Raw genomic sequence first — 576,716 nt, 5'->3', positions numbered from 1 at the left:
GGAGGGAAAAGTCAGAGCAGTAAAAGGCTGCACAAAGCATTTCTGTGCACAGATTCACTGCCCAAAGAAATACCTGTGCAGCCATGACATGAGGATGCCATAGTGCACTCCTTCTGAGGACAGCCCCACTCTCTCCTAGTGGCTTTGGCTTTACTTCAGGGAAGGAGTAACCTCATGTTTTCTCATCCTGGCCTGGCTGCCCGGTACAGAGACACTCATAACTAATTACTGGGACTTCAATTCTTGCCTTGACCAGCTGTGTCAAAGCAAGGATGCCATGGGCTCCCCTGTGCTCTAAGATCTATAATTCAACTTCCATATAAAACAAGTCAATATTGGACAAAAGAATGACATTTTAAAATCATAAAATAAGTAGCTTGGTATTTACCTAAGATGCTCTTTTCTTCACATAGTTTTATATAAGATGTAGTGGTCTGTTTATACTTCTCCTTTTTACATGAGTGGAATAATTCTCCTTCAGTTTCAGAAGATGCCTGTGCAAGTGAAGAAGCACAGACATCAAGAAGAGACAGAAGAGGATGGGTAGCCTCTGGATACACTGAATTTGTTATGCTCTGAAAGAAGTTAGGAACCACATAACTTGTGGTTTTCTCTCTGATTAAAATAGCATTAAAAAAAAAAAAATTCCTTATTCGGGCAGTGTAAAAAACACCCAGAAGTTAACACTCCCTGCTCCACTGCACCAACTCACACTGGCCCTGTGCAGGTCAGCACAGTGGGAATCACTTCCAATCTTGCAGCAATAACTAAATTCAAACGCAGTTGGGGCCGCAGAAGCTGTGTGCTGCTCCTCAGAGGCTCAAGCACCCACGCTGTGTAGCCCCTGCTGGTGGGAGTAGATAGGTCTGCAGGATCAGCCTTTATGACTGCTTGCCAGAAAGTTCTGAAGATACCATTTCCTTTAGTGAGCTTGGTGAGCCAAGAAAAAGCAGGACAACTTTGCCTATGCTATGAGCTGGCCTTACTGCTGGGTGAGTGCCAGCATGACCACTTTTTCCACCTTTAAGTGAGGAAGGGTTAAAGAAAAACAACTGAGTTGATGTATATGGTGTGTGAAAATATCTCTTTACCAAAAAGGAGGTGTTCATTAGTAAACAGACTAATGACATCCACCCAAAGTTACCTAAAATTAATGTCAATGGGGAAGGAATTACCACGTGATGCAGTGCACCAGAGCAAAGGAAAACACATAGGTGTCAACCTGAAGTTAGTGAAGATTAGGGTTGGGGTTTTTTTCCTTCTCCTCCTGTCTTTTGCTGCTGATCTTTTTGTTTCATTTTGTTTATTTGTTGGCTAAGTTCTGCTGGTTTTCCTTTCATTTATTTTCACTATTTTATCTTGAAGTTCAAATAGTTTGTTCTGGCCAACTAATTCTGAAAAGCTGCTACATGTTCGCTTTGATCATTATCTGACTCTCTCTTTTTCCTTCCAATTTTTTCTTTTAGCTGTTGCTATGCCACAACAGAGGATATTGTTTTGGACTGTAAAAGGCATTGTTTTCTACAACTCCCGTTTCAAAGACCACTTGCTAAACAACACTGAGAACTCAAGCAGAGAGGAAAGAGAGATGGTATTTAGATTATTATTTTAAAGATTTGATCTTTCACAGTTACTCAAAACACAAGGCCAGACTATTCAATTAGGCACTAAGCCATTTTTCATGGCTTGCAAATTAATTATTGAAACTGGAACCTGTCACCAACTCCTCATCTCTCCAGACTTTTTTTGAGGATCCAGAACAAAGCTGAGTGATAGCGCCAGGATCACCAGATTGCTCTTGATGAGCCAAAAAAAGGAAGAAGGAGCAGAAACCTTCCATGTTTCTGAACTCACCCAAGCACTGGGGAAAGCATTTGCAGAGAGTAATCTACACTGGCCATGTGCAAGACAAAATGGGTTTAAACTGAAAGAGGGTAGGTTTAGATTAGATATAGGATGAAATTCTTTACTGTGAGGGTGGTGAGGCACTGGAACAGATTTCCCAGAGAAGCTGTGGATGCCCCATCCTTGGGAGTGTTCAAGACCAGACTGGATGAGGCTTTGTTCTCATGGAAAGTTCTCTGTCCATGGCAGGGTGATGGAACTAGATGATCTTTAAGATCCCTTCCAACCCAAGCCATTCCATGGTTACATGAAAAGTTACTGCAAAACTAGGCTAATCACTTGTCCAGCTACAGGACCACTGTAAACAGCAGCCATTTCTGCTGTGGACTATGTATCCTGATGGATAAGAAGGAATTTTCTAGGATATAGGAAACAAAGTTACTTTGTTTTTTAATTTGGTTTGGTTTGGTTTGGTTTGGTTTGGTTTGGTTTGGTTTGGTTTGGTTTGGTTTGTGGGGTTATTGGAGGTTTGGTTGGTTGGTTTTTTTAGGGCTTTTTTATTGCTGCTCTTGTTTGGGTGCTTTGCTTGGTTATTTTTTTAATAGCTATCCTCCTCCTTCTCTGAAAGATGTGAGGAGTTTTCTGCTATATGGGCAAGCTTCCCACTGGCTGATTGGAACCTTTTAAATGGGCATCAGCTAGCACCACATTGCCCAGCTCAACAAATGCTGTGGCACACTGACAACCTTGAAATATTCCAATGGTCAGCATTTGCATTTGTACTGCCAGCATATCTCTGATCTGCATTACCATTCTGACCCCTCTTTCCTGTTCTTATGCACTGTGACTGACCTTCACAAAGATACAAATTCCAGTTTACTTCACTTCAAATGCAAGAGTGTGAGTCAGCCCCCTGAGGGAATAGCAAGGAATTCATTATAGCAACACAAGAGAAAGATGTGGAGGAAGTAATGTGTTTTCTTTACACAAAAGGGAAAAGGAATAGATGTGAGAGCATCAAGCAAAGCCCAAGAAATCTTGAGATGTAATCTGACATAGTGGCACCGAACTCAATTCTTATTGTCTGTAGGTGTATGGCCTTATTAAGGCTTAAAAAGTAAGCCAAGTCTTGTCTGATCCCTGCTGCAGCCTGCCAAGCAAAGCAGCTGCTTCCAGAAGTGAAAATCTTGATGATCAATATAAAACCACAAGAGGTATATCCACACTATTGTGGATGAGATCTTTCAGAAAAATAAAAAGCCAAGATTCCTGAGTCACAGAAAATAGAAAAGGGCAAGACCTATTCTGTTTTCTTCTCTACCCCACTATTGGTGTTGTCTTAGACATATCTGTCATGTGCTACATCAGCATGATTGCTCTTCAAAAGGTCCTAAGGAAAGAGGCTTCCAATGGAGTACAAGACTCTCCTGAAACCAAATATCTGTTAAGGATCCCATTATCTTTTCCCCAAGGACAAGCTGTTGGCCTTGCTTCTCCTTCCAACCGAGTAAATAGCATTCTGATTATTCTAATTCTTTCCAAAGCTAATTTTCCACTTTCCTAGCCTCCTCTTCACTTCCAGTGATATAATGCCAGACAGTGCAACATTGAGCTAAAAATCTGTCCTGATCCACCAAAGGTATGGCTACATTTAGAAAAGTGTCTCACATGTGAGGTCCTTACCAATAAAATATACTATACAAGGGACATATTTTACTGCCATCCACACAAAATACAGTTGAAAAAAGGTAAAGGAACTCTAAAAGTTGACAAGTAACATGAGCATATTTTTGTACTGGATCCAGTGAAGATGGATCCAAATTAATTTCAACAGGAATCCAGAAGCCTGTATTACTGCACAGAGCAACATATCCTCTGATGCTTTTGTTGGTAGAAAAGTAGAAATCATGTGGATTTCTAAAAATGTTTTATTCACTCATGACTGGACAGAAAGACCTAATTATTAGTAATTACTGCCTAGCTAATTTTGCTTACAATTTAAATGAAAATTAAATTTTAAAATATTTTCTGTTCTTAACATACTTGTATTAAAAAACCATATTTTTTTTCTGTATAATTTTTAGCATAGTGGTTTTGTGATCCAGAATGTTTTGAGAAGTAATTGGAAATAGTTGCAGTCTTGCCCATTTTTACTATTTCCTGTATTTTTTTTCCCTCTAAGCTACCATTTACCACTCACTTTTATTTTCTTCTCTAAGAATGCTTGCATGCAACTTGGAAATGCCTTTAAAAAAGAATAACCCACCAGCGTAAAAAGTGCTAAACTGTGGCTAAAATTCTTGCATAGATAGATAGATAGATAGAAGATATGGTGTATATTTTTGTTTCAGAAACATTCAGCAAGATTCACAAAAAAGTGCTAAATCCTCAGTACAGTGCACAGATGGAATTAATGGCAGTTACAAACTCTACTAAAATCTGGAAAAGACCAATATCCATTACCCAACTGGCCCAGAGTTCCTATTTCTCAGAAATTAGGTCGTTTCTTCCAAGCATGGGACTTGGATTAAACATTCTGCTGAAATTGTTTTAAATACTTTTCACTGTTTGTTTTTAAAACAGATGTTCTTTGATACGGCGGCTTCAGGAGGGTGCGGATTTTCACGTGTTCTGCAGATTGCAGCTCTGTTTTCCTGCAAAGCTCTTTCTATCAGTCACACAGTATCTCAACTTATTTACAAGCACTCAAGGAAATGGAAGAACATATTGAGTTATTTGGCAGCCACCAGGACTCCACTCCTCAACAAAACAGAAACAGGTACCACAGAATAGAATTCATAAAATCAAATAAGGTAGAAATGGAAAAGACCTTCCTTACCTCATTGTGACAGCGCTAGCCACTTTCCCAAGCACTCACACTCCTGTGTTCTGCCCTAGTATTACCTGTTCCTGAGGACAAGTGTCCTGCCTGTAATGCTACAGCTGTTCAGCTTCTCAGATTTTGAACTGCTGGGAGCTGAGCAAACCTGCTAATGTTCAGATCTGGGCAAATCAGTCTTGACTAAAGTTTGATAAGGTTTTAATGCATAAAGATATGGTTCCACCAAAGTCTACACACCTGAACCTGCCACCCCTCTTCAGCTTCCCTCTTTATAGGAGACATGATTATTCTTTCCCTCTTTAGCTTGGTGCCTTGAGGTAAGCCCAGGAGTACAGGCCCAGAGATTGAGGTCCCTTCTCACCTGAGGCATGAGGATGGGAAGGAAAGCTGCCCCTTGCAGCTGGGGAGCAAAAAGAAAAAAACCCAGAGCAAAGCCCAGAACAGCAAAGGGCTCGTGTAGCCTAAAAGAGCCATGGCACATGTTTAATAAAAACTTCCATGTTTTATTATCTCCATGGTGTATGGGGGTAATGCTTCTCACTGTGAGTTGCCCCTGTAGCAATATTTTCTGGAAGCCACTCCTGAGGCTAAACAGGCATTACTGATACCTACAGAGCACCTGACCTCCCAGCTGAAGCCATACAATGGGAGGTTATTTGTACTCTGGCACCACTGGTATGGACAGAAGAATGATAGGAAGCAGCCTAGATAATTTCATTTTATATACACCACAGAACAAACAGCACATGCTTGCAGCTTTCAGAAGTCACTAGAGATCTGGGTCAGATTCAAATCAGCAACCTAGAGGTGAAAGTCTCTGTATCCCATTACCAAATCCTGAGACATCCAGTCCCCCATGCACATATTAATAGTTGATCATTATGAATTCCATGTTGGGATAATTAATTACCGCATCTGAACTCTGCCTTAGGAATTATTAGATCATTTGGGGCCTGTAATTTATTTTATTTAGCACTGTATGAAAACTGTTGCTTTTTTTTTCTTTTTTTTTTTTTAATCTCCTATACTTTAGGCTCTGAGAAGTACATAGTGTTTTCTGCAAAACGCAAACCACAAAACAAATATATCTCTTATTGGGCCTGGAGTAGTCCTACAGGATTTGTTAGCAGGCTCTGATGATAGACGTGAGCAGCCATGCATCCAGCTAATGAGCTGGCCCAAGGGATAAAGAACACACCAAGCCACTAGCAATGGATGTGGAAAAAGAGCCAGGGGAATGATAGAGCATGTTGCCAAATGATGAGTCTTAAAGGTGGCTTCCCATATGAAATTAAAGGTTTTTGCAAAAGCAAAATCTGTTTTTCTCACTCAAAAATAAATCAGATAGTCAGACACATTCACTTCTGAAATGAATGTTCTCTCTGACTCCATTATGTTCTTAACAAGATGAGCTCGCTTGTAGAGAGCCAAATCCTTCAGACGTGATTTAACCTGCACTTTTGGGAGGCTTTGGTAGGTGTTGTGTAATGAGTCCTGAATAAAGACACAGTTGAGGACTGCAGAAATTTTGGTCCTTTGTGGATAGGAGTTATAATTCCAAAGAAGCTGTAAGGAGCCTATTCTACACATAGAAAGGTAAGGAAAAATATCTCCTTTTTTTTTTTTACAGACCCTGCTTGCTATTCTGTTCTTTGCTGCAGGGATTTGTCTTAGTTAGGTCAGAAATTCTCTTCAATCTGAGGGCCAGATTCTGCCCTTCAGTACATGTGTGGAATTCATTCCTTGAAATATATATTTTATTTCTAGTAGTGTAGACTAAAATGCTGTCTATTGATTTTTTTTTTTTTTTTTGCACACAGAATACTTTGTGTTGTTTTTACTTGTGTCAACAATTGGTAGGTATCTAACTATAGAATAGAAAGTGTCTCAGGAGATGTAAAAATACAATCCAGGTTTGTTAACATTTGTAAGCATCTATAAGGTTCAACCTGGGCAAGATCTGTCTGCTTTACCCTAAATAATGCAGCTAATTTTATTTCCCAGAAAAGCCTCAGGAAAATAACTGCATGAAACACAAAACAAGTATACTGATAGTTTTGTTTTCTAATGATTTCTTTCTTCCATCTTCATTCAATCACCTGCTGGTAATTGACCCTGTAGTCCTAGAAAATTCCCATGACTCCTACAAGAAATGCACTGGCTTCTCTGAGCTTCATCTTAGACAATATTTAGAAAACCTCTGTTTTGTGTCCTGCAAAGGGTACTGGAAGAGTATCTTAATTTTATCATAATTTTCTGTCTTTCAGTATTCTCAGTACTCACCTCTACCTCAGCTTGCACTGGGTGTCAGCTGTGTGTGGTACATGCTGTGCACGTTTGGCCTGTCAGGAAGGTTTGCAGCTGTGAAAGAGAACCACAAAATCATGAACTTTTCAAGTGCGTTTTTGAGAGGAAGTGGATGTGAGGTTTACACATATGTGGATCCACATGTGTGGGGGATCCCCAGAGTGCTGGAGTGGGGATGTCATTTCTTGTAGGGAGCAGTTTGTGCTCTCTGGGCAGACACGTGGGATTCTGGGTTTATTTTTTCCTGAAAGGCACTGCTGGAGATATTCTTCTCTGCTGTTATTTTTCCAGTGGGGAGTTTAAATTTCAGGGAACCTCTGTTTATTAAGCATCAAAATGACCTTGGTAGATTAGGGCACCAAGACACTAGCAGGAGAAATGCCTGGCAAAATACAGCATGCACACTTCAGTAAGATAATAGCAGTTTGATATACCTGAAACACCTCGGGATCTCTTCTGCAAACAATGAATCCATAGTCACCCAAAGCTGCTCAGCAACTCTGTCTCACACCATACCACTGATGGAAACTGAGGAGAGGGGAAGTTTCTGCTGCACAGGACACCCAGGTTGCTCAGCTGTTGATTGGTGAGGCTTCCTTTGATGTGAGGGAGCTGCCTGATATGTCTGTGTGATGGGGTTTATACAGCCTGGGTACCAGAGTCAGCTACGTGACCACGGTATGAACACCTCTGAGACATCCCAATGGGTTGTGCAAGAGAGGAGTTATCCTCATTGCTACTGCTGAAAGCATGTTTCATGATCCATTCATCCCAGTCACATCCTCCTCACTTACTGATCCCATTTGTATCACATTTTTGATGTGTCTACACTTCCCCTTTTCCCCATATATAGTGTTCTAGACTTTTATACAGCATTAAGACCTCTCAAGAGCCTCTGGGATGACTTCAGGCTCCCTTTTGCAAAGCTTTTCAAAGACTAAGATGGCCTAACCTCAGGTGTGTCAGAAGTTTAGAGTACTTGCAGCCAAACCTCCTCTATATTCTTACAACCTGCAAAAAGCAAGCCTGAAATCCAAAGAAACCAAATCTTAGTGCAGTTGTGTTGCTTTCTTTGAGCAAGCCTCATAGAAAAATTAGCTAACAAGGCCTTTTTGAGTTTTGTAACTCTCATGGCTATTTGTTACAGAACTGCAAAGCTCACAAGAGTTTTAGAACACTATGAAAATTCACATTATATTCTCAGATCTAATTACAGGAATCTGTGACTGACATTTCAAAGAAGGCTTCAGATTCATTCTCACATTATCTCAGAGACATGGTCCCACCCTGAAACCAATATTTTCAATATTCAGCCATCTTTCCCTCCCTTTTACTACCAAGCACAATAACGTGGCTGCTCATCACCATTGTTCCAGCTCAGGTGTATCAACTGTGCAGCACAGAAGCCATGGATGCTAACATAGCTTCCCTTGGGAAAGTAAAAACTTTATGAGCATGTGTGGGTTGGGGTAGGGAACAGGATGCCATGTTTTCTGAGATGGATATCCACTCTGAATCCCATCTCCCATTAATGTAGAGTTACATAAATTGATTTTTCAGACAGGATGACACTCCAGAGCAAGGTGACAGGCCAGAACAGTGGCTGGACAATAAGATACTTAGGGAAGTTAGCACAGGCTTTATAGAGCTCCAGGGGAGAGTGCTGAATAATATTCTTCAAGCCAAAATCATCTCTAGGACATAAGCACTAAATTATGTTTCCACTTCCCATACTGACAGGTCTCTGGAATCTGCAGGAATTCCCTACTCCTCAAAGGATATCAGAGTGCACAGTATGCAGCTTTCAGGGATTGGCAACCTCACATTTGTGATCTCCTGTAATGAATTTTTACCCATCATGCCATAAGAATAAGGAAATAGAGCACTTGGAGACACTAAAACTATCAGCAGTTCCCTGCTCAGTGCCTGCACTGCTCCTTTGCCTTTAACTTTGCTAAACTGAAACAGTTTGTTGATTTATACACCAACTTGTGAGGAGATATTTCCAATTATTTTGGCACTTGTACCTTGGACAAGCTGTTCTCTCAAATCACCCTGGCACTTTACAGCCTGCACCGACTGGTATTTTCTATGACCCTGGCACTATTAGTCCAGCCTGGCTAGTGTTTCAATCCACCATGGCACTAATGATCTGGAAGTTGTTCTTGTTTTCCAGATTAATGAGTACCCTAAAAACCACTTAAAATTGGAAAAGAAAGAATGTTTTCAAAGGGGAAAAACAAGGCAAATTGGAGCTGCTCACTACCTCTTCATCATGTTCTTTCTTCATCTTCCTCCTCTGTAGCTGCTTATAGACACTAATAACAGTGGTGCTTCCATGGAGGAGTGGCATATGTCCAGCAGCTCAAGGTGCCCACCATAGACACCTGACCCCAAAAAAGCCCTGTGGTGACCCACAGGAGGGACAGCTCTCTGCCAGCAGGTTGCTATGAGCAAGGAGAAATGACCAAAAGGGGAAAGGCCTCATTCTGACTCTCGTTGTGCGACATGGTTGAAGCTTCCAGGTCAAAATCCAGCTCAAGATGGGAGCTGCTTAACCAGCACTTCCTTCACCGGAAGATGAGAGCTGCACCCTCATGGTGCTGCCACCTCAGCTCAACCTCCCTCTTCCCTGATAGAACATGGAGGAGGAGCACAAGCCAGAGCAGAGCAAATGCTCAACCCATAATCCCAACGCCTGTAGTTGCTCCCAGCAGCCACAGGTTGGGAAAAGAGGCAGGCTCAGGCCAGTGTCTCTCAACACGTGGCTCACACAGTGAAGTTCCCTGAGCACCATCTCCCTTAGGAAGTGGTGGGGGATCTGCTTTGACTCTGGCCTTCACCACCCCAGGGTGGTCCACACAGGCAGGGATGGGGGAGTGCAGCAGACCAGGAGAGGGGACGATGCTGTGGGATCCTGTTGTTTTATTAGACATTTTCCCTGTGTGAGAGGGGCTGGCTTTGAACTTTATTTCCAAGGGTCCTTAGCAGATCAAAGCTTTCACCTGACGTACATGCAAACACTGCCCAGATGTGATGGACATTCCTAAGTTTACTGCAAATTCCACCCTTTTGTTTCTTTATTGTGATTTGAACGGAGTTTGTTTCTTTATTGTGATTTGAACAGGGCCTTTCTTACTTTATCGAAACAAGCCCTATCCCACCCTTGATTTTAAAGGGAGAAAGAGAGAAGAGGGGGGGAGGGAGAGTGAGAGAGAAAGAGAGAATATCAGGCAGCCCCTGCAGAAAGGTTTTAGAAGATTTTACATCTCAGCATTTTTTAGCTTCACTATGCATTTTCCATTGTACCCTATTATTGGTTCAATATGTATACTATGTTATTTAAATGTAAGGGGGAAAATTGACTAGCAGTTATGGGAGAAGGCAGAGCTGTCACAACATATTCCTGCTAAGCCATGATTTGTTTTGTGTTCAGTCACACATTGTTTGGATTTCAGCTCTTATTTCAGTCCTGGCCTTAGGGTTTTCTGAGCAGCGTTGAAAGTCAGATACACAGAGTGCTGTACTGAATTTAGTATTCTGTATTTCTAACACAGAAGATGGAAGAAGAGGGCTTTGTAGATGTAGGGAGGGACACAGGACAAGTTTGTCCTTCATCATTTACAGATAGGTAATCAAAAATGAGTTTGAGCTGTACAGAATACGTGTGTGCATGTGTGTGTGTGTGTGTGTGTGTGTATAGAAATATATCTGGCATCCAGCAGGCTGACTCCCCTTCTTGGTTGTCTTGGTCCAGCCCCACAGCCAGAGCTGCTCAGGGAAACCCCTGTGCCCACAGTTCAGGCGTGTAAGAGTGGGAGGCCAGGAAGGACCCAGGCAATATTGGTCTTCCCACCGCACAGCAGCTTCATCTGTCCTAGAAACACCTGGTCCTCACATGCTCTAGCCAGGTGTTAGAGACACAACTCAGATGCCAGAATCAGAATCTGAATATATATATATATATATATATGTATATATATATATGTATATATACACACACAAATGTGTATATATATACACACATACATACATTTTCACTATAAAGGTGCTCATCTGGCAAATTGACTGGATGAGCCATCCTAATGTCCAGATTTTTCTGGAGATTTTTATCCTTTTATACAGAAGAATATCTATCATTAACTCTACACAGACATGGATGGGCAGAGGAACATGAGCCAACCATGCAGTTACTGCTATCCTATGATGTTTACGAAATGCACTTCTATTTGGTCATTATGTAAGTCATTCTCTGAATTCACAAACAAAACCATTCTTCAGAGCAGTGATGAGACAAAAATGTCAACCCAGCTGCCGCTTTCCTAAGGGATCTGTCACAATGTGTCGTCCTAATAGATAGACTATTTATTGTGCTATGTCTCTGTTCATAAAGAAAAGTGCTTGAAACATGAAGGAAAGGAAAATATGAAACTAATTTTTGGACAGAAGGGAGAAAATGTGGTGGGACCTCTCAGTACTCCTGTTCAGCTTTCACAATGGGGAATAGAGCATTAACTTTGGGAAGGGCACAGCAAGGTCTTCACCAAAAATGCTGTGATTGTGCCAAAATAAAGCTTTGTCTGATTTTAGAGCTTTCTTTTGTTCTAAGTACAAATTCAGTGTCTGCCACCTTCTTTATATAGTCATCACCCCATCTAGCAGCTAGTAATAATTGCAGAAAGAATATCCTAATATCTTCTGCCTCCTCCCATCCCACCGAGCATACACAAATGCTGAGCAAAAGACACTTTATTTCTGACATTTTTTGAAAAGCCAAAGCAATAATAGATGTAACTTAAATGTTCTTCTCTGGGTCTTTTTAGCTGTTGCCATTTAGACTTACTGCCAGCCTGCAAGGACATTGTCTCTAAGTGATTATTTTTTATTGCCAATGTCAATGAAACAGAATAGAGAGGAAAGAAGATGCTGTAGCAGTTACTAAATCTGCAGAGAATAATTTTTGTTGCTGGTGGCTTTACTTGTCTTTTAATATGACTTTATTCACGTGGCATGTTCCAGGGAACAAAAGTCTTTTGGAAAGAGAATGATCTGGAAATGTAGTCATAATATAACAGCAAGGTGACCTCCAAAGGTCCATATGCCAGGGCATCAGTGTGAGGAAACTTGAGCCTCTGGAATAGCAGCAAAGAGCTTCCCAGCACTGTAGAGCACCATTCATAGCCTCACCTTGTGATTCTGATACTGGTGAAGTCAATTAAGACACAGGATACTTCCCAGAGGACTGAGAAGCTTGCACAGGTGGTCTCACCCTTGACCTTAATGGCCTCTGAATCAAATTTACAGGACTTTATTAATGTTGCAAAATTATTATTTCAGTCACAGAAATGTAAACTGATGTAAGGCTGAGAGAGTTTATCCAAATCTTATTCATCTCAATCTAGACTAAAGGATATTCCCAATAATAACAACTGCATTTTCATAGCATAAAATCACCTCACAAGGAAAATTTCAGTCAGGGAAAACAAAGAGGCTCCCATAAACAAAAGAATAATTTTGATATAGTAACTGATATCCAGTTAGGGTTCTTTATCAATTAGTTAGAAAAGCCTACTGGCAAAAAACCCACATATCTTCCTAACTTACAAGTGGATTTTGGCATAGAAATTTTCCAAACCTCAAAATATTTGTTTGTCTTAGTCACTTGAAGGAAAAATCCTGATCTGTAGAGGACAAGATTACCCTTATCTATCTTATGATTCAGAAATTAGGCAGAAACCCTTATAGTCAAAGACTGACTTCTGGGATTCTGTATCTGCTTGCACCTGATGAGTAGAATCAAAAGTTACCAGTTTTGGTAGCTTCTTAGTCCAAACAAAATGGGGAACTACACTGACACATCACCACCACAACCCCTTACAAACCATGGTGCCTGCTGCTACCCCTGAAATGCAATGCAAAAACACCAAACTGGAAAGCTTACCCATGGGAAAGCTGAGACACTGGGGCAGGATGAGCAGAGCACTTTTCCTCCTGATGGATGTTCAAAAACCTTGATAGTGAAAAGACCCTGTATCACATCTTGTTCCCATGGCAAAGGTTTAATGTCTCAGTTACTGTTCCTTTTATAATTTATAATGTTACACAAAACACTGATGAAGGGGATCTCATTGCATTTCTTCACATGAGAAGGATGCAAAGGCAGAGATCCAAAGACAAGTTAAACTGCAGAGGTGATTTTATGTTTATCAATCTTATCTCATTTTTCTGTAATGCAATTCATCCCACAGTACAATACAAAATTTGCTAAGGCAGCCTCCAAAGCCAAAGTCCCTCATCTGAAATACTTAGATTAGAGATCTGTTTTGGCCATTAATTTAGCTTTCATTGTAGGTCTCTTCAGCCTTTAAAAATGTTCTGTGGACTCTTTTAGGCCATCAAAAAGACACTTAGAACAGGCTTCACAGTGGACTGATAGGAGTCCACTGCAATGCAGTCATCTCTGCAGAGCAGTGAAGAGAAGCAACACATGGCATTTTGCACAGCTGAGTAGCAAAAAGTACTCCTCAAGGGCATCAGGGCAACCTCAGCTTTCAAACTACTGTAGGACCTCAGTGTGCACAGAGGGTGAAAAAAAATGATAGCAAAGCTGCTACTGGTTTAAGACAAAGAAAAATTTATCCAACATCAGCTCCATGCCATCTAAAAATCTTACAGCACAAATCATATATTATCTGTATAACAGGAATAAAGACCTAATCTGATTTTGCTACAAACTGAGCCTATGTTTCCAGCTAATCAAAGTATTTCTAAGCTGGTCCTTAGATGTTAATATAATTCCTGCTGAAAAACACAGTGATTGCTCTGTTTTTGTAATACATTCATCCCAAGGTTCATTTGTCCATCTGTTAAGTACTTGCATATGTTTGTTTTAGGGGATCATATGTATGTGTGTAGGTGATGGGAGAATTTCTACCAGGAGTTTTATTGCTGCTGAAACAGATAAACATATTTTCCTTAAAATCTGGGGCATGGTTTATCAAAAAAGATTGTTTTGTTTACTAATGACTCCTCATAATAACAGGGCTTGATGCTCATATTTTCCTTTTTCCAGACATAGCAAGGTCTAATTCAATTGCTGCAACCATCCAAGATAAAGTTTGTAGTAATGGATAAAAAAATCATAAGGTGATGAGTTAGTACATATTGATGAACCCTCAGTCCTGTGAACCAGTTAATAATATCTCACCAACCTTGATAAAATTGGTTAGAAGAAAAAAAAAATAAACACAGAAGTTACTCTGGTTTGTGAATATTCTTACAAAGAAATCCAGTTCACAGGACAGCAACCACAATCTAAAACACAACAGTGATTCCAGGCTGACCTTAGTATTCCCCAGCTAAGTCCTGTGAAGGCCTCGGGGACACGTGCATGAATAGCTGAGCACAGTACTGAGGAGAGCAAGGGAAGGAGATCTACCTGCTCAAGCATAAGGAAAGGTCCTTGCTGCCCAGGAGGCAGCAGGAAAGCTCTGCTCAGTCTTGAAGCAAATAGCATAGTTGCCACTAGAGAGATTGAGACAACTGTGGGAAGACAGTGGAAGGATGTGTCTGGCACAGATGACCACATTCTGGTTTTGAAGTTATTCTTCTTGCATGGGAAACTTTGTGCAATTTCAAGGGAAAACTCAGACCCTATAATATTGAGAACCACTTAGTAGCTACACACTTGTGCCAGCAGATGAGAAACTCATTCCTCCCTGTGCCTTGGGAAGAACTGCCTGAGCAAGTTGTCCAACTGTGCAGTCTGGCTTGCCACAGACACAGCTCTAGCTCTGCAGGGAGAGGATTCGATAAACTTTCCCTTGAAAAAAAATAGGGAGCTTCACAGGAAACCAAGAAAATGATCGGGAGCTTGGGAGTTGAATGGATGCAGCAGGAGTGGTCCTCTCCCCCTGGCAAGCGCAGGAAAGGAAGGGAGGGCAGGGAAGCTCTGTGATCCTCTCAGCAGCTCAGTGAATCTAAACTAACAAGCAAAGAAAAAATTCAATCAAAACACATGCTAGTGCCTGCATCATTATTGTCCTGAGCTACCTCATGCTTTGCCAAAAACCCTTTGCCCTCATCTCCAGGAGCTTTGTTCACACAGATAGAGTATAAATAAAATTCCTGGATAGACAAATATCCACATTGTCCTCAGGTGACTTTTAAAATACGCATTTTGTACAAAGAATCTAACATTTTTTAAAGCTTTTTGGACCCATTCCTTCTGCAAACATAGGATACCTACGATGCTTTGTAGTACAGTTAGCTTGGTTAATGTTTTTTCATAAGGAATTCTAGCAGGAACCACCATTACAGAAGGAACTTAGTTCTTTGAACTGCTCTAAATAATATAAGTTTCACTTTCATCCCAAGAAGTGTTAAGGATGCACAAAAACACACAGGGAATTTTGTGCTAGCACCACTGATTATATTACTTTCAAAAGAGAAATAAAATCTTACCCTGAAGCTCAGAATTATTAGAGTGAACAGCCAGAATCTATTATACTATAGAAATATCACACAGAGAGAATTCATGAAAGAATTCACCAGTCAACTTGCTATGGTACGAAGCTGTTCATTTTGTACACACTGTCTCGTTACTTACTTTCCTCCTTATTAATGAAGTAGTCATAATATGTGGGTAAATTAAAAGTCTTTCTGCTGTAACAGAGAAAAATATTCCAAAATTCATCTGCTGGGTCTTAGCTGCACTGCAGTTCTGCAACAGATTTGAGCTGATGGAGGTGGAGGTTCCCAGTGTAAAGGTTGGCTCCTTCCTTCATGCCAGCATTAGCCCCACACAGCCATGACATGAGCCAGATGGGGAAACTGTTCTAGACAAAAATCAATTTTCACCCCTGGTCTCCACTTGCTGGATTAACTTGGAGCAGGTCAATTCCATCACCCATCTCCTGTCAGCACACAGGAACAGACAGCCAAGAAGGAGACTTCCATTGGAAGCCCACACATTGACAGTACCTTGACATCAAGGGACCATGAAATTCTACCATGATGGGAAAATCAACAAAAGGGGTTCCTCATACCAGGGCAGCCTGGAGAGCATCCAGTGGGCATCAGCACAGACATCCACTGCTCTTGTTACAATGTGCCAGTATTCTAGAGAGGTTGGACCAGGCCTTTCTACAGGACCAAAGTGCACTCTAGTACCACTCCAAGCACTGCTATGGTGCACTCTTTAGCACCATTAAAACCCCTTCATCCAGCCAGGACTATCGCCTCTTTGCACAGTGCCGTTAATGTTATTTTTTAATAAGTTGCATTAAAAATGTTACAGCTAACATGAAAGGCATTTTACATCACTCCCTCTGGGCAGTCATGCCCCAAGGATTGTGTGTCACTCTTGCTCTGTGTGAGCTCCCCATCACATTTCAAAGGAACATTTTCATTAGTTCCTGGGTGACTCAGGAACCTAATTCATGTTTTAGAAGCAACTTGGGAACTAAAATTTCAGCTAAAATCCCAGGAAATCGACTCTCAGTTACTGACACTTTTGTGTGCATTCCCACATGGTTTTGTTCTTAATTTGTCTAGAATATAATAGAAGCAAATTAGGCACTAAGGAATTGTGCCTTATAGAGATGCTTGTATTCTTATGCAGACTATGTAAAAACAAAACAGGCTTCAAGTTTTGTATTCCTCAAGGAAAAATAAATCTGTGAGACCTCTAAGAAACCCATTGTCTTTTCCCAAGCTCTAAGACCCAAGAGCACTTGCTAGGCAGTAGTTCATGCCTTGGCTCCACATCTGGACAAGATGTACAGAGGCAGTTTCCAATTCTTCCTTTAAACAGTAAGGAAAGCCTGGCACTCCAGCTGAAAGGCAGCCCTGAAACACTCTGGTCTTCCCTTCAGGCAAGGCACATTACATTTGAGATCCCCTCAGAAACACAGATAAAGCTTTGGCAAAAGCAGGACAGAATTTGTTTTACAATTATTAGGCCAATTGCCTCTTCTCTTTCCCCTCTTTACAACTTGCCTTAGTTGAACATAAGAGTAAATCTTCCCATTGTCAGCTGTTTTAAAAATGCCCTTCTATGTTTTTCAGCCTGTTTGAGTTTTTTGTTAATTCTACTATCTTTGTATCTCATTGTTCAAAAATTTAGTATCTAAAGAAAAACACACAAAAACCCCCATCTGAAGCTGAAGCGTTCCTTCTTGCATGGTGGCTAAAAAAAAGTTAATTTTCCTTTTTTTCTTCTTCCTCTTCTTTCTTTTTATTTTTGGTAATGAGCATCAAGTATTCCAAAGGCTACTGAAGCCAGTGGAATTTTTTGCACCAGCTTTGATGGGTTCAGATCAGCCTCAGAGCACTTAAATTCATGTCATATTTTCAATTCTCTCCTGCTCAGGCTGTTTCTCATGTGGAGATGAGCTGAAATAGAAGTAAGCCCATTAACCATTCTTCTTCCAGACCTCCTCAATACAGTCAGAACTTTGTCATGATTTTAAATACCACATTTATGGCCCTGATCTACTTTTTTTATTATTACTTAACCTTTTGGATGTGCCTGAGTTCACACAGTCAGGGACCTGCTCTTCAAAGATAAACAAATTGTTGGAGAACTAAGCAATACAGGAAATTCACGTGCTTCACCACTGAATTAAAGGGTGGTAGGCCGAAAAAAGTCATTAGTTTTAGTGACCACAGTGGGTTTTATATAGAAGAAAGGTTTCGTTCCCTAAATTGGCTCACATGTTATTGCTAATGAATGTCTAACAAAGATTCCTCTCTATAAAATGTGATCATTTTACACAGGAGATTTATCAGTCGAATTCTTGGAGAGATTGAGGCATTGGAGTCTTTTAAAAGTCCATTTTTTAAGTCTCTACTCCACATACTGCTTTTATGACCTAAAAAGCAAAGGGACTCCACATGCTGTAGGGTTCAATTGAAATTATTGTTGGAAGGTAGGAATACAACAGTAGGACTGTATTCATCACAAGAGTTACACTTTCTGTTGCTAGAGCTCAAGAAAAGTCCACAAGGATCAGAGTTGCAAGCCAGCTCTTTCATTTGCTCGTTCTTTGTGCCACACTTTGTCTCTCCCTCTCTGGCGTTAAGAGGGTCACTTGGTGCAGGCAGCGCTCACGCACGTTCACCCTGCTAAAACTTTTCTGGCAATTTGTTCAAAGGTTTCCATGTCTTGTTAAAATGCTAAGGCACGTACAGCCAGCCTGTTTTTCATAAGCAGGAGCTCACAGGGCTGTGAGGTGCACACTGGGGCACCTGTGGGAGGGGGGAATTCATATTACCTGCTTTTGGAATTTAGGGTGGGTGCAGATCCTGTGGTCAGGGCAGTCAGCTCCCTCCATGTTCAGCAGAGAAAGCTGGGCACCTCTGAAGGGCAAGTCTCAGCATCTACATCAAATACTATTCCTTTAGCACAAAGTATAGGAAATCTTTTCCTTGACTGAAGATCTAATAAGCCTTTCAAAATCCCTTTGGCAGGCTGCATGACTACAAACCTTAGCACTATCCAACAATAATAAACACACACACAGAGAAGAGGAACCATGTGGCCACAAGCCATACGGAATGCAGCAGCAGGCCATATCAGCCCTCCTGCTGCATGCTCTGTGCTGAGGCAAGAGAGGTATAAATACCTTGCTCTTCATGCAGTGTACCACAGCACTCTGGCAAAGGAGTCTTGGGTATTAACAAAAGGGCTGTGCTACCATCGATAATGGCAGCAGAGCGAGAAAAGAGGAAAAGGAGTAGACAAAAGAAATCATGCTTCGGTGCCAAATATTTGTAGCTGTGCTCACTCAGGACTAGCAGCTCTGTACCTTCAAAGCTACCCTGGGGAAGGCAGCAGTTTGCAACTGCTGTAGTTATCAGGCAAAAGGCATTGGGCATTGGGTTTCTCTTCTCATGGCACACTGAGATTTAAGTCTAATGCATGTGCAGTTTTTAGCAATGATCCCATCAGCCACCCATCCAACCCACAAGTCTTAACACATATTGTCATCATGCAGTTGTGTGGAAGTGAAGGGGGCACTTCCTAAGCACTGCCAGGAATGGTCAGGCAATCTTTATAGAGATCAAATTAAAATGGGTCCAGCACAGCTCTGGTTAGGCAAGAACACCAGATGATAGCCCTGTAGGTCTCTTCCAGTGCTGCTCTGGTACATATGAGCTGTTGCTGAGGGGCAGCAGCTCCCACCTTACACCTCTTCATCCAGGTGAGCTCCTCCATTCCTCACTTGCTCTACAGCCCAGGTAAGGGGTACTGATCATGTGTAGGATGCCCAGCTGCACTCAAGGAGATTGGGAGAGGACATAGCCCTACCTAAAAACATGAAGCCCCAGGAACTAGCCAGAAAAGCACATGAAAGGTGACATGTGTGAAGCCTTTTAGATGGGCGTAATTTATAACAACTTTAGCTGAACCACCACCAGCAACTGAGAGGTGTTTAGGACGACTGTGTGGCATGGAGGCATTCCAGCATAACCCAGCTGGAATCCTTCCTACCCTCCAGAGCAATACAGCCTTCTGCAGACTGACTCTGAGGAACTGCCTCCATGCTGTGCAGACTCCCAGACTGCACCCAGCTCCTATCTGGGCACCAGACACAGACCAAAATTGTGCCACAACTTCTTGACTCAGCAGGATGGACAGCAGGAGACGGGGAAGAAAGATCTTGCAATGTGCACACATCACCTCCACACTTGAATTTCCTGATTTTTTTTTCCCCCTCAATAATAGTACCTTTAACACTTTTGTTTGTTTTGACAGAAATGAACCATCTGTGTGTTAAACCAGAACACTTGATAAAAAAAAGAAGACAAAATCATTATCAAATCAAACAGTCTTCACCAAAATGACAGTCCTTTTTGCTTCTTGTTTGCCTGTAAGTGTTGTTGGATACCATTAATGAGTCTTTGGATTACAGGAAGAGAGCAGGAGGCTCTCTTAACCTAGAGGGGGAGGCAGTTTAGTTTCAGAGACCTATTCCATCCTATATCCATTAAGGACATAAGACAGGAGAGAAAAGGGGCTGTTGCTCATGAGCACATTCTACACAGTTTTCTTTTTGAAACTTAATTTGTAATCATTATCATGGCTCTCTCCCTCTCATTTAACCTCATCTGCCTGCCTTTAAATTCATGGAACAGATTTGTACTGCCTTGGACTCCGTGCAATTGGCCGCTGCAATATCCTTGGACTCCTTTTTTTTTTTTTCTTTTTAATTTTTATAAAAACATTTGATACCATTAATCATATTGCCATATGTAATAAATTGGCTGCCTGTGGTACGTTGCCTCAAACTGTCACATGGTTCCAATCACAGCCCTGCCAACTGGTTGCTGGAAAGTCTGACTCTTCCTCTCCGGCGTGCCGATGGCGGGGCGCGCGCGGCTCCGTCCCGCGTTAATGACCCGCAGCTGCCTCGCGGGGAGCACCGGGGCCAGGAGTTACAAGCACACACATGTTTGTAAGTGCTGCTGTACATAAGCAATAATCTTCCTGGTATCAAAGCCACATCGTTACGGAGTCAGCTTTCTGACAGCGTTTGCGAGGTTTGAAGGCTAATTCGGCGCATCTCTAATTTGCAGCTTAAGTATCTGCCAGAGTGAAAGGTGGAGGAGTGGGGGGAAGTATTAAATTTAGCTGTGTAAAATAATTCAGGGAACAAGAACACTGCTCCTGTGATTTGGCTTTTGCGACTGTCAGGGCTCTTGTCAAGGCACAGCTGGAATGCTGTGGATTTATAAGAACAATAGAGTTATTGGGGGGAGGAGGTAGGGAGAAAGGAATAAAATGCTATTTGTAGCTCTTCAGCTAACACTTTGACACACGCTCTTTGGATCTTTCTAAGTAGGCATGGACAGACTGGTTTAAATAGACAAAACCCTCAAAACACCATAGCTCCTGATCCTTTACTGAAGATGGTCTTGCTTTTTTGCCCAGAGCAATGATGAAAAGTCCACTGACTGTAGAGAAAGGTTCAGAAAAACATAAGTAGTTTTGAATATTGTGAACTGTCTTTCTACATGTCAGCTGAATGTGGGGAAGGGAAAGGACACTACTGTAATGAAATAATTAATCACAAAATAGTTTGGCTTGGAAACAACCCTAGAGATCATTCAGTTCCAACTCCCGTGGCAATGGGCAGGAACACCTCCTACTAGACCAAGTTGCTCAAAGCTCCATCCAACCTGACCTTGAACCCTTCAGTTGTGAGGCATCCACAACTTCTCTGGGAAACATGTTCCAGCACCTCTGCACTCTCACTTAGCTAAGAATTTGTTCCTAGTGTCTAATCTAAACATGCCATCTTTCAGTTTAAAACCATTCCACCCTCTCCTCACCATTTTTTCTTGTAAAAAGTTGCTCCAGCTCTCCTGCAGGCCTGCTTTAAGGTCTCCCCAGAACTTTCTCTTTTACTGGCTGAATAACCCCAATTCTCTGCTTGTCTTCATAGGAGAGGTGCTCCAGCCCTCTGATCCTCTTCATGGTCTCCTCTGAACTCACTCCAACAGGTCACAATAATTTATATTATTTTAGAGCCCCAGTCATGGATCAGGACCCCACTGAATTAATTATGATGGAACAGCAGGAAAAAGACAGCCTCTGCACTCAAGAGATTTTAGTCCGGTTTCCAAGTTCACTGAGATTGTTCTCCTCTCTCAAACCTCTCAATTTCTGCCAGCTCTTGGTTGAAGAAAATACAGATACCTCTACAGATGTAGGCAAGGTATAAAAGAGCACCACTGGGACACCTGTTTCCACAGATCTGGGTTTAATCAGACCCAGAAAAGGAAGCCAAATGGAGAAAAGAAAAAGAAAATATTTGAAGAGAGCAAACAGTCCTCTGGCATCCAGATACTCAAGTTCTCTTGGCTGGATCAAGGAAGGGTGCCAGGATGCCATCTGTAGTGATGTAAAAGTTAAAATGTAGACAGACCATATACATGGAAGGCTGATGCATTCATATTCTAAGGGCTAGCCAGCTTTGTGCTACTTCATTTTATCTATGAATCTATCTAGGATTAATAATTAGAAAAATAAATCTTGCCATTTTATTACTGTGCCCATGTAATGAGCTGATGAGACTTTATAACCACCATGCTGGAAGAAAATGATGATTTAAAGCTCAGCAACATGGGAAACTCTGGACTCATGGGAGCTGCTACTCAGCACTGGACTTTGGTCCTGAACTCCTTGACTTCAGTCATATATACAAACAGGCAGATAAGTGTGAGCCAAATGCAAAATGAGTACAGGAATTCAAATTCTCAAAGAAAAAACATTTCCCCTCTGATCCATTTTTTTCAAGAGACAGATTTTTTTTTCCAAGCTGTTCCTCAGCTTTGCTTGTTCTATTTTTCTTAGAAGATATCTCAAGCTATTGCCTCACAGGCTTTTCTTTCCTCAAAAGTTACCACAAGAGGATTTTTCCTCAGAGGTCTTGATCTTTCAGACCTTTCTACCTGTGTTTAACTCAACGTGTAATAAAAATCCCAGTTGTAGAATCATTTGTGAAAAACAGACAAGTATGCACAAAAATGCTTACAGGATCTCAGATCCACAAGGCAAAACTAAATAGTTGTCAAATTGAAAATGCACAATACTGAATCATGCTGTCAAAAAGCTGACACCTCTACAATGCTTGGTATCTTACTACCTACTGGTGACATTTATGAGGGGGTTTTGTTTTATTAAAAAAAAATAAAACGTTTCACGAGCCTGAGAACTAAAGCTCTTGAAAGACTACATGAAACATTGCCAGGCTGACTTTCATGAGCATATCACTTTCTGAAATTTATATAATCAAGGGCATAATTTTAGAGGTGTCTGTAGATGCCTTACAGTATTTCAGCTATAAAAACAAGATAATAGTTTCAATTCTGCATCGTACCCTGCAGTACCTTCACAGAGCAGGCTTGTCAGGTGAATTGAGCTATGCATACTTCCAATACTGTTTTGGTATAATATGGACCAAATAAAAGACACTATTAGCTTCATCTGGGGAAAATTTTCCATTTTTTGGTCTAGACACCTTAAAAGACCTGAGTGCAAAAGCTCCAAGTATTTCTGGAAACATCCAAGTAGAAAATAACACACATATCAAGAAGGAATAAGCAACTACTACTATGCTGCATAGCCCCAATGATTTTTTTATCACATGCTTGACCACTGCTGCACAAAGTGGTCCCAAAGATTTGCCAAATGCCTTACTAACAGGTAAAGAAAAAAATCTCACTGTAATTAAGCATAGTCTTAAAAACAAACAAAAACCCAAACCAACAAACCACACATGCAGGAAAAAAAAACCCACAAAACTTAAAATTTTATGCAATTTACTCTACAAGGCTGCTCAGTTATAACTCAAAGGAGTGAGACTTAATTTGGGGCTCAAATGAAGAGGGAAGAAAGAACAAATCACATTCACCTTTCACAAAAACAAATGGGATTGCCATTCAGCTTTCAGTATTCTAACAGATGGCTAGAGAACGGGAAAAAAACCAAACAAACAAAACCCCAAAACAAACAACGCCACACCTCAAATTTACAGACTCTGCAATTTGCTCTGGCTAAAGCAGCAGCCCTTTCCCAGTTTGAACAATTGCGTAAAGCAAAAGTTGCCTGATTCTCTTTAGTGCAGCTTTACACACATGCGATGTTTATCTCACATATATACAGCCTCCAGTGTGAAAGGAGGAGACTGACTCAAGGGTAGGCATACTAAGTAAAATCAAGAATCCTTTAGAGGCCAGGTGTTTCATTTGTCAGTATATTTCATAAGAACACAATTGTCAGCAGAACCTTCATAACATGGACTGTCTTTTCTTCCCTTTGACTGAGGGCAAACCTCACAGCAGTCCACAGCCCTTCTCTCTGGTCACCAGCAACAGGAGCTGAGGGGACGGCATGCAGTTATGTCAGGGGACATTTAGGTTATAGATACAAAAAGGTTTTCTACCCAAAGGGTGCTTGAGCACTGGAACAAGCTCCCCAGGGAGGCGATCACAGCATCAGCCTGACAGAGTTCAGGAAGTGTTTGGACAATATCCTCTGGCACCTAGTATGATTTTTGGAGCCCATCTCTGCCAGGAGCTAGACTTCAATGATCCCCACGGATCAGGTTCCTGAAGTATAGCCATTTTCCAGTAACCGTGCACTAGCATTTTACTGTTAGGCTAAGATATGCTCCTAAAATTTAGCCCTTAACTAAATAAAGGAAAAATGTCTAAGCCAAAATTTCTCAGCTGAGAAATCCAGATCATTATTTTCAGCTACACACCATGTCAAAAAAATAACTGAAAAAATTAATAAGATCCTCAGAATATATTTTTTATTTTTTTTTATTTTTAATTCATGTGACAAGTTAACAGCTAAAGGGTGTGAGACTTTTTAAGCAGGTTGTGCTCTAGCTATCTCACATTATCATACGTAACTGCTTATATATGAATAATCAAATATTCGCAGCAGAATACAATTTTTAGATTTAGATCAAGTTAAAGAAAAAACACACACCAAAAAAATTACCAAAGCCTCTAGGCCTCTATAGGGTAAATTAAAGCATTTAGTGAAAGGAAATACTGGCATAAACAAAGGCTTTGAATTTCAAATATCCTTCAAGAAGCTATTAAATAGAGACTCTACTGCTGAGAAATAAAAAAAAAGGCTGCATTTTGCCTCTATCTCTCAAAATTGTAAAGAAATAGTCATTACATTAGCTTAGACTCAAAGTAATTTTACCATTTTAAATGCCTTATGATTACTAAAGGTTTTTAAGCTCCTGAAGAAGGTAGCAACACATATCAAGGAGACAAAACTGGAATGCAAATAACTTTCTAGCTGTCTATCAATCTAAGAGCAATATACTGAGTTTTACTCTGCTTGAACCTTCATGACTTCTCTGCAGGCTTCAGCCTGTATTACAATAAACTCTGCACATGATGACAGGCATTTGCATCTCCACAGATTTGGCTCCCAAATCCAAAATGGATGTGCCAAAGCTCAGAACCCTCTCAAAAATCTTTCTACCGCATCATGAAAAGTCTGGGCAGAATATTGCTTTTGTCTGCTTAAGGGAACCAGGGAATACTCCTCTGCTAAACTCCTGGGACCATCATCGCTCCTAAAGCCAGCCCGAGAGCTGGCGGCCCCAGTGTCCCCAGTGCTGCCATCATGGTCTTCATCCACTGAAAATAATTCCTCTCTTATCATGGAGGTCAAGCTGTCATCTTCATCTAGCTCACATGGCAGCGCATGGCTCCTGGAAGGATGGCCTTCTTCTTGCTCAGCCTCTGCACAGGCACAAGCACAGCCTCTGACCCAGCACCGAGGAGTTTCTGGCCTCACCCAGTATCCAGCAGCCCTAGCCATCATTCCCATCACGTCTCCATCATCAGGCAGCGCAGGTCTCCGAGAGCTGCCACCGCTGCAGTGCCCGCTCGCAGGTGGGGCATGACTGCTAAATTTGTAGACTGTGGGGGAAAGTAACGAGATTAGATCAAGCAGAACAAAATAAAGATCCAAAGCCAAGAAATAGCTTGTGTCTGATTGGCCTTACATTACCCAACCACTAAATATTTTAAAGGTGTCTCATACCACTTCCCCCAAGCCTCACCCTAAGCCTTTGAGAAAATAAATTGTTTATCACAAGACTCAGCATCATTTTTCCAAGGTCAGAATTAAGAATTAACTGCACTCCACTTTGCTGGCCTCTACTATTGTGAAAACAGCCCTTCCTGTCTTCCCAGTAAGGGCAGAGAAACCTCATGCTCTGTTTAACTAAGGCTGAAACTAAAGCCAGGGAAAATTACCACAATGTTCTTGGATTTCAGTGTTCTCCCAGCACCATACAAACCACTGCAGTAGTCCTGCAATCCATCTAACATGCTAACTTTAACAGAAGACTAGAGGAAAAAAAATTTTGAAGGAAGGTAAAAACCTAGCTACAAACCTTTCTTGAGCTTCAATATTTTATTTTGCCTTTCATTCAAGAGCTTAACTCATTTGATTTACTCCTGACTCCTTTTATCACCTCTGCCTCTCCCACACCCTCCACCCCTCCAATATACCTGTTCTTGGTTTCTCTTTCTTTGTGGTGTTTCTATCATCTCAGAAGTATTAATGAAAGGGAGTTTTGACCTTGAATTATCGCTACACAACCTTCCCTGACAATCTTTATCACGGCCCAGCTGTAGCCTTTGAAGAGGGTTTGTGTTATGCCATCAAACCTGCTCCCAGGCTACAGGAGCTCCCACCACTCTGAACGGCAAGCACAGAAGGGAGTTTGGAGTTCTCCATGAACTGGCCAGGAATTTTGCCCCCTTATGAGAGGAGATCTGTGTGTATAAAAAAAAAAATCTCTGCAATTTAGAAGGAGGCTTCCTGTACATGTAAGCTGGCTGTAAGGCCTGGAAGCTAACTGCCTACCTGTTATAACTAAGGCACCTGGCAGCATCCTTGTCTTGCAGTTCTGCTGCAAAGAAGCCTTTGGGTTCCTCAGGACAAAAACCAGTAGGAAATTACTGTGCTGCTCCTTCTCTAACTCCAAGCCACACTGGGTGGGTACAAACCCAGTAGAGCCTACATGACATTTGCTCTTGGTGAGCTGCAGAGCCAATCTGCACAGTGGGAGGGTAACACTGCTGAGGCTGGCGAGAAACTCCACTCAAACCATAGGGAACCAGCCTGAACTCCAAGTACTGTATAAAGATGCCTTGAGTTAAGTTTCAAAGCCAGACATTTGTCACATAAAAAAAGGAATTCTAGAGTAAGCCCTCTAAGATATTTCTCTGTTTTCTTTGTAAGTAAACAGGTTTTAGCTCTTGGAGGAGAGAGCCAGAGCAAGGACACAAAACAAAATGTTCTGCAGGTCAATAAACAGTAGCTCTGAAAATGCTAACAAGACAGCCATAGTGGTGTCACTTCTTACTTTTGAACCCTTATTTTGAGGGAGCTTCCTATGTGAATACAGACAAGACAAATAAGGAATAGCAATTGAAATTAAGCAGCACTCATCCCCCCTCCTCAGCCAATACTACCATCCCTGTCTCACAGATCACCTTGAAAGTTCCTAGGTTCATCTTCTCCTCGGGATGCAGGAGCTGCCTTTCTATGCCTTCTCCTCCGGGATCTAACTGGCTGAGGTCTGGCAGGCTGCTGGGTTTGGCTGTCTGCTGCAGCATCCTCCTCCCCAGGGGGACCCAGGGCTCTCAGGCTGCACTGTTGAGCCATTTGAATAGGGTCCACCTAAAGCTAAGGGTAAAGGTCAATGAACAGGGGACCTATCATGAAGTTACTGGTTTCACAAGAAAATGGGAAACAGAGTCCAAGAGCTGTAAAAGCTCAAGTTTACCTCACACATTACAAAGTAGTCTCAGGGCTAATTCAACAGCAACAGCCCTTCCCTAGCATAACCAGACCTTACCTTGCAATTTAGCTCTACTTCTTTTTGAAAGGGCTCTCCTTCTTCTTCCTTGGTAGGAACACAGTGGTAACTCCACTGGTAGGGGAGGTGGAGAGGACTAGGGCTATAAGAAGCAAACAAACCACTGGAGGAGGAGCTAACACAGCATCTTCTCATTTGTAATCAGCAAAGCCTTTCCAGGCCTGATGAAATGAGAAGAGAAATGACAAAACCTGTCTATGATGTTTGGGTCTTAAAGGAGCACACCCTCACAAAGTTTCCTTGGTCATCAAAGAGGCAAAAAGGAAGGGTGAGCTTCTCCTTTGGCTGAGGTATGCTCAGCACAGGGACAAAAGTAGAATAAATAATTTTTGCTTCTTTGTAACATATAAGCATATTTTTCATACTATTTTCCAATATTTTCTTTCAGTTTTATTCTATGGAAGTGTCTGCCACAGTTACTGGAATAGGTACTTCTTCCTCTCTTCCAGTGGCACTATTTCCCAGATCTTGTGAAAATACAGTCTTCTTTCTGGACTATGTGACCAGAAAGAAAGAAGGCTTCCCCCCCCCCCGCCACCCCCCTGCCCCCAGAAGGGGACTTGTATGGCCCCCCCCTTAGGTTCAACTAGCTCATAGATTTTCACTAGCTTAAGTGTTTCTTAGGCCTCTTCTAGCACTATATGCGTTCCTCTGAGACCTTGTCACAACTCTTTGAGGACCACAACACTTCACCAAAAAAACCCTCAGGGCTATAGTGAAGAAGAAGCAAATTATTATTTGCACTGCCTTCCATACGCTTGGTGATGTACAAAGAGAAGAGGCAGATCTAAAATAAAGGACTAAACTGAAGAAAGAATCATCTCTGAGTCACTTGTCACTTGGTGTTTGAAAGGGCAAAGTTGCTAATGTCTGTGCATGGCAGCCTGTCTTTCTGCACACCCCCAGGCTAGGAGATTGTCCAGAATGGATGAGGGCGGGTATGCGTCCCAAAAGTACTGAAAGCTTGATGAACTTCCTGTAGACATGGGCTGTTTTGGTATTTATGATTATAATTATCACCTTAAAACCAAACAATGCTGAGCCCTGGGTTAGAAATGCAACTGGACTGGTAAATCCTGTGTTTTCTCTTTGTCATATTTCAGAAGAAGCTAATTAAATGCAGAGTTACTAAGTGAGTAGCTCCAGACCACAGAAAGCTCGTTTCATTTCTGGGCTCTGCTATGTACGTGTTCAGCAATAAAATGCTTTTTGCCCTCCCGACCTGTCAAAGGCAAGGGCATCGTATCATGAGTTAGTGCTGGGGGATGTGGGGGTGGGTAAGGAATGGTGGCCCAGAAGTTGAGGTGGACAAAGGCTTGATGATCCAGCTCATATGACCTAATAGACTGTGTCACTGCCTTTGGGAAACACAAGCCTCCTGACACATGCCCTTGGCTGGAAGGTCAGAATAGAAAAGGCCAAGCTCAAAAAATGAAGCCCTCCAGCTGAGAAAAATAATCCAACCGTAGACTGGAGAAAGCTTTATTTTTTTTCTCCAACTTTTTTTTTTTTTCCAAATTTTCAGACTTGCTGTAGTGCACTTCACATCTGATTAAATTAGTCACATTGCATTATGCCATATCAAATGTGACATGTTGCAATGGAATGTGAACAGCATATAAAGATGTACTGGCACCACAGAGCTGCTACCTGCTTCTGACACATCACTCAGTTAGCAGCAGGTGAGGGAGGCATGCAAGGTCCAAATCCTTCCTTGTTATTTAGTAGTGCTTTTGCAGCAAAAAGCAGTTTCTTGTATGGTTACTTAATTTTGCACCAAATTAGTAAACAGTTACTCCAATAAACTTTTAACTACCCCACACCTGCTTGTGATAACACACAAAGTATCTAATCAAGATTAAGCCCATCCCTTAAAAGCATACAAAGTATGCTAAATAGAAGTAGGGCAGCAAAGTGCAGAGCACATAGACAATTACAACCTACAGAGAACAGGGTAGAGGCATCATGTTATTGCTTGTGTACATACAGTTGATATTATTTTGGGGCTGCAGGAATCCCACCATGGGAAAACTCTAACATGTAGCTCACTGGCTGAGCACGTCATGTTAGGCTGATATCAGTGCAGCTCTTGTGGGGCTCTGCAATGAATTGAAACTATGACACCAATGAAGAGCACAAGGAAAACTTTAATATGATGGTCCACCTTTCTTATGGTAAATGCCCGCCCCTCCTGCATGGCAACATAGATCAAAGGATTAAAGGAAATCCATACTAATTTGATCTCAACCAGACTGCTACAAATGTACAGCCTAATTTGTATTCACCCTGGACTTGATGTTTTATCTGGAGTTCTTGCAGGATAGGTTGGAAGAGGCAGGAACAGTTTCAGGAAGAAGGTCTATTGAACTACTTGCCAAAAAGGTTCTAGCTCATTGCCACTTTTCTTTCATATTCCTACAAGTCAATACCAGTTTCCAGCATATACCAAATGACTGAACCTTCCTATGAAATGACTACCTCAGCAGTCAGCAAAGCCAGTTCATTGGGTAATCCTAAAAGACCAGAAAGGGGAAGTCCTGGTACAGGGCTGGCTATACAGCTTATTTCATATGTATCTAATGAAATATATTTTTTAAATCATGGAGAATTCACTTTGTACTAATCATCTGAGGATGTAAGTTTTTTAGTTACAATTATTAATCGCAACTTTTTTCTCTTTTGCAGTACTGTGATTTTTTTGGACAATCCTGGTAGCCCCTGGCTCAGGGGTTTTAGGGAGCCACAGCACAGCAGAAAGCTCTCCTCGTTTGAACAAAGCTCCTGTGACTAAAAGGGTTCAACTAGGTGCATGCAGTGGGGACTCCCACAACTCAACACCATGAGACACTACGTGAAGCTGCAGAAGGAGGATGGCCTGGCTGGGAGGCTTTGGTAACTCAGTCTCAGCGAGTCTAATTGCAGAGCTCATGCTCATTACCGTGTGTTCCCTGGGGCAGCTGCGTCCTATTCTGTGATTCTTTCACAGCATTCATCCTTCTTGTTCTGGGAAGAGAATAACCAGATTCTGACAACTTCTGTGGTGCTTCTTTGACAGTGGAAATCCTTTTGCCTAAGGTGTCTGGGCACTGCACTGTCAGGTAAGTACACAGTTACAATATATCTGTGAGAGGAATAGTACACAGGCTAGAATCACGAAAGTTGTACTCAGCCTCTTAGCCACATTTTACAGGATGTGGTCTGCTTTTCAGACACCCATAACCAAAAGTGTTCAATCCACACATGAATGCAAATTGATGTTCTGAATTTTCTGATTACTTTGTTCAGTACTCTCTTTCTCACAGTTTCCAGTGTTGCCTGAGGGCAGGTATCCCCAAAAAGTGCATGTCTGTCATGGTGCTTAATGAAAAAGGTTTTTGACTAATTAAAATCAGGACCATGGCTGTATACTTAAGAAGCTACCATACCAGAGTGCCTGAACACACAGACCTTGCTTGGGATAATCTCCATTGTAGGGGTTCACCAAGAAGCCAAGCCCACTGAACTATTCTAGTGTCTCTGCAGCAGACCTCTGAAAGCCTCATAGAAAAAGCTGCAGCTGACAAGGGATGCATTTGTCTTTGCTTTTCCCATTCCCTGCAATTGGCTAGTTTTGAATCTTTTCCAGTGTGTGATCCAGAAAGGGAGGACCAGTCCCATTCACAGATTGTCCTGGCTTCCCTTTTCTGTCTTTCTCTGGGTCCTCTTTCTTCTCATTCAATTTGATACATATTGAGCAGATGAAATGAATGACAAAAGGCAACCGTGTTGTAATTAATGCACATATGTAAAAGCAGTGCCTGCATAGCTGACCTTTCCATTTCTGTATATTTGGCTGGGTATGAAAGAATCTGCCAACACAATTTCCATTGGCAATGATGTGTTTATGACTCTACCAAACTGTAACACTCTCTGTTTTCTGGTAGATGAATATAGTAAGAAGGTTGGTGATTGTGAAACCAGGTCTGGATCTGAGGTAACCCAGCAGAGTGCTTCTTCAGAAGTTTGAATCAGTTCCAGGATAAGTAAGATGTGTTCTCAACATTCCCTGGATTCATCTGCTCAAGTAGTCCCTGTTCCAAATTTGAGAAATTTGAAAGAAATACATCAAGTACATGGTAATATACCTACAGCATGTCTGATGGAGATCAAAGGGCTGATGTTTGAAGGAGACTGATGGGTGCTGACTCCCAAAAGAGAATCCTTGGAGGAGGAAGCTGTGCACACCACAAAAGGTTCCTCAAGCTCAAGAGCGTATCTCAGGTTGGTTCTGAATTAAAAACACTATGGTTTTCCTCTTAGGCTATGGAAGATCTTACTTGCCATATGTTATCATCAAAAATGAGTACCTTCCTACCACCCCTTACTGGCTACATCCATGGGTGGAATAAGTCCTATACAGCAACCTAGGCAGAACCTTTTCTGAAGCTTCAGGGTTAGGATCATACATGGGTGTATGACCTGGTCTTTGGCTGGTAATGACTTCATATAAATGTGGCATTAGAGCAGCTGCAGTCTGGTTTGGGATTGCTATAATTTACACCACGGATGACGCTGGCTCCTATCCAGGCCAGGATCTGGGAGGACCACAGCCTTCGTACTCACTGATTGGCCCAGTAAAGATGGGGAAATTTGATGCTGCCCCAGCAGTAAAACCAGGATTTTAACTGCCTGTTCAGCCATTTGATTTGTCTGGAGACCTGGTATGTGTATCTCAGTGCTGGGGAATGTAGAGAAAGCACAATTTAATACTGAAGCCACTGGAGTGGAAAAGCTGTGATGTTGCCCTCCCTCTTCACCCACTCGGTTTAGTCTGATAAGCAAGGAGCATCCACAGTGCTTCCAGGAACACATGTGCACACACAGATGTGATGATCACAGCATGGCCACTGGTGCAGCCAGAGCCATGTGTGCCCAGCCACCAACAAAACCCCTGTGCTGCAGAGGCACATTCTGGTGGGCACAATGGGAGCAGGAGCTTCTGCCTTTGCAGGAAGAGTGGGAGATTTAAAAACCTATGAATTAGGACTGCTATTGCTCCTATAAAAGGATTGGGAAGCTAGTTTTTGGTCACTCCCAAGCTTCATGGTTGCCATTGGAGGGCTCAGGTGAATGGGGAGAAGAAGGAGTTGTTATTAAGCCTAGTTAACAAGAGGCCTCAAATTTAGGAGTGCAGGGCTCTGTACAGGCAAGAAATAAGAGTCAGAGAGGGGCCTCTTCAGGAGCCATTTCAGGTCTGCTGAGATCTGAATGGCTGCACAAAGCTTTTCTCCCTGCCCTGGCTTCATGGAGACCTCATAGGCACCACCCTGGTGACTTGATCATTGCAGCTTAGGTGAATCCAGCCCTTCAAGCTCAGACACTCTCACAAGTTACTGCAGGGCTACAGGGGACTATTAGGAAATAAACTCAGTGAATTGTGCTGCAAAAAGGCATCCAGACATCTCCCTGTGTACTTCTAGGGCTTGTCTCTTGTGGAGCTGCCTGCTGTCTGCCAGCCCCTGAGAGTCCCTTGAAAGACAGCAAAGGCTAGTGCCTGCTGTTCAGGGGCAAGGAAACAGAGACAAGGGGAGGTAAGGGTGGCACAGGGCCACAGGGTGGGCCAGAGGAAGGTTTAGGATTAATGATTGTGATTGACTATTTGTTTATTCCTCACCCTAACTGGCAAAGGCTGTTCTGACTGTCATTCAGAACAGACAGAAGCAAGGCAGCAGGTTCTTTGTGAGTGGGGAAAAGAAGATGCCTGAGGGTCACCTTCAGCTCCTTAGAGATGCCATTGGTGAAATGAGCATGGTTAAGAAGCCATGTTCCTTGGTAGCCACCTAAGTGTAATCTGAGGAGCACCCAGGAGGGCTAGGGAACTCCCAAAGCCAGGTGCCCACCCCAGATGAGCCCACAAGGTCCCTGATGCTCCAGCTCCTACAGGAAAGGAACCTGGGCATGTGTGAACCAGACTAGAAGGGAGCCAAACTCTGGCACAAGGCCTCAGCATCTTGACATAGCCTCTTTCCTGAGGAAGACAGAGGGAAGGAAATCTGCCTCAGAAGACTTTTCCTCAGTGTTTAGTGGAGCCTCTCTACGCTGCCACTGAAGCCCAGCAGCCCCTCACCTGTTATTTTACACCTCATACCCAGGCAGCAGGTAACAGCTTTGCTGGTAGATATGCAGCCAACTTGTGAGGGTGTTTTCCAGTTATCCACTGCCAGGCATCATAGCAGAGTGCAAGCTAATCTGCTAGCTACTGACTTTGCATATACACAGACTTTGCTTTATACACAGCAAGTGAAAGGCACTTTCTGTGAACTCTGCAACTCTTATACAACATTTTCAATTAATATCTGCTCACTCAAGTTAATAGATTTCTCCTATAATATTTACAAGACTGTATGGACTCTCTCATTTGACTAATTAACACATCTTTAAATTCCTTTGACTAAAGCTTTTTGTTTTCTGGTGAGTAATATTTAATTTATCAGGCTTTAGATCCAGCTGTTTGGGGGGAGGAGTCATAGGCTTATTAAAACAGTCTTCAATATTCTGTCCTCTCATGGTAAGAAAATGTAGCAAGTCTTCTTGTACTGCATCATTTGGTATTGTGAAAGCTTCCATTTTATGTGTGCTTTCATTTTAATGGTGCCATTTCACTTTATATGAGGAAGCCAGGGTAACTGATTTTTCCAGAGTTGATGGTTCAGAGGACTACACCTTCACTCCAAGCCTGATTCTGCTTACAAGAAATACACAGCACCATGAAAACTGGCATTGCCTTTCTCCCAGGAGACTGAGCACTGCTTTGTGATGAAAATGATCTTTGCCTGAAGCCAACAGAAAAAAAAAAACAAGACAGGATAAAATCCTCTACCATCTACCACAGCTTCTGTCACCAGAATTGCTGAAGAACTGGAGGCACAGTCTTCCATACTGGAAAAGTTACTCACAGCCTTTACAAAATGAATATATTAGAAGCTGATGCCTTCAAAACAGAGCTCCACACCCTCCTAGCTAGAAGGAAACTAGATCTGGTTTTCCTCACAATGACACCTCAGTATCAACCACACATTTGATTTTCTCAAAGTGCACTTGTGTGCTCTTCTTGGAGTGCCTGCTTCTCATGTCATCAGGCACGGACATCTGACTCTTTTTAACTCCTCACTTCAGCACCTCTGTGCTACAATTAAAGTTTATCCACAAGAATAGTCAATCAAAGTAGATAGCACAGATCTTTGTAAGGGAGACCTTTGTTTTAAGGAGCAATAAAAACTTTGTTTTAAAAAAAACACACAAGTGGCATCTGATTTAGCAGCCTTTGAACTCAGCAGCCTGAGTGTGGAAGTTCAGGGTGCATGGCTATTTGTTCAGGTGGATACCACTGACACTTGGGGGTCATATTTTTCAGATTTTCTTTCCTATCATAACACTAGGAGATTTCTTTTTAAAACAAGAAAAAAATACAGCTGATGCCATAGAAGGAGTGAAGAGGACAATCTATCACTTCTAATCCTTGCAGGGGCTTTCATGTTTAAATCATTCAACATGGTAGTCTCAGAATCCTCAAGAAGACGTTTGAGTATCGATATTCAGTAGTAAGGGTATCCCTATTAGGCAAATTGAAGCAGATTTCTGCTTTTTCTTTCTGAAAAAAAAATCTGTTTCATAATGCTCCAAGTATTAGTTAAAAAGCAATAAGTACTAAGATGCTTACACATAAAGGTAAAAAAGCAACAACAACACAGACTAGCTTACACTTTTTCATCATTTTATTTCTATAGTGAAATTTACTTTCCCACATGGAAAAATAAAGCAAATAGTAATATAGGTCCCTAAATGTACTTTTCATAATGACCTTATAATAAGCAAAGCTGGTGGCCTCACATGTTATATAGTTCTATTAAAACAAAAGTGCCTGCTTATTAACTTCCCCTACCCAGACATTTTTGCTGAAGTTCTCAATACCAGGTGTCTACCCTCACTGACTGGTTTTAAAAAGCTTTTTTGCCAATTTTTTTTCAGCTGTTTTCCAATCTACTTCAGAAAACCAGCAAGGGTATTGTTCTTCCCAAATTTAAAATTCTGGCAGTCTTAACTTTGAGGCTTTTGAAGGCCTTATGCTTTAAAACAGGGATCTGATATTTGGCACAGTGTGACCTTTCCAATAGGAGGTGATTTACCATGCAAACCCTTCAAAACATGAAGCACCAAAATTCTGAAGTGTGAGATTTTAAGAGCTTCATCTCTCAAGCTCTGGTTCCCATTAGGCATGGTCCTGACAAAGATCAAACAGCATTTTCTCAAAGTTTTCAAATTCCTGGCATGGATAGGTTGGAGCTGGGTAGAGACTCAATGCAAGCTCGTGGGAGCTCTTTCATGCTCACAGTGGAGTCCCAGCAATCACCAGCAGCCTGGCTCAGTGATAGTTGTTCTCATGGGTCCTTTGTTTTGCTGTCTCATTGGAAATATCAGAACAATCAGAGCTGTTGAGAACCCTAATAATGGCAGTCCTTTAAACAAAATTCTGTGCTTTGTATAGTAGACTAATAATACTTATTCTCCTATGCACACACCTTATATAGGACTTGTATGTACTCATAGGCACAGACACACCTGGGTTGTTCTAAAAGTTCAGTTTCTTCATGCCTCAAATTCAGGACTTGAAATTCTTGAATACTTTGGGTCTTTATTTCTGTGGGCCTTAGTTCACCGCTCATAAAGACAACAGTCTTTCTTTATTTTATATCAGTCTTGTGAAATTATTCTTCCTTACTGTTTCAGGCCATCCAGTTCTACAGTGAGGTGTACCATAAACATGTCTGCAAAGAGATGAGGAATTCTGTCTTCTGAGCAGTATTTTAATCTTGTGAAATACATAAAACACATGACCACACACCAAACAGCTGAGTTGTTCGCTCTTTCAAACGTTGAGTCCTGCAAAGATCCAATGGAAGAAATGGAATTTGGTCAAGTAACAAAGACTCTTACTTAAACATCACATTCATTCAAGGACAGTCTGAATTCTGGGTTTGAGATCTCAATACATGCTTGCTTATCCAGCTTCTTTTTTATCTTGTATTCTATAACATTCTTTTAATTTTGTTTGTGTGATACAATCTGAAGCAAGAAAGGATCACTTTGGCAAGCAAACACTACCATCCATCTGTATTGTAGAATTAACTTCATTTGTCTGCTGAAAACAAAGCATGGTGAATATACTTATTTTAAAGTGTGTCAGTGTAAAATGACATTTAACATAGAAGGTATCTTCAATTAAAAAGAAAAAAAAGTAGTGAATAAGGGAAGAAATGAACAAAAGAAACAGTATGCCCAAGAAAGTACTAATTTAGACTAGCAGAGAGCTGAGAAGAGCTATTGAACAATTTCATTATCACATCCTTTTCAAAGAAGGAAGGTTCCTGCTTTCCTATTTCACGATAATTGGATGAAGAAATGTGGGTGGGAGCACAATTCATTGCAGAATTTGATGAATTATTTACTAATTAAGGAGAGAAACAGGATAGTGTGAGCTATATTACTTTGATATGAATGTTCCTTTTACTATATTATTTATACACATGCAATTGTTGCTTTTATTAACTAAGAGGTTAATCACTTGAATGGGATGCTTTGCATTCTTTACAATTACATACACCAGCAAATTGGCTAATTTTATGTGAAAAAAACAACCTAGCAATTTTTCTAGTACTTATCTGTATGGTGCAGTTTAATAACATTTTTGCACAGTGTAAAATGAATAACCCAGCTGGTCCTGTGCCTTGGCAGCAGCGCTGCACATTGCACCGTGGCACACACAGGCTCAGGAGCACTGCAGAGGTGATGACACACAGCTCCCCCAGGCTGGAAGATGAACCTGTGCATCCAGGCATCCTGTTCATGGGGCAGGCTTAGAATGACTTCAAAGGTGACTGCCTGGCTTTTTTCTGCAGCTGGGAGTGCCATTTTGTTCTAGGAGCGTTGTATCTGTAGCAAATGGATCTCTGGCTAGACTGGGTGAAATTAAAACTGCCCTGCTCTATGTGTTTCACCCTGATAGTGCAGGGGATGCAGAGACCCCCTCCTGCACTCAGCCCTCCAGTTTCTGGGGCTGAAGGACTCATCCCTTGCGCTGCTGCAAAGCCTCAATGTCCCTGAATGCAGAGCACTGGTGCCATTAAACTGCCCACAGCCACACTGACACTGACAAGCCCTTGATGGTAACTCCTCTCTGCTGCTGTTCCACAGAAAGCACATCCAGGGCTTTGCAAACTGGTGCTGTTCAGTTAAGATCCAAATAATGGAAAATGTGCCTGGAGGAAAAGGATTTTTCATCTGGACATCTCTTCATATCTAGATCACCTCACCAGAACTCCAGAGCCCACACTGTAGCTGTCCACACCACTTAATTTTTTTTTTTTTACACACATACAGATTGTTTAAAAAAAAACCCCAAACATATGGTCTCCAGATAGAAACACCTACCCCTATTTAAAATATATAAAAATATGAAAGAATCTCTGTTTAGATTCCACATTTACATGTCCCACCCTTTCTTCCCTGATGCATATAAAGACATTGATATGTTAACATCATTTGTTAGTCATTAGAAAAGTAAGTAAAAGTACATGGTTTGGGTTGATGATGTAATGAGTTATTTAATGATTTTTACTGATTCAATGAAAAAGTATATCTTATTGTTCACTAGAGATGGGGGATGGGAAGTTAATATACATTTTGCTTTAGATATGAAGCATTTTGGGAACATTAATGGATTTTTTTTTTTCAATTGTAACCACATGGGGTTTTATTAAATTTTAAAATGAAAAAAAATGCAGATGGGGCAGTTCAGCCATCTAGCTCACTTTTCACATCTTCATAACACACCAGAGTGCAGCCAAACCAAGCATTCATGACTGCAGCCCTGGGAAGGGCTGGGGAAAGCCTGAGCCCTGCTGTGAAGGAGTCCATCCTCCAGTGCCAGGAATAGACTTTTTTTCCATTTATCAAACTCTTCCCTCCTCAAGAGAGCACAGGAACACTCTGACTGTTGTGCCTGTTCTGTGCAAGCACCCTCCTTTTACCATGCATTACTGGGACACAGCTGAACATGACCCAGGAGTCCTCAACAGTTGAATCCAGGAGAAAAAAACATTCTCTTAACTTGTCCAAGATGACTGAACTTCCCCACCAATTGGCAGCTGCATTCTGAAGAAGACATGAGTCAAACATAACTATCCAACATACCCAGAAGGAAATTAAAGGGTGTAGAAATAATAATGACAGTAGGAGAAAAGCACAGTTTGTGTTCTCCAGTTGTCCAAGGAAGAAAGCATCCTTACAGCACAGAAGCATGACAACTTCAGATCACTATCTGGTTTGGCAGACAAAATTCCCTTTCAGAATCAATTTCATTTGAAAATAGTTATTCCACAAAGATAAACAAACCACACACATAAATATAATAAATAAAAACATTCTTGTAAAAAGTAGTGGAAAACCTTCCATTTAATAATGTCAAAATATGCTAAGGAAAAACATAAGTATAATGACTATACCAGCCATCTATTTCATGGAGCTGTGGATGTGCAATTAAAAGAAGTTTTCCTAGTGAATTTTCTTTTACCTTACTGAAATACTTAATTTCAGGAAGATTAAATTAAAAACTCCGTCAGCACTGACATCTTTCTCTTAAACAGCTCATTAACAATATGTTGACTTTTTTAATGGAAAATCCATCAATCAAAACTTTTTTACTTGCCCCTGCCTTTCTGTTGTGGGAAGCAGCCCTTATGTGTGTAGATGCACAAAAGGCTGGGGGGGGGGGGTACTGGAACCCTCAGGAATGGGCACCATCAAGCCTGAGAATCAGGGAGGTCTTGTCCCCTCAGGCACCACTGCTGATGTGAGCACAAAGCTGGGCTGGGGGCAGCAGCAGGCTGACCTTTCCTTCCTGGAGCCTCAGCATGTGGTATCACAGCACAGAGGCTGGAAGTGGGGGGAAGGAATATGCTCATTCCAGGAGTACCCTCTCCTCCTCCCAGATAGGCACAGATTCTCCTAACACACCAATCCAACCATGTAACTCTGGATTTGAGGGCTTATTGGACTCAAGGCATCCAGTCACAGCCTGAACCTGGAGAGAAGCTGAGTGCTGAGCAGGGCTGCTGGCTTGTAGCAAAGGCAGACAAAAATGAGCACAGTGGTAGTGATATCTCAGCTTGAAGGAATATGCTGAACCAGCTTTGCACTTAATTTTGCTTCATCTTGAATAGAGGAGAGGCAAATAACCCAATGGGATGTGGCATTCTAATATCAGGAAAACCAAGAAGTCACAGTTTTCTGCACACACTTAGATGTCATCTCATGTTTTTCCCTGTCTTTCCCAGCTTTAAGAGTTTTGCATTTGCTTGGGTGCTATGTGAAAGCTGCATTGGTCAAGTGAACCCATTGTGATGCTTCAATATGGCTGGACTAGCTGTATCTGCACTTTTAAAATGAAAATTTAATAACAGTCCATATGGTTATAATTAAAGAAAAATCCATTTACATCTTAAAATGCACACGTTTTATTGAAACCAGGCTACATAAACACATCTGGAACACAGCTTTAGATGAAAAGCATATGCAGGGTCTGATTCTGTCATTGCTTATGCTGTAGTAAGTAAAAATTTACACCATCAAAGTGAGTTGACAGGTGTAAGGCCAATGAGAGATCAGAATCTGACCTTGGGCCTTCCATTTCAACAAACAGAACACTGCCAAGTTTCACTTCAATCTTGCAGCTTGGAAGAGAGGGGAACCAAAAGTTTATAGCCCATATGAAGGATTATTGTATTACGAGTAACTGAAGTTTATAGAAAAGTTATTTCCAATGGTTAGACCTACAATTCCACTTTCCACAAAAGCAGACAGAAGAGCAGGCAGTAACTTCTCAGCTTTAGTAGGGTTTTTTTAATTGAGAGGTCTGTACTCTAAGCAATGTCTAGCATGCACTGCTACAATTAGTCCATCTTCCATTCTACCTTCCTGAGTTTAAAAGAAATGTAAGAGCAAATAATTGTATCATATTTAATCAAGTGGACTCTCCATTTTTTCATGGGCTTACCTTCTCTTTCAGGGGTGCTCCACCCACAGAAAAAGGATCTGTAGAGCTAAAATGCATGAAGTCCTGAGTACTTGCAACATGTTCTGAAACAAATAGCTAATACAATCTCTCAGCTCTGCTCATAACAGGACCACAGCAGTGGCACACAACCAGACAGGAGGGTTCACTCACTTGGAATTGCAGGTATCTTGGGGTTAAATGTGTTCCCTTCCTAGCAGAATTCCAAAAAAAGTCAGCCAACCCATTATGGCAGGATGTTAAACGTGCAATGTATTGCATTATGGGGCACAAAGCACACTCAAGATAAATACAGTCCTTTTTATTTTTCTCATGTATCTGTTCCACCACATGCATCCAGCAGGGCAGTAAATTAAAAACACTTCAACGAGGTAATGGTAGATAATTTATTCTGGTTTTAAACACTGTTTTTAGCTTCCAGACATGGGAGGAATGACTCTCCCTTTGCAGCCAACCTTATCTCTTTTCTAGTGGGATTCACTTCTCTATTGATCAGCAAGGGCTCAGGATCTATCTGGTAAGATACCAGATTTTTAATTTTGTAAGTAAAAATTAAAACCTTGTAATTCTGGGCTATGTGCTTCCAAGTGTGTGAGTATGTTATTGTGCTGAGACAGGCTTGCTCTGTGTCATGTTGTGACCAACAGGATGAACACGTGTACCTGCACACTTCATTTAATCCACTGTTACAATACTATAATTCCTAAGATAGAATGTGGCCATCAGCTAGCAGCCTATCACTCTATTATGAACACTTAAGAAAACACAGTACTTTATATTAAACACTGGATGTGACTTTTAGTTTTGAAGGAATTCAGTTACTCAGAATAGAATAGAATTTGGTCCTGAGACAAAAGCTACCATCTTCACCTTTTGAAGCATGCCATGGGATCCTTAATGACCGCAGATGGTCGAGGCCTCAGCTTTATGTCTCATCTTAGAGAGACAGAACAGCCTTTATAGATCTAGATGCAACTAACTGCTGGCAAAAGCTGAAACTTTTACATTTAATGAAGCTGAGGATCTAAGAGCAAATAGCAACTATTGAACCTGTTATGGACAAACCCAGAGTCTGATTAAGTCCATGGAGCATTCACTCAAAAAAAAGCAGCCCGTTGTGGCTTGCATGTCAACTCTCCTTCACTGTTAAAGAAATCACTAAGTTCTCTGTGGTCTGTGGACACAAAAAAGGCATCTACTCTGTGTATTAGGACCACAGACTGTGCTTCCAGTGAAGCCTGCGAGCTTTGCTGGGAACAAACTCTCATAGGACTGAGTATCTCATCTGGATACTCACCTGAGAGAAAACACAGCTCAAAACAAGACATTTGGCTTTTGCAATGCAATTACCTTGATATTCTCATTAACACAGCAGAGCCTGCTCTAGGGGCCTTTCAGGATGGGAGGCGTAGCCTGGAAGCTCCAAGTGACAGATGATTTTTGAGAGCCCCTGTGCCAAAGGAGGAGTGCTTCCCCAGGGATTTGTGAATTACCTTTCAAGTTACCACAATAAGGCGTGTTATTTTAAAGAGCTTTAGAGGGCAGGACTGTATGACAATTCTGACAAAGCACACAAATAATCCAGGGGAAATAATAAAGCTGTATTCTTCCAGCTTATCTTCCCTAAAAAAAAAAAAAAAAAAACCAAAATAACAACAACAAAAAAAAACCATTGGCATCCAACTTTGGGATTTTGGGGGCTATAATTCAGGGCATTAGGTCAGCTTAATTAGCAGGGCTTCTTCTGAAATGGGCCTGTATATATTGAATTCAGAACCCCTGAACTTGTTCAGTTTGCAGGCCATTCTACAGCTCCCTGATGTTTTTGTGCTTTGCAGTCATTTTCTGCTGCTCTGCTGCCTAGCTCCACAATTAAGTGGAATGTACAAACATTTCTCCTGGGTTTGACGGGAGCAGAGACCTGTCTGTGTGCTCAAGGTCATGTGAGAAGTTTCGGCAGGGTGCACTGTCTGAAGCGACAGCCTCTTGACATCCCCCTTGCAACCCAGTGTGCTCATTCTAGAGGTTTTTTGACCATAGTTTGGCTGCTCTCAGTGTTTATTTTGGAGCTGGGAACTATACCCAAAAGGAGAGCGGTGTTTTTACTGCCCAGCGGGAGGCTGAGCCTGCGAATCGGATCTGATCTGACTCACCACTGTAGGAGAGAAAACAAGCACATCCTGAGCCTCCATCCAAGTGCACAGTCCTTACCTAAACCCCCAGCCCCAGGGAATTCCAAGAGCTGGAGTTTGGCAATCCTTGAGTCTCTAAAGCATTATCCAGAGACTTGTTCCCATGCAGTCACATTTTCAGTGAGGAGGCTTCCTATAGCAATAGGGGAAGATAAGGATCACTGTGATTTTCCATAATTCTATGTAGTTTGAAGTAAGGGGGTTTTTTTGTAAACCACTGTGTTCCTCTTCTTGTTCATTGTGTTTAAAATACAGTTCTGGTTTATAATATTTTTTAATTTTCCTAACACATGAAAGCATGTATTGAAGGATGTAAGGTGTATGATGACTGATCTTGCTAGGAATCATCCATATCTAAGTCAGACCTGCAACAGAGCAAAATAGCTCCAGTGGAAGGCATTGATGCTGACTCACAGCAAAGGAACCACTCAGGGTTGTGCCTCATGGCTGTAAGGCCCTGACAGGCTGGGGGTGGGGTTAAATTAGAAAATCTCTGTCTTAACTCCTGTGCTGGCTGTTCTTTGTGCCAAAGCAGTTTCAAATCTAAATATGAAAATCACTATAAAATCTATAGTATATTGATACCGTTGGGCACAGATAATGTTGACTTTGAAAGCAAAGCCTATTCACTTTTCACCGTTGAGAAAAGTGATATTCAGAGAGGACTGAAATAGGGCTTAACTGAAGGTTACATGAAAGCTATGAAGGGGGCTCCAAGGGAAGTGCTACATTTTCCCCTCTGTTATGGACAAAGGGGAATGAAGGGAGCAGCAAGATTAGCAGGAAGTCATATTTAAAGCTGGAGACATAAGATAAAAATATGTCTGAAAACCAAGTCTCTAGTCAGCAGTATTAATAAAATGCCAGGTTCCTTAAAAAATAAGACAGAGTTGCTAATTAAAAGAAAATTAAATTAAATCTTTGTTTTTATTGCAACATTTAGTCTTTTGCTCTTCTAAATATGGAAGCTGAAAAGTTTGCATGTCAGTGGACAATCTCTCCACCTACAGTTAAAAGGGTAGGTTGGTTCCAAGCTGTGATGTGATAGACACATGTAATACTGTATAATATTGCACAGGGGCTATTTTATCTTTCTAAGAACCATACAGTACAATACTGAACCAGTTTTGCTAGTCCCTCTGATGGATACAAAGTGCAAAGTGGTATCCATATGGCCCTATGGAAGTATAACATCACATTTTTCTAGCTTATACAAGTTTAATGGCACTGAATTAGCATGGGCTGCCCTTTGGTGCTAATTCTTTCTGCACTCAGGGGGTTAAAGGAGCTTCATACTATCCAGATGTTCAGTGGCTCCTGCAAATGAAAGATTAGCAATTTTTGCAACTGCTGCTCTTTCTTCTGCTCCCTTTTTAAAGCTGATATTTTCCTTAAGAACTTGCTTAGTGTCTGAGTCAGAGGAATCTCTTCCCTCAGGTAAATCAATCAATAGGCTGCACAAGAAAAGGAACAAAATGTAGGGGAGGTAGGCCTGAGTTGTATTAATTTGTTTACAGGAATTGCCTTCCAGGGACCAATATATTCATCCCAGGGTTTCATTTTCCTCTGTGAAATAGGAATCAAACACAGCATTATTTCAGGGTATCAAAATAAAATAATAAAAAGTAGCTCAAAGTTCTTCAAAACTCCCCATATTTTTAGTGTTAGTCAATAAGTGTGCCTATTAATTTTTCAGCTTAGACTATAGATAAATTATACAGGTACCAGGAATACAGCTCTTTATTCCCACCTTCCACCAACAAGGCATCCTGGAGAGAAATAGGAAAAGTAGCCAAAATTCATTTCAATAAACAAATACCAGCTTCATATCTTCTAAGCCTGTCTTTTGTATACATAGGTTTACTGAGGTTCCTGCTGCTGCAAGAGCTGCTCAAGCATGGAATAAGTAGAGTTCCAATGAGACAAAACCTTCTGCCTCATCTGGCATTTTAAAACTTGTTTTCTTGCTACAGCTCAGCTAGAATTTTTCTAACCTTAACAGAATTGCTAGATTTCACATCATGCTCTAAAATGTTCTTTTCCAGTGCTCCTGTTATGGTAGGGGAAGCAATGAATTACCTGTGGTAGAAAGCAATGTCGGATGTCTGTTACTAGCACCGTGACTGTGCTCTGTAAAACCTCCCTAATGAAGACATGCACCAGGCTGCTCTTGATGCTTTCTCTGCCTTTTGTGAAGTCCAGACATGCACTATGCCTGGGAACAAGCTCCTTCTCGTGTAGCTCCACCAGCTTTCACAAAGAAAACTAGGTTGAGATAGCAGCACCTTGTATAGTTAAGCCAATTTGGGGCCATGCTGGTAACTAGTTATTTCAAGAAAGTACTGGCATAAACTTATGATTACTTGAATTAATTGCTTATTTTATTTAAAAGGCACTGATGTGTTTGTTTGGTGTTGATCCTCAGCACACTGAGGGCACTTCCAACCTTTCCATACTCAGCCTCCCCCAGGGCCACCCCTAGGCATGCCCATTGCTCCAAAACAGTGAGGATCCTGGATATCATAATCCCCCAATCTACAAGGGGCAGAGAACAGTTTGGGAGCACTGAATAGGATAAGAGGAAAGAGGCACTTTGAGGGAAAAGTTCTCCCACAGCAGAGGACTCCACAGTTATGGACTTGCAATGATTCCAGCATAGCCCATCAGAGATGCGCCACGGCAGCCTGAGACACAGACAGGCTGTAAATGGATCAGCACTGGCATGGCCATAAGCAGGCTGGGCCATGGTGCACATGAACCAGGTCCCCACACACTTACCCAGCTTTGCTCCAGGAGTAGAGGTTATTGGCAGGGAGACGACTGTGCACTAGGGACTCAAAGATACAGTGAAGAGTAGCTGCAAAACAAGGAAAGAGAGGGGGAGAAAGAAAAGCAGAGGGAAACAAATATGAAAAAAAGGGACCTTCAATCAATTTCAGCAGTGTAAGGATGGAAGAGCTGATTCTCTAGGACTTCTCCTGAACTCTTGTCCCCTCTGAAACATCTTTGCTATGTTAGAGGCTAGCTATGCTTATATATATATATTGAAGAGATCCACAGAATTTTATTGTAATGTGCTCTGTTTAGCAGTAATATTTGTTGCAGGTCAGATTTAGGATCAGGCATGGTCCAGCTGCAGACACTTGACCTTTGTAAGCAAATGTTGGATTTTAACTCTATATTCCCACTTAACAAATGTAAATTCTCAGCAAGAGGAGAGCTAAACCTTAGCATATTTCTTTCTCCTAACATGATCGATCCTGAAAGCTGCTTTTGTAAACCTCAGGCTTTGGGAAGGTGTAGGGAGCTCCAGTGACTGCTTAAGAGTCTCTTCCCATTCCAGCAGACACAGCAATTTGTAGATGTGGCAGGAAAGAGTTACAGCAAAGGGGGCAGGGAGCAATGGAGAAAGTTAATGATCAGATCGAAGAATCCCACTCAAACTAATAGCATTACCTCTGTGTTTGTAAGACCTACAAACTCAATCAGAGCATAGCAAGTGGGAGAGTTCACTACCTGGCACCACAGCCTAATTTGGGAATTGTGCAGAGCAGTGATGAGAGGCAGGTATTTGGAGGGCACTGAATCAGCAGCGATGACAAACTCACCACAGAGACTTTGCTAATCTATCAGACCAGAGCTGTTGTTGGCCAAGCAGCTAGATCAAATCCAAAGCCCTGTAGGTTGTCCCCAGTAGAGTGAGAAAATCATTATGATCTACTATTTTGGATATAGTTCTTTTTATTTCACAGAAATACATGAAGCCTTGCTTCCCAGAGCATGGGCAGAGAACCAGACAACAGGAGCCTGTTTCACTTTTTATGGCTCCTGGCTTCTTCCAGTCAGCATTCAGTCCCCAAACTCTCTCTCCAGGTAGCTGTTTTGTTTCAGGGCCACATTAGTAGTACTCTTGCATCTGTCTTGTTTTACCTCACTGACTCTTCCCTCAGTTGCTCTGGTCTTTCTGCTGTTTCTTGGAGACACTGAATTACAGACCAGCCTATGAGCCCATGGTTTGCTGTGCCAGCCACCCGGGACATAGATTGGTTTGCAGGTAATGTGGGGTTTGTGCAACTTCTACTTACTTTTTGTGTTCAGAAATGGTTCCTTTCTTGGGATCAGATTCCTGACACAACAAAATTATATTTGTGGTTTTCTACAGCCATCGGAGAAGAAGGTGAAAGACTTGTCTCATCACCTGAAATTCAGCCAATCTTGTGAGAATAGTCCTAAAGTCTGCATGTTCACTAAATCTTTTGCTTTTTCCAGTTGTCCAATGAAACAACTCCCTCACCCTGCAGGAAGAAGTACTTGAACCTCAAGCCAGTGTCAAGGGATGACATCATATCCACCACTACCTTGCAGGCTAAAATTCACTCTTGCAAATCAAGTATTTGCAAGAGTGAATGTTCCCTCTGAAACACCAGATACAACACGAGCTCTGTCCCATAGAACAAACCTGTGCAATTCAGGAAATATCTTGGGACAATCAAGTTCTACAAGGAAGTCATGGTCACTGGAAAGCATCACAGCTTCACCTCCTCCCCACTGCTTCTTTCCTCTGTGAAATGGGGACACAGCTTTCTCTCTCTAACACTCTCTGCCTTTTTATATCTCCCTTCTGCCCCTCAGCTCGGTCATAATCCCACAGCACACCGTGTTCCTCGTGTCTAGTTGGCTTCCTTGAGTCTGGCTGGCCTTGGATCACACTGTCCAAGGCATAAAACAACATTGGTGGACACCTCAGGGCAGGAACAGCATCTCTGTCACATCACAGGAGTTACTGTAATTTAGGCAATAAAAATGAGAATACCTGTAACAAAAGTCACCTTGGCTGTCCAGTTCCTTCTCCCCTTGAACTCCAGTGGCTTCTTGGCTTTTGAAATAATGTAGCACAGAAAGCTGGTCTCCCAGGCACTGAGTTTCTTCTGCTGGGCTCTAGCCAGCTGCTCTCTTTGCCTGCTTTCTCTCTTCATTGACAATTTATTGGCTGCCCTACACCTGGTTTTTTTTTTCCTCTTAAATTTTCTCTTTTCTGGGCAATCCTTGTACTTGACTCAGCTGGCAGTATATTTCCTCAGTACTTGAGTGAGAGCATGTCAGCTGCAAGGGGAAAGAAGAGACATCCCTCACTGAACCTGCCACAGCCGTGCCTGTTAACATCAAAATACAGCGTGCTTGGGAAATGAAACTGCTCTTCCATTTCAGTGCTGCCTCCTGCTTGTACCTTTATACTTGGTTTATTTGGATCATCTCAGAAGGCTCTGGAGGATGGTCTCAAACATCCCTGACTCCCACCTCACCTCTCCTTGCTCTAGGCTCAGAGCTTAGTTTCCCTATTCCCCCTTCCAGTTGCTGTGCCCAGTGCCTCCCATGGGTATTCATTTCTATGCTCAGCTTCTGAAAGCATGTTTAAAATCACTTTACATTTAAATTAGCTAAGGGCCTTAATGTTTGGTTTATGACTAAAGAGCAAGTGGGTTGTAACTCTTTCCTCTCCATTGAAATTTAACATCTAGATTAAGGAAGGCTGAAATTTTTCCCTCTCCAGCTCTGCCTTCATCCTTTCTCCCGGCAGGTCCTCATGTCTAGCAGTAGTAGGAATAAACAGCCTGTCCGTGCTTGGGACTAATCGGGACTGGCCACAGGATGTCACTATTACTCCACAAACATATGGAGAGTGAGGTGTTTGTTTACAGAAGGCCAGGGTCTGAGCTTCAGCTGTCTGCAGCTCAGATTTCACCAGCCTGCTCAGCTCTGGGTTGGAACTTGAGGAGACACAGCCCGCCCGATGCTCCTCAGCAGAGCCACAATCCCGTGCAGAATTTGGCGAGGTGCATTAAGACACAACTTGTTTGTGCATGAGCATGTGCACACATCAGGTTCAGTTTGTCCTAACTTTACACAGCCCTTGGATTTCACCTTGGATATGGGATTCAAATGCCTGAAGTGAGCCAAGGATTGCTTGTTTCAAGCCAAAATCACATTAAGCCTCTGAGTATCAAATGGTTCCCTGTAAAACCTTAAATCAGACCAGGTCCCCTCCAACTCAGACAAGGCTCGTAAAACTTGGGGTAAAATTCAGTTTCAAGTTCATAACAAAACCCAAAGGCAGGTTTCAGGTTTGCATTTGGATTTTGTTCTGAATGTTTGTGTAGCTCTGCTCAATGCAAGGTCACAGGCACTGGGTGGGTAAAAGGTTTTTTGAATGTTTCCATTCTCCAAAACAGAGATAAACACATGGCTGTGAGCTGGTGCAGCCATGGGGTGAAAATTAAAATGCAGCAATAGATAGAAATGTCCATTCAGGAGAAGTAAATCTTCATAAGTTGAGACAGAAACCAAACTAAGCAAAATGGTCAAAAGAAAACATCCCTGTCCTGGGAAGCTGACTATCAATGTGTCAGCATAAGGACTCTTACCTCTTCAACACCTTGTCCTTTCTTTCTTATTCCTTGAGATATATGAGCTGCTGTACCTCAGATCTGATGTCTTGAGGAACCTCCTGCCAAATCCCTTCCAGGCCAGTAAATTTTCTATTCACATCTTGCTCACAAAACACCCTAGTTCACAAAAATATGTCTTCTGATTATGTATTATCCTTGATTGGTTGGGTTCTGAGAACTTATTCCATGTTTACACCTCATTGTATTGAATTCAAGTGGTTTGTGGTTAGTGGTACCATTTTTTTTTTCTGGGGAAGCATTTTACTATTTGCAAAAAACCCCATATATATGTACAAATGCTATTATGTCCTTCATTTGTGCCTTTTATTTGCTATCTTTTTGGTAGCACTGGGCTTAATTTTTACCCTTTGGATAAGGAGGTAGGTAAAACACCAGGGGTAGTCATATCCTATTCCTCTATAAAACAGGATTGTTTTTCTCAGTATTGGTTCAGGAATGCCTGTTTTGCAGGGCTGGTGCCATGATGATGGGTAATAGGCAGCAGGTGACTCAGGTGGAAGAGAGACCTCTACAGAAGATCATTTTAGACCTGTCTTAAAATATCCTACCAGAGCAGACTTCATGAAGGTTAGGCACATTATTCTGGGAACCAAACTTCACTGGTTTGACCATGGTGGGCTAAGATCAGTTGGGCAAAAACTATTAGAAAAATCTGGAAGAGGACTTCTTTAGTTCTTGTGGAGCAGAAATATAAAAATCTATAAAATTGGAGAGTTTCTACCTTATCAGAGGTGGAGAGTTTACACATCTTATTTTGTGTTTGTCTTTTTCTGTAGCTTTAATGCCCCCTCACCAAGTCCCATGGGCTTTTACAATAAACCTCAGGCCTTGGCATTTGCTACATCTCAGTGTTTAACTTGAAAGACTCTTGACTGGGACTGTGCCTGGTTATCTGGTGCTTTTTGTGCTGTCTCCTGCCACCAAAAGATAGAAAGAAACATCATTCAACTAGAAGACTTCCCTTCCAATTCCAGCTTCCAGCAAAAAAACAATGGACCAGAAAGGTGACTGCTGCCTCTAGGGAGGAACTACTACCCCAATCTGGCAGAATTACAACTGTCCACCTGAATTTGAGTGTGAGCAAGCTTCTGGTTTAACCTCCCCTCTCTCTGTTGCTTTCTGTGTCTGCTTAGGCACAGAAGTTGAGCTATCAAAACAACTGCTACAGCAGGTGAGAAACCTCAAGCTAGGCTGGTCCAAAGGTACACAGTTAGTGAGTTAAAGAAAGCAGCTGTTGATGCATTTAACAAGGTAGATAAGAGCTTTGTATTTCTCATGTTATTAAGTCTAGGAAAGAATTTGTAACATAGAACTGGCTGCCTGGGCTAGTTTCATTTGCACAGAAACAGCAGAAGTGGCATACCTTGCCCTTAGAGCTGGGTAAAAAACTAGCTGGCAAATACCTGTGCTGAACTGCCATGGCTGCATTACTAACACCACTGGAAACAGACAGCTTAAAGCCAAATGGAATATGTCTCATGATCTGTCTTTTCATGTCCTCAGCCTACCTTGTCCTTGCTCCACAGAGGATGCAGTGCTACAGGTCCATACAAATGGCAGTTTCAGTACCCCCTGCTCCAGCACCAGTTTAGTGCTGACAGCAGGAGGGTTCCAGCTTCCCCAGCACTCTTTCCAACCCTCCCTTCAGCTCATGGCACATCCCTACAGGGAGGTAGGCACACAGCATGTGCTCATCCCACAGCACACATCCATTATTCTCTGTGCAGATATGGAAGGTCAAGGCAGGCAGCACGAAGCCATTTGGCACACAGGCCAGCTCATATTTCCACTGTTTAAGAAAATGAGTTGCAGACATACCTGTAGTTCAGGTAGTAAGGCAGATCTATGTCATGTCTCATTGTTATCAGACAGTAATAAATTATTCTGAAGCCGCTATCATGGGGTGAGGAGTTACATCACCTGATCAGATCAGAGCACCATCGGTGTAATCCACAAGCCCAGTAGACCAGGCTGCTCTATTTTTGTGTTTATCTCTCATTCTCTGATGCAAGTACTTCCTGCAACAAGAATGTTCATCTAAGACACGTGGTACCCAACTCTTTATCTATGTTTTGCATTTAATGCCATGTCCCTTGTAACAGAGCTGCAGCTCTCAGAGTAACAAAGACATTTGGATGCATCCAACAACTCCATGCCCTTTCTGTCTGTCCAGTTGCACTGATGATTCCACCAACCTGGATCAGACTCAGAAGTCATAATTTGCATTACTTACTTTTGTTATTTCTACCCACATCACACAAAGAGCTCAATGTACATCAGCATATCAAGATGCTTCTGAGGCCTTATTCCTACAGAGGCAAGCATGGCAGTTCAGGTTAGAAATCACTGCACTGAAGCCAGCTGGGTAGAGCAGAGCTATAAAGAAAATTAGACCTGTATTCCTTCTGCAGTAATTGCTGAGCTACACTAGGTATTTTATGTTGTGCCTTTAGACATGTGCAAAGATATTTGAGTTAAATATCTTCTTTCTTCTATTTTGTCTATTTTAGACCTCTCTCTGTGTTTTACACCTTCAAACTTCATATGGATACTAATGTGCATTTGTTTGTTTGCATCCTAGAGGTCAATAAGGAATAAGGACACCTGACCAATATGATACTCTCTGTCCTGTCTTTTTTGTCCTTGGGACAAGCAGAGCTGCTTTGAGGTACCAGAAGAAAGCACAGCAAGGATTTTTAGAATCAGGCTGAATGCAGAAATGGTTAGAGTGCTTCCAGGTGGCATTTCAGCATGTAATGGTTGCATTGATTTTATTTAGTTTAGCCATTCAATCACAAAATGGGTTAAATGCAAATGTAATAATTTTACGATGTATCCACTAGATGGTAGCCTATCCTTATCCTTGCCATTTCCCAATTCCATAAAGACATTTTATGCAATGACCAATGATCCATTCCATCTCAAGAAATCTCATTGTGTATATTCTTTCTCTCAAGAAGATACTTGTCCAGTGGAATGCAACACATGAGCAGGGAAATGCACCTCATTCCTCCTTCTCAGAAATGCATTTGCCCACAGTCCCAGTTCAGATCTGGTGCATGTTTTAGTGACTCTTAGGAAGTATTCAAGCAGCATAAAACTACATGATACTGGCATCTGCAGTTACTATTATTATTTCTATTCTATTATTTCTATCATTTCAAATTCTGAGCAGACATTCCCATTGGTCAAAAATGGCATTCCTGCTTACACTGGCAGCTAAAATTATGATATTTTCTAATCTTAAGAAGGCTTATCTAGGGCATGATTAGCCTTTTACTAAAGGTCGGATTCTGTACAGAAAGTCAAAGGGGTTTTTCTGCATAACATTTTGGAAAGAGGTAATCAATAGTGGGTCAATGTATAAGTCTTCCTCTGAGCCTTCCTGAAAAAGATCAGGATAATCATGAATTTTTGTGCCTCCTAAGCAAGATGCATTTCTTTGATCTATTTTTTGCTTAATACATATAAGAAAGGAGAGGGAGAAAGGGAGAAACATACATTATTAAGAAGTATCTTCCCTCTTCACAATGGTATCTGTGTACTAACAAAGATAAATACAATCACTGAGGACTTTAAAGAAGAATTGAAAACAAAAATTGCAGTGCTTTGTGCTGTGTGTGGCATAAACTGGTTGAAATAAAAGCATGCCACACAGCAGCTTTTCTGCTGTTCATGCCTCTAATCTCTGTCCTTGCAGCGCTGCCAGGTAGGAGGGCACAGAGAGCAGCAGGTGTTTGACAGATATTTTACTTTAATGGCATTATATCAACATGCCACAAAATGTCACACTTGCCTTTAATTAGCTGCACAAGCATTTTATGCTCGTATGTATATACATATATATACTGTATATACTTATAAATATAAATATATTTCCAGCAATTCCACTCCAAGCTGGTTTCAGCAGCCCCTGTAAGGAACTCCAGATGTGTCTGAAGATCATACTCACCAAGGCAGTTGACAGACTCAGACACTGAGGTTGAAGGCATTCAGGTGAAAACCTGGGACAGAAGACATCTCAGAGAGCCAGCATGAGCCCTGACTTCTGTCCAGCACAGGGAGGTGACCATCAACCATTGCAGTGTGGCACAGATTGCAGGCTATTCTTAGCCACAAAAACACACTGACTCGATGCAAGGATATTTCCAGTGCTTTTGTGTCTTGAACTTCTCTACTAAAACTTTTTTAAAAAATAATAAAATTAACACAAGCCTGCTTGGCAGGATTCCTGTGTGCAGATCTGGAAGTACATTTACACCCTAAATTGTTTTTACTCAGCAACTGAAAATGCTTCCCTAGTTTCTGCATCTCATTTATATGATACACGGCAGTTAATAGAACACTTAGGAGAGTTATTAAAAATGCTCATTCCATACCATCTTTGCCATTTTTATATTATACCAAGGGGAGTGAAGCTCACTAATGCAATACTAAAGCCCTTCAGAGTTCTTACTACTGTACTTTTCCTGCTTGGTTCATGTACCATGAGTTCATATAATGTGGTCTGAAGGAAAAGGGAGGAAATATTAAAAGGAAAGTCTCCTCTGACTTACATTTGTGCTGGGTCATTCAGTCAAGACCAGGTAGATAGGAAGCTGACCAGAAGCAGGTGGCATTTTTCAGCTTATTTTCAATCCATTATCACAGAGGAGCCACCAGCATTGCTGAGAGGCTCAGCTTTGGGCAGCCCTGGGTCTATGCTGGAGCTGGCTGGACCTGGGTCTGCCCCTCATGGCAGCAGCTCCTGGTCTCACCTCACAGAAACCAATCCTGCAGCTGCCCTGCTACCAAAACCTTGCTACATAAACCAAATGCATTTATTTCTTCAACATATCAAAAAAACATCCACACACCTCTATATTTGGGATTATTATAGTGGCTCACCCTACCAGACTAAAAAGATGCCTCGTTGTTCTCCTCTGATGCAGGCCTTATTGCTATTGCTGGATAATTCACAGTCTGGAGGACTGTCTCCTTCCCCTCCTACATCCCCTGCTAGACATATCAAAATCCCAGAAGAAAATAAAATAGAGAAATGCAGCCGATTGCAAAATGTTCTCATCAGTTGTTAAATTTTAAGTGCTAATATCTGACACAAGAAAATGGAGGGCTGTGTGGTGTGATCTCAGGCATTTTGTACTGGCACAGGGAGAATGCAAACACGCTGATGTTTAAGGAGAAGTCCCCAAGCAGCACTGTTGATCATTTAATGTAAAGATCTGCTCAGAATTAAATTGCCATTAAATGAAAAATAGGTGAGAACTATCCTGATTTTTAAAGAGAGAAAAAGAAAGTAGAGATTACACAGTCCCACAATAAGCATCAATAATGCTCATGCTGCAGCTACAGCATTTTGTACACCCAGTTTTGGAAAGGATACAACAGAGGCAGGAAACAAGATGAATAGGAGCCTGATATCATTTTGGTATGAAAGGAACCAAAGAGAATGGGGCAGTTTAGCACAGAGAAATGAATGGGAACAGGCAAACTGCTGTACTTAGTGTGTTATAAAGCAGGAAAATGAGATGCTCATAGTTATCACAGACTACATTGAATTATTCTGAAAGCCTGGTAAAAGTTAATACCTTCTACGTACCCTGCAACTAGTTTTGTTTTATCAGATAATGTCAGTCTTAAGCCCTAGTATGATCCAAAAGAAGATGCTTCAGAAAGTCCAGCTCCTGATCTGAATCTGAATTTTACAGCTATAATTTATAGCTATCATTTTACAGAATGAACTTGAATGTATCTCTTAAATATGTATCTGTCAAAACAGAATGTATCTGTTTGCCTTGTCAAAAAGAGAATATATGTTGCAGAAATAAGCATTCACAAATGACATCTGTATTTCATGTTTATCTGCTTCTCTGCACTATACATGAAGGTCACAGTTCTCACTTAACATGGCAACACTTATCAAAGTCTGGAAAGAGAATGCCATTTCAAAGGAAACATTTTCTCTCTTGACAGTTACAGTAGCTATAGAGCAAGCTGTAAATAGTTCAAGACTTATTTGCCTAAGAAAGTCCTTAGGAGTGGAACCTGTTCTTTAAATTAATATCTTATTTAATCCAAAATACTGTAGAAGGGTCATCAAGGCCAACCCTGTTAGGGAGGAGCAGCAGCAGCGGCAGTGCAGGGTGGACAGCTGCATCCCCATGCTCAGTGGATGCCATTGGTCACACCCAGGAGAGCCCACACCAACGAAAATATTCACCTTTTTAAGACAGAAGGCGCTTCCTCGTGTGACCCTCCAGCCCAGTGCTGGTGTGCTAGCAGGACTGCACAGGAACACCCTCCCAGCAGAGTAATTGCCAAAGGTGGAATGCACCCAGTGGCTTGGATTACTGATCCATGCAGTGGGGCAAAAGCAAATCCCCAGGGCAGATGAGCTGAGATCTACGAGGCATTCAGACTGGGTCAGGATGGTTTATTGGTAAGGCAGGTCAGTCAACCTGAAATTCATTTTGATTTGCACTCTCTTAAACACATTACATTCAGACAGGTGTTAGCACCATAAGCAGAAGGTGAGTTTCATTTATTAAAAATAATTTGCAAAGTATATTCCTGCAACATGAAAGCTTGAAAGAAACTAATTTCTACCCTAGTCCTTAGATATAGAAGCTTTCACCAGTTGTTCATATAGTATGAAGGGCAAACATTCCAGCATCACTGGCAAGAGGATTTTTAAGGTAGCTTTTGATCCTTGGGGGGGCTAATGATCATTAAATAATGACATATAAACCCAAACCACATTGTGCTGAATAATCTTTCTGCAACCAGGCAGTTACATTCACATAACATAGTGATGTGACTCATTGATTACATTATAGGCTAAGCCACAGCTATTTAATTAATTTCTGTTGAAGTCTACTGGGTAATTTGCTGAGGAGTGCTCTGCAGGAAGCACTTTGACAGCTACTATATGTTGACTTCAGGGCTGATAACTCTGATAGTGACCAGCAGCAGTTCCCCAGGAGACTGGGATGATGTAAGAAGATACAGGACTTCTTCAGGACATCTCATGCCTTGGGGCAATCTGGGTGAGATTTACTCATGGCCCAAATCAAATTGAAAATCTGCTGTTGGGGTATCTCTGGTTTCAGCACTCACATCTTCTGCCTCCAGTGGCTCCTCACATTCCCTGCTTGTCTGTTTCTCTTCACATGCTTTCCTCACTTCTTGTTCCCACCAAAGTGTGGAAGTGCTACTCCATAGAGCACCTTGTTAGATACATTCCCATGCTACAGGTGAGGAGGTGCTGCCCTACACTGAAGGTCCATAAGCATGGGCAAGCGCCTTGACTCTATTGATTACAGCAAGATTTATTAACCAAAGCTGTCAAAAAATCCATGCAGGGTTTTTGTGCTGCAGCTATTTGTGCCAAAATCCCACATTTGGATCATCCAGTCACAGCCTTCAAACCTTTCAGGAGTTTTCATTAGAATTGTCTACATCTTCAGTTTTAATTTCAATAAGAGCTGGAAGGGCTGTCCTTGAGCACTGTACTCCTGACAGAGCTGAGCAGCTTGGCACCAATTTCGTGCATCCACCTGGCTGTTTCTCATGGAGCAGACATCCATCCCCACCTCACCTTTTTGTGTGACTCAACTTTAAAAGTGGTCTGAGTGCCAGTCAGCGAGGTGAACACTTCATAAAGGCCACTGGAAGAACAGTGTGGTTAGTAAGGGTACCTGTGCTACCCTGTGCTACTTTTCCAAGATGTTATCACAGGGAGACAGAGGAGTAATCTATCCCTTCCTCTGCTGGAGAAACCTTGGAAGCAGCCTGGAAACAACTCTGTGATGGCAGAGGGATGGAGGACAGGAGAACTCTTTTCCTCCAGCAAAAGTTGTCTCGGTGTGGGTAACTATATATGAAAGAGGTCTCAGAGAGAAAGAAAATCATAATTTTAGGTATCATTCAGTGAAAGATTGCTTCAGGATGTTCTTCCAGCAAAAAACCTCACTAGTTGAATGTTTGGATAAGATGCATCCCGTGCAAAAGGCAACATTCACTGCAGCATGGGGAAGGAACAGATATGCACACCACCACCCACAGGGTACTGCACCAGGTGGTAAAAATGAGCATTCAAATCATCTAAGGCAGCCAAGGAAATGGCAGACAGATTGTCCCCAGGGATCTGAGCAGGACAGTGTCTGTGCTGCACAAGAGGGAGGAGGCTCTCACTGGTCTGTAGAGAGGTTCCAGTGCTCCATTGCAGGGGAGAGTTGAGGGTTTGGACCTGTTACGTGTGAATTTTTTTTTTTGTGGCACAAAGTAGTGTTCCTACATCCTGCAGGGGGTTGGACACCTCCCTGGCACCTCTTAAACAGTGAACAGCTCTGCTGGGCCACTGCTAACCCCGTTCTGCCCCTGGGGAAGCGCAGGACACCAAACCCAGGGCTGCACCTAATCCAGACCTAAGGACTGGGGGTGCTAAGGAAAAGCAGGTTACTGGAGTGAGAGCCCTGCTGTTCTTGCCCAGCAGGAGCTCAGCTGCTTTGCACCCTCCCTGGGAGATATTTGGGTGTTAAAATGACCTACCATCACAGGTTCTGAAAATTGGTGTTTGGGCTGAAAGCTGCGTGCTTGAATCCTGAGGAGCTTCCCGTGTCCTGAACATGCAGAAAGTCTGGGGTGGAGCTGGGGATTTATCCTGAATCTCAAGCTGGAATGACTGAACCACTTTTCTTCCTTCTCAACTCACTGGAGACAAGAGTTGCAGACTCTTGTCATTCAAGTGTTTCAGACTCTTGTCATTGTCAAATGAGTTTCAGACTTGTCATTTAGTGCTCAGACAGTCCCTGAGTTGTCATAGATTTAATTCAGGTACACTGATAGTCCACAGAATAAATTGCATCAACAATCTAGGGCTACTAAGGGAAGGTAGCTGCCATTTTTTCATGTTTTTATACATGAAAAAAGATACAAAATTACAAAAAAAAAAAAAAACTTAGGTAAATTTCTTCTCCATTCTTTAGGAGAAAAAAGAAAAAAAGTCAATTTTTATCTGTCAAGTTTTCCTTCTTGACTTTTAATGTGATTTTAAATGGATTATGCAGACTTCATCCCAAGCATGCAATGATTCCTCTGTCAATGATCAACTTACAGCCAGGGCATTTAATCAGGAACTTTTAATATACATTCATTTTTAAATACATAAATAAATAATCTCAGAAGCAGCAGAACTCAGTATTAGTAGCTGAAATACACTTGCATATTTCTGAAGTTCACAGTCCCATTGCCTGAGGAAAGAGCAAGAGAGTGTGAAACATTTTAAAGCAGCTGAGAAATACTGAATTGGTTGGAAAAGCTGCCTCTCCCCCTTTGGTACCAGCTCGTGCTGTGACAGCATCCAGCAGAGCTTGGCTTTGGTACCAGAATGGCATTAAAATGTGATTGCTACAAAGGTGACCAGCTTGACATATGGACTTACATTGTGGGGATTTTTTTTTTAGGACACGAAAGAAAAGAGGAACCCTTAACTGAAGCAAGCTGAAATGAAGAGGCCATGGTCCGTGGTCTAGGCCAGCTTGGAAGAAAGATCATGACTAAAAGCCATGTGGTGTTAGAGGCCCCCTTTTATTTTCACTTTTCACCAGCTACATAATGACTAGTTAAATCCTCATGGGGGAAATGAACACATAGATTTTTTATTTTTTTTTTCTGGCAGCTGAAGTGAAATTTTATTGATTTGACAGCTTTTCAGATAAATCACATACAGATCTAGAATGCAAGATTTCCGTGACAAAAACTACAGTTTGAAAGAAACTCAAACAACTCCATCAATAGCAACTGATAGAGCTGAATATCCAGAGGGAATGTATAAAGTGATAAAAAGCTTTTGCGAGGAGCAGGTGGAGGCTGGGTCAGAAGATTGCAAGATTGCCTTGCATTTATCACATGGAAGGAACATGTGATAAATGTAGATTTCAAAATGCCTCTCAATTTGATTGTGCACAGAAGTCAGCTGAAACAAAGAATTGGAGCATTTCTAAAATTTAAATATTTTATTTCAGCAACAAGTATTTGCTTGTCTGTCCAAAAGGGAGAAGTGGAGTGGCACAAGATTGCCTATAAATATTTGGAAGAGGGTCTAAAAATAAGTTCTGGGGGTGTCAGTATGGAGATTTGTAAGTTTTGTATGATACTGTGGCAAGCCCAGCCAAGGAGGCACAGTGGAAGGGAGAAGATAGGTCCTACATGGAAGAGCTTACACTGACCAGCTGGGTTTGAGACTCCTTTTTCTTCGCTATTTGGCCTCATAATGTCTATAAATGCATGAACAAATTCCTATTCCTATTACTAACAAGTTCCTGTTACTATTATCAGAACAGTTCCATAATTTACTCTTTGATCTACAATTCTCACTGCATGACTGCTCCAAGAAACGATGCTGAGGTGGAGCAGCAGTCAGAGTCCCTCGCAGAGTGCTTCCTCCCTGGAGCAGGAAGTGTGTGACTGGAAGCCAGAGCCAGCTCCCCAGTCTGCTTCCCAGGGCAGACAGTTTAAACAGACCTTGTGTATGAAAACAAACAACAGTTTTAGGAAGCTGAAAGTAGATCACGTCTCTCGGTTCATTAGCTCTAGTCCACAGCTCTCTCAGATACTACTGCCTGAAAAGCCCTTCCAGAAGCTCATCAAGTGCCATCTTCCAGTCTGGTAGGATTTTTTACTTCATTGTTAAAGAGCTGATCCAGGACCTATTTTTACTAAAACCCTTTTTTTTATGTGTATGTGCTTAACTCCCTCCCAGCTTTCATTTTCTGAGCATGAGAAAGTCAAAATCTTCCAGTCTTCTCTATTGCAAAGAGCTCCCACACTCTTCATGCCATCATAGTACCAGTTCACAAGATGTTTTTTGGGCTGAGTTCATCCTTCTTGAATTGGAATGACCCAAAATGTGCCCAAATAGAAGTTTAAAACCTTTTCACTATTTATAAGAATTTGTTAATAAATAGCAGTTTACCCAACTGATGATTTGACAGGGAAGACAAGATATGCTCTCAGCTCCCAAAGGCTCTTGAGTCATTTCTTGCTCTAAAAAACACAACCAAGAATATATGGCAAGACCACTGGTGTGTAAATAATTACAACACCCTCACTGCTGAGCCTTTGAGTTTGCATTTTTTGGCTAGGCTGATTGCTCATTGAAAAGGGAATATATGGGCTTATTTCTGGAGAGGTTATGTATTCAGTGACAGTTCTGAACTCATGGATACATTCCCTTGATCTCTTCTTAGTTTAACCTGTAAACAGATTAGTTTTCTATTATGATCATGTTTGACTATCTGTCAATATATGTATCGGATAGTTTGTTCAACAGTATGCTGACCATGAAAAACTATGAATTATTTCCATATTTTTTAGGATAATATTAATTAGCCTTCATGGTAAATTAAGACCTTCTGTCCAGTAGTGCCACATTGACACTTCCTCAAACATAGTATTAACTTACAAGTGATAAGACAGAAATGCTGTCCCTCTAGTGTGTGGTCTCTAAGCAGGGAACCAGACAACAAATTACTCCAAGCTTGATTGTGTGTGATATAAATGATGCTTTTACCCTTCAATTGCTTCTTCATGTGTATTCTCTTCTTGCTTTCTCTCCTTCCATTTTGAGATGATTGGGGCAAAAGAAATGAGAAATGAGAAGCAAGTAATTTGGCCCAACAGCTGTTTAACTGTGGGGCAAAACTGTCAGTATGGGGACCCAAGAGCCACACTATTCATCTCTCATTTTATGTAGCACATTTTGTTCTGTTTTCATTTTGTTTTAGTCTGATTCAAAGCACCAAAATACTAAGATGTGGCATAAGCCACAATTTCCCCTTTTCAATAAGCAACAAGTCCTTTTTCTCTAAAAATATGCAGTTGGGTATTTTTATAATTTTCTGCCAAACTTTTTGTTATTTTGGATTGTGGTTTTTCATGAGTAAATAATTTGGGGCACATTGGGCTTCTCCTTCTTCCTTCTTGAAATACTGTGAAAGCTTGTTGACATTTTGGAGTAAAGTAGCAAAAAGTGTTAAGCAACAGTAGCTTATTCCACAGATTTTACTTAATTTACTTGAAATCTTCCCCTGGATTTGTTCACCTAATTGGTAACATGTGAATCTATCTTATTACACATTTTCTTTTAGCCATTAGGTATGGAATACTTTTTGACAGTCACTGTCACACAGGGTAGCATTTGTATAGAGTAAATGGAGGCCTAGCAATTGCATATCATCCTCTACCCCAGAGAAACAAAAAAATGATGATTCCTGATGCACACAGATGCTTTTTATCTTCAGGGAAATACCAAGCAACTCTCTTTGCACCAGCCTCTGATGCTGTTAATGTTCATAATTACTATATGTTTTCATAATAGCATATTAAGTTTTTTTCTTCTTTATTAGCATTTTCATTAGCCTTTGTTTACTTCCTAAAATGAACCCAAGTTCATTTTAGTTTGCTTCCTTGCTTTCTTAACTTTTTCTCATACTAGTAATCACCAACAAGTTGCTTTATTTTAGGCTGGAATGTTAACAGCCTCGAGCTAAGTTCTCTTTAGGGCTGGAACCTATTTAAGCAGGTCCTGCACTTGACTCTCAACACATTGCTACAGGCTGGGGGAAGAGTGGCTGGAAAGCTGGCAGCCAAAAGGACCTGGGGGTGCTAGTCAACAGCTGGCTGAACGTGAGCCAGTGAGTGCCCAGGTGGCCAAGAAAGCCAGTGGCATTCCTGTATCAGGAATAGTGTGGCCAGCATGACCAGGGAGTGATTGTCCCCCTGTACTCATCATGGGTGAGGCCACCTTGAATCCTGTGTTCAGTTTTGGGCCCCTAACTACAAGAAAGATCTTGAGATGCTGGAGTGTGTCCAGAGCAGGCAGTGGAGCTGGTGGAGGGTTTGGTGTACAAGTCTGATGAGGAGAGGCTGAGGGAGCTGGGTTTGTTTGGTTTGGAGAAAAGGAGGCTCAGTGAGGACCTTATCACTCTCTACAACCACCTGAAAGGAGATTGTAGCCAGGTGGGAGTGGTCTCTTCTCCCATGTGTCAAGTCACAAGGGAAGAAGGAAAAGGAATGGTCTCAGGTTGTGCCAGGGGAGGTTTGGATTGGATATTAGAAAATATTTCTTCTCAGGAAGGTTTGTTGAGCATTGGAACAGGTTGTCCAGGGAAGTGGTTGAGTCATCACACCTGATGTACTTAAAATACATGTAGCTCTTGGGGACATGCTTCAGAGGTGGACTTGGCAGCGCTTGGTTAACAGTTGGACTTGATGATCTTAGAGGTCTTTTCCCAACCTAAATTATTCTATGATCCAAAGTCTTGGCTGAGTGGTACCACCCCTCTGTGAATCTAGAAGGGCCAGAGGTTCAGGGGTTGTAAAGTATGTGTGTCATTTGCCAGGGTCAGGCACACAGCAACAGGTAAAAGTTCCTGCACTTGTTCCTGCATGTTCAAAGTTTATATCTGCACAAAAGGCTGTTTGGTCTCAGAACATGTACCTGATCGTGTCTAGACTTTGTTGTTTATAAAAAGAAAACTAAAGAGTGAAAATAACCTCTTCCTTCTGAGGCATCTAAATGTAGGATGAATTTAGGTCATTTTCTTTACATCATCAAGACATATCCAGTGGTATATCAGATGTGCCACGCACACACCTTGTGAAAGTCTCAAGAGTTAATGCAAACCCAGGAGCTTACACATGAAAGCAGTGGGAACATTCAGAAAGACAATGTTTCAGCCTATCAGTCTTGATAAAGGCCACGATGGGTAAAAATGTCAGCTTTATGTGTGTTCCAGCCACTCTCAATCAATCTACTTTTGTATGTAGGTTACTGAGTGTGTCTTTCCCAAAGCCTTGAAGGCTTTAAATCTTGTGCCCAGAGTGATGCCATTATTTTCATGATAAAATTGATCCGGGCAGACATCAACTTTCATTTTCATGGTACCAGACTGGTGGGATTGTACTTTTCAGCTCAATGATTCTAGAAATTCACATTGCAGTGGTGATGTATTAAATTGATTCTCCTTTGCTTTATATATCACTAACACTGCACAGGGGAAGTGATTTTTTTTTTCCTTTCTGCCCACATTTGGCATGATGTAACTGAATTGCTCAAAACCAGGGAAATTTAATAATCTTTCCACAAGGCCTTACAGTGAATGCAATTAGGGTATTCTAGTTCAACCATTGTATTATTAAATGTGCTGAAATGGATTCAGTGATGAAATGAAATGATAAAAATTGCATTTTAAGGCCTGGTGTGTAGTATGCCTTCCCTGTTTCCTTGTTTATCCCCACATTTGGTTCTGTCCCTTTTTTACTCTTGGAAGTTCCACCACCTCTTCTGTAGCCTCTACTGCTGTCATGAGCTATATTTGTCTCTCATCTTAGGAATGCTTCTTTTTCTCCTCATCTTTTCTCACTCCCTCTTAACACTTGCACCTCTTGGTCATCTCAAGCAGACTTCATCTGCAAGTTGTCCCGTCTTTGGCCTCTTCACCAGCAGTAACTTGCCAAATCCTCAAACAGTAGCACAGCCCTGGGCGTCACAAAAGTGAACTGCAGGACAAAATCACTAAATGTCTTCAGTGCACAAGAGAAAATGGAAGGAATCCTGCAAGCAGTTAAGAATATCTGTTCAAGGGAGCAGACACCAGGTTCAAGCACAGTGTTATCCAGTGTGGTGGTTACTTTTCACACCAAGCAGCATGCCAGAGTGGACAAGGCAAAGAGCAGCTCTCAACACTATCACAGGTCTCAAAACTCCCCGGGCATCTTCAGGCCATCAAACATTTCGGATTTATATCCATCTGCTTGTTAGACATTGAAATAACCTTTCCTGTGTCATACTCTGACCTTGAAGAATTTACCCACAGATTTAAACCTTCACAGATCCATAGGGTGTCATCAATGAGTGCTGTCACGTGCAATTCCATTCTCTGTTACAGATTCCTCCTCAAAAAAGGTATTTCATTTAAAATAATTTTGTAATTTAGCAATTAATTCTGTTTTAAGAGTTTAATTTTTCAACTTTCCTGTAGTATTTTATAGATGTAAACACCCACCTCCATATTTATATGATAGTGTCATAGCATCTTCATGCATCCATGATACCTAAAATTATTATTTTTGGTGCAAGGAGAATAGCATTCACCTTAAATCCTTGAGGCATTGAGAACATTTCCAGGGGATGCCTTTCAGTTTCTGCAGAACCCTGCTGCTTCCATCTCTATCAAAGTCTGTGACAGTTCTCCTGAGGATTTGCTTCTGCAGAAACACAGGTGTTAATTCTCAGCAACTCTGCCTGTACAACCTGCTGTGAAAATTACAGAAACTCAGAGCTGTTCTAATTTTTTCTGTGCTTCTCACTGCCTCTGAGGGAGCAGCTCTCCAACATCGTCCCACTTCTTCTCCCTGTTTCCTTCCCTGATGTCTCTTGGACTTTACAAGGGAAATAGAAGTCATAAGGATGAGTATCTACCAAAAGCAGGGAGTCTCTGAGTGCAACAGCCACATCGTACTGTGAAGATCCACTGCCAATAAAGCCCCTCAACCTAAGCAAGTTAATACAAAGATTCCCTAGAGTAACAGAGTCTCAAGTCCATTTTCTTCACAGAAATAATTGTTTAATCAGCTCAGGAAAGTGTGAGTAAATGTTGATCTTCAATTCTGAAAGGGTAAGACGGAAAATTCCTTTCCTTATTGAACAATGTTTTAGCTATCCGTGCAGATCTCTTATGCTTGTCTGAAACACAGAGGAAGATTAGAATGTTATAAACATTTCTCATATTAAACATTTCCACTAGCTGTGTACTGGGGTGTCATAGCTAAACTTCTCCAGGCTAAGTCCATAATTTAAATAACTGGAATATCAAAACAAAACAAGCTTTCCTTCCCAGGACCACAGGATGCCTGAAAGTCTAGATCCAAACTCATAGTTCCAAGAAGCTTAAGTGTGGCCACATTATTGGTTAAAAGTGGAGTTTTTCTCATGTCACTCCCTAAGTCTTGTGGCTGCTTAGGTGCTATCTAATAGACAGAATAATTTGAGTGGGAAACCATTGCATCAGGGGTGCAGAGAGCATTATCTGTCATACTTGAAACAAGTCTATTGACAGGCTTTTCAGGCTATTCCAAATTAATACTGTTCAAATTAAGGACTTTCTGCTAATTTATTGGTAGGAATATTCTGATCATTCATATACCAGACTCCATGCTGATGCTTTCAACACACACACCCTTCCCATTCTCTGGGATCTCCACCTCTATTTCACTTCTAAAGTATCAGTTTTCCTTCTGCTAGTGCTTTCCTTTATCCTGTTTTCCTTCAAAATTCTTTTTCCTTCCCTTGTTCTTTTCTTTCTTAACCTATTGAAACAGATATTTAACTAACATGACATTTACCTCTGCCATGGCATGTATCTTCATGGTGGTCCGCATCCCTTCCCAATACTATCTGGATTGTTTTTGTAGATTTATGGCATAGACTTTATTCTACTGTCTGAACAGTGTTACAATAAGGCCTGATTTTAAAGTTGCTCCTTTTGATTATAGATAATTATTACTCATAGTTAAGCATATTGAAATTTCCAGAACATTCATTCTTACTAATCCAAAGACCACTGAAGCTAGAGGAAGGACTTCTGCTGATGTGAATGGTCCTTACTTTAGACCTGGGCACACTGCTTGATATAGTTCAAAATGAAAACTCAACACTTGGGAAGTTAATGTGTACTAAATCAAATCTTTTGAGGATGAGTCATGGCTATACTCAGTTCTGCTCAGTGACATTTAATAATAGTGTTACAGATTTCCCAAAGTAGCCTTTTATATCTGCATAAAAATGTAAAGGAGCAAATACTGAACCAGCTTGTTGCATAATGAAGAGGGCAGAAATTGTACAGCTTTTACCACTGTGATTCTTTTATCTCCTTTCAATTTAACATTCAGAGTTGGTACTTCTGAAATAGAAAGAAGTTTTCTTAAGGGATAACAACACCGCAGGGCTTGGAATTACACAACTGCATGAGAATATTGAGAAGGCTGCATACGTCTCCCAGACAAACACTTCCAAGTAACCACCACTGGTAACCCAACATAGTCCCCCAGCCCATCTCAATGTGAATATGGTTTCCAGAAAGTACTGGCTCATGCAGCACTGTTGCAATAAAAATATTTATTTATAGACTTCTAATAGTTTCTCTGCCACAGTTGCAAATTCTGACTTCATTCTTGTGCCTCACTAGGGTATTATTTGCTTGTGGAGGAAGTACAGAAATACAAGGAAAAACAACCCATTAAATACAAAAAAAAAGTCTATTGGATTTCATCACTTGGTGTGTACTACTTTGTGGCTTTCCAAAGGATGATGTAAAGCATCAAACCACAGTTGTCTTACATATCCTGCAAATTCTGGGATTTCAGATGGTCTTGTAGGTGCTAACTTCTCCCAAAACCATGACCTGCTCTTGAAAGATAAGTTTTGCTGAGTCCCCTGAAGTAAGCTCCACTGGGAGATGGAGCTCATTTGGCATTTTGTGGGTTTTGTGTTGGCCGCTGCGCACAGAAGTCTGTCTGCCCAACCAAGCTCTGAGAAAAAAGACTTGAGAAAGGCTCCCAAACATTTGCTATATGAAAGAGCTCAAAAGTGAGATTTTTTTTTTCTTTTTTTTCAGCACAGGGGAAAAGCAGGAGATGGATGGGCACAATGTGGGGAGAGATGTTTTATAGTGCTAGAGCGTTGGAGTCAGAGCAACTCCACAATTTAAGAAAGCAGTAAGACAAAAATTCACAATGAAGCACGATCTAACAAGTTCACGTGAGACTGACTAGATCACTACAGACATAATGATCACCAGACCACTGGTGAATATATGGTGACTGTACACAAACATCAGGAGCCTTACAGTGAAGATGGATGAGCTGAAATGCCAGGTTTAAAATGGAAGTATCCCTAGAGTCACACCTATTATTTAGGAGAACAAAGATGATCAGTGACCCATTGTAATGCTATGATACAAAGGAAACACATCAAGTCAACAAGTTCATTCAGTTATATTCCCTCGTATATATATAGGGAATAGGAATTAGGGAATATAGGGAATATAGGATTAAATAATCACCTTAGAAATAATTTGTGATGTGGCTTGGAATTCCACACACATTAAGCAGTGCAGATCTTTAGTCTTCCACATCCCACTGAGGAAGGGAGATAAACAAACCTGGGAAAGCACACAATGATCAGATGCTCCTACGTGCTGCATCTCTGTGTCAGCTGTAACACAAGGGCTGTTTTTTAGACACGGGAAACAACTCCTCGGATCAGCTAGTCTGACCATTTTCAAGAAGAGGTGTAAACTGTAGTTTTACTTGGTTTTAAGTAGGACTTTAAAAGAAGGTTCAAGACACAGCTGTGACCTATAATAGTGACTGTAATGCATTGAGATTCAGCATCTTTTCAGAGGGAAAAATTTCTAAAGATCACACTAAGTAACACTTGATTTTTAAAAGTAGAGCTAGAGAAACATCAGCAAATATTTTAAAGCAAAATAAAGAGGGCTTCTATAATATAAAGTGTGCTTTTGCTGTTGTGGAAGGTGTCTAAGGACTACACATCAGAACCTCAGGTTAAAGATATATTATTCCAAAAGATTCAAACATGCCAGTACAGATAAATGTTAGAGTAAAGGAGGTTATTCAAAGTAAAAAGGCATTTTTCAAAAAAAAAGGGGAATTCATGCATAGGTGAAGAAACTGATAAGAATATGAACATTTAAATTTATAATATTCATCTAAATTTTATATATATGCATGCTAAGATATACTAACGAAAGCAAGAAAGACTGAGAAGCATCTGCCTCTATAAAGAGGCAAAAAGAAAGAAAAGGGAAAAAAGCAAAAAGACCTACAAGAAAGTTGGTGGGATCAAAATTCATCAAAGGGAAACACATTGCAAATTCTACCCAGCTTATTTGTATTAGCATGCACATCAGAAGCTAGGAAGTTTTCACACCTCACACATGGGGAATGAGCTTGAAAAATGTATTACAAGAAAAGTATCGGTGATGATGTTTCAGGGAAAATTAGTAATTCAAATCATAACAAATCAGGAGGTAGGATTATTTTTAACCCAAAAGCTCTGAAAGGACTCAAATATGATCACCACCAAATTTAGCTTGAATCTTAGTTTATCTGCCAGTCCTGTTTTGTAACACAGGACTGAAAAATGGCAGCCATGACACAGTCTTTAGGAAAGCTTTGCAAGGGTGATTTTCAAAAACTACAGAGCAGTAAGACTTACTCTGGAACCAGGAAAATACCTACAGCCATAGTAAAGAGGGGAATTGACAGACATGAGGCTAAGCCAATTTTGGAAAAGGTCAGCACCTGTTTAGTCTTCCTGAATCTATTTTGGAGAAGGCAGTAAACTCACCAGTAAGTGGTGGTCAGTTCACTTAGTAGGGTTTATTCATGACTACAAAGCACTCTCAGACTTCCAGCTCACAAACCCACTAGGCTTTGATGGAAGATGGATATCTTTTCTGCTTTCATAAGATATCACATGAGGATTTCCCAAGGCTCTCAGTGATATCCCTGTCTCCACCAAAGCAAATAGGACTCTTGTTAGAAGCAGGATGAGGCTGGGAGTTTTTAAGCATTTTCTGTTCTGTTTATGCATCTGCAGTGGCACATCTTTCCTCCTTCATTTATTATCTTTCTTGAGTTCCTTTTAATGAGTTATTTTTATTTGAATTCTATTTTTCTGTTGTTTATCACCCCAAGTGCCTCTGCAGGAGAGTGGGGCATACTGTTTCCTTTGTAAATTAAGTATTAATTACATGATTAATTATTATTATGTGCAGTTCCCTGGAAGGTCTTATACAAAGACAGTTAAAATGCATAAATTCTCCAAGGTATGTCTGCAGAGTAATTATGGACTTCACGCTTATACAAAGCTATTGATTTTTCTCATGTACTCTAGTCTATAATGCCATATTCTGTTCCAAGTTAGACACTATTTTACTATGTCCTTCCTCTTTATGATCAAGTTTTGTATAAAATTTTATGAAAATGGTAAAAAAAGGAAGCGGCACGATTTCTCACATATAGACAGAAATTTGTTTCCTGAAAAAAAAAACTGTTCCCTTGGAAAGCTGGGAAATTGTATTTAATCTTTGTTTTCATTACTTGCCCTATATTTCCATTTTGCTTTCACACTGCTATGACATTAATGAACCTTGCAGGCAGAGAAAGGACTTGCACTCATTGGTGAACTCATAAGAAACATTGCAAGTATTTTTAAGCAAGCTCTGCTTTGGCAGTGGTTATACCACAACAGCAGCTTGGGTCCATGGGGGGCTTACGTTCTAATTTACTTCAGAGGCACTTGTGACCCTTTTGGATTTTTGTGCCTCCCACTTTTCCTTCAGAAGCTGAAGAGCAGCAGCTCCATGTTGGAGGGTCAGTACAGCCCTCCCTGGGCTCAGGGATACCCTGCACTCACCCCACTCACCCCATTTCTGGGGGTTCACAGCACTCAAGAGGAACATCCCTCAGAACGTTTTCTTCCATTCAGTAAAGATATGAAGGTAGAGGCTTCTTAAAACCCCAGAAAGACAGAGATTAAGTGATTGTCATGAAAACTCACAGTGAAAGAGGGGTACAGACAACATGAATGGAGACCCTTCTCCATGGGGCTTCTCCCATATGGTGGGCCACATTCCTGAAGACCACAGACACAGAAAATGGGGCTTCCTGTGCCAGGGAGGGTTTGCCTGCATCTTCCTTCTGTCTGACTCAGGAACAGTTCTCTTCCTTCTCCTCCTGATCCTCACGTGATGGGGGTGAAGGGGGGTACATTTTAGTTAAAAGGTTCAATTTGAGAGAGAAATTCATATTCTCAGCAGAACTGGAAATTTATCTAATCCTATCAAACCTCGCTGCTACTGTCATAACAGATGTTCACCAGCAATAATCTAAACAATACAAAAACACACAACATCCCCTCCCTAGGGAGAGGGGTGTTCTGATTTGTAGATTAGATTTTTTTTAAGACAAATTGTCATCAATTTCTCTAAAAATGATCTGGTTTGACAGCATGAAAGTAGAGAATAGTCTCTTCCTCATGCAAGAGTATGGGTGCCATTTGCCCCATCCATAACAATTAGGCCCCCATCCTAGAAGAAGTCCATCTGCTTCTATGTCTGTCCTTTAAATAATCTGACATTGAACATTTTTCTAAATGACCTCAGTCCCATTTGTCAATTGGAGCCTTTGTGTGATTCTTGTAGGCACATCAGGAGCCATATTAAAACCTTCTTCTGCCCCTCCTGTGGTCCAGGCTACGGACAAGTGACAACACAGTGATGGACAAGCACATGCTTGTAAATGTTGTTGGTACTGTTATTTTATTTTGTGTACAGTTTCTTTTATTAAAAAGCTTTTGTACAATCCTTGGTTGTGCAGAAACAACCTTTGATTAAGTTGATAATTTATTGCAAATCATGTTTCTAATCTTCTCCACAGTTATTTGTGTATGGTTACAAGCAAAATAATGAATTACCAATATTAATACTGTGGTGAGAACAGGACTGTCTGAGTTACCCTAGTGGTCCAGGGATCAGTATCCACCTCTGATCAGGTTCAGATGTAGATTTTGTACAGGCATTAATACCTGTGTCATATAAGCCTCAAGACTGTTTCTGTCTCGAATATGAGGCTGAGGAAAGTGAATGTCTGTGCCTATACCTGCACTCCCACTGAGACAAGGTAGAAGGAGAGAGACAAGGTAGAAGGAGAGAGCCAAGGGTGCACTTTCCTCCTGACAGATAGGATAACCACTGCCAGGTATCAGCCAGTGCTGAAATGTGGTACAACAGGCAAGAGCAACCCTCTCTAGAATGATGAAATAGCACAATACAGCTGCCACCACAAAGTTTGCAAGACCCATTAGAGAGATGGAAAAACACGGGCAGAGAGGAACCAAGTAAGCCATACTTTGGGTACTCGGCACACCAACATCACTTGGAGGAATTGTCTCCAGTTGATATACTTGTGCAACTAGAGTTCTGAACAGGAAATCATGCAGGGAGCCAGAGCAAAAGCAAAACTTCTTCCTTCCAAGCAGCTTTGACACATAAATGTGAGTGCTGCTGGAGTTGGACACCTTCAGTATACAGCTCACTCTGTCCACCAGAGACAGTGCAGGGAAGGAGGGTGGCAAGAGAGGTGAGCACCAGGGCTCAAGTGTCAAGCCACCTTCCCTCACTTGCCTTCATCCCTAGATTTGAGGCACTCTCCCATTACACATCCTTCAGTAGCACATGAAGCCAAAACACCATCCCAAAACATGCAGGTGTGCTGAAAAGAGTTGCCAGAGGCAGAAAGTGGCAGGAGAGGGAAGGTACTGCAGGCATTGCAACGAGGGAGCAGGGTGTGCGCTGAGTGACAGCAGCAATACCTCCACTGCCCTTCCATGGGGCTGAAGAGATCATCCTCAGCTCCCAAAGCTGGCAGTGAGACAGCCCAGCCCCCTGCCCCACCTCTGCCCCTCGTGTCAGATGACCCCCCCACACTGCAATGCCACCCAATAGCTTGGCCATGTCCTGGCTCCCACCACCGCCTCAGCTGCACATCCAGGAACAGCCGCAGCCAGCGGTAAATAGCGGCTGTAAAGCAGGGATGTTCACGGACTCAAACTTTAAGTTCTGTCCCTAAAATGAATTGGGAGCATCTGGCTGTTTTGCTGTTGGTGGGTAATGATGCAGCCCCGTCGCAAGCCCAGATGTGATTCTACATTCCTGCAGCTGTTCTGGTGGGAGTTTCAACACCCGAAACATCTGCTATTGGGAATCAGAGGCACGATACTTACATGATCTTTTAGGGCTGTTATTTTTGTATGTTTGCAGTTTTGCTTTTTCCCTTCCTTTGGAAAATACATTCTATTTATGTAACATCGCTTCCTGTTCGCCCAGTAGTGACCACTCCCCCCGAGAGGGTATCCCCACTTTCTACACATCTGCAGCGTTGTGCATGAAAAGCAGCAGATTCACGTGTCACATATGAGGTTTATGGGGGCTGAAGCTGCAGAACACTATGGTCTGTCATGTAAATATGTATGTAGGGAGCTGCTAAAATGAAATCATTACTGTCTGCTGTATAAATATGTATCTAGACCATCTTAATAATACAGAAATGTCCATCTATCAGGTAATTGCATACTTAGCCTGTGGGAGAAAATGCTGTTTTGACATCCAGTAGTTACTTAAATCCATTAAAAAAAAAAAATCAAGGCAAAAGAGATGAGAAGCCCATACCATGACTTTACAAAGACAGTTAAGGGAAGATTAAAGCTTTCAGGAGAAAGCAAATTCTGAGGTGTGGGGAGGTGGTAAAGCCTTATAATGCCCAGATTTATCTACTAAATTTTGTAGGGAAAAAAAACCCACCATCTGACTGGGACCTCTAAATACCAGGATTAATCCTGAATAAAAGCTCATTATTATATTACTCAAAGCCATTAGAAACAGACTTTCTAATGGAAATGCTGACTTTGCACTGTAACACGAGCAGTCATTATTATAATTTCTTATTTCCTGTTACCATGGACAGTTAATACACTGGAAAGAAACAGAGGTCCTGGAAAATTTATACAAGAAATCATGTCATGCCACTTCTTACAGTGCTGTTAATTACAGTTTGGTTCCCGCTGCGCGACTTGGCGCAGGTTTGCCAATCCCCTGCATCTGGAAGTCATCCCTTGCCTTCCTGCTTCAGGAAGTTGTTCCTACACCTTTTAGATGCTGCAGAGGACGTGCTACCAAGTCTTCTGTGTCCTGATCAATCCCCACAAAAGGAGTAATCATTGTGCCTCTGGTCCTCATGTTATTGTAGAGAAGAGAGGGGCAGGGAAGCCATGGTGAGGGTTGGAGGGCTGGCGGGAGAGCCTATCTCACCAACCCAGGGTAGAGAGGAAAAAGCCAAAACAGGTGGTAAGAGAAGCTGAGGACACCAAGGACAAGGAGGCAGGGGCAGCAAAATCTTGGGGGCAAGTGTCAAGGAATAGAAAATGGAAAGGTTGGTCAGAAAAGGAAGGCAGGAAGGCAGTCTGGAAAACTGCTGCCCTCTGAAACATTGCCTTATTCAGCCACTGCACAATGGGGATGTCTGGAGAAGAGCCACCTCTGGACAGGGTAAGGGCTCCTGGGACAAACTGGGAAGCCTTGAATTATCCACCCCAGCATAGGGAAGCAATGAGGTAATGGAGCTGAAGAGGAAGACAGGGGAGTGGAGGCAAAGGCACATTAAAGACACCAAGCAGAAATATTATCTTCTTTTGCAGTATGGGACAACGCCCCCATTTCACTTTTTCAGGTTTTCTTTGGATTGTTTTCAAGCAAGGCACCCTGGGTTGCTTGCTACCTCTCGAGCAAGGAAACTCCAGCAAAGCAAGCCCAGCTCCTCACTTTGGCATCTCAGTCAGCAGTAATTTATATTGCTGTTCCTCCTTAATAAAATCCATTGTGCACTCCAAAAGAGTAACTAGGACACTTAGTTTTTATTCCACATGCATCTCATTTGTCTTCAGCAGGTTCTTCCATAATCTCATCATTATTGCAATCACCCTCTGAGGACAGCTGACTTGCATTAATCAGCTAGGCCTCTCATCCCTCACTAGATTCTTTACAGTTTTACTGTGCCCTTGGGCATCCTAACTTTACTTGAAAAATTAATAAACCTCCCCTCTCTTATCTTACCTTATTAATGTCTGTCTTTGTAACCCATTATCCCTGCATCTCTTCAGTGACCATTTGAGGATGTGGTTACCACCAAAGGATTGTGCCCTGGTGAGGCAGCACACGAGAGTGCCCTACATAATTGAAAAAAAAAAAAGAAAGAAAAAGAAAAAAAAGGAGGAGTGGAGGTGACGAGAGAAAGAAGGAAAAGGACCATGAAAACTGTAAACCAACAATATTGTTTACAAGGGAGTATAAAAATATGGGAGATGCCAACACAATATAGATTATTCAGATTCTTCAAAGAGTTCTTTTTCCTTATTCCTCATGTCATATAAGCAGCCTCTTCTCCTGCAGTCCCTCCATGCATACCTCAGCTCCCACCCATCCCTTCCTGCTCCCCTTCCCTCTCAGGCACCCTATTAAATCTGACTCACTCATTCTGGATGTTTTGAAATCCTGGTACATTAATCACTTGTGTTTGCACACACTTTATGTGGGTTGTTGGTCATGGTCTGTAGTTATACTGGCTGTCTCCCTTGCTTACTTAAAAGTACAATCCAATTGAAAATAAAGATTTTGCAGGTTTGCTCGTTTCACACAGCGATAGCAGCTGGTAAGTGTCTTTTGCAATTCATCAGAGGCCTCCCAGACCACCTGCTCTTGGCATCCTGCAAACAGCTGGCTCTGTGTAAGTACCATAAGCTATTATCTTATTTAATAAATAATGAAATAAAGGAAGAAAGCAGGACAAAACCACGTCTTTGTAAATAACATACATTCATGACTAGCCATTTCTCCTGTTTCGGGGATGAAGAAAATCAAGTTGGGGTCTTTTGCTGGCTTTAGCAGTACCTTAGCATAGAAGATTGAGATAAATCAACACCAATACATAGGGCTCTGTATTTTCTTTCTTTCTTTCTTTTTGAAACCTGCTCTATTTCTGAAAAGGCCATAGGGAGCTTTTATGAAACTTCAGCTAATGTCACCAGATGTCCCACTATTGAGAGGTGACTCTTGGTCTTTGAAAGACTGCCCCACTTAGATTTTTTTTTTTTTTTAATGAACTTTTGTCCTCTCTTTCTGGTCCCAAGAGTAGATACGAGGTCACTTTCTCCTCCCCAATGCTCTTCAGCCCATGAGGCTGCTGCCAGGTGTCCTCCAGGCTGGGGGAAGAGCTGCCAGCTTGTCCATCAGGAGACAGGCTGGAGCTAAGTTCAGAAAGGCCATGAGCTGCTGGAGCTGGAGCATGAAACACATCCCTGTGGCTGGGAAGCAGCTTCAGAGGTGAGAAGGAGGAAGTAGATGATGGGGGAATACAGTGCCAAAGTATTCCCTCTGAAGACAAATAAAGGTTTTAATAGGAAAATGCTGCATTTTGGGCACAGAGCCTGTATCTCATAAGGATTTTTATTTTTTAATCTATGAATTCTGCGAGGCGCATCTAACAGATTTCTTGCTCTGCAAACAAAGGCAATAAATAAATGCAATCTGTTGAATGAATGATTTATATCAACACAATTTAAATTTAGGGTCTGATTTATCTTATTTTTTTTAAATGGCCTCCTGTTTTATGTTTGCCATAAACCAAGGATGCGAGAGGTGGCAGTCGGAGACTTGACTGCCTGAGCAGAGGAGAAAACTGGGAAGTTCAGACAGTTTGCAGACACAGAGCCACTCTTTCTCCTGCAGAGGAAATCCTTGCTCTGCAGGCTGCCTCATTCCTTTTAATGGCAGTCCTCCTGTAGGATGGTATTAATCACTGCAAGAAAAGACGTCTGACCCCAGCTCCTGCTATTGCAAGTGAGGATTGGGAGAGGAGTATTTAAAAGCCTGCTTTTAACTTCCTGTTAAAAAAAAAAACAAAACAACAAATTGTGATGGTTTTCAGGACAATTATTTCCTCCCCCTTGTCTTGCAACCACCCTGTGATATTTGCTACTGAAACTATAGCCCAAGGTACCATTCCCTTTCCTGAAATCAGATGGAGCAGCTGGCTCCAAAAGTGGGGTGGAAGAGAAGGATCCCTACTTTGATCCCATCTCTCCCAGGCAGTATGGGTGCACCAACAATGGGATATTTCAGTTTGCTGCCCTCATAGATCAGTGGTGAGTTAATACCTTCCTGACATGGCACACAGCCAGGAGGGGGTGAGGCAGGTATTCTGCTTCAGAGAGATGTCTGTGATGGGTCCCTTAAAATCCTGTGGCTGACAGGGCCAAGCCATATACTTCTAGTGAAACATTTAAATATCCCAGGAAGCATGACAAATGTTCATGACATCCATGCAAGTTTTTCTGTTTCACGGCAACCTTCCTGCCCTTTCTGGTCTCTCCCTTCTCTTGCTTTCAAGAGAAGTCAGCTCCAGAGACTAAGCCACAGGTAAACAAAAAAACCAGCCAAGCATGACCTCTCCTTTTAGGTGATGCTGGGGACAAACAGCCACAAAGAGAAGCCTTGAAAAAAACTCTGGTGTGAGCAGCACCAGTGGCTGGTTTCTGCTGATGCTTTTCTGGACTGCAACATGGCAGATCATCTCTTTGGACCATTGCTATTCCAGCAGCAGGGCAGCTCATTCAGGGAGCATGGTTTTATGAAGGGAACTACTCAGCCCAGCCTCTGCAGGTAGTGTTTTCCTGTTAAAATGGAAGTAAAGGAGCAGTGGGATTTGACAAGTGATGAGCAGTTAGGCTTCTTTGATGAATCTGGTGAGGTCTCAGGAGAAAAATAGCACGGTGGGTGGCAGCACTTCTGTGGGTGTCAATGGGGTCTGCAGGGGGTGGAGTGAAAGATCTAAGTCAGTCTCAGACACTGAATGTTTTGTGGCTCCTCTCTTGTGGCATTTATGTACTTTTAACACTATGAAGATGAATCCTACTGAACAGCATGTGGTATCTTGTGCTTGCACTGAGCTGGAGCCTGAAGCAAAAGCCTAGACCTAAATGTTCCTCCATTCTGTGTATGAGATTTTCTTTATGTCCTATATCTTCCAGCTTTTTCTCTTTTTGCCACTAAGCATTTTCTGAAACTTGTGGCTAGAAGCTATAGTTTTTATGATATTTTTAGTACACTGCAATGGTTGTTTAAAGTGCACCTTATAAAACTGCAGTCCTCAGCCAGCTCCCTATAAACTGGTTCTGTTTTACATCAGCCAGCTTCAAACTTTCCTTGCCATTTTTCACCCTCCCCTTTTAATAACAAGGCAATCTATAGCAACCATTTCTCTTGCATGTGGTGATGCAGCCTACTCAGAATTCAAGACAGGAGGCTTTTACTTTCCTTTATTATTTCACCAAGACTGAAATCCTCCAGATACTATTTTCATTTTTAAGAGCAGCCTGGGTAAACACTGAAGATGGAATTAAGAATTTTGCTCGTGACAGAAAGGAGCTTGAGTAAAATGAGCATGGGATGTAGCATAACCTAGCCAGGAACTGAAAAAAAACTAGTGATTCATTATGAGCACAGGCTCGGTCTATCATAACTTCATAACTCGGGCTCCAAACATCCTGAAACACATGGGCAGTTCAAATCTCATTTCTGGTCTGGCCAAATCTGTGGTTGAACTGGTCTTTCAATATTAATTTTGAGGAGTTTGGCTTTGCAGCCAGCAGATTTTGTTTTTCTGTAGAGAACAATGATGGGCATTGCTGAGAGGATATGAGCTTTGGTTTACATCTGCTCTTCAACAGCAAAAATATTTCTTTGAGGGATAAGTGAGCTACCATAAGACCTGCAGTACCATATTCTTCCTGATGATGTTGACTACTTTTTTTTCCATCAGGACAGAACTACAGCAAGTGTCATCTCCTGTATGATACTGATGCCTCTAATTAAGATGTTACAATATTCTATTGGAGACTGCCTGGAGTACTCAGCCAAGAGCAGAGCACCACTGCAGCAGGCACATGGCATATATATGTAATAAGAAACTTAATGCTGTGAAAAAATATCCATCAGTGAATCCCATTCATCACTTGTGCGCCAACCTCAGTGGGACTTGTTTTCTGCTTGGATGGGGAACACATGCTTTCAAAACCTCATTAGGGACTAGACCGGGGATGCCAGAAAGAAAGTATTTTTACTCCTTCTATCATGGCTATTATTGTTATTTTCTTTCAGTGTTATTTTTGCTGAGGGAATGGAGTACCAAATTCTCACTTGTGGAAGTTCCTGCCAGTCTCTTCTTATTACCAGATTCCACTCCAGCCCTTCAGTGCTTGCTTGTCTTTCTCCAAGTATCATCATGCACAAGACAACATGTTTTTCAAGCTGCCTGCATCTGCCATTGAAATTCCCATACTTTAGTTAAAAACTAAAAGTAAATGGAGGATGTGGAGTATCAATGGGAGGTAGCACTCAAGCTGATGGTGCAGCAGTGTTAATTACACAATACTTTTATTGAGCAACTCACTGGTAATTCTTACTGCTATTCCTCCTTAATAAGATCCATTGTGCACCATAAAATAGTAACTAGGACACAGTTTGTATTCCACATGCATCTCATATCTCTTTAGCAGGTTCTTCCATATCCATAATCTCATCATTATTACTATTACCCTCAGAAGACAGTTGACTTGCATTAATCAGACAGGCTGCCATTCCCTTGCCAGATTTTCTGCAGTTTTATTGTGCTTTTGGACATTTTAATTAACTTGAAAAATTAATTAAAAATCTTACCTTATTAATATCTCCTACCTTCCCCCTACTCAGTAATCCATTATCACTGTTTATCATCACTGACCATTCAATTCCAGAATGGTCTTGTAATGGGAGAGCACAGCAGAATGCCCAGATAATGCTGAAATGATGGGGTGACTCTGAGACATCTTAAAGTGCTCGATTCTGTCTTTTACTTAAAGTACACAAAGTACTTAAAGGCTGTCGGAGAAGTGAAACCAAATGGCTACAGCTCATTAAAGACAATTCCAATTCCTTCCCACTCACAATCCATCATTAATGCTCAGATCTTTCTTCCATGCTAGTACAGCTGGTTGGAGGTTGCCAAAGAATGGATTGAAGGAAATGAAACAAAAGCCAACTCTTTCAGAGATGCCATGACACATCCCTGAAACGTGGTCACCAACCATACTAGTTTCAGTTTTACAATGTTCTTTATGAAAAAAAGAAAATTAAACAGAGAGCTATAGAAATTAATAAGGACTCCATGGAAATTACTCTTAAAACATATGCAGTTTAATAGAGAAAAAAACCTTTCTACTGGTATTTTTTAAATAAGCTGCAGAACTCTGTAAAGAACAGTTGCCTCAACATGAAATTCTTTAGGGTAGTTTAAAGTTCACAAGAGGTTGCAATTTTTTGCACAGAAAATAAAGTGCTTGTCAGAAAGGGTATTTTTTGTACACTTTTGTCTTTTGTACCACGCTTCCATCAATTGCCCAGCACTATTAATATGATTAAATCATGATTACAGTGGCATGAGCAGTTCCAGTGGGCCAGCCAGACTAACAGCAAAGAGCACACCATGCCACGAGGGTGCACAGGCTTGTCCTCAACATTTCTGTTGGAGGTGCCAGCTGGGATCTCACCTCAGCTCTTCAGCTCATACACAGGGTGATGCCCAGACTGAAAGATCTGGAAATAAACCAGCAGATTTTTGATTCAGTGCATCATTATTTTTAATTGCCTCTTTTCAGTGACCTTCCAACCATATGTCAGTGGAGTCACTACAAATTACCTCAACTTTAAAGCTTACTCAATGTTGTATCTTGATCTTCTGTTAAGAAGGGCCAAGATGCACCTGAGCCAGTTCCTCCGGTTTTAGGGGGAGTCCTCCAGCTGCTGAAGTGATAGATGATCACTTACCTTGGAATAGCTCATCTCCCTTTTCCCTGGGAAGGAGAAAGACAGCACCTGTTACTTTAGTCATCTACATAGGCTCATCTATAGGGAAAATTAAGAAATAAGACAAGGTTCCTACAAACATCACTTTTGATGCTGAACATCCTTCACAAAGAAATGGGGCCAGTTGGAAACCCAGTGAGATTCAAGCTTTACTTTCCTAACAGTAAGGGAATCTTGTCCCATGGTAAAAGAGTTTGGCTCATGGCTTAGGAGATGTGGGTTAAATTCCACTCATGGGTATCCTGTGCATGCAAATAATTTTGATATTGCCTGTCATGTTGCTCACCTGTAGTCAGAGCCATGTAAGCAGCTCTAACTAACACTACTGCTCGAGGGAGAGAACTGACAGCAGGGGGAAAGTGAACTGATTATTGAAAATGTAAACCAAAAAGAAGATAATTGTTCCAAACAGATAAAATATAAATACTCTGAGCAAGCACAGCACACCTGCAAGTCCTTCCAAACAGGACAATTCCAAGAGCTCTCTGTAAATGACAATGATCCAAGAAAGAGATACCCCAACTGCCAGTGGTCTTACTCATTCTGAAAACAAGGAATTTGGGGTTTAATTCCTGTCACAGTTTCACACACAAAGACATTCACCCACTTTTCATCCAAGTAAATACTCACTACCAGAAGACAAAGGAGTGACCAGTATGGCTCAATTCCTAAAAAAAAGCACTTTGAGGTATTTTAAAGCCACACATCCTACCACAGCCAGGAGAGCTGCTTCTGAATTATTTAGTAACCGTAGGCCTTCCAAAAGAAGAAGAAACCCATTGCCTGGTTTCATGGGACTTAGATGAAGTTGTGTAGGTAGGAGTATTAGATATTTATTCACCATGGACTTTGATAAATAATTTACAGTTCAACTGCAACTAATAAGTTAGCTGAATGGTGAAATCTCTTCAGTAAGCAAATAGAAATAGAGACTCTGTCAACTGCCCAGGTGAGGACACAAACTCTTCCAAGGAAACTGCATTTTGTAAAAATCAGCCAGGTAGCCAGAAAACTTCATGGCAGGGGACAAAAGTTTTCTGCTTCATAGTTATCATTATGGACCCAGTCTTACCTGGTGTATGGTAAAATACAAGAATTACTAACATAAATCTGGACCACTGGATCAGATGGGCCCTCTGCTCAGTACCACAATTCTCCCTACACAGAGGTGTCAGAGAGACAAAGAAAGTGTCTTGTTCTTACACTGAGGGAGTGAAAAATGTGTGAATCCTGCTCCAAACTCAGTCAGAGCACTTCCAGCCATGAGTGCAGAAGGGAAGGGAGTTCTCCACTAATGCTGCTCAATGGACAGAGACAGTTTATGCACAATCCTAAATAGTGCATTTAGGATTTCTCATTCTTTTTAAATAGATAGTCCAGAGGCCTTCCTTAAACCCCCTGTCCTGCTCTCCCTTTGAACTAACCCCATTTATACTCTCAGTTGCCTGTGCACATTGTCAAGCAATAGTGACATCAAGTGGCCTGATCGCCAGCATTTTTGTTTCCCTGCTCATCCCGAGGGCAGATATTGATTGCCATCAATCCTTTGTGTAAACAGATCTGAAATAAATCCAGTATCAGACATTTATCCTGTGGAGGGTATTGCTCATCAACTTGATTTAAGTTATGTTTATATGTGAGTAAAGTGTGATTTACAAGACACCTTCCAACTTTTCACTGTATGGTAGTTTAAAAGTTCTCTATCAGAAATATACCTGTATAATCCTGACAGTAAGAAGATTAAGAGCCACCCTCTCTCATCTGATATATAGCACAAGTAGAGCAATGCAGCAGGAATGAGGATTATTTATTGTTTGAATTCCATGAGTGCCTAGTATCCACCAGCAGAGATCAGGGGTATGTTGTGCTAGACACTGCAAACACATGAGGAAAAACGTTCCAGCACCAAAAGAGCTTGGAGTCTCCCCGATGAGAAATGAGAAGGGTAGAAGCAGTCAGAAGGTGGGAAAGCACAAATCTATGAAGAGGCAAAAGCAACATAGTACTGTAGTCCTTCCCCAACAGGTTCTGAAGAACAAGGAGGCACAAAACCCTCTTGTATGGTGATGCAAACCCTGAAGATATGATGGCAGTTGTGATGGCAAAGCCATCACTGTTGGATGGACCATCTTCCTTCACGCTCTTTCATCAGTAACTGTGATGGTTTATGTGAAATATATTTAACCACACTTTCAGGGGTTTCAGAAACCTTTGGGTTTGGGCAGCAGTGGACAAGGTGAAAAGCAAGTTGGGCAAAGTGATAAATATCATGAACATACCAGCTTTAACCTAGTAATGGCAAGCATGAGATTATGGAAGACACAGGGGAACTTGAGTAAAAAAATTAATAAGGGTGGTAAGAAGGAAAATGGTTCATGGTCAGGGATGCTTTTGCCTCTCACATTAAAGGTGGTGGACACAGACATATGATAGCACAGCCTCTCTCATCTGACTGCAGCTGTCCAACCTCCAAACTGGTCACCAGGCACATACCTGGATCCCTGGTTGCCAGAGGGGCTTGAGGCCTCTGCAATGCACCTTCAAAGATACTGATAGGCATGCTGGTTAACTGGCACCTGACACTGGTTCCTCATCTGGTGTTAAAATCACACCTTGCTGTGGAGGTATATCCATGGGAGCACTTGGTTCCTTTGCACCAGGAGCACAATACGAGAGAGCTGGATTTCCTGCTAGGGGAAAGTTTAGGGAGCCAGGTTGACTATGGACTTGTCCCGTGTTTCCTTCTGTTTCCTGACATCTGAATAGCCAGATTCCCATTTCCTTACCCCATATTGAGAAGTTACCAGGTTTGCATAGCAGTGTCTACTGGTAGAGCCCATGTATGGGAACTCAAGGCCCCAGGTCCAGATAAGAAGTGTCTCATGGAACACAGCAACAAGCTGCACATCCAGAGTGACATGTATGGCACATGCACAACACAGTGCCACAGTGGGAGAAGGAGGCCCTTGGAGCTGGGAGGCCCAGATTACAGGCCCCACCCCCCCAAGCTGTCAGACAGCCCTGGTTAGAGCTAAGTACAGGTGCAAGTGAGAGAGCATGTTCCTCGTTATTAGTTATTCACCATGTGTGCTCCAACACTCATTAGTCTCCTGTTTAACTAGAGTTATTCAAGTAAGGAGTAGTGACAATGCCATATGACTTGTGTGAACACACACACTGTGAATAATGAATAGTGGATATCCAAAGTGAACCTCTCACTGGACTGAAAATGCTTCATACAAGCTGTTTAACAAATACTTATAACAAATACTTATTACAAATACTTATTAACAAATATTTCCATTGACAGAAATTGGACCTTCTAAAGGAATAACTGATGCATGCACAGAAGAAAAAAACACACATCACTGGCCCTGCAACTTACTCAATTTACTCACTGTCAATAATCTCAGTAGGCTCTACTTTCCTGCAACTATGGGAATCCTCCCTTGGATCCACAAGAGGAGGAAATACAGCTTTACATTTTTACACACTATTCTTTTTTGTTGGTGTTATGGCTTTTTGTAGTATTCTAGACAGTGGTAGTACTGAAATAATTTCCTCTGACAGCAGACTGTTATATGGAGGCACAGCAGAAAAGTAGGACAACATTGCAGCCACACAGGGGCTCTTTCACCTTTTCAGGTTTCAAAGGGAGGGATGTTCCTCCCAGTAGCAAGCTGCTCAAGTAGGATGCAGGGACTATGCAAAATGAATGGGACTCCTGCGCACAGACTTGTTCCATCATTCAAGTCTATTAGGGGATGACATTTACTCTGGCTTTCTCATGTTAGGTTGTCATATCACGTTGAATTCAGTACTTGACCCCAAAATGAGTAGTGGCAGAATCAGAATGGTGAGACAGCTAACAACAAAGATTACATGAGCTGGAAATTATCTCTTATGAAGAAAAAAAATTTAAAAAAATAAAACAAGCTATATCTCTTGATTTTTATCACAGGTGGGCTGAGCAGATACAGAATATGTATGAATGCATAGCAGCTTGAAAACTGCCCCAAACAGCTTAGGAGCTGCTTAGGAGAAACTATTGTGTAAGACTTCCAAAGCAATCAAAACCATAGCATGGTCTGAAATGGTTGCACCTTTTACATTGTGTTCTGCCACAAAGTGCTACAAGCCTTGAATTAAATCACAGAGACACAAGCTGAAAGTGAGCACCTGTAGCCACAGCTTGATCCTAATGTAAAGTTTACCTCACCTCACCAGAATGATCCAGGATAGTGCTATAAACCAAATTTTCACATCCTCTGCCGTCTGGCATAGCACAGAGCATGATCCTTGGAAAATATATAACCTAGCAGAAATAGAAATATATAGACCCAGAGTGCCAAAAGAATTTTCCCTTTGCAATCAGGATCAACTTTCGTTCTTAACACACCTCTTTGGTCCATTTAATTTCATATTGCTCTGTTTTGTTTTCTGCACAGGAGCCATGGGTAGTGCTGCAGATAGAGGGGGAAAATCCCAGGGCTGCGTTAAAAAAATTCCAGATGTAAAGCAAAATGGATTAATACACTTTTCTACAAAGTGGTAAAATGAAAACACATCTGATGGACTTCCACACAGTTTGCCTCAGGCAAAGAGCATTCCATTAAAATAAAAATACATTTGGTTAGAGCAAATTAAATGTTCCCAAGAAGGAATAGTTTGAGGTCAAAGGTGAAGCCACTTTACTTGCACACATGTTTTCAATCTATTTGACCTCTGTGATTAGCAAAGCTCAGATGTGCAAAGGGGAAGAAGCTTAAAAGAGATCGGGAAGAATAAAAAAGTAAAATACAAAGAAATGTATAAAAGATATGCATAGTATAGTTGTAAACTCTCCATACTAAAAGAGGAAAAGTTGTAAGGAGTTTTTCTGTGATCCTGCTCTGGGTGATATAGGACCTGGAAGATCTTGACCATATTGCAGAACAATGTTTCTTCTCATCAACTGAGACAGAAAGAATGACTCTTAAGCTGTTGTGGCAGGGGTTTGTGTGCCTGTTGGTGAATGGTCATGAAAAGACTCTAGGGAAGTGGATCAAAAAGAAGAAAAAGAGGGGGTGAAAGACTTTCTGTTGAACCAGTGCTCCATTTCATGCACACTTCCCAATGAATGTGTTCCGGCTTCTCTTTTGCATGAAAATTTTTGAGGCAGGATTTTGTCCAATAAACCAGGGGACTGGGGCAATCAGGCAGAGGACAGAACACTGAGGCTTTGCTGGGTAGCAGCTTTTAACACAATTTTTGCTGTGGCTTAAATCCACAAGGGATGAGCAATACATGTCCTGCCTCCTTTATGAGACCAACATAATAAAGGCTTTACTCCAGCACTCTGGAGTTTCTCCTTGACAGACAGAGGGGACAGGTTGAGCAGGAGCAGGGAGAATGGGATTGTGTGTTTTGCCTCAGCTCCCTCTCTTCTCTCCTCTAACCTCTAACAGGCACCATGAGACAGAATCTTCATCAGCACAAGGTGAATGCTCAATTATGTCCAAAGCGAAGCAAAAAAGCCAAACCAACCTCAGCTAAGGTTTTCCTGGAGTTTGCTCCCTTCAGCTTTTATAGCCCATAATGCTACTAACTACAGACCCTTTTATTGCCAGCCAAGGATTTACATATCCTGCTAACATTGCCTGTTCCCTGCCCTGCTGGCCAGCATTTAACTGGTCATCCCAACTAGCTGTCCCCTGCAGCTCATGCTTGAGAGAGGAGCCTCTCACTGAAGGCTATGCTTTGCAGCTGAGCCTTAGTCATGTCAACAAGAATGGATTTTGCTCCACATTCCCAATAGAAGGCTGTCACATGAGCATGGACTGGAAGACCACAGATCTTTTGGACAAACTAGACTCACCCAAAAGCCATTGGTTAATTAGATTGCTGTTTCAAAGCCAGTCAATTCAGCTACTTCATCTTTCACAACTTATCTCTTTGCTGTGGGTTAGCAAATCCTTTAGCCCCTCTCCATCTGTGGCAGCTGTGTTACTGCCTGTATTGCTGCAAAAAGAAAGGTAGAAAGGTGCAACCAGGTCTTTCCCTAGTTGTTACTGCGGATTGATCCGTGCAGAGTGCTGCAGCTGCAGCTTGCAGCCCTGGGGGCTCACTACCCACCCGCACTCTCAGCACCAGCGTAGCTGCTGCATCTGCTCTGCAGGGGCCCAGGCTCAGCTGGGGGGCTTGGGGCTCATCTGGGCTGGGAAGGCTTGAGAGGCATTTCCACAGGGACTTTCAGCATCCTTTCTTCTCCTCGGCTGCTGTAAAGCAGCAGATAACCACAAATGCATTTTTCAAAAGGAGAGCGTGTGTGCACCTCCACTAACTCCTGATCAAGAACAAGAGCTCTGTGTTTGCCACAAATTTGTGCTCTCACTGCTCCTGAAATCCCAAAGCCAGTGTGAATGATAGGACCTGAGTAAAAGTCAACTATACTGGTTATATATTGGTTAAAATCAGATGAAAATCTGGAAGGCAGTGTTCAGAATATGCACAATATTCTAATGTGTGCTTCAGCTGCAAATCAATCCCAAATTTCTGACCAAAATGAATCTTGCTTTGAGTCAGTCCCAAAGCTCACACCCCAGAGCTTTGGGGCAGTAGGGATCTTGAAATCAGGCTTGAATCATCAGCAAGATCAATGCTATTTACACCTTACTCGATGGCAGCAACACATCCAAAAGGGATTTGCTACAGCTCTCGGAGTAGCCAGGATCTGGGAGGTCAGCCTTTTTATTAACAGGCAAATCTGCGCCATGTGAGGAACAGCAGAATTTACACTTGCCATCTGCAAAATGAATTGCATGTTCCAGGCATCTGCAGCTTCATAAATTATAACACAGTGTCAACAGTGCACCTGTGAGGAGATTTTAGACAACAGGAGCAAAGAAACTGCCAGTGCTCCAAGGGGATGCACAGGCAGGAACGCTGGGAAGGCATTTGGCTGCTGCCTCCTTCAGCTTGCCCGAGCTTTTCCCTCCTGCATGCCCAGCCGCCAGCAGATTTGCACCACCAAGAGTCACAGAGAGTGCACACTTTTATCAGCCTTTTAAACGCCGGGCTCCTTTCTGTAATTAGGTGTGGGGATGAGGCTCTACTTGGCCTTCCTCTGTGGTCCCCCCTGAGCAGGAGTGGTGAGGGGCCCTTGGGGGAGAGGGGGCAGGCAGGGGGCCGGGGGCTGGGGTTTTGCATATGAGATTAAGGAATGAAGATCCCGTTCATTTCGCTTTTATCTGTCTGTATGCCGTAGCGCTGAAGTCTCTGCTTTCCATGTGTTATATTCAGCGAGCAGAGTGACTCATCTGCAAGCGCAAATTACCTTGCTAAAGTATTCTTAGGAGAAATAATTAGCCACAAGCACCTCCTCTCCAGCCTCCTGTATGTGCCTCCGGGGACTGGGGCGCTTGACATAAATCATTTAGTCCCGAGCCCTAGCACACACCTTTCCCAAAGGAGTCCATAATTGGCAAAGTAGTTGCCAACCGGGTTTAAAGTGATTTGAAATTGTTTTCCATACAGCCTTGCTGATAGCAAAAGGTTTCCCCCTTTCCTCAAGCATGAGTTACAGTAACATGATTGGATGTAACCCGTTATTCAGTTCAAGCTGTGATTCTGATACAGTATAGACAATATAAATTCCCCAGAGCTCTGTGAGGCCACCTCAATGGTCCATTTAAGTCCAATTCAATTAGGCTCACTATAGTTCTTAGGATTTCTTAGGTATGTTTGCAGCAGCCTTGGGGTTTGAATGTGAGAACAGTATTCATCTAGGAGTTTTAAATTAGGTCTCAGGTGTCATCATTCTAAATGAATTATTACAGTGGTGTGTTCATGCCATTACAGGTAAGGTTATGTTAGTATCTCCACTCAGCCATATTAATGCACCAAGGGCTGGAGCTTGGTATGTAAGGTCCTTGCCTTACAGTGTCTGTTTTAACCTCTTCCTCAAAATAATCAGACTGCTGGGCACTGAGCTGTGTTTAAAATACATGTAAATAGGTTGTTTACTTTCATTTTCTGACTGGTTCTCAGCAATGCGAGTTAGGAGGTGCTGCTAAACCCGCAGCACTGCCAAGTGCACTTCCCTCCACAGAGAGCTGGGGGAAAAGGGCCCTGCCCAGCCTCACTCATCCTCACTGGCTATGGCAAATAGGTGTGCAGAGAGGAATGGAGTGCCAGGATGGGCAAAGTAACAGGGAAAGGACTGCAAACCTTGCTCCTGCCTTTCTTTCAGCTGTTGAGTTTGCCTTATTTCCCTAGCCACAGCCTGTGGGGAGGGAAACATGAAGATGTGCTTCATTTTGCTTTCCCCTGCTTTTCTCCATTTGTGTCCACATCTGATCTCCCTCTGGTATTTAATGCTTCTCTCAGTGCTTTCAGGAATGAGTGTGGTGAGGGAAGGGAAGCACTTCAGCAGCCCAAATGGCCCCTCCATATTTCATGTCTACAGATGTACACCATTTGGCTCCTATAACAAGGCAATGCAAATACCAGCTAAGTATATGAAGCATACTTCAAAGAAGGAAAAAAGAGGAAGCAGAGAAGATGATTAATTTTTAGCAGGGAACTCCAAATGCCTAAACTGGCATTTGGATTGAATCCTGAGACTAGATTTAAAGGTCAAAGATAACATGTCTTTATTGGCCTGTATGTCGACATTATGTTCGTTGTTTTACTCTGGTCCCATCTAGTGGCTCCAACAGAAAGTGAGAGACCTTCACTCTGTTGCTGTATTAACTGGAAGAGCCACAGTCCCACTAAGGCAAAGCAGAGAAGGGGCAGGGGATATTTCACAGGTGGAGACCTGAGAAACAAAGCAATCTGTTGGCCTTTACATAGTTTCACACTGGCTGTCAGGTCTCCTGGATCCAAGCCTCCTGAGACCCATGCAGTACTTTCTAGAAGAGTATCCTACTTCTCAGAGCCATAACCTTTTATGATTGTTTTTATCCTAGAAATTTCACTTAGTTTATCTCCACTCTGATTTGCTACATCTTGCCCCTATGCTCCTGGGAGAAACATGTCAATATTTTGCCTGTGTTATGTAGAGGAATAGTCAGAAGAAAAGACTCCAAATCTTTCCTCTGCTCTCTGTCATATCTTTGCTAGGGCAGACTGTAGCCCTAAGGTCCTTCCAAGATCAAATAAATGCCTCCAGGAAGAAAAGATCAAAGGAGAAAAAAGCTTAAGAAGTCACTAGTCTGGGTATTTCCTTCTATTAGAGTGGCCCATCATGATTCAAGCAGTCTCCTGGGTTACAAAAATTATGGGGCAAAACACATTTCTCTGGGGACAGAGGCCCCCAGGTGAGAGAGAGCATCTGCAGGGCAAATCCACACAGGCAGGACTCACTTTTCTCACAGCCATCTAGAAGGAAGTCAGACCTCACCCAGAGGCCCAGTAGCAGATGAGTACCAATTATTTCCCAGATTGTCAGCAGGGCCTGTGGGCAGTGCAGCATTGCCACAAGCTTCTGGGCATCTCACAGCCAGGATTTGGCTGAGCACAGAGACATGGGATCCATGGAGGTCACTGTTCCTCCAAAGGCATTTGGGGCTTATGCTGAGGGATGGTTTTGCTGTTCCTGGACCTGAACTGGGATATCCTGACTGCCTCATTATGCCATAGGAGCTTCTCTGGGGAATTAACACTAACTGGGGGATGCCTGCATTGTGCATAGATGACCACTTAAGCAAATATATTAGGTCAACTGCTAGGTGCTGGATGTTTTCATTCATTTTCTTGTTGCCAGATTCAATTTTTAATAGTAAGTTTTGTCTCTTCATTTTTCCTTGGCATCACCCTCACTTCTTTCAATACTGCTACTATTAAAATGCAATCAAGGTCACTTCAGAGTGTCACTCCTGGGACTGTCCTTTGTTTGCAGACACCCAAGGGAATTAGATCCAAATGACTTAGTCACATATGCAAATATCTTATTGAGTCAAGGCTTCAGTGAAAGGGAATGTGATAAAAATAAATATCTCCTAAGGATCAAGGTTGATTCGCAACTTCTTACCTTGTTTACCAGAACATTTTTTTTCTGGGAAAGCCTATTACTTTCTGAAGTTTTATTTAAGTAATTAATTATACAGATGTATTTTCTTTCCATTTAACTAAATTCTCTTGCTAGAAACACTTTTGGAAGTTTAATCAATGAAGACTTAGTGGGAAAACAACAGTTGCCCTCTTATCTTAAGAAAGGTAGGACAATTCACAGAAGAAAAATCTTGACATCCCTGCAGAGCTAACCTAAAGCCAGACTGGCAACTGGAAGACAAATCCTTCCATAAAATACAAATGCTCAAGAGCTCTCTTTTGGACTCTCAGATCTAGGAACTAGTCTTCATTCATAAGGAGCTTCTGTTTAACACAAGTATTGGAGAGGAGGAAAAGAAGAGTAAAATTCCTTTGCCTTTGTCTCTCTGCTTGCCCAGCCTTACAGTCTGCTCTGGCCTAAATGCTCTAAACAAAGAAGTATTCACAGGTTTCCCTAACATTGTACTGTCTGCAATCATCCTCTCTGGACAGACTCACTGCTCTGGGCTCACTGGTGTTTGTCAAATGTTGTTTGCATTGGGAGCACCTGAGGACACTTCCCAGCTCCCTGGCTGGGCAGCCCAGTTGCACCCAGCTGCTCATCTGGGCAAGAGCAGTCACACGCTGCTTTCCACACGCCCTGCCTGCCCCAGGAAGTGAGTGCAGGCTGGGGACGATGTGCTTTTCCTGGCTCCCTTCCTGGCATCCTGCAGCTCGGCCCTGATGCTCTGCAGGTCCACAAGATGCAGCCTTCTCGTCCTGGCTGGACTCCCACTGCCCTCAGACCTTTGTATGCAGAGAAGAGATTAACTCTTCACTGCCAGGGGAGTGAGGCAGTGAAAGAGATTGCCCAGAGAACTTGTGGATGCTCCATCCTTGGAAGTGTTCAAGACCAGGTTGAATGGGGCTTTGAGCAACCTGGGCTGGTGGAAGGTGTCCCTGCCCATGGCAGGGGGTTGGAACTGGATGATATTAAAGATCCTTCCAACACCATTCCATGATTCTATGAGTCCATGAAGTGAGCAGCCATAGGAAATGTCAAAGACACTCTAAAGCTACTGCTGGGGGATCCTAATTTCATCACTGTTTCCTTCCATCATCAATAAGTAGCTACCACAAACAATGAACAGCACCGACACCCAGAGCATCCATACCTCACCCTCCTAGAATCCATATGGACGTTTTGCCCGAGACGGGGCTGCTGGGAGCCACTCAAAGCAGCAGACCCCGCAGTGGGTGTGAAAATCCGTGTTCTGTCACCCCATAGCTACCATCGCTCCTCCGCCCGTGGCTTTCGGAGGGTTTCCGCGGAACAACAGTGACATCCAGTGGCTGCATCCACCCGACCGAACCATGGGATTCCTGCTGAGGAACGACTCGGGAGCATTACAGATGCCCTGCCCTCATTATGGGAAAAAACCGGCGTGCAGAGAGAGACCTGCCGGGCTGGGGAGAGCGCAGCCCTAAGGGACGCACAGCGCTCGCTTTCCAGCCGCAAACCTGTGCGCTCCTGAAGGCAGCTGGAGAGCCGCAGGTCAGTCAGGGCAAATCAGAAAGTGCCCGAAGAATGAGGGCAGAAACACTTTTGTGAGGGGGAGACAGTATTTCTGAAGGGGAAGTGGCCACTAGCCCCCCAAAACCACAAAAGAGATGGGGACTAGCCTCACATGAGTGAAATTGTCCTGGTGGTGTTTTTCCATCTCCTTGTTTCAAACCTCACAATTGTGCCTGTAAATTGTCCAGCTACAGTCAAGGGACTAAAAAAAAAAAAGGCAAATGCTGTGATTCTTCTGATATCTGCCCATCACCAGAACCTTGGCTCCAAAATAGTGAGTACAGGGAAACAGGCAAAATCAAAGGGTCAGTGATGCTGCAACCTCTCCGACTTTTTTCCCCCAACAGTCCAGCTTTAGTGTAAATGATGACAAGAGCTACCCTTAAAAATCCAACCTGAGGCTAAGTCTGCACTGGAAACCTCTATCTCTGGAACCACATTGGTTTAAGCAGTGACATTTTTATTCCTGTTTTTCATTCCTGGTAAATCCCTAGAGCAGGATTAGCTGTACTAGCAAAAGTTCCTGTGAAGGAGTGATGGCAGGCGAGTTAACAGGCAGCCGTCTCGGCTCAGGAGCAGTGCCTGGGGCAGCCCCAGCTCAGCCTCGGTGGCCTTTCCTCCTGACCCTCCTCCCTCCGAAGCTCAGCCCGTGAGCTGTGGCTGTGCTGCTGGGCTGCACCAGCTCTGCTCTCCTGCTGCAAAGGGACCCTTCATCATCACCCTTGCCTGTAAGATCCCTCATACAGCAGCAGCCCAGTATTTCCAAGATTATGCATTTACTGGTAATAGAACTGATTACAAGTGCTGCAAGGTAATTTGCCATGACTCCTACACCAATCTTTCCTCTCACAAGATCTACAATAGTAAAAAATACTCAGTAGGTGGAAAAAATGCCATCATAAAGGAGGGAGAAGGGCTCTGTGCACCTGAGTCATTCCTTGTGCATTAAAGATGAAGGACTGGAGTAACTACATGAGAAGCCACTTCCCAATTTCATTATCCCTGGCTGCACTGTAGATATCATAGCTCTAACACTTAAATATGTTACATGGATGCTCAGGGAGGAATCCATGACACATGAATGTTGAGAAGTGGTTTCTTGGTCCCTGACAGGAAAAAAATCCCAAATAATTAAGGTAAATAGTAGCTTTATTTCTAGCTTTCCCAGTTGCTCCAGGGACATTCAGGACTGTCAGTGAATTGGAAAACAAATCAATAACTAATTGAGAAGTAAACATTGGCTGTTACAGGTCAAGCCCTGTAACCTCAAGCCACAGAGGGGGAACCCTCTTCTTTAAATTTTCAGTGTCTCAGGCTGTTTTAAGGCATTGACAGGACTTTGGTAGACCACCTCGATCTTACACATGGTAGATTTCAGAGAGGACAGAAACTTGGCAGATCTCCTACTAGCGCCCCTCACAACAGTGCCTGGGACACCCTCCTTGCTCCAGCCCTGCTCCTGTCTCCTAAGAATCACTTTCTTTCTAGAAATACTGGAAGAGGTTTCCTCAGTGGCAGCAAACATTTTGGGGATGCCATGGGCACATGGGCAGAGCTGAACCCAGAGAACTTGTGGATGCTCCATCCTTGGAAGTGTTCAAGACCAGGTTGAATGGGGCTTTGAGCAACCTGGGCTGGTGGAAGGTGTCCTGTATGAGACAGCACCAGGACAGGTGCCTCTTCCAGAGGCAACCCTCCTTGCAGGGAATACATGCCACTGACCTCATGACGATAAAATGACTTCTTACCACTGCCACTGTCATAGGGCGGGCAGGCAGAGGGATGTGCCCCTGACCTCATCATGGAGCTACTGCCCTTGCAGAGCACCCACAACTGTTCTGTGTATGGAGGCTGGAGAGAAGGAGAACAGACTCTGCTTTTCCCCCCTCACACAGCAGCTGCAGTAAAAGCTGGACCGACCCGGTCTGTAAGAAAAAACTTTCTCACACAATTTGCTCGTGTAACAGTGTTGGCTACTGCTGCTGTAGGAGGCTTCCCCCAAGCCTAACAGGGAGAAGCCCATGGGAGAGCAGCTGCTGTGAGATGTGCAGCAGCTCCAGTGAGGGGCCCGGCCAGCCACAGTGGTGGTAACGCGCCAGGACTCCTGGAGCCGGGGTACAGCTGTCAGCAAAGATCTGGGTGCCAAAATCACACCAGCACCTCATTAACCTGCAGAGGCAGCTCTGTGCAGCACAGGAGGCAGGCATGGCTGAGGAGGAGGAGGCCAGGCTGCTGCTCGGGTGTCAAAGCACAGGCAGTAATTGACAGCTACATGCTGGCAGGCAGCAGTGAAGGAGAAATCTGTGTACTTGTCCTCCCAACATGAGGGAAGAGCCGCATGGTTCTCTAACAACCCCATTTCGGCATCCTCTTCCTTTTCGTGTGTGTAATAGCTACCAGCAGCATCTCCTGTCAACTGCTGACAAAGGATCCCACCTGGCACTGTGCAGATGCTGCCTCATGAACAACAGGCCACCAGGAGAGAAGTGTTGAGCATTGGAAGATTTATAGGAATCAAATTCTTCTTTGTTAAAGAGAAAAAATGTGGGTGGCAAGAACAAAAAGGATGAGAATAGCAAGAGAGAAAAAAAAAAGACAGGGAGGAAAACCTGCTATGAGGAAATACAAGAGAAATAAACTTAGAGGAAAGAAGTCAGACTGGTGTGGTGAGTTTGGTCCCCTCTTTTGCTTTTAACTTGTGTCAGGATTTTCAGTCATGGATACTGCCTTCAGATGGAGATCTGAATTTGCACAGATAGTTCCTTCAATTCCTACAATTCTTTCTAACTCTTAAGGTTTCCAAGTAGTTGCCATTTCCCTGCCTCCAGGAAGGGCCAGTAGGTAAGAGAAAAGACCCATGCAGTGATATTTTACCCAGGTACTTCTCAATCCTTCCTTTGTATCAGTGTAAGTTCCTAAGGTGCTTTTCCTTGCCTCTAAATATCAGTCAGTGGGGATGTCAGGTAGCACCATATCTATGACCACAGGCACTACTCTACAATTTGTCTACATTTTTCACCTTTTTTGTTTTGTGGAGGCACAGCTTCTCTTGCTCAGCTGGCAAACTGAGTCATCTGACATTACATTTGCACTTTCCCAGAGGCCAGCAGGCTTCAGCTACCAAACCATCATCATCCAGCCTCCCCCTATGGACTTAATATGCTAATTTATACCTACAATCAAGCATCTGTGATACCATTTGTGCTGCAGATACTGTGGGGGGAATTGATGGTTATTCAGATCTTGTGTTAACTGAGGAAAAACTGATTTATTTCCCCACTGAGTGGAGCAGTTACTAAAACCAGTGTGGATGAACTCTGCTTTTTCAGTGTGCCTTGGCTGCATGCTAATAGTTTGGAGTCTAGGTGACTCATTCATTGGAGAAACTTTGCTCCCTGAATTATTCACTTATTCAGCCTACTAAGCCAGATAATAGGAGATGGCAGAACCTTTCCTCATCTCTCAGAGGGTATATTAATATCCTTTAAACATTCATACTCTGCCCAAATATATACATTTCAAGAGTTTTTGCCTTATTTTTGCCTGTGTTCTTGATATTCTTTTATTCTAACTTCACCGGTACCATACACATATGGCTGGGAATAGAGCCATACTTCTACACAAAGAAATAAGACAGGTTCCCTTTTTCATACAGGCATTTTACATGTGAAAATGTTCAACATTTATCACTTGTGAGGGGAAACACCACTGCCCTCTTTCCAGCCCTATAGTCATTGTCTATATCTAAAGTCACTTCAAGTCTAAAGAAAATTTTAAACCAGAAACAACTCTATATGTGTGAATTAATCATCATTTACATACGTTACAGTAGTTTTTCTCTGAGATAAAATCCAAGATACACATTATTTCTTGTGCATATTCAAAACAGATTTCATTACATCTTTCCAGCTGTCTACCTTTTCACTTACCCTGATCTCCATTTCAAATTCACCTTCTCCCCTAAAGTTCTTTGCAGTACCAGGTCCAGGCTCCCCAGCTGCAGACCCCTTCTGCCTGCTCTCATTTTCCTGAGGGCCCTGCTTCTCTGTCTGCTTTACTTCCCACACAAGCTACAAGAAGCAGATGAACCTACTACTCCCTCCTCTTTCCTTTTCACAACTTCTTCTGTGCTGATCCCTCCTCCTGGAGCACAACCTCCCCACCACAACACTGGTCACTCACCGTGTCCCCAGGCTGTTCCCAGCTCCTTCAGCAAGGATGAATCACCAAAATCAAGGCATCATGGAGATCCAAGCCCCAGAGGTGAGCAAAGTACTGGAAGGCCCTGCATGCTGGCAGGGATTTTAGCATTGCTATTGCCCTTGTCTATAATTCACCACATAATTATTTAACGTGGTAAATTCTGTTAATGAGGAACGATACTGAGCCCAACAACAGGCAGACAAGATAGGTGTGATCCACCATCCTAGGTCCACCATCCTAGATCCCTCTTCAAGACTCATTTCTTCCAGAATCTCTGAAGGCTGGTAAGCAGTCGCAGATGGCTGAGATGCTTTTAATGTACTACTTTTATTTCATTCTGTTGCCTATCAAGGCTGGTAACTCCTTTTCAGGCAAGGACCAGATCCTTCTGTGGTTATAAAGCACCTAGCACAGCTAAATCTCAGTCCAGCTTGTGTGTCAGCCTCCAGTTCTGCAAATCATGATAATATCTGATTGCATGCCTCTCCATTTGTCCCTCTCTTGGGGCTTCCAATACGAGAAAGTCAATCAGGCACCAGGTCATCCTGTGCATTGTCTATTGCAACAGACTCCTCTCCCAATTCCTCTACAAAATTAATATAACTTGATAATATGTAGAAAGCCTTCACTCAGACTTCCTTTTTTTACCATTTATTCTTACAATAGAAACTTAGCAAGGTCACATGTAATGGTAATAATAATGGGATTAAGGGTAATTTTGAACATATATAAGGACAGCTTCTGATCACAATAAGGTGAAACACCTCTTTTCTCCTGCTGAGGCTATTTGCTCTGAGTCATTATTTATCTCTGGCTCTTCACAACCCTGCTGTGCTAATACTGTTTCAACAGAGATTTTTAACATTAATGAAGGCACTATGTTAGATTTTAACCAACTGATTGTTGTGTTCTGCATAGCTGAACCTTATTTTTCCCCTTTACTTTTTTTCAGGCAAAGCATTACATTTCATTTCAACTAAGTTGGTTTCTGAATAGACCAGATTTAAATATCTGCAAACTTGCTAGCATTTTCTTCACCTAGGGATAATAAAGCAGCACATGAAAGCCATGTTTCTGAAGTTCAGTGCTGAACAACACACTGGAAAAAAAATAATGCGGTCAGTAATGGGTGAAAGAAATTACATGGTGAGTGCTATTTTAAGAAGAATTAGCACTTTTGAGGATAATAGGAAACCCACAGGGGCTGAGTGTGGCCTGTGGATATGAGCATGGGAGAGAACCAAAGCAATTCCTTCTTGCACAGCCAATAAGAAATGCCCTAGGCATAGAAATACCCTTGGTGTGTGGTTGCACCTTGTAGGGTCAAGAAGCAGCAAAAATCCAATGCATACAGACACTGGCAGAATCTAAAAGAAGAAAAAAAAAGTCTTCCTTGGAGATATCCAGAGTTCTATGGGTCCATTGTACTGTACTATCTATGCCATCCCTTTGCAGCAGATGAATAAAGAAAGAAGAGAGTTAAATTTCCTGGCATCTATTTTAACACATCTTCCATTCTGGGACCTTAATTATATCCAGGTGGTGTCCAGGTGCAGTTGTCTGGACTATCTCCACTGGGCACATTTGCTTGTAGAATAGTCTGGTTAGAGGCTTTTTTGTTTTAGAAAAATGTGTTCTCCTGGCCATTCATTATGGGCTCACACTCTTCCCAAATTTTCCCTATCTCCCCAAACTGAAAAATAGCTAATCAAAGCCATAAATAAAAGAAACCCACTTTGACAACCGAGAACACTTCTAACTAAGTTTATACAATACATTGAGCCTCACTCATTTTTCCAAAATCCACAGCAGGGGCATATTTTAAAGAGTGCAGTATTATTTCTGAGATGAATACAGTCTGTTTTTTTTTCTTTTTGTTCTTGAGAACACCGAATTTCACCATGAAATCTAAAAAATACCCTGGACTTTATGAAGCAGTATTATGAGAAGAAAGAAAGTCATAACAATAAAAAAATAAAAAATTGATGGCACCAACATACAAGTAGAGCTTGAGGACAAAAAAAAAAAAAAGAAAAGAAACAATATTTTTGGGAGGCAGAAGCTTTTTCCAATGATCAGATACTAAATTTCACCACCAGATTTGGTTCTACCCTACAATCTCAGAGCTAAGTGCTGTCAGAAATGTCATTATGGCAAACTGTGACAACCCAGATGTGGGTTAGCAAACAAATGCTTTTAATGGTAATATGGTCTGACAATAGCATTAACTGAGATGATCAACAAGTATCCTCATCCTCAGCAACCCTCATTCAGAAGATCACAGTTTGGACTTGATTTGGTTCATATCTGAGGCACTGTAAAAGACAGATGATTAAAGAAAATATCTTTTAAGGCATTATTACAAACTGTCTCAGCTTAAATTAAATGGGAAACACAGGAAAAGAAGTTTTATAGGTAAAGTCATTAATTAACTTGAAAGAACAAAAGTGCAGGTAAGGCAGCCAAACTAAATATTAAATATAAAGAAAATGTTCTGCTTCCCTAAGACAAAGGTGACCAGCATGCTAGAATAGGAGAGATGAGATAATATCCTGCCTTAAATTAGAAAAGCTTTGCCACAAGATTTTTCAAGTCTGTTAGCAAGTCTCTGGTAAAGTAATAAGGTTGTGGACAGTGCCATTGGACTGGGGAACAAGGGTATGACCTCAAATAAAGAAGGTGAAAAAATTGACCCATATTTACAGGTCTATTAGAACCACTTGAATAGCTAGCTAGGCTTTAAAATAGTGTTCTGTGGGGAGTCTAATTAATGATGCAGAGGTAAAAGCAATATGGGATAAAATGCAACATGGGTTTACTAAAGGTAGACCTTGCCAGACTCACTTAATTTCGTTTTTTGAAAAGAGAACTATGAGGGCAGCAGGGGAGGTATTTCCAGGAAAAATAGGGAAGCATTCATGTCTTTGTATGAGGCCCAGGTGATACCATATGGAAAACTGCTACAATCCTGGTCACCCATGTTTCAGGGAGATACCTTCCAGCTGGAAGAGGCACGGAGAGGTCAGTGGGAAGGTTAGGAAAATAGATGTGAGCTGTCTGGCTGTTCAGCCTAACAAAGGGTGGCTGACTGGGGATGTGTCTGCAAACAGAGACCTAGCTAAAATAAAGAGCACTGGGACAGAATGTATACTACAAAGTGGTCAGAAGTAAATTCAGGCTGGAAGGAAAACAACCTGCAAAATTTTGCCACTCAAGCAAAGGTTTCCAACAAGAGTTGAGACACAGAAAGCTAACTACAACTCAGGCTGAGCTGCAGGTATGTGAGAAAGGATGGCCCAACAAAGTGACCAGTGTCACTTTGAAGACTCTCAATGAAGATTTCCTCATTTCCCACTCAATGATTTCAGGCAATTGCTATGGTTTTACATAAAACACATGCTCTGAACTAACTTTCAAACCAACTTACTCAAATTAGTTCATGTTAACAAACTAGCAAAAAACTAGCATTGCTATTAATTTAGCTAGTGGCAGGAGCTGCTGCTGGCTGTTGACAGGATCCTCCTGGCCATTGAAAAGTCCTTGTCTCGTTTTGATGGGGCAGGGTGTGATGAGGAGGTGAGTGGCACACTATCGTTGATCCCATTTTGCTGCCTCAGAAACATTCCCCTCCAGTTGAAATCTGTCCTGCTTTAGAAGCCTTCCACACAGGAAAACAATTGTGGTTTGTAGCACTCTACTTCCTCTGCTTTTACTTCCTTGGAGAATCAGAACTGACACACAGAAAGAAACTACTAAAAAAAAAAAAGTGAAACTTGTTAACTTGTTTACACATTTAAAGTGTTCTCTCTTGAGCTAAATGACCTTCACAGGTCACCTCCAACCAAAATTATTCTGCAGTTCTGTGAAGTGGTGCTACAGGCTTTGTCAGCCTCTTTTCCCAGCTGACCCCTCCCATGGAAGCTGGAAATAGTTTGGAGCAGAAAGGCTCCATTCAATGCCAGATACAGTCTACCTACAAGGATGGCACTGCAAGACCAAGCCATGAGAAAACTGCTCACAGCCTCCCCAAACTCATGAATGTTTGAGGAACAAAACACTAAACTTTTGGTAACAGTAATTTCAGTGACATTGAAAACTTTGAGAGGGACATAATAATGTGTAACTGAGTCAGATTTGAAACCTGCTGGATTTGACACAAACTCTGCTGCATGAGGAAGGCTTAATATTTTTTTTAATGTCTGAAGGATGGCCTGCAAATCTGCAGCTAAGCTGCGTTAAGGGTTTAAAGACCATTTATTATTTTCTACTGATCTAAAATCCTTAAATCACCTTAAACTCTTAGCTCACCTAAGATCTTAAAATAGAAGAACTTAAGCTCCCTGTGTCACTGTATCAAGCATTAATCTGATCAATATTTATTAAACTTATGGAGATAAAAGTCTAGGCTTTACATTATTAAAAAGTTGTGAGGTTTTAGAACAGTCATGACTAAATGTGGCTCTCAGCCAACTTTGCTAAGGCAATGTGCATTCATGTGAACATTCACACTTCAGAGACAGTTTATTCTCTGTATTGCAGACACCCCTTCAGTTTGGGGACTCCTCTTTATTATTTATGAGGTAGGGGGCCACTATAATAAAGAATAATCAAACAATACCACACCAGTTTTGTCTGTATGACTGAGGAATGCATCCCACAATATTTAAAGTTTGTATGGATAACTGCACTCCATCATTTTGTTGTCCTTCAGTGGAGTTTTAGTGGCACATTGCACAATGACTACACATATTGTGAAACATAAATAGGCTTGCAGCTACTATTTTGATGTATTTTTCAGATCTTAGAGAATCAGTAAGGTTGGAACAGACCTCCAAGATCATTAAGTCCAACCCTTGACCAAAAAATATCATGTCCACTAAAGCATACCCCAAAGTGCCACATCTTCCCTCTTTTTTTTCTACACTTCTAGGGATGGTGACTGCACCACTTCCCTGGTGAGCCTCTTATCATGCTTAATCTCTCTTTCAGTGAAGAATTTTTTCCTAATATCCAACCTGAACCTCCCCTGCTGCAAATCGAGGACATCTTCCCTCATTCCATCCTTTGTTGCCTGGAAAAAGAGGCCAACACCCACATTGCCACTGTCTCCTTCCAGGCAGCAACACGGTCTCCCCTCAGCCTCCTTTTCTCTTCCCTCATTTCCAGAGAAACTTAACTTTCCCTACTCAGTGTTATGTAGTCCTTCACTTCCTTCTATCACATCTTTTGTTGTAAATTAAGGGTAGTTTTGCTTTTTCTTTCTGTTCCCTTAAAGAAACCGCACAGATGGAAAGGTAACTTTGCTTTCCCCAGCACCAAGGACACATCCAGAGCAGTTAAAGATGAGAGTAATAAATAAAAAGGAAAGAAAAGAGGCTTTAAATGACTAGCAGCTCATGTTACTGGAGCTGTGAACATTACAGTGGAGAGGGAATTAATGGCTCAGAAGAGAAAATGGGCTGCAGCATCTTCATATACCCCCAAAACTGTAGGGGTGATGGGGCAGCCTAAGGAGCCAGCCAAAATGTGTGCTCAGACAAAGGTCTTCCATGCTGGCCCTCATCTCTGCTTCACCCTTCCAGCAAGCAATTCAACCACATTCACCCTTGATCAGTAAATAAACAAATTATGGTCTGGAAACCACCTGTGACAAGATCCATAGCTTGATTTGAGGTATTAAAGATGAGTAAATACCTTTTGGCTATAAATTGCAGCAGGAATAAAGCAAAAGTTTTCAGGTGATTTTTTTTTTTCAAATCCTGACATTTAGAGACTAAAAAAAAAGAATCAGAAGACATTGCCCAGCTTGGAACACACAAGCCCGAGGAAGATCATAAGTTAGATAAACCTGCCCTCGATGTTTGTCATTATTTGCAAAGATAATTTAGAATTGGAGACCCTGCAGGCTGGGTCATCCAGGTGCCTGTGCTCAGGGTAGCCAGCTCTGGAAAGCTGCTTCCTTTGGTTCTCTGTTGCCCACCTCACACCTCTGCCCTCCTCTCTCCAGGGCAGGGCATGGCTTTCAAATTCACCTCACAGCTGTGGAGCTGTGGAGCTTTTTGCCTCTAAGAAAAGCTAAATTGGAGGCTAAGTGCCCTGACTGTCAGCAAAGCACAGCTGATAGCAAGAGCCACCAGGCAGCCACTTCTCTTTGCAGGCTGCTGCCCCACCTCAGGCTCAGCTGGAAGCCCTTCAGGTGCCACAGAGGCAGCTTCCCTTTCAATTAATAAATCTGAACTGGGAAGAGCCATGGAGAGGCAGGAATTATGCAGGGCAGTCAAAGGGGACAAGGCAAAGGCTAATGGCCTGAAGCAAGAAAGAAAGACAGTCCAAGATGAAAAGATCTTAGCAGCAAGGTCTGCCAGGAAGCACCCACAAGAACTCTAAGAATGGTTATTTTTGCTTTGGGAGGATCAGGGGAAGGTAGGAGAGGATGCAAAGGCTTCAAGTCCAAGAAATAAACAAACACACTCTAGGAATACTAATCACTACAGAGAGACTTCATGTTGCTCCACTGTGAGTGAGATAGTACCCTCTCCACAACCTGGCCAGAAACCTGTAACATTTTCAGCAGCACAAAAGTTCAGCTCACAGTTTTCCCTCTCTGCAAAGCCAACATGTCAAAAATGAGGGGAAAAAAAGCCCATTTTTTGAATGGGCAATCTAGTAAACTACACCCATGTTACTAGCATCCTTTTTTTAAGGATCTAGCAAATTTGGAGGGAAAAGAAAAAAAAAAGACTCTGCTTAAACTCTCAGAGCTTTTCCAGCCCAGAAATGGATAAAACATAGCACTGAATTACACCTGTCCCTCTGCTGGTTCCCTTTCTCATTAGAAAGACATCCAAAGAAATCTGCTACAGCTCTCTGTGGTAATTGATTCACTCAAACCCTTTATAACATCTGAAAAACTATGTGAAATGAGACATCCAAATATGGCTCAAGGTCTTTACCAAAACCAGAGTTGTATTTTGTCTGTTTGCTGTCTTAGTAGGCAACTACTGCTCCTCACATCCCCATTTGGTGCAAATTTCCTACTTGTGCAGATATGGCATCCCACCAGTGAGCAACAAAAACTCTGACTTCACAAGAAATAACTTGCACAAAATCCAGGGCCTAAGCTCTGGGCATAGGAAGAATCTTGGAAAGATATGAAATCACCACTTTGCTTCAATTTTGGCATAAGCTGTTCTTTCTTCAGTCTCTTACATGCCCAGATTCAAGCAGCAAGGAAGACATAAATCTGAATGCTAGATGGGAAAAATATTTTAAAAAATAATACTGCCATTTCTTATCATGAAAAAACTTACAAGCATTTACATACAGGTTCTTAAAGCAGTCTAATTCCAGTACCTCCAGCATGGTAAAGAGGAGGAATACAACACCAGGTGCAAGGCTGTAAGAGGGGCTGAGTCAGAGGCCAGTGCAATTTGCTCTCATTATACCTGATGTATATTAATGAAAAAATTATATTGTGACATTAAATAGTGTGAACAACCCAGCAACAGAGCACAGAGAGAAACAGTGCATCAGTATGATACCACAAAAGTCAGGTGGTGAGTTAACCTGAGATGGCATTAGTAGAACAAGCTGAAAACTGATCGATGTATATACACCAGAAATAATTACAGAAATAGAATACAAATAATATAAATTTCAGAGGCTATATCCATTAACTTCCTTGGCTTTATTCCAGAAACTAATTTGGCTTATGTCCTGTAAAGAAGGCATTTGCACTGACATACTGTCTTTGTTTATACTTGAGGATTGACTCTGCTTACAGTCATTTTTCAAAAGCAGCAGAACCAGCTGAATGTAAATTTCCCAGCAGGCAACTCCACAAATTTCAACAGTTACAAACAGTTTCCTGTGTACAAAAGGTTCAAGACAGAGTTCAAGTTGCTCAGATCTGTAGAATGTCAGGGAAAGCATTAGAACCAAGGTCTGACTTACTGGGGAAGTTTTCCATCCTCAAAAACTCTGCTGAGCTGATCCCCTTGAAGTTGTCCACTGTACAGATCCAGCAAAAGCCTTCCCCTTGTTCTTGTTTGTCACAACTTGGCTTTCTTGGTAAGTCCCCAATGGCTTTAGCAAAGCTAAAACTATGATCCATAGGAAATGGCTGAGAAACATAACCAAGTACTCATATCCAAAGCTGCAGCTTCATTGGTAGTTGAAGATAACCCAAAAGTAAGCTGCTGACAAAGGGCAGCAAAAAGGGTATGAGAGATGGACTTTAGCAGCAGCCCACGAGTAGAATAGCTTAAATAGCTTAACAAGAAAAAAAACCTTCATATGTCAGAAGAGAGGGGACTTTTTTCTGACAAGCCAATGCTGAGGACCTGCTCTCAGCTCACTGTGACTCTCCCTCCTTTTCCATGGGTGACACAAGGCTGTGATTCAAATTCTGAGCACAGGATGATTTCTATGCAGAGCAACTTAGAAAGAAGTTCTGTGCTGACTTATGATTATCTGTGTGACTAAAGTCTTCCTTTCTTTGCCAAGGTGATAAGCCCTTCCCCTAATCTTTCCTGCAGCAGAGTAAATATTAGATGTAATACAGCAGATCTGGTGGCAGTTTTAGCAGAAAGGTGCTAGCAGAAAGGTGTCATATCATGTAGGATTGTGCACATAAATGGCACCTTTTGAAAAACCCACGGATTTACAAGGTTTAAAGAAACCGTGTAGCACCAGTGACACCTGCAGGAACATGCTGGTTGGAACAGCAACAGGAAAAAAATGCCGAAATGAGGCTTCTCTGAGAAGCTATTGTAAGGATGTACCCACAGTGCCTGCCTTCCAGGCATACTAAAGCCTACTTGGGAATAGTTAAGATAAAAATTTTGGGCAGAGTTGTTTAGCAAGGAGAGAAAGTAAATGAACAAGTATACACACAAGCGAAGATCAGAGCACTGTGCCAACATTTAAAGGCAAGAAATTTTGATCCAGCTTGAAGTATAGTAGCTAGATCACCAAAAAAAGGGACTAGAAGGGGAAAGTCTTCAGACAACAATACCTATTGATTACCAGTGACATACAAAAATCTGCTTTTTCCACTTCCCCGTTTGCACAGTAAAAAATTGAATTTCACCTCATTACATGATGCTGTTCCACTTTTGCCACACAAAAATCCAGCCACTCCACTTTATGCCAGTTTACCCTATTTACACTAGGAAAGCTGCTTCTAATGCACTTCATTAACACTGCTGCTAAAATATTGTGTTTAAAATAGATGCCTGCAAGTTGAAAACAAAATCAAAGGAAAAAAGGAAAGGAAAAAATCCTGTTCTGGATTAATTTTTTGCATTTCTTGGCTTAAAATCTCTTTTATGTTTTGTGAAAAATCTGCGTCAATATGACTGGGGAACTGTTGAGCAAGGCACAGAGAAATATGTGTCAGCAGATCTATCGATAATACACAGCATGGAGGAACATGAACTACCTGTTGCAAAATGGGAAATCTGGTAATACAGGAAATACAAAAAATGTGGTGAGTCTGCAAGGAAAAGGAATGCAGCACTGAATGATACAAGTGAAGGGAAGATTGCTATAATGATAAAATATTAGGATAGCACTGGTAAAAATAAAAAAAAAAAGGTAAAGAGTTGGATCTGGAATTTTTTGGAGGGAAGAAGGCAAGAGATCCTTTACAGGCAGAACTGAGAACTCCTAAGGAGTCCTTGATCAGATTAGATATGACCCACTGGTGTGGTTTCTTTCTGAGAGATGAGTGATAAGACACACTACGCTGCTGTGGATGGCTTCAGTTCCCCAGGTATGGCCGGGGCAGAACATGGCAAAACACAAGGTGACAAGCTGGGTCCAAGGCCAATCTCAGCAGGTTAGTTAAGACTTCAAAAAATGCAGAAGACAGTGCTCAGAACAGCCTAAAAGCATTCCTGTATCTCAGGAGAGGACCAGCCCAGTTTAATGATGCTCTTAGGCCCAAGGCTGATGTAAGGAGTGGAGGTCCAGGGGAGGTCAAGCCATGGCAGTTAGGTCCTATTGGGTGCCCACAAGGCCCTCACACAGAGTAAGACTTAATTGCTCTTGACTTAGCTTTCTCAGCAACAGGTGCTGCACGACTTCTTTTTGTCAGAGCCCAAATAAGATTTTTTTCATGAAGGACTAAGGTGATGTTCATGAATGAAACTAAAAAGGCACCTCTCCAAAGTCCAGACAAATTCCTCCTAAAAAGCATGGCACTGTATTTTACCCAACTTTTGATTTTGGTCTTAGGTGCACATCTCAATTATGGGTTGTTTTATGGCTTTATGAGTCCAAGGGAGGAGTGAAATCTGCATCTGATGATGGTATCAGATTTTCCCTCTAACCATCAGCCTTACTGATGCCTTTCATCCACATGGGTCCCAGCCATGGCTTGCAGGACCTGCACTGACCATGGGCTCAGAGCAGGCATAGGAAGAACCTCATGCCATCAGCATGAAAGCATCCCTTAGGTCAGTAATGCAGATTACTTGTGCAACTCCCACTAGGACTCACTGTCCACAAGAGTCTTCTTTGTCTAAACCCTTCCCCTGGCAATTCCAAGTGTTTACACAGCCTGGATGAAAGGGGTACAAGGTACAGAGATCTTGTGAGACCCCACCTGGAGTTCAGTATCCAGCTCTGGGGTCCCCAACATAAGAAGGATATTGACCTGTTGAAGCAGGTCCAGAGGAGGGATACAAAGATGATCAGAGGACTGGAAAACATTTCCTATGAAAACAGGCTGAGTGTGTTGGGGTTGTTCAGCCTGGAGAAGGTAGTTCAGCTCCAGAGAGACCATGAAACAGACTTCCAGTACCTAAAGGGGGCTACAAGAGAGCTGGAGACAGACTTTTTATAAGGGCATGTGGTGATAGGACAAGAAAAAATGGCTTTAAACTGAAAGAGGGCAGGTTTAGGTTAGATATTTGGAATAAATTGAGGGGTGGTGAGGCACTGACATGGGTTGTCCGGAGAAGTTGTGGATGCCCCATCCCATCCCTGGGAGTGTTCAAGGCCAGGTTGGATGGGGCTTTGAGCAACCCGGTCTAGTGGAAGGTGTCCCTACCCACGTACAGATGATCCTAAAGGTCCCTTCCAACCCAAACCATAGCATCAATGCTATGATTCTGGGCCTTTCTCTGCTGGAAATAATATCTCCATCAGAAGAATAAAGAGACTAATCTAGCCCCTCACCTAAACAAAGTCCATTTTGCTCTCCCACCAGCTCCTTTCTGACTACTCCATCCTACTAACAGTAGCTCAGGAAAAGTGAGGGAGACAAGACCAACTAGATTCACAACTTATTTCCCAGTACAGTTGCAAAAGCTGACAAAAGTAAGCCAGAGGTACTACTGATATGTCTGCCCACGCCTCTAAAACCAAGTTTCCACCTAGAAACACAGTCCTGTTGGAGTGTTTATTCTGACAACTTCTAACATGTCAACTCAGCCCAGATGGAGGCAGAATCAGGTGTTTCACTGCCCCTCAGAGCACCTAAGCCTGTCCTCCATATCTTGTATCAACTAACCTTAATTTGCCTTTCCTTGGCTTTGCAGAGGGCCCTGCTGCAGCATTCATAAGGCTTTGGTCAGTTTATGAATAAATCTCTGTTGATGCCAGCACTCAGCTCTTGTAGCCTGTACCAAAGAGCTGTGGCAGAGACCAGGCTGGTGCGAGAAGAAAGCAAAAGATGTGAGCAAGGAAGAGGAAGAACAGAAAAAAACGTAACACATCATAGATATAAGATTATGTGTTCTTATCTACATATGGAAATAGCTAAATTTCAAAAATATCTTTTTGATAAGCTAACCAGAATGAAATCTTTAACTCTGTATTGCTGACACAGTCAAAAAGTATGTCTTGTAAACTTAAAGGAGGATTTGCTCTAAAAGCTGACACAGAAGGATCTGTTTGCACGTGCTCAATGCTACTGACTTTACAAGTTGTATTTTAAAAGAATGACAAAATCTTTGCAGGTGCAAGACTGGTACAAGCTGCACTTAAAGAAAACAGGTGGGTGTAGTGGCGCTTGTGTTTTGTGTTCTGACATGCTTTGGAGATGCACAAATGCTGACTTCTAGCAGTAATTACAAGCCCAACTCACTGGCCAAAATCTTAAAACAAATGCAAAAAGCTGCTCTTCAAAGCAGTTTGTATTGAATATTACAGTTCTCACCTCATATTTGAGAGACATTATTTTTTACATTGCTGAATACATGTTTAATTTGTATAAGTAGAAGAGTATAAATTTTCATATAGCATAACAAAACATATAATGGTGATTAAATAGTAGTTCAGCCTAGAAGAACATTCAGAAAGCTGTTAAGCAAAATATACTAATATACTATATGAATATACACCAAAAAAAACCCAGAAGATAAAATGGACACCAAATACCTCTCACATTTCTTTAGTTTTCATTCTTCCATTTATTTCCTAGACTTATACTTACTGACCATGTGATGAAAATAAATTATTTACATTTTAAAGTTACACCTGTTTATTTATTAAGGAAGTTAATACCTGGTAATTCCAGAGCCATGCAAGTAAATAGTCCTTAACAGTATGGAAAGTGTGTATTGAAAGAAGATCACCTCCAAACTGTCTCAGCTCTCACCACACATACTACAGGCAGCATCCAGGCCAGCCATTTTCCTGGCTCATGCAGAAAAACAAACACAGCCTTACACAGTGTGTAAGAAATATACCATTTATCACAGCCTCCAGCTGAGGGCTTGTAACAGAAACAGAATTGGATTTTTCCCCCCAAGGAGTAAGAGCAAACACTTCTCTTTCTATGATCTCTCAAAACTACATCTGAAGAAGGCTAGTTTCTTGCAGAATAGTTGGACATCCACATAAATGCTTTACACACCTGAATTCTCTACTGCTTGCATCTGAGCAAAGATAGTGAGCAATGCCCTTCTGCAGAGAACACATACATCCAGGTTTTTGAAAGTAGCTCCTATTTGCTTCTGATGGCCAAAAACCTTTAGTGAAAGGAATTAATCCTGCTATGTGCCTGGCAACAAAAATCATAACTTCATTGGGTGTTTCATATAGACAAAAATCAGGTTCTGAATGCAAATTGTTCAAAATAAATAGAACAGAGAAGATAGCAACTTTAGAACACTATTGACCCTAAGGGTAATATACAACTTTATTGTGTTTTTTACTTTATTATCACCTGTGAACACAAATATAAGAGGTACTGCAATTGAAGATAACATTTTCAGCAATCAAAATTAAGATAATGTGGATAGACTACTTGGGAAAGTCAGACAGAGGCAATAGCCTTTAACTGACCAATTCAAATAGCTGGGAAAAGTACCCAAACTTTGGCCATGCACATTTGTCTGCAGGAGGACATTTCACAGAAGGCTTATTTAAATTCTCCAACTAGTTTAATCTCCTGGAAAAGACAAAATCTAATTTCAAACAGTGGCTATCTACATCCCTCATCCAGCTCCTCTTGGACCTCTAAAAAGAACCTGATCTCAATGTTGCAAACTTTTTGGGACATAGTATTTTCAGAAAAGCCATTCGAAATTTAACATGACAGAGAGGATAAAGAAATGGGTTCAATGAAGAATTGATCCACAGAAGCCAAAAGGTTGCTTCATACAGGAAGTTATGGACACAAGTTCCCTGGCAGGGCCCACGGATAATCATTAATAAAGAGTATGGGGCCCAGCAAATGGCAAACACACAGACAATTATGGCAAGAGACTTCGCTATTTTCTTGTCCCATTGCAGTTTTGATCTGGTCTTTGCACAGAAAGAAGCAGAAAAGTCATTTCCTGGGGTTACAGAACTGTCTGTGGATGGAGATGAGCAGTCAGTTCCCAAAGACTCTTTCTTTGGTCTCATGGAAGAAGAAACACTGTCCTCTGCTTCCGATGAAGGAGATGATGCCCCTGGCCTTGGCAAGCCACAGAACATCCAGGACAGGCTGCTGCTCCTGGGAGGCTCACCGTCCTGCACGCTGCCGCGCCGCTGCCGCCGCTGGATGTTGTGGAAGATGTGCACGTTGAAGTAGGTCACCAGGAGCAGGGGCACAAAGAACTCCAGGGTGGATGCACACAGGAGGAAGTACCAGTTGTAGAAGAACTCGGCGTAGCACTGATCCACCGGTACCACGCTGTGTCCAGCCACGTGCTCCCAAAACAGGATGGCTGGGCAGTACAGGAGGAAGGCAAGTAGCCAGATGGCCACCATCTTGATGGCAGGGTTGGATGTTATTCCCTGCTGGGCTCTGTAAGATATCTGCGAGGGGAAAAAAACCATTAAAAGTTCAGACTTGTTGAGACCCCATTTTGGGACTAAGAGAAGCAGCCAGAGACGAACTTAAGAGGTGCTTGGTAATACAGAGATGTGGCTGTGCTGATCAGCTGAAGCTCACCCAAGCACGTTCATTTCATTGATGCTGACAGAGCTTAGGGTTGTCTCTCTACAAGTTAATGTCACTGTAATATTAGGGTCCTGACACTGTTAATGTCAGGGTACAGGTCCAGGGGATGAAACATGGTCATCCATCAGTGCCTAGTAATTTGGTATGCCTTGTTTGACACACTTATGGCCTGAAGTTCCAGAGGAATTAGCACTTTATAGCTGTTGGGGAGCATGAATCCCACTACTGGAAACTGCACTGCTTTTTACAGCATTTTACAAACAAATAACAGTATGTATCACAGTTCTCAACAGAAAAGGTGGCACATAGATCTAACCTATAAGAAAATTACTTGCTAGACAATTCATAAGGATGAAGGAATAGATACCACACCTGCCCCACAGCCCTTAGCTGATGAAACTAAAAAAAATCACCCATTTTCTTCCTTCTACATCCACTCCAGGGCCAATACCTATTTTCCACTATATGTTGTAGAACATATAGATACAATGTGGCTCACATCCTGCTTCATCCCTTTCACAGGAGGAATGTGTAATTCTGCAACCTTAGACATCCAATTGATAACAAAAGTTTGAGTTAATGTCACTAGAACTATCATAGAAATGTCCATAGGTCATAATTGCATTTGTAGAGGTGCCGTGAATTTTGCAATTTGTAAATGCTGTGTCTTTGGCTTTCCAGCGTAAAGTTTCTTACACACCAAAAACTTTGGTGTTTGATTTCCAAGATTTTTTCCTTAAATAAATAAAATAAATAATGAAATGAAATGAAATGAAATAAAATAAAATAAAATAAAATAAAATAAAATAAAATAAAATAAAATAAGAAGGCAGTTACATGAAGTTAAATTAATCACCACAAATAAGACTGAAATTCTATTGCATGAAGTTTTGTTGACAGTCTCATACACAGAAAAGAGCTGGAACCTTTAGTTCTCTGTGATATCCCCTGCCACCTGAGCTAACAGTGGCTGGTGAGAAATGCTGGCCTCCACCCCTAGCATGGCCCAAGACATAAAGCTCACACCAGGTATGCAGGATTCTCTGCAGAAAGCAGAGACAGAATGTGTCTGAAGTTTGGGATTCTTCTCCAGACACAAAGAGGAGTTTATTGCTGCATATCTAGAGGTAGTGATTGCAGTCTGCCCTTTGTTCCACTTTCTGCCTGTTTGCTCTTGCTCCTGGTCTTATCCAGAATCAGTTTTGACCACATCTCAGGTCTAGACACCCTCCCCAGTGTCCTTTATTTTACTGCCCTAGCTCCACTGTATTTAACTTTCATGCCTGATTTTAGGTCCAAACCCAAATCCAGTTTACTCTGAATTTCCTCTTTCCCTGCCCTGTTTTTACCAGTCGGCTTCCTTACCCTTTTTACTCCCTAGACTACTTTTCCTCAGGCAGTAACATGACAGCAGCTTGCAGCACAAATTGTGAGAAAACTCCTGGTTGACTGGCTCTGCAGTGAAGCATGCCCAATGTAGAACATTCACCCCATCTGGCTACAAAATATCTAATAATCACCACATGCCAGTATATTTTTGAGGGGTATTATCTTCATTAAATTTGGGCTTACACTCATCAGCATGGCAAAAGTTGGTGAACATAACCGTCCAAGGAAAAGAATCAGAGAAGCTCTAAACAGGTTACTTACAGCTTTAGTAACTGACAGGAAACGGTCATAGCTGATAAGAACAATGTTAAACACTGAAGCTGTGCAGAGGAGATAGTCCATGACCAGCCAGAGCTTGCAGATGCCTCTTCCCAAGTGCCATTTCCCTGTCAGGCTGTAAGGGATGTAGAGGGGCATGCAGAACACACCTGCAGACAGCAACCACAAGAACACCATGAGGTTCATAGGGACTGCAAACTCTTGGAAGCAGAGACACACTGTTTTGGTATCTGGGTTAAAAAAATCAACAAATCTATAAAGGTGAGTATGTAATTTATATACATAAGTTCTTAAATTCTCATTGAATCTAATGGTGACTTTCTATGACTTAGATCTTAGTATGATTTATGTGTGCTGATTGCGGAGAATAAACTGAAAGCAATTCAGCAAAGAAGGATTTACTGAGAAAGAAAATCCAAGTTTAACCAACTTAGACTCTAAAGGTATAAAATTAGTGCTGCAGCATATATGCACTGTGGTTGCATTCTGATAGGTAACCTCATCATTTTGTTTCCTCTATTCTTTCATCTGTATTAGAATTTTCCCTCAAACACATCTGCAGGTGTTGCCAATGGCAGTTATTCCTGCAAAATTGGTTAGCATTTGTAAACTGAAGACAACATATTGGGCAGTCTGTGTGGTGTTCTACCAGAGATAGAGCAGACACAGCAGAAGTATGAAACTCTCATTTTTAAGGAGTGTTTTAATCTCATGCTTCTTCTCTACTTGAGAATAACTCCAGAACTATTTTGGTTTGTTAAATTTGTGTTTTGTCCAAAAGACCTTCCAGTGAAGTACTTCATTAAGAAAATCATGTTTGTGTTTTATTTTTAAGCAAGCAACTTCTTCATTTAACACTAACATTTTTTCAAAAGTGTGGTACAATAGCTGATTCTATGTTCCTGAAAATGCTGATCTACCAGAGACAAATAGAAAATTATATATTGCATCAAGATCCATTTAAAACTCTCCAGAATGCTCCTTTCTTGACAAGTCCATCAAGATCTTAGAAGTTACTAAACATATCCAGGGTGATGTGGTCTACTGACAATAAAACTCTGGGCAATGAGCTGCCAGACTGTTATCAACAGGGAAATGCTCACAGCACTTTCAATACTGATGGCTTATTTTAACATATTCCTTAAATACAAGCAGCATCACTGTGGTACTAAATGGTCATTTTTCATGGTTGCTGATAACAGCTAATGTTCTCATGAACTTCAATGGGATCGATGTTTGGCACCATGTCAAAAAGTAATGACTGCTTCTAGCTATACATATAAATATAGAGGCAAACCCCAGGTTTTAAGCATTGATATTTGAAGCTCTTCCTACTTTTACTAATTGGTGGATGTAAAAGACATGAGTCACATCTCCATAAATATTCCAGACTTTTAATAAATTTAAAAAAAAACAACCAACCCCACCGCAATTTCAGAAAATAAAGCACTTCCTGCCAATATCAGAGACAAAATCTTAGATTTACAATCTGTATAGGCCAATCTCATACTGATGGCAATCATTTCCTCTTGGCTGATTTAAGAATGCATGAGGCACCAGCCCCAAAGAACAGATGCTGAAGGTAGATATTTAACTCTTTTTACTGAACTATGAGATATGAGGAGAAACAGACTTTTGCAGAAGACCTGAGCAATGAAATAGCAGCTCCAGCAAATTGTCTGCCTTAGCAGGAAAGCAAAGGCTTCATCATATGCATCATTTTCTGCTCCATGGGGCAAGTCCCAGAATAAGGCAACACATGTTAAAAATGGTATAAATGAAGGAAAACCTTAAAGGCTAAACTAATACACTTCCCCTACACAGCACTGACAAAGGAACAGCATTTTGTGGGGATGGTATTGTCAGAAGTGCAGTACGTCTGTGGCCACAATTTCCTTTCTCACAGTTCAGTGCATACTGGTTTCTGTGACTATCCTGAAGAAAAAGCCTTTGTGTGCAGAAGTACCTCCTCACCAGCCTCAAGTCAAGACATTTGCTGGCACATCTGCCACAGAACTATGGTTTTTTCAGGATTTCTCTGCCACATGGGCTGTTTCACTGGCTTCAGCCATGGAGGAGTGCCTGCAAAAGGCATTCACTCCACTGTCACCTCACTTGGCATCACCAGCCAGGACTGGATCCATGGCAGCTCCAGCAACAAACTCCCTGGAGTTCTGCAGTGACGCTATGCGGAGAGGGGACCAATTAGGAATACAGATGAGGGATGCCAGCAGGGTGTCAAACTGGTATCAAACAACCCATCAGATCAATAGCCTGTGTTAGGCTGAAGCCAGTAAAAAGTCCTGGTGATAAAGTGTCTTGCTGTAGTGTAATAACATTCATAAACCATTTGTACTATGCAGAGAAGCAATTAATTTACCTGGACGTATCACACATAGCTGTCAAATATGTGTCAGCTGTTCTGAAGTGTGTGATGAACACCTTATATTTGGAAAGACAATGGTAAATCATAAACTGCAGCAAACAACCTCTTCAAGAAGTATTCACATATAATAGTCACTCCTTTTTTTTTGAAGCAACATTAAAAGTATTTGTATGAAAAATAATGTATTTCTCATTATAACATATTTTGAGATATATTGGGCTATTAAAACACTTCATGCAGCTTCCACCATTCCCCATCGTTTCCCCAGACACAGATGGGAAACAGTTCTCTCAGAAGAAAACACACAGAAAACAAACACCAGTGCTTCTCCTAAGAGTCCTACAGCACAATTGGCACATGGCTCCACAGCTCTCACTTACCCACTGCAAAGTCAGAAACAGCAAGATTCAGAAAGAAATAGTTACTCCGATGCCTGAGGTTCCTGTCCATAATGAAAGCAAGGATCACCAGCATGTTGCCAAGGATGGTCAGCAGACACAGCAACACCATGAGGAAAGCCAGCAGCACCAACACACCCAGGGAGAACTCGGAGCTCGGCGACTGGCTGGCCCAAGTCTCGTTACGTGTCTCAGCCGCGTGCGGAATTTCGGCGGTGCTGTTGTGCATGGTGGGTGTCCAGGTCAGGTCAGTCTGGGAAGGAAGTTGTGTCTGCCAAAGTTATCCAAAAGGTTGAGACAAGTCTATTAACAGACTGGGCTTAATACTGAAACATAAAAAGAAAATATTCACAATATCAAAAAAATGGAACACAAGAACTCAAGACCTGGACTCTCTGACATTTCTTGATTTGAATGCACCTACTGGCCTTAGAAAAGACACCTCACAATTAATTTCTTTCCTGGACATGGAACAACTCTTCTCACAGTCAAGCAGTTTGCATATGTGCAATGTGTGAGTGGTTTTGCGCATCAAATTGTGCTGAAGCCATATCTCATTTTCACCTCCACAGTGGTGAACAGGATTAAAATTATTACAATTGTATTTCCCTTACAGTGAAATGTAGACACTTTTGCACTTGCTGCTATACCACTTTTTAAATTTTACAGTTAATAAAAGAGATATATTTCTTAGTGTTGCTGCTTAAAGAGCATTTATAATACAGGTCCATGCAGCAGAAGCATCACCAATACCTCTTCAGCTCACCCTAACCAGAAGTTCTGGGCAGAACAAACCAAATACTTGGACTTTGGAGGTCTTTATGGTGTGGCACACCTAATCCTGTGCCTTCCAAGTAATCCTAGATATGCTCTAACTCCATGAAGTACCAAGCCTTTAGCTCTTTTCAGGTGTGAGAAAAGACACCCCCTCCTCATCACAACTCCATTTATTTTAGCACACTGAGCGACCAGCACTTCAAACTGCAGCCATAATGCCAGGTACTTGGGAAGATACAGGGCAAGAAACAAGGAAAGAGAGGGTGGGCAAAATGTGGGGAGGAAAGATGCTGTGCTCTGCTACTATATAGAGGAACAAAGGGAATTTTGTTGTAAAGAGTCATTAAAGCAAAAGGTGCAGCATAACAGAAAAAATGAAACCTCAGGAATGGCAAAATGTGGCAACGAGACACAGCTGCCTCAGGTGTGTGTGCATAGCTGCAGCCTGGGAAGCAAAGGGGAAGTACTAGATCTTCCTGTGCAGTCACCAAGCCACACTTGACATGGGTGACATTATTATGGTGAGAGCACATTGCAGAGCTCAGGGTGAGGGAGGTGATGAAGCCTTCTTTAAGCAATTCAAGGAAGCTTCTGATCACAAAACCTGCTTCTTATTTAGGACTTTAGCATTTATGGCATCTGCTGGAAGTGCAACACATCAGGTGCTAGCAGTGAACAAGGTTCCTGGAGGCTGTCAGGGGGAACTTTCAGACACAAGTCCTGCATGAGCTAATGGGGGTGATGCACAGCTGAAACACCTGCTCAGTGGTAAAGAGGAGCTGTGTGGGGATGTGCTGTCAGTGCCAGACTCAGACGAAGTGATGATGAGGTAGTGGAACCCAAGATCCTAAAGGGGATGAGGAAGGAGAGCAGCAGTGCTGACCATGGGCTCCAGGTGAGCAGATTTAGGAAAGTGGTAGTGGGAATCCCATGGGAGCAGATCCAAAAGACAAGGAGCTCAAGGAAGCTGCAGGCCTCTAAGGACAGCAACCTCCATGCATAAGAATAGTCTATCCCTGGTCTCAAGAAAACAAGCAGATGTATTATGACAGTGGCTAACCCTGGAGACTACAATGTGAAAAGGCAACACGAAAGAGTTTGAAGGAGGGACAGAACACAAAGGAGATATTTAGAAATGTTGTCTGGCCACATGAGAATGATGTTAGGAAAACAAAATCTTGCCTATAGTTGATGTTTGTAAAGGACATCAAGGACAACATGAAGAACTTCAGCCACCCCATTAACAGCAAAATGGTGAACAATAAAAATATTGGTAGCTTGCTGGGTGGGACCAGTAATCCAGTGACAGCAGGTGCAGATAAGGCTGAGGTACCCAGTGCTTCCTTAGCTTCATTCCTCACTAACTAGGTCTCCCTTTCCTCCAAGCTTAGTGAAAGAGTTCAAGGAAGAGAACTGTCATGAGCAGGTAAGAATAAAGCAGGATTACTTGAGGGGACTTGACCCATAAAAGTCCATGGAACTATCCACTGTGCTATCAAGAGAACCAGCTACCACCTTTGCAAGGCCACTTTCTGTCCTCTCAGAATGGTCTTGGAGATAAAGGGAGATTCCCAACAACTGAAGAAAGGCAAATGTTGCAATGATTTTCAAATGCTGCCACAAGGACAAAAGGTCAGATTGTCTTTAGTCCTTGGGAAAATAATGGAGTGAGTCCCTTTGAAAGGTATTTCTGAGGACCTGGGGGAGGAGATGGTGACTGGGAACAGTCAGCATGGACTTACCAAGGGTAAATCATGCCTGAGCAACTTGGTTGTCTTCTTTGATAAAATTACTGGATTAGTGGACAAGGGGAATGTAATAATTTGCTTTTATAACTAGGAAATAAATCAAATGTTGAAGTTTTAATCATAGCTCTGTGTGACACTCAGGGGGAAATCTATGCGGTATTTCCTTTGGAAAATAAAGGACATGGACATTAGGAGAACCATTAGGGTTCAATGTTTGTTTCAGAAATAAACAAAAAAAAGATAACACAATTTCTTTCAACATGTACTTTTATTTATTGAGTGGTTTTTTTCTTTTAAATCTGAGAGTGTCAGATTAGAAAAAAACTGGTGTGGTTTGAGTTGAAGCTCACAAAGTTGAAGCTCATATAGCTACTGCCACCATGTATTTAGAAGGCCTACTGAACATCTGCAAAGACAGAAGAAAATTCAAGGACATGACATAGTGAAATGGATGAGTGACTGGTTAGAGAGATTTCGGTTAGAAAACCCTTTGTCAAGAAACATCCACTTGAATGGGGGCATAAGAACAAATGCTGAATAAGTATCTTACGATAACCCTGAAAAATATCTGATTTGTGATTTACAAAGGAGAATATTTATGATGCCACCCTGACCAAGACAGGGTGGGCACAGCAACCCAGTGCTTGACTTACCCTGGAAGCACTAAGCAAAATTTTCAACAACAAATTCATATAATACAAAGGAATGTTGTGAGAAAACAGTTTGAACACTGTGTGTGTAAAACAGACTCTAAAAAACACTGATCTCTAGTAGCTTCACCATGCTATGTTGTTTCAAGTTCGCTGCAGATTGTGCTGCCTGGCAAATTCCCCAACTAACTAGTTTTCCAGCACTGCAAAACGTGGATTATCTAGTTTATCTAGTCAATAATTTGGTAGGTTATTTTTCCAAAATGAACCATACATTCTTTAAGCACAAAATGCAAACTGAATTTTTATACTAAAAGCATAGGGATAGAAAGCAGACAACCCAAATACATTTCTATCTTGGGCCCATCTTCAATTTCTCTATTTAACAGATGTTTAGTACACCAGCTCTTCTATAAATGTTTTAACTCTGTGTGTGTGTGTTTAGATTTTTTTAAGCATCACAGAAAAACAAACCCCACAAAATCTATGCCAGCACCACAGCTCATGACAGTAAAAACAGCTGTGCTGAATCAATGACCTCCTCCTGAAGCTGCACCTCTCTTAGCCATCAGGCTCACAATCCATAACATGATCCACGTGAGGCAAGGAAGCATAGCGAGAATGAATGGTGAAAGATAATCTTCCAGCAGTGTGAAAACTGGCAAGAGAAGTCTTCAGTTCCAGACCTCTGAACAGAAAGACATTCTAGCTCTTCAAAGCCATCAACTTTTGTGCTATAATTAGGCTGCTTCCATGCATTTGAATTGTGTTTGCAAAGGAGCACTTTGTTATGGCAACACTCCTACAGCCAATTTCAAATTAGATCAAAAACTGTTTAAATTCACTACTGCTCTTCATTGTTCTGTGCATCAGATTTCTCTTTCCATATTTCATACATTATTATATTTATAAACAAAGAGGAATAAAATTACACAAAAGGAGAGAAAAAAATGTAGCCAGTGACTCTCACTTACCCATCCATGAAAGCCTTCTGGGTGAGTTGCAACACTCAACACATGGTAAGAAAGTTTGGCACATGGAATGGGGTGTAATCAAGCTCCATTGCTTCCTCCAAGACATCTACTCACTCCTTTCAGCACTGGACATTTGTTTGTTAAGAACTGCTTAAGATATCTCTGTATCAGCTTCCAGACTTCTGTAAACTTCATTCTCAAGCAGTGAATATGGCCCTTGCTCCCCAATTGAAAAAATCAAGTTTGATATTTGTTCTGTGGCAGAGAAAATCCATATAATGTCACAGTAACAGGACACAAAGCACTGATCTAGTATAAAAATCACTCTGTCAGATCAAATTTGTCCCAGACATTTTGATGGAATATCTTTGCACTTGCAAAGCTTTATACTCTAGAGGCTATTGTCTATTTTTGCACAGACAGCCAAAATCATAAATCCAGTATGAACTTAGCATTGCTTACTCCGCTAATTCAACAGGAATGTGATCACATGCCCAAGCCTGGCCTATCTTTCAGGTAATCACATAGTGCACAGATCTGGCACTAAATGTCATTTAAGATGACTAAAGGGGCAGCCACGGTCAGGTGAAAAAACAGTATGGGTGACAAGACATGGGTGACAAGACTAACAGCCATTTGTGTCTGACACTTTTGATAACCAGTCTCAAAATTCTCATAGCATGGAAAATTTCATTCTCTGAAAATCATTCAGAATTACTAACTTACATGTACTTTGTCCTGCAATGCCAGGTATGAGCTACATTAAAACTTGAAAAGGACAGATATGGCAGGTTAGGCAATCCATTCACTTGTGTATTGTTCACTGTAGGGATTATAACAAGGAGAGGGCACTCTCTTGTCTTCATAATAGTTTATGAAATGAAAATGTACTGCTTCTGTGAGTATTTTTACAATCTTTTAAAAATGTAGTAGTATTGCTTCTTCACTGGTAGCTTTAGATTCATAAATAGAACATAAATTTTAATGCAACACATACATTGTCAGGTATCTCCCTCTAGTGACTCTCTATGGAGACAGGAAGAGCAGAGCTCTTTCACAGTGCCAGCTCTATGTATTAAACAAAGCAAAGAAAAAAGAAAAGAGAAAGAAAAAAATATACCTCACACTCACAAACCAAGAGGACATCCAGCAAAGCTTATTATTCTTTTCAATGCACTAGAGGATAAATAATCTAGGACCATACCAGTAAAACCAAAAATGAGATCCTGAAAATTAGCAATATCAGGGCAACTACATAACTCTGCTGCACTCTTAAACAATGCCAAAGAAAACATTTAGTAAACAAATGTTTTCTTTCTCTATTAATGCCAACGATACATATGAAAGGGTATCACTCAATAACAGAGGAGCCTTATCTGTAAGACATTCCTTTTACCCCTCTAAATAGAAGGCGTGTTACCAGATCTCAATGCTGCAAATTTTTTGGGACATAATATCTTCAGAAAAGCCATTCGAAACCTCATATGACAGAGAGGATAAAGAAATGGGTTCAAAGAGGAATTGATCCACAAAAGCCAAAAGGTTGCTTCATAGAGGGACTTATGGATGCACTTTCCTTGGCAGGCCCCATGGATAATCATTAATAAAGAGTATGGGGCCCAGCAAATGGCAAACACACAGACAATTATGGCTAGAGACTTTGCTATTTTCTTGTCCTGTTGCAGTTTTGATCCAGATCTTGAACAGAAAGAAGCAGAAAAGTTCCTTTTGAGAGCCGTAGAACTGGCTTCTGTTCGAGATGGACCATTAGCCACCGCTACTGGTCTCCATGACCTCGTTAGTGATGAAACACTGTCCTCTGCTTCTGATGAAGGAGATGATGCCCCTGGCCTTGGCAAGCCACAGAACATCCAGGACAGGCTGCTGCTCCTGGGAGGCTCACCGTCCTGCACGCTGCCGCGCCGCTGCCGCCGCTGGATGTTGTGGAAGATGTGCACGTTGAAGTAGGTCACCAGGAGCAGGGGCACAAAGAACTCCAGGGTGGATGCACACAGGAGGAAGTACCAGTTGTAGAAGAACTCGGCGTAGCACTGATCCACCGGTACCACGCTGTGTCCGGCCACGTGCTCCCAAAACAGGACGGCTGGGCAGTACAGGAGGAAGGCAAGTAGCCAGATGGCCACCATCTTGATGGCAGGGTTGGATGTTATTCCCTGCTGGGCTCTGTAAGATACCTGCGAGGGGAAAAGGACATGTCACATATTCAGACAACATTTTGGGAGAAATTATGTCAAAAAACCATGCGTAATCAAGCCAAAAATAGTATTTGTTCTGTATTTCCCCAGACACCTCAAATGTCCTCACTATGTAAGGTTCTGAAAAACTGCTAGTCTTGTTCTCCTTACGTTGCAGCCCTGTGATTTATTTTAATACTGGACATAGGAGAGGAGCAGAAATTATGATGGCTAAATTTTCATTTGGCTTCCAGGTATGAAAGGACATAGCTTGTTTCCACCAAGAGTAAAGCAGCAATAAGGAATTGGTAAGAAATTGGTTTATGATTCATCAGCCCAGTCTCAGCAGAGAGTGAAAGCAGCTGTGGGAGTTCCTACATGCCCAGCAAAAGAAGAAGCCTTCTATATTAGACAGGTTGCCATGTGAGACTGCAAACACCAGACAATATAATTTTTCATACTGTTTCCTCTTGCCATAGCAGAAAAATCCCAGATATATACTATAACACCCCCAGACTTATTGCATCACTCTATTTTAATGTTAGCCTTACCTTGTAAACAGTTCATTCCCCTACTGAATATCTTGATGCTTTTATGTCTACCCAGACAGCACATTAAGAATTAAAATAAAATCATCCAGGGTTAGGAAATACAAGAGCTAAGCCCACCCTGTAATAGCTCATCCAAATACTCTTGGTCCCCTCCATCTTTCATAGCATAAGAAGATAAGTTAATGAAGAGCTGGATAATTTTATTTCCTCTATACTGTTCAACATTTGGCATCTCAGGCTTTCCTCAGAACTGCCGCCTTTCTCATCAGCTTCCTATACTGCTCATTAGAAAAGCATCTGCATGATACACAAGTAATAATGAATGGCACCTTCACAGCCACACAGCACACAAAGGGCATTGTCCCTATTTCACCAGCAAGTATCAGAGCAGTAGCTCAGGGTTATGCACATTGGTTTGGATTCTCTGTTTTAAATATGTGTAGCCTGAAGATTCAGACTCCTCTACATCTTAAAGCATCATATTAACTCCGTGCACAGCTCCAGGTCTGCAGTAATGAATTTGCCACTCTGTGCAAGACAAGCAGCTCAATTTAGAGGCAGAAAACAGGAAGCTGGGCACAGCTTCACAAATTATTAAGTCTGGAGTGACTGGAACCTGGCCACAGGCTAGCTTTGCAGCAGAGGCAGAGGTAGCTCCCAAGTCTATGAGGAAGCATGGTGTCTTTTCTTTGCATGACAGCCCTGTTACACGTTCCTAGAGTCACTCCATCCTAATGCACTAAAGAAGAAAACCAGAATGTGATCATGTAAATGAAGACCATCAGCAATGGCACAAGAACGTGGATCTCAACTAGGTTACAGAGGCCCTTTTAATTTACATTATTCTTATTCTGAGCTCTGCAGCTTCGTTAATGTCTTAAATACAGGGATTCTTATACTTTTCAGCTTAAAAAACCCAAAAAGCCAAAAACCAAAACCAACAAACTAGCAAAAACCAACTGTAAAAAACCACACCACTAAGGAAGAAGAGAAAGTGATTAGGTATTGCATCAGCATCTCCCAAATGAGAACCTCCCAGTCTAATATGAAACATGTCATTGAAGCAAGCAGGCTCATCAGCCAGGAGAAGAGAAGGCTTTGGGGTGACCTGACTACAGCCTTCCAGGATCTGAAGGGCAAGCAGAGATAGGACAAGGGGCAATGGCTTTAAACCAAAAGAGAGTAGGTACAAGATATTAGAAAGAAATTCTTTACTGTGAGGATGGTGAGGCACTGGAACAGGCTGACCAGAGACATTGTGGATGCCCCATCCCTGAAAGAGTTCAAGGCCAGGTTTCTGGATGGAGCTCTGAGAAACCGAGAAACCGAGAAACCTGGTCTAGTGGAAGGTGTCCTTGCCCATGGCAGGGAGTTGGAACCAGATAATCTTTAAGGTCTCTTCCAAACCATTCTCAGATTCTATGACCAAGCACCAAGCAGAGCTTAGAAATGGTGAATGATAATATTTCTTACTTGATTCCTGAGATATCTTCTGAAACAAAAGAATGACAACGTTCAAGAAACATCTCTTACCTCTCCACATATTTTGATTCATTCTTCTTTTTGCTTCAAGGGATCAGTTTCCACTGCTCATTGTCAGCATATGTCAATCACCCCCTGCAGTAATTCAGATCCCCTCTGATCTTCACTCAGTCCATCTCATTGTCTCTCCAAATGCTCTTCTTACAAAATCTATCCAAGCCTAAGCACATCCTTGACTCAACCTAGTTTTCATCACCACCAACTCTTCTAATGGCCAAAGCCCAAGTTCTCCACATGCCTGCTGTCTCTTTCCCACCTGAACCTTCCCATCTCCTGCCTAGCGTAATTAAATAACTTCTAGTGCAGGTGGCACAAAGGTAACATTGAAATCATAGCAAGGCAATCTCCTAAGTCCTAATGCAACATTGAAGCACCATCATTTTTCTATTAAAAAATGGTACCAATAACAAAGCACCATTTAGCACAAAGTTCCAACTGTGAAACGCTCTGAGTTTTATAGAAATCCCAACATATATAAAGCAATAAATAGAAATGCTAGCCTTACAGCTTTTGTAACTGACAGGAAACGGTCGTAGCTGATAAGGACGATGTTAAACACTGATGCTGTGCAGAGGAGATAGTCCATGACCAGCCAGAGCTTGCACAGGCTCCTTCCCAAGTGCCATGTCCCTGTCAGGGCGTAAGGGATGTACAACGGCATACAGAACACACCTGTGAAAAGACACCAAATGCACTGCATGAGAGCAGAGAAGTATCTGATAAAAGATTGATCAATACTGGCTGGAATTGCCACATAGATGGCTTTGTATTACCCTGCAACCAAAGAACCTTTACTACAAACTAGGTACTAGTCACATTCTTATAATTAATACCCCTCTGAAAGGTGTATCATGTTTATTATGTATCATTTTTACCTCTCCAATTAACACCACCTGCTAAAAGAAGGAGCAGCTGACTACTCTCCCTGCTGAAGTAAACATTCTTCTGTGCTATCTGCTGAAATTCAAACAAACAAAAACATCTTTCCCCCAATGAAATCCACTGTTTTCTATAACAAATTGCCATGTTTCTATCCTCTTAGAAGCATAGGTGTCGAAAAATGTTTCAGAAGTTAACTTCTTACAGAAATACGAGTTTTGGACTAATTTTAAAAACTATATGATCAAAAGGCTGACAAGAACAGCATAGTTAATTAAATGCACCCAGCCTAACCTTTCGCCTCATCTTAAATCTTGATAATAACCACTTTTCAGGGGTAAGCTGATAGGATATTATCTATGGGAACTCAACAGACTGTGGGAACACATGAGTGACCCACCCACACCCACTGCTACCTAAATTTAGGCTGCTAAATCCAAATGTTGTGAAAGTGCCAATATGACCTCATTTTTAATGGATTTTGAGGTGATCATCCTACACAGAATCACAACACAGCCTTGGGAGGCTGAAGAAGAACTAACAGTGCAGTCAACTGGGAAGCAGAAATGCAGTGAACAGCATCAAGGCTGCAACAAAATGGAATCACTGCATTTACAGTGCAATTAGCATCACATCTTTTGAGTAAAACATTATAGATTTTAACATTCACATCAGGAAAAAAATTTGGTTTGAACTTTAGATTTACTACTTAATAGTGTGTACTCCTGTAACAGAGTATCTTGAGAGTTTCCATTTCCATAAAAATCTTCCTGTTGTTCTCCTTGTACTAAGAATCAAGAGATCTCTATTCAAACCCAGCTAGAGGACTGAAGCACAGAGACAAAGAAAAAATTGCTGAATGTCAAAAGCAGCTAGATTAGATATGTCAAAAGAATAAGCAAATGATTCTGCAAGCTTTTAGCAATTTAGATCAAGAAGTAAGTAAGGATAATTTAGGCATACCCCAAATCTAAATTATATAGCTACAAAAATACAAATCAGTTTGACTCTAAAGTCAAACTAAGACAAAGGCATACCTTTTAACAAAATTTATAATTAAAAACTAGACATTCAGGTAAACATAATATCACAAAACGAAAAATTATGGGAAGTAGGTAATGCCAAGTAAGTTGTATTTCCTTCTTTGGCAGAGAAGTTATTTACTTTGTAGTTCTCAGCTGGAGCTGGTGTTTGTTCAGTATGATGCCAGATGGTGAATCAGACGACAGAACGCCAGTTTGTCCACTGGTTTTGTGCTCACTGCTCTGTTTTTTCCAGTGCACTGTAACTGGAGAGCAGGCAGCAAGAGCTCTGTAGCACGGCAAGGGAGAAATAAGCTGGAAGAAGACATCAAGCATATGCAGGGAGGTATCAAAACATTATGCAAGGAGATATGGACATCACAAGGATAGGACTATAAGAAGCTGTGCCCCTGACAGAACTTCTGGCACTGGCAAAAAAGTTTTTAAAAAAAGTTTCTTCTGCTCTTTCACCATACTTCTTAAAAGTGTACTTAAAAATTTTTTTTGTGATATGACAAGTCAGAATACAGATTTCATTAAATAGCCAAAACTATTTAAAACCATCATTCTACACACACAATAATTTAACCAAGGCTTTTTGCAAAGACACTTAACAATTCACAGAATATTGCAATAGTTCAGTCTCCAACTGAACATCACACTACTGTTTTAATTGTACTTTTTCTCAGTACAAGTTTCAAAACTAAATGTGTCCCTATGTATAAATACACATGTAGCATCAAACTTCTTAGAAATTGCTTTATTTGTAATTTTTTATTTGCTCATACAAACACATATTCCTAAGTTATTACTCTACATAGAGCATGTACAGCAAAATGCTTAAAAATAGCATTCATCGCTATTTAGTCACAAACGTTAGGCGACGATCTGTATTGTGTGATAGCAGACTGAAAGAGAAGATATTGATCATGTATGCAAGAGCTGCCAGACAATATAGGCTGTATTTGATTAGACTATCTAAATTTCAGCCAAAACTCTTCACAAACAGCTCCCATTCTTTGTTAGTCCATAAAATTCCCATAGTAGTATTTTATCCTGAAACATTAAACAAAGCATCCTTTATTTTCTAAAAAATAATAGCCTGCTAAAACACTTCATGCAGCTTCCACCATTCCCCATCCTTCCCCCAGACACAGCTGGGAAATAGTTCTCTCAGAAGAAAACACACAGAAAACAAACACCAGTGCTTCTCCTAAGAGTCCTACAGCACAACTGGCACATGGCTCCACAGCTCTCACTTACCCACTGCAAAGTCAGAAACAGCAAGATTCAGAAAGAAATAGTTACTCCGATGCCTGAGGTTCCTGTCCATAATGAAAGCAAGGATCACCAGCATGTTGCCAAGGATGGTCAGCAGACACAGCAACACCATGAGGAAAGCCAGCAGCACCAACACACCCAGGGAGAACTGGGAGCTCGGCGACTGGCTGGGCCAAGTCTCGTTACGCGTCTCAGCCGCGTGCGGAATTTCGGCGGTGCTGTTGTGCATGGTGGGTGTCCAGGTCAGGTCAGTCTGGGAAGGAAGTTGTGTCTGCCAAAGTTATCCAAAAGGTTGAGATTCATAAGGAGTTAAAATAGGATGGGTCAAAAATCCAATAAGCACCTAAAAAAATTTTTTCTCAGGAGGGGAAAAAATAAAAAGCTTTTGATACTGGATAAATATAGTTTTCCTAAGGTCCTCTTAAAGCAGAACTCCAGCAGAGTTCTTGTTAAGAAATATACTGCTTTTTCAAGCTCGTATTTTAAAATGCAAGTTCTTCTTTAAGCAACATGATCCTTATCTATGGAGGTCAGGAGGGCTGATTTGAGGTTCCCCTCTTGCTTCCCTCCCTCCCTTCCTGATGTGTTTTGCTTGCTAGCATTATATACGACTTTTTCTAATTTTTTTTCTCCAACCTGTGTACATATCATAATGAGAATTTAAACTACTTTTAAATTTCATCCTTGTTTATCTGACATTGTTGCAATTCAGCAAGCCGTTGGTCCCTCCCTATTTATACATTGATACTTTTTGCTGAGGAAAGGCATGGTCGACTTCGTTGTTGCTGTTCTCCTTTTTGTGCACTCTGTGGCTGAAAACTGATACGATGTAAATAAGTATACATACAGTGACTTACCAGAGCAGTTACCTGTAATGATCCAATCCTCAGAGAAAAGTTCAAAACTCTCACTGAAATCCGTTTCAAAACTCTTAGCAGCAGCTTCAGCAACACATCACCAGTGGCTGCTGTTTCCCCAGAACCCAGGAACTAAATACAGACTCCCTGAATGAGAATGAGAGTTTGGCAATTAACTTTAACAGGATGAGGCTTTTCTTTCCACACTGCTGGGAAAAACCATGTGTCTTCCACAAATTCTTATATTTTGTATGAGTAATGAAGCCACTTGCAGAGAGCTGTACATATTCTACAGTTGTAAAAATCTGATCATTTTTATCATGGGTTCTAAAAACACTGTGCTGTCTAATTTTAAATGCTTAAATTTGAAAAATGTTGGCTGTCATGTCTTTGCTTCGGTTGTGGGAACAAATTCATTAGCATTTGCCAAGGGCTTTTACTGAATGTTTGAATGTCAGTAGTACAAAAATGCAAAACTTTATTATCCATGCAAATATCTTCATAGCATGTGCATCCATCACTGGTTTAGCTTTATTTCATGTCCAGGTACTGCAGAAAACACACTGTGGCACTATTACTAAGTAATACCAGTGGCTTTTCTTCTGCTAGCCATACTGAAGCCCCAAAACAAAATTCAGCAGTTTCACTGTTGTTCATGAGAGCCAGCTAACCTTGCCACATGGCTTAAATCTCAGAGTGCTTTCCTGGAGTATATAGCTGCCTAATTGTATTCCCCCTCCCTCCCTCAAAATTTCCTACTGGATCTTAGATCTAACTTGATTTCTTGAAGTCTTAAATACCCAATTCCTCCACACAATGCTTGGAAAGCCTGTGTGTTGCAAGACATCTAGACATACGAAGTGAAGTTCAATAGGAGATCAACTTCATGAGCTTTTAGCAGAATTTTCCTGTGCGTGTGGCTATGAGCTATGACAAGGATTCCATCAGTCTAGATAGAACATGTCTAGCTAGAAAAATTGAAGTAGCTACTAAACTACTTCCATGTTTTACTGAAATAGACATGCTAGGAAATAAATGTATAGCAAAGATGAACACTCCAAAAGGATTCACAAGTAAATGTCTCATCTTTATCATCCTTCTTTCCCCCACAATTAAACACATACAGAACAGTAGAACTACCACCCTGAATTACCTACAATATGAAGAAATTACTAACACTCCAGAATTGGTATTCTGCTGTAAGAAAAACAATTATTTTCTCTTTTAAAAGATTTTAAGAATGTGACTTTTCATATTTAAGCATGGAAGATTTCCAGACGCATGCAGAACATTTAGAGGAAATGACTGACACTGAAACCACCAAGCAGTTCTTCAGAAGATACTCAGCTAATGAAATACCCCAATCGGAGAGCAGATATCTTAGTCTACTCATTTATGTTTGAGACACAAAGAAAAAAAAAATCATTCTGATACTACCTTGTGGGAAACTCGAATGCTGTAACGACTAGCCTGTGTTCAGCTGTACTCTTGATTCATTTTCAGAATAATAAAACCAAACCAGGAAAGTAAAAAGATATTAAAACAGAGTGGCCAAAAAGATAAAAGCCACTATCCACCCTTTCCTGGTAATATTTTGAGTTTTGTTGACATATTTTTATGACAGGCAATTGTACTTTGGCTATAAATTAATTCTATCATCCTTCTTTTCTTTTTTTCTTTTGCCAGGTAATGAAATTTGTAACTCTTCCACAAGTGAGCAGTATGTCTTAAAAACCTTACAGTACTTGATAACAAAAATGGTTAAAACTGCTGCTTCAGTCTTCAGTTTAGCATTAAAAATAATGTCCCAGAAGAATTTTTAAAGTTAAGAGTTGTTGTCAGACAAGACATTTTTGTAATCTCTTTGTCTTGTATCTACTTCTTAGAATAAAGAACTTAGGAAATGCTTGCAAACAAAACCAGGAAGGGACTGTAACTTCTCTAAACAAAAGTGTCCACAAGACAGTTAGAAAGTACTTCATGCTCTCTCTGAAAGAAATTGTGTGAAAAAAAAAATGCATTTCCACTCTGATGATCCATTTTCAGACTTTTTAAAGGACAGGGGGTTCATCTTTCTCACTGACTGTATGGTCTATTTCACTGGTTCCTTTAATTATGCAACATGAAATTCTCATATTTTCAACAGGCTCCTGGTGTGCCAACCATCACAGAACAATCCTCAAAGAAATTCTGTAGCAGTTTCATCTCATTTCTTAGCTAATTGCCCATGTTCAGTCTTCCATATGCCACCAAGCAACCCCTGCCTAGCATCTGATCAGGAACTGCACAGGCAGGACCAGGCACCCCAAACACCACACTTGAGCCCATGCCTTCCTTTCACAAAAGAGTATCTAAAACTCTCTAAGTGACCTGGTATATGAATTGCTCTAGTCCTACTCTCAGTACAACAAACTACAGAATTCAATTATTAATACAAGACATATATTTGACTCCAGGAATGGAGAAGATGAGAAATCCACGTTTTCAATTAGTCAGGTGTTTGGTGGAAGGGGTGGGATGGAGGAATGGTTACAGATGCTGCACTGTCCTCACAACAAGGAGCTTACATGTGTAAGAAACAGAAAATTTTTGTCTAAGCTCTACTTCAGAACAGCAGAAAAAATCACAAAACAAGGTGAAAATATATCTATGGCTTTACTGAATTCTCTTCTGAATACAACATGTACATTCTATAAGATAAAGCAATAAGGTCCAGGGTTTTTTTGTATAAATATGTGCAAAAATTTTAAAGTTTTTTAAAAATAAATTAGTGTTCTGTTTTCTTTTTGTTGTCCTTCCTTATCTTTTTGCTCTTTCCAGCTTGTCTAGATGATTCTTCCTGAAAAGAAAAACATGCATTGCAAAATTTTAAAAATATTCTTGTAAACCACAAGTATTCTCCCAATGTTACCCATGAGAATTATTTTTAATATGAACAGTATTCACAGTTCACAGAGATTTATGAAAATTTGGACATGTTTATCCAATCACACAGGTTGTATTACTTTTCTTCTGGCTTCATCTAACAGTGTTAAGTCCCACAAGTTCTCATGCAAATGCCTCCATTCTGGAGGGACGAGACATACCGTGGATGGTACATAGTCGTACTCTACAAGTACATTTCTTGCACAATTGTTTATATGCTTGAAACGATCTGGTCCCAAGAGAATACCTCCATACCAGCGGGACACCACAACTAACACATTGTGGACGTTCAAAATCTGTGAATAATAGAAAGCAATACAAGTTGTTATCTTTTAATTGATCCTAGTTTACTGCTGACACCAATTTGAAACACAGAAAAGGTCTACTATCTTTTATTTTTAAAAATTACTGAGTTACATTTTTTATCCTTTGGTATGATCAATTGTTACTCTGTCACTAAGCTGATTGTCTATTCACATTTTTGAAGTGGTGGTGGATGAGGCTAATAACAGCCAGGCCAAAGGCATTATACATATGGATATACAAAATGCCTCAAGCTAGTGTTGTTAGTATCTACACGTTAACAACCATTAATCAACTCTGTTAAGGAGAAAAAAACAGATATCTGACTAATCTGAACAATACTTTCAGAGAGTCAGTCATTGTTTATGAAAACAGGAATATTCTTAGAATTTTAAAATGAAAAGGACTAGGGCCATGTTCTGTGACAGGAATTTTCTACTCTACATTTATGTATTTGCCATAAAGTATATGCATAACAACTCCTAGCAGTAAGCAGGATGGTACTAATCCAAAATACAGTTTCTTGTAATCAGAAAGTGCTATTTTGAAATGCTGGTCTGATCTGAAACAAGATTCATTTCTATTAAAAAAAAAACCTCCCAAAACAACAACAAAAACAACAACAAAAAACCCTATAAGTTCAGCAACAATAAATGTTTTAAATTACCTAATTTTCATACACATATGTCATAAGAGCTCAAAACAAAAAAATCTACAAGATCTATGAACATCCAGAAATCAGCCCATAAACTACTTTAATCTTTTCCTATGGCTGAAAATTGAACTTTTCTTATCCTTAGCTTACTATTCTTCCAGAATGGAAATATTCCCAGTAACTAGGATTACAGATAGAGAATGATGATCCTCATAATTTACATACATTCACATTTGAAAGTGACATTCAGGTCATGTTCTAAATGGGATTTTTATGGAATATTAAGTGCCTAGACAACTTTCAAAAGTGTGCACTAACATGCTGAAAAAAAGCTGATCATCTTAGAACAAATTGAGGCACAGTAACTGCCAAATTGTAGCTTTACATTATTTTCATAACAATAATGTCTTCACACTTAGCATATACACTTGCATATATTACATAACCTGTTTGTTTATTTATTTAACCTTCCCAAGTCTGTTTTGAGTTATTTTAGAAGTCTGAAAAAGTTCAAAATTAAAAATGTCAAAATGTTTCCATCAACTGTATTTTTTTTTTTCAGAAAAAAAAAAAAAAAGGAAACATGGGTGGGGGAAGAAAAGTTTCCAGGAATAAGAGTGCAACATATTAAGCAGAAGAATATTCAAGCAAAAAAAGGACAGGAAAATAAAACTCCTGTTGTGAAGGGAACATCAATCTAAAACAAAAATAAATATTTTGTCTGTTCACACAGCTAAATGACTTGAGGCATAGCATTAAGATGCACACAGCTGTCTCATGTAGTTGTGCTGCTTTAATTATGGTTTTACTAGGGCTTGCATTATGAACCAAATTTACCAATCTCAACTCACTCACATTTAGTAGCACCTTTGCCAAATCTTATTTCAACACTTGAAGACTAAAATATATGTAAATATGAGGGCTATGGACCCAGAACAGAAAACAGCACAACAAAACAGACTAAATTATCAAACAATTTAGCTCCTTCATTCCTTTTGTATCTGAAGTTCTACTCTGCAAGTTCATATATTGGTGTCTCTCTATTATGCCTCCTCAAGGGAACCACATGAAAGGTTGTGCACAGGTCAGCTGTTATATGGTGACAGTCAGCTTTTCCCAGTACTCATTCTCTGTGTACCTTACACCACACAGGAAGCACAGCATTTAAAACTTAGTTATCTTTTAACCCATTTAAACTATTACTGCCACCTATGAAACATCATTTTTTGCTATGATCTGAGACTTGAAAGTGCTACAGTCTGTGTATCTCCTTTCACCTTGAGAAAGCAATCATCTGGCTGACTGCTAGGAGAGCAAAAATCAAAATAGTCTTCTACAAGCTTATTTACATTATAGTGATTTTTAAAATCAATATAAATTCAAGATTTCCAAAAGCCAGAGATTAATTTCTACAACCTGCATGAGATGGAGAAGACGTCCACCTGCTGCTGTCTCTCCATCATCTTCACAATCCTGTAGGAATGTCTGCTTATCTTCACAGTATATTCTATAAAAGAAAAAAAAACCCCATAAAATAGATTTTAAAATGTCAATCAATGAGTATTTCTACATGATTAATGAAGTCTTATATCTTTCATACACGTGTGCATCAATTCTAATTCTCTATTATACATATTTACATGAAAACAGGATGAGGCACAGGGTAAACCACAAGTGTTTATCTGTACAGTAGAAGAAGTTTTGAGAAGCTTTTACACAGACTTTAGCTAGTTCTGGTAAACTCCAGTCACTATCAGTTTAAAGTCCCTAAACAGAAAAATACCCAGGTTTTTAGCCTAATAATTGCACCTAGCTGAAACCAACTCTACCAGATATAGATTCAAATAATGGTATACCCCTAGAAGTAAAACTTGGACAAAAATATTATTAATAATTAATTATGTCTGTATTTCAGCAGCAACATGAAACTATGACTGAAATTTGCCCTTGGATTCTCCATGTCATCTCCCTCCTCAGGGGGCACTGCAGTGAACTTTTGGGTGTATTGTTTCATGAAGAAGACAGCTGCCCAGGCCTAATTTTCCATAAGTCATGCTCAGAGGTCTACTGACAAATAAGTTGGTTTATTACCAACTTACTTCCTAACTTCTGAACTTATTTACAGGTGACACAATGAGAAAGAGGCTTCTAGTACTAGATGACAAAGAGGAAGCAGTAAGTATGTGCCTGTTCCTTTTTTTTCTTTGTTTTTTTTTTAAGTGGATTTGGGTAATATGAGTGAAGGAAGCCAGATCATCATCTCTGAGAACAGAAACACCCTCTTTACAGAAACTTTTTACTTAGGTAGAAGCTTTTACTTTTTGGTAAAATAAGCTTTCACTTGCTCTCATTTCATGTTTCCTTAGGATCACAGCAAGATGGGCATGAATGGATAAATACTTGTGCATGGTTTTTTAGATGACTGATTCCTACAGTTCCTCCCTTTTATTGTCACTTACATTCCTCAGAAAACCTACACTGGTTCACTGGACTGAGACCAATTCATGTCACATAAACTATGTTCACAAAAGTTGCCAGAGGCAGGTGACTGCCAAACTCATTTTTACCTGTTTCTCATAATCCCTGAAGTTTCTTGTATTTCAGCTGAAACTTCATATGCCAGATGTCTGCATCAGGCTTTCTGATTCGACTCTTATTTCAACTGAACATTTTCAGCTATTTCTAAATATAAGGTTGGGGGGAAAAAGAAGTTACTTCACCCAAATAAAAACACATTTAATTCAGGATGATGTAGCACTTCCATGCTCAGACATACTACAAAAGTATACTAACACATGTTCAGATCCACTTTTTTTTCTATTCCTAATGCTGCTTCACTGTCTTATTTCCTACTCTATGTTCTACTTTCTTGACCTCAAATTCAAAATAACACCTGCAACACCAACCATACAAATAAGAAACCTACTCCCTAAAGCAAGAAATTTCTTTTAATAGCAAGAAATTTAATAGGAAGGAATTTCTTTCTCATGTCCTGCACTCATTTGTGAAAGAACACTAAAAAGAAAAATGAAAAATCACTATTTGTATCTCACCTGTATGCATATATGTTGTGGGTAGCACTTGCAATTTTCTTGTTCTCATATAATTTTTCAAGAACTCTTTTAACCTATAAAAAACCAACAGAAAAAAAACCTTCCTTTTATAACAGAGCTTTCAAACATCCCTCTCAAGATCACTGCTAAACAAACATCTCTCTAATACTACAATGAAACAATTTTATGCTTTGACATAAAATGTTTGTTAACTCAAGAAGCAGCTTCTCAGTATTCTCATGCTTGTTTTAAACAATTTTCCTGGGATACTGAAAACAGCTTGTCTCTTGAATTTCTACATTGTGTATATTTATATTATTGCTCAAGATGTAGAAGTGTCAAATTGCCATAAGATCCAGAAAATATTTTTAGTCAGTATTCAGTATCAACTGCACCTGCTTACTTTTTTTAACAATAAAGTTAAGCTGGAAAAGAACATAACATACATATTCCCACTACACACTGCTTTTACTTATTTCACAAAAATATGATGTTTAGAAAGCCCTACTACATTTCAAGTTTTTCCTTTTCCCTCAAACATGATTTTTTTCAGTTTCCACTTCACAGAAATAAAGTAAAAACAAAAACCATCCTATTAGGAGTCTGAAAGTGTCAGTATTTCCCAGAAAACAGATATTCCCATCATATCTATGATCTCTTTGCTCTTAAGAAGTACCAAATTCAAAACATTTACCAATATCAGCTCATCATATGTTTCTAAGTAAACAAACTGGCAATTGTTCAACCCTCCAATGGTCTAGCAAAAAGAAGAGCTTTTGATTAAGACATCATTTTAGTGCATAATACAAAACATTACTGAAGTTGAGAAAGCTTGGGAAAACATGCCTGGCAAGTAAACTGCCTTCCATACAAAAACAAATGTCTCAGAGGAGTAATCAACAGACATATTTAATATCTAGCCCTAGCTATACTGTGCTATTTCCAAGTCTTCTTGAAGAAATCCAACTGACAAAAATCACCTCAAATAAAAGATATCTCAATTAAAAAAACCCTATTATTAATGGAGAATATTGCTTCAGACATTTATCTTCTTTGAACACTTCTACTTTGAACACTGAAGGAGACAACTCATTTTACTTAATACACTTTCATAAACATGGACAGTATGTTAAAACAGTAAGTTTCAATCCAGGCACTTAAAGGACAATTCATATGAAATGATCATCACCTTTGACATTACTTATTTCCCAGCTAGCAATTCCTGGAAACTTTAAAGATTAATTTTTGTGCTACAGCTGCCTCTTCTTTAAGTGAGTCTTTAACATAGATAGATAGATAGATAGATAGATAGATAGATAGATAGATAGATAGATAGATAGATAGATAGATAGATGGATTATATATATATAATAAATGAACTCTGTCACTTTAGAAAGGGAAGAAATGGAAATCATTGGCTTAATGTATCTTTTTCATTTTAAAATACTCTCACCCTTTTGTCATGATTTGTGAGTAAGATTGTTCCTAAACACACAAAACTCCATGAATGTACAATATATGTGAACTTGAAAGGTCAAAGTGCTCCTGAAAGTATGCTGGGATTTAGAGACCAATTCTTATGTCCATGTTAGGCAAATTATTGAGGGGGAAGAAAAAACAAAACAAAACAAAACACAGATGGCTTCAAACATTACAGCTTTTGTACAGAGAAATCAGCCTAAAAACACTATCAACCTGTCAGTGTTTTTTAAGAGCCACTGAGAATGTAGTTGACCTAGCTTACATGGAACTTCAAGAAGCACTTGATTAGATCTCTCACCAAAAATTCTTTTAAAAAACCCTAAAATTGCATAAAAAGAAAGAGAAAAATCCTCTCAAGGTTTATCTCTGAGTTAATAAAAGAAAAGAACAGTAGTTTCCCCACTAAAAGGGGATGATCAAAGGAGGCTGATGGTAACAGATGAAAAGTAATGTATCAAAGAAGCTCCAAACCCCTCTCAATTAGGTCATGATAAAGATTTACTTATGCACAATCCAAGTGTGCTTTTCAACAGAATTCCTTTCTGAAGGAGGGAAGATGTATATAAATCCATTTTATGTGTTAGCTTTTCCAGCTAACACAGGATAGACTTGGTAACTTCCAAACATCTTATATATGTTATATAAGATATATCTGTTATATATGTTATATATATAAGATGTTAAACATCTTATATATATCATATATATATGATAAACTTGACAACATACAGAAGTCAAATTACAGTGTTCTTATTCTCCTCCATCTAATGCACAGAGTGGTGAAGAATAGCAGGAACAGAAGTAAAAGCAAAAGTGAGAAACCAATGACTACTCAGACAGTGTTAGCACAGAAAGATGCACAGACAGACCAACATATCTGGCAAATCCCAAATATTCCAGTAATACTTTGTCAAGTTCAAAGTACAGGCAAAAAGAGAAGAACTGATCTCTACTAACTTGTCTGGTTGTCACCACTGGAGCCAAATGTGCCTGGAAAGTGCTCCTTCGATCTGTGATTGGGTTTCCATGATGTATGGGGGGCAGTTCTTCATCTATGGGTCACAAACAAGGGAGTGTTTCTTTTCTTTTAAGAGGACAGAAACAATGCTTGGGGCTACAAAAGTAAAGAATGTCTCAACTTTAAGAAAAGGGACTTATTAAAGTGAAGCGTAGAAAATAATGTACAAACCCACCAATAATATATTGCATTTTTTAATGACTGTTATTAAATGTTATTGTAATTCTATTGTCACTAATTTTATCCTAAAGCTGAGTAGAAGATCAGAATCTTCAGGTCTCATTTAAATTATTTCGACAGAATTAACAGAGCGTATTTTTTACCTTCCTGACTTTCAGATGTCATAAAATTTAACATTTTAGTTTGATCCTCCTGAGTGGGCTGATAGTCTAGGAGAAAATCATCTCCATCATCTTCATCAACTTCTTCAGTGGTTTTCTTAATATCTGGTTCTATTAAGATACAAGTAGTAGAATTTATTACACATTTTTTGAAAGACAAGCAAAACAAAATTTCAAACTCTTCTTCTCAAAAGTCTCTGTCTTCTCAGTTCAAAACAGTTTGACATGAAAAATTATTAAATGCAGAATAGCAACATTAATTACAAGAAAACCCAAAGTACTAAGCCCAGTATTAAGTTAAAAATTTCTGAGAATGAAAAATTAAATAAAATTAAATATGGGATCTTTCCATAAGACCTTCTGTTTCAATAGTAAGTAACAGTATTTCTAATTAAAAAAAGAACAATAGTGTTTACTATTTCCATTAAACATTCAAAATGCTATCTTTAATCTGAATTTAGGGATCAAATTAAGCTGATCGTTCACAGAAAATCCAGCCATTTACTGATTATTTGGGGCAAAATGTAGAGCTGTTGCTCAGTGCTACTTCATGAGAATATAAAATTATTAGATAAAAAATTATTAGATTTGAAACATCTCTCTCAACACACTTCAAGTATTCTGGGATTCCAAAAATCCTGTTTTCCTTCATTCATAGAATGTCCAAAAAATAATAGTCAATAACAAAGGAGGAAATATACAGGGTTTTGACATCTGTATTTAGAGCCAAATTAATATATCACAGTTTCATTCCTATTTAGAGGGCTATGATGTGCTTATGATGCAGGTTTTATAATATATGTATTTTCCATGAAAAAACAGAGGGGTAATAAAGCACATTCAAAGATGGAAGCCATAAGGTTGTGGCCAAAATACCCAAACTTCCAATGTTGTCAGTAAAATTTTCACTTCTCAGCGTCCACTTTTAGTCACATCAGTGAAGAATGACTTCTCCAATGTCTGTGATGTAGCAACAAAATGCATCAAAAGACTAACACTAGACTTTACCATGAAACCACACTGAAATGAATTTTTTTTTCTTCACTTTTATTTCTCACAGGACAAAGGTAACACCCCTGACAGAGAAAAGTAGTTCTGTTTCCTTTTACCACAGTGCACGCACACATCACTCACACATTTCATAGCAGTTTAGCATTTTAATGCACAAAACCTCCCACCATTTTTTGAAACAACAACTGTGAATTTACACAAACTCTGTAAGAATAAGAGCAGAAGAATCACTGCAGCTCTACTGATTATGTACTTCTTATCCCAATACATTAAAATGAATGGAAGGACAGAAAAGTAAAACAATGGAATACTTGGTCATTTGTCTGCATAGTATACTGAAGTTATCTTCTCTTGAACCCAAATACTCCAACAGTGCACTCAACACCAGAAATTAATTACTGGTATGAATAATCCTTTGCAGAATGGAGGGCAAAACATAATGTACCTGTGGGCAGCACTGTCCTTTCAAGCAAATAATTTCATTCCTGAGAGAACTGCGGACCTTGTTCCAGTTCAGGGGCCACCCCCACCTTCTTTTCCCTAGTGCTTTTTAAAAAGGGACACTGCCACTGTAAAACAGTAAGCCCTGACACAGGAGACTGTTCTCTGATATTTAGATCCAATTCAAAAGTGGGCCTAAAGTAACTTGTACTGAAATCTTACTTTGCAGTGAAAGAAGAAGGAAAATAAAAGCCCCATGTATTTTCTGAAGTACCTGGATCTGAAGACTGTGCCTTTTCTACCAGAACTTCTCGTATCTTCTCCACCCACAAATACAGTATACTTTCACCAAGGTTCTGTCTGGAAGTAAAAGGTCATGGTAAATGAAGAAATCACTTTTGCAAATTTCACTTGGAAAGTACATAAAATAATATACAAATTTTGGACACACAGAAATGGAACATAAGCTAGTGAGATAAAGAGGCTTGTGTGAAGTTCTGTCTCAGTAGCTCACTGGGTGAAAAACTTATCAGTGGACTGTGATAGTAGGTCAGTGGAGCATTGGAATGAAACACTACAGTTTGGGTAATAGGCAGTGCTATAGGACAGGAGATAAAGATTTAGGCCTAGGAGGTTTCACTCAGGGGGCACAGGTGTGTATTGAGGTTCTGAAGGAGAATGGGATGAACACATTTTATATACGCACGTTAGGAGTTAATAAATACTTCCTTTATGTGCAGCAGGACCCAAACAACTCAAAACATATTTCAAATGGTTAAAATGGTTATGAATTGTGCATGTCTGTCTAAGAAACAAAACCAAAGATTTAGGGCCATAGATATCTTATGGTTTCTCATTAATTTTATTCTTACTGCCACCTTCTGGGCACTAGGTAAGTAACAAAAGTACATATTTAAACTCTGCTTAATGTATACAGCACTACTGCTGGAAACAATCAAATTCAAATAAGCATACATATTTTAAGAAAAAATATTCAAGCAAAAATAAGGATTTTATGAATTTGTAGCTCTCACTTCAAAATCCAGACGGACTCCAGAACAATTCAACATCCTGATTTCACACAACTTATTGTACAAAAGCACTGCTTTAACATCAGAAGACTTTTTTTTAGTGATGGAGAGAGACTAGAAGAAGAATAAAATTTCCCTGTTTTAAAAAGTAAACAGCAATTTGTCCAACTATTGCCCAATGACAGTTTCTGAATAGTTGTAAATTACTTTGTGTCTCCTAAAACAGACTTGTGATCTATAAATATCCATTTTTTCCATAGCAACTGACAGTATAGTTCATGTTGGTTTAGATTGCAGAACTATACAACTTAGATCCCTAGAGACTAGAAACCTGGTCAAACATAAATGATGCAGAGCATTTCTGTTCATCTGACAATCATTTAGGCATTGAATTGATAAAAGGTTTTCACAAATACTGTGCACATCAGTGATTACTCCAGGTTTTCAAAATATTTAAAATTATCTAAAGTATACATATGGCCTAAAATACAAACACTTTCACTTCCTGCTGAACAAACAGAAGCGAGAGCAGACCAGAGAGAACTCTGACCAGCAGCTGATAGAGAGAGAAGGGAGCTGAATCAGCACAATTTGACAGCCTACAGGATTGCACAGGGGGAACAAAAAAGGAACCAGCAGCTCTACCTGTGGTACAGACTCCATCAAATCCTTTGAATCTGGACAGCATTAAGGACAACCTCTGTCCTTTTTGCTCCACTGAACAACTGTGGTGAATATGATCACACAGAACTTTTCACTTAAAATCCTTGTGCATTTTTAACACTTCAAATTAAATTTTACTTGCTTAAATGATCTGTTGCTTAATTAACTAAGAAACCAGTTAATAAAAGTAAAAAACCCTTATGGAAGCTAAGTGGTCTCTTCCTTATGGCATTAAAAAACCATTTCTTATGCAAGATGCTCAGATTTCACTATCTGGGGCATGATTGTGCTTTCTTATGTTTTCATTTCATTTATTTTATATAATCTCTGAGATCTAAAAGAAATAAATAAACCATATAAAATTACTTCATTTTCCACCCCCCTTTCACAGCAATTCAAAATCGTGCAATTTGAGTATTTCTAAATGCTGTTTATTCTCATGCATCCATTATGCCCTGTATTATGTGTTAGCTGCACACTGTGATAATAAACAGTCCACAATGCTCCAGATTCCAGTTAAGAGATTCTGCATGTGTTTATTTTAAAACCTAGGTATCCCTTAACTTTTAAGAAAAACTGGTATTCCACTTATGCTCTAAGACAACCAAATGTTTTCACATTCTGTGTTTTAACATTCAAGTGCAGAACAGATAGAAATTGAAAATACATTGTCTCTCTTTACTATACTCTACAGTCTCAAACTTACAAATATATTTCTTCCAAGCTATTTGCTAGTTCCGTATAGTCTTGTCCTCGAAGCCAAGGAGCACTAGAATGAAAAGAAATGCAATGAAAATTGTGCTATATGCTGCTTCCAACATTCCCAAATAAATGTGATGAACACCTTGAAAATATAACTTTGCCAACCATCAAGATTCCAGCTGCAAACATCTTGGAAAAAGCAGGATAAAGAATAGAATATCCTTGCTGGAAACATCCCCCATTGCTGGTATACTTTAATTCAAGGAGTATTTTAACTAAACTTCCACTTACAGGTAAACAATTAACAGTGGCAACTCATCAAACACAAATGTTTGCAAGAAAACATCACCTACTTTAGTTGATAAATAGGTGGCTCTGCAGTTGGATATCCTGGTGGCAAAATCACCTGAAATAAAATCAGGATATGTATTCACTGCACTACCTTCAGCTAGATGAGCTTTACTGAAGGACTCCGATGTCATGCACTACATTAGCATTACAAATGAAGAAAGCAGTTGGGTATGTTGTTACAGAATTACAAGAAACACTGAATATCTGCATTTAAAACTCCAATAGTGGTAATGCATACAATTACATTTTATGGGGCAATTTATAAGGATGCAAAATAAAGTACAGAAAAAAACTGAAAGAAGCTGCACACATGGTTACTGTGACTTAAAAAAGTGGTACCACATTTCCCTAAGTAGACACTTCCATGTTTCTTACACTAAGTAAACTTATTGCTTTCAGTTCTGAAACATAAAGTAAGGAGATGGATCAATTAAGTTGATCCAAATTTCCTTTTGTCTCAACACTTTCCAGAAAGCAAATCTAGATGCAACTGCAGTAGATTCACTGAGGCACAAAGTCCCCAGTGTAAAAGCATTTAAGAAATTAGTCTTTGGTGAAATACACTGAAATGCTTTGGTTAGGTGTGGAATTAGGATATGCAATTACTGAATATGTCACAAGCGCACCAATGTGTTACATGAAGAATCACTGAAAATCTTATCACAGACTTCAATCCAAAAGCTTCTGAATCATCTGAGTAGATAATAAACCATATTTAAAGGGTTTCATCTGCATCAGTCTAACTGAAAAATTTGTGCTAAACTTCTTACCACCACTATACCTGCAAACAGAGGGTCCATTTTGGTTGATCCAGGCAGTCACTAATCTTAATGCAATAGATTTTTTCATCTTCATCTACAACACACCAATCATCACCATAGATCGATGAAAGGGCTTCAATTTCATCTATCTAAAACAACGAAAAAAAGCAAAATTAAATATCCCCCCCCCATAAAACCAACACAACTCTGTGTGGCAATCATATTTTCATCTTTTTAAAGACTTTCTCTTCTACAACTCATTGACAGATGTGACAAGATTCACTTCACAGGAAGGCCCTAAGAATTGGGGATCCAGTCCTGATTCACAAGACTTCAGGTGCACCAGGGGAGGTTTAAATTGGACCTTAGGAAGAATTTCTTCACAGAAGGGGTGATTAGACATTAGAATGGGCTGCCCAGGGAGGTGGTGGAGTCACTGTGCCCGGAGGTATTGCAGGAAAGACTGGATGTGGCACTCAGTGCCCTGGTCTGGTTGACACGGTGGTGTTCAGCCACAGGTTGGACTCGATGATCTCAGAGTATTTTCCAACCTAACTGATCCTGTGATTTTCTAAGTAACCTTTGCTCAGTTCTCACACAGACACAACAGCTTTTGAATTTCTCTGGATAATCCCGTCACCTTAGCAGTGACAAGGCGAGCAAAGTGACAGGGAGCAGGTGCCAACACGCTCCCTGCAGCTCCCAGTCGGGCGCTGCTCCTGGCTGGATGGGTCGGACCCCGGCAGGGCAAAGACCCCGAGGGTTCAGCACTAAGCTCGTCCTCAGGAGGAGCGGATACTCAGCAAATTCCCATAAAGAAAAACCAGGGAAGTGCCTTTTACCTAGAAAAGAAACACCTGAAGTGTGGCGGTGCAGGCGCCACAGCGGGCACGGAGCCGCTCGGGGGCCGGGGCTCACCAGGAGCCCCCTGAAGTCACCGCTCTCCCCGCGGCCCCCTCCGCCGCTCACCTGCTGCTGGGCCCTCTCCGTGTCACTCGCCGCCATCGGAGCCGACGGAGAGAGGAGGAGGAAAAGGGAAGGAGCAGGAGGAAGGGAAGGAGAAGCAGGGAAAAGCCCCGGGCAGCCGCGCCGTGTGCGCAGCCGTGGCGGTGACGCCGCGGCTCCTTCCTTCCGCCGCAGGGCCAGCGGGAGCGGACGGATCGTGCGCTCCTGCCTCGCGTTACCGTGCATCCTTTGTATCCGTCTTGGAACTTTTCCCGTATTCCCTACATCCTGTTGTTAAATAAAAGTGTGCAAGCCGTTCTGTTTCACTGAGGATTTTACTGATGCAGCCGTTGTCACCTTGCGTTTATGGCATTCGGGATGCAACGATTGACATAACAACATTTCCTTTAAAAATTATTTAAAAGAGTAACAGGTGTTTCAAGCAGTTTTCATTACCGTTCTAGAAATCCATTTCTTCTGTTTAAGCTCGGGAAGTTTAAGGCATCTCTTTTAGAGACCGCACTGATCAGTAAAGATCTCTTTGTGTGCAAAGCATGGATTTCGCCGTTTTTGCAGTTTTTGTAATTTATGGGTTTTTCCAATGTGATTTTATACTGACACAGTTGGGAAGAATTCAAGGTAAACTTCACTTTGCCTTTCTGGAAAACTTAGAGAATTTGCACTTAGAGAATTCGGAGAACAGGATTAGAGTTCAGAACGATTGTGACAATCAGGCAAAACAGACAAAACAAAACTAAAACAAAATAACAACCTACAGAAAAAAACCCAAACAAACAACCCCGGATGCTACTGAATATGGACAATACTAGCACTGTATTATCAACTACATACATTGTGGATGGAGAGCTACTGATTGCACAGCAGTTCTGCAGAAATTATTTCAGAGTTAGAGTGAATCCAAGACCATCTTTGTCTTCAGTGTCACAAACAGAGTTGGTTTAATTATTTTTGAAAAGATAATAAAAATAATACATACCTAGTCTCAGAACATGACAAAAATGCGTATTTTATCAGACAAAGTCACATATTCCAGTTAATTTTAAAAGAGAGAGAGAAAGAAATGTAGACAGACAGTGAGCCTCTTGTTTAATCAATTAACTTCTGACCGAAGCATAACTGAAAGCTTTAATCCATAAGGACCTAGAAAAGATACTGCTCCATCTGTTCATCCCAATAGTAAATTGCCTTATAAATCTAAATAGGGAACTATGACAAGACTTAAACTTTCACACAACAATCTCTGTATGATGCTTGTGCTTTATAAGTTGCTAGTTTTGACTTAGCTGAACAAGTGACTTTACATTACTATACACATTTTTTATTATTAAATAACTCTAAGATGTTATTGCTATTTTTATGAGTGTTTCTCTAAATCATATAAAAGCATTGATATGAAAGACTTCAGCAATCTGCTATTGGGCCAGGAAGAAAATGTACCAGATAAGGAGGCACAGAGAATAAAGCACAAAAACTGTATGGACTGTAGACATCTCTGACAGATTTCAGAGGACTCACTAATTTCCTTTCATTGTCATTTATATTTGTGACAAGTCTTAGTAAATAGAAATGGAGATAAATGTGGCTAATGAATCTCCAGCATGTTTAGAGGTACTAAATTGATAACAGAGTATCTGAACTGATATGGTGCACAGGACTATTTACCAGATAATTTCTCTCTTTGTCTGTCTGAAACATTCTACTAAAGCAGATATGAAATACATATACACAGCTTTCAAACAAAGGATAACAGCACAGTGGAGTTTTCCAAACTATTTGGGGAATTCTAAAAGAATATAACTGAACCTCACTGTTCTTTATGGTGAGGCATCTCCCAAAATTATATTCTTCATAGTAATGCATTAATTTTAATTTTGATATTTAAAATGGTTACAAAGTCTAACCTTGGTCCATCGGTTCACAAAGACTGCTTTGTGAACCACAGATAGCAAAGAAAACCATTTAAAGCTCAAATCAAATCAATTAAGCCAAAGAAAACCCAGGATACCTCAAGAAACCACCTGAGCTTGCTTCAGTGCTGCTTTGAGGTCAGGGAGCAGCCCAAATTGCTACCTTGAATTCAAATTCTTTTTTCTGTCTTGTCAGGGCACTGGGTAATTACTCGTTTCATTGTGCAACTGGAATCTAATACTAGAGCATGAAAAGCTTAAATGAGATACAAATAACAGTCATTCAATCAGGAGTGAATCACAAATAAGTGAAAAACACAGAACTAAGAAATACAGAAGAATTAAAGTTTGAGTAAAATATCCATAACCCCACTTTATTTTGCATACAACAGTTGAAACAACATTACGTATTTTCAACTCCTCTTTTACAATAAAAAAAAGGAAGATTGAGAAGAAATAAGGGCAATGTCATGTCATGTCATGTACTAATGATTAATCCCCTCAGTTCTGGACCCTGATTTTGGGCAGTATTTTCTTCCACTGAAACTATTCCATTAGTGTCTTAAGAATAGCTCAAGGAGAGCATTTTGCTACAGTTACTTACCAACAAAACACAAAATTTTCTCTAATGCTCCAATTCCACTCTACATTCAATAGAAATCTCATTCTGTAATAGAAATCTTAATTGGGCCATCCAATAATGAGCATTTATCCATTTGAGGATAAAGTAGTTCAGCTGATTTCAGTTCCACAGTGATGCATTTTGGTAGTTTGTGGTCTAAACTGACATAAATTAGCTGTATGGTTCATAGATATAAACTCCACATGCAGCTGATTTCTCATTTTGGAACTAAAACCAAACCAAACTGGTTCAGTCACAAGAAAAACAAAATGCATTAAACAAGACTTGTTCTTGTCCTAAAACTACATCTGGTAAGATTAAGGAGAAGCATATGTACAGGTGATTTAACACCTTGGTTAGAAATGTTTCTTCTCATTTAGCCACAACCCAGTTTTTGTGCTGGCTACAGCAGGGTACAATTGCCTTCTGCGGAGCTACAGAAATCCAGAAGCTTTTCTATGAAGTAACTACTAGCAGGTTTTAGGAGCCTCTGAGAGAAGAAGACCAGCAGTGAATTCTCACTTTTTCTCCTGCCATACCTGCATTCAGATAAAAACAGGCCTGTCAAAAATAAAGTTTTCTCTGTTATAGGAATATTTTCCCTGCTACAGGATACCTCAAGAAACCACCTGAGCTTGCTTCAGTGCTGCTTTGAGCAGCAAAAAGCATTTCTCAGCTCAGGAGGCAATCCAACTCACACCATCCACAAATTACATGGTTATTGCCTTCAAAGTATGAAAGAAACTTCAACAACAAACTAGTAACTGCAAGAATTCCTATTGCAGGCAGTTCAGAACAACATGAACATTTGCTTTGATCACTCACTGGCAGTTGCTCATGGTAATCCAGAGAGATCCGCAAGAATCCCATCTGAGAGCATCAGCACATTAATTAATTCTCCTGTGTCTGTGTTTTGCCAGCCTAGTAAATAAAATCTGTATGGAAATGCAGCAAGGACCTGTGCTTGCTGCACTGCTTTTCAGAGTTGGGGAGCAGTTTCCTCAAGAAGTGAACCAGGGGTGCAAGAAAGCTGCTAAGGAACAAATTTTTAGGACTGCTGGTGAGCCAACAGAGTCATTTAACATGTTACTGTGTGAAAACAAACATACAACCCATCATGTATAGTTTACTATTTCCACTTCTCATTTCTCTGTGTGCACTCTGTTCCCCAGTCATACATCTCAAATTTGACCAGTATGCTCTAGTCTGAAGGGGAAGAACACAAAGTGTCAGTGCAATAAAGGTTTTCCCATCACAGAGAGGATATAAAAAATACTATGCTGTGAAAATCACAAACAAAACACTTCAGTGAGTTCTGTGCAAGGCTGTTTGCCAGTGTGTTCAGCCCTAAGATGGGACATGTTTCATGCTTTCTGAATCATTAATTTCAGCAGGTTATCTGAAAAGGAATGACATGAAAACCAAACCAAAACAAAAGAGAACAAAACCTCGATATCAGCAACACTCTCTTTCTCATTTCCACACTTCAAAGTCCAAAATGCACTGCAGCATTATTAATCTGGGATGTGCAAGGAGGCAAAACATGGGTGAAAAATAGACAGTCTTTGGAGATGATGGAAGCAGGGAAAGTGTAGTGATCTGTTGGGTTCGGCTGTCTGTCTCTGCCCAGACACAGGTAGGGTGGTTCTTGGGTGGCACGCGTTTCAAAGGACGAGTCTGGACTCTTCAGCTTTTCGATCTTCAGATTGTTTATTGTTTCTTATCTACAAAATTTTCTGTCTGCCCAACAGAGGTCTGGTCTTCAAGGCAGCCAAGGGCACTCTGACCACTCACGGGGCGGTCATGTCTTTTTATACTAAAATCTACGTACATGATATTTACTTTTATTTTCCAATACTTTTCACCCATGTTGGCAAGTGCACCTTCACCATAAACCAATCCCCAAGTGTCAACATGACCACAGGAGATGGAAGACAAGAAGAAGAAAGAAGAAGGACGAGACACGCCCTGATCCCTCCATCTTGTCTCCATAACCCCCCTGTACCAAAAACCTTGAAGTTTGTATTTCACCCTATAAATGTGTCCCTTTTACACCCTTCACTCTAAAGTGATTCTCATGTTCTCAAACTGCTGTCACTTCTGTGGATGGATCAAAATCAAGCCACCAAACACTCTTGGCAACATTCCAGGATTTCCGAGACCCCCAAGGGTTCTCCTGGTAACTCTGGACATCCGGAGCGATGTGCTGAGTTCCCACAGTGATCCTGGCCAAGAGAGCCCTGTACATCCAGAAGTCAGTGATTCACGGTATAGTTAAGTGGAGCAGGCCCAGGTCTGTGCTGTGCTGCCTCTGGGCCTGGGTTGTGGTGCACAAAACCTTTGGAAGTGGGACCAGCTTCACTAGATCCTTGGCACAGAGTGCAGGTGATTAGAGCAACTGCATGGCCTTGCCCTTATCTAGAAGCATACAAGGAGTAAAGCCCTCTTGTGAACATCCTTCATGGTATAGCTGCTTTCTTGTAGGAAAACTAAAATACTGCAACCAAAGAGGAGCCTTTCTCCAGAGATGGAATGGCAGCCTGCCAAAGGAGAAGTCCATCCAGGATTAATCATGGACATCATGGCTTCTGATTTACTTGCTATCTCTGTTGGCCTTTGCTTTTCTTTTTAAATAATTAAATTTATTAAATTATTTGTTTTCTTACTCAGATTCAGAGAAAAACCCTGCACTAACTGGCTGAAGAGTGAAACTGAACTGTAAACTCTGTGTTGCATTGCAGTGGGTTATAGAGTAGGTGGGTGACAATACACCTCTATTTCTTTATAAAACTTGTAAGAAATATGTGGTGATAATATAGATATTTTAATTTTGTATTAATGTATGCAAAATAAATACAAAATAGGAAAACATTTTATTGTGAGGTTGCTTAAAGCATTTATGGCATTGTGAAAGATGGCCCAAAGTGAGAAGCAGAAGGAAGAAATAAAGGAAAAGCTATATAAGGATGACACAGCTACTGCTTTGAAAGTAAGGGCAACAACTTGAAGCTCTGCTCCTAAGAAAAGAAAGCCAATGTGATCCTTCCCTGAAGCCTCTCAGATGTTCTGTATTTATTACTAAAGCATCCCTGGAAGCAGATCTCTTTAGTAAGACAAACTAATTAAAAGTAACAAAAGGCAGTAGAAGTTCAAACATGATACATTTGTGTTATCTACAGGCATGAAACTGTTCCTTTTCTTCTTTTTTCTATGTCTTTCTTCAAAGATTAAAAATACAGGTAGCTACAGACAATACAGAAAAATGAAACTTCATGAAGCCTCATTATTTATGCATGAAGAGTTTCAGAAAAATTGTTCAGGTCTAAACTTGCCCCCTTTTGGAACAGAAGTTTCATCCTAATCTTCTGTGATAGTTTGTCACGGCACCTGTGGCTCCAGCCCTGCCTCTTCAGTGCTCCTTCTGCGTATGACACAGACTTGGTCATCTCACAACACTGCAAAGCTTCTCTGCTCCCTTAATAAATTTTTGCAGGATTTCAGAGGCACTGTGGGAGTTTTCAATATGCAAAACCCCTCTCATGTGCTAAGGGCAGAAAAACAAGGTATCAGCTCTTCAGCTGAAAGGTGTAGTGGAGAATAAATAAGGGTAAGACAAACAGAGGGGAAGGAGACGTGGACGAAAGGGCCTCGAAAAAAAGCGAGTACTTCACTTTCTGTCGCTAGTAGCACCCAATTTCTCTTTTAGTTTGCTTTTGGCTGTGCTGCTCTTAGAAGCAGTGTGTGCTGACAATCTTCTTTCACCTGCACCACGGTTGTACACGCTACCAAAGCGACTTCCAAAGAGACCCTGTTTTCCCCTCTGTCGATGCACCATTCTCGTAGTGTTACAGTCCTCTTTGAGGCCGGTTTGCCCCCCGTGTCTCTGAGCGCCTCTCGGTGTCCGTCCCCGCCGCGTCCCGCCCCAGGCGGGGGCGCTCCCCGGGCGGAGCGGAGCCCAGCCCGCGCACCGAGCGGCGGCGAAGGCACTCGCAGGATAGTGGCACTCGCAGGATAGTTGGGGTTGGTAGGGACCTCTGGAGATCATATGGTCCAAACCCCTGCCAAGACTGAGTCACCCAGGGCAGGTGACACAGGAACGCGTCCAGGTGAGTTTGTGATGTCTCCAGAGAGGGAGAATCCTCGGGCATCTGTTCCAGTGCTCAGACGCTCTCAACGTAAAGTTCTTCCTAATGTTGAGGTGGAACTTTGCGTGTTTTTGTTTATGGCCATTGCTCCTCGTCCTGTCTCTGGGCACTGCTGAAACGCGTGTGACACCAAACCGCAGCGGGCACAGGTACCGCGGGGTCGCAGGGGTGTCACTGTCCCTGCCTGGGAAGAGAGGCCGCCGCCGGCTGCGCCCGGTGCAGGCCCCTTTCTCTCAGAGGGCCGGAGGGGCGGGCGCAGCGCCCTGGACGGGACCCTACTTTCGGCTTTTCGGGCGGGCTGCGGCGAGATATCGGCCCCCGGGGCCGGCCCCCGCGCTGGCGCCGGTCTCGGTCACGGGGGCGGTGCGGCGGCCAGGCGGGCGGAGCCGTGTCCCGTCCCGCCCCGCCGGGAGCCCGCGCCGCCCGCCCTGCGCGGCGGGGGGAGCTGCCGGGGCGCCGCTGCCGGTCACATGTAACCGCGCCCGGTGCGCGTAGCGCGGCGCGGGGCGGCGGCGGCAGCTGCTCGCGGGGCGAGGCGAGGCCGGCAGTGGGCCAGCCCGCCCGCCCGGGGCGGGTTTGCTTCCGCGGCGGGGACGCGGGGCCGGCGGGGGATGCGCCGCTCTCCCGCGGCGGCGTTGGCTTTGTTGCTGTCGTGGCCGCCTCTCCCCCGCAGCGGGCGGGAGCGTGTTCGGGGGTGTCGCTGTTGCCCCCTCAGGAGTCCGTTGTGCGGGCTGAGGGGGCGGCCCCAAGCCAGGCTCGGCTCGAGGCACGAAGCGGAGGCGGCCTTGGAGGCGGGGGCCGGGGTGGTCTCTCGCCCTTGGGAAGCAGTGTCCTCGCTTGCTGCTGTATGTGGGTGTTCCTTCCTCCTCCTCTTCCCGCTGTTCCCTTCCCTGGAACGGGCGCGGCGCTGGCCGGTGCCCGCAGGTCTGAGCGCACCTTTCCCCGCAGGCAAGGAGCGCAGCTGCTGCGACGCGCCTGGCTCGCCTTAAAAAGTGTTTAATTCCCGGGACCGGAACGAGCCGCTCGATTCCAAGCGGGCGTAGGGAACTCCGGCGGTCCTGCTGAAGTTCTCACTGCTTGGGACTGTGCCTGCCTGCTGATCCGGGTGAGATCTCGCACAAACTGTGGGTAAGCTTATTCGGAGCGCCTGGGCTGAAAGAAAGTCTTTGATCTAACAGAAATGAAATATGTGCGGAAAACATCTAGGAGATGCCCAAGAACGAGGATTAGTTTAAGTAGTGGTGCTACTTGGGAGTGGTGCTGAATAGGTGTGTTGTTGCAGATGTGTTAATTGCTATTAAACAAACAGTATCTTGATTTTAGAGAGGTGCTGCTTTCACAGGGAGTCTGTGTCATAGAAGCATGACCAGCGTCTAACTTCTACAACCCTTTACCCAAAGACTGAAACAAGCACTTTTAGATAACATCACTCATGCTTCTAGTACAGCCACTCTTCTTGGAGCAGCTCCTGTGAGTACAGTGTGTTGTGTGGGTTTGTGGACAGGTTCTGTCTGTTTGTGCAGATTAGTGCATTTTGCCCGCCTTCTTTGCAAGCATCACATCATAACTTGTGCGTGCTGGGACACGTAAGAAATCTTCCTGAGCACATATTAGCTTCTCTTACAGGAATCTAATTTTTATTGCTACAGGAAGATCGATTGAAATACTAGATGATGTGCTTTTTGCTAGCCTTACTGTTTGTCATGAGGAGAAAACTTCCTATGCAGCCCATGGCCACTGCCTTGGAGCCTTTAGTTTGGCCAGTACTAGTGCTGTTTCTCCTGCTTTTCCGGCTGTATGTGAGTGAAACACACTCATATTCTCCTTAGTATATATTGTCATTGTTCTGGGCTGTTTACATAGCTAGAGGATTCAGCAGGAGAAGAAACCAAAGTAAAAGCAAGTGGGTCTTACAAGTAGTGCTGCCTCATAGTCATAAGTGGCACTTCAGATCCTTGTAGGTCACTTTGAGAAAAGCAGCTTTTTTTTTTTTTTTGCTTGGACTTTATCCTAGCAGTTGGGTAAAGTTGGTAGTTTGTATATAGTTGGTTGGTCTTTTGTGTTGAAGTATTCTGCAAAGCTCCCTTAAGCAGGCATGCAGGCAGAATGGTAACCTGTGTTCTCTATGTTGGAAGCAGCCCCTGTGTGAAGATAGACTCTCTAGTAGCGTGACAGAATCACTCTGGCACAGGTCTCATCAAAGAAGATAAAAGCAGAGCATCTCAATGCTATTTTTTATACCTTCTTAAAGGATAAGATTGAATTAGCAGTCAAGTACTGCAGTGGTAGTCCTAATGAGTTCAACAGAAGTGCCTTGCAGTCACATCTCAGCTGCAGAGGGGATGCTGAATAATGTTCTGTGGTGGTGTTCTGTCATGATGTGCCAGTGATTGTGGGGTCTGCCATGTAAGCCTTTCAAGGGCACAAGGCTTAAATAGGGGCCATAAAAAGCAGTTTACCTATATCAGCTGATTGATGGAATGAGGTAATGATGGCAGCACAGCTGAATGAAAGATGTGTTCTCTTTTTAGTGGCTAGGAGATTTGCATAGAGGCAGCACAATCCATATAGATGTAAGGCTAATAATTCCAAACTAAACTATTAAGTTTCTCCCTCAGTGCTGATGGCCTGGATTGGTGCCTCAAAACTGGTGGGTGGGGACTTTAGAGCTCTTCGTGATGGGTCATGGGACCAAATAAACTCCTGTCTGTGCAGGAGTATAGTTGTACAAAGTACAGCTGCAAGTGCACACCACCTGAGTGCCTGTGCATTGATTTGTTTCCGTACTCTAAGCTTGTCACTCAAACTTCTGTTGGTGGTTTCTCATCTCCATTACAGAGCAAATTCTATTGCTTAAAACAGTTTACAACAGTATAAAAGGTTCTGTTAAGAGTCTCTTTGCTGCCAGCTTTATCTAGGCATGTCATTTAGCTTATTAGCTGAAGCTGTATGTTCTTTATCATTTGTCTGATGGGTAACTGCATGCAGATGCACTTTCCAGCCACAATTGTAGAAACACTTTCACGTGAGTGATCCTTCTGTGATTAGTAGCCAGACTGTAATTATTCTGTGTCATTGCATGCTGCAGGCTTACAAAGTGTATTTGAAATTGGAGGCTTGGCCTGAACAGCAAGGTCTTTGAGGACTAAGCCAGTGAAGCAGGCAGACCATGTTACTATGCATGTTACTCTATTGCTAATGTTTGCTTTAAGAGTACAAACAAATCAGTGATTTTAACCTTACAACTGGTGGTAGAAAAACTATGCAAGTTATTTTATATAGTGGTTGAACTTTCTGTGTATTTTGATCTGTTTAAGATTCTGCTCATGCGCATAACAGGCCTTGCTGTGCATGCAAGAGTTGTTTGCTTGAATCAGTGTCTTGGTTTCTTTCCCAAACAGTCTTTTCTTCCTTCTCATCAATATCAAATGGAAACAGCAGGTTGTTAGTGCGTTGAAAGTGCATTGCTATTCGCACCTGCTAAGTATGTGGGATGTTGACAAACGATACAGGGTAATGATAGGAGAGTGTTTCTCATCTGAGACATGGCTAAAGCAATACCGTGTGGGAGGGGGTGAAAATGAACGATGGGCTTTGCTTTTTTTCTTCTCCCCTTCCCCCCCCCTCCCCCAATGATGGCTAGCAGAAGCCAGCAAAATGAGTCTAACTGTCCTCTTATCTTTGGTTTGTGTGATTCTCAGTGCTGCATTCTGTGTCCCGCTGAAACTGTAGAGATACTTCAGAGATAGTATTACAGGCTGATAGTACATTAACATACATGATTTTGATCATTCTCTAGACACTGCTAGAACTGATTCACAGAGGAAAATTATACCTGCCCCAGTAACAATAAACTGTGCTGTGTTGCCTCCATAACTGGATTGATTGCTGTTTAAAGGAGAAAGTAGCTTCAGGGCTTGAAGGACTGTTAGAAGAACTAGTACTGTTTTGTTTTGTTCTCTGGTAGAACTGAAAAGCATGCATGAGCAAGAGTGCTGACTAACTGCTCCTGGAGAAGGCATTTGTATCCTATGTCTGTGATAGATTGCAGGTGACTGATCCAGTCTGTTCTTCTGAAATATGCTAGAAAGGGCTTGCTTAGTCTGTCAAATTCTTTGAAGACAGAGTCTCTCTGCTTTTGCTGATTGAGGAAAAGGTAGGGAAACCTTTTTGCTGTGTTGTTAGCTCTTTGGCAGTCTGTCCTGTTCTAATTTCTGCCTCAGTCTTGAATATTGCAGGATCTGCCACTGTTACAGGCTTTTTGTTCCTTACCCAGTGTTCTCACTGTCTCTTTTCTTGCTGAGTGGCTTCTTATCTTACCATAGTCAAAGAGCTCCCTGCATCTATTTAAGCTGTGAGTGTGTGTGGTGCAATCAAGCTGCCTGTCCAGAACAGCAGAGTGTAAACAGTTTGTGGGACCATTCAAAACCTCTGCTAGTATAGGAAAGCTACCTATGTGAGGCCAGTAATCATTAACTGACTGCAGGATCTGGTAAACCTAGTGTGTTGGGTGAATATACTAAACTGGAAACACTAATTTGGACAGGGTCTCTTGTTTTCCTATTGTATCAACAGCAATAAATTGTCTATAGCAGCAGTCTTTTGAAGCTGTTTTTAACATAGTTCCTTGATGCCACTTAAAAGCAGTGTATTTAAATAGGGAAATGCTGTATCTAGGTCTAGTTGAATGATAGAATAAGCTGAGTTTGAAGGGACCCATCAGGATCACTGAGTCCAGGTCCTGGTGCTTTGCAGGATGCCCCATGAGTCGCACCATGTGCCTGAGAGCATTGTCTTCTTGACTTCTTGAACTGTCAGGTTTAGAGCTGTGCCTGCTTTTCTGGGGAACCAGTTCCAGTGCTCAGCCACCCTCTGGGTGAAAAACTTTTACTTGATACCCAACCTAAATCTCCCCTGACTCAGCTTCACGCTTTTTCCCCAAGTCCTGTCACTGGACACAAGAGGGAAAAGATTGGTACCTGCCCCTCCACTTTCCCCCATCAGATTATGGAAGACTGCAGCGAGATCTCCCTTCAGTCTCCTCTTCTTCAGGCTGAGCAAACCAAATGACCTCAGCCTCCCTTCATATAGCTTCCCCTCCAGATATTTCAGCATCTTCATTGCTCTCCTTTGGATACTCTCTAATAGCTTAACTCCTTTTTTATATTGTGGTGCCCAAAACTGCACCCAGCACTTGAAGTGAGACTGTCCCAGTGCAGAGCAGGACAATCCTCTCCCTTGCCTGGCTGGTGGTGCTGTGCCTGATGCCCCCCCAGCACACAGTTGGCCCTCCTGGCTGCTCGGGCATTGCTGACTTTTGTTCAACTTGGCATTGACCAGGACCCACCCCCAGGTCCCCTTTCTGCACTGGTACTCTCCAACATCTCACTCCCCAGTCCACATCCAGGGTTGCCCTGTCCCAGATGCAGAGTCCAGCACTTGTGCTTGTTAAGCTTCATACATAAAGCTTACATGATAGCTGTTATAATAGCATTAAAAAAAAAAAAGTCAAACCAACTTCAGATTGTGATTTCAGAGTGGAAAAAGATTGGTTAAGACATCACTTAGTAACTGTATTCTTTAACAGACCTGGTAAGTAGCAGTATTGCTTACCCAAAGATCTAAGGCTCCCCATCTAGTAGAGAGCTGTAAAATAGTCATGTTAAAAGGTTTTGTTTTCTCTCTTCTTTGGAAGACATAAATACCTCTTTTTTTTCCTTTGCAGTTCAAGTGCAATGGTAGGATTAGAATTAATTAGTGATCTTTTAGAGTTATGTTTTAACTTCCTTATATTGTGCTATTGTGTTTCTTAAGGATAAAGTCAAATCTACAAAGTTGTCTGAGTCCCCCATTCTCCTTCAAGTGAAGGTTGCAGGGCCTCAGATACCCAGGCTCAAGAGATGATAGTACTAATCACTGATGGGTATCTGACATCTCCATGCAAAGACATTCTGTTCCCCAGGGCTGGCTGCCAAAATAATTGTCAATTAATTCTCAGGTAATACTTGGGTTAATGGATGTACATAGTTACTTTCTTTTTTTTCCACTCCTGTTGCCTTTGGGAACCTGAAGGGATAAGGGTAAAAGCCTTGTAAGGAAAAAGCAAATGTTTACTGGTTATGCTTGTAGCAAAGCTTGCCTTGTTTGTGGCATAGAGTTTCAACTCTCAAGCCTACCTTAGAACCTAGAAAATGGGAGAAGCAACAAAACATGGGTATTTGGTTATTTAACTGCTTTGTATGTGGAATTTTAATGCTTCTTAGTAGCCTGAGTGCTGGGCTGTTGCAACAGCTTGGGCATTAAGTGCGTGCCACAGAGAGAATAGTTATCTTTCTCATACCAGGGTTAGTATTAAATAACAGCTAAAAGTGACGTAATTTTAAGCCATAACTTACAGCAGTAGAACCAATTGCAAAATCTTTTCTTTTGTGTATTTTATCAGAGATGACAACAGAAGCAGAACAGCAGCTTCTCCATGATGCTAGAAATGGAAATGCTGAAGAAGTTAAACAGCTGTTGGATACCTTGGACAAAGGAGAAATAAGCTTTGATATCAACTGTAAAGGTTAGTAGCCTTCCTCAAATGTTTGTAATCTTGCTGTTGAAGTCACATGTAGTGAAACTGATAGTGGTAGTATAATCTTGCTTTCTTTGGAGTGCCCAATAGAGTAATAAAAACCTACTTAAACAACTTTTACACTGTGACTTAAGGGCATATTTGATAGGGGAGAGATAATAATAAAAGAGTATGGATAGTTGCAGTGTACAGAAAAACTCAGCATAATTCATAGACACTGGAAGTGTCAACAAGACAAAGAATCAGTACCTCTTTTTGCCTATGTTCATGCTTATGCCAACTTTGAAGCTTTAGAATACTAAACAAAACAGATTGTGGTGCCTGGGGATTGTTTAGGGAGGTAAGTAGCTTTCATCAGAGCTGCAGAGAATATTAGATCAGGTCAGCCATTTATGCTCTGCTAAGTGTAGGGGTTTATTATTTTGGGGTTTTTTAGGCCCATATTTTGTTATCGCACAGTAGAACTGTTATATTTCTTGCCACTTGCAAAAATGTTTGGGACAAATGTTTACATCTTAATTCTGGTAGAATACTAGGTTACTTGGGAAAAGAAACTAAAACTGCTCTTCTGCTCTTTGTCTGGGTCTTTGGCCATCACTGATGAAGTTTTGCTCATGTGCAGCTAACAGAGGTGTGGCTCAGCAGCTTGCTTGCTGTGCATTAAAACTTCAAACTGGGACTAGATTTGCAAGCTTGCTAGTAATTGCAGACTACCTTACTTCTTTGTTCTTTTAGTAGTCTTTGTAATTTTAGTATTTATATTTCTTTTTATTTACATGAGTATGTTTCTGGCTGCTTCCAAGATGTGGGTGTAAATCTCACTCTTTCTACCCAGGCTGGTATTCCGTTGTTTGTCATTTAACTGTTTAGCAGCACTGAGAGGAAAGTGCTGCGGAGGGAGAGGGAAGAGATCCACTGTGCTTCCTCTCAACCATAACAGAAAGGAACACCTTGCCCTAAAGGGCAGGGATTCCTATTACCTGAACAAGCTCTATCTCTTTCCCAAGTCTCATTCTCAATCATTAGCTTACTTAGCATTTTGTTTGACTACTCAGCCATGTTTGTGTTTTCTCAATGGTTAATGTGCTCACCTCAGAAAAGAAGTTGAGAAACCCAAGCTCTTTCTACTTCATCTTTGGGGAGCTAGTTCATAATTTAAAGGGGAACCAAACATACTTTGATGAAGTTGAAGTCTTCCACCCTCAGAAGTATATCCTTGGTAAATATTCAGTATGTGTAGTGCCTAAACAATTGGAATAAAAGTACCTTAAGATTCATGCAACGGTGCCCATAAATAAGTTCCTGAAGTCTCCTGTGCTTAGAAGAGGTTTCAGAGTGTCTCTGATGTGTTCCTACACATAATCTGAAGTCAAGAATGCTTAATGAAATGGCATACTCTGCTGTTTATTATATCAAGCAAATGGGTCTCTGGTCAGAAAGTCTGCAGCAAAGGAGAGAGTCAGGTAATGAAGTGAAAGATGGTGCTTATCTGTTTTTTTAGTTTAGAAGTACATGCCAGCTGGTTAATACTTGCTTGCTAACAGGAGGTCTGGGAAGCTAGAGGAAATGTGCTTGTGATATTATATTTAACCTAAACTAGTTCCATATATGGATTTTGTTCACTGTGCTATCTCTGCTTTTGAAGTTTCAATTCTTCTAAATGTCTGAGGACTCAGAAGTGTAATTAGTGTTATCTGGGGGAACTGCTCTAGTTGTATGAAACTTCAGAGTTAAATCTCTGTTCTTCTGTAGTCATTTTTCAGAGACCATCTTGTTTCACTTTGCTCTCATAGAGTGTTCCATTGGAAACAGTCTAAGACAAATTCAGGCCAAACAGCCTCTGCTGTATAACTGGCCCTGGCATTCTGCCTCCTCACTAGCTAAACCACTGTGTTTTGCTACAAGTTCTGATCTGTTGAGTATCACCAGATAGTTAATCATCAGGTTGTTATGCAATTACTAAAGTACACACTGTAGACTGTAACTATCTTCCTTCTCTTCCTGACAGCTTCTTGTGCTTCTGTCATTATGTTGGATAATAGATGTCCCTAGAAAGTCAGGGTATAGGGAATGTCTTCAGTGCTGTAGTAGCAGTTCCTTCAGGATTTCTGATACAGCAGTGCCACTTGGCTTGGAATAAAGTGCTTCTGGAGCAGGTGGGAGGCTACACTGCAGGTGCAAACTTCCTGCAGGATGTGCCTTGGTAGCCCTAAGTTTGACAGGTTGATGTGTCTGGGTGTCAAAGCCTGTCTTTGACATCTTCTCCTTGTCTTTTTCAGAGGGGAGCTACATCTGAGGCTGTGTGTGCTGTATCTTCCTAAGTGTCAAGTCTGATAACAGTGACCCTAAACATCACAATTTCTACCAAAGTGAAGGAAGAGAAAATAAATTTAGGCTTCCTGTACTTGCTCAGCTGTGACTGTATTCTACCCAGTCTGTGCTTGCAGATAAGCAGGATTTGCTTGAGGGAAATCCAGCCAAATTATCTGAACTTCTCTTTTTGGGTTCCTCAGTTCACTGGTTTAGAAAGAAGGAATCTACTTTAAAACAGTACCAAAGCCAGGTTTCATCCAAAATAATTGTGTTTTCTAAGGCCATCTCTTGTTGGCTCATTCTTCTTAAATACAAGAAAACAGGGTATCTAGGAATTTTCAATGTAAAAACTCCATAAGGTAAGGGTAATGGTCAGTAGTGTGTTATGGTAAAATTAACATTTGAATCACTGCACAGTGGCCTAGCAGCCCACAGCTGGAAAATAGCTGCCTACGTTGTCTCCATTCTCTAAGCAAATGCTAACACTTGGGCCTTAGAGTTAAGTGGCATTAAACCAAAGAGCTGTGTGTAAGAGGGAAAGGAATTATGTTTTTTGTTGGAATTACACTATTTCTCCTTTCCTATCCTTGCATTCTCCCTCGTGTAATGCTGTCATGGTTTAAAATAATAATAAAGTATAAACACTTGTGGTCACTTTGAAGAGAAGTAACACCTCAAAAGCTTAAGAAATAAATGGTCAGCTAACATCAGAAATGCAGACATTCAAAGTGGATGCAGAACAAGGGCCTGTTCTTACTTTATTCAGTAAGAGCTGTAAATCTGGACAGATTCCTGGTTATTTTTTTAATGACTGAATTCTTTGGCAGCATCGCTGCCTTGTCAGTGCTGTTAACTAATAAATGTTTTGACCTAATTGTATGATTTCAGTGCAACTCAGATCTCTTTTGTATTCTTTGAATGAACATTACTCCCTGCTGGACTGAGGGATGAGTGATGTCCCTTTAGTATGTTATCCAACATAACCAGCCCCCCCAGAGTTAGTGGTTCACACAGGATTTATCTTCTGTGATACTTTGGCCCATCAGTAACGTAGGGTAGGAGCTCTGTTGTAGGCCAGACTGTAATGAGGGAAAGATCTAAATCTGGGATTGGAAACAAGAGTTGAGAAGAAAGAGAATCAAATTACAAAAGAAATTGTCAATAAAGGGCAGGAATGTTTGCTGGAAACAGTTATAAGAAATGGGAAAATATTTCAGCTCTGAACTACGTTCTAATGTTAATTTTTATTATGAGAGCAAGAGAGATGATGAACTTTCAAGATGAACAGTTTATTTTCCTTGTGCTTGTGGCTTGTTTTCTCAGGGCAAACTTATGTTGTGCATGTTCCATGCCTCAGTACTTGAGCTTATGTGACAGGGGAAAACTTAATGGTGGCAGTGATTTTAAAACAATTTCTACTGCCTTATTTTCATTTTTCTTCCAAGTACAAAATGATAGCTTTTAGGTGACACTGTAATGCTGTGGGTGTATTGCTTAGTTAAAAGCAAGGTACAGGTTTCTTTTGCTTGATATAGTTGAGCGTTGCAGTTGGAAAGTAAAGTGAGTTGTTAACTTTAGTAATCTTTAATGCTTTAATATCTTGCTTTTAAAGAAATTATTGTAGGAAAATTGTTGAACTTCATACAGCCAGTCTTCCAGGTCATGTTTTAAATGCTCTTTAAAGTATAAATCATATTTTCCTTTACATGTTCATTTCTGTGCCAGCTTCCTATCTGTGCTTTATAATTCTGCAACTTAGAGCTGTAGATGATACATGAGTTCTACGGTGCATAAAGATTTCAAAGCATATTACTTAGTGAGGCTGTCTTTATTAAAACTGAGTAAAGGACAAGGCAACAAAAAAAACTGACAACAAAAAGCCTCAACATTAGGCCATTCCACCTATTTCATTTTGAATCCTTTGTTTGAAAGGATTGTTGAAAGGGTTGTCTTACCTCTCATTCGTGTGAAGAAAATAAAATTGTGCAAACCAAAGAGTGTTTTGATAAACAAGAGAAAAATGTGCTTGCATGTGCCATTTTCATAGTGACTGAGGAATGAAAGTAACTGAAGCTACTTGCTAGTATTGAAAGGTGTTACATGTAAAGAACAGTTTTATTCTCAGTAAGGTGACAAGACTTTTCTCTTTCAGAAGGTTGTGGGGTTTTTTTGTTTGGGTTTTTGGGGTTGATTTTGTTGGGTTTGTTAGGGTTTCTTTTGAGTTTTGTTTTGATTTTTTTTTTTTTTTAAGATTTGAATCCAGCTTTTTCAAACTGCCTCCTGATTTAGTAATTTAAATAATGAGTAGTATGGATGCTTCCAGCCTCTTTGTTCCTCTGCTGCTGTGAAGAATGGTCATCCATGACAACCTCCAAGCTCATGACTGTATCTCTTTTGTACTATGTGATTAAAACTTAATTTACCTGTTTTGTCTTTTAGGCAGAAGTAAGTCTAATATGGGTTGGACACCTCTTCACCTTGCTTGCTACTTTGGACATGCTGTTGTGGTAGAGGATTTGCTGAAGGTATGTGTCTGTTATCCTCTCTGTGTAAGGCTAGAAGCAGTTAGTGTTTGTTCAGGTTTTTGTGATAGAAGAGAGGAAGCTTTGCAGAGAGGCAGAGGCACCCCTACAGTTTATCTACATGTAACATAGACATAACTGATTGTTGTGACATTAAGATAGGCCTGGTTTAGAAGGACCCAAAATAGTGACAGTGGAAGTCTATACAGTAGCATACAGCCCTTACTCTGAGCAGTTTTTACAATTATTGGTACTTAACTGGTTTTCTCTTGGAGTGTAACTATCTGCATGTAGGAACTAAAGATGTGCAATGTATAGGTATTCACTTGTGAAAGCTCAGTTTTTTTGAAGCTTAGTGTGTATCTGTGTATAATAAGCCAGCATGTGATACTAGTAATGCAATGACTTCAACAGCTTGATTAGTTTACTGTTGTACCTAAAGTGCTTAAGTTTAGGCAATTTCAGTTACCAAGCTGTAGAAAAATCTAAAGTGTCTCAAATACACAAAATGCTGTGTTATCTAATTCTATATTTTCCATAGAAATATGCACAGAATTTTGTGCAAAGTAGCCTGTATATGTTTCTTTCAGGCACAGGCTAATACAGTTGTACTCATTATTTCTTTCTAACGTCTTTGAAATAATGAATTGTGTGATGAATTCTGGAACTATGGACTTGTGTTACCAAAACTGATGTGTTTGTATTGGCATAACAACAGCAAATGCAGTGACTATGTGGTTTCTGACTGAATTTTTTTTGGTTTTGCTCTCAGGATAGCTTCAACCAACCTTAACTATATTAGACCCTCTTTCATATTTGAAACATTTTGCTGGACAGCAGGAGTATGATAAACAGGCTCAAGTGCAAAACTAATCTAAACTTGGTTTTTATTAAGAATAAAAGCTGCCAGCATAATCCAGACTTTAAAGGAGGAAACAAACTTGAGATTTCTTTGAGAAATTCTTCTCTAGCCTATACACTTGCTTAGTAAATAAAGCCATTTTCAATTCAAGCGGGCTATTTAAAGCAGAAGGTAAAGTTTTATCACTTAATGCATTTATCAAGCATCCAGCTTCAAGAGTTGGAAAAGTATAGAGTATAGAAGTACAAATACTTTTAGTTCTTTTGATAGGGCTCTTGAAATGGTATTAGTTAAAGAACAAAGTGAGAAATAAATGAGGCTGTGCACTTCTGAAAGCTAGGCATATAAGTGTGTATGTACTTGTGCAAAGAGCAAGTGAAGGAGGCGTTATCAGAAATAGAGCTCTGGAATTATAGACAGGTTCATCAGTTAACTTGAGCCAGGCAGCAATGACCTGGCTAAATCATGTGATCTAAACGTATGTGATGAAGTTAAGTATGCCCTGCCCTCTCTTTGACCCTTTGAGAGGTTAGGTAGAGTGGTGTAGAAGAAATACTTAATGAAAAAAGGATAGGATTTCTTGGTTTCTTGGAAGAGTGCCTGTGCAATGTGGCAAACACTCCTCCTTTCAGATAAAAGGCATGGGATGGAGAAAGTGTGTGACAAAAGGAAGGGAGATTTAACAGGAAGACCTACAAAACCCCAAACAAAAACCAAGACAATAACAGCCCCCACCCCTTGTTTTAAACTTACTTTCCATATACTCTCTTCTTAAAAGTCTTGGATATGCCTGGAAAAATGCAGGGGGCTTTTCCTTTTTGAAGCAATTGAGAGAATGTTGGCTATGAATCTTAGATACGTACTTAATCCTTGTTTCCAGGATAACTGTATTACAGTTCCGATCTGATTTACCATGAGGTCTACATTAGTGTCCTGTCTCCCCTTCCCCCCTGGCAGAGGAAATAGCCATGTAGCTCTTGTTGGAAGGATATTCAGATGTCTGTTGGTCTTGCTGTTTAGGCAGGTGCAGATGTAAATGTGCTGAATGACATGGGGGACACTCCACTCCATCGTGCAGCTTTCACAGGCCGTAAGGTAAAGTATGGTGCCTTTTTAAAGCCTCACTTGTAGAATTATTAAGAAAGTGCTAGCAATAAGATCACTTCTAAAAGATGTTTTTACAGAGTCTAAAAATGACTTATTGTCTGTTTTGGTACAGTGTGTTCAGAAGGATTAGGCACATTGCCTAGCTTGCATAACTGTCCAAAAAAAAAACCACAGAGAGAAACCACATTGTTTTAATCTTAGTAGCTTCTGGAGGGGAAAGAAATCTCTTAAATTAGGACGCACAGGCCCATTTGGTGTCTGGAAGTGCTGTTTCTTCATAGTTAATTAGAACTAAAGAGCTTTTTGTAGGCCTGTATAATGTGACACTAGTTTGATTCCCCACCCACCCCTCACCATTGCCACCATCATTCCAAAACTACTACTACCTCTATGGATAACATCTTGGCCCTTCAGAAGGAGAGACTGTTTTGTCAAAAGAGCCAGTTGTACAATTTTTATATGTCCAAATCAGCATTCACACCAGGTACACCAGCTTTTCAGAGTCAGTCTGTTCAGCTTTACCTCCTGTTGATTCCTTCAGCTGACTGATGGGAGAGAAAATGTTGCAGTCAGTCTCACTCTTCAATCTCTCTAAAACATCCCTTCCTGTTTTCATAAGAAACCAGCAGTGGTGAGAAGCTGTTGGTTGCAAAGCTCATTTTACAGGATGTCAATAGCTGGAAAGCCTGATTGTGGCCTTGCAGTTACACAGACAGATAAGCAGTGGTTTTCAAATTGTTTTTCAGGAGGTGGTGATGTTACTCTTGCAGCATAATGCTGATCCTTCTATTGTTAATGGCAGTGGAGAGACAGCAAAAGAAGTTACCTATGACAAAGACATAAGGAATATGTTGGAAGGTAACTTTAATAGGTCAAAATTTGTTTTTGGGTTTTTTTAAATATGTGTGCATTCTAAAAGCTGCTATTTTTCCTGCAAGTTACAGAAGCTCATTTGCATTTTCTTTTAAAATTTGGTTATTAGAAAGAAAACAGTCATGGTTTTTGGTTCTTGTCTGCAGTACTGACAAGTGGGGTTTTTTTTGGGACTTGAGAGTCAAGTATTATGAATACAAATAGCGTTGTTCAGGTTACTATTTCAGTCCTGCTGGAGCAGTCCTTGCTACAGATTTGAATGGTACATGGGCAGTCAAAGCCTTGGCTCACTGGAAGAGACAAAACTCAAGTCAAGAACAGTAAGTGACTTTGTGTCAAACAAAGCATTAGAGAGCAAAATTCCCAACAGTTTGCAAAGGTGACCCAGTTGTGGATCAGATTTAGGACTTGCTATTGCAGTCTTAGACATTGTGTCAAAAGGCATAAAAAATAAAAACACTTCCCCTTGTTTCCTCCATGGCCTCACAGGTGTCAGAGATGAGGCAGATGGTGTCCAAATACTAATCTAGCTCACTGATAATAGTTTTGGAGAGTTCAAAAACTTTTGCTTCCTGGTATTACTATGTAATACTCTTAAATACTGATGGAGCTCTGTGTCCACTACCACAGACTGCATATAAGAAGTGATATCTCTTCTGATTCTACATGCAAATGCACAAATAACTCCTTTCCACTGCTCATCTGCTGAATCATTAGAGAAGAATAAGATTTTGGTTAGGTGATAAGAAGAGTAGAAGAGAAGCTGAAAAAAACATAGGGAAGATATGAGATGAGGGTGTTGCATAGTTCCCATTTTCCCTTCTGCAGGGAGTGGGCTTGGTTCTAAGTGTTGAAATAATAATAATATATATGTATATGTGTATACAAACTTGCACATCTTACCAGATTTTATGTGCTTTGAACATATTTTTGCTCTGTCACAGACTTTTCTGAGTAAATATTGTATTCATACCTGTCCCAATTAAATAATACTGGAAACATTTGCTTCTCTAGGCTTGTTTTGCTATACTTGTTTGAATGCTGTACTTTATATGTACTTTACTGAGAATGAGTTGTTTTTTTTTTTTTTAAAGCGGTGGAAAGGACACAAGAAAGGAAACTGGAAGAACTCCTCTTAGGAGCAGCAAGAGAGGGGGAAACAGGGAAACTGACTGCCTTGGTAAGAATTCAAGTCAAGTCATTCAATCCATTATGCTAATGTAACAAAATATAACTTTGTGCTTTGCATTTCAAAGGCTGTGACTTTGGAATATTAGTGCTGTGCCCTGTGTTATATTGGTAAGGTGTTGAACCCTCTTTGTTGGAGGTTGCAAAACCAACAGTTTTCAACTTCTTTCATGTTTTTAAATCCTTTAGATAGAGTTAGCTAGTTAGTTGTAAACAGCAGTGTAATGGTTCATGGTCTGCTGAGATAAGCTTATTATGTTATTGTAGATACTTTAATGTCATGGATGTCTAGATTTTCACCACAGTGTGGCCTGTCTTTAATCTTGAAAGTAAGCTCTTTCTCATTAGCATCCATTGTAGTTTTTAATGGACAGTTGTCTGCACAGCACAGTTTCATGCTGAGCAGAAATTGAAAAACTGTGTATTTTTGTGTGTGCACACTCATAGTAATCCCAGATGAACGGTGTGATGGCCTGGTAAGGCTGTGGCAGAAGTAGATCACAGAAAGACTGGAGGGTGCCTCTGGATGTGATCCAGTCCAGCTCCTGTTTGCAGAGCAGAATGAACTAGACCAGGTTGCTCAGGAACAAATCCAGCTGGGTTTTGAAGCAGAGTCCCAGTGCTTGAACTCACACTTTTGAAAGTCCTGAAGAGTGTCCTTGGAAGTAAGACATGGAGTATGGAATGGTTTTTACCTACTTAGTACCTTTAGTAATGCCTTTTCAGGCATCAAAATTCACAAATGTGAGATTTGTATATTGAGATACTTGATGTTCTTTATTTTTCTGCCTGGAAGCCAGAAGTGACCATCTCTTCTCAATTTACTTCCCCCACTCTAAATTTTTTTTCTTATTGCCCAAAGCACTTTGTCTTTCTAACTCCTTTCATGGAAACTCCTGTTAAATCTTTGGTCATCCTTGTAATTCTTATTTGGAGATTTTGTACTGTCCTCTTTGAAACTGAGAGAGAACCAGAGCTGTACACAGGACCTAAGATGTAGAAAAATATGCATTAAAAAAAAGCATTAATACACTGCACAGTTGTACTAATTGTAATTAATACACTGACATAAGTGATCTGTTCTTGATTCTGATAATTTTAATACTTGTTACATGTCTGCTGACTAATCCTTAAGCTGATGTGAAAATAAAATCAGGAAGAAAGTGACTCCTTCTAGAAATCTGTCATTAAAAATTTTGCTTTCTTTCATGTGGCATGTTACTATACATGAGCATGTAATTCTCCCTGTGAACATTGTAATTTCTAAGTGATTTTCTTTCTTTTTTAAAAATATTTTTATATTTTTAATATTTCTTTTATTTATTTTTAATAATTTTGATATTTCTTTTATTTCTTTTTAATATTTATTTTATTTTTTATAGTTGCTATCTTTGAGCTCTGTATATGTGAAGACAGCTATATATTGACTTCTAAAAATTTTCATAGTATTGTCATGTTTTTGACCTGGAGTCAGTTTTAAGTCAGTCCTTAACAGGTGTTCCTTGGAATACACTTACAGCTCTATGGTGTAAACCCCTTTGACGTTCCTACCCTTAGGTTAATACCTGTGTGAAGAATTTGTGTAGCTCTTCAGAACTGCCCTTTAGCTCCAAAATTCACCATATTTTACCTACTGATTGTTCAGGCATTTTTGCTCCTACTTAAATTTTTTTATTAGCAGACTATGATGCTCTTGGAACTTTAGCTGCTTATATCTACTTTTACTGTGACACCTAACACCACAACATGTTATTTACTAGAAGTTAGATCTTCAGCAGCTGAATCTTAACCCAGGCTCCTTAAGTCTACTTGAGGCAAAGCCAGTGTGCTCTTCCTGTGAGTTCCCAAAAATGTACTGTACATTTCCTGAAGTGACTGGAGAGATTTTTATCTGAATGAGTTGATGCATGAAGCTTTCTTCCAAATATTCCCTTGTAACATGGCATAAGGTGCTGAAAGCACAGGCATGTGGCTTAAAATCTATGTAGGCAAGAAGTCAGAAGAGGAAGTAAATGTAAAACAGCTGGTTGGAAAGAGCTAAAGTTTAGGAATCCTCAGGAATGCAAGTATTTGACTAGAGTGTTAATGAGGATATGCTTCCACAAACTCCCTCTTTTTGACTTTTGTTCTCTTACCAGTTGATCTGTAAACAGCAGCTTATATAAGGGATAAGTAGTTTATCCCTTCTAGGACTACTTCTGAGATACATACAAAGTAGTTGCTGTTGATGTTGAATTGTGGCCATGGGAATTCTGTTATTATTTTGTAATTTTGTCTAAGATAGCATATGCCTAATGTGAGTACTTAAACTGAGTTTCTCAAAAGTTGTCTTGCACTGGTGACTTTGGTCTCCTAAGGCTGCTTATCAGTAACTTAGCCTTTCTAGTAAGGCACTCCCATCTGGCTTGTGTGCTTAAGTGGCTGGTAGTGCATGAAATGGTTTGGGCTAGAAGGGACCTCTACAGATCATTCAGTCCAACTCTCATGTGTGCATCCAGTAGCCACATATTTGAGTAGAAGTGTAGAGATGTTTTCTGGTAGTTAGCAGTCTCATGCTTCATGACTCTTCTCTTTGAAGGGGCTAGTTTTCAAAATGTTTACATTGTGTGCAAGTAAAACTCAGTTTGGGTTGGGTTTTTTTCCCCCTTGCTTACATAGCTACTTTTATTTTAATAGACTTAAGAATGCAGCGAAACTGTTTGTATAACAGATTGCCTATCCTAGGAGCTCTAAATGGCCTAGGATATCTGGCATTGAGACTGGCAGATCTGCCACCCTTCAGTACAGAGTTCTTTCTCTCTGAAACAGGGCGGCTGCACAATTTTTTTCTGGATCAGCACTGGCCTGTGCTAACTTCTGCCTGGGAGTCTTCTATGAAGAACAGCAGATGAACAGCAGATTTTTGACAGTAGAGCTGGGCAGGGCCATTCTAGCATATAAATGACTGAACTGCAGTACTGTGCAACTTTCCCTGGCACTGTGCAGTTGAGCAGAAAAATGTGTCCATATTGTACAGCAGAGGGGGAAGGAGTATAGGAAGCAAAACACTGAAGTTCCTTACTCTAGCTGAATGTCTTGTTTGATTGTTGCACTCCTTGCCCTTGTCATAACACTTGCTAAATGCCCTCTTTTTTGCCAGATCTACACTAAAGCAACCTAGTTAGGAACAGCTAATTTTCAAAAGAGAAATTATGGCATCTGGGAAGGGGGGAAAACTGATAAGTAAGCAGAACTTTGTTTTTTTCCAGTTAAACAAGCGCAAGCCACCTGATATCAACTGTACAGATCAGATGGGGAACACGCCCTTGCACTGTGCAGCATACCGTGCTCATAAGCACTGTGCATTGAAACTTCTAAAAAATGGAGCAGATCCTAAAATAAAAAACAAAAATGGTGAGTACCAAATGGAAAGTATGTTAAATGTTAAAAGGAGACACAAATTCAACATCTTCTGCAAGCTGTGTTACTTACTATGCAGTGTTCAGGGAAAATCTTACAGTGCTTTACAAGCTTTGTGCCCCTAATAAAGGAAGGCCAACAGTGAATAAATTGCAAGAGGCTGGAGAACTGTAGCAAAATACTTATTGTATGTGCTTTTATTTTCCAAGCTTACCCCTATCTGGAAATTTTACTGACTGTCTTAACAGTAAAATGTGCCTGGCTTTTGTTTTCTTGATGCTAAACACTGAACACAGGTAACAAAAAAAACCAACAAGATTGAAAATGTGCCTAAGACAAAGTGACTCCTCAGAAGAAGGCCTCTAATGAAACCACAAAGAGGAAAACTTGATGCAGATGTTATGCAAACTGTGTTCTTGTCCTCTGTTTAAAGGTGCCTCTGTCTTGGTGTTTGTGAGTGTCCTAAACTGGTTTTTATAGCTGGAAGCTAAAACCAAATTTAAATCAGTAAGGGCAAAGGGCTCCCTGTGGTTAGTAGAACTCTGACAAGCAGTGCAGTGCCTTAAAGTTCAATACCTCTTTAGTCTTCTGCCCTAGAGGAGTTGATGTTCCCAATTATAAGTAAGTGTAGATGCTTGAAGGCCAAACTGATGGGTAATGAGTGTCAAATTATTTTAAAGTACATCTAAGTTTATTTGCATCAAATTCTCATGCCTTGTCTTGTTACTAAACAGATCAGACACCCCTTGATCTAGCCCAAGGTGCAGAAATGAAACTGATACTGGCAGGTAAAACTGGAAAGGTAGGAACTTTTGTATCAATTTAAAATACCAAGGCTGTCTAGTTGAAGCTGTTCCTATATGAGCTTTAATTTCTGTGCAGGTTATCAACAAACCCCTGAGGCGATATGAAGGTCTCCTGTGGAAGGTATGGCTTATTTCCCTTTCTAAAATAGCTTGTAAGATTTCAAAATATGTCCTTTTGCTATATTTCAGTGATAACTGATGAATGAAAGGATTTTGGAATAGTAATTTTGTCTAATATTTATAGATGGTCTGGCTGAGTGGAGCAGCTACCAGATTCATGGTACTGTGATCTTAACCTCAGTCACCAAAATCTTTATTTCTTGGTAATCTTTGTGGCAAAGCTGCACTGTGATAAGGCTTTGTTCCTTTTGTGTGGGCAAAATGCTTTTTCTTTCCTCAATAGATGACTTTGATAATCTCTGACTGATACATTGTCTTTAAGAAACTGTGACTAATATTTTGCCATCATCTTCTGAAAATTTTAAAACTTAGTGGGAAGATGGCATTCAAAGAGTTTAAAGCTCATTTTGCTGTGTTGCTCAAGTGAATCTAAGGTCTACACAAGTGTTTAATTCTTTGCTTAATGATATCTTTAAAGTTTTCTTCAGTGTAAATTTTCCTATAATACAATTGTAATATAAGGAACTGTTCTTAAAAAAGAACTGTGTGCTAAAGCTTGAGAATGTTAAAATGTTCAAGTAGTTGGAGATGTCAGTATGTTTTGTTTCTCATTTGATTTTATAAAATAGAATTGTGTGGTGACCAACAATAGCTTTAATATTAAAAAATACAACACTTTATTATTTCAGTCCTTACTGAATAGCAGGTTTAACTTTTATCTTTAGGTGGTTCCAAAAACAAGAGTAGTGGTGCAATTGCAAAATACTTGCAGGTTGCTGTGATCATCAGGATATGCAGAACCTAAAAGGTTTTTGTAATGTTTACTAGTTTTAAGTGTTAAGGAAGCTTCTCTGCCTGACCATACAGGAGTCACTCTGTCCATCACACTTCTTCCATCAGAGACTTTTAATTGCTGGGACTGAAGCCCCTCTGCAGTTGGTGGCTCCAGGGAGTTTACAGATGCCCAGCTTAGTTCCCTAAACTCACTACACTCAGTCAGACAAGGTTTCCTTACCAGCTTGACCCTTGGTTTCCTATAGCTGAGTGTCAGATACCTGGATCCTTACTTTAATCATTGTGCAATAACAAGATAGTAGCTTGAGCTGGTGCCTCTGAGGAGGTACCCAAACGAAGGAGCCCCTGGGTTTTTCAGCCCTTGCAGTCTAAGTGTGTGAAAGTCTGGAGTCTTCCTGCTGAGTCCTCAGCTCCTGACACCACAAAGTCCTTGTGGCTTTGGCTAAGCCAAGGGTCATTGCCACTTCATGGTCTCTTGCCTCAGGCTCCTACCACCCAGAGCTCAGTTCTGCAGCTCACACTGCAGCTGCATACTGAGCTCTCTGTACTAAAAGTATTCTGTTGAGCTTACCTAGCCTTTTTTTTTTCCTCTTTTAGAGCTCACGATTTTTTGGTTGGAAACTCTACTGGATAGTTCTAGAACATGGAGTGCTTTCCTGGTATCGGAGACAGTAAGTTCTGTGATTAAATTTCTGAACATCAGTTTAAATAATTCCTGTCTTCTTCACTAAATCTCTTCTTCTTTCAAAGAGCTGATGCAGTGAATAATGATCATCGTCAGGGGTGCAAGCATCTAACACAAGCTGTCTGCACGGTAGGAATGTGTTGTAACTACTGAGTTGTTTTTTTATGTTCCATTGTATTCCATTCCTGGTTAATGGAAACTTCTGCTGGATTGGTAACCTGATCTTTGTTATAAAACAGGGAGAAAGCTTGTGCTGTTGAAAGAAATGCTTGTTCCTGTCCAGCAAAGTGTTCATTTATGTAAAGTAGCCATAAAGCTCCCTCACTGCTTTCTAAAGCATTGAAGATTTAGACACACAAGGTATCCTGAAAGCAGACTGGGTCAGTTTGAAACATGTGATCTGGAATAGCCAAAGCTCCAGTTCCTCTTTAGCTGTCCCTGGCTGCTTGTGACCAATTGCATAACTTAAGCTGATCTCAGTTGAAAGACTAAAAAATCTTGAAGGTGATGTTTGGAAAACTTCCCTGATTTCTGTTATGCTTGTGGGAATCCATCTTGGAAGGGGTGAACAGAGAAAACAAGGGCCAGGTGTCATTTATAATGCCCAGCAAGATGAAGTGTTTAAGAAAAATGCATTTAAGATAATTTCTATAACTGCCTTATCCTAGTTTTGCACCACAAGTTCAGTTAAACTGCCCTTATATATGCACTCCTATTGTATGGACAAGTGACTTGCTTTTCAGTGTCTACAAATTCCTTAATATTGGTGATATTGAACCGTTGCTGAGGTTTTGTCTGAATCAAAATGATTCAGACAAATAATATGCAAATAAATGCAAATATAATATTTAACCATAAGAACCTCTATGTTGCTATTAATAACATAATTACACACTTTGGAAAACTGTTCTGACCAAGGTTTTTATAAATTACAATTACTTGGATCAAAGCTGAGGCAAAAACTACTGAGTTAAGCATAATTTTATACTTTGCATACACTTCTTTTTTTTTCTGGCTGATTCATTATACTAATTTTGTTTTTTCTCCACTTTGCTCTAGGTAAAATCAACAGACAGTTGCTTCTTTTCTGTCAGATGTTTTGATGACACTGTTCATCGTTTCAAGATTCCAAAAAATAACCTTCCTTCTCAAACAAGAGAGGTAATAATGACTCTTTATCAAAGGCATTAAAATATAGTAACTTCCATAATTAATAATTTGCATACTACTTGGATGCATTAGTAGCAGCGTATTTCATATTTTGATCGTCAGGACTTGGTAGCATTGCTGCGGATATTAAATCTTTTAGCGTGGTTACAGATTAAACAGCAAAAAATAGGCCCATTGTAATTACTTCTTCTTTTAAATAAGTGCTACCTTGTTTTCCAGCTCTGTGCCCGCATTATGTGCCCGTTATCTAACTTCCTGTTCTTCATTCACTTCTCTCTGTGGTAAATTTCTGTTGGAACCTCCTTCTGTTGGGTTTTCATAGTTCATTATCCCAAACAAAAGAATGCTTAATGGTACAGTCTACTCTTAACCATACTCCCAGATGATCTAATAAACTGTATTTTCTCAAAAGGTGGCTCTGAAACAGTTTTAGGGCTATTTGTAGTACATTCACTGTTGTGCTTCTGCAGGTGTACTAACTAGAAATGGAGTTTGGGTGGAGGCAACTGAAGTTCTGTGTCCAGTTTTGGGCTTCTCACAGCACGAGAGATACAAACATACTAAAGAGAACCTAACAAAGGGCCATGGAGGTGATTGAAGGGATCAGAGCATCACTTTTACTAGGAAAAGCTGAGAGAGCTAGGACTGCTCAGTCTGGAGAAGGGGAGGCTCAGGGAAACTTGCCTATGTTTGTAAATGCCTGAGGAGAGGTGCTAAGGGGGACAGAGCCAGGCCCTTTTCAATGGTGCCAGGTGACAGGACCAGAGGCAATGGGCACAAACTGAAGCAGAGGGATTTCTCTCTGAACATAAGAAAAAAGTGTGAGGGTGGCCATGCCCTGGCACAGGGGGCCCACAGGAGTTGTGGAATATCCATCCTTGAAGATTTTCAAAAGCCAGTTGGATGTCCTGGCCAACCAGCTCTAGGTGGGCCTTCTTGAGCAGAGGGGTTGAACTAGATGGCCTTCAGAGGTCCCTGCCAGCCTCAGGCACTCTGTGATCCAATGAACAGCAGAAGAATCTACCTCTTAATTATAAGAGTGCGTGAGGTTTTGTGCGCAAAGTTTGTCACGCATAAGAAAGCAGACTTTGTCACAGGGACCTTGCTCTCTGAACAGAAACCCAAAGATGCAAAATATATTCCCTATGGTCTTTTAATTAATAAGATTTTTTAATGTGACCTTGAATAGACTGAGGCATGGGTTACATTTATGCTTAAGGGTTAATAATAAGTTAAGTCTGTGGTACTCTGCCCACAGAGTATTTCATCTGCAATACATGTTACATCTTCTAGCAAACCATATTTTGCCTATTGAGACGTCTCATTTTACTAATGACTATCTTATTTATATAAAGAGAAAATTTTGTTGTTCTGCTTACATGATCCTTTGTTTTGGGGATGAGCTTTGAAAAGTTTATTAGCTCTGTTTTTTCCTTTCCAGAGTTGGCTAGAAGCAATAGAGGACCACTCTGCATATAGCACTCACTACTGCACACAGGAACAGCTAAGTAGTGATGATGAAGATGATGCAGTATCTGTTACAGACCTACAGGACACTCTAAAAGTACGTACTGAATACTTAACCTGGCTCATGCATTTGGGCAGTTGCAGATTAGCCTTGTTTTGTGTTAAAATACTTCAATATACCTTTGACTAAAAGTGATGATTCTTCCCATGGATGCACTTGTGTTTGCACTGCTTGCTGTCATGTATTCCTGCTCAGACTATGTGGCTAAGATGACATGTTTATCATAGCTACAGGGCTGTGATTTCACTTTTGCCAGCACTACTGTAAGATAGAAAACTGCTTGAGAGTTTCAGCCAGGAGAGGGAGCCTTGTGTACTCGACTTGTTATCCTCCAGTCCCGGTGTCACCAAAGCTAACCCACATCGAGTTCTGCCTCTAAAGAACAGTGTTTTAGAAACGATCTTTTATCTCCTCAGATCACATCAGATGCATTGTATAGTGACTGCTCATATCTGCAATGGAATTGAATAGTCTTTGGTAATTCTAGCATTGGTAATTGAGCCTGTGATTCTTGCTTTTTGCTATACATGTACTGCTAAAGCCTTATATTTTAATGGAAGGTTGATGCTGCAGTGCAAAAATCTTCATGTGGCTAAACTCCAAGCAGCTTGTACCATTCCTTTTAGTACAAGAACATGAAGTAGCTCATGGCACAGCAGAGGTGGGAGGATAACTGGCACTGGCAGTCCCTAGCAGCCTACAGAATATGGTATTATTTAATAGATAACAGTGCACTTGAAGCCCAGAAGACAAGCTGCATCCCGGGTCACATCAAAAGCAGAGTTGCCAGTAGGGCAAGGGAGGCAATTCTGCCCCCCTCTTCTGCCTTCATGAGATCCTCACCTGGAGTGCTGCATCCAGCTCTGGGTCCTCAGCACAAGAAAGATGTGAACATATTAGAGCAGGTCCAGAGGAGGGACACAAAGGTGACCACCAGGAAGGAATAAACACCTCTCCTTTGGAGAAGCAAAGGCTTTAGGGAGACCTCACTGTGGCCTTAAGGGTGGCTTATGAAAAGAGGGGGAGTGACTTTTTACACAGGCCAACTGTGTAGTAGTGATTACACACTAGATGTAGTTGTGATAGGATAAGTGGGAAGAGGAGAGATTTCGTTTAGATATTGGGGAGAAATTCTTTACTGTGACAATGGTGAGGTGCTGGAACAGGTTGCCCAGAGAAGCTGTGGATGCCCCATCCCTGGAAGTGGTCAAGGTCAGGTGGGATGGGGCTCTGAGCAGCCTGGGCTAGTGGAAGGTGTGGATGGCCAGCGGCTGGAACTAGATGATCTTTAAGGTCCTTTCCAACCCAAGCCATTCTATGGTTTTATGATAACTGTCTCCAGGTTTGAATAAAGGCTTGAAATAGGATCTTGGGGCTGGTTTCTGCATGTCACTATACTTGCCATTTATCAGTTAACCTATGAATGTGCTTATTTTGTCCTTAAGTTTCTCAAAGAACAAGCACTTGCTCTTCCCAGATTTTTAAACTGCTCAATAAAGAATGAGGTGAATAGCAAAAGTGGCACATACAACAAATTTGACTGGGGTTGATTTGCTACATTAAATTAAAGAAAATTTAGTCAGTGATAAGATGTTCATAAATACTCTGTTTGCTTTTGTGTCTTTGAAAGTAGTTTAAGTAATTTGCTTCCGTTTTAATATATCAGTCTCTGGGCTGTCCAAATTTTAAAATTTCTCTATAATAAAGAAAGTAAACATACACTTTCCTTAGAACAAGGTACTTCTGAATTAGCTATCCTTGTTTTTTTCAGAAAGCACAAGCGTGCCAACAAAGACTCAGTAAAGAGGTTTCAGACTTCCTTGCAATGGTTAAATCTTTGGATGCTACAAAAGGTAAAGCGGATTAATTTAAAATGTAGTTTGTTACCAAGAAACTAATTTTTTCTTTTTAACAGGATGCTTTTATTTCCCCAAAATCAAATTTTCAGGAGCTTGAAAATGGAGGACAATTTTCCCCATTAAAAAAGATTCAAATAAAGTAGCATTACAGTAATTGCTAACAATTAAGATTTCAGATTTGGAGAAACAACTAAGAAGTATGCTGATTGAAAGAAATTTTATTAGCAGCTGTAAATGCAGTGAAACTGCTTCTAGCTATAGTCCTTATTGAATAGTATCATAAAAATATAACACAGGGGTCTGCTTTCAAGGTTTTTTTTTTTTTAAGAATCTGTGGTTGGTAGCTTGTTGTAGTGCATAAGTGTCTCTTCACTGGTACAAAGAGCAGTGAAATAACAAAACTATACAGAGAACTGGAGGCATGATATGATGAGACATATTCCACAGATTTTGCTATGACTTTTATGCCAGATTTGAACTTCTCAGGTTTCATTTCAAGTTATAATTCTTAACATGTACTTAGATTTTTGCAGCATAACTGCTAAAATATATCACGGGCATCAAGATGCTAGAGATTTGTACTTGTTTTATTAAATGTCTTAAACATGTAGAGAAGTTGTTCATGTATTAAACACACAAAGGAATTTTGTAAGAGCATCTAACTGTTGGTCCTTTGGACCTGAGTCCTAGTTATATATTGTGGCTAAAATTTTGTAGCTCAGATTAGAGAACAGTTGTTTGTCTATACAGATCCCTAGTCTGTAGTAGAATACTAGTTTTGAGAATTAAAAATGTATTTCATTTTTAATGGCTAAAAATACAGCTTTTTCTCCACATGCTAATGAGGTAAGTTACTCTGTGATGTTACACTGTCTTTTTCATAAACTGAATTTTTACCAGATTTTTATTTCACAAGGCAAAGGGACATTTCATAATGTATATGTCTTATTGTGAAGCTTTTGTAATTACTGTTACAGTAAAACAGGTTTTTTCACAAAAACCCCCAGTTTGAAAATTAGTAAAAGGTGGATAGATTCCGTTTGGTAGCTATAGAGGCAGTTTCCCTGATTCTGTAGAAAAAGTGAGGTTCTTTTTTAAAGAAGAAAAACATTTTTTTAAAGGAAATACACAACTTAAACAACCAATACCCATAGTAAAGCAAAAGCAGATTCCATTCCTAGAAACTACTAGTCTTGGCCAATAGCAGTAATAAGTTCCTGTTTTCCTTCCAAGGGATGTTTGTAACTTGCTAGGTCAGTGAACTGTTTCTGGAATCATGTGCAACTTCTGTAGGTTGCAGCAGAGAGAACTGCTCTAGTTCTCCCATTGTTGTGGTATTTCTAAAGTATTTGAATCCTCTGGCTCCAGAAGAATGCAAATTTCTGAGTTAGAAACCCTTCTGTGTGGAGTTTTCCCTAAATTGGTTTGAGCAATATAAAAACGGCTATGTTGGCACCTGGTGTTTGAAATTCTCTCCCTGTTTCAACATGCTATTCTGAGTCCAGAGACTTGGCATGCCATTCTGAATCTTTGAGACTTATGCATCTTGTATATTACAAATAAAGATGTCTCCTGCACTCAGTGTGCTGCCCCTCCTTCTAGAGGCACTAGCTGTTCTTAACAGCTGCTGGAAGAGTCAGTTTGAGTCAGTGGTGAGCTCTGGTTTCAGAGACCACAGTTAGTGTGTGGAAATGTACTGTATCTTGTCCAGCATAAGCAGTATAAGTTGAAAAATAAACTCAGGTACTGTCACTGATGGACCTCTTAATCTTCAATGGTGTGACATCAGCTTGAAACACCTGTGTTACTAAATGATGTCAACTGATCCTGGAGTCTGCAGGCATTAAATGTTGCAATTATTTTAATTGCAACAACTATGCTTCCTGAGAAAATTACTTACTTGATTTCCAAGGAATTGCTACACATCAGAAAACTTCACAGATTGACTCCAATCATTTCTACCAGCTGATTGAGTTATGATTTCCTGCTGGTTCTAGACATGCAGTTCCTTCTGTAAATGGTCATAGAAGTCAGGATGTGACATGACAAGCTGTACTACTTACACGAGTCCATGAAAATAAGGTCTTCCCCTTTAATTGTTCAGTGTGCTTGTAGTTACAATTCAATCTATTTTTCTCAAACCTAAATTTTCAGCTGCACTGAGCACTGCGGTAAGCTCTTTCTCTTCTATGTAATACATGGCAGAAGGCAAAAAAATCTACATTTTGCACTTCTATTTATAGTAAACCAGTGCAGAATCCTTTTTATTTAAATTCTGTCACCTGAAGCTTTAAAATGTAGAAAGTGGTTAAAAGGAGTTTGTTGCTAGTTCCTTTCCCACTGTCCTGCTGCCATGGCTTACTGCCTCTGCTTTCTAAACCATGCTGAAAGAGAAACTCAATCTATTCATGTGCCTCTTATACCAGTAGGGAAAGGATGCAAAAAAAACCCTCCCACAGATCTTGCAATGCACCAGCCTTCCTGTAACATGTGAATGTTATGTCTGTATTACTTAGAGGAAAAAATAATTACAAGAATCCTGACATTTACAATGTCCTTCTAACATTACTAATATTTTTGTGCTTTCAGGAATATCTTCTCCCCTCCTGCAGAAAGTTGATGTGGTCTCTGAAGTATCCCAGGAAACGTGTGAGGCTCTGGCTGAGTGCCTTAACCTGTTCACAAAGCAAGAAGGGGTATGTATTGTGCTGCTTGGGGCTATAAAGGGTTTAACAGCTTAGCATATTTGTCTAGTTCCCTGTTTACCTGTTACAAAAATAAATACACAAACCCATACCACTTCATGTTGCTGATAAGCTGTCCTTTTGCATACTGAATGAGACAAAAATTTATTCTTCTAGAGAAAGACTAGGTATATGCCTTTGCAAAAGAATGTTTTAGTATTTGGGTGTTCAGAAAAGACATTTTGGTTACAAGCTATTGCTTGCAATGTTCAAACTGAATGCTTGAATTCAATAAAGCTGTTGCTTTGCTGATTTGAAGGTCAAAATTTTGAGAAAATTAGGTTTTGGATTTTTTTTTTAGTTTCTGCTAGCTAACTGAAGTGTTGAACAATATTGCTTCTGAATTTGTTTTTCAGACCATGTGCTTGGTGGGTGTGAAAATGCTATTTGTTGAACTTCTGGCTTTCCCAGTAACAAATATCATGTATAGTGTTAAACATAATGCAAACACTTCAATTTCGGAATATATGTCAAATTCACTAGTTCCTAGAGTAGGAGAGCTGCTGTTTTTCTTCCTTCTTGACAATACCCTAGTACCATGGAATAAGCTTGTCTTCCTGTACTGTGGTAACTATAATCCCTGGGTTAGGCTCTTACTCTACTGAGTTCAGTAAGCTGTGTTCCAGAATGAGGTTTGTGTTGGTGCTGCTTGTCTTCCAGTTATTTAACAGTGAGCTACAAACACTGGCTCCATTGTCTAGGTTTGGTTTTTTTTTCATTCCTTTCCAAGTCCTTTGTTTCCAGTCACGAGTCTTTTAGACTTACTTAAGTTCTAGCAGAGTGGAACAACCATTGCTTTTTTTTTTCACATTGAGTTTTTTCCTTAAGAAAGTCTGATATTAAAGTTGCCAGCTTCACTTGCGGATGAGGGGGAAATTGTTACAACAGTGGGTGTATAGTGTTAGTTAGTATTCCTTAATTGTGTTGGCATCTTGCTTCAAGCCAGACTAAAATAGCTTTCCAGAGTGGTGTATGGCAAAACATATGGTGAAATTGTAATGTCACCTTACTTGAACTTGAATAGTCTCTGTAGGTGTAATAGAGGCCTTATTTTAATCTGGAAGCACATAGATTTGGGCACAGAGGGATAGGCTGAGGTGTGAACTTGTTTTTCCACCATAGCTAGTGAAATCAGTTGGTCATGACAGGGAGAAGATGTGATCCTGGAGAATTTTTTTTTCTTGGTATTTTTAAACTTCAAACTACTAAGTTCAGAAATATAGTGCAGGCTTTTTAAAATGCCATAATCTCTTCCTAAGACTTGCAGCTTTCCAAGAAGCTGCACTCATTGATCATTACTGTTCTTAAACCCACAGCATTTGGCTTTGTTGTCCTTTATAAGTCAGGGCCCTGGTTTTTTGCTGCTCAGGGTTGATTTCAAGACTGTAGCTTTGTTGGCATTTGAAAAGCAATATATTTATAACCTTGCAGTCGTATTGTGCATGTCCCATGAAATCCAGTTATCTCTAAAATTAATGTTTTCTCAAGCCTGGTGCCTTTCTATCTTTCCTCTTTAAGGAGAATTTTTTTCCCTCTAATTTAAATTGTCAGCATACCAGAAGCTACTGCTTGACTTATGAGGAGAGGCTCCTCACTTCAGTAAGGATAACCACAGTGAACGCACTTTTATGCTCTCTAGAGGAAACTTTATTTAGTGTTACTTATCACTGTGCTTTGGCAATTGTAGCATAATCGCGCAGTCCGCAGATGAAACTGCTAACGCAGCAGTAAACCAGCCAGCTTCAGCCGTCTTCCACTTGCGCTAGAAATGGTGCATGAATCTCCGATCGCTCCGTCTGCCCGCCGCTTCTCCTTCCCCGCGGTGCCGCCGTGCGGGGCTCGGCGTGCGCGGCGGGGCGGGGGCGCTCCGGGCGGCCGCGGGGAGCGCGGCGCGGTGCGGGCTCCGAGCGCCCGCGGGGGCCCCGCGCCGGGAAAGGCGTGACCTCCCCGCTCCGCACGGCGGGAGCGGCTGTGACGCCGCAGAGCCGGGAGCGGGGGGCGGGGGGAGCTTCCAAAAATAACCCACTGCGGCGGGACTCCGTGCGGGGCGGCCCCGCACGGCTCGGGAGCCCGCACAGCCCGCGGGCCGCCCCGGGAGCCGCGGCCGTGAGCGCCGGGCAGCGCCCGAGCCCGGCGGCGGGGCGGGGGCGCGGCAGGGGCGGGCGCGCTCCCTCTGTCAGGCCATTTTTAGCCGGGCTGGGAGCCGGCGTGGCCGCCCCGCCGTTCGGGGCTGGTTTCCTGCTCCATCTCCTCCTGCGCCGCCGCCCCGCGCCCGGAGGAGCCCGGCGGGAGCGGCGTTGAGCGGAGCCGCGCCCCGGCTGCGCGGGGCGGCCGCGACTTCCCCGCCCCGCCCTGCGCCGCGCCGGGGCGGCCGCGGAGCCCGCGGCGTGTGGTGCAAGGTGAAGGGGCCGCCCGCGGCGTGTGCCCGCCCGGCAGGTGCTGCCGCCGCTGCTGCTACGGCCGGGGCGGCTTCCCTCGGAACGGCGCTGCTCAGAATCGTCCCGCGGTATGTATCGTTCGTGATGGGCTGGGGGCTGCTCTCTGTGGCTCTGTTTCCTTCTTGACATTGGGATGAACCCGTCAGTGTCAAACAGATGCGAGCACAGATACTTTTTGCCAAATAGTTAAAACATGCGAAGGGAAAAGGGAATGTAACTTGGTTGCTTTAATCTGAGTACATACTGGGGCGTTGGTGTCGGAGCCAGCCTGCACAACTTGAAACGTTTTCTGCAGTGACTTTGGCACAAGGTTAGTAAGTAGTGTTTCAAAGCAGGATTTGCCTTGGACTATTTCTAGCAAATATCAGAACCTACAAACCACATGCAGTTTGATTCTAGTAGTTTTTGCATCCTGAGTTATTTTATGTAGTTGTAGGAGGAGTTGAACTTAAGGTTCTTTTCACAGTAATCTCTCTGCTAGATTTTCTGAATGAGTTTAATTTTAATCTCTAGTACTTGAACTACCTGTACTGAAGCAGTGTGAAATTGATAGAAAAAAATTATTTATTTAAAGAAATTGGCTTTTCCTTTTTTTGCCTTGCTTCTTCACTAAGCAGTGCTTAGGTAAAGTGTGTAGATGTGTATCTTGACTCTTAAGTTTCGCTTTTACCATCAAGGGTTATATGTAACAGTAAATTAAGAGCTGCATGAATGTAGAACGTGTAGTAGTTGTAAGCTGGTTTCATTTGTAGTCTGTTTGTGGCTTTGATCTTCAGCCTTTGCAGTTGTCATTCTTTCCAGTTTGTTTTTGTCTTAAAAAGGGGACTTGTTTACAAGCTGGTGAAAAGCCTTAGCTGATGAGATAAGGAATACAGGAAAGGTTTCTTCACTTTTTGCATTAAATGAGTTGTATATTTCAGCTATAAAGAATTTGCCATAACAAATTAAGCTTGTCACTTCCACAAAAACTTTTTAATGTCAATATACTGTGGGTCATAGTCCTTGAACTTAGTTATCTTTACCATGGCGTAATGTGCTATCTCTTGTATGTACATCCTGTAAATAAAAAATGTGCACACAGTTCAACTGGTAAATACCAGTCTCTGGAAGTTCAGTGCACTGCCTTAGTTTATTTCAGATTTCTTGGAAACATAATTGAATGTTAGATGTGTCTGTGTGTGTTCTTGTGAGTGAATGCTTGCATGCTCTTTCGCATATAAATAGTTGTCTTTAATATATTTCTGATTTGTCTTCTGGGAGACAGGTATGAGTATGGCTGTTATCACTTAAATCTCCTTCCTACCTTACTGTATTGTGAATGAAGAAGGTGCCTGTAGGCTATGTCCAGATGACTCCTTAATGAGAAATTTTATTATCTGTTTCTTTGTGGGGGTGCAGATGAGAAGAGCAGTGATGAGAACCTGCAGTCAAGGGAGAAATGCTGATAAAGGCACCCTGTGCAAATCTGCTAGAGAAGTCCTGGCATCCATCAGCAGTCCTTTTCTTCCATCTGGCAATATCATCAGCTACATTAACCTCTATAAGGTCTTGGGAGCCTCTGGTGTGTGTGGGAGGGAGAGATGAAGAGGGGTGAGGGACTGAAATAAAATCAGAGAAGCTAAAAAAAAGGTTAATGATAAGATTTCTGAGTTAGGTCTAGTAAGGGGATCATGTATTGGTTGGCTTCTGAACTAGACCTAGAACTATAGAATCCATACTCCCTCAGCTGATAAAACCATTGCCTTTGTTTTTCTGGTCTTTTCTCTTTGTGTTTTGAAACAAGTAGCTAGCCCTATTTTTTAATTTTTATTCCTTTCAATCACTGGAGCACAGAGGAACTAATGTTGTCCATTCTGTTCAGCTCTTGCTGAAAGTAGCAGAGATCGAGGGAAAACCTCAGTGTGTCAAGGCCTGTAGGCAATGCCCTGAACAACTGGAATGCTGTTCAGGTTGTGTGCTTGTGGAAAGGAGAACAGTTTTCAGACAGCTGATGATTGGACTGAACACAGCAAGAGCTGTTTGGTGTTGAGAGAATCGAGGTGTACCTACATCAAGAAAACCTTTATTTGCTCTTGGTCAGTAACTGATTTGATCCTGTTTCTTCCCTTCTCCTCCAAATGAGTGGAAGTGTACTAGGAGCACCTAGTGCAGCTTGAATCTTGTTTGAAGGTTACAAGTTCATTGGAAGCTTCTCTATGCTCAGATGGGGTCCCTAGTAAAGAATGGTATTTTTCTCTTATGCAAGGAGCATAGGATATAAAATGTTGGGGAATGCTGTATAGGCAGGGTGTATAAGAGAACAAAGCTACTGACAGGAAAGTCATTTGGTTTTTTTCTCCTGCTAGAATGTTGACAGTTCTTTGATTTGTGCTATACTAATTTTTGGGTTCTCTATATGCACATTTTTCATCTGGGCTAAAGCTCTATTGTGAAGATATTAAAGTTGGAGTAACCTGATAGTGAGATATTTGTGGATGGCATAGTGTTCTTCCTCTGAAAGCATTATTTTCTACCAGTGTACTGCAGCCTTGCAGGTATAAAGCCAACTACAGATCTGTGAAGACAATGTCCTTACCAGTAGAGGCAGGAGTTTAGCAAGTCCAAAGTATCTCAGAGGTGGGGGAGTTAAAGACCATAACTTCTTTTTTCTGAGATTTCCCTAGAGCAGCCAAGATTCAATAGGTCACCAGAGTGGGAAGGGAAGCTAAGCAGCAGCCTTAGACAGAAGCTTTTTAAAATAAGAAATACTGAGTCTCCATTCAGGGGAAAGATAAGTAAATATTACTGCTGTTCTTTTATGAAAGGGTATTATGTGTGTTGACAGAGTGCTTTTTTTGAAGCATTTGATAGGTTTTGAAGCAGTTGGTAACATCCTTGGGCAAGTGCTATATTGGAAAGGCTTCTGGGTGAAAGGTGGTTCTGGCTCACAAAAGGATGCTCAGATGTTACTATACGGTAAAAGGCAAGTGCTTCTGGTCTTTCTAATACTGCAGGGTCCCAACTCTAGAGACTTTTTTGGTGGGTTTGGGGTTTTTTTTTTTGTTTTCTTATTTGTTTGTTTTCTTCAAGATTGCTGATACAACATATCACCACCTGCAAGAAGGAGGTTGATTTTGAAGTGTACAAAGTGACATACTGACTTGTAGTGACACAGAGATTCTTACTGACCTGTAGCTCAAAGAGTCTGCATGGAAGCTGGTCAGACAGCTTGTCTGAAGGCATTCCCTGCTACTCACTTTGTAGCCCAGCTGGAAGCCCACTGCTAAGCTGTTCTTGCACTTCCCACAGTGGTTAATGCTTGGCCCATAGATGTGTTTTTTGTTGGCGTTTGTTGTTAAGCAGCCTTGTGTAAACTAACTTGGAATCCATTCATGGGCCTCTGGGGAAACACAGTGTAAAAACATACTGGTTTGAAATGAGACTCCTCCTTAATGTGCTTCTGCAGCTCCTGCTCTGAGGTTTACTTCTAAGGTCTTGTGTACCACTTGTTTGAGTACTTAATTTTTAATGCTGAGAAAACAGTCTTAGCTGAGGCTGCAGGGGGAAAAACTGAGCAGCAATCAAGTTTAATGGAATAGTTCTTGATAGAGTAAGCTTCTCAAATATGAATTAGGAATTCTGTTTTCTGTGAATGTATTTGTGAAATGCCCTTGCCTCGCAGCTAATGGAGACAAACAGAAAAAGAAATGTATAAGATGGATATTTTCTCAAAGTGTTTTCACTACTTAATGCTATGAGAATATTGTTTGTTTTTTTCTCCTGCTTAGAAAACAAACTGGAGTGAGAAGGGTACACACTTCTATTCTTCTGATGTCATTGTGATGTATCATGGCATGTAAAACTGATCAGCTTGTTTTCCATGATCTGGTTTAATTTGTCCCTGATGTGTTTTGGAAGAATGGTTGAAGAGCAGAGTTCTAAAACTTGTTTGCCAACCAGTGTATTATCAGTTAAGGACTGGTAACAGTTCAGGAAAAAAATTAGGCCCCAAAAAAACCCAGGAGGCTGAACCTCTATCCATATCAGCATATCCGTTAACTTTGTTTGCTGGGATTTTGCTTGGCAAGTGTGTTAGTTAATTGACTGCAGTCACAATCTGGCTGAGTGGTCTGGTTTTGTGTCTCAGCTGCATAAAACATCAGAACACCAAACTGGATAACTGTGGTCAAACGCATTTACTAATTCTCTGAAGATGTATCTTGCTTCTTGACCTCTCTTTCTTGAAACTTGATTTATGAAAAATTAGTATATAAGAAAATAAGGCCTCTTGTTCTATGTAAGTCTGATAAAAGCTATTTTATGAGAGTAATAATTAAAAATAATAATTTCTACACATATGAAAAACAACTTTCATGTAGTCTATCCAGTACTGGATATTAACATATGCTTTTGGAGGAGACAGAACATTTAACTTTATTATGCATGTGTTGTGTGTGAAGCTGTTTTAAAAGCTTCAGTGCTTTTCTACGATTTAAAAGCAGTGTTTCTGGGCAGCGTAAGTAACTTAAGGCTTTGTGTCACTTAACAGTTGTTCCATCATCTTAAATTTGTCATGTAGTGAGATTTTTGTATATTTTAGTTTTATTGGTTTCCTTAAACATCAGTGATGCCAGATCTGTTGCCTTATAGGCTAATAAGCTGTCCATGTGTAGCCTTTCCTTGAATAAAGGAGATTGACTGAATCTAAACTTACTTTTCTGATGTTCTTTCTCATTTTTGTAGTTGGCTTATTTTAGTCACTTTGGTTCCATGAAATACAGGGGTCTTCTAGCTATGAAGTAAAAATAAAAAAAGGGATGATTTCCATTTAGACAGTATTAGTGTTTATGGGGAGGGTGTGTTGTCCATTGTGTTTTGTTTATAACCTAAACTTCACCAGGTCATAGTCATGGTATTTCAACCAGAACTGCTTTTTGCACTTTTTTTTTTATTCTGACTTATTAGAGCTGATACCATTTTTATAATTAGGGTAAGCAATTGTGGAGTTTGACCTCTTGTCTGGTTTTTTTTATCTTGTGTCCAAATGTGTACTTGTTGGCCTCCCTCTCCCCACCCCCCTAGAAAGCCAGTGACTTTAAAAGCTTTATTTGTTTTAATATTAGTATTCAGAAGTGTGTTATCTCTGCTTGCTCTGCTGTCCACTGATGAAATGCCTCAGTATAATGCTAACTGCTGAGTCACTGACAATATCACTAGAATTGGTAAATGGACTGTGTTTAGAAAGCATTTACACCCTGAAAATAAATCACTGGTGTTGAAGTTTTCCTTGAAGGTACATGCCAAGCCTGTTCATAAAGGAATGTTAGTAAACTCCTTCTCTACATTGCTTGTATTGTTCTTAACGTCACTCTCCTTGAAATGCAGCAATAATACACTTTAATAATAAATGCTTTCAGTGTTATGTATAAATGGGAAATACAGGCCTATGCTCTCCAGGTTGGTTGATTAGCACACACAAAACAAATTATGCTCCATTTATAGGGAACTGAATGTTACTGCAAATAAATGGTAAGGTAGAGCTCCTCTTACAAACAGAGTGTATCCATTTGTTGTGAACATCCTGATGAGTCCTGTATAAAGATGATGCCTGGCTTTCTAAGCACAGCCCTCATCTGAACATCTTGTCTTTGGGAGTGACACCTGTGATGTGCTTACCTGGCTTGCATATCTTCATGTTAAGCCATTTGTAAGATAAATGGACTCAGTGTTTTTTAACAGGAATGTTTTCCCTCCTCTCATGCTTGTCAGGGCTACATTATCAATGTTAAAATGTGGACATCAATGCAATAACTCTTGGATCCAGGTGTGTTTTCTCTTTTGAATATGATGATCTCAGTAAGATGTGGTACTCTGATGCTGTAGAGTCAGCTGGCTGGACTTTGGAGATGAAGACTGATGCTGTCTTGTGATACAGTCTCCTAGGTGTGCTAGGAGACTTTGAGAATGGCTTTAGAGCATGCCTATTTGAAGGGGTCTACAGTGTACCTTCATAATGTAGGGGTACTTTTTAACATAGAAGTAGATTGCGAACTTTTTCATCGACTTCAAGGAGTTTTATGTTGCCAAAGCTACACAGCTTCCACAACAAAATCTTGTTCAAATATGTTTGACCTTTAAATAGGAATACGGCTTCTTGTTAGTCTTGAAATATAATAGTGGTGCTATTGCACATCCCTTTTTTTTTGAGTCAAAACCTATGGTGAGAGAACAAAACTAATCTTCTCTGGAAATATTCCGTGTAAGTGGTCAGAGTATCAGCCTCCAGGTCTTGTGCAGGGCTGTAGCAGCAGAAAAGCATCTGCAGGAACTTGGTGGTTTTCCCCTGATAGACATAAACTTATAGGACACCCATAAACAAGGCTTTGATCATTGTGGTGAGGACAAATCTTGAGTTGTCAAGATAGTAGTACACCTCCTCTAGGTAACACGGTAATCCATGTTTGTCAGTAGTTTATACCTTTCTGGAAATGCCAATATTATTAATTGTGGATGTGTCCTGTGCTATGCATCCAAATTGGATTGTGTGTTTTTCCAGTGAAACACCTTGCTGCAAGGTCAGACAAATCAAATTGAGGTTAAAATGAGCTGGCTGTTTCAGACAGCTGGAAACCTTAGACAGCAGGCATCTGTGCCTATGGATAGCAGAAATCTAGTTTTGTCTGACCTGAATCTCCTCCACCTCTGAAGCGACATTTTCGACTAAGGCCTAAACCCTAATTTCACAGAGGAGCAAAATGGAAATGGTTGAGGTTGGAAGGGACCTCTGGAGGTCCTCTGGTCCACCCCCCCTGCTCAATCAAGGCAACCTGGAGCTGGTTGCTCAGGACCATGTCCAGATGGCTTTGGAGTATCTCCAAGAATAAAGGCTCTATAACCTCTGTGGGAAGCCTGTGTCAGTGCTCTGTCACCATCACAGTGAAAAGAAGACATTTCGACAATCATAGAGGATTTCCTGCCTTTCAACTTGTGCTCATTTTTTTTCTCTCCTGCCACTGGGCAGTACTGAGAGGAGCCAGACTTCAGCTGTTTTCTCATCCTCCCTTCAGGTATGTATATAGATGAGATTTGCCCTGAGCCCCCTCTTCTCTAGTTTGAACAATCCTTTGACATACAAATACTTAAGGGGCAGTCCAGTACAGTAGTGTTAGAAAATTTCAAGGAGCCATGTGTCTAAGATCAGCTGATAATATGTGGTCAGTGCTTTTCTACGATTTTCTTTGTTTACACATGCAATTTAATGAATCTAAAAATGATATGTCATTCTAGACTGTCAGATTCTGTTTCAGCTTGTAGTGGGGAAAATTTAGAAGTTTAATCTGTGATCACTTCTTCCTCTGAACTATAGATGCTGCTGGATTCTATATAGGAGAGTAGTAAATAGACAGTAGTAAATTAACAGTAAATAACTTTGCAATGTTCTTGAAAAAAATTTTTAAAAACTCAAACACAACAACAGTATGAAGTCTCTATCACATAAGGGCAAAAGTGTTTGAGATCATTCATAAGTAGAAAGGATCTGTTCCACTAATGAGAACATTTGGATTATCTGGTTCTGCACTGAATTTCCGTATTCCAGAGCATATTTATGTCTGCTCTAACTGCTGGACAAATGTCTGCATGACTTACTCTAATTTCAGGAAATGTCTTATTAACCTACCCAGGGCCTGGCTGAAGTCTGCTGGCTGTTGCCTGCTTAGGAGTAAGGACAAAAACAGTGTCTCAGAGGAAAATCATTCCTTAGAAGGGGCAATCTTCTTAATGCTCCAAGTCTTCTAAAATCTGAAGAAGAAGTGGGATTTTTGCATCTGTATTGGTCTTTGAAGTCTGATTATTTAATATTGGAAATGTGGGAAGAACGTGTTCTGGACTATAGAAGAAACAGCAAAGAATGCTTTCCAAGGTGGATTTTATTTTGAGATAAGAACTCCAGCAATGCATTGTAAAACTCACTGTTGATTTCTGGCCTATGTAACATTTTTTCACATCAATTTGGTTAGTATCCAAAATAAAATAAAAACTGGCAAGTGAGACATCTGAGTTTTTCAGAAATGCAGAACAACTGTACAGGCATGCATGTTTGTTTTGGAATTTCTTCTTAAAAAACCTGTCAGTTAGACTTAATGAATGATGACTATTTAAGAAGATTCCAAATGCAGAGCTTGTACAACAGACAGCCAGCTTCAAAAGTGTTAATTTTTTTTTAATAGGAAGCTGTTTTCACTCTGAGTCAACAACTGAGTCCAGCAGCACTAGTAAGCCAGTAAGAGCCAACAAAAACATGGCAAAAACGTGACATTTGCTTCAAAAGAGAAAACATTGCATGCATTTGCCATAGTCCAGTTGGGAAGAAGTGTGGGGGAGAGATTACAAAGGGGTTGATCAAAGTAATCACTGGTGTATATGGAAGAATACTTAAGGGAAGTAGATCAAAACTGCCTTAAGATCTATTTTCAAAACAGTCCTTAAGAATAAAAAGAAAATGTTTCCTGTATGCATTCTTAAGAGCACTTACATCTTAAAATCTGGTCTCTCTGTGAGACTAGCAAACTTCAAAGATGCCCAGTCCTTCAAAAGAAGACAAAAAATTGTCTCTACTGGATCTGAAAGCACGCAGCAGTATGGTGTTCTGGTTCTGTTGGCATCAGTATGATAGATCAGCTTCAATGAGGCCTTTAGTTTGAGGAAAGTTACTTGTGGCATATGCCTCTGAGAACATAAACTCACTTAAACTCACTGGGGCAGCAAAATATCCTTGGGGTGTGGTTTTTCTTGGTAATCTTGTAAGTCTGCAGCTCAAAGCGTGCTTCCCAAATGCGTGCATCGCTCAGATGTCATTGACTCCCAGCTTGTTTTGGCATTTGTACTGGCAAGAGTGAATGGCAGCAATATTTAATTTCAGCATTACTCAGAATAGAAACAATACTTCACAGAAAATGACAAAATCAGAAGGCTTTTTCTTTGAAGTCCTGATATTTGACTAATCAGTGTTATAGTACTGGAACTCAAGTAGGAACAGAATGGGCTCTGGAGACTGGCAGCTTCTGCAGCTCTCAAACCTAAGTAGACCTCATGACATTTATCAGATTACAGTTAAATTGTTAAAGTAAAATGGGAAAAACAAATACATTTGAGAGGAAGACTTGGAATTGCCATTGAGTCTCACTTTAGAAACAAGCCAGAAAGAGCTTTTTTAGGTCTTGACTGTGCAGAAACACTTTGAAGAAAGCAGTTTCTCTGATAGAAAAGTTTAAATCCAAGATTTTAAGCCAAAAACAGCCTTCTAATCTGCAATCAGCTATTAGTCTCTGCAGTTTGCTCATGTGCTCTTAGACAGGTTCCTGGCTGGGAACTGTGACATTCTCCACTGGTTAAAATTGCAGTGCTTCAGCAGCCTCTGAATAAACAGACTTTGACATAGCCAAATGTGGAAACAGGAGAGGGGAAGGAAGGCAGCAAGGTCCGTGTTGAGGAGGAAGTGTTAGCGTCTTAGGAGGGAAAGGTGGGAGGCAAACAGTCCTTGTCCCTAGCATGTGGCTAGTTCAGAAACTGTTATTCCCAGCAGTTTTGAATTATGAATTTTTATATTAGACATGTACGCTGGGAGAAGGCTGCTGCGTGCTCTCAGCATCTCTGGCTTTGCTCTTGAATATCAGTTCTCTTACAGCCTAAATGTCTGCCTGAGTTCACATGATCCTGCCAAAGTAAGAGTTCCTTCTGTGCGGATAGCATGGCTTTTGCTTCTACTGGTGCTTCTGCTGTATTTTTCTAAGTTTTATGATCATACCTGATCCTTTCCTTCATTAGCAGAATTTAATTATATTAATAAATCAAATATAGGGAGATACTACAACTCTGTGCTCAGAAGAATGAAATGACCATTCCAAATCAGCCCTGCTAAACTCGTCCTCTTGAACTTTGATGTGAATGTTCGTGGTTGACTAACAATGAACTCTTGTGTTCATCTGGGGAATGACTGAGGCAGTCGTATGACTTGTTCTACAAAGTCTTTGCTTTCCTCTATAGACTTCGAGTTGGGATGTAAGAGACCGGATTACCAGGACTTTAAATTGGTATGTATGGGGTTTGGTTGTGTGTATGTGGGTCTTTCAGCCTTTGTACAAAAAGAAACTGTATTGGTGATGTTTTCTGTATATGGGTCTGAAAGCAAGCCAGCTGTTACGTTTGCCTCCAGGTGTGTTTTCTCTTTTGAATATGATGATCTCAGTAAGATGTGGTACTCTGATGCTGTAGAGTCAGCTGGCTGGACTTTGGAGATGAAGACTGATGCTGTCTTGTGATACAGTAAATAACCATTTGCCTATCACCAGTGAGCTCAGCTTACCTCCTTGATTAAGTGATCACATCTTGTTTTGCTTTCCAGTAGTTGCAGTAGCAGTAGTTTAAGTCACTTTCACTTTCTATCTATGCTGGGTTTAGGTGTGATAGATCTCTGAAGCTGGGTAACTAACAGGCTTATGGCACAGAGAGGGGGAAAGCCTGAGCAAGAAGTAATGGCTGAAGTAAATCATGACATATTTTGGATCAGTCCTCTGTTCCCTGGGAAAAGCCCAGTCTGTGATGAAGTTTATAGGAGCTGGTTTACTCCAGCAAATGAAGAGTTAGGATGCAAGACTTTAACATATGTTTACATAGCAGACATTTGTCACAAGTCCCTTGTGCTTGATGGTGCTGGGGAGTAGTGAGTCAGCAAGAGGTTCTTTGTAGAAGGGCTTGTGTATAAACAGATCAGAACTCTGAAAGGTTTGTGTAAAATATTTACATGCTTTAGGAATCTGGGGATGTCTTCATGAAATTGATTGCATCTGTTTGGGAACACTCTGTTGTTGCTTTAATGTGTGCTGTCACACTTGCAGTTTTTTGATGTGCCATAGGAGTATTCGTAAGTCACTCATTCCTTTATCTAGTGGCTCAAACACCTGAGGCATACTTGCAAAGCAGCATTCTGAAACTAGAACTGTTCCTGCTTTTTGGGGTGGAAGATGAAGAGAAAAGCATGATTATACATATTCATATCATATACTGATGTGTGCTTAGTGGGAGTTAAGTCCCATGAGAAGAGGTAAAAATCAATCCTTTTCTAAAATTTGTTTTCTTTCTGGGAAGCATCTGGGAAGTATTGAAGTTCAATTATGGTTAAAACTATGAGAACTTTTGGAGTGAGTTCTCCTTGAGAACAACTGGTTTCAGTTTTCACTTCAGTAGCAGCTTAAGCAGCAATTTGGTACTATTCCAGGTAGCAGAAAGTCTTAACAGCACTTTTCTTAGAAGTCTGTCCTGTAGAACTAGTGCTGCAGTAGCATGCTTTGAAGTTAGCTAGCAAAGTATATAGAACTGTTCCATTTCTAAACAGATACACCTCGAGGAAAAGAATCAGTCTTCATATTTCTACCTTTGTTCTAGACACAGAGGCAGGCCTGGCTCTTTATAAAACTTTTTAGTTCTCATTCTACATCAATAGATTTACTCAGCACTAGTTCAAACTGGACATCACAAAGGACTGGCTAATGCAAGAAGGCACTAGCAATAGGGACTGTATTGTACTAACAGCAAAATTACAATTGTGCTTGTTAGAATAGACAAACTGTGTACATATCAAACTCTGCATCAAGGTTGTGATTTCCACTCTTTGCTTCACATTTTTGGTAGGGGTTTTCGTTTGATATGAAAATCACAGAAGGGACAGAGTTCTTGCTTTGGACTCCCAGTGATTTCTGTGACGAGTTTTCTGTAGTGCAATGTGTTACAATGCAGTGCTCTGTAAGTTCTGTCTTTCAGTATAGTATGTCCTGTTGGAATAGCTGACCCTGGAAACTATCAGCTTCAGATGAATAGATGTAGTGTGAAACAAATGGCAGGTTTGAATTGTTTTACTTTATTACAGAAAGCATCAGGAGATGTTCACATAAAAATGCCAGTTCTACTATAGCAGTGTTTTTCTAATTCCTTGGTTATGTCTTAATTTCCAGCCAGGTGTTAGTCTAGCCCCTACCCTCCAGCTGAAACTTGCACCTCATTTCTGTGCTTTGTGGCAAATATCCTATCAGAAATGACATTTTGGGGGGAAAGGAATTTCTGTGGCAGTTGGACAAGGCCATTCATTTTGAAAAGCAAGCCCTCCCTTCTGAGGCATCAGAGCCGTTGGTGAGGCGGTGTCACGGGCAGCTCTCCCGTGCTCAGCTTACTGCAGAGCAGGGTTGGTACACAGTGTTCTGACATTCCAGCAGAGTCTGTCTTCAGATCCCCTCATGGTTTCTCTGTGAAAGAGGAGGTACTTCCTTTCAGCACAACTCTGAAGTCTGTGTGTTTTGGGCAGTTGCTCCTAGCACTGAAGTTGAGTGCCTGAAAATAAAATTCAGCTAAATCACACTGCGGTGTTGTGAAATCTGTCTTTTTTCTCAGTCCAGGAGAAGTAGGATCTAAGGTATGCTGTCTTTTAATTTACTGCTCGAATGTTGAAAGCATGTAGCACTGCATATTATTGAGGTGTCTGTATTTGTTTTGTGCCTTGCTCGCTGTATGTTTGGTTTAGTGCTTATTTGCAGCTGCAGTAGCATGTTGCTGAGATGATCAGTTATTAGCTGAGCATAGAGTGGTGTGATCCTTTCCAACCCCACAGAAGTGCCACTGTTGTTGAGCATTAATTTAAATTAAAGGCATCCAGCACCAAACAAAGCAAGTATTTTGTGTATTGTACTAAGATGTCTTCAGGATGGACAGAGAGGCCTTGGTTACAGGCTGTGCTGATATAGTTCAAGACTTTACCCTTTAAAAAGAAAAAAGGGAATAAAAAAGAGTGGTTTGGTGCTTGTTACCAGTCTCCCACCTACCTAAGTAAGACTGAGGGTACAGAACGGAGTGGGACTGGTGTATGTTACACACAGATAAGCTTTTTGATATTTTGGAATAAGCATATGAAGTTTCTGCCAGTAGTACACAATGAAGAAATTAACTTCTAAACTTTGCTCTTGTGCTTAGCAGGATTTCAGATAACATGGAACGGCAATAGGAGTATCTGCAAATAGTTTGTTACTTTCCTTTAACAAAAGAAAGAGCAGTTTGATTGCTAAAATAACTCACTTCTACCATTTAAACTCGCAATGTGGTGTTCACAGCAGCAAATTTTACTGTAGTGTTTACAGGAATGTTATATAGGAAGCTGTTTGAAGCAGATTTCTATTCAATTAAACCAAAAGTGAAACTGGTTACCAGACCGTGGATATCAAACATCTTCAGCTGGAGAAGTATGTTTTTAAAAGTGGATTGTTGCACTGACCTAGATACACTGACAGAGAACCACCAAGACTTCAGTCTGAGGTTATAGCTGTGTCTATAGCTGTAAGGATAATGATGGAGTGATTGTTTGCTTCTGTGAGACAAGGATAGATAGCTTCCATCAGAAATAGGAAATCTGAAGTTTGACTGTAATACCATTCTCTTTGGAGATGGAAGCAGGACTGATCTAAAGTGTCCTTGTCTAACGGTGTGAGTACAAGCCCAGCTTTATTGATAACTATTTGCTGTTGTTCAGAACAGCTCCTGACAGGGATAAGGTACAAGGCCTGGCCAGCTGGGCATTGGGAACTCAGCTGGCCTCATGCTGGGTTCACTTGAGCACTCAGTGCCACTTTCTGCATAAAGCTCAGAGGAAAGCTGATAATGCTGCTGGTGGCATGGGAATTGTGGGCACCAGTGACAGGAGTCTAATAGGTGGCAGCCAGTCCATGGTTGGAAGATGAAGAGCTGAACCCAGTAGGATTTGCCATCTGTCTCTCAGCTCAGGCACCACCATGAAAGGTACAGAAACCATGGCTGTATTACAAGCTGTACCTTAATCAGGCTGTCAATGAAATGATTCTTCCAATACTTCCTCTTGCTCAGGCTGGATTTCCAGAACTGTGTGTATACAGGTATCTGCATCATTTTGGTGTGATATTCACTGCATTACATGAATATTTCTGTCAGTTCATAAAATGATTTAGTATTCAGCTGATGCAACTTCACAAAATCAGGTGATACTTCACTGAAGAACACTGGTCTCTCTGCATCCAGTTTAATAGACTGAAATGCTTCTCAACATTGTTTTATGCTCTTCTTCCTGCTTATTACATGAATCCTGCACTTTTTGTGTTAAAAACAAATTTTAAAACTAGTCTGGAAGTTCCTTCTGTAATCTTGCAGATGTTTTTGTCTTGGGCCACTGAAGAAAGACACAATGGGAAAGAAACAGCTTCTGCAAGAGGGATAAAGCTGAAATGCCATCTCCAAAAGTGGTTGGTGGAGTAGCAAGGTGGAGGGACTAATTCACCTCAGAATCCTGTTCATTGACCATGTCCTGTGAATGAGAAATAGAGCATGGCAAAATTGCAATCTGCTGCTTACATTTTGGGAAAACCTATCACTCAGTTGGTCAATTACATTGTTCAATAAACTTATGCTCTGAAAGCAGCACCAATCTGTTTGCAGTGTTTCATGTTAAACTGGGAAGAGAGTGTGTGCGATTCTGAGAAAACAAAACAGCATCGTCCCTTTACATTCAATTTATGCAAGTAGGTTTTAGGAGGTGAACTTTGTCACTTTGACTTTTATTATTGGCAAAATGGAAGTGTCTCCTAAAGCTGCTTGGTGTTTAAAAAAAAATCTGCTTATTTCAAGCAAGGTTCTTTCTCCTGTGTTGTTGAGTACGTCAGGGTTGTGCTAGCTTTATCTCTCCCAGCATTGCTTCTCTACAGGCACAATCAATAACATAAGGGTAGTAGAACCATTTTTAAAATCTTTTTTCGTTCTCATGTTGATGCTGTGAAACTGTTTTGGTGCTTAAGGATGTGGTGTTGTTGCAGTGTTTCCTGACAACAGCCCTCAAGGAATGACTAATGTAGAGGTGCCAGGCTGCACAGATTGGTAGGGCAATCTCTGGACTCTGTCTGAATGTGTGTGTCCATCCCTGAATGTGTGTGTCCATAACCTCCATACTGTTGAAAAAAATGCTATATTATAACTTTCCATCTCAAGCCCCTAGATATTGATTAGGGTTGCTTTAAATCCAGTTTATTCAGTTATGAATGAACATCCCAACAATTGCAAGCAATAAAATTAAGTGGGTTTTCTTTATTCCTCTGCTTCTGGCTAGCACCCTATTGTTTATGGAACAGATGAAAAGTTTGGGTTTTTGTTGTACTAGTGAGTTTCTGGCAACAAGGAGGTCTGGGAGCACACAGAAAAGTGAACCTTACTGTAAAGCTGGAAATTGATTTTACAAAAAGAGAATTTATTTGTAGTATGCCTTCTGCAATTCTGAATAGCTCTACATTATGATAGGACAGAGGAACCTTAAGGTCAAGAAAATACTTTTTTGGAGCAGGTGTGATCTCAGGCCTGTGTGTGTTGTTGCTTCTTTAGTCACACAACTGTGACTAAAGGATGGTGAAAGGGTCCAGGTTTTTAGATTGTTTCAATTTTCCTTCTATTTGCTGTAAGTTTTAGATAAAGATTTAAATCACTCAAATCCCTTACCAAAGCATTATAGCATAATGGCATCTAATTCAATCCTACAAATACAGTATTATTGCAAATAGCGCTTTCATAACTGATTTTACTTTGCTGTTTAATAAGAATGAAAAGTACCATTTTATTTTCAGTCCTCTATCCTCCCTGTATCAGGAGACCAAAATACTGATGCTGTTTCTCTAAGCTGGTGGTTCCATTACTGTTTGACAGCATACCAAATGTATTTAGCAGAAACTGCCTAATAACAGATCTTTTGCAATGGCATGTCTGATTTGTATGAAACATTGCAGTAATTGGCTTCATTGGTACTGTCAGAGTGAACTTTAAATGAAAGTGACAGTAACTAGTCCAGACTTTTTTCATTTTGTTCAGAGTAAAACTATTAGACAGTAAGTGACTTACTGGTTTTTCTGCTTTCAATTAGCAACCCAATTTTATACTCTTTTAATTATCATTTAATTGGATTCCCCCCTTATACTCAGAGCCTGGCAGCCAAAACAGCTGATTTAGTATTTGGCACAACTGAGAGGGTGAAAATTTCTTCTATAAATCTTTCTCTAGAGGATATGTTTCCACCAGCATAGAAGCTCTTTTCTGGAAGTGGCAAATCTCTTTTAATATCTCCTTACTAGCTCCTTTTGTGCTCAGCTCTGAATCCGCTGTTTGAGAAGTGGTTATAACTGAGGGGGCTGAAGCCTCCAAAGTAAAGCTTTAATGTAAACTGTAACCAGAGAGGACATATGAACAGTTCTTAAATTAGCTTCAAAAAGGTAATGTTGGTATATGTGTAAGTTGTCCCTGTAACTGTTCCAAGAGATTAATTGTCATGTCCTTGCATGTTCTTAGTGGAGAGGGAATTAGTGTTGTAAACTGACCTTTGAGAGTAAACTAGAGGACAAGACCGGGGTTGGGGATGCTTTTGAAAAGGGACTGGAAGGGAGAAAGGGAAAGACTCAATGGTTTAGGGACTGAAGGAGAGGTAGCACACTGAAGCCTAGTTGGGCTGGGAGAGGTGGCCATTTCTGAGCCTTCAGTCACAGCCCTTTCCCCTCTGCTGGCAGGCACAGAAGGCAGGGAGGCACCAGCAAAAAAAAAAAAAAAAAAAGAGGAAATAGGAAGGACATGTTGCTTTCCCATTAGTAGTACTGAACTCAAAACATGGATAACATCATCTGCCCTGGAGCCCATTGCATGTGTGGGTTTTAAAAAAGGTCCACTGTCTGGTGGCTGGGCTTCTCTTTTTGTTAACTTCTGGCTCCTTGGTAAACTGTTTGGGGAGTTCAGAGGGAGGGCTGTTTATATCAACATTAAGTCAGTTACCAGAGGAATCTCTTTCTTAACCTCCTTCTGTAATCTTCAGGGTTAACTGTTTTCAGCTCATAGTTCAGTTGTAGTTATTTGTAGCTGGCATTCACATTTGCTCTGTAATTCAATTTAGATGATGCTGCTTGGCCTAAATTGGAGCAGACTAGTAGAAGGAGCTTGGTGCGTGTAGAAACTGATCACTGACTCCGTAGTTAAGGTCATCCAAGTAGAGCTGTAAATATTTCCCCTCAGTTTTAGGGTATAGTTATCTGGCTTGAATTCACCTACAGAATTGTGATTGATACTTATGTCAGATCTTACGTGTCAGATTTTTCAGCTACTAAAAATGCTGACTAACAATCTTATTGTCATCACACAAGTACTGTAATATTCTCATTAATCCATGTGGTTTCAGTTCCAGCTGTTTGCTAGTTATTTATTCATTAGAGTCTATTTTCTGAATAGCTTCCAGCTACACATTCTTCAGAGAGATGAGATTTTATTCATACATGTATCTACTTATAGGTGAGGAATTTGAAACTGGAGCATGAGCAGGAGAAAAACAAGATCTTGTCAGAAGCATTAGAGACACTCGCTACCGAGCACCATGAACTAGAGCAGTCTCTGGTTAAGGGATCTCCGCCTCTCAGCATCCTCAGTGAAGAGCAGTTCTATGATGCTGTTTCAGGTAAGTGGTGATGTCCAGGATGTGAGTGTGTAGACAGCATGTGTGTAGTGAATGCCTTGGGAGCAGGTAGGGTGGGGGAAGAAGGTGGAAGCAGTTTAACTGTAAGTGAAATCTCTGCCTTTATAACACGGACCTGATTTTAGGAGTAAGCTTGGTGTGTTTTATGAGTAGGGCTGTAAAAATTTGCCAGAGCTCACCTGTAGAATTGTATTGCTTCACCTTAGTGTGACCAAAGGTTAGAAAACCACAGGACAGAAATGAAAGGTCTGATTGCTTGGGAGTCTACACCCCTTTTTTTAAATAGCAAAACATAAGCCTCCTATTTTGGGAGAGATAACTGTATCTTATAGCCTTCTGACTTGCTTTGTCCGTGGTGGTGTGTGCTTTTTCATTTGTTATATTGTTAAGACTAAGAGTATAAAAATCCCTAATTTTTAGGGATAATGGTATTAAGAAAGGCTTGTTCTATTTCAGTTTTGTATACCTGAAGTGTTAAACGTGAAAGAAAAGGATGAATCAAAATCCTGCATGCATTTCTTAAATGTCTTTTCTTTCCATATTTGTTCTTCAGTTTAGTATCTTTCATAATTTCATATGCAGGACATGCCAATAGTAGTTTTGGAAGATTCTGAACTGCCTGAAATGATTGCAACATGCAGTTGTATAGAGAAGCTGTACATAGTGCATGCAGCTCAGCAGTAGCTCTAACTGGGTGATCGGGCAGCACACACCTGTCTACAACTACAAAGGATCTGGAAAAGCTTGAGGGTGAACATAATCTAACTGTAGCAGACAATTGGGTTGTGATGGCAAACTTCACTAGCAAGGATGGGGTTACTTTTTCTGTGAACTGAACTGTCTGATGCTTCTGACAGATGAGAAAAGCAGTGTTCCCAGACTCCTTGTAGGTGTTCTGCAGTGAGAAACTTAAGCCGTGAAAAAACAGGCAAAGGAAGTCTATGCACAGGAACACAGTGAATCACCTTTGTGAAGGAGACTTTGCTGTTTGGCCCAACAGCAGATTTATCAAGCCTTCAAGTACAAGAGACTGAGGAGCACTAAAACAGGTTCTTCCTCTGGAACCAAAGGAACAATTCTGCTGAAAGACCTCAGGCTCTTTTGATTGTCAACAAAGCAGAGAACAGTTCTTTATCTGATACAGTTGGAATGTAGTCTCTCCAGCTGGGCTTGCCTTGTGCATATGAGAGAATATTAAGCTTTAAAGAGCTGCTAGTTGACACATCTCATAACTGACCTGATCTCTAAATACTGTTGAATGAAAGGGTTCAAAGCCACCTCTCCTGTTTTCAGAGGTGGTAGTTTAGTCCTTGCAAGCTACAAACAAATTGTGTTAAGTGGATTTGTAAAATTGTGAAACTTGCTGAGTGCATATGTATACAAACATACCTAAAGAAACCCAAACATGATTTCTTTCTCCTTTGGGAGAAGTTACGTGACATAATTCATTTTAATTGCATTTTAAATAATTTTCTGAGACAGACTTACTTTCTTGGCTGTCTGTCAATTTAATCAGACTGGTGTTAGAGTCTCTTCTCTAGGTTGTTCACATTTAGTGCTTTGCAGAGATTAAGGTCCTTTCTGTTTCTGAAGGGGGCGGGGATGGGGAGGCGGCTAGAAAAAGGGAAATGTGATGTATTTTCCTGACTGCTGAATACATGTTACCACTTTCACTTTAGGCATGAATGGAATTAGTTTTTTGTTGATATGGTTTGAGGAGAGGTTTTTTGTGTTTCTGGAAATCTCAATTGCTACATCTGTCTGCAAAGCTTTTGCTTAACCTGATTTGGAAACTGATAGTGTCAAATTATATTGATTTTGGACAAATAGCCATATTTATGAATTAGCTTTCTAAGTTGTGTAGGAGATTGAGCAAACACCAATGTATTTTAACAGGGTGATATAACAAGTTATAATGTCTGTCAGTGGGAAAATGCCACTACTTAGAGTATTTTTTCTGTCAGGATGCCATCTTTTTTCTGCTTGCAGTTCTATGAATTTTTAAATCCCTGCTGTAGGAGTAAGTTTAGAAGTGAGAGTGTTGCATAAGTAGGCTTGCACTTTGAGCTGAAGAATTGTTAGTTTTGACTTGACAGGTTGAAAGAAGATGCCACTGCTGCTTTATTTATTTCTTTCTTTAATTTTTTAAAAATAATTTTTTGTTTATTCTCAACAGAAGTATCACTAATGGGGCAATTCAGAGCAATTTTCAAGCAGGTTTTTGAGGAAGAGGTGAATCAAAAAGTATATAGTCAGTGCAGCAACTACTCATCCCCATTTGCCATGCTCTGGTTCACATTGTAGAAAATTCCAATTGCTCTTGAATGAAACTGAATCAGAAGATACAGTCCAGCTCCTATTGGAGCTCAGTCCATGGCAGCAGAGTAAGAGCAGATCTGAAGGGAACAGCACTAGAAACATATCTGGTTTGATTGTCAAGTCCTCAGCACCATCTGTTCCTCTTGCAAATCTGCTCCAGCCTGAGCCATGCTACCTGCTAGTGTTGGCATAGACTGAATTGTTCACTGTTAAAGTCTGTGGTGTGTGGTTCTGTTTGTAGAAATTGTGGCCAGAGTTACAGAAATATCCTCTTCCTTTTCCAAAACTGGAGTGAGGAAAATGTTTGCAATGTGGTAAGATTGCTTACTGGAGTTGAAGTTTATCTTCTGAAGTCTCCTTTCTTTGTATCTTTAAGTGATATGCTGTTGTCAGTACCTTTTGACTGTTGCAGTAATTCCTAAATCCCTCCAAAGAGAGAGAAATTAAAGGAAGAACCTAGAGAAAATGCCAGTTATTTGTCTTACCAAAGCACAGTATCCAGTGTTAAGAAGAGCAAAGTTAAGGGTGTTATTAATCTGAACTCCGACAGCCGTAGGTCAGTTAACAGCGCTTCCCAGTGCGCTGATCCACTCATCATGGGCGTGGTGGAAATGTGTAATTAAACTCGATACCACACAGAGTGCTGCCGCTCTCACTTTCAGGATTGAATGCTTAACATGTGTCAAACTCTTCTATGTTTAAAGCAGGGTGGGGTGGAACAGGAGGGCTCTGGGGAAGGGAAGGAGCACTGAACAAGTAGCAAAATTCAAGAAGACCAATGCCGTCTCCTAGAGAGGTGGAGAAGTTATTAGCTTTGATTAATACAGACCAGGAGCATATGAAAATGGAATAGGAGTGCTGAGATCATCCACAAGGCTGAAAAATGGCTAAGCACGTCAAGAATTAAAGGGTAAAGGTACTTGATTTTTGCCTTTCAGATAAGATACCCTTCTCATTTGCAAATTGTACACCCAGTTTGGGAAGAATTTAGATCTTCCTTTGTTTTTATCTTTTAAACAGGTTTTATCTGAGAAGTGGGGTTTTTTCTGCAAACAGGATTTTTGTGTGTGTTGAGAGGGTTGTTGATGGCTTTGCATAGATGCAATCTTGCAATAAAAGTAGTTATTTAGCTACAGGAATATTTAAGTACACTGAAGCTAACCTGTCATAGTATAGCTTCTGCTGGTATCTAGCACTACTGGGTGCTGTATTTATAAATAACTGTCCTAAATGGTACAATGAGTAGCAGACTACATCCCTTTGTTTGTCTACAGTAATCAGATCACTTAAAAGTAAAAATGATACAAAAAGCAAACAAACCTCTTGCCCTTCCTTCCATGTTTAGAGTAGTTTGTCAAGTGGCTTTTTTTGAATGTGTACCAAAAATACTTCACAGCCTCTGTGAGAACACTGCTGCCTGTCACTTCTTGCCTTGAATAGAATTAAAAGAATGAACTCGGGCATCTCAGAGGGATGGAAAACACCTGGTCAGAACTGAAACCCAACAGTGCCAATGGTTAAACACAATATTTCTCAGGTTTATTTATTAATCAAAAACATTGGCCAGACTTTCCTATCTGCATATGAAAACTTACCAGTTGTAGCAATAGGAAATGAAGTCCCTTGAGTTAAATTTCTGTCATTGCTTCTGCTGTTTCCCTGTGCTCTCCCACTTTCGCAAAATGTAGCTGGTGTTTGTACTGTTACTCTTTCAGGTTTTGTGAGCTGGAGAGCTTCCTAGTCAGCCTGGTCTTGTCTCAGAGATCACTTTAAAATTTTGGCTTTTGTACAGGGACTCTTATTCCTTCTCCCCCCTCCTCAGCCCACAACCCCTTAAGTTCAATTAAAAAAAAAAAAAACCTTCATTTTCTCCTAGTCATCTGTTTGACAGCTGCTCTGTAGAAACTTGTGAATATAAATCTTTTTTTGCAGTGACGGGGGAGTATGCAAATCTTAATTCAGAAAAGAGTTCGCTGCAAGTGCACAGGGAAAAGCTCAGTTTGAGTTGCCTGTGCTCACAGTACAGTACTAGGCTTGTTCACTCTGACACCCTAACAATCTCTCAAGGCTTGCTAAATTTGTTGGGTTAAAGGAGGTGGCTGAGGTTAAGGGATTGGAGACTGAGATCTTGGATGGCAGGAGCTGTTGTAGATGTACTTTCTCTGTTTCTCAGGAAAATGGGTGAGGTTTCTCTAGGGAGCAGTTTCTTATAACAGCTGTGTTTCATTCTTCTACTGTTTCTTCTTGTATAGCATGGTATTCTTGCATTAAGTAAGGCTCATGCCCTGGGGAAGGCTGTCTGGTCAGTGTCTACAGCTCTGGAGAGGTTTGCAGGTGCAGAGCTCAGTCCAATTCTCTCTTGGCACTATAAGGCCAGCATGAGGAGAACTGAATGTGTATGGTATTTAAAAAGCTTTGTTATACTGAGAATCATATCCAAGAGTGACAGGCAGTTCTGGTGAAGCTTATCTGCTCTTGCCTTTCTGCTCTGGAGTCCTGGGTCTGTTGCAGAGACTCAGATTGAAGGAATTTGCACACTGTGACTCTAGTCTGAAAGCAAGACAGTCCTGGATGGTACAAGAGAAGAAAGGACCCACAGGAGCCGGACTTTCCTTTATGTTACTGTGTTGGCTTCATGCTTTTCTTGTCATGATAACTGTTGAGCAGCTCTTTCAAAAGAGAGGTGGAGTACATACTTCAAGGAGCTTTATAGCTTGTTGTGTGGTCAGAAAGCTGAGGCCCCAGCTGGGTTACACTCCTAGAGTCTCTTCCTCTGCAGTATTTGGATGTGGAGGAAAACTCAATCTTCCTGGTTACCTGGGTTTAGGATCTCTGGACAAATCTGTATTTTATGTAACAAACTTGTCTCAAGTAAAAATGCTTTTCCTTACCCTACTTGTTAAATATAGTACCCACCAAACTAATGCTTTGATATGTTATGTCATAACTTGGCACAGAACTAGACTGACAAATTTGGGGAAAATTGTGAGAAGATTCTCTGGAGTGCCAGTCCACTTCTTTAACATATCCTGAGCACCAGCTGGCAGTTCTTTTCATTCCCTAGCAACTCGCTTAATTTCAGAACTGTCTTGATGAAGATAGGCATGGATGTTTTAAGTGAAAAATCTCATTTATGCTTCTAGATGTCTCTCTCTAGAAGAGATGGAGACATTGTGACACAGCCCATCCTTTTATCAGGATTCTGTCCTGTTCCTGACCCTTATGTGATCTGGATGTGGTAGAAAGTCCTCCCTAACTATATGTATGTATGTATATACACACACTCTTCAGCAAAGCAATATACAATTTACATGTTCTGGAGAAGCTACTGGCATAGCTTTTTAAAGACAAAACAAGAAAGCACCTGGCAGTAGACAGCTGTGAGCAAGATATTCTTTTGGACTCTGTGCTACTTCAGCAGATTTTGATTACTGGTTTTGAATTAGAACGAGTGTGTGAGAGAATGGCTAATTTTGCAATTATTTCTCTGGGGTTTTGCAGCCAAGAGCAACAGCATATGCTGGAAGCAGTACATAGCAGGAATAGCATCTACTGTAGATTGGGTGTACATTTTTTAGGAACAGTGAGGCTTGCGTTAAGCTGTTTGCCATTCAGTGCAGTACCTGATTTCTGCTAAAGAATTTTTCAAATGAGATAGAAGTTGATGTCTTGAGTTTTTCCCTCAATTCCTGGAACTTGCAATTGGATAAGCCTTAGGTAATCTTGTCAGGTTTGAAAGAAAACCTATTCCAAAAAATACAGCCTTTGCCAGGAAATTTGTACCTTCTGATTTGGGGCAAGACTGTCCATTCTCCAGAGCTGGACAAACACTACCTGACCAAAACACTGGTTGGAAAGAAGGTTTTGTTGTTGATACTTGGTTTAGTTTGAGATGTGATGTGGATTGTACTATTAACCTGCCTTCCACAGAACGAAGTTTATCTTGTTGATTGGTGAGCTTATCACTTAGACTTTGCTGGGACCTACGTAGTTGGTGTTATCTATATGATATATCCTTCTGTTCTTTGATACTTGTTCAGTGAGTTGGGAAGTGAAGGTTGGTGAACAGCACTGAGAGTCTTAAGAACTTACACCTAACTGAAGAAGGAGTCACTACTCAAGGTACCTGTTTGTTCAGTACTGGCATCTGTACGGCACTAGCACTTGTCCTAGGCAAGGTCTAGTAGCTTCAGTTTAATAAATATGCCAGATTTTGGCTCAGTTTGGTAGAGGATTTTTAATGTACTGTGGTCTTGCTTATTGTGCAATTTCTTTATGTCTAGATGCTGGGCTGCAGCAGTCTCTGGCAGTACTAGTTACTTACCAAATGGATGCTGTCATCAGGACACAGTAGGCTACTTAGGTTTCAGTTTTGTACAAGGCGGGGAGATCTGTTAGTGACTGAAGCCTAGCACAGGCGGTAGATTCATTAACATGCACCTGCTCTTTTGCAGATTCAGAATCTGAAAAATCATTAAGTGGGTTTGAAACAGCAGCAGCCTACTCCTTAGAGGACAGCATGGATTCAAAAGATACAATAACTTCAAGCATGTCCGAAGAAAAGGTGTGTGGCAGTGGGGAGTCGCTGTCAAATGGAATCAAAAAACACAGGTAGGATGTTGTCCATTCTTGAAGTTCTATAATGTGCATTAATGGTGAGAGACCACAGGAATCTCCAAAAAAGTAATTTTAAAACTTTGTAGGGATGACTGACAAGTAATTGGTTGTGCTATGATTTTATAAAGACTGTTTTTCCAAGGTGTGCTCCTTTGCATCTTAATGATCCAATCTAAATAAGTAAAAAGAAAATATAATGTGCTGTTTAAAAATGGACACACTTGTTTTTTATTAGATCTTATTGAAATCTATGTGGATTTTAATTCCTTCATTTATCTTTAATGACCTGTACCTTCTATTGCCTCTTTAATTTCGAGTTATTTGATCCTTCTGTTGGTATCAGGAATGAATGAAAAATATTGCTAGCCTGGCATCAGAAACTCAAATGTGAACAAAGGGAGTCTTATTCTAAAAGTCTCATCCATGTTTTATGTGCTTATTTTGCGTTGTCAAATGATCCATTTTTGTTTGTTTCCTTGCCGATAAAGGAGGACAATAGGTCTGGAGTTAATGAGATGTAACAGACACCACTATTCTCCAGTTTCAGTGAAAGGGCAATATAACATTTGTGCTACAAATAAAGCCAGACTTCAGCATGTTTCAAAGAGACTATTCTGGAAGTGTTTTGGATGTACAGGATGATGATGACGACACCACATTTCTGTAAAACCAGGAAAATAATATTTAATTTTACAGAAGGCAGCTAGATTGGCTTTAGTTACTTGGTGTCTTGGTAGTTAAGACTTCACTTCAACTTGCTGTTGAAGTGAGTTGGTAGCATCAGACCTAATATTTCAAGGGTTGACCTGTGCATGTCTCATACTAGACAAAGACTGAAGTAAATGAGGGCTTGGGTGGAGTAATGAGTGTTTTGGAGAGATAACATAAACCAGCTGACTAAGCATGCTGTTTTGCTCTTGTGCTGTTAGCAATATGGTATTTATGGCCTTGGCTAAGTGCCTTCCCTAATCAGAGCAGGAAGTTTGGGAGTGGGGGAGGAAGCAGTAGGTGAAGGTGGACATCTGAATTGCCTTCACTGCCTTGGAAACAGTGAGGAGAGAGGATGCAGTACATAATGAACATGAAAATGATGGTGCATGTTGTATTGCATTGAATTGAGGAGTTCAAACAGGAATTACTTTTCCATTTACTATAAAAAATTACTTTGCTACTTCTTGTGATGCTGCACAGTGCTGTCAGAACTGCAGGGAGCAGGTGACTGGAGGAGCATTTCAGAGCTCCTGATTTTATGAAGAGTAATGAGAGGTAATAAACAAATACATGTGCCTCAGTTGTCTCTCTGAGCTGCCTGTCTTCTAGTAGTAAAGAGAGCCTAGGATGTTGGAGTAAAATGGGTGCATAAATTTGCTAATAATTTACTGCTAAAGAAAAGTGGAAACTTCTTTGAATCTATTTTGCATTTAGATAAGAACGTATGGCCTTATTTTATGTGACTAAATGGCTATAGACTATATGGCTGTATTTTATGGGATTAAATGACTATAACAATATTATAGATTAAGCTGTAACGTTAGGCTTTTTTACCTGGCACTTTGGTGTCACACTGGGAGTTGTCCCCAAATATATTGATGCAAACTCTTTCTCCCCAGAAGCTCAGACAATTTAAACTTCACCTCCAAGAGAACCTTCTCAGGGGCTGTGAGATGTGTGGTATTTTTAGCCTCTTTTCTGAGGCTGTTGGTAGTAGCCACGTTTGGCCTGGTACAGCATCTGTTTCATGTGACCTCAGAACAGTGTTACCTGCCTGGAGCTGCTGGCTCCAATTTGTGCCTGTTTTGTCAGGGGGCTGGTTCTAACTGTGTGCATGTGGTCAAATAGGCACTGCCTGCTTTGCCACCTGGGGCCTTTTCAGAGCAAAAGCTGTAACCTCTTGATGCTAGGAAAAGGGAGGGATTCAGAATGTTTTAACATCACTTAATTCCATCCTTACACCCTTGAATTTGCTTATAACTTTTACTTTTTTTAACTTCTATTTGTGTTAACCACATGGAAACAAGTCCCTTAGAAAATAGACCATATTAATTTCTTTTGCTTAAAATCTTGATACCCTCAGATGAGTAGAGGATCTGTGCCTTTAGGTTGCACATGAGATTACCTGACACTGTTCAGCCCACAGTTTAAATAAGATTTTCTGTCTTCATCTAGACAACCTGAGCTTTAAACTGCACCTAAATATTATTTGAGGAGTTGAGAGTTTTCTGCAGAGAAGTGGAGGTTGGTTTTTGCTTGGCAGGGGGAGCATGCATGCTTTGGGTTTGGAAATGTAGGAATAAATCTGTTGGTTCCAAGGAATTAAAAGTGTTGGGAAGTACATCTAGAAATAGGTGAAGCCAGTACCACATATAATCTGCATGTTTATTCTAGGGAGTTATTTTTGTTGTTGTTGTTTTGGGATTTTTTTGTTTTGATGGGGGTTTTTATTTGTTTGTTGGTTTGGTTTGAATTTTTTATCATCCTGCTGATTTTTCACAGAGTTGAGAGTAGACCTAATTTTTGTTACACTTCTTGGGAGAGGATTTGAGAGACAGAGTAGTACAGTAAATAATCAGGAAGCAAATAACTTCTTTTTAAGAGGGGAATTTTTTCATCTGAGCCAAACTTAAAAAAAAAAAAAGGCAAAAAACCCTCCACCCCTCAGAAAAGTCCAAGCAAACCCCCAAAAACTCCAGTGCATAAAAATGTTCTGTATAAAGTGCCAACATTTTATATCCACTTGTCACTGCTGTTTTCCTCTTGTTGCTGAATTTTGTTGTCAGCTTTCCCTTTGGTCCCTGCACTGGGGGCCTTTCAGAATGCAAACATGTTGGTGTTCAGTTTCATGGGAGCCAGGAGACTGTTTGTTCAGGTTGGCATGAAAAGCAAGCTAAACATGCCTTTTTCACTCCATATGTTTCCTTCCCCACAAGATTCCTGCAGCAGTTGATGTGTAATAGCTAATGCTTTGGGCAAGTGTTTTTTGTTTAAGTAAAGGATCCTAAATAAATCTCATCTGTCTACTGCACAGAAATTCCAGCAGATGTTTTTGTCACTTAAAGCTAAAATTAACTTCCCGAGTTGTTTTTGAAACTGACATCTGGAGAGGAATTTTTGTATTCAAAAATAATTTAATCACAGGGAGTATGTCAAGGTTAGTAGGCCTCAAGTCTTGGCTGCCTGTCATTTGTCCACATGTCCTTACTTGTCCCTGGGATCTTCCTTGGTGGCTTAAAACTGCTTTGTTCTTTCAGTGTGTGTGTGTGTTCCAGAGGGAGGAGAGAACTGACTCCCACAGCAGATTTGACTGATATAGGCAACAAATATGGATAAATGGCTGAAACTGAATGCCAACCTTCAAATTGAACAAAAAGGCAGGTTAACTTTAATGAAAATGCAAGTTTTAGTATGTAAGGAAAGCAATTTCTTTTTATACTTCAGCAAACTAAGGGTTAATGTGTTTAACATGCAGAAGGAATTACTAAAACACAAGTACCCACTTTGCTGACTGCCTGCATTAAAGGATACACAGGAAAAACAAGTTAACATTACAGGTGAAGATAAGACTGAGTAGTTGGTGGACACTGTCCTCTCCTGGACATATGTATCAAAACAGCAACAGAAGTATTTTATACTTAATATTATTCAGGATGATCTTTTTCACAAAGCATTTGTGTCTCAGTGAAAAGTCAGAATGGAGAGTGAGTGGTGGTATGTTGGTCAAATAAAATAAATCCTCCTACCTACTCACCCTCTGCAGGGGAGCTGAGTAAAACAAGTAAGTGTTGGGCTTGTAGCTACTTGCTAACACTGTAGTGTGCTACCATGAGGAGATCAGACATACAACTGGGTTTTTGATGGGATAGGGCTTGTTTGATTTTAAGGAACATTTCTTGGTTTTGTTCTTTCTGAAAACTGAAGCATCAGCCCTGGTAAAGGTGTTCCAGTGGCAGATAAGTAGGGGAGGTAGCACAGCAAGTGGGGCTACTGAAACAAACAATATAGCCTGAGTATTTTTTTTTTCTAAAGACAGTGTTTCTATTTATCAGAAAGGTGGGGTGGAGAAGGAAGGTACAGCCTCTTCACACTCTCTGAAAAAGATTGCTTTAGCTACCTTGAGCAGAGACAAGACAGCTTTGGTTAGGATAGCAACACAATAATTTGGAGTTAACTAAACTTTGAAACTTCAATAGTTCATGCAGTTTGAGTAAGCTGTAGGTAATTTTTATTTATTGATAAGAACAGAAAAATTGTGAATTTTGCTTGTTGGCAATAGCATCATGATCCAAAAATGGATTTGTGTTGTCAAAGGACAAAGGACTTATGACCAATACTTATGCCTTTCTAGAAGTAAATTGGATTAACAGTTGAGCTGGTCAGTAGCAGTGAGAAAACTGAACAAACTGCGTGCTTGATTTCCCATGAGGTTGAGAAATGCACGCTGTGTTTTCAGCCTAAATGCTGGTCCTTGAAAGTGTGCTTATGACTTGTTTTGGGATATGTCAGCCCCCTGTAAAAGAGGCTGCTCCATTTGCCCTACTTTAATGATGCTGCTTTTTTCTCTTGTTCCTGAGGGCTGGTTTTAATATAGCCCATAAGTGTTGTGGTCCTTCATTGTCAGTGTAAAGGTGACTAGCAGAAAAACTCCAAAACAAACACACTGTTTTAACCCTCATATCTGTTCAGACATAGTGAATGTACTTTTGTACCTTCCAGTTAACTTCCACTTTCTCACAAAGACACAACTAAATATCTTAGTAGTGCCATTGTGAAAACTGTTTTGATGACATTCTCTTCTGTTGGTGTTATGCAAAATTCAGGGTTCTGGTTTTGGAGAAATTCATGTTTCTTTGCAGGTAAAACAGTTTAAGTGCTTCAAAGTAGCACTGTCATTGCCCCGGGGATTTTAATTTAAAAATTGGGAACTGTTACTTTCATAAATTAGCATTTGCATTTCTTAGTCATGGTCAGTATTGGAAAACTTTTCTTACTTCTGTTTTTTTCCACTCTTCTTTTCCACAGAACAAGCTTACCATCTCCAATGTTTTCCAGAAATGACTTCAGTATCTGGAGTATCTTAAGAAAATGCATTGGCATGGTAGGTAATCAGAAAGCTATGATAAAAAATGGGGAGTGATTGTTTTATTTGAGGTCCAAATGAAAACTTTTTTGGGAGAAGAGGTCTTTTGTATGTGTTTTTCGTTTGTTTATGGGGTTGGTTTGTTTGTTTTGGGTTGTTTTTTTTTAATCGCTTATTGCTTATGCTTTATTAATTTGCTGCTTTATTTATGCTTAATTTGCTTTATGCTTTACCTTCTTAACTTAAGAAGGTAGGAACTAGTCAGAGCAATATTCTTTCAGTAAAAGTGTCTTGACTTGAGCCTTTTAAGTACTTTGCGGGGTTTTTTTAAAATTTATTTTGACTGTGGAAAAAACAAAACAACCCCAGAAAAACAACCACTTTCATTTTGCTTTTGTCCCTTCCTCTTAGTATCTGAGTCTTCCCCCTTCCATGGTGTTACTGATCAGACGGTGGCCAGATCAGAGTTAGCTCGTTGGCACCTAATCTGCTTCCAGCTAGGTGTGAATTGAGAGGAGCTCTTCTCTCCATTAGATCCTACAATAGGCTGGAAATACTTGCTGCTGATAAACCTCTGTCAGTCTCTAACAGTAGTCTACAGAAGGGAAAGTTTGTGGGTTTAGTTGCTGTTGTTTTCTCCTCCTCCCCTTGGTTGTAGTTAGGAGCAGCATCAAGCAATGAGGTGTGGAAATGCTGGGGAATGCCTGCATCAGCAGCTCCAAGTCTCCCGAGTTGATGTGAAGTGTCTGAGGCTTCTCCCAGTGTCTTTAGTGGAAAAGTGTTACAAAATACAAAGAACAGATTGAAAGCCTGCCTTGCATAAGGTATGTGCAGGAAAAAAGGGTCTAAATTCTGCAGAGAAGTTGTAGTTGTGGGGGGCAGCAGAACTTGTAGTGGCTTGTAGCAAAGCATCCTCCAGGGCTCCTGGTGCCAGGTGCTGCTGTTATGGCTCAGGATGGTGCTGTTTGCCTCACCCTTGACCAGCAGTCACACTTACAGCCTTTTAAAAATTTGCTGCTGCAGGCAGTTTAAACCATTGCTGTGTTATGCATTCAGAGGACAAGCTTTTTAAAAATGGAGAGAGAGAACAGACAGCATCCAAATTGTAGGGCTTCCTTTAAATTCTTATTCCTGTTGCAAACTCTCTTTTTTCTTCAGAATACAAAATCCCTCTTTTTACTCTTGTACCATCATGTTTCCCTCTTCTTTCTTATTCTCCTCCCCCCAGTTGCCCACCTGCCTCCAAAAAAAGATAATATGTTTAAGTAATTAGATGACCTATGGTCTGTATCTATTTATGGAATAATAAATAACTTAGTCTTTAAAAGGGTCCTTAGTACTTCTTTCCATTGTTTCATCTCACCTTCTTAATGCTTTCATTGATAGGAAGTTTGATGCTTGGTTTTCTTTTTGTTTTAAAAGTAGCCTTAACGCCAGCACAGCTCTGCTTATCGAGCTCATAAGGGTTTTGTCCTTTCAGTATTAGCAGAGCCAGGTCAAGCACATTGCATTAGCACTAAGAGCATCATTTATTTTTGTAATAAGCCAATTACCCTTGGGTTACTGCTGGTCAGGGTATCTAATCATTCAGTTTGTAACAGGAATTTCATTTGTGCATCAGGAGTTGTCCAAGATCACAATGCCGGTTATATTCAACGAGCCCCTGAGCTTCCTGCAGCGCCTCACGGAGTACATGGAGCACACGTACCTCATCCACAAAGCCAGCTCGCTTTCCAGCACCACCGAGAGGATGCAGGTGAGTTGGCTTTGCTAGCTCATGTGAGCTCTTGCTCAGTGTTGTGGGATTTTTCTTCCTTGGCCTCATTGTAGGAGGAACTCCTGTAACTTGCTGCATGGTGACTTCTCTTATCCATTTACTAGTTTTGTTTGTTGTCCTGGTTTTCACAGGGATAGAGTTCAGTTTCTTCCTAGAAGCTGGTAAGATGCTTTATTTTGGATTTAGAATAAGAATAATATGGTAACGCACTGATGTTTTAGTTGTGCCTAAGCTGTGTTTACAGTAATTTAAAGACTTTCTGCTCCTTGTGTGCTGCCCCACCAGTAAGGACACAAGAAGCAGGGATGGGGGCAGAGCTGGGACAGCTGGCCCCAACTGTCCAGAGGGATATTCCATACCATATGGTGTCAAGCTCAGGACATAAACTAAGGGAAAGCTGTCTGGGGGCTGCAGCTCAGGATCTGATGGGCCATCAGTCCTTGGGTGGTGAGCCATTGTGCTCTGCATTACTTGTGATGGTTGTGATTATTTTATCATTATTGTTTTCCCTTGCTTTTCTGCCCTATTAAGCTGCCTTTATCTTAACCCACTGATTTCACCTTTTTTATCCCCCATCCCATTTGTGCCACGGAGAAGCTGAGTGAGCAAATGTGTGGTTTATCCTGTTGGGTTAAACTGCAACAATGGCACCCCACAAGGAGCAGAGCTTGAAGGGTTGAGATAACAATGGATCTGACCAGAGCATAATAAAGCAAATTTGTTATAAGCATTTATGATATTAGTTTGGTAGTCCCCGGTTGCAATGTTGATTTATTTGCTGCTGTGAATGTTCTCGGAGCTGGGTTATGCAACATCTAACTTGCTGTATATGTTCCCTGCTGCGCTGTTTTTATCACCTCTGGGGGCTGGGTTAAGGTTAACATTTTCTTGTACTTTGTAACACTGTCTTATGATTCCTGGTGGTGAGTCTGAGCTGGCACTAGTACTCAGCATTGCCAGCATTTCCACACCTTGGGAGCCATCTATAGGAAACCATTCATAGTTACACCTTTTGCCTTTTCTTGCCAGAGAGCCAATCCATGTAGGAGATAGCTTCTTCCATCATCCCCTTCTCCTCCAGGCTGATTAACTCTTGAGAATTTTCAATATCATCAGGATATCAAATCCACTTGTTCCTTTGCTGTATCTCATGAATGTGTTTCCAGTCTGGTTTACAGTAAAACAACTATTTGGGGTTATGACCCAGAGATCTGCCCCAGGGCTGGAAAGCTGTGAGTGGCAGGGTGTGTGGGATAGTCTGGGCAAGCACTAGGATAGTGGTATTCCAACATCTTGAAATTTCACTCCTAAGCAAGTGCAGAATCCTGAGAAATTAAAAAAGTCTTTGGAAAAAGTATGCTGTCACCCTGGCAATTCTATAGTGACAGAAATCACTGCAAGGTGCTGGGCCCTGGCCCTGGCCTAATGAGCTCTGTTCAGTACATTCAGTTTCCCTCAAGGGGAAGAGAAGGCCTCCAGATCTGACAATAAAACAAGAGGCACTGGAGCTACTCCGACTCCTGTGTCTGGCACCACTGCTGAACCTAAGAACCAACCTGTGCTGGTGTCAGTCACCCCTATACACAAGAGGAAGTGTCAGAAGCAAAAATCAGCTCATTTAGTAAGGGACAAAGGGGCTTCTTCCAAGAGGGAGCAGGAGAAAGATGTAGAGAAAACAGGCTACTCTGAAACAGGGCTGTAATGAGAGAACAGGAGAAAGAGGAGAGATAGCTGCTGACTGGAGAGGAGGAAGATGAAGGATTCATACATGAGGCAGTACCCACACAATCCCTATCTCTGAGTGAGCTGTGAGATACACAAAAAGGTTTCGGCTGTCGTCCAGGTGAACACATTGTCTGTCACCAGCCTGCTCCAGTGTTGGGGTAATACAGAGCCAGTAGTCTGGAACTGGAGGATAAGGAAGCCAATCAGGTAGGATCCCTTTTTAGGAACTGAGACAGTGACAGAGGGATTGGAAAAGTGACACAAGTCACTGTGGAGGTGACTCATGTCAGGTGTGAAGGGAAGATATTCCTTCAAGGGCGATGTTATACGTCACCCAGGCAAGTGATGCACCTTGGAGAAAGGTATCAGTACCTGAGGGAAGTAGCCCTGCTGGAGGTGATTTATGATGCCCTGGACAAGAAGCAGTATCCAGAGGTGCACAGTAAGTCAGGTGCATGTGACCCATGTGGTGGAAGTTTGTACAGAACCAGAACTGTTGCAGTTTAAGCCAGCAGGCAGCTTCAATACCAGACAGCCACTCACCCTGATTCCCCCCACATCTTCCATGGGATGGGGGATAGAACTGGTAAGGGGGGGAAGGAGAAGAAATAATAATTTGAATAATAAAAACAAGTGATGTACAGTGCAGTCATGCACTGCCCACTGACCAGTGCCCAGGCAGTTTTCAAGCAGCAGGAGCCCCTGGCCAGGTTTCTTTCCCCTCTAGGTTATTTATATACTGAGCATGATGTCATATGGCATGGAATATCCCCTTGGTCAATGTGTCAGCTCTCCCAGCTGTGTCCCCTCACGATTTCTTGTTCCCCTCAGCCTGGTGGGGTGGTATAATAAGTTGAAAAGTCCTTGGCTTTGTTGCTAGTCATTGCTTAGCAACAATTAAAACATCAGTGAATTATCAGCATTATTCTCATTCTAAATCCAAAACAGCACTGTACCAGCTACTAGGGAGAAAATCATCTCTATCCCAGCAGAAACCAGGACACCTGTCTAGGAAAGTATTTTGATATTCTGTAAGACCATGGCTCTTGTTGGTTAACTGTGTGACCTTACTCCTCTGAGCAGTGTGTGGCTGCATTTGCTGTGTCTGCTGTAGCCTCGCAGTGGGAACGTACTGGGAAGCCATTCAACCCATTGCTTGGAGAGACCTATGAACTGATCAGGTAATGAACAGAGCTGCACTGGAGGGGGGTATTCCATGGCAGAGATGCTTCATTAGATCTGTTAGTTGGCTTGCAGACTGCACTTCAGCTCATAAGCTTCCAACAGCTGCTGTAGGTGCATGCACTGTGTGTTGATGTTCACCAATTGACCTTTCAGTGAAGAGAAACTACTTAACTTTTCAATTCAGAGCAGGCAAATGAAATTTGCCAGGTTTAAAAGCAAGTTTTAGCTACAAAAATTAATTTTTCCCCAAAACCTTATGAATGAAAAATGTGCATGGTACATAAGAGAGTGTACAGGGGTGTTCAGAGTACCTAATAAGCAGCATGAGTCTATTACTGTGTAGCTTTACCTAAGGCAGATTTTTCTTTCAATTGATGTTTTGGCCTGTGTTTAGGTGAAGATTTAAGAAAGAGATCAATATCAAAAGTAGCTATATTGACTCATCAGATCTGGTAGTTCTTGTTTCTTTTTTATATTAAGTCCTTAGTTATTTAGGATGAGGATGTTCTATGTTTTAGTTGATCTTTTCAGTTTAACCTAGGCTTTTAATTATGTCTTGCACTGAGTACAGCAACTATGCATGGATCCAACTATCCCTTTCACCTCAGGAAAACCAACCACAACTTGATATGCAGGTACATGGTTTGGTTATCTTTATTTTGCAGAGATGATCTTGGATTTAGACTTCTCTCAGAGCAAGTCAGCCATCATCCACCAATAAGTGCTTTCTATGCTGAAGGCTTAAATAATGATTTTGTGTTTCATGGATCAATTTATCCTAAACTCAAATTCTGGGGCAAGAGTGTGGAAGCAGAACCAAAAGGCACGATGACTTTGGAGCTTCTTGAGTAAGTGGATCAGTAATAATTGAAGGGGTACAGTGCCTCATCCTTGATGATTAGAATGAATTAGTCTCAGGCTTAGGAATGGAGGTGTCCAGTACCCACATCCTAAAGCCTGGGGGCAGATCACTTTGTGGGGAGGAGGGGAGGGGAAGATGAAAAGAACTACCATTGTTTCCCCATGCATGCTACTAATAGCACCAGTGGGGACCTGGGCCTGGATGTTCTCCAAGTGCCTGGACATCAGTTCTGCTAAAGCCAGCATGCCTGAGTCCTGTTGGCTTTCCTCATATCTTTCCATGTTAACAGTGATTGCACCAAAGTGACTGTTTTAAGGAGCTGGTAAAATCAGTAGCAACAGGTTAATAAACTTCTTGCGTTTACTGACTTATTGCCATGCCCATTTCAAGACTTGGAATGATGATGGCTTATTGAAGGACAGACATCCTGTACATGGATACAGAATTTTAATTTTTATTCCCTTCCTTTAGGCACAATGAAGCCTACACATGGACAAACCCTACTTGCTGTGTGCATAACATCATTGTGGGCAAACTTTGGATTGAGCAGTATGGAAATGTGGAAATAACTAACCATAAGTAAGTCAGGAGTGTGAGCGCTTTCACTTCCTGCAAGTTTGAAAAGGAAAAGCATTTGGAAGTAATTAGTGCTCTCTTGTTCTGCCTTTAGAACTGGTGAAAAATGTGTACTAAGCTTCAAGCCCTGTGGCCTCTTTGGGAAGGAACTGCACAAAGTTGAAGGCTACATTCAGGACAAAAGGTAACAGCTTAATTCCAAATGGGAAACAAATGACTGCCCTTGGTTCTGAGGGGAGCTGTGGAATTGAATGCCTTTAACAGAGTCTGTCAAGGGCAAGAACCTGAAACAGCAGGGTTATGAATTCTGCAGTTCCAGTAATGGAGTTTTAAAGTTCCCCTCGAAAGTTCTTCTTTTACATATTTTTGTCTGAAATGAGGAAATAAATCTCTTTAAGCTCCTTTTCAAACTTAGTCTCCTTTTTTTGACAGCAAAAAGAAACTCTGTGCATTGTATGGGAAGTGGACTGAGTGTTTGTACAGTGTTGACCCAGCTACATTTGAAGCTTACAAGAAAAATGACAAGAAAAATACAGAAGAGAAGAAAAGCAGTAAACAGGTATTAATCATGTTAAGAGTTGAAATCTCAAAAGCATGATAAGACAGCTAAATGTTTTAGTAGCATTTAAGAGCATTACAATTTCCTTCACTTATCTTCTCTTTCCTGGCAGGATACAAAATAGATTGGATAAGTACCAGTATTAAGGGATGAAATGCTTTTTTTCTCTTGAATTTATATTCAAACTTCCCAAAACTTGGTATGATTGAAATACTGTCTAGTTCATTACCTGCTTCTTCCTCCAAAGTTACATGGAGGAAATAACATATGCATTACTTGGGCCATTTCTGGGCCATATTCTAGTGGGAGGATTTTGATTCTTAGAAGCAAGACAGATTAGTTTCTTAACTTGATGGAAGATCATATTTTCCAGCTTTTATAAGGATTTTTTTATTGCTTTCTATTAAATTTTCACAGCTGTAAAAGTGCTGGCAATTTTAATTTTTTTCACAATTGATTTTTTTCTCTTGTGAAAAAAACCTCATTCATAATTCTTCCAAACTTCTGATTAGCAGTAAGCTTTTTGTTTAGGATGAATGGTGATGGTGACAACACACAACTTGGTGAAGAGCAGTCACATGGATAGTAGTTTAAACAGGGATTGTTCCCCTTTGGTGACTGCAGCCTTTTTTTTTTTGTTTGTTTGGGTGTTGATAATTTTTGAAGAAACTTATGAAGAAAAGAGATGGAGAACTCTGACAGCACTTGTGCCTGTGCAGGTTCAGATTGTTGCTGTATCTGAGCTTGCTCCAGTGCTTGTCATCAGGAGAGTGGTAAAGCACTGGGGGTTGCTGCTTCTCTGGGAGTCTGACCTGGAGAACTCCAGGGAGAAGGAATAAAGAAAAACACACCCTGTGTGTTTGTTCAGCTGCCTGTTTGCATTTTCCAACAATGTTCAAGATTATTATTGCTTTTCACTTTGAAATGCAGCATCCTGTTGCATAAAGCTCAAGCTGCAGTGTTGCTCTGACTCTAGGAAAATGCTTTTCCTACTTAATTACCAGAACTCTTTCTATGTAGAATAGGGTTTGTATGAGCTAGGCTAGGTATGAACCAGGTAGTCTGTGCTGAATATGTACTCCCACTGTCCCTTGTGCCTGAGGAGCTGGTATATTCTATGGTTTTGGGGCATTTAGGTGAGCCAAGTCTCATGTGTAATGTCTGGATGTGATTTGTCCCTTCATGGTAGGGAAGGATTCATTCAGGCATGAAGGCACATGGCTTTTTAAACTTCTCAGTAGAATTTCCAGATTTATGTAGTTGTTTTCCAGATATTACTTCTGCTACTTAGTGCTACATTGCTACCAATCAAGAAGTGCTTCTGCCTTCCTTGAGGGAACCTGCTCAGATGAGAGTCCTTTGGCAACTTACCCCAGATTTTCCCCTGAATCCCTTTCATTTTTACAGGAATAAAACTTAGGGGAAAATAATTTTTCAGGGATCTAGACAAAGCCTTCATGTATGCAAAGGTGATATTTTACTAACATCAGAAGAGTTATAGTAGACCCACAGTTAGGCCAGGATGGTTCTGCTCTGAATGAACTGCAGTCTTTTTTTAATTGAGATGAAGCATTTTATACAGAATTTTCAATGCAAATACATGGAAGAGAATAATGTAGGCAACAGCAATTGCCCTCATACATGCCTCATTTAAAGACACCTCATTTTAGAGGTTTTGCTTTGGCAGGTCTGTTAACTATCCTCACAGCAATATGCTGAATACTTGAGTAGCATTGAGCATAAAATATGGACCATTGTGGCAAGAGCACATGAAAATCTACATTTTACCTATTTCTCTGTAGTTCTTAAGCTATTTTAAAGTCTTGTATTCAACAAGGCAGAAATTGCATTGTGTATTGTAGCCTTTCTATAAAAGGCTTGGAGTTTGGCAGTGTGATATTGAATTGTCTTTGTTTTGATACAAGGATAATTTTCTGATGTGTTCTGCTTCAAATTCTCAATTTCTGAAGGATTGATCAGGATAATTTAAAGAACAGAATGACGGGTTGCCAGCACAGTTCAGATACAGTCAACTGAAAGCCCTGTTTGTCTTCCTAAGAGCTCAGGGGCTGAGCCTGGTCTGCACATTGTTCTGCTGACTTTCATTATTAAAAGCTCAGTGAAGCAGAATCTTTACTACTACTTCTGATTTTCTTGGAAGTACAACACGTGAATCATCTCAGAGGACAGCTGAGTGCATGTTGGGTACTGGATGTTTTCAGTATTATCTGATGCAACCATGGCCTAGCAAAGCCTATTAGCAGCAGGATTAAAGCTGCTGGCCTGTAGCCAAACATTTAAAGCCTTAGTTGCCTTTAAGTTTGGTGTTAATCTCCGGTGATCTCTGAAACATGCTGCTGTTTTTAGCTGTGATTGTGACACCAGGTTTTCTTGGGAGAGCCTTAGTCACTGTCCAGCATGGCTTTAGTTTGATCTTCCAGCATCCACTTCTGTGGTGGAATTAATGTCAGCAGCATCAGAGCCCAGCTGCTTTAAAGCTGTGTGTAAAATGGGAAATGGTTTAGATCTAGTTCAGGTCATACCTACACTGGGATCACCAATTACTCTCCTGCCCCAGTAACCCTCTGTGGAGTTTTTTACTTTCTGGGAAAAGTCCTGTGCCTACAGCTGCCTCAAGGTTGTATGTGTCACCCTTCTTACCCTTTCCAGAAGCTGTAGCTAATTTAGGATATTAATTTCACATTGCAGTTTGCCATTTCAGTGCTGCAGTGGTTAATGCAAAGGAAGTTTCTGCTGGGCACAGAGCAGTAGAAAGGGCTTTTTGTTGTGCACAAACTGGGCACCATCTGCACTATGTGCTGGCGTTTCTTTGTTGTGGAAGGACGAGAAATGTGGCTTTCATTCTTCACCTTTAATGAAGCACAAGTGAAGTTAAGTATCAGGCATGAAAATGCTTGTACTTGAGGAAAGAGGACATCTCTGAGGCGGAGAAATTGACATTTCTTAGTGCTTGAACATCCAGCTTGCATCTACAAAGATGTTGATGCAAGAAACTGTTGGTAGCGTTCAACTACCAACAGTTTTGGGAGGGAATTGGGAGTATGTGTGCTATGTGAATGCCTCAATCCTTGACAAGAAAAGTTTCTTTGCTGAAATTACTCACCTTTAGTCAAGGAAATAATTTTCTGTAAGTTCCAGTATTGGAATGATTGGGTGTAAATGGTTCATGTCTTCAAAGCACCGTTCTTTTCTTTGTGTGCTGCCTTTAGGTGGGCAATACTGAGGAATCAGATGAGATGCCATTGCCTGACTCTGAGAGTGTATATGTTATTCCTGGAAGTGTTTTGCTATGGAAGATAACTCCAAGACCTCCAAATTCAGCACAGGTCAGCTATGCTTCTCCTTATTGAAAGTGTGTGCTATCCTGTTACTCTGTATGGTTTACACAAAGCACATCCATTTGCTGTCTTTGTTTGGATTTGCCTGTTTATTGCAACAAGCCTCCCCACCACAACTGTAACTTTCTAATGTGGGGTTGGAAGGATAATTGCCACAGAGATCAATCTAGGATCAGTGGAATTTCTCTGGAAAATGGGATGCTTCATGTAGATAGTGGCATGGGGCCTTTCCCCACCTCTTCTCTCCACTCTGCTTCCCCCACTGAGGCACCAGCCTTGTGAGAAATCACACTGAAGGGTTTTATTAGAGGCCAGACATTTCCAAGGACAGACCTGCATGGCACAAGTTGGTGTGAGAAGGGCTGTGAAGCTGGAGAACCACTAGGCAGAATACAAGGGTATTATGTGCAGATGAGAAGAGAAATAATTGGTACAGAAAAGATGCCCCCACTGCATTAATCTAGGGGGACATCTCTCTATGGAGATAAAGAAAATACTAGTAGGACTGGAAAAAGAAGATAAGAGAGAAATAGTGCACTGAGTAATTGGATGCTGGCCTCCTTAAGCAGAAACAGCAAGGATCACCTACACTGCCTGTAGGTGATCCAAAACAGTGCAGTTTTGCTGGTATCTTGAGCAATCCTATATTGACTGATTAAGTAATACAAAAGCACTTGGATGCTTGTTTTTAGACAGCAGTTTCCTTTTGTATTAACACAGTAGCTAGAGGTGTCATAAAGTCACCTTTCATCTTTGTCTCTGAATTTCAGATGTATAATTTTACAAGCTTTGCCATGGCTTTGAATGAGTTGGACAAAGAAATGGAGAGTGTCATTCCCAAAACTGACTGCCGGCTACGACCAGATATCAGAGCTATGGAAAATGGAGAAATAGGTAACTTCAGTTATGGGCAAAGGAAGTTTTGTTTTTTCTTAAAACTGAGGGACTGAGAAAAAAGTTGTTAGATGAACAGCCAGAGGAAGTATCTCCCCATGCATTCCTCCATGCTGCCAGGCAGTAACTCTTTACCACAACCTTCTGCAGGCTGTGTTGAGCTTCGGGTGTCACCCACCTGTACAGGGGATGGTTGGGATGGAGGTGATCTTCTTCATAGTCACCCATATCTCCTGCTGTGGTTTAGACTGGTGACCAAAGCAGTGTTGATAAACAATATCTGCATAGTGTTAAGGAAATACTTGTGAACTTTTCAGTTTGTCTGTTTCCCTCAGCCTGATGCAGAGGAAGTGTTTTGCTGTGCCAGTTCTGAGAAATGCAGTCAAAACTATTAAAGTGAAACTGCAATGCCAAAAAATACACTTGATAATACACAAAATTATACTTCACTGGGAGTTGAACACTCTGCTGTCCTAGAAGAGTGAGTTAGAAATACAAGATGAGACTTTCAGTGAATAGGAGCAGTGTGCTTTTAGACTACCATTAAAGCAGGCTGGTAAGCTTTGTAGACTAACAGTATGGGGGCTGGTGTTTTCTCTGGCTTGCTAACTGATTGGGTAAGTCATGAAACCCTGATTTGGTTTCAGCTGTATAACAAGGCAAAAACTATGACATTTCTTGTAAGTAGTCTGAGATCTAGCAATAAAAACCAGTGTCATGGTGTAACACAGTGCAGTTGTGCAGTTTTATTTCTTTTTACTCAGAAGCTGATAACCATTTCTTTGAGGCTTTTACGATAGATCAGTGAATTCCCACAACCACTCTCTCCTGCCTGCACAACTGTTTTGTGGCCAGGATGATGGATATATTTGGTTCAGAACATCCCCAGTAATTTATCTGTGTAAATTTAAAGAGCAAATAACTATGCTGTTAGCAACAGACCATATTCCTTCACTATACACTAGCAGCATGAAGTTTGAATTGCAGCTAGTAATACACAGTGGGTTAGTAGCTGACAGGGAATGGCTGGTAGAAATAGTTAAGAAAATCATTCTTGGAAAACATGTGTATGAAATGCTTTTAGAGGATTCAGGAAAGTGAGATTGACTTTCATCTAATCTGCTTCTGAGTCTGACTTACTCCTCAGACCTTCTGATCATCCCTTCTTGGCAAAGAGAAGCAACTGCTCTGCTTGTTTGGGATGCTGCATTAGTACATTACAAAAAAAAAATGAAGGGATGCTGCAGAGACAATTCTTTTTAATATGGAAACGAGTATTCCATACCTCTGGTGATGAGGAACTAGACACTAGTAGCAACTTAACTCAAAACTCAACAAGAAGCAGGTGGCCAGATTTCTGAAATAAATTGATCATATATTAAGTTTCCCTACTGAAATAAATTCTACCCTATGCCACCTCCCTTAGCTCACACTTGCCTATCATGTAGACATATTTCCATAGTCCTCAGGCCATGGATAAATATATATTTAGCAGTCTTAAAGACCAGGATGCCACTGGCTGATCCTTTGCAAACGCTGGCTTGGCTTTGCTCTTAGACAAAACCAGTAAAGTAACCTTCATGTTCTATGGATGGCTTTTTAAATGGACATTTTCTACTACTGCCCTTATTTATTTTTGTCCCTGTCTTATATATTATGCTTTAATATCTTCTGTATTTTTGTGTATTTTTATTCCTTCAAGATCTGGCTAGTGAAGAAAAGAAGAGGCTAGAGGAAAAACAGAGGACTGCCCGCAAAAATCGTTCCAAGTCAGAGGAAGACTGGAAGACGAGGTTGGTGCCCTTGCCTCTGTGTGTGTGTGTGTAGTTACATAAAGGCTTTGAACATTCAAGCTAGGTGACAGTCTCCACTGGTGACATGCAGTGAGTGTTGTGCCAGCATGAAGAGCAGACAGACAGCAGCAGGTCTGCAGTGCTGCCGTTGTGTTTGCAGACTCGCTCCCAGCGGGATGTAGCGCTTCCAGAGGGAAGCGCCAGGCTTGCTCTGGTTCCTTCTCTCACTGCTTGCACACCCATATGCAAACACAAACTGTTGTCTTCTCTGAGCACTTCTTGCTTCTGGCATGACAAAGATGTTACCTCTGACGGCTGCTGGTAAGGACTGTTGTTGCTGGTTAGTTTTAATTGCCTCAAATTTGCATGCCTGGCCAAAGAGAAGAGGAGATGCTCCCTCCTTGTGAGCTTGCCCATGACTTCTCAGCCCCGTGGCTCTGTGCTGACAATGCTGTGTTCTCACAGTTTATCACCCAGTTATCCAAGACCCTGCCTTCTTATGGAGGGGGCCCCTAACTACAAAAGAGGAGCTAAGGGAGAAGTTAGCATACAAGGGACCTGCCAGGATGTTTTGGGGATTTTTTGGGGGTTTTCTTTAAACTATGAGGAGTCAGCTGGGAGCTCTTACACACAAGCTAAGAAGTAACTGTGAAAATGTGACCAGATAAATCAAGTTTGACCAGGCAAAGTCTATTTAAAAGCATAGTAGTGAGTTGGCATTACCTCTCAGAAAAAACAACAGTAGTGCTAAACTTTAAATAAGCAAGGTTCTGCTCTTCTGTATTATTAATACAGTCAGACACTCTGGATTAAATATCTTTAAAGTATTTGTAACAATAAATCACGTTTTTCTTTTTTTTTTTTTCTTTTTTTTTTGAAATGAAGTCACCCATCATCCCAAAATCCCAGGTTTGGACATGTCTGCCTTTGTCTTTTTCCTATGCCTGCTCTCCTGAAGTGTTTGGGTTTGTTTGCATAGAGACTGATGGAGAATAACATCTTTGTAAAGCTTCTAAGTGCTGGACAGCCTTGCACCTTTCACTTCCTTTCCTGAATTCAGAGTGCTTCTAGCTCTCACCAGGTATTTTCAAACCTGGGATAGTTACATAGTATTCTTCCAGGTGCCTGAAGTAGCTTAAATATAGCTTAAAGCACCTGAAGCTGGAAATTGGGGAATTCCCATGGAGCTGTGGTTTTTGTGTTATATAATTAGCACAGATGCCATTCACAAGGTTCTGCAACTGCTGTTGTGCAGATTGTGTAAACCTGTTCAGCACAAATCTGGGATATCCTTTAAGAACTCTTTGCTTTCCAGGATGTTTCTTAAGCTTTAGCAGAAAATTCCCGGTGTCTGATCTCTTTAGTAGGAATGCCAGGTGTGGCTGCCTATAAACGATGAATGTTAAGTTTAAGGAGAGTTGTGCTATGGGGGTAAAAGTGCATGCTGTGAAGAAGAAGTGTCCTACCTGTTCCCAGGTCATCTGTAGGTCTTATTCTGCAGTGCATTATGAGCTCAGATCTAAATTGCTGCCATTTCCTTGCCACAGAAAAACAGGCTTCTTGCTTTGTCTGGTAGAATTCCTCCTTCCTAAGACAATTCTCCAAAGTGCACAGTGATTGGTTTTTTTTTTTTAATATATAATTTTATTATACTGAATCCAGTTTACAAGTGAGGTCTTGGTGTTTCTCAAGAGGTGATTAACGTTGAACACTTACTATTTTAGATGCTGACCAGTAATCTTAAGTCTTGAGTAAAAATATTTAATTCAGTTCTGAAATACAGCAGTGGTCTGTTAATTTTGGTGAAGCCTGTCCCATCTTCCCCACATCACTGACTGATTTAGGTCTTACAGGTCTCTCAGGCTTAGTTCTTCCCATTGCCTTTCTCCTTCCTATTGAAGTAGGTGGATACTGGAGGAGGGGCACTCTGTCCTGACCTGTGCAAGTGTTGAGGACACACTAATGAGCTGTGGGCTGGTAGAATTTCTTAATCTAGGTGAGGTCACTGTGCTTATAGCCCTGTCTCACGGCAAGTGTTTGGCTTTAGCTCTGGAATGAGCTGCTGTCTCCAATGAAATGGACAGTTAAGCCTATCCAGACACCTCTTATTTGGGAATAGCTGACTCCTCTTGTGGGAGGAGAAGCAGGAGTGAGCTGTGTACAGTACTAGGGGTGAATGGCTTCTGTTGACTTTTTTGTTGCATTTCTTCCCACACAGCTCTCTCAAGTCCTTTGAGCCAAGCAAGACTTGCCTGTTAGCTGCCCTGCTTTGTAACACAACCCTGCAGTACTGGTGGCCTTTGGGTTTTTACCTTTGAAAGAGATCAAGTCAGATGTGTTTCAAATGTGCTTTTTCTCTTCTGAAACATTACTGGAGAAGGGAAGAGCAGAGTTAAACAGGCTGCCTTGCAGACAGATCATTTACTTAAGTGAGTGTGGTCACTATAGTGAGTCACAGAAACAACTGGTTTCTGTGGTCAGTGAGAGGTGAAAGGAAGCTGTGGAGCACATTACCACAGAAACAGCTTCTACCAAGCTGGCTCATGCCATAAATGTGGCTTGGCAAAATACAGAAGGAAGTCAAAATGCTTGAGGTCTGGTACTGTGCGCTGTTGAGGCACAAGATTGAGTAACTGGGCCAAACAGAAAGCGGCATTCACTGTGTGCTATATGGTGCCTCCAGATTAAGCAGGAGGAGAGAAGAAAGGAAAGAAAGCAGGTGCTCAACATCAGTGTTTCTATTAATAACAAGCTTAGTAAAAGCTTGCAAGTTGCTCCGTGCAGATGGAATCAGCTTTCTGGGCATTGAGATTGAGTCTCCTGCTGCCAACAGTGTTAACACAACAGTTAACTTGTAATAATCCAGAACTGCTCCTGCAGCCTGTGGGTGATGTTTCATCCTCATTGAGGGTAGCTGGCACACTTGTTCTGAGTTACCTGCTGGTCAAACCAAAGGGAAGGAAGCTAATGCACAGGCAGTGGGAACAAGGACGAGTCACCTGTGAAGAACAGAGAAATGAGTTATATAGGGATGGGGTAAGGAAGGCCAAGGCAAAGCTGGAACTTGGCAAAGCATTGAAAAAAAAAATAACACAAAGGGCCTCTACATATAGGTTATTCAGAAAAGAAAGGTCAAAGATGGTGATGGTTTTTAAGGTGTTTTCCAGCCCAGGTCACTCTACAATTCTATGATGAAGTGCATTGCAAAACAAGGCTTTAAAAAAACAGGGGTAATTTAGATCCAGGGATATAATATTTGTTTTCAGGACTGCAGTGCTTGTGGTGTTTACATGTCTTGCAAAAACTTACTCCTTGTGCATGCCAGAATGGTTTTTCAAAACTGCTTTGAAATAAAGCTGTATCTGTCCTTTTTTATGCAGTAATCTTGGCAGCTTCAAATGGCAAAACACTGGTGTCAGTAATTCCATCTCAGAGACATTTAAGTAGTGTTGCAAATGAGGAAATGTAATCACTGAAGATGACTTTAAACTCAAATTTAAAACCAAGAAGACTCCTGCAACAATTATTTTGTGCTGTGTATTTTATACCATCTGCTGAAGATGCAGCAAAGTAGTTCTAAACTTGTACAAGTGAGTCTTAATAGCTTCACTAACATGCTGTGTGTTTCCTTGCAGATGGTTCCACCAAGGCCCCAATCCCCACACTGGTACACAGGACTGGCTTTACTCTGGCAACTACTGGGACAGAAACTACTTTAATTTACCTGATATTTATTAAAATGCAGTAAGGAGCCTCTGACTGATACAAATAAGTCTTAATCTGTTTTAATGTTTTCCCTTGTTCTACTTATCTCCTGAAAATACTGACATGTTATCAAACAGAATATTAAGCATCTCTGCAATAAATCTGGTGGTACATGATCTGCAGTCCTAAAGGTAGGGGAATAACTTTTCTGGCTGATGGTGGATCCTGCCTGGACAAAGTTGCTGTGGTTTCAAGCTGCCCTGAGTACACCTATATTAGGTTGTGGTGTATGAGGAATAGAACACCTTCAGCTGTTCTGTGAATACTTTATTTTGTAGATAACATTGGCACAAGTAAAACTGGTTTTATTTATTGTGACATGGGAATGTTTAAAAAGCACACAAAGTAATTGCAATATTCTATTCTTAAATGAAGAAAAGGGTGTCACTTCTGTAAAGATGTAATTTTTCATAAAGTGACTTTTCTTTTACTAAACTAATTCCCTTGAAGCCTGAGCTCTGCTCAGGAGATTCCAGAAGTGTTCCCATCTCTGGAGCAGTAATGCAGTTGTTTAAACATTACTCAGAGGTTATTTATTCAATGTTTTGTGCAGTGTGTTTTGAATTTTGCTCTCCTGTTTTGCTACCAACCTTATGATTTAAGGAATTAAGAGCCATTTAAATATCTACAGATTTGATTTGAACTGCACACTAGTAACAGGTTTTAAAAGAATCTGTTTCATGCACTAGAAGTTCCGGTGCCCAGCACCACTGCAAGAACCTAATCAGTCCAGGAATGACCTGGTGGAATATGGCAGGGGGACAGGACTGTGTCTGTACTGTGCAAACTCCCTGCAAGGAAGTCTTGTGCATTTCAAAGGTAGTACAGCACCTCAGTGAGGCCTCCTGTGCACAGCTGCTTTACCCCTTTTCAGTGGGGTGCATTCAATCTTAGTCTGTTTATACTGAACTGTGTACAGAGCTTCTAGAGGGCAAGCTGCTCTTTGTACAGTATTTTAACTGCTGTCTGGAGGTTAGTGTTAATTGAATAATTTAATTGCTACTAAATAAAGGCTTCAAAACTTCTTGCATCTAGTCTAAAGTGAGTGGTGTTCAACAGTACTGACCCCTTCTGAGCAAGCTTCATCCAAAACCTGCTGTAGTGAGGACAGGTACTGTTTCTCTGTGCTCCATGGACCTCTCTTCTCCATAAGCAAGGAAGAGTCTCTTTCTAGGGGGTGGGGAGGGCTGGGGAACTGAGAGCTTCCTGCAGCTTGAGCTTTAAGTGGACTACTGAAACTGTTAATAAGGCAATGAGATGCTTTCTATTTTTATTCTAGGCACTTCTCACATTACCCAGGTCCTGATGCTGAGACATATTTGCATAGATAAGGGAAAGCTTTTTCCTTGGCACCTTTTCCTGTGAGGGGCCAACTCTCACAGTGACCAGTAGATGCAGGATTTTAGTACCTGTTCTATCTGCAGGAAGCCTCTACTTGGGCCAGAGCTTCTGTCTGGACTGCTGTGCAGCTTCCAGGTGTGAGTCTGAGATCTGCAGAAGTAGCCTGGCTGTTGGGCCAGTGCAGGTCACACAGCACTGAACACTGAGTGCCAAGGAAAGCAAAACATTTAATTCCTGCCTGCTCCCCATGTCAGCACAGTGAGAGGCTGGGTGGCTCCTCACTGGAACAGCTCCAGCAGATGTGGCAATGGGCACAGTTCACACAAGGCTAACACTGGGGATGTTCAACATGGGAATGCAGTTCTAATTGCTGGTGGGTTTTTTTCAACATTTGCTTAACATTATTTGATTTATTGCAATGTAAACTCCATCCATCCTGACCATTTCCTGAAGTGCAAACAGCCTCCCTTCTCTACCTGTTTAAAAATTAACATGAACTCAGTAGGTAAGTGTGGAAGAACTATAGATGCTACCTAAATGCACTCCAAGGGGAGGGCATTTTGCCCCACTCTGAATATTACACAAACACTAAAAGTTGAGGCTACAGGCAAAAGGATACGTATAAATATGAGGCTAAAATTGTGGTTCTTTGAGACTAAAATCAGAGCAGGGCTTGCAAACAATAACAAGCAGAGGAAAGCAGTGTGGGTGTGTTATACAGGACAACTAGTTTAAGCAATCATCTCTATTTTATTTTGAAAAGGGATAAATTAAGTTTCTAGTAGCAAAATCCAAACAGCAGCATGTTCCTATGTGGGAAACAAGCATTGTTTTTGAGTACCCTGCTCTGGGTATGGGGTCTGATCTAATGGTAGCCTGTCCTTGCAGTACTGTAACTTTCTGGAGGAGCACTTAAGTGTGTGCTACTGCCAGCTGCTCTTTGCAGACATCACATCAGCCAGAGGGCTGGCCACTGGGAAAACACTGGCTGTGCATGGCTTAGCTGCACTTCCAGCTGCAGAATTAGAACCAGGGCTTGCTGATCTCTCATCAGGCAATGTAGTAGATTTCCTCCCTCCTTGCACCAGCATCTGGCTGTCCAAATATGGCACAGGTAGAAACAGGTTTCCAGTCCTGTGTGTTTGGAACATCAGAGCCCACTAGAACAAAAAGTGGAGAATTTCCCAACTTAATTTTTCTAGCATCACATAATTTGGAGCAGGTATTTGTGACAGCTGACCATGTTGTTAATTTTCTCCCCTGGAAAAGCTGAGCAGTGCCCAGGAATAAGGACCCCCACCTCCAGCAGGACAAAGGCTTCATGGTAATTTTCCCCTTGTCTCAACTAAGTTACACAACAGAAGGTCCATACCTTAGAGTGTGTACATGTTCCAGGCACCTGAGGCTAAAAAGACACAAACAGCTGTGGGAATCAGGAGCAGTTAGTGCCAGTCATACTGTAAATCTTTATGTCTTAAACAAACACACCTAGACCTAGGGAAAGCAAGCATGATACAGAAGGGAGCTGGGACAGCAAACACCATTTGTTATGTGAGTGACAAACACCTGCAACCTAAAAAAATAAAAATGAAAAAATAAAATGTTGTCAGAGCAGAGGCTATTTTGTCCAGTATTTCTGAAACTGAAGTTTGACAAACTTTCCTAAAAGTTTAGTTTCTTTTACAAAAAGCCACTGTTAATCTAGAAATCTACCTAAGCTCAACTCTCCTTTATAAAAGGCTCTGCTGTTTCAGGGAGAGGGGAGGCAGGACAGCCCCAGGCTGGAGGATTTCTCCAGCTGGGCAAGGGCTGAGCTGGGCACATGCCACCACAGGGAAGGCCTCACCTAGAAAGATGGGCACCAGCTCTCCTGCTCTTTGTGGAAGGATGGCTGCAGAAACTCACCAAGTCCAGCCACCACAGGCATCACCACCATTTTTTTCCTAAGTGAAAAAACTTAGGTCACTGCTGGAATAAACAATCTTTCAGTCAAGGAGAATCAAACTAGGGCTCCAACTGGCCACTAGCTCCTCTCCTTAGCCACAGGGCACAGGGATTACATCTAAGGTCCCCAACACCTGTTTCAGAAAATACAGGTTTTCAGCAAGATTATTTTGCATCAATGGGCACTTTGCCATCACTCTTACCTGCCTCTTTGCCCTCAGGAGTACAGTCCTGGCCAGAGCCCCATTTCTTGGACCAAATGGCAGTGAAATGTAACACAAGCATTTTGGCCAGAGAGACAGTGTTGGTTCAGTAGTTTCTTAGAAGTCACCTCTAACCCTGCATTGCACCTGACAAGAGGTGACCTTCCATTTACTTACCACTAAGCTGTAGAGCTGGAAGCTGGAAATGGGAAGGTGACATAAATGCCCAAACTTTCTTACCTGACAAAACAAACTTGCTCAGTTTGATTCCAGTTGTGCTGTAGATTCTGCTCTCTCAGGATGCCAAATAAATCATCATCAGATGGACCTAAGGTTGTAGTACTTGAGGCCTGGCCTGCATTTAATGGCTGCTTCATCTTTAACAGAAAATTTGTTTGGTCCACAAACAGAATTACTCTGAAAACTGCTCTATAAAAGATGGAATCTCTGCATCCATCATCAATTCATCATCCCAACACAATGCTACAACCTCACAGGTTGAGGTAACCTTGGTTTCACTGCAGAAAGCTATAACCTGTAATGGATCATTAGGAGCAGGTGATGGTGGAGGTGAAAGGTGATTCATTCTCTGTAAAACCAGCACAGTAGCAGAGGAGAAGGCAAGTCTTTCAATTCATCATCACAGCTCAGCACTGAGCTGCTTTCTGAATGACATCAGAAATTATGAGAGACATTATTCAAAGCATTAGAGCTAAATCCTCTCTGAAAAAACATTATTCTCCCTGCCAGCCCAAGCCAAGTCAGGCCCATTTATAACCTGTCACTATTGGGCAATGCCACAGAAAGGAATGGCTGCCTTGCAGCTGTGCAATCCAGTTAGCTCCCTACTGGAGCATGAGTCCCAAAACCTATACTGGCACTGTGGGTGGGAGACTCCAGAGCAAATCTTGCTGCCAGCCCAGGTGCTGTGAGTGTCACTGCCTGGGTGCCTCCTGAATGGCTGGACAGGGATGTTTCCTTAACACAGGCATTCAGGTGACAATTCTCAATTATGCAGCCACTCTCTCCTCATATTTGAAAAGTCACAGCAGTCAGGCAAAGCCCCCAGTGACTGGAGAAAATGGAGTATATCACATCTGTTTTTTAAAAAAGGTGGTGAGGACTGTAGGAGCTACCAGCCCATCAGCCTTACCTCTGTGCCTGGTAAGGCCGTGGTACAGATCATCCCAGAAGATACATCAAAACATATGGAAGATGGAGAGGTGGTTAAGGACAGCCAACATGAGCTGCAGCTTCTCCAAGGGCAAATAGTACCAGACTGATCTAGTGGCCTTGGATGATGGAGTGACTGCATTAGTGGACAAGGGATGAGCTACAGATGTCATCTACCTGGACTTCTGCAAGGTCTTTAACAGTCCCTCCCAACATTCTGGCTTCTAAATTGGAGATACATGGGTTTGATGGATAAGGAAGTGGCTAGAAGGGTGGAAACAAACCAGCAGTAAGTGGATCCTCAAAGGTCTATACTGGGACCAAAACTATTGGTAACAAGTCTGTAGCAGACTTGTTACTGTCTCTTCAATGACAGCAGGATCAAGTGTGCCCTCAGCACTTTTGCACATGCATCCAAGCTGAGTGTGGTGCAGTTGATTTACCAAAGGGAAGAGATGCCACCCAAAGGGACCTGGACAGGCTTGAGGACTGGGCCCAAACAACCTTCATGAAGTTCAGCCAAGGCCAAGTGCAAGATCTTGCACCTGCCCACAGCATTCACACATTCCCATGAGCTGCTGCCTTTTCCCCCTCCCCACAGTACCATGAAACCTGCTCCTGCTTTCTGCCACTGACCTGCCTAATGCCCAGCACAGACAGAACCCTTCTAAGCAAGTGCCTTTGCCAAAACCTGTTTTCCTCACTAGACATTTCTTCCCGGGCAATTCTTCCCCTCAGCCTCAGGCTATGATGCCATCACACAATCTAATACTGCAACTTGCAGAAAGCAGAAAGGCTGCAGCCACATCCCACCCCTGTGGTGCACAGACCACCCCCTGCTTCCTGCCTGGCCTTTTAACACAGGTGACATACAAAACCCAAGGGATTTGAACAAACTGCAAAATATGGCACCTGCGAAGCAATTGTTCCTTGGTGGCCTCTGGCAGGGGCTCAGAGGACACAGCTGGAGACTGTAACTTCTTCAGCCACACCCCAAGAGAAAACAGGTTATTCCTTCATAAAGGCTTTGTTTGTACTGCAGAATCTTATGATTGCAAGGGCAAACCCTGAAACAAACCTCACCTGCCCAGGTGATCAGGGTGGGTGACATTTGCTTCCCAGCACACATTATTAGTAGGTACACAAAAGATCATTTTCTGTTCCAATACAACAAGCACAAGAAAGGTCACTGTGTAGTGCTGTATTTTCAAGGTTACCACTGTATTTTGGAGGACTGTAAAGACAGAAAGATCACAGGGGCAAGGCATGATCAGGAGTCTGCTGAAGGATAAAAACTTTAACCACAAACATTGCTGCAGATCAGCCTTCATTATAGATGGAAAACCATCATCTACCTACCTGCTCTTGCATTCTTGGATTTCTGCATCTCTACACAAACCTGAGGGGAACTCCAGCAGTACTGAAGATTTCAAACTCACTGGTGCTAAAGCATTTAGAAAATCTGGAACAGCTTCTTTTAAAAAGTAACATACTTGCAGCAGAACTCTGCTAATTTTGAATGACTTTCCAGTTCATTCACAGGAAAGTATGCTAATGTATACTCACCACAAAATGCTTCTTGAATCCTTCATAATTTCTCAAGAAAACTTCTCACATTATCTTTTCAGTCCTGGAGAGTGACAACACAGATGATAATATTTAAAATGCTAAATATTCGTATTTTATGACTTGTGAAACTAGGAAGAAGAGCTTCCTATAGAAAGAATCTTTCAAGAATATATATATGGGAAGTAGAAAATGCATTATTTTTGGAGTAGGAAGAGCAATCCAAAGTCTAGATTTCTGTACTGAGAACACATGGAAGCACACGCCTTGATAAAGGTATTACACATACCTGAGTGCAAAGGTAGCCATGATTACTTTGTAATCATCCTCAGTGAATACAGAGCAGAGGAGAACTTGCACATTTGCTTCTCTGGAAAACTTTCAGAACTCTAGGTTTGCAAAGCTCTGCACAGCAAAAGCTTCAAAGATGCTTAAGTACAGATGTCATAAACCACAGAAAAATGTATTACCAGAGGTGACAGAACTGAAGCATAAACCTCCATAAATATTTGAAAGGCTGTAGGACCTAAGATAAAATTGTGTGTCTGAAAATAAAGAGCAGCTATAGGAAAAAATATGTCTGGAAACTAATTCACTGTGCTGGGACTTAAATGCTGGTTTTGGAATCCATCAAGAGCAACCTACCAGGTATTTTACCAACACACATCACCCTTTGGCCCCATAGGGAAGGGCCTGTCAGCCCATGAGCAGCCTGCCCAGCTGAGGTCATTGCCTTGTCCTACCACCTTTTACCCCTTTGCAAAAGTAACAGCTTCCAGACAATGTTGAAATCTAAGAGCCTGAGCAGAAGTTCAGCAAATCAAGGTCCCAGATAAGCTTTATTTTTCTACCAGAAAAGGGATCAGGTCATTCATTAACTGGGAAGAAGCCTATGTCCCAGCAGTACAACTATCTTTTCTCAATATAATAAACATACTGCTTTTAGTGAAAGACTGGGAGGTCGTTATTACAAAAATTATTCTGCTTAGCAAATTCTGACAATCTCTTTCTCCCTTCCTTCTCAAATCCTCAAGTCAAACAAGTAATTTTTTTCCTTTTAATCTCTTCCCTTCTCCCACCTGGGCATGTCCTCTAGGTAAGCACAGCTTGCCAGAAATGCCTGAAGAACACTGACCAACAGCCAGTCTTGCTGAGTTTAACAGATTACTTGACTGGAACACCATCATGGAATAGGTGACATCAAAAGACAAGCAGCATTTTGGAAAAAACAGAAATGGAAAAATTAGGGCTAACAGTAAGACAGCTGCACATGAAGTCCCCATGGCTGACTCTCACTGGTGGTTAAAACACAGGGAGTTCAGTAGATTGTGGAGATCTTGGGCTATTGTGTAAAGGGGTTCCTAGCAGAGGCAGGGAAGAATTACAGTAGGTGCAACTAACATGCACCTACCCTGATAACCTGTGGTGAGTCCAGCTGTGGGGTCCAAACACACATCAAAAAAGTAATCAGATATAGAAATAATTCAGCATTTAATTCTGGAAAGGTTGCCTCAAGTTCAATTTCTGTGTGCTAGAAAATGGGTGGGGAAGAGGCCAGGTGAGCAGGAACACTTTTCACCATCTCCTAACAATGGCACACTTTTGTGACTTGAACAAGTCTATTATGTCTAAATTTCATTTTCCTTTGTGCTCTAGGCCACCTTCAAAGTTTCTAACAGATGCCACTGGCTTCCCAACTTAAAATAAAAAGATAAGCATAAATTTACTCAAGATTAGCTTTAACAATATTTGTTTGGGGTTGCATAACTTCTAATGAAAGTGTTTTCTACCACTGTTGGTGTTTCATAATGATTGCTGGAAAGAGAAGTTGAGTGCTGTACTCTGCTTCCACCCCACTGCAAGGTTTGATCAGGCCTACATCAACCTAACACCTGCTCAGACTTCAGCAGGTACAGAGCAGTTCTTAAACACAAGTACAATCAATTGTTAGAAAGGCAATCACATTGTTGCAAACTGAAAAGCAATTCAGTACAGCATCTGGGGAATTTTATTTAGGAATAAAGCATAACTAGAATATGAAACAAGCATTCAAAGTCAGAGAAGAAATTAAAGTGCTTGCTTTAGAGTAAATTAGAAACACTTTTCAAAGGTGTAGGAATGCAACAAATACAACTGTGTGTGGTACTTTTTCTTCAGTAATGAACAAGTGAATTTGATATCTTAAAAATGTACCTTAAACTTCATTCACTCTATGGTTGAGCTCAACATGAAGTAACTCACTTGCTAATCCAGGAGACTGTAATTATACTGGAAGAAAAAAGGCTGGAGGTAATTGCTGACTAGAAAACTTTGTTACAGAGTCACTTAACATCCCAAAAGTTTTCCCAGTACTTAGTATCATCTTGTTCAGGAGGCCACTAATTAGAAATCAAACTCAAGAAGCAAAGGAACAAAATTCATGTCCACATTTCTTTTAATTTTACTCAGAAATATAAAAGTGCAAGTTCTGTAAATTAACAACATTTACAGTACATCACAATAAATATGCCACCTGGTGACATCTAAAAATTCTAGTTATTTATCTGAAATGAGTTGTACTGAGATAAAAACTGCATCAACATCAACAAAAAATACCTGTCCCAGTAAAGATGGCCTTAATATATTACTTAGCAAGATGCATATTCCATTATTGCTATTAGACCATGCCTCCGAGTTCCACAGTATAAAAACTTACTAGTTTACACAAAAGACCATTGATTTTTTTTTTCTCATCACAGGCACAATCTAACATAAAAAATAATTTTGCCATATACAGTGTAGGAGGGTCTCCTACAAGGAGGGGGGAGGGAAAAAGTAACTAATACAGAAACATACAGTTGTGATGATTTGCTAAGCCCACAGGAAAGCTGCACTTTGCACAGAGTTATTGAACTGTTACATGAACATATAATGTCTTTCTATACCCACTCCTGGCCTGGTGAGAACAGACCTTTTAATAAATTTACTACAATTTTCTAGCTACCTCCAAGTATGCAGACTCTAAATATCCCAACACAAATTGCATGCAGGTGCTTTGTGTCCTGAACAGCCAAGTCTCACATCATATTTAAGGAGTGTATTTAAAAAGAATTTTGCCAGTAGCTGCACCATTCCCAGCTATTTACCCAGAACAGACTGTCTGATTGAAAAACATTAAAAGTCAGATAGGACAAAATAAGATTTCAAGTACATTAAAGCCCATTTTTAAAATAATTATTTGAACTCTAAGCAGTCACTATATACATATACAATATATCATTTTCTAGTCAATATTTATTTGGATTGACCAAATAAGGTTGAACACCCATTTATGACTCAGTATTACTGTCAAAGTGGAATAAAAAAATCCCAGTGTACTACCTGTAACACACCTAGATTATACAAAAATAAAACTGCTTTATAAAGAGTTCCTCCTCTCCTTCAGGAACTGCAACAGAAGTGTTAAACTGCTCTAGGAATGCCTTTCATAGCAGAACTATGTCTTTCTAGAGAGAAATAAAAGTGTCTCAACCATTTCATTTGGCCTACCAAACAGGACATTACTTCTCTCCTCCATATCAGTCTTGCTTTAGATGTAACCTCAAAAGCAAATCAATGAAGGTTAGGTGTGGGCAAAGTCTAGAACTTTGGCAACATGCTCTACAAAAAGGTAAGAAGAAACAAAAGAAGCTTAAGCTAAGGAACTGTTTAAGGCAACCTGACCAAAGTAAAGATAAGGCTTTTGGATAACTATTTCCAAGGATATCCAGTTTTCTTAGCTTTGCAAAGTAACACAATTCAACTAACTTTATGGTCAGATTTCCATTCATAACCTTCTGCTTCTTTAAAAAAATATTTACCTTCCTAGAATATAATATTAGCTGAATATAAAACATAAGGAAATACTACACATTAAGGACAAAAGTAAAAAAAAGCTACAGATAAGCACACTGATGGCCAAGTATTAGAAATTATATGGTCATGACAAAAGTTTTAGGCTCTCTGAGGTATTTCAATAACTTGACATCACAGGCTTGAAATACTACACAGAGACTGAAGGTATTGTAATATTGGTGTAACTGCCAAAGCAGTTTTGTGGGTTGGCATTTTTTTTGATTGTAGATTTTTTAAATACCTTTAAAGGTCACTGCTGTAAGGATCCAGCAGCTTGAATGAAAAACATGTAAAATCTTAATATGATATTCAGAATGTAAGAGCCGAAATAAGAACTGCCCAAGCAGTAGCTGCATGTCAAAGGATTTGTCTGGAATGTACCAGAAGCAAAGAACTTAAATATTGACATCATTGATATCACAAATATGAGCTGGGTTGGGAGGAAAGGGATAAAGAACAAAAGGGGGTGAGAAGTTTAAAATTCACCATTAGCCATCGTGAGGTAACTGGCAAAAGCCACTAAAAAGTAAGACTTGCTTTTTGTGGCTGAACAGTTTTCCTCCTCTTCCTATGTGCTGGCTAATACCTGGAGAAAAAGGAATATTCTGACCACTTCCAACCTCAACATTTAAACCAACTACTTATGTTGCATTATTCTAATCAAACCAAAAGTGTTCCTCCTGGCAAATTTTACATGAAGACCTGTTTTAAAAGGTAAAAATCAACCTTGCCAATGTTGTTGAAGTAAATAATGTGCTTATTTAGGCTCACCCACAGAATTACAAGTAATTGTGTTCAGCTTGGTTTGAACAAAATAAAAAATGAAGAGTTAAAAACACAAGGTCACTTAACCTTCTTCCTGGTTGATTTACCTTTAGTTAAAATTGTAATGTTTTTACTCAGCCATACTAGGAAAGTGTCTCTGGCACAAGTGGTTTTCAGAAGAAAAGCTGGACTTCCCAACAGCTCTTTCTTCTGCTTCATCCTAAAGTGCAGGAACTGTGGGAAAGGATAGCAAGCCTTCCTGATGGTCACTGTGGAACCACTTCCCTTAGAGAGGCTAAGGCTGCGTGTATGCGGACGTGCAATCTGTTCTCAAAGTCATAGCCAGTAAATTCCTCCTGGGGGGAAAAAACAAGGAAAAAACCCCAAACATACACCTATTAGCCTCCTTCACTTCAGGATATGCAGATAATTTTGCTATTAAAATCATGTTACAAAAGTGTCCAAAGAAAAGAGGTGAGCTGGCAACTGCATGTAGCAATATCCCCATATTACCCACAGCAAGGGAATTATTACAGAAATTCCAAGTTGGTAAAGAGGGCAGATTGAAACTCATATAGTTGAAGAGCACCTGAAGGGTTCTACTAATCCAAAAGCTCCAGAAAATCCCAACAGGCCCAAGGCAGGAACCAGATGGAACACACAAGGAATGGAGAATTGTAATTTTCAAAATTTCTGTAGCCAATTGTTGCTTGAAAAACTTATCAAGGTTCTAACACTTGCAGGAGCTGTCAGTGATGTGGGCTCTGTGTGATGGCTGACCTAGCAGCACAAACCTATGGAGTACACATAAACGTGTACCATGCACATTAATGCACATCCACGTGACAGGAGTTGTAGATTACAGATGAGGGACACCACCACTTAACATCCACTCCCCCTTCCCCAAACCCCTGGAAACACAACCTCCCAAATGCCCTTTCATTTTAGACAATTAAACTAGAAAATGCCTTAGTTTTTACCTTGGCTTGGAGCAGTAAGGTTTTGCCTCTTGGCACAGTCTACAAAAAGACAAACATTGCATTGGAAACACATCACAAATGTTACAGAATATACTTTAACTAAATGAGCTGGTGAGATGGAGTAGCATCTCTACCTTTGAAAAAGGTACTGAGCAGACAAAACCCTCTCAAATTAGGAAACTGGAAATACTAATGAGGCACCCAGGAAAAGCACTTTTATGTATTTCTAGTCCTCTACAGAAAAGGTGAAATTAAAGAAACTACAAAATCCTATTCCCTTCTCTTTCTTAACCATTATGGAGCTCTAGCAAAACACCCCAGCTACTAAATGAAATTTTGTATAAACAGGAGTCAGTCACCTCTAGCTCCAGCTCTTGCTTTCCCCCACCCCATCCCACTTTGTTGAAGTCAAGCATCATTTCCCTCCTCATTTTCTGAGTGCCACGAGAGGGAGTCTCCTCCACATCCTTCATACACTAAACGCTACCACAGCTCCTCCAGCTGAGGCTGGTTCAGCCCTCAAACACCCTACATGGGGCACATTCAGCTTCTGTGTGCACACACTGCATGTAAAGCAGGAGGAAGGAAGGACTGCTCTCATGTTCTTCAAGTCTTAACATGCCTTCACTACCCACATTTTTGAGGTTTCTTTTAGAGACGCTTGAGGTGATCAAATTTAAACATGAACGCGGAAAGAAAGAAAGGCAGCAGGAACTGTTATGGAACTCAGACCTTCCTTCCAGGCTCCAAAGCCCAGCTCTTAGTCTTAGGGCAGCAGGGTTTTCAAAAAGAAAATTAGTTTTAAAAGCATTTTCTAGTTCTGTCCTTTGTCATAATAATTTTCTTTATTGAAAGACTTTCCTCTCCTTCTCCCTTTAGGGAGAAGGCTCAACCCTAACTAAATGTGACAACAGCAAAACCAACTGGAAACAGAATCTTAAGAATATGAAATACTTTCAGCTCACTACTTCATAGACCACATACAGTGAAGGGGAGGTTCAAGTGACTACCCTGTGACCACTTCCCCTCTAACCTGCCATCTGATTAACAACAGAAGGTGGCATAAACTCCATGGACTGGGGTTACACATTTGAGGAGAGAAATGGCACCAAGAGTGCTGCACAAGCTGCTCTGGTTTAAGATTCTCTGAGGTAGGGTATGTGCAAAGACCTGAACAATTAAATGTACTGTCAGCCAAGCCATTTGGGTAATCTGAAAGGGAGGTGGATTATTTTCTTCCACATCCTGAAGAACAAAACCCTCACTACTCAGGGTGGAAGTCAAAATGCCCACATAAACAGCTTTAATGGAATTTAAATGACTAAAAAGCCACTTGCTATTTCAGGAAGGCATCAAATTCTGTTTGGAGAGGATAAGTACAGGTGAACTTTGAATGGCATCCAACAGGATATTAAATAGGTAAGAAAAGGACCCTAGGCATCTACCACACTAAATACCACCTGCAGACAAGAAATCCCTGCCTACCCAAGGCATTCTGGTGAGGCCTTTGTTGCCACCAGCATCAGGAACACTCTCAATAGTAAAAAACTAAGACACTGTGACATAAAACTCATTGCATTTCTTGGATTGAATCCCCATCCCCCACAAAGTTGTAGGTTTCTTTATGGTAGGTATAAAAAATATTTTTAAAACTTCATATGCACAGTCACCTACAAACTTTGTTTCATTCTTTGCATACTGGTATGTTGACTCCTTCCACTACTTTTGTAAGTGTAAAAATAGGTCATGCTATTACCTCTGGATTGTCCAACAGGATACAGCCAAGTTCATAGCAAGCATATGGCTGGACATACAAGTTGCTTTGACGGCAGAGTTCATCTTTAGCAGCTCGCTGAAAGTACTGTAAAAAGGAAAAGAAAAAAAGAAAACAAAGGTGGCAGAGGTACATTAAAATTGACTGGTCATTACTTCCAAACAATGCAGTAGCACCATTCAACTTCAATCTGTAGAAATTAGCCAAAACTAAAATGAGAATATATTAAAAATTTACAATGGTGTAAATTCCTAGATGTTTTTACCAACACTACTGTATCAAGACAAAACTATTAGTTTGGATTTTTACCAAGTATTATAGTGACTGATTCAAGAGGTTTTCCAACTTAACATTTAAAAAAATATTAGCTCTAACAAGAAACCGTGACATCAAAGATGAAGTACCCAGATTATTTAAGGTATGTGAGAGAGAAATGGGGCAGGGGGAAGGAGGGTTTAAAGCCAGCATCTTGCTACTTATATGAATAACATTCTATTTTGGGGAGGAAAAAGGAGAGTTGTAACTACAGTTCAAAACCTGGAGTGGTGGCAAAATTATTCTTTGGTATGTGATAATAATCAAACTCCTCTCTCTAACATGTCCAGAGAAGAAGCAGCAAATCTGTGCCTTCAAAAGGTCAATCTCTAAGTCACTTTAAAAAAAATTAATTTTCTTTGATGGACAAAGTACATCTAGCAGAGAAAAAACTTTTATTCTTCCCAGCTTCCCCTTAACTCTTGTTACTACAAACCACTTTACTGCCATGTTCATTCAACAAAGCCAATTACTTTCACAGCACAGAATATAATGAAGACATGTTAAATCAGAAAATTTTAAAAGAAATTCTGTTCGAATTCACAAACCAGAATGATCAGTGGCACTGAAAAACTAATGACTTGCTGAACACTCTTACTGAAAAGTATTCACTATTTTTAAAAGAATTGTTTATAAAATAGGAATAATGGAGGAAAAATTATCATTTAACTACTTACCTGAACAGCATCTTCAGAATTTCCTAAACATTTGTGTATGGCACCAAGAAGCAAATTCCTCAAACCAGCAGCTGATGAATCATCCACATCATGACAAGCTTAATGAAAAGATTCCAGTAAACAAGGTGGATTGAAATATTTTCTTAGACAAGAACTGTGATTTACATTGCCTTTTAGTCTGATATTTAAATTTTTTCAGAAAAAGCAGATGCTAGTAACATTATTAGAAAGACAAGTAAGTTGTTTTCTTTTAAATACAACCCATTCTGTATGAACCTCATCAAGAAATTTGTCACTCATGAGAGCATTTCTAACAGGAATGAATGGGTTGAAGTCAAAGGCAGTTGGTGTGTTCTTCTCAAGAAGAGGATTGATCTCTACTGGTCTTTGAAATGTCCACTAAAAGGTATACTTAAAAAAAAAACATCTCATTCTGGTGTTACAGGACACTGGTTAGTCCCACATATTGAAAGAAAAATACACAGTCCAAGTTAGAAGGAACATAGGGCAAGCAATTCAAACAAACCCGAGTTTTTCTAAACTGAAGCCAAGTGACAGATGCACAAAAATTTGTACTGGACTCAAGAACCCAGTCTAGAGTGTTTTGGCAATTCTCACAATTCTCAGTGATGATGGGAGGATAAGGTAATTTGCCAGACCTTAGCTGGTCCACAATCTGGGGACAGACTGTGTCTCAGCTGAGTAGTGTGCTCTGTTTCCAGGAAAAACTGAATCACAACGCATGGAACCCTTTCTAAATGAATCAGACTCCATTTTGATCAAGCTTATCAGTGCCAGCTCTGCTAAATCAAGGTGAGCTCCACAAGGAGCCATTTGCCCTTCTCCACACCAGCACCTCCAGGAAGGAGAGTACAGGGCTTTTCATCTCATAACTGCTGTGTCTGGAGCAGTGCAGCTCCTTAAAACATTTTGCCTCAAAGTATAAACCCTGCCAGATCTTAACCATCTCTCCATTCACAACACAAATAATCCACAATCCTAAAAGCCACCTATGGATAGAGAACTATAAGGTGGCTTCATGAAGTCTTTGCATTGTCAGTTCTTGTGTGGATTACAAGTCTCAAGTTATTTGGCATTTTACTTACAGAGATACAAGTGGATACAAATTAATTCCTTTGAATTCTAGCCTTGAGGAAAAGCCTGGAAATTCACTCCAACTAATTACAATCCAATTGTTCATGACAAGAGGAAACAAATGTGGGGAAAAACCTGTTATTCACGTTTTTGAAATACACATAAGGTGCAGAAATAACATTCACTGTACAGAAAACTTTCAACCAGGGATGGCTGATGCAGATATATTTGTCAGTGTCAAACTCACAAGCAATGTATCTCTGAATTTGAAGCCATACTGCTATTTCACATTAAAATGTGAACCACTGACTGGAAGCTTACACAAGGGAGACCTACACTGCCACTGAGTGTGCAGGAGAGAATACATACTCCTTACACCCTCTAAAGCTGACCATTCTGAAGGCAAATGACAGCAAAAAAAAAAAAAAACCCTCAAATTTATTTTGATGTAAGTAAATCTGATTTTAAAGCCTACCATTACCTTTGTGACTAGACAACTAGGAATCTGACTATAATCCACTGCAATCATGCAATTTAAAAGGACAAGTTATCTCAAATTAAAACTGGAACAAACACCCCAACTAGTCCTGACTCTTGACTTAGAGACTGGAGTCTTCTAGCACAACATGAAAATTGTTTATAATCCCCAAAATTCCACGATTACAAAAAAAAAAAAAAAAAAAAAAAAAAAAAAAAAAAAAAAAAAAAAAAAAGGCAAGCCGTGGCAGACAATTTTAGTTTTATTTTCTAAATGAGCAAGTAATAATCAGAGGATTTTAGAATGGTTTGGGTTGGAAGGTACCTTAAAAACCATCTAGTTCCAGCCCCCTGCCATAGGCAGGGATACCTTTCACTGCACCAGGTTACACAGAGCCTTGTCCAGCCTGGAACACTCCCAGAGATGGGACATCCACAGCTTCCCTGGGCAATCTGCTCCAGTGCCTCACCACCCTCACAGTAATTTCTTCTTAATATCTAATCTAAATCTGCCTTCCTTCTGTTTAAATCTATTCCCTTGTGTCCTGTCACTCCTGCCCTTACAAAAAGTCCCTCCCCAGCTCTCTTGCAGGTCCCCTTTAAGAACTGAAAGGTTCTCTAAGGACTGCCTGAAGGCTGCTCTTCTCCAGCTTGAACATCCTAAACCCTCTCAGCCTGACCTCAGAGGAGAGGTACTCCAGCCCTCTGATAATCTGTGTGTCCCTCCTCTGGACCCACTCCAACAAGTCCATGGTGGAGCGGGTCCAGAGGAGGAACACACAGATTATCAGAGGGCTGGAGCACCCCAGATCTGGACACAGCACTCCAGGTGGGATCTCACCAGAGCAGAGCAGAGGGGCAGAACAACCTTCCTGGACCTGCTGGCCACAGTCCTTCTGATGCAGCCAATGGGCTGCCAATGCAAGTTAGGTTGAGCTTCTCTTCAACCAGCTTGAAACTGTTTGCAGAATGCCAACAAGAGTGATTGCTGGATGGAGTAAGAAGCACTGAACACTTCATAATACACACTGCTACAAGAAGCTTCACATGACAGACACCCAAAGTCAGCTGGAGACTAAGGAAGAGGCAACCACTCACCACTAAGAGGGTCCCAGGACAAAGAGAACACCTATCATGTCATAGATAACCTCACGAGCTAACTATTTCCTCTTAGAAGAAAACTGACGTGCAGGAATGAATACATTGTTTTAATTTTTTTCCTATTTTGTTGCTAGGTTTAAATGAGTTACATTTTGCTTAGTGACTTGGAACAGTAACTATCATGCTACTGTTTCATTTTAAACAATGATTAACAAACAGCTATATGCAGCGGGCAGTTACAACTTCTCCCAAAAACCTGTAAAAATGAAGCATTAGGCAGAATCATAATGGGTCACTATTCTTTTGTTACTCACCTGTATTTTGCTATGACACATGCACACAAGTTAAAATGTCCATGCTACTGCAATTAGCTAATCCACACAACAGCACAAAATCATACATCTCATTTTAAAATGTAAATAAATAAATCAAGGAGCCATATATACCTTGACTCATATGCTGTAAGTTCGAGAGGGAACAGTTTGGAAGGGCTTTCCATAAGTATAACACTTCAATGGATGCCAGGACACAGAGCTCTTTGGTTGGTATTTGTTTCCTAAATCTATCTGCCTGCAAAGTGCAAGAAAGAAGGAAGGGAGATCTGTAATTTTTTTCTTCAGAGGGAACATGATATTTACAAACAATATATCACAAACACTAATTTTAACTGTTTTAAACAGTCACACAACAATTTTATGAAAATAAAGTCAGTGGTAACTTTACCTAAAGATTTTATGACTAAAAATTAAAATCTTGCAACTAATTTAAGAGCTTACATATTCATCAAAATTAAAACCTCCTTGTATGCAGCCTGACTGGATTTTACTGTATTTCACAGTCCCAACACAAACTGCCTGGATGCTGAGACAGTACCATCTGCAAGATAACCAGTTGAGAGCTATTTCCTAGACAACTCCTAGCTCTCAAAAACAACTAAGGCTATCACAAACAAGACAAGATAAAAAGGAGTAAGAAAGGCAAAGCCAGAAGGAAAATTACCAAAGCAACTACAGTATCATGTATTTTTATCTGTAATAGTTACTTTGCTTGTAGAGTGAATAGCTAATTCACACTTCCTTTGTTAGGTCCTTCAAATGATACTATTATTTTTCCACACTGTTCCTTCCCACAAATTCTACAGAAGCAGGACAGCAGAAAAGAGATGCATGCTGCTAAAGAAAATACTGAACTAAAAACTGAACTGTCATCAGTGTACTAAAACAAGTCAGCCTAAGCAAAAACTAACCTTTTTCACTGAAAATTGTTCAATCTGATTGTTTTTTCTCTTGAAAAGCTTCTGAACTTCCTTGAACACATTCTGAGCACCATTGACATCACCAGTGGCTCCTTGACACACTGCAAGGAGTGTCAGAAACAAAAATACATTAACAGAAACAAAAATACATTAACTGTACTGGGATATGAAACAGGAAAAATTAGGATGAGCTATCATATGGTCAGAGAGAAAAACCTCCACACACTCACTTCCAGAAAGTTATCTACACTGAAGATTTGACCAGCATGGTAATCTCAACTCCCCCAGGTACCCTCTGTGTTCATTAAAAAGTCAGTACTATTTTTTACATCCATTAAAGGAAGTAATGCCACCAAGCTTGTGAAGTGGTAATAATTCTATCAGCACGGAGAGGGGTGTACAGACAGGCAGGTACATGTATGAGCATGCAAGTGTTCATTATGGAAACAAACACAATTGTCCAAGTCAAGCCTGGCACAAAGCTGCATGTGCAGCAGGCAGTGTGGAAGGCACTACATGCACCAGCAAGTTTCCCAAGAGAAAACACTGCCAAAACCTTACCACATCACTGACTTACCATTTCCCCAACAGCCTGGATTTACTCACCTGCTGTTAAATAAGCATAGTAGCACTGGGACCACCTGGATTCATTTTTAAGCCTTTCGAAGGATTCAAAGGCGTCTTTGAAGTTCATCTCTATCATGCTGCACCAACCTAAAAGCAACACTGATTTAACTTCAGGGGAAGTACAGTAATTCAAACTTGGTGTCAACATGATTGAAACACACAGTTCTGTTGTGTTTGTTTTGTTACGAGAGCTGGAGCACGTTTAACAACTATAAAAGTAACTGGAAAATTAAAAACAAAAACAAATGACATACATTTAAAATCTGATTTAAATTTACTGGGACATTTTGAATTAGAAGATTCCATAGGAAATAATTAATCCACGTTTCAGAGCAGGAACAAAAACATATACCAAAAACTCTCAGTTTTAAAATTTAAATACTACATTTTGTAGAATGATGAAACTTAGACAGCTACTACTTTTTCCATTAGTATTTTCTACTATGACAAGATCCCATTTAAAGCTTGAAGCAACCTATCTTCTCCACTATAAAGACTTGTATGCAAATTAATACCATATATCATATCCTGCTATTGACAGAAGGAAATAAACAAGAAATACAGACACTGTGAACTCTGAAGCCTCCAAACTGATTAGTTTTTGGCACAGAAATGATGAATCCATAGACAAGTCAGATGAATTTATTTCTAATTTTAAATCATACTCAGTAGGCTAACAGTTTGCCCTTAATTCCACAGTCTACTCTCTGATTTTGCATCACCTTGTACTTGCAGATAATTTTATTATGAAAAAGTGCTGAATTCTACTTGTCTAAACAAGTAGAATTCAGTAAACCATAATTTACCCAAGACAAAGGCCAGTAATCTAAAACCTTTTTTAAAAATCCTAGTAAGAAGTCTCCAGTTTGTTTACTGAAGCTGCCAATGAAAACTTGAATATGAGCTATTTATGGTGTAAACACATCCAACATACCTATTTCATATAAGCAGACGTGTTGAATCTCCCTTTGGTCTGTTGCAAGTTCCAAAGCAGTATGAAATGAGGTCAAGGCACTATTAATTTGACACTAACAAAGGTGAAAGAAAAAGAAAAAAATTCAGACACCTGAAATTTAAAATGAGTTGGATAATTTAATATTGATAAAGAAAAATTCGTATTTCTTCTAATAGGAAGTTAATAAAAACTAGAGTAGAGGAGTTTAATAGTGTAATAGCAGCCAGGTCAGATCATGTCTCCACCTTCAACCTTTAAAATCAGTGACTATATTCCTCCTATGTGCTATTAAGTCCAAAATTCATTGGGTTTGTGCAGTAAGCTTTTAAGTAATCTCACTTCTACTTTTACTAGTCATTCCACCTTTAAAAATCATATTTTTAACATCTGCTAATGAAGTTTGGCTTTCTGCACAAGAGGATACCTTTAGTGTTTGATTTCATTTATTTTGAACTTTTCACCTCTTCCCATACACCTCAGAAACCCCTTCAAGCAACAATTAATAGAGAATTCATAAATGCTGTATGACACATAAGAAGATAAAAAAGCATATGAGAGAAAAAGCATTTTGATAAAATCATTGGCTAACAACAGCTTAGCAAAAAGAGCTGACATTTTCCTAGGAACTAGAATGACAGCTCTTTTGACTACCTGGTTTTCCCAGTCTGGGATGGGACTTCTCCCTATCAATCATTATGGGGGGGAACAAAAATCACTATTTAATTAAACATACTATATATTCCAATATAGCCTATACCAGCCTTAATACTGTTCCTGTATTTATCACATACATTTATTATACTTTATACAACAGAAGAATTTTTAAGCCCCACTCTGCTGACTAAGCATGTGAGCAAAAGAAACCCTTGAAAATGCAAACTCACCATCTATGCCAACATAACTGAATTTAAAAATTCCTACAAAAATCTACAGCATTGTAGCTTAAGACCAGGCACACACAGAGCTCTGAAATGATTGTATTGTATTATCTCTAACTCTCTGAATCTCTCACATGTTTTGACATCTGCCTAAGTTCTCCTTCAGCATCAAGCTTATTTAAGTATGTTTCAGAGACATTCATTAATAATTGAAGTTTCAATCATCTCCAGGGATTGCAGCAACATCCTGGAATATGAATTACTACTCTTGGTGTTAATTCTTAAATTAATTATTACTTTCTGTTTACTGCTTAAAAGAGCAAACAAAAATAATTACAACATCCTAAGAGTCGGCAAGTGTAACATCCTGGCTGCACCTGAAATTGATGCTCTTGAAATTTATAAATACATATACACACACTTGTAATTCTTTCAGTAGGTATCACTGACATCTCTTTTGGACATAATACAAAGACAAAAAAAGACCAACCCATAAAATATGTAGTATACAGAACTACAAGACCATAAAGAGGATTAATAAATCTAATGTGAGAAGAAGCCTACATTTCTGGACTTCAGATTAAAACTAAAAGCACCCCAACCCAACAACTAAGCATCTATGGAGCTTACCAAGACAATTTGGCTTCGCAAGACAGCATGCATTTATTTCCCAGAGCTGTTCTGAAATCTCAGGACCCTTTCCTTCTCTATTCTCAATCACCACTCTGAATTCATAAAGCTTTTAAGAAGTCATGCTCAGAAATAGGGAAAAATTAAAAATCAACTTCTAAAAGCTAACAATTTACACCAGAGGACATTATATGGATGTTCCAAAGCCTGTATTTTCTATTCCTTAACACACTAAAACCTATTTCTCCTTAGACAAGTCAGAAAATCAAACTAAAATAAAATTAGGACATTTGTATTTTATAGGAACAAGTGACTAGAAAAGTCAGCACAATTCCTGAAAATAAACCTTGATATTATGCATGCTCTGCAATTTTTTTTTTACTTTAGACACTACCATGATTTTCTTCCAGAAAGTTTATTTAAGACTTCTCAATGCTTGTTATTACTCTTGTCCTTAGTCTGCTTTTCTGTACCATACTCTCTCACCCCTAAATAAGAATGATAGTGCTGATACCATAACACCTACAAAAGGTAACTAACAAGCAAGAGGTGCTTGTAGGCATTATTACATTTAAGCACATGTTACCACTGTACATTTTCTGCAGCCTGCTCATCAACCAAACTTCAGCACACCTGAAAGTACCACTGGTGCTCTGCCTGTCACCTGGAGTATTTGGTACTTTTTCCTTCAGACTATTTACCTGCACCTACCCCAATGGAAAATGTGAATCAAGCCTCAGAACCTGAGGGGTTTCTTTGCAGTTTTGCAGCCAGAGATTTCCTGTTGTTTATATATTACATATATTTTGAGGCTGGAATATGTGCCACATAATCACAAATCAAGCACAGAAATGTCCATAAAAGCAGCCTTAGTAAATTATGCAAAACTCAGTAAAAATACTATTTTTAATACACAGTCTCTTAACCTACTCTTTGGAAAAAAAAAAAGACATTTGATCAACCTAGGAATGCAACCTTTAAGTTTCTGGTGCACTTTCATTCCAGTCTTTCCAGGATCTTCCTTTCCTTTCCCTTAACTTGCCCAATTCAAAAGTCTCCAAATGCTTTCAGACTTTTCTCTTGAAAATGTGAATCTGGGAAAAAAAAGCTGATAGATAATCTGCTCCACATTTATCACACCTGTAAGGCTACTTCTTCAAAAACTGAAGTCCGCTAAGGGTTTTACTGACTAATATCCATGCCTGCTTTTTGGGGCACAAAGCATTATTCAGTCCCATGCTGTTCATTTGTCTTTTATAGACAGGAAGGTTTCACAGAGACAGTGCTTTCTCCTTGACTGCCTTCCTTGGCAATTTTCTCCTTTGTCAGATTTGTGTCTCACTGTCCAGTCCTGAATTACTGCTCCTGCCTTTTGAACAGTTTCCCTGTCTCCAAGGGTCCATGGGCTGAACTGTGCTCCTTACTGCTTTTTTTCCATAGAAAAGAAAAGACACACACATACAGTATGAAGGCTTCCTAATGGAAGCTGAATATACCATCACCTGAAGGCTACAAAAAATGTATGCAGGATCACAAGAAAAACATTCGATGGACTGAGTACTAGCAGGCCCTAAATATAAACCCTACAACCACAAATGAAACACACAAGGTCTTCTGAGTAACATCAGAAGGGGCCTTTTATTCATCTGTACTATAATACTGTGTCACAGAACTGTTAAAAGATGTAAAAGAAGGACTCTATATATAAGCTTCAGCTAAAGGTATACTTTTAAGTGCATATAGGTTAAAATACAATTCTGGTAAGCCACTTGGAATAATATCCCATGCCCACTGGAAAGAATTTAAACCTAACTGCACTAACAGTTTCAAGGAAGGCCAAACAATTTCCTAGGCTTTGCAGGAGCTCTCCTCACCCACCTTAGAAAGGAGGAGGAAATTACAACTCAGCATATTAGCCTGTAATGTCAGTTTCTGTGCACTTCTGGTTCAGAATCACAGAATTGTTTAGGTTTAAAGAGACCTCCAAGATCAGCCCAACCTTTGACCAATTGCCACCTTGTCAACTAAACCACAGCACTAAGAACCACATCCAGTCATTTCTTGAATACCTTCGGACAGTGATCCCACCACCTCTCTGCACAGTTTGTTCCAATGCTAAACAACCCCTTCTGTGAATAAATTACTCCTGATCTCCCACTTGAACCTCTCCTAGCTCACTTGAGGCCATGTCCCTTCATCCTATTGCTCACTGCCTGGGAAAAGGGATCAATCCCCAGCTGGCTACACCCTCCTTTCAGGCAGCGGTAGAGAGTGATAAGGTCACCCCTGAGCCTCCCCTACTCCAGACTAAACAATCCCAGCTCCCTCAGCTGCTCCCCCCAAAGACTTGCTCCAGACCCTTCACTACTTGTGCTGCCCTTCTTTGTACACACCAACAACCTCAATATCTGCCTTGAATTGAGGGGCCCAGGACTGGACAGTACTTGAGGTGAGGCCTCACCAGTGCCCCCAGACAGAGGACACAGTTACTGACCCTGCTGAACACACTAATATGCTGTGGATGCTTGTAAGACCAGATTCAGGACACATATAAGCACAAATGTGTTGTGCAGAACCCAGTGCAGCTCCCCATACCATTGCCACCAGTCACATTCCTTCCTTCGCTATTATGCCAACAGCACTTAAGCAAATTAAGCTGGAAAAGTTCTACTAAAATCCAGAAGAGCCCAAGACACTTAAACTGGAACATTTGGACACAGCAAAACCTCTGTGACTGAGCACCACTTGGACCAAAGAAATGATGGGGGAAGGGGGAAGAGGCTGCTGAATGGAAAAGCACTCATGAAAACACACACATGAATAGCAAAGGGACATTTTAATTCCTGTCAGCAACGAAAAAGCTTTCTGCTGACTAAGGGCATGGCTACATAGCATAATGCACAGCATTCTGCCTGCCTGAATTAACTAACTTATTTAACATGGCCACACTGTCTCCATTCACTTGGGGATAAACTTCACCATCCCCATACAGTATCTAGAGTGTATTATACAGTGCATTAATGCAGTGCAGTATCATAGACTGCATTAAATAATGCAGTAAGATTACATTTTAACAACTCTCATTTGAAATATTACAGTTCTCCAGAAAGGGACTGACCACACAAAATTGACACTTGTCCCAAATACATACTCTTTCTTTACACATACACTCAATTTATTAACAACTTATGTTTAGACTTTTGCTGTAATGTGCCCTGAAAGTCAGAAGAATAATCTGAATTTTGTTCGTCATTACATTAAAATGCGAAGTTATAACCTGCATTCATTGTGTAGTTATCCCCAAAAAATTTGATTTTTACCATAAGAATGGAATAGGCATATAAATGAATAAAACCCACTAAGGTCTCTCAGGCAACAGCAATACTTTCCCAAGAGCGACAACTTGCCTGTGAGAATATAGTTCCCAAAATGCACCACTGCTTTCAAAAAGACAGCAAAAAAAAAAAAAAAAAAGAAAAGAAAAAAGAAAAACAACATTCAAATCCCATGTAGGAATATGCCTGCAAATCTGAAAGGGCACTGAAGCCTGTTCCTCTGCTCTGTTACTACCTCTCTGGAAATACTGAGTACATCTGAAAGACTTAGCTGCAAATCTAGCAAAGAATGAACACCAATATCAACATCTCAATTAGCTCTTGTAATTATAATGTTGACATGAAGGGTTTGAACATTCTGGGCTTCTGCTTTTGTGTTAGGTTTTCTGGTTCATGTAATTGGTCAGAAAATATTCTGGTCTGATAAAAGCAGCAGCTAGGAGTTGAGTAGTACCTCAAACAGATTCTTAGAGAATCATTCAGCCAAAATCCACAAGGCTGCTGCAGTGTTTGAATAATGCTTTGCCATAGCATTCACAAACACATTTTCAGTGAATACATTTCTGCTCAGGTCAAAGTTCACCCTTAGTAACAGAAAACATCCTGGTGTGACCTCTGAAAAGCAAAGCAGTTATTTAAGGGAAACTACTGCAGAGAATTAGCTGTATATGAACAATGCATAAAACAGAGAGGAAGATAAATACTATGTACTCAGCAGATAATACTCAATTTTAGCTTGACAAGCAAAACTGAAATAGCTCAAGAAATCTGAGTGGCCAAATGCACTTCCTTTAGCACAGAGTTGCAGAAGTATCAAGTAGCTGAAAAATAATTTCAAAATGTCCTTAATTCAGATAGATGCAGTGGGAGAGCAAGGTCTGCATGTGAACTTGAAACTAGGAAGAACTTAATCCAATCTTTCTTATCTTCCCATGTACCTGCATCTTTAGTCACAATCTGCTGAAGCTTGCACAGTTCATTCACATCAGAAAAACGTAAGGAACAATCAGGAGGAAAAATCAGTCTAAAGGATGAAAATGTGCAATACCTCTAATCGCTGTATCCTTCCCTTGAAGAACATGAACAGAGAAGAATTTGGATATGCAGATTCTTTTTTGGCAAGAATTTCTTTTGCCTCCTTCAATCCTGCCTTGTTATCGCTGCCATCAAGGGCAAAAAAGGGACGAACAACTGTGTGGTACCACAACAGAGCTAATCTAAAAGAAATGTAAGAGTAAAAAGGATTACAGCTTGTAAACAGAAATTTAAGGATAACATTCTACACAGACAAACTTTTAAATTATTCTGGAAGACAAAGATAGATATGAATCTTGTATTATAAAATCTGGCTTTATACTTTAAACACAATACTACTGCCATACATCAATGTACTCCTAAACTGCACCTGAACATACAATTCAGAGCACATTACACAAAGGCAAAGAAACAATTGAGCTCATAGCATGAAAGCAGTTGAGCCTTTAGATCTCAGTAGATTTTAGAAAAGAAAAACCCACATTAATACTTTGAAAACTAACTCTTTACTAGAGAGGGAAACAAAAAAGCCAAACAAAAAAATCCCAAAGCAAACAACCCCAAAACCAAACAACCAAAAAAGCCCTGACAAAAATCAACAAAAAACCCTGAACACACATCAGCAGATACTCCTGAAATCAATGTGAAAAAGAAATACATCCTGTATTCAGAAGGGTAGATATTTACATGACCTACATCACTCCTGGAAACAAAGGCAGAGCACAAAGATTTCTGACTATCTGAAGGAGGAAACATTCCCCAAATATATCATTTTTCTCCTCCAGAAAGGAGAAAGATCAACAGGAATATTTAATCCTAAGATTTCTGAAACAAACAGAATCCCAATTTTTCTCCTGAAGCAGAAGAGACTTCAGCTCTACTGTCATGTTTCAAAATTGACACCTGATGGTACCTGCAGTAGGTCCAGTAATAAAAGCATTAATTTTTAGATAATGGAATAACAAAGCCATTTATGAGGGCAGTTTAAATTAGGTCTGGCCAATCCTTCAGCTCTTGAAAAGACGTGAGCATAGTATGAAGTCTTGGGAAAAAGAATACACAAAAAACACTCCCTTAAAAATACTATAATGAACATCTCATTTTACTGAAACAAAAAAAATTAAAACAACTGAAAATGTTTTGTGTTAGTAGTAAGAAAAAATGGCTAAATGAGACCAGTGACTCATACTAAGTAGTATGCTCTCCACAGCAGAGAATGTAACTGAGGTAAATTCACAGAGCCTTCAGGAGGAGCTTTTGTTTACTCTGCTGGCATTTAAATTACAGGACATTAGAACTGCAGGTACTGAAGAATACGGCAAAATACTGACCCAAACCCCAAATACATGTAAATAATTAACAGCAGAGATCTCATACATTAGTGAGTGATGAATTTACTAAACCATGGTATGTTAAACAACAAACTACCAGTTTATTTTACCTGCTGTTGTTTCCTTTAAAGCAACATGACTTTTTGGTTTTGACTTTTTCCCAGTTACTTACTTTTAGTACTAAGTTATCTACCAAAGCATTTCAATATAGCTACTCACGTAGCTAAAGGGGCCTTCATGTCCTTACTTTCACTTGCATACATCAGTGAGGAAAGCCCCTGTAGGCGGTCTCCAGGAAAACCCAGCAGGTTGATGATTTTGAGCAGGTTTGGGGGCACCATGGATATGCAAAGATGAAAAAGTCCATATCCAAAGCTAACAGCACCTTTCAGTCTGTTTAGCGAATCCTCCGTTACACCTTCTGCAGCAATATGATTATCATTTGCAGCATCAGAAGTCAAGGATTCCTGAGTTGTTTTCTTCTGATATATTTCCTGAAGTGTATTAATGTCCGTATAGCACTTATTGTAAATTTTCCAGGCTTTTCGGAGTATCCACCCACCTTTTATGTATGCTAAAAAAAAAAAAACAAAAACCAAGGAAGAAAGAAAGAAAGAAATACTTTAAGGACATATTTCAGAAACAGAACATCCTAAGAAATAAATTCTATTTTCCAAGCCCCAGACGCTCTCTCTATTTGCAACAACTTAGTGTATAAAGGATTTTGTAATAGCTACTGCTCCCTCAGAGAGGTCTTGCACAGTGGGCACTATGAAGTTCAGTGTGTACAACCACAGACTTTACAGCAGCACACAACACAGAGGCAGCAGCTCCGGTCAGCGACGCAGCAATACAGCTGTCAGAGAGAAAGAAAGCAATCAAAGAACTTCATGCTGGATTTTGCTCCACTACAGGGTGCAGATGAAACAGCTGCCTAGCAAACAGAGAGAAGCACAACTCAGAAGAGATTACACCACCTCTCTTAAGCCCAAATTGTGTTAAAACACAGTTGATGGGAAAATACAAAGAAAAGCCTTTTCCTTTGGGTTAGACAGTAAGATTTTCAATATCGTCCCTTCCGTGCCCTTTGCATGAACACAGTGCCCTACAATTAACGAAAAGAAAACCCACACAAAAATTACATGGTTTTAAAGTATAGTTCAGTTGCCTAACTTCCTCAATTTCAAAAGCAATGTGGAGATCTGAATTTCCCTAGAAATCTGGTCTTGAGCATTCTTGTTTGAGAATGACAGCATTCTCAGCCTGTGATCTTTACAGCAGGGCCTGACAACAAAAGAGGAAGATTGCTTTACACAGCAATCATCTTTGTTATAAGCACACCCTCTAATAATGCTAAGTGTTAAACATGAAACGAATGGGAAATATCCTTGCACACATCAGCTGTAAAAACAGACACCAGCATTTTGGCTGTGACAGGGCCCTGAGAGTGAGGAAGTGCAGTGACAAAGACTAACTAAAAATATAACAAAAACATGTTTTAAGCAGCAGTGTTCTAAACAAATATAGCCAGATTTGCAAAGATCAGTGTTATAACTAATGCCAGAATTAGACCATAACAGGTGGGGTGTGTCAAAGTAAAGCAAGATGCTATTAATACCAAACAACCCTATAAAAGCCTTTGATGCCTTTGACAAAACCCCTCCCAAATCACTAAAAAAGCCCAACATTTCTAGAGAAAGTAACATCACAGACTAGACTGCCTCTTTTTGGATTCTTGCTATACAAAGAGGGCATGAAGTTAGTTTGATAGTCTTAAAAAACTGTACTGAAAAAGACTGTAAAATTTGAATTCTCAGTTATGACAGAAGGGTTCTGTCAACATGAACTTGGAAGTATTTAAAAAAACAATGAATCCTCTCTCTTGAGATGAGTATTAAAGCATTAGAATAAAAAATGAACCCCCCAATCTTGATTCAGTTGCATTACAAGACAAACATGACTCCAATTTTAAGCAATTAGGTCACTTTTTGGCTGCACAGAGTACCTTAAAAGTTATGTGGTTCACCACAAGATGAATGCTCACACAACTATGCACAGCAGAGTAGCACACAGGTAATAAGAAAAACCCCATATTTTACCTATCCTACATATAATGATTCTGCCCAGAGCTAACCACTGTATTCCAATGCAAGCATAAAATGGAAAAGATGTGGTATGGTGGAAAAAAAAGTACAGTTTTACACTTTGCTTCCATTAGTGTGCTGTCATTAACAGTTCCCTAACACAGCATAACCATAATTTATGATATTGATATACCAATATAAAATAATCTAACAAATTAAAACAAGGAATTTCTGACTTTTTAGATATAAAAGTTAAACCCAGCCAAATCACTGAGTTGATTTCCCAACCAGAAAGTAGTCAGACCCATGACAGCCATGGTAAATACTAAGAGAAGGTAGTTCAGTATTGCCAGGAGAAGCTAATGTCATTTGGTCTGCCAACAACTTTATGATGAAACTATTTCTAATACATCCACGAGGGTGGAAAAGAAAATATAAAATGTGTGAAGCATGTGAGAAACCAACTTGCGTGGCATCATATGCTACTTGTCAAACTGTTCCAGGAAGAAAAACACAAGGAATTTTTCTCTCATCCACTGATCAGAAATATTTATCTCCTGGGGTTTTTCCATGAAATTACATTCATTTCAATAATCTGGTTGCTATTTCTGTGCAGAAATATGATAAAAACAAAAAATGTATATACATTAACAGAAAGATAATATACTTTAAAACACAACATAATGGATACAATAGCTCAGCAATATCAGTAATCAGCAGTCACTGAGGTAGCATTTAGCTGCTTGGAATTTTAACTAAAGACTACAGGTGTATTTTTTGCTCAGTAGAATAACCCAAATATACAGCATGTTCTGTAATTCTCTACTACCCACTTCAGTTCTCTGAGCTGCAGACAAGAGAGAAAGGGAACAGACACCACCTTCAGTTACAGCATCCAACCCAGTTATGCAGCTGCAGAATACATACTGAAACAAGGGAAAAAAGCTTCAAGAGCTAGGGAAAAAATAACCACCACAAACAAAAACCCAGAACTGCATCAAAAATAGCAAGAAAACTCTTCTGCAGCACAACACAAAGTAGACAGAAATATCTCCTGAATTTCTGCTGACAAGAACCAAACATATTCTTGATGCCATAGCTTGGAATAAAACAAGTCTGCACATCACAGAATGCATTATATCCTTGACTGAAAATTTAAAGTGTTATTTTAAATAATCTGAATGTTATTTCGCCATTTCCTTGCAGCTGATCAGCAGAGTTTGGTCTGTCTGCCATCTCTTGGTCTTCATTGATTTGGTAGAAACCTGAGATATGTTTCCACTTACTATATGATCTTGACCAAAGTTCCTATAAACTTACAGATAGAAGCATGTTTTAAGATTGTGCAAGAGATGCAGGAATGTAAGAAAACATCAGAAACAGTTCTGCAGTTGAAAGGAAGGGTTTGTATCCAACACGACAGGACTACCCTCTTTGGCATGCAAGGATGCACTCTGGTGACCAGAGAGTAAGAACTGATTCAGCAGTTCCATGTTCAGCACATTCATTTAAAATTGCTTTCATTGGCACTTTGTCACCTCCCTGAATTGTCATGAACAGAATACATATGGAACATCAGGATTTTCCCAGTGGCCTGGATTTAATAGCCTCTTTTATCTTGCAGGCCACAAAGCACACAGATGTACCCATCTCCATCCCAACTTCTCCAACACCTCTACGATAACAAGTAAACTTGTCTAAGGAGAACCAATTGAATATATTTATTGGTATGAAAAAAGAAAAAAAGCCCTAATTTGCAGCAATCCATCTCATTTTTCACCACTACCTACACAAAGGTGGAATACCTCTGTAAGTGTACCAGTCTTGGAATGTTTCAAATGGAACTGTGCTTACAAAACAATTATTTTTACTGAAAGCCATATGGTTATTTTATGATCAAGTTTTATAAAAAAGACATGCTAAAATATATCTAAATATGAAAGCCACAGCACACCTGATAACTCTTGTTTTACAAACGAGAGCACAGCCAAGTAGACTTGACAATCTGCTACAATTATTTGTCTTTGTAGACGATCTATCATGGATAGAGTAGATTTTCGTCCATCAACCTGTTTGGAATATACAAACACAAAGCACAGTAAAATATTAATGAAGATAATACAGAATACTTGTTTAAATCTGAGAAATTAAAAAAATCCAAAATTAACTGCAAGTGGTAGTATTGCTACTAAAATAACTCAGCATTTTGAAGTTCAAAACTACACTAAAATTTCTCAGACAGATTATCAAGCAAAATCCTACTCAACAGAGAAATTTTACACATACACTACCACTTATTTTCCCCAAGGTTCTACAAATTGGCATAACAGATTTAAATTTTATTTAATTATTACTAAATGCATAAGACATGCAATTAAGAGATATTAGACAGGAAGAGCACAGAAAAGGGTGTATGACAAGTGGCAGGCAGACAAGAGGAGAGAGTTAAGTATGACAGGTTAACCACTTTTCACCTAGCAAACTAAACACTGAAGAGAAATGGCTTCTTTTTCTGCTGTGTCACACTTGGCAGCCTGCTCACTGGATGCTTCTATACAACTACTTTAACTTCTTCTGAATCTCCATGCTTTATTCTTCCTTTATTATTTAGAATGAAAAATCTAAAAAAGGAAGGAAAATTCCCTAGGAATATGCCTGGCTCACAGCAATCTGCAGCCTCAGCATCACAACTTTTGAACATTATGAGAGCATGGATGAATTAAAGTTAGCCTGAATTAGACAGACTACCAGCTTCCTGAAATAATTTTAGTAGGTTACAAATTTGCATGTGCAGGAAACAATTACTAGCATCAGCAAAACCTGACACTTTAGAAGACACTTCACTCACCTGAGACTAAGTATTTTAGAACAAATAGGAAATACAAGTAAAATATTTGACTGAATTTCCAGATTTATTAATAATCTCAATGGCTCTTCACATAACAAAAATCATCTTTTCAATATACAAATAAGACAGAAAGGAAGTTTCCAGAAAAAATTATTTAATACACAAATTATGTTCTTACATTCTTTTTAATTTTATTCTTGATTGTTTCTATAACTCCCGCTTCTTCACTTTCACAAAGTTTCTCTGTAGCCTTTAAGTCATCACATGCCAGTTGCATTTTCTCCTCTTCAAATGTCATCATGGCATTCTATTAAAAAACAAGCACATTTGAATGATAAAAACCACAAATACTTTTATTTCTACAAAAGCTGTAGGATAGTAAAAATTTTCATAAAAACCGGACAATAAAACTTTTTAACCTGCAGTAGTAATACACATACATCAGTGCAAACACTTCTTAGCACATAAACATCACACTAGAAAGTTCAGATCTTTACCAAGATTTCAAGACAATGAACTCAGAACAAACTAAGGGAAAACCTTCTTCTTAGACCTTTATATACAGTCAAACTGAATGCACCATCAGATTACTTTAAGCAGAAGAAAAACTCCTATACATTCATTTTTAATTTTTGTTATGTAAGGCATGGTTTGCATCTCTGCAAGTATCTGTTTTTATTCATTCACATAAAAAACAGGCCTTCAAAGTCAGTAACAACAAGCAGCTATTAAATTCTTCAAAATAATAGCCACAGTCCCTCCACAGGCAAGAAGAAAAAGAAACCACATCTGACTGCAACTACTGCTGAACCAACTGAAAAAAATTTCAGGACAAGTAACGTCTTTTCTTGGAGCTTATTAAACAAAAGCTCTGAATGACACAGGCACACCAAGTGCTATTGCTATATTTAGAACAGCAGCTAAGCAAGATACTTTCAAGATCCTCTGATGCTGCACTGGTTCAGCACATCAATTCAGATAAGCAAGCCTGAGAGATTCTCTCTTTCCCCTCTCCTCCACACCAACTTAAAAGGAAGCATATGCCCCAGGAGGTTTCCTAACCAGTGTATTTTTCCATATTGCATACTAGAGAGAATTCATATTTATTTCATTCACACATCATGTATTTCTGGCATATTATAGTAAATTCTGTAAATTTTTCAAAATAGTATTACCATAGATAATTTCTGGTGAGATCTAAGATGAAGCAGCAAAGTCAGAATAAAGACAGTCTAAAAAACAAGATCCAAACACTTTCTAATACACCTGCTCAGTTTTTATACATGGAATTATAATTCCTTGTAAGTTATATAAAAAAAAGCATTTAACAAACCTAATTTGTTCACTATGACTTTTTAGTAAATCTATCTTCTCAGTTCTCATCTATCCAAAATGGAAGCAACGTGAATGGATTGAATTACAATTTTCACCCAGAAGTACAGATGGAGAAATCTTCAATAGCAAAAGTTACCAGAAAAACAGGCATTCATGAGTTTTATTTTAATCAAATAAATAAATAACTCCACTGCTCACTTAAGAGAACTTTTTATTATGGCTCTGTTAATGGAACACATAAATATTTAATACATTTAAGCTGAATAGCAGAACCTTTACTTTCTATTTAAACCACATGGGTAAACAAGCTTTACATAGCATAATGCCTCATTCTCCAGCTATGTTTAACCTATAAATTTGGAAAAAAATAGTCTCAGAAAAAGAAAAAAATTAGAGTATTATGAACACATGTATGCACATACAGCCATGAGATGTATATTCTCTGCTCTCATCTACTCACCAAAAAACTGACAAAACTGGCTCCAAAACTCATTAATGGGCTATGGTTTCTGTAAACAAAACAAAAAATAGTTACTATATTTGTACATATTTCCTGTAATAAAGACCCATATTGAATTCCTTAGGTTTAGCTTGCACGTTTGTAAGTAAGTCTTGATGGGTATTTTGTATCAAGTTACAAAGATATCTGCAAAACATAATGGAAACAGAAAACCAAAAGCTTCATATATCTTACTATACTGAATATATCTTACAAAAATAACTTTTCGGTATTACAATGCAGCATATTTAAATTACATATTTTAAGAGAAACCACTGCCATCAAAATACATTCAGTTCAGGTCAAAAGAAAAAGCTACAAAACATTAAAAATCTGCCAATTCTACTCTCTTCTTGTAATTCACCACTACGATTTTGTCCTAGAAAACCAATGGTAACTGGTTCTATTAAGAGAGCCCCATTTCCAACTGTTTCTATGAATTTAAGTCAACCTATCCACTAAAAAAATGTGTCTACTACATAATGAAGTTGTTGTAATACAAGGTTCTTAAAAGGCTTATAGTTTTGTAGCTGTTTTGTTTCAAGCTCAGAATCCATATCTTCCTACCCTGTGTGGATCAGCTTTAAGATGTTTCAACCTATACTGTTCACATGGCTTTTCCCAAGGGTGAAATCACAGCTAGATCAAAAAATTCAGGCAACCAAAACCATGGTGATACATCAGACACATTTCATGAGGCTACAGTAATGCCACACAGAAGGCACTTAAAAAAAAAAATTAAAACATCAGGACCTCAGTGGTACACCAGTGATTCACATTGTTCAGTGGTGGGCTGCCAGGTTACATAAAAACAGACTTCCAGGATCTAAGAAGTATAATTTGGGCTAAAGAAACATATACTGCTACAGTAAAGCACCCAATTTTTGTTCAACTTTATTCTACAAGCATTATATTAAAGCAGAGTTTTAAAATAGCAGAGATATTTGAAAAACACAGAGAAATAATTGCATTGCTAAAACACAAATTTCCAGTAGCGAACCTGTATTATACAATACAAGAGTAGTTTGGCTGTTTGGTGTTTTGTTTTTTTAAAAGAAGCAATGTTTCCCCCACACACACCTTTTCTCACTTTTGATTTAGCATAAATATCTAAAAGCAAGACCATGAACAAGAATAATGAGAAAGAAAAACAGGGAAGACAAGCAAAGCATGTTGTAACAGGAAAAACCTTCCCTTTTTATACACACTGCTCAATTCTATATATACACCTAAATGTAAGACCAATACAACTTGTCACATTTTCCCATTCTTTTTTCCAAAGGAAAAATAGGTTGAGTACTTCCCCCTTTGATAGCAGGCAACAAAGAACAGCTGCCAGCAAATGTCTCTGCTTCTCAGTACCTGGACTGTGCTCTCCCAGCAGCTGTGTTCCACAGGGCAGCAGCAATCAGCCACACAAACTGCACTTGCTGCAGCTGGCACTTCCAGCATGAACCCCTGCTCCAGAGGGCACATGGCTCCCTCATAATCCCTTTCTCAACCCATGAGGTATGTGGGACCATCCAGCAGCCAGTCCTACCACCATACTCCCAGCACAACCTTCACCACACATTCCAAGGTCACACCTGCATTATCAACACCCAACTGATCTAAAACTGCAGAACAGATCAGCACAACACCACACAGATTGTTTTTATGTCTGTAAGTACAAAGCTGCTTTTACATCACATTTCAAAGAAGCTCAGAAATAAAGCAAATGTTTCATTTTTGTGTTTCCTCAGACCCACTTACACAGAACACAAGCAGTTCTGGGGGGTTAAAAAACATTAATGTCAAAAACTGAGACAGTTAACTATAGTTGAGAGCCAGCTGTTCTTTAAAGAGTGCAAAATATACTGAAGCAATGAAAATTTGCCCAAGTATTCCAATGTATATTTGTCTGAGTACAGCTGAGTTTCTTCCCCAAGTACATACTTACCTTTTTCATCTGACCTTTCAAAACTGCTTCCACACTTGCACTCTTGACACTCACTGCTACTTCTGTTCCCAATTCATCCCCCATGATCAAAGATGAAACAACAAAAAAATCAAGAGCCACTTTATTATTCCATTCTGAAATTATCAGTAGCTATAATACATGAGGTAAATGTCACACATCAGTTCTTTTTAACTTTCACTTACACAATCTATAAAAAGCATTGCCATTACAGCACATATGGGCTGCAGCACAAAAGGACCCTGAAGCAAGGAAACATGATGCATAATATTATCCTGTGTCTGGAGATGGTTCTGTTGAGACCATTAAGTTTGGCAATCAAAATATCAAAACTTTACTGTAGGAGTCCCCCACACAGAGTTTGTGTCATCACTAAGGAAAATCAGGAACACTACTAGCACATTCCTACATAGTCACTGGGTAGAAACTGTAACTGCAGCTTTATGGAAGATCATTTAGTAAGGTAATTTCAGTGCTTGAAATACAATTTTAAATAATAGCCATGTTATGTGCTCAGTCTTTGTAAGTATTATGTTGACTGATAAACTCTTCAACAGGTTAAGGTCATCTTTTCGTTGACAGCTAGGAAAAGTTTCAAATGGCACAGTACTGTCCCAGTAAAAACTGAGGTGTGACTAATGATGACAGTAGGTTTCTGGGAAAAACACAATCCCACAGAAAGCTCAAGCTCCTTGTAAGTGACCTTCAGCTTCAGACATGAAGCTTCATCCTATTTGACAGACAACTCCAAAGTTGTTAAGAAACAAAAAAATGAGGCAGCACTTGAGAAGATATTAACAGCAAACCAAGGGCTGCATCAATGCTCACAGGAGCTATGGAACCGAATACAAATTAACACTGGGACACTGCATTACCCAAGTTGTCCTCATGACTTTGAAAGCAAAAGCCTCCTTTAAGTAAAGAAAAATCTCAAGACTTTTAATTAGCTCAAAGATGAAAGGAAAAAAAAAATCAGTCTCCAGACATATTTTGTAAAACACAGTTTGCACTTCACCTGGGAAACTAGGACTCAGAAGATAACTTTTTTATAAGAAAATATGGTATTAACACCATTACTGCAAGATACCACAGTAAAAGGTCCAATAAAGTTGGCATGTGTAACTAAACTTAAATCAAAAACTTAAGAGCACTGAAGTAGAACTTTCTTCCAGACATATAAACTAGCATTACACAAGACATGGCTTCTCCCAAAAAAACGTGACTGATTTGCCTCATTTCATAGCATATATTTAAGGTATTAACTCACTTTCAGAAGAAAGGTGTCCACTATGCCCCATTTGCACACATGATGATAACATTCAGGGGTTTTAAGCTTTGGTTTAATAATGCTGACATAATACAGCCCAGTTTCATGATTAAAAAATACATCTGAACTGAAGCACATAAAAACAAACCAAAAAAAAATCAATTACTTCTCAATATTTTCTTTTTTTTTTTTTCCTACAGCTATTTCCAAGACAGTATTTCACTTCTTCACATCAGCTTCTAAAGCTACTACAGTCTAGCTCAGGTTTAAATTTAGAGCAATGTAATTAATTTGCCAACACTTCCTCACTGTTTTTCTAGTCATAGCTACTTTAACCACAGTCCATCAAGAATTCCAGCCATCATGCTGAGAGTGATGCTCAGGTTGAAACAAAACTAATTAATTCTGTCCACAAAGTAAAAGAATAAAGCAAAATGGCATAATTCATCTAAGTTCACAGATAAATATAGAAGCAGGAACTGAATATTTTAAAACAAGGCATAAAATATGTAAATAGAAAGGTAAGGAATTTACTGCAACAACATACAAATCCTTTGGTCATTATTCCATCACAGATTATTTTAAAATGTGTTCTAGAAATTGTTTGTGAGACTACAAAGATGACAGAGACATGTATGTACACCTCTCATCCAATACTGGTAAATGAAATACCCATGGTAATAAAAGTGTTATGGAAGCATTACAGTATTTTATCACATTGAGAACTGCAAATATCAGATCTAGGTTTAGTTTACATTTCATAATCATCCCAAATTTGTTTTGTTAAATGAACCCTCAGCATACATTTCTATTTTTACTAGGAATATACAACCAGAAGAGAAATTCAGGAATATAAAAATAATTCTGTGGCCCTGCTCTATCCAGTTTTTATCCGATTTGTTTTGTCCTCCTGCAAATTAACAGGAGATTGTTTTGCTCTAACTTCAGGCTATGAACTTTAGACACACAACATCAAAACACTGGAGATTAGGAGAAGAATTTTCAATTGCATGTTTAATTTGAAAACTAGTTACAAAGGTGAGAGACAAGCTAGTTATATCAGCAGATTTGTACTAATTCTCCACTTGCACTCTCTAAATCTGTCAGAATTGGGGACTTAAGCAAAACCTTTTTTTTCCAACCTGACCAAAATCACTTTCCATGACCAACTGCAGCAGCTTAACTGACATCATGTAACTTCTTTAATACCTTGAAAATCCTGAAGTAGATTAAAACAAAAACGTATCTATCCTATCACAACAGCCTGAAATACTTTCCCAGAAGCAGCAGATCAATGAGTGGGTGCACTAACATGAGTAAAAAGTCTTTAAAGCATTTGCATTTTTCACAGAATTAATTTAGGAAGATCTGCTTACTATCACACCTCTTCTGCCATCTCCAAACCTGACTTCTAACCTCTGAGTTATAAACCCAGATTTTAGTTTAGCTTTCTGTCATCTTCCCTTGGACTTCTAGCCACCAGATACTGCTCCATATTCTACCATTTTCTCTGGCAACACCACCTGTCTCTGTCAAGAAGTCCACAAAAGTGATCATCTCTGCATACCCAGCTCCTTGAAGATTTAAACTGCAGAATACTTAAAATATTACTAATCTATCCAAATAGCCAGAAAACTGATGCTGGTTTGATGTGCATCGTTATTACTATTACTCTGCCTGGCACTGAGCAATGAAATCTTGTCTCACTGGGGTACACATTTAGAATACTGCTATTAAAAATCACTTCCCTTACAAATAACTCCCTTTTCTATACATCCATCTAGCAGCTGCTCCTCTGCCCATGGCTGCAACAAACAAAAGCACACAGGGTTGCTAGCAGGGCACTCACGATTTATTCTCACGCTGCCAATCCAGATGCTATCATCCTTTGCCCAACCAAGTGACGTCAGCTCCTGCTCTGCTGCCCTTATCTTTAGAGAAGCTGCTGCAGCATCTACTAAATCACTTCAGTTTTGCTCTTAGGGTTCCTTTGCTGAGGTCTATAAGCAAGAATTTCAGCAGTGGTTAGACAGCCCATACATGGGTCATAATCCACCTACTGATCAATGTTGGTTTAATGTCACCTTGCCTCAACTTGCATTTGGGTCAAAAGTATTTTGGGCCACAGAACATTTTAAGTTGGTAATATGAGGTTCAAATGCCTATTCATAATGGACTTCTGGTTCATGACTAAGTTTGTGTGTCTGTAAATATACATGATGTAGCACGTTACCTTTAAATTAATTTCAGGTTTTTTAAGCAGCCATAGTAAGCTTTTCCCCATTTGCACCAGCTTCCAGTTCTCCACATTCTGCTTTACCCTGGCAGGCTGAACATGATGTCTTTCTATACTAGCCCCATTCTTTAAACCTTTACACATTTTGTCTTATAATCACATTTCTCTATATAATCTTCAATTTCTACTGTGGATATGACCTTACTGTATACATTTTACTTGTCATTTTGTGCCATTTATCTTTCCATTAGGAAATTTTTCCAGCCTTCTCAGATGTTAAAATCATTCACGCACAGTCAAATTTCTCTTGGGTAGGAGACAGAAGATTGTTGGATTTCTCGTGAGATAATAGCCCTGATCTTATGATTTATGCCCTGGCAGCCAGGAGGGCCAACCATGTGTCCTGGGGTGTATCAGGCACAGAGTTGTCATGCAGTCAAAGAAAGTAATTGTCTGCTCTGCCCTGGGGCAGCCTCAGCTCAGGTTCTGTGCAGTTTTAGGTGCCACAGTGTAAGTAAGGCACAAGGCCATCAGAGAGCATGCAAAGGGGGGCCACAAAGGTGGCAGTGAAGGGCATTCAGGAGAAGTCCTATAAGAGTGGCTGAGGTCACTTGGCTTCTGCAGACTGGAGTAGACAGAGAGAAGACCTCACTGCAGCCTACAACTTGAGGGGAAGAGGAGGGGCAGACACTGATCTCTTCTCCCTCAAGACCAGCGACAGGCCTCAAGGGAATGGCACAAAGCTGCACCAGGGGAGGTTTAGGTTAGGTATAGGAAAAGGTTTTTCACCCAGAGGGTGCTCGAGCACTGAAACAGGCTCCTCAGGGAAAGGGTCACAGCACCAAGCCTGACAGAGTTCAAAAAGTCTTTTTGGACAATGATCACAGGCACATAGGGTAATTCTTGGAGTTGTCCTCTGCAGGGCCTGGAGTTCAACTCATTGATCCTGATGAGTGCCTTCTAACTCAGGATACTCTATGATTTGACAATTTACATTGTGAGCCAACATTCAGAGAAAAAACTCCTGGCTTTATTTAACACAGTCTTCTCTTAGCTGGAGGAAGTTTTTTAATCATTTTTGAATTGCAAATGCTCTTAAGAAGTGAAGAATCAGCAAAAAAATAAGTTCTTTTGACAGTTTCTTTCCTTCTTATATGTCTAGAAATCCACAAAGCTACAAGGGGAAAAAGAATATTCCAGCTCAGCATTCCTTCTAGTGTCAGGGTGGTTCAGCAAACCAGTACTATCCTGATGCTTGAGGGCTCCATCTTCATTGTCTATGTCCTTGGTTAACCTCCATACCTCTTACAGTTTCCATAGACACTCAAAAGTTTAAACTGATGAGAACTAGGACAGAGTCAGCACTGTTCAAGCTGAATACAAAGATTGATATCTGACAGTTCCAAATATGAGTTAGCACTGAAGGAACCTAGTATGGCTACAAGCACTAAGGACAGTGGTGCTGTCTGGTAAAGATCTACAAAAATACCACATCCACTGGTATTTAATTCATGATCAGAACATCATCACCACCAGCAGGTAAAGGATCTGGACTTAGAAAAAAAAAAATAAACTCGTGAAAAAGCATATGCAGATATACATGCTACATGTAGATGATTTTTCAAACCCTACTATCTTCCCTCAAGTATAATTTAAAACAACAATACTCCCAAACAACACCTGACAAATCATTAAGTGCTTTAGTGTGATAGTCAATGCAGCTCCAACTACATGTTGTATCTGGCACACAACTGAATATTCGTCTTCTTCAGATCCTCTATAGATGTGTACATGAGCTGTAACCACTGGAAGACAAAACACCACTCTCCCAAGTCCAACACAGAAATCATGATTCTGCAGCACATAATTTCAAAGTACAACCACTTTCAATAGGCAAGACTTTACTGGTGTGGATATGCATATGAAACACAGCTGCAATTCCAAGCCCGCTTTACTCAAGGACTGCATTATGATCAGCTTTCAAATGTAACTGACTTTAGGCTCAGCAGTCAGCTTTCTTTTGACAGTTTTTTTCTTATATGCTTAGAAATCCTCAAAGCTACAAGAGGAAAAAGGACACTCCGGTTCAACACTCAATAGTTTCTGGAAGATGCAAAAATGCAGAAGAGCAAAGAAAAATACATACTGCCTGTTTTAGAGACAAGGTTGCCTATTGTCCCATAAGGATAAAGGCATTAATTTGAATTCTTCACAAGATCTTTCAGGTGGCAAATTAATTTAAAATTTAAGTAAAAAAAAGCGGAATCAAAACCAGCAGTTTCTAAGAAACTGTTTTAGGTAGCTTAAGTGATGTGGCTACTGAAATGGAAGTTTTGCTGAGTACCTCCATTCTTCACTTCTACAATTCATTAATAACTGTTAAGCTTCTGAAAGGAGCTAAACTACCTGCATAGGCAGTAGTTTAGAATTAACACTTTCTACAAGAAAGGTCACCTGAAATACAGACAACACACACCCATATCTAGTTTAAAAAGCTGCATGCCATCAGACATCTTTGACATCTAGTACCACTAATTACAAACACTGATATTACATTATGGAGAGCTTCCAAACGCTCCTCGTTTGGCTTACCAGCCCCATCAGAATGGGTTCTATTGCATCATTCCAAGCAGACACCTAATTCCAAAAACATATTCATTAAGAATGCATGCAAGCAAACATATATAGCACTGATTAAGTCCTTGCAAAAAGAACACATTCAAGACAAGCACAGAACCAAAAACTCTTGGGAAAAACAAGTGGTCCTCACTGCAAATGTCTCCAGAATTCAGGTTTATAGGAAGTTGAGCTTAACTTGCTGCATCTTCTCCCCTGTATGAAATCCAAATTTTCATACAGTTAATCTGCAATTCAGTAAGGGTTTATTAGTTCACAGCAAGAGGAAAGCTGCTACAAATTTTGGGATGAAGGACAAAGTTTTTAAATTACTCTGAAAATCTTCAGCCCAAGAGAGCAATTATCAATTTATGAACCATGAACTATTAATCTTACGAAGGGATTCGTATCTACTCCTTGCAGGGGGTGTTTAAAAGCCACAATCAGAAAGTACACTGAACTCAAAAGGCATTTCTTGATAAAATCAAACAAAGAAAAGCCTGCAGCTGGCAAAAAAGATTGGCAGGTTTCTCCATTTAAGATATCTTTAGTAATAAAACCTTCTAGATAACCAAGAGAAGTTTGCAGAAGAAATCATTATTCACCCTGTCAACGGAGGATTAAACTGCATTTTGAGAACAGGAATCTTAAAAATTTTACTCCCTACAACTCCTTTAAAGTTTAAGAAGCATCACATACCTAGAATCCCCAGACTACTTCCAGATTCAGACTACTGAGAGAAAGCAATGGCAGAGCAGAAGCGAAAGTAGGAGAGGAAACCACACTGAGTGTTCCTTAACTGGCACCTTAAAAAAATTACACAACACAAAAGCACGCAACCAAAACCAACAGGTTCCTTAGATACACAGAACAACTGAGGGCTTCAAAAGAAAAATACTCAAGAAGTAACTCATAGGGTGCAACTTCACATGACATAGACATGGCAATTACAGACAGGGTTTAGTGGTGTTCTTGGCAGTGCTGGCTCAAGAGGTGGACTTCATGCTTATGCATGTGAGGAATGCAGAATTGGACCTTGCTTGTCACCTGCAATATTCCAGTTAGTCCTTCACAACAGCATTTTGTGTAACATAGTAGTATATACTGGAGACAAAAATGACACATTTAATATTAACCTGTTGCAGGTACACAAAGTGTTATTCCGTTGTTGCTGTTTTTAAGCAAAATGTTCTTAATGTGTCTCAATCCCTGCACTCCACTTCCAACCATCCTTTCTGTAAACAAGATTTAAATACATAAGTACATCATCACTATGAAGTTCTATTTTAAGTCAACCAAAGTCTTTTTTAATCATACAGACAACAGCATAGTGCATATTAATTATTTAGAACGTATGCACAATTACAGCAGCTCAAGCTCGAGTGGAAGACATTAGTCCTAAGAAAAGGAGCAAGGACAGGTAGGGGCAACCTTTTCTTTAAGCCTGACTTACACAGCTGCACTAATGCTGCTCCTACTTAATGCCAGATGCCTACTTAACGCAGAAACGTAGACATGATGTATGTGGGGATTATGAACATAATCTTACAGCCAAAGAGAATCACAGCAGCACTCACAGACCTTTTGCTGCTATCTATTTTGTGCGCTGAAGACCACACACGAGCATCGGAGCGAAAACCCCCCAGGACACATCTCCAGCCACACCTGAGTGTTTACACATTCACGACAGCCAAATGCACACAGCGCTACCGAGGGACCCCTGCTCAGCCCTTCTCCACCCCTCCAACGAGGCACCATACACCCCCCACATCATCCCCAAGCCCCTTTGGCCAAGAAGGCCAACAGAACCCTGGGATGCATTAGGGAGAGCAGTGCCAGAGATTGAGGGATGTCAAAGCACACCTGAAGTGTGTAAAGTCAAGGTAAAGTCAAGGCACACCTGAAGTGCCCTGTTCCAGCTCTCTGAGTACAAAGGAGCTATGGAGCTCCTAAAGCGGGTCCAGCAGAGGGCAACGAGGATGACTGGGGGACTGGAACACCTCCCTGAGGAGGAAAGGCTGAGGGAGTTGTGCCTCTTCAGCCTTGAGAAGAGATGACTGAGAGAGGACCTCGTCAATGTGTATAAAATTGACCCATCCAAAGGGAAGGTGTTAAGAGGATGAAGCCAGGCTCTCCTCGGTGGTTCTAAGCAGTAGGACATGAAGCAATGGGCAGAAACTGATGCACAGGAAGTTCCACCTGAACATGAAGCGGAGCTTTTTTACTGTGTGGGTGGGTGACCCTGCAGGGGAACAGACTGCTCTGAAAGCTTGTCGAGTCTCTCTCATTGGAGATATTCAAGAACGATCTGAGGACAATCTTGTGCCATGTGCTCTAAGATGACACTGTTTGAGCTGGGTGGCTGGACCCACTGCGGCCCCTTCCAACCTGACCGACTCTGTGATTCTGTGAAACATGCGTGTCCCTTCCCCATGAGAGCGCTGACCGAGGCAGTGACCAGCAGCACCGACCCTTCCCGCTCTGAGGGGCCGGGCAGGGCGAGGCTGCCCGCCCCCGGGCCCCCTGCGCGCCCCCCGCCCGCTCACCGCCCGCCCGCGGGGGCGGAGGGGCCGCGCCGCGGCAGGGGCCCGGCGAGCGGGCGGCGGAGGGGCGGCCGGGACTGACCTGTATTTCTTGAAGAGCTGGTCGGACTCGCGGAAGCCGTTGTTCAGCAGCATGTTAATGCCGGCCAGCGCCAGCTCCGAATCCTCGATGGGCAACGGCGCTTCCCCGTCCTCCCGCTGCTCCGAGCCGGCCATGACGATGAGGAGGCAGCGGGACCCAGCCGACTCTCCCCTACCTTACTACCTACGTACCTACCTACGTACCCAAGTGCCTACCCGCCCACCCCTTTCCGAGCAGCCCGGTGCCGCCAAGGCGTGCCTGCGGGACGAGCCGGGAGCGCCCGGTGCTCGCGGAGGCGCGAACTCCGGGTGCCGCTGCCGCAGCCGCTCCGCATCCGCAACCGCGCCGAAAGCGGCGGCGTCTGCCCCGCGCCCCAGCGCGCAGGCGCCGCCACGAGGCCGCGCAGGCGCGGGACCGGCGCCGCGTGAGGGGCTGGGGGCGCAGCGGCCGCCGTGGGGCTCCTCCTGTGGCGGCGCTGCGCTGACGGCCCTGCCCGCGGCGAGTTCAGCCGCATTTTGCGGAATCACAGCCTGTCTTGGTTTGGGGGGGATCTACGGGAGTCTTCGAGTTCATCTCCCATCCCTGCATAGCCATCCCAGAAATCTCACTATGCGCTTGAGGGCATTGTCCAAAGGCTTCTTGAACTCTGGCAGGCTTGGTGCTGTGACCACTTCCTTGGAGAGCCTGTTCCAGTACTCAAACACACATTCTGGGTGAAGAACCTTTTCACAAAATCACAGAATGAACTAGGTTGGAAAAGACCTTTGAGATCATCAAGTCCAACCTATGATCCAACACCTCCTCATAAACTAAACTATAGCACTGTGTCCAGTCTTTTTTTAAACAAATCCAAGGACGGTGGTGACTCTCCCACCTCCCTGGGCAGAGGGTTCCAGTGCCCAATCACTCTTTCAGTGAAGAATTTTTCATTATAATATCCAACCTAAACCTCCCCTGATACAGGTTCATTCCCTCGAGTCCTATCACTGGTCACCACAAAGAAGAAAGAGATCATTATCTGCCCCTCTGCTTCCCTTCACGAGGATGTACAAGACTGCAATGAGGCCACCCCTGAGTCTCCTCCAGGCTGAACAAACGAAGTGATTTCAGCTGCTCTTCATATGGTTTCTCCTTCAGACCCTTCACCATCTTCATTGCCCTCCTTCCAACACTCTCTAATAGCTTAATGTCTTTCTTACATTGTGGCACCCAAAACGGCCCCCAGCACTCAAGGTGAGGCTGCCCTAGTGCAGAGCAGAGCAGGACAATCCCCTCCCTTGCCTGGCTGGCAATGCTGTGCCCGATGCCCCCAGGACGTGGCTGGCCCTCCCGGCTGCCAGCGCACTGCTGCCCCTGCCTCCCTGTGCCACCCTTCCCTCCCCATCCTCACACCTCACCTTGCTTTGCTATCAGGTGCCACACAGACCAAGATGGCTGCTACCCATCCTCCTGCCCTCCACAATCCTGTGGCTTCTTGCAAAATCCACTGTGGTTTTTAATGGATGGGTTGTAGCAGCTGGGGCAGCAGCCAGCCCTAGAGTGTGAAGAAGAGAAGTCCAAAGTCCTCCTCTGACAAATAACGTGGCTTTCCATTTCCAGAGAATTGATTTTTCTTTTTTATTTTATTAGTGGTTTTATTCAGTGACTGCAGTCACTAGAACAGAGAGTAAACGTTTCTCTTTCATACAATGGTGACTTTGTGACCTCTCCAGTGCAAGTCTGGGAAACAAAGGTTTCTAGGAATTTGCTCCCTGTCTCTTGACACATACCTTCATGATTAGCAATGTGAACTTACGTGTCATGCTGACAGCAAAAATCAGCATTTGTGAGTTTGGTTCAGATATAAGCTAGTCTGGCAGGAATTTCCAAGCACAGGATGGGTGAGAAAGTACACTTGTGTAAATATATCCATTCCAACCCAGAATGGCCAAGTACCTGGACACTGAAAATACACCCATGTTGTTTCCATCCTTCTTTTCAAGAAGAGGCTTTCTTTGCTGTGCTTAAATTTAGGTGCATAGAAGGCTAAACCTGGTCTTGCTTCCTGACAGCTAGAAGAGTGCTGCTCTTGAGAAAAATTTAGGACTCAGCCTTCGCCCACCTCCCCTTGGTAGCATACAAAAGAATGGTACCAAACACTACTTTTAGTAGCAACCCCTTTTCCCTGTCAAGAAAAACGTCTGTCTTCCTGTGAAGCAAGTTGCCATATTTCCGTACATGCCTTGTGGGAATTGCTACCACCCCCTCGGGAAATACTTTGTACCAATAACTTCTTGAAATAACAGTTCTTGGAAGGTGTGGATTGCCTAATGCCAGGAGGCTTCTGCAATCTGTCAGGTGTGAATTGCATCCTTTGGCTGATTGTCAGCCTCTCTGTTAAACACTCCTCTCTGTCCAGCAGGGCTGGACATTCAGGGGGTGTTTAAAGAGGACACATCTTTAGTTACACATCTCCAAAACAGCATGAGCTGCACAGCCTAGAAATCCTAAAGGGCTAAAAAGTCAGCACAGCTTGACTAGGGAACAGCGTGCTCTCCAGTGTGTTTGCAGGTTATTTGTGAAATTTGGACTCCAGAAATGCAAGCAGCCTCAATAAAAGGAAATTTCAGGTTGCAGTTGCATTGCCCTTATTCCTTACTCTCATAGGTTGCAGTGTTTCAAGACACTGCATTCCAAATGAAAACAATTACTCCTGCAATATTATCTGCCAAGCAGGATTCATGGGCAGGGGTTCATGGTGGAGCAGTTTATTATATCCTTCCCCTTTGTCAGATGTAATCAATCAAGAGGCAATGAATCTTCTTGTGGATTCCCTGAAAACTTGTCATAGGCTAACTTCTACCTCCAAGTACTATTTCTGAGGAGCAGCAAAGAGCCAAGTCCTTTGTGCAACACCTACTCCATTTCTCCAATGCTACACTCTTATTTCCTTGCCCCTCTGTTTGAGTAATAGCGTGGCAGGGCTGTGTGCTTCCTGCAGGTTTGGGTCCCATGCACAAGAAGCTAGAATTCTTCTGAGATCTTCTTTCTAGTACCCAGTGGCTCCAGACCTTGCTGAGGGCTGGCACTAATAATTTCTCTTCCGTCACAAATGCTTTTATAACCACCCGGTGACTAGCTATTAATTTTCAAACTCAAGATGTGAATAGCTGAATCAACAGAAACACAGTTATAAGTGTACAGAAAAAAAACCTGGCAGAATGAAACTGCCCTTTAGCTGTTCAAGTAGACAAGTAACATGTGGAACACACTTTCCTTAATGAAGAAGTTGACACGTGCAGTTTGACTTCATCAGCTGAGCAGCAGCAGTTTTATAGTGCCCATGTTGTTGTGATCTGCACTGTAACTTTGTTTTCCTGCCGAATTGGATTGGAAGTCAGCAGAGCTGTAGGTCTCCCTGCTGTGTAACAGCAGATGAGGTCTTGTGATGGGTTACAATTAGTTTGATTCACATGGAGGATGTGATATGACTGATTCATCCTGCTAAAAATGGCCAAGAAAACCACAGTGAACAGACTACATGGATGATTTGTATGTGCCAATCAAAGCTTACATTGACTTTGCAGTCTAACAACACTCTAAGCATCTTTCTTGAGGTTTTTTGTGTTTGTTTGTTTTTTAAATTCCTGGTAGCATGCTATCATCAGCAAAATAGGGCAGTCATCAGCCAACAATTTCAGCAGAGGGGCCAGTCGGTGGCTAGCTTTCCCCTCACCTCACAGCTCCCTGCAGGGCAGTGTTGAATAACCTGTGCTGCTGTGGCCTGTTACCTCTCATGAAAAAAGGTTGAGGCAGCTGATTTGTAATTATTCAAGGACAGTGAAGTTACTGGTGAGCAAGAATTGTACTTTCAATAAATTAACTGGCCTGAAATTTCCAAGACCTTTACTCTAGCTTCCCAGAAGCTGCTAGATAATGGAAGTGGCTACAATATTCACAACCCCTACATAAATGTGGTGGTGTTACAACCCCTTTGCACAACACTGCTGTTGTAGTTCAAGATAGCCTGTACCTTTGAATACTCAACTGCTCTTCCCTTTGACAAGCTTTCCAAGTTACTGCCCTGTCTTTGAGCTTCTGACAGGGAGAAGTCTGGTTAGTCATCACACACTGGTCCCTGAGTAAAAAATATTGATGTTTTTCCTCCACAGTCTAACTGGAATTTAGCCCTACTCATAAGCAACAGAAAACAGCAGAAGTTGAAGTAGTGGGAAAAAAATTATTACAGAAAAGCATATTGATTTATCCAAAGCATCAGAGAGAAAAGAGTTAAAACCAAGGGCAGGCCTGTATTTCTATTTTCTTTAATATCATTTTCATAGTCTGTAATTTAGGTCCCACTTGTCTCAGGGCTGTTTTCCACTATATCTGGATGCAGCAACTTAACCCCTTGTTTCTGTCTCAGAGTGCCCTAAATCTGATTTTGCTGGGTTTCCCTTTACCTATATTGTTTCAAAACTCTACCTTTGTCCTGGAATACCTCAATAAGCCTGTACAATTTGTAGTTTTTAAGATGGCGATGAAATTTCAGCAGTTGATTTAGAATACTTGACAATCAGCATTTAAGTTTGAATCACTGCTCATTTCAGTAGAGAAAAGAAAAATCCTTCAGTATGGAATTAACTTTTTTTTTTTTTTTCAGAAAATGTGACTGTGTATGAATGTAACATGCTGGAAATAATTACTAAAGTCATAAAGACATCTCCCACACTTTTTGAATCTCAGACACAAACCTGGAGGATCTGCTTCTGTAATTTTGAGCTCCTTTTTGAGGATTTGCTGTTCTAGTGCAATATCAGATGCAGTCCCATTGTTGGCTATGAAGGGGTGTTGCAATCCAGAGTACAGCCATCTTCTCCAAACCATCAGAGGGGGCTTATCTGTGTCAGTGACTGCCAGTAATGGCTAGTGAATATATAAATGGGAGGATCTTCCCTTTTTGAATATAGGAAGAAAAAAATAAGTTCACAAGTACATTTCTAAGGAAATGTACTTTTAAAGTGGCTAAAGTCACTTACTCTTGTGCTTTGTGCCTCACACTGTACCTCTGATCTTGAACAATAAAGATGCCTGTCTATTGTGTCTGGTCACTTAAATATTTATGAGTGGTGAGCTCTGCATCGGTTATCATCATGCATTTTCCATACAGCACAGCAACTAAGCAATACTACAAAGCCAAGCTAATCTTCAGAGCTGGCTCTTGACATTTCCTGATTAACATGCACTGTCCTTCTGAGGGCTAAACCCTGCCTGAGGACACACACATGAAACGATTTGTCTGTTCTGTCAATAGACAAGAAATATGCATACGTACCCTGCTGAAACAGAACAGGCTCAATGAGTCTCTTCATCCAAAGTACTCCAGGAGTACTGAAAATTAGTCCTTTGACCCTTTTTTTTTAATTAAAGAGAGTTACTGTAATAACTGTAACTCTGCAATAACTAATTACTGTAATAATAAGAATAACCAATATTTTTTTGCAGTGGACCTTACTTCAGAATCAACTACTCCTTCCTCTCACAAGCTTTCTGTTGTCTCTGCCTTTTTTTTTTTTTTTCAAGAAGCCTTTTGTGTAGGGTGAGCTATCAGATAGAAGGTGACTGATCCTTTAGTCCTGGTCTCTTGAGCAATGATTTGTGACTGCTCTCATTTAGTCTGTAACACAGACTGTGCTGTGTCACTTCTGCACGGAGCAATGACAGAGATGGCTGGGTCAGAGCAGGTAAAGTTCTTGGAAGTTCAAAAAGGAGAATGAAAGATGAGACAGAGCAAGTAAGGGCAATTTTTTTTCATATTTGTTGTATTGGATAATGTTTATTTTTATCCACACATTGGTGCTCTGGACCCAATGTATAATCAGTCATATGTTGGGATAAACTGATGTTCAGTCACACAGAGTTATTTTTACTGAAGCATATAAAGGTGTATAATTTTTGCTATATAAAGAATGCTAAATAACAGAGCTTTTCAGTGTTGGAATTTTTTATCCCAGAATGTGCTAATGGCCAAACATATGCACACAGTTCCGGAGAAAACAAAGGAATACACAAGTATTAAATACTAACAGCTGCTCTGTTCAGGCAGCAGACACATGCTGTCCTGTTTTATAAAAATTAATTGGAAAGACTTCCACTCAAAATAATCATGCCACTTGAATTTTTAAGAGCCAATTCAAAATGTTTTACTTTCAGAGGAATTACTTCCTACAGAGTTCAGATCTACATTTGGTTATAAAAATACCTGCTCTGTATTGCCACACAGCAGGAAATTCAAAGGCCAAAGGGATCACCAGAAATCCACCAGTTCTAGCCCAGTCCTTTCTGGAGAGTCAGAACAAATTCATCTAAATGGCAAAGAAAAATCTTTTTCTGAATGTCGTTGAAATACTTTGAGTACAGAGAGCCTATAGATTATTTCCCTCATGTTCTTGCTCCAGTGTACAAAGAAAACAATTATATGAACCTTTCTTATAGAAGCAAGGGGTTAATGGCAAATTAAAACAGGTGAGCTTAATGGTTTTGTGTATGGAAGGTGAGATAGGATGTCTTGCCCAAATTGGTGCATATAAACATTATTTGTCCCTTGTTTCTACATTATGGGCTCTTGATTGAGGCCCAGTTAGTCTTTCAATTTTTACAACAAATAGCAGCTTTGACCTTTCACAAGCAGGTCATACATTTAAAACCTCTAATCATTTTTGCTGATCTACTTTGGAGGGGCCCTCCAGTTTTCCTGCATTGTTTATTCCTGCATGAAGCCACTTTACAGACCAATTGCATTTGTGAAGGATTTTTTTCTATTTGTTCCTCTATATACATGCACATATATCTAGCTATATTGTCAACAAATCATTTATCCAGATAGTGAGGAAGTTCCTTTGTACTTTCAAGCTTGTGGTGAGAAGCAAGTAATCAGCAAGGCCATAGATAACCTGTGGAAAAGATATCAGCCTCAATAAACACCCTTTGTGTTACTGCTCTCCCCAGTCCTTGTCACTTACAGTAATCAAAACCTCTTGTAAAACATATTTTGAATTGTTTGGAACATAATAAAGATAACATGTTTCTAAGGCATATTTTTCTTTCACAATTTTAGCAGTAAATATTTTCTCACAGGTGTCAAGCAGCTTGATGCCTAATGTGATTTGAAGTGAGACTATTTAAAGAACACTTGTCAGCAACATTTTGTACTTTTCTACTTCCATTTGGGACATTTGGCTTTATATGTGTTCTATAGTTAACATTTCAACAATTTTCACTTTCTTCTTTCTGTAGTCCTTTGCCACAGAAATGGAAAGGCCATTCTGCAGAATTGAGCTGCAGAGGCTTTATTTTTGATGTTAGGCATCACTTTTGTGTTTCAGTTTTGAAATCTACATTTCTTGCCCCTCTTTTTGTTCCTAGACTTAGAGTGGGGAATCTCTTGTTTAAAATTCTAGTGACAAAAATGTCAGCAGACCCCTCTGGTGACAGGTTTCTTCCTGACATGAAACACAAGTTTATGTAGCCAGATTGTCCAGGTAATCATTTAGAGGAGACTAAGACCTAGCTTTACTCTCCTTGCTTTGAAATATCATCACAACTGCAATGCCCAGTAGTTGAGGTAAACAGAAAGGAGGGCATGAGAAACAAAGGCCTGGTGGGTTGTACCCTGATGGTTGGGTACAACCCATGAAGGCAGACGAGAACTCAGCAGGAGGTTATGAAGCAGCCGTGGCAGAGTTGTGAATCTCCCACTCCTGGCATTAGTAAAAACTGCAAACAACGAATTCTTGTGCAGATGTCCCTTTTGGCCTGTTTTCACATTTTCTGTACATTTTTAGATGGGACTACTACTTCATGGTCTAAGAAACCACTGTCTCCTGACAGGCATATGTCAGTCACATATGAAGGAATTTGCTTCACCAGTGCCTTCCAGCAAGCTGCTTAAATTGTCCATGCATTGGTTCTCATATCTGTTGATGGGATTGTAATACCCAATAATTTCATGCATCGACATTAGTGGCTATGCTACATCAAGATGTTTGGTGACCTACAATGGCCTCACACCAAAGCATTTTGACTTTCTGTCACTGGAATAGACTAAGCAGGACATGTTCATTGGAGCAGCTCTGTCAGCAGTGTACATACACACCATACCTATAAAGATGGTGAGCCCCTTCCCTTGCATTTACACCTACTTAGCTACTGATGCCTTTGTCCCAAATTATTTCACTTCCTTATGTTTTGGGAGTTTAATCATGTCTTCTGGAGCACACTGCTCTGTTCTTTACAAAACTCTTCTCTGAGGCTTGCACACATAGAGGTGGCAATTGGCTTTTAAAAGAAACAGTATGATCTGCAGCATATATCAAAAGTCAGAAAAAAACCTAGAAACCATATTGAGAGACAGATGCTACCTCAGATATCAAAGTTTTTATTTCTGGATACTAGCTTTTCATCTGTGAAATGTGTTTTGGTCTGACAACTTTTGCTGCTCACTCAAGAAAATAACTAGCTGTACCATTTAATTTAGAGAATTTAATTTGCAAGAAAAGCCATAGTGTCTATTTGTATAAACCTGAAGTGAAGGACTCATCTTCTTTTAAGGGTGTACTCAGGCAGTATGTTTATTTAGATACATTCAGGTTACAGCATTATCTGGACACAACAGCTAAATAAAGCCACATGCTTAAATAATCTTCATTCTAGTCTTTGCCTTAATTGTGGGTTGTTCTATAATCATGAACATTAATTTAAGTGAATGGGATGCCAGTTTATATGAATGGAGGATTCTTCACATTTTGATGTGTAAAACTGTAAAGCAGACATAAAAAAGTCTGCTTTACAGTTTTACACTGTAAAGTCTCTTGTCATTTGGTGAGATTATTTTCTGTAGCCAGCATTTAAAGAGAATTTAAGAGACTGTGAGCTGTTGCTTGACCAACTAGACTTTGTGCTGACAGTTCTGTAATGAAATGAGCAACCCAGGAATGCATGTGTTACCTCCTGGTACTTAATGAAATAAGCAGCTGAGTTCCTATTCACTACAATAAGTGATTTCTCTTTTTGCTTACCATTAGGTTTTCCATTCTTCCACTTACTTCTGGAAACTCGGCCCATTGATTTGGTATACGTATTCTTCACAAATTAATTTATAATATGTTCCTATTTGGGCACTTGTTAATCAAGGTATGTGAGTTGGGAAACACTCTTGACAATTATAGATTCCTCGAAGTAGTGACTACCAGAATCCGTTCCCACTACAGGAAGTGGCAGCTCTGCAAGCAAAACACTGCATTGCAGATAAAGGGAGACATCAAAGTCAAGATTCTGAGTGTGTGTAATGGTAACCACAGGAGTAATTTACAAATCTTAACTCGCAACAAGATTTTTATTAAAGTAACATTTTAATATCAAATTTAATAACCCTCCTCTTTTTAGAAGTGTATTTGGATTCTGAAAGCACTCCTGCCTTTCTGAAAGCACAGTGCCTTTTAAAACCATACATTGGGTGACTTATCCCATACTGACTCACAGTTAATTGTTCTACAAACACGTTTCATGAGGCTGAGAGCTACGTACAAGGCAAGTACCTTAAACGGAGTTGCAGAATTTTAGCCATTATGAGTAATGCATGGCAATAACCAGGATAATACAGTGTGAAAAGCTGTGCTTTTACTGCAGGCCATTTCTTCAGAGCTCATTTACCAGGCACAGCAAAAGGAGAAACAATCTTCTATTTTTTCAGTACACTTCCCCATTTTTCAGTTCATTAGCATTTTTTCTCAAATGCTATTTTCTACTGCAATTCATCCAGCAAGCATTCCTCTGGTTTCCTTTCCATTCCTTTCATTTTGCACTCACTCCTTTCATTTTGCACTCTTGCACTCACCTATTTTTAGAGGGGTTGTATGTATACAAGCACATATAAATACGCCTTCTATCTCACATCTCTTTACTTTATGTGCCTTTCATTTGGGTTCAACCTACGTTTTCTTCTTAGATTCTCAAGCTTCAAATCATACAAAGCACAGAAAAAAGTAGTTCATCATATGGAGATGCCAGAAGATAACCATGCTATGTCTGGGTGACTCAGTATTGAAAAGGATGAGTGACAAAAGCATTTATAATGTCAAATTTTCCCTGTAATTGGAAGCAGGAGATAATTTCCTGTGGCTTCTTCTTTTCTTCTCTGTGGCCTGCTGACAATACCACACAATTATGTTTTTATAGTTGGGTCATAAGGTGGGCTGAGTATTCCTAAGGACTAAAGTATAATAAAGTGCTGCATCCATCCTCAGGGGTTTCTTGCTTGGAGCCCAGAGCTAGGTTGGCTGCTGCCATGTGCATTTACAGCATATGTTTGAGATGGTATCCTCAAATTTTGTTTGAGGATGACTAACCCTCCTCCACTGATTACAGAAAGATAGCCTAGAGTATACAACCAATTTTTGTCCACCTGAAGCTGTGAGATGAGTAACCACACTGCTCCACAAATGCTATGGGTCTTACTCAAGTCAAGTGGATACTACCAGTGCTACTGGCTAATTTTCTATGCGCCCAAGTCTGTCTAGCCATTCCATTTGCTTAAAATCAAATAGGTCCATGTATTTTGTAACTTTCTCTGGGTTCCCAAATGAAAAATACTGAGTTCACCTATCCTTATTGTAAAAGCCTTAACATTTTTGTCTGGATTTGGTGGTGGAATGTGCTCCTGTAAGCACAGCTATGCATGAAATGCAGATGCATATGACAGTGTTAGAGTGCTTTATGGTGCTAACCAAGGTTGTTTTGTTCATTGCTGTTACAAGGGCATTCACAAAAAACCTCATTGGTGTTGCCCACTGAAACACAGGAGATTCATGTTCTCCATATAGAAGCAAAATTTTGTTTTCCAACAGATCTCTATGCCTTAATAAGTTTCTGAAACTGCAGTTTTGTTTTCAAATTACTACTTGATGCAAACACTTTCTGCAATTTTTGCGAATTTGTTATAGCTGGGATTGCCTACATTTTATTTACACAGAAGTAAATCCAATGGAAACATGGCATATTATACCCAAGAATTCAAACATGCACAGGAATTCCCCAGCAGAGAGAATGGCATAGGCTCTTACCTCAACAAAAGCCTTGATCAGGCAGCTGGGTCATACAATGAGCAAATGCAAAGAGCCACATGGAATAATCACTGTTGTCCAGATTGTGAAGCCATTCCATTGAATCTAATCCCTGCTTGAGGCACAGGGGTCTCTTTGATCACACTCCAGCCCTTTCTTCAACTTCAGCCTGTCCCAGCTGCAGCCCACACTATTACTACACTCCATTTTAGCATATAGATAAATTAAAAGATACGATATCAGAGCCTGAAATGTAGGAATTTGCAATGCAGCCTTTGGTTTTCAAAAAATTAGAAAATTGCTCTGTAAATTACTCTAAAGTGTGTCTCCTAGTTGCAGCACCCAGCAGCTTCTATTTTACCTGTCTAGAAAATTTGACTCTATCACAGGAGAAATGAGGACACCTGTTTGAGGCAACAAAATGCTATCTATGGTTTCATTGCCAGGGGACTCTATAACCAAAAAGACAGGCATAGGATAAATGTATTTACTTGGTAGGATAAGATGTTATAAAATGCCCTTCATGGCCCTGGGGGGGAGGCCTATAGGGCAAATGTAAACTTCTTCCTAGCTGCAGCAAGCAGGGAAGCAGTATTTGCCTTGGGCAACTGCAGAGAGGCAAGAGTCAGCCACACAAAACATCAGCAGTCAGAAGTGACTCTCTAGAGCTCAGTTTCCTCAGATCTAAGAGGAGAAACTAGGAATGAAATCTGCTTATAGTCTCAGCAACGCTGGGATGTAAGCACGGATGTTTTGATTTGGGTCACCGCATCATGTCTTATGCAGAAAGCCGTTTCTACTGGAAATTGATAGATCAGAGGAAGTTCATCCTATTCAAAGTTACATTGAAGGGTTTAAGCTCAGCTGCACGACTGTCTTCACAAATAAAAAGGAGGCCAGCACTCAGTGCCTCTCAGAGATGCACACGTGAGAGGGCCCTCTGAGGGAACAGAAGAATAGGCAGGAAGGGGTGTGCAAAGCTATCTTAAGACTAATTGCTGTTTGCAGCTGCAGATAGACACGTGCTTAATTATCTGCTATATGCATGCAAATTTGGTTGCTGTTACTATCCTCCAGATGTTCCCTTCCATTATACTGAGTACAACAAACAAAAGAAAAAGGGTCAGAGAGCAAAATAAAAAGGGCCAGGAGTGGCAGCTTCGTGATGTTTTCCCTCCTGGCATATACTTGGCCTGGCTGACCATTTTCCTGAGCTCCCCATTGCAGACAGAGATTTGTAAGCTCACAGACTGAGCATCTGGTCAGGAAAGAGGGGAAGCCTGAGAAAAACCTCTCCCCTCAGCCCTAGGGAAGGGGTGCAGGCAGCCACTCAGCCCCACAGCCCTCCCCTGGGCTGAGAAGAGGTTGGGACACCCTGGATGCCACACAGGAGCAGCCCAGAAGGGCAGTAAGTATGGAGTCTGGGGTTCAAGGGGTCAGGGCCTGTGTTCCTTGTTGTAACCACATAAATTGTCCACACTAAACCACAATAAAATTGTCCAGTCAAATTAACAACAGTTTCTAACAGCTTCTCTGCTGTAGACACTTCCCTTGGCAGGGGTTAGTACTCTCTGAGCAAGGCTTGCTTTTTCCTGCATTACTTTTCTTCATCAACTATAAGATCTTTCTATCCATCCTCTAGGCTTGTATCTTGTTTTTAAGCATTTTTTTTGCACTGATAAAAAAACCCTATTTTTTTCAGAGAAAGAGAGCTGTAACATTCTTGGTTTTAACTCTTTGCAGCAAAGTCCTTTTTATAAGGTCTCTGAGTTGTGTCCCCAACATTTAGAACACACAAAGCTACACAAACACAACTAGACCCTCTTCTTCTATCTGCCTAAATCCAGGAACAATAATGTTGATTTATTCTGCTCAGGCACCTGGCCTTTATTCTGTTTGATGGCATGCAGTGTCTCTTTGAAAAATTTAACCTTTTAATTCCATTTTAATTAAATAACGGTAATGACCAGTAGTGGTTTCGTGGTGTCTGTTTCAAATTAAATTTGTGCTGAGCATATATGTCATGTTGATTCGTTTCATCTTTTATGATAAATGCAATATACATAGATTCAGGGATCAAATGTCCTCTTAAGTGGCTCTGCTTTGGGAACATTACCTTCCTTTACCATGCCAATATCAAGTTACAAGAGCCTGACTAAATACAACGATCAGTCTGAAATTTGGTACTATTCTTATGCATGCAGGAATAATGAAATTGCTGGAGGAGTTTTCTTTCCTTTTGGCCTGGTAAAGGCATAGTAGGATGACTGCAGCTACTTTTGATTTTGAGCAGCATAGGAAACAGCTGAGCCACAGTGGGGTCTTTGGCATCCAGGTTGAATGGCTCACAGCAGGCATTCTGAGACCTCCCAGCATTGCCTTCACCACTGACACTCCTCAGGGGGCATGGTTTATCTGCCTGGTGTCCTTGCTGCCACTCTTCTTGCTGATGCAAATACCCTTTGCGTTTGTGTAAAGTTTCCATTTATGTATATTTGCATTAGATGGATTATCTTAGGTTTTATGGAGACCGTGTCCTGCCCTTTATTACATAACAAACAGATTTAATCTGCAGTAACAATTCTCTATAAACCTTGGCAATATTTTAGAATACATATTTTTATGACCAGTAGGTAAGATTTACTGCATGTTTTAATAAGGTGTATGAACCAAAGTCCTGTGAACTGGTTCAATCTTTCCACTAAGCCCCTGAACTTTGGATTATGCCTATGTGTTTCCCTGGAGAATGGCTCAGAGTGTTTTTAGCTTCTTTACTGCTTAGGTTAATGGCCCTGGGGACATGTCATTACCTTTGATTTAAATGTGTGCAGAAAAGGGAAAGTTAGGACTTTATTACTGATCTGACACCTTGTTCTCAGGTAAATTTTATTAGCTGAAGCCCTTGACCTCACTGCAGGAGTCAGTGCCTGGGCATATTACTGGTTCTCTAGGTTTGTAGTATTAGGACAGCAATTCTGATCAGAAAGAAATCAGGATCTAGAATTAAGATTTATGGTAGGTGCTGTTGCCCAACTATACAACTCCTCTATTAAGTAACAGCTCATGCTGATAGATTTTGGCTTATTATACTAATAATTAACCTTCTTAATTAAAACTGTGTCAGCAAGAGCTGGCTGGCCACAAAATCATTTATTTCTCTATCCTTTAAAATGTTTTTTTTTGTTATGTCTTCAGGCATCAAAAAATGATCTGAACAATTCTTTCTGGATTGAAACTCTAATAGTTCTTTTCCATATTGCCTCAGTTTTGGCTAGGACAAAGTTAATTTTTAGCAGTAGCTGAGGGAGCATGGCTCAAGGGGCATGGCAGGAAGTTATTCCATACCACCTCAGGTCATTGCCAGGAGCAGGGGTAAGGGACTCTGGCTTCTGTGGGAGAGGACAGGGCTTCTGGTTAAAAAAACCATGGCAGCATTGTCTGCCATGGTTCATTGTCTTAGGGGTCTCTGGTGAGTATCTTTGTACATGGATTACCCTCTCTTTGAATTATTTGAATAATACTGTCATTATTCATATTGTTGCTATTACTGTTCATTTACTTATCTCGTTGTTTCCAGTATATTGTTCTTTTCTCAACCTGTGATCTTCACCTTTTGTGCCCTAATTCTCAATTTCCTCTGCCGGACCAGGAAGGGGCAGGGGAAAGGAGGAGTGGGCAAGTGTCAGTGTGGTTTGGGAGAGTCTCAGTAGGTGCACTGAACTGTGAAGCACCATTCCTAAACCATGATACATTTTATTTTATAAATTACTGACACAACTATAAATGTAATTATTCATTCTTACCAGTGCATAGTCATCCTGTGACAGAGCTCTTAGACACAGGCTCCCACACAATGAAGAAATCTCTTGTCCCAATTTAAATACAACTGAACAGAGACAAAAGGTCATGATGCCAACTAGCTTTCTTTTTATTGTGTGTCACAATGCAGCAGTGTTTCATCTTTCTCAACGAGTGAATGATACCTTAACAAAGAAACTGTTTCTCATGGAACATTTCACATGTGCTTCACATTTGGAACAACCTGTAGGAAACATAATAACTGGCTGAAGTGTAAAGTAATGGTAGGAGTGTGTTTAAAAAAGATCTTATGCTGTCAGCTGCAAAGCAGGATACACAGTACAATATGACCAACAGGTCACAGTTTGGTTTTATTGCTACAGAGGATCCCCTAAACTGACAGAACATAAAAACTCATTGGTTATTTTGCTTGCAATTCTTTATACTCAGAGGGTGCTTCACTGCAGCTCAGGCAATGATCAGCCTCTTGCAATTTTAAGATGTCTGGGCCAGCTGCACAAAGGATGTTTATGTTTCTGCCTTGCAGCCATAATGTCTCCAGTGAAGCTATCATATTGTATTATAGCACCATCCCCTTTAACATCCCTTTTGCCAGGGATGTCCATTTAATGTATTTTTAGAAAATGCAGACAGATTTACAGAAGGTTGTGTCCTAAGCTTCCTTACATCATTAGAGAAAGATGCAGGAGGTTTTTGGTTTTTTTAAATGAGGAAACCACAAAGAGAATGGTAATAGGCAAAAAGCATGGGAAGAGTCCATTACAAAACCATAACACATTTATAAGTGTTTTCACTACGACTGCATTTTCAAGGCTATTTTATGAAGGGCAGAAAGGAAGGAGAAGGGAGAAAATACCCCAAATAATAATAATAAAAAAAATATATGAAAAATATCCATGGAGAACTTATAAAGAGGCAAAGAGGATGGAAAGCTAAAATGAATTGGCTCACAGGTGACTCAAAGAAGTGGTTACAAAACCACAGAAATTTCGCTTGCACAATTCATCTTGCTGGTGACAGTGTGAAAAGTCAATGGCTCTGTGTTTTAAATGAAAGCTCCACAGAAACAAAAGCACAAAACCTTAGCTCAGGTACAGAAAGAATGCTAAAAGTTTTAGTTGGAAGCTTTTGTTATTAGAAGCTTAAGTCACAGTAATTTATAAGCAGTGAAAAGGCAGTATGTTTTCCTTTTTTATATATATACCAGCTTTTTTTTCTACAATGAATGTGTATTTCCTTCTACAGTGCCCTGTGATCTATTTTGTTTTATTTGCTCTCAGTTCTCAGTGTTAGGCTTTCTGTCTTTCAGCTGCCAATAATCTAGCTGTAGTTACAATAAATGGAAACTCACAGACCTTGGTGTCATCCACCTCAGATAACATGATCCTATTAAATCTAATCCAAATTAACTGGATGAGAATCCTTTGCCCTTGATACTTATATGGACAAGAGAGAGATTTGATGCTAACAATACCAATGTGGTTTAGTGTAGAGTGGAAATCTGCTCTCCTTCTCTAATTGATTTGGGATTCAGAAGAACTCTAACACACTGTTAAAGAGTGCGTGCTTTTTAGCCATGTGGTCTCAGTGTACTGAGCATGGTATTTGATTAGCAAAATGACTATAGAATAAAATACAGGGAAAGCCTCTGCTGTATATTTTATTCTAACATGGGAATTGCTAGTTTTGGGGGCACATCTGAAATGCTACAGCCAAAACAGGCAAATAATTCATGCAAGTTATTGTGAAATGGCAACACTGATGATGATGCAAGTCTTGGAACTACTACTCCTAACAATTAAAAAACCCCATAACACCAATTTCTTTAATAATAAAAATTCTTCATCAATTGAAACATAACAACTTCTTTTCTCATGTTAAAATCATCAACTGGACTTGATGATCCTTGAGGGTTCCTTCCAACTCAAAATATTCTGTGAAAAAGCTTTTTACTAAATGTTCCTCAGCCTGATATAGATTTACCTCTGAAAGTACAGAACCTGAAATTCTAGTTGGCTTTTATTCATTGTCCCAACAATGTATGACAGCCTGACTCTGTGGAAGCAATATAACTGAAAAAATTGTGGGGAAAAAAACCAACCAAACAACCACAAAGAACCTTAAAACCAAAGAGACTTTTCTATTTTTTTTTTTTTCTGTGCAAAAGTAGTATTGTATTTGAATTAATACTTCCTGATCAATATATCTTATATATACTCAAGTCTTTATACATTTTTCATTTCTTTTTGTCAGCATAAGAACTACTTCTGATAAAATCAAATCAAATGGAGGCGAATTGAAATCCAGGACTGGCTCCAGGTTGTGAAGCAAAAATCTCTGCCATGCCTTTTGTCTTTGTTTTACTGAGGGCAGCAAGAGAAGAATGAAAAGGCTTTTTTTTTTATGGTTTGGGAAAATCTGCCTCATAGAGCTGTCTGATGAGTATGAGATAGGGAAGGTCACTAGAGAATTGCATGATAAAATTTAATTGTTCCTCCTTTCTCCTTCTGGAAACTTTTAGTGTCAATTAAGCCAGTAAATGAATTGAGTATTTTCACAGTTTTGGTCAACCGAGTATTTCAGCAGTATTTGAGCTTTTATAAATAGAAAGGATTCAGCTGTTGCTAGCACAAGAGATTACTTCTGAACCCATCACCTCCAGCCTGATGGGTGCTGCAGTCTCACGTGGCAGGTTGATGTACAGGAGAATATGTATAATATGAGGAGAGGGCTCTGCCATTACATGTCAATCCCTCTGAGCCCTCAGCCCCAGCATGCATCCCATTCCCACCCAAACTGGCTTTACACTTCAGAAACCTCTGCATGGACACAGATTTCCCAGTGAAAGAGTTGACATAAAAGAGAAAGCAACACAAGATTTGGTGTGAACAGCTTTTTGACACTTTTGCTACCCTGCAAAGCTGCAAAGGGATTAATGACCAAAGCCATAAGGACTATTGATCTGGCATCTGCTTCTATTAGTCCAGCTTGCACCTCATTTCAAACATACTGAAGACATGCTGCTGTACATTGAGAAGAAGGCAGTGGAAAACAGGAGCATTAGGAGCGAAGGAGAATTTGTCTGCATGCATTCCTACATCGAGGACCAGTCTTAGAAAATGCTTTCATTTTTTAAATTTTTTCATTTTGCAAAAGAGGGTTGGCACCAGGGATTGGGGATAAAAAAACCATTATCAAAATGCCGGTTCTGAATGACAGTGGAAAAAGAAGCCATGTCAAGTCTATGCAGTCCAGCCCTCTTCTCAGAAGAATAAAGCAAAGTGGGTTCCCTGCCTTCCACTGTGGGTCACAATCAAGTACAAAACAAAGATTTGAATGTTGAAGAAAACAGTTTTGCTGGGTTAGTCCTATAATTTGTGCTACATAATTGTAGCAAATGCAGCTGCTATTCTCAATAGAACTTTTCTTCATTTCATTAGGAAAAAAATTGCCTATGGAAGAGACTCTCTGTCTCTGAAGACTGCAAAGAAATGACCCTCTTTTTGAGATTTTTAGATAATCAAATTGTGATGAGCAGAGATGGAGAGATGATGGATGGATACCTGCTTATTCAGGCAAATCAGTATCTTAAACCTACAGAAATATTTGCACAAAGGAAGCAGGATTAAGCAGCTTCTAAAAAGTATATTAAAAACCCATCAGGTTAAAACAACCAAACAAGAAAAAAGGGTTTTAGGAACATACTGCATTTATTTGGTCCCACAATTCCTAACCTTGTAACAAACCCCCAGAGTTTCACTCCTTAAAGTGCTTCAAACTCCATTTATATTATTATTATTACTTTGAACATCAATGTACATTTCTGTATAAGCAACAATCCAAAGAGATTTATATTTTTATAAAATTCTTTATATTAATGGATCAAATTTGCTCTCAAGATGGCCAACATTAAGGAAAATTTCCAAAATATGGACACTGGAGTTGCTCAAGTCTCTGCCGTTGTGGATGAGAGCAGAATTTGGCCCAGCAGGGTATATGCAATTACATTTTCTGCATATATCTCCAAAGGCACAACGGATTACCTCAGAAATCAATAACATTTAAAAGGGAGTTTGTCAAAGCAAATACATTTTGTTTGCTTTGGCACAGTCCACATCCAGAGGATGCATTTGCTCACCGGCTGTTCAGAAGGAGCAGCCTGATGCTGGTCACCAAAGGGGAATCCATGCAGCTCTTCAGCAGACACAGCCCAATGTGTCCACAATGACTGTAACAGCAGAGTTACTTCTCTGGGCACCCGTGCAAATTCACTGTACCATGAACCTCTGAAATCCTCCTGGTGGAAACATGTTTGTCATTGATGGTAATATTTCGAAGACAGCCAAAAAATGGGTCTTCGACTGGAAGCCATGGGGTGTCCAAATTTGCTACAAAACCAAGGTGGAGAGACCAAGTTAGTAAGTATTATTTTAAGGAACATTAATTATGGCAGGGTTTTCAAAAGAGGGGAAATTATATAGGAGAACATGAATGGATGGGACCTTTGTTTTGGAAAGGAAAAAACATGAAAAAAAATAAGAAGCAATAAAATTACCTGGAATTCTGCCAAAGTAGAGTGGCTGATACACACGTCTAGGAGGAGAGGGTTGAAGTACAGTGGTATAGTTACTCTGTGTTCCCACCTCTAGCTGCACTGTGCTCTCCTTCTGAGAGACTGCAAAGAAGCAGAAAAATGAGAACTCTTTCTTCAACCCTATTAAAGAATCAGCTAGATATGGCACTATTTTTAAATTGCATCTTTCTTGAAATTCAAGGCACAGAAAAAACAATTTTTTTTTATTCAGGGTCAGACTGAAACCTAGGTCATCTGGGGCTTAACAGAGCCTACCAAAAAAATCTTATGTAAAGTCTTTAATTAACACAAGACACAATACAAGAGTATTCTCAGACTAAACAGAAGTGAAATGATTAATGAAAAATTTGGAGCTGCAGTGCTCTGTGCCCACCATCCCTTCAAAGCTTCAGAAGAAATGGTATGTATAATGTACCTGCAATGGTATGCCACTGTCCATCAGACAGAGGTTTCTTAGGTGTGACTGATGCCTGGAATTCTCCAGCATCACTATTTCCAGCAGCAATCACCTGTAGAGAAATTACCTGTAAAGTTACTGTGACAAAGAACAGGAGCAACACGGGGAGGTCAGAATTCCCCCTGCTGAATGAGGGCAATACAGCTGGAATGGACACAGTCTGTACCCACCTTCCCTCCCTTCATGTAAACAGTCAAGTAGTTGTCTTGCTTGCTTCCAGCATGGAGGAGTACACCTGTGGAACTCCTTGGTCGAATAGTAAATACAATCCTGAAATCCAAATCCATCAGCAAATTACCTGTGGAGAATTAAACAGTGGGGAGAGGTATGATCATAGATGGAGATAATTGGAAAACCACGTAAAAACAAGTAACCCGTACACCTCTGTGCTTCACACAATTCCATATACCATAATCCCCACATAGCTTACCAATGGTGATATATCCTCCTTCATTAAAGAAGTAAATCCCTGTGTCCATGAAAACATCCAGACATGGAAGTACGCCATGTTTTTGTTGAGGTGCATTCATGGCTTTTCCATTAATCTTAAAATTCCTCAGGCAACCCTTGAAACTCTTCATAGGCATATTCTGAAAGCATATTTGAAAACATGAATACTGAAGTATTATGGCTTTTTTTTAGCAATAATACTAAACATAGGTTGTTTTGGACTGTTGGACTATTAGAAAGCCAACTGGCACTAAAGGCACCTAGCACCCATCTTTGATGCAGTGAAAAGGCATTCCAAAGTTCTAAAAAAGTGCTTGAAACCCAGTAAGAGTTGATTTTCAATTAACATGACTCCTGCTTGTAAAACAGATACTTCCCAATGATGTGTCAAAAAGACAATGCAAGAGGAATTGTGAAATCCCTGAAGCAGCCCTTCCCTTCCTAAGACTGTTTATTTAATTCTGATTTTATAAAATACCCTGGCTCATTGACTGTCCTCTTTTTTAAACAGAAACCACATGTATTTCAGATTCAAATCCAGTTCTACATCCATAATTCGTTAATGAGAATAATTCTTTTGTTTTTCTACTGATTATTGCTTAGTCCACTGAGGTAAATGTTCTGCAGAAAGATGGTATTCCTGGAATTAAAAATGTGACTTTGGTCTTCTCTACTTTTAAGGAATAAAAATGAAAAGAGTACATGTTTGTCATCAGTGTCTCAGCAACATATTGAAAATACAGGTCCAGGTGAAGGCTGTGTGAACAGGTGAGGAAAAAGATCTGCAATGAGCCACTGCAAATACCAGCCACAGATGGTGCTCATGTGGTCCTTGGAAACCCTCCCCAAAGCTTTTCAGCATGGAAATCCTGCGTATTAAAGACTTTCCCATATAATTTATGCAGCATGGGGTGTGTGTGTGGGTGGATTTGTCAATTATTTACCTGTCTCTTCAGTGGTGGCAGCCCTCCCACGTAGACTGGTGGCTTAATGCTGATGGCAGCATTTGTTGCCAGTTTTCTGTGCTGGGCCCTTAGACCATCAACGACAAGGCGGGCGTTCTTCCCATCTGTGCTGAAGACCACCTTTCCAGGAGGCAAGGATAACAGAATAAAAAACCCAAAAGCCAACAAAAGCCACTGCAGATTTTCTTTGTCTTTAAATTAAATACCATGCTGTTGAAATATTTAAACTGAAAGTAACATCCTGGGACCATCAGTCTCAATAAGGTCTCTCAGAGACCTGTCAACCACACGAACTTTCAGGCATAGGAATTAATTTCCAATGACCAAAACTGAGTTTCTATTCTCTTAAAAATGCATTAGGCTGTGCTTGCTGAATGCTAGTTATGCTAACACTGTGGTTCCATGCTACTTACAGTGTGCCATTGCCCATCATTGTATTTAATACTGCTTCTGACTTTGATTTGTTTTTCTCCAGAGCCAAGTGAGAAGACAAAACGTCCTTTTGAAATGTGGAGAGCCATATAAGTGTCCTCAGAGCTTCCCTCCATGAAAACTATTAATCCTCTTGATGATCGAGTCCGTACATCTACAGAGAAATGTAACCTGTAGTGGAAAGTAAACATATTCCAGTATAGGTCTGTTTTGTTGGTTGTTTTATCTTTTCTGTTCTCCAGTGAAACTCCATTTGTGAAATGCAGAATAGAATTTGGGTGGAATCATGGCATTATACACTGCATTTCTGCATGTGAATGAAACTTGACAAATTCAGGCTTACATCCCATTCAATCTGCTCAGTTTAGATAAATGTTTGCACAGGAAAAAAAAAGCCTGAGCTTTTTCAACCACCTTTCATTATGGCCCAAGATATAAACAAGCAGAAAATCCTTATAACCAGCACCCTAAGAGTCAAGCAGCTTCAACAATTCAAGTACTAGGAGGAGAACGGAGAATGTTTTTATTACCTGTCTGTGGATAACAATGGAGAAAACATGTAGGATATAAAACTGTTTGGGATGCTTCCAAGGAGATAAACTTCACTGCTGTCATGTAATGGAGCTGGTATAGGGTGGTTTTGCACATTAGCAGCTTTCAAATAATCAAGGTATTTTTCATTCTGTGCACATAAGATAGAATTGAAGCATTTATTATACGTGCAATAAATAGAAACATTTTAATCAACACATTTAAGAGCTCCCAGCCAAGGCAGTCAACAGCCTTCCCTAAAAGACAGAAAAGCTGTTGTCATTCTAGACAGGTGCAGGTTTAGCACGAAACTGCAACACGGTTAGAACTTCCTTCACATGTGAGATGGAAGGAAAGAAAGAACATCTGAACCTCAGTTCCAGAAATGATGGAAAGCCTGGGCATCAAATGGAGCAAAGATGACAGTAACAATAAGCATACCTTGAGCATCTTAAGCCTGAGAGGATTTTTAAATTCCTGCAGCAGCATTGGTTCAAGGTTTTCATATTCCTGGCAAGCTCCAAGGGATACACCAGTCTTCCCAGTATTTTTGACAAGATTTTGAACCTCAGGGAGCTGACCTACCCTGTGATGATGAAAGCAGTAAGTGCTGTGACTCAGCATTCCTTTTCTTTAGTGTAATCAACAATGAACACATTGTAAAAATGTGTTCTGCACGAAATATATTTCCCAGTGACATGATAGTAAAGTACCAATTTTTAGTTTTCAACGAAAAATGTAAATTCAATGTTGTAGATTATATTTTCCCTGGCTCTGCTCATTTCTTTTTGGCTATAGAAAAACTCTGATTTCTGTTCTCATCTTTTCGAAACAAAGTAATTTTTGCTAGAAACCATTTAAAAAACACAAACATATGTGGTCCTTGAAAACAGAGAAAAAAATGACAGCAGCCTTGATTAAGATTTCTGAATCTATAAAGACTATAAAACTTTGATTGTTAATTATACATAAACAGTTTCAAATCAAGAAAATGTAACATCAGGTTCTGCTTCACTCTCTCCTTAAATAAGATGTTCTGATGAGTTTTGTCAAGGGACAAAGCCTGTCACAACTTCACATGTACCTCTAGTATTATAACGAAATTATCAGGAAGACTGTCAAAGCAAATTTACCCTGTGTATAAAGAATAATATTAAGCAATACTATAATTTTCTAAGTCGTACAAAACATCTCTAATCAGTAAATTACAAAAAACTTTACAGCTACAAAAAAGCTACAAAGCTCCTTGCTTGTGGTTTTCTATGAGAAGAGTGGTAGATCTGTGAATGGAACCTGAACTTCTTGAATGTTGGTCATTCTCCATTCACTCCATCAGACCAGCTACAATATTTATTCTTCATCTATTTTGGCACAAAAACTTTCCCAATTTGTTTTCTGTTGGGATGTTTAATATATAGGTTACTTCTGATGCCTTTTCCTGGTCTTAAAAAATTGAGAGCCAGACAAGGTTAAAGGATAAGGGGTTTTTACCTTGGTATTTTAATAAGGATCCTTATGGTGCACCACTTCACCAAGGTGGAACCGCAATGCACACACATGATAAAATCACATATACAATTCACAGACCTTACAAATTGGGATATCTAACAAGGATGCCCCAATGGAAGGCTAGGATGAATAGTGTGATATTCCCTCATCCAAGGAATTCGCCCTGGATGGGCAGAATCTTAGTTTAGAGGATATGTTCTAGAGGGGGCCTTGGTTTCTCAAGGCAGCATAGGGCTTTCCAGCCTCCTACTATGAGTCATTTAGTATGTCTGGTTTTCTGGCTTAACAGACTTCTAGGGCTATGCTGAGTTACTAGAATTAAGGAATTACAAGTATGCATGCAAGGAGTACTGAGGATACATAAAAGGTATATAAAAGAAAAGGCAAAAAACCATCTTGGCATCACATGAATGCCTTGTAGTGCTTTAAATTAAGACATCATTTGAGCAGCCTGGTTTAGTGGAAGGTATCCCTGCCCATTGCAGGGGGCTAAAACTAGAGGATCTCTAAAGCTGCCTTCCAGCCCTTCCCATTCTGTGGTGGTATGACAATTGAATCAAAATACACTACTTTTGAAAACTCTACACATGTATAAACACTCATCAAAACTTAACTAACACAAAGTCCCACTGGGACATGACTTATGGCTCATGTAATGCTTGTCTTCTAGAAACATTTTTATGCATATTTTTACTCCTAAATTTTGCCTGTAAGGTATCTCTAATAATCAGACAAATACGTGAAAAAACGAGACAGCCTAAATAAGGCAGATGATTTCTACACATATGGTGTCACTTGTTTGTGTAACTGGTTTGATTCTGTCAGTAGCTTTGCTCCTTTCACCACCTGGTTCCCTAGGGAGCTATAACAAGACAATTTAGCAAATCTTTTTGGGTGACTTGTTGGGACATATCCAATTCACTCTGCAGAGTCCATTCTTTGCCTAACAGACTGCTAAACAGGTATGATTGAGACTAAAATTCCTTTACATCTTTGATTATAAGTGGATCCCATGTATAATATACCTGAATTAAAGTATTTGAGGGCAGCAAAGTTATGCATTCATGAAGGCTTCACACACATAGAATAAAAGCATTTTAGCAAAATGTAATTTTAATATGATTTAAGGAGGAGAACAGGCCAAAATGCATGAAACAATTCTTTCTAGGCCAAATACCTTTCAATAAAGATGTTTGAGATGCAACCTTCAAAACTATCTCCACCAAATTTTATAGGTCTGTTTGATTCCTGTGAGTTTGATGACCTGGGAGAGTCAACTTCTTTTGACTCATCATCAACCATCAGATGTACTCTGAAAAAAGTGAATGAAAATAAGCATGATATATAAAGAAATAATTAGGAAACTAAATTAAAAATATATATATAAAAGAACAATTTGACAGATATATTTCCTTGTTACATTGTGATTATGCTAGAGCTTCATTAGCTTAGTTCTGGGACTTTTTCAGTATGTGCTTATTGACTGCTGTGAAATTGCTCTGTTTTTCAATATTAGTTAAGGAGCTAGAGTTGAAGTTCATACTTCAGACCTACAGTGAAATCCTGGTCAATTGAAATTCATGAAAAAGCTCTCACTGTCAACTATGGGACAGGATTTAAGTCTGTGTCAAAATGAAATGGACAGTATTAAGTTATAATAACACAAAGTTATAGCCAACCATTCAAAACTTTCCACTTCAACTAACACTTATATAATTTCATGCATTACACAGCAATCCAGTATGATTTAGGAACTTTTCAGTAAATTGTCTCTTTTAATATCTAATATCTGCATAACAGATCATTTTTGAAAAAACAGACAGCATTTGCTTCTTCCCTACCGGGGTAGGGGACACATAGGAAAGTTATGGGAAGGGGAAGAGCTCCAAAGACTCCAAAGCTCCAGCTAGACAAGCAGTCAAAACTCACACAACCTATAAAAGAAATGCACAGTAGAGTACAGCTAAAGCATCACAGGTACCAGCGTCCATATTCATAGAACAAAAATCTCCTTTCCTTTCATTATTTAGGTATCCTCTGCTAGAAGAGACCATTTTAAGCTGTTTATCCAAAGAATTAGTCTCCCAAAATTTGAATTTCTTTTCTCCAACCACTACATATAAGATTTAGATGAAGAACTGGACTCACCTGTTGCCTGTTTTCATTACAGTCACATAATGCATTGACCCATCTTCATATTTCTTTTCCAGTTTAATTTCCTTATCTCGTATCTTTGCAGTTACAGAGCCAGGACTCAGAAAGATGGAAAGAACATCAGGCTACAAAAGAACCCCACAAAATAATCAGCCAAATAAATGCAAAAGCCTTTAGTTCTTGCTACTGCCATTAATACAGCTCTCACTGGGTGCCAGTAGGCAACACATTTTCTTACACTAGACCTACATTCCTCAGTCATCTAGTACCAGATGTGTACCAAGTTCTGCATGATGAGCATAGCTTCCATTTCAAAATACCTCTGCACTCTGAATAGCAAACATTTATTTAAAATACTTGTTTATTTTTACAAAAAGCAGAGGAGCCAGCTCTCCACTTCTCAAATACCTGGGGTATCTTACCTACTCCAGCATGCCAGAATGGGGTTCTACTTAAACTTCCCTGCTTTCTGAGGGATCACAGCCAGAACCAATCCCTTTGCTCTGCCTATTCGGACATGGTAACATTTCTATGTGGGCAGAGTGCCGTTTTCCTTGAGAAAATTTCTAGCCAATTAAGCAACAGTTTTCTTGCTGGGATGTTGGTGTCAAGTGTGTGAGCTACTCTGCAGAAGGCTCTAGTTCAAAGCTCTGTTACTCATCAAACTACTTGTTGGCCATGTGAAGAAATTGCCAGAATGCATTTCTCATGCAAGATGCCACACTCAAAAAAGGCATTTCTTACCTTAAAACGCAGGAATTTACATGAGACTTATGACCCAAACTGAAATGACTGATTCAGAGATAAAACTCATCACATATGCTAAGTTGAATGTGTTTCATACCCGTAGATTGTAATTTAAGAGTGTTCCAATAGAAGCTGTTGTCTGAAAGCCAAAGCCAACTTGGAAATCCTTCGGAAATGGGAAATTTTCTGCACTCAGGCTCAGTGTTCCATCCTTAGAGAAAGCTGCAGATCTGACAAGCTGAAAGACAGAAAATAATGATTTCAGTGATTTTCCTTTTAATCAGAAGAAACACCAATATGAGACAACAGCTGCCCCACTCAACATAATTGTGATCAGCTCCAGTCAAAACCAAGCACAAGGCAAACCTCAAAAACCATTATTTCAGTACAGAACAGACTGTCAGAGTTGGCTTCACCAGCATTAACTATGGCCTGAGAAACTCTAAAAAGAGAGAGGAGGCTTGCTGAGAATAATGAGCTGCTCATCTCTAGCTATTGAGGCTTTGAAAGTTTGCATGTTTGAGGACACAAAACCGAGTATCTGGAGGAATAGTTCACAACTATGAAGCTGTGCAGATGAGCTACATAATTGAAACTGTGTGAGTCACTGGACACTTTCTAATACATGAGAAGTTCTGCAGATACAGAGAATGAAGATTAGATCCTCTGCAAAGATAGTCTGTGAAGAAATCGCTCTGTGAAAGGTTTAGATGCCACAAGTAAAAGAAAATAAGCACAAACTTTCAGTGCAATACTGTAGCAAAAAGGGCAAATGAGATCATGCATCATGTAAGCATCAGTAAGTAGAAGCAGAAGGATAGTTTTAATCTCTCCATGCAGCACCAGTTAAGCCAGCACTGAAATGTCATGTTGTCCTATTTTAAAAAGAACATGGCAAAACTCAAGGCTGCACAGAAAATAATTAAAAAACAATCAGATAAGTGGAGCCTTAGAATGTGAGAATTTGATGGAAGTAGTCTGTTAAGATCTTTTAAGAAAAAAAGGCTGAGAGGTCATTTAATTAGGAAGCTTAAACACCGTGGCAGGAGGAAAGATACAGAGTAGTATTAAGTATTCCAGCCTAATCAATAACAGCAACTGGAAGCCAACAAACTTACATGGTGAATATGAATATTAAGTTTACTTAACTGTAAACAGTATTAAATAAGAGGGTGGACTATGTGCTGTAACAAGCTATCACAATAGGGCTGCTGTCTCTTATTTCTGCATCTTCACACCCAATCCAGGTTCTTTTACTGCCATCACATGTTAACCAAATGTACTTTTTGACCTTTGCAAAACATAATGGTCCAGCGCTTATAGACAAACCAGAGTCTGTGAACTCCAGCAGAAGTTTTTGAGGAAATGTATTAGTTACCTTCCAGTCATCTGAACATTTCTTGCTGACACCAAAAGTCTTATCAAAAACAACAGATGCAGTGCTTGGGTTTTTCAAATTCTTCATGCAGCCCCGGAATGGAGGTGTGGATATATTAAAGCTGGTTTCAGGGAGGGGAAGGAAAAAGAGTTCAGTAGCCTGGCATTTTCAAAGCACACACCACTAGAGTAACTTATAAATGCTGACAATATAAGAAACAGAAAAAGAGAACAAGAGCAATCTTTCTTGTGTACACATGCTCATGCCGATCAAACCCAGTCTTTAGGATGGGCTACAACGAAGATCTCACCATTAGCCAAAAATCACAGATTATGATCATGTATTATACACTTGTTTTTTTTATGTCACATTAGATAGTCGATACAGAGCGTGAAAGAAATTGTGTAAGGAAAGAGTTTAGATGGAGTTTCCCTACAAAGCCTGTATATTACAGTCCTTTTATAGTTACTCACCGTTCCCGTAGAAAAGATGGAACTCCACCTAAGTAGTACTCAGTGAAATTGAAGACTTGTATGTTGACTCTAATACCAGGACTGACATACACAACCCCGTTTCTTCGGTCAAGCACCAAACTAATCTGAAATACATGAATAATGAGAATCACTTCACTTGGCAGAAACAAAAATCATTTACCTGATTAAAAGTACCTCGACAGAGCAGGACACAGTGATGTTTTTTGCCCTCCTCTTGTTTACTAGTGACTTAAATCAAGGATAACTGCAGTAGTTCAAAGGTACTTTGCAAGCTTTGGGCATTTAGTCAAAGCAAGGAAAACATTCAGCTCTCCAAATACAAGGTGAGGTTTTATTTTCATCTGAAAGATTGCCCTAAAACCACACCTCCCCTAAGATTCAGATACTGTCTTGTCTTTGTAGCTGAAGGTTCAGAAGCTGCTGCCTGATACAAAAGCTAAGTCAGTCAGCTGGCTGAAGGTAACTTAACCCAGTAAAGCATAAAGATTCCTTGCAGCAGACTCTGCAGTTTGCACTGTTTAGTTTGAAATATATTAAGGGGAAAGGGAGAACTAATCAACAAGGATATCAAAGTTTTTAACAATGTCTTTATGATTTCACTCTGGTAGTGCTACAAAAGAGCTGGACTGAAGCTAAGGAGACAAGCAACAACAAAGACTGCAAAAGAGTAATCTCTAAAACGATCAGCCCACCCTGAAGAAATAAACCCTTAGGTGGTGAAAACACTAATCTAACACTAATCTAATCTAAGTATGAAACTAATGCAAATAAAAGCATTGTACACAACTATCTTTATGTAAAACATTGCTCTGAAAAAATTTTCCTTTGGTGGTTTCACTGTTAAAACTTAACTATTCACATCAAAGCAGGACAAGAGAAAGATTCATTTTCACATCTCCAAACTAGTCTCCAGTGACTTGATTTCCTCACACAAAAGGAAAACTCCACAACTAAACTTTATAACAGGACAGTTTTAGTTAATGTGTATTTTTACAAATAGTGATTCCTTGATTCTTTAAAATTACATACTTGTTGATATGTTCCGTCATTTACAATTTTTTTGGCTTCTACTTCTTCTGGAGTTTTAGAGTCAAGTTTGTATCTCAAAGCTGTATGACCATTTCTAATGAGCACACTGATGAACTGATCCTGCAATAAAAAAAACAAGCACACCAACACCATTAAACTGCTATAATTTCACATATATATTTCATTGTCATATGAATACTTTTAACAAAGCTATCTAATTGCTTCTAGAAAGCTTTTTGGGGAAAGGATAACACAAAGCCTAAAACTTATACTAATCAATCATAATTATTTTAAACTGTTATAAACAGATCTGCTATCAGCTTCAAATCTCTGAAGGACTTTGTGTCATTTCAAATGTCTACTGACTTTTTACAGCATGGAAAAATTATCCAGAATATGTCCCAGTGATTGCAATACGCCTACAAGATTATTAGATAAGTAGCAGCACTGTGGTTTTGAACATCTTTACAGGTATAATTCATCATGTCACTTCCTTTATTCCTTCTTACTCTGTTTCCATATATATCTAGAGTTGGGAAGAGTGCACTACCAATTTTGAAGGATTTCAATATTCCAACGTTGGTTTGATCCCAATTACATTCCTCCCTTCGTGCCCCCAGTTCTGAATTCTCTGCATGGCCTAAATGGAGGAGCTTCTTGGAATCATTTTTTACTCAACCTTGACGAAGTGAGTACTCGGCAACCATGGCAGAATCATTGAATATCTCAAGCTGGAAGGGACCCATAAGTCCAACTCCCAGCTTCTTGCACAGCTACCTAAGACTAAACCATATGACATTAAACATACGGCAATATTTACTAATTTTCCACACAGATGAAAATAACACTTTTAAGACATTTCCTTACAGTTATTACTATATCTAAGATGTTCTTTAATAAGCAAGATTTTTAAGATGTTCTTGCACTACAGAACAGACAAAAGCATTCCACACATTACCCCATTTGCTGCAAAGAACACAATGCCTTCATCTGCAGTCGTCTCAATTGTCTGCTCGTACCGAACTCGTTCGGCACTTCTTTCTCTTGCTGTGACACTGGCATAACCAGTGCCCTCAAAGTAGCTTTGGTCAGTCTCCTCTTTATATCTGTAATAATTCAATGTCACAGGTGTGAATATATGACAGCAAAAACTTCTACCACTTGGACTTACTGCCATTATAATTTTAAAAAAGCTTAAGTTAAAGAATTTGGTATAGGGCCAAATTCTGATCTAACCCAAGTAGAGGGAAAACCTTCTATTGGCTTCTATCAGATTCACAAATGGTCTTTAGAGAGGAAATCATTAATGACTGCATTTTTTAACTTAATGTAATATTTACTTTAAAAAGTAAATGAACACCTTAGTCTACAAATTGTGCCTGTATTTTATAACACTTAAATTTGAACAGATTGAGATTGCCATAGATGTGAACCACATCACTACTGAGGATTTTTTCTGAGAAATGTAATAATGACCAAGAGTTAGAAAAAAAATCACCAATTTAGCTACAGTGGTTATTCTTCCACATGTGAAAGACAAAAATTCATAATGATAAAATCACAGAACTTGGAAACATTTCTGTGTTCATATCATACCGTCTGCAGGGTTGGACTTCAGTGGTGTTGAGATTAAAAGTCCTCTTGAAGTTGTAAAGGCTGATAACACGCTCATTTAGGCTGTTTAATTCAATGCAGCCTTCATAATGAGGATAGTTGAGATTATCTGGAGGCTGCAAAATAGTGTCATTTAGACCATTTCATCTACATCAGTTAACAAAATTTTACATTGCTATCTAACTGCTAAGACTTATTGCAAATGTTTTTAAGACACAGAATATGACATTCTAAATAGGTACATGCTTGCATAAAATATCCAAATTATCTGATATGACCCTAGGTGTACTGCAGCACAATTTAAAATAGAGTCACATGGATTGGGAACAGTATTTAGCAGGGCTGGACAGGTTTCATGCTTTCCTTGGCAATGAAATATCATCGTGCTCCCTTCTTTGAGCTCTAGCATAGTACAAGCCAGGCAGATTCTGTAGGAAGCAGCATCTCCTTGCATCTCATCTATTCCTACTGACATAGGTAAACTTTTACACATGCTTTTGAATGACTGCTAGGTCCCATCTTTACTTGTAAGAACAATCGGATGATTAACACAAAATCTCTTTAAAACACTAATAAACTCTTTACCCTAAAATCTGGTGGGTATCCTCCAACATAAAAGACAACACTGCTGGGATCAAGATTGAGGAGCATGTCACTGTCTCCACTGCTTGCACTCCTAGGGCTTTCATAATCTGGAGAAATTGATGTTGCTGCTTTGATGTACTTCAGCTTTGCATACTGGTAAATCCTAAGACCAAAACAGGCAGAACATCACATCACACTGATAAAAGATGTTATTAGCAGGTTTTCAAGAAGATTGTTGTACACTGTGGGTCTTATACCTTTCAAATGTAACTTGATCCATAACAGCTTCCTCAGCCTTGCTTTGAGTCACCAATGACTGCACTCTCACTTCTCCATCACCACCTCCCAGGTTATAGACACAAGTAAGGTAACCACCTTTCACAGCCATACCAATGTAGTCCTTGGAAGCCTAAAAATAGCAAGTAAATAATAATTAATAAATGATTAATTATAATTAAGGTAAAATACAGCAGCACTTCCTCAGAGACATCATCATACTGTGCATGAGTCATAAGAAATCCACCCACCTAATGGTGAGAATTAAGTTTATCAGTTCTGGGAAGAAAAAATAATGCTATATGTTGCACTAATTCAATGAATATGGTTAAAAATTAACTGAAAAGTCATGTGTGACTTTTTACTTTTGTAACAACAGTATCTAAAATATTTTTCTCACTTGTAACATCTCCCAGCTAAAGCTATGAAAACATGACACCTTTACTAAGAATTAGACTCAACACCTGTGACATAAAAAGATGTTCAGAACAACACTCAGGGAAGGACAATGGTTCCTACTGAGGTGACTAGGAGCATTTTCCCCATAAGTCACATTTTATTTGTTCAAGAGACTGTATTTCAGAAGTAACCATTAAAATGCTTTCAACAGATGTCTTGGCTAGTTATTCAGTGGATAAAAAGATGAAATCCAGTGTAGAACAAATACCACTGAACAGTTTTCTGTGTAAGCACAAGGCTTACTACAGATACAGCTCCTGTCAAATAACAAGAATAGAAACCACATGCAGGAAATTTTTTCAATGTTTGATGGTGATTGAGCAAGCCTAAATGCACAAGCAGGTCTGCATTATTCTGCATACTTAGAAGACAAAAAAATTAAGAGCTGAGGGGCTGAATTTTAAAACTGGAATAATCACTTTTTTAACCAAAAGAGAAACTCAGAGTGACTTATATTGTGAAAAGAGTCAAAGCTCTGAGGCAGGAGTTGGGCTGAGTTTGGGCTGACTGCTGCAGAAACTGACAGGTGTGATAAGAATGTGTGATGGTATCCATGATGGAGAAGTAACTTCCAAAGGAGCAAAAGAGCAAAGCAAAGGACAAGGCTCAGCCGCTTGTTAGTTACTTTGCCAGGGAAGGAATGAACATAACACTTCTACCATGACTTAAATACAATTTTAAAGAAACAGGCCAATAGTAGCTACAAATTTCAGTCAGAAAAGCTCACTTCCCATCCTTTTCTCAAAACATGATATCTGGTCCTAAAATCAGATTGAATATCAAAATATACCTACATTTTTATTACCCAGGTACAGGACAAACCTATTTGCCCTCTGCTGGCTGTCTGTACTTTGCTGAGGTCTTTGGATGAACAAGGAAAGTGAAGTATAGCCCTTCAGGTCTTCAAGGTTGCTTGGAGGTCGAATCTCTACCCCAGAGCTGCCATTGAACCTCATGGGAATAGCAACCTATTAAGAATACAAAAGTTGAGTATGTTACAATTAACTATTGCTACCACTGGTGTGTTTAATTGCAAAGTAACCCATTACACACCCTAGTCATGTTACATCCATTAATTACCACAGATTTAGACTCTGATCCTACCAAACAAAATAACTAGGAAACAGAGTGGATAATGCAGTATCTGTATTATCAATACTTAGCACTTTTTAATTCCAGACATCAATTAATCAACCCTTACTGTGCCTCTGTACCTTCAATACATGGACAGGGAAGGATGTGCCCTGCAGCTCTGAAGAGCAAGGCTATGAATTATTCAGATGTCTACAAACACAACCTGGTCCTTCACTTAGCTGGACTTGACTGTCTGTTGGGAATTACAATGCACCTCTGATATCATAAAGACACATCCTATTCCAGCTAAATACACCATGATCACTGATTCCTCTTATTCACTGTAACTCTAGGCTATTTGTGATGATCTCAGGGATGGTTCTTAGTACCTGAGACCACACTATCACTTCAGCAACTACAGCAGTTCCTTAAATGAGAAAGGGCAGTCTAATAAGGTGCCAGTAGCCAATTTCTAACATTTTGGAGCAACAGGAGTAACAGGGCTGCACAACTTCTTTGGCAGCATCAGAGCTTTCAATTGACCACATATGGGTGGAGAGTCCTGTCTCTAAGCAGCAGAGCCAACTCTGTCCCTGCTGCCAAAGCCACCACAATGTACCTTGGAAGGCAAGAGGATGCTGTACAAATAAATATTACAGAGATGCCCTGGGGAAAAAAAACTAATGGGAAAAATATGTAGCAGGATGCTACTGCATCCAGTAATTTTTATGTATGAGTTATTATGCTTCCCATCACCACAGTTACTTCAGTTGCTGGGTAGTGCTGTTGAATAAAACTTATGTCTGGTCTTTCACACACATTGAAATAAAATTATTTAGAAAGAGGAATGAAAGTAGTGTTGTGTATCCAAACCACTGAGGTCAAGCACAATTGCAATGCTCAGGACAGACCTTATTTGCAGCATCTCTTGCTTGCTGAATCAGCTCTCTTATGCGATTTATGTTCTCAGAGATGTTGCTGATTGGCATCAGCTGTTGGTTGATACTCTTGATCTTGCTGAACAGATCTGGAAGTTGGTTTGTCAAATTTTTTACTGCAATGAAAGAAAGGAAATAGTTGATATTAAAAAGGAGAAGGAAAACAAGATGCAAAAATATGGCATCACTACACAATTATCAGAAAAAGCAGTGGACAGGGTAATGACAAAACAGTTTTGACTGGTCCTACAATATTAGGAAGTTCTCACTAAAAGTAGCAGTTTATACAGAGGTTATTGAAATCCTGAAATTTTTGGGTAAAGGTATTTGCAGAAGCGGCCAGAATCAGCACTTCCAAAAATGTTTTAGGTAAAGGTCCAGAAAAAAGTATTAAATAGAACAGCAATGAGGTCTCTGGCATCATTACCCAGTGGCTCTGGATGCTAGAGGAGAATGAGAATAAAGGAGAGCAGATAGGACTCAGACTCATAGCATCTTCTACTGTCAGGGAGTGAATAATGGGGTAAGCAGATTGCTAGCCTGACTGAGTAGGGCATGAATTATATTCTTGTGTCAAGGTTGCTAATTAGCACAGTTTCATAGTGTCTTATGGTATCTGGCCAGGTTATTTAAGAAAAAAGAAAATATGACAAGAATTTTAACTTTTTTCATAATAGGAAACAATTTCTCATCTCCAACCCAATGATGCAGAAGGCAAATAAAATGAAATGTAGACCTTTTGTTTTTTCTAAATATGACTTCTAAACCAGTTTTGTAACTGCAGGGATGACTTACAATGTTGCAATACCATGCAGGACTAGCTCTTGTATTTACATGATTTAAAATGTTTTTATCTTACTTGACTTTAACAGATAAAGCTGCTGAAAAGATGTAAAATGAAGTTGCTTGGGAATGTGACTGTCCCTTATTTTGTATTCAGCACTACCTCTGTGCAATCCTTTTCATTTAATTTCAGTTAACAGACATGTAGCCTAAGCTAATAGTCTAGGGCCCTTCTCTAGCCAATGCAGTAGAAAATCACATAATAACAGAGCAGCTGGAAGAGCTCTGGAGGTCACAGTGTCCAACCCCCGTGTTCAAGCAGGGCCAGCCAGGTCCAGTAGCCCAGAATTGTGTCTAGGCAGGCTTCTGAATATTCCTGAGGATAAGACTCAGAGACAACCTCTCTGGACAACCTGTGCCAGTACTCAGTCCCCTCACAGTAAAAGAACTGTTTTGTCATGTTCAGAGGGAATCTCCTGTGTTTAAACCTTTTACCCCAGGGGCACATTGCAGGCTCATCTTCAACTTCATGCCCACCAAGACCCTGAGGCCCTTTCCTACAAAGCTTTTTTCCAGCTTGGCCACTTGCTCAGCCTATACTGGTACATAGGTTTATTTCTCCTCAGGTCCAGGACTTCTCCTTGGATTTCAAGAGGTTCCTGGCAGTTTATTTCCACAGCCTGTTGAGGTTTGTCTGGATGGCAGCACAACCCTCTGGTGTATCAGCCACTCCTTCCAGTTTAGTGTTAGGAGCAAACGTGCTGAGGCACACTCTGCCTCATCCAGATCGTTAATAAAGATGTTGAACAGGATCAGACCCAGTATTGACCCCTGAGGTCCCCCATTAGCAACTGGCCTCCAAATCTTTAAAGACCAGTCATGGCACTAGCTTTTAACACATAGCACAGAATGGCCTGAGTCACTTTCTGCTGTGCCTGTCCCTTTCTACTGGCCATAAAAGAAGTTCAGACTACTACCTTAGGGTACGTGCCTAACTCTTGAGTGATTAAAGCTCCTGCTGCAAACTGGCCATGGTCACCCTTACAGTGATTTGGTAGGTCCCTCACAGCACCTGCAATACCTGAATTGTTTGCCTCCATCAGTGCTTTATTGAAGGTGGCACTCTGTGTGCTTCCATAGTTACTCTTAATTCTTTCCACTTCTGCTTCAATTGGGACCAGTTCACCCAACACACTATTGGTGACAGAGTTGGCATCTTCTGCCATGTTCCTTGCACTGGTGATGATGCTGTCAATGTCATCTGAAACAGACAGAAATGAACATGCAAATTCTTACAATAACAGATAAAAGGGGCAGGCCAGAAGTGATCCATAAGTAACAAACCTCTGTTTATCCCGTTGAGATTGTTTTGAGCAGTGACAAGATCAATTTTCAGTGCATTTGTCTTTCCATCAGCAACATCAAGTCTTTGCTTTAGGTCTTCCAGGTTAGGACCAATAGCTGCAAAACAGTGAAAGCCCCATGAGAATTTCAAAGAAAAATATCAATTTCCTGTTGGACAGATGGTGTTGCAGCACTTGTCTGTACTCTTACACAGCTCATGCTGCCACTGAGCATTGAGTCCACTGCAAAACAAGCACAAGGCAAAGAATTTGCTGGACAGGAGGACTGCAAAGGCGTATAAGCATAGCAGGAGTCAGAAATCTACTTTCTTGCCTTTTTGCCATGGGAAATAACTATGACAAAAAGTCCCACTGTAATGGAACTTGCATTTTTTTGTTGAACAAGTGCTGAAGATGTGAAAATTTATGGTTCAAGGAACGTTTCTCACACTGTGCCAACATTTCTAGTACCACTTTCTTTCTTAGTACCTTGCAATGTCCTTTTAGTCTCCTGTGCTTGATCCATGAGTGCACTGCTCTCAGTTTTTAACCTTGCAGCTTTTCCTGATAGGTCTTCTCTCTTCACAGTCTGACAATAGAAGCATGGTACTGTAAGATCACTCGGTAATTACATTAAAATTTAAAGAGTAAAAGAGAGAGCCCAATCCAATTTAAAGAAACCCCTAACTCTACTGAGATGTAATCTGAAGAATGTAACCTTTAGCAACAACTACCCAGGTTAATTCAAGCATACTACAATCTTGGTCTTTAGCAATCTTCAGACAGATTTTAAGGCATTAGGAGGAAATTACCAGCATACAGCTGTTGGATGCTATATCTCTGCTGAAGAGCTTGTGGGTATTAGTAATGCAGAGTAAAAGAGAATACCTGAAATCACCTGCAGTGACTACCAGGCTTGCCTTGTAAGAGCTCTTTATTTTTCACTGAAAGCAACAGTCAGTACTCACATGCCTTTCCCATCAGAAAGGCAGTAATTGGCCTGGTTAGTGCTGAGCCAAGACTAATTATTCAACATGCAGAACAGCAACTCATACAAAAAGTCACAGAAAAATAAAGCATGCCAAGACACATGGGTGTTTGATTTTGGGGCCTCTGAGATAGTTAAAGAAAATAGACCCCTGGTTGTAACAAGTTTACAGTGATGTGGACACTCACTGATACTTACCGATAAAGCTGAGTCAGCTGCTTTCCCAGCTTGGTTGGCTGCCTCCTCTGCTGCCTTGATGGCACCAATAATATTGTCATAGGCAGTAGAAGCTTCCACAGCACAGCCTACCAACTCATCCTTCCTGGCACTGTTCTTTATCCTGTGGGAAACAGGGTGAAAAATGCAGCCTTCTTCCAAGGCTGTGAGATGGATTCCAAACAGATCTGAACTCGGTATTTTCTAAGTAACACCAACACAGAAAATGATTTTCAATTAGATCTGTGACTTCATTCTACAAAAAATATCAAATTTGGAGATAGACCAACATGGAAAGACTCTTCAGAAAACAGGATAAGTTCAAGCATATGGAAAAGCACAGCTGTGAGACTCCAAAGCAGCCTTCAAATGATTAAGATGGAGAGAATTCACCAAAGCATATGTCAATAATAAGGTGCCTCAATCCCAGCCCTCCAAATACAATTAAGAGGAATTCAGAGAATTGTAGATGTCAGATCATGGAGTAACTACAACACCTTTTGTGTTTTCCCCAAGAACCAGCACAGCAGCTCTGGAATCAGAAACAACAGACAAAATCTCTTCTATCCACTCCCTGTGAGCTATACAGCTATCTAGTACTAGCTGCCTTGTATTTGTGAGAACAGTGCCTTCTTAGTTTTCAGTGTGATTTTTTTCAATTAACAAAAAAAGTAATGAAAATGTGGGTTTTTTACCCAAGAATTTTCCAGCCGTTAGGTATTCTGGAATTTAACTTTCTGAAACTTTGTAGTTGGTGCTATGACAAAATGCAAACAATTTGACCAGGGAAAAGTAAATCAGGATCTCACTTTTTTTTTTCGTTTTGTTCTGATGGATCACAGAAGGCCTCCAAAACCCCACTCATAATTCCAGTCCAAAGTACAAATAATGGAGAGAGAAATGCTTAATTCCTATCAAGTTTATAATATTTTTGCCTTTTGAGAAGATTCCTAGAAGGATGAGAAAACCAATGGAGGTCTTTTCCTCCATAGTGCTGAGCAGGCATGTCTGAAGACTTCCAAGACAGCCATTTATTCAAATTATTTGCCTCAATTCTTTCATACCATATAAGCATCCCTGAGTACGAGTACCTGAAATAACTCTACAAAAATATTCTAAATATCTTCCCACTCTGTACATGAGGATTTTCTCTTACTAGTAAGATGTTAATGAAGTGTTAGTACAGTAGTATAAAACAGTATTACATGAGTTCACACTTCTGGGGGGGAAACAACCAGGAAAAACACAGGAAGATGTGGGTTTTGGAAAAAAAGAAAACTTCTGTAAATCATGAAGAAGCAGAAAGAGACCAACCGAATTTCTCTCTAGTTTTGCAAACAGTTACAAAAGCAAGTGAAATTACAGATCATTACAACCACTCTTTTTGTTCTGTACAAAAATTACTCATTTACAGGAATGGCAACATACTCTTCCAGTTGTTTTGCCAAATCTTGCAAAGATTTGGCATGCTCCTCGGCCCTCACCACCAGTGGTTCTTTGCTTGCTGATGAGAGATTTGCCACTTTTTCATTCATGTCCTTCCTTGCTCCATCCAGCTGAGCAGCCAGGATTTCATATTCCTATGGTTTTAAAAAGATATAATTTTATTTGCATTTGTACATGTTTAATTTTGTCCATGTATACTTCAGTGTTACACATACCTTGCACCTGAGGAGACCAAAGGGAAAAACATTCCCTCCCAGCTCATTCTGCAGGTTACTGGAGTCATTACATTATGCTTCCAGACCCATTACATAAAAGCTGAGTCAGAGCAAAGACCCTTCTAGCCTAGTATCTTGCCCCTCTGACAGTGGCTAAAAGCAATTAACCAGAAAGAAAGACAAGAATACCACAATTGCTTATGGTACTTCTCACAGATGTTCTCCCAGATTCTGATATCTGCAGTTCAGTGTCTTCCTCAGACACATCACAGTCCCCAACAAGCTTCTCTTACAGAAACCTGTGCAGGCAGGCAGACTCCTCATACATCCAGGATGGGCTGTGGGATCCTTTCTTTCTTGACTGGCTCAGATAAGCTTCATCTCTGAGAAGATATTGAGGTTTTTTACCTTCTCTTAAACTTTACCTCTTTGCTCTCTTGCAATAATCCAAGTACACTCTTAGCTTGTGTCAGGGAAGACCGGGCTGAGTTCAGAATATCCAGGACACCATAATGTTGCGCATTTGTCTCTTCAATCCGTTTCTGAGGAAAAATGAGAAGTTGGACAACATGTGATTGAGTTAAGAAAAGGGGCAGGAAAAGCTGTATCTTGAAACCAAAATTAAAAACAAAACAAAACAAACCCAAACCTAAATCTAGCTGGCAGTAGGATTTACCAAGGGTACAGTCACTTTTTTTTATTAAATGAGTGTGCTAAACCAGTGATACATTTCAACAAGACCACAATTAAGAGAAGGTGTCCTGCAGCACATTTATTCCTTGTACTATTTTACCAGCTCTAAAATTCAAATACTGCTAAGTAATAACAGCTGTTCCTTGTCATGATGAGACCTCAGAAGCTGTTATGTGGAACACTAATCCCAAATAATTTAACAGTACTGCACCCATTTTTGCTCCCATCTTTCATGGCTGTTAAAGCTAAATACTTTGAAGAACTTACTATGAAAAGTACATCAGCATCAGGAATTTGGTCTTGAAAAGGAAACAAAAGCACTAGTGGCAGCTGGAAAGAAGTGCTGGGAAGAGACTGTCCTTCCCTGCTCTCATCAGAATTATGTCTAGGTCACACTGTTCTGGTCACACAAAGAGACCATAAGCAGCAGAACACACATTTACACCTGTCCACACACCCATCAGAAGACAGAAAGGGACCCTGAAGCAAGTCTATAAAGCATTAGTGCTGCTTAGCTTTGTGAGGTCAAAAGCAGCAACCAAAACCACTTCTTCTCTTCTGAGGTTTAATTTTTTTTTCTCCTGATTCCCAACATTACCTTAATGTCTTCTAACAGAACTGTGTTGTCTCTGTTTAAGCCTTCAGCCTGCTTGACTTGAGCTGTCGCATTGTTCAGAGCTTCACGAAGGTCAGTGATTTTGGATTCATATTCATTCAGTGCATCCCTCACAACTTTAATAAGCCCACGATTCTCTTGGTGGTACTTCTGTAGTTCATTCTTAATACGTGCCAGTACTGCAGTATCAGGATCAGGACCAGAAAGGAAAGTTTTGTTCAGAGAAGAAAGGGACCAGAACAAACTTTATTAAAAATGCCTTGACATTTCGGATTATAAAGCTGTACTTTTGCGAACTGAGCATCTTCTGCAATGCTAATTTCAGTGCTACTATAGCAAAGATACTATTCAGCATCTCGCTGGATCAAATCTGCTCACTAGTTTGCTGCTGCAGACACAGAACACAGATAAATGTTCTCTTAATTAAGTAAGGATGATGCCGATCTGAAAATACTAATTTTCTTTTTTATATGAAAATAACAATTTCATCAACAATTCCATCTACAATGTAGACATCTACAACTGCACTAGTTATCAAAGCCTCCTCTGTAATCAATGGAGAGATACAAGCACATTTAATTTCAAAGAATATAGGAACACAAAAGATGTCAAATTAATCACACTCTTCAGCATGCCCATTTCACTGCTGACAAAATAGAATACAGAAGAGTCATTCAGAGGTAGGTATCAATGCTCAAGGTTGATGGAAATTAACTGTCACTCATATGGGTGACATTCACATTCCACATTCCTCCACCATGCCCCTGGTTTGGAGATTAAGCCTGCAACTCTTCTTGATGTCTGGAATCAAGTTTCTGAACGTCCCAGTCAAACACTTGCAAAGAACATGACAAGGAGTACAACTAGTGCAACTAGAACTCCTGAACTTCCTCGTCCTTGTATGACCTGGCCCTTGGACTACTCTAGCAACTTCTGAAAATCTGTTGTTAAATTAAACATGCAGTTCCTCTAAAATAACTCTGTGTACCACTGCCTATCTCTTACAATACACAGAAGTATTGCATAGGTGTGTTAAGATGGGCTACATCTTTATTTTACTGAGATTGATCTAGTTACAAAAGAAGGATCTACTGGGTTTCTTCTCAGCTCAACCCATTTTCTTCCATAACACACTAAAAATGCCCTTAAATCCCCTCCAGAATGACCGCTTTCCTGTTGACTAACAACAGCTTCAAATCTCAGGGATACACTGCAAAAGGCCCCTCCCTCTACTCCAACCCTATCAATAATTCTTCAGACTTAAGACTGATCTTTCCAGAAAGTCAGAAGCTGAGAGAAGCAGCACTTACAGCGCTGAGCTTCCGTCCTCTCCTTCTCTGCCTCGGCCTGAAGCTGGCCGAAGTTGCGGCTCCGCATCTCGGCCATCATGCGCTGCGCTTCGGCCAGCTCCTCAGAGGCATCTCCCAGGGGCAGGTTGTTCCCTTCTGCGTTTGTGCCGGCTACCTGTTCCAAGAACACTGAAAAAAAAGCACTGTCAAAGTTAAAAACAGGATGTGCTTAAGCCTATTCAAGATTCCCAAATGACAGAGCCAACATCTTCTCTGAGATGGATCTGCTTCGTTAATGAATTCAGGAATAGGCATGTCTTTATTTTTTCCTTAATGAAACTGATCCATTTTCCATTAATTTTATTAAGATGAAAAGTATCCTATGACACACAACCAGAGAGAGCAAGATGGCATTGGCCTTGAAATTTGTCCCAAATGACCAAGTTCACAGCAATAATTTTAAGCTTCTAACTTTAAAGAGCCCATGATAACAACCCAAAACAAAGTTAGACTTGAAATACTCTTCAAGTCTAGGATAGTCAAATTTGTTGCTTGAAATGTCTCTGTAGTGAATCTTCTCTGTCCCTTTTCACTTCATAGGGAAGGTAGGGTCCTAAACTAACCTTATATATTAGATTTCTAATAGGAAGAGTGAATACTAGAGCCGTGACTAAATTCTGATTTACAAAGTTGTTTTCTAAGAAAATCTCTTATGTGTAATTAAGAATATTGTAAATAAGCTGAAAAGATGCTATAAAACAAAACATGAGTTAGAAATTATTTTTTACCTCGTATATTGTTGACCACTACTTGTATTTGTGAAACCAAATCCTTTCCTTTCTGATGAGTTTCGCCAAAATCGTCAAATAATCTCTCAGCTTCTTTGTAGTTCATTTCAGCCTAGCAAGGAAAAAACCGATTAGATTTAAAGTATCTGGATACAGCATGCTAACACGTAGTCAGGAGACATGTACTTTTAATTGATTTGGTAAGTCACCTTTTCCTGGAGAGCATTTACATCACGATTTAGTTTAACGAATTCTGTCTCCAACTCATCTACCTTAGAACCTTGATTATGAACAACAGAACGGTAATTGTTCAATAAGACCTGAAAAGAAAGGAAAAAATTAATCCAATAAGTCACCCACTGCACAGCAGACAAAAAGCAAAAATGTCACTGGATTAAATCTTTACCCAAGGTAAATAAAAGCGGAATTACTGATATGAAAACAATTCCTTCCCAAAACCTGAGGGTTTTACCTGGAACTATAGCAACTGCTATTCCAACCAAAGAACATTTTTTTAGAATGAATTTTGGTAATGGCAAGGGGAATGTTGAGGGTTTTCGGTAATGCAGAGACATGAAGTGCTTGAAATAGACATAGCTAGAGGGACACCTCAGAGGTTAACTTCCGAAGGGAGCAGGACTCAGAAAATGCAGAGACACTGTTTCAGAGCATGACATGGATCCCTACACAGCTACCTTCTAACAGGTGAAGTCCAGTGCTGCCAACATCTGGTATTTGGAATCCAGGGTTGATGCATGTGACAAAACCATGGCAAAGGTTCCTGGGTTCATTGCCTATCCACTTAAACTGAAACTCGCTTTTCTGTGTTTCTGTGTGCCTACCTTTAAGTCCTTGATGCGTGTTTCCAGGTCTCTCATCTGCTCCAGAGTGTGGGTACTTGCATGGACATTTTGCAGCTGAGACTTGGTGAGCTGAAGCTCATCACCTATTGTGCTCAAATCCTTCAGCAGTGTAATCACACAGCTGTCACAGGCTGGAGGGAGCAGTGGAAATCAATACATATCCTTGATATTTTACACAGAGAACATTCAACTAAACACATTAGTAATGGTGGAAAAGCTTTGAAGCTTGTCACCTGGTGTAGTCAGAAGAACAAAGGCAACAACAAAGCCTGCAGCATTAAGGAAAGTGACTTAAGTCAGAAGTAAGGAGGAGGTTCCATTTACATCTGACTAGATGAGAACCTCTTTAATCATTTTTCCAAGTATCTGGTTGAATGTTTGCTTTTAAAACATTCATTGCAGGATATCTCAGTCCTTTTTAAACTATGTCACCCTTAAAAGAGTCAGCAGTACGTATTCAGAGCCAGCTGAAAGTGATCCAACTGCAGTTCTATTTTAGCACTTACCATCACAATCTTCATTGGGATCAACATCTTTCGGTTCATTATTGAAACATTCTGAAATCACAAGATTAGTCATTAGTAACCAAAGTCTTCTTATGGAAATACTACTGCATTTTCCCCCTCACTTTTCATGTTTAAAGCATGATGCTGCCATTAAAACATGATGCTGCCCTTTCATAAATCCATACCCACTGTGAATGAGCTGAAATGCTCAGAAGGCTTGAGCATGCCAGAACATTCAACTCCCACTAATGCCTTGATGAATGCAACACCTTTTCCATCCCTCAAAGGAAACCTACTGTAATCCCACAATATATGCTAATTGGATAGGAGCAGGAGACCCTCTCAAATGTATTGCTAGAATTTGCCTAGAATTACACCACCAGGATTGGAGACAAGATTATATTGCTAAAGCACTTTCACCCAGGACATATGTTCAAACCCCTTTATCTACTTCAGTATCCAGGTTCAAACCACAGGTTCTGATTCCCCAAAGAACGTCTTACCCACAAGGAACTGAGAAATATTTATGGCCTTCCTTCATGCCTGCCACAGTTTGCAAGATTAAGGTATTAATCAAGCTTGAGAGAAATCCACAGTGTGTGTGCATGGATGGAGACGCCATACGTAAGACAAGGCAAGGAGCTTGGACCACAGATGCAGGTCACATATAACAAACATTGCCCTCAGACTTTCCAACAAGCCAGCACAGATGATTTCCTGTCCAATGCACTCTTTTGTTTGGTTTTTACAAACCCTTTATAAGAAGCTTAACAGTCTCCAGGTGCATGTGGAGTAACATCCTAGGATACTAACTTCTAGGATACAGGAGAGGAACTGGCTCCTAAAAATGTCATCATATAGGACAGGAATCTCCCCATCTTGATGCCCAAGTTCCTTTTACAGGCTTGGTCCCACTGCCAAGCTGTCATCTCCTCTTGAAAATGAAAAGGGCCATGCGTCTTGGTCAAAGATTGAACCCGATGATCTTGGAAGTCTTTTTCCAACCTTAATGATTCTATGTCATTTACTCTAAGGGAAAAGGATGCACTCAGTATAGGCTGCCACTGTCAAGAGTCATCAACAGCTTGCAGCTTGTGAGGATACAGTGATAAAATTGGACCTGAACTTTACCAGCAGCATGAAACAGCCTGGAACAAACTGCCTAGCTGTGCCATTTCCTTTGGCACTTGCACATTAAGTCGTCGGGAAGTTAAACAGGGTTGGTAGTGATTACTGCTGCCAGAAGGAGACATATCATAAAGAATTTTTAAGAGAATGAAGGAAATTCCTCTGAAATTCAGACATCCCTGCAGTTCTGCTGTTGTGTAGTTCAGCTAACAGCAGGCACATTTCAGCTGTGACCGTGAAGTACCAATTAAATAAAACTATTATTACAGCTTATGCACCAACAACATCAGCCAAGAAATGGTGAAGTGCTGGCCAAGCACCGAACACCATGCAAAAGGAACCTGCTAGAACATGCTGTGCCAATGATCACAGAGGGGCTTATTCCTAATGCAGAGAAAGGAACTAATGCTGATCAGGAGGTGTAGCTGGAGGAAAACAAACGGGCTTGTTGAATATTGCCCTATGGATTAGTTTGTCCTGGCAAACTGTTGCTTCAAAAAAGAAAGGAATAATAAAACATCAAACACTGCTTGGATTTGTTCCATACAAGGTATAATAGAGATGTTTTACTTCAATGATTAAATATGAAATGAGAGCAAGCTATTGAAAAATTGCACCCGCTGCCAACAGCAGTTCACATCACCTGCTGTTTCTGATTTCTGTGCCCAAGGACAGACAATGGGTTCCTTGCAGTTACTAGACTGCAGGATGAACAGCAGTGCAGAGAAATTAGGAGTACAGAAATATTTGGAGTTATTAGTTGGAAACTTTGCTAACATATGAGGAAGAAAATCTGTCTACAGGGAAGGAAAAGTGAAATGTTATTGGTGAATGAAAATATGGGAGAATCAAGGACATTTCAGGAGCAGTGGCCTCTGTATTTCTGAATATAAAGGAGTATCCTAAGGGACTGAGGTGAATCAAGGTAAAGACATTCTGAGGAATGTAAGATCAGGCTCTTTATTTCAGAATTCTAATAGATAAAGCAAACCTATGTCCATGGCATTATGTAAGAGCTTACTAGTAGTGAAGTACGTGTGACTGATTCTGGGAAATCATTAATGTTTTAGCTAGAAGAGCAGTGTAGCAGGATTTATAAAAGAGCCTCCCTGAGTCAGGTTCTAACTTCCATTGCAAATGCAGAAAGCTTGGATACCTAAGATGGCAGTGCCTGAAGCAGAATCTGAAGATTTCACTAAACTGTGCCAAATACATTTTAAAAAGACATTTTGAGGATGCTCAGTTTCCTAAATCCGTAAGACAGACTGGCAGGATATGATTTAACCCTGTCAACAAAGGAACCATGACATATTTAAAAACACTGCCATGAAACAAAACCAAAAAGTTGGCAGTATTTATGGAGGTAAATACAAGACAAAACCATTTAGAAGGGTAAACCTGATGACTCATGGACAGCCCTTCTATTACTGTGGTGCTGTGTTTTAGGAAATCTTACATTTTGTAAAAAAATTATCTACATGTCTTGTAAGCCTAGATCTTTCTTTCAGTTCAGTTTATCCAATACCTTCCTTCTTTTCCTTCTTTGCTTCCCAAAGAGAAAACAATGCTCCCCCTTCCATTCAGATCAATGCTCCATTCACAGGCTCTCACATACCTCCAGTCAGGTGGTCACAGCTAGCCAGCTGTCCATTATTATTACAGTTACATTTCTGACAGAAGCCTTCATATTTTTGTGGATTTCCAAAATATCCAGGAGCACAGCTAGATAAGGAGATACAAGTAATATTTATTAAATAGTTGAAGCTAATTTTGTGGAATATACTTTCCCTTGAGATAAAAACCCAGTTATTTGCCTGAAGAAACTTTCAAGAACTTTTGATTTCATGTCTTGACTTAGACAGAAATAATATATTTTTGGTTTACAGTATCCTCTGCACTATGCTAAAAATATCTTTGTGAATGCTGCAGATTTTTTTTTCTAAAAATAAAAGAACTCCCACAGTGCTCTTGCAGGAATAATTCACTTAATCTGACAAGAATTTGAAAAGGCTTAGCCAAGAAAACCACACAGTTCTGGTCTGTAATCCCACCAGAAAACACGTACTGAGGGGGATCACACTGCAAGCATAGCTGAGATTTCAAACAGCAACAGCACTAAATGACATCATCACCCTTCTGCTGTGTGATACCCCCTCTTGCCTCCTGCCAGCAAAGCAGTCTGTGTGACTGAGCTCGAAATATTTTAAAGGTAAAATACATTGTTCACACTGGATAGCTACCATTCCCAGAAGTTACTCTGCGGTAAGATCTGTAAGGGTGATAATGCAGGATCAAAGGGCCAGCTGAGGTACAGCTACACCTGGAACAGAAAATACCTATAACCTGCAGATTTGACAGGGTCAAAGGCACCAGTTTTGAAGGACAAGACCAGGTCCTACTGCAGGTCCTGTCTTCAGATGTGCCATCATGACTTACTCAGCCTCAAATTTCCAAACCAGACAACACCACTCCATTACACTTCAGTTCTCTCTGGATTTGAAACTCAGTGAAATCGGTTCCTCTGCCTGCCTGAAACTGCCATGCTGTTCCTCTCTTGCTTTGCCAGACTGCTGCAATATTCCAGCAAAAGAGATGGCTTCAGCCTGGTGTGTGTAATTGCCAACTGAGGAGCACACCAGAATGATTTGGGATGAAGGGTATGGTGCTACATGGTTGCTGTTGAGGCACCATCGTACACACTGGAGGAAAAGGGGAAATGTTTTTAACTTGAAAAGGGGTGAAATAAGAGGGAGTCATTATTACCAGAGTGCAGGATGAGGCAAGGCATAGGGCACTTCAGCAAAGAGGCAGACACCTCTTGTCAGTAAAAATGGTACAGTCAGTCTGTGGAGAATTGCTTACATTTCCCCAGGGAGTATTGGGTTTGTGACTGGAAATCACACCACAGCACCACTCTTCAGCAGCTGTTCATGTAAATAGTTGCTTCTTATGGACATACATACTGTGCACAGGTGCATGTCCATATGTCCACGTGTCTATCCCAATAGAGACATCCCTCCTTTTATCATCTCTCCAAACTCTTGGTTTTGAGAAACAGGTTACTCACCGCTCACAGCGAGCTCCGGTGTAGCCTTCTTTGCAGAGACACTGGATTTCTTCACCATTTGCCACACAGCCAACTGCAAATCTTTGAGAAGAAGCAAAAACATTATTGTAGCACATGATCAAATAGGTTTGACACTCTAGAGGTTCAGCTTAATGACTTTCAGATTAAAAAGTTTTTACACCACCAAATTACTTCTCAGCTAATTTAATTGCCTCTAGATAGTTCATTGTGACTAATTCTTTGAAGTTTCATATTTTTTGTGCAAATCATTTCCTTAGACTCAAAAAATTATAACTGCCTGGCCCTGTGGACTGAGTATAATAGTTCACTACCCAAAGGAATTCCTAAAATAAATCCTAATAGTGATGTCATAAAACAAGTCTGGGTAGCTATTTTATCTTAGTAGGCAAGAACCAATACCCTGTGCTAGACAGACCTTTCCTCATGTTTATACATCTTTTTTCTTTTATTTTATTTTCAATGGGTGGATCCATTAAAGGATATTTTTATGTAGCTAGTGTTTTTAAGGCATTTTTTAACCAAGGCAAAGTAGAGTTGTGCACAGTTTTTGGAATCCCAAGGATGTGGTTAACACAATGAACTTTTTTCTCTGCTCTTTCAAGCAGATTTGTCTAGATTCGAAGTTCAATGTTTGTGAAGGAGAAGGCAGGAGGTGAAACAGGGTCATGTTTCATTTTCTGAAAATGAAATGAAATATCAGGGCTATTTTCATTTTTTAAAGTATTGGATAAAGCAAGTCTGTGTATCAAAGAGAGAGGTCTGCACTAAGAATTACTGGAATTTGAGTGGATGGAAAATTGTCAACTCCAGTAATGCCAGGTGGGGTGCATTTCCTATGTCAAGAATGATATTCACCACCCTAATCTGCAGTTATGAAACTGCACAGGTTTATGGTCTCCCTAGATATTTCAGAGCTCTGAAGGCAAACAATGACTAAAAACATGTTCAGTCAGCCTCAGGCAAGCACCTGCAGAAGAGGCTGTCAAAACCAGATCTGTCTGAGAGTCCTCTGATAAATTATAAACCTGTCTTTTGTCTGGTGGTGTAAATCTCCTACTTAAGGTTATGTGGTGTGTGCTAATGCACCTGGCAAATACCATGTGGTGCCTTTAGCAATTTATAGCTTAGGGTTTGTTTAGTTTTTTTTTTAAATTTGATTTTATTTACCATGTTTAGAAGTGACCAACGATGACAATCTGGCTAAACATACCATGCATTTAAAATGCAATCAACTGCTCAGTTTTGAAAGCCTGACAACCTTATTAGATACAAACAAGTTTCATTTTTTTCACTTTTCATCTCAGTATGTTTGCACTTCAAACAGAACTTTGACAGGAAAAGCAATCATACTTTTCTAGAGGTCTAGATATATGCTTAAGACCTTAAATGTTTTTATATTATTTTTGCATCTTAATAATTTTTCTGAATTCCTATAAAAGGCTTGTTTCACTGTTTTCTCTTATCTCCTAGCCAGAGTAATGGTGCTAAACATCTTGCATTCCAGTAAAAAATAAGGATTCTGGATATGCCCAGTAAGGGAAAAGTCCTCATTGCATATTTCTCACTATAAGGAGAAGGAAGTACTGGTGGCTTTGAAAAAAAGCCCACTTCTACTGTCTGGGTCTCCCCAAGGCTATGAGCAGTGTGCCTCTGAAGTTCAGGATCTGAATGAGAATTGGAATATTCATCTTATTGAAAAAGGCAATGCTGTGAGACAGACCACCAAGCTCTCAGCATAAGAACAGAGAAAAAGATCATTATATTCCTATGGTAGCAGAGTTTGGGCTTTGGGATCTTTTTCTCTCTCTCCCTCATTTTTTTCCCCTCCCCTGCTTTACTCTTCTTACAAGCTTTTACTATACCTGTTTGTGTATGGGCAAGGGCATTCCCGGCAGGAACCTTGAGTAGCATCTCCAAAATAACCATCTTTACAGTGCTCACATTTCTCCCCAGCAGTATTGTACTGACAGTCCTTGGAAAGGAAATGAGCAAGACATTTAGCAGTGCTTTAACACTCAATATGGCTTTACTATTATTTAAAAAAATACAGCCTATTTACTTGGAGAATATGTTCTTTTTCTTCCATATAAGTAAGCACTTATTGCCAAACTGCCTTCACAGCCAGAATAGAGCAATTTCAGTCCATTTTCTAATTGTAAAAAGCACAATTTCCTCCCTCTTGTGGAAAAGCAACAGATAAATAAGTTGAATTAAATATATTTTTAAAGAAACTCAGCCAGATTCATAGTTAGTAAAAGAGCATTGCATTAATGCTCTGTCTTCATATTACAAATAAAAGTCACTACATTTATATAAAACTAAATTTTGCATCTTAATACTACTTAGAAGGCAAATACCATCTAAAAGCAAGCAATCAATTGAGCCCAAGTACATTCCTTTAAAAATCTCATTAAATTAATACAAAAATTGTTTCGTGTAGCAGATTCAGACCAGAATTCAATTTCATGTAGTTTCTCCAGTGTATGTGTTACCTGTATTTTTTTGTAGTAACTGGAATAAATAATAGAAAGTAAAAGCTAAGAATACCATTGAAACTGATGCAGCTGACCCCTTCTCCCATGATAAAGTTGTTGGGAATTGTATCTTTGTTTAGAAACATTCTTAATTCTACTGCTGTCTAATTGTCACACATCTATATTTTATGGGTACAGATAAGGAAGCTGCCTTTGCATTACCTAAAGTGTTGCTAATTTAAAATAGAAGTTGTTCAAATACATAAGCAGCATAAAAATACATAAGCAGTCATAAGAAAAATATCAAATGACTAACAGTTGAGAGGCATTCACACTCCCAAGTTCTACAACTGTTTGTCTTATGTGCAACAGACTGATCAAATGTCCCACAGAGCTGAAGGCTTACTAACAGAGCAAAAGATGGAAAAAAGAAAGCAGGAAATCGGCTGGAAGCAGTCACTGAGCAAACTGTGCTTCCATTTCAGAGACCTCAGTAGCTCAGGGCTATGTTTGAAGACCCTACTACCATGACTGGCAGAAGAGGGGCATTTTTCCCTACAAATGAGAAATAGCTCTGTCTCTCCCATCTCCTCTTAAACTCCATTGTCCTTGACATTTCTTCACACCAGATTCTCTCAACCACAAGGTCTTCCCTCAGGTAGTAACCCATAATTTATTTTCATTTTGGTTAAAGAACTCTATCTGTGGCTCATTGATAAAAGGTTCTGGTTAAGAACAGGAGAAGCTCCAGTTCCCATATGAGCCATTTGACATGAAGTTAAACATCAAATATCACAAAGGCACTATGTTTGCAAAAGAAACCATTTTAAAATGCAGTCTCTATAAAGGCTGGTGCATACGTTCCTGCAATAGCCTAATGGAAAATTCAGAACCTGCTTCTGAAAAATTACTGTCAATTTTTGTAATCTTGAATAATAAACTCAACTGCAGAAAGAGTAGAAGATATGTATTTAAAATATGTGTGCTGGTTTCATCTTAGAGCAACCTCCTCCCAACAAGGTTACCCCCTGTCTTTTTGTTTTGCTCACTCTGTCTATAGAAACTGAAGCAATTCTGTAACTGCAAAGCAAATTTCAGCTATTTCACATATAAGCCACCCTAAATGTGCCATGCTGCTCCTCTAGCTACATGGCATTTAGAGGTTGGAACTCCCTAGGCACAGTGCAATGAAGCCAGAGCAGCAACTCCCTCATGGGTCTTCCTTCAAGTTTTACAGGGACAGAGATATCCCTGGGAACCACAGCATGTCCAAACCATCAAGTACTCCAAACCTTGAAGGAGAACTTCCAGCTGACTCTATATGCCCCCATATGGTACCAGACAGTCAGAGCAGAGTGTCAGGGCCACAGCAGAGCCACTGAGGTTACGTCAAACACGTGGGGCTCCTTGACATGAAGCAACATGCCATGGAATCAGCAAGTCTCGGCACCATGCTGCTGCTGAGGGAATGTGCCTTCCAGGAGGAAGGGCAGGGACCACGAGGACACAAAGCCTGATTAATGGCAGAGAAATGCTTTTACCCTTCACATGAGAACCAAAGTCTTCATTCTTCTCCATCTCCCCCTGCCCTCCATTGCTCCCCTCTTCCAGCAGCATGGCAGTGCACTCCTCTCCTTCCAGCAGCATGCAGCAGTGGGAGAGCGACTGCCTGAGCAAGGGAGGGCTGTGCTGCTGCACAGGGGAAGGAGCCAGCCTGGGCTTATCCTCCCTCACAAAGCCTCCTCTGGAGGCTGTCACTGGAGGGACACTCACAAATGTAGGTACTCGGGTCTGCGGCTCCAGGTGAGGAGCAGGAAGCCAAGTGAACAAGCTTTGCACTTTGGATGTGGAATTTGATGGCTCCACAGTGGGAAATCTCCTTGTCTTCTCTGCACCATGTCAGGGTTTTGTCCTCTACTGAGAGACAAACTTGCTCTTGGTTGGGCAGAAGTTCATGATGGAAATAAAGGCCCTCAGGGCTTTCATTTTTCACCACATTATTCTAGATGACTTTGCCTGCCCAGGACTAAGGGCTGATTTAGCTCTACCTATCTGGAAGTTAATCCAGCTGTGAGAAGGATGGGATAAAGAAAAACTTAGATCACATACTTCATGAGGTGAAAGTAAAATTTGCCTTCATAATTCTAATCTGAAGTGAAACTTCTTGATCTTTCTTGCTGTGCCGCAGCACTTTCCTGTCACAGCCTGCCCTACCCCTCCAAAGCAGCAGCCTGTAAGTCATCTCCCAGAAGTGCTGAATTGGTTTATAGTTTCCATTAAAGCAACAGGGTTGGTTGAAACAAAGTCAGGGAGAATGACATAATACAAAGGAATGCACCGCAGGCAGAATGGATGCTCTGCGAATGAGGAAGAAATAACAGAAAAGACAGACCATGAAAGATGTTGGCAAGGTTCTTGTTTGCACAGTAAATGAAAAATTAGTAAAAACTTTTTAAGGGGGAATTTTTCAGGATAAGCTATTCAAAGAAGCATCATTGATATACACTGGAGAAGCACAGTCAGCCAAGTGTCACACTTCCATTGTTGAGGGCTGATCCATTCCCATGGGGCTGCTTTGGGTTTTGCCAGGGAGCAAAATCTACCCCACCACACCTTCTGTAACAGCTGGAATCTTCTAATTAATCTAACTTCTATTACTTTCATTTAATCTTATTTAATTCAATATTTTTAACTCATCCAGCTGTAGACCATGATTAGTGGAGTTCCACTGAAGCTGATTAAACAAAGTTCTGCAAAGCCCTATGCTATACATGAATGTGCTGTTTGTCATCATTATACAAACATATCCTAGTACACCTGTATAAAGCTCAGGACTGCATATGCCAGGATAAGACCCAGGTTTATTATAAATAACTACAAATGTTTCCTTATGTATGAGTTTGACTTTTTTGTAACCAGGAGCTAACAAAAATTACAGGTGAAAGAAAGAAATGAAGACAAGGACACAAAACATTCCAACCAATCACAGTTACATTAAATGTACATTTAAGCGTACACATCTTTTGCTCATTAACAGTATAAAATTAAGAGAATGAGAGATACAAGGATTGTTCTTAGTTGCCTGGAATTTAACAGTACTGTATGGTCCATACTGCAGTAAGAGAAATGCTGTTTTCTCCTTTTCTTCCAATTAATTTAGTGAACGTTACTTATTACTTACAATACATTTTCCAGTACCATCTTGACATCTATTTGAATTTCCATTGCAGTTGCAGGGCACACAGCGTCCAGCAAATATTCCTTTATTCTCACGATAAAATCCAATGCCACACTCCTGGACATCATGAAGAAAGAAAAAAAAATTAGTGAGCATTGGTAGAAAGTTTTGTATGTGACAGGAAGTGTATTTTGAAAATGTTTTCCATTCCAAGGAGTAGTGAAGGCAAGCATTTCCTTTCAAGCTCACCTAAGCTCATAATATTGCTTAAATTTTTTTAATACAGTAAATAGCAATTAATGGAGATAAAGTTTCATCTGAACCCTGTGCTTTAGACACTTTGGCAGTGATGATTTAGTAATTTTGACTCTAACCTCTGAGAAAAACACATTTCCTGTGGCTACATACAAAGGTGTAGAATATGATGTCTAAACCACAGAAAAATATTTGAGTATGAGAACACTGTAGTGTAAATCTAAAGAAGAGCATCTGGAAATCTCACATACTAATTAGTGGTTATATCTTAATAATTTCACTACAGTGTATTCCTTGGAAACAATTCTGGATACCTTTTACATACATTCATCATGACTTCCATAGTTAAGTCTACCAAGAGCTAAAGCCACACCTAGACATAGCTAGGTGATGTAACAAAACATACAGTGGTCTAGTTTCTAAGTACAGGCTTGCCCTGGAGAGCAGGGAAGCATGACAAGAATGTTCCAACTATTGAAGGCACAGGAGCAGGAGCACAGCCTGTCAGATCACAGTTGGATTTAAACAGGGAGGCTAAACCAGAGGGACATTCTGAATGAAGGAAGAAATATCAAGTTTGTTTATCTACAGCAGGGAGGTAGTAACTAATATGTTAAAACCAGGCTCTTGCTTGGCACGAGCAGGAAAATTGAAAATCACAAGGAATTCCTCATGGGCATGAAGTCCTTCTGCATACACATCAAATTCACGCCCATCTTCTCCTGGAATACTCTGGGTACACCAATCACACTAGAAATGACTGGACATCAGTCTGTTCTTCCTATTCTGTAGCTCTTTTCCCCAGGAACTAAGCTGACGTGGTGCAAGGAGGATCAAAAGCTTATGGAGAAAGCCGTGCTCCCCACGAAGCCAGCACCTCCCAGGTTCCTGCCTCCAGCAATGTTCTTGTGAGCTGCACCTCTGCCTTGCCTCTGCCTCTCAGGCAGGGGCTGGCCCCAGCAACATGCAGAGAACAAGTGACAGATGAACTCTAAAGCCATAAATCTTTCCTCATAGTAAGAGCACCACCAAGACTGATGGAACCAATCTGAAGAGCAAAGGGTCTGTGGGATTGTGTCACAAATCATATTCCAGTGGCTGGAGGCATAAGTATTTATGCAGAGGCAGGATTAACCAGAGAATTTTCAATGATAGAACTCCCACAGGGGAAAAAATATTCATTTCTCACAAAGCAGAACCCAAAAGGAATATTGAATTGCTGCTGTTGAAACAGCAATCACTACTTTGCCTTTTCTACATGTAGGACAATTGTGGGGAAAAAAAAAACTATGCAGAATACTAATACCATCAACAGCTTTGAATACTGACTTCAGTGTGAGCAAGGACTAAATTTAGAATAGACAGTTGAAGTTTTTCAGACACATTTATTAAAGAGTGAATATTTTCCCTGAACAACAGGGAGCCAATACACACAGCTTCAGAAGAAACCAGGGCCTGAAATACATTAGACAGCATGACTAAGTAAAATAGATGCTCTAATACATATAAATTTTATTTACTTAAAGTCTCTTTCTGGAGAGAAAAATAAATCAAACATTTTAAAAATACCTCTAATTGCATTTGGAAAAAAATCTGTACAGCCTTTTGTTTTTCTATTTATGCTGTCTTTAAAATGACACATTTGGAGTACGTGGGCACATTGTTTTTGAAGCAGCATTTGTGATTCCACACAAATGATAAACTGATCCCACATGAAGATAAAGCTCCAGGCACTTTCAAGTGCTTTTTAGGATCATTGTTTTCAAGTAAACAGCAATTTAAAACAAACCTCTTGTACACAGTTTTGTTAGTACTTTGAGACAAAAGGTTAATCTTCTCATTACTTCTATACTAAGTAATATATAAGTTGTTACCAAATCAGTTCATTTAAAAACAAAGTGAAAGAAGGAAGGAAGTGAGGAAGAAAAAAATGAGCAAATTACCTCTCTTGGATAAAAATCCATTTGAACTTGTTGCCACTGACTCCTCTCCTGAAGGTGGGGATAGGAGAGCCTCTGCTGTATATCTTGTGCTAGGCAATGCCCAAGGGACACTAAAGTGACAACCAGCCATCCTGCATTTCTTGGCCTCTGTGCTTGGGCCATCATTTTACTTTTGCTCCCCTGTGACCATTCGCTGCTCTCTCTTCAGTGCTCACTGTTCTTTCTCTTATTACTCCCCCTTCTTCTCCAGCTTCTGACTCAGATTAATGAGGTTCTGGGCCGGGAAGGGCCCCACCTTTAAACTTTATCCGTGAGTCAAGGTGCTCGGCACACAGCACCGTTCCTGAGGTTAACAAGTAACTCCGCAGTTCCTGTAGCTCAATATATATCTAAGTCAGGGTGTGGCAGGCATCACCTCCTCCCCACCTAAGGCAGCCAGACACAGCCTGGTGATTACAGCAGTAAATCACTGCCTGAGTAATGCTGCATAAATATACAGGGCTTACGAACTTCCCAGTGAATGTCTTGATCACTTCCTTTGGCTTTGTACTTTCACAGGTTACATTAAAAAAAAACCCAACAGTTTAATTTAACCAAGGCAGTATGTTGAAAACAATGGGATGGCAGTAGAATTTTCAGTGAAGGCTCATGAATTTGTGTGTGACACAGAGCAACAGAAGTGTAAAAAAAACCAAAGATATTTCCGAAATGGTTACTCTCTAGATGATGAATTAGCTGTCCTGAGCAGTGGATGCATACACAAAATATAAGCCAGCCATACATGGTTTTGCTCAGTCTCTCTGCAGCTGCTCCGGCCTAGATATTATTCATTTATTTTCAACTCAAAAAGCTTTTGCAAGGTTAGTACGGCAATTGCCACTTTATAGTAATACTCAACAATTTTCTGAGAGTAATTCCTCATATTTTGTGCACTGCTTATCTCTCTGGTGCTTTATTCTGCTGCATTGGGTGCTTACACATGGCAACAGCCGAGCTCTAAGCTAAGCAAAGTGACAAGCAAAAGAATTACAGCTACAGGAACTGCATCAAGGACAGGATATACAGCTGTAGTGCCAGTCTTCAACTAATAGCATTATTTTGCAAAGCCTGCACTATCTTTCATAAACACATCCCCAATTATTTTTTGCGAATATGTTAATTTCAGTTTTCACGTTTTTCTACACAAATAGTAACCTGAATTGTCTGGATTTGGCTACTTCCCTTGGACCCTGCTAAAATAAGAAACACCAGGAACCTTCTCTACTGTGTATGGTCTCACAGACTTTGATAAGTCAATTCTGACCTCCTCTCGAGTAAAGTAAGAGATTATTCAGCCTCTCAGAGGGCATCATAGAAGAGCCCCTCATCACAGCGCCTTACAAATGCAAAATTATGTTTGCAGCTCCACAAAAGCAATCACAAGTAGAATAACCCCACAGTGCCTAGACGGTGAAAGCACTGGAGCCATTGAAAGTGCACAGGCTTACAGGAAGCACACTTAATTACTTTAACCACCATCCTGCTCCTCTAACTACCCAGTATGTGTAGCTGTAGGCACAGACAGAAGGTAATGGCACAGTGTGGAGGCAGATGTTTCCTACCTGGCATGAGTCACCGGCGTACCCGGGCGGGCAGGCACACATCTCCACGCTGTGCGCGACGCTGCCGCTGCCCTCGCTGCTGGCTGCCTCCAGCCCGACCTCCCCGAGCGCCAGCCGCTGCGTCTCCGTGAAGTACAGGGCCCGGATGTGCAGGCCATCCAGCCTGGACAGCAGGGTCAGCAGCTCTTCTCGGGACACCAGCTGCCCGCTGCCGGCGTGCCTGAAGCTGCCCTGCACATCAAGGGATACAAAATGAGCACAGCACTGCCCTGCACATCAACGGGCACAAAACGAGCACAGAGCTGCAGCTGCTTGAAAGAGGAGCTTCAGAGAAGACCAGAGGACAGAGAAAGGGAGAAAACATGCTGGAGTAGACTTGTCTAGTGCCAGCTGGTGTGGGGCAATAGAGTCCAGGAGAATAGACACAGAATGGATGCAAAAAAAAATAATGAGTATGAAGAAAGGGCTGTAGCTTTGACTGTGCAAGGTAAGTATGGCTTTGAGGTATTAAAAAGTGAAGAAGCCTATAGCAGCATCTTCGGTCATCCAATTTTCTTTGAGATATCATCCATCAAACCATAAAAACGTGAAGAAAAATGCTTTTATTTTTAAGAGTAAATGAAATCCTAGAAACCCAATCTTTCAGGGTTTTCTTGCTGTTAATCAATTTTCAGCATTGCTGAAAATGGAATTTGGCTTGAAGAAACAAACATCCTCTTTGCCTGCATATGAAATAAATTACCCAGTTCAACCTTCTGAGCACAGGTTTAAGGTAGGAATAATCCTCGCTGAATTCACCTACCTGAATGTTGGACACCCCATTCTAAACTAGTACCTAGACACCAAGAAAACAGATAACAATTCATTCCATCCCTATTAAGTAAAGTCTGTGGCTGCAATGAATCACCTTCTATTGAGGACTGATTCAGCATTACTCCATTGGCCCCGGAGGGAATGTTAACAGCTACATTGGACAAGATGCCCAGCCCAGAGGTGCTAAAATTAGGTGTCATGAACCAGAAACCCAGGTTCATGTGGCAGTAAAGAGAGATAAAAAGTGTTCTTTATAGTTAAGGTCTACAGTGTTTAAGTTTATATTCCTCACTGTTACCAAGTATTTGGTATTTCTGCACCTATTCTGCATGTGTGCATTTTTCTGTGACTCTGGAAAGAAAAGAAGGCCATTCCTTTTTCAGTTCTTACCTCAACCAGCTGCACTCGGCCGTAATATTGACGATCAGGCAGTGGGTTGTTGGGATCCATAAAAACAACTTCCATTTGTTGGCCCTATGTGAGAATGAGGATGTAACATTGCTGTTTCACTACTTGTTATGGGAAAGTGTTCAGATACAAAAACATTTGGTGAAGCACATTAATCCTGTTGTTTGGGGTATCAAAACTGAGTAATACTAGGAAAACTGTACGTCTTTTTCTCAGGAAAGTGGTATAATGAGCACTGTGTTGTGGTGCCAGCAAGGTTTTCACTGCTCTTCCCTATTAACAACCTTGTTTGCGAGTAAAGCATCAAGAGAATCATATTAATGCTGATCACCTTTCAAAGGAACTAGTTATTACCTTAGAATAAGAATGGTTTTACATTCTGAAACACTCGTCTTTGCATCCCGGTGCACCAGCAACTATGGGTATTATGGTAGCAGTTTATGAGGTACATTTCCCAATAAGAATCCTAGAGCATTCAATTGGTATTTCTGATGGTGTGAGGAAACAAAACACCCCCTTGAGAATCTCAACAAACAGTTAAAGATTTCAATTTTGGCTCTAAAGTGGTTAAATTAAAAAAATGTCAACCTAAATTGCATTTTTGTTTCAGTTCCTTGAAGTCTTATAATTATGCTTAGTTTTATGCTGAAAAAAATCTCACAGAAAATGAGATTAATCACACATGAAATCCAGGGCATCTTTTGCAGAGATGAGGCCATACTTGTTGACAAGTGTGCAATGCATTGATTTTCTTTTTCCACAGGCACATTCTACAGGGAAAATCCTGGTTTATCTTTTTACTTGCTCTGCAAATCAGTTATGCTTAATAATATGTTACTTTGGCAACAGAGACAGATGTGTTGATGGTTTTGAGCAAAATGAAGTAAAATCACTTTTATAGAAATAGTTAATGGTTTTAATAGGTAATGTTTTAATAGTTAAGTCCACTATAAGAGCAAAATTTGCCATAGTTGTTTAGTAAGATGAAAATCATGTACTGCTTATAGGAAAAAAAATAGTATTTTAAAGCTTACTGTTAGTCGTATATCAGGTTTCTTATCCAGAAGAACCATGCCCTCACTAGGTAAGCCAAAAGATTTCACTTGGTAACTTAGGAAGCCACCATATGAAGAAAGCTGTAACAAAATGCACAAGACCAGATATGCTTTACTGCACTATTGGTTGATATTAATGTAAATTTTTATTCCAGTTTATCTCATCTTCCAGCACTATAAATAACACATTTACTCTTCATTCTTTAGAAAAAATATGAAAATATTGCTGTTTGGAAGAAGTTACTATCTATTTTGTTTACTGTGTGTATCTGACATGAGCAGATACCGTTTTCTGAAAGGTTACCTGCATCATGTTTTTTGGGATTTTTTTATACTTGGGTTCACACCACCTGTGGCATGGAGAAATCCCATGGTTACATGAATATTGTTCTTCACCTGACTGTACAAAGCAGATTTGGTGCATCAAGAACAGGCATCAGACTGACAGTGAAAGTGGTGGTGAACCTCATAAACAGCCATGGATAAAAAGAAGGCAGAATAAGCAGGTTTAAAGCCAGCATTTTCTAAACTTATTGCAAACATGAATGCAATCAAGATTCCTTTGTTCTACCTTCAGGACAGAATTTCTACTGGTATCAACTCTGTGGTAAGCAGACTGTGCCTGTAGGCTGAGCTGAAACCAGCTACAGGTGACCACAGATGGCCTCAGACCCAACTGAACATGGGGCTGCTGCCCAGAACAGACACAACTGCGGTTGAATCACCCAACAAACACAGCACAGCCCTGGGTGCTGCGTGAGGGACTCAGTACAAAACACCCTGGGAGCACAGGAAGCTCCAGGCACAGCCTAGATAGCTTCTGTTCCAAGAAGAGCTTCAAAGGAAGGTTTGTGGGTACCAAGTGAAATCAGGCATTATGCCATGGATGTCCTATTTTGGTTTGCACCTTTCTCATTTGCCCTTATATCTTATCCTTGGTTTTGTCATGGAAGAATTGCTTTGTCAGGTTCTGCTCTTCTACAGGGAAGATCTACTCCTCTGCATATCTCTGATGAATTTCAAATAAAATACTGACATCTCAACACTAAATTTGTTCCGTGTATCATAGGTCTGTAATTAATGCTATTCTCCTCACACAACTGCATTTTCAAAAGCATCATTTGGAACATTGTCTATAGTTTGCCAACACAATCAAATCACCCTGTATAAATGAATTCTTTTAAAAAAAAAAAGAAAATTCAAATTAGAGTTGATTTCCTATTTAACATGTTTCAGAACTGCACCATTTGAGAGGCTGTTAAATTACTTTATAAATTTTTTTTATAGGATGATATTGATGTTACAAACTAACCCCTGTATTCTGTAGTATTTATTTTCTAATGTCAAAAATGGTCTGTTATATAGAATGATAAAACACAAAAGAAAATGGGGACAACATGATCTGAATTTCTCAATTACTCTTAGTTTCCGTACTGCTACACATTTTATATTTGATTCCCTTTTAACTTCGTAAACAAAAGACAGAGGGAGGAAAGAAAATATACTCTGCTAAATATAAATGTTCTAGTGAAACCAGTTTAAAGGTTTCAGATAATGGAAAACAGTATTTATACCCTCATCATAAAGAAAAATAGCTGAAGAGATCTTGTTCATATTTTCTAAAAGAGATGCTATCACTGGAAGCAGACCAAACCCTGACATTTCCAAACACAATAACATTAATAATTGGTAAATTTATGAACTTGTAAACTCACAGCTAGATAGCATTTTGGTGGGACTTTCATTACTGCAGTATTGCCTGTGCTAAAATATACACTCATACACTGCATACAGCAAAAGCAAAACCCAAATTAGAACTATTTTATTTGCAGTGCTGTCATTGTAAATAACAGCAAGTAATGGCAGGCCTAGGACCTAGGCAGGTACTGGGACATGCAACATAAGTCAGCACTGATCTTAAAACACATCAGCTGTGTTTAAAAAGGGTTATTGCCTGCTTTATACCTTGTTACTGAACAACAAAAGTACTTTTGGTTTAACACTGCAGGTGATAATGTGTGCTTTAATATGAAATTCCTTTCAAAAATAATTTGTGGGCACTGAAATAAGAATCTTTAGAATGTCAAGAAAAAGCACTCAAACTAAATGTGCCACTCACCTGAGATTATAGATATACAGCTCTGAGCATAGGAGAGCAGGAAGAAAAATACTGCTCTAGTCTCTAAAATAAGGACTAGGAAAAACTTCAAAAATGGAACCATCTTTCATGTCTTGGTGTCTACACCATTTCTTTTCTCTTGTGTGTCAGTAGGATCACATCTGAAAAGCCTGTGTGTCCTGCAACGGGCTGGTAAGTATTGGCACTGTCAGAGCTCCAAAGAGGGGGGCTCTGGGCCTGCAAGTCACCATTAGCAAAGTCCTCTGGTCAGTGTGATCCTCAAGCTGAGACGCTGATGGCACTAACCATGAGCAGAAGGCTGCTCCCATGCACGGACCGACAGAGCAGCCACCAGCCCAAGAAACACAAAGGGTAGAAAACCAGTTGATTTTCTTCCCAAGGAGCATATCCAAAGCAAAATGCTGGGGGCTTTTGTGTGCCACTGAGCACATAATTAGCTTTTACTCTTTTGGAAATCTGCCCAGGATATACTCTAGAGAATCTAAAGAATTGACAAGCCCTACATGTTCTGGGTTTCAGAGCAGCCACATTGGCAAGTTCTACATGTTCTGGGCATCAGAAAAACAGCTGAAGGTACCACCTGCTTGAGACATTGGAGCCATTGAGTTCTTGATCATGCTGTTCACATTAAGACCTGTCTGGCACCAAGCAATATGATTAATTCTCTGTTATTGGTTAATTTCAAAACCATACTCAGAAGTAAAATGGTGTGATTCCTTACATGACATGTAAGAGAGACGAGTGAAGAGAGACAAACTTATCTAAGAAAAACAATGAGACTATCAATGACACTGGTAAAGAAATGATTACATGTTACTAAACCAGAAGAGTTAAATGGCATTTACCTTCTCTCCCAGGTAGGATGGTGGTGCTTTCCAGTACAAATTTCGCACAGAAGCTGGCAATTCTTGAACATCAGCCACCACACTGTTACTGACTGGATTGAAAGTGACTGGAATGTCCATATGTTCATCTACTGCCTCCAAGCGCCAGTTCCTCATATCCACAAACTAATGAAAAACATAAAGGAAACCAAAAGTTTGCCTCGTCCTTTGTTAAAACTTGACCAGCACCAAGTAACAAGAAAAAATTGTTTAGCAGCTTTAATTCCCTTAGATGAGATCCAACTCCTTCAGAGTCAGCCTGAAGTCTTTGAACAATGGATATTCCATGGACCTCAAAAGAGAGTGAAAATATGAAGAAGACATGCCAAAGCTACTTGGGATGCAGGCATTTGGTTTGTCACCTGGAAACTAAATTCTGTCTTCAGCCACAGGAAGACATAGCCTTCTGGGAGTAATAGGAATTGTGCACACAAACCCGAGAATATAATTTGGAGATGCTTTCTAAAGTCCATTCCAGAATCAAATCTTTGTCTCTCAAAGACAGAGTTTGGAACAGGTTAACTGTGAGGGAGGGGGCATTGCATGACATTTTAGAGAGGCAGGCAATATAGCCTAATATTCCGCCTCTTTAAAGCACATTTTATGTTTATGGCTGTTGTTTCATGAAAGACTATGCCTCTTTTTTTTAATCATTATGCTGGAGGAAAGAGAGCATAATGTGTATGATGTACCAGAACAGTTCTGGGTTCTGGTGAATTGCCCTTGACTGGCCATAGCAAAAACCAAAAAAAATAGACACGTTTTCATTAACAGTTTTTGGTGAGGACAAGTAATGACTAGAGGAAGTTTTTTACTGATTTCACTTAGGCCACATTTTCACCTTTTGCTTGTAAACAGTAAAGGGCACAATCTGGATTGTATCTAGTCTATGTCTAAACCTAAACTAAACTCCTCATACACCACTCCAGCTCTCCTCTTTTCTTCCTTTCTCTTGCCTTTTTTCAAGCAGCTGTTGCCTTTTTTTCAGTCTTTTTTTCCCCAGTCACATGATTTTTCAGCCTACAGCCATTTATGCTACTAAAATCTTTGTTTCTCACACTTGATGTCATGTCTCTTTTACAAGGAGGTAAGAAAGACAATTTTCACAATCTCCATAGAATCTGTCACACAATTCTTAATGCATCTATATAATACAGATATGTAAAATGATATGTGTTCATCAAATCATCTTGAAGGAGATCATTGACTTCAATGATGACATAAGAGTTTGAAGATAAAGCAAGCAAGATAAAGGCTGGCTCAACTTCAGTCCAACTAGTGACTTGTAAACAAACAGGTTAAAAGAGCCATTTCTGCTGAACAGCACTTTCAGACTACTCCTAATCTTGAGGAAGCTGTACTTGGAGAATTGCTTGGAGAATATTTCTCATCCTTAGAAGCTAATAAAATATACTTTCAACTTTAGAAGAAATCTGAAATTTCCTCAATGGAACAAGTGTAAGTTCATGATAGAAAAGAAAAAAGATCTTTGGTACACCTTGGTTCTACGACGATCCGTGCTGCGACAGCTGCTGGTTGCCCCAAAACAAAAGCAAGGTGTGCATCCCCTGGGATTAGAAGGGTTCAGATAAAAGGATCCTGGTCTGCAAGTGTCACACGCTGGACCTTCAACATTCTCCTGTTAGGGCATAGTTCAAAGAAATTTCAGTGCTTTTCTTTTTGCATTGCTGAGGTCCCCGAAATTTCCTGCATATGAAACAAATCTTCTGAAAGAACGTATATTTAAGTGTACAGAAACCAATGAATGAAAATACGTGGTTGTCTGGATAGGCTATATTACAAATGCAAATAAAACTGTCTTGGAGGCTATCTCGTAAGCTTTCTTTGCAGTTTATAATCTGAAATGTGAACCACTGAGTAATAAATATTAGTCAGAGACAGCTGGTAACTTGCTTGCCAAAACCCTCCTGCTGGCTTTTGCAAACCCACAATATAAAAGGTCACTTGTGAAAGTTCACATTTATCGCATTTAATTATGCAGATCAGAACAAAAGAAGATTTCCTAGCTATAATGATGTGGTAAAATGTCAACTGACATAATATGGCTAAAAAAAGCATGGGACTTGGTTAACATCCAAAAGGCAAGATGCAGATGGATAAAGTGGATCTGTGCAGGGTACATACAGACTGCTTCAGTGACTCAATGGGCACCCACTCTGCAGCTCTCTAACATCCTGCAAAAACTAAGACCACCTGTATAACTGACAGATATTGAAGCCATTAAAAAATTGTATTTAATGTGACCATGATAATCTGTGCACATACAGCAAAGTGTGATGGCTTCGTACAGCTGCATTTAATTTTTGCTGAAAATTTACTGATAAACTCATTTTATTCACCCCATTATATAAGAAATAGTCACTGGCATGCAAATGATGCTTGTGAATGCAGAAGTAATTTGATTTATCTGACCTTGCAAAGACAAATTCCTGTCTGGGGATCACAAACATCTGGCTCTGTTCCATCTCTGTTACAGCTACATGGCACACAGTTAGGGAAACCATAAGTTCCAGGAGCACACTGATCACACCGACGGCCTTTTATTCCTGGTTTGCATCTTTATCAAACACAAAGGAGAGAAAATCAATAAGGGAGGTAGGAATGGAGCAGGGAAGGGAAAATAAAACAGGTAGGTGGATATTCGAAGGGATTGCATGGCTGTGACACAACTTTATGACTTCCACAGAGAAAAGGTTAGTATTGTTCTCAGATTTTGAATAGTGTGACGTTATAAATGGCCACAGAACTGAGTAGGAATGGATTTGACTTTGAAGGATAAAAATGCTCACAATAGAATTAGACTTCTGCAGCTATTCAGCGCTCGCAGTGCAGAACTACTCTCTCTGTATGCCAAGGTGTAAAACATTGAATATAGGTAAGCAGAGCTGGAAGAATATTTATAGCTGGAAAATGTGCCTGGGCATTAATCAAGGCATGCACCTGGTAACAGAAAAATGGGAAATTGCAAGTATATGAATAATTACAGAGACCTCAATCACCCACAAAGCTTGGGTTAGTTTACAACAGTTCACAGTGGGTAAAATCCATTTTGCTCACACTGAAGAGTGAATAACTTAAATTTCCCATTACCTCTCCAAACACCTGAAAAGAGCATTGAAGCAAACCATCCATGCCTTGTTGTTAACACACATAACCCAAACTTACTTGCATTGCCCACTGGTTTTATCACATTCTGGGTTTGCCACATCAACAATTCCTTTTTCTGAGCAGTTGCAGCTCTTGCAGCCAGCAAGGGGATGATAGCTGAAGTAGTATTTCTCACACACTTCACATTTTGGCTTCACAGTTCGTGGAGGGCAAATGCATTTACCAGTCAAGTCATCACAAAGACGCTGCCCACAGTTGCATACTAGATCAAAGAAATTGTTCCACAAATCAGTCACATCTCATCTTACAACAATCAACTCTTACTGAATATGTAACAAATACACACAACCTTTATGTATAGAAAACATGACTCTTTTCTCTCACTAGTTTAAAGCTCAGGGTCATAGAAACCAACTATGTGACTGCAACAATAGTTTCAAAGAGCAGGTTTAATGCTTGGCTCTTTTCCATGGATGGGCTGCTTAACTTCACCACAGACATTGTTTATCACTTGCCAAAACTGCCAAGGATTAGTTTTGGTGTCAAGGGCACCACTTTTATAAAGCAATGTTTATAAACATCAAGTATAGTATCTATGAAAGCAGCTGAGCTGTTGGTGTAATGCATAGATCTGTTGTTGTTATTAACATCAGAATTTGAGGAATTAGGAATGCTGTGTCTCTGGTTATCTATGGAAAAGATTGAAGGTGTAAAATGGGATTAACCATTAACAACTTGGAAATGATTTAGCAATCAGCGCAGAAAAAAATCCATTTCACGGGAATAGTGGCAATATGGATTTTAACCAGTTCAGCTGTAAGCCTACTACACCTGATCAGACAACACATGCAAAGGGTCACTTCACTACGAGCTAGGTGTGCTTTAGGGGAATGGGATTTCTTCTGCCTTAAACTGGAAGCTAATGCTATTGTAAAGCTAAAACAGCCTGACCAGCCTCTCACAGGATCAGGCTCTACAAAGAAAAGTCAGGCAGCAGTACACCTGCAGCAAATTCAGAGGATTCAGCAGGTGGCCAGGCCAGGAGCTGAAGGAGTGCAAGCACATACTTACACTTGCAAAACGGGAATCCATAGTAGCCAGTTTGGCATCGGCTGCACTGGCGACCGACGACGTTGGGTCTGCAAGCACACTGCCCTCCCAGGGGGCTGCACGTAGGGCTGGTGGCACCTGCACTGTGGCAATCACATGGCAGGGCTCCGTTGTTGTAGAAAGCCACCAGCGACCTCACAGAGTCCTTACAGAAGGCTGATGATCGTTCTGGGCTGTTTAAATTGGAATATAAATCATTTAAGTGCTGGCACTCAGGATTGCTATGAGAGTGCTTTGCAGTGGTTCAGTCTTTCAAGCAGTTTGACATAAGGATGGCATCAGCACACATGCAAGGATATACTTTAATTAAATCAGGGTGAATAGCTTTGAACATGCAGGTAAGAGGTTTTATCATAGCAAGTGTGGATTAGTTGTATCAGTTCAGACATGCCAAGCAAAATACCAAATACCAAAGATGGAAATACCAAAGACAGGAAGATGACATATTCCTCTTTTGTACTGTGAGCAATAAAGCTCTACCTTTACAATGCATTTGCAACAGAAAGTCATGGAAAAATGACTCATGGAAATTCAATGGGCTAGCATAAGCTGTGAAAAGCATTTTAATGTAGCACAATTATAGGGATTTAAGGCAGCTCTTTAACGCAGAGTAAAAGTAATATTATTCCCAGTTTGTTGTCAATGTTCAGTGTTTTAGAAAGTGATGCTTACTCAATATAAAAACTGTTTCCTCCACACTGGCTGATAAAATCAAATGACTTGTCCACTGTCTTTTTGTCAAGAATTGTGTAACTGTAGGTGTCTGCTGGAACAACTAAGATATTTTCCTTAAAACAATAAGAAAGCTAAATTGTACATTTCAGAGAAAAACAAAAAGACACAAGCTAAGGCATTTACATATTTAAATGTTGCTTCATTATGCATTCTGGAATTTTTCAAAACCTTTAAGATTTTAACCAAAAATAAGAAAATAAACTTTGCATACTGCCCTCAAAGTTGTGATGCTACAAGCAGTGTACAACAAAAACAGTGCAGAATATCTTAAAAATTTAAAATAAAAGCAGTGCAAAAGATCCTAAAAATCTGAAACACAACATTAACAAATTTATTCTTTTTGGATTTTATCTTTGCATCTATCAGTAAATGAATGGTGAAACTGAGAATAACATTTTCAAGTACATTTACGTAATACACGTACCAGAACCAGCATTCTTCCATCCGGTATTATCACTGTAACAGAGACCATGGCTTCAGAAATGTCAAGCTCAATTTGGTTTGCTGCAACCACCTGAACCCGACAGCCAGAAGTATGAGGGCAGAATGAAGCATTAAAAGTACCTAGAAGAAAAAACGTATTGGGTTTATGTGAGAAGGTTTTGATTGCAGAAGGTTACTGGGGTGGGTTCTATGAAAATCTCTAAGAACATTCTTCCATGTCCCACAGAGCCAATCCCAGTCAGCTCCAAGACAGATCCAACAATGGCCAAGGCTGCATCTGACCATGGTAGAGCCTCTGGAATAACACATTTAACAAAGGGGGAAAACCCCAGCTCAACAGCAGGTACAGCCACAGAGAAGAGTGAGAGCATGCAAGAGAACCAAATCTGCAGTCACCAGGCCAGTGAAGGAGAGCTCCAGGTGCTGGACCAGAGATCCACCAGCAGCCTGTGGAGGAGACCCCCTCAAGAGCAGGTGGATGCCCAAATAGGGTCTGTGAACCTCTGGGAATTCCACACTGGAGCAGTCTCCTAGCAGGCCTTGTGACCCCATGAAAAGCACCTACACTGGAGAAATTAGTGAGGAATTGCAGACCAGGAGAATAACTCATGTTGGAGAAGCTGGTGGAGGACTGTCTCCCATGCGAGGGATCCCACACTAAAGCATGGGAATAGTGTGAGCAGTCCCTCACTGAGGGAGGAACAGAGGCAACCTGTGATGAGCGGAGTACAGCCCACATTCTCTGTACCCATGTGCCACTCAGTGGGAGGAGTTGGACAAATTTGGGAGCAAAGCTGAGCTCAGGAAAAAGGGAAAGGTGGAAGCAAAGTGTTTGAAACTTTGGGCACCTTGTGTCCATACAGGGTCAAGCCAACACAGCTCCATAACCCAAAATGCTAAGAAAAGAAAGGGGTTAGGTCAAATTCAGATGCCTACCTGACCACACATGTCCTGCATTCACATGGACTTGCACAGAGAACATTGGATGTGCCGGCTGATAAAAATGTACCACAAATACGTATCGGCCCAAGTGGGGCACTCTGCCACTCAAGGTGATCTGGTTCTGGAGAAACAAGAACAGCTCTGGTATTAAATCACAGAATAGATTTGTTTTGTGAAACATTCTTGGGCTTACCAGCTGTGCTCAGTGCCCCCTACCAGCAGTGAAAAAGAGGGGGCTTAGCATCTCTCAGCAAGTTCAATTTCTTCAAGGAAAATGGCATTACAACTGCATGTTCTGTTTGCCTGCCAAGCACATTTAACATTCTTCTGCAGTCTGTACAACTGTTGTGTAGTCCAGAAAAAAACTGGTATTTGGGGTTCCCCCCCCACCACCATTCTTTTTATTGTCTCTGTGGCTTACTTAGTTTGCAACGTTTTCATCATACCACATCATCCACCTTTTATTATCTTACAGAATTTCATCTATTTAACTTTACTAAGAACATACCTTGTGACTTGCAAAACAAAGTTTTCAAAATACGAGGTACCTGCAATGGTGTCAAGGTGACTCCATGAACTGAACCAGCAGGTAAAATGGCACTCAATGGATCATGGAGTATATTCTCCTGCACTTCAGAAATCTTCCCATCTTTGAATGCATTCAAAACCAAAGCTCCTGGTGGAGTCTCAAACACTGAGGGAATGCATGCTGCACTAAACACAGAACCACAGCAATTATCCTTGGGGCCAGGAGAAAGTCTTAATCATAACAGAAAAGGCTGCTGACTTAAAGTCAATGTCTTAGGCTATATTATAATTGATAATGCAATAATAACTCCTGTACCTATTTGGATTCTTTATGAATGATCAGAAAGTAAATGAAAACAAGAAGTATGGATTTAACTTCCATAAGAACGGGAAAGTGTGTACACTTTTAATGTATTAACTGATTTTATTCACACAAAATTCACATAACTTTAGGTTTCAGTGGAAAGAATTTGCTGAGGAAGAGGAAACTTAAGGGAATCAAGAGCACTAAAAATTAAATACATTTTAGTTAATCCAGCTAGTTACATTCACTAGAATCTGCACTAATATTGAATTCTCAGTTCTACAAATATTTACATAGGAGGATCCTTTAAACATGCAAGTTTTCCCACTGAAGTCAATGGGACTACTGAAGTATTTAGAAGTTAAGTATATACTCAAATATTTGTAGAACTGGAGCCAAAATAAATAACAGTATTCCTTCAAAGCATTCTTATTCATTCACTGCTGTGTTTAACTATTTCTTCCTTGGCATAATTAATTCTGGGATTTAGAGAAGAATTTTCCAAGACTGCAGGATAAAATATTTTGGGGGGTTTCCTGGCTGTATTTATTCACTTCTAGTAAGTACTCAACAGACAATGATTAATCTTGAATCAAGACTGATCCAGAACTGGAATTGCAAGTATGTTTCAGAACTGAGATGTATTTGCCAGGCCTGTGTGGGAAATCACATGCAGCATCCACTTACAATACTGTTAAACTGAACCAAGCCTCTGCATCTTCCAATTTGATGAACTTAAAACACTTTCAGGAAAGCAAAAATGCTGGCAGATAACAAAAACAAAACAAAAACCTACACTAAAAAACGCTAATTTATCAAGAGTTTAAAAAAATACCTAACACAAAACCAAAGTCAAATATGTAAGTTTCTACATTTATTTTATTTCGAATCATGTTTTTCACTCATCTTTCCCTGTTTTACTTAAAATATAAATGCCTGTATTTGCAAAATAAATCTGGTGGAAGGACAAGTATTTTCAGTCTTAGAAAGCTGCTCTCAGTGGTAACAATGAGCAGGAGAATTAAAGCTGTGATTCAATGCTATGCATGTTTGGAAACCAAGCACAGTCACATGTTTTTATCCAATTTACTACCCAGATTTTTCTGCTTTCTGTTTCAATTCAACCATTATATTACAAGCTACCATTTGGAAAACTATTAGACCAAATCACCAACTCTTTTTGACTCTTAAGTCCTGCAAATGACATTCACTTTTATTTTGAGATCCTTCCCACTGCTAGATCAGTAGGAAGAAAAGCTTTAGGAGTAGGAATCACGAGGCACATCCTAGGGAGTGCAGCAGGCACTGAAATGTTGAGGTCCCTAATTTGGAAGCTGCAGTGACAGTTCCACTCTGTCCCAAAGAACAAAAGACAGGGAGGGGAAGAGCTTCAACAGGACAGAGGAGATGCTCTGCAGATCCCAAACTTGACCACTGGGGAAGGCAAGGTTCAGGTTCAGATCTTCACAGCAAGAGAAGAGCTGTCAGCCTGGATTAACCAAGCAGTACATGAGTCCCCTAATTACTGGTCCTATAAAGTATGATGGAGAGGAAGGATCAGCTGGTGTTACTGTGTGAGGTGAATGATGAGGGCACACCTACCCTAGGGGCCCCACTATGACAGGGAAAAGGGAATGGCTTGTTTGGGAAGCAGGAGTTTTCATGTTGAGTAATTTGAGGCTGCCAAGTTGTGCCTGAAAGGGCAGTCACATCCCACACCTAGTGACAAATTAAAGCTGTTTTGGGACAGCTGAAGCAGTAACATGCAGAAGAAAACTTCAGATGGAACAGTAAGTATTTCAGGCCACTAAACTAGGAATGATTTTCCAGCTTGGACACCTGTCCTACTGGATGGCATGTGAAAGATATATGTTTTCTCACACATCAGCACTGGGAAGTTCAGATGGGCTAGGAATAGGCTCTTATCAACAAAATTCTGTGCAAAGACTGTATAGATTGACACTAACATTTCAGCTTCTTTACAAAGACTACTTTACAGAAGTGGCCTACAAATCACCTGTGAGTCACTGAGTAAAGCTCCACTCAAAAAAATTAAAACACTATTTATTCTACCTTTCAAGGTTTGTCCTCAGATAATAGGAAGGATAAAACCAAGCAAGTTACCTTCCATCACTGTTACTCCTGTAAGCAGCTATGCACTGTACTTTAGGATCCACGTATTCTGGAGAAAATTCTTCAGCTGATATAATGCAAACCTTGTGCTGAAAAACAAGCACAAGGCACAATTAACAATTAATATCATAAATAACAGGGCCAGGCCTGAACAGGAAGGATGAAGCCTAATTTTAGCATAGGGAGATATGAGCCCAAAGCCATATTCTGTCATAGACCTCCCACAAGATTTTGGATCCTTTTACCTCCCTGCAACTCAATGCCTCAGGGTTAAATAGCATTTTTCTGTCCTTGTCAAGGGAATATTGGCTGTTCAGGAGAGACATAACTAAAAGCTAAGCATACATATGTGGAAAAGGGAAAGACAGAAGACCAGCTCAAAGGCTGAGAAGCAAGGCAAGGAATGTAGAGGAGTAGGAGGGAAAAGCTCTTTGAGACTTTTGGACCCTGAGGGAACTCCCAGACTCTCTCAAATAAAGGCACAAACACTTGCTAGTGCAAAGTCCATAGGAGTGAATTTAAGTGACACCAGGATTTCTCACCCAGGATTCAGAACTCATTTCAAAAGAAGCAAGACCTCATATGGGAATTTTTATTTTAACTAAAAGTGGACATGAACAAATGAATCTGTGGTAGTCCTGCTGTACCCATGGTGGTAAAGACATAAAGGAAAGCATTGGAGGTGGCTCCCATTTGCCTCTCTGCTCTGCATGAAGGGAACACATGAGTGTCTTTAATCCCAAAACTGCTGCCATTGACTTCATAATCAGTGTCTACACACCAGAAGCACTTCTTTTCCCCTTTCCATCTTTTGCTAAGTGCAGACTTTACAATTTAAGATTGTGAAGGTTGGATCTTGTTAGCACAGCAGTTGCTGCAGGAAGCTAACAGAAAATGTAAATGGTATTAGTTTACACTGACTCATGAAGTGAAGAAAGCATGTATCAACTGTTAGTTCTACTAGTTGTTACTAGCTGGGCTGGAGCTCAAGATTTTAACAAACCTTGTGTTTCTAAAATAGAAAGCAGAAACCACACATAAGAAAATTTAGTCTCCAGAAAAGTTTATTCCTGGTGTGGCCAAAAGAGGTCAGTGAAGGCTTTTTATTTAAAATACCTAAAAGCTATATGATTAATGAATGCATTTATTACCTGAAATAAATGCATTTATTACCTGAATTTTGTAAGAGACATGGGAAACTCCCACATGGGCTTTGAGGATTTAGAAAAAAAGAAAAACAAAAAAGACAATAAAAGATTATGTATAAAAGCTACCAGAATATGTTTCCTCTAAAGTTTACTTGTAGAAGTGAGAGGAGAACTGAAACAAAGCACAAGAAAGCTGGAAAAAACCTTGCCAATAAAGGCAAAGTTCTCTTTGTCTTTGGAGCTGACAAGTGTGCCTCAGCATTCTGGGGTGTATATAAAACATGTCTAGTCAAGCATCTAACATACATAATTTCACATGTTCCCTTACAGAATGTGAACACAGGGAGACAAATATCTTTGTTTACCCCACAAGGAACAAGTATGACCAAAAAGAAAAGGAAATGCGAACTTACCAGAAGAAAATTACTCGATGACGCCCTCAGACGTATCCTTGTGTCCGCTAGAAGGTCATAGGCTGCGACACGGTTCCTGTCATCAACTACAACGCTGCGACAAAGGAAACTGAGACAAGAGGCAGGATTAAAGATGAGCCTGCTGGCATTGCCATGTTGTTTAGGCTGTCACCTAGCTTCACTGCCTGGCTGCAGGCCAGCCACAGCACCTGGCCCTGCTGCTGGACCATGACTAACCTGCCTGTGGCCACTGCAGAACATGCACTGTCCTCACCAGTGAGACACAGGATCCACCACGTACAAAGCACTGCTTATCCTGGGAGGGTTAGAGCTGAAGCCTCCAGATCTCAGCTCAGACACCCATTTGAGCTACTGGCTTAAGTAGGATGTAGACAGACAGCCACACATAGGTGCTACCTGCAGACATTTTCACACTGTGTAACATGTGTGTAACTAGTATTCTCCTGCCTGGACCATGCTCCTTGGGGTGTAAGCTCCTTTCCACCACTGCCATGTGCCTCTGAGGATGTGAATCAGCAGCTCTTGCACACACAGTGGCAGCTGGGCAAGGCCTGATCTTAGGAAGCTATTCTGTGTGCTGAGATACTCCTCAATGCAAGTGAAAAAACAGGTTTGCCTCCTCTAGAAACCAGAGATTATGGAATTTTCACTCTTGTTTAAAGCATATATCAGAAAAAAGGTCAGCTCAGGGCTAGGGACACATACAACTAGAGAAATGTAGGTCCCTTACTCATGATTTGCTCAAAGCCTGTGATGTTTTATTCTCTTACCATGTTTTATTTGGAATATTCAAGCTCACTGAGCTGTAAGAAAGTCTGGCACAATATATGACAAATTCTACAAGTTACTGTTATCTACATGTACCTCACTATGTCATTGCTTGATTTATTTTTTATCAGAAGAGACTTCCTGTTTGGGAAAGATGACACAGCAGCTCACTCACCATGTGACCACTCAGTTCAGGCAGAATGCCTGCAGAAGGGATTTGCTGCATTGCTACATTAAAGCAGCAAGGGCTTTCTTTGTATTTCCATGAACACATTTCCAATGTATCATATAAACAAACAAGTACGTTCAAAATCAGCCCATAAAATGTGGGAAAAAATGTGTTTTGGAGAAAAAAACCACCAAAACCCCAATAAAACAGAAGATTTATAGCAAGAAGTTTGGGGCTCAAAGTGTTATTTAACAGGCTAAAATAAGAGCTTTCCCCAGCAATAACCTGACAAGGTCACTGCTCCACATGGCTGTGCTCTGTATCACAAACATGCTGATGAAAATGACTTTTCTTACTGAGCAATTTCATCCTGAATATCCCTAAGCCTCCATTCTGCCAAGCAGTTGGCTCATGGGAGTAAAGGCTGCATGTCTGTAGTCCCCTGGCCCTGGGCAGGCTCTCCCAAGGGCTCAAAATAAGCTGAGGTGCTCAAGTGTTAAAGACAATCTCACTCAGGCAAAATCTCTTGTGCAGAAACATCTGCAGTAACCTCATTAAAGGATAAAGAAGCATTTGGCTGAAGACCTTGCCTACAGCCTAAGAGCCAGAGGATAGCTACAGGCAGAATTTCAGAGACCTTTACACTTCTGCTTCAGCAAATCTTGTTAGAAACGGTGGGAATACTCTTGTAACACTAGCTGCTACATTTTTTATAGCCAAAGCCCTTGGACACAATTTTAACTGAAGAAAATCAGTGCAGGCATCTGCAGCCAACAGTGATGCTCTTCCACTGGACTTGGGGATTAGTAGTTTATAAGATTTAAAAACATAAATATAAAAGTAACCCTTTGAATAGGAAAACAATTCATTGAAGCAGTAGCAATATTTAATGAGCTGACTGCACAAAGAGAATTAAAAACCTCTACAAAATCCACAGAATCCTGCACTTGCTTTTAAATCACCCTAGAATTTGAAAAATCTACATCATAAAATGAACTCAAATATATAAAAAAGTATAATTACTATCCAAATGCTTATTTAACCATTTAGTGATTACTTCAGAAATTCTTACCTGTATTTACAACTGTATATTCTTAGTCTGCCTTCAGTGACAGGTCCAGGGCTATGCACTGTTACCTCTGCAGTGTTTATCTGATCCTCTTCATTGGCATACTCAAAAACCAGAACATAGCGACCCACTTGAGGAACATTTATGGTCATCTCTAAATTGACCTGGGTCAAAAGAATTGAAAAAAAAAAAAGGAGTTAAATCTTTCACTCCCTTTTCTTGCAGGAAGCTCCCATTTCCTGCTCTTCGGACTGGTCAGCATTAGTCCAGAGCCAGTCCTGCAGTGCTTCAACAGAAGACACCTAGCAGAATGCAAACAATGCTTATAAATATCACTTTGTCCTCTAATAAGAGTCAAACAAGTTCAAGAAATAGCTGCCATTATAACTGTTCTAGGAAAGCTGTAAAATAACCCTGGGAAATTGCTATACTAATATTTCTCTTTTCCCAGCAGAAAGGAAAGAAATGTTATGATGCTAAAAAATTGTCACCATCATCTCTAAGCTATCCTTAACAACATACAAAAACTGAGTTTACTTCTCCACTGAAAAAAATATTTCCAGGAACACAAAATTCCTACTATAGCAATGCTGTATTTTGATTCCCTACTCCCTGAAGAGGGAAAGCATCTTCTCCAGCAAACAACAGCACTTTGAAGCATCAAGTTTTTCTTTTCGGTTTCTTGCACAAAGTGGTTAACACAATATTTGATGCAAAATATTTCTAAGTAGTAAAGTGCTGTGGTTACAAAGGTTTTGCTTCAGTTGACTACATAATTATTTTCAAATTTTTCTCAGTATTTCCTTAGGCTACAAACACTTAAACATGTAAATAATTCTGTCAACAGCCCTCTTGACTTCACTGCAATTATTCATACCAGTAAATTTTGCACATGCATCAGTGATGAAGCACCAGACCCTGTGGCATGTGAGTATTCTTGCTGTACTTGATATTTTTAAAAGAACTATCCAAGCACAGTAATAGAGGCCATAATCATTTTACATCACTATCACATACTTGGTAAAATACCTTACTTTTTGCCAAACACAATTCTAGTAGACCTTTTCATTTCCTAAAACATGCTTTGCTTTCAAAGGACCTACAGCAGTAGCATAATGGCTTCTGCTTGTTTTTCAGTAAAAGCAAACATTTTACCTAAGTGTAGCTATTTAAGAAAAAAAAGATTAATTTAGAGTGATGTATGTATGCCATTTCTGCTGACAAATCATTATGTCATTTCTTCTGAACAGGACAGTATGCCTAAAGGAGAAGTATTTTTATTTAATGAAATGCTTTTGCCAGAATGGAATGTCCACTCCAGTCACAGTTAGAAATCTGCCTACACTGATACTTTTACATAGTTTTGTGTAAAATGCAGAGCTTGGTGCCGAGTCAGTTTTAGGGATGTGTTAAGATCTGAAAATCCTGAGCTGTAAATCTGCAAGCATTTTAGTCCAGTAGGTTTATAGTCAACAGCACAGATGGGACTGCAATTAGCAGGCAGGAATCTGACCTCTCTTCCAGTGATGTGGGCCATCACTGGCAGATTGGGAGCTGGCTGTTGCACAGGTATTCTTCTGGATTCTCCCCCATATCTGAAATGCACTGCCTCTGAGCCAAGGACACAGGAAAATCTGTCCAGGGGCAGATGCTGATACAGCAAGCAGCTTACACCAAAAAAACAAAAACAAAACACAGGATTATTATTGTTTTCAAGTGCAGCAGGATGATAACAAAATAAACCAAAGGCAGTGGTTTAGGCTGTAGCACATCTACTGACTGTTCTGCTGAATCAGGCCCAGGATGTGTGCAAGGCTCCGTAACTCGGATCTGCAACAGGGACGCCTTGTAGTAATCACTAGGTAACAGCACCAGATAATCCTAAGAACAAAGAATACAATAAATGCTAAAGCACTCAAATAATGACAAAAAGAACATCTCCAGGCTTTCACAAAGTAACAATGAATGAAACCAATCACATAAACAATTTGTGCAGAAGGTATCTGCAAAATGTGGGTGGGGCTTTTTCTGTTACTACTTGGGCCAATAACATCAGAATGTGTTTCCCTGACTCTGTAATTTCAGAAAGACGGCACGAAGGCAGCTGCCCTGTGGTCAGGGAAACTCTGAAGCCACTCTCCCATCATGTGTTGTACAAGACAATGCACTGAAGGGAGCTCCCCTGCAGCCCAGTAACACACAGCCAGATGCCTGCAGTTTTCATCCCTGAGTGCAAAACACAAGCACACATCTCAACTCTGGGTCACAAGCACACATCTCAACTCTGCGTGAGTTTTTGTTCTGCCTTGCTTACTTAAATTAATATATTAGAGCTTAAATATAACAACTGTTAATGTGAGAACATGATGGGCTAAGATTATCAATATATACCTTTTCAAAGGTATTAGTGAAAAAACCCAGGAGAATAATACTGTCACTTTCAGCAACAAATATGTGTGCAAGCTCTTTATTAGCACTTCATGTAGTATTCCATAAATTTAACATAGCCCCAGGCTTAATGACTGGAGACACTGCTTTTTATCCCTGTAAGAAATATGTAAGAGTTTCAGTATGCTGTCTTTGTGATCATATTTAAGGTTTTTCATAAATGATCATCTCAAACAATTTCTCTTTCTCTAGCAATTTCTTAGAACTGCTGCTAGAAAATTTTTCAGTTTTTCAGTGAATGAAAGCAGAGAAAAGACAGGAGGATAAAAGCAGTCCGAAATTGACCTGCTCATAACGCAGCCCATTTTACAATACTCTTATGAAGATTTTTTTGTCAAGAAACTAAGGCCTTGGCTGAGCTAAGCTCTAGACACAAGATTGGATACATAAAAATTACTAATTTTTGTGAGCACTTATGCTTTGTGCTGTATGTTAGTAATACCTTATCATTTGAAGGTACAGATTCCAGATAAGACTTAAAGTCTGTAAGGAGAAGAAAAATTAGAGCAGGAGAAAGTCAGAAGAAATAAGAGGGAGAAATGTAAATTTTCATAATTGTATTCTGTTCCTTTCACTAGTGCTGAATTTCACTTGCTTGCAAGGTTCTTCCCAGCAAATAACTCCAGAGCAGTAACTTCATGACAACCTTCAAGCAGTTGTTTTCCTCAATTGTTTTCTTACCAAGAGGACTTCCTCTGCCATTATACTGACAGTCCACATGCCTGGAGCCAGTGAGAAAGGCTCTGTGGAGCTTTTTCCTGGGATTGTGATAAAAGCTGGCTCCTTGCTGGGTGGGAAGACAAACTCTTTGCTCTGAGCAGCCCCTGCCAGAAAAAAAAAAATCGAGTAAAAAACATAAGTGACTGTGTAAATGTCTCTACTTGCTTAGTGGGCTGGACTGATAATTTGGTCCATTAAACTTTGTTTGACAGGAGTTGATCAATGATTTTCAGTCAACATGCATTAGCAATGCACTCAACCAGACACAGAGCTATGCAGTGGTTGTTGCTTGTATTCTTATTACTCTTGAGCAAATTGGTACAGAAAAGCAGAGTTCTGCCCCTGCAATGGCCAATTTTGAAATATCTGAAATGGTCACTTTTTCAGTTTCCCCTTCCATAATTTTCCATTCAACCTCTCTCTGCACTGACGCTCAATATATTCAACTGACACATTCTCGTGTGACTTTAAGTCAAATACTTCAGGTGTTGGAGGTTCTCAGCACCATCTAAAATGCTTACTTACAGACAGATAACTTCTAGACAGAGACGACAGGCCAGTTGTGGATGCCCCATCCCTGGCAGTGTTCAAGGCCAAGTTGGATGGGCTCTGAGCAGCCTGGTCTAGTGGAAGGTGTCCCTGCCCATGGTAGGGGGCTGGAACTGGATAATTTTTAAGCTCCCTTCTACCCAGATAATTCTGTGACTCTATGTACTACAGAAATAAAGCTGTGGTATGTTTTGTCAAATAGAAGTCATGAGGATCAACTGTTATGAATATTAAAGGTTTCCTTGTTGAAGACCCTGGACACAGACCAAATCTGGTTCCCTGTGTCCCAGACATTGGAAGCCAGTGATGGCCACAAATTTCTGCCACTCTGCTGAATGGTGTCTGTGAAGTCTTCGGTTTTGTCTTACTTGAATCTCTAAAAGGATCTATAACTTTACTCCTCTCAATAAGGCAGGAATAGTAAGACACATAGGCCTGGTATGCCCCTACCATTCAAAGGATATGGAGTACTTATCTTTTATCAAGGTCTGAAAGGCATAATATGTTTTTGAGGTCTGTAATCAGAACTTGGTAGACTGGGCTCATCATTTTAAACAAACCCTACTCATTGAATGAAGGCAAAAGCCACATTTAAAACCTGAATATTAAAGGCAAGTAAAACAAAGTGTTGCTACCCCTTCTTTAAAAACTTCATAAAACCTACAGTTCAGAGTTTTCAAGTACAGAACTGAAAGTACTAAGTGTGGCAAACATTTGAAGAAACAAATGCTGATTACTACTGCAAGCAAGAGTTTCATGCAAACACAGCCACATCAATTACACAGCAAAATATACAAGGAGAAGCGCAAAAGCACTGACACTGTTAAAAGCGATGCCTTTTAAGCAAAATTAAAGACTTGACTTAGGTGCACCTTGGAAAGTCTTCTCTGATCTAACATTCACCTGAGCTGTTGCACTGCTGAGTTACACCTACCTGCTCCAGGCTGAGTTTGACAAGCAGATATACGACCAGATAATGTTTCCCCTCCAGGGTTAATATACCTCAGGATAATGTGAAATAAGTAGAGGTTTGATTTTTCCACATTCAAAGTTATCCTCACTTCATTCTGCAAAATGGAAGTTAATAAACAAAAACAGCCATAAAGTGCTGAATTGGAAAACAGTCAGAAGCCATGCAAGCACCAGACTAAAGTCCTACAAGAAAAAGGCACATGCAGAAAAGTATATACTGGAATGGCAGTGCTGGTCTATGACAGAGGAAGACAGGGAAGCCTAGTGAGAAAATTAATTCACTTACAAGTATAATTAGTGCCAATATGTTTTCCCTCAGCAACTGAGATCTTCCCTTTAGAGCTTTTTGAGCCCAGGCTGACATAGTGGAGGACTAGGTGGAAGAGCTTAGGGGAAGCCACAGTGATAGGCATAACCACCTCTGGCTGGGAAAAATAAAAAAGGGAAAAAGGAGGAATGGAAAGTACATTACTTGTTACTATCACCCAGAGAAAGAAAAACCACTTAGCAAAGACAAAAAGGCATGGGCAGCTTACAAAAGAGCATGGAACAAAATCCCCTGTGAAATAAAACTCTTGTTGAATACCAGCTGATCCAGAAGGACACAGAAGGCTCAACTAACATGTAAGTGTGATTCAGCAACAGTATTTTACTATTATTGTCCCCACTGATGCCATAAAGGAGGCATATGGCTGTTGATATTCCTGCCTTTCCAAGGAATAGGCCACAATCATTGATCCTAGTCTGAGATCCCACAGCATGCAGACACCTCAGACTGTCCCTGAAGCTGCTGATCCTCTACCAGCTCCTAAAGTTGCTCAGAGTTGCAATACCAGGAATGCTGTCCTTGTCCTGGAGCTGAACTGACACCTCCAGACCCACAAAATTCTCTGCGTTCACACAGCCCCATTATTTAGTTTTCAGAAAAACTAAAAGACATGTTAAGGATCAGTGGTGGATTAGGAAAGAACAGAATTGGTGCAATCTCATGAGTTTGGTTTCTTTATTTCTATCCAAAATCCTAAAGCTCCCCTTGCTATCTAGTTCCCACCAGTTCACCCATCACAATCCACCCACTGTCCCTCTCCAAGCTATTTGTGGCACAGTGACCTCCCCACTGTGGTCCACTCTGCTTCCCCAAATGCAAATGTTTTCTCTGTTACCCACATCTGAGAACAGAACAAAAAGCCTGTACAAAATGCCCATGGAAAAGAAACGCAAAAAGCAGCTGAATTAGAAAGCAAGCATTAAGAAATCAGATACCGAAGAGCTGCCTTCATTTACGAGTGTGCAATAATACTGAAAATTCAAAAATTATCTGGGATTAAAAAAAAAAAACAGACCAAAACAACAAAAGACGAAAGACTGAAGGAAGAAGAACATAGAGGAAATCATTGCACAATGGTTATGTGCTTTTGTTCCATGCTATAGTAATTCATTAGTCCCTGGACAAACAGAGGCCAGACACGACTATACCAAAGCCCTGCTTTCAAGGGGAGTGAACGAATCCCATTTATTGCTCAAACCTACTGTTTTAAAATTCTGCTTCATTTGATCAGCAGTTCAATCCAAAGTCTGAAGGGCCCTTCTCAGAGAAATTATGGCAACTTTCGACCCGTGATTTACTTATTCCCTCAGCTATTGTTTAGTTTATTCATAGTCTGTCATGAAACTAAAATAATTGTTGCCAATATGCCCCTGCTCACAGCTTCTTTTACTGAACCACACATTTTCCTGTTTGCTGTAATGTGAAGGTATCTTTCATAATAAAAGCTAGCACTTCTCTCTTCTCTACCCAATGTAAGTTCAAGTGTAAGATGACTTCGGTGACAGTAGTTGGAATTTACCTGAAAATTTTGTGGATACAGACTGTCATGGACCTGTGCAATTCAAACTATTTAGCCAAGTATTAACCTTCTGCTGTTCCCACTGTTCTTGGCTTGACAAGAATTTCTGCACTTAGTATTATAGACTTTAAAGCTGTAAGTTCCCTCTTTACAGCTGTCTCACAAAAAAACCAACCTCAAAGAACATTTCTGAAGGAGGCATATTTGCACAAGCAACATGCAAATGACCTGACAAAAATACCCACAACTCACTAATCCCAACAGCAACACAGTGCCCAAGAGTTTAGATTAGTCAGATCCTGTCCTTTTCTCTTTTTTCCATGACCTTCCACACACATAGCAGTATTATAAAGACATATGTGCCATGTACTTTTGTTTTCATTTTCACCCCGAAGTCTTGAGTGAAATACCAGCTTACTTGTATAGAGGACATCTGTGCATATCCTCTCCAACTGAAGCCAGGAAATTCCTGAGGATCATAGCCAAACCGAATTTTCTCTCCTTGGACAGTAGTACCATCTTCAATCTCAAACTTCATGTGGTGCAGATCAGGAAAAAAATAGTTTTTTTCAGGCCTTTCAAGAAGGAAAAAAGCCCACAATAAATCAGCAAAGAATTACCAGTCATTTATGATCTACATCTAAGGGCAAAAAGCAGTGGAAGAGAGATGATCTACGGGTGACTGAGGAATTCTGACACCAGCTCATAGATTCAAGACAGCTGGTTACAGGGATGCAATAAGAACTTTCTTTCCAGAAGCTTTCACAGCTTTGATACATTTTCCTATACAACTCTTGATAGATACATAGATACATATTGCATAACTGGTATTGGTTATTTAATGAAACAAGTCAGAAAATCTTACTAAAATATAGGAAGGAAACTCCCCAGGAAAATTAATATCAATAACCAGTGCAATTTACCAAGTTAATCATCAACAAACCCAGAATGTCAGATGGAAGCATAACAAGGGACTGTGCTGAGGCTGTGCCAGGAGCCCAGCTGGACTCACTCGCGACACGTGGTGCCCACGACGTGCACTCTGCACCGGCAGCTGCCCCAGGGCTGGGAGCAGGCTGGGCTGAGGGATCCTCCAACATCACACCTGCAGCCTGGCACACCAACAGCAGAAGCCAACCAGAAAAGGAGAGGTGGAAGTTATCAGCAAACACACCATGGCTTCACCTGATTAAACACCATTAATGACTCGCTTCCTCCTCCCAGAGCCCTTTAGACTCTCTCAAGCACAACTTAATACACGTGCATAAGCTGCAATTATTTTGAGCTTCCTGTGTTTGTGCCTGTTTCCTTTATAATTTCTCCTTAGAATGTGACAAAAGTCACTTTAAAAAAAACCCTCAAATAATACACCCTGCTACATTGCTAAATGCAGGGCTGCAGTTTTGCAGAACTGCTATGCAAATGTGTTCCCAGCAAGTCAGAATTCCTGCAGCAATATCATAAAGAATAATTATATTAAAAAAACCCACTAACAACAAAATCTAAAACCTAAATTACAAAAATTGCAAGATGTTAATGTTTCTAAGCCTGGTACCCCAATATTTAATCTGACAAAACTGCAACATATGGGTTCATATAATACACATATTTTCAACTGACACTGGACAACAACATTGAATGACTTTCTACAGGAGACAGCACTTGTGGCACAAACTAAAGGACACCTCTAATGAGGTCTGTAATGAGGTATAATATGCTGTACTAAGGAACAAGTATGTCAAGGCTAAAACTTTCAAGCTGGATTGAAAGGCTGAGTCTTCCTAAATAGATTTATGTCCTAGTCTAAAAGCACCCTGTTTTCTAAGACATGCACAAAATGACTGGGAAGCACAGTGGTAACATCTGCCTTGTTCATTCTCCTGCTGAAAGGCAAAACAGGAGTCACAAGCAAGGTTACAGCACCAGTGCAAAATGCTGTGCACATGAGTAATTCAAACATCCCCATTCTAAAAGTACTGCCTAAGGAATTCTAAAGACTTCTGTGCTAAGTGCAAATGTTCCACCATAGATGTTCTTTATTCATTTTACCTTGGCAGCCAAAATAATTCTTTTTTTCAAGAGCATAATAACCAGCTTCACAAGTGTCACAGGAATCTCCACAAACATTAGGTTTGCAGTAGCATTGCCCATTTTCCTGTGAAGAAAATAAATTTCATCAAAAAATGTTTCAATATCTTTGCAGAACTTCAATCTCGCAGTACTTTGAGTTCCCTCTAATTAAATTCCCTCTAATTCCTCTAAAGAGGAAAAAATTTCTAATCACAAAAAAGAAAATAAAAAAAAACCCTAACCAAACAAAAAAAAACCATTTTCTGGACATGATCTCTGTCATTTATCATCTTCAGAAACAGACTAGAAAATATATAAACTCAAGAAGAAAAAAAATTTAAAACTTTATCTATCCCTAGGATGCATAAAATTGATCCTTTGATGAATAAAACTAGGTATTTTATGTTCAAAAGCAATAAAGAGTGCTAAGATTTCTAACTTAGCAAATGTTACAATAATTTATCTTAACAATTTAATATCTTTCTTTTAATTTCTCTTTACCTGCTGACATTCTGCAATTCCACTTAGTGTTCCACTGACATCACACTGACATTCTGCACAGATGAAAAAAAAAAGACACCTGCATTTCATCTTTTCATGATACTTTACAGGGAAAAACCCCACCACCCAGAAACTGCAATTTTGAGTCAATGTGCCACAAGGTTGATTTTTATTCTGGAATTAAAGGTTCAGAACAGCAGACTGGTATGAGGTGAGAAGAAAGAGAGAAGGAGAAAGAATGAGGACTTCTAAGTATGTGTGGTTTACTGGTATGTTTTAAAGTGATTTAACTTGTATTTGACAAAAAACAGTATTGAGTTTGAATTTACAATTGTTTTCTTTCTTAGAAACATTCATACAATTGATACAAAACAGTGTCTTCCAGTCTGACTGGCAACCTTCTATTCTGCAATGCTACTCTGGGACCAAATCAACTCTCCATATGAAACAGAAATGGAGAAAATAGTGCAAGGAGGAATTATGCTGAGCCAGAAGTTTGGACAAACCCAGTATCGACTCTGTGACTGAAAATAGAGAATTACATGGAAAGTGCAGTTCACAATATTTGAGGAGTTGTTACGTATTTAGAGATCTAAAGTAAAAAATGTAATGATACTATTATCAGTCTAAAGCTACTCATCCTAAGTGGCTGTTGTGGTGGAATCTGTTCCAAAGGAAACAGTTGGAGAGTACTTTAAAGATTTTTTTTATCTTTACCCTTTTTAATCTTCATTAATTATTATTATCTGCCTTAAAAACACACTCTCCCTGTTGGAAAACATGGACAATCACAGGTTATTATACAGATACAAACCATAACAGATCTGTCACACCCTGAGGCCACTAGAAGGCTTTACACTCCAAGCTAGGAAATAAAGTGAAAAAGCACTTTTTTTCCCCACAAAACAATGAGCCAAATTCTGGTTTCAGGATTACAGGTAAAAATCCTGTCTTGGCCCAGTAGATCTGCCATAGGGCCCTATGAAGTGAACATCATTGGAACTTCAGAGCACACCCTGGTTCAGCACTAGGCAAACAGCCATGAAATTATGGCCTGGTTTCTGAAAGTAACTGCTGGTATCATGGGTTTACAATTAAGCTGTATGAGAAACATGCTGTTAACAAGAGTTGTGAAAGTCACAAAGAGCACCACAGACAGTGTCAGAGAATAAAGATGACTACATTTCATAAGCCAAAGAGATACATCATGAAGCCATACCTGTACATCCCTCAGGGTTTTCTTTGGCCAGGTTCCAGTACAAGGGTTTACATTTACTGCAGGTAGGACCTTCAACATGCTGGAGACATTGACAATATCCCTAACAACAGAAAGGAGCTAATAAGGGTTTACCTGCTCCATAAAAAAACTTACTGATCTTTACTACTAAGAGAAACCTAACATTGTTAAGAGCTCATGCAGCTTACTGACTTTTACAGATCCATGGATCTCAGGCTGATTCAGACATCTTAGATTTTTCTGTCTTATACTATCAGCAAAGGATTGTTCCACCCTGCATATTTTTTATGTATCTAATTTATTCTAAGGGTCCCAAAGGATGTACTTTCCAATTCTGTTATAGCCTTATTAGAAGTGCTCTGAAGTATTAACTGGTTTGTATGAAGAATAAACCCCAGTATTTCCTTAAAAACATTAATTCATTTTCATATTTAATCTTTTCTTTATTGGTGGAAGACACCATCTCAAGACACTATTAAGACACCAATAATTACCACCATCACATTAATAACAATAATAGTGGAATGGCAACAAAGATGCAATGATTTTTCAAGAATAATTTGATGCTGAAAGGCCTGTTGCAACCCAGACCCAGAAAGTCTTTGAGACATGCACAGGCTTATATCTTCATGCATACGTTAGTGTTAAGAGTATACCAAAAAGACATAAACAGATTGCATATCTTTTATATAAAAGACAAAAAACCCCCATCCTTGACAATGTTTCGCACTGGTATGATGGTATGATCAAAAAGCAAAACACAAAGTTTATTTCTACTCCTACTTTCAAACAAGCTCCTGCAATTCTTTTAGAGCCTAAGAGCAGGCTTCAGGGCTTGAGTAATGAGCTGGATGTGTTCAGCAAAGACACATGAATGATTAACATGCACTCTCAGCTGCAGTGGCAGAATACTTACAAAATGAGAACCAATGCTACCTGCAGGGTCACACTCGCTGTTGACACCTTTATAAAACAAACACATTGAAAGATCTTTTGAAAACAGAGGCTGTGGAATGTAGCAGTGCAGAAGCACAATGTAGCCGGTGTGAGCTTGAAAGGGCTTTTTAATACGGTTACCTTGGAGAGACTCAAATACTTTAAATGCCAAGACAGCAGAAGCCTTTAATAATGATTTTTTAATGTGCATTTAGCCTGATTTATAGTATTTGGGCTTGTATGCAAAGCAGTCACTTGGAAAATAGAGCACTAGCCTATGGAACTGACAGATATTTTCTTAAAGTTCCTATGCCATCAAAATGGAAATCTTTTAACTGGAAATATATTTGAGATGATTTATTTTCTTCCATGTTGCAGAAATAGGAAGGAAAATCCCAGTAAAAGTAGGGAAAGGTTTTACTCACGCAAGCAGTTGGGATAGCTGTGATATCCTGGAGCACATTGGTCACATCTCAGCCCAGCATAGTTACTGTGGCACAGACACTGCCCTCCAGGACCACAGGTATTCCCCAATGAGCCAACACCATCACAACTGCATGCTGCACAGAGGAATAAAAAAAGAACAGATACATGTCTAAATCTAGAATTTGCCAAAAAACTTACCTTTGAATATAAATCAATAATTTATCTTCAGAAAACCAAACAAACCATAATTTTACCAGCAAAAATAAATATGCCAAAACAGACAGTTATTCTGCAATTATGTCCTCAACCACTGATAATCTTGGTTCTTGCAGTTCTGTTAACTCACAGCTGAGAGATTTGGTTTGATGCCTTGTAAAACACATGTAAGGGACATAAATCCATCTTACATTTGGGAGGAATGTCACATGACAGAAATACTTGAAAAAATCTTTCAAAAATATATTCAAAGCATGTTATCAACTGTAACAGCGAACTTCTTATGGAGTTACCACTATTTTGGGCTAACAGCTAAAGACAAGGCCTGCTATTTTCTTGAGATGATGCTGGAATGCTCCACAGGGTCACACTTCACAGGTACAGGAATGGGACCCCATCTGGACATCCCAGCTGTCCCAGGTACAAGATGAAGTGCTGCAGTTAACCACTTGGATGTTATGACTGCCAGAAATGTCTGACTGACAGAAATACAAAGCAAACACTGTCTTCTGCTACACGTTCATGTTTCTGGTTCCCCCTTTTGGTTCCTCTTTCTGTTGCAGTCAAAGACATCTGACTTTGCTGTGTTTACTTTAAGGATGCTTGGAAAGACACAGGGCTTGCTAGGAAGTTAGTGTAAGAGAAATACAAACACTGAAGCTTCCAAGAACAATACCTACACTAGAGTCCTCCGTCATTTGACTACCATATAGCATTCTCTCCTAATTTTAAGTATTAGTGTTTTGTTTAAAGGCTTTGTTTTGATATTGCTTTATTTGTATAAAGCTTCTATTGAGTTCAACAAGTCACGACCAGAGAGTCGTGTAGTCGAGTAGTTCTAGTCACAGCAGCCCAAAAAATATAGATCTGTCTCTCTTTTGAAGATGATTCCTCACAGGAATAGCAGGCTGGGCTGCTCACTTTCCCCCACAGCTTGCAGCATGCTGTGTTAATTTATGTTTAAACCCATGGCAGCTCATTTTAACTGAGCAAACTGTGAACTGCAGCAGTTCTGAGTAATCCCACTTACTGTGGTTTCAACTATTTTTATCTGTCTTTTACAATTTGTTTTTGCATGCTCTTTTAAGCTTTTATGTCTCTTTTCAGCTTTTGGTGTTCAAAGATCAAACATATTCAATACGGGTTTGATTTGCTTTACGACTGCTACTTGATTTTGCGCTAGGAAAATAAAAAAGGTTATTTTAAAACCACTGAACACTGTGTACCAATGCAGAATCCTGATTTTATGTTTTTCATTAAAAATGTTCATCTATTCCAGACCATAAAACCCACAATCACATGGTGTTTTTATATTCCACCCATTGATTTGGTAACACAACGTGGCCCATCTTCGCAAGGTGCCACAGTTTAACTCCAGCTGGCAAATAGGTACACAGAGCCACTCACACCCCCCCCACGGGATGGGAGAAGATAGGAAAAAAGGTAAAACACAGTAGAATTAACAGGAGTAAAATTAATTCTACCCCAGCTGAAACCAGGGCATGAGGGCATAAAGAATTCTGCTGTCCCTTTATAGGAGATAAACAGCTATATAAGCCCAAAGGAAGAAGACTGACATAGTCAACAGCCAAAAATAACAAGAGAGAAGAAAGTAAATCATAATTTTATGCATAAAACTTGTTAATCAGCACAGGAAAGCACATACCAGAACTCTGCAATATTCTATATTCCTTCTCAATGAAAAAATCGATAAGGATTAAGGGCCCTCTCTCTCATTCACTTTAAAGGCAGACAAAACTTAGGGCCAAGTAGGATGTGATGGGAGTCTTTGTACACACACAAGACCATTACAATACTCAAAAGTTATACTCCATTAATTTCCTTGTCTTGTAAAAAAGCAAGTTAGTCCTTGGTGGGAAACTCCAGAGAAATCTTTCATGTTTTATGCCTACATGGACAGGGGCTGGGTTAGCTGCTGGTAGATGATCTTAAAATAAGTGAGAAGCCACCATGAAGGGCAAAATAAGAGCTTCAGATTTTCAGATTTACAGAACAAACTGGTACCAAACAAGGCCCCAAAGACTCTCTGCAGAAGCAGACCAGTGCTTCACAGTTCTGCCATGCTGGTTCCTCAGCAGTCAAGTGTGCCCTGTTGCTGTGGGCCTCCATGGGAGAACAGCTCTCAAATGCTTTGGTTATTAGTATGACAGCTGTGCTGTCTGAGGGTACCTCAAACAGTCTGACTACAAGGGGAAAAAAAAGGCCTGAAATTGGAGAATTAAAATATATGAGGATTTCACTGAAAAGCACAAGAGGGAATTGCCCCTTTTCTGCTATGAACACTGCTCTGGCTGCTGTTCTGGAAAGCACTGCTGTCTGCCTTTTCAGGGCCGTGTTTGATGCTGTACATGCAATCAGCAGCCTTACCTTGACAGGCAGGGAACGAGTGGTGGCCAGGCTGGCAGCTGTCACACTGAAGTCCTGCCACCCCTGAGCGGCAAAGACACCTCCCAAGAAAATCGCAGACTTCAGGCTGGGTACCCATCAAGTTACATTCACACTCTGCCAATGAGAAAAGATATTTCAGAGGCAGCCTGTGTACAGGCTCTCTTATCTTTATTGAAATAAAAATACATTTGAAAAAAATAGCAGTAAAAGCAACTCCCTGCTCCCTGATGCTCAACAGTATGACAATTTTCTTATCAGATTTATATGGATTCATAACAGCTTTTATTGATTGCTCACATCTGTAACAATTCAGGAACAAGGAAAACATTAATGAAAGAGCAAGGAAGCTGGATCAAAGTTCAGTTATCAGTGTCAAAGCACTACACTTGGCCTGGCCCCACTGAAAGTCTGATTTATCAATTCCAAGTGGTTTGCCAACTATTGAGAGTAGTTCCATCACTTCTGGGACCGAAGCAAAACAATTCATGGTTTAGATTTACAATCTTGGGTGGGAGTGGTCAATAAATAGCCTAAAAAGACAGCACAGAGACCTCTATTAAAGTTCAAAACCAGTCAGTTTTATAGCATTGATTAGATAGGGTAGCTTTGTGCATCAAAGTGAGGTTGCAAACTCACATTAAGTATATTTTTAAAAAAAAAACCTCCAAGGATAAGTAACAGAAATATTTCCAAATTTATTCTAAGTTTAATCAATGTTACTAAATCCAAACACAAACTAGAGTCTGGCAGCTGCATCAAACAGCAGACAGCAACCAAGGAAACCGGGGAATTTTTAGATCAAAATCTCCCCTCATCACATTATTCTTCTCTGACTTTTGTGAGTTGTGGGAGAGCCTGTTATGAATACATCTCCATGGCAAAATAACTCTATCCTTCAGTTTAAAACTTGGTGTTTTGGATATGCTTGCCAAAAGGGAATGTTTGGCTTACCCTGGCAGAAGGGGTACTGAAAATAGCCAGCTGCACAGGTATCACAGGAAAAACCCCCAAATCCAGTTCGACATCTGCACTGCCCAGTACTCCCATCGCAGTCACTGCCCAGCACTCCTGCACCATGGCACTGGCATGCTGAAGAGCACATTTGTAAAGAAAACATTTGCAGTATTATGATCTTGAAGCTCTTATTTCCCTTGGAAGCCACAGGTTGGCATTTATCCTGGAGCACAGGCTCCAAGTGTCAAAAGAAACTATGCCACTTACGCAGACACCGGGGGCCAAAATACCCTGGTTTGCAGCCTCCTTCTAGTTAAAACAGGAAAGGAAAAGAAAAAAAAAAAAACAAAGTGAGTGCATATAATCCCAGAATTCCTTGTAATTTTGTAGAAAAAAATAGATCAGTACTTAGACAAATAGGGTATTTTTGTTCATGAGTAGTATTTACTGTCTTACATGCAAAATCTCATTCAAAAAACCACAATCTGGAATTGTGCTCAGTCTGACAGCAAAAATTTACAACTTCTACTAAAACTTCCACTTAGAAGCAGCTGATTTCTTGTGTCTTCAAATTCAGATGCTGCTCATTGAAATAGTAAAGAGCTCAAGATCTGTTTTCTCCAGTTACATTTATTCACTTTCCTTTGGATTTTTTTTCTTCTTCCATTAAAAAATTTGTGAGAAAAGGGAACATGCAACAGAATACCCAGAGGCTGACCAGGGAAATTATTTTGGATGCTGTACCAAGGTGAAGTGCATTTTAAGTATGCAAGTGATTAAGTGCTAACTGTGATGATGCCTCTGTTTCGCAGAACGATAACATAGGCTAAAAAAACATAAGCCCACCAAGGGAATCATTGTATGGATTTCAGGCAGCTTTACAGTGGGCTAAACAAGAAATATGAAGCTTTCTTAGAAATCAAAGTCCTTCACTGCTAAGGGCAACATACAATTTGCCAGGTGACAGAGGACAGTCCAGAGACAGAGCCAGCTAGCCTCAAGAAAGAGATTGACACCACAAAGCAGTGGCTGCCATGTCAGAAAGTTGTACATGTCAGAAACTCTTGATGGATGTGTTCTTAAGCACACCAAACAAGATGTTCAGCTCCTCCTGCAGATGTTTGCCAGAGGCTCGCCAAAGTTGTTTGGATCCATAACTCCTTCTGGAGCTAGCCCACCTAACTATTTGGTATAAATGTGACAGTATGATGAACTTCTGGCAAGAACAAAGGTTCTCTTGAAAAATAAACACCAACAGAGGCAAAATTGCTACCTAAAAATCAAGCTAATGATTCTAGTATTCTACAAAAGATAGGCACCATTGAAACAGTGAAAAATAGCAACATGGGGAAAAACAGTGAAATAGGGAAAAACCACCAAGAACTTGCCTATTATGTCACCAGCCACAGCATCACTTGGAACTGAAGAAGTAGAAGGATATACAGGATTATCTTTAAAACAAAAGAAACAGCAAGGATCACTGGAAACACGTTAAATTTATTAAAATCATGACAAAAATAAAGTTACCTACCATCAATAAAGAGCATGATATTCCTATGACTCTAGTAACCAACTCCAGTTTAGTTTACTTTAGTTTTCTTAGGAAAGAGGTAAGAGACTTTTGATTCTGAAATCAGATACAAGATTCCTTACTCGAAAAAGCAGTCTGAAAGGCCAGACACCATTTGGAAATGACACCAGGTTGCTTTCCTGCTCCTTATCCTTTTGTGCAGGAAGCTTTCTTACACAAAATAGCATTGTGAAAATTACCTAAGGATTTCCATATTTATTTCACATTTCCTGCTTCCAGCTAAAGGTCCATCTACTTCTATGTGGCATTACTACCTGCTACATGAACTGCCATAATTTATTACATGTAAATCTTAGGAGCTTTTATTTGAGAGTCCTCCAGATTGTCTTTCCCATTCTTAAATTTTCTTGCATTCAGATGGGATCCAAATCAATGAGCTACACACACCTGAGGGACTCAGATCAATGTCTACCTGAGCTGAACTAATTTAAAAATGTCAGATTTCAATCAAGAAGATATATGAGATGTGATAATATAGAATACAGTGTACAGACAGTATTCTATCACAGCCATTGAATTCAAACAACATTCAATTTTCACTGGGTTTTTTTTCCTTTGTTTTGTATTGTTTTCACTCTTCTTGTGTTTCTATAGTGGTACCTCTCTTCTAGTCAGACCTCAGATCTTGTCCCAGATCAACACTTGTCTTTTATCAGCTGGAAGAAATACATCTTTGCTGAAGGCACAAAACATCCCACTGATGCATCTCTGCAATCCTTTCATGGAGTCAGAAGCCTTTATGCAGAAATCCTGATGCTACATTTTCTGCTCAGTTATTTCATATGTAATTTTTTTATGGGAAAAGCACTTTTTATCAGAGGTGCAAGATCCAAATTCTAAGAGGTGTCAAGGAGAACACACACCCATTTTCTCTCCCTCAGTCATTATAGTCATGTTCTACTTCTCTGTGCAGGTGGTCTTTATCCCTGAAAATCCTGACACATGTTTAAACAATTTGTCCAGGGCTTTAGGACTGGAGTTCACAACTCACTGAGTTCACAGGTCACTCATCAGGCTGTAAACCTGATGTCTCAAATGATTTCAGAATTGGGACAATGCAGCACAATCTCTGTTTTTCAAGTCACTACCATTTTGTTAAATAACCCAACTCTCTTCAGTATTGTAACAACTGATTTATCAGAATACAAATATGTGAAGCTGAAATACCAGATGCTTTTTAACCAAGTCAAGAGCAATGAAAACCATTAATTCTTTAATGCACATTTAAAATACAGAAAAAGAGGCAATTTTACTTGTGTACTTACAGACACAAAATGGATAACCATAGAATCCATCAGCACAGCGTTCACAGTGGTCTCCCTGGAAATTTTGCTTACAGAAGCAGCGGCCAGACCCTTCCTCACAGCCGTCTGCATGCTCCAAGTTACAACTGCAAGCTAAGTAAAAGTATCAGCAATTAAGCACTCTTTGGAAAATAATCAATTTGCCTTTTACAGCAGTGCACAAGGGCATTGTAACAACAAACCTGAAGATTGAATGACTCGTTATTTAAAGAGTTAACATTTCCCAAGTACTTACATATCACCAATACATCCTTTAAAAGCAAAACCCATGTTATTTTCTTAGAGTGTTTAGGAGTTTTTAATTCCAAAAGATGCATGTTGTTCCTCCACAGCAATTTTTCTGTGGCAACCACTCATCTCTCTCCATGGTCCAGGCTAAGCACCACTCTATTCACTTTGATTTACACACTACATGCAACACTATGACCACAGCTCTGCTGACTTCCCACTCCTTTCAATCCCCAAACACAACATAACTGTAGTTTCCTCCTGCTTGTCACATCTCCTTCAGTCTCTTTGTAATCCAACACTTTCCTCCTACCTGTACTCAGTTTTTTTTCAAATGTTCTATTAGTAATTACCCTATTGCATCACTTATTAGTCGATGGGCTCAGCACTGCACGAGATCACAGTAGTGATCCTTGTAACCTTTTAAGCTATAGAATAAATTTTTCAAGTGACCAAGGGCCAAAGGATAGCTCATGTGTACATCAGAGAGCTAAGAGAAACAAGATCATGAGAACAGGAGATGAGAATGGCTTCCCAGGGGTCCTGAGATCCTCCTCGCTGTGGGGTGTGTAACGGCATCCCAGGTTTCCATGATCCTATTTCCTCTGTACCCTTTTATGGCCTATTTTCTATCTTTCTGCTGTTCTCAATATGCTCATATGACACATAAGTTGAGAAGAATATAATTTAAAAGGCTTAAAGCAATATAGAAATTCATTTGTAGCTCTTCTCCCAACATTTTTTGCCCACCCTTTCATTTTTTCCTCCACAAAGACATGTCCTATGCCTTGGTTACAGCCCAAACCCCTCAAGCCACCAGGAGATGATACTCCATAGAGAAGGACTCACGTATGCAACCATCAGGAGCCCACACTGGAACGCCGTAAGGACGATAGTAACCTTTTGCACACTTCTCACAGTTAATCCCAGCTGTGTTATGCTGTGCAAAACAAAATAAAAGGATAGTACGAGATAAAGAGAGGAACCTGGAAGAATTAGGAAACAATAACATCCTTTACACTGTTTCTATACACAACTAAGAGCTGAATAAGACTCCAATAAAGAGTCAGTCATGGTGTTCTTTAACCACCTGTTCTCTACAGGGCTCTGAATCATTGTATTCTCACATAAAGTAGCTGAACTTTTTCTTTAAAGCACTATAAACCCCTCCTCTCATTAAAAATAATCTTTGAAAAAATAACTCTTTATATCATAAAATACCTCCTTTTAGGCTACTCTCTTATCACCATGTATATATTGTTCAAGAAACTGCAACATTAATTTTTTCTTATACTACATATTAATTTTCTGAATATCTTCTAAGATCAGCAATACCAGAAGAAATCAAAAACTGAACAGTCCAGCCAGCACAAAATAGATTTTCCACTAGAAAAATGTCTGTCTCTATAAATTTGTGGTTTAGGCACACCAGAAAAAGAAAAAAACCCTAAGTAATTTAAACTAGAGCAGTGATGGCAAGTACAAGTTGAGTAAATCATGGTCATGAGGCACCCTGATGAGCTCACAGACATGAGAGCCAGGGAACCAGAGCAGGAAGCTCTGCCCTGGAGCAACCAAAATACTTCCCCCAGCTCCCATTCCCTGTTTAGTTCCTCCTTAGGGAGTGTTGCAATTCAGGGCTGAGCAGGGACACGGCATTTCATGGCTGGACTGGTGAGCAGTTCATGAGCAGGGCACTCAGGACTCTGCATGTTCTCCAGCTCTGCTCACTCCAGTAGCACATCAGTGGCCCCAGCCCAGACAGAGCTTCAGGAAGATGCCAGAAGGACAAGGCAGCAAGGTGCAGGTAATCCAGAAGGTGTTTTGAATACATGAAAGAAAGACAAGCAAACAAGAAAATAGCAGAATTACAGTTCTGGGCTTCTGAAAAGTAGATTTGTCCTTGCTCAGAGAGCTGCTTGACAAGATCCTGTGTGAAAGTGTCCTGGATGGAAAGGGAACCAAGAGAGTTGACTCTCATGGACAGCCTCCTTAGAACTAGAACAGTTCTTTCCAACATGAAAGCATGGCAGAAGGTCAGCACAGATAAACACAGAGTTTCTGATTGATCTCAAACACAAAAAGAAAGTGCATGGAAGGTGGAAGCAGGGCAGGCTACTTGGTGGCAATACAAAGACATTGCCCATATATGCAATAGTGGAGTTCAGAAAGCCAAAGCTTAGCAGAGTTAAAACTAGCAAGGAAGGTAAAGCACAAAAAGAAAAATTCCAAGAGAAGAGGAGCAGCAAAAAAAAAAGCTAATGAGGGTAGTGAGCCATTGCTCAGTGGCAAAGGAGATCCAATGCACAAATTCAGAACACACGAAGGACAAGAAGGTGATGGGACATATCCAGCATAGTTTACCCAGTGCAAAATATTCCCAAATCCACCTCATGGACCTCTGTGATACAGCAACAGGTGCTGTGGGCAGACCCATGCAGATGGTGAGGGACTGAAGCACATGACATCCAAGAAGATGGTTGGGTTTCTTCAGCATCAAGAAGAGAAGGGTGAATTTATTGCTACCTACTACTACTGGATCAGAGAATACAGAGGGGATGGACCCAGACTCCTGTCAGAGGTGCACCAAAAAAGGATGAGAGGCAACAGGCACAGATTGGAACATGAAAAATTTCAATTAGATGTTAGGGACAAAATAGGCTATGCAGGCAGTCAAACACCAAAACGGGTCGTCATGAGTAGCTGTGGCATTCCAATCTTTGGAAGAGTTCAAAGCTTGGAAGAATGAGTTCCTGAGCAACCTGGTCTAATTAGACCTACTCTGAGTAGGATTGTGTGGTTTCCAGAGCTCCTCTGTCATCATACTCTAAAGAAACTGATTCTATCTTTTTGTGCAACACTTCATTTATATCACTTCTTCATTCAGGCATCCATCCCTAAAACTTTGCTTTCCCCTGACACAAACAGAAAAAGTAAAGTAAAATTCATGCCTTTTGTCAATGAAAATAAAAGGAAAAAAAAGAAAGCTATAATTGGATTTAAACTCATTTAATCCAACTTAACTTCCACAAAATTAATTACTAACAATTCATATCAGTCATATAACCAGGATTTGTAGAATTAGACTAATTTTGCTATTTTCTATATTTGAAGTAGTATTTAAAGAAATGTTCTTTCATGAACAAAGAGCTGATAGAAAGGACCAACATGGTAAATCTTACTAGACTGTATGAACAAAGTTCTGCACAGAAATGTCAATGGGAAGACAAAGAACACTTCTTCTACTCATGTTAGTAAAAATAACACTACTCTCTTCTGACTGCCTTTTGGACAATATCTGATTATATTGTGGGAAGAATATGGAAAATATAATCTATACTGGATATTTGCCTTTTTTGTTGCTTGAATACAGCTATATTTTAAATTGCACAACATGGTAATACAGGAATCATGATGCATAGATTTCACAGGAAACATAGAACCGATGATAATTTTCCGGCAATGCAAAATTCTGGTCAGCTGCTTGTCATACATCAGATGACTTGACAGCAAAAGACAGACAGACTTCCAAGTAAGTCTGGATTTATTTAACCCCAAGATCACTGAACCAATGAATGACTCAGGTTGTAAGGGACCTCAAGAGGTCGAGTAGTTCAGTCCCACAGAGATAAGGCCAAGATTAAATCTTTATCAGAGTCTTATTTGATCTTTCCTCATAGTCATTGCCAGAGTAGAACAAAGTCAGAATGAAAGAAATTCTTGTTCTTTCCAAAAATGCGTTATCTATTTATGACAGACACAGTGTAAAGTCTCTGATTCCAAATTTACAATTTTTGGTTCAATCCAATGGAGCCTCTAAGATAGTTACGGAGCTCATCCCCTCAGTTTTCAGAGGAAACTGATGGAATGAATTTGGTTGGTGTGGAGGGAGGTGCCTGATGGCTATTTTCCTCTACCTAAGGCATCTTTCCTCTACACAAAAGACAGAACCAACTCTTCTCATATAAGCACAGCACAAGCCCAAAAGGCAACTATCACAAGCTGCAATTGGGGAAATTCCTGCTAAACAGGAGTGTGATTGAATGCTGTTAAAGATTCAGTGTGTAAAGTGCATCCTCAGAAATTTGCAGAATTCAACTGCATGTTTCTCAGTGCAACTTGATATAATTTTGCATTCCAGCCTTGGTTTGAGTGGAGCACTAGTCCAAAAGGACTCCAGAGGGCTCTTCCATACTTCTCTGCTTTCCCAATATCTATAACTTTCCATCTTGGTATAGTCTAGATCCTCCTTTATTTCTGCTGATGAGAGAGATTCCTCTGTGTTTTGCTGAAGTAAGTAAACAGCTGGCTTGAGCTGGCATTTTATTTGCTTAATTTTCCTTCCTTCTGTTAAGGAGGGAAATGGCAGACTTTGTAACAAAAGGAAAGGAAATTTTTATAGCTGATCAAATTGTTTGCTTTGATTGTGTGGTTTTATTTTGATCCCACAGGACAGAGCATAAATACAATTTTTACGTGTCTTTCACACATTACCAAGCAATGTTGAACAAGGTAGATTATTTTCATGTGCCTTTTTCCACACTTTGAGTACAAGCAGTAACACCATCAGACAAATGGGCCTATCCAGACTGGTCAGACTCAAAACTACTGGTGTCAACATTTTTTTAAACTGATCAAAATGACCTTTTTACCTGGCAGTTAATGCAGACTCCTCCACCTTCATAATGCCCATGGATGTTTAAGCTTGCTCGACGCCGATCAACGTCAGCATCATAGTAGCAATCAATGGCATGTCCATGGCAATTGCAGGCTGAAAAAGTAATGTTCCAAGTCAGCTTTCTTCATAAAGCTGGAATTTAGCAGTCTCCAGCATTTACCTCCAGCAGAGGTCTAAAAGTAGATTAGATTTTTTTTTTTGTGTACATACACTCAGGCTGGAGTATACTCAAATGTACATACTTACCTATAAACAACTGGACTTTCATACCAAAAACATAGTACAATAATGTGGGCATGAAGAAAATGTGCAGCTAGTCTTACCAGAGAAGGCAACGGTTGTACCATCTCAAAACTATATGGTTAAGCATAAATGCACAACTCGGAAGATCCAGAAAAATGGCTGCTGTAGTTTTTTTAAAATTATCAAAAACATACTCAAATGTTTCTTTTGCCATGTCTCAAAAATACATCTGGACTGATGCTATGCGCACTAAACCTTTATTTAAAATTAACAATTTTAGATAAGATACATTCAAATAAAAAGATCTACACCTAAGAACTCTCATATTCAGCTGTAGCTACAGATATACCAGCAAACTTGGCTATAATTCTGTGTAGAAACCAACCATAACAACAAACATAGAATAAACCAAAGGGCCATAAATTCATTTAATGTCCTCTTTTTTTTCTGATTTGATCTTCCTTCTTGGCTGGAGAGGCAAATGGGAATATTTTTTGAAAGAATGCAGGTAGCAAAAAACAGGCTTCCCCAAGCATCTGGGTGCTAGCTGATCTTTTAATTACAGGAAGTTACTTTCCCAGGAAATTCCTGAAGTTATGACTTGATAAAGCTATTACTTCATGTTTAGGGAAACCCTCCCTCCATCAGGACCAGGGGGGACAATAATCTGGAAGACAATGGGCTACAGAAACTAAGGGCTCTGCCCGTACTTCAGGATGAGGGAAGCATATGGGAGGCAATCCTTCCAAACTCTATTTCAAGTTCCTGGCACAACTGGGAGCATAACTCAGGGACAACGGATTTTCCGTGTCTTGCTACATAATCATACAGACAAGAGAAGAGAAACTGGATCATTCTCTGCATTCTCCCTATGCCTTTTTATCTGAAGAGTTGTGGATAAGGAAGACTTTTCCTAGAAATTACCAACCACACAGCTGAGGAGGTGCCATCAGGCTCCCTTATGGTCTGCTGACAAGAACTGGACAGGGTTCAAGAGTGGGTTCCCTAACCAGGATGTAATACCCTAAGAAGATCTTTGGGTTTTCTTACTCAGAAAATTCTTCAAGAAAATAAAACATGACACAAATGAGATGCTGGCTCAAGATATTAAGTCAGAAAAGGAAAAAAGTAGAATATTATATATATGTATAATTACAATGTAAATAAAACCACCCTCGCCTCTAGGGTCAAACCACCTGTGAGCTACAGCTCAGCTATGTCTTCCAACAGCAATGGGAAATTTGCTCTGACTACAGTAGCAGCACTTTCACTTACAGGGAATAGAAACCCCTTCTACCTCATTAAACACCTTTTCACCACTTGGGGCCATTTGCTGATCCATACATACCGGGAAGCTAACAGCAAAATGTTGGGCTGATCCCTACAAGCTTCACTGACCTCTTTCAGAGAGTTTCTCTCAAGGAATCTCAGGCTTCAGGAAAGTTGAATAAGGTTGTTTTAATTCCTTCACTACTGGCTGCCAGCTAAAGAGGCCTGCACCTGGCAAATGCTCTCAACAAATCACCTCAAACTGCTAGGAGCAATCCATACTAAAAAGGATTTTTTTTTTTCAGAGCTAGTTAGAAACAAAGTGGTTTTGGCTCAGAATCTTGTAGGTGATCTTCTATATACTCATTATTCAAAAACCATGACGTTATTTATGCTCTTTGTCTGTCTCTTTTCTGGCAAGAAATTTTTCCTTTTAAAGAGAGGGACTTGAATGAGGTTTCAAATATTGTTCAAAAACTGTGTCCCAACATGCCTACCTCATATCAAACATTTTAATCACACAAAACCTCCTTCCCCCCTCCCAAGTCTTAGTACTGCAGTTTAATTAATAACTGCAATTAAACAAGTCATCTCTTTATTCCTCAGAGTAATTATATAGGTACATCTCTGGCATTCAAAAAAGGTTCTCCTGTTAAAGAGTTTGTACCCACTGGCTATGCTACTCTCAAGAAAGACAAATCAGGCCAGGCACAAAGGAAATGGTTGTGCACAGAGATTGCAATGCTCTGCACCACCCCATCTGGCTTCTACCCAGGGATGCAAAACACTCGCATGGGACAGAATAAACCCATCACCAAAAGAGGATCCGTGCTGTCACTTTATTTAAGAATGAAACACAGGGAGAGTGGGAGAAAGGCAAATGAATGGGCTTCTCCAGCTTGACTGCTCGGTCTGTAGGGCTAATGTCCTCCAAATGCCCAAACACAAGGATGGGAAGAGGTACCAACATGGAATCACCAGGATTCCCCACCACAAACCTTTGAGCCACTGTCACACAGCCAGTGAGGGGCAGCTCTCAGCCTGGGAAGGGAGGGCAGCTCAAGCACCCATAAGCAGTGGCAGCCTCAAGCAATCTCTCTGCAATCCAAACACCAAGAGGCCAGGTGATGGAAAGGAACATTTTGGAGCTGTAGAAGGTGCCTACAGTCTCTGCTCTGCTTGGAGACCCACAGTCTGTCAGCAGACAGTTACAGCTGGGGAGAAATGTTGACTCAATGTTCTACAAAAAGTCTTTTACTTTTCTCATGTCATATTCTCACACAAATTATTACTTCCACTGTTTAATAAGAAAGAAGAACATAAATAATATTCACTGCAGTTTTGATTCTTTCTTCCTATATGGAAAGCATTTTCCCTATACAGAAAAAAAAGGGGTTATGTTCCATTAACATGTGTGCTACAGCTAATTCCCACCCTCTTGTCACTACCTCTTTTAACCCACCATCTTTTTGGCTACTCACGTTCACATATGTTTGTACTCCCAGCTGTTGCAGGTTGCCACTGTTTCTGATTATATCCAGGGCAGCAGTGATCACAAGTTTCCCCACAAGTGTTATGCTGACATTCACACTGAAACCTACAGAAATAAAAGCCTCTTAACGAAGCCAGGCTTAAAATTTATCTCTTAAGTTTTTAAATAAAAAATAATTGTTTTTTTCTTCATTTTGCTGCAGTCCAAGACTTACATACAGTATGAGAAAGATAGGACATAAACCTCACATGTAGAGAAGTCAATCAGTAGACTAGAACACTGTGGAACTTTCCTAAAATTCTTCAAGATTGATTACTTTAATCATGTGATTATGAGTTTATTAGAACACATTACTTACACAAAATGTTTATAATTGGTTTCCATAGACTAGATAATGAAACTATTGTAGATTATTCAGTCAAGCTGATACATTCTAAACTATGTGTATCTTGTTTTAACTTCATTCCAAGGCTCAAGCTTGTTGGCCTAGAGTAATCAAAATATTTATCACCTTTAAATGCATGCCTTCATAATTTTTCCATTATGCTTTGTTTACAATAATATTATTGGTGTTTTTCATAAACCAAGATCATAACTTGATCCTGTTATTTTTAAGACAGTTTTAGGACAGTGCACACTATTCACCAACAAAATGTAAGAAGGTTTTTGATTTATTTAGCTGAATAGTCTACTTAATGGGCAGGATCTAATTATGAGCAAGGTCTTACCATCCTGCACAGCAACTAAATACCATGAGGAACAAAGGCCTTGGGACTCAGGAAGCCTTTTAAAACAGTCTTCTCTTATGCATGAAGTCTAGTAACACAAGGGCAATAGAACTTTCCAGTATAATCATCCTATTTGCATAGATTTCTCACCTTCTTTACTTATTTTTCTGTAGCACAGACACATGGAACGGAGGCACGCATCTCCCCCCCCCCTTACTTTTCATTAAAACATAACTGAAAATATTGCATCACCCTAATAAAAGATTGTTTTAATGCCATTATGGATAAAAGCAAGAGCTGGTTTAAAGCAGGTTTTTAAAATATGTTTGAGACAGGCTGATTATCCATAGTTACTTCCCTGCAGCAGGCAAGCCAAGAAGCCTGACCTAACTCCTTATGAAATCAACATAGAGGTCACAAACTTGACAGGGAAAGGGAATACTCCATTCATTTTGTTTTTATGTTTTTACAGCAATGATCTAAAGCCATTGGATCTTGCATAAGCTCAGCTATACTGCTCAATAGCTCCCCAAAGTCGACTAATTTTGTGTTATTTTATCATAAAACTCTTATATCTTCCTGGTGATTTCTCATGGGCATCACCTCACAGCACAGCCAACAAACTCCAGCTCCCTCCTCAACCAGCTAATCCCCTCTTTTATAGCCTCATCCTCACTGGACACAGCTGTGGCCTATTAAGGCAGACCTGTTCCTACTCTTTGGTAATTAGCACAGCTGTAACTCGTCAGGGGTGAGATTGCCTTTTGCACCATCTCTATTCTCTTACATTCTATCCTCTCATAATTTTATTCCTGAGTTGGACTTCTAATTCCTGATGTAAGAAGGTGCTATCAACTCAAGTCTGACGATATCATCATCAGAAGGTGATGTTTAACTCAAAGAACTATGGGTTTCTAAGAAATTATTCAATCTGCTGAACTGGTATTTCAATTAAAATGAAAAACCTAACCTAAAAAAACCCTAAAGATTTTCTATTATTATCTTTCATGTACAATCACCCTTGACATGTTTTCTTGCCAATCATTAGCAGGCTTTTTTTTTTTAATATATAAAGAAAAAAATCCCTGTAAAACTACGTAATTCTATAATAAGAAAAGGTCATTTGAAAGCACTCATGTATTGTTTTTCTCAGATAAATGTCAGGCTCCATTTACTTACTGGTATTGGTTTTCAGTACTCTTTGGATTACAGACTTCAGCATGGCCATGGCAAACACATCGACCACCAATACTGATGTCCTTTATGCTGTAGTAATACTGTGGAACAAGCACAACAAGTATGTACAGATCTGTCCTTGCTTGTATTGTGTCAGAAATATCAACAATAGTTTTGCTAGATTTGGAAGGTCTCTACAACAAAAATTTTTACTCTCCTTTAGGAATTTAATAAAACACTTGATATTTCATTCATCTATCCTACAACCCATGACCAGGATAACACCAGAAGTTCCTCACACTAAAGCTGTGCTGCTTGCCAAGTAAGCTGCATTCTGCATTTACCTCTGCCTGTGAGCAATGTCTTAAAATTTACTTAAGGCAGCAAGGACACTTGATGGGAGTGCTGTCAAACAACTGGAATAGCTTTATGTTTTTCAGTGCAAACATTTGTGTGGTGCCTCACCCCAGGGTTTCCTCCAATTGTTACCAAATCTTCATTTTAAATGAAAAGGTTAAAAATAGCAATACAATATGAAGTCTGAAATCTCTGTGAGTATGTGAAATTTCTGTGTGGCGTTCCCTGTATTTCCTTATATTTATCCACTGAATGGGAGTGGAACTCTGGCCTTCAAGCTCTTGGATAGCCCAAAATGCACTGAAAACACCTAGGCATCTCAAAAGATTTGTGGAAAGAGAGCATCTTTCAAGTACAGCTTTTGATTTCTCCTCCTTCATGAACTCATGAACTGTTTTCTGAAAACCTTTTCTGAATAAATATCAGAAAATAGTGCCAAATGAAGTTGAAGAGATTTAGTTCCTCAGTTCTGAATAAGATACTTTAGTATAATTTTGTTTTGGCTCTTTATAGCTCCCATGATGCACTCAGCTTCCTTCCATATTGGAAAGCAGGGAATGAAAATGGTCTGTTACAAAATCATTAATCATTACTGCCCCTCCATAAATCCATGCTGGCCCAGTTACTTTCTTGTCTTAAACAAACTGGAGAAAAATACGGGAATTTCAAGGTGGGTCAATGCAAATCTCATTGTCAGGATGCTGCAAACTTGAAGCACTCAGACCATTTTTTGGTCCCTAGCATGCTGGGGGAATGATTGTTGGGTATTTACACCTCAGTGACAACAGCACTTACTCTGCGAGTTACAGTGGGGTCCCGCTGAGCTTTGGATATCAGGTGTCCAAGCAGAGTATTAGTTCTGAGAAAGCGGAGGCGGATGTTTGTTGCCTTTGTGAATTCTTGAAGACCAGGGGAATAAGTGAAGTTTTTTGCTCCTGGGCGGCCATTTACCAAAGATACTACAATCTAACAAAGAAATAAGCACACTCTTGTTAAATACATCAGCTCCAAGTGCCAAGAGCAGCATAAAGCAGAATCAACAAAAGAATCCAAAAACTTATTATTGTTTCTGAACATATTTGCAGGAACAATTAGGCATTTCATACTGAAGTCAGGATATTGGGAAAAATAGTGTTGTTAGCATTGGAGCCTCCTGTATTCTTATCCATATAACAAATCAGAAAAAAAAAAGTGCCTCTATCTGTTCTGAAAACATCAGGTATAGCATGCAAAAAGTACATTTTTAATAGGAAAAAACAATAGGAATAGTTGCAAGTAGTTGTTTGAACAATTGACAGTGTCAATGGAAGTTTAGCCTGATTAAAAACATCAGATTTTGGCTCTTTCCCAAAGCACATTTATTTTTGGGTCAAGGCATAAACATTCCTGGAAAATATTATTGTTAGCAGGTCCAGTGCCTGCGAGCATATTAATGGTCTGCTGGAAGAAAGTACACAGTGTTGCTTTAGAAAATCCCCTCACATGAAAGCAGGTTTCTCTGACATCCAAAACAAGGGATCCAATACTTTTTTATTTTTTAAAGAAACAGCTGCCAGTAACTCAGCAATCATGAATCTCTACTGAATGAAAAGCCTAGTTTGGATGTACAGGGCTCAGTAAAAGATTCGAATTTATTTATAACCATCCAAATAACAGATTTCTATTTTCAAATGGCTCCTGCATTCTGAAGCACATAACAAGGGTATGATGATTGTTCCAATTGCAGCACAATTCCTTCAAGAAAAATCATAGAGCATGTAATAGGGATTGGCACCAGCAATGTTCTTCTGTGGAAATTAATCTTTACAATATCTGATTAGGAAAATCTTACAGATACTTTAAGAAATAAATTCTATTTTAATATGAAACCCTAGATCCATCTGCTCAAAACTCTGAAGAACTCTTGAGGAGTTCAAATCTGGATTTTAACAACATCAGGCCTAAGAGGAGAATGCCAGGAGGAGCCATCAGCACATCCAGGAGTTTAACATTCATTCAAATAATACAAGAATACAAGTCACAGCTCTGCCTAGCAAAGAACAATGGCTAAAATCAAAGCAATGTTTTCCAAATACTTTTATTATATTATAAGCATGTAGCTTTGTATTATAAAAATGTATTAAAAAATGCAGCTTTTTTTTTTTTTACAAGCTACTATTTCTTGAATGGTAAGTATCTGTTTCTACAGTCTTTACTCATGTGAGCAATTCTGGTGTGCCAAGTTTTGCCATGCACATTGGAAGTATTCAGAAAATGCAGTCAAGACCTTCAAATGCACATGGCTATAGTGAGGTACATAAATGATGATAAATATCAAATATCAGGTTTCCCTGAGCAGCTCCTACCCCCATAGGGAATGGTGAAAATTAAGAAGAGTCAGGACACGCCCCCAAAATTTCACTGAGGTTTAGGTTATGGACTTACTGATAGAGATTCAACCAGTCATAACTAAAAAATTACTTCAAACAAACTTCTGAAAGCAGTGATGTTTACTTCCAGCATCACACATGCCTTCCTGAAAGCACCTACCTCTCCATTTTCAAGAGGCAGAATGCGAGAGTACTCGGTGGTGCACAGGACATCGCTGTCCCTCCTCACAGGAAGATTTGCTTCCTTTCCAAAGCGCTCCAAGCAATCTAATCTCGAGTCTAGTCAAGGAAGAACAAAATTAATTTTCTATAAAATAGTCCCTATTGTTCTAATTTAAATTAGCAGACAAGTATCCCCTGTGCTTTCAGGTAAATTCTCCAAATAATAGAGTAATAACAGTGATTGGGTCACTCAGCAGAGTAACAGGCATTCCTCAAAACAATAATCTCTCTTCCTAAGCAATTCAGTGATGCCTGACAAGACAGGGCACAGTATTTCTCATATCATCACCAGAAAAAAAATCTATATAGCTACTACAAGATTTTGCATTTGTATTTCACTTTGATTTTTGCAAGAAACTCCAGGGTCCCAAGGGATGAAGGATACCAAAGTTCTGACATTCCCAAAAAACAAGAGAAATAAAACAAATCAGAAATTTCTAAAAAAGTGAAAAATATTCATGTGCTGAGTTACACTTTCAAAATACCATACTCATACACTCCTATCACTAATTGACTGTGGCTAAATAAGAAAAGAATAATAAATAAACATATTTAACATTCACTGTCTTCTCTGCAGGTAAAATCTTCAGCAAGCCCCATGGTTTAATTTTGCTGCTACTGAGGAAATTATTAAAGAAACCTTTCCCCAAAAGACCAGTGACACAAGGATTAATACTTACAAGCAAAATATTGCCAGGGAGTGTAAGTTTTTCCAAAGTCCACCGATCTTTCCAAGACCCAGAGGTCTGGACGAGGAGAATTTGCAAACTTGATAAGGATATAGGCAACATGGAAGAGCTGGTAATAGAATATACATAGATCTTGTCAGGAGCTTTTTTTTAATATAAAAAAGCACAGCAATAATAAAACTAATGCAAATAAACACTTTTTCTTTAGTGCACAGGGAGAAGAACTCTGAGCAGTTCTCTGCAGTTTCATTCCCACTAAAATCAGAGGCCAGATTCTCAGCTAGCTTCTTCACTTGGCAATGTGTTCAAGACCATTAAGACACCTGCAAAGGACTGTGTTAAATGCCATCTCCCACATTTCAGAACCGGTCTGTTGTGCAGCTGACTGATTGCTTGGGTGTGTTAAGGGTATAGTACTCAACCTGGAAAAGTTGTATCGCTCAACTAAGCTGCTTTTGCAGCACCCTGGGATATTTGTGACGCATTCCAAGCACGTAATTGTGCTTGCAGCTAAGGCATATCAAAATCATGGAAGAGAAAATGCAAATACCCTTTACATTGGTACTCCTTTGGTTGATAATAATCCCAGCCACCCACTCCCTCATGTTAAGATTATTTCCAGATGAATTTGCTACTTGACAGACCTTCCAAGTAAGGGAAGCAAGCCACCCCAGAGTTTGTGGGGGTCAAATAGCACAGGAGAGATTTTTGTAACTGGTAGCTCATTCAGCTACAGCAGTCTGAAACAGCTCAAAGAGCTCCATCAGCTCAAGGTTCCCAAGGCCAAGAGTTTCATCTGGCTTCTTTAGGTGCTCATTGTGTATCACACAGAGGGCTTCCAAACACTAGAGAAGAAATGGGTCTTAGAAGACAGGAAGTCTCATTGTGTCTTGGGATAGTCCACAGTCTATCTAAAAACCAGGACATCAATAAAAATTACCTTTACATAAAAAGCTAAACACAGATTGATTCTAAGGGCCATTTAAAAATTAAACCATGACATGGATGGAGCTGTCAATAAAAGTGAACCAATACTGAGGTACACTCAATATTAAAGTGAAGCTGCACTGGAATTTCCCCCTCAACAACCTCAACTGAGAATCATCTGCTGGCAGGAGATTCTCACTTTGATGGGAGAGACTGCAGTCAGCAGTTTGTCAAGTAACTGCTCCCAGAGCCCCCACATCAAATACACCCAAGCAGTTTATCTTTGCTCATACCTCATGAATGTCATAACCCTGAAGCTAATACTTTGCAAAGTTTATTAGACTCCAAACCACAAGTGCATACAAGCTCTCAACCATGAACTGGGAACAGCATCTTTTGGCATCCCTGGCCCATTCAGCTGTCAGCCAGGAACAATTCAATAGCTGTCACACCAAATGGGACCACCAAGAGACAGAAGCAAATGGCAAATAATGCAGTGAAACAGATACCTGGAAATACTTGTCCCTAACCAGCTCTGCACATGACAATCCCATGGTTACATGCAGCCTCCATGCTCACACATCTGTTTCAGACATCAGCTTCTGAACACCTGTATACTCTATTCACAGTAGAAAGTAAAACCTCAAGAAGAAATGGAAGGAATTCAGGCACTTCATGGAGCATGTTCTCATGATAATAACTCACATCACAGAAGAAAAAAAGTGAAAATTTTTTGTTGTGCATTCATTTATGTAGTATGTACAACTACTTTCCAGGGCAAGCCTCTGTTAGACACTCACACCAAGGCATCACTGCAGCAGGTATTGCACCTTGAAACCTATTTCAGAAACTTTTGCTTTGTTGAATGATGCTGACTTAGATCAGTGCAGAGAGAACCAGGAGGAAAATAACCCAACTTTTCTGTTAGTGCTGAAATTTAACCTGCTATTAAACACAGCCTGAAAAGCACCAGCTTTACTTCCGGAGATATTAAATTAGCAAACAGACATTATCTCCACAGGAAAAATTACTTACTAGACAACAACACTGAGCAGAGTAAGCAGCAGCCTTTCTGTTGACAGAGCCATATCAAAACCTATGCTCTATGACTGCACAAGTGGAGTAATGCCCTCAAAATGCTGATGGAAAGTTTGATTTTAGCCACTGTCAGAAATAGGTGAGTACTTTGGGGACAGTGGCAAGATTGCTCTTACTGAGTTTCTGATACTCTTTGCCTGAGTAACTTTTGCTACTTCACTGTCAAGTTTCAGAGTAGAGATATTGGCCATACAGACATTACATGTCATCTGGTATGGCCACTCAGTGCAAAGATTAGTATTATTCTAGGAAAGCATAATAGTTCTGAAACTCCTAAAAAAAAATGTGCTTCATGTTCTCACTTTTGGTCAGCTGAATCTCTCAAGGGTCATTTGCCTGTTAAAACCAGATTTGCACTGGCAGGCAACATTAATACATTGTCTTTCTTCCCCTATGTCTTAAGATCTTTGGGAGTCCCATTTGACATGCACGTTAGCAAGTGCTGATAACACTCTGTGTGTTGACTGATACAGATTTAACCAAGTCAAGTGGTTTGGAAAGCTCAAGAGGAAATAAAGGAAGCATATAGACAATGTCCTGCCTTTTCCAGGGCTCCACTGCTTGTAGTGACATTGTGGATCATTTACAAGTGACCTTACACCTACTCTTCAAAATGTGTATTGTATCAGGAACTCTGCAAGTCAGCCAATGCTTAAAGAACTGCCACCCAGCACCACTCCTTGCATATTTCCATGCAAATAGCAAATGGAAGGAAAAAAAAGAAGTATGGCAACTCCACAGTTCTGTGGTACATGAAAACCTCTTATTTGCGTGACACTCTCCTTCCATCTCTCAGTTTGAGACATTGCTCAGGTCTGTACGGGCACAGTCAGAAAGGGAAAAGGGACAGGTCTGATAAAAATTAAGTTAGTGTTAGTTAATGACAACATATCACCAAAACATAGTCACCATGCCTATCATCTGTCCTGCTTCTGACTTCACATGAGTGCCTATGATCTGGTTTTGGCCTGGATCAAGGATGTAGAATGGCACTTGAACATCTAAATTTCCACTAAGATTAAATGCTGACCAAGTTGACGAATGGTCTCTCTCCAGATCTGATGAGACAACAACAGAAGAAAAATAATCCTTGGCTTAGCAAATAAATCCCATGTGAAGATAAAAGAGTAACCTTGCTGACATAAGATCTAGAAAAGCAACCATTAAAGCCAATTTTAATCACATATTCTAAGCTGGCATTTCAATACTTAAAATCTTGATCCTGACTTAGGACCTACCCTGAGAAAAAGGCAAAACTCAAAGCAACGTTTTCCTTCAGCCATTTAGTTCTGAGGAAAAAAAAGAGTCTTAATTGTTGAAAAAATGTTTATTTGGTTGCTTTTAAGCCAAATTTGTTTCATAAAAAACAACAATCTCTCAAAAAGAATGTTAAAACTGTAAGTCAGCATTTTGGTATATTTATATAATAGTAAAATTTTCCAAAAAATCACAGAAATATGACTTAATCAAAATTCTGACCATTTTCTTATATGAATAAAGAACTGAATTGAAAAGTGGAAACAGCATTTTATTTCCAGTAATGGAAACAATGCACTCTGGAAATGCATGTTTAAAAGAGGATGTATTACTGTAAGACTCAAACATCATATCCTGCTGTAATCCAGCACCATAGGTCAAACCTGAAGGATTATCAACAGCTGGAATTTAATCAATTCCACATTGATGTGACCTTTTTTTTGTTCACTCAGGTTTGTTCAGATTTAAAATGTTCTAGCAGCCAATGGCCTTACAGAATCACAAAAACCCAGAAAAAGGTTTTAAAAGTCATCAAGTAGAATGAACAAAATGCCCTCCTCCTCTGAGAATGAGAATTAAAATTCAGTATTATGCACTAACAATATTACATTATAAAAAGAGAGATTCCTATAAAAACTCTTTCAGGTGACCTTAAAATGATATTAAAAGAGGTCATTTAAATTGATTGAGAGCTACACTGTAGTATTATTGTTAATGATACAATATTCTTGATCTCTAACAGCATGCACACTACTTATTTTAAACCAACAGAAATAAAACTTCCTGTTACCCGCTGCATTTTCAAGAGAATGCTAAAATTCTCAATAATATTAGTTTAAAATGTTTTCTCTATTTTCTCCTTAAAAGTTTAAACAATTCTTTACATAGAGAAATTTCCAAGATTTTTTTAAATCCTAGAAATCATTAAAAATGGATAAAAGTTAGATATTAATATATAAAGTTATAGCACATTTTCCTCCATTCCTGACACCATGAACTCAGACCAGAATACTAAAACACTGAAATGACTTGTTAGATGAGTGCTGGACATAAACTAGCGCAAAAGAAAAAAAACACACTATGTTCCAAACAATCATGATGTTGTGTGTATTGCTTCTGTAGGAAAAGATTGTTCTTCCTTTTTGGCTCATGAAGAATAAAAAGTCCTGGAATGTGGCAGTAGCAAGAATCCAACTAAATCCAGGTAGACCATCCCTCTGAGGCATTCTGTAGATCTTTAGATGCATTCAAAAAGTTATCACAGCAATCTTTCTTCATTTAATTTGAATCTGTTTCCAGCAGGGTGAAATTTCCTCAGACTGTTATTGGCAGATACAGCTGCACCACCAAAACTTCCCTCAGCATGGTTTGGTTGTCGTTGCAGGTTTCTTTCATTATCTTGAATAATGGGGTTGGTGTTGCAGATTGCTCAGAAGAGACAAAAATCCAATATGACTCAGTACAAAAATTAAACTTTTCAAAGGGAGGCTGATGCAGGAGAGGGATTCAAGGACTGTGACTGTGCTCAGCACCTGCTCCAGAACACACCCCAGTGCCCCTGACTGCGTAGGGTTGGCGTGTGCATGGCCACTGGTCTCCTGGTGTAATGAAGCCAAAAGGTCTTGAGCATTGTTTCCTCTCAGAGACCAAGCCACAAAAGCATCAATCTGTTCAAATGAAATAAATATCCTGCAAACTCCAGCTAAAACTAAAGGCTTTGATTTCTTGATGCTGCAAAGAGGGAAGCAGTCCTTTCATTGAAACATCTCAGTAGGACTTGAGGCACCCTGGCAGATCCAGGTACTGTATAAAGCACTCCTGACAGTCAGTATTGGTCAATTCCCAACCATGTATTTTGTAACGTAGATGGCAATACAAAAAAATGCCAACTAGAGAGAGGTGAGTCAGCACTTCTGGAGTTGCCAGCTACTCAGCTACTGTCTGGGTATGTGGAAAAATTGTTGTAGCAGAGGTGCAGAGAAAATCATGTGTGGGTAGTACCTGAGAGGCATCAGACCTCCTGAGTGTGTTCCATCCAGCTTAACTGAGTGCACATGTACACAGCAATGACTGCACTGCACAGTGACAGTGCCTGCAGAGGCTCCCACTGCACAGCATGCTGAAGTCATTCCTTGTGGTCCAGCTTCCTAGTCTGGGGTGAAGAAGCCAGGAATAAGCACAGAATTTCCAATGTTGTTCAGTTATCCCTGGCCATGCTGCATTCACATCATGCTTTCCTTTAATCAGCCACTGATGCTGAAAAATGTCTTTAGTTAAGTGAGTCAGTGCCTCTGAAAAGACCTCATAGACACATCTGGACATCTTTGTTCTGACCCAGTTGATGGCAGGATCAGAAGGAAGAAGCTCTCCCTATATGGCATGGGCTCTAGAAGGAAGAACTGCACCAGAGACAAAATGATAGTCCTTTCTCCACATTCAACCAGTCTTTGGTCTTTTTGCCAAGGCTGCAGGCTGCTACATCAATGAGTCTCGATTGTTTCCCTGAAATTTTTCATGCAGCCACTTTTCCATTAGGATCTGGACAACGACCAACTCAATGCTCATAATTATTTCTTACATATGGCCTATTTCTTCACAGAACACTGAAGCTATTGATATGGGAAAGGATTTGTTTGTACGATTCAGCCCTCAGTTGTCCAGAAGAAAAATGTCTCCTTATGAGAGCTGCAGTCCAAAGTAGAAGGAACACAGTAGGACTGTCAACACTGGGAAGAAATCTAGGAAAGTGCAAAGGATTAGAGGCAACAAGAAGAGGTTCTGCTTTTACTACACTGGGTTAAAACTGAGGTATTTAGAACAACATATCACAAAAATTAAAGTTACATGTAGGAATGAGCATGGAAAGGAAGATGGGGGAAGCAGAAGTACAGACACGAAGGGAGCAAAGTGAGATCTATGAGTGGGAACCAAGGCCTTCCTAAAGGGATGCTGAAGAAGAGCCAAAGGAAGACAGAGTCAGAAAAGTAAAGCAGAACAAGACTTGTGAGGTTTTCTCCTATATATTTTCAGAATAATATTAAATTAGTATCAGAAAAGCATTTTAAAACCTATGACATGTAACTAATGCAACCACAAGAAAAAAATGCTGAGCCATTGAAAAGGTCTTTGATTAAAGCTTAAAAAAACCACAACACCTTGACTACAACTTATAGGAAATCATATGAGCAAGAAAGAACGTATTTTAAGGTATTTCCCTTATTAAGGCTGGTAGCTCAACTCTGAATGAGTTGCTTGTAGTATGACCTAGGAATAAATGAAACATGTATTACGTGATCCAACTTTTAGAAGATTCTATCAGACAGATGTTACTTCATTGGATGAAGTTGTGTTACTCTAGAGTTCACAACTACATGCACCTTCCTGTGGTATGAGCCAAAAATCACAACTAATTTCAAAGCATACTGTTCTGCAGCACAATCCCAAATCAGCTTCCTGCACAAACTGAAATAGTCAGAACCAGAGTTCTCTAATACAAAGGAACACTTCTTTGCTGTTAGCATCCCCATTTTTGTGTACTTCCCCAAGCTTAAAAGCCCCTTTTCTCCCCAGCGTGAACCAGAACAGCAGAGGAGGGCTTGGTGCTGCTGTGGATTCAGAGCTGTGGAGGGTTCCAGAGGAAGGGCTTTGTGTCACTGAGGCATAGCTCTGTAGCACTGCAGAAGCCTTGTGCAGTAGTTTCATGCCCTAATCTGTAGGACTTCCCAGTCTTATTATAGAGGTTATGCAACTTCAGGCTAAAGCTGGGTCTGATTTCAGGGTCAGTGATAATACAAAGTTTTCAAAAGCCAAGCACAATGAGTGCAATGACTATTTTTGGGAGCCCAGTTCAGTGCAGTCTGTGATAAATCTCCCACCACCTTGAGAATTTCTCCCACAGAATAAGTGAGCACAGGACACCTATTTTACAGAATGACACTTAAATTAACTGTAACTTCAGAAACATTTTAAATTACCATGTCAGTCTTTTGTAAGTTAAGAACAATTGGTTTTAGTTCTCAACAATTTAGCCAAAGCTGAATAATATTCCAAGCAACAAATATTGTTTGTAAATCAAAGAATTGCTACCAAATATAAAAGTTAGACTTCTACCATATAAAAGCAACTCAGAAGATTTGCCAAACTGTGAGGCTATTTACAAAATGTTTATATGCTTTGACTGGTAGAAAACATAAAAGCAGAAAGTCCTCCCTCCACAGGCCACACCACTTAGCTTTAATTTATGGTTGAGTTGCCGTCTATCCCTAATAAAAGTACTAATTTGGACATTGCATTCCACTGTGTACTTTTAATTTACAACAGTGACTAATAGTATCACTACATAAAAACTATTCAACACATTAGTGCTCAAAATTCCACTGAGTCTGAGTCTTTCAGCACTATATTGTTGCCAAAATGCACAGCAAAAATAAAAAAATTATACATAACAAAAAGCAACAATAAAATATATGGGCTATACTTCTTTGAACTACTTTTTGTAGTTGGACATTTCTTTTTCATCATACGCTATCACGCTATCCTGAACTTTAATTTCTTCTGAAGAGAGAGTTCAGAAAAATACCTGGGGCAGTGTTACTGTAATATCTGCAGAGCATCAAGCAAGCCAAAGATGAGAACACACCTGTTGAAATTAGGCAATCCAAAGAGTCAGGGGAAGGGCAATGAAATTCAGTCAGACATACTGGATTCAGAAGTTTAAAAGCAGTTAAAAACTACATTGGGAAAACCATACCCAATTAGAGGAATAACTGAGATTTCATTTGATCCAAATATTTCAAACAAGTCGGGAATAGCCACAGTGTAAGCAGGTATGTTAACAGAAAGGAGAGAGTGCCTCAGGGATCAACATTATAATTGTTATTTGGAAGGACTGTGATTGATTGGAAATGTAACTATAGTACAGAAAGTCAGAAAGGGAAGTAAAGCAGGGGTTTTGCTTTCAGGTTTTTGCTTTTTCTCATATTACGAAGTACAGCAAAATGAGCATTCTTCTTGCAAACAGATTTAACAGCCTGAAGGCATTGTGACTTTCAAAATCACCCAAGCCCTTGTGAAAGAGAAGCAGCACCAGGTGGGTGTTCTGTTCCAACTTCACTGTAGTGAGCACTAAAACTTCCGTCATGGTGCAGCTCTTCAATTAAATATTGTCGTGTGACCATGGCAGGAGGCTCCATTGGGACTCTGCTCTCAATCATAAAGATATAATGGCAGGAATGCAGAAAATAAAAGCTTTTCACTTCGCACCATGTCCTGCTTCCTCTAATTGTGGATGCTTGATGACCAGCTTACACTCAGTCATTGCTTCCCAGCACGCATTTGTACATGTTTGTCATGTTCTGGGCAACAAAAAACTTCTCCATTTTTTGTTTGCAGAAAAAAGTAACTTGTATTAAAAAGAAACAAAACAAAACAAAACAAAACAAAACCCAAACAAACAAAAAGGACAAATAATTAGTGAAGAAAATTACATCCCTGTTATCTTTTCTGTTCTGTATTTAGATACACATCTAACTTTAAGATTTGTTTTTCCTTAAAACCCAAAACCTTCATTTCAGCTCAGTTGAAGGGGAATTGCACTCTGAAAAATTGTCTCTGCCAATTACTAAGGAAGTCTGCATCATTAAGACACACCAAACTCTTAATATTTAGGACCAGGAAATAAGGTAAGATGAATTGGGATTTCAGTGCTTACCTGTTCACTTTTGCAGACTTACTCTGTGACAGTACTTAATGTTCTTCATTATTATTAGTATTGTGTGCTACTGGATAAATTTGGGAGTGAAAATACTAAGCAAAATGTCAAAAGTGAATCTCAAGTTTAAACAAACCCTGAGATTAAGGTTTAACTGGATGAAAGCAGTTAAATGATGAAAGTCTGTGAAGTGGGGAAAAAAAAATCACATAAATCTTACCAAACCCTCATGTATCCATCAGCTAAAATGATTCATTCCTGATCACGAGACATGGAGTGATTTTCACCTTTGCCTTTGATTACCTTCCTTTCCAAGAAAGGGAATTCAGAGTCATCTTTCCAGGTAGTACCAGAGTAATGAGAAACACAGAACGTCATTCTAAGAAAACCTTTAACAACTACAGAAATCTTAGCACACAGCTGCTGGTGTCCAAGGAGTCCCATGAAAAGAGGACACTTAGCTCATATCCCCCCTCTCAAGGAAAGAAGTTTCTCAGAACTTTAATCAGCACATAAAAAGTAAGGTGTCTGTCAGTAGGTCCTCCAAGGAAGGTAAAAAGTGCACAGCAGGAAAATAAGCTTAGTATGGCCTTTCTGCACTGCAGCTCTACTGGATACAGAAACATTGACTGAGGATAACCTCAAAATGAGAACCATTCCACCATGGGAGGAACAAGAGTATTAGAACACCATGTAAGACAAGATGTAAAATAAGTTGCACCTGAATCCCCAGCAAAAAGGCAGTTAAGTCTCACAGAGAAATACATTCTCAGTTATCCCCCACTTCACTGTCAACTAAACTGAAAGTCTACTCAAAAAATCCTGTCCTGTAGAATCAGTCAATAAGCAATTACTGCAGTCCAAAAACCAGATGCATGTGGATACATATATTTTGCAGGCCTACATATGTATTTATAAACATGCGTTTTCACACTGTGTGAACTTGCACAGTGTAACTAACTTCACTGGATCAGCACTCAATCATGGCAGCTGAGAATCCATCCCTGTGGCTTAAAAAACAGATACAGAGGCTTCACTCTTAGCTACTTGCCTATTGCTTGCAGGGGAAATATGGGTGTTCTTGTTACTGTCTCATTACTAATTCATATTACACTGGTTTTGCTGTCCCTTCCCTTTTAGACCACCTTATCAGTATTCTTCTGTCTATCTTGAAGATCTTGCTGGATGACAGAGAAACCAGACAGACCCCTGAGGCAAAAGCAGATTCCAAACATTATTCTCAAAATGCGCGCATCCACAGAGATCATGAAGCCTCTCTCTCTAAGCTCGCGGAAAAGGGGAATATTAACCAGAAGGTAGAGTTCAAGTTTCAACTGAGAGGTCCCCCCATGCCGCTTCAAATTAATGAGTTACAGTGTCTGTGAAAGAAAGTACACCACCACTACATCTGTATGATCCCAGTGGCAAGAACTTCCATCATCAAAATTCCTAAAAGAAAACAATCACTTTATACAGTCACCTTGGTAAAATAATACAGAACATAAACCGGACAAAAAAGCTGGAAGTGATGTCAGGAAGTAAAAATCACCAGCTCAAACATCTCTCCCAACTGCAAAGCATATGCACAAGTGCAAGAAATGATCACACTTCACCCCATAGCTCAGGCACTCACCTGCCCCAGGTCTAAGGTGACATTGACTTCATTGTACTTCAAGCCCATGGAAAGAGGGGGACTTTGCCACCAGCTCTCAGTGCCATCAATTGCATTGGTTATTGGGTGAGCTTTGCTGGGATCAGCAGCATTGCAGTAATCACAAAACTGGCCCTGAAACACAATCAATCAAAAACATGGTCTCAGACAACATTTTACACATTGATAGCACGTGGTTGTTTGGTTAATGGTGATTCTGAACTAGGGTGTTGACTAAAAACATGGGTAAATTTTGTTCCTTTATATACCATAATTTTTAATGTATAAATTATTCCCCTGGTAATTAAATTACACACTGAAACATATTAACTTTTATGTTACAAACTAAAGCTTCAGAAATCTTAATAAGGGAACTACAGTAAATCTTAATCTTATTAACTTATTGACATTTTGATGAAATTACCTATATTATTTCTACAGTGGTGTCTGCAGGAAATCTGAAGAAAATTAGTGAAATAAAGATTCTTAGAACTGGATTAGGAACAACAAACAAATTATCCTCAATTCTTCTAAAACACTATGAACACATGCACATTGCCTGGTATAGACAAAACCATAACAAAAAAAGCTCTGTTACTTGGCTATAAGTTTGGTATTAGAATTTTATAACACTATTTTCATTTTTTCATGCCATTAAAATACATTCTGAATCCGAGTTTTCTAAACAATATGTATGGGTGTAAAATGCAACGGACTGTTCCCTTTAAAGAATGCCATTGTACCTTCATTTCAAGAAGTTACTGCCCAATTTCCAGTCCACAACTAAAGCCACAATCCAGAGATGCCCTTTGAGAGTCTCTTAAGCTCTTTGTACAATAATGATGAATCAACTTCAGGAAACTTAATTGTCTTTTGATTTCATGTCTTGGCTTGCCATACCAACTATTTTTATCTCCAAGAAAACACATTTTACAGTCTACTAAGATTAGTGCTGAACTGCTGAAATTAGTTATTAAGGGACCTTTTCAGTGTCCCATTCACTTCTTATTCCAACACTAGGTGGAGATAATCAGTGAAAATGCTAAACTGTGCCAGCTACAGATCTTTGTAGAAAAATAACATTTTCATTGAATGGCAGTACACCCCCCATGGCTACTTCAGTAGGACAGTTGCTTAATCCATCAGTCTGTGAGTTGCTGACACTGTGTTTGACTCCTGTTCAAAATAAAGGGAATGGGGCAAATGTTACCTTGTCAACTAAGCACATGCTACCATCAAAAGCATGTGACAGATCTTTTGTTGTTTCCACAATCTGCACTGCCAGGCACGAAGCGCATTCCTACCCTTTAAGAATTAACAGACTCCTATATAAGTGCCATTGTTTTGTTTGTCACAGCTGTCAGACTAACCAGTGTAAAGTAACGGGAGCAATCCTACTTGTCCACTTTTTACAGAGAAGTAACAGAAGAGCTCTCACACTCTTGCTGGGTGCAGTCTTGCAAGCTTGGTGAGTTTAAGATGTTTAGCAGAATTCATTTAACATCTACTATAGTTAGATTGGAAAATACTTCATCAATCTCATGTGATATGAATATACCATCCTGTACCTTTCAAACTGAATAGAAAATTGATGTTTGAAACTGAAATAGATGTTCACTGAATTGACTATTTCTGCATCAGTAGCAGTGATTTCAGCATCTGCATTTAGCAGTAGTTCCATCCTCATCCTGCTCTTCCAGAAAGCCCAGAATATAATGCAGTTTCCAGAAGACATGGCTACCATTAGCTGTTCTGATTTAGCACAGCCAATGCCAATGTGGCTGGGGGTTAACTCTTGACAATTCAGAGGACTAAATACTCACACACATGAGCTGGTTAACTACAGCTGGGGTCATGTTATAACACGATTCTCCTCCAGCTCTGTTAGAGAAGATGGTTTGGATGGTTTGGCTGACTTTAATACAAACTACAATAGGGCAGGACTCTGTCTGATTCAGGTGGTTTGCTGCAGCAGATACACATCAGCCCGTGTTAGCTACAGGCAACGCTGCCAGTTTCTGCAGCGATGACAAAGAACATCATGTCACTATCTGCAAAAATCCATACCCTGAGAAATCAATCTATGCACTGGCAACTGCAGTTACTACCACATCAGAGCATCCTCCCTGACAAATGCATACCTGAGTTCTGACATATATGTTACAACAGGGCAAATTTCCCTAAATAGCTTTATAATAAGCTTGAAACCTAGTCTTTAGATCTAAATTACATTCACAAAGATCAGACTGGAAGTACACAGGAAACAGTTGCTGTTAAGCAGTTTCAGCTCTGATCTGGAAACAACCTCAAAGAAAGGTTGAATGAGAAGAAAACAATGGTGAGTATTAAACACAAGAGTTTAATTTACATGCATTTATGTGATTTCCAGTGATATGTATATCAGATCACTTGATCTGAACTCAAGATACCATCTTTCTCTTTTTCGGCACATAATTCAAAGAATTTCATTGCAACAGCTGGAGTTTCAGTTATTTAAATTACATTCCAGCAACCCTGCCAACTAGGCAGCAAAACAAAAATGAAAGAAAAAATTATTGGATAGAGCAGCCTTCCTTCCTTCTCACTGGCAGTATCTCAGGCACATCGTGCTCTGCCTGGTTGTTACAGGACACGTCTCCATTCTAGTAGACTGAGCCTTGAAACTTGGTTTGATTTTGGCTGCAGTTCATAAGACAAGCAGGTGTGCATTTGCTGGTGACCTTGCTACCCTCCTTTCCCCTGCTTTTCCTGAGCAAAGGAGAGACCTGGAACTGCATGAAAGAGTTTGCTGAAATATGCTCGTGTGGACCAGGGACACACGGGGATGAAAATGTCTTGCCTGTAAGTTATAGAAAGTGACAACAATGAAGGATTTGTTCCCTTTTTCATACCCAGCAGCTCTGTGCCACTGGCAGGGCAGGACAGGTATGCAGTTAGACTTTAACTCACGCCCGCACATCACTGTGGACAGACTGGCAGGCAAAACCAGGCATGCCACTTATCTATCAGCTGCTGAAATATTTTATACTGTTGTGCATTTCTTCACTCAACACTGTTCTCATTAAGTCATTTCCTACATGCCAGTGTGCTACATAAGGGAAACCCACCTCTTTCCACAGTGAATGTCAACTACTGCCTTAAGAGCCTTGGTTGAGCTGCCCACTAAGGGACTGGCCACTCCACTGACCACCTTTAAACAACATCCAAATGCTCTTTCTGGATTTGCTGGATATTACAGGCTTCATTAAAAGACACATCACTAAATGACAAGCTGAATGAGAACAACCAATGGCAGAGCAATGGAAATGATGCTAGGGCTGCTCTTCCTCTTTGCCTTATTTTCAGATAGCAATGGCAGCAGAGCTGTCTGCTCCCTTTGCCAGAATGAGGATCACATTCTGCACCTCCTTTCCAATTTCCCTACTCATAGAGCAACTCCTGCAATCCAGCATTGTAGAGAGTCCAAAAGAGAGTGACTCAAGTGTGTGGTATCACTTGAACTTGAACCAGCACAGCACAGTGGCTATTACACCTATCACTTTGTAAAAGCCACATGACCTTCCCTCACGACTCTCAAGAAACCCACTTGATTTTAAATTGCTGATTTTAAATCCTTCTATGTAAGCTCATGTTCTGTAAAAGTTTAATGCAATTCTCTCCAATTTTCCATGAAAGAAGAAATTCTCTTATTTACAGTGTCTTTGAACTTGAGAGGTGAAGTTGCTTGAGAATACACACATTGTGCATTTTCCATGTCTGGATTTGTCTGGACTTCCCTGGCCTTTTGAAAGATTTTCCAGCACTTCTTGAACCACAACAACTACTGGTAAACCACAGAAGCTTCATGTTATGTATCTCAATGGGGCTTTGTTAAAAGTGGAAAGGGATTCTGCAAGTATCTGTCCTTACACAAACGCTCTGAGAGGCACAGCATGCTTCCTCCTGCCAGGGCTGAGCTATCAGTAGTCCTTCTGGTAACTTTAATTGAGCATGAACCATAACAGCCCTCTAACCTAGGACCTGCAAGTCAAGTATCTAAGAAGAACTCCCCCCTTTCTAGCCTCCTTCTTCCTTTACACAGCAAATCCTCATTTCCAGTTGAGCATTAGTATATAAAGGAAACAACTACAAAAACCATCAGAGGCAGCACACAGGCTTCGTTCCGCTTGCTTGACAAGTTTATCTGATGTTTGCTTTGGCTGATTTTTATTGCCCTGTGATTTCTGATATTTCAAGGCATGTCGGTTTGAGATTTCTTTGCAGCAGTGGGCTGTAGCGAGTTGCTGAGGGATTGCTGGGTTTACAATTTACCTGGCGGCACATTTGTTTCGGGCAACTTTAAACATGGGTGCTGCATTCAGTATGGAAGGATGGGAGCCTAAACTTTAGAGGTTAGAAACAGCAAACCAAGCAGTCTCCTGATCATCACAACCTTTTTTTGTAACCTCAGTTTAAGCATGTAATACCTGTGTCCCAGTTTTCCCTCTACTAGAACTGTATACTACTCAGCCATCTCCAAAGTACTTTGAGCTTTTTTTATGACTGAAAGCACTACAGAGATATAAGGTAACATAAAAAGAGAGAGAGAGCTATAAGACGATTTCATTGTGAGGCAGGGAGTTATGGCAGAGGGAAGTCCAGAGCAAAGCACAGTGCTGTCTGTGGCCGCCCAATGACCTGAAGGACAGGTTTCATGATGGTGCATGCTCCCTTCTGGCACATGGCAATACACATGCTGCACCTTCTTTGTCCTTTCCCCCTCTCTTGAGTGCCTATTCTCATTAAAAAATGAGAAGAACAACTCTGTTACCCATTGCAACCCTTTCTGAAACCATATCTTAAGGGTTATTTCACTATAAAACATGCATAGGACTTTGAAACACTACCTCTTCCTCCAAGATGCTAAAAATTTACTTGTACACTTTCTGTATTGCCTGAAGTCAGACAGTGGAACTTTAAGCTTTCAAAATCCCTTTCAAATTGCAGTTTCTTTCTGGTTCTCCTCCCACCAAGAGAAAATACTTTTAAAATAGCTTTGGAAGGTTTGAGGCTTCAGGAAAGTCCCTTCCTTTAACAAAGCTCTGATCAAACAGATACCAAGCATCTATCACAGTACAACAGTTTGGTGCATTTGTTACTCCTTCCTTATCCTCTAGCAAATGTGGAAATACATGTTTCTCCCAAAGGAAAGATATATTTTCATTAATCCTTTTTCAGAAGTTTTGCAGTTTATTGTTATCTTTCTTGTGACTGGCACAAAACGTGTGCAGTAATCTTGAGCTATGCTAGGAAAGAACAGCATGCTCCTTGCTGCCCTCTGCGCTTATACTCCCTGTCAGAGTCCCAAGTCTCTGGCTTCCTCCCACAAGCAATGCAAGGCACAGACGATAAGCTTCACATTTAGTGCTTCCAAAACACCACAAAATACTTGACTAAAGCCAGGACTCTTTTCCCACCGCCTGCAGAGAGATGCCCGCTGTCCAGTCAGCAGCTGCCAGCGAAGCCCCGTCCCATGCGCTCCCCCAGGCTCGCTGATTTACCCCCGGTGATCTCGCTGCTCACCGCAGACCACGGCCACAAAACACCGCCCCGGGGCACTCCAGGTGCCCGAGCAGCTCACACACGCCCGGCAGCAGCCGCACCCGTGCGGGTGTGTGGCTCCAGGAGGTGCCGGGACACCTGAGGGCAGGTGCGCTGTCCGCTTCCCTCCATCCTCCCCGGCGCTTCCCTGCCTGGCCTCCCGCCGGTCCACGCTCCCCTTCCCATGCCCGCGGCACACGCTCAGCCAGGAGGAAACGAGACCGCGCACAGCAGGGTCACATGAGACCATCCCAAAAAGCCACACACCGCCACACGCACCCCGGGGATGCCCGGTTACCTGGATGGCGCGTCCCAGCGGGGCGGCGGCCGGGCCCCCCACCAGCTTGCAGAAGAGCTGCGGCCGCCCGCCGCCGCCCGCCGCCTCGCCGCAGGTGGCCGTGGCCCAGATGCGGGCGGCCGCCGCCAGGTTGAAGTAGGGCGGGTGGAGGCTGAGCCCCGGCTGCGCCCCGCCGGGGCCCGGCTGCGCGGCGCCGAGGGCGAGCAGCGGCGGCAGCAGCGCCCAGAGCAGCGCGGGGCCCGGCGGCGCGGCCATCCTGAGGCGGGCCCGGCCCTCGCCGCCCCGGGGGGCACTGCCGCGGCCGTGCGCGGGCGGGAGCGGGGCAGGAGAAGGAACGGCCACTGAGCAGGAGCAGGAGCAGGAGCAGGAGCAGGCTGGGGGCTGCCTGCACCTCTCTCCCGTCCTGCCTGCGCTGCGCTGCGCGGTGCGGGCTGGGGCGGGACGAGGCGCAGCCCCGTCCCCCGGGGCGTGCGGTGCGCTGAACGGGGCGGGACGGGACGGGACGGGGGAAGGGTCTCCGGGATGGCGGGGTTGCTCCAGGTATGTGCCCGGGCGCCCAGCTCCGCGGGCATGCCCAGAGGTGCCGCCTCCGGCTGAGCTGGAGCTCTCCTCTTACCCGGTGAGTGCGCGGGTCAGTATTCGTGACAGAACGTGAAGAAGTCTCAGAGCATGCCACACTCTTAATCTGCCCACAACACGTTACATTGGTGATGCCCCATTCCTGGGAGTGTTCTTCAAGGCCAGGCTGGATGGGGCCCTGAGCGTCCTCCTAGTGAGAGGTCACCCTGCCCAGGGCGGGGGGCTTGGAAAACTAGATGATCATTAAGGTTCCTTCGCTGATAACCCCTGACCCGCCATGTCACATACTGGGAGTAAAGTGACTAGTAAGGTGTCCAAGCTTCCTCCACGAGCAGGAACATCCCCACACAAGGAGATGTATCTCCACACAAGGTACCTCTCTGCAGGGTATACCTTGTGTGTATACAGGTCCTCAATGAGACCCTGTGTGACTGTGGCAGAAATCGCAGCTCCTCTCGCTGTTTTCAGTGCTCTGAGGCTGCTGGAAACCCTGCAGTGTGGGACACCCTCCTGCAATGCACAGTCGGGGCTCGCAGCTCCTTGTGAAATGGGTGTTCCTGCTCATCCAGGGCAGACAATGGGTCTCCTGTCTTTTTGGAGCTGTTTGGCACAGACTTTGGATAACACAGGAGCCTGGGGGGGTGAGGGGGAAGGTTGGGGAGGGAGAAGGAGGCCTAAGAACCATGTCATCTGCATCAGGATTTGCACTGATTAATGGCATTTCTATCCTACTTTTGACACCTATTCACATTTCCAATCCTACACATGCTAACACATCCAGTGTTCATTCCTCTTAAAACAATTTGAGGGATTCAGACAAAAGATATGGGTAGATACAAGTGCTTACAATAGTTTAAGAGTGATTCATGTGAGTTGCAAAGCATTTCATAACTTTCTGAAAGCTTTGCTACATGCCACTGAGCAGTGGCAAGAGAGATCCCTGGTGTACTGTTTCAGGAAACACCAGCCCCAAGCTATTGATTTTGCCTACAAGAAAATCTCACCACCCTTGTTTGTTTGGCCATGCCTTTAGCACACCATAGAGACATATCTCTGGGAGACAATTTTTGTGTCCTCCATAATAAAAGTTGACTTTCATAAATGTAGCACGCTGTCAATTCACATGTCGGATTTCAAAAGTTCTTTTCTCTTCTAGAGCACCTTAAAATATTCCCCTTTTCTAACTGTTACATCTTATTGCATAAATACATCATTTCACTCCACCAAATAGATTGCACTTCATAAGAAATACGAGAGGTTTGAATACAAACAAATGTTCCATTAACCAAAATGCCATGCTATCAGATAGGACAGCCACTAGTCATTTCAAACTATTTGTTGAAAAATAGTTAAATTCCAAATGTATCCTGGAGTATATCACTTTTTACAAATGGAGATCTGGAAATATCTGATGGAAGTCCAGAGCAAGCAGGCTTAGAAAGGCCTGCCCACTTTTTTGGGTGGTTCAGGTAAGGAACCAAGCTCCAGGAGATCTTTTGCAACCTCACTTTGAAGAGGAGATTCTTGTGAGCTGTTTGGTGGGTTTCTCACAAGAGATGTCCATTCTCAAACAGAGAATTTTAATTTATTGGTAAGCATCACATGAGAAAACACAACTTACACAAGCAAAACCTAATAGTTTAGTAAAATAATTACATATTCTTGGATCTAGTTTCCTAAAAACTAAAACCAGGAAACTTTGTAAACATTCACAAAATTCATCTATCAGATAGAAAAAGAGAGGGAAAAATTTTTCTGGTTTTTCCCTGATAAAATTGTGTGCATTTTCCTTAATGTATACCTAGATTTAGAAACATTTTGTTGGTCTTCTAGGTGGTTTTTCTGTCCTTTTGTAAATCACTTACGCCAAACATGGGTTTGGTTTTTTTTTAATTCAGTGTTTTTTTTAATTCAGTGGGGTTTTTTTCAGGTTTTTTTTAATTCAGTTTTCTAGAAATAGAGATCAATAGAGATATTGATCTCTATTTCTAGAGATTTTAGATTTAGAGAGATTTCTAGAGATTTTAGATTTTCTTGAAAAATCTCTAGGGATCTCTCTAAATTTGTGGGCAGGCATTATGAAACATGCAATGACAATTTTTGCCTTTGACTCAAAGTGGTTGGAAAAAATGTTTATAGGGGCGTTCCCAGCACAGGTATTCGATAACTTGATTCCTATAAAAAGTTCATGGAGAATTATCCAAAAATTTTATGCAGAGAGCCTGGAGCTATGCAAAGCCAGAGATAATAATTTGCATGAGGAAGCAGACAGAGCACTAGTGTGGGTGTGTGTATGGAGGTGATGATAACAGCATGGCCTGTCATTCGCATTTGGAAAACTGAAGTTTTTCTGTGACTTCACTGAGTTTTGGCTCACCTTATCTAATGTAGAACTTCATCCTCTAAAAAGATCACTATCAATAATTAATTACATAATACTTCATCTTCCCCTCATGTCATCTTTTTTTTTTTGTAATTACAAGTTCCAGAAACACAGGTAAGAATTTATTATCTGGCAGCTCTCTTCAATCAGTGTTTATGAGAAGTGCCCCTCTGCAGAAAACCTTCTTCTCCAGCTATCTGCCCTTTTTTCTTCCCAGTAAAGCATTTCCTCCATTTTTGTTCAGCCTTTTTAAGGTTTGCTTTCCTTATTTCTTCCTGTCTTCAAGGAGTAAATTTTGTTAGTTGAGCACTTTATTGAATAAATGTAGGCAACTGAAAATGTTACTGGGTCTGTATTGTTATAACATAAGCAGATTACATTACATTATTAGGCATTTATGCTACTATGAATATAGATCATTCTTTCTATTTTAAATAATGTTCATTTAAAATTTCAAGTCAAGAATGTTTGTTGAAAATTAGCCTTGCTGATGTAACTTCTGTTTCACTCTCTTATTGATATGTGCAGTACAGCATATCTCATCTTGTACTGCTGTTTCATGTATGTTACATTATAAACCTCCAGTGAAAATGAAACTATCAATAGATAGTCCCAGTGAGTAACATTTTTTATTGCTCACTGAGCAATTAGTGGTAATATTTAGCTCCTACTTTACCATCCCACATTGCCACACGTGGTGTTATGGGAATTTGCTCTTTGTTTTTGTGATAATAATGAATCAATATCAAACCAGGTAGCCAGAAAGTCTCTCAGATTAGATAGTCCTGAGTCTCTGCTCAGTGATCATTATAGATTAAATTGTGCATCTTGTTACCCCATTAATGTTTCCTATCCAGCATTTATGTTTAAACCAGTCTTAATAATCTTGAGGAGAGACTCAATACTTTGCAGGAAGACTCTCCCACAGACTAAATCTTCACCAGGTAAGCATGTATCTAGCCTAGAGTGTAAATACCCAACCAGAAGCTTTCAAGCTCAGATAATGATCCCTACTTTTATCACGGAAATAAGGCATTTATCACATCCTGTCATAAATGCTTATGCATGACTAATACTCAGTTCGTGTCTATATGTAAACTTTCATTAGTTTTAATAACAGCTTTTCACAGTAAAGCTAGAGTAAAATAAGGTTACTTGCAGGCACTCTGGTTTAATAGGAAAACAGTGCAATGTGCTGGCAAGACCAGTGTCCTCACTGAATACCATTGAATAAGATGCATTCTGTTTAAGATCATTTTGGCCTCTGATTTTCTGACAAAAGTAGCTTTTTCATCTCTCAGAAATTCCTTTAGTATTTGAGGACCCTACCATGTCACTTTGAAAAAGATAAATTATCTTCCTTGTAACTGGAATAGAGGCATACAGAGGCTAGGACTGAGGTCTAAAATGCAGCTCTATCAGCAGAAAGTTTTGCTTGCTACATTACTGAGTGTAATCCCAAACTCAGTTATTCAGAACTGCACTTTTGTTCTGTCCTTTGGTTTGAGTTCATTTTCTCTTGTTTCTTTCAGCTGTTTCTTTCTGGATTTACACACTAGGATTACGACATCCCCCTTAATAGGCCATCTTTTTTCTGAATGTCCTTGTACTGTGTCTGCTAGATCTTCTTATCCATCCAATTGGAGCCTCTCTTACTGTCTGTCCTATCATCTCAAACGATTCAGGTATTTCAGCTGATGCTTTCTGAACTTTTTCGTAATTAGATGGCTGCATAATGGTGCTGTACCGTGCAAATGTGCTTGTTGCATGGTAGTTTAGTTGCTACCATTTACTTAGCATCGTTCTACAGCCTAATACAAGGTCTGTCTTTCCTTCTGCCAGACAGCAATCTCATGTACTAAGATTTTACTGTACATTCTGCTTCCTAAGTTAACTTGACATAGTCTTATAATAGAAAACCACTGTAAATACTCTCAGTTTCTAAGGGCACTCAAGTTAAATTGAAAGATCTGAAGAGCATTCTCATCATAACTCTTATATTTTTTCTTTTGTCTTTCTTTCCTATTTCTTGCATTTCTCGAAATGTCCTGGCTGTAAACAACTTACTAGTAAGCATTCATGGCTTGATGGGATTGTGGGCCAAGAAACTTTAAAATAGCTTTGTGGCAGATTGGTATTTCATGCTCTTTCACTGCAGAGAAGTGCTAAGCTTCCCTCCTCCTTAAAGAGGAGGGAAGGTGAATGTTTGCTACTTTACAGCACTTTCCCCATTAATGGGAAGGAAAATTGTAATTTTCCTGAGAAGGGAAATTACATTTTCAAGGCAAAAACATGACCTCTCATCCCTAGCCAGTGCATAGAACTCATGACAGTCCCTCCCAGTTTTAATTTTCTTATGTTTACTCAGTGAATATCCTGGGGCTAGGACAACCCTGGAAGTGAGACTCAACTTCTTTGCCATCCACTTCCAATGAATAAGTCCAGAGGAACATCTGGGCTATGTAGCTAAAGGTATAGCTGAGACTCACTAAGCAAACTACACTTAACCATATCTCATGTTAACTACAGAGGCTGATGTATCTTTTTTTTTAACTTGAATAAACTTTCTATGGACAACATTAAAATCCATCCACTTTATTGTTTTGTTTCTTAATGGATTTCCTTCTTATTCTTGGCTTCCTGTACTTTTTTATAGAGTTCCTCATGGACATAAAAGTTCAAAAAGAAGAAAACAAGTCTGGTTCATAAAATGGCTGATTTTTTGTGAAGCACATGATCCCTTTGGTCAGTACTCAATGACTTGTCAGTCAAACATCTGGGGAAAACTAAAATGTCAGCTCTTGTATTTTTCACATCCTGTTTTTCTATTTGCTGACATTGGTGCTATTATTGCTACTTTGGCCATCATAATAAGGGAAAACAGCACTCCACTCTCTGCCACAGTACTCCAAGCAGCTACTCATGGAAACCACTTCTTTGTAGACTGCTTTTCCTAAGAGGCTTTTTTAGCCATTGGTTAAATTAGATTGGCATTTGAATTTTATGTTTTTCTCTGCCAGAATTGGCTTTGATCTGATCTCTAATAATAAGACAGTGGTTTTTTTCTGGGATCTGTATCCAGAAAGGTTTTAGTTAGTGTTGCTTTTACACACTGCCTCAGGTTTACTTCAATCTCAGCTCTAGCCTGACCATAGTCTCATCAAGTTCTTAATTTTTAAATAGAACCTTATGTTTAAATGTGATAGGAAGCCAGACTTTCAGCAGTATAAACTGAGGAGACTCCAGTGCTATATCAGTTTATTCCAGCTGAGGAACAGGCAAAAAAAATGTAACTGAAAATTCAAACAGATGTTGTTTAGGAATATTTTTTTTTTTTAATTTTGTAATTCGGAAAATATAGTAAATTTAAAACTTGTGAAAGTGCCAAAAATTAAGTGGACAATACTTTTGCTATGTTTTTTGAGCACAATTACAGATTTCTGTAACACAAAAATAAGAATTTTCATGGAGGAGAATTTAAAATTAAAAGAGTTACAGCTCTTATGAATCACTTGTTTGTTTGGTTTGGTTTGTTGGTGGTTTTTTTGGTTAGTAATAATTAGTTTCAGTCATGTTAATTATCAGGAGCTTCATTAGGAGATGTGATAGTGCTTGGTAGCCCTACTGTGGTATTATTTTGTCATTTGGGTATTTTATCATACAGTTATTTTATCATACAGTATGGATATGTTCTTTAGCCAAATCCTTTCTTTTCAATTAGTGGACTGATTTTCTGACCAGCAGAGCATAAGACAGAGAAATCAAACCGACTGAGCTGCAACCAATAACTCATTTTTTTTACCTGGCAAGGCAAGTAGTTTCTCTCTCACATGTACAGAGTTGACTCCTATTGAACTTGCTTGTGCCATGCCATCCATACCCTCAGCCCAGGGTCTCATTCCCTTCCTTTGAGGACCTCCACTCTCTCCGAGTGAGGATGAAATGAACCTACCAGATCAGTTTTACTGGATGGGGTGAGCTCTAAGGTCCCAGAGTGGCATCTCAGACTCTGGACTCTGAAAGTTATGCTCCACAACAACTTCTGTTGTCCTCAAACAAAGCTTTTGGGGCAGAAAAGAAATAGCCAAACACTGTTCAGCTGGTCAGAATGGCTCATGTGAATGAGACAGTGAGAATCTTACACTTCCATGCCAAATAGAGAGAAGTAATGTGGCTCCTGTGCAGTGCTGGTGATGTGTGGCCCCTTTAACAAATCTATTTACTTAGGCTTAGGAGGATAACTAGAATTTGTCCTGATTTCTTACACTGGGGTTTTTCTATCTTAGTAAATGCACACAAATCTTCCACTTACAGGAAGTTCTGTGGAACAAAAAAGTACAGCAAGCCCTGGATAATCTGCTATTTTTCCTACCTGCACTAGCATATGGGATACATCATGCATTGTTCTCACACTCATGTGCCACGTATGTTTTCAGATCCACAGCACTTTTCACAGTAAAGTTACGTACAACAATATACAAACAATGGCTGGGAAAATGGATATGGTATTTTTTGATTTGAATATGCCTTTTTGTTTAGAGAACCTCACTAGCCATCAAGTTTAGATTGTTTGTGGACTCAGCCAGTTTCATTTATCTGCGCCACTATCCATTAGCATTTAAGGGCCAGGTGTAGGGTTAAAAAGATTGTACACTTGAACACAGGCTCACAGGCTTCTCTCTGGCTAAGCAGGTGGAAAATAGGTAAACAATTTGCTTCAGACTCAGTCATAAAATCAGCATATACAGAGGGTGAGCAGGGAAAGCAAAAGGAAATGACAGTTGAAGATAACATATAGTCACAACCTGTAAATGCTGTCTTAAAGCAATATAACTTGAAGAGAGCTAAATTCCAAGACTGGGAGGGGAAAGATTAAAAAAAAAATTGAGTATGACATACAGATACTAACACAGAGAAGCTTAAGTTAAACTGTCTGAAGGTTGGAAGGCACTTAAGTGAAGATGGCATGCTGGTGCTTATACTGGACAGAAGTTGGTCTTATGTGGTAGTTGTTGTCCTTTCATTGATTTCCTTGACCTGTCCCTTGCTATCTGTGACAGAAGTCATCAATTTGCTGTGAACAAATGGAAAAGAGGAAGAAAAAGAGCAAACTCATTGAAAAACTCAAGTGGCAATTTGTGGAATTTGTTCTCTACTACTTATTGAAGTGCAATGATAGCTTCTCTCTGATTCCCTGGTCATTAGCCCAGGCATCAGTTCAAAGGTTCATGTGAAGGAAGTTAATGACACTCTTGTGGTCCCCAGCAGCTACATGTCCTTACACCACTTTATACCAGCAAATTTGATTGGAAGTTGGATGTCACAGGAGGCCTCAGCAAAATGGCTGTGTAGTAAAAAGAAATATTCAAGGTAAGAATTCCCAAGAAAGATGAATAAATACAGTTGCCAACATGTTGGGTAAACTATTTCTATTAATAGATAAACTTTTCCATCTTCAGGTCCAGTTTTGTAAATTCCCCATTCTATATTTGAAAGGTTTATGGGACACATAAATACTTAGTATAGTTTTCCTGATAAGTCTGCAAGATTTATTTTCAAAGTAACTTTTGCTGTTTCTAATATTATACCTATTCATTTCCAGGAATACATTTGAAAAAAAGGAGTAACTCAAAGTACTTTCTTCATAAACTAGTTTTTGTAAAATAGACCTGTATTTTTTAATATTATGGAAGTAAGGAACAGGCCATGTACTATTAATTCTACAGTTTAGCAAGGGAAAGATTAATGGAAATGGTAAACCAGGTGGGAAATTTTTTTTGTTTATAGACTGTTTCATCAAAGTTATTGCTGATTATTTAAATGCATTTGCTACAACATGAAGGATGTAAATATAAAAAATAATGAAAAGTGCAATATACAAGTTGAAGACTGTAATGTTCCTGATAATTACAAAATTGAAGTCAATCTATTAGCTTAGTTTTCCTTAAATTTTGCAATATTCCATCTCCAAATTAAAGTAGGTCCTACAACACAGAAATCAACAAAACTGGGTTGTATTCCTTAAAGAATCACACAAAAGTTCTTCCCAAATCATGAAATCAGGCTCATAACACAGGCTGAAAATGTACTGGAAAGGCATGACAGCATGAATTAACCTAATGCAGTCCTATGAATTAATCCTTGGAGTTGTCACTGTGTGGTAGGATTTACTGATTTTAGTGTCTCAAGTAGCAGATCACTCCAAAGCTATGTTGTTGAAATCTTTGTCTATGGAGTGCCAGAAAGAGTAAGATTTTTGGCTTGAAATGAGCAGCATCTTTTTTGTTCATAAAGATAAAAATTTAGGGGATGCTACCACCTCAGCAGCAAGGCTGTGTGTATTTCTATGCACTTTCAAAGTGACACGTTCATGGATCTGTTCTGGTGCTTTCCTGATTTAAAACTCCTTGTGCACACAAGGCAAGGCTGGAAGTAAAATCCCAGTTTGCTGAATTAATTTAGAAATGCCTTTCAGATCTGTCACTATTCCTCCTTTTAATCAAAAGACAGTTTGAATAGCAATAATACATTGGGCTCAAATTCATATCCACCTCATAATGTCCTAGCATTTTGCGTGCAAACTTTGGCTGAGCACATAAGCAGTAATCAATCTGAGACATGCCAGGAGGTTTTCTCCATGCCTGTTCAAGTGTTTCAACATGAGGTGAGCAGTGCCACTCTCATTAAAAGATACAAGCTCAGTTACTCAATCCTGAGTGCTGTGAAGGAGCCAAAGGGCATCAAACCAAGAAGCAGACAAGGGATTCCTTCAGGAAATAATATTCCTAGGTGGTATAGACTGCTGGATTAGGAATGATTAATACTCTCAGGCAGGGAATGGGCAAGCCCAGGCACTCCAGGGTGTATCACTCTTGTTGGACATGTACAAGCTGATGACACAAGTAGATACAGCATGCTTAGAAAGTATCACATTTATTGTGTATGTTGTGTACCATGAATTTGCACTGTGCACCCTGAAAAAGGTCAGGTTCACCATGTCCTTGAAATAGGTTGAGGAAGCAAACATCCATGAATCCCACAGTGGACTGCAGTGGACAGGCCTTGGATTTCCTGATGGTTTGTGGCCCTTTTGTAGGTGCTGCAGAACATCTGCAAGTCCTGGGGATAGTGAGACTTCCCAGATTCTCACTGGATGAGACAACACACACACAGAGCAAAGGGAAGGAGCCATGGCACAAGACTTTGGATACTTTTCAGGCAGGAGACTGGGGCCAACGTGGCTGTGCCAGACATCTTATTATAAGGTATTTTTTGTATATCAAAGATTGCACTGCACTTTAGAGATGTCTAAGCTAGCTGTGGTAGCAGTAGCACAACACAGGCTGTCTACATTTGCAAGTACTGCAGCCTGACAGGAATCAATCTGTAGTACAAACGGTGCTGAGGACCTAAAGTCTACAATGTACCCATTTTATGGTGAGTTAGTTCAAATTCAGATTAGCTCTCCTTCAATCCCACTTGGCTGCTACAGTTCATTGAGTCTGTCCTGGAGGAGTTCTTTGAGCTTAGTTCAAACTGGATCCAGTTTGCACGGTACAGGATCCCTTCACAATAAGAAAAGTGCACCATAAGGGGAGACAATCAGGAGATTCACTTCAGCTATGTACTCCTCATCCTGACTGGAGCACTAAATAGCTGTCCCAGAGAGGTCAGCATGAGCTGATTTAGCCAGCCAAGCAGTTGGATTTGCTGGTCTATGCAGATGTCCATGCTGGCACAGCAGAACTGCTGGTGGTGTCTGAGCTTGCCAGCTCAGTTCACAGCACAGTGCAGGATTTAGTCAAGATCAAAAATTATTTCAGCAACATAAAGAGTCCAAAGATTGAGAAAGAGACAAAAGTTTTAGAGCTGCTCTCTTACGGTGTGCTGGTATTGAATGTTGCTGACAAACACTGATGTGCAAAAACATTAGGCTGATGGCTTCAAAAGTAGTATTTGTCTTGGTGTCATCATTTTGAGTTACAAGGCAAAAGAACGTAAGAAAGACAAACTGAGGAGTTATTTTTAAATATTTTGGCACAAAAGGCTTGCCCAGGCCCACACAGGAGGTCATAGGCAGAAACATACACAGTCATCTAAGAGGCAACGATCCAGGATTTTGAAATCATGCAGAGAGAACTAGAGTAGTAAAGAGCATTTATACCTTTAGCAAAATAGAAAAAGAATTTGCTATTCACAGTAGCCAGGCTTATAGCAGTTGTTATCTGGGTAAACTCAGGCTTCAAAATTTGTAACTGAAACTGCTGAAGATTGCTCCACTTTACATTCTAAATTGCCTTTTTTTCATAGTTTGGATAAAGTAATTTATTTCTAGAAAAACACAGAAACCTATTTGCATTTTAAAAATATTTAAATAACTAAATGTTAATGGAAGCAAATGTCCAAGGAAAGAAGACAATGCAGATACAGCTGAAATCAAAAACATTATATCAAGATCTAAACCATTTGCAAAGCTTCAGAAAAAAAAAAGTAAGTTACAATCAGAGAATAAATGTCATGGACCTTCATCAATGATTTTTATACAGGTGATATTGAAAGCAAAAGCATTGACATTATTGACATATGGCCATATGGGAAATGACAAAAGGTATTGCAGAAACATATTTGTCAATGCAATATCTTCTGAGTTACACAGATGCAGTTGTGTGGCACACCCTGCAGTAAAGAGCTCTGGAGTCTGGAAGATGGCAGGCAAATTTAACAAAAGGTTTTTGAGATGGGGGCAGAATCCCGTGTCACAGTGCACTGAAGTTTCAAAACACACATTGACCATCTTGTCTGCTGAAATGTATTTTTCCATTTCTATACACAGCAGACAAATTTATATTGCTATCTATTAACATTTCTAAATGGGAATTTGTTTATTTACTGCTGTTTTTTAAAGCTGATAGAAATTAAAGTCATCTTTGCATAAAAAATTGTAGAAGTTTAGATTATAATCTCTGAAGGATTTTTTTTAACCCAAAATTTGTGCTATTTCTCTTCATCATCCGTATATAGATGTGCTTGAATTGTTCTGGCTCTGGTAAGGTTTTTGTGTGACTTACACAGCTGGTTGGATCAGCTTTTAAATGCAATAATTTAATTTGTTCCTGCAATTCATCTTAGGTAGCCTTCAGATTTGAACAAAACAACATGACTCAGGACATTTGAAATAATCACTGTGATGAAATACTAGGTGAGAGGAATGCAGCCTGCTGCCCTGCAGATGAATTCTGTCAAGCAGGTAACAAATCCCAACCAGTCTGAGTATCTTGCAATCTTAAATATTGTGCCAAGACAAAAGAATAGAGGAGATGTGTAGCCCTAAAACACAGTATTCCCATGATAGTAACAGGCATGGAGTTTGCAGGGCCTCGGGAACTGAGGCTTGCCAGGTTTGCTCTTTTTAAACTTTTCTTGACCTCCCTCAATTTTGTTTTACATGGCCTTTCTAATTGAAATGAAAATTAGTTCAGTTGTAATATGGAGCTGCAGATCAGTAAAAAAAGAGTCAGAGGTAAAAGCATGGTAGCAAATGTATAAAACAGAATTAGGCTGATCCTAGGGGGGAGAAGAAGAAGAAGCCATTAACATTAACATCGTAGTCCCTGAAATGACCAATTCCAGATGCTACAGCTCACCATAACATCACAAACCACCACCACCAGAATGAAATCACCAACTCTGGCACCTAGCAGAGCAGGGGAAAGGTGAGGATAATATCCAGAAAAGGAGTAAAACTAGGAAGTATATATAAGTTTTATCTGTAATGTTATTAATACTGAATTTTTTCTCTGTTTAGACATCTTTCTTTTTCTGCTACAATTACATCTGCTCTAGTAATGATTCTTATATTAAACTCTTAAGATTAAGTTATAATAATTACATATTCTTGGGTTTGTATATATATATATATATATATATATATATATATATATATATATATATATATATATATATATGAGGTGCGTGTCCCATAAACAAGTGTAACAATAGGCAGATGTCTGCATCAAAAACCATTGTTTCTCTGTGCTTTCTGGGATAAACTTTCAAAGGACCACTAAAAAGGAGCATAATTTATGTATGTATTTTTGTATTCAACTGTTCTGACAAATTATTGTACCTAAATATGAAAACAGAAAAGTCACAGGAGACCACGTGCAACTGAAAATAGGTGCAATTTCAGATTTTGTGGAGATATTAAGAAAAGCACTTTACATTTTTTCCCCCAGCACCCAAGATAAATACAGACCCAAAAAAACTATATTGCTTTCATCTCCTTTTTTGTTGTTCATCGAAAGAATTCTTTGGGGTTTTTTTGGTCATGAAATTTAATATTTGGGCTGATGAAAGTGAAAAGTTTGGTATGTTATTCACAATAGATTGAATAAACACAGGGATTTTCCAAGGGTGAGGTAGGAAATGTGTACAAATCAGTAGCATTTTCCTCTTTCAGTGGACAATCATCACTGTGCAACTGGATCAGAGCAAGGATGACTCTCAACTCTGCAATCTGCTGAATTTATTCGGTGTTTTTAGGTTTAAGAGGAAATCTGAGTATTTTTAAGTTCAAGAGGAAATCATCCAGGATCGTATGATCTCAGTAATTAAGGTTCACACCAGGCCATGCATTCTGAGATGAGCTGGTGCTATTAGCAGCTTTCATCTGCATGCCTCCCGTTTGTTTTACTGTATGCACAGATGCACAGATGAACATTGCCTCAGGAAAAAGATCTGCAGAAACCCCTTCACTTGCAGATTTGTAGAATAAGCTGTTTGGATCTCAGCACAAGTATTTTCTCTCAATGCACACACATAATTTTCTCATGAATGGGATTTATGTGTGCACATCAAAAGAGGAAAATCCCTAAGGGCTCAGTTTAAACCAACAATAGCAAAGAAATTCAGGAATCTCTCACCAGAGCATGCCCTGCTTTGCCTACTTTATATCACGAAGACTTTGAATGAAATCTGTGGCAGCCAGGCAAAACAGGACATGAATTGGCTTTATGACTCTTCATTTTTAAAGGCATACAATTAAGCCTTTAAGAATTTACTGTCTTCCTAATGAGAGCACATCAGCTGTGGGAGACAGCGTTGGTGATAGCTGGATGCAGGCAAGGTGAAGGAACCCTCACCCCCGCCACAGGGTTGGGTGGCAGCGCTGTGGCTGTACTCACAACAGTACCTCTTAACAGGTTTTGCTTAGGTATGAAGGGAAGAGGCTGTGAAATACAAAAGTGCTGCTATGCAGGTGGCATTAGCAGCATGATGAGGATAGGGCTGGGGTGAGGGTGCTTGGGGTTTGGACCATTCCAGTGCTATTCCTGAGCTACAGAGGCCTGATCCATAGGTCTAAACTAGAGGCTGAGTGCTGTGGGTTCCCCACCCTGGGTGCTGGCTTCTCAGGATGCTGCTGGAGCAGGGGCCCACTTTAAATAATACTGATACCACTACTATAACTAATAACAACAACAACAACGATAAAACAATAATAATTATGCAACAAAAATAGCAACAACACATAATTTTCTGTAATTATATAAAATTGTATGCTGGTATAATTAATATGTGTTCGAATATAATTGATTCTATTATAATCTAATATAATCTATTCTGCTAAGTAATAATAATAATAAGAAGAAGAACAATGATGATGATGATAATAATGATAATAATGAAAATAATAATAAAAAATAATGAAAATAAAATATAATAAAAATAAAAGAAAATATAATAATAATAATAATAATAATAATAATAATAATAATAATAATAATAATAATAATAATAATAATAATACCAAATACTCCCTTCCCGCCCCAAAAAGAACCTTTGAAGAGCAGTAGTAGCCAGCACCCCCTGAGCACCAGGTGCTGCTGCGGAGGGAGGCGCCGGCCCCGCGCCGCGCCCCGCCCCGGCCCCGCGCAGCCCCGGGCGCGGAGCGGTGCGGGCCGAGCTGCGCGGGCGGGCGGGCGCGGAGCGGAGCGGGGCGGAGGCGGAGCGCTGCGATGTGCAGGATGTCCTTCAAGGTGAGCCGGGCGCCACAAGGGGAGAGGGGCGGGGGGATGCGCGTTTGGGTTCCCGCTTTGCGCTTGTCATGCCGGCAGCCCGTGGAGCGCTCTGTCGTGTCCCTGGATTCGGGGGTTTTATTTTTTTAGGGAAAATGGTGTAGGGCGGAAGGAAAGAAAGCAGTAATGTCCTTTTCCCGAGCTTTGGGGTGCCCCGGGAGTACTGCGGTGGCTGCTGATGGAGCGGGCGCTTTTCACAGCTGACAGCCCCTAAAGGGTGCGTGCCTGGTGTTACATAAACTGCGAGCTCCGCGGAGCTTTACGCTAGCTCTGGGGTGGCCGGGCTCCGTGCTGTGGGTTTTGGTGCAGTCAGGAGCCTCCTCCTCACTTTTGCGACCATCTCTGCTGGTTGTGTAATAGTTAGGAGGCAGTCTTTATCCGTGCTCTTCCTTTCAGGCTGTGGTGGCCACTGAAGCCAGACTGGTTCGTTCCCTTTTCCAGATGTGATTCCTGCCACTTTTTGTACTTCTTCCGTCCAAACCCACACAAGAGCAGTCATTTCGAAAGATTGCCTTAAATAAGTTTTTTAATTTAAGGACAGGATTAATAAGATTGTTTGGCAAAGAGGGAAGCAAGCAGCAATTTACTAATGATGTTAGCAGATAATATTTATGATGGATCATCTTCTCTGTTATGCACTTTCTGGATGCTGTGCTTGCCTTTCTCTTATTGATCAGCAGCTCAGTGCCAGTCCTTTGCCATATTGCTTGTGTGGCATTTTTTGATTTGATGGATTATTCCCTGTACTTGCCTCTCTCCTGTCAGGGTGTCTCCCGCCTGGAATGCTGGCGCTTCGATGTCACCGTGTCAGTTCAGTGGTGGCACAGCAGGTGGTTCCCACCTGCAGTTGAAGCTCTCCTGTGGAGGCAGCAGAGAACCTTTGCTCCAGGGGCAGCTCAGTCTTACGCTTAGTGGTGAAATCATAGAATGCCTTGAGTTGGAAGGGACCTTAAAGACCATCATGTTCCAGCCCTCTGCCATAAGCAGGGACACCTTCCACTAGACCATATTGCTCAAAGTCCCACCCAGCCTAGCCATGGACACTTCTAGAGATAGGCACAGCTTCTCTGTGGAATGTGTTCCAGTGCTCACCACCTTCACAGTAAAGAATCTCTTTCAAATATCCACTCTAAACCTACCCCCTTTCAGTTTAAAAAAAATTGTCCTTATCCTCTCCCCACATGCCCTTGTACAAAGTCCCTCTGCATCTCTCTTGCGGGTGTCGTTTAGCCACTGGAAGGCCACTCTAAGGTTTCCTCAGAGCCTTCTCGTCTCCAGGCTGAACAACCTCAATTCCCTCAGCCTGTCTTCATAAGAGAGGCATTCTCTCATGATCATCTTCATGGCCCTCTTCTGGATTTGCTCCAGCAGGTCCACATCCTTATGTTGAGGGCCCCAGAGGTGAACATAGTACTCTAGGTATGGTCTTAGCAGAGCAGAATTGAGGGAGAGAATCACTTTGCTCAACCTGCTGGTCTGGATTCTTTTGATGTAGCCCAGGATACACTTGGTTTTCTGGGCTGCAGTCTCTGTGGTCATCCCCTTTTTGGTCCTGCATTGGTCTCACACCTAATTTCTTTTTTTTCTTCGTTTTTCTGTCCCTTCATTCTGTCTATGTGAGTTTTTTCCCACCTTCATTATTCACATGCATCCACCCTAACAGCCCCATGTTCCTGGTGATGCCAGCTTCTTTTTCTTTCTTATTCTTTTTCTTATCCTTTCTTATCCTTGTTTATTTAACTTGTTCTTCAGGTCTTAGTTTCTGTTCTATCCCTATCAGCTCCTTTTCTGTGCCCTATTTCTCACATTGTATTCCCTCAAGTTTTCCTGTTCTAATAGCTCACTGCTTTCCCTTCCCTCTGAAGAACTGCAGACCAGACCTCCCTCTCTCTATTTTCTCTCCCTTTCCTGTGACATTTTGTTTGGCATTTTCTCTTTCTCTCAGATCATGAACTTAACTTGGATTCTTACTCTTTGCCACTGGCTGTTTACATTTTCCATCTTATTATTCTACTTACCCATGGCATAGCATTTATCTTTCTTTCTCACACAAATATCCTCTCTTCTGCCACATTTTGCCTGACTAAAACATTTATATATAAAATCACCTTTTGTTTTTATCAGGATCCTTTATGTAGGATATATTGCTATCTAATAAAGAACTCTGCTCCTAAGTTGCACTAGCCTTTTCCATCATGCTTGATCCTGATTTCCAGCTCTTCTTTAAACTTTTTATTCAATACCTCCTTCCCATTAGGACTGGTTTGGAAACTAAGAAAGAAAAGGGAAATTTCTTGCATTTTCCCAGCACAAGGAACAAGCCAGTGGGCAGACTAGCATTCTCTTTTTCCTTTCTTTTCTTTCTCTTTGTCTATTGCCCCTTTTCTTTCCTCTGCCAGATCCCTGTTTAAGAACTGCACTCTTCTTCCTCAGTGCTCACCCCACTGTCCCCTGCCCTTTCTCTGCAAACAGCAAATCAAAGGTGTAGGGCAGGGAGCAGGAGCTGGTGGTCACAGCATTTAAATTATACTTTCCCCCTCAATATTCCTGAAATGACACAGATAGCTTAGCACAATTAATTTTTTTTTTTGTATGCCTGCAGAGAAATGGTTCTGTCAGATTTATAATATATATTTGCCTCTAGGCCATTTTTGAAAAAGTGTTTTTTCTAATGTCAATACAGCATGAATATAATGCCAGCTTTCCATCTTTAGGCTCTCATAAAAGCATACAAACAATCAAAATTATTAGCACAGCCAGATTTTAAAATAATACTTTAGAGGACTTGATGAAGTGAAGGAACTTTTAAAGCTGCTGATGCTGGTACAAGTGACATAATGAAACAAGCAATTTTCATGAAAGCTATTAGCTAATAATTTTCAAGTGTTTATTACATTCTGCTCCCAAGTTGTCAGTGCTAAGGATCAGTTGTTTACTTTGAGGATGCTTTGGGAGCGGACTAGCTTTATGATAAGAATTATGTAAAAGTTTTGTCCAATTAATCTTTTGAAATTCAACATTACATCTCCCTAGGAAGTGTCTGATGAGACATGACTGAGTTCATAACTGAACAACAGCAGTCACATCCTGCAGCTATAAACCCATTTATTGCTAAAAAATAATTCAATTCATTGGGTTATTAACCCCAAAGTGCTGTCATACATTTTGCCTACTAGTGATGTCAGTATTGCTGATGAAAATGAAGATCACAGAGATGTAGATCCAGAGACATAAACTGCCACACAGTACACGATGAGGCTGTACTTGTAAGGTGCCCAGATCATCTGAATCATTTTGCACTTTCATTCATCTTAGCATGTACAATAGCTCAGATTTGCATCTGATTTTTTAATCAAATCACTGGATGGTTGATGGTCTGAGTGTGCTATATACTCTGCTTTTATACAAGGGATCCCAAGCAACACAGGGGCACAAGGTGAAGTAAAAGTGCTTAATAGGAGTCGGTTCAAATGAGAAAAAACTTAGTTTGGTGTCCTTGGTGCACTGAAGAATTCTTCCATTGCTTGGGTCTGATCCAAAGTATAAGGACAACTCTGCTGGAGGGCTACTGTAGGACATACAGGAGAGAAAAAAGAGGTAGGAATTTATGACTCATAAGGCCAAAGACTTTGAACTTCTCTACTTCCCGAGCAGGGTCACACTGGACATTTAGTTCTCTTCTCACGTGACTGGTGAAAAGCAGGTAAGGAGTTCCTGAATATGGATTCCAGTTCCTGCCTGCCTGACCACTGAAAGTGGTGGTGTATGATGAGCCATAATAAAATTCAGTCTGCTACTGTGCCCTTGTAGTTAAAACTGGGGTGCATTAAATAAATCTTTCCCTTTATGGATGTATTGGCATATGTCTAAAGTTTCTAAAACTTTAGGGATAGTTTGGAACAATAAAAAATAAGGAATTTGATTGTCCCGTCAAGGTCAAGGTCTAAACATAATTCTTTTGCAATAGCTTTCCAGTGAATATCATAATAACAAAGCCAATAAGACAATATTCCTAACTGCCACCTGTGTAAATAAATATATATCTAATAAATCAGAGCAGAAAAGGGCAACGTGAGCCTCTGTGTGTTTAGGCCAATTGTTTGCTTTTACATAAAACTTTAGTTGTTCTAAGGGTAAAGATGGGAAGAGACTACAGTGTTGCCAGCAAGGAGGGTATAAAATGCCGTGTCTACTTTAATCAACATTATCTACAGATACTCCAGGGAAATGCAACAGCTGTGAAAAGAAGATCAGAATTTAGCTTACTGTGCTTGCTAAAATTTTCAGAATCCTGCCCCTGCGTGTGCTGGTACAAGAAATACCACTATCAATTTATAGGAAGTGATTATAATTTATTGAATGGTTGGAATGTCTCTCATCTGAAACAGCTGCCAATTTTCCAACCTATTAATATTAAAAATGCAACCCATGGAAAGTGCTCAGTGTGACAGACCTGAGATAGATTCAGATTCATGATTCTTGTGTCTGCTGGTTTCTGCAAAGTTTATTGTCTTCATGTCACTGAAGGCAGCAATTTAAACTGTGCTGTATATGTGCATTTTAATTATAAAGCATAAAACTATTGAATCCTGATTCCCTGCCATATTACATGTGCACATTGACATTTAGACAAGAAGTGCCTATGTAATTTCTGAAGCTGAATGATTTTTGACTTTAATATCCACTCTGCACTCTCTTTGGGTTACCCTGGAGGCAAGATATCCTCACTGCAAGCAATATCCCTGGGTATTTTTAATTCTGCTTTGGTGTGACTATTGGTGAAGTGGTGTTTTATACCTCTGTAGATGGTTTGAGCCCGTATTAAAAAATCAACAGCACAAGCCTGCTCTAGGATATGTGTCATTGTCATCAGTGTTTCCCTCCACACTTCACCCTTGACAGTGCTTACCTGTCAAGGCAGAATATTGGCAGCTGTCTGCATCGATTGGGCAAGGTCCATGTCTTTCCTTTCTGTCCTTTTCCTGTGCTGGAGCAGTCATCATTCACTCCTATCCAGGAGATACTGCACATGCCCACAGTCCCAGGGTGTTAATTCCAGGCAGGAGGTAGAACAAGCAGTCTGGGAGATGCATGAGCAATACATTTCCTGTACTGGAACTTTGTGTGCAGAAAAGAAGGAGATGACAGAGACCTAATCTGAAACCCAAGAGGATGTCCTGCAGCAAGACATGTCAGCAGGATGCTTCAGCCCAACTGTGGCCAGCCCCTCCACAGAAGCAGACAATTCAGGCATCACTGAGGATGTTGTTTTCTGTGATGTTTCCCTGTGGATCTGGCCTAGCATCATCCTTTCTCATTACAGGGCAATCTAAGAGACATAGGCTGCCATGGACACAGGGAAGACTTGAAATAACATGAGGAAGCACAGGAAGACTGGTCTCTTTAATTGCAAATAGAAATTAAATTAGCTTTTTTTTCCATGCTCTGGGTTTGAAAGTACAGCACATTAAGCTGAAACTTTCCTGGCTTGAATGCAGAATGTATGGGATGTGTATGCTTGCCCAGTGTATTTTCCAAAGTGATTTATTTCTGCTTTTTTTTTTTCTTTTTCCTTTTCCTTTTTTCCACCAGAAAGAAACACCACTTGCCAATGCTGCATTTTGGGCTGCAAGAAAAGGAAACCTGGCTCTGCTCCAGCTGCTGCTGAACAGTGGGCGAGTAGATGTGGACTGCAAAGACAGCGTATGCACCTACAGCCACAGCACTCATTTTGCATCACTTTCCATAGCCCACCATGCAGAGGGTGTAGTAGGGATCTAACATGAAACATGAATGTCTTATGGTACTTCAGGATGATTTAAAACCTTCTCCTGTCAGTAATCAAGCTTGAAACAGAAGATAAAATAGTGTGATGATTTACATCAGTGGCAAAGGGTTAAGAATTTGCCAGCACTCAAAAATGTCTCTTACACAGTTATTTGTGGTGCTGACATTACAAACACACATCCTAGCACCTCGGGCTTCTCTTTGCAAAGAAATGTCATTGTAGTAATAGATCACAGTGAAGAGTTGGCTGAATTGAGCCCAGGTAGCAATGATTCTGTCAGCTAACAGACCTTCTCATAATTAGAACAACTGCTGGCCTCCTAAATTCTTCCTCCTCCACCCAATCTCTGGACTGGGCACTAACATGAAGGCACAAGATTGCCAAGCAAGAGGAGCCCAGACACATGGCAGATTTCATGGGAATTTCCTTACTGTAATTGACATGGGTTGAAATTAATTTTGAGATTAGAAATTGGTTGATAACACAGAAAATGAACAGGTCTTTCTCTTCTGCCTACAACACATGGAGAGATACTTGATTGTGCTAAGCTGAGTCAAAGAGCAAGGGGAAAAGGAGGGTGAGAAGTTCCAGGTTTCTTTTGTTTGGCATTGGGACTGACTGACACAGAGTCATGCTGGTGTTGGTAAGAATTGATGCCATTTCCAGCCCAAAACATGAATTTGCCACAGCTTCTCTCACTTTGAGTACCTTCAAAGTGTAAGAGATTTTCTAAGCCCATTGACTTTAATGTATCTTTTCATTTTCATTTCATTTTTGCCCTGTAGGCAAGTATTTGTCCTACAGCACTTCTGGAGCTGCTGCTATGACTGTCCTTCTGACAAGGGAGGGAAGGTTGTTCAAATACAGGCTTGTAGTAAACAGGACAGAGATCAGTATGAAAAAATAAAGTGACTACTGTTCATTTTTTCTCAAAAAAGGCTAACTTTGGACAAGAACTTTCACACTGCACTGCAATAATAATTGTATCAGACATACACATTTTCTAGACTAAATTATTTTTTTTACAATTAAGACCACAGGTTACTTTTTCGTAATGTCACCCATTTCTTCTTTAAATTGAGCTGTTGTGTGTGAATGGTTTTGAAGGATGTGTTTCATCCTTATGCATGTGGTTTCTGCATCTTGTCCATACACTGCATACATATAAATCTTACTTCATTCACTGGAAGTGACCTTATAGTGTACTGAGGAAGTTGAACAAAGATTTCTGTACAGAAAGTTCTTTCTTAAAATGTGAAGAGTCACTGAGTGAGTTTGCTCTCATTATTTGGATAGGGAATTGCTGTTCAAATCACCCAGCCCCTTCTCCTGACTATGACTCAGAATTCTGAGTGACTCAGCTGAGTCACTCAGCTCCTGTGTCTGAGGTTATTCTTCTGGAAATGATGCAAAGAACTTTGGGATTCTCTGCTTAAAAAGAGGAAAAAAAGCTGTTTAGAAACTAAGCCCTTTTTTTTAATACTTGTTGCACTTATTTTGGGACAATAAGGTATCATAAGCTCCCTCCAGCTTTTTGGCAGAGATGCTGTCTCATCCAGACAGCCTGATTCATTGCTGTAGGTGTCTGTTGAAGGTACTGACTTGTTTTTCCTTACTCCCAGCTTGGCACAACAGCTCTGATGGTAGCATCTTACTATGGCCACATAGATTGTGTACGGGAATTGGTGTTGCAAGGAGCAGATATCAATCTGCAGAGAGAGGTAGGATTCAAACAGGGCTTGATTAAGCGACTGTTGGTTTGTTACAAATAATAAGAGTGTTGTCTGCTGCTTGTTGCCAATTGTTTCTTTGTCACTTGCTGTATAGTGTGTTTATAACATGTATAACAGGTTCTGTTCTGAGGACATCAGGCAATCAGAGATCTGGAGTTTACAGTAGAAAATCAGATGCCAGAGGTACATTTATAATAACTCATGAAACATTTTCAGCACATCTGGTTGGTGAGGGTCAGTTACACCTGGGATGTAACCCCCCAGGGTTATGCCATTTATGTATTTGCAGTTTTACTTTTTGGCACAACAGTTTACAGATCTCCAGATGGGATAAATAATAATAAGACTTTCACCTTTTGATTTGCAGCCTGGTCATTAAAACAGAGTGGATGCCATTGCTAGCACAGGGATTAGTTTTGACTCTGTATGTTTTGGAGTTTCTGCCTTTTAGTCTGAGCCAACTCATCTCCAGCAGTCACACAGCTGTATCATTTGTACCCTTCCCTGCATCTCTGCTTGGCATTCAAGGCATGTCTTGCACCATGACATCAGCATGGAAGGGACATCAGCAACTGATTTTTTTGGGAAATTGCCTTTCACTCATACTCCATGCAGACAGTTGTAAGGATTGCAATTGCTCTGCATGTTGACTGCTCAAAGAGCAGAATTGCTCTGGGACAACCACTGGTTTTAAGAGAAGAGGAGTATAAGCAGGGCATGAAATTACATGGGATGGTGGCAGGTCGTGCAGGATAGCAGTGTGCTCATTGCTCAAACAGTACAAGCCAAGGTTTCTAACTTTCCTTGGTTACCTGGAACCAGAGCATTAATCTCATGCTGACATCTGCACGTTACTGAGTCAGTGAATGCCCTGTTTGATGATGTAGGTGTCTTTGCACTTACTGGCCTAAACTTGCTCTAACCATGACTGTCAGTGTCTTTCAGTGGGGTCCTGTTCTAACAAAACATGGACTTAAATACGTCCCTTCCCTCAGGTAAACATTGCTTGGAAAGAAGCAACAAAAGAAAAAGTTAGAACAGTTTTATGGAGCTGCTCTTGATTATCACTCAGGAAATACTGATTCAACAAGCCAACAAAAAAGAAAAAACACTGAAAGCCTCCAAAATCACTTTGTTGCAGAAAGGGAGCAAAACAGATGAAGTTTAAGTGCTAAGGACCAATGGCACTGTTCTGTAACTAAGTGCAGTTACTCCAACCAATGCTCCTGTTCTCTGAAGTTGTTGTGAAGCTCAGGGAAGTGAGAGTCCAATAAATGTGCCCAGGAGGGTGGGCTCTGAAATTATCTAAATGGGCCAATGTACTATTGTAAAGGCTTTGGGCACTGGAGTGAATTTCACATCTAGCTCCCATTTCCTGTACTTTTGACATGGGGTGAGAGAGCCCAAAGTCAGGAAAGCCTGCATCTATCTTCCTTCCTTCCCTTCCTTCCCTTCTTTCTCTTCCTTCCCTCCCTCCCTCCCTCCCTCCCAAATGTATGGTGCTGGACAGATTTTTCATTGCAATGGGAAGAAGACTGAGTTAAAAATACCTGGTGTCCTCTGGAGTCTTCAAATTCATCATGTCTTTTCAGCTGATATTCAACTGATTGAGCCTGATACTTTTTAATTTGAAATGTCTCTACGTCAGTCAATTGTGTTATGTGTTTGTTACTATTTTAATCCTTTTTAATTTTTCCTTTACAGTCAGGTGCAACTTCTCTGTTCTTTGCTGCACAGCAAGGCCACAACGATGTAGTGAAGTTTCTCTTTTCATTTGGAGCCTCCACTGAATTTAGGAATAAAGTAAGATGATGTGTTTATTTTTGCATGCTGATACATCCTGACAGTCAAGGCTGGGTTTTTTCTTCACATGAAACATGACACGGAAGTGTTAAGATGATGAAATTTCCTCACGTGAACATTTTTGAGTAATGCAACACATTGTGAAGTATTAACTTTGGACTAGCTTTTCCTACCTAGACTGAATGGCATAAGTTCATCAAGGTCCCTTGATAGTGATATGAGTCTTTCTTCATAAGCCATCCTCCAACACAAGATCAAAGGGCCTTCTTGTACGTACCAGCTAGGATCCTGATTTAGGTGTTTATGTCCTCTGGTTGCATAGAACTTACATTTCATCAGTGTTAGGATGTCTCTGCATGCCACCATAGGATACATGAGAATATAATGCCTTCAGCCCTCCCTAAATTCCCACTTCCCCATCTGGGACAAGAAGATTAAATGCTCCTCAGAGCTTTTACTTTGTTCAGGCAAGTTCCTTTCCAAAATCTTCTTAGAATATCCAAAAGCACAGGTGGCAGGGCCTGGGTTCCTCACTCCTCATGGGGTCAACAGCAGCAAGATCAGCAGTTCATCACTGACAGCAGTACATCAACCTTTTTTTTTTTGCCCAAGCCAGTATTAGCACCTCTGCTGTCAGCAAACAGGGGGAAAAGCAACATATTTTCATTAAGTATACTTGTCCTTGATGTGCTGGTTACATTTTGAAGCATTCCCATTATCTGGGAAGGAGGATACTTGCCAGTAACTTATCCGGGGATCCCTAGTGATGTCTTTGAAGAAGCAGTAGTTCTTTACCCCACAGTAATCAATTTCTCAAGATATTTTAGTCTGTGATTTGAATGATTCTCTCAATCCAAACCTGCTTTCTGAAGTCCCTAGAAATACAGGCTCTAAATATAAGGGAATTGATGGAACATCAAAAACTCAGCTCATTATGCTCTAGAGGCTAAAAATCCTGTTGATTTGTGGCCAGAGTTCACACATGCCCATAGAGTAGGATTCTGATACCCCAGGGAGCTCTGCTTGTGGTGAGCAACTCTCTGACTGCAGCAGCAATCACTAATAAAAGCATGAATGAAATTGTGACTGTTTAACACAACACAGAGTGCAGCTGTGAAAGTTGGCAATGCAGGAGGTTGCAGTGTTAAATACAACAGCTCTATCTGACAGTGCTGGAAAATCTCATGTGGGACAAATTTCTTGGGTAAGGTTGCACATTCAAATAAATGTTGCTTCTCTGATTTTTATTTCAGAGTATGGCTGGAGGTTAGCAAGATTCAGAGGGGTCATCTTCCCTTGCATTCAGCTGGCAAATCAGAGGCTCAGTACCTTATTCTGTCTAGAAAGACAGTTACATCTTCACTCAATATTTCCTCACCATGTGAGCTAGGAGTTTGTGAAAAGGCCAAGATTTGATCCAAGAGGTGAACAGCAGACTTGAAATTGTCTGATCCTTCATGACAATATACAATCTTTTATGAAGCATGCAAAATATATTGATGTGAAACACTAGGGCAGATAAAAGAGAGCAAAGATCTAAATTATAAAAGAATATTCCTGTGTTCAGCTGCTCCAAATGGCTTCCATCTTTGGACAAGTGCAAGTTTGGGGTCTACTGTTGCTCACCTTTAAAACTTAATTCCAGACCCTCTCTTCCTGCCTGACCCTGCTTCTGAACCCAGACCTGACTTGGTCCATATGCCAGTCCCAAGTATCTTTTGAGCTGCTGGTTGCTCTTCCTCTCCAGGCCACAGCTTTCTGTTACATCCAGACAAGCTGGTTGAAAGATAACACCAGCTCCCAGTGTGTGTAACATGGGAAAGTGGCTGGGATGTGCATGTGAGATGATTATCCAGCAGCATCACCCAGCATGTGCCTGAGCAGGAGGCACCAGCCAGGTGTAGTGCATGGACAGTCCACATCTTCCACTGTATCAGTTCAATCTTCTGATTTAATAATGTGGTTTTCATAGCTTGGAACACTTCCATTGTTCTTTTAACAGGTGATCAAGGTGACAGGCTCCTCTATCCCTCCCAAACCCCAGAAACAATATCGTTGATAAAATACACCTTTTCAGGTTAGGGACAAGTCATTTTCTCACTAAGACACTCATCTGGGAGCAGCACTGGAAAAGATATGGCTGATCCTGTTTTTAAAGGGCAGTAAAAAATTAATCCATTTGCAAAGAATATATATATTTCTATTATAAACTACAACATGGATTTGGAATAAGCGCACAAATTTAATGTATCTTAGAAAACAGAGACTTAAGGAAATGCAAAGCTCAACATCTTTTTCATGTACTTATCTGTAAATTGTGATTACTACATTTGTTACTCATATGTGAGAATTCTGGGGAACTATCTTAATACAGGCATGCAATTCTTGTTAAGCCTTGTATCATTAGAATTTATATTTGCTATGGCAGGCAAAGTAAAACTACTCTAAAATAGTATAATAAAGTAATTAGCAATAAATGCTGATGTCCTAAAGAGAATGAATTGCATTCATTGAATGCAATTCAATGAACTATTGAAGATTAATTATTATATAATTATTACATATAATATTAGTCATTAATATTATTCTGCATTGTCCCAGTCTGACATCCATAGAAATATTTAACATAGGTAGAAGCTTTTTTCTTTTATTCTGATAGATGTGATAAGCACGTGAGTTCTTAAAAAGCATGGTGGCATGTTTTCTGAGCAGCACTGCAGGTTGAACAGTATGTCAGAGGCTGTTTGTCAGCAAGCACTGATTGAGTTCTCCTCCTCTGTTCCATTTTTAAGAGATGGTAAAACGAGGTATAATTCTAAGCTATTTCAGGTGATGAAATAGGAAAGGGGTCAGCAAGTAGGCAAGGAAGTCTACACCACTTAGCGTGGTCATACCCAGTGCTTCTGTTCCAAGTATTTTCACTGCAGATCGTCAGCTGCTGTCATGTATTGGCAGTGAGGAGGGCAGACCCTGGGCAGGGCAGAAAAATGGTTTCAGGGGAAGAATTGCAGAGGTAGCTGAGAAAAGTCCAGCTCCTATCTGAGCTGGAAGTATTTGCAGGTTTAATAGAAGCTTCATTGTGTCAGGAAAACAGGATATGAGCAAGAAGTGAGCCCAAGGCAATGTGCCATCCCTAAGAGGTTGCACAGTGGCCTCCTGCCCACTGCAGAAGGGGTGATAGCCCCAGGAGCCCCTCAGTGCTTGCTCACATGTCCAGCTCCCACTTGTTGCCCAGCTCAGAGTTTCCAAGAGGCTCGCCAGTACCAAAGACGCTGCTTCAGCTTTTTAGTTAATCTCAGCTGAAGCCAAAAAGGAAAGAGGTAATCACATGTCTGAAAGGGATGTTAAAACTCCATCATTTACTTTTTTTTTTTTAATTCTCCACAATTTATCTGCTTTCCCTATGGTCCATAAAGCATTGGGGTCTTCAGCTAGAGTTTGCTGGAGTTAAGTGTAAGGGAAAACCAGATGGAAGCTCAATAGAGGCAAGAGGAGGACTCAGTAATAAACCATTGCACTGTTTGACAATTCCTTGATTTAACTAAGTGTTGTCTTATCACATGGTCAGTGGAAAAGTTTCCTGCCTCCAGCTTCCCTTTCTTACAGAAGGATGTATATCTGATTTTTCACAGTGGTACCCCCAGCTCAGAGCATGCAGTGAAGTCCCAATCCCTTCTGTTGAATGTGTTCAGCTTCATATACCAGACAGACAGTAGAGCAGGGCTCAGTTGTCCTCCTGAGCAGGTACCAGATCTTTGAGCCCAGGAATTGTTACCCACTTCTCTCTGCCACAGTAAATATTTGATTCAGAATGAACAGATGAAACTGGGAACCATCCAATGATCCTCTTCTAACCCCTGGACTCTGATCAGACTGATCCAGGAAAACTTGATCACTTTAGTCTGAAAGATCCAAATGGTGTATTTAGGAATTGTGTTACTCTTTCCAAAAAAAAAAAAAAAATTATCTGTCTAAAACTGTTCACTGGGTTGAACCAAACACTTGGTCGGGAACCCCTTTTTGAATTAATTAACATGTCTTGAGAGAGTTTTGCCATTCCTAACCCCAAGCTGTCACATGTCCCGAGGTGGGATCACACATTGGGATTCCAGGTGTTGGGCTTCAGCTCTGCTGGGCCAACTGGGGTTAGCTTTGTAGGTCTGCCTTTTACTTGGGACCTGTCACTTGGTTCCCTACAGAAATTATAATAACCAAACAATCTTCTAAAAATAACAGAAGTTTGTGGAGAACACAAGAATTTTAGAAAACAAAAGCCAAACCATAAAGCAGTAAACAAACTTTTCCCATATGCAACCAACTGAACATGTCTATTTACCCTCCATACATGGAACTTTAATATTTTTAAGCTTCCTAAAACTTTTCCTTCTCTGCCTCTCCACAGAGAACCTTAAGTTTGGATAGCACAGTTTCTGTTCTTAATTCACTAACCTTTCTCTCTCAATATCGTTGAGGGGAAAAGTCTTTAAAAATTTCTCTGTTTTTTTTTTTTTGTTTTGTTTTGTTTATAGCCCTTTGATCCAGTAAATCACCCCTTGAACAAAGTGGCTTTCACTTGGCTGGGGAGAGGAAATAGGTTACATGAAGCTATTAGCTTTTCCATTGTCTTTTAAATGTGTATAAGGTGTTTTTTAATCAAAGGACAATTGTGATTGCTTTTGTGTTTTGTTCCAGCAGTTCCCATTAAGTTACAGTAGTTTAATTTGGCAGGAAAGTCTAATTTCTCATAAGAGAAACTTAACTCCACTGACCTGATTACACACTGTACTTAGTCAAATAATCCAGAATTAATAGGCAATTCATAGACTGTCACACAACAGCCTCACATCTCTGGCTCTGCTGACACCCAAGCCTCTTTTCTTTTCAATATTGTGGCAGGAAGGGTGAATATGGGGTTTTGGGGGTAGTTATAAATAGTGCCTGTGGGTTAGTTCAGTCATGTCAGAGCTTGAATTTTCACCAGGCTATTACAGCCATGAAATTGCACCATTGATTAATAAATTTGATTGGTGCTTCTCGTTATAAAAGACACATTTGGTCACTCAAGCTGCAACTTCTTTTGTGGATATCTGTCTGTGTGGAAAATTTCAGACAACTTTGGAGATGTTTCAGAGAGCAAGTCTGGGCCAAAGCACAGTCTTGTGTCCACATTAATAGCAGCTCTAGAAACCATTTAGATGAAATACTTTAGATAGTTTATTTTGTGGAGGAGAGGCTTGAGACTGGGAGAAGGCAGAGGAGGAGAGAAGACCTGTGGTGGGGGCATTTTGGGGTGCGCATCATCTTTGCATGAAGGCATGGTGCCATACCAGGCAGATGACAAAGCTCTGCATAGCTCTGTCTGAAATACTGGTAATTTCTGAGTGGGGCACAGCACATTTAAGATGGCAAGACCCACGTTTCTGTCTCAGTTGTTTGAGCTGGTTTGGAGTCAATCACCAGTGACACTGAGGTGTTTCCCTTCTCAGTTGGCTCCGAAGCGAACGTTTCTACAAGGAGGGATTGATGCATGTGCCTAGGTCTCCCTTTAGTGGTGATGTGCAGTAACTCTAACTGCCTGGGACTGATCCCACCTGCAGGGATCGCTTCTCAAGCAGCAGTAACAGTGCTTTCAGTGGTGGTCGTGCCTTTGGACAGACTCACATTTCCACAGACAGCTAGCACACTTTAAAATGCTTTCTCTCTGCTCAGCTTCAGGCCAACAAGCCACCGATGAGAGACAGGACAAAACAGGGCATAAGGTTCTGTGGTTCACAAGGTTCACAAAGAAGGGCAGATGGTCAACAGGCTCTGGAGCAGTGGAAAGGTGTGCTGTCCTTCCATCAGTGGAAGAGTTTGGCAGGCATGAGGAATTTGGCTGTAAAAGGAAGAGACGTGGAGGAGCTTGAAGCTGTGAAAGGAACAAAGCTTCTAATGGCAAGGCAGAAGATGAGGAATGAAAACCTGAATTTTCTTCATTCCTTTCCCTCCCTAAAAAATTCAGGAGAAAAATTTATATAGTGACTGAGCCAAGTTGAAAGATTTACATGTCAACACTTGGCATTAAAGTTATGAAAGAGTCAGTAGCTACTCCTTACAGAACTGCTGTGAGCCAAATTCTGAACAGTCTTAAAGTTTGTCTTTTTTGTTTTTTTATGGTGAAGTTCAGCCCAGCACCTGACCTCTCACCTGGCTGTACCCATTCTTTTTTGTTTTCACAGGATGGAGGCACAGCTCTACTGGCTGCCTGTCAGTACGGGCATGCAAAAGTGGTGGAAACTCTGCTGAAGCACGGCGCCAACATTCACGATCAGCTCTATGTGAGTTATTTGACACACACAATATTGACAATGGTGGTGGTGGAACAAATGTGCTGTTGCTTGGACAACAGCAGACACCCTGGCTCCAGCACAGACAGGCATTTGCCAAACACTGCAGTTTTATAGTACTCTATTCCTCTAAGATGTGGATTTTGTTAACTGTCTGCTTTTCATGATGCTGAGAGAAGTAGCACAAAATCAGAAAAGATTCTTTGGCTGCCTTTCGGTTCATGATCTGTATGGAGGATATGTACCAAATGTGGAACAGACTTGTGCTACTCATTAGCCTTGGATGAAAGAGTGTGTCATGTTCTACCATGATTTGCAGGAGAGCGAATAGCTCTAGAGCCTCTGAAGTACATTAGTTTTCTGCCAGAAAGAATAGCAAAAATGAAAATCTTTAAATTACTTAAAAGCAGATTTTTTTTAATATCAATTAAAATTATGTTATTTGATATTTGTGAATCCCCAGTTTGGCAGTGTTTTGGGCAAAGTAAGGTTAAAATGGCTGAATTCATGTTGTTTAGTTGACTTTTCTGAAAGTTGGATTGAACCAATGAAGCTCTGGATTTAATTTTCTCTAACAGAGACACAGATAAGTTGAGCTTTTTGACATTCAACAGAAACAAGTAGCAGATTTTGCCTCTGCTTCCCACCCCACTCTTTCCTACCCCAAGGCACTCAAGACTGACAAAGAGGAAGTTGTTTCTCTGAGATATATGAGTTTTTTCAGCTGTTTCCATTGGCTTTGGATCTGCAGGATGCTGTTGCAATCCCTACTGGCTTGCAGGGGAGCTGAGAGCTGGTGACTGCAGAAGTGGTCACAGGGGGATCCCACCTCAGTGTTGCCTCACCCCTCATTTATAAATAAGGTTGTTCCACCCTTGGTGTTGTGCAAATTGTCTTTCTGATCTGAGGGCAGTGATTCATCCCTCTGCAGGGTAATCCCTGGGGCTGCCACTCAGTTTAAAAATAGCTATGCTGCCACACCTGCAGACTCTTACCCAGAGGTCAAGGCAGTAAAATTACTTCCTTGTTGTCTCTTCTGGAAATGAGCAATATTTGCAATTGGATTTTAAAATGTACTTTTATTGCTCACAGACATTGGGCAAAGCCAGTCAGAAAGAGTTGTGTAATAAAATAAGAATATGATCTCTTGAAAAAAATGTTGTCTAGCTCTTTTTATGGGCCAAGCTGCATTTGTCAAGTGGTGCCTGGATGGCAGTTTCACTGGCAGCCAAATGGGAGGGATTTTGAGCACCCATTTGGATACTGCTCCCAAAACCATCAAGATCAAAGTTTTAATCCTAAATTGACTCATGTGAGGCATCAGGAGAGCAAGAGACAAAAGAATACTCTAACTAAATAATATTTCTTGCAAAAATGTGTTACAGCCTCAAAAAAGCATTCTTATTAGAGCATCCATTCAAATCAAATAGATATCAGTGAATGCAAGGTTCTCCATCTTGATTGATCCTACAATAAAGAGTTTTTTTTAATACTACACAACTTTGTTTACTTTCTAAGTTGAAGTGTTCTCTGTCTCTGGAGGAGAGTGTTCTCTGTCTCTGATACTGCCAGGTTTTTTCATCTATTCACACAGCAAACAGAGAAAACAGCCCATCAGAGGGCCCAGGGACAGGCATTAACAGTTCCAGCAGACACCTCTTTTGTTTACCAGGACATTTGTCTTGAAATCAATCTCAAACATCCTGAATTCAGTCCCTGGGGCACTATATTCAACTCATGCTTCACCAAGTCTGTGCTGAGTTTTTCAGCTAGAAGAGTAACTGTGCACACTCTCTCTGCAGACAACAGCATTTAGTCCCAACATAGTGATATGCCAACAAGGCCAACAGCAGGCTTTCACTAAAATGCTCTGTATTTTGTGATAAGCACCTGCCTGAGTTGGTATGAGAGGTGTACTTGCACATCTGAGATGCAGGAAAGGGGTTAATTCCTGTCTCTATTTAAACGAAAAGATTCTCGCCTCCTGGGAAAACTTGTCCTAGCACATCCTGTGCATAGTGCTGGGGATGTAGGATGGGTAAACACCTGTCCCACCCTCAATACAGATTTCTACTTATAGTTGGTTAGATGGATTATAATGCTGTTTGAAAATGTTCCATCAAAAACACTTAATGAAATATGACTTATAATTTTTTTTTCCTATGGAAGGGGTTCCTCTTAAGCAAAATTCTGAGAACATCTGCACATGAAGGACACGTCAAAGAAAAATAAAACCCTGGATTTGTTCACAATTTATTCTTTCACAAGATTTTTGCAGGAAAATTCTGGTTTCTGATATGGCTACAAAATATTTTTAGATTACTAAATTCTTGTAGAAGAACCTTCACCTAGATTACAGGTGAAGGTTCTCCTACAAGATATGCCAGAGCAGAAGCGTGGTGGTTTCTGGGGTGGCACAGTAGTATGGCACTGGCCTTACCCCTTCAGCCTCAAGGGCAGCCTTCAGTGCTGGGCTCTGCAGTCTTGCAAAGTACCTGACATGTCTCCACCATGTATCCATGTAGCAGAACACTTCTGCATGAACATATAAAAGCTAAATGAACCTGTATTGCTGTACAGGAGCTAATTTCTAATGATGTAGCTCAATGCCTCAAAGAACTAGACTCTTAGTATTCCAGACACAGGATTTAATGCTGGATTTGAAATATGATGGGAGCCAGTATTTGTGCATACTGAATGAAAATGTTGTCATGGTTTATTATGAACTAGACTGTGCATTTGCGTAGTTATTTCTTGAGCATGGCTGTATATCTGCTGTTACAAAGCATAATGACTAAAGACTGAGAATTTAATTCAATTTGATTTGGTTTTGTGTGGAAAAAGGGCATCACTTCAATGCAGTGTAAGACTGATGTGTTTGTTCTTAGGATGGAGCTTCTGCAATTTTCCTGGCGGCACAAGGAGGATATCTGGATGTCATCCGATTGCTGCTTTCTTCAGGAGCAAAGGTCAACCAGCCACGACAGGTATGATCAACACCTCAGGGCAGAATTTTATAGTTCTAATTTTATAGTTATGAAAATTAACACTGGAATTTCCTCCAGGCATTGGGTTCCTGTGGAGGTGTTTCATTGGAAGGTGGTTTGTGGCTGTGTCAACATTCTGTGTTTTAGTTCAGATTGGTAACATGATTTTGAAGTCAATACTTCAGTGATTTCTGAAATAATTGAAACTGAAAGCTCTGCTCTACATCTACACGCTACACCCCATGAGCCACCATCCCTGGAGGTTTTTAAAAGACAGCATAGATGTGGCACTTGGACACATGGTTTGGTGGTAGACTTGGCAGTGCTGGGTTAATGGTTGGACTCAGAGGTCTTTTCCAGCCTAAATTATGCTATGATTCTAGAGCAGATCAAGACACTGACTGGAACATTTTCAAACAGCATTATAATCCATCTAACCAACTATAAGTAGAAATCTGTATTGAGGGTGGGACAGGTGTTTACCCATCCTACATCCACTGACTGCTCCTTTAAACGGGTTAGAACCACACGCATGTTTGGGTCAGGCACCAAACTAAATCAAAATAAAACCCTCCATCAACCCTCCAGTATGGAATGTTGATGTAAGGGCCTTGCACTACCTCTTGCAACTACCAATCTGTGTTGTACATTACCTTTGAAGGTCTACACAGCCTACAACATCCCTGAGTTCTTTTGAAAACTGTTTGAAAAGCTTTTGAAAATCTGGGCACTCTGGGAGGAGGCAGCAGTAAATTTGAAATCTCCAGACCTTTCAGACGTGGCTTTGGTGTCAAAGTTTATCTTTGACAAATGTTTTTATTTTTAGTTTAACTTTTGTTTATTTGTTTGTTTTACTTTGTGTCATTCCTGTGCACTCTGAAATTCAAGCATGAGTGTTGCCTTCATCTCTGGAAGTTCTTGATACATAAGAAAAGTTTTTCTCCCTATTTCCAGCTAGTGACTCTAGTGGGCCTGATGTTGCTAACACATACAACCAGAGGCAGCTGTAAGCATGAAATTAGCTCCTCTGCAAGCAGTAGGGCTGCTGTTTGATTATTGAATGGGAAGTGTGAGCTAGATTTGTGGCTGGTTCAGAGATCCCTGCTAGGGGGTCAGGGGCTGGATCCACTGTGCATCACTGGATGCTGGAGTTAGGTAAGGGTGCAAGGGGCATTCTAGGTTTTAAACTAACTGTGGGATAGGTAAGCATAGGTGATATACAGAGACATGCTTTCCAAATAGAAGGGTTTCTTAATTGTTTAGCTGTTTTTGACTCTAAAATCAGTGCCTATACAGCCAGAGGTGGAGTTGCACAGCTAGCTTAACACCCAGCCCATAGAAATGTCTGGTTAGAGATGGAGCTTCTCAGGAATCTCTACCTGCTTTAAGAGACCCTTGCCTGTGTTCTGCTGAAACCCTGCAGGCAAGGTAGCTGTCCTGAGTCTTCAATGCACATTTGAAATTGATGGGATAAGGTCTTGTCCTTGTAATTAGTCATGCATGTCAGCCAGGTGGCTGTGATCACTGACTGCAGCAAGTGAAAAAGCAACAGGCAAGAGCAAATGAGTGTGAAAACTCTAATAATAGTGGACAACGTGGCGTGAGACAAGCTCTGCCAGGTATTTTCAGTATTTCCTTTCATCTGCACCAAAAGCCTGACAAATCATAGCCTGGCAACAGACACTGATCTATATGCTTCTGCTTCATGTGTAGGTCTGTGTACACTCCTAGCTGTGGAAAGAGGATGTGTATTTTTAGCTGAAACAGTTTTCCTGCTGCCCCTAGCCCCACCTCTGAGCACCAGAGCTGTGCTGGCAGCTACCCCCTGCACTGATGCTGCTCCAAGGTTGCCTCCACACTGTCTCCCTAGAAAAAGCTTAAGAAATGTTAAAAGCTGTTAATTAAGTTTAAAGTTTCAATGTAGAAGGAGAGACCAAGGTGTGCATTTATGCCTTTTGAGTAAGTCAAAATAAGGTTGGGGAGCTTTAGATCTGGCTGAACCCTGTTGCCATTAAAACTGCTTTCTGCTATCTGTAATTATAATGCAGCTAATTCTTTCTGACATTATTTTTTTAGCTCTCTAATCCAATTTCTACAACACAATGTTTCACGAGGCAATTTAAAATCTTATTTGAGGCAAAGTCTTGTCTCTGTGTGAATGTTCCTCCTGGCTCCTATGTTTCATCTCCAGCAGGACAGACCTTCTTTGCTTGAGGGTACCTCCGATCCCTGCTAAGATTATGCCTGGATAAGTGCATGGCATTTGTGTTTGGGCCCACTGTAATCTGAAACATTTCCTCAACAAATGGAACATTTTTACTGTTTAATTAGTCAAGTAATGGTTGGATGGACTTCAGTCTGTTTCTTACTAACAAATGGATTTGTACTTAGTTAGAAGGGGGTGTGCTGGTCATGAGGAATGTAGCTCAAGAAGGGGCAGTTTTGATGCCAGACAATTCTCCTTTACAAGCTACATTGCTCTCACTGTGGTAAAAAAACTTTTCCAGGCAACATTACCTCAAATACAGGGCTGCAGAGTGCCAGGTGTGAGTTCATCTTCTCCTTCCTCGTGGTTTCCAAGTTTTCCTCTCTACCTAGGGAATTTGGTGGCTTAAGCCATGGACCTGCACACATGTGTCTGCCTTCTGTGTCTCCTCCTGCTGCTGTGGTGGGTACCAGTTCCCCCTCAGTCTGGTGTCCCACCTCCTGTCCCATGTCTGACACCACAGAGCATTTTGGATAGTCCTGGCTGTCCATATGCAAGCCCTTCAGCTCTCACAAGACCAAATAGTGAAGCTTCCTGGAAAGTTTCTTCCCTGGCAGTGTCCTTTCTCTTAGGTTGTAATTGCCTTCTGCTCTTGCCAAAATTGAGGAGCTGGGCAGGAATTCTTTTGTCATCTTTTTGTCTAGACAGAGCTGGGGGCAATGTCTGAAGCCTGCTACAGGAGATGTTTCTATGCTTCTTCAACTTACAAAACAAAGCTGTAAGATTCTTTGCCAATGCTGTTTTGGCAGTCTGTGTCCCAACAGGCTTTATTCTGGCTGGCTAAGCAGATTCAAAATAACCTGAAAATTAATGACTTTTTTCTTAGCACTTGATATGCAATTACAAATACATGTAAGCCAGTAAATCTATATAGGGTGCACTTCAGCAAGCAAGAAATTTGCTATTGGCAAATTAGTTGTAGTAGTGCAAGTGGACTAATAGGCAGAGCAGTGGAGGATATGACACTGAGTAGCCTGAGAGTAGGGGTTGCCTGCCCCTGGAAATGCCTCCTGGAAATTTGAGGAGTCTTTCACCTCCCACTCCCATCTGGCCTTTTCTAAAATGTCAAGCCATAAGCAAAAATTGAGATTCAAAGCTGCAAGATGAAGTCATTAGTTAAGGGCTAAGAGAAAGAACATTAATAATTTCAGTCAGAGTATATTTGGAATTTCTGGCTGCTGGATATAAATCAAGTGTTGTCCATATATACTAGCTTGTAACCAAATGTGGGAAAAAGAACACCTTACAAACATGTGGGACATTTAAAATTATTCTAGGAATATAGTGATCTGCAGTCTGCTGGCTGGGCAGAGGGAAAAGAAAAGGAGAGTAGATTTTTAACTGCATCTTTCCCTATTCTCACTTTCTTCCTGACTCATCTCCAAGCCCTAATATCTGTTTACACATGAATTCTCATGTGACCTCTTAGTAAAATATAGTATCTGCTTTGTATCATTCACCAACATGAAAATGGACAGAAAGCTCATCTACTCAGTATAAATATCATAGATATTTGCATAAGCCTGAGTGCTAGATGCTGACCATAGTCAATGTGAGCTCATCATTATCTTCACTGTCTTTCTTCTCTTCAGGCTAACTCCTTCAATACAGCCACTCTTCCTCATAATGTACTTTTGTCTCTATCCTATAGCTGAGGTGCTGAGGATAACATCTGACAGCAATACTATTAATGACAATTAACAGTAGCAGTGATATTACTCAACATTTGCACCTCCTTTTGCTCCTTTTCATACTTGAAAATAGGGGTTGTTCCTACAAATTTCACTGTGAGTAAACAAAAGCTGCTTTATTTGCTATGCTGAGCTTGTGATTTCATTGCTTGTGTAAATACAAGTGTGGATTTGCCCAGCATCGGTTCTTCAGGCAGATTAAATTGTGCAGGCTGCTCTCAGATATTTTGCAAGTTTTACAGGCTTTTTCCAATGCATCTATTGCTATTTTCTAGAGCCCTCTGGTGGGGGGAGATTAGAAACATATGAAGTGTCAGCTTACTGGTAGGGAAAACACTAAAATAAATAAATTGGAGAGGGACAGGTTTTGCCATCAAACTAACATCACATACTCTGTATACAAGACAGCCTTTGTTATTTTTGAATCACAAAGAACACTTGTATTAGCAGGATATATACCAGAGTGAGTTCAGTCACTAATTTCAGTGAGTTAATTTAATACAAGGGTGAGCAAAGATCATCTTTCTCACCATTTGAGAATACTGAAGATCTCAGGATGTGAATTTGTTCCTTCTCAGAATCAGAAAATGGGAAGCCTAGATTATTATATCAAAGGAAGAAATAACTTTTCTGTTTCTTTCAAAGGATTAATTCATAGTCCATGGAAAGCAGAGAACTGATTCAACAATGGTTTCCTGGGTTGCATGAGCAAGTCATAGGAATCTTCAGGTGGCACTGGGAAGAGAGACTATTTCTTTGATCAAGGTGGCAATATCTTATTTAATGTAAAAAGTTGATTTCTCCTGAAACTTCTCATTAAAGGCTGTTTTTGAAGTCTCAGTTTAGTTTGTCTTCCTCTTTCAAGCCAAGCCTACAGGCTGCAGAGGGTGGTGAGGGGAGCTGGCAAGCCCAAAAGGCAGAAGCAGGCACCCGGCTTTGTGGGGCCTCACTTCTGCGGTAAAGTCCATACAGGCAAAGCCTTTTTTAAAGGCCCATGAAAATTAGTGTGGCAGTACATAACTGCTGCAGTCTGGAGAATCAGGCCATTTAGAATCAAAAAGAGGAAAAGACACAAAACTAAATTCTACTTGCAGTGAGAAGTATTTCTAGTGCTTTAACTCCCTTTTGCCTTTGGGAAGAAAATCCATCACAAAGTTTAACTTACTCTGAATGTGCATTTTCTGAGGCTTTGTGCTCAAATAATGGTTGCATAGGACTTTTCCACAGCAGATTGTTTCATGCTGGATTCCTTGATAATTGCCTTGTTTTGTGGTGGAGTTTTGAAGATAAAATTTCTAAAATACTTACCTTCACTGTAAGGCAGGATATTTTTACCCAATTCCCTGAGGGTGGATAATGTAATTCAATACTGAAAGTTGGTGATCACCTTGCATTGCTCCCTGGCTTCTGTAAACAACTTTCACTTCCTATGTGCAGGCACCCAGCTGCAGAATCTGCCTGTGCATGCTGAGGTTTGTCTGTATCCTCTGTCCCATCTAATCACCTAGAATTCAAAGTACACAGGATACCTTTAGCCCTTATGTTTCAAATTTCCCTGTGTATTTTAGGCATGGCTGGTGCCTTACTGGACTTCAATTTCACAGAGCAATGCACATTTCTATGTGCAAACTATGCAAGAGAAGGCAATAAAGGGGGCTCTACTCCACAAACTGAAGCAGTCCTAACTTAATACACCAACCTACCAACGGGTTTGGACACAGCTTTGCATTTGTCTCCCTGTAGGATTTGATTGAGTAATCGATGCACATCAATTCCAGTAGGCTTGGGCAGCAAAACATCAGAGGGCACTGCAGTGAAGCCCTCAGCAGTCCTGTTTTGTTTGCAGGATGGGACAGCTCCCCTGTGGATTGCCTCGCAGATGGGTCACAGCGAGGTGGTGCGAGTGATGCTGCTCCGGGGAGCTGAGCGAGACGCCGCGCGCGATGTGAGTAGCGCTTCCTCCTGCACTCTCTGCAGCTGAATGCCTCACTTGGGGGCTGTAAGTCTGCCTGGATGGAGGCTTGGTGCCACCAGAGTCCGTCCTGTTTGTCAGGTTGCAAAGTCCCACCACAGCTTTCCTTTTCTCCATTGTGTCTGGGACAGCTTTCTGGAGGGACCTTCTGGAATAAGGGAATGGAGATGTCCCCATAGTTGAGAGACAAAGATGGTATTATGCTGTCACTGGTTGATTTTATCCTGAAGTTTTCACCCACCAAAGAAACAATCCTCCAGGTACCCTAAAACCAGCAGCACATGCTTTGGAGGTTCCCCCTCAAAGGTGATGAGCAGAGGTGAATCTCCTCTCTGCTGTGTGGGGTTTCCCTCCAGCTTTTCCTTTCCCTCCAGCTTCCCCTACAAGGAGAATGCAGACAAGTAATTTTTGACATTCCTCTTTTTTTAAAGGATGGTACCACTGCTTTACTGAAGGCTGCCATTAAAGGCTACAACAATGTGATAGAAGAGTTGCTGAAATTCTCTCCCACACTTGGCCTGCTGAAGGTTAGTAGTAAAACACAGAGATTTTTTTCAGCAGAACACAAGAAAACAAAGGGTCTGATGAAAAATCTGTCATTTATGACTTCCCTAGTGGAAGATGATAGGAGTTTGAGCCAAAAAAAATTCAAGAAAAAAAAAAGAAATCATCTTTTTTAGCCTTAATGCCACTCACAAATCTTTTTAAACAAAACTGTGAATTTAATTCTTGGAATGAGGAAGCACATTGTGTCACAGAAGAAATCCTACTTTTTGTCACTTGATTTTATTTCTACTGTAAGTAGATTACTCTTGAGTGTACAATTTTAACATTATACCCAGCCTTCTATTGCATTTAGTCAGCAAAATATAAAAGACCCATTGTGAGCAGATTCTCTACTTGATTTTGTTTTCCTCTGAACTCATAAAGTGACTTGAAAAATAACAGCTATTTGGAAGCTGCTTTTTAATGGGTGACCTAATCTTATGTGTCCATTAATCACACACTTTGATAGCCTCTGTGCATGCAAATGATTGGCAAACTTAATGTACTTGAAAATGTAGGTGGCATCAACTTCGTTATTAATTTTGAGTATGAAATAGCTTCTGCACATATTTGAACTGTCAGTTTGCAACCACAAACAAACAAAAGGCCAGCCATAAAAACCCCCACCTATCAGCTGCCTGACACTGAGGCCATTAATCATCAGAGAGAGAAGATAAAATGCACAGATGGCTTCCATTACTGCTTGTGCTTCTGTTTCACTTGTTAATAACTGATTTTGCCAGGCAGAAATAAGTCACCTGCGTTCATGTCACCTCTGATCTATTGCCAAGGCTGATTATTAAAAGGAAATACTGCTGTGGTAATGTGATCTTGACTCTCATTTTTATTAAAGCATTTAAAATCACATCCTTCACATCCCACTAGGGGCTGCCAGCACCCTAAATCAGACCCTATGCCTTTGATGACCTAATCTCTCCCATGTTACTTCTTTCTCGCTTGTAGGTCTGTTCTTTGCAAGCATTTGTGTTTCACTGCCTTTTGCTTTTCTTCCCATGCACGGGACAAACACCTCCACTGGGATTTCCTAGAATGGGACCTCTGCTCTGCATGCAGCTGTCCTGAGTGGCAATGTGAGGACAGTGGCACTGCTCCTTGAGGCAGGAGCGGATCCGTGCCTGAGGAACAAGGTGGGTCCTGGCTCTCCATCCTCCCAGGCACAGGGGAGTACTCAGCAGTAGAGCCCTGTGTGCCATCAAGGTGGGGGCAGCCCATGCTTCTATGTAGAATTCAGGGCATTGCCAATACAAAAAAAAAAGATTAAAAAATCCCAAATTACATGCACCTTTCCCATATCTTATGTAGATCTGTTAGGTTTTTTTATTTCGCATTCTTTTGATAACAGCAATTTCTATAGGAAACTTACCACAGTTTTATCCCATGAAGTGTTTTAACATTACATGCTTCATAATTTCTGAGAATATGTCTTCTTCTGGCATGTTTCTGAACTATTTGCTGCTAGGGTTTGATATGGGTTTGTTAAGCTGTAAATGAATGATCTGGCATTGACTTCTGGGTGAGTGAAAGTTTGTAAAACAAGTAATCCAGCATATATGTTGTAAATATTTTGGTCATTTAATATAAAATCTGTGGCTGTTAATTTCTGCATCATTCCACTTGATGGCAGCACAATTAATGCCACTCAGACAGTAGTCTCTGTTAATAGACATTTTGGGTTTATAATAGAACCTGAAAATGCACAAGGTCTTTCTGCTGCTGGTAATGATCTACAGCAGCAGGGGTGTGCAGTAGAAGAAAGTGGTTGAAACCTCTCCTACTGATTGTTTTGTTTTGTTTTGTTTTTTGGGTTTTTTTTGTTGTTGTTTTTGTAAACACATGCCATTTGGTAAGACAGAGCATATTTGTAGGACAGAATTACTGATTTTCAGAAATAGCTTCATCATAAATACTTTGTGTTACCAAAATTGTATTCAATAAATAAACAAAAACAATAACAAACTCATGTTCTATTGCCAACCTTACAGCATAACAGTATTTTAAGTCAGGCCTTGGAGTTTTATGGACATTAGTACATAAGGACGTGCCTCATCTCCCCTGAACAATCAGCAGCTATGCTCTCCTTTACTTCTGTGGCAGAAGCATAGGGAACCCAAGGGCATTTAGGCTGGACAGTCAGCACAAAATAAGCTGTCACTCAAATTCCATTCTGGGATTGTTTTGAAGACTTAAATGAGACTTGAACAGTGAAAGATGGTTTCCTAAGATATTTTCAACAGTGCTGGAGACAACGCTAGAAAAAGCCCATGTCATTATAATGACCAGTACAATCTTCTCTAGGGTGTAATGCTTTCAACCATGATTGGGAAATACTCTTTCATTTCTGCTAACCTCAAGGGGTTTTTCGTTCCAGGCAAATGAATTGCCAGCAGAACTAACAAAAAATGAACGCATCCTCCGACTCCTCCGTGCAAAGGAAAAGCAAAGGAAAAGCTAATGCAGCTCTACAGCAGATGCAGTTTGACAGAGATGTGCCCTGACCACAAGCAGCATGACAGTAATCCTAGGTTGGAACAGTTTGAGAACTGATTAGCCTGTCTAGTACACGCTCCCTGAATGCACCAGGCCCTTGCCGAGGGTCACCATGGGCTGGGGCCTTCGCCCGGCGTCACTGAACGCGGGACCATGATGAGAGCAGGAGGTGGCCCAGGAGCTGCCTCTGCACCACAGCCCTGCCTGTCCTCTGGGATCCCACTGCTCCCAGCACCCACGTTTGCTCCCCATGCATCCCAGCACAGGCAAGCACCCCTGCTGCTTCAGACACGCATCCCCATGCTGTCATGGCACACACCCGTGACAGTGTGGGTAGGGAGCACTCGGCCCTGTGCCAGAAGGATACCCTGACCTTGCAGCTGTTTGGATTCAGCTGGTCATGGAGCAGCCCCATGGCGCCCCTGCCCTCCATTTGCTGACAGTGACCATTCCTCTCTACCTCCAAGTGCCACGTGAGACTAGAGGTGAGATGCTGCCCGAGCCATCACAACAGCAAAAGTTCTCCTGTCAGCCAGGGCTGAGGTAACATTTTTGCTACTACATGATGCTCCATAAAAATGATCAAGAATATTACAAATGATGTCAAAAGCTACCAACCAAACGAAAACCAAGGGGAAGTCCTCTCAATTGCAGCATCTTGATCTGCCAATCTGTCCAGCAACAGAAACTCAGCAGAGCAGTTGATTTTGAGATGCCTACGCAACTTATGGGTATTCTTCCCCAACTTTGTGCGCCTTTTTTTGGGCAGAGGAGGACTGGTTGCTGAGCAAACCAATAATGCCCAAAAGGGCATTTTTCCACAGGTGCAAATACATCAGAAACTCAACTGTCAGGCACAACAAACCACACAGATGCTACACAAGTGGTATGTGTATGTTCTGCACCCAGATATGTGACACTATGGTTTGGTACCCACAGCTACTATGCAAAGCACTCATTCTCCAGGTCTGTGGCAGGAGCTAAGGGAGAAGTGCACAGTGCACAGGTGATTCAGCAGTTGGTGAGAGGGTTACATGTGGCCATACCTGAATAGACCCACTAATTATTGCAGAAAATGGAAAATTAAGTCTGAACAGCAGTTTTGGCCTTTATTGTGGTCAAGACACTTACACATGCTACTAGTGCCTGTGTGGGGAAGGCAGTGCAAATTGCAGGTGGCTTGTGAGGACCTATGTTTTAACCATTTTGCTCTAAGACACCCCATTAAAACCCAGTCATTTCTGCAGTATAAACAGTATACACCATGTCCTGTTAGCCACAAAAACATTAGAGATTAATTTACAGTGAATTGAGGTAAGAGGTTAGTTCAGTACATAAATCCAGTCACTTTACCCACTTTCAAACCTTGGCAAATTATTGAATTGCTTTAAAAGCTGAAGACAAGGAAGATTGTAAGGACAAAAAATAATTCTTGCTTAAGAAATGTCTGCCTGTGTTTCAGCTGAACTGCTGCATTTTTGCTTTGGTGAGTTAAAAGGAAATCTATAAGTGAGCTAACACAAATGAATGTAGTCTATGTATTGCAAATTAGCCATATGAATTATCAAATTATAAAGTTATTCCTTTTGTGAGTAAGTTAGGTAAGAAGTCAGTGTTCTGGTGAAGAGAACAGAACCAGGTGTACCTTTTCCTGCATGCTGGAATTCCTATTCAAGTTCTATTCTGCATTAAATAGGAAAGCTTTAAGTTTTCCAACAATGTAATAGGAAAAATTTATTTGTTTAGGTAATTTATGCTGCTGTATTTTTAAATGAAAATAATGTTGTGCCTAACAGAAACTTGCAGATGAACTGGTGCAGAACCAAAGAATTATGCAAGATGCTTAAAGAGTGATTGTATCCAGGGTTAAGTTCTGCAAGAGACTAAAAAATACTGAGCATGCAGAAATCTCAAGAGCCTTATTGGGATCTTAAATTGCACAGCATTACAAGGGACTGCACTCTAATTTCTTTAACAAACAACACTGGAGAGGACAGGTTTATTTGGAGCCTCCAGTGGGCTGAAGATGAACATACTTCACATACTATTTTGGAGAACAGTAGAGGGACTCTGGGCAGCCTGGCCTCAATACTAATCTTTCACCCTAAATTTTCTACAGATCAACAACTGGCAACAACTACGCTCTCAAGGTGAAAAGCCCTTTCATATTTGTAAAGGAGGTGAATAATTAGAAGGTCTTCAGTAGCTATGCAATAAATACTCTTAATATCAGACAGGCTGTAGTAATCACACAGTCCTCCTAAAAAATGTGGAAGCATCCATTTTTGGTGAAGGTCTCCTATTTTTTCTTGATAGCAGAGCATAGGAGAGAGGACAAGGCAAGCCAACAGTGGTCCTGCAACAGCTGAAGTAAGGAAGCTGAGACATCAAATGCAGGTATCCAGTATCTACAGGTGGTCCTTCCTTTCTGCCAGGTATATTTTCTTGGGAGAGTTGTCTCATCCCAAAGGGAGCAGTTACTCAGCAAAGAGCTTCTTCAATATGCCTGTCCATGAGAAGATGCATGTCTGCTCCTCACCACTTAGAGTAGGAATTTCCAAGTCCTGTGTCCAGCTGCCTCTATGAATGGTCAGTGCAGCTGGGGATCTCTTGAAACATGTGAAGAGCACCTGGGTCCCTGTGTCCCATACAGAGCATCTGCTGACCTTCTGAGAGGATACAGCTACCAGGTTTGGGTGGTTTTTTTTTTTGTTTGGGTTTTTTGTTTGGTTTGTTGTTGTTGTTGTTGTTTTTGTTTTTGTGAGTGGGGTTTTTTTCTGTTGTTTTTTTTTTTCTTTTTTTTTTCTTTTTTTTGGTTGGGTTTGTTTTGTTTGTTTTTTGGTCTTTGGTTTTGGTTTTTTTTTTGGAGTGATCTTGTGCTATAATGGGCTTTTCTTATTTTTGAACAACATTTGAAATGTGGGGCTAGCACAGGTTAAAGGGAGAGATTTGCTGGTCTCTTCTTGCTCTTGTTAGTGCTGGCTGATACAACACACAGGATCTGTCATGGAGAACTGGCACTGAAGTCTTTCTCTGCCTGATTCAGGCTGAAGTTGAATCTAGCTTCAGCAAAGACACTATTCAACCAAAATGAGACTTCTGGCAAGGAAACCTTCTTTTTGGGAGCATTTGTTTCATCTTGGAGCCTTTGGAGAGAGGGATGGTTTCAGTTTTGGGCTCCCTGTAACCCAAAGGTGCTTAATCTGCCTGTATATGGGCTCTAAAGTTGCAATACTGTTTATCACCATGCAATTAATGTTTTCACAAAGAAACCTTTATAATTATTAGTATTTATGTAGCTGATGTTATCTTTAAAGTGTTCAGTAAATACTGCTGTGGTTTGTTTGTTGTATTAAAAAGGAAACCTGTTTTCCCTTGGTGGCTGAAATGATTCACTAATACTGGCAGCTGTTCTTTGCATAGTTGTGGTGCCTTTTGTGTAAAGTTTTCCAAGTGCTCTACAGATTTTATTTATCTTTGTAAGTTCCAAAATGTATTGCTGAGGTAAGCAAGGAAGTAAATTATTTCATTCACAGACCAGTGAAACAAACTAGCTCTTCATCAGTTCATGATAACAGAAAATAGTAAATTTAGACATTTAGATTTAGAAATTATGGGACACTAAACTAATTTCATAGATGACAGGATGAAGATAAATATAAAGATGTGAAATAGAACTGGGACAGAATAACACAACAAATTTTTTCTGAGTTGGGTTTTGGGGTTTCTTTTCCCTTTAAAGTGTAATATATATCTCCATCTTACACCCAAAACCAATAAGCTCCACTAGCACACTGATTTCAGGTTTGCTTCTCTGCACATTCAAAGCCGAGGCTCAGCCTGCTATCCCCTCTACATTTATGCAGGTGCTGTTAGCCTGGTGACCTCCCATCAGCTGCAAGTGAGTACAATGGATGTGCAACCAAGCAAAAGACCACACCACGAGTCAATGAAAAATATTGGGCATTTTTCCTCTATTTCACTCGTATCAGGCTGTCACCGTTGATCTCATTTCAGAGGAAGGAGACACACTCTTTCAAGGAGAGAAAGAAGCTAAAACTTTATTTTTTACATCACTTTATACAGAGTTTCATAAACTCTCTCGTGTCTATCTCCTATTGGTTGGTAACAAGGTGTTACCCCACAGTAATTGGTCAGTCTTGGACAAGGTGCAAGAAAGGGTTGTTTGTGAGATATTGTTTTTGTTCTTTTACTGAGACAGTCAGGATTGTTGAATTAGGTGCAAGAAAATAGTCCTGATCTGTAGAATTATTTTTGCTGTTGCTTCTGTTTTCATGAAGAGCTGTTAGCTTTCCCATGGCTATGTTGCACCAAGACTCAGTATGCAAGGCCTTACACAGGCCTTCTGTTGGCTACCACATCAAGCAGTTGTGTGATAGGGATGAGCACAAGGAAAAATCTGCAGGGTCTAGAGAGGTGACATCCCAGCATAGACATAGTAGTGGTGGAGCCTCAGAGGTACCAAAATACATGGAGCTTGTAATATGGATTATCACTGCAGTGCAGTATGCAGAGACATCTATTCAGTAGTGATACAAAAGGCAATATTGTTCCACTTGACTTGCACATGCCTTTCTTCTCCTGGATTGAAACCATCTCACTATTGATTCACCATTTTGTTTAGCTTAGAAGAGCTGAGAGGATTAGAGCATGAGATCAAATAGCTGCAGGTTATATTTAATGCTCTTTACAATGATGATTATCTGCCTCAGAGTTAATTGCAAGAATAATTCACACTTCCTTTTCCAGCCAGTCCTAGTGACTATTGGAAAATCCACAAGTTAACCAAATCTGGTGTCTCAGAAATTTCAGAACTGTAGTACAGAAAATGAGGTAGCACAACCTCCAGCCTATTTGTACTCCATTTGATATGAATACTGAACAGACATAAAATACAGCCCTTGTCTGGAGTCATTGGTGTTAGAATGGTAATGTTTGCTATGAGCCTAACCAAAGGTAATACACAAGGCTCTTTTTCCCAGCAACAGGATATTGTACTGCACACCTGGGACTAAATGGAGTTGTGCCTCCTCACAGCAGCTCTGCTTTTGGCCCCTGGGAATGTCAGGAGAGTTTCATACTGTCCTGAATTCTGCCCTTTTTTTGACCTGATCTTCTATGCATTTGATAAAGTATATATAAACTTATGTAGCTCCATGTGAGACTAATATTCTACAACTGGAATGTTGCTTTACTAAAATATCCATATTTTAAATATTTTCCATATTTTCCATATCATTTCAACAAAAATATACTACTCAGATAATCTTGTTTCTGCATACTTCAAGATTTCTTTGCTTTCTTCTCTATTCTACTCTTTTTACAATACTAGAATTAATTTCTTATTTACACAAAGACCACTTTGTTCTATTCCACTCAATTGATTAGACTGTTATTGTTTTCCAGGTCTTCACAGATGAGATAGCATTCACAAAAAAGAAAAGAAAAAAGAAAAAAAGAAAAAACAAATGGTGTGTCTTGGGAACAGGAAAACTTAATTTATTAATTTAGCATAACATAACAAGGTTTATTTCAAACATCCAGACATCACTGACAAAGTTCCCTTTACATTAACATCCATTAGGTCAGATCTCTCTGAAGGGAAGATTATAAAAAGTAACATTAGGAACCAAAGGAATAAGACAGTACTATTAATTAGTCAAACATGTCTTGGTGGTTCTGTTTTATTCCTAGATGTAAAACTAGCCCTTACACTGATCTGAAATATTTCAGCTAAAAAAAGTCAACACCCTGTTGATATGTTTATTATGGTGTGCAGTGGATTATGTGCATTATAAAAAGGAAAAGGTCTACACTGAAGCCCATATTTTGACATATTTTCACTGTGTTTGATATCCCAGGCTTTTTGCCGTATTCATACAATTTTCTATTGTGATGAGCTACATTTTGAGTAGCTCATCATCAAAAATTCCTATGGCCATTACTCAATAAATCATCTCACTCTATTCAGAGAATATAAAGGGAAAGTATTGTGACTTGTTCGTGGCCTAAATCACTACAAAGGATGATTTCTGGGAGTGAAAAGCTTCTTAATTTTGCACATGAAAGCATATCAAAATATGATCAAGAGTCTGAAACTAGACAAATTCAAACATCAAGCTGTAGATTTTCAAGACTGAGGATAATTATTTCAGAAACAAATTGTTGAGATGGTTCCTTCTTCATTTGAGTTAAAAAAACCCCGACAACTATTTTTCATTCTGAAAGATGTGTAGCAGCTGAAACATTTTGTGTTTGATGCAGGAATTACTGGATGAAATTATATGACATACAGGAACTAACATTATGTGATCATAATAGTCCCTTTGATCTTGAAATATATGAATCAATACACTTTTTGCTTCACCTCCTCTGTGACTTAGAGAGATGCTAACTCTCATGGGATCAATAACAGGACCATATGCCTAGCAACTGTGGCAAAATGAAATCTGAGACACATACCTAAGCTGTCTCTAGATAATCCATTTTGCTCTCACAATGTTGAGAAGGCACTTTAACTGGACAAATGCTCTAATGTCCTGCTTTTAATGTCAAGGCAGTTGGTTCAGAACTGGCACCAGAGCTGCATAGTGCTGTACCTTGCCAGGGAACAAGGATCAGCAGAGTGATCTGGGATGTGCTATTGGGGAACATGGCTAAGTGAAGAAGGAACATGGGACACAACTTTTTGAGATGGCAAATGGCTTGGATGAACAGATGGTGCATGACAACAACCTGCAGTGCAGAGCTGAAACACTCTGCAGTTTTATACAGCTTGCACAGATATGTTCTTGTGTGGTATATACATGCACATGTATGCACGCATCCAGCATATGGATATAGGCTCTCATAATACCTTGGAAAAGTGTCATCATGACCTCATGATGTGCTTGCATGGAATATATTGCATAAGAGGCAGAAGAATTATTCTGCTTTCTGAAGACTCCAAGAACAGTTTCTGCAGGTGGTGCCTTGGCCATGCTACTGCATCAGGCCCTACTCACTGGGACAAACTGATATAAAACTGACAAAAAGTCTTTGAATCAAAATCAGTCTGTTCCTCAGGTGAATTGTAGTTTAGAAACCCATCTCCTGTTCTTCCTGACAAATCAGATTTTGGTAGTGCCCTCAGGCACTCCTCTACGACAGTTCTGCCCATATTCTCCACTTGGACAGCAAATTGTCACCACGTGGCAGCATGGTGCTATAAGGGATCAGTAAACTGATGGTCATGCAAACCATACACAGCTGTTAGTTGGTCAAACTTTGAATTTGTCAGCATTTCAGTGCTTATGCACAGTGTCTTGCATGAAGATACACTGCACATATTTGCTCACAGCAGTAAGTGCACAGTGTCTGCTGACTCCACTGCAATAATAAGCTGCACTTCTACAGTGTTTTTCTTCAACAGCTCAGTGGTTCATACCTGGTTTTGGAGCTCTTGGATCACATATTGTCATGCAATTGGCACCTCTTTATAGAAGAGGAAATCGCACTGGCTAGATTGGGACCTGCCCACTTCATCCAGCAAGTTTGTAGCAAAGCTGGAACAGACATTGAGTTTATTCAATTCAAGTCCCAAGCTTTTGCTAGAATGCAATAAATAACTTTACCTATATGTAATAAAAATTAACAAGTTTCAATTACTTCAATGATAAATGCAGAAAGGATGTGATTTCAGAACTGTTGAAGGTTAAATAAGGACACACTGGCACAAGTTAGTGGAGCAAAATACACTAGCGCAGATAAAAAGATGAAAAGATGATAAAGAGACTTGATTAAGCATCACCTGACACACTACTTGCATATTTAAGTGAGTACTGGCAGCATCAGACATTGCTCTCAGCCCCCTCACTCTGAATTTATGCCACATGGTTAATCTGAAGCCAAGAGCATCTGACCAAAATGACAGGTACATTGAGTTGTGTATAATTAAAAGCCGAGCAGGCCTCCACAGCTGGGGGAGGCAGACAAATGAGAGCTGATCAAAAGAATACAAATAGTTTATAACACCAAATAGGAAACATCAGGTTTGTTTGGTACTAGCATTATTCTGGTTTAGCTGGAGAAACAGTTTTGGAACAGGCTACAGTGGTTTTGTCTGAGTCTATGAAAACCAGACATATGAGAAACTGGGTGAAACTTCTCACTCACCTGTTGCAGCTTGTCTGCACACAGATTGCAAGACATCCCCAAGGAAAACATCCCACTTTCCCATGTGCTTGTGCAGGGTGTTGCTTACCATAGCTCCCAGTCCTTGCAAGTGCCTCTGAGTGGTATTGCAATAGAAACAATAAAGGCTCATTATAAATCATGGAGAATAAACAGCAATAGACATTTTAATTGATTTTGCTGCAAAACAGTCATGTACTGTGTTTCCATTGGTAGGCACAAGTAACTCAACAGATTGCCATATAGAAATTGCAAGGTCATTACCACTAGGTGTTCAGTTTCTACTGGAAGTGGTAACACAGGTTACATTTCTGCATTGAATAAAGGGATGGGTACACAGTAAAGCCCATACCTCTGCAGACAACAGTCCTGGCTTTCCATCAAAGACACAGAACACAATGAAGTGATTTCATGTGAGCTTTCCAGGCAACTTTACACCATCCAGGGTATCCAGTGAGGGAAAGGGCTGATTTGACCCTAATGGACAATTAAAGGACTTGTTCAATGAATTAGTAGCAGGTTCTTCTTGCAGGCAGGAAAATTTTGTTTTGTATACACTGCTGAGAACCAGAATAAGTGTTTCCCATAAACCTTCCAAGTCCATAACAGTTATGTATAATTCTGGGTTTAAAAGAGAACCTTATAAAACATAACTTGATAAATGTCCTTCTGAAGGAGCAGAAAGGAATGAGATTGTTCTCTTTTGGGCCGTGTGTATCACAGACAAGGCAATGAGCTGTTGTCAGCATGTTGGTTAACTGGGTTAACTATTCCAGGCTACTTTTTCCCTGCCCACAAAGAACGAGATAACCTTTAGGTGACACAGTCATGGTGCCAGCTTTGTCATTGCTAACACTCATGCAATTGTGCTTAAATGCCCATGAGCTGCCAGGTATAGCTCTGCATCCCCATCCCCCAAATCTGGCACAGAGCTGTGACCAAGACCAATGGCTGCAGAAGGACTGAAGGCATACCCTGCTCTGTTCACCTGGCTGTCAGGGTATCAAGGCCACATAAAAACAGATACTTGTCTGAGTTCCAGCATCTGCCATTGCACAAGATTTCAATGTTTATTAATTGGTCTTCATGCCTACATCACTTCAAAAAGGCAGCACTCTGAGAGATTGCACTGGAGTAACAGTATGAATTTAGTCAGCCATCTAGAGATACTTGTGAGAGAATTCAATAAATATTAAAATATTACCCCTTCTCTCTCTTTGTGCTGCAGCTGGTAGACAAGGGTGATGTTAATTATTTTATGGTGAAAGTTGTCCTTGCAGTAGCTTTTCTCTTGCTTGTTCCACAACACTCTATACTGGTTCTCTCTTAGCTCTCATTCTTAAATCACTTATTCACTGTGTAATTTATACAGAAAGAAAATACCATTTCTGTTCAGTCAGTTTTGCTATCCTTCACATTTTTTTCACAAGCACTGAAACAAGGTTCTTGCATTTTTTTACCTGACAGCTATACAAGCTATGCCCACTGAATTCTGTGCTTAAGTGGAACTAGTTCTCCTGCTTCTAGAATCATACTGCATAGTCCTGAATAAATTTATTATTTATGACATGAAAATTAAAACACAATATAACTTTAAGTACTCTAGCTTTGTTTGGCACTTGCCAAATGCCAAGTCTTGCATTTAGGGTGGAGTAATCCCACAGAAAAGTACAAGCTGGGCAGTGGCTAGATGGAAAACAGTTTGGAAGAAAAGAACAGGGTGGTTGGGCGAAATGCTGAACATGAGTCAGCAAGCTGCATCATCAGCAAGAGGGTGGTCAGTAGGTCAAGGGTTAGGGTTCTTTCTCTCTTCAGGACATGTCAGACACTGTTGAAGTGCTGTGTCCAGGTTTAGGCTCCCCAGAACAAACAAGAAAAAAACCCCAAAAACCAAACACATGCCCCCTCGCCAAAAAAAAAAAAAAAAAAAAAAAGGAAGGAAAAAAGGAAACAAACAGACAAAAAAAAAAAAAAAAAAAGATACTGACATACTGTAGCAAAATCTATTTTACTGCCACCCCAACAGCCGGGGGGCTGCTGGAGCTGTGAGCTGCGTTTGCTCAGCCCGAAGCAGAAAGCTGGCTGTACTGGCTGTAGGAACATTTTACTAATCACTGCAGCTACCAAACGGGAAGATGGGGAGAAGGAGGAGTCACACTCTTCTCAGTCAGGCACCATGACAGCACAAGAGGCAATAGCCTACAGATGGAAAATCTATTTAGATACAGGAAAACGTTTTACTCCAAATGTGGTCACTCAGTGGAAGAGTCTGTCCAAAGAAGCTGTGAAATCTCCATCTCTGAAGCTATTAATAGCCGGACAATTCCCTGTCTAACCGGGTTCTACCCTGAGCGGAAAGTCGGATTACCGTGACCCTGGGGAGGCTGCCGGCCAACACGCCAGCCCGAGTCAGTCTGGCTCTGACACCCAGACGAGTCTGCGTTCCCGTCAGCAGATGGCAACATCAGCTAAATTACATGTTTTATTCCAGCACGGCAATGCGAGTTACCTGTCGAGGAAGGCAATAAAGAGGTGGGGAAATTAGAGACTGCATGCACGAATGCCTCACACCCTGCTTTTATTGTGCCTCCTCCCAGACAGGTCCCGAAATGCTCCCAAACAGAGTCCAAACAAGCAGAGCCCAAGGTAACAGAGCCCAAACAGGCAGATAGCTCTGGCAGAGCGCAGCCAGCACTCCCAGAGCTGCTGATTGCGACAGCGGTCAGCTCCAGCCGGGAGCGGAGCGGGCAGCGGGCACAGCCCCGGGACAGCGGCCCTCGGCCAGGCAGCCCAGACTCCCCGATCGTTGTATCTGATTGCACCCTCACGGCACGCAGGGCTGCCCGACGAGTCCTCAGAAATAACCAAGCAGTGGCTTTGAAGCCCAATTAAGGCGCTTTCCCAAATCCAAAGGTTTTTAAGGAGACTTTTGGTATTTACAAACTACGCGATTAACACTCCCGCGCGGGGACGATGCCGCTGCCCGGCTGCCAGTGCAGCTTGGACGGGATGGTCCCTCCCGGAGGAGCACGGCTCCGTTCCCGCACCGGGACGAGCTTCCCACCGGGGCCCCACAGAGCATCGGCCCCCGCACCCTGGCGGCGCGGAGCGGCCGTGGCGTGACGGGAGCCCCGCCCGCCGCCGCCGGGACAGGCCGTGCTGGGGAGGCGGTGCCGGGGCGGTGTTTCTGGGCAGGCCGTGAGGGGGAAGGCGGTGCCGGAGGCGGTGTTTCTGGGCAGGCGGTGACGAGGGAGGTGGTATCGAGGAGGGTGTTCCTGTTTTGGCCGTGCAGGGTGAGGCGGTGCCGGGGGGTGGGCCGGCGGTCGCGGTTGGCGGCGGCGCTGGGGCGGCCATCGGCCTCTCCTCGAAGGGGCTGGCGGCTCCGCCCAGGTAGGCGAGAGCGGCCCTTCTAGACTGCGCTGGCGCGGCTTCCTCGCCGCCCTCCTCCTGTTTCCATTCGCTGCTGCTCCGTGCTGCTGCCCACAGCGCCTGCCGGTCATCCGCGCTCCAGCCCGCGCCGCCATGGGGACCCCTCAAGGCAGCCCCGGGGGAGGCGGCCTCGGGTTCCTCGTCCTCCTCCTGCTTCTGTCGCCCGTGCGGGTGAGTCCGTGGAGTGGGGAATGCCGGGCCTCCCGGCGTGGTGGCGAGGAGAGGGAGCGGCGGGTGGGCAGCGGGATCCCGCGGGTGTTGCCTGGGGCGGGGGGAGCCGCGGTGTCCCCTGCGCATCCCGCGACCGGGGGTGTCCCAGGCGGCGGGGCTGGATCAAGGTGGCGGGGTCCGGGTTAGGCCCCTGGGCTCGGGGCGGCGCGAAGCTGAAGAGAGGTACCGGGGTGTCCCCTCCTCGTCCCCGGTGGGGCTCGCCCAACTTCTCCCGTGCCCCTGATCCCCGTGGGACGGGGCTGTCAGCCGGTGGCTCAGCAGGCCCGCCAGGAAGCACCCGCGAACTTCAGCCTCTGCCCGGTCCCCGTCCCCTGCGGTCGCCGGCGGCAGCGGCAGCCCCGGGATGCTCCCGTGGCGTGCCCTGGTTATGCAATGCCCAGTGCATGTGAGTGGCCACGCAGTCACATGCTCGGCAGAGGCTTGCAGATGTCGTCGGTGTCTGGTTCGCTTTGCTTGGGGTGTAACTTAGGCTAGGTGACGGCTTCTTGGAAGTAATGATCCGTGCGGAGTGAGAGCTGCTGTTTATTTATGTGCCAGTAGTAAAACTACATATATCCTTAAAATCGAGGACTAGAGTATGTTGGATTTCTTGAGGGCTTTAGGTAAAAATATGGTAAAACATTCACTCCTCTCAGTCATGTTTTGTTATGCTGTAGCGCAAGATAGGAGCGGGATACTCCACATTCCTCTGGGGAAACAAGGAGTGTCTTGTAAGCCTTGGCTTTCTTTCCCTCTCTACCTACGTTGAAAACATACTTTCTAGGTCAAGTTTTATGATTAGCTCTTTTTAAACATAGGAGTTTGTCATCTTGTGTATGTGCTGTTCTCATATACTCTTTGAAAAAAACTTTTTAAGAACTTGAACATAAGGTATTCATTCTTCTATTAGCACTGGAGAAGGTGATTGTTAGTAGTGACTCGTGATCTTCAGGTGAGTAAGTAATGATACTTCACAGCTAACCAATGCACCTTTATGTAATGTTTTTTGGAGGAGATACCATCTTGGAGCAATGAGGTGTGTCCTAGGCTGGTAAAGAAATGACAGAATGCTTTCCTTTTCAAGAGGATACTGGCCTATAGGAACTTGAAATAAGTTCCCCAAATATTTAGGGGAAGAGGCTTTGTGGTCCCTCGAAGTAAACGTTACAAAGTTACTCTAATCATGCAAGTCTCAGTTGTGTACTGTAAGAAGGCAGAATCTGGTTTTATTTGGAATCTTTGCCATTAACTCTTATTTACAGTCTGACACTTCACAAAGAGGACCCTTGATAGCTTTCAAAGAGAAGCTGGTCCTTCAGTTAGACTGAGCCTATTTAGTGTTAGATGCTTGCTGGAGAGAAGCATTGTAAAGGTAAACTGTTCTCTCGCTCAAGTGTACTGCTGGTGTAATGGTTTTGTGCTTTCAGTTGTGATGTTTGTAATCCAAAGTGCCCTATGTCATGTTTCTTTCTGTTTCAAAGCAGTCAGTGGACTGGAGTGGCACTTCAGCTCAGTCTTGCCACTACGTATGTATTCACAATGAACTTGAAGTGTTCAGCCTGTATCTTTCACTCTGAACAGTCCATGGTACAAGATTTCTGCCAGCTATCCATTACTATTTTATTTTCTTATGAATGTCCTAATGCACTAGATGGTGTTTGTGTGCTTAATGGCCACTATTGCAATTGATCTTTGTATAATTGTACTAAAACACAAGCTGTTAAATCACGGGCTAATCAAGGTTGCATACAGGTTTCCTATCAGCAGCTGGGATCCCAAGCTATATTTGATTTTCTGAAATCCCATGGGAAAGTGTTAATGACAAGTGCTGCTCGTGCCAAGTGGCTGCAGTGTGGTGTTACCTGACCTTGGACATGAAGTTCTGAAATGTCTCTTTGGAGCAGGTTCCTTGTCAGGGATGGCAGTGTAGCTCCAGAACAAGACAGTAACCACTTCATCTAAATTACTTCCTGGAAAATCAGGAGTGACTTGTTCAGCCTTTCTGGATGGAAGGTGAGGAAGCTGCCTCAGAAGGGGAGAGATGACTGAAGGGAGTGACTGGTAGAACTGAGTAGTACCTAGCTGGGCAGTAGCCAAAACAATATAGGTGTGGTGCATTATTATTATTAACCTGCAGGACATCAGAGCTGTTTTGGTGCAGATGGACTTAGCTGCAGACAGGTGCTAGCTGGGGCCCCTGCACTTCCTGATCATGCATGCATCCTTGCAGCTAACATCAGCTTGTCCCCACAGATTCTGAATTATTACTGTTATTGCAGCTTTCTCTTGACTTTGACTTTACTGTGACATCTGAAATGCTCTTGGATAACTCCAGAACCGTGGCTTGCTTTGCCTGACCAGGAGTAGTAATGATTTTTCCATCTGAAAGGAAACAGGCTGGTGAGCAAAGGAACAGGAGGAGCTTGGCAGATAAGGCATGGCTCTGAACAAGTTACTGAAAGAGACAGAGAATAACAACTAAACCTGTAAAGTTTCCTTTAGTCCATGCACCTGTTTCCCCCACAGGAAGGTTGTGAGGTAACACGCAACTTCTGGGGCAGATCTCTGAATTTGACCTGGTTACCTGATTCCATAAACCAGTCATCACCCATACACCACCCATTTATCAAGGGTGGTGTAGTGTTTCCTTAGAACTCTCAACCTGGTTGGCAATAGCAGATATTAAGGGATGCAGGGGAAGAGCGTGCTCTTTCCTGGATTGGTCTTTTTGCTCTGCAAGATCCCAGATGCATCATCCTAGATGAAGGAAAGGAAAACAGCTGGATCTGATGCTCTTGCCTTTTCCATACATTAGTAATCCTAGTTTGAAGAATCAACCAGTGTTCACTTGTCATCTGGTATTTGTAAGACCACAAACAGTTGCTGTTTCTGTGTACAGCATCATCATTGTTCTTTGTCTCCTTAACAGCTGTGTATTCATTGGTGGTGGTGAATGCTGCTGGAAGCATCAGAATTTATCAGTTTATTTCAACCTGCAGTTGAAGAAACATGGGCTGCATTGAATGTGTTTATGATCTGTTGGAACACTAGTTCTGTTACAAAGGAGTGATAATGCTTGGGAACCAGAAAACTCTTAACAGAACTTTTGTAGAATGCCCATACTTGCTCATTTGCAAGTTCTTTATAAGGGCTCCTAGAGCCTTGGCCTGAGGTGAAATTTCTCTTCAGACAGGCTAAGCCTGCCAGAAATAGGAATACAGTTTTCTGAACTCTGAGGAGGTACTGAGGGTTGGTGTTAGTGTACTGACAAGTGCTTTCTAAGATATGCTAGAGGCAGGAAGGAACAGCCTTTATCTAAGATTATGTTGCTGTTGCTTTATGAAATACTTAGAGAAGTCCCATTTTAATATATGAAGTACTTAGTTATGTGATCTTAAAAGGAAAACATATATATAAAAAACCCAAACCATGAACTAGCCCTGTGTTACTTATGGAGTATTTTAAGTATTTTGCCGTGTTTAGAAGGCAGTTGGGTTCAACATAGTATTTCTCTGTTACTTTTGGGGCTAGGCTTTCACCCACCTAAGAAACTTAATAGCCAGGTGAACAACTATCTGACCTAAAAGTCTGACTGCAAGCAGCAGCAGCTTTGTCAACTATGAGTTATTTACAACCACACTTAGTCATCCCTATCTCACCCTACCCTCATAGGAGCATTCTTCGGAAAGAATGAAAGAGCAAAGTGCTTGTCTTACTCTCTAACTTAATCTAGCTTTTACTAGAGGGTTTTCAGAGGGAAGAACTGTCAGCTCTATCTTATCTGTGGTAGTGGAGTAGTTACGTGGTTATTTGTATCCCTGAATGCTGCCTCAGCCATAGGAGACCAGTCCTCTCCTGTATGTTGGGGCTGACTCAATGGTAAGTAGGCTGCTTGCTTGTTAATGTTCAAGAGCTGTCTTGTTCAATTTAGGCTATTGATGCATAATGATTTGGTGTTTTTTAGGCTTATTGACTTGGTTCAACCACTGTAAATCAAGCATCCCCAAAGCTTACTGGTTCAGGGGACAAACTCACACTTTTATTAGTGAAATCCTGCTAGGTAATGGCATAAATGTAAAATCTTAAGCTGTTTCTGAAACTGCCTTCTTGGTGTTAATACTGAAACAGAGTGTTCAGACTTGCAGTTCTAGGCCCAATTGCTCTTCTAATAGTTTAAAGCAGCTGATCTGTTCAGCTTTTCTTAAACAGGCTGAAAGTTTGAGTGGCAAACATTGTTTTTTCCATTGTATGTTTTATTGCTGTGGAACTTCAGGAATGTGATTTGAAATTCTTCATCCAAATTCAAATGTAAACTAATACTAGGCCGAACTTTGTCTTGCTTTATTTTTCTTTTGTGTTTAGCTGTTTAATGTACCTTTTGGTACATTACCAAGTGTCATGTGCAAGTAAGTTGTTTTATGTTCTGTTCTGAAAATAATGACAGAAAGCCTTGTAGGTAAATTTATAAACATAAGACAGATTGTATTATGTTTTATATCCATGTAGCTATAACCAAGGAGTTGCTGCCTTGAAACACAGATAATATTTTTAAAACAATTGAACTATCAGTCAGACTGACATGGTAGCTGAATTTTACTCAAGCTTTTCTATGCAAGAAGTGCCCTGATAAGTTTTTTGTAACTGTTAACTGCATTACCAGGTTTCCCACACATTCCACTCTGGTAGAAACAAAGTCTTTCTCTAAAGAGTAGGTTGATGAATTTGTGTGTTTTAAAAAATAAGAAGTGTTAGATAAGAAGATGTAATGAAGCACAGAAAGTGTTTTTTAGAAAGGATGCTTACAAATCATTCTAGACTAAATACTGAAACCAGCCTGATACTGAAGAAATAACTAATCCTTTTCTCACAGGCATTGCAAAGCAGCTCCAAATTCCTTGCCCTTTTGCAAGAATAGTAGTGAATCTGTGTTTCCTCTTGAAGAAACAGTTCACTTCTGATGCTGGTACAAACAGCAGAACCATTTCCACTGCTAGTAGATTGTTTGCTGTTAAAACTGGGGCATATAGGTGTGAGGAAGCAAAGTTGAAGATGATGACTTCTAAATTTGCATCATAGTAGTATTAACTTCTTAGATTAACTTGATGCATCAGCAAATTTACAATGGGGTTTTGAGAAATAGTTGACAAGTTATGGAAGTTTGACTTTTTGGCTTATACTGGTATTAAACATTCAGTGTTTATAAGTGCAATCTTAAAGGGTATTATCCAGCTTGTATCATAGAACATGGTAATACTTAACAGCTGGTTGTGGGTTTAACTAGAAGACATGCTAGAATATGAAATGGTGATCTAGATGAGTGGCACTTAAACTGACTTTTAGACCTGGCTTGCAGTGAGTGACTTTGAGTTGGCCTCTGTTGCCCTGGTTAGGGGAAAGAGGAAACAAGTCTTGGGTTGGGTAAATTAATGATGGTTGTTTTCCCTGATAAACAGCCAACTAGTGATGTACTTTTTGAAGAACTGTCAGTGTTGTTCAGCACAAAAATGGATGTTATGGAGGCACTGTGTTTCTAGGTAGCTTTTGGGTATTGTCAGGGCAGCCTTTCAGGGGCCTCTCTGGTTGGTAAATAATACTATTCATGGTCAAGCACAAAGCACAGCAGTCTGTCCTTGCAGCAACAACATAGGGTGTCTCTAAAATGCTAAGTCAAGGTTGTTTAGGAGATCAAAATAGGTCAGTTATATCTCAAACTGTACTAAGCAAACTCCTGATCAGAGCTGGCAGAAGTGTAGTAAATGTTTGTGCAGTCTGCTTGCAGCCCAGGTGGTAGGAAAACTTTGGAGCTGTATTAAAGCTTTTGTTGTAAATAGCTTGTTATTGCATTAAATGTTTTAATGTTCAGAATAAATATTTTGGCTTAGTATCTCAGATGTTTCAGTGTCAGTACTACTGAACAAAAATGAAAGGCTTTCAAGGTGCCACTGCCATTTTTCAATTTCTTTTATGCACATAATAAAGAATAAATTTCTTGAATTTTCAATAGTCCCTTAAATTAAAACATCTTTAAAATGAGATTTTTTTTCTTAGCACTGTTATCCCATTTAAATGTTCCATGCTTTGGCTTGAAAGTGGTGATGGAGGGTATCCTTTGAGATTGTCACAATATATGTATGGCAGATGTGGAGCTATGAAGTTCTGTTTCAGAATCCTCTCTGTGCTGCTGTTTCAGAATCCTCAATCTGTCACTGTAATGAGTTTTCAGGAAGGATCAGGAGGTGGCAGGAGGAAGTGAGATTGCACATAAGCAATAAGTTTCTCTCCATGTGCACTGACTTGTGGTCTAATGTGACATTTTAACCCAACAATTATTGTGTTGTCTTGCATGAACAAATTATTTTCTAAATCACCTTCTACTTGAAGATGTTTCTCAGGTATTGTTTAGGTTCTTCTTAAGTAACTCTTGTACTTGATCTTAACTACAGGTTGTGCATCTCCTGTTTCTGTAATGATCAAGGGAAGCTGGGGAGCTGAGCTGAAGATAAGTGGTGATGTGCACCATGTCAAAAACACCTGCTTTTGTTAATGGGTGCTTTATGTAGTACACACTAATGTTTTAATTAGCAGGAAGTTATCACATCTGGACTGCAAGTACCTTTGGAGTAGTAGGACATAAATTCTACAATAGCTGAGATATTTGGCAACTATTCCTTGCAGTTAATCACTTGTTTTGTTGATTAGGTACTTCCACAAATGTGTGTCTGGTATGGAGAATGTGGAGTTGCTTCTGGAGACAAGAGGTACAACTGTGCTTATGATGGGCCACCAATAGCACTACCAGAAGATGGCTATGACTTAATGCAGGTGAGCTTCTCTTGTAGGTTTGCTCCTAAAAAAAATTCTCCAACAGTAGAATTCTGTATTGGGTTCTTTTGGACCTGTGCTATGACCTCTCATCCTAACCTGATGAGAAAGTAAACAGATTATCTCTGATTTCTCAAGTCCAACTGGGTTAAGGTAATTTACCTCAGTTTCTTTTCAGAGGTACGAGAAGTCTCTCTCTTCATGCACAACACAGCATATTGCCAGATTTGCCTTCTGGCATCTGATAGTTCAAAGCTTTAAAGAGTGAAATAACTACAGAGTTAAACAGTGGTTAGACTGGTGACAGGAGTGACTTCATTAAATATGTAGGTGAGCTAACTGCTGTTGTGTATTGTTTCTGAAGACTTAATGTACAGTTCTTGTATGTTTGTATCAGTTATACTTATGTTAAATGCATTTGTCTTTTCCACAAAGTGAACATGAAGCAGCTCTTCCAGTTAATTAGTGGTTTTATGGTTAGTGGCTTGCCTTCTGAGACTTTAAAGTCTGATACTATCCAGAAGGAGTACTAGAGGATAAGCTGCAGGAATACTTTCAACTTGGATAAACATGTGTTGTCCTCTTACCAATAGGCTCTCAAATGCCATTATCATTCTATATATAGACCCTGGTGACTAAAGATCATCTGAAGGAGCTTTTCAAAAGGAAGTGCTGCCTTGAATAAAAGAAGTGAAAAAAGTGATTCTTCTCTCCAGTTTCTAAACAAAAATCTTGTTTGCTGGACTGTTTTTCTCCTATGCGTCTCCCACAGCAACAGCTACTGTGTTCTGAAATATGTTGATGCAAACCCCATGATTAAAATGAGTTCTGAAGTCTTAAACATGCTTTTTCTTCCTTTCCTCTTGATCTGAATGTTGTTTGTTTTTTGTTTTTTTCTTAAGGAACTCTGTCCAGGTTTATTCTTTGGCAATGTTAGCACTTGCTGTGATGTTCATCAGCTTCAGACTTTGAAAAATAACTTGCAGCTGCCTCTGCAGTTTCTCTCCAGGTATGCTAATGAATGGCAAAGCAACTAATTTTATAATAGAATAACAAAGCACTTGTCTTCAAGTAGACTGTAGAAAAAGAGAAAAAGTGGTAATTTCATTAAAGGATTATTGGAGCAAGCTGCTGGAGTGGCTTTCTTATCCATAGCAGCAGGCTGCAATGTCATGAAACAACTACTTGCAGTCTGGATTGATTTAACTGGTAAGAATAAACATTCCCTTAGCTTGCCTCAAGCTACTTTATCTAATGAAATCTTCAGAAGAGGGTGTAGCATTTGGTCTTGTTCTTACTAAGACATTAAGAAGTCTAGGTCTTTTTACTAGCAACAGTTAAGTTTTTCTTCAAATTCCAGTAAAATTGTTTGAATCTGCTATTTGAGGCAGGCAATTTTATTAGTGATTTATGGTGCTTAAAATTGTTCATCTGTAGCATCAACAATTGTCATATTGCTGATTAAAATCTTACAGAATTTAAATATTTTGTTCTGTTGCTCCGAGCAGAATGTTTATATTTGCAAGGCGTATCTGACTTGACCTACATAGCACCTTTACCTCTTAATCTGATTGCTGTTCATTGGCTTTCCTACCAACTGGCTTTCCTTCCAGATGTCCATCGTGTTTTTACAACTTGATAAACCTCTTCTGTGAACTGACTTGTAGTCCCAATCAGTCTGACTTTTTGAATGTTACAAGCACCATACCTTACTATGATCCCGTTTCAAAAGAGAACAAGAGTAGCATCACAGAGCTGCAGTACTTCATTGGAGATCGATTTGCAAATGGTGAGTAAGCAGTTTGTTAATTTACCTTGGTGTTTGTCCAGGTAACAAGACCAGTGCTTTTTCAGAAAGTCAGAGAGATGTTTCCCCCTCCTAATTCTGTCTTTTTGAAGTTTGAGTTGTCACATAGGTAACAGTAGGTCCCCCTTAAAACTTATGGAACACTTAACTTCTGCCTGGGCAGGGGACGTTCATTACACTGACATTGTTAAATAACAATGTTTTAAAGGTTCAGCCAAGGATGAACATCTGTACAAACAGTTAATAGCTGATAACCCTGATGACTTTAACTTCAGAAAAATAAAGTTTTTTGCCAGGTATTGAATGTCCAAAGTCTACCTGATACTAAAACAGTCTGGCAAGCATGATAATAAAATTTGTACACACAATGGTTCTCTGAGAGGTACTCAGTCTTGAAATGGACTGTCTAGTCCTTTGTCAAAATCAGATGTTTTTACAGAACAATACATTGGGGTTGTATTTTGATTTTTGTAGCAAACTTAAAGCATTAATTCAGTCTTTTTATGCTTTTTGCAGTAAACTTTAATAAAATTGAGACACTTGATAATCATATACGGCCTACAAGTTGAAAGTACCTTAAATGGTTTTCATAGCTTTCCCTGAAAATAATATTCGGCAATGTTTCCTGTCAAGCAGAAAAGTAGGTTCTAGCATAATGCAGATTTGAGTGGCTTTCTCAGAGCAAGGTGGCTGTAACAAAGCATTGCAACCTTGAATACTATAAATACAACTGAAAGTATTAGTTCACTATCCCAAGATATTTCTACTTGAAAACTATAAGTATGTTCCTGGAACTTGGGGAGTCTGTAAAATTGGAAATACTTGGAATGCTTACTCAAATTATAACACTGTTTTAATGACTCTTCCCAGCAATGTATAATGCCTGCAAAGATGTGGAGGCTCCATCGAGCAATGTTAAAGCACTGGGGTTGCTGTGTGGGAAGGATGTTAAAGACTGCAATGCAACCAACTGGATTGAGTACATGTTTAGTAAAGACAATGGACAAACTCCTTTCAGCATAATTCCAATTTTTTCAGGTAAGAAACTGAATAGTCCTGGCCTTTGAAACTCCTGTCAAAGGCTGGGTGCTATGGCTAGAGCATTGATGTTTAAACAGCGGCCCAGCAATGAAAGTCTGCAGTCAGAGGCTTTCAAAGCAATGTGAGATTAACTTACTTTTTTTTAAATTTCTGCTTGGAAACCATACTTTGGGTTTTTTTCTATACAGCTTCTTACTGTAGAAATCTCTAAAACTCTGTGGTAGACTGAGCCTAGGTAACTGGCTACTTGTATTCCTTGGGAAATGGGCAGTACCCTCATCCTGGAGGATTTCATTAGCAGAAAAAAAGGAAAAATTATTGTTATACATTTCACAATCTGAATAGATAAGAGGGATGACAAATCATTGTTGGGATGATAGAAGTATGTGCTTATTACTTTTACAGACCAAAGTGTTACAGACATGACCAGTCAATTAATTATTATACAACTGTAAATAGTTGTAGTACAGATGAAGAATCCACTGCTGTGGAAAAGGCAGTGGATTCTTCATCTGTAAGACCAGGAAGTGCTGCTCTACACAGGGGCTGTGGGCTTTCATATAAAGGGTTAACTCGTGTAACTGGGAAGGTCTGAATTTTTCCTGGTAGTAAACTGACTCTGCAACTTGTGATTTCTCATAGATGTTCCTGTCCATGGAATGAACCCCATGAATAATGCTACCAAAGGCTGTAATGAGTCCATGGATGATTCAACAGGACCATGCAGCTGTCAGGACTGTTCAATTGTCTGTGGTCCAAAACCTCAGCCCCCTCCATTGCCTCCCCCTTGGCTATTGTTTGGTTTGGATGCTGTCTATGTCATCATGTGGATCTCATACATGGGCTTTCTACTCATATTTTTTGCACTAGTTTTTGGAGTCTGGTGTTACAGGTAAAGCATTCAAAATGCTAAGCTCTGCAAGTCACTTGTTTATCACTGAGAACTTCTTTTCCCTGGTCAGATGCTTATGTCTTGACTACTTCAGCCAGCCAAAAGTCATGTTCTATAGCAAATACCACATATATTTACAAAAATGTTCTAACAGCTAAAACAACCTGGTAAAAAGGGTAAAAAGATTGCAGAAGTTGGTTTAGTTGATGCATATGTGTCATAGCATTCTTAGCTACAGAATCACATACACTATTCTTCAACTTTCATAACTAAGTACACAGAAGTCTGTGAAAACAGACATTCACAACAAAACAGTCACTGCTCTATTGCAAATTAAGTAATAAATAATTTTTCCTAGTCTCCTATTTTGAAAAAAACTAAATGAAAGCTAAGCTTTCAGTAATTATAGCATATCACCCTTGATCACATGGCTGGAGCACCTCTCCTATGAAGACAGGCTGAGAGAGTTTGGGCTGTTCAGCCTGGAGAAGAAAAGGCTCTAGGGATTCCTTACAGCACCTTCCAGTAACTAAAGGGGAACTACAAGGGGGCTGGAGAGGGACTTCTTACACAAGGGCATGTAGTGACAGGACAAGGGGCAATGGTCTTAAGCTGGGGGAGAGTAGATGTGGATTAGATCTGAAAAACAATTTCTGTCCTGTAAGGGTATTGAATCAGTGGAAGAGGTTGGGCACTCACCGTTTCTGGAGGTGTTCAGGGCCAGACTCGATTGGGCTCTAAGTAAACTGATCTAGTGAAGATGTCCCTGTTCATGGCAGGGGAATTGGAATTAAATGATCTTTAAGGTTTGCTTCCAACCTAAACCATTCTGATTCTGTGGTTGTTCAGTTATAACCAGAAAACCGAAATTGCTCTATAGTAAGAATTAAGTCTGCTTGGAAAAGGATAGTGGGTATGAAAATTTGATATGTTCAGCTGCCTTCCCTTAGTGGACATCATGAAGTGGTGTGTTTGAGATGCCTGGTTCATATTTCTAATGTAAAAATCTCTTGCAAATATCAACTTAGAATCAATTTAAAGAAATTCTTTGTGTTGTTAATGCTAGTGATTTTCTAAATGTGCATAAAGAATCTGTGCTTGATGTAAGCTGAAAAAGTTTCTTAAGATAGCTGACATGGTGTTCCAAAAGCTGGAAGACTGTTGTACAAACAGTACAGATGCCTTTTTGGACAAGCAGGATAACCCAGTTTCTTGTCTTGCAGAAGGCGGCACTTTGTCTCAGAGTACACCCCAATTGACAGCAATGTAGCCTTTTCTGTGAATTCCCACCGTGACAATGGTATGTCTTGGATAACAGTAATGGGTTTATTACAAACTCAGTTTGAGTCTATCCGTTTCCTATGGTTGGGTTCTGGAGTTTTAGCTTTGTTAGGCTAAAAGTCCATTCTGAGAGGGCCTTTAGCCTTTTGACCAGTATCTCTCTTCTTTTAGAGTAGTATTTACCCCTATTTCACTGGATGCTGAAAGCCCTGGGTACTCCCCTCATGGATCTTAGCTAAGCTCCAAGCAAGTTCTGGAGATTGTTGTGGGAATATAGAGAGGACATGATCATGTTTTGAGTCATCCATGTATCCATTTAAAGCATATTGGGAAAGCATAATTTAAAGCATATTGTACTGTAACTTGTGTACCAGCTGAGGTAGCTTGTTTTATTGCTTATATGTATTTTAGCTTTATTTGCTACCCCTACTGCTGTCAAACACAACCTTACATTACAAGGGGCAGTGTAAGTACGAGCTGTTTTTTGCCCCTTGGCCTCAGTCAGGGATTGGTCCCAGGATCTGTCTGTCAGTGGAGACATAGCTTCTGGTGCTTCCTACAAACAGTTAGAATAAAATTTCATCTTTCTGAGTGGACTCTAAGAAAATATTACTTAACTGACTTCTCAAATATTTACTGTTTTTCTTGCTCTTGCAGGAAACATTACCTGTGGTGAAAGGCTTGGTGAAAGGTTTGAGAATGGCCTGAGGATGACATTTACATCATGGGGGGCTTTCTGTGTCAGAAATCCACGTCCTGTTATCCTCTTCTCTGTGGTCTTCATTGCAATGTGCTGTTCAGGCTTTGTATATATTAAAGCAACTACAAATCCTGTAGATCTTTGGTCAGCCCCAAGCAGCCAAGCCCGCAAGGAGAAGGAGTACTTTGACACGCACTTTGGACCTTTCTTCCGTACTGAACAAATTATTATTCAAGCACCAAAGAGCCACCCAGACACCTACTCACCTTACCCATCAGGAGAAGATGTACCTTTTGGGCCTCCCCTTACCAAAGATATTCTCCATCAGGTAATTGGGACTTACCAAGAGCAAAGACCTAAGTGTACTTAACAGGTAAAACTGCATGGGGTTGGCTTCCACCTGCAATGTTAGCTATCCATCAAAACAGTCACTAGATATTCTTATTAAAAATCATAGCCTTACTATAAAAGCTTTTTGCTGGAAACCTTTCTGAGAGACACTTGGAAGCTAAGTCTCTGTTCATAGTATGAACACAGAAATAATGTTTTTGTAATGTGCTTCTGTTGATATGTGCCTCTGTCTCTGGCAATTGCAACAATATATTGTGCACTTAAGTCCTGTCTTGCAAGGGAAGTGTTTTCTTATGCTGCTCCTAAACTATGGTTTGTTTTGTTTAAAGGTACTGGATTTGCAAGATGCTATTGTCAACATAACTGCTTCTTATGACAATGAGACTGTAATGCTGAAGGACATTTGCCTGGCTCCTCTTGCTCCCTACAACAACAACTGCACTATCCTGAGTGTACTCAACTACTTTCAGAACAGCCATTCTGTTCTGGATCACACTGTTGGGGATGAGTTCTTTGTCTATGCTGATTACCACACTCACTTCTTATATTGTGTTCGGTGAGCAGTACAATTGCATGTTTTTTAATCAAGTTACCTGTTCAGCTTGGTTTGGTGTGGATACTGGTTCTGGTTTACCTTAAATATGTTTTCAATGCTTCTGAAGAGTTCTGAACAGAAGACCAGTTTCTGAGCTTTCTCTTTAGTTTGTAGTTAAATTAGTTAGAAGGTACTCTTTGTCTTAAAGGCTGTAAGGCAGACACCTTTAAAACTGTGTTTAAATTCAAAGCAAATGCAGCGCACAAGGGCAGTGTACCACTAGCAGTCTTGTCTTGTTTGTCTTGATTTTCAGTTGTAACACAACAGCTTTTTACTGTTTTGTGCCTCAGCTGTCATGCAGAAGCTAACAGTTATTGCTGGTGATCTCTTTAGGGCTCCAGCATCACTGAATGACACAAGCTTGCTTCACGATCCCTGCTTAGGAACATTTGGTGGACCTGTATTTCCGTGGCTGGTGTTGGGAGGATATGATGGTGAGTGGCAAAACAGTATTGGAGCATAATATCTGCAATACACAAGAATCAGTGTACCTTCTACCTGAGAGTACATTCTTGTGTGCTGTTCTTGGTGCTAAAGGTGCATTCTCATTTAACACAGATGTTTAAATGCAGTCCAGAGAAACTGAAGTTTTGTTAAACTTTCAGTAAGTAAGGGTGTTTTAAGTAAGTTTTCAGTAGACCAGTGCTGGGATTGGAGGCAGACTACTCTGGAACTGCAAAATGCAAGCAATCTGTAATTGGAGCATACTTGTCAACAGGACAAATGTTTGGTCTGCTTTGGGCCTGGTAAAAGATAAAGACATGAAGCAGCTCAGGTTTACATGATGGGATGTATGTGTATTTTGCTTTGAGTTAGAATAAAGTTTTGTTACTGATCTGACAAAGCAGTTAAGAATAGATTAAAGTGTTCAAAAGGAAATTCTTTCATAATTACTCTTAAGCCAGGATTTTGTTCAAGCAATTTATCTAATTAAACATAACTTGGTAGTATATTTGTGTTTAATATATCTGAAATAGTGTTTAAAGGCAAGTGCTTATTTATTAAACTGTAGGGGATTTGTATTTGCTTTGACTAATATCTGAGTATGCAAAGGGTACAGTGTTTAGGAAGCCACATTCTCATTAGATGGAAAGTCATAAGCAGTGGTTATAAAGTAGCTTTTTGTCCAACTAGGCAACAATGTAACATTGTGGTGTGATGAACATGTTAAACAATGAATAATTACTCTGGAATGCAATCTGTAGTGCTTATCAGCTTTGGTTCTTATTTCAGTAGTATGTTTGAGAACTCAGTGGTGTTCAGTGGAGTTGTAGGGATGGGATTGCTTTGGGCAATGCTAATTTTAAACTTATTTGTATCTGCTATACTAGAAAGTAAGTTCCATTTTTTTTAATGCCAAACATTTTATTTCTTCTATAGATGATAACTATAATAATGCTACAGCTCTTGTTATTACTTTTCCTGTCAATAACTACTACAATGACTCAAAAAAGCTGATGAAAGCCTTGGCATGGGAAAAAGAGTAAGTAGTCTTCCTGTATTCTGAAATGCATACATGACTTAAAGCAGCTCTAAATGTTGATTGAAAAAGCCTACCTGCACTGTACTGACAGTTTTTCAGTATAACTACAGGGATGTTTCAAGAGGCAGCAAAACTGGTTAAAACCAGACTGTGCTGGTCATAAGACCTTCACTTTGTCTGGCACACTTAATTTGCTTTGAGATGCAGGTTCTAGTCCTCTTAGTGACCATCCAGCCCAGCAGTACTTGCCAATAAGCAACTTCAGAAATTATTTATTTTGTTGTGGCTAGAATTACGCAGGTAGACTCTTTAATTTACTGGACCATTAACCATGGGTGGAAAGGTCAAGCCTGATGCTGTAGTTCTTTACCTTTAATTTTTAAAAATGTCATCCAGATGGACATCTAAGGCTTTCATCCCCTCTACCACCTTGAAGAGCTAGCTTACACAGGCCAGCTGCTCTGGCTGTCAGTTCAGATAGAAACTACTGTACTAGAAAGTTTGTGACAAGATAAAAGCATGACAAGCATCTGCCTGTGTCACAAGCACCTTCCAAGTTGGGGACTGAAACAAGGGCTAATAAATTGTTCCAGTACTGTAAGCAAGCTGCAGTCATCTTTCATGTGTCTGTTTCTAGGTCTGGCTTTGAGGAAAATTGTGCTTAGAGTTTTGCTTAGCTCATGCAAAGTAGCTATTAGTCTTGAAACACTAGAGAGAACATGGAAAGTATTTCAATGTAGTGTATTTCTAGTTCTTAAAGAAGAGTACCAGGTATGTGTAGCCAGCACCTCTCTTTTAAAACTGAGAAAGGTCCCCTCAAACTGTCTGGCCACAGGGTACTCTTGTACCACACAGATGATGTAAATTTGCCATCAACTGACTTCCAAGTATTTCTAGTGGAAGATGTTTTATCCTTTTAAAGTGTGATCAACCTCTTGGTTTTGTTTTTTAGATTTATTAACTTTTTGAAGAACTACAATAATTCAAACTTAACAATATCATTTTCTGCTGAACGAAGTATTGAAGATGAGATCAACCGCGAAAGCAACAGTGATGTTAGCGTTGTGTTGATAAGCTATATTGTGATGTTCCTCTACATCTCTATAGCTTTGGGACACATCCAGAGCTGTAGAAGACTGCTGGTATGTCTATAGTTTTCATTGCCATAAAGACTGAAGTTAGAGCTTGCTGATAGCTGTAAGTTACTTAATTATTTTTGCAGAATGCTGATGTTTTTTATTAGAGCATTGAGTCTTTCATGGACAGGAATTAGCGGGAGCATTGTTTTTCTGCTAGACAATTCATGTGTATTTCATAGTTTCAGCTAAGTTCTTTCACTTGATGTTCAGTTCACATCAGCTTTAAGACTTGCAGCTTCAGAGTTGATAATTTTTTTTTTAATATCTGAATATTCAAAAAAAACCCATGAAATGTTTTCTGCTACCTAGACTAAATGTTAGAAATGTTTTGCTTTTGCAGTAATCTATTCCGTGGGATGATGCTTGTTTGGCTGATGTTCAGTACAACTTTTTTTAGGTGGATTCGAAGATCTCTCTGGGCATTGCAGGCATCCTGATTGTACTGAGCTCAGTAGCATGTTCTATAGGCATTTTCAGCTACTTTGGAATCCCACTGACACTGATTGTGATAGAAGTAATTCCTTTCTTGGTGCTGGCTATTGGAGTGGACAACATTTTCATTATGGTTCAGACACTTCAGGTATTTATTCTTGCATACAGATTCTTCTAAAAGTGCCTGTCATTTTTGAAGGCTGTAAACTTGAAGAAGGAAGTCTTCTGTGTTCCAGTGCTCAGCTAAATGTGAGCAGCTCTGGATTCTCACAAGATATCTTGTGAGAGTTGTAGAAAGACAAGAATCAGTGTACCTTCTACCTTCACAAAAAACCCCCTAATTTATGTCTCTGCATTTTTCATATTGCTGCTTGATATCAAAATAGTTGTAGAATACAACTGGTATTTTGATCACTTGTAACTTAAACATATTGTAAGCAGTAGTCATGAACTAAACTATATGCTTTAAGACTAGGAACTTCTGACACTAATTCTTAGTGGGTAACAAGCTTTTTAATTTGACAGGTTCAATAGCCCACTGAAACTGGTACTGCCTCTGTCACACGTGTAGTTTTACCTGAAGTACTGAACTTAGATTTTAAATTTGAAGCAAGACAACAAGTAATGTTCAGGCTGCTCTTGCTTTAGAGAGTCTCAGCTGTTTTTTAATTAACTCTTGTTAATGCAGTGGAAACAACAAAAGATAGCTTAGGATATTTTAAAGTTTCAGGTTTTTTGAAGCGATACGAAATAGCTTTATAAATTGCATGATTCCTAATAGTAATAAATTATTGCCTTAAAACAGAGAGATGAACGCCTTCAGGGTGAAACTCTGGATAAACAGATTGGCAGAGTCTTGGGAGATGTGGCACCCAGTATGTTTCTCTCATCCTTTTCAGAGACTGTGGCATTCTTTCTTGGTAAGACTCCTTTAATATTTGAAGATAAGGGCCTTATCATAACTGCATGTTTCAAGAATAAATGCAATACTAAAATATAAAAGCAAAATAAGAATTTGTAGAGGCTGTTTAGCTTAGTTGTTCATAGTTAATATCAAGTTAAACTTCTGCTGGGGATAGGCATTGGAGTACTTTAAGAGTCTGGCATAGTTGAAAAGATCCAACTCTGAATCTGTCAAGCCTTTCAGCCTGAAAGACTGGAGGTTTTTACTGACTTGCAGTGACTGACAAGTCTCAATTTGACCTTGGGAATAGATCAAATACCAGAGTGTATGAACGCCTATATTGCATTTATTCATCTTGCCAAAAATGCCCCTTGGTTGGAAAAAAGCCCCTTGGCTGGAAAAATGCCCCTATGAAAGATTTGTTTGAGGCTCACATTATAATGTTTTAGAGGTAAATCTTTTGTTGCCCTACAAGTATAATTTGGTCTTCTTTCATAATGGCTTTGTTTACCTGCAGAGTAATTTGTCATTGGATCAACTTGCATTGAAGTGGCTTAATATTGAAGCAAGATGTTGCCTGACAGCACTCCTTAACTGCCCTGTTACACAGTCTGCACCTAAATTTGGGATTGAGAAATGGCTTAGAACTAGTCACTCCTTTGCACAGCCTCGGTGCTGTTAAATAGGTCAAAGACAGCAGCTGTAGCCAGGCTTGTATGGGCTGTTTCCTTTGCTCTGGAAAGAAAGGCTCTTTGTCCTGCTATAAGGCTACCACTTAAACTGGATGTTTGTCTAGCAAATGCTGGTGCATTTCTAGGAGAAGGGAGCTCTCTTAACAAACTGGGTCACTTCCTCCAGGGACACTGTCTACGATGCCAGCGGTTCGCACGTTCTCCCTGTTTGCTGGAATGGCTGTGCTCATAGACTTCATCCTTCAAGTCACTTGCTTTGTCAGTCTCCTGGGCTTGGATATCAAGCGTCAAGAGGTGAGTATTAGTGCACGTGTAACTGCAGTGTCACAGGGATGATGACATCTGCAGAACTGCTCTAACTCTGGCATTTAATCCATTTTCAGAGTAATAGACTGGATATTCTGTGTTGCATCAAAAGCAGTGAAGAAATGAGTGGAGTCCAGCGTTCTGAGAACATGTTATTTCTGTTCTTCAAAAATCTGTTTTCTCCATATCTGCTTAAGGACTGGATGAGACCAATAGTAGTATGTATAATCTATTTCAAGTAAGCAGTCATCTAAACTTGAGCAAAAGAGCAGTGAGCCTGAAGGCCTAAATAGGGAAGAAAGATCTTCAATACAGTGAAACAAATGAAGCTTCTAGTATTTTTGTTCTTAGCATAAGAATAGAAATAAGCTTTTGTAACTGCAAAAGTATTTCAGTAAATAGAGGCTTGATCGTGGATTGTCTAAAGCCCATATTTAAGAGTTGCATTGCAGTCAATCAAATTACTTTAGCCTATGTAAAAAAACCAGCATGTATTGGCTTCTACACTGCATTAATCCAGAGCGTTGTTGATGAATCTGTGATTCAGTTTAAGGTTACCATGCTTATTTACAGAAGGTGTTTGTAACCTTCACTGATGATTTCTAAGAATAAATTTCCTTACAGTTCCAAAGGGACTCCTGAGTAGCTATGTTGTACTACCACTGTTGTATTAAGCCTGGGTAGCATATTTAAACTAGAGCCTCTTTGCATGGTTCCTATTAGCTTAACAAATGACTCCTATTGCCTGTTGTTTCTGTACAGTTCTCAAGTCCGTGGGTTTGCTTTTTTTGCAGATAGCAGTGTTTGTGGGTATCCTGTCATTCAGTGCAGCAGTTATGCACAATGTAGAGATTGGGCTGGATCAGTCTCTCTCAATGCCAGATGTAAGTCTTAGGATCATGTCACTGTTCAGCAGTTTGTGGCTGAATTGAAACCTTGATACCTTGTTGTGCTACCTCAAAATTCCATAACAGTAACTCAAAACTTTCCCTTGAAGGACTCCTATGTAATAGATTACTTCAGCCACATCAGCAAGTACCTGCATGCGGGTCCCCCTGTCTACTTTGTCCTAGAAGAAGGACACAACTACACCACTTTGGAAGGGCAGAACATGGTGTGTGGTGGAACAGGATGTAATAATGATTCACTTGTCCAGCAAGTCTTCAATGCTGCAGAAATTGGTAGCTAGTAAGTCTTTCATGCTTGTCTCTCATAGTTGCATGGAAGAGATGTAGCTGAGCAACGTGTCCTCCTGATTTACTCAGGCTCAGCTGCTGGTCATAAACTGACATTCTATTTTATTTGCTTTATATTGTGGGTTTGGGAGGGAAGGGGATTGGAGGCAGCTGTGACAGTCTTCTAGAATGAGGATAAAACTTGTATGGACTGATGGGATATATTGATGTACTTGGGTTTGGAAAAGTGGCTTGATCCTTCAAGGAATCTTGGAATGGTAGTAAGGATAACTTGTGAGAACCTCTCAGCAGGGTTATGATGATCTGGAAAATGGCTGCATGCTCAGCTTCTAAACCTGGTGAATAAACTAGACTAGCCTAGGGAGGCTAAGCAGGAATTCTATCTGCAACTAACAACTCAAGGAAGTCTTTTCCCAATTCCTTCCAGTGTAGTTCATTTCAGCCTAACTGAAGGAGGAACTTTGCTCTAAAACTGAGACAACAGGGTGTGAAATAGGATGGGGAACAGAGTGGGCAGGAGAATGGAAAGTTGAGCTTGGCAGAGAACAGGATGCAGTGAAAAAGCTCCTGCTGTTTTCTAGCTGCAGTGTTCTGAGCTACCTGAGCATTATGGCTTTTGGATGGGGTACTGGAGCATGGGATTATATGAAGAGCTGAGTAGATTTGACAAGAATGAGTTGACATGGCATAAATTGGAGAGATCATGTGATATGTTTTGGAATTAAACATAAAGTTACTGATGATGGATATGTTGTGTTATTTTTATTAGCACAAGGATAGGCTATGCTCCATCGTCCTGGATTGATGATTACTTTGACTGGGTGAAGCCGCAGTCATCTTGTTGCAGAGTCTACAATACCACTGGACAATTTTGCAATGCTTCAGGTATTGGCATCCATCTTGTTGTTAGTGGATTAGCTTGGTTTATAAGTTTCACAGCCAAAACATTTTCTCATGGCATGAGTCAAGTGAATACCTTTTCTTACTGTAAGTAGGAACCTCTTGAGTTGTCCTCTTAATTTACTTGAACTGCTGTTTGAGTGAGCTTAAATATTCTACTGGAATGCTGCAGATTGAAAACAGCCTACCTAGACAGCCAATACAACTTGCTGTAAAAATTCTGATCCTTCTGTTGGCTTTCTTAGAGTATGCAAACTTGGTGCTTCAGCTGGGTGTAGTTCTCATTAGATCTAATGGAGATAAAGTAAGAGTTCTCTGACAGTCCTTGCCTTAGTAGCAATAAATTAAATTAAGGACTACAAATCTTATATGGAATTTCAGGATGGATCAGTTAGTTCATCAGACAAAATGCTTTTTATGGAATTGTATCCTGTAGTAATGCAAGTCAGAAGTTCCTAGTGTTAGGAAAAAGAATGCTTGTCCCAGTAGGTGACCTCCTTCCTGTATTTCTTCAGTCAGCGATCCATCCTGCATTCGTTGTCGACCACTGACTCAAGAAGGCAAGCAGAGACCACAGGGTGAAGACTTCATGACCTTTTTGCCAATGTTCCTATCGGACAACCCTAATCCTAAATGTGGCAAAGGGTAAGAGCCTTATTCTATGGACCCTGCTTAGACCAATGTGTGAAAGATATTTGCTCTGGGTTTTGTCTGGAGGTTTTATGTCTAATGTCCTCCTAAAAGCTGTACAAACATTGACATCTCACCAGTTCTGTACTGTTTTCTGAAAAAAACCTAAATGCATCATCAACTAAATGGAACAGCAGCTTTCCCCTGTACAAAGAGAGACAATATCTATTGTCAGTCTGTGCTAGAATATCCTGTGCAATCTTGAAATGTATTGTGCTCTGAAGCTTTTATAGTTTTAGAAACTGCTAGAAACAACTACCAGCTGTTTCTCAAGGGCACCTACAAGAGAGCTGGAGAGGCACTTTTTACAAGGGGGTGTAGTGATAAAAAAGGAGGCATGGCTTTAAAATGAAAGAACGTAGGTTTAGAATAGATGTTAGGAAGAAATTCTTTACTCTGAGGATGGTGAGGCACTGGAACAGATTGCCCAGAGAAGCTGTGCCCCATCCCTGGAAGTGTTCAAGGTGAGGTGGGATGGGATGTGAGCAGCTATAGTCTAGTGGAAGGTGTTCCTGCTCATGGCAGAGGTGCAACTAGATAGATGATCTTATGCTCCCTTCCAACTCAAAGCATTCCATAAATTATTTGTTATAAAAGCTAATAAATGTGAATGGTGCTGACATCTGATACTTGTTTTTATAGAGGACATGCTGCATATAACTCTGCTGTGAACTTTATAAACAACAAAACTGAGGTTGGAGCCACTTATTTTATGACTTACCATACTGTACTGAAAACATCATCTGATTTTATTGATGCTATGAGGAAAGCTCGGATTATAGCAGACAATATTACTGAAACCATGGGCATCAAAGAGAAGAACTACCGGGTGTTTCCTTACAGGTATGGTTAGATCTATCTTGCCTTGGTGACAAATGCTTGAGCAATGCAGAAAAGGTGCTGGCTATTAACATATTGAAAACCTGAGTTTTGTCTAACAGAAGGTAATGCAGAGACTTGGGGATTTCTAATAAAACTAGGAAGATATAATTTGTATCCATAACACTGGCCTCTTTCTACTGTCATTGATAACTAATTTAAATCCTTCACTACAAAGGTAGATATGACTCCATTTTGTGGCATTTCTTAGCTTTCATAGTAGGGTTTAATAGTTCATACTTAAGCAGATATGTTGACATGTGTAGTTGCAACCTGTGATCTGAATGTATTGACTTCAGATAAGTTATTTAAATGTAAAGCAAATGCAACAGAAATGTCAAGTATAAGAGTACCACACTGAAATTGAGTTGGAGTTGATATCTGTGCATCTGAAATACTGATCCCTGCATCAAAGAATCCTACCTGTGCTTAAGGTTCATCTGCAGTAGCTCCTGTAGATACCACAGTGGGTCTGAGCACCTGCCTTCTGGTATCTACTGTAGCTGTTTATATTGAAATATGGGAATCACACTGACTTCAAGACCATGATCTTTATTTAGTGAGGAGTTAACTCCTACAGAATGATGGCTGTTACATGACATTCCACTGATACAAGGAAGCCAGTTTCTGTGACTTCCATGAGGGGGTGGGAGAACTACTTTTTCCTTAGCAAAGAAGCTAATCTAATATTAGCATATCAAAGGGAAGATGGCTAATGACAACCTCTCTTTTTTCTACAGTGTGTTTTATGTCTTCTATGAACAATACTTGACAATTGTGCACGATGCTATCTTTAACCTCTGCATCTCTTTGGGTTCAATATTTCTGGTGACAACTGTGCTTCTTGGTTTTGAAGTATGGGCTGCTGTTGTGGTTTCAATAACTATTGCTATGATAATCGTCAACATGTTTGGAGTGATGTGGCTCTGGGGCATCAGCTTGAATGCAGTTTCATTAGTAAATCTTGTCATGGTAAGTCAACAAGACCTCTCTTTGCTTCTGTTTCCAAGTTTTGAACAGTTCTGTGTGCTACATATATACTTGTGATACTGAGCAGTATTCTGCTATTGAACTTTGACCGGACTTTGCACAGTAGTGGAACTATTTAACACCTCTAGAAGAAGAGAAAACAAGTTTATTCTGACAACTAGTCCTAATACTAATAAGATACAGCAGTTGAACTGAAGCTATACTCCATCTGGTAGAGGTCACTCTTGTTTTGCAGCTACAGCTGCATTGCAGCTGTCTAGGCTAGGTGCTGCTCCACATTAACACAGGTGGCTCATGCTGAAGGGGGGAGGATGCATAGGTTTGTCTGCTGTATTTATGTTTACAGAGTAGATCTGGGATGTGCTAGCACCAGTATTGTTCCTGCATAAGTGAATAGAATCATCTAGGCAGAAAGCCTTGGTAAAGCATTCCAGAACTAGCTCCAGTAAGCAGCTACTGGTTGTTCTGGCTTACCGTCTTCTCTAGAGGTTTGTGGCAGGTCTGAGGGCTAGTGTAAACTGTTGGCCCATGTTACAATTCGATGTATGTTCAAGGAGGTTTCTCTACTAGATAAGGCTAAGATTAGCCAAGTGTTCAGTTGGTGTTGCAAATGACTGATCACCTGAATTGCCATGGTATCAAATCAGGATTTACATTCAGTGTTATTCTAAAGCAATGTTATTGCAGCTAATAGTTGTAAACCGATTCTAATGTTCAATGTTCGCTATGTGCACTGCATCAAAGCCAGCTTGCTTCAACCTCAGGAAACTTGACCTCTTAAACAATCTCAGTTCCACTTCCTGTTTGATTGCCTGTTAGTAATGACTGGTGGTAAAACACTGTGTGGTAAACACCTGCAACAAACAGCCTCTGGGAAGCAACACTAAGTTTGTAACTTCCCATGGTACTTTTAACTCCGGGGACTGATGACAGCTGCTAGGAATCTTTCTAGGTCATCCAGAATTCTGAGTAGAGACCTTGCTATCCAAGTGCTGATCTAAGTGAAGTTTTCACATGTTTCCTTTCACTCTCCAGAGCTGTGGAATTGCTGTGGAATTTTGCAGTCATGTGACAAGAGCATTCACCATCAGTACCAAGGGCAGCAGAGTGGAGCGTGCAGAAGAAGCTCTGTCTCACATGGGCAGCTCAGTGAGTATCTGCTGGCTGGAGAGGGGAAAACAAGTAGCCAAGTAACAGCCTTACTATTTTAAGAAATGTTATAGGTGACAGTCTTGCTTTTTCTTTTTGGAATGCTTAAAGCTCTTAAGGTCAACACAGGCTTCTACTAGTAATAGGGGTGATGAAGACTCATTTTTAATCTGATGTTATTACTACCTAATAGCAGAAGAGAACTAAATGCTTTAGCTGAACTAATAGTTTGGATAAACCTCAGATTGTCCCATTAAAATTCAGGTGTTTCTCTTCCAGATAGTCAGAGGTGACTAGGAAAGGTGGTTGTGCATATAGGATGTAGTTGGAGCTTGTAGAGAAAAAGCAGGGCTTGGTGTTCAGGCAGTACTGTCATGTCACTTGTCTAAGTGACATATATGGGGTTGGAATGGACAGTTCTTGTGATGTGTGTACCACACCCAGGTACAGAACTTAACTGGAATGTGAGTTAAATTAAGTAATGGTTTTCACTTGTATCTGCCTGAAGCAAAAATTAATTAGGTGGCTGCAGAGATCAGAGTGGATTTTTAATCATACTGAGCCTGTCCAGTGGGACCAAAAATATGAACTTGTCTCCTGAGTGCATCTTGATTTGGTTCTAGACTGGCAGGGTAAGAAGTATACTGCATATTAGGAGCCTTAGATTATGCAGAAATGTTACCAAACACTAAATAATTGAAGGAAATTGATTATCTAAACTCCTACTTATCACTTTTTTATTTCCAGGTGTTCAGTGGTATCACGCTGACCAAATTTGGGGGAATTGTAGTATTGGCTTTTTCCAAATCTCAAATCTTCAAGATATTCTACTTCAGGATGTATCTAGCTATGGTTGTGCTGGGAGCAACACATGGACTGATATTTCTTCCAGTTCTGCTTAGTTACATAGGTAAGATGTGACAGTCTGCTCTATACCACACTTCAAAGAAAAATAGCTGTCTGTGGACTTTCCATGACATGGAAAGGTTTGCAGAGATGAAAAGCAGTACTTGAATGTGCCTCTCTCATCCAAATGGCCTGTCCTTTTGTGGACTTGCTGAACTGAAGCAACCACTGCCTGGCCCATGTGGTTGCTTTGTGAAGGTGCCTGCTGTCCCAGAGAAACATGCATGATTAGCATGTTTCAACCTGGGGACAGGATGGTAGGTGGAAGCAGCAAACCTCCTGTGGGTCACTGTTCCTGCATTTGCAGAAACAATCTTGCCTGATGGGGATTCATCTCCCACTGCCTTTGTTGAGGCTGACAGCTGTTAACAGCTGAGCTGAAGCATATTTCTGACTGTTAAGCAGGCCTAGACAGTAAGATCATGCATGCTTCCTGATGACTGATCAGCTGAAATGTGGAGCCTTTGGTAACTGTGTTCTCTCACTCAGGCCCATCAGTCAATAAAGCTAAAACTCGTGCTGCACAAGAGAGGACCAGAGGTACAGAACGCGAGAGACTCCTCTACTTCTAGTTTTTAACAGTGTTCAGTGGACTGCCTGAACTGTGGCTTAGGCCCAACTCCTAAGAACTGAAGCGCAGCAATGTTCTATGACTATCACACTGTAACCACCACAGACTTGACTCCTGCACAGATTCAACTAGAAGATACCAGCTGCAGCTTTGGACATAGCTTTAAACTCAGGAAATGCTAAGTGTGGCTCAAGTAACAGTATTATAAAACTAGATGCATTAACAAGATTACTAAAACACTTCTGTTTTCAAGAGGTTGCATCTTTTTCCTTCAGAAACCTAAACCAGCTGTAGTGAGAGTTGAATAGCATTTTGTCAATAAAATTAAGGTGATGTGTATGAGAATGGACTGCTAAACCACTGACACTAATTTTAAATGCAGGTCAATGCAATTTTTGTCTCTATTTTTAGGGGGAAGCCATCACAAGTTGTAATATTTTTAGTACTATTTGCCAAAATGTCTTGTATATACTTTATTATAAAATAGCCATTTTGTAGTTCAAAAATCTACTTAAATGCAATAAATTAAGTTTATACATTTCAGTTGAAGAGTCTTTCAGAATGTTGTGGGTTTCATGAGAGCATGTTCTCCAAAAACTTGTTTGAAGAAGGTGACATGTTCTTCACAGTGCTCACCTACAGGAAACAAAAAAAAAGTTCCATGTTCACATTACAACTCACAAACCGAGTACCAAGATTGTGTAGTTTCACTTACCTTCATTTATCAGTACTAATTCTTATCTTTCATGTGTTTGAGTACCAGAGTTGAACAAACAGAAAGTATTGGAATACTGAGGTATTTCCAGTCCTGTGACTGGTATTCTTGAGGTGAAGCAGATGTTTGATCTACTTCATGGATCTAACCAGCAGATTCACAGCCATGGGAACCCTTTACTGTCAAGATGCAAGAGTGTGGGGTGGGATTCTGCACCTACAGAATGTCTGGTGGTTACAAACATGTTGCTGGTGCAAGCAGTTTGGTTTGGCTTTTAATGAAAGAACTGTAGCATAAAACAGGCCTTGAATTTTTGTGATTAGTGGAAATAGACAATTGAACTCAAAGGTTTCCCAACCTGGTTACTGACTTCAGAAGAAAGCACTAATTGGAGATAATGGCTCTGCTAACCAAGCAGTGAGAGCAAATGCAAGTCAAACAGGTTCATCTGCAAGTTTATGTTTAGTTCAGCCTCTTTACTCCTGGGTGCAGTAGACAAAGGAGTAAGACAAGTTAATTTGGAACTGTGCTTAAAGGTGAGTATAAAATATAGGCTAAACTATGCCCAAACTTTTATCATCTAATACAGGCTCAACTGGATTGCACACCTGAATATCTTGGTCAAACTGTTTCTTGCTTACCTGGTGTGAAGCTGGGGTTTCCTCGTAACCGCTGGTTTCTTTGTTCAAAGAATCGGAATATGGTGTAGAAAAGCATCTCATCCTCTGCTTGTTTTGCTGCATCGAGGAATTTGCGGGCTGAAATGCTGTCGTGTCCTCCAATACCCCTGATGAATCTCAAGGCAGCCAAAACTTGGTGTTTGGACAACAGAACTTCCACTATTTCATCATTTGCTGTGGAAAGTCTCTGTGAAGTCAATCACAGCTGTAAGGCAATGCTTCTAATGCATGGAAATGATTGATGCTAGATAATGACTTCAAGCCTGGTCAGGGAAGCTGTTTGACCAGTCTAACAACCCACATGTGACATGGAGTTACTAGAGTCAGAAATGCTTACTTTTAACATGTCCAGCGAGAGCTGATGTGCAGGAGGGTAAATGCTTTCCAGGGACAGTAAGAGACAAGCCTAAGGCAAAAGTAGAAATAACCTTAAAATTCTGAAGACTTCCCACCTCCCTCACCAGCTTATTGGAGCTACTTGTCTTACATACCAAGGGCTTTGAGTCACTGAGCACATGGTACTGCAGAAACTGATGGAGCATGTAGAACAAGTTGTGCTGAACAAGGGTTTTGATGACCAGCTCATACAAGTAGTGCTGTGAATGTAGGAAGAATACAATCAAAGGCATGTCTCTATATGTGTTTTTACAATCTACAAGTCAATATTGTATAGAACTTACACATGTGACCAGGACTGGACTAAAACTGCATGTAATTTCATGGAAGGGGGCAATGTACTTAGCACCTAAGTGATTTACCTGAACTGCAATCTGGAACTGGTTGAGAGAGCGAATGTATTCCATCAAGACAGCTATAGTGAACTTGTGAGGTGCTTCCTGGACAAAGAAGCAAGTGTTAGGTGGAATTTCCATGGCTTCTCTGTTAATAATCCCATAAGAATAGGCATCAAAATACCCTAATCCTTACAAAGCTTCCTGCAGCCAATTTCAAGCCATCAACTTAGGTTGTCTGATCTGAGACTGCTGCCAAATTAGCCCTCAAATTTATTTCATTACTCCTTAAAATTAACTTACCTTCTTCTCTGTAAAAACAGATAAAACATGTGTGTACATATCAGACTGGTCAATAACTGCTTGAGTGCGGACAGGACGTTTCAGGAGTGGATTACTTCTACTCAGGCCTGTTTCTACCACCTAGGAGGAAAAAAAGGTCTTTTAAAAAGAAAACTAATGTAGTACAGTTCTGAGTCAGTCTCAATTGTACAGACTCTTTTCTGATTCAAACACAATTATAAACTTGTGTTAACAAGGAAATTCATATCTGTGGTCATGTTATATCAGATGCATCTTGTTCAGTGAGGATTTCACATTAAATTTAAAACTTCTTTCTAAAGTTATATAAATACAGCTGCTCTTACACCTCAAAGCCAGGAGATGAATCTAACTACACTGACACAGGCCCTCAGGCTTAGAAGAGTTTTAAGTATGTGACTGTACTCTGAGTTAGTGTTGAATTTGGTACTTTAACAGAAGTAACAGATGTATCAGGACTGCCTGTTATGCCATGATACAGTGTGCAGTGAAATCAGTGCTCTGGAAACCAAGGTAGTAGGTATTGATTCAGACTTGCTTTTTCAGCTTCTACCTTCTCTCTGCTTTCAAGCACATACTTTCAAGTATGTTAACTCATCACTCTGGAGATGAGTTAACTGGCCACACAGGTGTCAAGCACTGGCCACACAAGTGTCAAGTGGGGGTCTTAGTGCATTTTCTATGGTAGACTTTTACTTGTGAGACTGAGGCAGTCAGGACCTCTTGAGGTAAGCCCAAATTTCCTAAGTAGAAAGGAGCATGCCTTCACCTTGATGCCACCTGAAAAGCAAAGAGCATTGTCCTCTCTCTGTAAGCTGCTATAGCTAACATGGTTTACCATTGTATAGCTTTGCTCAGCTTCCAAGTACTTCTTATATTCATGATTCAGTTTGTCAAAAACAGTTGCAATCACAGACAGTGATCCTCTCTCTGGCTCACTGAGCACTGAAAAGATAAAAAGAAATAACTATGAGGAGAAATAACCAGGCACATGAAAGTTGCCTTTTTCAAAAGGTGATCTATAGTCTCTATCTAATTTTTAACTTTTAAGAAATACTTTCAATCATGTCAGGTGTATTTGAATTGAAGTGGGGGGAAAGTTGAATTTTTCATGCTGTTACATTCCTTCAGAATAGTGACTGAGGGTCATTGAGGCAAATGACATCCCAAGGACCAAGGCAGCTTCAGAGGTGATCTCATATCTAAGAACAGCTAAGCTAACTTGGGTGAGTGTTTATGAATAAGCAGTATTGTACTTTCAAGATACAGAAAACACACTTGAACTTACTTTGAGAGCATACAGACAGGATAACCATTTTGCATTCTTTTCTTTGAAGAAGGAAATCCATTAGTTTTCCTTTATCTAGCAAGAGGTTAACTACAGGTTCAAGTTTCACTTGAAGACTCCAGAGGTAACCTTGATTTGAAGGAGTAAACAAAGTGAATTGTCTTGTACAGTATAGCCTAGACATACAACTTTTCCACCCTTAAATGAAAACACATTGAGATTGTTTATTTGCCTTTCTAAGCCCATATTTTAGAGCAGCATTACCCTTGAAAAGTTGTGGTAGAGATAGCTAATCCTCTAGTTAACACTATCAAGAGCAATCAACTCAGCAGATGTACCTAGTAAGTCCCTTCAGTTTTAAGCTGCTTTGTGCACTGCAAATGTAAACCAGCCATCCTGATACTGAATATTGTAGAGTCCAAGAGCTCACCACTTACCTTCACTTGCACTGATGATAATATCAGGTTGAAAGACAATCCAAGAAGAAGAATCTAAATGTTAAGGTTTTAACACCTATATTAACATTGATGCTAAACTATTTCTCCTGAATTTACTTTACTATAGAGAAGCAGATCCCATTAACATACTTCCATTTATTGTCACTTCTACTCCTGAGGCTTTGAACCATGCTCTTACAATGATATCTTCAATTTTATGGTGTACCTATTCAATAATTTCATACACGTCTCAAATAATCAGGAAATGTGGTATTATTCTAGACTTCACTATTTACAACTCTCTGAAAGCATTATGAGGCTGTTATGAAGCATATTTTGTCTTGAAGTAAATGTGCATAATCAGCTAAAACTGCTCTGTTAAGGAACCAAGGTAACAAATGCTACCTTCTTCCCTGCTTGTTACATAGAATGAGGTTCTTACTTTTTGAGAGGATTTAAAGGATACAGAGTTTACATGGAACAGGAGCCTGACTTGTCACAGAAGCTGGGCCTGCAGAAAAAAGAACATCAGGTGAAGAACAGTGGTAACTCTGGCAGCTCTCCTGTACCAAGTATTTTATGCTGAAAAGGTAAATATGGATTGTAACACTCTAGCATGTAGTCAAAAAGAAAGATGCATTTCTCTGTGTAGCCAGGTCTACAAAGAAAATCTGACACTGAGAAGGCAAATAAATCCTTCAAAACATGATTGTTTTGTTTCTCAGCCAAGTGAAATAATGCATGTAGAAATATTCCAGCTCTAGTACTGTAATTCTAAATGCACAGATTCCATTTACTGTATTTAAATGTATACTCTTTAAAAGGAAGAGTGGTTGGTACATTCTGATCCTAACCTTTGTTTAATACAAATCTGCATCTGCAGATTTATCATACTTGCTAACAAATGTTAGAACTTTTAATGTGCAATCTTTTTGTATAGAAGCATATTTTCCTTCTACAAAGAGAACCTCACTGCTTTCTCACCTGCTAGTGAAACTATGCTCAGGCTATTTCTATATTCCCAGTTTGAGGGTAACTACCTGTCACACTTCTAGGACTGGAGAACAGACAGGTAATCCAAGAAGAATCTAAGCACTGGAGTCCTAACACTGATTGTAGCATTAAACTGGTCCCAAACTTGATTCTGAGCTTGTATTGTCTTTCAGCCTCCAGCTTCTTAAGTCACACAGTCCTGACTTAAGCCAGAAAAGCATGAAGTGCTTTTGAGCACCCACAAGCTTTGAGAGCCATGGCCAAAAAACTCCCCACACCCAACACTTTTCAAGTGTAAAAGCAAAGTACTATAGGAAATGTGTGCCTTAAACAGCAACTCTTCTGTAGTTGGCACACACATTTGGAACACCAACTTCTGCTCAATTGCTTCTTACCTTCTTCCTTCCTCACCCTCTCCAATATGTATAACTGAAGTGTTAGTAACCTGAAGCACTCCTGTATGTGAGCTATTGCATTTAAGTACTCTTGCTAAGTGTTAGGTTGTTCATTATATAGTGGTTCTACCTGCTACAGGTATTTGATAGGGTTGTATTGATCGAGGTGGAAGAACAAACTGATGGATGGTTGTGGACCCATCAAATTCTCCTTTTAGCTTGATGTCAAATATAACTGAAGTCTGCAATTAAAAAGAGGAAGTTAGTATTGACAAACGTGAATCACCACCCATTTGCATGCATTCAGTCTGCTTTTCACATTTCCATCTAGTATTCTCTCTTAGAATCATAGAATGGTTGGGGTTGGAAGGGATATACTCGGGTTGGTGACATTTTTCACTGATCAGGCTGCTCAAGGCCCCATCCAACCTGGCATTGAACCCTTTCAGCAATGGGGAATCCTGTTCCAGGGTCTCACCACCCTCACTGTAAAAAGCTGCATCCCATCTAAATCCCTCTCCCTTTGGTCTAAAACAACTGCCCCTAGAACTGTCACTACATACCCTAGAAAAGAGTCTCTCTCAGTCTGTCTTGCACTGACTGACACTGCACAAACACTGAGGAAATTTGTCTATCTTTCCTCTGATATACTTCTACCATTTAGTCTTGTTCAACTCAAGTCACTAACACTTCTACCCAGTATGGACCACCAGGGAAAGCAGCTTTGCTTTCAGTGCCAGTGACACTTCAATTACTGGTGTCTCCCAAAGGAAAAGTGAGTAATGTTTTCTTGGTTTCTATAGTCATGTTTATAGCTTGACCAAAACAGTGGGGAGAAAGTGCTCTGGGTTAAATACTAATGTGTAGAACTAACATGAAATATAACTGAAACATCAACTAATCCTCCTAAGGATTAGATATGCCCCACTTCTTGAAGTTTCCAAGAGAAGATAATACAAGAAGTCCAAGCCTTTTCCCAAGTTAAGAGCAGAGTACCACTTTACCTTAACCACTGACCAAGCCTTGCTGCTGGGACTACAGACAAGAAGTTTTACCTGTGCTGCCAGATGCACAAGAAGATTTGTGTTCTTACAAGTTTTCAGAGAGCCAGGACTTCAGACTAAAGGAGCTTATGTTTGTGTCACAGAAACATTCTCATTCAAATGTTTGTGATATGATAAGTTTCCCAGGATTGATAATTTAGTATCTCATTTAACTCTACTTCTTTATATAATGCCTTAAAAGCCTACAGAGTGGAACAGCAAAGCATGATAAGAAGCTGACAAGAAGCAAAAACAGTGTAAGAAAAAAGCAGGCATTACCAGCAGCCCTAATTACATGTTAGCCCATCAGCATAAAAGGATAAATTTGAATCTCTTACAGTGTTCTGGTTTTCTTCCTGCAAATACGCTGGCTTTTGGCCAATCTAAGCCCAAATAATTTCTAAATTAAATTATTAGGTTATTAAAACCTGCCCCTAACTGCCCAAAGTTATGGCACAACACAATATAAATAAATCAGACCTCAGTATCCTGATGATGTACTACCACCAAGTTATCCACTACATTCAGTGCAAACTTCCCAGTTCTGTTCAGCTTTAAAATATGTGTCTTCTTACAGGAGCCCTCTCTATGGAAACAAAGAGAAATGAGAACTGGTCAACAAGCCAATAAGATGTCTTTTTGTCCTAGTTTTGCTGGGACTCAGGTTATTTTCTTCCTAGGAACTGGTACAGTGCTGTATTTTGGATTTAATATGAGAATAACACTGATAAGACACTGATGTTTTAGCTGTTGCTAAACACTGCTTACTCTAAGTCAAGGACTTTTTGATTTCCCAAGCTCTGCCAGCAATCAGGTGTGCAACAATCTGGGAGGGAGCAGGGCCAGGAGAGCAGACCTGAACTGGCCAAAGGGATATTCCATACCCTAGGACATCATGCTTGGTATATAAAGTGGAGGAAGTTGGCCAGGAGGCACAGATCAGTGCTTGGGAAAGGCTGGGTGGCAATTGTTACTGTGTCACTTGCTTTTCATGGGTTTTATTCCCTCCTCTGTGCACTTTTCATTACTACTACTATTATTACTTTTTGCCTTATTTCACTTATTAAACTGGTTTTATCTCAACCTCTGAGTTTTACCTTCTTCTGATTTTCCTGCCCCTCTCACCAGGGGTTTGGGGGAGCAGCTGGTGGTACTTAGTTGCCAATTGGGGTTAAACCACAACACTGACACAGATGAGAACTGCCACTAACATCCTTCATTCTGCTCTTACCTGGGTAAGTGATAGAGCACTACTTCTGCTCCTGTGCTGTTGGAAGTCCTTGAGTGATGCCTCAAATAGAGAACGTAAAGCTGCCCGTATCTAACAAGACAACAGGATTAAAGCATTCTTTTCAATTAAGAGCTCTACCAGTCTCTTAGGTGATCTCATCCCTTCTTCTGGGATAAAATGTTTGACTTTAAGTCAGGTAATCATTTAATTAAAAGTGAAAGATTAAACAGTACTTGCATGAGTATAGGCCATGCATTGTGATTTATCAAGTCTGGCATCTGTGAACGATTCCTCTACCAAAATTTCAACAAAGAAATGAAACATTCTCCAAATTTCTGTGGTAATCCAGAACAATGTCATGTAAGACTTCTCCACTTGCTGCCCCTCCCCACCTTGCCCCAAGAGGGTTGTTTAGATGCTTTGTTCAAGGCAGTAACTGAAGTGCTTTAAAGCAACAGCACTGCTAAAACAAGTGCAACCATTGTAATGTCCTTCCCTTCTTTCAGCATTCTCAAACTGCCCCACCTTCCCAAGAAAGTGAGATACATACATTGTAGCCATAGCAATATCTCTTTCGGAAAGGCTGAGCTTGGATGACTTGGGTGCTGCAGGCAACTCAATTTCAAATTTTGATAGTTTTGCCATGGTCCCACTCTGTAGAACGGCAGAACAAGAACTGTCACGACCTGAACCGAAAGGGAGGAGCCGCCTTTGCCCAAACGCTGCATCACCAGCGCCCCCACGAGGCGAAGGGCGGTCATAGCCTAAACGAAAGGGTTTTGTGCTTGCTTTCCCAAAAAAAACCCCAAGTGATTCTCAACACACACTTCTGTAACTTCAGAAGCTTTATCGTCTTCATTTTATGACTTCAGCTACAAAAATATTTCTATTTCAATTCAGTCAAGAAAAATATATATTCAAATCTCAAGTACAATTGGTCTGGAGATCTCAGATCTCTTAACCTACTTTCCCTCTTCCAGAAAAGTATATGCTCCAACTCTTAAAAATTGCTTCCTGGGAAGGAGAAAATATCACTACCTCCTACCAGTCACAGTCTCCTTTAGTTCCTGCCTACTACTTAGAGCACATCTCTTCTCCTGCCCAAGGCTTCCACTCTCCTCTTCCTCTTTTCTATGGAATTCATATTTAAGCAAGTTTTCACAGTTTCCAAAGCTTCTACTGAAATTAACTTCCTATTCTTACTGATTCATTCTTGAGAGTGAAGTGTGAATACTACAGAACTATTTCCTTTGCTAGATCTCTATATTCAAGTGCTTTAGTACAGGACCTTTCTCAGGAGATCTTTAAATATGACCTTCTGAACACAAGATAAAAATTATTTAGCTTCAACCTACAATTTGACACAAAATGTGAAGGAGGGGGAACCATAACCTAAGTTAAATTATTAAAAAGAAAACTGTGAAAGGCTAGTAGGTTCCTCCCAGCTACCTAAGGAAACATCATTTCAGGATGCAGTACAGACCCTACACAAGATTAACACAAACCAGGAAACTCATGTGAGTAAGATGCTTTTCAATCTCTTCCCTTAAACTCCCACAGAAATCTTCCTAATCCATTGACAGGAGCAAGACAAATACTGTAGTTCTTTTCCTAATTTTTAAAATCACCTGACTGCATCATTAACTGAAAACAGATTCTGGTTTTCACAACACACTTTTTCCAAGACAAAAAGAAAAATATTTTCCCAGTAACAGTAAGTGTTGCCCACAGCAAAGAACACCAAAAGAAATAACTACAGTAGACAAAGCCCCCTCTGGCTTGGGACAACAGTTGTTTCTTAAGTGCTACCTTTTTTATCTCTTTTTCATCCATATCTGGGAGGTTATAATTATAATCACAAGAGAAAGGCTCTTATTTTTTCTTTATCATACTACAGACAGCAAATGTTCATATTAAAAGTAAATCATAAATACTTATTTTAGTGAAAAAAAAATTTAAAGACATTTAAGTTGTCAAATATTGAGTCACCACCGATTTTTTCTTTCCTTTCTCAAGGTCAACTGTCCAGCCCTGTCTGGACACACATCTTCCCAAAGAGCATGTAAGAAAGAGTGAATTACCTAATTCTAAGCCATCACATAGAAGCTACGTGATAGATTTGCTTATTGTCATAAAAGGATATGAACACATGCACCTTTTGGAAGAAATTCAAGCAATAGAACATTTGGATGAAGAAGCAGTTAAGGAAAAAGTGAAAATGACAAGTTTGGAACATATCCCTTTACCTTGAAATAGAATGGCTGCAGGACATTTCCAAGGACAGTGGTTGAAAGAAGGATAACAGAGCTCTCTGGACAATACATGTACCAATTGACATTAATACTCTGATTCTTCAGGAGCTTTAAACTTCGTTTTTCTGGCAATACCTAGAAACACAGAATATTAGCATTATATTACCATCAGGATTCCACCAGCATAAATGGTAATTAATGCACAGGAGAAAGGAATGTTAAGCAAGAAACAGACACATGTAAAGACAATTACCGTGCTAGAATTAAAAATCAGAAACCTGACAATTACAGCTGAGGCCCCACTTTACTGTAGCTAAGGAAAGAATACACATCAAGTACTAATGAGCCTAAAGGTGCTGTGTTTTCCCACTCATCCAGATCTGGGTATAAGTTCTGTGCACAGTGGAGAAAACACGTGGCTTGATACAACTAGTGAAGTTTTATTAAAAAGTTCTTCTAACAATATTCTTGCTGCCTTCATTCCCCAGCCTCCTTAATCTTTTCTATTTTAACAAGTATGTAAATCAATTCTCTTCATTTCAAGGGCTTAAATATCGTATCTTTTAAAGGACACTTATTTGATTTAGTCCTTTTACCTGCAGGGTTGACATTCATAAGCCTTTCAGGTGCTAAATATATATTCTCCCCTCAATCAGCATGAAATAATGTTGCTTTTTCAGTTACTTTCTTTAGTACTAGTTATTAGTAACAATAACCATGAGAAACATTCTGTCGTAGCTCTAGGACTGAAACTATTGAAAAGTGCACACCTTTTTTTTAGGAAGTGTTTGAATATCCATCATCATGAATGTTAGAAAGAGTTATTTATTCATCAGACATCTTTAAAAACACGTGCAAAGGAAATTACATGTTACATAAAGGGACTCAACGAGGTCAACACAGGAGAAAGCTACAAGTTGCAGAAGGGTACTAGCTGGTCAATTATTAGTTCTTTGGCACCTTTTAAGTATTTACACATCTTCCCCAATGCTGATTTGTTTTGTGTGAAGTAGTATTTCACATTAGATTTAAATACTCATTTCCATATAAGCCAAGAGCATCTCTTAATCTAGAGTTCCCAAGGCTTAGTTGAGTACTCCTTTATACAACGTCTTAAAACCTGTAAATGATAAATTTGCCCTGACCTAAAAATGTATTCTTCTTAAAAAAAAATTTAAATTGTAGTCTGCAAGCCAAATAGCAAAAATTGCTTTTTTAGCAGCACACTTTCTCAGTTACAGAGACAACAAAAGAATTCAAATATGCTGTTACAAATTTACATTTTCACATCTCTAAGCATGTCCTACGGGAGTTATTTGTATTACCTGGTAGAATTCAATTCCTTGATCTGTGATGAAGACAATTTCTGTAGAACTTGTCCAGCAGAATCCTAGAATATTGGCATTCTTTGTCTTTTTACAAAAAAGCAAACAAACACTCTTTTACTTGGAAAAATTAACTATTCAGGTAAGCTAATATTACTAAATGAAGAACACAAGACCAAAGGCAATTTAGGTATCCAGTCTCTGGAGTCAATACTTTTGGCCAACCTGACACCCAGCATGTATCAGCTGCTTTTATAAAGCATTCCCAAACTACACATGAACACAATTACTGTATGACCCAGATATTTTGGCAGCATGTAAGATTTACAATTATTATACAATTATACAAGATTTACAATTTTATTATACAATCAAATTTTATTTTCACCCAAGATAAAACTAAGTTCCTCTGCTTCAAATTCTACTGCCAATTCAACCAGTTCCTGACATGAAAAGCAGGAAGAGATGTTAAGAAAAACTAAAAACTAAATGGAAAAACTTGCCATGACTTCACTCGGAATCTACTCCTATTACCCTCAGAAGTTTCATTACCATAAAGGTTTTGCTAGAATGGTTTACTTAAACTCATAATCCTAAATAATGAAGCAGACAGTGTTTCAACTTTAAAGACAACAGGGATTAAAGGATCTGTGTAAATCAGATGTATAAAAATTTACTTTAGCATTCTATTACCCAAAAATGTAATTTGTTTTAGTTAGAAGTTGGAAAATATCAAGCAATGACAATGATACTTGTTTCTGGTAAATGATCATCAATAATTAGAAGGATTATTAAAAAATAGCAAACATAATAAGAAAACTAGTTATTACTTACTAGCTTACTATTACTGATTAGTGACATTAGGAAAGAACATCCACATTAACATATGTGGCACTAATATAATCACTGTCCACTGTTTCTGTATCATCAGCACTTTGTCTCTTCTCCTTATCAAACCTTGACATTTGCTGCCCCCACAGCATTTCTGATCCCTCTAGGAAACAATTACATTCACAAGACAGGGAAGTTTTTATTGGTATGGTTAATACCTGTTTGTTCACTCAGTTTCAACAGACAGCAGTGCTGACATCTCTCATTTCCCTGATGTTAGTGTTTAGAAAGGTACCTCAGTTAGTTCTCTTGTAGTCACCAGCCTAACTAACATCAGAGTTTCACTTAAGCATTTAGGGTTGGGGCATTTAACTCACCTTACATTCCTGTGTATATTCTAGCTGAGGGCTATCTGGAATAAAATTCAAAAAATCCTGCAAAAACATCCATTGAGTGGATTAGCAATTAAGAAGCACAGACAAGATACATACATAGATAGCAAAGGATAGATATTAGTTTATCAAATTGTCTTAGATGCAATATATACACAGAAGAAAACCTTCTGTTCCACCTCACCCTCGCCAGAGTTGGTTCCCCTTTACACTTTTTGTTTAAATGATGATACTAGCAAGACAACAATGCTGCCTGATTAGCCTCTCAGAATGATGGAGGAATTTTCACTACAGCTGTTGCTAGCCAACAGACTTCTTGAATATTTGTCTCAAAGAATTTTACCCTGGAAGTAGAAGATTTCCAGTTCCAATTCCCTAGCTGCATGGTATACATTTCTTACCACACTTTTCAAAGTTCTCTGCACAGCCAGAATCTTGTTCCCCAAGGAAAATTTGATGCACTTCACTTCTCCTTTATCCTCCATCCTATACAAAAAGAAACAGAAGTTACGGAAATATAATCTAAAATGGTTTCTTAAAGAATATACCCTAAAAAAAGACAATGATGGAGAAAAAAAAAGTGTAATGCAAACGCTGTTAAATACAGATTATTACTCTTGCCTGACTAATATATTCAAAATCCAGACTGACAGCAATTGGCAGCTCGCTCTTCAGGAGTCCTGAACACATCCATTGCAGAATCATGGCTAAGCTCACACAAATTAGCACCTGAAATCACTGCAAATGCTCAGCTCTGTTGGCCTGTGATGTGGAACTGGAAGACTTGTGGGACTATCCAAACCTGCATCCTCAGTTCTGGACACCAGCATCCTGCAATCTGCTGTGTAACTTCCAGAACTACTGCTAGTTGACTCAAGCCTCCTTCCTTTCCCACTAGGACACAGCCTCTGGAAGAACTTCTGATGTTAAAAGAGAGTGAGGCTGTTTTCACACCACTAAAATAAATTTTAGAAGTATTCTTACCAAACAAGCATCAGCACGATTGGCATGAATAAGGTATATATAGTTCCTCCAGCAAATGTTATTAAGTCAGGCCAAAGAGAGAGACAGTCAAGTATGAAAATAGTTGTAACAGCATGAAGTTTACTAAATATTTTCAGCTCCTTCAGGATTGACAAGTGTAATCCAATAAAAAAGTAAAATAAACCCAGCAACTTTCAGGACAGGCCCTGTGCAATATCCAAGAGATCACAGTAAACACATTTTGATTACAAATTGCTTCATCCATATTTGGATTGATATGGAATAAAGGAACACCTCCTTACTTATGCACAGCAGAGTACAAAGAGCCATCACTTTTCACAGAGACATATATAAAATAGTTTACTGTTGTCAAATTCTGCAAAAATGTTTTCACAAGAAATGGAAGACATAGAAGAAGCCCATTCAGATGAAACAAGGAATAGAACATGAGAAACCTACATCTAGGTTTGGACATTGTGCTTGAATTGCAGACATCACTTGCTAAACTGTATCCTTGGATATGTCATTGCTGCTCTAGGAATCACTCTCTCATATGTATAGCATGTTATAATAAAAGACTGTTGTTTAAAAAAAAGAAGTCAAAGCCTAATTACTTTTTCCCCCCAGAAGACCATAAGGAAGGAAAAGCATACCCTCTTAATTGCAAGATTATATCTAAGAACAAGTCAAAATATGATCACAATTACTTGTCAGTTTTATGCCTGAATTACAGTGGATCAGGACCAACCACCACATAATTTGAAGATTGCATCATTCTATCCCAAGATAAAGGTGCCTTACCTGAAGGAAATAGGATTTCTATCCTCCAAACCTTTAACAACAACTCCTGTGGCTCCACCAGATCGAACAGCAAAAACCTACAAAAAAAGTTTGGAAGATATAGTTAACTCTTTCAAAGTCATAACCTTCACCTGCTTCCTCTTGTATAAGCCACACCTTTATTTTTTTTACTAGACAGAATTTTTGTTCTTCTGCAGATCTAACAGTTCACACTGAGACAATCTGGAATTCCAAGTTTACTTGACTTGTCAGATTGCATGGTACAGCAACAGTCTTGCAGGCATATTCTGAACTACTGGGCACGTTAAATCAGTAAAAATCTTTATAAACCTTTATCTTGGCTTTGTTTCTTTTATATTTTCCTAGTAAAAGTATCTAAGACATCAGGTCATTGTTTAAAACAAACAGGACCTCAGCTTTGGGACTGGAAGAGATGTAACTCAATGACCCAGAGCCTGATCCTGTCAGAACATGTTATTAAATAGAATAATTTAATAGTAATAGATTTTCATAGAGATTTTCAACATATTTTACCTAAGGAGCTTCAGCCAATATTCCCTACAACTGAGAATTCCTTTAGCCCAGCTTCACATACATATATGTACAAAACCTGCTAGAGATATGACATGTGTTGAGCTAAAATAAGATAGCCAAAAAAAAGAAAAAAAAAAGAAAAAGAAAAAAAAAAGTCATGCTGTTATAAATTATACCTAGCTTGGAAAAAGAACATCAGGCAAATGCCTTATTGGCATTTGTTGTATGTGCAGCAGCACTAGGCACACAGAGCAGGGCTCAGGGTGACAGGGGCATTTTTCTGTAATATCAGACATGCTGCCAGTCTGCTATGCTCAGGCAGGAAATACACATATCAAGATTATAAATTGCAAGCAAGTCCACAGCCTTACTAGAATGATAAATACTTAGCTTAACTTATTTTTAGTATTATGGAGACAGAAAAAGAAGGTAACACTCTCTTAATCTCTGCAAGATAAGAAGATTGCATGGACACATTTCTCACATGGGAAACTGTCATTGAAATACTGGTTACAACTGATTCAGAGACACACTGGAATTCAAACTATTTTATATAACAAGAAAACACAGAGAAATAAATTTACGCTGGAAAATATGACTATTTCAAGTGAGCTCTCAACAACCAGTTTCTATGTAGTTATATCACATCCACACTATGATACAGTGTCTCCTGACAGGGTATTTCAAGTGGCCCTCACAGATAATGATTTATAAGAGGAAATATCTGGAAAGTGGCCCAGTGCAAAAGGACCTGGAGATGCTGGATGACAGCAGCTGAACAAGAGCCAGCAGTGTGCCCAGGTGGCCAAGAAACCAATGGCATCCTGCCTATATCATGGATAGTGTGGCCAGCAGGACCAGGGCAGTGATTGTCCCCCTACACCCAGCACTGGTGAGGCTGCACCTCGAAGTGCTGTGTCCAATTCCGGGCCCCTCAGTTCAGGAAGGACATTGAGGGGCTGGAGTGTGTCCAAAGAAGAGAAACAGAGCTGGGGAAGGGTCTGAAGCACAAGTCCTATAAGGAGTGGCTGTGGGAGCTGGGTTTGTTTAGCCTGGGGAAAAGGAGGCTCAGGGGTGACCTTATTGCTCCCTACAGCTCCCTGAAAAAGGCTGCAGCCAGGTGAGGGCTGGCCTCTTCTCCTGGCAACCAGCAACAGAACCAGAAAACATCACCTTAAGCTGTGCTGGGGAAGGGTTAGGTTGAACATTAGGAAGAATTTCTTCGCAGAAAGGGTGATTAGACACTGGAATATTCTGCCCAGGGAGGTGGTAGAGTTACTGCACCTGGAGCTGTTTAAGGAAAGACTGGGTGTGGAACTCAGTGCCCTGGTCTAGCTGACAAGATGGTGTTCAGTGAAAGGTTGGACTTGATGATCTCAGAGACCTTTTCCAGCCTAAATGATTCTGTAATCATTCTGAACAGAGTGCAACAGCAAGAAACACACCCCAGAAATATTGCTCCCTCTCCAAACATGCCACTGATCATGTCCACACATGGGGCAATGCATGCCAGCTACATGGGGAAGAAAGCTTGAAGGTTCTGACTCCATGAATGGTGAGGTCAAAGAACAGATAGAGGAATTAGACAGTGGAATGTACCCACATCTGTGTAAGGTTCATAACAGCCTGTGGATCTTAGCTGTACTGAGCTGAACTCTCAGGAGCCCATATGGATATTAAGGAGAACCTGCTTAAAAGCACAAAAGCCAAGAAAAAGCCACTTGGGTCTGTGCCACAAAGAAAGCTGTAATTATTAATTTTTTATGAATATATTGAATTTCAGGAATTTAAAAAGATGTAAAAAATCCAGGGAAATTAAGCTAAGAGCAAAGTGACAAAGTTTGCAAGTCAGGTGGGGACACTTGGAACAGAAAGGAAAAGTGCTGACTCCGATGAATTCCAGAAAGACCTTACGGCAGTGAGAGTAAGGCAGGTGAAACCCAACCTAATAAATCGGTAAAGGAAAAACAAAAAAATTCTACCGCCTCTAGCACGATGACAGGTCCTGAAGGGGAACAACTGGGCTCATGCCCGGCGGCTGAGGGACGGGAGGGAACCAAAGCCGGGCAGAGAACCAAAGCCAAGGCGGGAGCAGCAGCGGGCCGGGCTGACCCCCAGGCCCGGCCCCCCGGCCCGGCCCGCGGCAGGGTCCCGCCGCCCCCACCTGCTTGTTGGCCTCGTCGAAGAACACGCAGTTCACGGGGTTCGCCTTCTCGAAGTGCACGGGCCGCGCGCACAGCGCCAGGTAGCAGCCGCCGGCCTCCGCGCCGCCCCGCGCTCGCCCCTCGCCCTCTTCTCCTCCTCCTCCTTCTCTTCCCGCTGCTCCTCCTGCTGCTGCCGCTGCTCCCGGCACCTCGTCCTCGGCCGGCCCCGGCGGGTCGCGGCCCATGGCGGCAGCCATTGCCCACCCCGGCTCGCAGGCGGCCGCTTCCTGTTTACACTCCCCTCGCGCGTGACGCGGGGCGCTCCCGGCTTAAAGGCGCAGCGGCCCGGGAGCGGGATCAGGGACCGGGAGCGGGATCAGGGACGGGGAGCACTGCTGGAGAGACCGGGACAGGGATCAGGGATGGGGAGCACTGCTGGAGAGACCGGGACAGGGATCAGGGATGGGGAGCACTGCTGGAGAGACCGGGAGCGGGATCAGGGACGGGGAGCGCTGCTGGAGAGACCGGGAGAGGGATCAGGGACAGGGAGTGCTGCTGGAGAGACCGGGAGAGGGATCAGGGACAGGGAGCGGGATGAGGGACGGGGAGCGCTGCTGGAGAGACCGGGAGAGGGATCAGGGACCGGGAGCGCTGCTGGAGAGACCGGGAGCGGGATGAGGGACGGGGAGCGCTGCTGGAGAGACCGGGATCAGGGATGTGTCCAGCACTTCTGAAAGCCAGTGTAGAGAGGTATCGGTGAGATTAACAAATGGAAACGGAAACCTGGGAAGCTGCAAAATCTGCTTCAGGAAAGGCGTGGATGCTGACAAAAAGAAAGAGGTGGGATGAGCATAGCGTTACAGTGAGAGACCACATTGTAAATATTTAGGAGGGCACATATTAGAGGGAAATAAGGGAATTAAGGTGCCGGGGTAAGCTCTGACTCCAACCCGTGTCACTTATCAGGGCAGTGCTCTAGCTGGGAGGATTTATTCTGCTTTTAAAAGCAAAGGTAGTGGATTTTAAAATGTCAGGCAAGCAAAACCACTGTTTTTCTTAACCAAGTGTGAAGGCTGCAGCAGCAGACTGGGGCTTTTGGCCCAGTCTTTTATAATGATTTTAAAACCAACAAACCTAAAAAAACCCCAAAACTTTTATGTGGAGAAAAAAAGGAAACAACTGCTGCTGAGGTCTGCCTTTATTTGTCCACAATTACTGCATCATCACTGTCACTATTGATCCTGCTCGGGAAACTGCTTTTTAGTGTTGCAAAATAGTTCAGGAAAAATATTAATAAAGCATTATTGAAGTCAAAGTCTGGCTTGGTCCTCAGCATTTAAGCTGAACATATATTTTAGTTTGGACAACGAAACAGTGATGGGATTTTTTTTTTGTTGATGCACTGGCTAATGCCTTAGCTCACTAGCTGTAAGCCCTACATTATGATCTAGGAATTGTGTGAGAATATCAATTATGTATTTGCTTATTGGTTTAGAAAGGAAAATTTAAAAAGAGGGGGGGAAAAGACTAAGATTATAACAATTTTAAAAATTTCAGATTAAAATGGTATCACAGTTTAGTATGAGAGAAATAGAAATTTAAGTACCAGGTACTAACACAGTATCATGAAACAACTATTGGATGACTTGTGACCCAGTTAGTCCACCTGCACAATTTTCACATCAGATACTAAAGAGATTTCACATAAAGATACTAAAATCACAACTAAGAATTACAACAAGCTATTTGTTCTGCAGAACCCTCCTGCATCATCAAACAATTCTGTGAACTGGAGATGACAAGTACATCCAAAGCATTTGAAGTACCTTAAAATTTATAATTTTTTTCCAAAGCAACAAAATTTGTTGCTTTTTAGCCAGAAGTTTAGTAAATCCAGGGTGAAAATTTAAGAAATTCTACTGACATTTACCCTTTCCTACTTCTCTAAAAACCAGCATGGACTTCCTCCAACTGCAATAGAAACTGAGGTATCTTTGAGGGGAAATCAGCAGACGAGTAAATAACACACGCTTGTAACTCATCTGACAGTAATAAACCTAATGGCCAATTTCAAAACTAAGATTCTATTTGCCCAATAATAATCCTGGAACCTTTTATTTCAAAGGAATCCAGGAAAATGCTTCTTTTAGCAAATTCTTGTTTCCAACTACTTGGAAACATGCCCAGATGTCTTAAAATCTCAAAGCAAATTCCTGAGCCAACTTTACTGCTGGAAGTAAAAATATATTAATATATAAGATATATTATATAGTGCATAATAGATAGTATATAATATATTTGGGCCCAGTAGCTTTAAATTAGACTCAAGAAAAATTGCTTCATTTATTTGGGGCATGTTTGGTTTTCTTAAGCCTGTGCTAGACAGATTTTAGCAAGGCATTAAAAATGACAGTAACAATGGAGGCTTTGGCCCAAGCATAGAGATACAAGCAGGGGCCTGTTTCAAATAGCTCAAAAATCACCCTCCTTGCTTCCTGTTATTTCTGCCTTCTTCCTCTCTCTTCATGCAAACAGCTGTAGCAATCAAAAACTTCCTTGTACAAGAACATTTTAAAGCATTAGCAACTGTTCTATGCTCCTCCCTAAGAAATGTTAAGAATATTAAAACTAGTTTTAAGCCAAGAATAGGACTATCTTTATTTTTTTTTTTTAAAGCCTTCTCCTCTGAAGGAGATCTGGCTATCTTTGACAACAGCAGCTTGTAGTCTTCCTAAATGGGTTAGCACTTCCCTTGCAGTACCTAGTCTGTCCTTTCCCTGATACCCTTATTTTGGGAAACTATTTCACTGAGAAATTCAGAACAGACTTAAGGATCTGAAAGATACAAGCTCCTTTATTTAAAAAGTAAGGGGTAAATGCAAGATACTTGTCTGATTTAGAAAAAGGAAAAGGATCTAAGTGTTGGGATGAAACTGGCAAAACCAAGGTTGTTTACTGTTCATGTAGTACCCACCCAAAGACTCATTTTTATATTGTTGTAAGGAATTTGTGTGGTCTTACCCTAAGACTGCTCTAGTGAAGCACCAAAGATCAATGAAGGCCTCTGTGATGCAAAGAACCATGCAAGAATACCACCACAAGATCTTAAATTTTTACTTCACTACCAGTTTTCCAACAAAAAGAGATTAAAAAGTCACTTTCACAGCACACTGTGAGGTCACATGTAGCATCACTATGTTCTGCTTGATAAAGAGCAGCATCAGAAACTAGAAACCAGAAATCAGTTAAAAAGAAGTTGATTAGAATTCCTTAATTCCAAACTATCCTACCACATCAGTTCATCTTTAAATGTGTTTTTTTGGAGAGAAACATCAGTAGATTTATAGAAGATGCTCACAAAAAAAACCAAAACAAACTGACATTAAGAATAAATAGACTGTGGAAACCAGTATCAGTCATCATTATTTCTAAACAAAGCTTTTTTTGCTTACAGGTGCAAAAAGAATACTCATATTTGTCTGTGATTATCTTTAGGGTAAGAACATTTGATGCTCCAGACTGATATTCTAGGTATAGACAGGATTATTATAGTTTTGTTTTTGGCTTACACCAAGTTCTTGGAACCATTTGTGTAGTAAGAGTGAAGCTACCTGAAGTGACTCTTTATTATATATCATTGACTCAGGATTTCCTGGCATGTCACCAAGGAAGTCCTCTGCTGGTTGGATTTCAAATATGTTTCCCATAAAATACCCAACAGTATTTACAGAGATTATTAGAGCCACATTCCCTGTACTTCAAATGAAAAAGTCCAGACTTCTACATTTATAAATATATTACTTTGCTAAATTAATATTTTCATATGATTGCAGTGCATAGTTTGCCTTTTCATTTTACCCTTGGTGGAGATGGATGAATAACACTGTGTCCATAAACAACATTTCATTAGTTTTCCAAGTTGCATTAGGAAAAAAAAGAGAGGGACTCTTCTACTGTGCTTTCCCACTAGATACTTCGGACAATATAGATGGTTTTAAGATTATTTTTTTTAGACTAAAAGATAAGTAAGCTCTGAATCGTGCAAAATATGACCATCTGAGCTACATTAGTCTAATGTAACTGGGCAATTGGTGAAGTTGTCAGTCTGTTCAAAGTGGTAGTGACAGTCCATTCTCACAGTGCCAGCCTGATGTGTGGGACAAGTTAAAAAAAAAAGCAAACCACTGAGGCATCACCATATGCTTGCTGTGTTTTCCATTTTGGTATTCCCAGCCAACCATTCTCTTGACATTGGCAGTTGACATTTACCACTGCACCAGAAGCAGTAAATTTGTGTTTTGTTTTGTCAGCAGCTACAAACTCAGTGCTATTCATCATATATAGGTGGGTCTCCATCACTAGAAAACGTTGACAGTTTCTTTCCATGATTCTGCACGTGATCTTCATTCATCTTCTCCAAAGCTTCAATCTAGAGAGCCAAAAATAAAACCATGCTGAAATCATAAAACCATGCCAGCAGCAGAAGGCTTCTAAACAGCATTAAAAAGTAGCTTTTGAGGCCAGAGCAGGTATGTAAAATGTTGCTATTTCAAAGATTCAGTCACATGTAGCAGCTCAAATAGAGCCAGGTACACCTTGAAATATCTGTTCTCAACAAGCTACTAAAATGAGCAGCACTCCTTTACAGTTTGAAGCTATGTAACTAAAATGCACCAGGGAGGAGGACTGGATGATTTCTTAAGACTTCAGCTGTATTTCTCAAAGTACAGAAGTGTGCCTCCCTCCAATAACACAGAGATTGTGGAACTGTGGCACTGTGTTCCCTTTATCTCTTTCTTAGTTTGACCACCTGCCCCAGGAGTCACCTAAGTACAGCTCCCACCTACTCCATGCTGGACTAGCACAAACCTGCAATGTCATTAGTAATTAGGGAGAGTAGATTGCCATATTGCCCTTACCTAATTAGAAAATATGGAATGTCTGACAACTAGTTTTTTAAATCTGCTATCAGGACGCAGGCCATGAGGAGTTACAGCCAAATGTTGAAAGCTAAAAGCCAACAGCGACCAAAGATTCCTAAGTCCATATTTACATTAGCATGATTTTAAGCTTCAAAATTAGAAATGCTAGCCTAAACTTTAAATTTAAATAAATTAACATCTAAACCATGAAAAATTAGCAGTAGAATAATTATTATTTTTAACCCAACTTTCCTTTTGTTGTACAACCTTTAATGTATGTAAGGCAAGACAACAGCTTTTAAACTAAAACAGATCACTAGATTTGCCTTAATGCTGAAATGAAGCAACTATATTTAACATTAAGTCTTTTCTGCTTGGGAGCAGGGAGATCAGGAAAGGGGGTGGAGAGGTCTGTCAGTCTGAGTTTCTGGAAATGTTTGTACTAAGCTGAAATACTCAAGGTTTTAAAAAGAGACGCAGAATGACTGCTGAAATTTTACTGAAAGCAATCACACAAACTAAATCTGGAAAGTTAAGGTATTATAATAGCTACCATAGCTAACCAAATTTAAATTGTTAGACAGAGAAAGCTATACCTCTGCTTGGAAGTCTACTTCATTGTCAGCTGTAATATTTAAACCTGAGACAGCGTTGAAGAGTTCACGCTCATTAAGTGCTTCTGCCACGCCTCCTTTCTGGAAGAACTAGTCCATATAAAGAGCACACATTAAACACTTTACTACACAGAACAAAATATTCTTTTGACTTTCCCCAGTTACTACATTTACCCAAAATTACATTTTTGTTTTTGCTGACCCACAGATAAACGTAACTGAAAGAAGTTTTAAGTTCTAGTGGTATAATTTTACTTTTCCACATTTTTGTCACTTTCAGAGAAGGACACTAGCAGCATGGAAAATGTGCAAGAGTAATCTTCTACATATCTAAGATATCTTTTATCTTAGAAAACATGCAGCATAACAGAAGATTGTCAAGCAAAGAGGTCTTACCTGTGAAACATTCCTACAGTCTCTGAACAAAAACTCAAGTCCATGAGGATGGGTTGGCTCCACAGACTGACTGACATCAATGAGCCAGACCTGTAGTCACAGAGAAATAGCAATTCACTTTGTATTAGTACTTCACAGTAGATAAAACTTTTCCCCCCCAAATTATGAACAAACTCACCTTCCCATCATGCCAAAGCATGTTGTATTCACTCAGATCTGCATGGACCAGGTTGCACTCCCTATACAACTGCTGCATCATCTGCAAGGAACCAAAGTAATGAAGGAAGTATGCTATACTCCAAATAAATACTGCTAGCATGACTTAAAAAAAAAAAAAAAAAAACAAACAAAACACCAAAACAACCCCAACCTTTCCCTAATCACCCACATAATTTACAAAATTTTTACCCAAGTCTTCAATACACTGCCATCCAGGGGATTGCAATTTTGGCAAAATGCCAGCAAACTAAGCTTTTTTATCACTGAGCTTAGCTTTGGCAAAGTCAGAAGAGCTACTCTGGTAAACTCAAGTCAGCTCTGCCAAGCAGTCCAAGTGCAAGAGACAGATAAGCATATTCTCTAGATACATGTCATTTTCACTCCTATCACATGGGAAGAAAGTCTCACAGGTGTAGAGACTGAGTCCTAACCAGAACACAAATTCACTTAAGACACAGCTGTGTTGCTCACTGGTCTCATTCCAGACCTAGACCACTCCTGTTACCAAGCTATGGGGCTGGTTGCCTGGTTGGGTTTTTTTAGTATCTATAACATAATAATGAGTAGACAGTTAGCAGCTGGTGTGTTTGAACCAAGCAGATAATAGGAAATTAAAGCATCCACCATGCAATGTTCTAATTAATTCTCCAGTTTCTAGGTTTGCTGAAAAGGGGGCAGGCAATCCACTGGAGAGTGCTTAAGCATCGTAAATTAAGTGTTTGGTAAGCCCAGAAAGACTTCAGAGAATTTTCTAAACCACATACTGCTTCTGTAAAAGGAGGACTACTTGCTCACAATTCCTCTGCTGCTAAGCATCTGTTTGTCATCAAATTCCAGTATGTTTCCCACTCAGATTAAGATTAAATTTAATTCTATTTTTTTCAGTACATATTTTCTTACTGATTCTAAGTCACACATTAAACAGCAGCAAAATAAGACTTTGGACTTTGTATCTTGACAATTAGGTAAGCATCCTGAAAAGTAAATAAGTGCTCATTTGTCCTTACAGTTATTCCTTTAAAAGAAAATACAACCCAGAATTGGAGGAGAAATCAGCATCATCTTACACTAAGAATCTGATAGTAGGCCTTTTTCATATCTTCACTATTAAGTGTTACATCCTTTAGTTTAGGAGCTGGGACTTGATCCTGGCCAATGAAAGACATAACCAAGACGTGCTTCTTAAGGATAACCACTTGAGGACAAGGAATTCCTGCATTTTGCATTCTGTGGATCAGAAAATAGATACTGATTAAGAAAAACAGAACAAAAGCTTCAAAGCCCCCAAAGTTCTAGTTCCTGCTATCTCATTTGCAATCTGAGAGCTGTGTGAAAAAACTGATCCAGAGTAAACAAAGTCTTTGAAAGAATTAAAAACTGAGTAATTATATATATTGCACAGTATTTTACACATGAAAATTCAGATTCTGAAGTTATAAGTCAATCTAAAAATGCTCACTAAATACTAATCACTTTTACAACTAGAACCTCTTAACTTCAGGAGCCTGTAAATTCTGCTGCAAAATCACTGAAGATGCTGACACAGCTTATTAAACTGTAAAAAAAACCAGGAGCTTATTCAATCTGCACCAGGTTGTATTTTATTTTGGCCTAAAAGTTAAATACCCAGACATAGATTATCTTCCTTAAACAGAGAACAGGAAACTGACAGGCATTTGGCAACTACACTTCCTTTTTCTTTCTTTACCTTGTTAAGTTATGCATTTCTTTCTCAGCCCACATACGAATAATTTTTCGTGGATTTAATTTACTGAAGCGGTCTTTAAACCTGTAGTCATCCTTAATGTATTTGTCACGGTTCTTGAATTCATTAAGAGTTGTTTTAAACACTTTGATGGCACATTCTGGAGGAATAACTTTATCTTCAGTTGCACTGCTCATGGAAAAAGACAAATATATAACAAAGTTAACTATTCACATATTTACAAGCAAATGCATGGGTTTGGGTTTTTATAGATTGCCACACACAGCTATTTTTAATATAAGAGAGGATCTAATTTTCTATCACATTTAGAAGCCAACTTAAGTTTATAACAATTCTATGATTAAACTTACATATGAATGTTGGGTTTTGGGATTTTGAGTATAAGTTGCTTATCAAATAGGTTACCTCTCCCGATTTGTTAAGGCACATCTTTTCTCCCCAGTTCCAACTTTCTCCCTTGACACTTCTAAATACATGATCTGTATTTGAGTTTTATTAGTTCTTTCTCAAACATCACTGGTTTAAAGTCAGTTAAACACAATGCAGTTGCCATATTGCACTCTAATCCTTCCAGTATGGCAGGAAGGATTCACGAAGTGAGCAGCATCCCAACACTATTCTCAAGATAACCTGAAAGTAACAAACAGCACATGCACTGAGCTGCAAATATAGAGCTGGCAATAGAGCAAGCTCTATGGAAATACGACCCTCAGGTAGCCCAAGATCCTCACGACAGCTCTGTGGTCTGGGGCAGGTCGGTGGAAAGAGTCTCTCAAAAACCTCAAGATTTCTTTTTTATAAAAAGAGTACATATTTTTCCACAGAAAGACATGGTGGATTTGTCCCCATTCATTAACAGCCTCCAAGGAAGAAAGTGGGGATTCTTTTACTTTATAGCTGGTATCATTTGGTTTTCAGATTTTATTATTACCCTCATATACACAAATACAGCCTTTAAGTCTCAGAAATAAAAAAGGTGCAGATGTTTAAATATGTTTGTGTTTTCTGCTTTTTAAATCATCTCTTGTACTTAAAGCTATCATCAGTAACAAACAATATACTCACTTTCCTCCATAGGCATGAAAAACAACAGATTCTTTTCCCGTGCTGATGCAGCCTGTGATGGTCTCCAGCATCCCAGAATTGACCATCTTGTACAGAAGTAAACGTGTTTTAGGATCCACTGCTTTCTCCTACAAGAGATGAATAAGATTAATAGGCAAGACATGAATACTCAATTCAATAAAGCAATTCTTTGCTTTATCACGAGTTTAGAATATTTATATATCACAAGAACTCAACTAAGTGGAAAGAATAATATATTAATAAAGCTTCTCTCAACTGGCAGAAGGGAGAAAAAAAAAGCCAAACCAAAATAAACATCTGAAGCAAAGCAAATCTGCTCCGGGACTGATTTAATGATTTAATACTCTTAGTTTCCCATCAGCTGTGCAGCACATAGAACATTTTACTAATTGCACATATAGACTGTGGCTCAACAGCACTTTCTACAGTTTTTTCAAGAAGGCTTTACAAATCATGAATCATAATATTCCAAGTATTATATTTCTTTGATATAAGTAACAATAAAGCAAAGCAAAACACACAAATTTGAAGAAGTCCAGATCAGGAATTACCAGAGGCCCTACTTCAAACTCACCCATACAGTCTACCAAGTAAACCCCTAAATTATTAGGTCAGTAGGTCACCTCATCCTCCTGAAACTTGTTATGAAGACAGATATTTAAAGCCATATGGTTCAACTGCAGAGGATTAGTCCTCTGGATGTTTCTATAAATAACTTACAGGCAGTTTATTCAACGTAGCTGGTTAAGAGACAAGTTTAGAAAGACAAAGAGAAAAAACCAGTCGCTGCTTGCTCTTACTTCAACATGGTTCTCACAGTAATGCAGCTCAAACAAAGAGCCTTTTTCTAGAAGGAGCTAGCTGATATCATTTCCTTCAGCAGTGTTAACATAATGTTGCTTAGCTGTTTTACTAAAAATGGAATGTTGCAAGAAGTTACCCAGCAGAGTTTAGCTATTCCACAAGATAAGGAGTAGATAGAGAGACTTTATGAAAAACATACAGCAGTGGAGTGCTCCTTCTTCTCATGGAGCCTTGCACTTCGACGTTCCTCAGAGTATGCATGTTGTTTTAAGGCATTGAAGACTTGATTTGACAGCTTTAAGTCCATCCCAATTCCATCCCCAACTTGGAATTCAGGTGCAAACTACAAGCAGAAATAATAGGAATTTAAGCATTGTTACTAGCAGATGCCAAAAGTTGGCACAAACAGAAATTTCTCATTCTGATTTGGAAAAACTCATGATAGATTTGGACCTCTGGATAGATGTGAAACCCACTTTTTTAACACAATGACAACATTGCACAAACACACTGCTTTAAACTCAGAACTCAAAGTTCTGCCCAAATTGATATGAGATTACCTAACATCCTGCAAAAAATAGCACTTGCAGCATTTCCTTATTTACAGAAGTTGCACCAGTTACCTTAAAAACAATGAAAGTTATGTACTAAAGATAAACAGACTGAAAAGCTGTAAACAATTGACTGAAAAAAGTTACTTGGTATCGCAGACATCTTTTCACTAAAAATCCTTTCTTTAGGATTTTTCCTTCTGAGAAGCCGAGAGGCCTCAGAGACAGAATGTAAACAATGGTTATCTGCTGCTGTGGAATGCAACAGCTTCACCTGTGATTGGCCCATCTTGCATGTTTATAATTAATGGCCAATCAAGGAACAAGCTATCTCAGACAGAGTCCAAGAGAGCTGCCTTTGTTATTCTTTTTTTTTCCTATTCTTAGCTTAGCAAGTTTGTGAGGAAACCTTCCTTTTCCATTTCTTTTTAGTATAGTGATAATGTAATATATATATCATAAAATAATAAATCAAGCCTTCTGATCATAGAGTGAACATTCTCATCTCTTCCCTCATCCAAGAACTCCTGTGAACATGGTCACAACTTGGCTTATCAGACAAAATTAGTTAGAAGAAAGATTACACAACATCTATCCTTTTCAAAAATAGCTTTTGTGTTTTATTAGCTTGTGTGCCAGACTTGCTGATAGTTTTGTTTTCCCAAAACAGTTCTGGGCAAATTCTTGAATTGCTCAATAACAAACTACTTTAAACAGAAAACTCACAAAACTCAAACTGCCAATGAGAATAACCAATAAAGCAAAGACTGCATTGCCTTCATGCAACAGGGAAAAAAGAAAAGTCAGCACCCTACCCAGCAGCACTGGTGGACAAGCATTAGTTCTTTGGCTGAACTGCAGCATTTCAGTTTTACACAAATTAAGTTTCCCTCAGTTTTCACTTACATTTTCCATGCGAGCAGTGTTTTTTCTTCCACATACCACTTCATCATGTTTCGTAGTAATGTCTTTTCCTTTTCCTATGAAACCCCTTCTTGGTGTAGTAGTAGGTTTATCTGCCAGCAGTGAGAAAAAGAAACCAAGCTTTACATCTAAAAAAACATAACCAATGCTCATAGAAGTCCCATAGAAGTCCCACAATATCCACAAAAGTAATATAATTTCATTTATAAAACAGAATAAATTACTTCAATTGTATGATCTTAATACAGTCTTCTCCTATCCTAAGCATGACAGCTTCTTTTGGCTATGTTACAACTAACTTCTCTCTCTTCTCTGGGGTGTCAGACACACTTCTGGCATGCTATGACAGGAGTATTCAATATTATGTGCAAATGATATGTAACCATATCATCCAAACGTAGATGACAGATGAGCACAATACTTCCCACAATCCTTCCCACGTACACTGGTTATTTTGCCAGATTCAGCCACTGAAGCCAATATACTGGCAGACAGAAGCCAGAAGTTACCCACCCAACCTCCTGCTGACACGTCCCACTGAGGTGACCTGATTTTAAATGTAGCTGGTGTCTCTCCTCACATTAAAACAAGACCTAATTTAACTCTGTCCTACTCTCAGGTCTATTGGCTGAAGAAATTGTATTGTTTAAAGCTGTCACATACCTGCTCTGTATGGATCATGACGGGTATCCTGCCAATCAACCTCATCCTCTGAGCTGTCACTGTCATAGGGATGCACCTTCCGATAATTTTCAAAGGATATGGAGACTTGAGAAACAAAACAAATAAGCATGTCTGTGATTATCAGGGATTTGCTACTTCCTCACAGCTCTGCCAATTTAAGCTAAGTGCCAAGAATAGCTCCACAGCAGCTATTCTGTGCTTCTGATGAAGGTACCTTTGCTATCTCCATTGATCTTCTTCTCTTCACGCCGAAGCTGCGCATCGTATTCCCTGTCAAATTCCATCTGCAGCATCTGAGCTAGCATTAGATCACTGGAAGTGTCAATATTTTCTCCTGTAATAAATGGTCCTTCAGCAGCACTACATAAGATGAAAACAGGAATTTAAAAAAAAAATAAACACAGCAATCCAAGCAGAAACACTGCTTTATACCACTTTCCCACTCTATACAACAGACTTCATGCAAAGCTGACAGAAAGGAATGGATCTCAGCTGTCTGCCTCCTCTCCAAGCCAACACTAAATATTAATAGATCATGACTTCATTTCTCTTTGCTACTCATTTACGATGCAAATTTTACTTAAATTTTTGCTTGTTTACCATTCATCAAGAAGCACTAAGCTCTATTTTTAAGATGTCCTTCAGGAAAAAAAAAAAAGAAGGCATACAGGTGTATGCATATGTATACCTATTTATATGTTTAAAATAGCCCAAATAGTGTTGCTTTGTTCTGCTTTATGGGAAAGACAGCCAAAATTTGAACAATTTTGGAACAATTTTGTAAGCTCTTGGCCTTTCTTTAGAGCTTTCAGGTAGTGGGAGGATACAGGTGATATACCTGATAGTTCTCAAAATAACATTGTACACTGTTAACAGGAGTTCCTAAAAGGGCAGAAAAAACCCATTTCTGACATTTCTCTAAATATACCTTACAGACTGTGTTAACATCCCCAGAAAATGCAAAGTAAACATCAATAAGGAAGTAAGAGCAACAGAGAAGAGAATCTAAGGAAGACTTTTAGCTGGGGAAGCCATCTTCACCGAAGATCAGAGGAAGCAGAATTAGGGGCAACAGGCAAATCTTTTAGTATATTGCTATGAACTGAGCACATTGTAAGAAAATGCACAAGAGAGAGAAGATGGCATCACAACTATGAACAGCACTAATCCAGGACTTAAACTTACGCAACCACTTCAGGAAAAGCAGCATTTTCTTCTTCCAGCTGCAATTCTTTTGCCAGCTGTTCACTCATTACATCAGCAAGAGAACATGATATTGATGTTGTGCTAGGGGCTCCCCACGGACACTGTAAATAAACATTTTATTCAAGTCACCAAGACTTGTGCAGTGGCAACACAACAATCAAGATAATTAGCTATTGCTGGCTCCAAAATAAGCTCATGTAATCTTGTAAGGGCTCTTCTACAGATACTTGGGGAACTACTCAAAGAGTAGTTTCATAAACTCAATAGGGAGAACAGGGGTTGAAGGGAAAAAAGTCAGTTTGTCAGTGTCGGTACCCTCTGGAGACAGGGGTAAAGCTTCCCCAGGAGGTTTGCAGACAAGCAGACACACAACCTATCTAAAACCTGGAATAACCCAACAGCAGTGGCTTACGCCCAGCTTCCTGCCCCGCTCCTGGAGCCCTGAAAGGTCAGCCATGGTAAAACACGCTATCTCAAAACCGCACAGGGACACAACACCTCGCTCGGGAGCTGGGAAACGACGAGCCAGGCAAGCCGGCACTCGCTGCCTACCGCCGGGATAACCGAGCTCACTCATCTCCAACACCCTCGGAGGGAAGCAGCTCAGTTATCAGGCTGTCACAACAGCTCTCACCACCAGGGCGATAATTGCCGGTAGCAGCAAACCGCGCTCGGGTCGCTCTACCGAGCGACAGCCACCCTGGTGGTGCTGGCACCACCTCGCAGCGCCCTCTCCACGGCCTCAGTGCTTCTCCTCCCCCTGCTCCTCCAGCTCCCCGAAGCCGGGACAGCGTGGGGCGCGGCCCCGCGGTGCCGGCACAGCGCTCACCTTGCTCTGCCAGGCGGGGCCCGGCCCGGCGTCGGGCGCAGCGGCAGCGACTCCCACCGAGTCCATGGGGCACGCAGGGGCGGGCGGCGACAGGAGCGGGCTCTCTCCGCGGGGCAGCAACGCTCCGACTGCGAAACCTTCCGGGTCCTCCGCGCTTCTCCGCGGCCGTCGGGCGGCCCATTGGCCGGGGGTGACCCGCCTTTCCGGTGATGTCACCGGGGCGGCCGTGGCCTCACCGGCGGCGTGCGGAGCCCGGAGGCGGAACCTGCCGGCGGAACGTCCGCCCGCCCGGCCGGCCCTACCCACCCGCGGGCTGAGCTGGCCTGGTGGTAACGCGAAAGGGAGAAATTAAATAGCTAACGTTTGTTTTTTATCTCAGAAAGTAGCCAAGGGAACGTAGGGAGGAAAAAAACCCCAACAAATCAAACAGTAAGCCAGGCAAAACAAATGGATGAAATGGAGTCCAGAGAAGGGCAACGGAGCTGGTGAAGGGTCTGGAGCACAAGTCTGATGGAGAGCGGCTGAGGGGGCTGGGGGTGTTTATCCTGGAGAAAAGGAGGCTCAGGAGTGACCTTACCGCTCTCTACAGCCACTGAAAGGAGGCTGGAGCCAGGTCGGCCTCTTCTCCCCGGCAACAAGTAATAGGACCAGAGAACACAGCCTCAAGCTGCGCCAGGGGAGGTTTAGACTGGACATTAGGAAGAGTTTCTTCACAGAAAGGGTGATTAGATTGGAGTGAACTGCCCAGGGGGGTGATGGAGTCACCATTTCTGGAGGTGTTTAAGGAAAGACGGGATGTGGCACTCAGTGCCATGGTCTAGTCTACTTGGTGTTTGGTCATAGATTGGACTCAGTCTCAGAGGCCTTTGCCAACCTAACTGATTCTGTGAAATGAAATATTTGGCATTTGTTTTTATTACAGGAAGTAACTGAAGGAACACAAAAAATTACAACAGATTAACCAAACCATAAGCAAACAAATTAATTTTATCCCAGTCCTGTAAGTCACTGTAGATATAAGTTGAAATACTTTGTATGTGACTTGCTGCCTTTTACATCTCGATTTTATATGTAATATTTATCTGGAAAATAGTATTGTGACTAAAGTGCCCTATTTCCAGGACAGCAGCAATGGGATAATGTTGTGCTATGACACATTAGGTCTACTTGGTCAAGTTTCCTTAAAGGAAGGAAGTAATGCCTAGAAATCCCCTTGCTGGCTCATCACCATCTGTTGAAGGTATCTGTCTGCAGTCAGACAACTGTGCTGTCACAGTCACTGTTGATAACCTGAAAACCAGCCTGGAAAGCTGGGTGGCTGCAAGGTAAGAAGTTGTAAGGGGTTCTGTGGCATGCCCCAGCCTGCTCGGAGTAAGTTCCCTGTTTTACATCTAGCAAAGCCTGTACTGCCAGGCAGGCCTAGTAAAGGCCATCCATATCAATTCTCAGCCATGCAAGAATCAACTTTGTCGGCCAAAGTTCCTCTTATTTGTCCTTAGCAACCTGCAATGACGTAACACATTACAATCTCCTAAGACACACTGTTCCAGGGTTCATTACCCCAGAAAGTTCCTAGCTAAAAGACAAACCATCTGGAAGAGGGTAGGGACCCAGGCTGTAACACACAACCTGCAGGCATGACACAGGCTTGTGCCACAAAGGCATTTTAGGATCATAGAATCATTTAGATTATAAAAGACCTTTAAGATCATCAGGTTCATTGGTTACCACAGCACTGCCGAATGCTGGCAAGAGTGGCTTTGTCTGGTGATGCAGTACCAGCATGTTTCTTACCCTCTCTGCACTTAGCCCTGGTGAAAAGAGATTATTTATTTTCCTTTGCAATTGCCTTTTGGGGTATGAAGATTACTGTCATGCTCCCTCTATCTTCTTTGTCTAAAATTAACAGCTTTATATATGAGCAGAATATCAAAGCAATGTCCTGCTGCTCTGGGAAAAATCATTATTCTTGCACAGCTGTACAAGCACTGATTAAGAAAATGTGTTTTGGTAGGTTTTGATTCAGAAAGACATGAACAGTAACTATATATTCTTATGTCTTGTTATGAAGTTTTTAATTTTCAAAAATAAGTCTTCTGTTTTAGTCTCTTGAATATTTCCTGATTAGGCCTTGATCCCATGACCTCTCATATGAATGGATCAAGCTTTGAACTGAATTGTGTTAAAAAGAAATGTTCTGTGAAATGATGTGTAAACAAAATAATTTGCAACACATTCATACCTCCCAATAAAAATAATTAAAAATCTAGATAGAGCAGAAATGTCCCTTCATATTATCAAAATAATTCCAAAGCTGCATAGTGATTACTTTGTACGTAATACAACTCAGTCCTGATAAACAACATTAGCAGAAATTTACATCTTCATTCTTAATCCCTCACTGTAAGTGGCATACAAGAATTCAAACCTGCCTCTGTATTTGGCTGTAAGAAAATATATCATCTTTGCCCCAGTCCCACTTGTACTAAGAAATACTGCAAAAAGCTCAGAGATATCACTGTAATATTTTGCATTAAAGTGATACCCCACTGTAATAAAAAGTCAAAGGTACTCTTACTACATTAGTCTTTGTAGATATCCATAAACTTTACTTACTCTTTTTTAAAGCTTTACAAGCTGAATTTGTGGCACAATGCAAAGTGTGCCTTTGTTTGCCAAATACACTTTTGACATTTGTACATAAACAGATGCTGTGCAAAGTGGAAATGCTGTATCACTCACCCTGCCATCTCTAACACATCCATTACAGTGGCTCATCAGTGATCTCCATGAGCCTGGATGGACCAAACATTTCAGCACTGGAAAATGATGTCTGTGTTGGACCACCACCTTAAAAACCAGATAGGATCATGTCTGATGCACCAAAATACTTGAATTTATCTTGCTCAGTTGTTTGGCTGCTGCACTCTGTTGACCTTGTCTTTTGAGGCTAAACATAGCAGGTTAGACAGGCTCATTTAGTGGATTTGACCACTTAGTGCCTCCCTCCCTCCCTCCCTAGTTTAAGCCATGCTCATAAATAAAGTTCCTTATTTATGCTGCTTTGCTCTGTCCTCTAAAAAGAGGGTGTACGTGTACAGAGAGGGCCTTGTACTTTGTGTTACCTGAACAAAGTCAAGGTAAGAACTGCAAAGATAGGGCCTTGCTAATACCAGGACTGGGAAAAACAAGGCTTACCTAGGCCATAATAAAAGATCACCCAGTAACCATGACCTGACAGGGCGTTTCTTTTCACCTGCCTGGGATATTTATAGTTCACACATCACCAGTGAATCATAGAATCATAGAATAGTTGGTTGGAAGGGGCCTTTAAAGTCAGCCATCTAGTCCAGCCCCCTGCAATAAACAGTGGCTTCTTGTCATGAGTGTGTTTCAGACAAAATTTATTAGGGAAGCCCTCCCATTGAGCCATGAGGTGCAGAAAAGACCCCCTTGCTTCATAAATTCCTGCTCAGAGAGGAGCCAAGGTGCAGCTGAATCCAATCTTAGCCTCAGACTGTCAGTGGTTTAAGAAATTGTAGAGGCGTGATTGAACTTTTGTACAACTTTGTCCTGTAGGATAAATGATGGCAAACCAGGTCTATTTATATAAAAATGAATGATTTATTATGATAAATTATTAAACAAAGAGATCTGACTCAGAATTATTTGCTACACACTATAGAAGATAAAACTACTAGGATAGGATGATACAGTGCAGTCTATCAAAGCAACTATATTAAAGCAATTCTAAATAAAACTAGCAGAAAGAAATAATTATTAAAGCAGAGATTGATGTTAATCACCCATGCCAATGACCATGGGCAAAATCTCTTTCACTCAGCTTTAAGGACTAACTCTGAGGAGTGTGCCCACCCAAAGGAGGAATCTTCATACACGCTCCAAGAAAGGATATGGTAGAAGAACCTAACCATATGTAAATGGACTGGACTTTTATAGTGTACAGTGACTGACTGCCACTCATATATCTCCAAGCCAGCTTAGCAGCTTGTCCGCCAAATCTTTACCTCACTGTCAGGATGCTAATTTGAGGCTGATGTGTCAGACTGGTGTTGTCATAATTCATCACCAAAACCAGCTTGATGCCCTCTTTCAGTCCACCACTGGACTAATAGCCTTGTAAATAACGCATTGTCCAAGTTGCTTGACCACATTCCAGGGCAGGGCATCCTGCTAAACGTCTTCAACTAATCAGGTTTCTCTGAGCCCCGTCCAGCCAGGCTTTGACCACTTCTAGGGATGGTGTGTCCACCACCTGTTCCAGAGTCTCACCACAAGAAACATCTTCCTTACATCTAGTCTAAATCTGCTCTCTTTCAGTTTAAAGCTATTCCCCCTACCATTACATGTCCATGTAAAAAGTCCCTTTGCAGCTCTCTTACAGGTCCCCTTTAGGTACTAAAAGGCTGGTGTAGGGTCCCTCCAGAGCGTTTCCTTCTCCGGTCTGAATATCCCGAAGTCTCTCAGCCTGTCTCCGCAGGAGCGGTGGGTGCTCCAGCCCTCTGACCAACTTTGTGTCCTTCCTGTGGACTTGCTTTATGTAACAGGTCTTTCCCGTGCCGAGTGCCGCGGAGCTGGGCGCAGCACTCCACCTGGGGTCCCACAAGGCAGAGGAGAGGGGACAATGTCCTCCCTCCCCGGCCGGTCACTATTCGGCGGTGCCGCCTGGGCCGCAGCTGTGCCCGGGATGCGGCGCTGCGGCCGCTCCGGCCGCCCTGGGCCCGGCCCGGCCGCAACGGGCCCGGCACGGCCGCCGGGCGGCAGCAGCGGCCCCGCAGAGGCGGCGCCCGCTGAGGCGACGTGTCCCCGGCCCGGCCGATGGCCGCCGCCCGCCGCGCCCGCGCTGACCGATGTATTTGAAGAGGCCGGCGGGCGGCCTCGCCTTCTGCCTCTTCTACCTGGCCTCCAGCTTCACCAACAAGGTGAGCGCGGGCGCGGGGCCGCCCTGCACTCGGACGGGCCGGGCGGAGCGCAGGGAGGTGCGGGGGCGCTGGCTGCCGGTCCGCGGCTGCGGGAGCGGGGGCCAGGGAAGTGCAGGATCCAGGGGCGGGAGGAGGAGAAAGACGGTGCCCTGTGCTTTCCCTGCCCTGCTCAGGGAGAGCCAGAGGACCAGCCCTTCCCGGACGGGACTACCCCAGGAGTGAAAAAGTCCGTGACACTCCAGCCAGCCGCCCATCCCTGTGTGCTCCCCAAACTGCGGATAGGGTGCCGGTTTCGTTTTGCTCAGTGTGCGACAGCTTTACCCTCCCACGACAAATGAGTTCCAGTACTGTCCTGTTTAGGAGAGCAAGGAGGTTGACATCATATCATTCCAATGAATGAAGTGTTATAGAGCCAGAAGTTATGCTGCACTGAAAGTAACGCTGATGCTGTATAAGTTTCATTATCGGGTGTATGGCAACTGCACTCATTCCCACAAGAAGATCTGTTAACTGGAACAATGATATCAACTATCCAAGGGGAAAATGTGAAATATTCAAAGTATTATTTTAGAAGTGAAACAAATATTAACTTCCATGGCAACTTTGTTCCATTGACTACTTAATTAACAGATGAATTAAGGACAAGGATTTTGTTTTCCACTGTGTAACAATTTCATATTAGTGTTGCTGAAGTGTCTAAGCGTAAGAAGTAAGCTGAAGATGGCCACATTGGGAATAAAATTGTATAATTTAAGCATAGTTTGAAAGTAGTTTTTTCACTCTGGGAGGAGGAGTTAGAGTAACTGCTCCATGCTATCCTGTTTGTCAGAGAGCGTGTCTGTATTTCTGGTGTGGATTTCTGAAAGAAAAAAATATTGGTGAAACAATCAGGGTATGAATATTCTGAGGGAGGATTAGAGAAAAGCAGCATTTCATTTCAAAATGAAATATTTTCTGGGCATTGGCCAGTGGTTCCAAGATACATTTGCCATTAAGGATGCTCAAAGGAGACTGAAGTCCAGACATGAAGCAAAGTTGTGGGAAGAGATCATGCAGTTGATTTGACAGACTGCTGGAAGCAGTGATTAGTTAAATAGAAAGGGACTAAAAGAGCTTCTAGGTTGCATCATGGATTGGGAAGGGTATTTATTTGGCTTAACTGTGATTGAGGGGAGGTCATAGGGACATTGACATAGGGCCTCCATTTTCAGACCTGCATGTAGGTTTTAGTGTAATAAAGTATAATATAACCAGAATATAGACCTTTCAGTTGTTGACGGTGGTGTGCAAATGCAAGCAGGGGTACAGACGTGTAGCTTGATTGTCCTGATTTAAAATGCACGTGGCATTTTTTTTTACACAGCTGTATGTGTAAAAAGACCTGTTGTGAATCAACATGCCTTGTGTCTGTATGCTGATACCAGCTTATTAGTGACACCCCACAAACTTGAAAACTGGACCTTGCAAGGTGCTCAGCACAGTTTTTTTTCTCTCTGCTGAAATTTTTCAGCTTCTCCTTTTGCCCTTTACAGTTTCTGCTGGCTCCTGGAAGGAACAGCAGGTACCTTTCATTTCCTCTGAGGAAGCTTCAATCATTCTTCTCCTTTGCAGAAGTGGTATTTATATACTTCATCATGGCAAGTTGTTAGACCTGGAAGGCATGTATTTGTGCCTCACATTTGCATATATACATATTTAGTGTGAAGAGACACTAGCATCCATACATGCAGGCCCAGACAAAGCAGGCTAAAGCAATGACACAGATTTTGCTTTTTACCCCCATGTATTACATCTCTAATGGGCTTTATGGGCTGCTTAATATTTTACACAATGTGTAAGCAGAATGTTAAATCTGTAAGATACATTAGCCATAAGGAGACAATTATGTTTAGATTATTGCTCTTGGTTCTGCCAAAGATTGCCTGTTTGGTATGATATGATTTTAATTGACTGGTGCTCATGGCTTTTTGTTCCTGTTAATCCTTTTCCATTCAGTGTGATGTATGGACTATGTTCAGAAAATGAAAGTGCAATTCAGATGACAGCCTTCTCCATTTTTCAGCGTGTCCACTCCATGCCTCATGTCCTTTAGTGTCTGTTACTTTCCACAGTGACTGAGGCAGCATCCAGCAGTTCTGGCCTGGGAAGTGTCATGAATGAGTGATTTAGGTCACTCAGAGAATCACCAGCAAAGGGATGGGCAAAAGCAGATTAATATTAAAGTGAAATCACAGTAAAGTTTGTTGGTGAGGTTCATTCTACTGCCATCAATACTACATTATTACAATGTTACATCATTATTGCATTACTACATCATTACATCTATGCCATCACTATTAGATGGTTAAAGCAGACAGAGGAAAATCAAACTAAAATCAATCAATCTAAAAATCAATAAACCAAAAATTATCTGCATGGAAGTAAGAACAGGGAAGGGAATAAGACACTGAGTCACAGCATTCATAGTGGACTCACTTGCCAAACTTAACCCCAGATTTGATCAATGGTTTAGTCTAAAGGTTATAGCAGCACTTAAACATAGCAGCTCTTAATCAAAAGCTTAATTTCAACAATTTAACAAAAGACTCATATAGAATTTAATATAGGCACGACAGTGACTCACTATCTTACTTATAAACCTGATGTACTTAAGAATCAAAGAGAGCAATGAATTCATAATGAATTTTCTACATAATATATTCATAATGAATTTTCTACAGCATATCCACATTCACAGACACTCAGACCTAAAGGGACATGTACAAGGTATACCCAGGAAAAATTGCCCTCAAATTCAGTGAAGTACTCACTTTGTATGTCCTTGCATCTTCTTTATGAGCAAAAGATTGACTCTTGAGTAGTGGTTGGTATCAGCCCAGGATCCATCATCGTCCTTCAGAGATCTTCCAAGTGTAGCAAACTAGCTGGCTCTGGGAGGTGTCCCACTCAGAGGGAGGATGCTGATTGCATCCTGCTGTGGTCCAGGAGAGCTTAAAGGGTCACACTCAGGACTGCTGCCTATAGGGTCACAAGAGAGTTGGGTTTAGACAAAGCGATTTTCCTTCCTGGCCTCAAGGCGGGTTGGTAACATTCTTTGAAAGTTCAATAATAAAAATGTTGTTCTACTTGGGTTCTTATACAGGCAAGAAAAATTAATCTCCAAAGCTGTTTGTTAAAAAGCAGGAGCTCGCTGGACAGCATTAAGTTCCTGAGAGCTAAAGTGTTCCTGATGAGCTCAAGTGAAACTTAGCCCGGGTGCTGTTCATTGAGATTGAGGCCTGTCAAGCACTTCAGAGATCACAGTGAAGCTATGAGGGAAGGGGCAGGAAATACAGCACAACAAGTGAAGTTACTAAACATTTTTTTGTCTTTTCTACCAAAATAAAGCAAAATGAAAACTTTTTGTGTTTGTTTTGTAGCTTGTGATTGTTTGTTAATATTACGAACAGTCGGTGTTTGATGTCCATTAATTTGCTATTTGTTTTCCAGTATGTCCTGTCTGTCCTGCAATTTACCTACCCTACCCTTTTTCAAGGGTAAGTATGGTTTTAAGAATTGTGGTTTTTTTTAACATCTTGCTGTTCCATGCTGAAGCTAACTTTACTACTTCTTGTTCTTACTGGCTTTTGCTGCCTAGACATCCTTCATGAAGCCTTAATAAAGCATTCATTAATGTGTCTTGGTTAATTTTTAAACATCATGGAGTTGATGTAATTGAGATACGTAGAGTCCATAATTTCTCATTTTCCTTAAAATCAGCGTAGAAAAGTAGCAATTTCAGTATAACCTCTTTTCTTTGGAAGAGAGGAAAATGTGCATTTATAGTGCATTCTTTTGCTGTGCTAGAGAAAACCAACCTTAAAACCCTCTTTTGGCATTCACAAATACCATGTTCCCTCTTTTCATGCTTAGCCTTGGTTGTAAGTCTCCTCATGAATTACTATTATATCTTAATTACTGTAATGAGAAATTTAATGTTTTGACAAATGTCCATATACACCATCAATGCTGTTGATGAGACATTTAGTGAAAATCTGGCCTCTTGGAGCCAAGACTTCCCCCATTTTTGTGTTAAAATCTGCAGACACTGGGTATCTTTACTTCCTCTTCTGCTGCTTAGCATGGCTTACATTTTTGCCTGACTTGCAGTCCCAGGACTACAATCAACTCTAGGAATAATTGCCTTGGGAATCTCCACTTTGAATCTAGTCAGCTCATTTAGATATGTAGTAAATGCTTTCTTCAGTTTTGGCACACACACAGAGACTGTCTCTTGCACAAGGATTTTATCATATGGGGAGAGGGTTATGTAATTTGTGTAAAATAGACGTAAATCAGCAGAAAAGTGTAATTCAATGGCAAGCAACTGCCTTATCGCATATGCGTTACCACAGTAATTACCTTTTTCTATTATTTGGAAATGCATTTAATATCTTAATATTAACATCTTAATATTTTCCCCTGAGTTCTGGCTTTTAAAAGTGACCTTTCCTTGGATTTTTTTAGAGGCTCAGATGGCACTGAAATGCACTGAAAGTGTCACTTTCATTTAGACCTGTGACAGATGAGCAAAGAGGAAAAGGATGTAATTCTCAGTTCATGCTCTTACTGTTCATTGTCTTGGTTTTGTTCCCTGTATAAACTAAGACTATACTGCATAGTCCTTAGCATCTGAAACTGTCACAAACTTCTGTCTTTAAACCTGAGACAAGAGGAATTTTTTCACAATGAAGCAGATGGGATTTCACCACTAGCTGGGATAGAGCATAGTCAAACCTGCAGCAAATGTCAGGGAAACCTGGCTTTTAAGCTCTCACGTTCTCTTCATCCAAAAAAAGGTGAAGTGAGCTGTGATAGTAGCATTGAATATTTACCACTATGCACTAGTACTGCATAGGGTGAATATTTGTTTATTTGTGTATATGTGAGAAAGATTCTAAATAATTGCTTAAATGCATTGCAATGAATGGGTGTCATAAATAAGCCCACTTCTATATCTATTATGGATGTATATGTAATTTAACATTATAATACAGTATCTCTGTCTGAACTGTGCTAGATATTCAAGGATTTTCACCCAAGGAACATGGAACACCTCTCTTAAAACCACTAGCTTAAGGAAGAAGAAAGCTGATAAATTATTTTAAAGTGTAGAAGAAATCGATGTGCATTACTTGCTACTTATTCTAACTTATCTGCACATATTCCCTAGGCCTCACATATTATTTCCTAGTGTCATTCTATTTCAGGTGGCAAACATTGGTGGGTGGACTTCTGCTTCACATCTCCTGGAAGCTGGGCTGGGTGGAGATAAACTTGTGTTCAAGGTACTGAAGGTTTTTTGGTATCTGCCAAATACTTATTTTCTGTAGCTGCATTACAACATAGTTAAGTTGTTCATGGATGTTATGAACTGGCTAAAATAGAGTTTGATGTATGTGGGGGTGTGGGTGTTCTGCTTCACAGATGTAGAAGAGAACTCACATTTTAGTTAAATGGGTGTTCAATGACATACTTAAACCAACTACTTTTATAAAGTGGATTTAATTTAAACTTGGTAAGACAACCAAAAATCCCATAGTGAAAACAATAAGGATGTCTTATCCAAACATCTGTCCCTAAGAAACAATCTCTTCCCTGGATTGTTTCTTGGTATTGTAAGAGAAACCTTGGTAATGTTAGTTAAGAGCATTGACACAATCTTCTGCAAAACCCTCAGAGCTGTGAAGTCTACAAATGTGATCTGCCTTTTTCTGAGAGCTGGGTCACATAAATGGGGATCATTTGCCTTTTCCTAACTGATGTTAACAATAAAACTCCAAATTAAATGGTGCTTTGTAGACAAAGATCATCTGCTTGAACTGAGTGTGACAGCACAATTCAGAAGAGTCATCATGCTGTACTCTGCTCAGGTGGATCCATTCTGCAGTATGGAGTGCAGCATCTTTTTCATTGTGCAAAATGGTATCATTTAGAAGATGTATGCCCACAGCAATCATTGGATCTTCATCTCAGGAGATACTAAAAACCTTCCTGGGCAATGACCTGAGTAATGTGACTTGACTCTGAAGCTGAGAGAGTTTGGACTAAATGACTGCCAGACACCCCTTCTAATGTAACTTTTTCTCAGTGATTCTGTATTAACAAGTGACAACTGATGAATTTTCTGTTTGACATTCAGACAGTTGGCTTGAAAAACTGAATTTCCTCACTTGGAATGAAATCCTGTGAGTATGTCAGAAAAACCAGGCTGTGTTCTCTTTTCCTGTTCATGCAAGTGATTACATCACTACGGAAATATAAGTGAGGTCATAAATGAAAACAGAATTCAGTTTCCTATTTTATAGCTGCAATAAACTGAGGATATCATAAAAGCTGTCAGTGACTTTGGCAGAGACAGGATTAGAGTCCAAACCTTGCTTTACTGGCAGTTACTGATACATATATATATTATTATCAAATTTATAGTTTTAATGCAGATTTTGTCATCACAAAACAGTCTAGAAGAATACAGCCATCAGTAATGTCCTTTTATAGTTCAGCTTTTCTACACTAATGATTACTTCTGCTTCAAATCATGAAATTGAAGAAGTTGAATCTTTTTTTTCCCAGCTTGGTAAAGATTTTTTTTTCTTTTCAAAACCTGGGAAGACATTAAAGAAAATAGAGGACAAGAACCATTCACTGATGTTGAAGAGGTTGTTTTTATATAAGAAAGGCTTGGATGAAAAATTAGTTCATCTTTTGACCCTGGAGACTTGAGGCCACTAGATGTCAGCACACTGTAGGGAAAGGGGTAGAAATCCCTCTTCAGAAACCTCTTCGTTGGCTTGATTAATACAGAATACCTGTTCTAGAATAAACTGAATGGAACAAGCAGAATTAATTTACATGCTTTGGCTATAATTCATCCAGCTATTTAAGCGTGAGTTTAAACCTGCCTTTCTTCACAAAGATTAGGCACATGCTTTATTGCTTTGCAGAGGTAGATTTGTAACATCTCCAGTATTAAAAAAAAAAAAAAAATCAAAGCCAAAACAAAAAGCAGCCTGAAAACCCAGACATGGGAACCCTCTAAACCTCCAAAGCATTACCAAGAAAAAAACTCATCAATAAACAAACAAACAATCATAACATGCAAAGGTGATTTTAATGCTACTACTGGGATATGGACATTTCCATCCCCCCTTACAAAATATCTGTCTCTGAATCTATCTGTTGGTTAGAGGGGAGGGTTTTGCCTATGTGTAGGCTACCTAGGAGCATCATAGCCAGTCTTCAGTCTCAAATGCTTCAAATAATAAACTGCCATCCATTTGTTTATGTCCACAAAGACTCGATTTTTCTGTCACATGGACTGATCTCATATACTTTCTGAGCCAGTTCATGTTATCCCAAAGTGTCTCAGCAGAATTAAGTTATTACATAGAGATCATTGCCCTTTGTCTAAAGTCCAGAATACTAACCTCACTATAAAGACCAAATAAAAACTTATTATTTAGAGTAATCTCACTGAGGTTTTATGGACAACCTGCTTTGCTTCTGCTTCCCCCCAGGACATACTATAAGGAACTTTCTCTCTTTGCTTCTTTACAGCAAATGTTGACTGTCTGCAAAGCTTTTTTTTTATCCAAAACAAGGGCTCTGTGGAGCGCAGAGGAACATGCAGCATCTGCATAATGCTTCCAGTCTGCTGCCCAGCTTCTGCCTAATCCTTATAGGCACATAAGTCTGATGTGTTCTGATTGGCATTTCTTGTAGTGCTGCATTTCATCCATAGCTAAGCAGCAGCTCAGAGCCTTTCTTTACGTGTTGTTTGGGGGAATCTACCCATTGCCTATCACGGGATTTGGATTTAGCCCCACAACAATCACAAACTCATCAGTTCTCTTCCTACTTTGCATGTACATCAGTGTGTTGCCAACAGGAGAAGCTGCTAATTGGTTTACATACAAGACAGATTGTTGATGCTGACACGTTACATCAAACATCCGTGCATTCTTTTTCAGTCCTGAAATTCCCACTTGGCAGCATAAAATTCTACCCTTACATCATGGAAAAAGCATCTGAAGTCCTTTTCCATTGCACTTCACAGAATTGCTTTGGAGACGAAGACATATTTGGGATTCCTACAATTTAGTGGTGGGGAACATGAAAGAGTGGTATTTTTATGTTCTAAATGAAAATTTGGTTTTTATCATGTGTTCCTTTTATCTTCCCAGAGCCACTTTCTTTTCTTCCCTCCCCCTTTCTTCAATTTATTGCTGTTCCAATAGTGCAGGGTTATTTTTTTTGGTGTCTGATGTGAATTCATTGGTAATGAGGTATGACAGTATTAGATCTTGGACTTGATGAGACTCCAGTTGAAGTCAATAACCTCAAAAGGAACAGTGTTTTTATAAAAATTTATGGAAACAAGTCAAGAAAACCCAGGGCAAATATTTATGCCAGTTAAAGGATCTAAACATTATTTTTGTGACCCTGGGTTTTTGTTGTCTTGGAAAATTATATGTATAATAACAGAGGAAATATGGTATTTATGGTTTTTCCCTTGTCTGTGATTACATTAATCTTTGTGTATGTTTTATCTTTGTTCATACTGTTCTGATTTCATTGTTTAGTGGTCTGTTTTCTTGTGTTCCATGAAATGTGTTGGTGTACCAGTATCTACAATTACATTCAAGTTGTACATGTTAATTGGAAGTGTAATGCAAACGAAGGAGTTAGGTTTTGTTTTGAGAACAAGCAGTTTGGTTTTGTTTTGAGAACCAGCACTGCCCATTAACATTTTCTCCACTTTAATTCCAAGGTTGGGAAGAGTGAATGGGGCAGCCATGTCTTCAGTCCTGGGAAGCCCTTGATTCAGGCCTTTACCTCACAGCTACTGCTTTCTTCCCTTGCCAAAAATCTTACATTATTCTCTCTGAAATTTACCACCTACCTGATCCCTTTTTTCCCTTAAGAAACAAGATCAAAAATAGGAGAAGCGCAAGTTCTGAAGCCCCTTCTCAGAACTGAAATGTGACCCTACAGCAGTAACCATGTCTAAAAGAAAATTAATCAGATCAATCTGATGACTTCATTCCTCCATTAGTTGTCAAACTGCCTCTAGGAGTTTGGCTTAGTCAAAGGAACATGATTAGGAAATCTCAAGAGATAGGCTTCCACAGAGACATTCTGATCTTTAGGAAGAATCTCTTTGTAAATCTGGCTGAGAAATGAATGTGTGGGTGGCCCAGTGTATTTGTAGATAGTAAAAATGTGTGCTGTCTGTGCAAGTGAGCCATTTTATGCCTTCATTTGTCAAGTTTTGTTCCTTTCACAGAACATCAAGGAAATTAGTTTAAATGTCTTTCCTTTAATACCAATGGAAATAATTTCTAAGGGAGGAGAAAAACCAAAAAACAACATTATTTTGGAGGGAGAGGAGCCAGGGAAAGAGTAAAACAAAGGAAATATATCGGCAGTTAGTTCCTCTCTTGGATTAGACAAAATGAATAATTTCTAATTTGGACTCCTTAGTAAATGGGAAGAATACTGAGCAATCTGATACTGACTTTACCATGCAAATGTTTGAAATTAATGTACATATATATGTATTATTACATTCTTTGCAAGCAACTATTGCTTTCTATTTGTAAACAGAATGTGGTGAAATAATGGGATTTTAATTGCTTTCACAGGTCTGAAATCCTGTCATGGCTTCCTGCATCAGTACTTTTTGTGGGCATTATTTATGCTGGCTCCAGGGCACTGTCTAGATTGGTAAGAAACAAACCAGTAGAAGTCAGCTCTTTATTACCTCTACTTCATAAACAAAGACCATTTCCTTCATACATGGTGTTTAATGCTGTTCCTGGGTTGAGGGAGAAGGAGGGAGGAGGACTAAATAACAGATCCATTGTTAGTGGAGCTAATGCAGTGGTCCAGTTCTACTAAGCATCAAAAAGCATCTCTGTGACAGTCTGAAGCACTCAGCATCTCTACAGAGTACTTAGTGTTTTACTGAACAGATCCTCAGTGGTCTGAATTGTACAGGTAGGGAGGAAGCTGAAGAAATCAGTAGCTGTAACTTTGCATAAGCAGGAATGAGATTGTGGGATCTGTGGGAAATCCTTCCAGGAAACTGATGAAGACTATTTCAATGAGAAGGTTTTGATTCTTTGCAAGATTTGAAAAAATAAATAGAAAGTTGGAAAGAGATTATGGGAAGGGTTAGATTACTCCATTTTAGGATTCATTTGCATCACAGTAATTCACCAAATGTTTACAGAATGTCAAATCTCCTTTCATGAAACTTGAATGCTTTATGCCTAAATTATATAGTCTTCTCTAAAAAAAGTAAAATAAACTGGTGGCATTTATTTTTTTAAAATAACAATATTTTGCTGCTGTTGTGCAAGTTCAGATCCTGCACTAGTTCCCTTCTGCATTCTGTCGATGCATCTTAATGTAACTCCAGAGCCAACTTGCCCCTCTCAACTCCTCAGCCCTAAGCAGGATCAAAAGGTTTACCAGATTCTGAGTGCAGTGATCCCTTGAAAATCCCAGTAGAGAGATAGAGCAGAAAAGAACAGGAGGTCTTTTTCCTTGTAAGCAAGGTTGGGGGTCTTATCTTGGACACAAATAATCTTGGGAAGGCATGTGCTCAGAAGCCCCATGCTCTCAGATCAGTTCTCTCTCAGTGTGATTGCATTTAGTTCCTCTTGCTTCCTTGTCGAACGAAGTTCCACTTGCCTTCTTTAGTGTAAGGTAATCAAAGTCCCATAAGGAAAGCCCTGTCTGGAAGCACCAATAAAGCACCATTTTCTCCTTGTTCACCCTGGGTGGTGAAGTTAAGAATCACATCCTCTCTGTTATTTCTTCTTAACTTCCTGGTCATCCTGCAAGTTACTGTATTTACCTCCTGCTCCTGCTCTGGTCATTCATGAGTGAACTGCACTGGAGTGGCAGAAGGGCTGTGAAGGGTTTTGATTTGTATCCCAAATCTTTCTTGAGGAGCATCTCACATTTCTTAATGGCTTTTGTTGTACGTGAATGGGGATTTAGAGATCTAATTCTGTGGCCATTTTACAAGGCAAGACAAAATGAAAAGCAGTCTTAGGCCATAATTATTATTGCAGTGGGGCTAAATTCAATCCTATGTAGAAGCTTTGCTTACAATAACTTTGTCTACAACAATTTTATGACACAATGAAAATGAAAGTGGACTCTCCCAAACTCATAGCTGAATTGGCTCATCTCAACAGCATATTTTAATTAAGTAGGTTTATTTCTAAAGCAGAAATTATGTGTACTTTTATTATCAAATCCAAGGGGAACCACTTTCAAACACTCCTGTATACTGGCAAAGCTACAACTTTAATCTCTATTTGTGCCTCTTCCTAGAGGTGCTGGCAATCTCCCCAGACCAAGGATTCAGGGCTAGAACTGGAGGAGGACTGCTTAGCTCTGGACTGTGATGATTTAAAAAAGTATGCAGAGCCATGAGAGCAGATTTGTTCAGAGTGTATTCACCCTGCCTGCCCAACCAGTAAACCTTTCTTTTCATAAGCATTAAGCCCACTCACAAGTTTAAGAAATACTTGCATCAAAGGCAATTGACATATGGAGAAGGTTAAGTGGGCTAGGCAAACTGGAGCCATTGTTGGCTCCAAAACACATTTGGAAGAGCCAAAAGCAGAAGGGAGGAAAGAAAAACCCAACAAATTGGCTTTCACAAAGGGAAGAATGTAAATTCTGCTGTCAACTTTCCTTGTTTATGGGTATTTCTTGTATTTCCTATTACTGTGTCAAGCTCAGAGTACTTTTATGTTTAATACTTCTGGGTTTATGTTCTCAGTTATCCAGCAACAGGGTTGAGAATTGGTTTTCAGTACCGGTGAAGCTGGTTCCAACAACTTCATGCCAGTTGTGTTTGTGTGATTTCCATTCTTATTTTGGTGCAACTGTTGTGACTATGGACCCACCCCAGTTGTCATTATGACTTAAATTGTTTAATCAGCAATGCTTATCTGGCTTCTTTTCTCTAACATGTAAAGAAAAGAAAATTACAGAAAATATGCAAAGTCATATTTGAGAGATATTTGCTGCTTATATCACCTGGTACTTAAAAGTTTGGACATTACTGAGAAATTAATCCATTCTCTGCTACTGCGATTTAAATACCATATACGAGTGGGGAAATACTGCTTCCTAAATTGGCTTAGTCTTTAGATTATCTTAATCAGAGTAGAGAATTGCTTCTGTTTCAGCTGTCTGAGAGACCATGGATCTGATTTGGAGGAAGTATTATGAACCACTAATTCTGGCTGGGTTTGCCTGGGGCAATGGGTGTTTGATTCATTATTGTTATCATTGGGGTTTGTTTCTTAATGATTTCATGTTGGGATGGTGTCCAGATACCTCAGTGGGTATAATTTCAACATCATTGTGTATGAACTATTGCATTTCTATCCTAATTTTGGGCAGCTCTTCCTAGCAGTAACTGAAAGCAATCACCTAAAATTGTCTTGCCCACAAATCTGTTGCTAGGAGTCACACTGTATTCTTAGTACCAGCAGACTGAGATGGGACAACAAATGAGAACTGTTTGCTGTGGAGGCTGAAGATCCTGGATCAGAGAGGGAGGACTAGAGTCTGAAACCTGGAGCAAATTTCACTGGGGTAGCTGGGTACAAACAAACTGACTGAGCACTCAGCAGTGGGAGACACAGCAAGCAGGTCTGCAGGGGGGTCTGCATTTAAAGATGCCTGTGCCCATGTGCTAGTGATTGGAATGGGCTAAGTCTCTTTCAGGTGATGTGGCATGGGTTTACAGCTTCAAAAACAAAACCCCAAACCACAGACATGTGGGACAGCTGTTTCTAGGAGGAGTGCCCCTTCCTATGTGTGTGACTGCTCTGGGTTGATTTGAGCATTTTTGTTCTCTCATGGCAGCCAATCCCGGTGTTCCTCACTGTGCATAACGCAGCAGAAGTCATAACCTGTGGGTTCCAGAAGTTTGTGCAGAAAGAGGTAATTGATCTATTAGTCTGTGATAGAACTGTCCCAGAACAAGATACCTAATTTCTCTTAATACAGGCATCAGTGCCATGTACTTTTTTGGACTCACTGTAATAGCAATTCATTACTGAGACCCTGAGAGAGCTTTTTGTGTTGACAAGTATCTATGCTGATGTTTCCTTTCCCCTTATTTGATGAAATACTGCAAATACATATCACCAGTCTGATCTGCGTTTTTAAGACTGGCTGTCCCTGCTTATCTTTTGCTTTTGAAAATTAATATTCCCTCTCTCTCATGCCCCACATAAAAATCTCATTGTTTGAGCTGAGAAGAATGAGGACTATGGCCTTAGATCTAATCAGTATAATAGATCTTGTGTATTGTATAATTACAGATAGGTCACATCTCCACATAAAATGCAGGAGGAATGGGCATTTTTGAATTTTTTTTGAATGCTTGAGATTTTACCCCTATGAAAGTCAGGAGAATAACTCTTGTACCCTTTTGTAAGAACCGAGTTGCTTTTTTTTCTTACAAACTCCATTCGGGAGCCTTCTTTTTAGGCTTTTTTTGAAATGTTTTTCTAACTGACTACAGAGTTGTTGTGTGAGCTAACACTGGGAAATCATTCATCACAAAGTTGTTTCTACAGTGGCCTCTGGCTTGCTGTGAAAGGCATCTTCCATTCATTATAACTGTTTTCTGTATAGAAGACAGATAAATGGGTGTTTACTTCATCTAACAAACAGAAGAGATCACTAAGGTTATGCCTAAGGGACATAGCAGTGTGTACCATGGCATGTCCCTGTGTCATTGTCCTCTGATTAGTGTCCCTGTCAAAGTGTTTCATATTTTCCTTCTATGTCACAAGCTTATGACTCCTCTCTTTAAAAACAAAAGCACAGACAAGAATAATGCAAACACAGGCCTAACAGAAAGCTCCTCAGGAATAATTTCATACCAAAATTATTCATGAGTTTAAATCAAGATTGGAATTTAAATCAAGATTGGTACTATGAGATAGTACCTAATTAGGAAAACTCAATATTTGAGTGCATATATTACACAGTTTTGGTACAATTCAAGTCAAGTTTGAGGAGCGGGTATAAAGTTCTGTCTGGTTTTAAGTTTACTTGCTGGTAAGTAATCTGAAAATATAAATCAAGGTGAAGTAGGCCGATCCATAATCTTGATTCTTCTTTATCAAATTAAATTTGCTAAGCAGTACTCAAATTTTGAATGCTGCTCATTGCAGTTTTAATGTGTATGGTGCAGTAAGATCAGCTGTCATCACTTTCCAGTTTTTGGAAGGAGAAAACACTGTTTTACCATTTTTATCATTAAATTTTAATGTTTTAATCATACTTCTTTTTTACAGCAGACCTCTCATCTGAAAGTCTGTAGGTAAGCTTTTAAAACTACTCAGATTCAGATTCAGACTTGTTTTGGCTCCAGCTTCTGTATTTACTTCAGATAATGGCACACCAAAACAATGAAGAATGTAAGGCACATTCCTGTGGGCAGTGAGCCTAAGTTGCAATATAAGAGTAATTAAATATTTTAATTATTTTTAGCAATTGCTTGAATAGTTTGATATGTTTTTTCTCCTTACAAAAATGAAATGAATGATAAAACAAACCATAACAATGCTTTTGGAAAGGCTTGGAAGGTTTGAACTTCCAGTGGGTAATCGTAAACAGTAAGAGAAAGATAATTAGTGTGTTAGAAAGTAGCTAAAAATTCTCTGCCTTAGAAATGAAAGGTAAATGAGATCCATTTCTGCTAGAATCATTCATAGCGAGGTGGGGGTCAGTCTCTTCTGCCATGTCTCAAATGAAGGGACAAGAAGAAGTGGCCTTTAATTGCACCAGGGGAGGTTCAGATTAGATATTAGAAAAAAAAAATTGCTACAAGAGTGGTTTGGTATTGGAATAAATTGCCCAGGGAGATGATGGAGTCACCATGTCTGGAAGTGTTCAAGATGTGGCACTTGGGGATATGGTTTAGGGTGATTATGGTGGCACTGGGTTGACAGTGGGACAGATGATCTTGAAGGTCTCTTCTAACCTTGATGATTCTGTGATTTTGTGATATTAAACTGCACAACTACCAACCCTTGGTGGCCCTGGATGATTAGGCTTCAAAAAGGAGATGGAAAGGGACAAACAGAAATCAGCCAGTCATGTGTTAAAATTTCAGTTCTATGCCCCTACATCCCCTTGAAGAATTGGATATTTGCTGTCTTCCACATCCTGTAATCTTTTAGCTGTACTTTAGAATGGATAATGTTGGGTTATTATTTAGTGTACTTAGAGGCATTATCTTCCTGATTTCTTCCTGTTGTTTCCATTATCTGACTATGTGGCCTTGTCTTCACCACTGGATTATTGTCAAGGATACCATTTTAAAAATAATCTTTATTCTGTCTTTTCCCATGCCCTTAGAGAGTAGGAAAATAAGCTGCAAAACCAAGTGTATGTCAATATTAATAGTGACAGTCCACAGAAATTCCACAGTGTATTCCCTGTAGCTTAAAGAAATACTTACTCAGCCATAGGTTAAGAATTTATTTAGCTTAAGTTGGTGGACTAGGAGAGGACTTGTGCTGTCCTTAAGACATTCCCAATGCATACCAGTCAATTCCACCTTGCTCCGTGCTCTGGAGTAACAATGTCATTTTGCTGTAACAGGCAATTAGTCTCAATGAAAGAACTTTTTGGTAGCCACTCAGCCAGAAATTGGCTGGTTTTGACTTTTTGAAAAAGCCTAGGGAAGTCAGATGGCTAGTGAAGAAAAATATTCTTTACCAAATAAAACTTGCTTATTATCATTTCTGAGGTGTTTTGTGCTGCTTCTCTTCCCATAAAACTTTGTGTACAAGTTATGAAGAATTGCATTATGTAAAATTTTTGGTGGCAGAAATTATTTTTTAAACATGGAATAAGAAAATTAAACAAGTGAAGTGTCAGTGTAAAATGGAGTGGAATTGCCTCTACTTTGCTGGGAGTAGAAATGCAAGTTGAAAGCTTTTGGTCTTGCTTTTTTTATTTTTTTATTTTTTAATTCTTTCTCTTCTCCACAGTGTGCTGTTCCTCCTGGCAGCAGCAGTGTGCCTTCCTTTGTGTGACACACAGGTGAGATCTGCTTTGTAAAGCAGCTTGAGCTAGGCCTTGATGCTTGACATCTTGTTAGCATATGAGGGATGCAGCTTTTACTGGTAAGCTAGAGTAGGATTCCTGCAAGGGAATTGTAAATGTTTCCTGTTGCTGTGTTGGAGTCTTGCTGGGTTTACAGTGTTTGCATCATGGTAAAACCTCTGAGCAGTGTGGACATACAGCTCAGGTGGTGGCTGGGGAAACCACAGTTTTACTTCTTAATAGTGCTTACAGCAAATCACTTAGGTTTGAGCTAGTTGTCTTTAGAGAGTGCTCCATTCAGGAAAGATCTAATCATTGGAGATTCTCTTTTGGAGACTTAGGAAAGCTGCTTCCTTGCTTAAGATACCTCAGTTAATATCTGAAGTCAGATGAGTCTGGAAACTGGTGTACACAACTGAAATAGAATTATCCCTGCTGAGATGAGCTGAGAGCCTGCAAAATTGGCATATGCCAGGTTTCTGAGTGTGACAGGAAGAATTTCAGTCTATCTAGTCTTCTTTAGTCATCTTCCCTTTCTTTGTAGCACAGCTCCCACTTGCTGTACTTGCTTTGCAAAGCTAACTACAGGGAAATTGCAATATGTATGTTTACATGTTCGTGCTTTTATTTATGTAGATGTTCTTTATTGCAGTTTGATCCAAACGGATATTTATGGGCTCTAATTCACTTGATCTGTCTTGGTAAGTAATTTTCTTCTAGAAAAAGAATTAGGAAGAATAAATGTGTTGGAGAAACCAGCTTTATTATGTACTTACTGATATTTCAGACTCTATATGTAAGAAACACTTGGAAAGAATGGAGATCAGTAAATATAAGAAAGCGCATTCTTTTTATAGCTTTTATGTTGAAAACAACAACAGAACACACTGCATATTGCAGTCTGTTAACAGTGGATGAGAAAATGCACATACAATTTTAATCAGCACTAAGCTTTTCAGGTTGTTTTTTGATGGTTGCCTACTGAGAGAGACTTCTTTTTGAGGGGAGAAGAAACATGAAAAAAACCAAGCAATAATTTGTACTTGGAGCTTTGTTGCACACACAGATTTTATTTTAAAACTGTCAAAAATATACTAAAATATCAAGGACTGTGGTCCCAGAGGAAGGATGTTGAAATATTGGAATTTTTTAGGCAATCATATGCATTTTAAAAAAAATTTAACAATAAGTTGCATAACCTATCAGGTTTTCTTTTGTCTTTTTTTTCAGACCAATGTTTATTTGAATAAATCGTAGCTGTTCCCTGAAAAGCTAGAAACAGTCAGACTAGAAAATCTGAAGAAAACAAGAGCAGTAATATTTAATAGGAGATTTTTGGTTTTTGGAGTATTTTGGTGGATAATAAGGGACTTGTATTTGATTCTTATCTGTCCTATATACTGAGTGAGTGACTCATTCATATGTTAAGTCTTGTCTGCAGATTAGGGATGACTCCTTCTTTATTTCTTCTATTCATACTGTAAAATTTTCAGGGCAGAGGTAATATGTTTATATGTATACCTGTCTAGGAAGGTCTAGAGATCCCCATCTGAAATGCTGTTAAAATACAAATAAGAAATAGTTTTGGTGGTTTTTTGAGAAATATCATATGGTAAATATTTACTCATTTATATAAAAGTAAAAGCTATGGATTTTCCACTTCAAATACTTTTTTGCTGTGATGAGTGATGTTCTTGCTTTCTCAAAGCCAAGGAGTCTCATTTGTAAAGCAATGCTTGGTCATGGAGGTGGAAAATTGCTTAGAGAATCTTCAGAATGCTTCATTTGTGTGTTTGAAATGTGTAGGAAGTGACAACAGAATGTTTATGCTCAAAATATAGCTGCCTTCCATTTCTCTTGGTTTTGAGAGTTGTTGATATTGCTGTTGGGAGTTATTTGTGTAATTAGATTTCCTATCTGCTGGAATGAAGGTGCTACGAGAGAGGGCAAAGAGATGAACTAACTTACTGCATAGTAAATCAAGAGAGAGCATTACAGAAAGGATGAATGTTCTACCCTTTAACTTGTGTAATGGAGGCAGAATTGAGGATATCTATTTCATAGTCTTCTACTGGATTGACTTTTCATATTCTGGTTTTCTCTGTGAATCAAAAAAATTACCCCAAAGCCTGGAAGAAAGAATATGAAAAAACAGAGCCTGAAGCTGTGTCATTTCTTCCATAAGTGCTCAAATCTTTACCCAGGACAGAAATGGAAGCTAACAAGAGGTAGATGGGTGGGTCAAGAATGTGAAGAACCTGGAGACAGTAGAGCTGAGAGAACTTTAAATAGGAAAGATGGCTCAGACCCAACAGCTCTATGTAGATGATCATACATATCTTAGAACTTACTTCCAAAGTGGTGTGGGCTGAAGAACCCATTCTGTGACACTTTTCTGTATGTATTTACACACAAAGCCATGCACAAACACACAAGCTCTCCTTTGTTGTTGCTGTGAGCTAGAAGATGTCCTCAGAAGGACTAGCAGAACCATGGAGCATGATTGTGCTCAGAGCTGATAACACTTTGAAAACCATTAGTTTGAAGCAATAGGTTCATTTTACTCATGGTTTAGGAATCCTTTGTGCTGTGTTGCTAAACTGTAATTCAGAGGGGTTCCATGTCTGCCAGTACCACGGCCCAACAGGCTGTTGTTTGTCAGAATGATTGCAGGATATGGCAATTACACATGTCATTTCAATTACAGGGGCTTACAAAGTATTTCACAAGTTGTGGAAACCTGGATCTTTAAGGTAATGTGTTTTCCTAGTGTTTCATAAAGAGAGATGACTGTGATGTAGGGAGCTCTGCATGATCAGCACGAGCTGGGCCGCTCCTGGTTAATGATTAATGATTTCTCTTGCAAGATGAGCCTTATTTATTGTTGGTAGCAACAGCATGTGGTTATTGATAGTTATACTGCTAACTGGAACATTGAATTAGTTTTAAACACTGTATTATCCAAGGGTGATGACTCAGCCCTGGAAAAAGATCCCCTAATTACTGGCACAGGTGTTAAGAGGAAATATTAGTCTGTGTTCATGTGGAAAGCTACATGGTTTGAATCTGTCAGTATCTGCCTTTGTGACACAGTCTCAAAAGTGTTCAGCAGCTGGTGGCTTACCACAGGATGGGAATGGCTGAGTACCTTAAACACCTTGGAACCTTGTACTAATCCCATGTGCATGTTAGAACTGCAGCCACACAATAGTAGTCTTGGAATCAGGTGGCATTGCATGTTCACAGTGTCTCTAAGCTGCAGTTTTCTTTATGGATGGAGATGTTGACACTGCATATGATGTATATATACATGCATGGATGAGTTTATTTATTTCAAAACCATTTTCCATCTCTGGTTAAAGGATCTAAATTTTGATCAGTCTCACTTTATCTTCACTTTAAATGAAACTCCTACTGACAGTAGCAACAGAATAATGTGTGGATCCTGTGTAAATGAATATGTTGGTTAATTGATACATAATTTATTTGTGTTCATAAAATTATTACTATATTATCTTTATAATGTATATAATTATAATATAATGTTTTACCTAATATTAACCTTATCATGTATTATATAAATTAATATAATGTAACATTACAGCATTACTGAATATTACTGTTTAATGTACTAACCTTTTATACCAAATGAAGTGCATTGCTAAAAAAAAACCACCTTTTTTTCTTTGCCTCCTCTCCCAGTGACCTGGACCAACAGTACATCAACTATGTATTCAGGTAAAATGAATAAGTCTTTGATACACCAGAGCTGGTTTTATGTGGTATATGTTTTCATTTTCAACCTTGGCTTGTTGAAGAAACTCATGGCTACCACTACTTAAATGCATTTATTTAGCAGGGCATTCACTGAAAGAACAGTGCTAAGCTGAATGGCTTAGCAGCTGAATTTTTTGGCTCCAGTTGTAGATGGACATGCCAATATACACCTGAGGAGGTAACGAAGTGTTAATTATGAATTTTTAAATCACCACGTGCACAAGTGATCTATCACTTCCAGAAATAATATTTACAGAGTAACTCCCTGGTAATACCCCGCTTCAGAAAATAAAACTTGTACAAAATTGCCAGAAGAGGAGGTAGTGATTACAAAAGTACTGTGTGCAAAGAACACGAGCAGTAACTGATTGTTCAGAGTGCCATTAGTGGGATTGAGTAATTCTGACTTTCAGTTGTTTTTCTGGTTTGGAGATAGAAGAGTGGCTTGTTATTTTGTAGCTGGTGAAATAGTCTGAGTCACTGACCAGATTCCCCTGCTTTTTTAAATCCAGTCCTTTCTTCAAAGAGCCACAAACCAGGACATTCAGTGTACATGGCTTCTATTAGGTTTTTGTGAGGCTTTATTTCAAGCAAGGCGTCTAGAGACTTGATTCAATTTTCTTCCATCTGAAATCACATCTAATATATATTGGCCTCTTTTCTTGGGTTCACACCTAAGGTCACCTTTGGGAACACAAAGTATGAATAATAAATTCAAAGAAACTCCTTCTGTGGTCAGAAGGAGTGAAAGAGGGAGCAGAAGTTGGGAATAAGCATAACAAAAGTGAAGTTGTGCCAGTCTATTTGATTAGATGGATATGTGCTCTTGTCTGGCCACATGAGAGATCCTTGATAAAAGTACATCAGGGACACCAATGTATGACAGTTGCTTTCCTTCAATTCCCATTTGTCTTGTGAGCATAGTCAATATGATAACACTGTGTCTCTTTCTGTCTTAGTTCAATCAAATCTCCTATTTCTGTAAAGAAGTCAGGCAGGCCTCTGCTTTTGCCTTTATGATTCACCAGGGCCTCATTAATGGACAATATCTGGATATCAGTTTGCTTGAAGTAGGCTCTTGTTTAAGTCAGTTGTTGTTTTCCATCTACTATGAAATGCAAAGAAAATCAATTTTGCACAAAGAGGGTAGGTGTGTTTATTGAAACTTTGGAAGAATTAGTCATGGAATTTGCAAATATGCTGCCACATGCAGAAATAACCTATGAAGTCTGGAATGAGATATAGCTACCTCTCTGTGTTGAAGGGAAATCATGAACCAAGCAGTAAAATCAATTGATTTTCATTTGGCAGCTGCCTGAATGTCTCTCAGTTGTCATTTTAGTTGAAAATTGTATCTAGGCCTAAACCTTTAAATTTAGATTTTGGCCAAAAGTCTTACTTTTTCAGCTTTGATTGAAAAGTAAGGGCTGGGCTGTTTCTGTTAGTTCATGATTTTGGCCCTTTGAATTCTGTGAACTTGTGTCCAGCAGAGAGCAGGAGTCCCACATTGCATGAAAAGTATGATAATTTATTTGGAAGCTTTTGAAAGGGAGAAACTTCTCATTAAGGAACTGTGAGGTGCAGCAGTATATGTCTCTAAAACTGATCTTTTTACAGAAAAGAAACTAACAAACAATCCAACAATGGATTTATGCAAATTGGAAGATGGCTATTTTCAGCATCTGTTTAAGAGCAAAGATTTGTTATCAAAGCTTCCAAAGTTTTTCCCCAAGAAGAGGCTTAAAGGTCAGCATAGCTAACAAGATGATGGTGCAAAGCATCTTGCTGGAAAGAAGGTGGCTTAAGGGAGGTGGCAAACTGGATGCTTATTTGTTTGGTTTGAGTCTGTGTATATCTGTATGTCTGTGTGTCTGTATGGGTATACATTTCTGTGTGTTAGAGAAGTTCACAATCCATAGCATTTGGATCTCATCTTGCCTAGGGAAAACAAGCAGTACCATGGACAATGGGATAAGTGACATCTGAATTTTTTTAGAGTTTTGTTTTGTCAAAATAGCTAATGATGTTTGAAAGGGTGTAAAGTTTGGCAGAAATTCTCTCCTGGTCTGCAACCACCATGACATGTCTCCTCCAGTGTCTAATGGGGCTGGAATCCTGCTGCAGGAGGCACGGGCACGGTTTGCCTCTGTGTGAGACCCCTGCACATGTAGTTATCTCAGAGACCACTGCCACTTCCCAAATCTGGATGAAGCTGTTCAGCATGTTTGAGAGCTGTGTGGAGATATGTACACCCAGCTTTACTGCACAAACTTGATTTCTGTAGAAAACAATCCAAAATACTTTTAAATATCACTGACTAAAGGAATGTTCTCTGCATGAGCGCTAACTCCTCACAGGCAGCTCTGGGTCAGAGTTACTGTAGACATGGATTATCTCTGTCAGAGGGTGCCCAGCAGTAACTTTTGTGATTTAGAAGGTGTTAAGGCATATGCTGCTTCTTCTTCTCCGGCCTTCTCAAGGACTGTTCTGGCCATGACCGATCACAGTTCCACCTCCAGGACAGGACAGTTTAATGTGTACTGGAGGTCTTGTCTATACAAGCATGATTGTATGATTCTATGATTTATTAAAGAACTTGCTAGTGTGGTATCAGTGCAACTTTCTCCTCCTAAAACTATTATCAATTGGTTTTTAAAGCTCTTTATTTCTAACCTAGATCAGACATGCAGCTGTGTGGGCACAGCCAGATAGTGTTTAGAATCATCCAATCTTTTAGGTTGGAGAAGACCCTTAAGGTCATTGAGTGCATTAACCAAGCACTACCAAGACCACCACTGAAGCTTGTCCCTAAATGTCTCTAAAATACCTCTAAGGATGGTGACTCAGACACTGCCCTGGGCAACCTATTCCAATCCTTGATTCCAAAGCCTTTTAGTGAAGAAATTTTTCCTAATACATAGGCAAAATACATAGGATTATGTTCAAAGTGTTCATTATGTTAAAAATGTTCATGTTATTATGTTCAAAGTATTTCTCAGTTCAGTATGAAAGCACAGTTGTACTCTACTGAGTGTAGAGACTGCCTGCATGAAACAGATTAAAAGATCTGCCACAAATTACTGGATGTTAGAATGTACCAATATGTTAGAGCAAAAATAAATATATATATATATATTTATATATATATATAAGAGAAGGCTCTGTTGGATGCTTCCAGAAGTGCAGCTGAAATGAGCAGTCTCCTAACATATGCTGTCCTTACACACCATGCACTATTTCTTGTTCTGAAATCTGGAACAGTTTGAAAGAAAAGAACACCCTAAGTAAATGTATATGAATGGGAACTTTCCAGAATCAAACAGATCTGAAGAAATATTTGCTGATGTTGAAATCTGGCGTTCTTCTCACTTCATCACTTCCAACATGATTATTCAATGGTTTTGAAGAGGGAGCCAGGCCAGGAACAAGTGTAGGAGGGAAAGCAGAGCTGTGCTATGCAGAGAAGGGAGGGGTAATGTTGCTTCTCAGTGCCCAGCCCCATCCAGTTCATCTCTCTCCCTTGTGTTTAAGCATCTGGGGCAGGGAGGAAGAGAAGAGGGTCAATGTACTTCCAAGATCCTGTCTCTAATCCTCCAATCCTCTTGATCCCACCCCCTTTCTTCAACTGCAGTATTGTATTTCTCTGTACTCTGACTTCTGCTTTAGTGTTCTACTTTACCGTGGTTTTTTTTCTCATAATCTTATATTTTCTTTTATTCCTTTCTGTTCCCCCACTTTTTATCAAAGGGGAAGCCAGATTTCTCCCCCTTAGCTAGTGAGGGGTAGCATGAGAGGAGGAGCAGTAATGCCTGCCTGGCATGTTGAAGGAGACATAAATGTCTTAGAAGCAAGTTGTAGCTCCTCTCGGGGCTTTCTCCTATGCTGAGGCAGGTAGAGGTACTTTACTTCTTGTGAAGAACCTGCAAGAAAGTTTCAATGCATCCCAATACCATCTCTGTCTGAAATTTGTTCATAAAGGCATGCCTAGATGGCCTGGCAGCCATTGGTGAGGAGAAAACAGACACAGGAAAATTTCAAATGGTGAATAAATGGCAAAGTTATGAGGTAAAGGCTCTACTCTATGCAGCAAAACTACATCTGGCTTCTGGAAGAGCTGCTAATCTGTCACTTTTGTGAATTAAAAATGCTGCAGTAGATTTTCTGCAATACGGGAGAGCAGCTTTGCAGGCATAAATTGCTTTTCTTGCTGACAAAACCTCTTTTTTTCAGAAAGGAAACCATGAGTGACCCAGCCCTCAGTATTTAGTACAGGGGGGGAAAAAGAGAGGAGCAGAAAAATCCAGCACATGGAATTTGTTTTTGCTGCAGCCTCATATCCATCCAGGCTGTCCTGCTAGAAACCTCTGAATCCCTAATCTGGTTTTACAGCATCATCGTGTCTTTTTTACAGATGCTTCATTCAGAGCATGGCTACAGAGCAGCTGTAATGCCATCTAATCCATTTGCCTTAACCTGCCCTGCGCTTCACAATGAAGGTTTTGTTTTCTCCTGTTGTTTTGTTTGGACCAAAACCTGGGATGTCTGTTAGGGTTATCAATTCCTCTTGGTTGCAGAAGGAAGTTTCTCTCTGACTATTTCCCAGTCTCAGTGGGTTTTTGTTTAAAATGTAATAATTCAAAAAGTAAGTGGAGAAGCATGGTTTAGCCCTACTTCTCACCACTGTTGATACAGTTCCACTTTTCCTGTCAGTCTCCTATTTTCTCTGTTATTCAGTCAAAAGCAGTAGACCTTTGCTTCCTTTTCTCTCTTTACCAGGAAACCAAGGAACTGAACCTGTTTATTGTGAATTACTCTTGGCATCCCTATACAGGGAGAGCATCCATGTGTGGGGAGGAGGGGTAGGGCAAATTACCTATTGTAAGTGATCTGCTTTGCCTTGTTTAATGCCTTTGTGGCAATAACATCTTTTAAAACCATGTATTAATATTGAGAATGTGAACATACTGTACCATCTGATGCCTTTCAAAGACTTATAAAGTGTGAAGCCTAAAATACCTGCCTGTCTGTCCCTCATAAACCCTTTCCTCCTTCAGCCTATTGTGTTCCACAGCTGATTTCAGTGACAAGCTTTCCCCCAGGGCTTCCTTGGCCATGGGATTTCCATGCTCTTTGCAGTTCCTTTTGCTGCAGGTGATTCTGTGACTGATGCTGGGGTACACCAAAGCTTGCCAAGGGCAGGTCACCAAGCATGGAAGCTTGGTCTGGTAGAGAGCTGGGACCAGCTGTGAGTGAACAGTTTGGAAATGGTAGCTGTGTTAACACTGGAAAAGGGAGTTGGCCTGGAATGCTAGAGCATTCATAACATCAATTAATGTCTTTTTACCTCTGTAAGTGCAGTGCTTGCTGCTTACCAAGAAGCAAACTCTTGAGATACTATTTCCTTCTTCTCCCACTTGTCCTTACAGCTTGTCATGGATGTATGTTGTTGGTAACTGGAAGAAGCTGTAGCTCTACAGACATGCATGCTTATCCCATCTCACAGCACCCCAGAATGTTTTTCTAGTCCTCTAACCTTAGAAGCGATTTTGAATGAAAAATGTGCAAAAAAAGAAGAAGAGAAATTTACAAGAAGAATCTGTAACACTAAAAAAGGCTCTGTACAACCTATACTAAAAATGCAAAAAGGTGACGTCTTTGTAAGACCTCAGAAAACCTAAGTGATAATAATTCAGATAAAGAAGTGGTCACAGCTGGTTTTCTTGTTCACTTGTATCTGGAAAGTGTGAATAATTTGGGCTGGTACTTGGTTTTATTTTCATGTGTTTTTAAACTTGTACATGCAATAATAAGCATAATATGGAGCAACAACCATACATTGCAACTTTGGTGGTTTAAAAATGGGACAGCAGGAAAAACTTCTTTGCTGGGAGGGTAGAGTGCCCCTGGGAAAGTTACCCAGAGAGGTGGGGAATCTCTGTGCTAGTAGGTTTCTGAGACATGCCTTTTTTAAACAGAACCAGAGGGCATCATCAAATATTTGTGATAGTCCTACTTCAGGTCAGAAATTTTATTAGGTGACCCCAGACATTCCTTTCCAATCAACTTGTGTTTTCTTTTAATTGGTATTTATGTCTCAGTTATTCTACTTAACTGGAATAAGTTTCACCATGGAAAAACAAACACAAAAACACAAAGCTGTCAATTTATAGTCTTCAGCCCATGTCATAAAATTCTGTAGTATCCAAATATATATTTTTTTTTTTAGTGTGGTGCTGTTGGCCTCTGCATCCCATCCAGCAGGTAAAGTCAACTGAGTTCTTCCTTTCTTAGGTTTCCATGTTGCTTTTGCTTTCTGTGCATGTTTTTAGCAACTGAACCCTTAGGATTTTAGCCCTGAATATGACCAATAATATGTTATCATGTAGGAAGAGGAGAGAAGGGTATATAACTGGTGTAAGTTACATGATATTTCCCAATACCATTCTTAGCTGTCCCATGCAAACAAGCAGTATGGGACTGACAACAAAGAACAGTTTTTGAGGTGGTGCATGGTAAAGAACAAGGATTCCCTAAGCCACCATGTCCTCTTCAGAGCAGTGTCCCAGCAGTCCCTATGAAACTGAGTTTCCTTCTCTGCATTGTCCCCAGTGCTATGCAGAGTTTTTATTTTGTTGCTATCCTAACAAGGACCCCATTGCTTGGGCCCATAGCAGGATTTGAAGTAGCAGCCCATCAGGTGGTAAAAAGTGAGAAATTTTATGGTGGCTAATATTCCTACCTTCTGGTGTGTTCATAATTAGGAGGGTAAAGGTGATCATCTGTTGCTTACATTTGTTCAGCCAGAAACACAAAGAAGGAAGCATTTAAAGAAACATAAATTTTCCCTTTTTCCTGGTGGTGCAGATTGTGTATATAGGAAACCCCCACCAGGATAGACATACATGTTAAGTGAAACAGTTCTGCATTTCAAAAAGTGAAAGATGGAGCTTCATGTAACTCTGTAGAACCTGAAGGCCAGAGAACTCCTGGAACTGCCACCAAGAGCACCCAAGCCCAGGTTCCTGGAAATGCAAGTACTCAAGAGCTCTACTTAGACCTAGCAGAACTCTTTGAACCTCTCAACATGCTCTGTGTTACAGAGTTCAAATGCCAGAGGGGGAAGCAGCCACCATATGTCTGTGTTTCCTGTTGTTTCAGTAGAAGCTATCACATGCTGCACAGTAAAAGAAGTGGATATGATACATGTCTGTCCACTGGCAACTGCTGCAACTTGTTTCTTCTGAACACTGGAAAAGAATAAATACTCTTAGGTATCCCTTTTCCCTTTTTCAACCAAAGGCAAGAACTGGCTAGAAGCAAGGTCAGAGAGAAATCATTAAACACGCCAGAAATGTGGAAAGCATCATAAATGAAAAGCCAGCCAGCTGTAAAGGCTCAAAGGAATGTTAAACTAGTAATGTTCATGTAATTGCTGTTGCATTGCTTGTAACAGTGGTTAATTTTTTTTCCCACCTACTGAGTGTATTGCTTTGTCTCTCAGGTGATCTCTTCAGTGCCTTGGATTTTCCATTCCTGTACTTCTACAGGTTTCATAGCAGCTGCTGTGCCAGGTAACCCCTCTATATAACAGGTCATGTAAATGTTTTCAAAATAAGAGGTTCAATTGACTTCCAGCCTATCCTCTCAGTTAAAAACTTTGTAGCATGTAAAGCCTTATTTATACTAGTTTCTGCTGCCATAAGCCAGTGGAATTGCAAAGAATAAACCTTTGCATGTCTGTGGATATGCATTTCATGGCCTGAGATTCAAATGTGCTAAAAGTATGTGTATCCTTGAGTGAGTGCACTTGGACTGGGAGAGTTCCCATTCACCAGTAAAATAATGTTTACCCAATATAGCAAAGCTTTGATACGTAGCATCTCTCAAATGCTTCTGAAGTCAGATTAACCCAAACTTGCTGTTTGCAGCAATTACTAAGTATTAGTCTTCAGCAGTATATGGGTGTACATGGATTTATTTGCCTGTACATCTTGTGATTTGGCAGAATGCTGTTTTGGGTAAAAGGGAAAAGCTTTAACAAGCATTCCATTATTTTCAGTAGCAAAAGTTCACTGCATATTGGCATAATTCTCACAGGAAACCATAAATATGTTTCCCATAGATCTTAATTTTTTTTTAATTCCTGTCTTTCTCCCCCCAGTCTTTTACCAAATTAAAGTATTTTTTTAAGAGGGGGAAAAAGATATTTTCATTCTAACTAATGGCAAAAATATTTCTTGAAAGGCATTTTCTGACTTGTATCTGGATTTTCTGTTGAAAGGGTATATTGGGAATGACTGTTAAATAATTTCTAATGTATATTGGTTTTTGTTATGTTTTTCCAAGTGTGGTCTATCCACACTACAAGTAACTCACAATTAGGTATTCTGTAGGTAGGGGAAATCTATTTTTCTTGAAGATGAGGTCTAACTGCAGGCTCTAATGGATATCAGTCTAGCCCAGATATTCTTCTCATTCACTTCATTTACCTCTGTGGTAGCTTCCCACTTCTGTTTCCATTGGCCCACCTTCAGTACATGTGTAGTAGGTAGCACTGTACACTACAGGAAAGGGAAAGGAATGGTTAGATGGAGAAACAAACATCTCAGTTGCTCTCCTACATTTTATAATTGAGTGTCTTTGTAGATATGTGGGATTTGAAGGAAAACCTATGCAATGTAAGGTAAGGGCAATTCATGCAGCTAAATCTACTGCCTCTGAAAAATGTCTGAAGCATCAGTAGTAACGTGGAAAGTGCTCAATTTATTTAATGAAATAAATTGCTGTTAATTGTCACATCAATATTTTAGGTATTATAATTTGCTGTTTCACTTTTTTATCTCTTGAGTTGCACTAAATATCTTCAAATCTTCATGACTGAAAGCCCTTCACAGCAGGGCAGAACATCTGAAATAAGCTACTGGACTCTTAAAAAAGTATGGGCAATGTTGTTTCATTGAACTCATTCATTTCTCAGAGTGGAATGCTCTACTGCTCAGCACTCCATCCTCTACAACAAGTTGCTGAGTTTAGGCTTATCTTTTGTTATCAAATCAGCATCTGCTTCCTTGGCTTCAGACTTCACATGCATCCCAAAGGATCTTGTGTTATGGCTCAATGCAAAAATTCTCAATGCCTTCTACTCCTGACAAGTTATCTTACTCTGCTCTTTGGTGCCTGTATGGACATGCAGCTGAGCTGGAACTTGGCTACGTGTGTTGCACAGGAACAGCACTTGGCTGATATACTGGAGCCCAACACAGAACTTCTGACCTGAGGAGCCACCATTTTCTACCCTTCCTGCTGCTGTAGAGAGGGGACCAACTACATGGCACCTCTATCCAGAACCCTCTGTGAATACCAAGGCACTTTTTGCTTCACCACCTGTCTGCTGTGTTGATCCTATCTCCTTTTCCATGCAGCTCCCACAGCACTTTGTAATCTTATGCCTCACAGTGATTTGTGCCTTACATATTTTGAAGTCCCTTTCTGTTCCCTGCTTGCTGGATTACACCATTCCACTGGTTCACAATTAGTGGGTTGTATATATGTTACAAGTGAAACAAAATCCAGAGCCAAACCTCATGAGCTCCATAAAGTCTGTTGAGATGTGGAACAAAATTTCCTTAAGGGTAGTCTTGGCTACAGGAGTTCTGTGGACTGCTGTCCTCTAAGACTTGAGAATCAAAATTCTCTTAATCGTCAGCAGAAAACTTTGGAGTATCCTGTTCCCAGCACTACTGAGCCATCTATTTGTTATACAGTGGAGATATATTTGACTTCCTAATTGGAATTTTGGCTTCATGAACTTTAAACAGCTTAAAAGCTTCAGGCAGAAACTTTCCAGTGGTTATTTTTTCAGTTCAAGGCTCTATGGAGGTTGAAGTGAGTTAGTTGCCAAATATGTGTGGTTCCTGCTGAAATTAACATTGCTGTTATTCAGAGCCATTTCAATGCCTGAAGTTAATATTTCACCTCATGTTTTCAATAATCTCTACTTTTCTGATTATGCAAGTGCATTAGACACCAGCCATAAGAGTGTCAGATTTACTTTATTCAGATTCTAGTCCCTGACTGAACAAAACACTAGGTGTACTGGACATAATGTAAGCCTCTTGTCCACCAGCTTTCCTTCTCCAAATGGGATTAACACTGCAGTTCTTCATTAGGAAAACCAAGATGTCTGTAAGAGATTGTTCAGTTGAAGTTAAGAGATTTTATTAACAAGCTTTCCCCATCCTTTGCAGTGGACTGTTGGGATTCTTTCTGATGTTGCACACAGTGAAGCTAAAAAGCAGCACAACCTCGGGGCAATATGCAGCCTGGAGTTTCCTTGCAAAGGTAAGAGAAAGACCCTCACAGGAACACAGTGCATCTGTGCATCTCCTAGGAGAACTGAGGAATTTCTGCATCTCTCTAGTTTCTCTTGCTATTCCTCCTTGATGCTTCCTTGGTCCTGTTTGTGCAATCTGCACATACAGCTGTGGCAACAAATATCAGGTGTGCAATATCCCAGGATCATTATCTGAGATAAAATACTGTGTGTAGACTGAGCCTAATGGAACTGGGATGATTATTGCAGCTAAGGATTTGGACTATGGCATCCCAGTAATACAAACCTATACTTTCCAAAGTGTTTTGGAGAATACTTCTTCTATGAGGGTGTGCACCAACCATTTTTGCACACAGTTTGCAGTGTGTCTTTCCTGAGCCAACAGTTACAGTTAATTCCCTGAAGTTCAATACCAGAACTCTCACTGTTTTTGTTGCAGTAGAGAGCTGAGGATGTCATTTGCCTTGACATTACCAGGGCTTTTGATGGTATGTCCCACAATATTATCATATAAAAATTAGAGTACTACAGTCTGGATGGGCAGACAACTAGATGAATAAAAAATGGTTGGAGGATCATGTTCAGAAGGTAGAGCTTAATGATTCCTTCTCTGACTGGAGTCTTGTGACAAGTGGAATGGCACAGGGATCTGTCCTGGGTCCTTTCCTATTTAACATCTTTATTGAAGAATGAGAAATAAGAGTATGCACTCACATTTTCAAGGGACACCAAACTGGGAGGACCTGTCAATAACACTGGAGGATAGAGTTGCCTTACAGAGGGATCTGGACAGACTGGAGGAATGGGGCAACAGAAATCCTAGAAAATTCATCAAGGACAGATGTGAAGCCCTGCACACGGGAAGGAAGAGTTGGTGGCAATAATAGAGCCTGAAGGCTGTATAGTTGGAAAGCAACTCTGTGGAAAAGGACCTGGAATTTTGGTAGACAGCGAGAAGGACATGATTCAGCAGTGTGCCCTGGCAGCTAAAAAACCCCAAAATATCCTGGGCTATACTTATAATAGGATAGACAGCAAATTCTATCATGACCTTCTCCTCAGGAAGTGATCATGACCTTCTCCTCAGCACTTGTTAGTCAACATCTGGAATAGGGAGCCTTGTTTCAGGCACCTCAATACAGGGAAGATATTGATAAACTGGAATGAGTTTGGCAGAGGGTTGCCAGGAAAGTCAGGGGACTGGATCACTTGTATTTTGGGGAGTGGCTGCTGGATCAGGCTTGTTCAGCCTGGAAGCAGGACATCTTTGGGAGCACCTAAGAAGCAGAAGCCACCCAGTAGCTATGGAGAAGTCATCCAGAAGACAGATCCAGGCTATGCACAGTGCTGTGTAGAGTTGTGTTAAGTAAACAGAGAGGTTCAGATTAGGTATGAGGGAAAATTTTTTCACCCCAAATACAAGTCAGGCAAGGGCACAGGTTGCCCAGGAAGGCTGTGCTGTTTCCGACTTTGAAGATTTACAAGAGCCAACTGGATAAAGACCTAAGTAACCCAGTCTGAGCTCCTGAGGTCCATTCCTTCTGGAATTATCCTGTGATCTGGGGTCTGGCTGTACTTGATTTAAGCTATTAACAACTCAGTTTTTAAATTATTGGTGGTGAATGCAGTCAAAAGAACTTCTTAGACTCCTTTTCCCTGCTTAGATTTTACTTAGTCTAGTCACTTTCATCTATGTCCTCTGAAAACCACAACCTTCTGATGTGGTTTGTGATGTCACCTTTCCTACTACAGTGAATGAAGCTGTTACATTATCACCCTCCCCACCCCAAACCCTGGATTTGCATAATATGCTTCTTTAGAAACTGTAATCAAATGAGTTTGTTTTTTGTGGGGATAACAAGAGTGGACTGATATGACTTGGTTTGTGCTTTGTAAGCTCTTCCCCACTGTCCAAGTCACATAGAGTTTCTCACTAATTTGAATTTCTTCCAAACATTCTGAGTGTGCAGATTTTAGTACCTTAGCTTTCTTCTTACTGCCTCATAGCAAAGTCCAAGATCTAAAACTTGCTCTTGAGTCTTTTGTTGTTGTTGTTGTTGTTGTGGCTTTTTTTTTTTTGTTTTTTTGTTTGGTTTTTTGGTTTTGTTTTTTTGTTTAACATTCTGGGTTGGAGATTGGAATAGCTGGCTCTGCTAGTAGGTGTTGTGAATGAGGGTAAATGGTTTTACATGTGGTATTTATGACTTGAATACTGAAAAAAAAATGCACAAAAATGTGTTGTGAAATATATTTTAAGCAGATTTGGGTCCATCCCAGATGAAGTGGATCAGAGCCATAAAGTCTGGATTGGATCAAAGTTTTCCCAGAGTTCAAGGGTTTCTAGATTTGTGGGGGGTTGGCCATCTCTAGACATAAGTGATATGAAGTTTGTTCTAGCCACTGTTGTCAATGAAATTATGTGCCTTCATAGCAACTTACAGCTTGTTTCTGTGTCACTGGAAGAATTTAATCTGTTCTTTAGTCTTTAAAGTGCATGCTTCTTAATGTACACTGTTTAATTATCTTGCTTGGAAGGTTTTTGTAACAGAGCAATTAGTCCTTTTCCTGTTGTAGCTTCTAACACAGTGCTCAAATTATGTCTTATCTTGAGTTTGAAGAGGGCAATAATAATGAATACATGAGATCTGTCTGTAGCACTAATAATTTTATCAACACTAACAGTTTCCCTAAGTCTTCCACTAGTGTTTTAAAACTTGCTATGTGACTTATTTTAGGGTTCTACCATACCCACCTAAGGACTCATGAGGAGCATGGAGGAACTGCTGCTCCAAATGCTGAAATGCAGTTGATTTGGGGTTAAAAGTCAGTGAATGCTTGAAAAGTTTGGAAGCACCATACATCAGTTTGAGAACAGGGATCAAAGCAGAGACAGACACAGACAGGCAGAAAGCAACAGCTGAACTGGAGCTTGCCTTAAGGGTAGGGGCTGATCTACTGGCTCCCAAAAACCCAAGGAACCTTGTATCTACAAGGAGCTATAAATTTATGTACTGTGTAGTTAAGATTTGAGTTCCATCTGTCTGATCATCAATACTGCTTCCTGCAGGTGTTTGAAAATGGTTTAACTGTGTCCTGATCCAGCTCAGCATTGCCCAGGTATCACGGCTGTGTCAGTCACATCTTAAATCATTGTAAGTGCAGAAAAGCAGCATTTAACTAGCACTGTAAAAATCTGTTTAAGTCTAAGTGTCTGGCTCCCTTGAAAAAAAACAGAAAAGGAAGGAAGTTAATATGGATAAAGAATAAAGATAGAAAGTATTTGTATCTGGACTTGCAGAATGGGATCCAGTGGAAAAAAAAAAAAAACACCTCTGGTCACAACAACAGCTTTGTGTTCCCACATGAGCATTTTTCTTGGATTGAGTAGTGCCCTAGATCATCCTCCTAATCTCTCAGACTGACTGGAGTTTTCACCAGCAGTTGGAAAGGAGCAGTGTTTGAGGCCAGAATATGTTTATCTTGCAAATGAGCCAAGAAAGGAGAATGCTGCAGTCCTCAGACAGCAGCACAGGCCTCCAGGGAGGTGCAGGGAATCGGAAAATCTGTTTTCCATTTGGATGCTTTGTACCTATGTGACTGATGAGCTGGGGCTGAGATCGTTGTCACAGCTTCATTTCCAATAAATTAACCATGGGATCTGATCAGCTCTGCTTTGCACATCCAAGGACACATTCTTTGTGAAGCCCACATATTTGGCCTCCCTACCCTCTAATTTTTCATTCACTTGAAAACTGGAGCTGGGTCGTAACTTGTTGTTATGATCTTTACTTTGGCTGTGGCAACTTAATCAATGCATGAGGTTTTTAAATTATTTCCTGTAATGATTTCTGACAGCTCTCATGTTAGGGCATTGCTTTGCACAGAGACAGATTAAGCACAGGTTTCATCTGTGTATAAAGTCCTGTGTGATAATTATAGTGACAAATGCTCTCTGCACTTTTTCTGTGAAAGCAAATAGTATATGTGTTAGTCATATCTGTATAAATTCCTGAGAAATGCAAAAGAAATCAGTGAAGTGATCTGTATAAAAAAAAAAAAAGGTTTTTAAGAAGTCCAAGAAATACAAAATGCTTTGTCATAGCCTTGCACAGATTTAATCCCCGGAAGAGCAAGGATTTGAAGCTGTACTGAGATTTCTTGTTTTAATTTGAAAGCTGTGCTAGTATCCTGGGTCATGTACTGGAAAGAAAAAATTGGAGATGCTCATATATACAGACAGAAGCATCTGGTGAGGATGGTAATGAGCTCTAACAGTGCTGTCAGTGAGTTTGTTTTGATTAAGGTTGCCAATCTATATCTGGTGACGAAGCCTGTTAGGGTCTCTAAAAGTTAAGCAGCAGAAATGATTTAAATCATTAACAGAATGGAAAAATTCAGCAAGACACTGGTTACTTATGAATTTGTATTCCCATATCATGTTTAGTGTTATCCTAAAAAACTGGTAGTAGGGAATTCAGCTTGTTTCCAGTAAGAATCTATTGAAGAAGCTTGTTATAAACAGGAAGAACAAATGGGAAGGTCAGTGGATTTTGAATTCTCTTTTTCTTCCTTCCTCACCTGAAGAAAGGAAATTCAATAACTGAAATTAACTTGCATTGAGGTTTACTGATTTTCCTATGCATGGGTTGGAAGGAAATATAGAATCATCGGATCAGGAGTATGCAACCATTTTCTATATAAACATCCCGGGCACTATTATGTAATCTATAATTTATCTGAACAGTGTTGGAGGCTCCCTAGTGCATTAAAGCATCCTCTGACAGCTCCTTTGGTTCCTTGTTTGTTAACTTTAGATGTGTATGCCCCAGGTCATCCTGTGTTTAATGCTGGCTGCCAGACATTGCGAAAGCAGCTTTGCAGGAGTGTCTGAAAGCATCTCTTATCTGTGGGTTCTGTGTACCAACTGTACTTATACCCCAGCAGGTTTAGTCTTCTCCCCAAAGTCTTCTCCCCAAATGTATAATGGCTGTTCAGAATCCCTCCTGCTATTCAGAATGACTCCTGTAGTCTTGGATTTTATATTTCATGTCTGTGTTTTTGCTTCTTTGCTCCCCATGGTGTCTTGAAGAGAATGGATAGACTAGATCCTTCTTCATGTCAGTGCAAAAATAATTGATGATATCCATCTTAATGGTTGGAAAAGTACTGATATTTTTATTAAAGCAGAAATTCTCTTTTTTCTGCTTCTCATAAAATGGAGAGCCACAACTGCAGGCCTTCTGGGGTTCCTAGCCTTGTTATGCTCACTGCACCTCTCTTCACATATAGCATGTCACATGAGAATTTTATCTGCTGTAATTCTAGGGGCAAACCAGCCAAGAGAAACAAAATGAATTCATGCTTTTCCACATTGTTGCAATCTTAAAGCCGCTGCCAAAACATTTGCTTCAATTTGTATACATCTTAATTCCTTTCTCACTGCTGCTTAGCATGCAAGTGCTAGAAAATATTCTGCTGGGGGCTATTTACTTGCAGGAAATTTATAAAAGAGTCCTGCCATGGGTACCTTCTGTAGTAGATGTCTCTCCCTTGCTCTTCTCTGCCTTAATGGAACAGGATTCTGGAATTTAAAAACCTGTTTAAAATTTTTATATGAATATCATAACTAGAACAAGAATGTGTTTGGTTTTCTGGCACTTGCGCACTTGGTTATATTGTAGACTGAAGTAGTGTCTTCTTTGCATGCTGCTGGCTCAGGAAAAAGTGACAGTGAGATTCTTGGCTGAAAATCCCATTTCTTTCTTGGCTTGGACCTCATAAAGCTTTAGGCAAAAATGTCATAAACTCCTGTTGAAGTTCCATAAACACAGCTCGTTTTCATGCAGCAAAGATCCTGCACTTTGTGCAAGACTGTCTCAAGATCTCTGCTCATCCAACCTGGGAAAACTGTGCAGCTGCAAGCCAAAACCCTGTGAGAGAGGGAGAATTGTGTCCTAGACCCATCTGGACTCCACTGGTAGGAGCTCTTTGTGACAACAGTGTGGTGAGAAGTGCATCTCTAATCTGAGAGAGGAAGATTCTGTGACCCTGAAGTTTACAAGGATTCCAAGAAGGGGTTCATAAAAGTAGAACTGAGCTTGTTCCATCTACATACCTTGTGCACTGTCATGCGTGTGGATGTGCACACATACAGGGATAAAGACAATTAAAAATGGTAAAAATCCTTATTGCTTTCTGATTGGTCCTCACTGTATGAAATATGTACATTTATTCTTGCTACATATAGTTGATTCCTGTGAGTCACCATGGGGACTATGCAAATACCTTGGAAAACAAAATGTGTTTCTCAGCTGAGCTTCAAGCAGAGAAGGCAATCAGTGTGAACTTCATTGCATTGTTAGGGTCTGTAAAAAAAGACTAGTTGCTGAAACCTTAAAAATACCGGTTTTAGGGTAGTTTCCATGGAGACAGCTTCATAGTTACATTGTAGCAGCCAACACTAATTACAGCATATAATTACTGGGGAGACGTCAGTCTCCATAACAACTTCATTGTGTGCTCCATGGCCACTAAGCTCAGTGACACAGGCTCCCTGGGGCACTATTGCAATTTAAGGAAGCTGTCTTGTAAGAACAGCTGAGACTTGTTGGAGATTTTGAATTGCCAGGTAATGGAAAACTTTAATATTGTGAGGGTGGTGTAAATGGCTGCAATTGTGTATCCACTGAAAAAGCCAGTTGCACAGCTTTTTGGGCATGACATAGTCACACAAACTTATGTGTTGTGACTCAGGGGTGGTATCACAGAACAATTTTTCAGCTTTGCTTAATATAATAAATCCAGTCTCAGCAGATATTAACTTTGAGCCCTAAGAGATGCTCTGTAATAATTTGTTTCCTTTTATCTATTATGATATCCATTGGAAGTGTATGTTTGGTACTGGCATGTTCTTTAATGTAAAGCTAAAGGCAGAACAGTGAGCTAGGAGTATGTCTTTGGAAGATACTTTTTCATTCGTAGCCTTGACAAACCATCTCTATATGCTTGACAGTACAAAACAACAGTTTAAAAGGAAATTTTTTCAAATCTAACAGAATTTTGAATTGCAGAGAATGCAGGTTTATTTGTTCCTCTGCATAATAGATTGCTAGTCTCCCATGTTTTTATTTAGTCTCCTGGAGTTACTAGCATATGGAGAGCTGAGGCTGGGAGATGAATCATTATTGTGACAAAGAGAAATCAAAAGAATGAGAACTGTTTTGGAAGTCATTTCCGTTGCTAATGCACTGATGTAAATGCCAAAATTACATGGGAGAACTGTGCACTCTGTAACGTACTAATGTAGAAGGCTCCCAAGCTAGATAAGGCTGGACTTCCAAAACCAAGAAAGATATAGCCACATTCTTCTGATTTGCTGGTTCTGTGTTCTTTCAGAATGTTCCCTGTTGATTTTTAAATACCTTCATGGGTGAAATGTCTCCAGGCTGTCTCATAAATCTTGAGCCTTGACCTCTATGGTAGGCACTGGATGTCACACTTCAGGTGGCTTCCTTCAGAAACTTCAGATGCTGCTCTCTGAAACAGGTCTCTGTCTTCCTCTTCCTCCCCAACTCATACCAACTCTTTGCCAAACCTCAAGTGCATTCATTTCTCAGTCCAACTCCATACACCTGTTTAAGGATTAGATTTTGATTTTCAACAAAAGTCGGCAACCAGCCATAGAGCTCTAGGGAAGGCAGACTAAATGGATTATGTTCTGTTCCTGAAATATGTGGTACTCAGGGAAGTCACATAGGCTTCAGACAATGTCAGGAGGTGGCAGTGGGCTGTTCTTGACCTTTGCACAGCCAGCATGGAGAGGAAGAGGGCAGAGTCCAGCTTTCTCTCTATGCATGTTGCTGTGTATGGTTGTTCTAAGAGACCAGAGGGGAATGGACCTGCCTTGCAGAGGCTTCCCCAACTCTTTTTGGAGGAAATGTTTGGAGTATATTCAGCTATAGTCAGTTCTGTCACTGTCTTCCCCTGCATGGGACGCACAGAGACTGCTGGGTGTAACCTTGTGACATTGCTCATAATAGGCATTGCTCAAAATTGATCAGCTAAATAAATGTTTTTTAAAAAATACTTTTTCAAGTATCACATTTTTTAAAGCTTCTGATGGAATATTTTGATCTTTTGTAACATTTAATGGTTAGAAAGCACTGGAAAGGCTGTCATTTTTAAATGGAAAAATAAAACCTTAAAGAAAATCAATTCTTCCTTGCAGTCCTTAGCATAACAACAGTAATAATAGCATGTCACTTTCTTTCCATTACATCATTACTAAAACAGTATAAACACACCAAAGAATGGTAATGCAGAGACTGTGCCTCTGTTATTCTTTTTTGGGTAGTATGGAAAGGGGTCAGTAGAGAGATTTAGTTATCTTCTCTGGGAATTGTTTGTTTATGAATTAGGTTTTCCCAAAGGAGCTGTGAGAGTGGAAATACAATAGGAAGTGGACTTCATACATGCATAGAAATACCAAAACTGTAAGTGTCATCTGGGAGAGAGGCTGATGGAAACTTGCTATTTTTGCTAACAGATTTTTTAAAAAACCCTTGATTACGCATTCCAAAGTTTCCTATGCTATTTTGATACTGCTGATATCCTCCACAGAGTTCTGAATTAGTCATGACAGAAAAATGTTTTACATCTGATAATGTTGACAAAGAACATAGGCAGTTCAGGTGTGTTTATAGATTTTAACAATGGAGAATTGCATTGCATTTCTTTTCACTAAAATATTCCCCTTAAGCTGGGCATCCTCGTTGGTTCTCACAGCCCCCTTCAGCCTTTTCAGCAGCATTTGGGCTTTCCACACATGAGAAAAGCAGCATGTACAAGGTTTGTTCTCTTGTAGCAGTGACACTGGGGGCAAGGAGGGATTTGAAGATGCACTCAAGAAATGCACAGATCTTGAACAGATGACAGCCTCAGTCTGCAATGTTCAGCATGAGACCTTTGGTCAATCTGGCATGGAAAGAGCAATGTCTGAGAATGTGTGCAGCATCCCACTCAACACCCCCCTCTATGGTAAAAGGCTCCACTGATGTGATCAGTCTTGGGCTAGTCCCCATCTGGATCTTTGGGCCAGTTATGGCAGTGATTTCAGAGTGCACAGCTGGGTGGGCATTCACCTGCCTGAGGCCTATATGGAAAAGAAAATTTTGTTGTTGGATTCCCAGGTTGCTCAGGGGGCATTTACTGCTCTCAGGCTTCTCTGTTTTGTGAAGGTTTTATCTAATGTACACACTGTCTGCTGGAATCAGCTTTTTCATTTCTCTTGGATGCCAGCTGAGCCACCACTGAGCTGCTGCTGTGGAGGTCATGGTTCACCTGTTTGGAAGTGCATCCTCTCCCACAAGACAGTTATAGCAACCATTCCTGATTGATGCCCACTCATGGGCATCCAACACTTGGGAAGAAGATAGGCATAGGCAGATGCTGAGCTCATTCCTTCCTAAGGAGCCAGCTCCTTTCTTGCCAGATATACATAGCAAACTGTCAGTTTGGCTCTTAAATTCACCATTTAAGTGTGACAATGAAAATCATGGTTGTTTCATCTGGATTATCTTCATGATCTCATGAGATGAAGAATAACTTGGAATGCCAGCAGGCTAGCTCTTGCTGAGCTTAACATAAAATGAAGTGTATTTCATTGTGGTATTTTGCAGCAGCAGAGGGTTAGTACAGCTGACTGCTGCTCAAAACTGAAAATCAATACTTCTCAAAACAGATAGAAAAAGTAATTGTTTTACACAGTGTACCATATTATAGATCAGTAAAATTCAGTGTCTGAAGGAGAAGATAATACTGAGACTGAGTAAAAGTAAGGAGATATTTTACAGGCTTGGATCTGCTTAAAAGATCCAAGGTTCCAAGGGACTGAGCAATTTCAGCAATAGTAGATATTTTATAGAAGTTTTTTCTTGGAGATAAAGGGAAAGATTAATGATCTTCATGCCATGAGATGTAAGTTTTGTATCAGCTAAGGTCAAGATACAAATACCTCCTTTTCTCTGATGCCAGACTTGCTGCATTAGGGGAAAATCATAAATTCTCCCAAATCCTCTGCCATCATCCAATACTTGATTAAACCTTATCTTAGTCCAATCCAGTTTTTGTCTGTGGTCCTAGTAGGTAGAACTTTACAGTTGTGGTTGTTGTTGCCATTGAAATCCTTCTTCCATTGCACAAATATTTAATAATTCATAAAATATTAACAAGATGATGAATCATATTGTACTGTCAGCTTCTGAACTTAGGAGTTTCAGGGGAGAGGCTAAATGTCAGGAGCCATTTAAGGCCTTTGCAGTAATGAAGCAGCATATAAGCAAAAGAGACTCCTTGACATGCTGAAAAGATACAGGAAAAGTACAGTTAGGCATTATAATGCATGAAGCATCTACAGGAAACAGGGGGTGTTGGGTCTTAAATTTGGTGAAATAGCAAGAATGGGCAAAATGCTTCTCGGCAAATTCAAAGAAAATCAAATTTATTTGGTATAAAGAAGCTTTCTTGTGTCCCCATTAAATGACTTTTGTTGTCCTTGCTTGGCAAAGCTTCAGCTGTATGGATTGTGCCTCTTGTTTGCAGATCTGACCTGAACAGATGCTGTTAGTCTGGAGCATGTGCACACACCTGTTTGGATCATGATTGATCGTGTTTCCAGATCAGTAAAGCATGCTCAGGAACAGCAATTACAAGAATTGTGCAGGCTGTTCCCTTTGTGTCTTCAGAACTAAAACTCTGAAAGTAATAACAGTATCTGGATTACAGATGGGCACATGTAAGAGAAATATTTAAAATATGAGCAGAGGTACTGTTAAAACTGGGTTCTGTACTGTAGCCACTTTATAGGCTGAAGATTGGTGTCACTGCTCGAGCTCTTAGTCTTAAAGGGGAAATGGATGTTTTGGTCATTATCTTCAATAGTAGAGGGCAAATTATTCTTCTTGTGGCTTTGTCTTTGATCAGAAATTCTGATCTTTATGTCTGAGTGAAGGTAGTGTGAAGTGGCTATTTGATGTTCAAAAGGAAATCACTACAATCACCATAATTTTCAACCCAATGTGGTATTTTCCAAGGAGAAAAGAGTTTTGATTTTCTTTAAATGTATCACTTTTTTTGAGGAAAGCAGAATAAATTATAATCTGCTTGTAATAGTTCTGTCCTGTCTCATAAGTCATGTATGTTTATGTATTTCTGCAGTGCATACGTATATAGTACACATTTAAATGTAAATGCATATATAAATACATGTTTATACATTGATAGATCTAGCTCTTGCTGAAAAGGAAATTCCTCTTTGATTATTGTAAATATGACCATGATATCCTGTTTCTCATAAGAGGAGAATTTTCTTACATAGATTCTATTAATTACATTCTGTAATCCACATATCCTTCTTTCCTTACTGTACTTTAACATTCTAAGATGTTTCTGCAGCATAAAATAATCATCCTATCTAGTGGCTATTGTAAAGTTTAAAAAAGAAAGTGACACTGGAGAGACAAGAAAATTAAGGCCAGGATTCAAAATGGCCATCTATGAGCTATATTGAAAGTCTTGGTATGGCTGAGAGCAGCAACACAGGTGGCACATACCTCAAAGAGGTGAAGGCAGAGGATTCTGTAGAAGTGATTCAAAGCAAGAAATGAAACCTTAATGGTTCATTTTCTCCTACAGCCAAACTGCTGATGAGATGCATACATTGCATGCACAATAGTTCGGTCACTTTTGTCTTATACAGAATTAAAAAATGATGAAGTTAGACAGCAGTTCAGCAGTTCTTTTGATATTCACATGATGCTCAGGGCCAAAAACTAGTTACTATAGCATATTAATTTGAAAGGATTGTACATTGAACATATATTAATCTGTTAAGACAGGATGCTCAGTGACTTTAAGGATGCAACCACCTGTTGGTCCCACCTTGCACTTGCAGGATCAGCATCATGGTTATATTGGTCATCAAATAAAAAAAAAAAAAGAACTTATGGAAAACAGCTCTGAAAAAAATCTTCATAAATGTGATAGAAAGTAGAGGATGCATACCTAATTCTTGAAATACTGGAACTGCATAGAGGTACTCAGCCACAGAAATGCAGAGGATTATCTTCTCTCTAAGCACATACTAGGGCTAATTAGGAAATCTATTTTCTCATAGCAGTCAAAAAGCTAATATATAGAAATATTCATCTGCAGTACAGAGATTATTGGTTTAGATATTTGTAATGTAAAAAAAGAGAAACCACACTAAAATATCTGATGATTTTTCTAGAGTCATGCATTTGTCCTGCTTTTGTTGTGTAAATATTTTCGAGGGCAAGTTGCTGGTTGTGTGTTATTTGATCTACCCTCTTCCTCTGCTTTTAGTATGTTCTATATTTTAAATGTAATGTGTAGGTGATTTTAAGCTTTGTCAGAATCTATTCCTGTGAAATACAGACAGACTCATTTACTCTAGAACTAAGTTTTATCATTACCATTAGGCATTTGACTGCTAAGGCAGGTTGAAACTCTGCCTGCTTTTGAGTCACAATACGTGGAATTAATTGTGTTCTTAACCCCTTGCTAAAAAAAAAAAATAAACAAAAAAAAACATAGAAAGAAGAAAGATAAAATATAAAGAAAAGGCAGAAGAGAGACCAAAACCTCCTCTTGGAAAATAGATGCTTTAGAGAAGGAGATGAGTGCAGGCATTTGGGCAAATATAAAATAAATGTTCTTAAAGAAATTTACAGCAGCTGAAAAAACTTCTGTATGGCTGGATCAAAGCTGTGTGGATCATGAAGGTACTGAGTGTCACCGTTGCCATGGTGCCACTGTTGCCATGGTGCCAGCATCACCAGGTTATCCTTTAAGGAGCAGCTTGTATTTCAGAAGGGTTAAAGGGTTTTCTTCCTTCAGAAGAGTGGAGCAGAGCATTGCTCCTCCTATGAGCAATGTGCACCTAAGTATGCTGTAATGCACAAACTCCTTTCATTGTCTGCTGATTTCATTGGCTGACAGTCTCCAGTTAAGTCTGTCAGGGGATGAAATCCCTCAGGGCACGTCTACACTTCGGTCAGGCGGAGGATAACACAGCAGATGTGCTCGAGTTAGTGTTAAACTAATGGGCAGAACTGAGAGTGAAACCTGTTTTGCTTTCCCCTTTCCTCCAATCTATTTCACTTTGAATTGCTTCTTTCCCTTGTTTGGGCTCCTCAGCTTTTCAGGCAGGATCACGGCATTGCTGTTTCTTTTGGGAAGAGCCATTATTTTATTGGTTAAAGCCTCATTACCTTTCCTTGGAAAAAGTTGTATGGCTGATTGGAACCCTTCCTTGTCAGTGGATTTACTAGCAGTGCTCCTTCAGGGGCTGCACTATCATCTGAAGCCCTTATGTTAAGCAGCAAATTTTGTCTTGCTTTTTGATTGGTAACAACAGACCCTCAGAACAAAGTTGAAAGGTCTCAGACTTTGTTTCATTGTATTGATTAAATTACTAAATTAATATCTAGGGAGAGGAGACTTTAAAGGAGAGTTGGTCAGAGGAATTTTGCCTGAATTTGCTGTATCTTTTTTAACCAGAGATTGACCTTGCTATTGTAAAACTGATTTGTGAAGAGCTTTTGAGCTTCTAGTGATTTCGTGGAAAGTTTTATCATTGCAATAGGCAATATAATTGAAAGCTTCCAGTGAAGTTTTTTTCCTGTGGTAGATCATCTCCAAAGCTACCCTAAAATTAAATAGCAAATGCTATTAATGCTTTGGTCTGTTTCTGCATGCAGGATTCATTCAGATGCTTAATTCTGCTCACAATGGAGGATATCTCCTGTGCACAGTATCTGCTGCTGCTAATGGTGCCTTATTTTGTTTGATCACCATGGGAAAAAAATGGGGTTTTTTCTACACACTTTGTTTGTACTTTTTTTCCCTGCCCAAATGCCAGCAATCCAGTCAGACTTGACATTAGTTCTAGTGACATCCTCTCTTTCTTGTGAGGGAGGTCATGTACCGTATTTGTCATGTTTAGCAGGGATTTTTGCTGCCAACTCATGTCAGATTTCCAGTGACAGTAGCAGCCTTGCACAATCAGTGAGCTTACAGGTGACCATTGGTGCCTCTCCTTAAACATTGCTGACTTTCTGCAGCTTGAAACCTCACAGTCAGCACCTGCTCTATAAAAATCTCTCAAGTCTGGGTTATTTTAAAAAGACTTGGCAGTACATGCTGGACCACATCAGTTGGGGTTTGGACAGCAGAGATCCCAGTCCCTCAGTGTTCTTCCATGCATTTGGCTGTCCCAGTAAATGCCTTCATCTGTTCAACTGGTTCTGTAGCTGCTGGATGTGTGTGAATGAAAGTATTCTTGCTAAGGTGCAGAGAATTTACCCATCTGGCAATGTTTTGTTGTCTTAAATTTGGATAAAAGAAAGTAGAGGAGAGCTAGATGGAAATGGCTTGTAGACCACCTGAGATGGAAAATGTATGCAAACAAAGAGAAATGGTATTAAAAGCTTAGAAAATTCATATGGTGAATTAATGAATACAGAGGATGGCATTAAAATATTAGTTGTTCTTTTTTTCTGTTCTGAAGATTTTGGGCGGTTTTTGACATATTTCCATCCCCAGCATGGAAACATTTTGTATGCTCATGTAACATATGCTTTCTCTTCAGTAAACATATGTACAAAGGAGATATAACTCTGAAATCTGGGAAATAATTTCAGTGGCTCTCCCTGAAGAAAAAAATTATGTGTTGTTATTGATGTTTTCCTGCTGTAATTTTTATCTTTTTTGTAGTACTGGATTATCTTGATGTAGCTGTTTTCAGTGGCCCTAACAATGATCCATTTCCCTGGCGATTTTTGATGATTATCTTAGCAGCTGGTTAAACCATGCAGAAGAGGGACAGAACAAATATTATGTCTATAAAAAGCTTGATATTACTTTAATTCCAACAGTAGAATGAAAACAAATGTTACGTACATCAGAATCTTTTTCCTGATGTTTTGAGAAGATGACCCAATGGTAAATAGAATGATTTATTTTGAACAGTGAGTGAACTTGATGAGCTGTTTCAAAACACTCTCTTTGGAAAAAATACGCGTCTTTGTAAGGACAGAGGTTTTGGCAGTTTGGGGAAATGAAGTTACAAGGATTGGCTCTGTGTACACAAACTAAAGAAAACTTTTTTAAAGTATTCTGTGTTCACTTCACAGTGAGAACTATGACATTTAACTTCTTAGCAGTTTAAAAGTTTCAGAGAAAACATAGTTTTATATGGAATGTACAAGTAGAGTGCTAATATTAACAAATCATGGTCATGTCAGGACTAAATCCCCACCATATCTTTCCATTCCAGATAGAAAGATTAGATCAGAATCTAAATTTTAAAAATGTCCTCATCTGTGTTCTTGGCTATATAAACAATACCTTCCTGAACAACTCAGAAATGCTAAATATTCAAAATCTACAGCCAGCTTCTGCAGCCTGAAAATCTTTCTCTGAAATGATTGTAAAGTCAGGGCTGAAGGGGATCCATGATAGCTTGGTCAAGAATGACACTTTTATCTGGCAATGATTGGTTTGAACCAATTGAAACCGGACACTCCAGAGTCTGTGGTATAACCACAGCTGGTCAGAGGTGAACTCAAGGCAGCAAAGAATGCAGAGTTCCACATTCCTTTATCTCCCAGGATCCAAATTTGTGCATTGCCAAGGACCAGGGACACTTATGGTGCCATCTCCTGTCTTCAAGCCACATATCAGACTTATCAGAGTTTTCTGATGTTATATGTTCAAGAAAAACATCTAAGAGGGAAGCTGGCTCAATAATTATCTTACTTGCTCTTAATGTCTACGGCAAGAAATTCTCCAATCTTTATTTTTTATTTTGTTATCTGTAAACTAAATTAATCTCTCATTCCAAAATAAATTCCATTTCCTCTCATATTTTCTTAAAACAACTCTTTGAGACAAATTTTACTTTCTCTTTGGAAATTTTTTCTTATCTGACCGAAGTGATAGGGTGAAAGGAGGAAGTCATTCACATCATGAGTTGTGCAGTGATCTGTCTGTCAAAGTTCCTTGGGAACCCTTTAAAGCTAGTGGCAGTTGTGCCTCTCTCCACTCAGGAATCACTAAAGCAGATTTAGAAAACGTGGGTGCATTGGAGCATATTTATTCCTATGCCTACTATGCCTACTATTTTCCTGTGCAGAAGTGATTTTATGTGCTGAATTTATCCCTACTGTGCAACCAGTTCTTCCACACATTGGGATATTTCTGCTTCATGGATCTTAGTCTGTTACCCACCATTTCAATGATGCCATTGTTTTTCTAGTTGCCACTAATTCAGCCTGGTAAGGGGCAAACTCTAGAGCTCTGGAATTGAATTAATTTCTTTGGATCCTGAGGTTGAGTGCTGTGTTGTCCTTGATAGGAGCCTGTTAAACGTAAATGGCAATGTAAGCAATGTGTGGAATGTTTTATGGCACCTGAGCCCTTCTCTGTTTCCCAGAATAATGGGAACACCTGAAGTTTTCACCTTTTATATGGGGACCTGAATTTGGGGATCTCCTGTAACCAGTAAGTTTGAAACCTCTAACTGGCTGAGTTGCTCTGTTTTTTCTCCTGGTTTCTGTTCCAGGAGAAACAGGATCTGATCCCTTGTACTAGAGTATTTATGTGAAGAATATTGGAGTATTTATGTGTTTTGTTCCCTGACTATTTAGGCCCAATCTCTTGCGTGGAAGGGATCAACCCACTCTCCTCAGACCTAATCCCGGAGAAATTTCCATTACAAGGATACACTTATTTCCTGCAATGCTGATACATATTGTAAAGAACTAGAACTGGTTTTGGTTGAGGTACAAAGCACAACTTGAAATGCCAAGGTTTTTGGTTAAATGTAAAATGATTTGTGAATAACTCAGTTATTCTCTGAGTTATTATATCAAACTCAGATTTGAACTACAGAAATAGCTGGAACCAAGACAAATAGGTGTTAATAAAGTGTTCCTTTAAAATGGGTCTTATTTTTGCAGTACAATGGAATGACAGAATAAACTTAGACTGATTTATTTTAAGTAACAATCTTGAGGGGAGGTTGTTTTGTTTTGATTTGATTTTTCATGCAAGTAAGGGTTTGAAATGATTTCTTAGGAAAAATTTCAGCTCAGATGGAAATGTTTTGTTAAATTATGCTACGCTTGAATTTTTTTCCTAATCATCAAAAGCTGTGTCAGAATTTTGTAAGAAAATTTCCGGGTATGAATGTTTTAAAGTAGCTTTCGTAATACTGACTGGTCACAGTTCCTTTAAAAGTAGGCAGAGTCCATGGAGCTATTCCTGTTTCCAAAATAGTTGGCGTTCAACCATCCAGTCTGTACAATATGATAGAATTAGTGACTGTATGTCAAAATCTTGGGGAGTTTTGTTCAAAATAGTTATATTATAGCTAATTAAAATTTTCCTTTCCACCTCTTAGTTTCACAGATTCAGCATCAAAATATATTTGGAAATCATTAACTTTAGTTTGCCCTTTAACTTGCTTTCTTTTGTCTTGAAAGCTCATTCCTTTTACTAAAGCATCTAAATGCCTAGGAGGACAACTGTGACCTTTAAAGTGAAGAAAGAAAGATTACTGCACTTAGCTTGTTGTGAATTTATTTTGTTGGTTTTTCTTTTTTTTTTTTAAAGGCCATTCAGAACATCAGTGTAGGTGGGGTTTTTTTCAAACTAAATGTGCACTTAAAACACTTCAGATAATACTGAAATGTACTTAAAGGAAAATTGCCTTCTCTACTATGTCCCTAGGATTTAGATTCTTCCTCTGGAACAAATGACATTGTTAGCTTCTCTGAAAACTTGTTTTTCACTTTTAAACGTATTCTTCTTTTAGATAAATCATCAAAGGTAGACATTTTAGCAACGTCTTTTCCTTTTGGTTTGTTTGTGATTTGTTTTTTCTTTCCTTACACACACTTACTTCATGCGCTCTTCCAACCCACATTTTGTTTGTCTTTGGCACTGAGACACTCTTACATAACTTCTCAAAAATACAACAGTGTTCAGCTCTAGTAGTCCAAAAGGCTACAGCCTGCATTTTTGCAGAGGTTTGGGATGACCACAGTAGAATGGTGTATTGTTTCTGATAGGGCCTGTTTTCGGAGGTTTCTTGAATGCCTGTTTCTCTGCCCTTGGCCTCTTCTCAAGTTTCTAATAAACAGGGCTCAACAAGGGAGTGGGTGACACAACTTTAGCTTGTGCCACTTCTCAAACACAGCACTTCAGTTTCTTTGAGGAGATGAGCTTTAGGAAAAGAACGCTCTGTGCGTACCACAGCTGCCATCCTTTGTTAGTTTCTGTTTACATGGTCAGTAATTGGTATTGTATATTTTTATGTAATAAGTTAGCATTAACCTAAAATAAGCTCAGTACAGTTAATTCCACAAGCATTCACACCAGAGTAAATGAGAAATGGTTCCTTGTAGGTCAGTGCATCTGCTGCACTCTTTGTAAGGGGAGAACCCAGCCCACTAGAACAAGATGCAAACTTATTTAGAACACTGGTTTTGAGCTAATGGATATTCAGCCTTGCAGCTGGATTTTAGATAAAGTGCATGAAAGATTCAGCTCCTGAATAGTTAACTTCTACTGTTTGGAGTAGGTATCAGCTCTCTCTGGCTGCATATAACTGTGAGACAGACCATTGAATGTGCACATTTGCAATATGATCTTGAGTTTTGAAGCATAACTCTCTGTTTGTGACTTGTCCTTGTCCTCTGTCAGTCTCTTTTGAGTATGCATGTTAAGCTGTATGTTTGCTTACATGTATAGATACAAAGCTATAGGAGTAGATACATTATCCTTGATTTTCCCTAGCAGTAGGAGCTCACTTTTTCTGTTGCCTTGGAGCTATACAGCATTGCCTGTGCTGTACACTTCTGTGGCTGGAAGTGTGAAAATGCTGAAGTCGGGTGAAGTTTGTATCAGGAGGTGTGTCTGTGGTTGTATTGGTACCAGCAATTTGGTTGCTGAGCAGGGATGGAGTGGCCCTGCAGTCATGTGTTATCCTGTCTGGATCAAGTCCATCTCCTGCCTAATTTCCTCTAACAGGGGCCTGGGCTACAGGCACATGGAGAACAGTCAAGGTGTGAGTTATGGTAATATCTAGGAAGCAAAAAGCCACCAGCACACCTGAATGTCCCTAAAGTAGAAAACATCCCCAAAGAGGCCAAAGAGGGACTCCTTGTGTAGTCCCTACTGAACACCTTTGCTCCTGTGGCACTGCATGGTCTCTCTGCTGCATTTAGATTGTTGTCCCCTCTCCACCTAACTCATAGAATGGGACTCCAGAGAGAGGACACACAACATTCTCTTCTTCACCTGCCACTCCTGCCTGTGATCCTGCCCTGATTACACTCCAGGCAGATTCAGACCCTGCCTTTTAAAATGTGACCATAACAACTGTAGCAGGTATACAGACTGTTAGTCCAAGCTCTGGTGCACAGAATCTACTCTAAAATGGCATTTGCTTCCCTACTTTCCCTACTGCACATGTAGTAATGCTTTAACAAGTATTAGATTACAGAATGAAGTTTCTGCTGTCTCCCCTGGGAGTCAACTAGGAAAACAATGATTAGGAAATCTTAGCTGATAATTGTTTAAATGTTTTGTTTCTTAATTTCATTTTTTTTCCTTGGGCAATTTTTTATTAACCTAAATAGTTCCTTTCATTCCTCAGCGCTTGTGTTTCTCAAGTTTTTGTAAACCACTACCAAGTCTTCCTTTCCCACAGGCATTGCTTATCCTAACTGTTGACTGAAAATCAATCCCCCCATCTAATGACTCTGTCACTGTTCTTTGAACTCTTTCCATTTTACATTATCCATCTGGCAGCAAAACATCCAAAACTGCACGCAGGCTGCAGATGTGGTGGCTCCGTAGCTGCTGAGGCAGGGATCTGTTACAAACCATTGTACGTCAGGATTTGGCTGTTTCTGGGATCAGGACTTGGAAAGCAGAGTTATTTGTCTTTAATTTCTCTGCCCAGAACACCTGGGGGTAACGAGAGACTTGTAACATAAACCTACTGAAGTTGTGTTGTTTTTCTTAACTCTGTACCCTGTTAATTTTTGTTTTGTTTTTATACACATTTAAACACATTTCAAACTCTCATTCTCAGAAATATAAGGCTTTCCAAACCTGGGATCCGACTGCTCTCCCCAGTCTGCTGTCAACAAGTAAAAGCCAGCAGGCTCCTAGGCCAGGCCAGCTGGGATATGTGACAAGGGATCCCCTGCTCTGGTTCCCTGCCCTGCCTCTGCTCTGTCCTGGATTCTGCCAGAGTCAAAATTGCATTGTGATGTGTGACTATCATACTATCTTCAGCTGAAAGATGAAGATATGACTGCACACATGGAAATTGAATTTCAGCAAAAGTATTTTAGTTTTCATTTGTGATATCACAAGTTCACAAAGTGTTTTTTCCTTCTTTTCAATTTAACAGGTTATCACTGCTAGCTTATCACCATTCTTCTTTGTCATGACTGCCAATGTACTAACAATTTCTTGGTAAGTGCCTACATGAGCTTTTTGTTTAACAGTGAAGATGAATTTTCACACAGCGCTTCATGTGGAAATATTTTTAAATGTCAAGTTCTATTGCTGTCAGTATTATTTTGCATGTAAGGAGAACCAGGTGTGCAATGATGGATGAAGTACAGTAATAGAAAAGTGTTTTTTCTACCTCTGTGGGAGAACATGGACATTTTAGACATTAAGCCTCACCACAATTCACTCAGCACATTTTACAGTGAGGCAAATGGATCCAATAGGCAAATAAATGACCCATTCAAAGTCATGCTGCAATTTAGTGGTGGAACTGGAAGTAAAACACAGGAGTCAAGGTTTGCTGACACTATCTTTTTAACCAAGAGGGTGCATTCAAGTTTCCCTAACACACCGTGCACTGGGAATGCATAAAATTAAACTGGAGAAAAATAATGATAATAAACTTTTTCCAGAGCTGTATCTGGATTTTGTAAAGTGTGGCCACACAGTACAAATCACCTAACCTGACTTTTTGGGGTAGTAATATAAAGGATTGGGGCGCAAACTCCTTTGGTCCAAGGCAGTGTTTTTGATCAGTGTTTGTGTAGCACACAATGAAAGGGAATCACAGAGCATGGCTGGTGCTCCTAAATGCTTCTGCCATGCAAATAACTTCTTGATATGGGGTTAGGCATGTGTCTCTGAGGACAGATTTGTTAATGGAAATAAAAATCTACTTACTTTTGAAAAGCTCTAAGCTTCTTTCTTTCTACTTGATTCATGATTCATTTGGTTTGATTGCTATCCTAAAGATTCAGCTCTGCACTGAATGGAATTAGCATATCCTTTCTTCAGGTGTGATAAGAGCCTTATAAAAAGGAGAATCTCCAGTTCAGACTGGCCCCATTTACTTATGTGATGATATGGATTCCTATCTGTATTTTAGGCACATGTAGTCTCAAATGCTAAAGTAAGTAGTGCTTTTTTTTAGCTCTAGGAAATACATGCTGCCTGTGCATGTCAGGGACTTAACCAATGTCAAAGCAACTACAAAACACTCCTAGTCCAGGCCATTAACTTGCTGCTCTTCACCATGTTTTGCATGTGTTTGTGCAGGTCTGTCATGTGTGTGCTAGAAGCAGGCTTTGGTTATATATCTGTATTTCACTGACATGTGCACTAAAAATTAATGTGTACCTTTATTAATGTGCACCTTTGTTAATGTGAGCACACAGACCCATGTAGTTGCACACATGCCGCCTGTCCTATATGGACTGAAACTTCTATAAATGATGAACACATCTGTATGTTTACAAGAAAATTTGCTTTAGCCCTTGGGCCACTGTTACATTTTGATTGTCATAATTAAAAAAGAAAACAATTTCTTTATTTATTTATTAAATTTTAATTCTGTTAGTGCTTGTGCATTGGCAGTGCCTTGACTTAGCAGCAAAGCTCTGGAAATAGTTTGTTGGATGATAGCAGCTGCAAAGTACTCATGAGAACATTAATCACTGAGGATTTTAGTGCTGCTCCAGTGTGGTCATGGACAATATCATATGTTAATTTTTGAGCTATGGGCAAGTGCAGTTATCTGTCACCCCACTATAAACAGAAGCTGGAGGATTTGCCACATGGGAAAATGAAGGTAAAACCAAGGGCTGGCATTTAGCCATGATTTTTGCTCTGCTTCATCTTAAAGATATAACAATGGTTTCCATTTGCCTAGTTATTTGGACTGCATGGGCACATGGATCCCAAGATTTCAAGTCCTTCAGAAAGGGATTCTTCTTCTCTGATGTAAGATATATGATATTAAAGAACAGCTCTGGTACAGGTATCTTTTTACAGAACAAGGCTGGGCAGTTTATTATCTTTTGTACATAATTGCCAGTCTCATTTTTGAAATGGTATGTCAGAGACAGATTTATTTTTTAATCTCTGTTAAAAATTTAGAAAACAACACAACTATAGAAACAGGAAAAAAAATTCTAAGGTCTTCTGTATGTAGTGTTTTGGAATTTTTTCCTTTAGTATTAAGGGTATATTATCCAACCATAGATTCCAAAGGAGTTAATGCATAAAGCGTGTTTATAACTGGAGCTGAAATAAGACATGGGGGTTAACCTTCTCCAGAAAAAAAACCACTCCAATGTTGTTACCAACTGCAGGTGGCCAGACTCAGTAGTTTAGACCCTTTTTGAAAAGCTTGCAGCCCTTGCAGCTCCTTCTTGGTAATTCCACACCAAAGCTATTCTGTCTTCCCAGTGGACCTTCGCAGACTGTCTGTAGCACCTACTTTCCAGGCTGTTTACTGTGGAATTGTAAGATATTGTGCTGTTGTTATACAATATTTTTTTCCTCTCAGGAACAAGGGCAATTATGTGGTTTTTAAAACAGCTCACCAAAGCTAAGATTTAAGTGAATGTAATGCTATTAGACCAAAGAGCCTTCAGCTTTACATGCTTTTTTTTTTCCAAGGAAAAAAAAAAGTACCCTTAGAAATGAACTTAACAGAAGTTTGTTTTGTTTATAAAGTTCAGCAAGGAGCTTTTCTGTTTCATAAGCTAATTAAGCCATGGAGCTAAGATGAAAGGTCAGTACACTTAGCTTTTCACTGTTCTAAAAGGAGAGAAGAGTCGGCATCTTACCATATTCCTGTCAGCTGTGAGAGATAACAGAGGAGACTTGGGGATTATTAACTATTGCATGCATTGAGTGGGTTCATAGCATATTTAAGGAAAGGTTTTTGTAAAACCATTCATCCTGACTTGGAGCCCTGCTCCTAGGCTGACTCTTGGGGAGCAACCTTAATGCCACAGCTGTGCTGTGAGCAGCACAGGAAAGAAGGGCTTGGGCACAGGTACCTTTTAGGCTGGGGCAGCTCCTTTCACCTCACCAAGAGAGGCAAACACAGGAATTTCTACTGACCTCACTGCGCCAATGGGATCACCCCAGCACAAAAAGGTTTTCCCAGATTTCACCTTGTCCACAAAACCTAGGCTTTACATCTCCTCCTGATGTTGTGAAGTGGCAAGTTTTCAGGACAGAACACAAACAGAAATTGCAAGAGGGAATCAATAGGCTAATAAGGTTCAAACTCTCTTGCCTTCCTTTTCTATTCTTGCTAGTGTAGGGGTGTGCAGCTATTGTTGTAACTAGGGGCAACCTTCTCCATTTAGATTGCTGTCTATGCATTTTTACTGAACAGCACCAGCCCAAAAACACAGGAAAGGTAATATCTGATGAGATCATTTAAATAAGATATTTTCGTTCCAGCATTTTCTTAGCAAGACAAATGAAAAAATCACCTGGGTTACTGTCTCTAGGTTGGAATGTGTTTAGATAAAGTAATACCTTTTTGTATCAAGTAGAAGGACTTGCATGATGCTAAATTTGTGATATACTTTGTTTACAGCCTTGTGGTCGGTGGAGTTGGAGAAGCACTGCTTGTTTACACTGAAAGGACAGGCACATAAAGAGGAACCAGATCTCACCAGTTGGAACCAAACTGACTTGCAGCCTAGAGACACTATCATGAAAAAAGTGGCAGCAAGAATGAAGAAGTGCAACCAAACATGAGGAAAGGGATGTTTTTTTGGGTTTTTTTTTGGTTTTTTTTTTTTTTTAATTAAGAAAAGAACCTATGCTATTAATAGTGCTGGTAAGGGAGCAGCATAGTTGGCAGAGATGATAAGGAGCCTTTGCCTCAAAGCACAAGACCAACTATATCAGATTGATGTGGTAAAGAAAAAACTGCACTGTATCATGCTGATGGCTCTGTGTGAGCATCACTCAGTAGCAGCTTCTTGCACAGGGAGCTAAACTCAGGAAAAGCAGCATTCCCCACTGGATGCCCCCAGTGGCTTTTTTTTTATTTGAAGCTGACAGCAGGTCATACCAAACAATGTATAAATTCAGGATCTGGAAGGATGGATTTTGCCTCCAACTGTTCTGTAAGCAGCAAGCTGCCACACACAGGTCTCTAGTCATGTTGTCTGAACTGGCACAGGGACTGAGGCCAAAGGGCTTGTGGACATAATCCCCTTCTGGAACTGTGGCAGTTTGACAGCCTTTCAGAAAGGGAAAATCAGCAATAAATCTCAATATCTGTAGTGATTGCTCTTTGTGAATTTTTTTCTCTCCCATTCGCTGAGATTTCTCTTGAACTCTGCCAATTTTTGTCAGCTGGAGGGGGTGGAGAGACACGTACTGTTCCCAGCAGTGGTTTGTCTCTTAAATTATTGCAAGAGGAAACAAAGAACATGAACCTTGAATGAATGTCATAAAGAGTGTAAGGAAATTAATCTCAAGTGTTCTTAAAGTAATTTCACTTCTGGTTGCTTAATGGCTGTTAGAAATTAGTCTTGATATATTAGAGCCTGCAATCTATGTGAAAGTAATATTAAATGATGAGTTTATATTGTGGGAAAGGTCTACATGGTAAAAGAAACTTAATAACAAATCTTCAATGAGGAAAGAGACTTGTCTCACTTGTTGTTAGGTATGTAAAGTGTAGTCCTTTAGTCTAAGCTGACCAAATTTCTTTCATGGTTCCTCTTTCATGGAAAGAGGGTTGCCCTCACAGAGATGATCCTTCTTGAATGGATTGCTGTGTTAGGAAGTGCATATTTCTCTGTAGATAGAAACTGGGTAACTAGTCTAGACAAGACACATGGTTTCTACAGGGCTACAGTTACTGGAGGCTTCAATCTGACAAATTCCACCAGATGGGCTTGAAAATATGGCTAAATTTTAATTTTGAATAAAACACCATAGGTTAACAAAGAAGGTAAATTTTACAAATGTTTGCAGTCAGTTTCTAGGACTGGAGAATTTTAGAAAAAGATTAGTTGGTTTTCAGAAAAAAAATTGCTGCAAAGAGAATCTTAAAAGGTAAGTACTCTGGTCAATATTGTACCTGAGCTTATCTCAGTCTATCACAAAAGGTCTCCCATGGGCATGCTGTCTATGTATGTTGGGTCCCGCTCTGGCTTGAGCTTGGTGTGAGCCATTTTTTAGCCAGGTGGTAAAACCCAGGTTTGGGAAGAAAGGGGGAAGAGAGGGACAAGCATGAAAAAATAAATGCTTGAACTTGAGCACTAGTCCAGAAACCAGCGTGAGCCTCATGGGAAGTTGGGCCCATACACCCAGTGAGCCATAACACAGCCAGCCATGGGTCCTCATGGCATTCCAGTCTGTAAATTCAGACAGTGCTGGGAGTGATGGCTGCAGCATTCTGGCTTTCCCCAGACAATTCTCTCTGCCAGCCAGTTGTGCCAATGCACTAGGATCCTTGCTGTGCCACCTTTCTGCTGACTTTGAAGTGAATAGTGACCCTAGGAGACCTCATGGAAGAGTCCCTGCGTGACTGCTGAGGTTTTGCAATCGTAGCTGGAACCCTTGCTGTGGGAAAAGCTCATCTTGTACCTCTCTTCTTGCATAACTTTCAAGGGTAGGCTGCAGTCTGGTTTTTTTTCTTCCTCTATCTTGCCTGTGCTGTTCATAGCAATGTGCAGAACACCCATTTGCTTTCTTGCTGGTGGTCTCAGTGGAAAGGCAGAGGCCAAACCAACAGCCACAGTTGCAATAGCACTTTGATCAGAGGGCATCTTGGCATGGCTGCAGGAAGCCTGTTTGGCTGCAACAGGCATTTCTGTTGTCTGGGCTCTGGGGGAATTCAGGGCCTGCAGATACTGCATTAGAATCCTCCTGCACAGTAAGGCAGCTGCCTTTTTATTTAACTCATGCATGTTAAACAACACTGAACTATTTAACTTCTACTTGCATTTTTTGTGCCTTAGTGCAGCCTGCTTGCATTTCTGAGACTCTGCTTGAGGTAAGTAAAAAGCACAGGTTTAAACTGATTGCTACATAAGCAAATCAAAGAACCACAGTGAGCAGTGGAGTTGGGCTCCTCTGTCAAACACAACTGGTTCAGTACCCTCTGAACTCTGCAGAGCAGCATGAAGCTCATCAGTCTTGCTGAAAACTCAGATTAGAAATAGAGCTCAGTGGCCTCCAAAATCCATCTTTGCATATTTGGACTTGTCTTAAGGTGTTGAAGGCATGGCTTGGCGTCCTTCTTGCTCAGGCAGAGGGGCCAGCAGGGCCAGGTTCCAGTGTGGCATCTGCCTCTGGGAGAGTCCTGTGAGCCAAGGGCTCAGTGCTGTTCAGAGCTGTCAAAGGGTCAGCCTGTGGTTGGGCAAGCAGTGGTGGGGAGAGAGCCCTTGGGGGACCTCTGGCTGTTGGAACAAGTGGTGCCTTTCTCAACACATGTGTGCTGAGTTGGGAATGCCAGCCAGGAATTGGTGACCTGCAGCAGTTGCAAAGCCCCGAGATGGCATCTCAGCTGCCAGTGCAGAGCAGGTCATACAAACCTAAAGGTCAGCTCTGGGAGGGCACCAAGAAGACCCTGGTTCTCCACCACTGCCCTTGGGAAGGTGTATATTCCCACCAGTGGCACCCAAGGGAGCAGGGACACAGAGTTGGTTGGGCTCCCTGGTCCTCACAGCCCTGGGTGAGCAGACAATGGCAGCAGAGGAGAAATGTGGGCAGCACTACTGGCTGCTTGCAGAGGTTGGGGACTGGAGGGGATGGGTAGAGCAAACCTGGCAATTTTCTGAGAAAGCAGTGTCCTGGTCTTTCATTCAGTTTTGCCACAGAAGAAGGGATGCTGGATAATAAAGAACGCACTTCAGGGTTGTTAAAGTGATCTTCAAAGCAGGAAACCTCCGAAGCTCAAGCTTAAATTGGCTCTTGCAAGACTTGTGAACAGTTATGTTAAGTAATTTGAAGCAGGAACATGCAAGGTTGGACCATTTCTATCTAATTGGCCTTTTTTTGAGTCAGTCAAAAATGCAAAGTGCCGAACACACAGCTCTGAGGAAGGAGGAGCTCCTTTAGGTTGCAGAGAAGCAATGACACCAATTAATGCCTGAATGCAAAGCACTAGGTCTGTAGCTCAGCTGATACAAAACCCTCCACATTGATAGGTATCCAGCATTTAAGGAATTTACTCTTCTTGGGTTGTCAACACATGAGCCTAGAGAGAAAAAATGGAGTGTGCTGTTCTTTCTAAAAGGCAGCAGGTGCTGAAAGCTGTCCCATCATGCCCTTTTCACATCTACTGGTTTTGATCAAATCACTGACAGAGATGGTCCTGAATCATGTCATACCTTTTTGATCCTACCTGGCTTACGCCTATTTTCCAAGTGTCATTTTTTTCTTACAAAGTAATTGGGACAAGGCTTTTGTTATCCACTGCAGTGGCATGACTCATGCATGTGGCCAGCCTTAATCACAGAGAGCATCTGCTTAAAGCCAAGTGCCATCAAAAGAAGACTTGAAGAGTAAATGCATATGGACTACAAGTGGATGACAAAAATGCAGGCCACAGGGATTCTGTTTTGAAACAATCTTCTGGATCTGGCAGCTGTAACATAGCTTCCAGCAGAAAATGTTATTAAATTAATTAAATGAACCTGATACTTAACACTGAAGTGAATCTTTTGTTGCTTATTGCTACGTTGTGTTGGCAGAGAATCTACGCCAGTCTTTCAATAGAAGCTGAAAATTTGCAGAGCAAGTGATCTTAGCAAAAAGCAATAGGAAAACTTTTAAAATTCTATTTAAAAGAAGCTCTGTACCTGTTAAAGTATTTGGTAAGGGATAGAGTTCTGATTTACCATTACTCTTTGTAACACCTATATCTGAGTTGGTGCATGAGTATATATATTTATATATATATACACATATGTTTGTTGCCTACCCTCAAACAAGATCTAAAGAATTCAAGAAATGTGATGTCTACAAAGCACAGCTTTGAAAATGATGCTTTATTAAGTATTGTAGAAAAGTTAGTTGCTGGGAGCTATACTGAGTGCTGAGGAAAGGTTTTCTCAATCTCCTGTAAGCTAAAGGAGATGATGGGTTGAAGAAAACTCCATGGCGAATTTGCCTTGCCCAGAGCTGAATGAACAGCTTTCAAACAGATCATCTGCTACTGTGAACCCGGCAACAGGCTCAGTGTGAAACTTTAATCCTGTTCCAGAGGATAGACACAGGGACAGGCTCATTTGGTTTGAAAAGAAGGCGTGGGTGATGGGAAGGAGATTGGGGGCAGGACTAAAAAAAATTGAGGCTGGTATACTTTTGTACAAGGAGATAAAATATGATGAGATTTGCTTCTGAAAATGTGTTTCTTATTCATTGGTTTGGGGGGTGGGGGCTGGGGCTTTTCTTTGTGGGCTTGTTGTTTTGCTTTTTTAAAATTAGGGTGTATTATAAATACATGTCTGTTTAGTCCCAAAAAGGAATTAGTGGAGCCTATGAAGGTTGTGTAACTATTTCCATATTATTTGCCTGGTTTGGAAAGCTTAACCCTTTTTTTAACTAAAGTGTCCTTGTGTAAGCCTTGATTTCTTCTGGAAAATGGACTGGTTCTTGTAATCATACTGGTAAAAAAGTTGTGCTCTCTTCTTGATCACCAAGATGGGGAATCTTCAGTATCTGTGATGGGAAGGAGTCACACTACTCTTCTACCTTTTAATCATTGCCTTGGCTTCCACAGTAGGTGGGAGTAGCCAGCCAGTATGTTAAGTTCTTGATTTGGTGGTATACAAAACCCCTTTGAAAGCCACACTGGGAGCATGATTAGTAAATGTTGTCTTTTGTTCTGTCATTAAGATTTACAAACATATAGCCCAGGACTTGTTCAGCTGTGAGCTTGCTGCCCCTATAGAGAATGCTCTCTATAGAAGAATACTGTGACATGGGTGTCTCTCTCTGTGCCCCTGCCAGGCAATGGGTGAGATCCCAGAACTGCACTCACAGATATGGCTATGGGGAACCCTGTGACTGCTTGAGCTTTTCTGCTTCCTGTTTGCCATCAGCAGTCCTGTGCCTTTGATGACTCCTGACAAACATGGCTTTGAGAGGGAGGAAAACTTGCACATTCATAGGTGAGGCTGGTGAAGAAGTGGTTGCTCTACCCTAAGATTCATGTTGGTTCAAGTACTTGAGGGCCAGTACAGCTTGGGAATCAAAAGCCAGGCCCATTTTCCTGTAGGAGTTTGATCCCTGTTTACACTCAAACTTCAGATTTCTGTACCACTGCCCATGGGGAAGGCTGGTGCACCAACAAGTTTGTTTATGCTGCAGTTGCAGGCAACAAGTGCCTTGTGATACTGTGTAAGAACAGCACCTGCCTGGAGCAAACTGGCTGAATAAAACAACCAGCACAGCCCTTTTGAAACTGATAAGGAGAAGGTTGATGTTGTTTGGAGGAAATGGTTATTCAGATTGAATCTGGGTCATTAAGCAATGAAGATGGAAAGTGGAGAGCTGGGAATGCTGTTTGCCATGCATAAGCACAGAAGAAGTATCACTGACACCAGTTAGACTAACAAGAGGGTTGGAGTTTCTGCTAAAAGGACTGTTTCAGGCATGAAGCTGTTGTTAAGCAGAAAGGTTTTGGAGATTTGCAGATGTCCACTGTAAGGACTATGTGGCTGTAATTAGCAGTCACATGGCAAAAGCAGAAAGCATTCATTGACTGGAATGGGAAACACCTCGAGGCAAATATTTCTCAGACCTTCCTTTGAAAGCTGTGGAGACCAAGATAGTCTGGCTAATTGTCCCCTCTAGCCCTGGCTAGAGACAGAAACCAAAAGGGATTTTTGCTGTTTCTCTGTCACATACCTTCTGGGATGCCAAGGGATGAGCTTGGCCTCAAACATGGAAAACATCTCATAAGGAGTCACTTCTCCCTTACTGATCACCTAGAAACTGGTCTGTTCTTTGCCTTCTCAGGGAAGAGGTCTATGTGCCAGTTGCCATCACAAGTTAGCAAATTAAGTTCTTTCAGGTTTGGGCAGGCAGGAGAAATTTTAATTGAGACCCTTCATGCCCATAAGTCTGCAACCCTGTGGGCAGTCCAAAGCCCGGAAAAAGATTATCAGCATGTTGCAAAGGATGCTCAGCATGCTCAGCCCCTACAGTGAGTTTCTCCATTTAAGCTGAATGACAGAAGTGACAGCCCCATTTCAGTGTTAGTGGAGATCGAGCTGGAGGTACTGCTATTATATGACTCTGCAGGCATTGCCCTGGATCTCGCCTGCCAGCATTTGAATGACCTGGTCTACTTGTGCAGGAAGCTTCAGCAGTAAGTAGAGAACATCCCCATAGCTGCAGTGTAAGGAACACAATAAATTTTAGCAGGCAGAAGCAAACAGCCTCCAAGTTCTTCTCTTCTCCATTCTGCTGTTGGCTGACTCCCTGCCAAAGCCTGAGATCTGCAAATCACTCCCATAATGACCACTCAGAAAACATAGTTGAACTTTCTTTCAAACATTATGTTCCTTTTGGGTGAAGTTAATTGTTTTCCCTCATTTGGTGTCTCCAGTTATGGTCAAAGAATTATGATGTAGGATAGACACAGAAGCTAAAAATTTCAGCAAGGCAGCTTTTATTTCTTTATTATAATTGTCTGTTCATATTGTCTTCAGCATGGGTGCTCCTTGGTCTTATTATTGATGATGAATAAGAACAGACTGTGCAGAGATTAACACAGATGGTTGTAGCCTCAAGACTTGATGAGCTGTTACCAAGGAAAATAAATCTCTACTTTGAAGGAGAGCCTTACACAACAGAATTTCATGTGGTTCAGCTGTATTCAAAGAGGAATATTAAAATTGCTGAGCAAAGAATTGAATGGCTCCTGTTGTGAATAGCCGTCTGTATGGGTAAATTGCTTACCACTCACTCAGATGGAAAAAACTCAACTATAGTGTTTTCTTTTGGGTTAAAACAAACAAACAAACCCATAAAACAAACCCTCTGTGATTCAGAAATGTTTGGAGAGAAGCAGTGCAGCTCACCAGATCAAATGCTGAATTGCAAAGGCAGCACCACTGAAAATTTTGCCAGAGGAACCCTTAACCTCCTGCTACAGAAATAAATGAGAAATAAGTGTAAAAGCCATAGGATAACTTCCTGTTTCCTTTCAAAGTCCCTCTTATGTTTTTTACTCTTCTTGTTTCTGAAAATGTGGCACAAAGGCACCATTCTGGTTCAAACCCCTCTTTGAAACCATAGAAAATCAGTTTTAAAGGAGTAGATGCAGTGGAAAACAGCTGAGGTGGCTGTGTAACCTCTTGCTGCCAGCATCTGGCAGATCGTGGGAAATCAGGGAGGGGTTTTTAGACTAAAGGGAACTTGGGTCTAGGTGTTCTGCACTGTAAGCTATTAACCCAAATCTTTGAAACTGATGCAAATCAAATCTTCTGTGTCAGTCATGTTCCTCTCTTCCCTTTGTATGGGCTTCAGGCTAGATACAGCTCCTGTAAACAGATGGCTGTGCTGATGGGAATGTCTTAGGCTGTGGCTTTAGCTAGCATGAGGAAAAGAATGGAATGTTATGTTGCACCACCTTCCAGTCCTTGCAATCATTTCATTCAAAACTCTTTAGACTGGAAAGGTTTTGGAAGTGTTTGTGTTTCTTAGGGAAAGAAAAGAATGGAACATGCTCTTAACCACGTTGGTCTCTCTGAGAGACTTCATGAACTCACTTCATGACAAATTCTTTCATGGTCTGGAGATTTGGCTGTCTTGCCTTAATAGGAAGGTACCAAGTAGCCCAAAATATTTTTGACCACTCCAAAAATACATTCCTGCTATAGAATTCTATCATAATTTTCCGTGTAACAGTTTAAAAACAAAGAGTAAAGCAAGACCATGGCATGAGATTTCTGCTAGAGCATTCTTTAAGGTTTTGGTTTTTTTGGGGGTGGGGGTGGTTGTAAAATGCATTAAGTTTCCATTTAATCATACTGGTTTCATCTTCTTCTCTATTCTATGGTAGTTTTATATAAGTAGCCATAATTACAGCAATACTTTTACTTTATTGCTACACTATTAACTGCAAAAAAATAAAAAAAACATCATATGAGGACAGTGTTGTTATTATATCAATCAGTGGGTTTTAAAGCTGCAATTCTGCTTGGTTTTACAGCTTTTAATGTATTTATTTTCCCCCTAGGAATCCCATTGCTGGGTTCTAAGCTTGGTTGGGATTTGAAAAGTCTCTTCACTGATTCACTGTCTTCTGCTCTATGGACAGCAGCAACCCAGGTGTAGATTGTTTTCCATGTGCCTTGAGGGGCTTCCCCAATGTCTGATCAGGTTTTCAATAAAGGTGACTTCTCTAAGCTCTTTATTCTAATGAAACTGCAGAATGACTTCTTCAAGATTCCTACCACTTTCTCAAATCACATGGATGTCATCAGATATGTCTCACATCTTTAAGAGGTGAATAACTTGGATGGTTAGCAAATGTAACATCACAGTGATAGTGGTTCTATCCTCTGTGTTCAATTTTGCAAAATGTTTGAACTTCCTGCTGGTGAGGAATATTTTAGTTCCATAGCCCTGTGGCCTTGCAGACGTTCATGCTCCCCTCCTTGTGACCCAAGGATCTGCTTTGGGTCACAGACTGCCATTTCTTTAATATCTGCCTGCAATTATTGTGCTGCTACCATCAATTAAATTCTCCAGATATTTTTCTTCCTGGTCTCCTGCAGCTTTAATCTGAAACTTTCCATTTTCCTGTCCATGGACACCATCACAGCCTGAACAGGGTCCAATTTTCCATTAATGGACACAGCAGGCTTTTAAAATAAATCAGACGAAGGGTGGAGTCTGCAGCTCCAGATGCACCATGTGAAAGAGTCAGCCAGACCCACTCCCAGCACTGCATCAGCTTCTTTCTGTTTATCTTTGTTCTTATGGAAATAATAAAAGGTGAAGAAAAAGTGGGGGGTGGCGGGGGGGGGAAGGAAAATCAGATGCCTAGACAGCAGCAGTCAAGAGAAAAGCACATAACATGGAATAAAAGAGGAAATGGGGTCTAGTTCTTTGTCCATTGGCACAATACATAATTTAAACTGTGATCTGAAGTGTTCCTTAGAAAGTACATCTGAATGCAATGCCTCCTGTGTTCCACTGACTGGTGGAGGTCTGACTTGGCATGATATTTCTCAGGTTTGAGGAAATGAAAGATTATGTACTAGACCAAAAAATAAGAAAAGTAATTTTTTCTTTTTTTTTTTTTTTTCTATTTGGGTTGTTGTCTTTTATTTACCTTCATTCTGTTCAGATACACAGGCTGCCCTGGCAGGCAGATGGCAGCTTGCAGAGTCTTGGATTCAGAAAATATGAATGAACCTTTTGGGCTGTCATGGGAGATGAGCACTTTGCAGTTCTGGTGCTGGTTTTTTGTGTTGTCTTCCTGGCCCGCGGGAATACCCCAGATGTTGGTACCACGGTCTCTGCTGCTCATGGGAGGATGTTGCTCTGGAGGAAGGCATTAAATATTGAGCTTTCAAAAACACGCTGTGTTTTTGGAAGATCTGCATGTAAATGATGTAAATGCCTTGGGGTTGCTTATTAAGCTGGAGTTGGTCAAGCTTTGACTAGAAAAAATGTTCACAACTAGAAGAGACTGACAGAGTTGCAACTTACTGATGTTTGGAGATGTGTTGGACTTAGTTCACCTCAAAAGTGTAAGTCTGTGCTTTGCTGTTTTGCTGAAATGCTTGTGTTCCATGAGGAGCCCCAGTGCAGTCATGCCAGGCTGCATTGTGGGAGGCCAGAGCTCAGACTAAACCCTCTTCAAATAGCCCACTTCAGACCTTGGAGGCAGAAGGAAGGTTGCTGATGGTTGCACCTCAATAATGCTGTTGATTCAGCAACCTCTTAGTCCTGTCACAGCTGCTGGGAGAAGAGAGGCCCACTTCTTGAGATGAAGGTGAAGATGAAGATGATGCTGACTCTACTGACAACGATGATGACTGGGTAGTCACTGCTTCAGTTCTCCCTTCTTCTCCCTTTTCCTCTAGGGATGTTACCATGGATAATTGTCTGATGATCTCTTTCTTCCCTTCTTGTCAGTGCTGTGGGTTCCTTTGCAAGGGAAGCTGAATGGGTGTGGGAGGGTGCACAGCCAGGTCTTATCCCAGCATGTAACTAAGATGCAGCCAATGTATCCAGACGGGAACCAGGCCCACCGTGCACTCTTGCCCTGCACTGAGGACAGAACTGCATCTTTCCCAATTAAAAAGGACTGCATGAGGCAGTTTAATTGACAGGTGTTAATTGCTTCACAGGCTGTGAAGCTCTAAGCTGTGAGCTCTCAC

General features: G+C 40.3%; 11 protein-coding genes and 1 long non-coding RNA gene across 23 annotated transcripts; 5 read left to right on the top strand and 7 right to left on the bottom strand.

Annotated features, from left to right (window-relative positions):
- Positions 1-107,981: 107,981 nt before the first annotated feature.
- On the bottom strand, positions 107,982-118,726 carry LOC129124139 (histamine H3 receptor-like). 2 transcript variants are annotated; one of them, XM_077184939.1, is made up of 4 exons: positions 118,594-118,726; positions 114,427-114,715; positions 111,643-111,809; positions 107,982-109,847 (listed from the first exon to the last, which is right to left on the bottom strand). In XM_077184939.1, exons 2-4 carry the CDS (start codon positions 114,671-114,673, stop codon positions 109,062-109,064), a joined length of 1,200 nt encoding a protein of 399 aa, XP_077041054.1. In that variant the 5' UTR covers positions 114,674-114,715; positions 118,594-118,726; the 3' UTR covers positions 107,982-109,061. The 2 variants fall into 2 exon arrangements, with proteins under 2 accessions (XP_077041054.1, XP_054494830.2); XM_054638855.2 differs by having other exon boundaries at positions 114,427-114,770; positions 118,594-118,655.
- On the bottom strand, positions 115,461-129,424 carry LOC129120608 (histamine H3 receptor-like). The gene is made up of 4 exons (XM_054633293.2): positions 126,921-129,424; positions 126,046-126,334; positions 123,387-123,553; positions 115,461-120,788 (listed from the first exon to the last, which is right to left on the bottom strand). The coding sequence occupies exons 2-4, from the start codon at positions 126,290-126,292 to the stop codon at positions 119,994-119,996; spliced, it is 1,209 nt and encodes a 402-aa protein (XP_054489268.2). The 5' UTR covers positions 126,293-126,334; positions 126,921-129,424; the 3' UTR covers positions 115,461-119,993.
- Positions 129,425-129,556: 132 nt separating this feature from the next.
- Positions 129,557-142,784, bottom strand: IMPACT (impact RWD domain protein). 3 transcript variants are annotated; one of them, XM_077184948.1, is made up of 11 exons: positions 142,627-142,784; positions 141,667-141,806; positions 140,899-140,951; positions 140,550-140,612; positions 138,424-138,509; positions 136,680-136,808; positions 136,296-136,390; positions 133,857-133,930; positions 132,220-132,310; positions 130,007-130,141; positions 129,557-129,759 (listed from the first exon to the last, which is right to left on the bottom strand). In XM_077184948.1, the coding sequence occupies exons 2-11, from the start codon at positions 141,694-141,696 to the stop codon at positions 129,688-129,690; spliced, it is 828 nt and encodes a 275-aa protein (XP_077041063.1). In that variant the 5' UTR covers positions 141,697-141,806; positions 142,627-142,784; the 3' UTR covers positions 129,557-129,687. The 3 variants fall into 3 exon arrangements, with proteins under 3 accessions (XP_077041063.1, XP_054495502.2, XP_077041067.1); XM_054639527.2 differs by having other exon boundaries at positions 141,678-141,806; XM_077184952.1 differs by lacking the exon at positions 140,899-140,951 and having other exon boundaries at positions 141,678-141,806.
- A 7,001-nt stretch (positions 142,785-149,785) lies between these two features.
- OSBPL1A (oxysterol binding protein like 1A) lies at positions 149,786-227,354 on the top strand. Of its 3 annotated transcripts, none has more exons than XM_054644813.2 (30): positions 149,786-150,142; positions 150,246-150,425; positions 155,740-155,862; positions 160,627-160,712; positions 162,592-162,666; positions 163,425-163,536; positions 164,646-164,731; positions 167,988-168,132; positions 168,873-168,940; positions 169,021-169,065; positions 170,457-170,530; positions 170,610-170,673; positions 171,604-171,705; positions 173,156-173,278; positions 175,014-175,095; positions 177,691-177,797; positions 197,639-197,801; positions 204,593-204,749; positions 209,772-209,847; positions 211,451-211,585; positions 214,415-214,512; positions 215,182-215,364; positions 215,850-215,957; positions 216,049-216,138; positions 216,387-216,513; positions 219,744-219,860; positions 220,643-220,766; positions 222,469-222,559; positions 223,445-223,468; positions 226,195-227,354. In XM_054644813.2, the coding sequence occupies exons 3-30, from the start codon at positions 155,742-155,744 to the stop codon at positions 226,295-226,297; spliced, it is 2,886 nt and encodes a 961-aa protein (XP_054500788.1). In that variant the 5' UTR covers positions 149,786-150,142; positions 150,246-150,425; positions 155,740-155,741; the 3' UTR covers positions 226,298-227,354. The 3 variants fall into 3 exon arrangements, with proteins under 3 accessions (XP_054500788.1, XP_077040980.1, XP_054500798.1); XM_077184865.1 differs by having other exon boundaries at positions 149,786-150,146; XM_054644823.2 differs by lacking the exon at positions 223,445-223,468 and having other exon boundaries at positions 149,793-150,142.
- On the top strand, positions 181,745-190,298 carry LOC129127910 (uncharacterized). Its single transcript, XR_008535230.2, has 3 exons — positions 181,745-181,828; positions 183,353-187,329; positions 190,121-190,298. It is a non-coding gene; the product is annotated as an uncharacterized LOC129127910 (long non-coding RNA).
- A 7,613-nt stretch (positions 227,355-234,967) lies between the features above and the next one.
- TTC39C (tetratricopeptide repeat domain 39C) lies at positions 234,968-290,311 on the bottom strand. Of its 2 annotated transcripts, none has more exons than XM_077184878.1 (14): positions 290,178-290,311; positions 260,382-260,430; positions 258,765-258,893; positions 257,693-257,807; positions 253,874-254,228; positions 252,337-252,505; positions 246,425-246,518; positions 245,470-245,577; positions 244,855-244,964; positions 244,055-244,178; positions 240,936-241,033; positions 239,926-240,030; positions 238,170-238,208; positions 234,968-237,545 (listed from the first exon to the last, which is right to left on the bottom strand). In XM_077184878.1, the coding sequence occupies exons 1-14, from the start codon at positions 290,225-290,227 to the stop codon at positions 237,456-237,458; spliced, it is 1,635 nt and encodes a 544-aa protein (XP_077040993.1). In that variant the 5' UTR covers positions 290,228-290,311; the 3' UTR covers positions 234,968-237,455. The 2 variants fall into 2 exon arrangements, with proteins under 2 accessions (XP_077040993.1, XP_054493078.2); XM_054637103.2 differs by lacking the exon at positions 290,178-290,311 and adding an exon at positions 271,122-271,511.
- LAMA3 (laminin subunit alpha 3) lies at positions 290,282-395,929 on the bottom strand. 2 transcript variants are annotated; one of them, XM_077184850.1, is made up of 77 exons: positions 395,504-395,929; positions 389,608-389,760; positions 378,974-379,091; positions 378,232-378,350; positions 376,498-376,668; positions 375,349-375,446; positions 373,431-373,546; positions 370,412-370,530; positions 366,609-366,699; positions 365,493-365,624; positions 364,025-364,087; positions 362,904-362,945; positions 362,634-362,771; positions 361,662-361,796; positions 359,057-359,191; positions 358,612-358,658; positions 357,678-357,777; positions 356,459-356,511; positions 355,937-356,042; positions 354,900-354,999; positions 354,306-354,462; positions 352,327-352,465; positions 350,481-350,623; positions 349,132-349,232; positions 348,865-349,018; positions 347,355-347,515; positions 345,325-345,433; positions 343,755-343,852; positions 341,347-341,512; positions 340,793-340,919; positions 339,837-339,976; positions 339,350-339,465; positions 338,639-338,850; positions 337,625-337,829; positions 336,872-337,016; positions 335,937-336,077; positions 334,400-334,564; positions 331,394-331,495; positions 330,342-330,425; positions 329,139-329,369; positions 325,343-325,456; positions 321,550-321,659; positions 319,667-319,747; positions 318,215-318,321; positions 315,472-315,522; positions 314,945-315,096; positions 314,312-314,422; positions 314,103-314,214; positions 313,336-313,503; positions 312,008-312,204; positions 311,142-311,258; positions 310,484-310,635; positions 309,038-309,179; positions 308,341-308,440; positions 307,853-307,969; positions 307,590-307,769; positions 305,699-305,841; positions 304,508-304,681; positions 303,236-303,387; positions 302,979-303,141; positions 302,376-302,509; positions 301,738-301,885; positions 300,780-300,899; positions 299,730-299,854; positions 299,257-299,377; positions 297,976-298,116; positions 297,126-297,256; positions 296,155-296,289; positions 293,910-294,054; positions 293,468-293,619; positions 292,919-293,108; positions 292,485-292,625; positions 291,521-291,680; positions 291,261-291,388; positions 291,049-291,142; positions 290,595-290,714; positions 290,282-290,427 (listed from the first exon to the last, which is right to left on the bottom strand). In XM_077184850.1, the coding sequence occupies exons 1-77, from the start codon at positions 395,756-395,758 to the stop codon at positions 290,282-290,284; spliced, it is 10,161 nt and encodes a 3,386-aa protein (XP_077040965.1). In that variant the 5' UTR covers positions 395,759-395,929. The 2 variants fall into 2 exon arrangements, with proteins under 2 accessions (XP_077040965.1, XP_077040971.1); XM_077184856.1 differs by lacking the exon at positions 352,327-352,465 and adding an exon at positions 352,003-352,135.
- Positions 395,930-410,357: 14,428 nt separating this feature from the next.
- Positions 410,358-441,558, top strand: ANKRD29 (ankyrin repeat domain 29). Of its 3 annotated transcripts, none has more exons than XR_013183982.1 (10): positions 410,358-410,500; positions 416,132-416,242; positions 417,950-418,048; positions 419,765-419,863; positions 426,082-426,180; positions 429,078-429,176; positions 434,980-435,078; positions 435,537-435,632; positions 436,615-436,799; positions 438,041-441,558. XR_013183982.1 is itself a non-coding variant. In XM_054646155.2 (10 exons), the coding sequence occupies exons 1-10, from the start codon at positions 410,480-410,482 to the stop codon at positions 438,122-438,124; spliced, it is 906 nt and encodes a 301-aa protein (XP_054502130.1). In that variant the 5' UTR covers positions 410,358-410,479; the 3' UTR covers positions 438,125-441,558. The 3 variants fall into 3 exon arrangements, 2 of the variants coding, with proteins under 2 accessions (XP_054502130.1, XP_077041005.1); XM_054646155.2 differs by having other exon boundaries at positions 436,701-436,799; XM_077184890.1 differs by lacking the exon at positions 429,078-429,176 and having other exon boundaries at positions 436,701-436,799.
- An 8,130-nt stretch (positions 441,559-449,688) lies between these two features.
- On the top strand, positions 449,689-476,260 carry NPC1 (NPC intracellular cholesterol transporter 1). The gene is made up of 25 exons (XM_054627672.2): positions 449,689-449,952; positions 456,691-456,813; positions 457,716-457,822; positions 458,427-458,602; positions 459,491-459,658; positions 460,304-460,553; positions 461,777-461,853; positions 462,492-462,862; positions 463,215-463,441; positions 463,814-463,914; positions 464,861-464,963; positions 465,916-466,105; positions 466,500-466,682; positions 467,340-467,454; positions 468,297-468,424; positions 468,514-468,654; positions 469,231-469,320; positions 469,434-469,624; positions 470,402-470,517; positions 471,048-471,177; positions 471,865-472,065; positions 472,842-473,073; positions 474,127-474,240; positions 474,988-475,150; positions 475,636-476,260. Exons 1-25 carry the CDS (start codon positions 449,875-449,877, stop codon positions 475,716-475,718), a joined length of 3,858 nt encoding a protein of 1,285 aa, XP_054483647.2. The 5' UTR covers positions 449,689-449,874; the 3' UTR covers positions 475,719-476,260.
- On the bottom strand, positions 476,176-493,187 carry RMC1 (regulator of MON1-CCZ1). Of its 2 annotated transcripts, XM_054627691.2 has the most exons (20): positions 492,835-493,182; positions 490,137-490,213; positions 488,753-488,837; positions 488,337-488,393; positions 487,129-487,215; positions 485,798-485,938; positions 484,102-484,205; positions 483,552-483,641; positions 482,801-482,906; positions 481,408-481,519; positions 480,356-480,400; positions 479,890-479,943; positions 479,453-479,581; positions 479,003-479,109; positions 478,147-478,266; positions 477,871-477,948; positions 477,604-477,708; positions 477,450-477,518; positions 477,074-477,299; positions 476,176-476,353 (listed from the first exon to the last, which is right to left on the bottom strand). In XM_054627691.2, the coding sequence occupies exons 1-20, from the start codon at positions 493,069-493,071 to the stop codon at positions 476,274-476,276; spliced, it is 2,109 nt and encodes a 702-aa protein (XP_054483666.2). In that variant the 5' UTR covers positions 493,072-493,182; the 3' UTR covers positions 476,176-476,273. The 2 variants fall into 2 exon arrangements, with proteins under 2 accessions (XP_054483666.2, XP_054483674.2); XM_054627699.2 differs by lacking the exons at positions 482,801-482,906; positions 483,552-483,641; positions 484,102-484,205 and having other exon boundaries at positions 492,835-493,187.
- A 2,717-nt stretch (positions 493,188-495,904) lies between these two features.
- On the bottom strand, positions 495,905-506,971 carry RIOK3 (RIO kinase 3). Its single transcript, XM_054627713.2, is given in 14 exon segments — positions 495,905-497,243; positions 498,333-498,440; positions 498,747-498,836; positions 498,925-499,005; positions 500,033-500,192; positions 500,674-500,859; positions 501,757-501,884; positions 502,781-502,924; positions 504,039-504,148; positions 504,720-504,824; positions 504,955-505,100; positions 505,926-506,047; positions 506,776-506,856; positions 506,858-506,971. Coding segments are annotated over 14 exon segments (1,662 nt in total). The 5' UTR covers positions 506,957-506,971; the 3' UTR covers positions 495,905-497,141.
- Positions 506,972-511,571: 4,600 nt separating this feature from the next.
- On the top strand, positions 511,572-566,636 carry SLC35D4 (solute carrier family 35 member D4). Of its 2 annotated transcripts, none has more exons than XM_077184904.1 (15): positions 511,572-511,718; positions 515,208-515,254; positions 516,968-517,045; positions 521,402-521,483; positions 524,658-524,735; positions 526,106-526,128; positions 527,807-527,858; positions 528,514-528,562; positions 530,569-530,614; positions 531,564-531,599; positions 537,865-537,899; positions 539,140-539,209; positions 541,886-541,979; positions 562,478-562,542; positions 565,940-566,636. In XM_077184904.1, the coding sequence occupies exons 1-15, from the start codon at positions 511,647-511,649 to the stop codon at positions 565,998-566,000; spliced, it is 888 nt and encodes a 295-aa protein (XP_077041019.1). In that variant the 5' UTR covers positions 511,572-511,646; the 3' UTR covers positions 566,001-566,636. The 2 variants fall into 2 exon arrangements, with proteins under 2 accessions (XP_077041019.1, XP_054497975.1); XM_054642000.2 differs by having other exon boundaries at positions 526,103-526,128.
- Positions 566,637-576,716: the final 10,080 nt, after the last annotated feature.

This window comes from Agelaius phoeniceus, chromosome 1, assembly GCF_051311805.1.
Source record: "Agelaius phoeniceus isolate bAgePho1 chromosome 1, bAgePho1.hap1, whole genome shotgun sequence".
Classification (NCBI taxonomy): Eukaryota; Metazoa; Chordata; class Aves; order Passeriformes; family Icteridae; genus Agelaius; species Agelaius phoeniceus.
This window is presented reverse-complemented; position numbering and strand designations above follow the sequence as displayed.

What these genes read in the sequence shown, in the direction of transcription:
- LOC129124139 (XM_077184939.1), bottom strand. Translation starts at nt 114,673, where the DNA reads ATGCACAACAGCACCGCCGAAATTCCGCACGCGGCTGAGACACGTAAC. An exon ending in TGTTTCTGACTTTGCAGTGG is followed by an intron (nt 111,810 to 114,426) that starts GTAAGTGAGAGC and finishes TGCTGTCTGCAG; the next exon opens with GTGTGTTCTGCATGCCCCTC. An exon ending in TCCTGTCAGTTACTAAAGCT is followed by an intron (nt 109,848 to 111,642) that starts GTAAGTAACCTG and finishes TTCCCCTCGCAG; the next exon opens with ATATCTTACAGAGCCCAGCA.
- LOC129120608 (XM_054633293.2), bottom strand. Translation starts at nt 126,292, where the DNA reads ATGCACAACAGCACCGCCGAAATTCCGCACGCGGCTGAGACGCGTAAC. An exon ending in TGTTTCTGACTTTGCAGTGG is followed by an intron (nt 123,554 to 126,045) that starts GTAAGTGAGAGC and finishes GTCTTTTCACAG; the next exon opens with GTGTGTTCTGTATGCCGTTG. An exon ending in TCCTGTCAGTTACAAAAGCT is followed by an intron (nt 120,789 to 123,386) that starts GTAAGGCTAGCA and finishes TTCCCCTCGCAG; the next exon opens with GTATCTTACAGAGCCCAGCA.
- IMPACT (XM_054639527.2), bottom strand. Translation starts at nt 142,662, where the DNA reads ATGGCGGCGAGTGACACGGAGAGGGCCCAGCAGCAG. An exon ending in GGCACAGTCTTCAGATCCAG is followed by an intron (nt 136,809 to 138,423) that starts GTACTTCAGAAA and finishes GTATCTTAATAG; the next exon opens with AACCAGATATTAAGAAAACC. An exon ending in CACAACATATATGCATACAG is followed by an intron (nt 132,311 to 133,856) that starts GTGAGATACAAA and finishes TTTCTTTTATAG; the next exon opens with AATATACTGTGAAGATAAGC.
- OSBPL1A (XM_054644813.2), top strand. Translation starts at nt 155,742, where the DNA reads ATGACAACAGAAGCAGAACAGCAGCTTCTCCATGATGCTAGAAATGGA. An exon ending in ATGAAGGTCTCCTGTGGAAG is followed by an intron (nt 169,066 to 170,456) that starts GTATGGCTTATT and finishes TTCCTCTTTTAG; the next exon opens with AGCTCACGATTTTTTGGTTG. An exon ending in GTGGAAATAACTAACCATAA is followed by an intron (nt 215,958 to 216,048) that starts GTAAGTCAGGAG and finishes TTCTGCCTTTAG; the next exon opens with AACTGGTGAAAAATGTGTAC.
- TTC39C (XM_054637103.2), bottom strand. Translation starts at nt 271,255, where the DNA reads ATGGCCGGCTCGGAGCAGCGGGAGGACGGGGAAGCGCCGTTGCCCATC. An exon ending in CAGCTCTTCAAGAAATACAG is followed by an intron (nt 260,431 to 271,121) that starts GTCAGTCCCGGC and finishes TTTTGTTTACAG; the next exon opens with AAACCATAGCCCATTAATGA. An exon ending in ATTCTGAAGATGCTGTTCAG is followed by an intron (nt 240,031 to 240,935) that starts GTAAGTAGTTAA and finishes TCCTTTTTACAG; the next exon opens with TACTTTCAGCGAGCTGCTAA.
- LAMA3 (XM_077184850.1), bottom strand. Translation starts at nt 395,758, where the DNA reads ATGGCCGCGCCGCCGGGCCCCGCGCTGCTCTGGGCGCTGCTGCCGCCG. An exon ending in GATGGAGGCAAACAATTCAG is followed by an intron (nt 305,842 to 307,589) that starts GTATTGCAGGTG and finishes CTTTCATTGCAG; the next exon opens with TAAAAAATTTGACAAACCAA. An exon ending in TGTTCTTTGCAGCAAATGGG is followed by an intron (nt 300,900 to 301,737) that starts GTAATGTGTGGA and finishes TTTTTATTGCAG; the next exon opens with GATCAGTTCATCAGTGTGCT.
- ANKRD29 (XM_054646155.2), top strand. Translation starts at nt 410,480, where the DNA reads ATGTGCAGGATGTCCTTCAAG. An exon ending in ACATTCACGATCAGCTCTAT is followed by an intron (nt 426,181 to 429,077) that starts GTGAGTTATTTG and finishes GTTTGTTCTTAG; the next exon opens with GATGGAGCTTCTGCAATTTT. An exon ending in ATCCGTGCCTGAGGAACAAG is followed by an intron (nt 436,800 to 438,040) that starts GTGGGTCCTGGC and finishes TTTTCGTTCCAG; the next exon opens with GCAAATGAATTGCCAGCAGA.
- NPC1 (XM_054627672.2), top strand. Translation starts at nt 449,875, where the DNA reads ATGGGGACCCCTCAAGGCAGCCCCGGGGGAGGCGGCCTCGGGTTCCTC. An exon ending in GCTGCAGAAATTGGTAGCTA is followed by an intron (nt 469,625 to 470,401) that starts GTAAGTCTTTCA and finishes TATTTTTATTAG; the next exon opens with CACAAGGATAGGCTATGCTC. An exon ending in ACAATTTTGCAATGCTTCAG is followed by an intron (nt 470,518 to 471,047) that starts GTATTGGCATCC and finishes GTATTTCTTCAG; the next exon opens with TCAGCGATCCATCCTGCATT.
- RMC1 (XM_054627691.2), bottom strand. Translation starts at nt 493,071, where the DNA reads ATGGCTGCCGCCATGGGCCGCGACCCGCCGGGGCCGGCCGAGGACGAG. An exon ending in AGAAATCCTATTTCCTTCAG is followed by an intron (nt 488,838 to 490,136) that starts GTAAGGCACCTT and finishes CTTTTTGTATAG; the next exon opens with GATGGAGGATAAAGGAGAAG. An exon ending in GTGCTCTATCACTTACCCAG is followed by an intron (nt 482,907 to 483,551) that starts GTAAGAGCAGAA and finishes TTGTTTCCATAG; the next exon opens with AGAGGGCTCCTGTAAGAAGA.
- SLC35D4 (XM_054642000.2), top strand. Translation starts at nt 511,647, where the DNA reads ATGTATTTGAAGAGGCCGGCGGGCGGCCTCGCCTTCTGCCTCTTCTAC. An exon ending in TCTCATCTGAAAGTCTGTAG is followed by an intron (nt 526,129 to 527,806) that starts GTAAGCTTTTAA and finishes TCTTCTCCACAG; the next exon opens with TGTGCTGTTCCTCCTGGCAG. An exon ending in CTCTGCATCCCATCCAGCAG is followed by an intron (nt 537,900 to 539,139) that starts GTAAAGTCAACT and finishes TTTGTCTCTCAG; the next exon opens with GTGATCTCTTCAGTGCCTTG.